Consider the following 574,019-nt stretch of genomic DNA (forward strand, 5'->3'; position numbering starts at 1 on the left):
AACCCCGAGACTCGTTCAATTTGCATTTGTCGACTGTTTAACAATTTGATCGCCAACGAAACGATCGAGGGAGGCAGCCGGAGATGGCAAATGAATAAGAGAAAGCGAGAGACGACGACGCTTTGGAGAGGGATTTAATTTGAGAATTATACATTTAATCGGCGCCCTCTATCGATACCTTTCTCCCGGCTCTTCTGCGAGTAAATATTCATTAACGGTTAACCCCTTCCCGCACCCCTTTTCTCACTCCGCCTATCTCTCTCTCTCTCTCTTCCTTTCACGCGTCCCTGCTTTCCTTCCTCTCTTCATCTTGAGTGTCCACATTTGCATATCACAATCAACTTCCTATCAATTGCGGAAGAAATCGTGTCTCCGAATCCCAAAATCTCGGAAATTCATCCCCCACTATGGAACACACTGTCATTTTCTAAATTATTAAAAGTACTATATTTTCATCATTTATTTATATCGTTCAATCTGTATGGATATGAGGATTCAATGAAATTTTGAAGGTATGGAATATTCCAAGATCAAACGTTTTCATTCTTCATTTCGATAAAAACAAATTGTTTTCAGATTCGATTATAATTTCACTTCGATCAGATTGCTACCATAATTTCCTTCCTCACTAGTTGGACTAGTCCCCCAGAAGTTGAAGTACTTTTGTTTTCTTGAAAGTCCTCAATGTGTTTAAAGGTTTCGAGTTTTTCTTATTTTTCTATTTTTTTACGATTAATTTCTTTTGTTCCGGGCACAGAAGTTAGAAAATATTTCGACACGTTTCCGTATTTGCAGTTCGAACAAAATCATGATTCAATGGGCTTGTTCAGTGACGATATTTCACGGACGTGTGAAACGTTTCGGCATGGAACAAAATGCTCAAGTTTTTGTTTAAGGAAATCTTTTTACCTCCTAAAAAAAATACTTTTTCACAATTATAGAGAGAGAAAGAGAGAGAGAAGCTCGGATCGATTAACCGATTAATCAAAGCGAAGGTCGTGCTCAATTAGTTGGTATCGAGCACTTTCGAGAGTAATGGAGAGGGAGAGGGTGGAAAAAGGGACAGAAAGAAGAGGGGATGAAAAACTAGTGGAACTAGTACATCGATGCTCATCGCCCCCTCCAATTAATTTATTGCACTCGTATACACATCGTGCTCATACTTTTTTATTTATTTTTCTTTCTTTTTTTTTATTTATTTTTGTCGTCTTTTTTCTCTGTGTAACTTCGATCAAGTCACCCTCCATCGTGGAGCCTCTGACCCCTGGAAATATGTGTTTAGATGCGAGAAATCTTTCTTCACAGATACGTTTGTTTTTTTTTTTTCATTATTATTATTTCTTTCGTAATTGATCTTCATTGGGCTGGAAATTATAGTAAGTTCAAATAATTAGCTGTCATCAATTAGGGAAATGAATAAATCCAATATCTCATTTCGTAATGAAATAAATCAAGCTGTGATTGTTGAATTAATTGAATCAATTTGTTTTTATGATATTATCATCGATTGATACGTATCAGCTCTCATTAGCAGTATAAACGTTCGTTTCGCAAAAGATAATAATCAAAATATTAGTTAACATTTTTTTTTATTTTATCGATCGTTTCGATTTCCATTAACAATTTCCATTTTTTTCGATGCTTTCTTTTTCTCATTTCTTTATCGAGTAATTGTTTTTATGGCAACGTGTTTGTTAATGAAAATCAATGTGAATGATAGAAGGTAAAATAAATTTGGAGGATATAACAATTAAAAAGTGAAATTGAGAGAATTCATTGAAAAAAAGCGTCAGTCCTTGCTAGGAGGATAAAAAAAGTTGAGCCATGTAATGCGCGTGTATTAAAGTCGGCTCAAGTGTCTCGTCACGCAGGGTTGTCCCCCCGTATAATCGCGAGTTTCTTTGCAATGAAGACCGTTTTCTCTCTCTCTCTCTCTCTGGTGAGGTGCCAAGAAGTCAAGCTTTCTTTATCTCTCTTTTCCAAAGGCGAGTGCGATTTCGTTCGCTGGCAAAGTCCCTCGATCTTACGGAGCTAATTAATCGAGGCAATTTATATCGGAGGTTCTTATCCTCCATTTTCGTTTTTTTCCCATCGCTTCACTCACGTTCCTCAGCATCTCGTTCTATTATTGTCCTGAGGGCGTTGAATTATCCCGACGAAAACAAAGTTCAGCTCCATCGAGACGTGCGCGTTGAAAAAATGCTTTCATGAAGGCAAAAAATGAAGAAAACGATTTCGACTGAAAAAAAAATGGGAGAGACAGAAAGAAAATGATGCAAAAGAGAGAGAGAGCGAGAGAGAGAGAGGGGGGGGGGGGGGTTTGTAACGAGACACGAAACGATTTCGAGTATAACTTGTGAGCTCGTTCGTCCGCGGAATTAAGTCATTTCTTATTCCCCAGCATCCTTCTTTGTTTTTCAACTTCTCTTCTCTCCTTCCTCTCCGCAAAGTTCCGATTGCGTCAAGAGAGAGAGAGAGAGAGAGAGAGAGAATTCGAGAGATAGCTACTTATACACACCCCACCAAACTCGAAGCTCTTAAAGTCGATTAACGATCCTCGATTAAGCTCTTCAGCCAACAGTCCATCCAGAGAATACAGTCACTCCATACGTCCATCTAATCTCATCTCACTAGTCACTTGCCGCACGAGAAAAAAATCTGCACACATATATAAAAATATGCAGATACTCGTAATTGTACAGATATATATTTGACAGTGATTCATAGACTTATGTAGAAAACTACGTATATACAGTTGCTTAAGTGTGAGAGTCGATTTTCACGCAGTTAAAGTCTAATCGTCCCGTCATCGGAGCTTGGCTCGTTCCACGTGTTTCTCCTTCTCCTTTCTCCCCTCTCATTCCCCCTTTTTCCTTTTGCATCAGTTGGTCTACGGGCTCAGGGATTAGAGTGAAGTGGACGAGAGATGTATTCCCAATCTCTTGGCGATACGCGCTCATATATTTCCTCGTTTCTTACCTTGGACTGTCTCACGCTTATATTTCCATCGTTTCTGTGTCTCATCTCTTTATCGCAGTTCCCATGAAGGACGAGTATGAAAGTTGATTCCGGAGAACCGATAAAGATGGGAAAAGAGGATTCGAAGGATCGCGATGATCGAAGTCCTCGTCGAATGGGAGCGGGATTATCGAGTAGATTATTGTAGAAAATATTTATTCTTTTATCTCACTTACTTGACATTTTAGTGTTTACGTGTTCAGTAGATTTAAAATTAATGGCCAAACGGAGTTATTACGACTGCAAACTTGCTAAAATTTAGCAGGAAAGCGCCGGGTACGAAGCTTTGAAAATCCACCGCTAGGTGGCCAGGCGTCGCGTCGTTCGCGTCAGCGAGGCGAGCGATCCAGATCTCTATATAGGACACGTAACTATACGCGACGCTTCATTCAAACAGTTTTTCCACGTGGATTCTAATTGAGGGAGAAATGTCGAGTGATTTTAACGAGGGGGAATCCTTCGTCATTGAAAATAATGATTTATTGGAGCTGCTTCGTGGGTGATTTAGCTAACTTTTTATGCCGTCCTAATCGGGCCAGCATGATCATATTGCGGCAATGTGTGCGGTGGTGTTTCACCAGACCCCTGCGAGAACCTCCCACGGATGTAAATGCTTTACCGGAGCCTGTGGAGAGGTGGACCCTCTTGGACTCGTATGCAATGGACCACAAACACTTGATACATATATATATCCACGTTAATGTATGTATGAAAGTGTATTCTTTGTATATGGAGGTACTGTGGAGGGTACAACGTGAAGGAAGGAGGCGATCTAAGATGAGAGATTAGCCGGTAAGGAGAGACTCTCTCCCCCTCATCCTATATCCATACATACACATTTTTTTAGTTCTTAAGGGCTCTCACGAGCCCCTGCTTCTATTCCAAGTATTCGCAAAATACATATACATACATAAGCATATATACATAGCATCTTTAGCATACATACTCCCAAGGAATAATATATTCGCGTATGCACGTGCATTATGCAGGCCAAACTGAGGGAGAGCACAGCCGGAGAGAATCTAATGCTCTTTACTCTCCATCCGAAGACTTTTTTCTCTCTTGCTTCGTCTAGGAGACAAAAAAGAGAGGACGAAAGTCGGTGAACAGAGAGAGAGTGGGGAAAGAGGAGGGAGGGGAGGGGGGCTTGTACAGCAACCCTCTCGTCTCTGTCGCTCTTCCTGCGTTCATCGGCACTACTGAGCAAGGGGACTCTCTAAAAGTCAACGAGTGAGTGCCGAGGGTGGTATAGCGTGTCTCTCTTGTTATCGTTGCTGCATCCAACTCATTTATGTATATCTATACAGCAGCTGAGTTGTCCGTAAAAACTATATACATGCGATATCCCTCTCGGATGCTGTCGCTGCTGGACCCAAGTTCACTCTCTCTCTCTCTCTCTCTCTCTCTCTCTCTCTCTCTCTTTCTCTTTCTTTCTCTGTTTCATTCTTTGCACACTCGTGATATCGGAATAGTATGAGAAATACATGGAAAGAGAGAAAGAGATAATGCGCGCGCGCGCGCACGCGCGGCTAAGAGCATACAAGAAGAAGAGTCTGGAAAGTGTGCGGGGGCCTTAATCCGCGCAAGGCCGACTTATGGCCGACTTATCGCACCGAGGATCGAGATCATTGTGCACTCGCCAGAGCTGTTACGGAGATCGGTACAGCGCCCGCACGTACTCTCAGTTTTAAGATATAGCACGATACACACACAGGGTCACACGGACCGACCGGTACACACGAGCCCATGTAAGTCTCTTCTCTAGTTTTGTACACAGCTTGCCTACCTCTATTTATTATGCAGAAACGTTTATACGTGGCGATAGTTTTAATTAGACGAGCGAGAGAAGGGGAGAAGAGGAGAGAGAGAGAGAGAGAAGCTAAATGAATCTATATCGACGCGCATTGCTCGATCCATGGGATACTATTAGCGAGGGTGTTCGCAAGATAACAGTCTCTCGTCCATTAGAATGCGCATTAATTATTGTTTATGTTTCTCCGCGGCGAGGATCTCTCTTGAGAGCTCACCTCATTGTTTGTCCTTGTTCACGCTCCTTTTCGTGGCTATTTTGAGGGCTGGAAAACGGTTGGAGATTGGACTAAAATGAAGTTTATTCGTGCTCGGTTTTTTCGTTTCAACTCTTTTTCCTCCAATTTTTAAACTCCTTTTTTGCAACATTTTTTCACCGAAATCTGAAGAGTCCCGAAATGACGGTACCGATACTTTCGCGTTCAACTTTCGGCTGTATATTCGTGTATAACGATCAGTTAAGATACTCGGGAAAACGGAGATTCCTTGGAAGAGAGAGAGAGAGAGAGAAAGAGAAAGAAAGATAAGCGAAGGAGAATAAGGAGCTTGCCAATCTTGAAATATCCTGTTAAGAGTCCGTGGGAAGTTGTGAGTGAAAGAAGAGAAGGGCGCAAGCGAGAGAGAGAAACGAGAGTTCAGCTCTCGAACCCCGCACGTTTTTCTGACCCCCTAATTATACGCTTCGTGAATATATGTCTATAGCGATCTGATGAGCTTATGTATACGCAAACACTCGTCCATTCGTGCTTATGGGTGAGAGTGCACAGTACATTTGCCCACTCCGGGCGAACAAGTTGGGTCGGAGGTCAGGGCTGCTCCAGCAGCCAGCATCTTAAGAGATCCTCTTCTCCGTACACAAGACATTCCAATCAAAGTGGAAAAAAGTAGAGCCGAAAATGTTTTTGCTAATTATTTGCGGTTGGATATTTCGTCGATTATATATTCAACGAAGGGATTGAGCCTCGATCGGATAATTCGAGTGTGCGAATCGTTCTCGAAAGCCCTTAAAATCGTGGTATTCATATTCTGACAAGCATTATTTGTTCTCCATTATGTAAATTCAATGATCAACATCGCACTTTCATCGTCGCAATTATCGTTACTTCGTTGTTATGATAATAAATTCAGTGATTTAACAAAAGTACATTTTAACTGCGTTTCAAATTGATGGGCTATTAGATAAAAAACCATTCGATCGCTAATTGCGAATAAAACCATGATGGGCACTTACTCTAATCATATTTTTTCGCTGTGATCGTTTACTCAATGGCCTTTACTGCACACGTCAATATACTGCATGAAAACAATTTTCGGAGCTTGTAATCGAGAGCGAGAGCAGAATAACCACAAAATCATTGAACAGGGCTGCATTAAGGGTCGGTGACTGTGCAGAATATCGAGGAAATTTCGACCAATAGCTGCTGCAACATTAGCTCAATTTTTTCAGAAACAACTCCCATGAACGTCGAGCACAAAAATACAAAATTTTGTTAATAAAAAAAAAACGTTATCAACTTTTCGTTTTGATAGTTTTCACATTTTTTTAGTACACTCGTCCATCGATATTATTGAAATGCCTATTCCAAGGTGAACGAAACTCCCTCCACTTCTTTCGACATCGTAATTACAATGAAGAATATGAAACTTTGAATACCCAACATAAATTCACCCCTTTCGGTCCCCTCAATAATTACCAATTTCACAAACAACAGCTCCGACGAAAATTGCTGCTTTTTGATTCCGACTATACGTCTTTGAGATTATTTTTCGTGCGATATCGAAACGAGTCTTCAAAGACTGCGAGAGAGAAACCGAAGGGGGTGGGGGGAGGTTTCACCCTTTCGCGATCTCTCTCTTTTTTTTTCTCCGTTCGTATCGAATATGCCCCAGAGGAAGTTTGCGAGCACCGACACACGGTCGAGATGCGACGAGAGAGAAAAAAAGAGGGAGAGAGAGAAATGTTGCGAAGAGGTGTATATGATGGACGATCCGATACGTTCCCACGTTCGCGTTCTCGTATATAAAGAGTACGTACGTACGTATATATAGTTCGAAAGAACTCGGTTTGAACATGATTCGAGAGCTGACAATGAAAAGGGCTCAAGTCCCATTTAGTTGTAGATAAATTTGTGGGAGTTGAGCCCTTAAAGCTGCGCCATCGTATCGATTGTTGAGACGAAAAAGGGCTCAAGTACGAGGTTTTAGTCCTTAATGGTACACCGCTCGAGCTCTTTTGTTACGTAGCAATCGACGTGTGTACCATTGTTAAGATATTACGAGGAGTTGGCTCTCCTTTTTCTCCCCCAGCTGCGTTTTCTCTTGCAAGAGCAAAGCTTGCCTCCTTTCGATGCTCACCCCCGTTCCGCGTGTCTTGTGGGCGGTTTTTAAAGAGCCTCGAGGCCCCCTCAACTTCTCCGAGACTCCCTAATCACAGAGGCTGCGAACCAATTCTCTCATATGTATATATCTCGCTATATGGGGTGTCTCAGAGTTTGCGTTGACCCTTAACGCTCATCTGGAGTCTCAATGCCCCCAGGAAAGCTTGCTCTCTGATCAAAACACCTCGCGTTATACGGAAATCCATCATTTTTAAATGAGCGTTCGATGCAATATTTTGTTGTAATTTTCGTGGCGCGGTAACAGTAGAAAGACCCTCAGGCAATTTCGCCCGGTAGCCATTTTGTTTTCGTGTGATTCGAGGCTTGAAACTCGCAGGTTAAATAGATCGTGGAATTCTGAATCGATAAGTTCTGGGGACTTTTCTTGTACGATGCAGCGTTCCCGAGATATCAACGATCGCAACAGTGGCCAATCCGGTGACCGTGACGCCCCGCCCACATGGGGACGTTCTCGCTGCGGATTAGCCGCGTCTTAATCCACCGATATCTCGGTAGGTTTTGATCCTAGAGAAAAGTTTCTAAGGAATGATCTCTTCAGAATTTCACGATCTTCCTCATCCTCAGAGTCGATTGTTATTTTCCGTCCACCTTGTATAGATACGCGCGTACAAATAGTCTACACTTTGTAGACTCGAGTCAAGAACCCAACAGGCCTAAGAGCTACTCATCTCAGGGCTTTTACCTCATTTCGGCCTCTCCCTTTTCTCACGCACGTGTACTACTATCTTCTCAAAAGTATTTTTTTAACAAAATAATCAGCCTACACAAAGCTACATCATTTTCCGATTGTTGGACGAGTGATTAAGAGGATTGCACCGAGAGGAATGCCCTTGCAATTCAATTCCTTTTTTCTTTATGGCGACATAAAATCGCGAGAGATTGACAGGCACGAGAGTCATGAATATAATATCGGAAGATCTCCAGGAGCAAGCGAGTCGTAACGAGATGATCTTCGTCTCGCTTCTTCTTTCTTATTCTCCGCGATAAAGTTACCGTTGTACGAGAGCACCTGCACATTATTACTTTATGGAAAAGGATCTTTCGGACTATAGGCATTAACGCGTTATCTTCGAGATAACAAGTATTTGAGAATAAAATCGAAGGGTTTGAGAAGAAAAGGTGAGAGAGAGGAAGCGCGCGGGAGGGGTCGTTGAGAACCGTTGCTCCCGATGGGAATCGACCCGTGCGCTTCATCCGTATCGGATATTCCAATTCGACTCGATTTAACTTTTAGCATCTCCCGGATTTCGTTCAGCTCAATCTTTTTTTCAATATTTACTCAACGGTAAAAGTACATTCATCTTTGAATTCTTTCGCTCGTAAATCTTCTTCGACAAATAAATTTAAGGCTCTGGTTCAGGCAACTCCTCAGTTTATAACGAATGCCAATATCGCTCAGATCTCTCAGTAAATTCAGGACTAAAAAAAGCAATGACAAATTCGCCTGTTTTCGAGAGTCGTAGCAATAAAAAACATATTATTAAACCCGCAATGTGATCCGGAATTTTAATTAAACATTTTTTTTCGACAAGTCGAATGCTGCCTCGAGGATCCAATCGACGACCTCATAAAATTAATAGAACTTCATAACTGTAACAAAATAATAATGAAAAAATTCATTGAATTTGGCACTGTTTTTATCTTGTGACAAAGCAAACATCGCTTTTCAACGGCAGCGTTTCGAGCACTTTGAAAAAGCCTTTAATGCCAGGGCAAATTGCTGCTTCGCTCGAGGAAAAAAGTATTTACGATTGTTCAAGTGAATATTGCTGTTTATGGTTGAATCCTGTCGAGCCAACGGTATCCGGCATCGGTAGTTGATCGAGCGTATCGGTTCGCCATCAGAGAATCTCCAATTCTGCTCTTTCCTTTTATATTTATATATAAGTATATAAATATATGAGCGTTCGAATCCTTGGGACTTCCACTTGTGATTCATCGTGGGTGGCTGGTCATTTCTCTTGGCTTCCAGATACAAATATATCTCTTTGTGTACTCCTATCGTATATAGCACATATTTGTATGTATTTATATTACAATATACATAAATATACTGGTTAAGGTTTATTAATTAATTAATTTATCCATAAAAATACTTATGTTAAGTATTAATTAGCGTTCGTAAATCACGAATGACGCAGAGATTCGAAGTTTACTGGCGATTAAGGTCGATTAATTAGCGACGTTTCTTCCGTGATCCTTGCCTGTTTTGGCTTTTAAGTATCGATATTTCTTGTTATTTTTTTCATCTCTTTTTCTCCTGGATTCCCCTCGGGATTTTTTATTTTTCGATTCCTTTATCTCTGGCTCTCTCTTTCATTCTCTGCGATATTGAATAAATCGCGTGCTCAATGATCGTCAACGATCGAACGCTACCGACATTATTTCTTGGCCGCATCTCTCTCCGTTCAACGCTCTCCTTCTCGTTCTCCTTCTTGAAGAGGCTTGTCGCGATTCTTTACCCATCCACGTGCTCCTCTTTTCTCGTTTTCTTTTCGTCTCGTTCGCGCTCTCGCTTTTACTCTCCCCGTCCGAACGAAATCGGCCACGGCGTGTTATTGTTAATTAATGCTCAAGAGTCTCGTCTTATATCATGCTATCGAGCGAGAGCGCCAATGCGCCAGGAAAACGAGAGAGAGAGAGGAAGCAACTGGCACACGAGTTAAGGTACGGGACCGCAAAGCGTATCAGCGATTAAACTAGCCGACAGAAGTGCTCGCCGATCGTCACGCACAGGCTAACGTTCTCCAATGTGTGCACGAGTAACACGTACGAAAATGTATTCTAGCGATCAACTACACAGAGAGAAATGAAGGGCGAATGAGAGGGGCTAAAAAAACGATCGCCTACTCGATCGTGTTCGTCTCTCGCTCGATCGATTATTTATCCGACAACCCGGACGACACGGACAACCTGTTGCCTGACGCTCTAGTCCCTTTTTTCTGCGTGTCTTCGGACTGTCCATTTGTAATGTTTAGATCTTTCGCAGAGTCTGCGAAGGCCTTTTTTCATTCCGGGATCACTCGTTTCAGTGATATTTTCCATTTTTTCGTGGTGGCTTCACAGGTTTCTCGATTTTTTATTTTTCTCGGATTATCGAGAGTTTTTTCATCGTCGCAGAGCTTCTCGTGCTTCTTACAGTTACATTTTCTTTAAGATTTTTATCATGATTCCCGATTTTTGTGCCTTGGGGTCGCTTTTTTTAAAGACATCTTTGCTTTCGAGCCCGAAATTACGATCGTTCGAGATCGAGACATTTTTTGATCATTTTCAATTGAAGAATTCACGATTTTACGGGCTTGCTGATCCACGATTGCAGAAAGTTGCCAAGGAAATCTGGAGGGTCGCCGAGTCTGCAGTAGCTTTGGTCCTTGCTAAACTAATACCGAGATGGAAATCGATCGCTCGGAAGAGTTACCGGTTTTCACGGTCGTGCCCTGTTTCTCCTGAAACGAGTAATCGATGTGACGATCCTCGGGGGGAGTGAGAAACGGGATGAAAATCAATCTGGTGAGCTTTGAGGTTCAGTGAGCTTGCGCTATTTTCCAAACGAAACAACTAAACTACGAAATAAGAAAAATCCTTTCGCAATAACTGTTTTTGACCTTCTGCTTTCTTTATTTTTTGTTTTCCAGCAACCCAATGATTCTAAAATCGAAAAATGAATTTCCGAGCTTATTAATCAGTTAAGGTAGTTCATGCACGAAACGATTTTCTTAAGAAAGCCTTGGAATTTACACAAAGTTCGAATAGCTAGTCGACTGACACGCACATTAAATTTTAAAGGGTTCGTCTTGTTGGTTATTGAGATAAACGTGCTTAAATATGAAGAAAAATACACAGGGTCATAGGAACTATGCTTAAAAAATCGTTTATCTTTCCATATGACGAATGAACGCTTCTTACGAAGTTTATGAAAAACGTACACAATAACAATGAAACTTATAATGAACGTCTGGAAAACAATTCTAGACGATTTTCGTTACTAGTAACGAAAATATATTACGTTAAAGATTGAACGATATTGGTAAAGAGCACTCGTGTAGCCTCAAATTTGCTTATTTCGGCATTTTGTTTCTTCTTGGCTCGGCCTATTCCTCTCTTTTTATTAATACTTTTTTCTTGATTCATTTCTCTTTGTGCTTTCCTTTTGTGCTCTCTAAGATGATTTTTAACATAAAAGACTATGGTATTTTCGCCAGGCCAGGGACGAATGAAATTTCGGGTTCAGTCAGTGATGGATCCTCAATTAATGAATGGCTTGTAATCTCATTTGCCGAAAGATAAATTGGAAAAAATTATTAACGATTTTGAATTAGTAACTCTGGCATTAACTTGAAATAATAATATCTTTAATTAGGAAGTAAAAATCGAACCAATTTAAACACCTACGAATCCTTCGGGCATGACCTACCTTAAATCTTACTTCGATTTTTCCATCCTTTTAATTGGTTTTCGTTGCACACCGATCCGTTACTCAATCCTGAGATGAAATTTCGTTCGTTTTCGTTCGAAATTTCGTTTGAGATTTTTCGGTTCTTAAATACACTGAAAGAAACCAAGGAACAAATTTTAATGATTTTATACTAAAATCATAGTAACTGTCGGAATTGTTTGCTCGTTTACGGAATTGTTTAGGGTTTACTGTCAATAGAATCCAAGTGTGGGTCTAACAGACCCAAAGTAAGACGCGAGTCGATAATAAACTTTCGTTTTTGCAGCAACGAAGATCGTAACGAATACGAAAAAAACGGGAACACGAATTCATCGAAATAAATTATCGAATGTCATAAAAAAATGCATAAATTAATATGTGCTACAAAAGTGTTTGTCCAACGATCGTCGTTCATCGCCAAAAAAAGTGTTGCCAACGGATTAAAAAGAAGAGTAAAAAAAGCTGATAAACAATGGTGACGTTACTACCGGACGAGACCTACGAGGAAAAATCATCGTCGACTTCCTCGAGACAATCGTGCACCCAGGAACTCAACGACGAGATCGACGAAATCGAGGCTGCCAAAGCTCTCGTCGCCTTCCGCAAATGCGACGATTTTCTCAAACGCTATGGCATCAGGCCCGAATTCTTCTGTCGACATCGCGAAACTCTTGCACTCCAGACGTGGCTGCTTCAAAAAACTTCCGCCAAATATTGCTCCGGTGAGTCGATAGAAAAAAAGTTGACGATTTTTTGTTAGCGTTTGATCCGAAATTCGATTCAAGGTATAACTTGGACGATTTTCTTCCTTTTTAATCAGTTTTTCGAAAAAAAAAAAATCGAAAACTTCCCTTTTCTTTTTTCTATAATCACTTTTTTTAATCCCCCTTACACTAATTCAACCCAAAACAGATCGAGATTTTCCATCAAAATTTATACATTCCATCAAAAGTAGTAAGAGTAATTGAAAAATTTCACAGAAATTAAGAGTCTTAAGGTTCTGGTAACTTGAAAAAATGATGATCACAATTTCTAACTGTATGAACGATTTCGGCTAATTTTCTGTCACTTTTGCGAGCCTCGTGATTCATGAAATTTTGAGTTTTTACAAAAAAATTATGATTGTACTTTGAACTGAAAAATTTCACTTAGATTTCAAGTAAAAAGATCTCGAATGAAGAGCACAAATTTCGAAATTTCAATTAAACGAAGTATTCAAAAATTTCAATTTACTTTCACGATAAAAAAGATAAAAAATTCTCATCAGATTAAAACTGAGATCGAACCAGCCACTTTGAATGTCCAAAACTTGGTGTCAAGTCTGCCAGCAACTCCGAAAACCGACCGACCAAAATATCAGTCTTACCAAAAAAGTCTTCAAAAAACAATATTTCTCACGAAAACGTTTTTTTCTCCGTCTCCCTTGGAGCTAATAGAAGAAGAAGAAGAAAAAAAAAGCAAAAAATAGCCACGAATGTTTAGATTGCACGCGATTTCACGATGAGAGATTCATGTACGTACGAAGCAACGCGAACAAATGCTCTATAAGTCACTGACACCGATATACACCGACAGTGTTTGGCCGATGGGCGAGAGATTATCCGAGAGCTTCTAGTACTTCGGCGTAGAGAAGAACTTCCCTCTCTCTCACTCTCTCGCTGTCAGGACTTTGCAACCATAGAGTTTAGATCGCACGCATATATACGTTGCTGGAGAAATAAATCAAGGGAGCAACCTAATTAACGTTCGGTAGACGCCATAATAGATGCTTCGTTACCACCCCGGTCATTACTAATTATACGCGCTCGATTCATTGCTCTCGTGGCTCGTCGTTCGTTGTGATTTGTGCACGTAATTTCGTGGGAAAGTCCAGAAATTCAAGCTTCTTTTTGTCTGGCCTGGCACAGTGTGACAAAGAATTTAATTATCGTAACGCGAAGATTATTGCGGAAGGAAACGGCGACTGCGTCATGCGGCAAGTTTTTCGAAATCGTTTCTAACTTCTGTTTTCGCTGATTTCGCAGTTTTTCAATAGCTTTTAAGGAGGATGCAAGGGCAGGGGGTCGAGTTTTATGGTACGGCGGGCTACCGAATGGGAATAAACGATCCTGGGGGTGGCCTGAAAGTGAGAGTGGCATTTTTGTAAAGTCACGAGCCATCAATTCGATCGAAGATAGTAATTATTTACTCATAAAAACTGATAAAACAATTCTCAACATCGTTCCACGCTCGAAGAATTTCCTGAAAATTAAAAACAAAAAAAAAACAAAAAACCAGCTACTCTCGTAAAACTTGGGTAAATCAATTGAAAAATAATGAATTTGTAGAAAATCAATGTTTCCAGGAGTTTTTCTCGACCCTCCAACCTCCACTTCCGGCCAGAGAGTCACGAGCAGCCGGAAGTATTGTGCCAATTCATGGCTCGACAGGGGGTAGAAAACTCGATGGAACAATGGTGCGTGAAAAATCACGCGAGAATTGATGATCCGTGGGAAATCACGATCTCGTTTCACGGCTCTTTAATGGCCATCAAGAGTTTCCGTAATGACCGGCTGATTTCTGATGAGGAGCCAACCACGTGTTGGTCATCGACAGAATTCCTGAGTTGAAAAACACGAGTATGTGAAAGCGTGTGTGCAGTGCTCTCATCGTCGGACAAAGCAACATGAAAAAAGTAAATAATATGAGAAAATGAGAACAAAGAAAATAAAATAAAACGAATATCAAATAAAAGTACACGAGGAAGGAAAAATAATAAAAACGAAGAAAAAACGAGGAGGGGAAAAAACGGAACGCAGCCTGCCGACTCTCCGAACTGCAAAACGAATGGAACGACCACGTCAGGTGTTGCATCCATAAATCACGATTTCTGTATAGCCGAGTGTGAGCATCCCAGCTCTTTTATGCCACCGTAGCCCCGTCCCTCTCTTCTCCTCATTCTTATACGTACAAAATTCTTCTTTCCTCGTCGCTTTCTCGCTAGCAGGCCAAAGAAACCGTACCGGTGCTCTCGCGAATCGTCCCTCGAACGACGCGTGCGCGACGCCTTGTTCGCCTCCCAGAGATTTATAAATAATACATGATAAAGCCTCCGACGCCAATGGCAACATTAAATTTACGGGTTCGAGTGTAAAATGGCCACACTTCCGGTTGTGGTTCCTCACTCTTTAGTCATTTGTGTTTCTTATTTCTGCGACTTTGGTTACTCTCGTATTGGGGTGGTTTTGGGGGTTGATTCGTCAGGGGTGGCGGTTGCAGTGACTCTCGAAGCTCGAGCTGCTTCCCCTAAACTCGGGGGAACATTGGGGGGCTCACGATGTGCGAACTCTGACCCTCGTTACCCCTCGGCCCACCCCTCAACGTTGGGGATGATTTTTCGGCGGAAATGCGAGGGTGGCCTGAGCGGGTTTCGATTTTTATTGAGTTTTGGAGGTCGAGGGAGCGTGTGGCTCGATGTCGATGTTTGTTGGAAGGCGGATAGACGATACGAAATATTTCAAAAATTAAAAAAAATTCCGATGATCCGAGTGTCAATCGTCCGAGTACGGGGAATGAGAATTCCACAAGATTCGCGGGGTCCCAGCTCCCAAAATATTGATGATAGAGGAAGATGTGTCTGTACAAAAGTTGTAGAAAATTTCCTCGTCTACAAGAAAGGTTCAATGCATTTTTCACGTGGAATCAAGCCCGTGCGAGATATTCGACAAAATTTGATTCCCACCCCTAAAAATGTTGGCCCACGATCCAGACGAACCAAAGAGACAATTATTTCGATTCGATTACCTTGACGAATTTTTACGAGCTCGTTTACGAGCACGTTCGAAAATGAGGTTCCTCAAAATTTCGCAACTTGGCCAACTAATCATTCGCAGCTTCGAGAAACCAATTACAAAGTTTTACTCACCCCCTGATTTCGTATCCACTTAAAATTAACCCTCCCCTGACGAGAACCGTTTCTGGGAGGCATCGAGCGTTTTTTAACCGCAAGAAATCGCGAATCGATCCAACGGCATCGCTGGTGTAGTGGTATCATGCAAGACTCCCATCCTTGCGACCCGGGTTCGATTCCCGGGCGGTGCACTCCCTATTTTTTTTTCAATAAACGAGGATACCGCCAAGCAAAGGAATGTCAACGTCCGGGGGGGTGTAAGCGGACCTAAAAGCGAGGCTGAGGGCTCGAGCGAAAGGGTGAAGGTCGATAAAACAAAATTCCGATTGGAAAAAACCACCCTCCGGGCTCAATTAAAAATTGGGGAGCCTGAAAAAAGATCGAAAATGTGGAAAGCATTGATAAAAATCCCATTCACGAGACATGAATGGCGAAAAAAATGAAGGACGCAGCAACAGTGGTGAAAAACCCCGATAAATAAAGAGCCCAATTGAGGGAAAAATAGGGGTTGAAATTTTGCCACCCCCCAAAAACCGTCATTATACCCCATCGAGAGGACTCGAAGCAACCGAATTCAATATTCCACCGTTGAAGTGCATTCTCCTTGTAACAATGTACAAATTGCACCGCTGGTGTAGTGGTATCATGCAAGACTCCCATCCTTGCGACCCGGGTTCGATTCCCGGGCGGTGCACTCTCCTATTTTTTTATTTTCCCTCCCAAAGCTGCGAGCGCGAACCAACAGTGATAATAAATAGTAGAAAATGCAGTATTGAGCAGACCAAGCGGTCCGAGTTTCATTAAAACTCAGAAAACCTAATTTCTCGCAATCCCCTTTTCCCGGAAATGCACATTCGAAGGTTTCCAATAGCAGGAAAAATCTCACCTCACCACCGAGTTTCTTCTCCTCCCCACCATCGATTCTGCCCCGTCTCCCATTGATTAATTAACCCATGCAGCTGCTAATTATCCGAAATTCTGTAATCAATCCTCGAAATCGCGTGAGACAAGAATATGATATACAAACCATTCGTAATGGGGGAGGAAGAGACCTCCTGCTGCAAAATTCTGTCGGCGATACTAACGCGTTAATTACTATTACGATGCCAACAATGGGGCAATAATTAACAATTATCTAGTTTGATAATTATAGCTCGTGCGGTTGAGTTACCACCCTAGCTACGATGTTATATGGACTTTACACTCAGAAGTCTGTTTACCTTTATGTACCTAAGTCTGTTCAGGTATTACTCGCTCAAGAACACTGGCCCGTTCACACACGGCTTTTTCTACTGTCACTGATAACGAAGTGTCGAACTGTTTGTGTATCATGAATTTTCAGACCTGCTATTATAATTTTTCATTTTTCGTTCGTGCTTCCCAGCCATCGAGGCTCACGTCAGACATTTCTTTCGAGTTTTTTTTACGATTCAACTGCTCGCCAACAACCACGAGAATTTTCGTTCCAAAGTCCTTCTTCGTCTTTTGATGACTGGGTGAAAGTGTCATTGAGCAGTCGAAGTGAAATTTTTCGTGAAAAAATGGTTTTCTATTTGGACAGTAGAATTTAAGCGATGGAAATGATTCCACGAGCTTCCAACATTATTTCGAGCACTTTCCAATTTGGAGTTTTCATTTGAAAGGAGAAACAATTGTTTCTGTGGATCTCAACTTTATTGTCAAATTTTGAGCTCTCGAGCAGTGGGCTCAGAACCTTTGGAGTTCAAAAATCCAATCACAAAATCGAAAAAGTTTCCAAGGCTAATGAAATATCTGTTGGATCGTAACAAGTTAAAATTTCCTATTAAAAAATCATTTTCCAAGCCTCAATATCGCGATAAATGTTCATCAAAATATTGAATAAACTGGAACATTTGTTTTTCATTTCCCATCCAGCTTCGCTGCTCTCCAGCCTTCCGATTTTAATGTGACTAGACGAGGTTCGCGTGTTAGAAAGAAAATATGATTTTTATCTCCGTCAGTGTGTTCAGGCTGGTTCAATGAAACGATAAAAGGTGTGAGGGCCTTGAAAACTCGAGCTGTTTATACGAATCCTCTGTACGTATGTTCGTGGTAATAAAAAGGTATGTATGACGAAACAAGGTAACTGGAGTTGTACGAGCGTTGTATACGAGAGTGTATATGACATAATGTATACAGAGATTGCTCACTTACGAGGCTCGTCTCTCGTGGAAACGTTAACAAAGTGCACGCATGTTTTCTCCCCTCTGTTTCTCCTTTCTTTTTATTTCCTCAACGCTCGTGTATGTCTATATAGCTATGAATTATTTGAATGTGTAGCGCAGATTCCAACGCTCATAAGATAGTCGCGAAAGGTATTTATGAACGCGGCCACACCCCCGCACTTTTTATTCGCCCCCCCCCCACTTTTTCTCGTTTTCTCTCAGTCTCTTTCTATCTCTGATATTTCCACTGGCATCTCCAGCTTCAGGTCCTCTTTCTTTGCCAGTAATACGTATATATATTCACGTATTTAAATGGAAAATATCCACGATGTTTACATAAATTTGCATTGTGTCGTTGTTCCCCCCCCCCCCCACCCACGCCCCCTTCCCCTCCACCCTCTGGTATGCTTTGCCCCTCACGGTACATCGCTGTTGCATTTTTTATGCAAACGTTCAGCAGCATTAAGAGGGGCGAAAAAATAAACAGCGCGTCAAACCAACCATAATGGGAGGGAAACATCACCCTGTGGAGATAAAACCGAGCCGTTTCTATTTTTATGTCTCCTTTTAACGGAATTTGAGGAACTGGGTCACGCTGGAAAACGCGATTTCCGCACCTGTTTTTTGGCTTGATCTTGTTTGTTTTTATGGATGATTCGAAGGTCGAGATAAATACGGAATTGATTCTTGAACCAGTGCGCACTAGGGGAATTGAAATTGAATAGAAATATTGAAAATCAGGTTTTTAGACGGGTTTCCCACGGTGGTTTATAGTTGAGTCGATTTAAACAACACCACGTGATTGGCCAGAAAATTCTACCATGAAATCATCTACTTTTGTCAAGATTTCGGATTTTATTTTCGACTTAAAAGCGCTCGAATTGTGAAACTCCCCGAGTGGAGACTCAACAAAGTTTGTCTAGTGTTTGAATATTTTTTGTGCCAAGATCCCTGGGCCTGTTGTGAAGTATTTTTTTTTTTTTTTTTAATTGTTTCCCAAGTTTTGAAAAAGATCCACGATTTTGAAGTCCAGCTTCATACGTTCGAGTAAAATGGAGCTGGAAAAAATGATTGCTTGTCAAGGTACAATTCTTATTGGGGTTTTCGCACATTTTCATTAACTATTTTTGATTTTCCGATTCAGTAGAGACCTGAAGTTCCGAAACAATGCATGAAACTATATCGAAAAGTTTCCTAAAAAGATTTTTTTAGGGAACAATCGATTTTTTTGACTCCCTAAAGCAGGACCCCCCTTAATTTGCAAGCTGTGAAATTTCAAAGCGAAGTTTCGCTCACACGCTGATTATTCGAAATATTATATTTGCAATGGTTAGCATAATTAGCAAGCATTCGTGTCCAGACAAATCGCGACGATTTGTCATCCCTTAAACCGTAGAACACGTGGTTATACAGCGTGAACGATTTACGAGTTGCCAAAAATTGTACAAACGAAACGAGTCACGAAGCTTGATGCCCGAGCACTTGAATATTTATCAGACTCTGCCATTTATCATTAGTCGTATCTTTCTTCCGAATCTTCATTTTAATTTTATTTACTTCATTTCCAATTAATTATACATCTTGACAGGGAGCGATGTACGTCGCAGGGATGGAGAAAGAATTAAATAGTTTTGCCTGCTCGTAAGGGTAGCTACATTCAAAATTAAATTGAGAAAACCCGAAATGCTATTCGAGCACCCTTGGACCGATTTTTTCTCTCATGTCTGCTGCACAGCAATTTTCCTCATAAAATAGTTTTTTTTTTACTCCGGTGCTGCAAAAGAAGCTGAGGAAATCTATATTAACAGCCAATTGTTCTCCACTCTGTCTGCTCGCTCATTTCTCTTCTCTTCCACATGCCGTGGAGTCTCGTAGCTAATCAATTAACGTGCGCAGATATACGCGAGCATAGGAAGAAGGGAGACGGAGAATGGGAGTGGGGCTGGAGGGGGGAGGGGGGGGGGGGAGAGGAATCAGAAATGTCGGAGCACGACATACGGAAAGCAAATGAGAATTTACTACGGTTTAGTGAGAGAGCGATGCTCATTATGCCACCGCCATGGCACCATCTCTCATTCCAAAACAGAATACGCGTGACTGTAGATTTCAAGAACGGAGGTAAATAATGGAGGGATTGGATCGAGAATGAAATTTGAGGTCGAAAAGTATTTTAGTGTTTTGCGATCCGATGAATGGCTGACAAATTATCGAAGTTTTTTTACTCGGACCAATGAGAGGGGTGGATGTCGAGCGGGCGCATGGTGGGGGACGGACGGCCACTCGCGTGCCGCGCTCAACCGCCACGCCCCCACACACCACGCGTCGGATTCGTCGATCTTGAAAGGCTGATAACTCGTTACGTGTTAGTCGGATCGAAAAACCTCTCAAGAGCTTTCGTTTTGGAATTTAACGGGGAATCGAATGACGTCGTGACCAAGTTCGTTTCTCGGACACCTTCTACCTTCTTGGGGTTAACTTTGTGAAAAGGCTCCGCGCAGTGAATTGTGCTGCGTTGAGTCTACCGAGGGTGCAACGTTCGCGCTTTCCGACTTCTCCCCAACGCTTTGATTTCCCGGTGAAAATCGTCATTGAATGAGTGCCTCGCGGGCAAGGCTCTCGCAGAAGAAGCGAGGGTGGAAAGGATATGAGGACGGGGAAGCAAACGCGCGTTGACTAAGCGCGTTTCAATTAACGCCACAGGCTGTGGCTTTCCTCGCTCGCTGCATCGTTCGGGAAACAGCTTCCTGATTTCTTCTGCCCTGTGAATACCGGAATGAGCATTCCGCCTTGGCCCCCCCCCCCCCCCCCCCCCGCCCTCTGGCGATTCCGCTGTCTCGTAGTCGAGATCCGTTTCCGGAAACGCGGCGCTCGATTCTTCTTTTTCTTTTATCCACCTGTCTCGATAGCTACTTGATAAAAGTGACGAGAAAAAAGGCATCAGAAGCCTATTCCCAGCAGCAGCGTGACAATGAACGAGATCTCGGCGTGCGCAGCACAAGTTTTTATCAATAAGGAGAGAGCCTGCAGGGAGGATAAGAAAAAAAAATTGGAAAAGGAATTGAGAGCGATTGGTGCGGGAACGAAGTTGAGTAGGAGTCCAAGTGGCCGCGCCCGATCGATCACATCCCCGCTAATTAATTCATCCGTCAATTAGCGATCGTTCGTGCGTGAGGATGGCGAGATAAAAAGAGAGAAAGAGCCACAGAGAGGGGGAGGAAGAAAACGTAATAAAAAGAGAAAGCAGGAGAGGGAGAATGCGATCTTGAACGAGAAGGGACGATGCGAGAGATCGGTTGAAGGGGAACGCGCGCGCCTAAGTATCGCAAAAAGTCGAGGGCTTCCCATCGCCATCGGCTTCTCTCTCTCTCTCTCTCATCTCTTCCTGTGGGAATTTAATTAAACGGGGAAAGGTGCCAGACGCTCCTGGTTCGTGTGGGTGTGCTCGTGTCTCCTTGTGCCTGCACACCTCATTTTCACGCGTGTGTGCGTGCTCCTGCACCTAGAAAAGGGCGTCGTCGAGGGGAGGGTGCTGGAGCTAAGATACACGACATCCTCGGGGCGGACGGTGCCGGCTGCAAGAAGCACCCTGACGCCATTCGACTCGGTTCTCTAATCATAATTTCACCCTTCTTCCGCCCTGCTTCCTTTTCTCTGTCCCACTTCATGCTTCTTATTCGCTCACTCTCTTCCCTCTTCGTCCTTCCATCTTACTTCGTCTTTTTCCTCTCTCTCAGAACAGAAGATAAATAGAGAGGAGGATAGAAACTGCGACGAGTAAACCGGAAAGACGTCACGCTGCGATATGAATTATATTTGCAATTACACTGTTACACCACTAGTGAAAGCTCCGGAGGACCGAGAGAACATGGGATGATATCACTCCGGGGTGAATGAGGGGTTGATTAAACCGAGAGCTCATAAAGTCAACCACAATTCGAAAGCGTCTGTGACGACAGTACTCATTGTAGCCTCGTTGTCACTTCTTGACCCATTTTTATTGCTGGGGGATACGGATGAATGAATTGAGATGTCGATCAGAAATTAACATAGGAAGTGGGACCGCTTTGGAAAGTGTAAACACGTTTTTGGTTGTGTATCAGCGAGTGAGGCCTCTTTGAGGTGAATTTGAAAAATTGATAAAGGAAAAATGTGTCGTTGTGTCGTAATTTTGGTTTGACATGAAAGAACTTTGGAGTAATGAAAAAGAGCGTTGTGGTTTCTCTGTAGTCGGAGATCCAAGTCCATTGAATTTACGACACAGATAAATGGACGTGGTTCATTGAGGGGAAAAAAATCAAAATAAATAGTGGAAAAGAATTCACGCTGAGAATGTAGGAAAAATACGTGCGACGGGAAATGAGAAGGAATAGGGTTCCAGTGTCTGCGAAAAAGAGAGGGAGAGAGAGAGGGGGGAAAACGCGAAAGACTTAGCGAGAACGCACGAAGTGGAAGAGCGAAACTTTTGCCGGTTTCTCGTCCGTCCGGTGACATCGGACCGCGGAAAGGAATAAGGAAGGGAAAGGAAAGGGTCAGTCCTGCAACTGATATAAATCACGGGATCCAGAAGCCTTTGGTAGAAAAGATACTGGAAAGAACTTTTCAGTGGAAGCAAAAGGGCGTAAGTCGACGTCGAAGAGCCTCTCGGTTACGCCATTTTGTTGTCCTGGTCACTCTCTCTCTCGTCCCAGTGAGCCACGAGCTTCGCATTGACCACTGAGATCCATGGTCTCGTCTGCTACGTCGTCACACACGTGGACACTGATCATCTTCTTTTCTCTCTCTTTCTCTCTCTTTCTCTCCCTCGCACTCTTTCTTAGCTTCCCTCTTTCTCGTCGTCAGTTCTTGCCCGCTGCCATCCTTACGGTACCCCTTATTTTTCATTTTTTTTATCTTCTTCTCAAGTTCTTTCATTTTTAAGACCTTTTTTCTTTGAAGCCCTGAGACTTGTCTCACCTACAACAGCACCCCCTTAACGTGGGACATTATCAGATCAACGCCACCTTGTTGCTCACACTTGCCTCGGCCCCCGCAATGCCAGCTACTTTTTTAATTGATTTCGAATCATTGCTACCCTTTCTATATACACATATATGCAAACATATTTATATACGGTTTCATGTGTGTATATAGATCCGTGCAAAGTCGTGCCTTAACAGGCAGTTAAAGACACGAGTAAGAGACACGCGAGCCCTTCTCATCGCGTTTCTCTTCTCACCTCGGCTCTCTTTCGATGTACGCTACCGAGCTTCCCGCTCACTCACAGATAAGCTCAGTTTCACACGTACTTCTGTACGTATCTGTACAGACTCTTCGAAAAGTGCGTTTATCCTCATGGAGACAGTCAGATTACGAAATATCGAAGAGAAAAGTCCTTTAGCGCTTATCTCTACGATGCGCCGTTAACGAGATAACGGCTCTGACAGGGGCAGCCAATGCGATGCGCCGATAAAGCGCTGGGGGCGTGACCAGCCTTATCACGTAGGCCCTCGGTTGGTTCATACTATTCAGTAATTATCTCATCAACCGTCAGTCCGAGAGAAAAATGCTCAAAGACTTTTTTGTTCAGGGCATCATGGTTTATGCGTTCCGCAGATTTTCGATCCTGAAAAATATTCTTTTTTTGTAAAAAAAATGTTTATGAGCAATAAAAAGCAAACAGGATATAATCGTGCAGTAGAGTTGAATTCTAGATTAAATACTCGACGAATACCGCAATTTTTGATTCATACAATGGCTAAGGTTTTATTCGAGAGCCCAAGAAGAATAAGTTGAGGATCTTGGAGTGTGCAGTGCTCAAAGAAAGAAAAAAACGGTAGGTAGGAAGAATGCCATGAAAATTCGATTCGTTGGATGGTCCAGCCCGAGAGAGATGAAGGAATTCATCATGTTCTTTCTTGAGAAGAGAAGTCTCGCAGTCGGTATGATTCTGGCCGGATAGTAAGTCAGAGCTCGGAGCATGAGAGGGTCCACAAAGTATCCCTTGGTAGTAGCTGTTCCTAAGGAGGATACGGGAGACAAAAACGCGAAAAGTTTGAGCAACTCTCGTGCGAGCAGACTCCGCGACGAATGTTCTGATCTCCCTCCTCTTGAGAAATCTTTTACTTTGTTTCTTGACGACTCTGGAAAATGGAGGAAATTGCAACCTCGAATAACTTTGTTCCCCAAAACTCTCTCATTTTAGGAAAGTTTTTTTTTTCGTCTCGAGACACCAACTAAACTTTGAAAGTGTTTAATTTGACCATGAAAATGACACTGTTGCAGCGAGGAAGAAAAACAATTTTATTTCGTTGCCCACTTAAGTACGAAATTCTTCAAGGTACTGATCGCAGATATTGTCATATTATGGGAAGACTGTAACAAATTCGATGCTATCGATAAAAAAAACAAACTTGGACTCCACGTCTCGGAAGTCCCTGAGGAGCCTGCTTAACTGCCAATCTATAAAATTAGAGCAGCAGCTGTGCGAATGCATAAATCGATTCCTCCGCGCTGTGTCTGATCTCGTTTTATTTTACCTCCCCCCCCCCCCCCTCCCCCCCTCATCGCCCTCCTCTCTTCTATTCTGGACAATATCAGTTGCACGCTTGAGAAAAAATGCAAAAAAAGAACCGAAAAAAGGTTGTGGAGAAGTCCTGGAAGGTAAGAGGCAGAAGGAATTTAGCCAGGACGTTCAACCCTCGAGACTATCCGTTCGTTTTTTATCACCATTTTCAATCGAGGGCTACCTTTTTGTGCTTCTTTCTTCACCGTCTGTTTCTGCTTGCTCTCAAATTTTGCCATTTCGCTTTCTGGCTGTTGGGTTCGTCCAGAAGGATCGGCGAAGGGACGAGATCACGATTGACCCCCTTTTGGTCATCGAGAATCTTCCTCTCCTCTCCCGTTGTCGTCCCCGTCTTTCGAGAGCGCGTTGTTGCGTTTCCTGGTTTAATGCGAGAGCGAGTCCCGCATCTCTGTGAGGTCTCGCCGCCACGGAGAGTTGCAATAAAGCTGAAAAGTCCAACGAAGGATGGAAAGGAAAGGAGAGAAGAGACCATAACCGCGATAGTTGATCCCGAAAACGTGGGGGCCCTAACGGCGAACCTTGGACGGCCTTACTGGCCCATCCGTCACCGGCTGACACTCGCCCGATGCGTTTTTCTTGTCCTTCCCTCCGTCTTCTTCTTCTTCCACCACCAACTTCTTACCATTCTCTCCATTTCAGCTTTCGTCGGCTTCTCCCCTTTCGACAGATCCTCTTAAGGGCCCTTAGAGAATTACGAAAATGGAGTTTCGTATTACAAGATCTAATCACCACCAAGCTCAAATAACCCTGGGAAACAAAAAATTCCTCATTCGATATAAAATCATTTGGATTCTGTGTGAAATTTCTCAGCATCGACGCAAGGCCCAAAAATAATCAGGGAAACCAACCGATTGTAGGAAAAAGTTTTTATCGACGCTCGGTAAAAGGTTTATTCAGTGAGCTTCAGTCCCACAAGGCCCAGATTCTTCATTACCAACATACGGTAATGAGTTTTGGGCCCGGTGTCTTCATTACCGACGGGGAATGGATTCGGCCTTCTTTGTCTGCGGTTCCGATCATTTTCTACATTTCCAGGGCCCTTAGGCCGATTATTTTTCTTACCATCGGTCGGTAACAGAGCGCGGGGTCTGATGTCGACGTTTCTAGTTGAACGGCCGATGTTCCTCGATTATTTCGTTATTTTCTCGGGGCCTCAGGCCCCCGGGCTCGAGTCCAGTTTACCACGTACCTGAATTTTCTCGGCTTCATCTCTCTCTCTCTCTCTCTCTCTCTCTCTCTCTCTCTCTCTCTCTCCCTTCCTCTTGGGGCCCCTCAGTAAAAACCGGTTTATCCCCTCGCCTCGGAGGCTCGAGCGTGAATCCCCTTTGAATTTGAATGCTGCCCCGTGCTGGTCTCGTGCTCAGCCAAATATCGTTGCCTCTTTCAGTTATATTTCCCTTACAGCCTTGTCGTTTCTCCCAAATACTCAGTGAGTATGTTGTCACGCAGCAGCCTCTTGTAGCGATGGAAAAACTGCAAGCACCCCGTGGGCCCGTTTCACTATTCCGGATCTATTCGTCTGTGGGTTCGCCTGTGTGCGTTTGTTTGTCAGGGCCTCCGGGCGTTAAACTGTTACGTAATAGCACGGGCGGTGCTGGGACGGTGAACGGGCCCCGGAACAGCTAGATCGAATAGACCAACCTCTCAGCAGCCGATTAGCCACGGAGGCTTAACCCGAAACGTTTCCTACGAGACTCGGCATGTCGCCTACTGCGACTTTTTTCTCTCCTCTTTCCCCGCTCGACCTTTCAACAACAACATCACAATGGTCGACCTTAAACACTCTACTGGCTGCTGTCGCTTTTGCGCAGGATTATTCAGGAAGAAAACACGAACTGCGCTGTAAATCCCGCTTGACCTCGTTCGTTTGCACTCATGCGGCTATCCGTGGGTGTTCGAACGTTGTATAAGGCCCAAAAGTAATCGCTGTTTGGAAACAGAATAACCACGTTGATCGTTCAACAGGTCGAGGGAAATTGCGATACTTGCAGCGGGATTCAAGACACTCGTCCTTGGGCCTTATTTTTTCGTGTAAAATGGGCCCGTTGTACCTCAACAATACGACAATAAGACGTAAGTGACTTAATCCCCATTGGAGGGGCCCCAGCAAGGATCGTGGCTCCCAGTCGTATTTTGGGTCTTATTTTTTCATGTGAAAATGAGGGGGAAATGAGTGTCGTACCTCAACAAGAAGTCAACGTCACAATAGAGGGAGCCAAAAGGACAAAATCCCTCTGAAAAAGGAGCTGCTCGCCCGGGCCTAATTCAGTTCCACTTTTGGGTCTCATCTTCCAAGGTGCTAATATTCATCATGCCCAATCTCACGATTTACAGGCCGAGTAAACTTAATCCTGGTGGGTGACTAAGAGTTGCATCTGTGGTACAATGCTGCTGCAACGTAGAGGAAGAATTTAGTCAGGAGTAGAAGACGAAAGAGGGGAGCGGGGGGTGGGGGGGGGAGGGGGGGGGGGAAAGAGGGTCGGGGTAATGGTCGGCGGCCTTAGCCAGAGTGTGGGCTTCGGACCCGAGTCCTACCTCGTCCCTCTTTCCTGTCCTGCCCGTTGGGCCAGGACCGCAGAGGTTCTCCGCGGGGCGAGGATGACGCGAGGCGATTCTCGACCTCGCTAGTACAAAATGGGGGAGAGAAGAGAGCGAGGAGCAAGACAGATTGCAGGAGTTCTCGATATAGTTGGCCGCCTGCGTCCGTGCATTGTTTACAGGAGGACGCCCGGGGCTCCGCCATCTTGGATTCATCCGAAGACATGGTAAATGAAAATTATAAGGTGAAACGAGTCGAGATCGACCGGATGGAAGTGCTTTAAGAGGATGCTGCATCGTCGGCGTCTCTGGCTGTCACCGTTCAAAAGTAACTCGATTTTCAGCGATTCGCCATTTTGTTTCTCTCATTTGGGCCTTCTCGATCACTTTGCACGCGCAAGAACGAGTTTTCACGATCTCCAATCCAAGAAGTCGCGCAAAACACATTTTCAGGCCCCCCCCGGCTTTTCGGTCACCCCGCGCTCTCTTTTTCGCCCCTGGGCCCTCGCGCATGCGTATCAGACTCGAGCGTCGCCATTAATTACACGCTGGGCCGCTGCGGCCCACCGGGACGCTTCTCGTAGCCGCAATTTTTAATCTCTCCCCCCTCCCTCTCTTCTCCCGCCGCTTTGGGCCCTTTTCGTGCCCTTCCCCAAAAATAATCGTTCCGACGATAATCCGAATTCTGATATAATTCCAACTTCATCCAATTCGCGCTATCATCGAACCGCCAATTTGTTTCTTAACACCTTTCACGGACGCGTAACTCTCCATACCGATCGCACGCCGGAACCTGCCGATTTTTTCCCTCCCTTCGGCGTCCTACTTCCATGTTTTAAGGAAGATCGTACGTTCTTCGTGATTTAAAAAAGCTTCTGAACTTTCTTGCTTCTTTCATGATCAAAGAAACGATTGAAACGTGTTCTCGCAATTATTAAAATTATGTGTAACTTAATTTTTAAGAACGATACATTTTTAATATAATGACAGCGGTCAAAATACTATCGTAATAAGATCTTTAAGGAAAATGTGACCATAGCCAATTTCTATTTATATGCGTATGCTTATCTATATTTTAAGCCAGCTGGCTCATGGTCTTGTCAAACCTTCCACCGTTTATATTTTTATTACTCGTTGACCTCAAATGAGTGTTTTCCTTTTCCATTTCCAAGTGATTTTCACCGATAACAAGCCTTTCTCGAGGCATCATTGATATCTAAAAACATAATATTTTCTTATTCTCGTTTTTGGCTCTTCAAAGCTGGCAGAATTTTATTTCATTAAATCCAAATGCTGGTCGGACAGGAAGTGTGCCTGCCACAAGAGCCTGTGTATAACCCTTAAAAAACGTGATTTTCGTTAATTCTTTTCTCGACAACTGGACTGTAGACCCTGTAATAATTCCGGGAATAGATGCACGCGGTATATTCCTAGAATATTTACAAATTTTAACTCCTAAAGTTGGAATATTCGATTTTCGTTAGATCCCCATGAACTTCCTTAACCGCTGGAGGGGGGGTAAGAAAACTTTGACTCATCCCGGCGTAAATATTATCCCTCGAGAATTCCCCGCAAACTGAAAACGGTGCAGGAAAAAGATAAAGATATAAAGATTGTTAGAGCGAGAGACGAGTCTTTGGGAAAAGTGCATCAGAGCCGAAGCAGGAGAACTCGAGATTAATCCGGATGTATACAGATCATCGGCACGAGCCTATTCGACTAGCAACGCCAGTCCAGCCCATTCTTCCGACTCCATCTCTCGAACAAACCAAAAGTTTAAGTGAGACAAACATTGCGAGGGGGGAGGGGGAGGGGGGGGGGGGAGAGAGGGAGGAGAAGAAAGAAGAAAAACGTGAGAGCACACGAGAGCTTCGGGATGCTGGGACGGGGCAGAGTGTAATATGGGGCCCAACATTTTTCCTGCAGCATCCGAACCCCCCCTTCGACCTCGGACCCCACTCTCTTTCGTCCATGGACCCCGTAACACTCCCGGAGAGACCAGGAGAGGAGGGGCAACTCTCCCCCCCCCCCCTCTCTGCCCCCCTTTCTCTCGCTATATCCGCTACGAACTAACTCGCGGCCTCCGAAGACTCGGGATCTTAAACCACGTGCTTAGTCAGGCTCCCTGGAAGACCCAAACGCCCCTCGGGCCTGAGTCACGACGAATCGTCCTTAGAAGAGACAGGACCCCGAGAGCTCCGCTCCGGGTACTGTCCAACAATGACGCCCAGTCCTACGCGGTCCCTCGTACCGTCCTCGCGTCACTTTTACGCTCAAACGAACGCCCCCCTCTCTCACTCACTGGGAAAACAACTTTTATTGAAGCATTCGAAATTCTGGATTTTTTACTATTCGAGTTGGAAGCGATTAAGGTCGCTGGGGGGAAATGGTAACTTTTTTGTTGGAGTTTTTATTTGAAAAGAGTTTTTGGAAGGCTTCTTTTCGGCTTTTGGGTCAGGTGCGCTGGGGCTTTCGCCCTTCTTGTGACTGGTGTGATATCCGAGAGGAGTGAAAACGTGCGGTGAAGTTACCGGCTGGCTTGACGAATTTGTTAAGGCGAAGAATTTTGTTTTTTTTTTTTTTTTTTTTTTCATGTTTCGTGGCCTGCACTCCCCCCGGTTGATTTTTTCGTCGGTATTTTTGGCTTTTTTGCTTGTACTATCAGTCGGGAGTGTGCGCGAACCCTGAAAATCCAGGATTAAAGTGAAGTTCGAGTGTCTTAGTGGAGCGAGAGGTTTTTCGCTCTCCTTAAAATCGGTTTTGGGCCAATTCAGTGGGGTAAATATTCGTGCAAGTTTGCCCAACCTAGTGGCCGGATGTTCGACTTGTCTACGAGTCACGATCGGCGAATTAGCTCGCTTATTTCTCTCCCGATGGATACGACGCCGCAAACGTCCTTCTCACGCTTGCCGAAACTCCAATGAACCCATTGTCGTCCGGCGGATTGTGAAAAATTTGTAAAAAATGAGTGAATCCGAGAGCGGCGAGTGCTCGGTGGACGAAATCGAGTGAACTTAATTGACCGTTTGATACGCTATCGAACGTCGCAACAAATCAATCATCCTCGATCGCCTGACATGGCAACTCTGGGCCTCTCCAAGGTCTTCATTTTGGACAAATACTTTACCGAACTTCAAAAATTCTGGGAGACCGAGAAGAAGCTACAAGGTGAAGAAATACACAAAATGAACACCCGCAATACACGTAAAAATATTTTCATCTCAATCACAGTATTAAGCGAAGAAATACAATCGCGCCACCGCTAATCACAAAACTTTAAAAATCCATTAAAAATATCACGAAAACTCCCAGCGAGTGGAAGCAACTCCAATAAAAACAGCAAAGCCCAGCACCCAAAAATGAATCCAACAGAATTCGTTTCCCCAACTTTTTCACCAAAGTTTCATCGAACTGTGAAGTCTTCTCTGACTCACCATATTTCGCCAGGCAAAAAAAATTGTTTATTTCGTTAAAACTTTATTCCTTCGAATCAACATTCGTCAGACGACGTTTTGTAAGCTTTTCGTACACGATGAAACATTTAATCGTTTGCTCGAGCATGCTAATAATAATTGGCCTGCCCAGCACGTACGGAATATGTTTCTCTTTATTGTTGTATAAAAATAAAGAATCGAGGAGCAGACCACGACAGAACACGAGATTCCCACAGTCTCGGAACTACAATTAAATCCACACACACACACACACACACACACACACACACACACACACACACACACACACACAAAGCACCGTTCCAGCAGTGTGTATATACATTTATACAACGTGTTCTCATTCCACAGAACTCTTGTGCGTATATCATTGACGCGCACTTTGCACGTTAATACTTCTCTTAGCTGAGCTCCCTCCAGCCCAGCTGGAACGAGCGAGTTGCACCGTTTCTCGCCACCACTTCTTCCCAAGTTCCTCTTCCTCATCAACGACTACAACTTCTCCAAATATATTTGCATCCTCATATATGTATATAGAGATTCGAACGAATAGATATACGAGTATAAATAATCGTATACGCATGTATATGAGCTCAGGAAGCAATATTATCTACTGTAAATCCGTGCTCTGCTCTCTATCTCGTGCTCAAACTCGTGAAGAAGCTCCGGCACTGCGAGAGCTCCGAACTACTTCTGAACGCGCCGCTCGAACCCCTTCGCGTATGAACTCCTTTACGTGAAATTACCCTCGCGGAGGGAGGCTACAAAATTCTCACAATTTCGAATGCATTTCCGGACGTTTCTCAAGAGGCTCGGATATGACACGAAATTGTATTTTGCTTATTCGAAAATTCGAATTTACTTACTTTCAGCGAACGTCCATTATTGTCCGGGAACTGGACGAGCTTTCGGAGCCTCGCACAGTTGCTATCGAGCGTCCCGTGGCAGGGGGGGGGGGGGGGGCACACTCGTTGCAGAATATCATAAATACAGTTATGGGGATTCGTGTCTGAGTGTGTACAGCTGAGGCCAAAAGTTGTTGGCGTTTACACATTTTTTGTTTTTTATTCTCCAATTGTTTTTTACGAATTTTACGAATTTTAGGAATCGCAGATTTTTTTTAGGGGTCTTTAGAAATCACAGATTTTGAGGATGAAGTCTGATTGCCTGTACTCGAGGAAAAAGGTGAACTGTTTGGTGAAATTGTCTCATTGAAATCTGGTTGCTCGAATCGTCTTATTATTTTCGTTATTTTACCAATTTTTTAAATCGAATTATTCGATATATTTGTTGGAGTATAAAATAGTGAAAAAGTCGAAGAAACTTGCTTGCTGAATACGTCGCATTTAAAAAAAATTTATTCCAGTTTTTGTTTATCCACACATTGGATTTGGTTATTTGAATATAAAATCTTGAAAAAACTGCACGAACCTGTGTGCCAAATTCGTCTAATTTCATTTTCGTTTGTTTCAATTCAAATGTTTCGTTAGAATATAAAATAACAAAAAAATGGTTTGTTGTATTTTTTTTTTCGTTTACTCTAGTCTTTTGGATCGAGATATTCGATTTTTCTTTGGCACGTAAAATCCTACTGGAGCCTGTTACTTTTGACAAAGACTGTAGTATTTGTACACGTATTTGGTGAAAATATACGTACATTGGAAGCTCTGCGTGTCGGCGAACTTATAAACTCGTGAATGGTAACTCCGGGAAATAAGTACAGCAAGCTCCTCTCGAAAGGGGTGTATACGAAATCATGCGAGGAGGCCAATTTCAGTTGATAGAGATAATTAGCTGAAAAAATGGAGACTGACAAGGGAATTTTTTATTTTTTATTAATTTCCTGAAAGAGATTGACTCGGAACTAGTAAAAAGCCAGCCCATTACGAGAAAAATCATTTCACTTCACAGTCTCTAAAAACTAGAAACTCCAATGAGTTACGTTGCAATAAAAAAAATATTGTAATTTCACATGATCGATGCTCGCCGAATCAGAAAAATTATCAAATATAGCCTGGAAACAGAAATCTTTACATTCTCACTGAATGCCCCTCGACATTATGAAATTCTGGACCATTTTTTATCACACTCCTCGAAAGGAAAATATAAAAGAGGATCATGAAAAGTTTGTGAAAAGTAAGTTGAAATAAAATTCAAATTCAATATGAGATAAAGAAAATGCAAAAATCAATATTCATTCCCAGAAAGTATCCCTTCGAAATTTTATCAAGCAAAAAAAATTGATCACATAATCGTAAAGATTGTCTCGCATACGTAGTTTGTCCTATAAATTCATGGTTATTCTCAAGACTGTATAATATGTATATGTAGATAGCGATATATCTGGCAAATATCAGAGTGCAAGGATGGCCGGGGGCGGGGGCGGCGGGGGGGGGGGGGGGGGGGGTGGAAGGAGAACTTCTCCGCAGGTAGAGCACGTAGACTCGTATAATATCCACCGATAGTGGTTTGAGAATAAGGGCCGAGGTTGGAGGGGTGAGTTAAGGTAGAGGTAGCGGACTAAGAGTTGAGCCTGTGCCCCGTTGAATTTCTTCGTCGTCGAGGATGTTCCTTGGGCCTGGATTGCGTTTAACCAGAAAACTCGGTGCGAGCACTCCAACACAAATATACGTGAGGTTACGAGAGCCTCGTTTCGCGATGGCACGTTTTCTTTTTAACTCGTGTCGTTTTCCATCCCCTCGCGTGGGAACACCTTGAATATTTTCTGTACTAAAACAGCGTCCCAAGGCTCAACGGCGCCCTGAAAGCACCCCGGTTGTTCGTCGTATTCACCGAGACACCGAGAAAAACGCGTACAAAATTTTTCCAGCGGAATGCGATTATTATTCGGAGCCTCGAGTCTATCGGGTGGATCACGATTCGCTGATAAAAGTACGCTGAATAGTTGACTCGTGAAATTCTGAAGAGAAAAGTCCTTTTCCATTTTCCTCTGCGACGCACCGTTCGCGAGTTATCATTGTCGTAAGCCGCTGGCCAATAGCCAGCGTCGGGGGGAGACGGCTGTTGCTATGCCGCGCTCCCGCCAATCCGCTGGGCTTCCCCCACTTGGCGTCTCTCCAACTCTGCCGCGGATTGGCTTTCACACGATTCTGTTGATATCTTTTGAACGGTTGGTCGGAGAGAAAAGTGCAAAATAACTTTTCTCCTTGAAATTACGTGACTCATTCGACCTGCTTGTTTCAAAGATGGTTATTTGGGTACCCTGTATACGTAACACGCTCCGTGCTGGTGCATGCGAGGAACAAGAGCAAAGGTGGTTTTTTCTCACATCCAGTTACCCCCCGGGCGACACCGTGGTTTACGGTTTCTACGTTGCTCGTTTTTTTCTTCCTTTTTTTTATTATCATTTGTTTTTTTGCTCTTCTTTCCTTTTTCCTTTACTTCTCACTCGCTTGGCAACATTTCGCTGGTTCTATGAAACGTTAAACGAGTTTTACTAATACTCGCTTTCGTATTTTCGACGTATACAGTTATAGAAGTATCTCCACGAACAAAAGACCCGACACGAGTACGAGTTTTGTAATGAAAATGATGTGAAACCTCGTTGGATATTAAGTGTTGACTTTTGACTCGATTTGTTCGCTGGTTAACCGAAAAGTATCGTTCAACCTCGTACCAAAGTTTCGTTATTTTAACAATCACATTGTTTATTCATTTATCCGGAAGTTAATAATTCTGTGCTACGATCCCGGGACGATAAATAATTTTTATCTATAGAGCTTTTTTTCGTGGCTTAATGTTGAATAAAAAATTTTTCATTGCTGCGTCTGCTGAATTTATGGGTCTAAACAACCAAGCATTTGTTTAAGGCTACAAACAATGAAAAAAATAAAATAAAAATGAAGAGTTGAAGGATTATTTTAATCGGTTTTTTCGTCGCGCACTCGTTGCTCACACGCTCGATTCCTGCGGTCCATTGCTACCGCAGGGCGATGGAAAGGGAAAGCAAAGGTGACTAATTTTGAGGCTCTTGAAGCGCGGGAAAGACACGTACATGGGAACCAATAAACGAATGAAACTGAATCGATAGATTTGGAAAATTGAATGTTACGAAAATATTGTCTAATTTGATAATTGGGTCAATTGCAAAACGTTGAATTTCTTATGAATTTTGTAATTGATTTCAAAAATTCATCGGTTTTAATGAATTATTGAAATTTTTTGAAAAATTTATGCAAAAATGATGGCTCGATAAGTTTTTTGGGTTTTCTACTTTTCAGTGAATAGTTTGACAGTTTTAATGTGGAGCTGTACGAAATTCACAGGCTTAGAAAAAAGTGATCGAATGAAGGAATGAAAATTGAAGAATACGAGGCATTTTTCAGGGGTCAAAAGTTCCCAGAGGCTCAATAGACCTTAAATATCTTGCTACGATCGTATCTCGAGAATTCTCCATCCTTTTCTCTTTCCAAGGATGCACGAAAAGTACATCCATAGCGTGTGCAACGCCATTGGGGAATAAAAAAAAAGAGCGAGAGAGTGAGAGGGGGGGAGGGAAGAAAAAAGAGGATAATAGCTGACGAAAATGTTTTTGGGTCGTGGGAGCCTGCAAGATTTGTTCTTCTCTCTGACGAGCAGCATCATTCCCTCGGAATCTTCAAGATCTCAATTACCTTGTAATTTCTCACGAAGAAAAATTTCGTGGACACAAAAAATTAATTCATTTTTCCGTAATAATTAAATATCTCATTGAAAATTGAATTCGACCTGAGAATAAATTGGATCCACAGTTTTGAGGGAATGATTTGTCACTTTAAAAAAAAATAAAATTAATTTTTCGATGAGAGTCATCAACTCAAAAATTGAAAACTTCTGATCGTGAGCCACAACGAAAAGTGTGAAAATTCCATAACTTTCGATTGTCCACGAAAAAAAAAAAAAAAACATTTCCACGCAATCGAGAAATTGAATTTGGCTCATTTGTTAATCATTCACATTCTTGCCTCATCCTCGAAGAGGCCTGTAATGCGAGCTAGTAAATTTGGAGGCACACACAGCGAAAAAAGAGACATGAGCCTCTTGGAGTCCACTTTTGTTCCTCGCCTCCTTTCCCCCACTCTATCCACTGACGATTCGATTCATAAGTCTCACACGAGTTTAGAGTGAGCCGAGCCGGAGTTACTTCGAAGAGGCTTTACACACGAGGCAACTCGTCAAATGAAAAACCTGTTCTCCCATATATATAGGGCGTTTAAGAAAACCATTTTTTTGTCATCTCGAAAAAAGTAAACATTACAATTCCCTACCAAAACCATCACAATTAAAAAAACTTTAAAAGAATAAAAATCCAAATGAAAAAAAAAAAAATATTCTAAAAACAAAACTCCACAATTAATTTCCAAAATACCATATTTTTCACAGAATCCTCCAATCTTTGTTTTTTTATCCCCAATCAATTATCATCGGAGATCAGTATCCGAGTCAAGAGTTGAATAAAACTGAAATAATTCAACAAATGGTCCTCATGAAAGAAACTTCTAAAAAATGAAAATCCAAATGAAAAAAAAAAAAAATCTAAAAAAAAAACTCCACAATTAATTTCCAAAATACCATATTTTTCACAGAATCCTTCAATCTTTGTTTTTTTATCCCCAATCAATTATCATCGGAGAACAGTATCCGAGTCAAGAGTTGAATAAAACTGAAATAATTCAACAAATGGTCCTCATGAAAGAAACTTCTAAAAAATAAAAATCCAAATGAAAAAAAAAAAAAAAATCTAAAAAAAAAAATCCACAATTAATTTCCAAAATACCACATTTTTTCACAGAATCCTCCCATCTTTGTTTTTTCCCCACGTGAGTCAATTTCCAGATATACGATAGTAAAGTTTCTTTAGAAAAAATCAACAATGAACGTTGAACACTAAAAATACAAATTAATCTCCAATCCAATGAATTATCACTGGACATCAATATCCGAGTGAAGAATTCAAATAAAAATGAAATAATCCAACAAATGGTCCTCGCGATTGGTGAGGCTCGAATATTCGGCTCGGAGGGTCCTGTACATTAGTGGCAGGCGTTCGAAATACCTGGATGGGGGAACTTCGAGAGCGGTACCTGCTTACTTTAATTTCTGGGTAGCAGGAGAGTAGGACCTGCTGTCCCGTGTGCTGCATACCTGTTCGCCACGTTTCTTTCTCTCATTTGCCTTCCTCTTCTTCTTCCCTCTTTCTTTTTCTTCTCCTTCCACCTCTGCGGCTTCTCCCTCTTTTCTATCGTTATGCTTCCATATTTTTCATCTCTGTCGTGTCGTTATTTTTTCCTTCTCTTTTTCGTGTGTACACACACCGAGAGAATAATTTCTCTGGCGTTTGCTAGAATATTATTCATCGAGTTTCTGCTGCTGACTCTCTGCAAGAAGTTCCTTTGTGTGTGCACACGTGTTTAAACGTGTGTTCCAACTGGATTGCTGCTCGGGAGCATATTCGAGAGTTCAAGGCTCTGAAGGGAGCAGAAAAGCTCTCGAATGCAGCTTCGACAGGTCCTTGCGAAGAAAAAGGTTCTTCGCTTTGCACTAAGACAAACTGTCACGTTGGTGCGTACGTTTCAGTGCGCACTTGCAGGCTGAAACTGTCCTGTGGCCTCATTCTCATTATCAGTAATTGCACGATCATTGATCCAGCAATTGAGTATCTTGATCGATGAAGAATCACGATGAAAATTCATCTGGGAAATCCTCTCACGTTAAGCAACTCTCTCGAGATTTCTTTTATCAAGAAAATACTGACGCAAATAACAAAATGAAAATAAAACATTTCCATTTTCATTGGACCGAAATCGAAGTGAATTGAAATTCGAGTTTTTTTGCTTCTCGTACGATTTAAGCAGTCCCTTGCGCTATGGAAGTTTGCCATCCTTTCGAGTCGCAAATGATCGCACAAGCGTGGGCTGGAACAATGATTTTGCAGTTGTCTGTTGAAGAAAATAAGCAAAATGCAAGATTTTTTGGTGGGCTGTTCAATGAAGGTTTTTGGAAAATGGCGATCTCACCGAGGGTCTCATGAATGAGGAAAGAAAAGATTCGCGCTTGCGGGGGTGGTTTTAGCAGTGAAATTGACATTGAGGAAGGGGTTTGAGTGGTCTCTGGGCGAGCGCGAGCTCCTATGGAGGGCGAAAAACGTGAGGCAGGCCAAGAAGAAGACGAAGAAGTTGCCGGTGTTGTGGGCTCCTGCCTCGTGATTTTCTCTCGGAAGATCGTAAATTCTGGCAACTGCAACTCTCTCAGCCTTTCTCTCACTTTTTTCTCAGCTCTTCTGAGCTTGCGCGCCGCTCTGTGCTCGTGTCCGCCGAGTATCTCGAGTCGCGCAGCACGGCTAGCGATTATTTTCCGAGACTTATACACGCGAGGATAGGCAAGAGAGAAAATCGAGGCTCCGAGAACGAGAGAGAAACGAACAGGAAGCAAAGCCTTGCAGCGTCCAACGCTGGGCTAGTCGGTCCTACGTCCTCCCTCTCGCTCCCTCCGCAAACCCATATCCATGCATCGCGGCTCTCAACCGGGTACCGTTAATCTAAGTTGCATTCGTACCGACTCAGAACCACGCTCCTTTGAGCTCGAGGAATAAATGAGTCAGGAAAAGAGAGAAAATGAGCGGCTCCCGTCCTGGTTTTTTTTCGGAGGGAGCAACCCTCGGATTTCGAAATAGTGAAAGAAGGAAAATTGGGGAAAGCTGCTGCACATTTTTTCACCAAAAATCGAGCATTTTTTGAACCTGGACTCAAAATCTTGGGATACTCGCCGAGGACACAGAAACCCTTGGCCCTGGAGCCAAAAGCATCGATGGGACTCGATCAGCTGTCCTCGGCCCAAACGTTTCCGAAGTGAGATGTCCCGGTAGTGCAAAAGTCGAAAGCAACTCGTAGGAGTGCAGATTCATTTTTTATTCTGCTCGAAATAATTTTCTTTCAATATTTTTATGGACTGTTGGTTGAAGAAAATTCGAGATTTTTCCAGTTTTATGAGTGAAATATTTCATGAAAATTGGACATTATGATTTTGGTTATTTTTGCTCAAAAACTTTCAAATTTTTCCTCGAAATTTATCGATTCTGAGACCAGATTCTCTTTTAAGGTAGATCATGTCCGAAGGATTGTTTTTTATCGGTGTCCAAAATTAGATCGATTTTTACTCCCTTATTAAAGATATAACCACTTTGAATTAATGTCAGATTTATTAATTAGAAATTGTAAATCAATTTTTTCGTAATTGTTAAAAAGAGTATTAATAAAAAAACAGAGATGGGCCGAACCAAGAAGAAATAAAATACCGAAATAAGCAAATCTGAGCAGGTTATACGAGTGCTCATTACCAATTTCGTTCAATCTTCAACGTAAATCTTTATTGTTATTGTTATTGTTTATTATACTTTTTTTGAGCGATTTTTTACCCACAGTCCCAAGTATTTTTCTTCATATTAAAGCACATTTATCTCGATAACCAATAAGACGAAGCCTTTAAAATTTGATATGCGTGTCGGTCGATTGCCCATTTAAACTTCATGTAAATTTCAAGATTTTCTTTGAAAAATCGTTTCGTGCATGAGCTACCTTAACCAACCTGAAAACACGAAGAATATTAATAACCGAATAACGAAAAAATTGAAATTGAAATTATTTCAAAATCAACAACCCTGGTCGTTGATGCATCGAGTAATTTTTCTTCAACGAACTTCGTTATTGACTCGTTTCGAAGGCGAACTACGCGCAGAAGCGATCATGAGGTTCTTTATTGCTGTGAAGTTTCCATAAATTACGTCAGAAAAACTTTCTGGTAAATCTAGAAATTCCAGAAACTGAATAATCTTTCGTTGGATCTTTTCCGAGTAGTTTGATGATTGATCGAAGAAAAATTTGAAAAAAAAAATAAAAAAAAATAAAAAACCACGCAAGCACAAAATAGCAGCGTAAGAAGCCATTTTTTTTTGGGGTTCTCATTGCAGATGCCTCGTCGTCGAACGAAGCGGTGCATCTTCAGCAGCGACTTAGGAGCCTGAGCACGGAGTTGGTGACCCTGAGAAACCGGTTGCACGTGAGTCAGCCCGGAGGGGCGACAAGCCCAGGGGCTGCTGCGGGCTCGCCAGGAATCGGTGAAAAAGGTAGTGCTCCAGGAAGCGGTGCACCGGCGGTGCCACCCCGAACGATATTGCCGAGCCATGCGAACTCGGTGAACTCATCGACGCTGAATAATCCGAGCAACGCCAACGGCTCCGGCATCGGCAATGCCATCTTGCATCAGCATCCACCGATCGGACATTCCTCCGGGCAGACCTTCACCGCTTCCGCCATCGTCCATCCTCATACCAATCATTCCAACGATCGTGGCCTCAATTCGTCAACGGGTAACCTCATTTCCGGTTAGTAAACAAAACCATTTTTTGTCCCTTTTCCTCTATCCCGTAACTTTTGGACCCTCGTCAGAGGAGATCGAGCTTTACTCAATCTCATCTCAAGGTCGTCCGGGGCAACCTCTTTTTGAGCACTCAAAACCCCCGTTCTAAGCTCACTTTTCTTCACTCCTTTATAAGATGTTACTATATAAATAAATAAACTTGTTGTTTGATCAACGGTTCATTATTTAAATTAAGGATCTTTCGTACAGACTTACAATGTTGCCATGCTAAACCATGCTAAAAACATAAAAAAATTCATAATGATCAGAATTTTATAAAATTTGGCGGACATCTTTAGTGCCGAATTTGACAATACGAATTTTTAAGATTTTTCTTCTGTACAGTTATCGAGTAATTGATCACTAAAGTTTACGTGTATAAGCATAGCGTTTCCATATATATAAGTATACATTCCGGGCACTTAAGAAATCTGCTTTAATGCGCAATTACTCGATAACTAAGTTGAAGAAAATTTTGGAAAAATTTGTGCTTTCGCACTTGATGTTGAAGAACATTATCACCAAATTTGATCAATTTCTTAATATTTAGACTTCTGTACCGAAACTCCTTAAACTGTTCGAAAGTAAAGCGATTTTCACACTACAGTTGGTTTGACTGTTTTTGTTTTATGATAAAACATGACATGCGATGTGCTCTGTGTTTTGTTTTGTTCTTGTCATAGTAACTATTTTATTTCTCATGTTTTTATTCTTTCCTGCTTGCTTAAATGGGTGTGCGTACTTTCTTTCTTTCAACAAAATCAAGTTCTTTGTAATCGTACGGTTTTTTCTTTTGAATAACAATTCAACAGAACAAAAGATACGAAATTTTTCCTTCACTTGAATTACAGTTGATCGAGATTTCGTCGAGTAATCTACTAAAACTTGAAGTTTATTTATAATTTAAACTTTTATTGGAATAATCATGTTGTATATTTGTGTGTGACAATCTCTGTGCTCTTCTATTAGATTCCTCACTCCTGTTTCTTCTCTAATTCAACGATGTTCATCCTCGAAAACTGTTATGTCGATAACCTTTAAATTCTATATAATTATGAAATTCTATAAAAATTCTATATAATTTGTTAAAATTCTCTTCTCGCCTGACTCGCTCCAAATTAACAAACATAATATTTTGGACTTTTTCCTGTCAACTCGGAGTCACGTTTTTACTGCAAATCCGAATGAATTCGCAGTCTTCCCGCAGCCAAACCCAGAAGCGAATCTGCGGGATCCTGTTTTCTTGCAGCATCCCGTCAGAATTTTTGGCAAAACCGATTTTTTCGTGCTGCGATTTGGAAGGGGTTAATGACGATTTTGAGGAGGTTACGAGGCTCCAAATTTACGAGATCCATAACCGGTGTCCGGGAACACGCGTAACAAGCCTATCACCGGCCAGAGGAACATCGTGCGTCCATTTGGTGCTTCGATGTCGTCCTCCTGCGCGCGGTCTCATTAATGCATCATTCAGTCCCGATTAATAGCAAGCGAGTTCGACAGCGCCCGACGAATATGTGTCGCTGCATTATGCTTTTTCACCCTCCGGGAGTTCGCATCGGTTTTGGCCCTCCCCCTGCGCTGGCCGCTCGCCCGATCACTCTTAAAGCCTGTTTCGGTCTCGGGGCTAAATTTTATCATCGATAATTAACAAGAGAGGATGCACCTGCGGACCGCATAAACGAGTGACTATGAAAGCGAGCCCCCGCCGATCCGAATGGCCCCGCAGTCTGCCATTTTGTTTATCGGACTTTCCTCCGAGTTTGCGCATTAGCCGGCTCAGATTATACGACGCTTTTGATGATCCTGGCTGCCGGAGCCTCGCGTGGCCACCGCGTCAAAACTACGACACATTCCCAAATGCGTTTGGCCCATTAAACTCGTACGTTCCAAATAAAATCTCAATTGAGACATTAAGCCACGAAAGTGTGCGTTTGTGCCCGGATTTTTTAGCCGGGCATAAATTAAAATGGACGCCGTACCAGGAAGGACCACTTCCATCGATATTTTCACCGGCGAATACTTTTCATCGTTCCCCCATTTGTTTCTCCATCAGATCACGAAACGGCGGAGCGCCCCATCGGCATCACCGACGACGTCTCTTGCGTCACCGCCCTCGGTGCCGTTCGCTCACCCCCCATATCCAGGATCATAGCGGACGTCAAAACCGGCCGAAATTCTCACGCGCAAAATCGCTCCATCGGCAAACCGACGACGAATCACTCGAGCAATGGCCACTCCTCGAGCCTCGACGACCTCATTCACCTGCCGGGACCCCTCACCGAGGACGCCGTCCTTAAGTGCCTGCAGGCTCGGTTCTGCGCGAAGCAATACCACGTGAGTACGACGACCGAGAGGCTCTCGCATACTCGATTTTTGTTTACCATCAAAATTTTTCCTCGATTTTATGCAAATTTCCAAGATTCTTTGACCTCGAATTTTTTTATGCTCGCAGGAACGTGAGAAAAATGTTCAAAAATCAAACTTGACAAAGGTAAAATGAAAGAAAGAAAAAAAAAATTGAAATTTTGAAAATGGAGGACTGAAATGGACGTTTTTTGCAAATTTTTTACAAATTACATTCGTGATAATTTCCACTGGGTTTGAGTGGCTGAAAAACGATATTCCGGAGCAGGGAGAGCCAACTGCATAATAAGGGTGGCACAGAATGTTGGGCAGCGAGGCTCACGGTCTTCTGCTTGCCGGCGCCCCGGGGCTCGGTCTTCTCGCACTGCTCCATTCCCCTCATTCGCTCCTCGTTGCGTTTCTTCATACTTTTTTCTTTCCGATCGTTCCAGGCATCCGCAAAGACGGAATGCAAACGTGAGCAGCGAGAGAGTTTCCCTTTCCTCGTCTCCGTTGCATGCATCGGTTGGACGATCGTTGGCGAATGGACCAGTTTCGGGATGCTCTAAAACGAGAGGCTGCAAGGATTTTTCCTTCGAAATTTTTTCACTTTTTTCCCCGTTCGATTGAAAATCCTGTCTCGTTTCCGATCGCGTGGAAAACTCTTGCAAGTTTCGCAGCATCCGACGCTCGGTTATTCGACTCTGCAAATATTTTATTTTCTTTCGATCCATTTTCGCCCCCTCGACATTCACTAATTTACGACGAACGAGCCTTGCACGGGACCACACGTGTAGGCGATCGCCGATGACGCAAACGCCCCACCGATGTCCACGCAATTCCCATTTTTTTCTTACCCCCTCACAATTTTTCTTCGCTTTTTTATCTCCCGACGATATCCAGCCGTACGAGGCAGCCTCCCGAAGAGGTGTAAGCACGAACAGGTGGCATGCTCGCATTCCGAACGCGATCGTGATCGAGAAATACATGCAGGCAGAAGTCGGAAAACGAGTTCTCTTTATATGAGGACAAACGGCCTTAAATGTGACGATTATTACTCCCAGGCACACGAGAGCCTGGGATTTCTCCAACGGGCTCAAAAACGACCCCGATTTTTCGGCCGGAATTCACTTTCTATCATTTATTCTTTTTCCAAAGTTTTGTTTTAGCACAGTTTTCGACCTTGAAACCTCGTCGAATGCAGCTTCAACACGGACCATTCTCTTCGTTATTGAAAAACGAAGAGATTGATGTACGATTGAACCCGGTTATCGAATACGAGAAGCCTTCCGTGCTGCCGAGAACATTCGGCTTGTTTTCGACTCCATCAAAAGCCTGAGTTTTTGCCAGTTTTTTCAGTTTTAGCAATTTTTTGTCATCAAATAAACACCGAATCAGGCTTTATCGCACACCGTTCTTTTCGTTATTGAAAAACGAAGAGAACGACGTGTATTTGAATGCCATTGGTGCACAGGACCAGTGTTTTATGCCCGAGACAAGATCGGGGTCGTTTTCGACCCCTCCGTAGTGTTTTTTTCCAGTTTTTTCTAACCAACAAATTTAAACGAGTAAAAACTTAAAAAAGCATGAGCCCTCATCAATATTTGCGGTAAAAAACTAAAAAATTTCTTTTTTTTGTACAAAATGGATTATTGTCGTTAGGGAAGGGCAAAAACTCAGTGCGCATGAGCTCGATGCAGTGATAACTTTAGCCTCGATAACGAAATGAATGAACTATCCATTCCCTTTTATCTATGGATCGACTGCTGGTATTTATGCTCAGAGTAATTAAGCCCAAGTTCGTGTCTAGTGTTTGTTTCATGTTCAAATGTGAGTGTGGATCGAATGCTGCTGGAGAAAAGTTTACAGGACACTCAAAGTTCGAGGCTGGAAAGTTCAATGAAGCACAAGAATCGAGTTTCATTTATTTTCTCTCGGTATTCAATACGAAGTACTTTACCCTCTGCTTAATTATACCCGAACTGGATTCATGAATTTTCTTTTTCTCATTATTTTCGCTCTAATTTTTCTGCCTCGATATCGCTCCTCCTTAAAGCAAAACGAATTTCCTGTTCGAACAATTTTTCAGCTGAAATCTCAGTCAACAAATGTGGGAGGCTTGATAAAAAAACAAAATTCGGGAGTCCTGATGTCGCGCAAAATTTCGGAAAGAAAAAATCTTCGATTTTCGATTTCAGTGATGAATTTGAAACAAAAAAACGAGAATTCATTTGGTGAAAAGTTGATCGATCGATCTTTCGGACTCTTGATTCTCGTTTATCCTGGAGTTCACCCCTACATGAATATTCGTGAGGCTTGATCCGTAGGAATTTCTAGTGTTAGCAAAAAAATTTTTTTTAAGTTGAATCAGCATGAAATCGCATCGATTTTACGTGTCTCTAATTGGGTGTTTTATTGAGCTGGACGAATGAGGAAAAAATGGATGAGCCAATACAAATTTGGGTGTTTTATCGAGTGGAATTTCTCCTTTTTTTTCCAGTGACACAAGCCGAAGAAATTATTTTTTATTATTCCTTTTGCTTTGGAAGATTTGAAAATTTTAGTGTGTTTATGACGAAGCAGTGCCGTACACGACTCGATTTCTGTTTGGAAATATCTTTCCTCATCGTTCTGTCTTTACGCTCCGATGTGCCTCCAGCCTCCGAGAGTGGCGAACTGATATTCCCTCCTTTTTTTTCTCCTCTCTTGCTCTCTTCGTTTCTTAACACGATGAAACGATCGAGACCGGTTTCCACCTTCTCATAAGGCCCCGACTCTCCTCTTTCTTCCCTGCTGGACCCCAAGCAACCATCGAGGAGGCTCCTCGTCTCAGAGCCCTCATCTCTTCCTTCCAATCTCTCTTTATTTCCTCGTCGTTCTTTTTGACGAATTTCTGTTCCTTCTCCTCGGCATTTCCTTCCAATTTTTTTTTCTTCTCCGGGTATTTATTCTGATCTTCGCCACCCGAGCTCTCTGCTGCATTGGCTTTTTTGTTTAGGCAACTTGTCGCATTTGCATCGCTGGAATGCTGCGGAATTGCCGTAATCATTTTTCGTGCAAATTGCTTATGATAATTTCTAATCAAACGCTTCAAAAATCGCTGGTTTTCGCAGCCTCTCCGCAGCTTGGGGCACGAATTCGAAAATTCTGAGCAACGATTATTTCGCTGCACTTTAACGATCAACAAACTCGATGAGCCAACATTTTAGTGGCTTTTTCAATCTAGTTTTTGAAAACCAACGAAGATTCGCGGTTTACAAAATGCCTGACATCGAAAACTGGTTGAAAAATGTTTTTTACTACTCGAAATAATTTTTTGGACCCCGATCCCATGGAGATTCCCAGATATCAATTACACAAATGAATTCCAGTTTTTCTATGACTCCAACCTGGCCAGCGGTCGTTGAATTTATCTTTACATTCCTCGCTTCCCCACGATACGAGTCCAAAGCCGTTTTTCTTCATCGTGTTCAGTTCCACTGAAAAACCTCATCGTCTTCGCTCCCCTTTTCCTTGTATTTAACTTCTTCTGCTTGAATTTCTATTCAAAAATCTTATTCTTCTAGCCCACTATTTTTTTCGACTTAACTACTTCTCCGAGTGATTTCTACATCAAAAGGAAAAGTCTGGGAACCGCTGAAGGCTCCAAAATCCTTCTCTCGAATGCGAAAGATCAGCACTATCAAGATTCACGAGCTCCTCCTATTTTCTCGTCTCCTCTTCACCTCGCCCTTCGTAGGATCGATGGATCGATTTTTTCTCTCTCAGGCTCATCTTTGGCACAAAGTCCTTTGGAGGAGCGTTTATACCTGCGGAGGGCCTCGATACGCGGCCATTACTCTCGATGTCCATTAATAAGGATTATCGTCCCATGTTACATTGGGACTTGTTCGCTTTAAGAGAAATGATGAACAAGAGAAAAGAGAGGATTTTCAAAGCAGGATCTTTCCAGACGAACGTGGGGCCCATTCTCGTCTGCATCAACCCTTACACCGACGTTGGTAATCCTTTGACCTTGACCAGTACCAGGGCCGTACCTTTGGCCCCGCAGCTCAACAAAGTCGTCCAGGAAGCGGTGAGACAGCAGTCCGAGACCGGTTACCCTCAAGCCATCATTTTATCTGGTGAGAATCGGCGAGACGATTATCAAGCTCGAATTTCTTTGAATTTTTATCAGATATTTGTTTCTCCACTCTTCGCAGATCGGTTGAGGTCGAAAATTTTGTGTTTCCATTGGTCGATGAGTTTGCAACGAAATAATTTTAATCGAACATCAATTTCGATGATTTTTAGATTTTTCAAAAACTAATTTTCGAAAAAAACAATTGTTTTTATAGTTTTTGATAAATATTTCAGGGACCAGTGGATCCGGGAAAACTTACGCCTCGATGTTGCTGCTGAGACAATTGTTCGACGTCGCTGGCGGTGGACCAGAAACCGACGCTTTCAAACACCTAGCAGCAGCGTTCACGGTCCTGCGATCTCTCGGCTCCGCCAAAACTGCCACGAACTCCGAGAGCTCGAGAATTGTGAGCATTCTTATGGACTGACAGATTCCTTCGATATTTTTTTCATAAAAACATCGACAAATCGGCTCCGACTTCAAATTCATTCTCGACTCTCTTGCCATTTTTTTTTTTCAGGGCCATTTCATCGAGGTGCAGGTAACTGACGGTGCACTGTACAGAACCAAGATCCACTGTTACTTCCTCGATCAAACGAGAGTCATCAGGCCACTTCCGGATGAAAAAAATTATCACATTTTTTACCAGATGCTCGCAGGCTTGTCTCATGACGAAAGAGGTAAAAATCGCTATTAATTTGTCTATTTCTTTAAATCATTTTTCATTCGATTACTTTTTATTTATCATTATTTATGAGAAATTTAATTTGCTGTCTTTGGGACTATTCGCAATCTAACTTCGAATATTGAAATTTTATTCAAAGTATTTTTTCAATTTATTTTTTTTTTCAAACTAAAGAAAAAAAAAATATTTTCGAAAATTGGGGATTTTCGATAAAAATGATAAAACTACGAATTAACGTTCCTTTTCAGTTAATTCTTTTTTTTTCCTTTTTTTTTTATTATAATACTTTGATTTTATTATTTTTCTAAATATTTTCATTAATTTTTATATAATTTTATTATTGATTTTTTAATATATTTTGATTGTGACAATACTTTATAAATAATTTCAAAAAATGTTACATTATTAGAAACAAACTTTATAAAAAAAAAGCTGTGAATAACCGTGACAAATATTCGAGCACCGTTTTTGTTTTTTACTATTTTCATTAAAAATAAACAATTATAATGATGCTCAGTGAAACTAAACCTGGAAGGCTACAATTTGAAGAATCTGAGGTACCTGCAATACGGCGATACGAGGCAGGACGAAGCCGAGGATGCTATTAGATTTCAGGCCTGGAAAGCCTGTCTAGGAGTTCTCGGGATTCCTTTCCTCGATGTTGTAAGAGTTCTTGCCGCTGTTCTGATCCTCGGTAATGTTGGATTTACCGATGGTTCAGGAGTCGAAGTCGGTGTAATCGGTGAAAATGAGCTGGGCTCGGTCGCTGCACTTTTGGGCGTACCGCCGCCAGCATTGCTGCGAGGACTCACTTCCAGGACTCACAATGCACGAGGCCAACTTGTCAAGTCAGTGTGCGACGCAAACATGGTGAGTTCACACTCAAATTTGTTTATTTTCCTCGAAATTTTTCTATTTTTTTTCAAAACTCTTTTGATTTATTGAACAGTTTATGAAATAATTCATTTTTACTTTATTATTAAAAACATTCGTTTGTTATTTGAGATTATTCGTTCAATTCAAATATTAAATCGTAATTTTTCGAAATTTATGACCGAACTTGAAGTTCCAAATTCGAATGAATATCCGAGACTGTCGCGGAAGCTCGAAAAACTTGGCAGAATTCGGCCTTAATTTATTCTACCCGCTGATGAATAATTCAAGTTAAAAAAAAAAACAAAAAAAATTGTACAAAAATTCCCACGAATAAAAATATTTTCGATGAATCGATATGCTAGTGTCGTCCTAATACGTGAATTTTGACAACGTTAATTTTGGAGTGTCAAAGAAAAAAGCCTTTGCATTCGTCACATTTTTCAAATTGATCAGAAGCCTTAACATTAATAATCCAAATAACAAAATAACCATAAAAATGAAAACTCTTGGAACTTGTTGTTGAATAGTCGAACATGACGAGAGATTCCCTGGCAAAGGCATTGTACTGTCGAACAGTGGCAACGATAGTTCGAAGGGCAAACAGCCTGAAGCGTCTTGGTTCGACGCTCGGGACGTTATCGTCAGATTCGAACGAATCGGTTCACAACCAGGCTGAAGTAACGAGCCAGCACGCCTCGACGATCGGTAGCTCAGCAGGTAAAAAAAGCATCAGTATTCGTTGGAATTGAGAAATGAAAAAAAAAGTCGTCTGTGACTATAAAGATCTGAAAAACTAATGGAAACTGTAAAAAAACGGGGGGACGTGAAGGTGGTACCGGGTCGAGAAGCATGACTGCACTGAACAACGCGGTTAGACACGCGACAGACGGTTTCATCGGGATCCTCGACATGTTCGGTTTCGAGGATCCAAAGCCAAGCCAACTGGAGCATCTCTGTATAAATCTTTGCGCGGAGACGATGCAGCACTTTTACAACACTCACATATTCAAGAGCTCGATCGAGAGCTGCCGAGACGAGGGAATACGTTGCGACGTCGAGGTCGACTACGTCGACAACGTGCCTTGCATAGACCTCGTATCATCACTGGTGAGAGACACATACACCATTCCCAATCTTCTTCTCCTTCTTTTTACGTGTCTTTTACATTTACGTGGAAAACATGCGCACAATGCGCAGGTTTTTGTTTCCCCATTCACAGGATGTCGCCAAAGTCGTTTTTGTAATTGCTCCTATCGATGGAACACGAAATTCCGAAGCGAAAAGCCCTTTGGCATTTTTCTCTACGACCCACCGTTCTCGAGATATGAGGGGATTCGTGAAGCACTGACTCGGGGCGCTAGTGTGGCGAAACTGGTGGGGAGAACTCCGCCCCCATCGGCTCCTCCGCCTGCCCCATTGGTCTTCAACGTTTCGATAGATATCTCGAGAACTAAAAGCCCCAGATAAAAATGGCAAAGGACTTTTCTCTCCGGAATTGAAGAACCTATCGATTCCTCCAAGCCGGAAACGTGAATTTCGCGACATCCGGTATATCGGGGAGTTACGAGCGGTTAGGGACGCATCTTGTCTCGCCGTACCATTTCCTTTACGATTCCATCTTGCCAATTCCCAGTGGATCAATAATCCATTTCGCAAATCGAATGCCCTGTTTTTTTCACCTCACTTCATCTTGTCTCCTTCGAATCTTTCCTCCTCGCTCTCTTTTCCTTTCGCTTCCTCTTCTTCCCTCTTTTTCCATGGGCTACGACGATACTTGGACAATCACGAAGAACCAGCTTTACGAATATTCTCGTTAACTCGTTGCCTCAACAGCGAACAGGGTTACTGAGCATGCTGGACGTTGAATGCTCGATACGGGGCACCGTCGAGAGCTACGTTGCCAAGGTCAAAGTGCAGCACAAGCAAAATCCCCGGCTATTCGAGCCACGAATCGTCGACTGCAGGTCCTTCGGGATACAACACTTTGCTGGACGAGTCACGTACGACGCTTCTGACTTTTTAGGTGAGTCCTTATCGTCCGACCTTTTTATTCCAACTCTCCTTGCAAAAATATGACCGTCGCCACTGACACCCCGTGGTAAAATACCTTAAAAACATCACCCTGCTTCTCTACCTCTTTTACTGTCAATCATTCCTTCCTTCCTTCTTTCCAGACACAAACAAAGACGTCGTTCCCGATGATCTTGTCGCTGTTTTTTACAAACACACGTGCAACTTTGGATTCGCTACCCATCTCTTTGGCAGCGAACTCAAGGCACTTTATGCCAGTAACACCGTCCCAAGAGGCGTCAGCTTCAGAATATCGCCAACCTCACATACTGATCTGTAAGCCCGAATATTCCTACCATATTTTCATCGTCTATTTTTATTTTATTTATCAACTTTACTCGTTCATTTTTATTCGTATTTTCAAAAGTCTTTATAATATTTATTTTAATAATAATTCCAGTTTTTTATTTCTATTTTCATACATTTAATGTAATATTTACTTGAATTTTAACAATAATATTAATATTAATCTTCATTTCAAACTCAATTTTAAATTCAATTTCAATGTTGAATTTAAAATCTTATCGTGGATTTTTTAATTTTATATCTTTGTATCTTCTTATTTTCACATTTTTAAATATGTTTTTATTTTCTTCTTTTTAACATCAATGCGACTATTTTCATTCTTATTTATATGTTTCTTAATCGCCCTTGAAAATCTACTCCAATGAAATTTTTTAATAACAAGGAATTTTGGTCACAATGCTTGTTAAATTTAATGAATTTTATTCGCTTTTCCAACGACTAATTACAGTCTGAACGGTGACGAGCCGATTTCGACTCTTACCCAAGATTTCCACACGCGACTGGACAATCTTCTGAGAACCCTCGTGCACGCGAGGCCCCATTTTGTACGGTGCATCAGGAGCAACGCGACCGAAACTCCGATGCATCTTGATCGTGGGGTCGCCATGCGACAAATACGATCGTTGCAAGTCCTTGAAACAGTGAATTTAATGGCCGGTGGTTATCCGCACAGAATGCGGTTCAAAGCGTTCAATTCGCGGTATCGGCTGATCGCACCCTTCAAACAATTAAGGAGGGCCGAAGAACAAGCCGTCGAAGATACTAAACTCATTCTACAAAATGCACAACAAACGAAGAGCAAATTCGGCGCGAGCACCAGCTGGGCACTCGGCAAAAGACACATTTTTCTCAGCGAAGGAATTCGACAACAACTCGAAAACCTTCGATCTGAAACGAGACGAAAAGCTGCCACCGCCATTCAGGTTACTTTTTTTATCTTTGAACGTTTTTGAACATTTTTTTTTTGCCACGAAATTCGTCGATTCATCGAAGACAGACAATATTTGTAATTTTTTTATTTTTTTATTTTCTTGTTCCCAATGTGGGGATTCGTTTAAAAAAAATTTTCCCTCCAAAAGCTTTTACTCAATTTTCCGTACATTGAGTTTTTTTCGTTTTTTTATTAAGTTTGATTCTTGAATTGAGCTTTTCGTTTCGTTATCGATCCTTTTGTTATTCAGTCAACTTGGCGAGGCTGGAGGGTCAGAAGAAGATGGCCGATACGTAAATCGACGATGAACGTCAGCGCCGGTCTCGGGCTGAAGCAAAATCAGCAAAACGTCAGCGCGACGAGCCACCAGAGAAATGGAACGAGCGGAACGGGCTCCGGAACCGGAACTCGTCCGAGGCCACAACCCATCGCCGGAACTCCGCCTCCCGATCCCTCGGAAAAATGTGCCGATCAAAAAATGATACAACAAACGTGCACGCTCTTCGGACTCGATCTCGTAAGTCGTTTGAACCTTTTTTCCACTTCCACTTACACGAATCGCCAAAATTCTGTCGAAATTTTTTCATTCGAAACTTTCGGTGGTTCTAATGATTTTTTTTTTTTTTTTTTTCTTTGCAATTTTGAGAATTCTTGAATGGTTTTTCTAAATTTGTTTTTTACGAACATGGAAAATTGATACGAATTGAATAATGACATTTGTAATTAGACTCGAATTTAGATTTGATGAGGTTTTTTTGGGAAATGATTTGTTTGAGCCAAACGAGGAAAAACTCAAACGAAAATGTGCTACTCCATTTTGATACTGTTGAACTTTCCGGAACAGGAACGTCCGCCTCCGGTACCACCCAGTCGATCGTACACAGTCACAGGAAACACGAAACTCGGTTATCCACAGACCAGAGTCATGAAAATGCCTTTTCCAGGTGAGAAAATTTGGGAGATTTTAGTCGTCGAGTCTTGAAATTCGAGAAACAGAATTTTCACAGTTTTTTTCGATATTTTTCTACTTTTTTTGGTTATTTTTGCTTTAAATTTCATTATTAGAAGAAGGCGAAGGCGAAGTGGTCCTGCTGAAGGGTGAAACGGTCCTGGTGATAGGTGCCTCGCCCCGGCGAGGGCACTTGCTCGTCGAGCACAACAACACGACCCTCCACGTGCCTTACCAATTTATGGAGCTCAAACCATGTAACATAAACGTATAAAATTAGTTATTTATTAAAAGGCGATGCAAGGAGCCGAGTTGCAGCCAAATGCCGATAATATTGCCATAAAGATTAACAATATTTGTTCCAGTGAATAAAAAAATATCGAATTTACTGAAACTTTGGAAAGGGGGACAAAAAACTGGGGTGAAAAAATCGAATGAAATATCAAAAGACTTTGAAAAAGAGTGAGAAACCTTAGAGGAAAAATTGTGAGAGCGAATAACGAGACGAGGAATAATTTTCAAAAAATTATCCAAAGTCACCGCTGAAGACGAATTTTTAATATAAAAATCAACGAAATCGAAAAATTGGGAAAAACGTGAACAAAACTTTCGGAGAAAAAAATTGACAAAAAAAGGTCGAAAAATTTTTTTGATAAGCGAGAAATGAAACATTTTTCCGAGTCCCTCTTTTCTATCTCGATGTAAAAGAGTTTTGAATACGCGATCGAATCGTCAAACGGTATTACCCAAAATCCATACGTAAAATAGTTATTAAGAAAAATACGAGAAAAAATGACAAATTTTCTCGTCACAGGAAGAGAGAAATAAGAGACCCAATTTATTTTATATTATTACGAGAAGGAAATGAAGCGAAGGGGAAACTGAAAAATGCATATTACCTACACATAAGACAATAATTAATATTTTTATTATTATTATGACTTAATAATAATCACTATTGTTTATTATTAGTATTATTATTATTATAACGGATCGTGTAATGTAAAATTTACGTACATAATGTACCAGAGTCTTACCTTAAAGGTATTCCAAATCGAACAGTATTTTCCCGTTCAATTAATTAAACAACCCCAAATTCTCATACTACGATCGTGAAAATAGTTTATGGCTAACAATTTTTTTTTCAAATGTCTTGGAATGGGCAGCACTCTCGTTCAATTTTTGTTTTTTTTCGTTCAAACAGATTTGTTTATTATTTTATAAATATATGAAGTAAAATTTGATTAACAGTTTTATATATTAAAGGATGAAATACTCTTAGAATTGACTTTCGAGTTTTAATTGCGATCTTTGATTGACATCCGCTGCAAAAAATTGACGCTCGTTATTTTTTGAGAAAAAAAAATTCGAAGACAAGTTTTTTAATTCAATGAGCGTAATCGTCGAGCAGGAGTTGTTTTGGTGCACCAACAAACAGAGTTGACTCCGGAAGAGAATTTGTTTCATGCAGCAGTGCAGGGGAGAGTGAAATGATGAGACGAATGCAAAAAAATGAATACTACTGAAGGACGTTTTTATTCAAACATGAAAATCTAGCACTGAGCACTGCATAATTAAATATTTTATTTTCAAAACTTCAAGAAACATACTGAGGTGAGAAATAAAATTTTTTTTTGTAATCACACGTGAGTATATTCTTTAATTCAACGTAACAATTAATTTCATTTCTTCTTAAGGGTAGCAAAATATTATAATTGCTCGTTCAAACACACATGAAAATTTGAGCACACCAAAAGATATTTCGGAGACGAAAAATATTGAAAATTTCTAAAATATTTCGTGATACAAATGGCAACAAATATTTCCTCAGCATTTCCTTCGCATGTTTATGTATTATTTCCTTCAACAAATCGTGTAAGAATTTTTGAGAAAAAATCATCACAATATTTTATCAAATGGTCCAGAACGACGAAGTAACACGTTACAATGAAAAAATTCTCATCCCAATTTCTACCAATAACTTGAACTCGATTCTCGTACCAATTGCTGAGAAACGATCTCCTGAAATTGCACGTCAAACTGCAGCAGTAAACATTAATGTTCCGAATTTTTTGTACCATTCCGATTTTCCGAAGTCAAAAAAATCGATTGTTTTCGGGAATGTTTTTAAGACGGACGGAAGTAACTCACCATTATGAACTTTTCGGTATAGTTTCAAGGATATTCAAAAATACAAAAACATTTTTTTAATATGAGAAATACTCATTTGTACATGGTTTATACGCCAAGCCTAATTGTCCAAGTTTCTCAGCTGCATACAATGTGGAGATCGTTATTATCGTCTGCAACAAAAATTCCGAATGTTTTTTTCCATTTTCATATATTTCCCTTTCATATGAACCTATGAAAACCCGAAAAAATTACGAAATTCTATATTTACAGCACCTTGAAGTGATATTCTTTTTCTTTAGAAGCGTTTTTTCAAACTCGCTAAAAATATAGAGTTTCGCAATTATTTCGGCTACCCTGTGGGAGAACTCACAATAATATTAATTGTGAAAAAATTGTACGGTGTTCGAGCTTCGAAAAAGTTTATATCGTGAAGAAAATTTATCACAGATTTCGTTCCTTTTTAAAAAAATATTACCTCACGGTGCTTTTAAGCAAAAAAACGTGAAAAAACCTTAGTCTTTGACGTTTCGAAAGCGGATGTCAGTCACTACGTCGGGCTGCTGGTAACAACTGATTGAACTCTGAAAAAATTCGGGAATCGCGGGAATTTCATAAAATTTATTTTTGAGACTGGCTCACGTGCTTCCATTCGGTAGCTTCGCTATTTTTAATGAATTGACCATTCCCCTTTTTCTCGGTGGCATTACACCGAGAACTTTCTTTCTTACAATAAAAATGTTGCCCATTTTATGATATTTTTCAAACACTTTATTACATTCTTATGATAAAAATATTCTCAATCTGAGTCTTTATCAATTTTATTAATAATTCAGACTTGAAATAAATCAACATAAAGTAGTTGCAAACTTGACTAGTCATAGAACGGCCGAACCACTTTAATTCGATTACGTCTGTCTGTGGTGGAGCACCACCTTGGTCATGAATGAATTTTTTCACGCGTGGTAAAAGTTCTCTCCCACCAGTAGACAAGCATTTTCGATCGAGCTACATATTTATATCAAAAGCACGCAAACTCCATTTTGAAATGGATTTAATAGTAGGGACACGTCCGGAAAATCGTAAATTGTAGCCCTCGACTTTCGAAACGCCTCGAATCATGATTTTTTCATAGAAACTCTGATTATTTGCCAACTGAAAGTTCCCACGAATATAATTCCGGAACGAATATAATCGAAAACGATTTCCAAAAGTTTACCAGAAATTCATTCCTCCGCCCTTTTTACTCAACACTCGCTAGATTCGTGGCTCACAAGCATGCTAGACTCCCGAGACTCTGCTCCGGCGTGGATGAAGCAAGTCTCAAGAACCAGCGAGGCGAAGGACGAGGGGGAAAGATTCGCGAGGGGTGCGGAGTCGTCGAGTGCGTATCCGAATGGCAATGGGTTGCAGCGATGTTGATTTTCAAAAGCAGCTTCTCTCTCTCTCTCCAGAGACTTAAACACACGCACATTTTGACTTTGAGAAAGGAAGAGAAGGACGCGTCGCTGTAAAGACAAGGAGCGAATAAGGGACGAGGCAGCTTCGCTTGGAGCACCGAAGGAAGGAAGTTCAGTTCAGTGGTCTCTTTTGACACCTTCGTGTCGTCAGCAATCCCACTGAATGTTTGCCCCCCATCACGTAGCTCTTTCTCTATTCCTTCCTTCATCCCTCAGCATTCCGACTTCGTATTATTTGCTTCTCGTGGAAAACATCCAAGGTTATAACGCATCAGGAAGCATCAGGACGCGTCAAAGAGGAAAGCGAAGTAGCTGCCTCCTCGTAATTGTGGTGACATGTGTCTCTTACCACTTTGAGAATATCCCACAACTCAAAATCTACACAATTACGAACGAGGGCATCCAGATTTCAACGTCAATCTCTTCGCACTCTTCTTCTTCGTCTCATTTCGATCAAATAGACCTTTGTACAGCCTTGCAAACTCTTTTTCACTTTAATGAACAAAAAGTTCATTAAAGCTTTCGTTATGTCTCGCAAAATTTTCGGACTCCCTACAGTCTTCTTCTGGGCTTGGCCATCGTTTTTTAAAGTAAATAATTGTGCAAGTTTTTCACAACAGGAGAGAAACAGTTTGTTAAAAAACTTTTTTCAGTTACAATTTTTATTTTTTAAAAATTTATGTCTCATTACTCATTTGTTTATATTTTCCTTCAGAAGCTTTTTCTTTGTTGTGGAGCATTTGAAAAAACCTTTTTTTTTGTCACGAATCATGAGAAATGAAATGAGAAAAAACGAAACGACAGAATTTGCCACTCGGAGGGAGGAGGCCAGCCTGCTCGTGGTTTCGATTAAAAAGTATTTTAATATTCGTCTCCCTCCCGAGTTGGAGTACTGAAAAAATGTTTGATTTTGTTATTATTTCTCATGATGATTTGACTACCTTTTGCTGCATTTTTTCTCACTTCCTTTTTTATTCCCTCAACTGAATCGCACGCTTTTCTGTGGAATTCTCCACTGGGAACAAATTCCCCGGACCGAACGACGAAAGAAAATGGGCAAAGCTTCGTGTGCGCCCGCCAGAGAGAAAATCTGTACCTCGCCGAGGAAATGGCTCTGGTTTTCTCTACTGATTCGCGAACTTCATTCTACGTATACAGAGATCTGAGAGCCTGGGGCAAAATGGTCTGCCGGGGGTGAATGTGACTGGGCTGTGGACGACCGATTTTTTTTCGATTCAACCAAAAATTGATTCAACACTAGTTTCAGCTTTCGAATATCGCACTCGATTTTGTTGAGCTTTTCCGCAATTGTTCCAATTGCGAAGTAAAGCGAATGAAAAAATGAAAATCTTTTCACTAATTATCTGCGGAAAATGTCCTGGCATCAAAATTCGTTTTGACTCTCACGAGGCAGACAATTTTTTTCAATTTTTTCAAAATCCACACTCTCGTTATCCACAAACGACCGATTGTTTTTTTTCATTTTTATTTGAATCAGTAAATTTTGAAAAATCGTGTTTTTTACGGATCTCGAAAATTCCCTTTCCCTTTTCCCCCACCCACTTCCCTTTGAGTTCCTTACTTGCTCTTTTTTCCAAACGTTCCATTTTGCCTTCCCCGGCCCCTCCCCTGTACGTGTGCGAGGAAAAGCTCACAGGAGCACGAGAAGTACTCGTTTTGCCTTCTCACGAGCTCACAAGGACGGAAGACGAGAATAATAGAGAGCGGGAGACGCGAGCTTTAATGCAATTGAAAACACAGCTTATCCCGGGAGAGGAAAACGCGCCGGATGTGAACCACGCACATGTACTTTGCATATTTATGTACGAACGTACTCGTTTCGTCGATTTTTTATTCCGCACATGAAGAAATATGCAATTACATGGAAACATGAGCCATCGAACGATTCAGTTTTCGATGAGAATGTCTCGAAACCCCGATTTCCTCATTTTCAGACATTTCTGTCTGAGGTAAAATAAAAAATTGTTATAAAACGCTTTGAATGAGGCTTAGTTAGTTGAGTTTTTCGAATTTTTTCGTCCCGAATTTCGAGTGTTTACTCCCCTTCCAGCCTCCCAAATCCGTAGTTTCTAGATTCGTTGAAAAAAGTCTCTCGTTGAATGAGCTTGCTAGAAACAAACATTGAAATTACTCCGAAAAACTGTTTTCAAAAGGTCTTGAAGTTGAAGTATTTGTGGAGCTTGAAAAATGATAAAATGCATGAATTTCTCAATGCTTTTTCACTCTCCCACTGAAAAGCTTTCGTACGAATTATTTTCTGACTCAATTTCAATCCTTTCCCAATGGCTCCATTCGATTTTAACCGATTTTACGTGTAATCACCTCTATCAATGTGCACGCAAGAAAACAGTGAAAAAGAGGGCCTGGAGGATTGTGGGAGTTGCGTCGAAGCGAGCTGGAGAAGGTTCGCTCCTTTTCTTGCTTGTCGCTGCGGCAACTGGGAAAGAGCTCAGTGTTTGCCCGCCTCAAGTTCCACCACCGGCGCGAATACGTACGCTCCTCGCTTCGTCCCACTCGCTCCTCACTTTCCATCTACCCATTTCTCGTTCCGTACAATACCGCGAGTGCGAGAAAATTCCCTCGAGAATTCGATCGAATCGAGAAAACCGAGGAGCCCCCTCGCCGGCCCTTTTTGGATTCGTGCTACTCGAATGAACGAGGGAATCTGGAGTACGAGATTAGAATACAGAAGATACGAAAATACGTTGGAAATATTTATTCGCCTGACATTATTCAATCATTTTTACACTTTTTACCTTCGCACTCCCTCTTAAATAATTCTTCGCAGCACACACTATTCGAAAATGCAAATCAACTTGTTCAAGGGGTTTGCTACCTTAATTATACCGGCAAAAAACAAAGACTATTTTCCCGAATTTTTTTCACTAGTATAAATTATAAATACGAATATAAAAAGTGTTGGGCCTTAAAAAATAGACTCTTGAATACACAAAAAAAAATTTTGTTTTTATTTTACTCAGTTTTCGTACAGAAAAATGGGGGAGGAGAGACGTCCAAAAAGAAGAAGGGTGTGCGCTGTTGATAAAATCTCTGGAATGGTTGATCGGAGAAAAATAACAAAAATGGTTTTCGGGATTCAATCGTACGATTTTTGATTTTTCCAAAAACTACGAAAAAGCACGTTTTTTGCAAAAAAAAAAAAAATAGTTCCACTAAAAATTTCAAAATTTGCAAAAGTCGTCCAAAAAACGTAATTTTGAGAAAAACGCGTTTAAGACGGTGCATATTAGCGCACTCGGACAGCCAAGTGAAAGTTGATCAAAGTACACTCGAACTGCTCAGATCTTTATAAAATTTTAGTATGATTAAATGTGTAAACTTTTGAAAAATGCAAAAAAAATCGATTTTTTGAAAATTTTTATTAGTCTAGACCCCTTAAGCAGCTTTATTCCATATTTTCCAAGTTTTTCCGTTATTCAAACAAAATTTCTTGAATTTCATGTCCATTTTGGAAGATTCATCACAATTTCTCGATCGAAAGAGAATTTTTTAATGAAAAATGAAAAAAAAATTTCTCGATTTTCTAAAGAAAATTATTTTTCAATTTTCTCAACTCTCGACATTTTTCAATTTTTTTTTCCACTTGTTTATCTCGTTGTTTCATCGCTTTTATTCTTTTTTGCTTTCGTCGAACAAAGCCCGATTAATTGGACAAAAATGTAGTTGAAAAAAAAAAAACACGTTGAAAACACAACATTTTTATCGAACTCGATGAGATTTTTTTGGATGAAAAATATTTCTTTCCTCTACTCCTTTATTTTTAAATAAATCTCAAGTTAATTCCGTACTCGTGAAAGCTCCACTTGCGGATGATTATTCTCAGAAATATTTCCACTTCGAAGGATACGCATTCTGGAATATTTCAACTCCAAAATATCCCGACTCGAAATGGTTTCTGTTTCAATCTATTTCTATCTTTAATAAAAACGTTCCTATCGATGAATTTCTTTTCTAATACGAATCTCTGTGGTTCATGCACTCAAAAAGCTTTATAATTTCGTTCACTGATTATTTCCTATTCTGGGAAATCTTGATTCCGAGACATCTCAGCTCCAGAATATATTTTTCAACCAAGGTACGAAGCCACAAAGGCTTTTGGGACGTTCATTTTGTAAAAGCAACTATTAAATGAAAATCTAATAAGAAAACTCTGTTCTTCAGGCAGCAAAACATTTTTTAGAATCCCTCCGAGAACCATCAGGAATCGGGTAGTTTTAAGCAAAATTATCGAAGTCATGAGTCACCTAATTTTAGATAAGATTTATTGGAATTCGTAGCTCGTTTGTGGATGAGGAAGAATATAAAAAATTCAAGATCGTTGGATGAACGAACGGCCAGGAAATCAGATTTTTCGCAGATTTTCTTCAAGAGCCCTTAACGGTGTGGATCGGTCGATATTTTGTGCGATGTTGTTCGAAGGGTGAAAAATTGAAGAGAAAAAAATGAGATAAAAAATGTAGAAAATTAAGTCTTTCGAAAGAGACTGAATCGATCGAAATTCTGTGATTTATAAAGAGCTTTTGAAAGGGCGTTGAATTCCCGTGGGTCTGATATCCGAAATGGGGTGTTTCTTTTCTTTTTTTTCATTTTCCATGAACGGAAGGAAGGATCAGAAAAGTTTTTTCGTTTCGAAACACGATTCCGTACAAACTTGTGCACAAAGAGATATAAAGAGAAAAAAAAATAAAAAAACAAAAACGTATGAATGCAGAAAAGCGTAGGCAAAGTGAGTTTTATCTCCGTACAAGGCTTCTTCGTTTTTTGGAAGTCGTAGAAAAGCTGCCGAAAAAAAGACGAAAGAGGAAAAGAGAAGAAAGAGGGCTGAGAAGGACTTTCGTATACGAACCAATCACGCCACGATATCGCGACATGCCGATAAAAATGACAAAGTTCCAAAGTTCCCGAGCCCTCGGGCTTCCCTCTCTCTCTCTCTCTCTCGCTCCCTCGTTCCATCCCCTTAAAAAGAAGGATAAAAACAGAAGAAAAAATCCATATCTTCACTTTTCCTGAATCGCCTTCCCAACAATTTTCCACCACGAAACTTTCTTCGCTGAAACTCGAATTGGCTTGTTTCTTCGTTTCTATTCATACGTGAATAAAGGCAGTTCGACTGCGGGGAATCGAGATTGGGTGCTTTTTCACATTCATAAATTATTCACGATTTATTAGGCCGAGAAAACGAGGCTTCTTCGATTATGATTTCCGAAAGTTCGTCGAATAAACTACTAAAAATTGACAAATAAAAGCTTTTGGGAAGAAATTTGCCAACGTGCACAAACCTCGTCTCGTGGCTTCGAGATTCAGCTGACAGTCAACGTCTTTGGAAGAAGCTCAAATTTTAACGAGCCAGAAGAAAGCTGAACATTTGTTTGAATTCCTTCTTCAAAATGAATTTATCGAGAAAAATCAACGTTTCTGAGCAACTTTTTATTTTCGCTGTCAATTTACCTTTATCAAGTTTCACGATCAATTCAATTTTCTTCTCTTTCCCATTTGCTGGCTTGACATCACAGAAATGAGAGTTTTAAGGGTTATTAAATGAAAGGAGACGAAGCGAATATGTTCAACCAGTCGATGCTCTAACCGTTCTGTTTATTTGGTAACGCATACATACATTAACCATCGTAGTTTCTTTTTCTTCGTCATTGACGTTTGACTCTTTTTTTCTAAATAAAAAAATCGATAGGACAATTCAAGGGACCGGGATTGGGGTCACACTTTTCGTTACGTTAATAATTATCTGTGTTTCTTTTTTTTTCTTCTTTTTTTTATATTCCTTTGCTGAATCATTCTTTGCCAGAGAGAAATAAAAATTTTCTTCACAGGCCTCTGGCTCGCTCCCCTCTTATTTTCTCTCCCGTTTATTATTCATTCTTTCTTATTTCTTTGCTTTCTCTCTCTCTCTCTCTCTCTCTCTCTCTCCCTTTTCTCTTTTGATACGAGGCTAAAATCATTAGAAAAATACATAATTTACGAGCTAATTAAACTCTTCGAAACAAATTTGAGTTACTTGAGATTTTATTCTCCAACGCATAAACGCTCTTTCAACACGTGTCATGAGTTTCAGTGTTTTTTGTGTTAGTTTTCTTTATATGTGTGTGAGTGTGTTCACGTGTTTGTGAATTCTCGTCATCAACGATCGATCAATTGGGCAAAAAAATGGGTAAACATTTTCATTTTTTTTCTTCTTCGTCAGCCTTTCACAGGTTTTTCAAATACTTTCACGAAGAAATTTTGGAAAGCGAACATTAGAGTCAAAAATTTCATGAATTACTGAATGAAAGTTTGAGGAAAACTCAAAAAAACAATCCAATATGCAAAGTGATTATTTAAATTTCGATCGTGACCGTGAAAAGAGGAAAAAAAACATTAGAATTGCTTCGCGAAGAAGTTACGGAAATTGACGTAACCGTTCGATCGAATCGTTGCTGACTTTGAAAACACGGTGGAAGATCATAAAACGAGAGACAAAAACAAGAAATAGATTATTGTTATAAGGTGACTTCGTTGATATGTCTACTTAACCGCAAAAAACGTCATTATTGTACGGCTCTGGGTCAGTGGACGACTTTCGAAACGATCGATATCGTAATCGTGTTCTACTATATCGGTGGAACGTTAGTATGGTTTCGTAAGTTTTAAAAGTTCAATCGAAATCATCTCGCCTGCCCTTCGCTTATTCGCTCATTACTTTGAATCGTCACACTCGAGTTTCACTCGGACTTTGTTTCGTTCACGATCATTCATGCATTCAAAGATTTTTACACACGCGCATACACACACACACGAAAAATTCACTCTTCGTTTTTACAGTATTTTTTCATTTTTTCAGAATTTCGTGGGGTGCGAGGTGAAAAAATTCGATGCAATGAGCTCAGATTAATGGCCATTGATGAAAAGCCCATTTCCGATCAATTCGTCGATAAAATCGACGGAGGATGCGGTGCGAATTTTCTTCTCGGTCAGAATAACTTTAGTCGTCATCGTCGTCGTCGTTTCGTTGTTGTCTTCCGAAAATCCTTATCGTTTATCGTTTCCTCAGTTTCTTCAACGTCGCTCCGAAAAGAGTCGCTCTTTGTTCGTAAATTATAATGATTCCTCACCGCACGATACACACTTTTATTTCGCTCTCGCTTTCTTATAGTTTTAATTGCACAAGGATACGAACCGTATAAAACAACTAGGGCGCTTTGAATCTCGCTGCACGTGACATTTTTCGTCTTACATTTTACGTTTTTGCTTGTTTTTTTCTTCTCTTTATTTTTATCGAAATATAAAAAAAGCTGGTTCATTGATAATAATCGATAGTTCAGAGTATTGTTGCTTCCATTATTCATGGACGCATTGAAAAATAAATCTTTAAATTGAGAAATAAAATATTTAAACATTCATTTTTCCATCGTAACGTTAATTGTACTAAAATTTCTTCAATATTAATCCTTAAAACGAACAATTTAGGTCGAAACAATTCTACGATAATAATAATTAACGATAATTAATAATTCATTCATAATAATATTACGACCAACACTTTTTTCATTCGTTTACCACTTTTTTCTTTAACATTAATTTCAATCATTGTTTTTTTCTTCAACAACGAAACAATAGTGTGTCAGAAGAATGAAAGAATGATAAAAATCAAGACAATACTGTGTTCATATTTCAACGAGAAGCGCACTTTAAACCTTAACAAATGAGCCATTTATTTATTCGGGTTTTTTGTATTCGTTTTTTGCTAGATCTTCATTTTTATTTAATATTTTCTCTGAAATGAACTAATTCTCGTTCACAATTCCGAATTTTCTTAGGTAGATTCGGAAAATGCGGATTTGCGAAATGTGTGTGTGTGTGTTTTTTTTTTTTCATTTTTTATTTACCTTAATAATTCGTTAATGACAATATTTATTGATATTTATGCGTATTTTTTCTCTTTCTCACTCTCTCTCTCTCTCTCGCTCTTTTTTCTCTTTCTTTTACTCTCTCGTTCAGTACGACGCTTAATTAATTCTTCTCTTTTCATCATTAATCACTATTCTATGTGTGTGTGTGTGTGTTTTTTTTATGTATAATTAATCACTCACTTACTTAGGCGCGTTGATTATTAGCGGTATCTTTTTTCCTAAAAATTTCTTTAACCACGATCTTCATCGACGATTCATAGTTTTTCGTTCGTTTTTCATATCTCATTTTATAATTCGTAATTCATACGTTTCGCATCGCGTTATTATTTTATTATATTTCATTTTTAAATTACGAAATATTATTCGTTATTCCGTTTTGTCACGCACTACCCTCGATCAATCTCGTAATCGTTAACAATTGTTCATTAAAAATTCGAATCTCTCAGTATCGGGGATGGGGGCGGGACAAAAGGAGGGAGGGAAAAGGTTTTTCTGTTTTTGTGATTTTTTCTTTCTTTCTGTTTTTTATTATTGGATGGCTCCGAGTCGATCAATCGTTTTTTCTATTTTTTTTTTGTTTAGCAGCTCTCCCCGATCGCTTATTTATTTATTTAATCATCTTTTCTTCCTTTTTTTTTATCCCTCTTCGTCTTCATTTACTTTCTTAAGTTAAGTCGTTGGCTCTCGGGTTTACGCAGGCCGGAAAAATCCACTTGTTCCGGCTCTTCGTCACGCGCACTCGTATATTTATTGTTAATATTTATTATTCATTATTCTTTATTATTATTATTCGTTTCGTCGCACGCTCTTTTCATTTATTTATAAATATTTTCATCATTTTTCCTCATCCTTCTTCGACTGTCGCGAGGTTTTTGGGGCTCTTCAGGGCAACGCAGCGTCCGTCCTCGCGACCCCCGTTTCCAACCCCCTCGTCCTCCTTCCTCATCTCATTTTTCCTTTTTCATTCACCAAGTTTCCGTTTTCACTTGATTTAAGGACTTTTTTGCTATTAGTGGAGAAACACACTGGTTACGGACCTCGTCGTGTGAGGCGGCAGATCGGGGACCTCGCACGAGGTCCCCTCGTACCCCTATGCTGTCAAACCGAGGCGATGGATCTTCGCTGAGAGAAAATTGTGGAGCACGAAGACTATCGGCTTCGGACAGCTCTCCAGGTCGAGCTCCTGCAATAAAATAATCAGAAAGTACGTTCAAAGTCAAATTTTGCGAATATTTACTGAAAAGTTTTGTTTTTTGAGGAAATTATTAATTTTACGAATTCGGCTCGAAAAAAAACTTGTGAAACGAGTGGAAGAAAAATGATTTGTTTTTTTTTTTTTTTAACATGCTCATTGCCGACATCCAGCAATGACTCACAATTTCTCCGTCTTCGCCACCGAAATCAAGCCACAGCAAACGAGCTCCGTCGTCCGCAGACATTTTCAATTTGTCGAAGGATCTTCTCCACAGTGGCGTCGGCGGCGATCCTGGACTCGTTCCATTGCCCGTTCCAACTCCCCGCGTTCCTGCCGCGTAGAGGACGAAACCTTCCTCGTGGTTCACGACCAACTGGCAAGGTCTTCCTTGCCATAGACACCCTGTGCGATTTGCATCGGAAAGAAAAAAAAAATTCGATTTTTTGATCTCCATTGTTCTTTTTTCATTTTCCCAATTTTTTCTCACGGCATTCATCGGCAATAAAATAAACGAATGAACATTTTTTATTTTTATGTAAAAAAAAAAAACACATTATTTCTTATGGAATGAGAATTTATTTTTATGAAACTTCGTCGGTTCATCGATCGATTGATTTTTCACTGAAATTTAATCTTTTTTCAACTCACTCAATGTGTACTCTCGCAAAGAATGCGCCGCCATGTGACAACCTTGAACGATGGCTCTCGCCCACGCAGCCAAATCTCTTCTCGTTTCCGCCCTTAAATGATGAGTAATTACGCCGTCCATCGTGCCTACCCTCACCGCGAAAGTGGCTCCGTGCTGGTTGACCGAACTGCTGCTGCTGCTGGAAGCCTGTTCGTTTTGTCTCGTTGGCGAGGAAACGAGTCTGTTGACAGAAATAATGGGATTTTATCAATTTTTTTCCTTTTTCTTTCTTCCCTTTTTTTTAAACTCCAATTTTTTTTATCGATTCGTAGAATCGGAGCTTGCGATTTTCCGGAATTTCTTCCACGTCCTCGTGTCTCGTTTAGATCGAAAAAAAAACCACAAAATGATGATGAAAATTTATTCAACGAGCAATCTCAGGCGACGAGGCGACGGCTCAATCGAAATTTTTCAGCTGATGATACGAGAAAAAAAAAGGATCGGAGCACCGCGAGAGGGAAAAGGGAGTCGAAAAAGTGGAGGAAAAGTCTTGGTCGGTAAATAAAGGCGTTAAACGAGAATGGATGTTCGTAGGCGTTGGTAATCCGGGTGAAGGAGAAGAGAACGAAAGTTTTCTCTTCTGCAGTCGAACCAGAAAAAAATAAAATGAGAAAGAGAGAGAGAAATAAGAAAAAGCGCGTTTCCTTGGAGCGCAGAACCGAATCACTTCCGGTTTGTCTCGCAGTAAAACTTCCTTAAGTCGGCCATTTCGTACTTTGGTGCCGTGTCGCTTCTTCGCTCAGTGCAAACCGATACAGGCTATTTCGACCGGAAATACCGTCTCGAAGCTGTTCCTTGGATTTTTCTTTTCTCTTTCTTTCTAGTTTTTTTCTTTTTTCTCTCGTCTTTTTATTGGATTTTCCGTACTCGTTCTTCAACGTTGCATTTTTTTTACACTTTATTTCCTTTTATGAAAAGTTGAAAGCCCTTTTAAGCTGGATCTCCAGGTTTCTCTTGCCAAGCCAATTATAAGTAAACTATATATCGTTCCATTCGGGTATCGAGAATTTTCTTTCGCGAATTAATGATTTACTTAATGACTCATTTTTTATTACTATATCGAATCGTAAATTTCCGCGCGAAAGACAACAAAATTTTTCATTGATTCAAGCACCCTCGAAAATTTCCTTTCAAGTCAATTTATTTCTTCATTTTTTCCCATCTTTATGATACTAACGATTTAACGAATGAAAAATTGCAGTTTTTCTGACGAATTTTATTTCCGAACTGTCAATTTTAACTCGAATATCCCAAGGAAGTTTAAAGACTTTTTCTTCAAACTGTTAAATCCGATTTTCTCATGCGTTTGTCTGAAACGATTTTAAGATCCTGCGAAGAAAATATTTGGCGACTTTATCAGTTGTTTTTCCACTCCTTTAAGGCACTGTAACCTGGCAGACAATTTAACTAATTTCGCGATCTCGTAAGTTTCATTTTTATTTTTTTCTATATTTGTCACGCACCTTCTGAAACTCAGACACAAGAGAAAAGTAAGCAAAGCCCGAAGTAACTGGTGATCACTTTTTCTTGGACTTTTCTTCGAGGATTTTCCGGACTGTCTCTGGTAGAGGGTAGAGTCGGACCTAAATTACTCTCATCGCCAGCGACTCGATAAATTACGATAGCCAAAAGGAGAGAATATTTATCCTCGGTTGGAGGAGGACCCTTGGTGGTGTTAGATAGTTGAGAGAATAAAGGGAAAGAGGGACGAGGGAGGGGGGAGGGGGGAGAGGAGAGTGCGAAAAAGAGCAGCCCAGTTTCACCGCAAGCCAATTCTTTCGCCTCCGGGCTCGGTGGTTTAAAAAGAAAGAACTTTTTTCTCTCGGTTCTCACCCAGCAACTCATCCCCGTCATCTCCGTCTGGTCGAGCCACGAGCGCGTATCTTTTTTATTTTGTTTTTTTTTCTTCTTCTCCCTCTCCCGAGCCTTGAAATGAGACACCTTTATCTTCGAGACTTCGCCGGGTGCTCTCACCTCGAGAAACGTTTATGTTAGCACCGGAAATCGAAATGTCGAGAAAAGGAGGGCAAAAAAAACGAGTCGCACGCCGCCTGGAGCAGAGTCCACGTTTGAGGTCGAACGAGAGCGTAGATCGATGAATTCTGAAGAGAAAAGTCCTGAGAAGATTTTCTCTCCGACCCACCGTTCGTGAGATATTTGAGGATTCGTTTAGAACCAATGAGCAGCGCGCGCGGAGTGGGGGAAGCGCTCCCCACGACACTCGCCGCGCAGGGCGCTCGCGGGATTGGCTCCACTCGATCAATTGATATCTCAGGAACGGTACATCGGAGAGAAAAATCGAAGAGAACTTTTTGTTTCGAAATTTCGTGATCCAACTACTGGTGAGGTTTTCAATAAGGATTTTCCACTAACCTCATTTTTTTTTGTAAATAATAAAGGCTGGGTCGTCATTGGTTCGATTTTTCGGCAAGAAAAACGAAAATAGAGATAACGAGGTTTTCCTGGCTGTTCTCTTCCCCCGAGAACAGCTCGCAGGTTATTTTTTTCATGAGGAAGTTCAGAGGTAACTGCGATTCGAAACGAACGGATGATTTTTCGGCTGACCCGACACAAGCGTACTTTTTTCAGTCGCGTTTTTTTCAGGCCGCTTCCGCCCGATTTCGTCCCCTTTTTTCGAGGCAAATTGACGTGGAAACGACATTAACTGGCTACCCAATTCATAACGTTTTCTCCCCCCACAGCCTAGCGAGCTTGTATCTGTTAAAAATATACGAGCATGCAAAATCATCCCTCGTCAGTGCTCGCCGGGTTCAAATACAGCCGCGCAGGGGCTTGCTCGACCAAAGTCACAGCAGTTGATTGGTCTACATGCGAGTCCGGCTCGGGACCGTCCATTAAACCGAGTCGCCCGCATCCACCGGTGTCAGGGACACTCGTCCCTACGAACTTGCAAGCCCCTTCAACCCCTACCCCGTCTGAGTCTAGCAAGCATAACGACAAATGAATTCAATGTTTTCTTAACTTCTTTATATTTATTTCCCTTTCCTAATTTGTGGTAAAAATAATGAAAAAAATTGAATTTCTTCGTTGTCTTCTCGTTCGGGGAGACGAGCTTTCGTTCCATTTTTTTCCTCATTCTCGACTCCGTTACCTTCGTCCATTTCTTCAAGATTTGTCAGAACAAAAAGAACTAAAAAAAAAACAGTGCCATTTATTTTTGATTCTTTCGTAGCGTTATTTGTTTACTTGCAAAAGTAAACAAAAGCCTTTCATGAGCTAATACATTTCGAGAGAATATCTCAGTGTTTCATTCTTCGTGACGGTAGAAAATACAAGGAAGATGGAAATGGGACGCGAGGCAATTGAAAATCTTTTATAAAGCATTTGTCGTTAATCTTTTTCCCCGGTGAAACTACTGAAAAAGAAGGAGAAGAAAGCAATGGAGATGTAGAAAAAAAATCCAATCCCGTTCCACGGAACAACGGCGACGAATAATTATGGAAAATGCTTTTCGCAGCGGGGATTTTTATCGGTCTAGTCTCGATGAATCTTTGCGACGTTTTTTCCTTCCACTTCCTTCGAAATTATTGCTTCTTATCGCTTCTACCTAATCAATTGAAGTTACGAATTTTTTGACACTAATGATGACTATAAAAAAGTCAAAAATCAAAATGGCAAATAAAAACAATTTTTTACGAAACTTTGAGCATCAAAATGATTCGAAAACTGACGAAATGTCTTGAAATTACGATCTTGTAGTTGCTTTTTAATTTTTTTTCTCATTTTTTAAATTAGCATAAATACAAAAGCGCACATAAAAAAATCATTCATACAAGATTAAATGGGTCTTATCCTCCGGTTGAAATTCAAGCCTGGCCTCATCGGATTCGTATCTGGACATACAATGAAGAGAAAATGAGAGAAAGCGAGAGATGAGAGGCTCGCCAGAGCGAGCCAAAGTTTATTAGGGCTTTCTCGGTACACGAGGGAAATCGAAGGAGAAATTCGCGAGAAACTCGTCATGGGAGTGAACGTGCTTTCATGTATATAAACTTTATATGCCATACACGAATATATACGTCGAAGATAATTCGTGCAGAGAATGATAGGATTCGTCGTGTGTGTCCTTGGGGGATGAAATTGAAAGTGCCAAAAGGAGGAGGTGGACGCGAAGAAGCTCGAAATGTTTGGAAGCAGGAAAAATGCTGCTGACGACTCCTCTTTTTATTTTTCGTATCGTTAAAATATTTTTTCCCCCGAAATCATTTGTTCTAGAAGAAAATTCGCAGATCAACCGATTAAATATCCAGCAATAATGATCGAGGGCTTAGATATGAAAATTCAGAAATTCTTCGAGACAAATTGCATTTAAAATATCCAATTTTTCACTCACCAATAACGACAAAATATTTGAAAGTTTTAGCGAACGCAGTGCTCAAATCGATCTTGAAAATGGCAAACTTGAAGCTGGAACAGTCAAATGAACAGGAAAATGGACAGAAAAAATGCACAACGCGGAGCTCCACTCGCGTACAAATGGATGTATAATCTTGTTCGTATTTGCAGATCACGTACAACCTCTCGGAGAGAGTTGCTCGGAGAGGTTCGTTTGACGAGGGTTGATAACCAACGTTCTCGGCCTCTCTTCGTCCCCCCACAACGCAGCAATTTCACAGCAGTTTCTCTCTCCTCGTCCCCCCTCCTCTCTTCGTTTCCCAGATGATTAATCACATGCTATTAATTAACCGAAAATCGCCGGGGAGCAAAGGCTGTTTCTCCGGTAACGTGGCAGTAGGAAAAGGGTCCTGAGACGCGACCTGAGTTCGAGTAGTACGAGCGCGATGCGGAAAATTCATTGGTTCCGTTATTATGTTAAATATTATGACTTCAGGTTTTTCAATTCCGCCTTCTGATTACTTTCGTCATTGTTGCACCGTTGCTACAATTTTATTTCATTTTTTTGACGATTATAGTGGCCCAGAAACGATCCGATGATTTTATGAATTTCCTAACGGACGATTTCCGTTATGAATATACTTGGAAGCCACAGGCGCGACTGTCACTTATCCAGAGTTTCAAAGTCCCTTATTTCAGCCCCCGTAACTCGTTGATCGACGATTAGAGAACCCCCAAATTCCGGCGAGGTTACGCTCGTTAACTTTAACGAGAATTCCGGCCCCTTCCCCATCGAAGGATCGTTAATTATCATGAGATTTGCTCGATTAATCATTGGGCGTATCGAGACAAGCAATCCTCATCCTTTGTAGGCTCTTTTTATTAATGGATTTTTTGCTTATTGCATTATTTTTTTTCATACACATTGTTACCGATGATAAAAAAAGGGGGGGGGGGGGAGGGGACGGTGAAGATTGCAAGTATCGAAAAAAGCGTGGAGACTCGAAATAAAGCGAAAAAATAATGAGTTCGCTAAAATTGGAGGGACGTTGCGAGGCTCGTGATTGAGAGGGACGTGGGGAGCAGGAGGCTGGCGCGGTAGAACGGGGGGATAGAAAAATTGGAAACGAGAGGAGAAAGGAATAACTGAAAAAAGTTATCAACGATCAAAGAAGATGAATGAAAATATGAAAGCGAAAAGGATCGAAATTGGGGACGAAAAAGCGGGCTAAAGACCCCTCGAATTAAAGAGAAATGGAATAAAGCCCAAAAAACATTGTGCCGAAGGAAGGAAAGTCGCTCGAGAAGTCAAACAACGATGATGAAACAAAAAACTGTGAGAGTTGACAAAACGAACAAGAGAATTGCACATTAAAAAATACTGCGAAAGGCGATGAAGAGGCCAACTAAAAAATCAGAGAGCCGAGAGGGGAGAAACAGAAAATTGGAGACCTCTTGAAAAAACGATCCGAGAGGCAAGAGAGGCCGAAATTAGTGAAAAAGAAAAAACCTCAATGAAGAACAGCAAGCGTGGTTAGACTCGAGGTTGAGCATACCCGGAGAGCGCGTACATGGGAAAGGCGAGTGAGACGCTGAGAGGAGAAGAAGGGGAAGAGGTGGGGGTAGGAGAAGCTTCCAACAATTTTCATAAGCTGTGCCAACGAGTAGGCGCTTTATCATTGCACACCGCCGGTAACGTACTACTAGTCGTTTTGACGTAACACGCTACAAGCGTTGCAGGGAGTAGAACGGAGCCCGATACACGTGTACGGAGAGAGTAAAACTGACGTGTACGCAGGCGGTGACAAAAAGGTGTACGTACAAGGGTTGGGGGGGTAGTTGGGGGGGGGGGGGGGGGGGGCGGGTAAATACTGGTACGACTGGGCTAGTTTCCCTTGGAGAGCTTTTGGTGCACGTATGGCACAGGTCCTTTTGGTGAACAGGATCGCGAGGGTTGGTGGAGCGAAGGGGTAGTTTGGCTGAACGAGACGAGAGAGCGAAGCAAGGGAAAGCTCGAGGAGGGAACATGCACGTTGTGGGATTAGAGGCTCGGTGGGGTGCACGTATAACTACCGAGGCCGAGACTTCATATAAACGTCTAGTAGTCGCGCGAATAGGGAGAAAAGAAAGGGGGGAGGGGGAAGATGTGGGAGTAAAAAAAGGGGTGGAAAGGCAGAAAGTTCGGGCGATAATGAAAGGCAGGGGAAAGAGGGAAGGGAAAAGAACGAGGAAGAGGTGAATGGGGTGAAAAATACGAGGGGCTGGTCGGTCGTGCGGAGGAGTCAAAAAGGGCTGGAATCCCGTGATGGCCAAGGGGGTGGAAAGGTGAAAAAAAAATGAGAGGGGGAAAAAAGCATTTTATAATGAAAATACAAGAGGGTTCCGACTCCAGGACGACCAAGGGGTGGTTAAGGGGATGAAATTCATCCCCTCCCCTCCCCTCCTGCCACCCTCTTTCTCGCGGTTCTCTGCAGTCCAATGCGACTGACGCCGGATATAATAGTCTTAATTAAAATGGTGGTCTAACGAACATTGCTAACTGCCTTAATCCGACGTAGCCGCGCACCCCGACGGGAATAAGGGGACCGGCAGCGAATCACATGGAAGTCCGTTCCTACATCAGAACAAATCTCCTCTCACGCGGGGGAAAATGAAAAAGACACGCGCAGCATCACGGACACCGGGGAGCGAAAGACGGAGACGAAAGTCCCCGCGCGGAGCTTGTTCTATCCCACGATCTGTGTGTGCCTCATTGGTAATCCGACGGCCATACCACCCGGACACGAATCTGTCGCGTGTGCGAAACACGTTTTACGTGTGTCGCGATAACGCTGAGACGAGGGTAATGCGGAAACGACATTGCACCTGTTCAACAGCTCTCGCTTCTCTCTTTATTTCTCCCCCAACCCCTCTCCTCCTCGCCCCTCCATCCTCATTCTCTTTCGCACTAATATGTGCCTGGGTATTAACGCAAATTAGCTAGCATTATAGACATTTATTCTGACTGAATTGCGAGAACGAATATGGTGAAAAGATTAAAAGAAAGAATTTTAAGTTTTTTTATAAAAATAACAATGAGTTACACCTTTTTCGGTGAAATCTTAAACGAAAGATGTTTTCGAAGAAATTAAGAAAGATCAAGTGATTTGATACTTGTGAGTCAAAAAAAAAAAAACAACGGAAATTTTGCACTCTTTTGATGATCGAAGAAACGAGTAAAATTTATTCTCGCAATTATTAATATTATGGGTCACTTATTTTTTGAGATTGATACATTTTTAATATAATGCGACACCAGTTAAAATACTTTCGTAGTAAAATCGTCAGCGGAATGGGACAACAACCATTTTCTATTTATATGTGTATGCATATCTGTACTTTAAGGTATTCCTTTCGCAAGGCCGTATTTTTTGGGCGCATAAGTATGGGGCACTCGAAATTTGGAGTGATTCCTAACCTCTGAGAAGTCGCTCTTGTATGGGAAAAGCTTCTGCTTCTGCCGTTTTTCCAACTTCTATCGTTAATATCTCTTTTAAACATTCGGTAACCCTTTATTTTTATCCTCGCTATGAATTCCTCACATTTATTTCTATCCGGGAGACAGTTTGTATCAGGAATTTAGAGATATTCGGTGTATAAATTTGGTGATGATGGAATCTCCGTAAGCTAAATTTTATGATTTTTGAAATTTTTATTCTTCATTAAATGTTCGATAGCCTGACCTGAAATTTTGCCAAACTATTCGCATGCACTTGTATTTTACTGTTAATTAAAATCAATTTTTTGCAGAGAGTTCGGGTTCGTGAAAGGAACGTACACCTTAAACCAGCTGGCTCATGGTGTTGTCAAACCTTCCACTGTTTATGTCGTTGTATCGCATCATTGATCTCTAAAAACATTCGAAGGTTGGGAGGATCCTATTCCATTAAATGCAAATGGTCGGACAGGAAGTATGTCTGCCATAAGAGCCTGTGTATAACCCTTAAAAAATGTGATTTTCGCCAATTGTTTTCTCGACAACTAGACCGTAGGTCTTATAATAATTCCGGGAATGGGCGCGGTGTATATTTTTAGGATGTTTCCAAAATTCAACTCTTAAAGTAGGAATTTTCGATTTCCATTAGATTCGCGTGATCTTCCTTGAAGCAAAAAATGATTTAGAGATTTGTATTTTTGAAAAAAGTATGAAAGATTTTCAATTTTTCTGCGAATTAGCCTGTCAGGCTGTTGGAAAATCTGAATGAATTGGAACAAAGATGACGAAAATAGTTCTACTAACCTCGTCGCGATTAGAGGACAAGTTATGCTGGGCGATGCCCACGCCTCTGGACTCCATGGTGCACATTCGTAGAGCCTTAATTCCCGTGCGGAAACCGCCCCGAAAACGCTGCGCCAACCACCGGCACAACCGATCGTGCCCCCAAGACCAAAACCGCTTCCGGCTCCCCTCGAGGTGCTTGCGCTGCTGCCAGCTCCGTCCTCGCTGCTTTCACTACTCGCCCGGCCATTCTGTAATCCCAAAGAGTTCAGAATTCGTTAACGTATTTTTGTCGTTTATCGATTGTTCATTGTTTAAATGGCTTCTTCGCCGAGGCCTCGAGACATTTGGGGGTCACGGGGACCCCTTAAAATCTCTCAGTTATATTCCGAACACAAGGAAAAAAACTCTGGGGAGAAATCCCACAACGAAAATAGAAAAGGAAAAAGCTTTTAGATTTTTCAGTGAATATAAAGGGAAAAAGAGAAACGACTTTGATCGAGAAATGAGTGATGAGCAGCTCGTTGAAAAAGGAGCCATGAATATTGATATCCGCGTGGGTCAAACCGAGCTGAAAAGAAGATTAATCTCGTGTTATCCATCGGTTCAAACAGATTCACAAAAGTATTGCTTCACGATTTTTATTGATATGTTTGTGGAAAGCTCTGCGGCACCTGGACGAGAGAAATATTGAAAAAAGGATGAAAGACGTGTACACCTCGCTTGGGGGGCGAGCAGTGACTAGAAGCGAGGGGTGAAAAGTGAAAAAGTGTTTGAAACCCTTGCCCGAGGGCAAAGAAATGCCCCCTCTGGGAACACGGGGTGGGCGAAACGAATTCGAAAATTAATAGGAATGTCAAATTTTTGACGTTTCGTTGAAACCAGAACTCGGTTGAGTTCTCTCGCGGGGTGTAGTTTCAGGGGGTCGATAGACTTTCCGGATTTTGTCGGTCGTGCTTTTCATCCCCGGAGCGGCCCGTTTCCCCCTTCCAGGTCTCCACCCCCGTGGATATTGAACGTTGAATTTTTTGCTCGAATCCATCGAGCCACGATTTGAAACAAGGCAGGAGACGCGCGAGGTAGGTTGGGACATATTGAATCAAGGATAGAGAATGAATTGGGGATGCCGGTGTGCAGGGGGGCTTCGAGGGGCTAAAATACAGGGCGGGTTACCATTTTTACGTTATTTATTGACGAGCTTGTGCGAACACACCTTTAGCCCATTTCCCCAAGCGTGTTTCACCGTTATCGTCACGTGTGTGAAAACCAGCTCCCTGTGAACCCATTTTCCGACGAGAAGAAACGGAAAAAGAGAGGAAGAGACGGGGCGGGGGGGAGAGTGACTGGTACGAGAGAGCAGCAGGGTGGAAATGTTCGATCGTTCGGCACCGCCCCCGCCCCCTCGTCGGCGTTACCTTCCGCCATTTTTTTCTCCGTTATTGCTGTTTTCATTTTTTTTGTTCGCAAGCTCTGTCTTTCTCGGAGTTAACGTGAATGTGGCATACGACTGGTCGTCACTGACATTTCTACCATTTCTGTTATTGTGTGCGTTCGTTTTTTTGTCATTTCGTTTCTCTGTTTTTCTTCATTCTCCGTTTCCATGGGCGAGAGAGATCCGAAACTTCTTTTATTGGTTCATGCGATATCGCGTCGACACTTGCTCCAAAACGAGCGCGAGGAAAACAGTTGATGGTCGAGTGAACAACTACGTCCAGATTACGATCAATTTTCGCGCTCTCGCTCGGCTGTGCCTCCCTCCCCCGCCCGTTCGCAGCCCCCAAACGAGTGAATTTCTCTCGCGATATTATACGCCCGTGTGATCGTTAAAAACCGGGTGAACGGGGAAACAGAAACAAGGTAAAAGCGAAAAAACGCGGGGGATACGAACAAACTGCCCCTAGAAAATTATCGCCCGCGTCGAGGGATGATACGATAAACACTCGTAAACACTCGCACGGTCCGTGTCTATCAACGCTCGCCGAGTCCCGATTATATCTCTGGACGTGTGTTTTTTACGCAAAGGAATACTAAAACGTGTTGAATTTCAACGGGGGTGAAATCGGGAGGGGCGAATACTTTCATCCGGGGAATATTCGTGGTTTAAATTGACCGGAACGCCGTGTCCATTTTCCTCGATTTGTCCGACTCTAACATCCGCGAATATTTATCAATCGATGGCCTTTACTTGCTACATAAAATTTAAGCGCGTCGTTCGGATCAATTTTTGTCTCATCCCCCTGCGATCGAGAAACGGGCAGATGGAATTTTCACGTGCCCGAGGAAAAACCCATTAAATACTGCGGTCAGATATTTTGGCTTGGGGAAAAAGTAAAAAAAAGGGCGAAATAGAGAGAGAGAGAGAGAGAGAGAGAGCGACTATTACTGACAGCTCAGTAAGGGTTGAAACACGATCTTAGAGGATGAAAAACGTCGCCGTTGGATGGCGTGACTATAAAAGTAGCAGGAAGGGTAAACGGCGAGTGCCTTCCCTCTTGCCTTGTCCCCGTTCTTTCAAGCCTCTTGAACACACGTTTTTTCATCCCTTGTCATTGCTCGATGTTGAAAAATCTATTAGCGACTGCGTCACCTCAGGGCCTGTCTCAATATGAATTTTCTTACACAAATATATGGCTGAATAGAAAACCGAGGAAGTTGGGAAAAGGAGCGTTGTTTAATTAGCACCCTCCCACCGCGAGGTGTGCCCTCAATTGCATTTTTTCCCCACCCCAGCGCCTCGTTACTCTTATACGGGGGAGGTTGTAAAAACTTGGAGCTCCCACGAACCTTCGCGGTGACGAAAGAGCCTTAACACGAAACAAAAAATATTCGGAAGTGGGAAAAATGTTTAATTATTTTTACTCCAGACATCCAGGAAGCTGTCGCTTCAACGGATGAAAAAAGTTTGCTAACATTTATTATCGATGATACATTTGGAGATGGATGAGGGTGAAAACGCTTTTTGCCATAAGAGAAAATTTTCACCCCACAGGAATATTTCATCTTGTCGGAAATGTAAGAAACGCGGAACTCTAGTACCTGGGAATATTCCACTGCGAGTATTTAATCCGTAAATCAACTAAAATTTATTGGTCACTCCTAAAAAGAAACTTTAGTTACTGCGTTATAAGCCACGTTGATGCAACTTGTAGCGTAGCGACCCTAAATGCCAGTGCAGCTTATTAGTACAGCCCTCGACTTCAGTCCAGCACAGTCACGGAAGGAAAATCTTTTTCGCACTGAATCCAACCCAACGATATGTGTGCAGAATGTTCACAGCCTTCGGTCATTATCAAGTGACATCGTGGCTTTTGTTATAAGAAATGAGTCCAACAATTCTTTATTTCTATGGAAAAAAAAACAACAACACAACTTGTAATTAAATAAAATTAAAATAATATAACCACCAACAAAAAAATTTATTTCGAGTTACGTTTGGACAAACATTCTGCGTGAAAAATTTGTAGAATTCAGTTGATCGTGATAAAACGGATAACTCCCGGATTTTGTCGGGAGTTGAAAATCGACGGTGATTTCCGGAATTAGTTGTGGCGATTTTCTACTTGATGTGGGATTACAAAAAAAGCGATGAAACATCCGCAGTTGAATGGGCGACGTTGTTGTGTATAAAGTAGAGTTAAGCAGGCTCAGTAGGTCTGGATGGTTGGTGAGAGTTCACGCCCCAGATTTGTTTGATCCCAAGAGGCACTTCATTTTGCGAAGGTTCTGTTGTGCCAGATGCACTCAAGACCCACCACCATGTAGATCTTTCGTGGATCCTTAACGCGTGCTTGATACGCAGACCCGGTTACCGGATGCGCTTTAGCGGTTACCTGCAAGAGGATCAGACACCTCTTCCTATCTGCAGCAAACTGGCAAAGCGACTACGAGAGTTCTCTTCAACTAGTCTGTCTCATCTGGTGGGTGGTATGGCTGAAGCTCTGACTCCTTTGAATGAGCTTCGAGTCTGGGTGACTCTTGTATACCTAAATGTTGCTCCTGTATGGCTAGGGAGAGTGGGAGGAGATGGGACTCACCACCATCCACAAATGCACATCGCCTTCCTGGTTGATAGGACGTATGGCACGTCAGCATTGGTTTCCAAGAGGCCTACGTGGAACGAGGCTTGCTGGCAGCTCGTTTCTGGCAGAGTTTACTTAGCATTGCTGATGCACCATCCACTTGAGCTGGCGTTAGAAGTTGGAAGGGAGGCAAAGCAGCGCTGGGTATCGGTGGATCAGGGATGCTGCGAAGGGGGCTGGCGTCGAAGGGTTGGGTGAGGGGAAGGGTTTCCGGTGGTGGATATCCGTATAACGAGTAACCAATATCGTTGCATCGAAGCCTGATGTTATCCATAGATGAGAGCGAGATCCACCAATGTTGTCTCTACAACCCGGACCGAAATCGGGCCCAAGTAAACTGCTAAGATCAGGATGAAGGCTCGACAATTGATCAGCAGAACGCAGAAGAGTAGCTGGATAGAATGAGGGTGGATGGGTGAAAGCATAGATGAAGAGCCGCCGATGGCTGTACCGAGTGCCGATCAAGCTTGGCAGTCTCTCGAGCCATCAGGACTGCATCAGCACGGATGCACCACGGGTGCTTCCAATGTTTGACAGTGGGTTATGGATAGTGAGGTTGAGGTGCCTGGAGCCCGAGCTCTAATTAATAGTGGGTTATTGATAGAGAGGCTTGGACCACCAGGATCGTAGTCATCGAACGTTCTCTGCAGCAACAGTAGCAGCAGCGCATCCCTCCCCGTTTCCTTCAACCGAATCCTGATTGCAGGTACACTTTGGTCTCGTTCTATATCAACCGATTGCTGATGGTAGGATTGCCTTTCACTTGCTCATTCCTCCATCAGTCGGCGCTTCGAAGGGAGGGATGGCGGAGAGAGGGGTGAACGGAAAAGAGCGAAATTCCCCGTGGGCTCGATCAGCACATGGCTTGATGAACTTACCGCTGGTCACACCAGCTCCGACCGTCTGTTTTCGTAGCTTCCATTAAATTATGGTATTCCTCGATAAAATTGTTAATCCGCTAAGCGATGATGATTCCCTAGGGGGTATGTTGAAAACGCTGAACCGCATTTGGTTATGTTCGCTGGTGATGTTACCGCGGTTTGACCTGATAAAACGAGCCATCCATTTACAACGGTTTACGTCACTCCCGGTCAGCGGTTGAAGTTGACGGTGATAAGTGAAAAGGTGCGCGCCTCGTACACTCGAGAGTGCATTAGTCCACGCAGTTACGAAAAGGCACACACTTGCTGGCAACTCAACGTGTAGGCAACAGATTGGAATTGAGGGCAAATAATAATGATGGAAAGCAAGTGATGATGGTGCAATGAGCTTCCGTAGGCTAATGAAATGAAAATTGTTTAGTGTACCTCCACTCATGGCTGCTCTCGCATCAGGGGGCGAGAGGAGTGGTCACAACCCGGTTGGATTTCTCGCTGACTATCGCATACACGTATTGCAGAATTGGAAGGGGAGGAAGGGAATGAGGAATACAGGAAGAGGGCTACGTGCGGAGAACACTTCTCTCCATTCAATTTCACACGCGACGGAACAGACCGTCCTGTTCCGATAGTGCGGCATGATTAATGGACACTCGGTATCTGCCCTCGTTGATTTCCACCTCTCTCACACTTAAAGTCTCTTTCATTGGATAACTCGCCCTCGCTCTCTCTCTCTCTCTCTCTTCCCTGTAAACTTGCGTATAACCACCTATTGCAGACCGCGTCTGATATTTGATCCCGGTGCATTCAATTACAATAATGCTTCGAGCAACTACCTTACACCTTCTTACGGGCGGCTGTATCTACAAGGGATAATGCGGACTGGTGGAAGGGTTACGACGAGAGGCTTCCTCGTCGCTGAGTCTCGAGAAACCGAGGAAGCGTGAATACCCGATCCAAACACGCGCTCAGACGGCGGAGATGGGTTGGCTCTGTTCTACTAAACCCGTCCGAGGGGCCGGCAAAAGCTTCCAGATAACCCTGAGCAGCGTTCTCAGCGTACGACCACACCCCGAGCATCTCTGTACCTAACTAACTTTCAGCTATCCATAGATACTTGAGAAATTCTCGAGAGGAAACTAGAGAGAACGAGAGAGAGAGCAGGGTTCAGGCATTCAGCATCGTCCTATTTCGGGATAAGCCACTGGAATCTTCTTCAAAAGTTGCTGGTTCGTTGTTATCCATAATATGTGACTCTTTTTCCACGTTCCTCTAGGGCGTCAATTAAAGCAACTCATTCCTGGCCCGAGCCATCCTGAGACCAATTCCGATATTGGAATGGCCAGCAGTTTGTATCGATCGACTTTCATGGATGTTGAGCATCGTCGCCCACATGACGCACAGAGGTCAAACCAGCCCCTGCTAGAGGGGTATTCCCTCGAAGCTGAAACATCCTGATGCTAAAATGGCATTTGAAATCGTCATCAACGTGTCTCTACGTGTAAATTCGAGTCGCATACTTCGCCGAGCCATTAGAGCCGGTGAACATACGAGGAAACACCTTTGCCAAGCCGTCACGTTTTCACGAGAGTGTCGAGACTACTTGGAAAGAGGGAAATGCGCGAGACCCGACGTATGTGTGCGCGTATGTGTGTGTTTTTTATTCCCAGACTCGTCTCCGTCGCTCCAGTGAGACTGGAAGCCATGCAGCCTGTTTGAAGCCACCGTCACACGAGCATCGCTCCAGACCTCTTCAACCGCATGGTGCAACGATACGTCCCTAATGTATGTTCCATTAGAAGACACACAGAGCACCAACACAGCAGCATACGTTCGAGGAGACTTCCACCATCTTGTGTCTTTGGGTATTTTGTGAGTATACCTAAGCTCTGTTGGCTCGTACGAAGGGAATAACAGCTCCTACCAATACCGTCTCGGTTAACAGTATCGATACCTGCACATAACGACGCTAAGGATCACGCCGGAATGGGAGCGCCATCTTGGGGACCGTTCCAGAAACAACTTCAATAACGGTACAGGGTTGGTGTCTTAGTTAGGAAGACCCTAGGAGTCGCCTGTAACACGAGAAGGCAATTCCAATACTCGCCTTAGTGACCTCTGGGGTCCAACACGTTACTAATGTTACCAACAAACATTCCAGGCTGCCATTTCTTCCAATTATTGCCCACCGAGGCCTACTTCGGCACTCTTAAGCCCAAACATTTTACGAGAGTCCATATCTCACCTACGCAATCGCACGAACTTCCATCACCCTGTGATAGGCTCGTCGAACACCCTCGCAGGAGGGTGCGAAGCAGGGGCAACGTCTCTCCATTGAAGAATCTGTTGGTCTGTTCCTAGATTAAATTCGGATTAAACGAGGCTGGTCTAGAGTTTGCCGGTGGCTTTTGAAGGGGTGTACCAGCAGAAGGGACTCTGGCTACTAACCAATGTTACATAACGAGTACAACCCCACTTCGGGAACATCCTCGAGCTCCTGGGGGTTTTATCGTGCTTCTTGTACACCTGTAAATCACCCAAAGCTAATTTCGTCTAATCTTTATGCTCCTATTAAAACAACAATTTCAGAATGAAATAAGAGCCTCGGCGCACCTCGTCGGTGGTCGAGCTTCGGTCTCTGTCTTTATTCGTACGATCCAATACGCCTTTCAACCCCCATAAAATCAAGCTCCTATCAATTGCCAAGGTGGACTATTCTTCAGGGCGATTCGAGCGAAAATCTTACAAAAATCAACCCTTCCCTGCAACAAAGCACGTCGCTAGGTCCTCGATCCTTTGCGACAGGGACACTTTTCTTTGTCAATGGAGAATCCATTCAAGAAGCTTCTACCGGAAATCAAGACTGCGAATAAGTCTCGTAATCCGTTTATTGCACTCCACCCTCCCCCTGGAAACGCAGCTATAAATGCTGTATGACACCGCTTTTCAGTGTTGTACATATCCGGACTGGGACGAGAACACGTCAAGGCTTGGATAGCCGGCCTGGGCTATCCAACTGTTCAGCTCGGGCGATAGGGTGAACGACAATTTATACAACACACTGTATTCCACCTAATCTTTACGAGGGTAGTAAACCGGTTGTGTCTTCTGCTCGTGTCGCGCAACCGTGGAAAAGGGAGAGCGAGAGAGAGTGAGGACCAGTGAGAGGGATCGTTGGCGAGCGAAGGCGGGGGGCTGAATATGATCATGCGCGAGAGGTGCGCCGAGGGAGCAACGTTACTGTGTATACCAAGCCTTAGATTTCGCGGGTATGCGTCAAGCGTAAGGGAGAAAAAGGGGAGGAGAGGAGGAGGCCGATTTCGCACCAACAGCCTCGAGTCGAATGAACCTGAATTCTCACGGTCCCTTGAATGCTTTCACCGATTCTATTTTTCATCTTCCTTTTTTTTTTTTTGCTTCGTATGCGTAGGGGAGAACGGAACGAAACGGGGTTCTTTCAAATCTACGGAAATGTTTTACTCTCCATTGTAACTTTTTCGTATTTTAATAATAACAAAAATGGAGATGTTCCAAAAAATGTTCACTTGTCTCTTTCATTGAGTTGATATTTAATTAACGATGATAATAATTTAATGTGAAAAAAAATTGCAGGAAAAAAAACTTTCGCAAATTTTTAAGGAGTACCCTACCCTGTGCCTTGGCTTGAGACCAATAATTGAACTAATAAGTAAAACTCGTTATTTGCGAAATAGCAAGAATTTTTTTGTAATTTTTTTTTTTCATTTGTGTTGTTCCTGCGTATACCTTTTTTCAGGTTTTCCCTCATTTCCCATATCCCAATTCTACAATCCCCTCCCCCGTTCCTTCGCCTCGATCTCCTCTCTATTAACGTGCTCACTTGCAAAAAAGATTCCCCTTCTCTACGCCCACGAGCCCTCTTCATTCTCCAACAGCGTTCAGAAAATTCTACAAGCCTGTCAAACAAAAATGCCTTAAGCGAGAAGGGTGTCTCCCTAAAATCACCGCGACGTCTCCATCAAAATTGATTTTATTTCTCACTCCTCCCCACAACGCTTGTTCCACTTTCAATGATATGGAAGAGCCTGGAATGCGAGGAGAGGTCGCTCCAAAGAAGATTTCTTGTCAGAACGTCAGTGAGGTCGGTTTTTTTCACAAAGAATCTCTGACATTATACGAAAATAATGCTCCAGTTGAGTAAACTTAAAGAAAACATCATAAACTCCGTGGAAAAAGGCTTCCTTCCCATAAATATTTTAATGTGTGGTAAAAAAAATGTCTCTTGCAGTAAAGCAAAATAATAACCGAGTCACTAAATCCCGGCATGGGATTCAGCTTGTGCGCCAGTGTATAAGAACATTGTACGCTAGCAAAGAGAGAGAGAGAGAGAGAGAGACAAAAAGAGGAACAACGAGATAGGAATAGAAGAAACTTTGCTATAGACACGGACCGCAGGAGCTTTCTCGCAAAGCACCAAAGTGGAAACGTTTAATTCCGTGTATTCCCAAACGTTGAAGTTTTGCTAAAACTATGGCGAGGCTGGGAGAGGCGGAGGGGGGAGTGTGGATGGTGGTAGCAAGGGGACGAGCTGCTTCGTACGTTCATGACTCGAGGCAGAATGTGAGATATAACAAAGCGAGAAAGAAGTATAGCAGTTCTCGCGCGCCTTCCTGAATTGTGAGGGAGGTCGAAAGTTATGATTCGCCAACCCCTTGAACCCTGCCACGGTCTACTGATACATAATGTAGTTTCTTTTCTGCCGAGTGGAAGTTTTCGTTGCTTGCTCTAGTGGAAGTCAACCCTCTCGCGCCCTCTCCATTCATTCTCTTTCTCCCGGTCATTCCTCTTCCTCCCTCATCATCTTTTCCACTCCCTCCCTCTCCCTCCTCACTCCTGTTTCTCTCACGTGGATAAAAAAGGTTAAAAATTCTGCTGGAGCTTCCGAGCCAGTGGAACGGTTATGTTTTATTCAAATCATAACCAAATCATCCCCCTTGCTTCGGACGATAGTGGAGATCGTTCAGTCCCCGTAGACGTGTGTCTGCTATCGCCGGAAAATTCTTTACCCTCCCCATTTTTCAGCGGAAAACGACCTCCACCATCCTGGCGAAGCGAGCGCATGAGAGATTCGCTCGAACTTTGCGGATACGTTACCGATTGATTGCACGACGTGGAATAACCGCTCTGCGTTTTATCTCGATAAACAAAAAAGCTCCTTCGAAAACTAAGCTCCCTAAACATTTCTGCAGAACGTTTATTTCGACGAAATTTATTATTACCTGGATTATTATTACGAGGCTTCGTAAAATACGTTGAAAAAAATATTTTGTTTCTTTAAAAAACTATTCAGTTATTTTTTTTTTCATTAATCAAAGCCATTCGTGTGATCGAACAAACGAAATTCGTTGTCTCGGATTTCGATGAGGCGAAACAAGTTCCCTTGCATTAAGGCGGTCTGTCAGTTGTTCAATCGATAAAAATCCTGCTGTACTACTTATTTCGGATAGCTTAATATTTTAAAGAAAATATGAGTAACACGCTATTTTTATTTCATCAAAGAACAAAGTGTAACTCGTATTTTTCTCGAAAAATCAAGCATTTCCGAGTAAACTGTGCAGCCGTTTGGAGTTCTTGCACTCACGCAACAGATAAATCACTTTGAGGAAACTAAATATTCAGCGTAACTACTAAACATATTCTAGTCGACGTGCTTTACGAGGCCGTTTGGCTGATTCAATTTATTCTATTTTCTACGTACATGTATCATTAAGGACGTTCGTGGAACTAGATCCCTCGAGGAAAATAAAAAATCACTAACACCGAATCATAGAAAAATTTTTCATTCGTTCACCATTTCTGTAGAAACCTTGAACACGTTAAAAAGTTGGGAGAGCCCAGAATATCTTTGGGCTTATAAAAAAAGGGGGGAAAACAGACAAGAGCGATGGAGCAAGTCGAGGAAAATTCGCATGCAACTCGAAGTGCGTTAATGTTAACAGGAACAAGATAATCGGGATGACGAGCATGCGGAACGAACAGGCACGTGTTACTATAACATGATGTGAAAAGCCATTAGTCAGAAGCCTACTTGGAAGAGGGCGAAGGAAACGATCTATAAAGCACAAGAGGTAATCTCGTATTTATACGGATTATCGTTGGGTCAGCTGGGAAAGAGGACGAAGCTTTTCAAAATATTCTCCGAAGCGTATGCGCGCTCCGGCGTATCCAGTTACAATCATCTCCGTTCCAAGCATACGAGTTTCACATCCAGGGCCAAATGCCTTTCTCTCTCTCTCTCTCTCTCTCTCTCTTTGTGAAAAGGAGAGAAAGGGGGAGAGAGCTTGGGGCAGGAGATGGAACATTTCTGGCTAGATTGCCTTCTCATAATTCTCTGATAATTCCCATCCTTCGAGCTGGCTCGCCAGGAGAGTTTTATTCATATCCATACGTATAACAAAGTAAAATCCTCCTGCCCTCTTGCTTCCTCAGTCGTGAAACTCTTCTCTCGCCAAAGAGGAAAAACTCATCGTTTGCTTTACCACGTTTCTAGACTCCGTACACACACGTCCGAAACTCTATTATCTCGTTATTCCGTGTGTTCTTTCCACAAATTCAATAAGTTCACTTTTTATACTGCTCGAGGTATAACGAGGGTGGTAATTAGCAATGATACGTCAATTAAAAGTCATAACGTAGCTGAATGACTCCGTATACCTGTCGTTAATTAACCAGCTTATTTTATAACACGGAATATATTCGTTGTATAAAAACTTTAAATGAAATGAATTTACGAGATGTGCCAGGAATAGAGCATTCGGTAATTAATGTATAATCCAATTAAGGCATCTTTGGATGCAGAAGAATGTTCATTTAATGAATATTATTGGCATTTATTAATCCCCGGAGTAGAGATTCGTTTTGATGTTAATAATTTTGGCAGAAAGAGGGCAACGAATGCTGGAAGTCTCTTCGCTCCTCGATTATCGTGGGTTCCTCTTAGTAGGGATTCGTGAAAGTAACAAATAATCGAGTTATAGTAACTGGTTAACTTTGATTGGAGGAAATAAACTTTCTTTATTTCAGTATGAAGCGATTCATGAATATTTCAAAGTACTTTATACGCGCTCGTCTCTTCAATACTCTGAAATTTAGAGCTCCCTTTCCAACTGCGTTCAGTTTTGCTTACGTACGATTTTTGTAGTTTTTGAGTATGAAATTCAACTGAGAAATCCTCGATCAGGCGAAAGGATTGGTTGCTTAATTTCTATGAAGATGAAATGAAAATTCATTTGAATGATTATTGGGGCTTGATGAGATTCGAATTTCGATTGGTTTATTCGTCGTTTTATGCAATGAGAAATCAAACACGCCAGAAGGGTACGCAGCGATGTGGGAGCTTCTGAAATTTCCAGTCGAATTCGTCTCTTGAATAATCATACGAGGAGACAGCAATAATGGAAAGTGGAAGGGAACATTGGGGAGAGAAGAGTAGAGTCGAAGCTCAATTCGAGAGATCTCGTGTCACGTGGTGCTTCGTGCGGGGGTTAGTAACATTGACTCTTGTGGTAATGGCGGCGGTGGTGGAGGGTATTTAAGCACCACACGAGATCCCTTGAGGAGCGGCGGAGGGTTCCGGTGATGTGTAACTACGACGATGATAGAGGTAAGGGGTGGCGGCTAGAATTTCCAAGGCTTGATACGAGGGGCTGGCAGAGGGTTAGCGTGCCAATCAGGTGCGCTAATGCCAATCAATTATGTGCCAACATCGAGGGGCACCGATGAGAGATCTGGCTGAGGTGTCTTCGTGGTATCTTCAAGCTGAATCCCCGTCGAGCTTGCTATACATGCATCTTTGCCCTTTATCAATAATGCAAACCGCACTCAGATATTATTCAATGAATCGGTAATTGAGCGTTTCTCAATATCGCCCGCCGCTAGCATTTTTATAAATCCATCTCGGCATCCTTCTCTTCATCTGCCATGAAATCCAATTTTTCACGGTTTTGTATAAATTTACTTTTATTAAACGTCATGCGGACACACGCCAGCAGGTGCCTCCGAGCAATCACAGACTACTTCCAAGATCCTGATTCTCGTTTCATGCTACCAACGAATCCAATCGTATCGACCAAGTTTTCGACAAATTTCGTGAGGTTTTTCTATTTTTTTTTTCTTTTTTTTTTAATGAACTTATCTTTTTCGAGCCCAAAATGGGGTGCCTTTCAAAAATTTGACAAATTTTTTCTTACTGCAATTTCAATCCGATTCACCTTGCCTGATATTTTAAGGGGTCTACTCCAATTAGACGGGCAAAAAAAGACTATTTTCACGAATTATTTTGACCGGTTAAATTATAAACATGGATATAAGAAGTGCAAGGTCTAGAAAATACACTCTTAAAATATACAAAAAGATTTTTTTACATTCATTTTACACAGCTTCCGTACAGAAAAATAGGGGAGAGGACACATCCAAAAAAAAGATGCGCGCTGTTGATAAAATCCCTGGAACGGATGATCGGAGAAAAGTAGCAAAAATGGTTTTAGATTCAATAATACGATTGTTTGTTTTTTCAAAAATCACAAAATGGCAGCCATTTTTCCAAAAACTACGAAAAAGCACGTTTTTTTCATTTTTTTCTCGCAAAAAGAAATAGTTCCACTGAAAATTTCAAAATTTGTATGATATGCGCTATAGCTATGGTCACAGAGAATACTTCAATAGAACACAAAGAATACGCTCAAAAGTACACTTGGACTGCTCAGATCCTCATAAAGTTTTAGTACGATACTTTTAAATATGTATACTTTTGAAAAATGCAAAAAACAGATCGATTTTTTGAAAATTCTAATTCGAGTAGACCCCCTGGAAAGGAGTCGAAGATAAAATGAGAATTCTTCAAAATTTTCTCCCGTTTTGCAATTTTTTTATTTTTTTTTTTAATTTCAATAGCATCTTTTTTTCTTACCCCGGTTTCTTCTAACTAAATTTGACTAGAACCAAATAAGATAAAATAATTTATAAAGGCGAAAAAAAGTCAGTACGAAAAAAAGACGGAGAGAGAGAGAGAGGATTTAAAATCTAATCAGGCCTTTGATCTGTGACAAAATGAAAGATAAGTTGAAAGCAGCGAAAGGGATGGAGAGAAGAAGAAGAAGATTGAAATGGTCAAGCCGTTTGGGTGGAAGCGAGATAAAAAGAAAAAAGAAAAGTAGGAGTGTCGAGAGCGTTTCTACTCCTGTTTTGAGTGCGGAGGTTCTCGCGTGTGCCTCGGAGGCCCTTAGGGAGAGTGCATAAATGATTCGTGACTTCTCGAGTCACGAGTTTCCCTTTGTTTCGTTGTTTAATTTATTGACGTTTTTTTTTTTCATATTTTATTGTTTTATTTTTTCTGGCTCTATCCATCTTGATTCACAAGCCGTTTTCACTCTGTTTTTGTTGTACGTCGTCGATAATCGAAGAATCGATGCCTCGATTTATTAGCTCGGGGAAGTTCCGAGCACGCGATGAACCTCATGCGACCGGCTCTCTTTTTCTCTTTTCTTTCCTCTCCCATTCCCCACTGTTTCTGTTTATCACTTTTGCCCTCCCTTGGCTACCTGGCTCTTCTTATATCCCCGTACACGATACTAAAAGACAATTAGATTCACTCGATACTTCAGAATCTTGTAAGATTAGTTTTTTCCTCCCTGTGATGGGAATACCTTGAATACAAATTTTATTACTCCACTCTCCTCCCTTCACTCAGACCATTCTTTCACTCACGAATCATCCCCCATTACTGGTAGAGAGTTATTACATCGGTGGATTGCGAGTTACGCAAATTAGTACGGGGAAAGCTTTATGTGAGCTTTAAAAAAGCGAGGATCGATTGGAAAGGAGGGAACTGAATGCTCGTGCAGTCGAGGAATCGAACTGCCAGCCAGAATCAATTTTTTCTCAACTCGCATTGTCAAAGACAGAATTATTTGTTTAGACTCTTGAAAACGTTTGGTTTAAATATTCAAGAAAAATGAGATTTTATTGAGGAAATTGAAATTTTTTGAAATTTAGCTAGACAAATGCTTTGTATCGATAAATCTTCAGTTATTTTTTCGTTCCAAGCGATCGAACACTATTTTTTGTGACTCAAAACTCTTCCAATGATGAGGCTTCTAAGAATTTGAGTGCACGGTTGAAATTTTTTCTAACAAACATCCGAATTTTCCCAAAAAAGGTTTCCCCAGTGACATACGTTGATAATGTCAAAAAAATCACCCTCAAACTCCAATGGACTCAAGCTTCTACATTCAACCATCTTATGTGAGATTACAAAAAACCTTCGGATATTAATAAAAGTTTGTTTGATTTTAAGGCCTTATGTACACTCGCAGCGGGCAAAAAACGTGATTTTCTTGATTTTTTTTCGACAAAAAAATAAATGTTTATGAAAAAACTATGTACGACATTCATCAGCACGTATGTTCATGTACTTGTACAATTTTTTTAATCAAAAAATTTCTCAAAATGGCGTAACTCCAGCTGTATTCCAGCAGCATCTTTTTTTGAGCATCAGTCGTGGTGGACACGACAACTAAAAAACTATTAATTCTATCCAAACCAAATTTGTAGCACTTATTTATTATAATAATAGCTTGGGATTGGACGAAGGATTTGTAAAAATTTTGATTCCAAAAGAATGGCGACGGTTTCAACCGAAAATTCATTTTTTGAGGTGCTAAATTTTCGGATTTTTCGTTACAACCTTTTTTCCAACAAAACGCACGAAATCCTTCGTCCAGGTCCTAGCTATTATTATAATAAATAAGTAGTGTAAATTTGGTATGGATCGGATTAATAGTTTTTTAGTAATCGTCTTCACTGCAAAGGTATTTTTCTAAAAAGCCGATTCTGAGACAACCGCGTTTAAAGATTCGAGTATTAGACGACCTCGTGCACCGGGCGAAATGAAATTTCGTGAGAATATTCCTTCGCAGCCACTGAGCTTGAATAATATCTAATAAAAAGATTTTCGATTTTTCCGCCCATCACAAATTAGACCTCCACTTCGAATAAGTATAAAAAGCAAATAGTTCACCTGTAAACAGTGTCTCCTCGCGAGCCAGCCAATGTGCTGCAACTGCGGTGGGTCTGGAAGCGCAGAAGCCAATCTGAGTGCTTTGAGGGTGAGGGCTGCGAGGGCTGAGTGAAGGGCGTTGAACCAGACGCTGGCTTCGGCGTTGTCCGAGGCACGGAGCCAGCACTCGTGGACTCCGTCTGGCGAATGAAGCTCTAAGATACGACCTTCTGTAACATTTCAAGGTCACAGCATACTTTGAAGTTGACGTCGCAAGAGTTTCAGTTTAAATGGCAGTAGGTCGGCTGGAAATCGTATTGAGGAAGGTTTAGCTCGAACGGAGGGTGGTCTTTAGTTGCGCATTCTTTTGAGATGAAACTCGAGAGTGCAAAGGATGGGAAGACTGGCAGTTGGACAAAAAAGGGACAAGAACCCTTCGCCGGAAACCTGCCAACATGAGCTCTTCGCCAAAGGGCTGCAAAGTTCGTAAGGAAAAGGTGAGTTTTGCTCAACACTGTTGAGATTTGCTTCTCTTAATCAAAAGCTGTAAAGTTGGTACTAATGCAGTTGGGCTTTTGGAGGCGATGCTCGTGGCTAGGCAGCGCAGGGCTCGTTTTAATGCGAAACTTTTGATGGCTCGTACGGAAATTGGATGGGATTAGTCACGAATGAGAAGAGGCGAGGTGAAGTCCGATGTCAGAAGAGCGAGTTCGTTCCCTTCATCGAGTTGTTACGAGTTGAAGAATCAGAAGGAACAACAAAAACAAAAAAACAGTTGAGCTCTGACGCGCGCTTAAATCTGCTGCTTCCCCTCGAGTCTGCGACGAGGACACTTGAGACAGTTTCTCGGTGCCTCCTCGCAAGCTGTCTCCCGGACAATTAACAGTTTCCCCAATGTTTGTCGCCTCAGATTTCCTTGGAAAACTTGCTCGATCGTCGTCAACCTCGCTCCCGATCAGCAGTTGACTCGAACTCCTCTCAAAGACAATCGCTGCTCTCCCTCCAAAGGCTAATTGGTCTGAGATCGCTCCCACGAACAATTGACAGTTATCCGGAGGGAGCCTCACATTTCTCATCCCTTTGGTTGCCAGTAGCAATCAGCAGTTCCTTAAGGGCTGAGGATTCGTCTGAAAAGTAGTTGACACTCGCTTGCTTCGTCCTTGAGACTTTTCCCAAGGACGTTTGACAACGCGCCACCGGATTGGGAGCTCCGCGGGGCCGTTTCCCTTTCCCCTCGTCTCCTCTCTCTCTCGAGGGACCAGACTGGCCGCAGCCTTTGCCGTCCGCAAGCGTCTCTCGACCCTAATAGTTTCCACATTAAATTCTCCGCGCGGCGCATTATAAAGTAACTACGACACGAGCTGCTGGGGGGAGGCGAGTGTATGACAACTCAATTTCAACTCGAGTCTGACGTGTTCGCGTGCACTTCAAACTTTGCGCTTGGGGGGAGCGGCGGAAAGGAGAGTGGAATGGAGCAAGAATGGGCCGGGGAGGTCGGGAAGAACCAGCGGAATCGAGGGGCCGCGGAGGGGCAAGAAGGAGCAGAATAATTGCTCATACCTGGCGAGGAATTTCGTCGGTCTCGAATGGCCTCGTTCGCGGCTTCGCAGAGAGGAAGAAGGAACCAGGGGGGTTCATCAGCGTGCGCGTGAACAAGTGTCCATCGCTGGTGCTGCAGCTGCTGGCGATGCTCGAGGTCGAGAGAACACGAGGATCGAGGGATAAACACACATTCGAAGTATGTGTGGCTCCGTGGAGCCACGATAATAAAGAGCGTACACAGGATGTATTTCCTTCGATGTATATAAGCAGATGCTCCTATCCATAGACGCACATATTGAGGAAATTTAAGGATCGAGGCTGCCGGGGCTCGGAGCCTCAAATGAGAGAGGCGACGCCGCACCGCCTGTAAACTCTCCGAACTGTAAACGAGGAGCTTTCTCGACGTAACAACAGAGGCCACAGTGATGGCGGTTTGCTCATATATCGGCTCGCTCCGAAGGGGCGCCCAGTCTCGAATAGTTCAGCAGTTGAGCGCTCCGCGGCACACTGCGGGGAAGAGTGAAAGAGAGAAACTCGCAGTGAGACAACAGCCTCGAAGCTGCTGCTTCCTCACTGTTTCAGTGCCTCCGGGCTTTTCAAGCTTCGTGTGTTGGCCAGTATACAACCACCGATGAACTTCACTACACCCGACTAGGCAAAACTGTACTCAATGAGATAGAAATGCCAAGAGCTGTGCATCTACATAAAACAGGATCCTGTGCGAGTCCTCTTACCCACAATTCCCTGCGCTTACAGCGTACGAGGAAGACGAGCAAGGCAGAGAGATCCGACAATGACATTCGGTCACTGTACACAACCGATACTGGGAGAAAAAAATTATTCGTTCTTTCGAAAACCTTTTATTCCATTGAATTCAATTAAATTTATGAAATAAAACGAAATTTAATGAATTTACTGTAATGAATTATAATAAATTTAATGTAATTCATTGAATTTTAGTGAAATTCCATTGTGTCGAGCTACCTTTGGAACCAACTAAAAAATGCATTTGATTGAACAAACACGAGATTCCTTGCACTTAATGATGTAAATATTTATCGTGACTGAGTCTTGCATTCGACGTATTCCACCAAGCCTTTTAGTTGATTCAATAATTCTCTTCTCTCAATTGGCTATAAGTTTTATAAAACAAGATCCAGAAATACGTGAACTCGTGACGCCATCGCTTTCGTCGTTTTATTATCATTCCATTAACGATCCTCGTTATACTTTTCTCGAGTTTCCAACGTTCAAGAGTGATTCGGGAAATTATTTTTCCGTCAAAGATACCCTGTAAGCGATTCATCTATTTTTATGAATTTCTTTCATTTTTTTTGTTTCATTTATAGTTCGATGGATGTTGAAACGTCACTTTATATTTACAAAACCCAAGAAATCGAACAGAAATTTATTTTTCTTACGAATCATTGCGATAGCAAAGAATTTTTTTTTTTCCCAATTTATTTATAAGAATTTTTTTCTATCGGCATAAAACGATGAATCAGCGTATGAACTAGCAGAAAAGTTATTGAATAAGTAAATTGAGTGACAAAGTCATTGAAAAATCTGCATAAAAGCAACTTCGTTAATTGAACGTCATTTTTGTTATTTTTTATTTTTTTTTTTTCATTCAATGATTTCGCACGAGATCATTAAAAGTTTCGAAAACAATTGAGCACAATATGATTTTTCGTTATCCGGGAAGTCAAGCTGACGGGAATAATCCAAATTCGCTTGGACCCCGGGGAAGGGAGGGAGGCGAGTGGAAAGTTGGCTGCTGCTAAACCATGCAAGATTGCACCCGGAAACTTTTGCATCCAAGCTGATAAAAAGAAATCTCTATTCGAAAGAAACGCAAAGGAAAATGGGCTTGGGGAAGACAGAGCGAGAGAGGGTCGCGGGGGGGAGAGCGACGAAGTTTTTCTTGTCATTAAAAATGGAGAAAGTTGGGCGCGGAGAGACAAGCGTTTTTTTTCTACTTTTAGTGTACGAGGATATTTTTTTTCCTGAATTTCATCACGGTAAACGTTTTCGTCATCGAGTCAAACGAGAGTTGGAAGCGAGCGCGGGAAGTATGCGTACGTGTGTGTGTCTTACGGGCCCCCTTGAGAACGAGCTACGAAGTGGCAGTCGTAAGGTATAAACGTGCCTGTGCACGAAGCTTGCGGCTCCTCACAGGAAATTCTCAACGACCTAGACTTGCAGTGCTACAGCCACGGAGAGAGAAAGAATGATGGAGAGAGAGAGAGAGAAGAGAGAGAAGCGTTAGAAGGAGAGCGCGAGAGAGGTACGTAGATTGAAAGTAAAGTTGTACGAGTATACGCCGAGGCTTTGGTAACGAGATACCTGGGTACTACTATTCCAGATTTAATTATTTCATTTGGTGTGTGGGCGAGAAACGAGAGGCCGCAAAGATGGGCGACAAAAACGGCGATGAGTTACATCACGTCCTGGGAGTAATGCTGAAGAGAAGACGAGGGAGAAAGAGAGAGGGGGAAGCGCGTGAATGAGAGAAATGGAGAAAAAGAGGGAGGAAGAAAAGACATGTGGCTGGGGATAATCTAAACTGGGAAAGAGAGAGAGAGAGAGAGAGAAGCGAAAGTACGACTGTGTCGTTAAAGTCAAGGTGCCGCGGTGTTGCGTCTCAAAGGGCTCGTTTAATTGCTCCCACGGTTCTAGCGCACCACCCCGAGATACCAAAGTTCGTTTAATTAACGAAATAATGACGCACCCGCTTGTCTCCCACTCGTGCCTCTTGCGGTACAAGCCTCGGTTACGTTTATATACACTTCGTCGTACAGAGTGGCTCAAATGACATTTTTTTTTCGACGAACTAACGGATCATTGGATTCTGAAGATAAAAGTTCTTACTCGATTTTTTCTAGGGTTAACCGTTCCTGAGATATTGAGGTTATAAAATGCGAGTGATTTTCGGCCGGGGAGTCGGGAGAGCGCCCCACCACTTGAAGCGCTCCGCGGACAGGCTTCGAGCGTCCCCGCGCCTCGCTCGCCACGCCCACTTCTTCACAACGAGCCACTCCATTGGCGGCTCACTCTCTCATCAATATTTCTTCAGTGACGCGTCCGAGAGGAAACTGACCGAGGAATTTTCTTCTCAGAATTCATCGATCTACTGACTCCGTCAATTTTGGAGATCCGAAATTTTGAAACGGTCTGCACATTCGCACGGCCTCGCCTGTCGGTATATACATTCGGTTTTGTGGCAACTCACGTGCGAAACGGAGAGTCAAACTAATGACGCACTTTACTCGTTCATTAGCCGGTGCGTAGAAAAGGCTTCGCTATTTCTCGCTACCTCCCGTATCGTCAAAAGGTGTAATGCTGGCATTTGAATACTCAAAATTGTACAAGCAATTGAAATAGTTGATTCCCCAGTGGAAATCAGGTTCGATGGCTCGAGAAAAAGACACGAGTGAATTGATACACTTTGAGCACGAAAATGTTTATTTGTCAAGAGGCTTCGAACCGAAATAGCGACTTCGGGTACATTTTTCATCGTTGAATCTCCCAGGGCGATATTTCGTCGATTGTTTTAGTCGTTAATTGGACTATTCAACTTTATGATGGCGTGGCGTTTCTATTTTTTTTGCTTCCCTGACGAGAGTCAACCGACAAACAAATTGGTAGGAAAATAAATAATCGCCGATAGCGAGGACGTTACATTTTTGTATTATAAAGGAATATTAATAGAGTACGATATTTCAAAATGATTAATAACACGCCCCTCAAACACACCTCAGAGGCTTCCAAAACAGAAGAAAGCGCACTGTTCTACCTCCTCGAATAACTCTGTTTCTCATTACATTGCCGGGGTATTTTTCAAGCTGAAAAAGGCCACGGAATGAAGTGCATATCACGTGAATTCTCTCTTTTTCTGACACACAGATCCCTCAACTTTGTTACATGTTGTTTTACGATAGGAGCATGGGTCGAGGGTTCAGAAAGAAAGGAAGAGCAGGAAAGGACAAGAGAGAGAGAGAGAGAGAGAAGAAAAAACTCGGCACTCGTTATTTCGTATTTGGAAAGAATGGCAAGCGGAAATCTGCCCTGAGGCTTTTTCGCAGTTACGAGAAGCGGATCTCACGAAATGGTATTATATACACAACTCTTTTTATCCCTCCTCATTTTCCCCATTACTCTTCTCGCTCTTCGACCTACCCTTGGGGTGATAATCTCATTTTTTCCTCCCCTTTCTCCCTCTCGCTCTCACTTTGGAGAGCGTTGCACCATTTTTTCTCCAACTGCTCTTTTGTTTCGTAAGTAGCGCGCGGTTCAACAATAATTCAACGGCAACAACAACCCTCTGTGAAGATAAATAATGATATTTTCCTTACTCGCAAAATAATTGAAGCGCCGTTCAAAAATAGTGTACATCAATCGGCTTTTTTCTCCAACTACATTAAAGATTATTCTCTGGCTTCATATCCGGAGATGAAATCATTTTTTAAAATAAAAACTCCAACAATGCGAACATCGCGAGGCTTTCCAATGCGCTCCTATCCAAAGTTCCTTTTATTCCGAACTCAACCGAGTTCAAGCAACACACTTCGTAAGGATTTACAAAAAGTGCTGAATCCTGGAAACAATGAGGTAATCGAGGGGTGCTAGGTCCAAACAATGCGACGTTAAGTTCACCTACGAAAAGGGGTGGGGGTTAGCCCCTTGTAAAAGGGGTTGAAGAGAAGGGTAGTTCGACAAGAAATTGAGGAAGCTCGAGATCTACAGGTTGTCGTCGTTCCACCCTTTCTTAAGCTCGAGCCCCCTGAAAGTTGGCGATTATAGTGCTGCTGGGGGATGCTCGTAAATTTCTCAACGAATCGTTGAATTGAATGGCAACTGCACAGGCAGCATTCGACGATCGGCTGGTTCCTGAAACGTTTAAGGCACGGGGATGTGGAGAGGGTTCGTAGTTCGAGGGAGAAAGTAGATTGAGATTGAAGAGAGTTCACTGTCTTTCTGTTGCTTTTGTTGTCGGTTGTTTCACACCGTTGCGACGATTCCGTCGGTGCGGCCCTTCGACACAAAGGCCTTGATCGGGGTGCTCCTTAGAGGCGATATTTCAAAATGGTTGCTGCTCTCGGCACAAGTAACAGTTTTACGAAATGCCAACAAATATACTCATTGTTCGCCGGCACAATGATACAATGGAGCTTCCTTATTCAGCATTCAGAGTTTCTTACGTTTTGTCCTCGGAGAATTCCACCCCTGTCAACTTCAACCCCTCCGTCGCCCGTCTCGCCAGTTTAGCCGACGAGCGACGAAAATTGAAACAATTTGGAAAGCACACTCAATACGCCGAGGAGCCAGACTCTACTCGCTTTGCAAAACAACGTCAAATTTCACTCGCGCACTGTTTGTGGAGAAATTTCTCCATTTACTTAAGGATATTGTTCCGAATGAGGGAGCCGTCGCCCACCTTCCTTTTAATTAGAAAGTTCAATGCTGCTTTTTTTCCTCGTCTCCGATTGTCCAATTTACTGTTTCTGCAATTCGGAGGTAGAATATATTCGACGAGAACATTGCAGCAGCTTAAAATCGCAACGAAGTACTGCTAGAGCAAGATTCAAGATCGTCGATTCAGAGAAGATTTTTTCACTGGGAATATATAAAAATGAAAGTATTTGGAAAAGCTTGAAAATACGATGCCTCGCGAAGACTCTCGAACTCTCGATTCACATGTTTATCGCAAAGTGACGAAAGTTTGAGGCCTCGCACCCGCTCGGAATCTTCGTAGAATTATTTCGACGAAAGCCTCTGACAGGCTTAACTCGAAAATGGCACTCGCCACGCGCGCACCGGAGCGCCGACAAACTAACTACGTTCTCCTCCATCGACAAACTAAAGCGTCAGCCTACCAACCGCGCGCCTCTCCATCTTTTCGCCCTCGCAATACCCCAACGCGAAACTTTGTATTAGGTTAACCTACGTGCCCCAACTTCGAGCTCTTACTTCGTTTGTTCTGAGTGACCGGCAATGGACCGTGTTCGTCAGCGTATGCTTCATTTGTTCTTCATCGTGTTCCACTCAACAAGCAAAGTCGAGAAGATAAATTTTCGTGTTTTATATTATGGTTACTGGAGGCTTGTTTGAGCTGAGTTTCAATTAGATTTCGAAAGCTTTTCAACAAAAATTCCCGACAATTAAGCCTTTTTACATCTTCACCATGGAATTTTGTTAAAATTTTCAAAAATCCCATTGGGCGATGCTTTCTGCGAAAATATCAATGAGAGTGTGAGATGAGAAAACATATTCGTCGTGTTTCCTCCGGGGGAATTGATGGCCCAGCAAAATTTCCGTCGATCGAAGCCAAAACTTAGTTCAATTTGTGATAATATGAAAAGTAATAAGGGGAGGAAAACAGGGGTGTGTGCCAGGCCGGTACCACGATGAGTGGCGTAGAATTCCAAGAGTGAGATTCGCGTGAGCCGAGCCTGTAAATCGAGTCCTCTGACGTTGTATTTTTTCTCATTCCCTTCGTCGTCTAATGCCGGAGTTGCATGAAAAATACGACTCGAGTGAGAATCGATATGGACACTAGTGAAAAAAGGGGCGAGAGGGAAAGGCTGGCGAGGAGGGGGGGGGGGGGGGGGGGGGGTCAAAAGCGTTGAATTCAAAGTGGAAGAGTCGCTGAAAGAGTTCTTTGTGGCTCGAGATATTCGGGGATGATTGAGTACCGTTCGAGATTTTATAGAATAAGGGATGATTCGTGCTAGCATCAATTTCCACCCCAAATACACGCTGCCGTTTTTTCCCTTTTTTTATTCGATTTAAAAGAATATTTTATTCGCGACAAGCCTCGGCCTTTGTGAGGACAGAAATATTTTTCAATCCCCCAGCTCCATATTCTCTCCCCTTTCAAGCTCCTCACCCCCGTTCTACACACTTTGAGGTTCGGAGCCAAACGTGGTATCCACGAGAGGGCTCGACCTCATCGACCTATCGACGTTAACGGATGATGTCCTCGTTACAGTCGACAGCCACGTTCACCTGACCCGACACTTGGGCACAATCCACCCTCTTGCCTTCGACCTCTTACTCCTTCCACTTCGCCCTTCAGCCCCGATGAGAAGCACCAGCCTCTCGTGTCACTGGGTTAATTGCTCCTGGGTCAAACGTTTAACGAGCTTTCGCACGTTTCCCAGCCACTGAACCTTCTATTCTGTGCCCTTCCGCTCCCCCCTCCTATCTCGATGTCCACAACAGCCTTGTTGATCATTTTTAAAAAGCTCCTGATACTCTCCCCCCCATTCTCACCTCGTGGCTTTCCTGACGCGCTGGCGTGAGAGCTTAAATATACGCAAAATCGATAATTTATCGTGTCTTCATCCTCGGGAAACCTCGAAATGATTTTTACACTTTCTCACCACCTGAGGGATCTTTCGACCCGTAGGAAATTCGTTTTTTTCACTTTACAAGCTTTGCGGATATTTAACTGTGCATTTTTTTTCATACTCGAAACTTTTGTCGAGTTTGGAGAGCCTCGGAACCATTAAAATATGCGCAATCGGATACAAAAATACTTTCGTACTTCTCCTTTGCCGATTAGGGAATTTTTTGTTTTTCGCATCGTCCGAGGGACTCTACACTCCACCGGATTTTTAAAATTTTCTTTGAAAATTCATGCTTTTATTATCACCTTCAATAATTTCATTATTTTAGAAATTTTTAGAATAAATTATACGAGCCCGATTCAATTTTGAGCTCTGGAACGTTGAGGAATTGAAACGAATCAACGATTTTTCAACTCCAACATGCTCTTAAGGGGGAATGTCAGTGAGAAAAAAAGAACTTGGGGGCAAATGAGCTTCTGCATGGTCCAGGGACAGCAAACTAATCGGTAAGAACTTGTTTTATATTAATATTTGAGTTACACCATTCAATATTATCCTCTCAAAACTTGAAACGCGTTTTTCACGAAAGCGTGTTTTTGTTGACAGCATAATTCTGTCAAATTTTGTCCAATCGATTTCATTCGAAAAGGATTTTCTTCAGAAAAATTATCGCTATCGTCGCATCGTAGAGTTTTTTAAAATTTTTCAATTTCTTTTTGTTAACAATTTACTGAAAAATGTTTGTGTGAAATTCGATTTTTTTTTATGGCCACCATTTCAAATTTTCAAATTTCCTACGATGCTGCGATAGCTGTACTATTATAATTTAATAATCTTTTTGAATTTTTCGGGAACTTTTTTTCGAAAACGCCATTTTGCGAGCGCTCCTCTGCTTAATAAAATATTTGCTTCAATAATTAGTACACAAAATTTCAAATAATTTGGTCGAGCCGTTTTTTCAAAAAAAAAAATTCCAAAAATACCTCATTTTTCAGCCTCCCAGCACACTGATATTGCCCTCAATAATCAGATTTCTCAGATTGAAAACCCATTTCAATTGAACATCCAATTTTCCATTGTGTTTTTAAATCGTACGAGAATCGTTCCAGCATTTTTCCTCCCGATGACTGTCATATTTACGAATTGTTTATCCTTATCTTAATATATGCGAAGCCCGTGAATTCGAAAATGGCTGCATATTCGAATGTGAAAGCATTGTTGTGAGATAAAATCGGGGGGGGGGGGGAGAAAATAGCTGGCTTTGCTTCATAATGTTGAAAAATATGGGGAAATATTTCAGGGCTCGAAAGCAAACGGAAGTTGGAGGGAGAAAGGGGGGAGCTTTTGCGTAACAGCTCTGTCCTCTGTGGGAGTTTCGTGCGTGTCTATGGGTCGAAATATTTCGGAAAATATGATACAGAGAGAGGGGAATCTCTCGTGTAAATTCCGGTAACAGTGGTTAGAAAAAAGAACCAGCGTTACGTCACGTGCTTGACCTACCGCAACGCGAAGCAGGCTGAATTGTGCAAGCCCAGCTTTTTTTGCACTACAACCCGAGAGTCATGGATGGAATTCGCGAGATTTTATTGATTTTGTTTGCAGTGAAACTCGAGATTTTATCACAGTTCTGTCCCAACATCGATACTTCCGGCTGTCGGAAAGCTTGAGCGAGCTTTGAGCTTTTGATAAACTGCTGCCACGAGCTTCTTCAATGAATACAAAAATGCTTTGAAAATATTATTTTTCTCAAAAAATTCAATAAATTAAAAAAACCTCCGTTCGTTTGCTGATGGTTTTTTATTTGAAAAATTCAATTTTAATAAATAAATGGAAAAAATCTGTATTTCAAGGGGTTGGAAATAATTTAAAAAATGGAAAATTCCGATGGGATAATGAGCTTGCGAGAGTTCTCTCTCCGTTTTTACGAAGAGGAATAGTGAGACTCGGTTAGAGAAGCTCGAACAACATTGAAAGAGGCAAACCGTAGAGAGAGGGTTGGCATAGCGACAAACTGAAGGTTCTTTGGAGAGTTTTTCGAGCGAATGGAGCGCGCAGTAGAGAGAGAGAGAGAGAGCGAGTAACTGAAACAGAGAATCAGAGGGAGCGGGTGAGCGGCGAGCGAATTGTGTGAGAAAGTGTGACGAATTCAGAGGCGCTGAAATCCACCATTTCTGAAGCTCTTCCTCGAAGGTTGGACATACAAACAGAGAAATACTCGCTTTATTCTCATTTTTGTCTCGCACCAGTGATCTTTGTCAGCCTTTTATTTCGGACGCTTCGTCACAGAGAGGTGAGCAAAGTTTTGTCGCGACGAAACAAAGTAAACTCTCCGGCTCGAGTATATATGACTGTGAAAAATAAGGAAGAAAGTCCAAGAGAGAGAATGTTGGACGGAGATGAAAGGAGATGATAGGACGATGGCGAAAATAGGGAAAATCAAGGGTACACAGGCCGCGAGCCAAAGTTTGGCGTTCGTCGAAGCGTTATTCCGGATAGCAAATGTTTTCTTGAAACATTTCAATCTTCCAACGAGCTCCGAACTGCTTTACTACTTTTGTTTGACATTTACGAGTCCATCTGGGCGACTTTGGGGGTGTCGCTTCAGAATTTCCTGGCGGAAATATGCCCGGCGATATTACGACGGGGTAGTTTTTATGAGATATTTTGTCGGGGATCCTTCAAGTCGTGAGGAACGAGTCAATAAGGATTGCAGGAATGTTAAATTCCTCGAGTTTTCACAAAGAAACTTTTCCTGCGTGAATAACATTTTTAACGCCCTTTTAGCCGCACGGGTCGTCCGAGATTAAAAGAGCTCCAAAGCCAAGCTGAGATCCCCAATTTTTGCGCACTTTAAAAGCCTCTAAAACCAGGCCCATGCAAGAAGAGCTAGTGTAAATTTATTTGAAAGCCACGCGATGCTCGTCGTGGAAACGCTGAGAAACCTCGCCCTCCAAAGTCCCCCCCCCCCCCGGATGAAGCTTCGGAGATCGAGAGAGTGCACTTGGCACGGCTTGCTTTCCGAAGCAATAATGTCGTTCAACGAACCTCCGGTGATTCCGCAGAGTTCTTTTCGGTAAACATGAGTGCGAGGCAAGGTTTACAATGTGAACGAGGCTAATGGTGTTTTTCGGAGTCTTCTTCCTCGTCGTTCGATTGCCGCAGTGTACAACAAGTATCGAGAAACGAATGCTCGAGGTAGAGCCGAGGGAAAAAAACGAGGAAAGAGAAAGAGCCAAAGATGTGCTCTGATGGAATGAAGAGCACGATGCAACAAAAGACTGAGTGTCCACCGTTAAATGTGCTCGTCTGGCAAGAACCTCAGGGAAAAGCAAAAGACGGAAGCAGGAGCCAAGGAAAAGAGTGCGGGAGGGAAGAGGGAGGATCGTCGACGAGAACGTTTCTGACAATTCGAAAACTCCTTCTTGCTTCTCCAGTCTCCGTTGGCTTAATGCTGTTTGTCGTGGGGTGCACCGGCTCCGGATATAAACAATCCTGAAAGGACCCTTTTCATTCTCGATTCTAGTAGTGAGAAGTACGGAAAGGATGAAGAAGCCTGCTCCGCGACGCCGTGGAAGCAATGGAACAAGGAGAGTGGAAAGGAACGAAGACTCAGACCACAATTCGTATGCAGGCTTTAAGTACGTTTTCGGAAAGTGGATTCCCAAAATAGTAACAGCAGATTGGCCTGTTGGGGGTTGCCTAAATCGGGCAAGGCGAGTAGTCACGCCGGAGTTTAGGGTCCGAGGATCTAATTCGAGAGCGAAGGAGGAAACGGAGAGGGAGGAAGGGGCTGGGAGAGGAGCATAAACACTAGGGAATTGAAGGGTGAGTCAGCGAACTTGAGTTACGAGAAATGGAGGGCCTGAGTGGAGCCCCGCACATGAGTAACTCAACATGCCGATAGTAGAGAGCAGATGGAAAGTCATGAAAAGTCGACCAATTTGAGAGCGTATATCCGAAGACGTTTCATCTCCTTTATTTTCTCTCCATCTTCTTCGGCGTCCTTCTCCTTGTTATTTCTTTTATGGTAACCGAAACTGGTGGGCTCCTCGCTCTACTTCTGACTTTATACTGTCGTTGGTATTCCGCGGCGTTCTTTCTCGATCATGGAAATTCTCCAAGCAGCAAAAGTTAAAGGAGCTCTCTCTTTCTCTCTCTCCCGTTAGAGGAGCAGCCTCAAGCACACGAGGGTCGAAGATCTACGAAGCAGGTAAACCTCGAGGAGCGCACTCTCTAATTTGTATTTGTTTTTTTTTCTTTCTCCCTTCCTCCGTCTTCATGTCCTACTTACTTCCCCCGCCTTCCCATTCTTTTTTACCCTCCTTTGGCCTCGTACACTGCACTTGTGGTAAGCGCCTTTTCTATAGCCGACTCGTGCTTTCGGGGCTTTTGACCCGCACGATCCTCTAATAAGCCTTCTCTCCTTTCCCTCCGGGCTCCTTCTTACATGCTTAAGCTCCAAATTTTTCTCCAACATTTCCACCAGCTCTGGAGAAAAACCACCAACAAATAAGACAACGGTCGCACTCGCGGACACAAAATAACCAACGACGAAACCAGGACTCGAAGATCACCGCGCACGTTGGCATCATTTTTTCGAAATTTATTCAAAAGCATCTCACTTAAGGGTGGGGGGACGAACATGGAGGAATGAAACTGACTTCGTTATTTTAGGATTTATACATTGGGGAGACCGGAACAAAAAGCCTGAGGTAATAATTTTCAAAAGTTCGTGCAACTTTTTATTTTTCTTATTCTCAAACAACAAGGAATGTCTTTCGCTTGGCTATTTTCGAGGAAAAAGAATGGTTTTTTCATGCGCGAAACTCCTTAAAATTTGTGAATGTTTTTGTTCTGCAATTGCAATCCGAAGCTTTTTTTAATTTTACTAAATTCATCAACTTATTATTATTAATATTATTATTATTGATGATTATGATTTTATTTAAACCGAATGACTGCTATTTTTCACGAAGCAGCATAGCGAGAAAGTTCATTGGGGAAAGGAGGGCAGCTCCGTCTTGTGGGAAGTCTCGGCAATTACCATTGATAGTAAACACAAAGCACAAGAATGAATTTTGGTAATGACCGAGGCTTCCCCCTTTCGCCTAGGATAAAACTACGAAAAAAAAAAATTTCGAAAACAATGAAAATTAGAATATATAAAAAATTTCAATTATTTTTCAAATAACTCGTCGAAAGCACTAAAAATATTCGTCCCCTCAAGTAATACTGAAATTACCGACGACAGCGATGAGCTAGTGACAGCAGCTTTGAGTGCGGCCAATGCCCGATTGGGTGAAAATTTAGCCGTGTGTCCGAACGGTAGGCAGTTTTCCAGAGTTTCCGATAGTGCCGAGCAGCCGGAAGGTTTTCCGCAGTTTCCTTTGGCTCTCGTGAAAACAGGGCGGAGAAGCGCACCAGAAAAAAGTTGGTGTGAGCACCCCTTTTGAAAGTCCCCTCAAGGATATGGAAATGAGGAAATTAATATAGAGGGAGTAAAATGTGATTGGCTTGTGCGGAAACTCGTGATGAGAAACTCTGAAGAACAATAAAATAAAGATGAATGGAAAAATGAAAATATTGACATTGGCAGAGTCGGATGAGCGTTTATTTATCATCGGAGAGAAGCGAGCTCGAGTCTGACGTGTGCGAGCGTTGGTGCTTCCTACACTATCGAGTAGCATTACCACGAGCGAAGTTTGCTCGCTTTTGACTTCGTTGAAGCTCGTTCACCATTTGAACTGGCGAGCACACATGTTTAACTAGAAATAGAACGTTGGTTTAAACGATTCACGAGAGCATTCCTTTGCGGATATAAATTCGCATAAGCATCGAGGATCCTCGAAAACATGGGGGTTGCTCGAAGCTCCGTAGCGTCATGAGAGCGAGCTCGGTTCGCAAAGTTAAGGGAGGCCGCGATCGATGCACCTATAAACTACGGGGACGCTTTGAGCAGGCTCGCTGCGGCGCTGAATCGACTGTCTGCTTTTCTGACTATTACAAATAATCTCTTGATCAAGTTCCTTGGCCCCTCCCCCTTGGGCGTACCCTTAACAGCGTAAATAAACTTACCCCCATGCCCACTCTGCCAGACCGTCCAGGAGAGCGCTCGTCTCAAAATTTTGGGATAAGTGGCCGCCACCCCGAGAGGGGACTGTTGGGCTATGCATAGATGAGTCCCTGCTGAGTTTGGGGGGTACGTTAATTGCGAGTAATTAGAGACGCTCCGATAATCGTCAAGGGTAGTTCTCTCCGCGTGTGCTCACTCAGCCCCTGTCCTCGGAAGCTGTCTGAGAGCACTGGCAAGGAGGGAGCCGTAAAGGCACACGTGAGCTTGCTCGATGGCTCTATCAATCGAACTCTCGTAGAGCCCCGGACAAAATCGAGGTTCATCTGAATTACGTAATTGCGGTATACTTTTAAATCGGTGATCGTACACTGCTCGATGAATAGGTCGAGCAATTCTCGGAGAAAAGTCCTCATTCAATTTTCCCTCGAATGCACCAGGCACGAGATACACGCGGAGTATGAGTCACCGCCAATCGGATGCTGCGGAAGAAGCGAAGGCAGAGTGGAGGGGGAAGCTTATCTACGAATCCGGAGGGCAGATGGAATGTGGTAAATTTGTCAATAACCGCGATGAACGGTAGATCCGAGAGGAAAACAGTTGAGGAATGTTCCCTTCGGAAATTCATAAGCTGGCGTCCGTCAGCGTCCCCGGCCTCGGAATCCTGGGATACGAGTATAGTGGGATTAAAGAGCTATTTTAAAAAAGCTGTCACAGGCCAAAATATTCGAATAGTTATCGTTGGAAATGAAGAGGTGCCGAGCCGGGATGAGTAAAGTTGAGGAATGAAAAGTTCCGAAGAGGGGGGGGAGGGGCCGAGAAAGAGAGTAGTTTGGGCCGGGTTGATTGGGATGGGCTCGCAAAACACCGAAAATTTGCATGACAATCGCCGATAGAAATAATTACGAGAGGAGCGTGGGAGCCGGGGAGATCGAAAGAGAAAGTGTAGGGAGCTGCAGAGATACGAGCGCAGATGCAAATGCAGGTGGGTAAAGGGAGCGGTGGAAAGGAAGGAGAGTATGAGGTTCGGTTGCACCGGAAGCGGATAGAAATGCAGATACGAATGGCGTTGGCTCTCGCACAGAATCAGAAACAGCACTGTATAGCATCGAAAGCAGTTGCCGACTCGCTGGCAAATGAGAAAGGGAGCCACCCGCGCGCTCGCGAGGGCCGCCTAAAAAGAGAGGAAAAAGGAAGGAGAGCAGAAGTAAAAAGGATTGCGGGTCGAGATACCTGTTTACACGAGAGGAATGTCCCGAGCTTTAGCTACCGCTATAAAAAGCCTTGAATCCTTGTCCAGCTTGGACAAAAAGTAGTTACCAGAGGGGAGAGTAAGAGAGAATGGAAAAGGAAGGGAAAGTGGCAGAGATAGAACGGTTCAAAGTGTAGAATGAATGAGCAGACACGTGCATTTGCGACCAACAAGTGCAACTCTTTTCGTAATTTCGCGGCGACCGAAACACTCAATTTGAAATCTCCATTTTCCAGTCCAGCTTGCTACTTTGTAGCCTCCAGCTCTGCTACAAGCCGATCGGATCGGTCGCCACAGAAAAATGTAGCATAAGACCAATACAATCTCCTTTGATGGAAAAACATCTGAACGAACGATCATACTGATGAAGAAAATTCCACCAACTGCTGCCTGACCACCAATGAGATGGCTTAGGGCGAATCTACGGATGAGAAACAAGAAGAGTGGAAATGAGGAATTATGGAGACCGAGGCGATGCTAATGGCGACACAGGTATCGATCATACCAGCCTCGTCAGTAGGGAAATCCAATGACAGTACCGAGAACTACATTACCCTCGCCCAGTGCTGTCTCCCCCTGGCTCTTACTCCCCTCGATCGCCGGCCTCTCGTCTCTGTCTCTGTTCGGTCTGTTCGCATACAGGAGGATATCAACTGTGGCGTTATCGCGAATGTACTGTAGTAGTGAGCGAGGGACCGTTTGAATTTTCGCATGAACGGTTATCGGGGTGAGCATGTTGCGTGCGTGATGTGGGATGGCCACATTGCCGCAGGAGCAGCGGCAGCTTCAGTCCCATCCTCCCTCAGGCTAGCCACGCCATTTCCCCTCGTCGAATCCTCGCACTCCCTATTCGTTTCTCTCTTTCTCCCTCTCACTCCGACCTTTCCATCTTTCTTTCCGCCTCTTCGTCGTTCGTACCGTGACATCGGTTTCTCTCTTGCTTTGCCAGCAGACTGCACAACAATTTTGCTGCCCATTCCTATTCGAGCATGGCCCAGTTAACTGGTTCGATGGTAGAACTCATTTTCGCCGACATCGAGGCATTCTATCATTATGTATATAGTGACAAAAGTCCGCCTCGAACTGCCGCCTGGTTAATATTCGGTCTGCGATTTTCTCATCCGTCATTTCATCCCTCGATTCTCTGCACCCGTGCCCACTCCCGCTGCTGCTCACCTTTGTCAAGATATTTTTTTTTCATGCGTTCAGCTTTGAACGACGAGACTGTGCATCATCATCCTCCAGCCTGAATGCGGATCGATGTCAGAGCTGCTCCGCTATTTCCAGACGCTCATGGAATATGACTGGATATACGCGCGCGTGCCACTTGCGAGGGATACCGAGCCTGCTGCCCAGGAATGGAGCTGAATGAGCAACTCGTCGCTTCATATCCTGTCGACGTCATCAACCGGTATTAACCCCTCCCGAGAATCTCATTAAAATGCCAGCTCATTCGTACTCTGCGGAGCGACTTCCCGATAAACAGTTGACTCCTCATATCAGATTTTCTGATAAACTAGTCAAGCGATTACAAAGTTTATTGGATGCTTCCGGTATAGCCGCCTCACTGTAAATCCAAGTGTGTTATTGCCAACACACGTTAAGTGTGTTCTGTACTTAATGCCGTAAGCAAATTGTAGATTTCTTGTAGTCACTTTTTACACGTTTTATGGTGTGTTAAAAATCTATAGTTTCCTTATGGCGCTAAGTACAGAACACACTTAATGTGCGTTAGCAATAACACACTTGGATTTAGAGTGCTGGACGTTGTCCTTGCTTCTTAAAAGATGATGGCCGTTCACTGGATTTTGCCATAAGCAGCCCCTCAAGAACTAGCGAAGCGCCAAACGAGTCTTCGTACATGCGGCAGCCGAGCGAACGCGCACGACGCGTTATCCACCCCGACACACATACACAGCCTAGGCACGTCGACCTAATGGAGATATCTGGGGGTCAGGAGCAAGCCCCGAGAGCGGCAGACCGGGGTTCCATGTACGTTGGGATATATTGAGCCCGGACGTGGTGAGAGTAGTGGGAATCATGCGAGAGCGGCGAGAGAGTATCTCGAATATGCATGGCATCGCTCGTTAGACCTCTGCAAACAATGGCCCCTTTCTATTCGCCGGGCTTATTGGGCCATAGTTTCGATCTATATTAGTAATCTTGCCGGCAATGAACTTCGGGACCGATCACAAAGAACGAATAAGATGGACCATCCCTGAGAGGAAGGTTTCGTGAGATCACTTTGCTGGAGGGAGAAGCGACAGGAGAGGAGGCCCGTAAAAAAAATCCGTTAAACAGTGCTGGATCCTCTGGAATTTCCAATCAGTCGGTCAACCTCACACGAAATGTGATATTTAGTTTCCGGATGAGTAATTCAATACGTAAGCGCGGGCTGGTTTACAGTCCCATATGCGTTGACGCTCAGAAATTACATTGGGAGGAATGATGATGTGTGGGGAATGGAGGAGGAGAGCTTTAATGACGCCTCGTGTCGACACGTACGTGCTGTTTACAGCGTAAACCCCACAAGCCCAATGTTCGGCCCCGTCGGTGTTCTCTCTTCTTCTTCTTCTACTCTATTTGCCAGGCCCTCGCTCACTGTCTCTTCCAGTCCCACTCGATGCAGCGTGTCGTCAACGATGAATACGACGACGGATAGTTACGCTCGAGAGGACGATACGGGGGAAAGCTCGTCGAGGAGGGAGCGAGAGGGGACGATGTTCCGGTCGAAGCTCCGACGTTCGGACAAGCGTCGTTGACGATTATTCCTAAGGCGAGGCAAGCGAAGCCACTGAGGGGGATATGAACTCTCGTAAGCTCACGATAGCGAAAGGGAGCCGGGGAACGGAGCACAGCGTCAAAGATAAATCGTTGAGTATTACAAGGAGTAGAGCACCCTGGGGTGCAAGTTAAGGAGGGTTGACGAAGGCGAGCTTGTACTACATTATACAGGTCAGACGTACACGTATATATGATTGTCAGATGTGTTAGACCTGCTACACTCTCAATGCCCGTATACACGAGGAAATGCAGCAGGTAGATAGTCGATCTACAGCGTGTGTAACACACCATTCTCCTCGTGCGCTTTATATACCGTTCAATGTGAAGACGCGAACTATACCAGGCTCGAATCCATGACGTCACGTCCGATTAGGCCGCCCTCGACACGTATTCTCTACCGTTGCACGTTAACAAAACCTCAGCCTGGTAGGGGTTAACGGTAAGCGGGTGTAGCCTGCGCTCTATGGAAATTAATTCGGGTCAATTTGGATCAGCATTTGCTTTTTCAGAATTTCCTATTCGCCCTCGGATATTGAAAGGACAAGCGAACTCAAGGATGTTAGGATTTCCATGGCACTGGGCAGGCGAGAAAACTCTGCGAGACCCACGCACTCGGTCTGGGTATTTTTCATCACTGTGCAGGCTGCAGGTCCAAAAATGCCATTCAACTTCCGTCTGGTTGACTGGGAAGTACTCGAAGAGATCTTCACTCGCGTTTGGCCGAGTCGATGGCGTTGCCTCATCGACCACCGTCTAATTTATTGACATCCGATCTTTCAGATCTCAGTTCCTCTGAAAGACGATGGCTGAGCAACAAAAGCTGAGTAACCGCATTGATATGACGCCTGCATGAGTCACAGTGCTCGATGAGGAAGCTTAACGCTCGGTTCAAATTGACACCAGGGTCCGATGCTGTATAATGATCCAATAGTATATATGGATACAGTAAGCGACGTATGAATGGCACATGTACTATCATGGCTCGAGTACGGGACCCGGCGTTGGACGGGTCGAGAGGGCAGGCGTTATTCCACTCGTGCGAAACTGTAATGCGATTTGCAAGCGTTATCTAGACCCTAACGGGTTGGCCTCGTGGAAGGAGGAGAGGTTGAGGGTGCGAGCAGGGCCTCGTTGCCGATGGTCTCTGCGGTGGGTACCACGGCAGTTTCTGCGCTTCAAGTGGACTCTCCATCCAGCTTCAGTAGCTAGGATCCTCTAACGTTCATCGCGCGACCATTCATCGAGTGTGGATTTCCATAAACACGAGGACGTACCCGGTGCTCCTCCATTGTTTTCCATTCGGCCCGGTGATCCGCATTCATGACCGATTTCCACCTAATTACCAGGTGTCCACGTGTCCATTACCCTCCCAAGGGACTTTATCCAGTTCTCGAAGCTGCAATCCTCTCATTGTATTCGTCCGCGCGTATTGCTCTCACGTTCTCTATGTCCAGGGGTAAACCACATCTGAAAGTGTCCCAGTGGACTCTTCGATAACCGGCTTTATGTTCAACCGACGTACAACCAGCACCTTCCTACATGCCGGGCACACATCTATTCCGGTTACTGTATCATCACCGGAACGTCTTTGTTGAACGTCCACAGATTCGTAGCCTGCTTGCCGATTTACGGAAATATCAACGGGGCCCCCCCCCCGTACCTCATGCTGGCTCCGATATCACCCCGCTAACCCGATGACACCGAACGATTGGAATAACCGATCAGTGGTTGTACCACGCAAAATTACGAGTCCACATGGTCGAGCTCCAGTGAGATTCGAAACTGGCGTTCCAACGCCTGTAAAATTCAGCCACATCGTTGAAGCCTGCACCGTTCGATCGACACCTAACCAAACCTGAATATCCGATTTCTCGTTCGACCCATATTTACCATACGCCATTTGTGTCTGTGCGTGAGCCCCGTTATATACGTGTCAGGAGCTCGTGACAAACCAGAAAATACTGAAAATTTATGCGACATATAAATAGTTTACGAACAACTGCGAGAGCGAATTTCACAGAACGTGGTGAACAGGAGGGAGAGAGAGAGAGAGGGAGAGTGAGAGAGATGCCACGGGACCAAGGTAAATTGGAGATCGATGCTGCTGGGAGCTCCAATCGTCGTCGGTTAATTGCTGATCCGTGTACCAATATGCTGCTTCAATATTCTCGTGGTTTTCGATAGTAAGGAACTTTTGTAAAATGCCTATATTCGTTCAATACCTTACTCAAATATTCTATCATCGTGGTCCATAAATAGTGCACTTAGCCACCGTTCAGCTGATTAATTTCAATGGTAATTGTAAACATGCTAAGCTTGCGAGAAAATCGATCGTTTCATGCCATCAATTTGACAGTTTTCTGCTAAAATTTCTATAATTAAATAAATTTATATATTTTCTCACATTTTCAACTCAAACGTTACGTTTTAACGCAGTTTCTACTTTAGAGTGACATTAACTATTTCGAATGGTAATTTTATAGGTAAGGTTCCGACTTTTTAATACTTGGCGTTATTTTTTCACTTTTAAAATTTCCTTGCTGAAATTGAAATAAAGATTTAAAAAATCTGTCAAGAGCGGTTACATTATTTCGCTGAGAATGTCCAATTTGCCAATCGCTAGGAATATTTAGTTAGCCCTCCAACTGGAAGGATGACTTGATAAAAACAATGAGAAAAAAATATCATACAAGTGGAATGACTTTGAAATTCCAAAAAGTCAACACGAAGACGGGGGGGAAGGTCAATAAATTCCAGAGAATCGACTCCTCGAAAATGCCACCCCCGTCCGGTTAGGGTGGTACTTTATTCCTTTTCCCCCAGGCGCATGGTAGTGCTAGTTTTGGAAGGGTGCAGAATGAGCTGTCTGTGAGTTCGTGACGCGTGTTCGAGATACGGAATCGTAGGAAGGAGTGAGAGAGGGGGCGGAGGCGAGGGTGAGTTGGGCACGACGATTGGGATAACGAGTGCAAGAGGTAAGAAAAAGTTTGATAACAAGGGTTGTCGGAAGGCCGTGTTCTTCGGAACGGTTGAAGATTCGAGCTGATCAAGCCCGCATCTGTTGGATCGAGGAGGTAGGAGAAGAAACAGAAGGTAGAAGAGGGAAGGAAGAAAAAGTGTGTGAGGATCGCGAAAAATGAAATAGGAGAGAAGGTGGAGGTGGAAAAAAGCGGGGGGAGAACTGGAAATTCATCGGTCGTCGTGCTCCCGCGATGATGGTCGACTCAGTTCGATCCTCGAAGGACTTGAATCGCGCGAGAGTACGGACAGGAACGCGGGTAGGTAACGAGGCACCTCCGCGATAAAAAAGAAGTGAAAACAGAAAGAATCGAGACCAGGAGAGGCAAGAGTGGGAAGCGTTGAAAGTTTCTGTAACGAGCTAACAGGGGGGTGAGTCTCTATCAAGGAAGGCGTGATCGAACTGACGGTTCTAAGGGAGCAAGAGTTCAACTCGTGTTCACTCGTGTATCTACTCTGCTGGAAGATTCTTGTCACTGGTCTTCATAGCAGAGATCGATCTGAGTGCCTCTGTGGTGATAAATCAAAATGACCGATACCTACGAAATCTATGAGCCATTAAGAGATTGTCAGGAGGAGAAGGAAGGTATAACGATAGCTAGAAATCCGAACACTGCCAAGTGGTCGAAAGCTTGCTCCCATTTCGAAGCAACATTGATCATGCAGCTGTTTTAATATCCCAATTCTTTTTCACTGTCGAATTAACTTGGTCGCAAATGAAGCGAGTGTAACGCGCGTGTCTCAAAGACCAACTGCGAAGCTTCGATCGATCATTCTCTCGGCTTCTCTTTTTTCTCTCCTTTTTCTACTGCCCTCTACGAGTGTTGCCGTCTCAACGCAACGGATTTATTCTCATCGATCAGAACTTGGAAGACTTCGCACGGGCGTTTATTCCATCCAGTCGATCGAAATGACAATTAGTCGCATAAAATTTCTAGCACGTTCCCAAGCTAACACGGATTTTCATTCCCGTCTTACCCCCACCCCTTCATCCTTCTACACTTTTTATCCTCCTTCCATTTCGTTCGACACAGAATTCAAGATAACGAGAGGCATGACACTAGCCTGGGGAAAAATGTCTACGTCCACACATCCGCGTACGCTTGAGATTTTCGAGCGATTTCAAGAGATGGAACTCCGAGCCTGGACGAAGAGCGCTAGTTCCCCTCCGAACCCTACCAGCCCCTCGCGATATTTCTCCTTCTCTTGCAACTTCGTTTCTCTCGCTCTAATCCTAGCCAAACGTTGCCCAGTAACGTCGACACACTACTGTGAAGCTCTCTTTCCTCCAAGCTTTTTTCTCACCCCCTTCTCCGTCTCTGTAACTGGTCCACGCACTCCGAATCCCATTCTCTTGTCTGCAAGCGCACACGTATGTGCCAGAAGAGCGAAATCACAGCTAACAAACCGGAGAGAAAGAGAGTAAAATTGTGTACTTCCATTCGCGAGTATACATGCTTCGGTGAGCTTAATATATTCGACGAAAAACGTTTGTGCAGACAGCGAACAGAATTTCGAAATAAAACTAAATCAACCTATCCCCAAGGTGATTATATTTTTATGCATGACGATAGGAGAAAAGGAAGGTTGGCAAAAAGAGCGGTATTAAGAATTGGAAGCTTTAATAATATTGATGTTTTCAGATATCATCAAATGGTATCTAGAAAGAAAGCCTTTGACATCCTCTTCGAGAAGCAGAAGGGATCGATGTTAAAGACCTCAAAGTGCAAGATTTTCACCATGGAAAGATCTGTCGACGTTGCGGTCTCCAGAGCTTCTTGAAAAATTACTGCGGCGGGACTTTTACAAGCCTCTCTCCCCTCCTCCTACTTTCGGTGGTAAAAATAGTACAGTAAAGAGAAAAAGAATTAAGATGAAGTAGAAGAAAAAATGGTAGCATCCTTTTCCCCATCTCCTTGTTTCCTTTTTTACCTTTTCACAGAGGAGCTTTTCATCCTGCTGAAAGCATCTTCCAACTCGAACAACTCAAGATTGATCATTTGCCATTTCTCACCTGGCTTATCTGCAGGCGAAAGCATCACCTTGATTTCCATCATTCTGATCTATATCCCAACTCGCCTCCCCACCGAGACGACGGACTGACAGTTGGATCTTTCGAAACTCGCGGTTCGCCTGACATATTAATCGCTGCGTTTAAACAACCATGATAAATGACCAGAGGAACCTTTATGACACTTTGATTAACTTGAATCCAGTTGCTTCATTGAAAATCGGATAAAACACTTTTCCACTAATTATCTGTACTTTGATAATCAATCAAATCACAAAACCGCGTATGAAAAAATTTCTAATAGAGCTTCAGATAAGAAAAACCTTTTTATCAAGTTTGATGACTGAGGACAATGGATCGCGAACTGATCCAACTGGATGGTTTCTTCCTACTAATCGAACAATGCTTAGCAAGTTGGTGCATCAACAACGACGAGCTGATATAGTTGAACAGATTTTTCTCACGAGGACAGGAATCGAATGAGGACATTTGATTTAAAGAAGCATCAACTATATCGAAAGGCTTGAAAAGGAGGCGTGCAATCAGAGGAACGATTTCTCCATTTGACATTTGTTGCTGGGCCAAATAACAAGAGGATCCGAATCACGAAGGTTTAATTTCGCAAACTCGAGAGGAAAACAGCGAGTTCTACATGATTATTTTCGAGGTAGTCGGCATCTGGGGCGCAAACAAATTGGAAATAGCTGGCTTCTCTTATTCAGAGAAGAAAGATAGAATTATGGGGGCAGGAGGGTGCGGAATGGAAGAGAAAGTGGAAGAGTGTGGATGGGTGGGGTGGAATGTGCAATGAATTCTGTATTATATGACCAACGGAGTACGATGGAAGTTGGTAGGAAGTTTCGGTAGTGCGAGAGAAGCTGCTTCCTCATAACCTCTCCCCAGAACGAAATGATGACTGTACCGGGTCGTTTCTATCTTTATCCACGGCGGAGGGGTGGCTGGTGTTTTTAATTAGCAATTAGCAGGCTAACACATTCATTTCCGGCTGGTCCGTTGCGGCGTTCTGTTCAGGCTGGTTGGGCACACGGACTGCCGTTGCCGCCGATATAGAATGAGAGCGATGGTGGAGGTCCAAGTAGTAAATGCAAATAGGTGCGCGGCATTGCGTCGGTGCAGGTACCAGTCAATTGATTGAATTGACTGCCACGTTGCTACGAGCCACCCAACGTCACTGTTGCCTCTCTCTTTTTCCTCCCTCTCTCGATACCGAATTTCTCCACATACGACCTCTTCACTCTCCGATGTATGTGGCAAGTGTTCTGCCTCGTATATTCCCTTGCGCAGAGTTAGCGATGCGTGCCTATCCACCAGGACGAAGTGAGTGAGAAAGCTTTCGACATCCAATTGTATATTTACGTTGGTATACAGAGAGGAGAGAGAGAGAGAGAGAGAGAGACCTCGCACATGCCACAGACGACAAACATACGCACGAATTCCCCGAGAGTGGGCTCTCGATCCTCTCCGCAATTACCCTGCGCTCTCCTCTCTTTCGCTCTTGCTCTCTGTCTCTGTCCCTCCGTGCCTCTCTTTCTCTCTGCCGAGCGACGTCGATACAGTGCGTGACATAATATGCTCGAGTTGATCGTTTATCAGGATTTTAGCGAGTCGAAATGTTTAGCCTGCGTTCTCTGTGGATCCGACACACATATGGCGTCAGCCCCGTACGGGCGTAGTGAATCGGCACGATGCAGAAGCGCGGAAGGGTCCGGAGTGCAAAGTCTCTTGGTGCGCTTCGCTGGCTCGATTTAATTTCGCGCTTTCAACGTTGCTACTCCTCTTCCTCGTTACAACATCGCCAGAGAGCAAAACCAATGAAATCTTGCTCGGTCTGCACCGTGCGATACTCGATTCTAAACAGTTTGAAAGCTGCGAGCGAGTACGTTGGTTAACGCGCTCGGGTGTAACTGGCAGTTTGCGCGTTTGTGGGTTACTTTGTGGCTAACGAAATTCAACGTCGTTCACCTTCGTTGCGAAAGAGCGTCGAGCTTGTCTTCGTAGTTCGAGCTCGCTTACAGCAACGCACCAAATGCAAAAGTGCGTTCTCTTTCCGGCAGGATTTCTCACCGAAGCCTCTTTACACGAATCGCATTTGAGAAACTTTCATCGAGCTCTGATCACGTAAGCCACCCTGCATCTTCCGGGCTCGCAAGAGTCGAAGTTATTCCTCGAAGGCTCGATACACCAGCGACCAATGGAAGCACGTCAAGGGTCATACAATCTCCACACATTCCTCAACGACTCCCGCATCCCCAGTTCGAACCCCGTATCGACAACGAGTCTGGAATTGAAGTTACAGCACCAAGGAAAGAAGTAACAGATGGAAGGAGACTGGCAAGAATAGAGCTGGGGCAGGAACTCGATCGATCGATACGTCGATAGCTTGAGGTCTCCTCACACTTGCCTCCTCGCGTATGAACGCGCGAGGCGGCCAATAACGCTCAACAATAACTCCCGATATCAAAGAAATCAACGAATACCTTTATCCCCGACCACGTCATCCTGGTGGCCCTCAACCTTCGTGGAATTGCCAATTGTGTACGTTTCAACGCCATCCCTCGACCCCCGTGGCCGTTCTGTCATTCTTCATTCTTCCATACCAATTTCTTTTTCGTTTCTGTCTACTTTTTTCCCCTTCGCTAGATCTCCGGCTGCGCCATCTTTCCGCAGTCAGATGTCTGGACAATGCTCTTTGTCTCGTCCCTCGCTTCCTCCTCCACCGTCAATGTTCCATTTTTGTTTTGAACCATCTCGCACGACCCCATCCCTATGAATATACTTCGCTATCACCCTGCTCTGTTCCTCCACGCCCTTTGACTTCACTTCCTTGACAATCGCCAGCAGACCGAGATGGAATGTGGCTAGTGCTTCCTCGGAGGTCAGGGCTTGGAGGTGGAACCCACGTCAATTCACCAGCTGGCTGCAGACCAAAAAACCAATCACCCGATCGAAAATTCTACGAAAATGTCATCGGACATGTGTCACTCGCTGATGCGAGTTTTTTTAGCAAGAAGTCAGCAATCCAGAGATCATGCAGGCGCGGCTGATGATGGAAAACTGGAACCTCAAGGAAATCTATCTCAAACCATCGCTGCCGGGTATTTTGCTAAAATCGTTATCACGAACGAGGTAAATGAGAACCGAAAAAACTGGATACTTTGAAACTTACCAAATTTTTGGGGAAAAAGTTTTTAAAAAATGTAATTATTTCAAAATCTCTTGGTTTGTTTTTTCATACTTTTTCGTAAATTTTCATGTTTTTTCAACTACTTTTATCGCTATTATACAATACTTTTTAAAAAGCAGTAACCGTATTGGATTGAAACTGTAATAATAAAGAAATATTTACAATTTTTTTAAGGACTCGTGACCCGAATTTTATTTTGTTTTGTTTTTTGCTTTTTTTTCCCAATTGCAAACATTTCTTGGTATTTTAAGAGTCAGAAATGGACAAAGTTTCTCCAACTTCTGAAAAGTACGAGATTTCCTTAGGTACCCCGATCTCTCCTAAATTGCCTCTAAACACTAACAGCACCTTTCGAGTGGAGGTTTCTCTGTCCTTCCTTCTTCCCTGTTTCTGTTGATTTCCCGGACGGCAGTTTCCTCCGACGATTGACAGTGAGTGAAGGAAACTTCTTGCCGTTGTTCGCCTCTTCTTTCACGAGAAAAGTTCGAATATTGCTAGAGTAGCTGACGGTTAATGGAGGGGAAAGGGGGGAAGCGGGGGAGAATTGTAGAGCGGTTTCTCCGACACGAAAACGGAATGACAGTAAAAAAAGTGTGAAGGAAAAATGAAAAAAAGAATGTCCTCGCCCGAATCGCTGTTGCGCTTGATGCTTCAGAGTTTCAGTGGAGAAAACACAATCACTGGATAACAGAGGGTCGGTTAAGAAAATAATGAATCGGATGCACCCCCAAGAGCTAATGGAGTTACAATTTAGTGGCAACGCAGCAGGGAGCTTATTATTGTGAGTGCGCTCATTAGCTTGCAGCTTTTATTATTGGCTGAACCTTTCTAGAGTGCGAAATCGAACAGGAGGCATTGAGGACCTTCGCCAGGAGACAACTTTTCAGGTTAGAATGAAATTTATTCATTTTCTGTTTTCGATACGTGAGTAATAAGAACGAAGCGACATTTTGGTTGACAGAAAAAAACGCATTTTTTTTCAAGCCAGCACGGGAGTGGCTATTGCGGAACGAAGGGAATTCGCGTGTTCTCGAATGCAAAAAACCTTGAAACGATTATTAATCGTCGCGAAAATCTTGATGAAAACAATGACTTTTGAGCATGAATAAAGCTCCCGACAGCGGTGCGAATAAATGCGAGTTTATAAGTTAAACGATCGACTTGTTTGTTGCAACAGATTCCAGTTTATCGACATATCGTTTTAATTCCTTCTTCCGTACGTTTCTGCCCCGAAACTTGGCACACGCGTGAAAAAAAAATGTTGCAGTCGAAGTGCATGGCTCCCCTGGCTTCTCACTCTTTCTGTACTTCGCACAGTACATCTCAGTACATGAAAGCTGGCAAAGTTGGTAGACAAGCACTCTCATCTCTCTTTCGTTGATTTTCTTTTTACACGTGGGCTCGCTCCCGTCGGTCGTCTGGGTGTTTTCCTCTCGCCTGGCCCTAGTTTTTTTCCGGTATTCTCCCCGCGTTCTCGCCCCCGCGCGTCATATACGAGGGTGGTAGCTAATGGAAGAAGCTTTGGCAAACAACAAGTGCCGAGAATATCGGCTAGACAGATAATAGGAAGGATGAAAGTGAGCGAGAAAAGGGGAAGGGAGGGGGAGGGGGGAAGAGGCCCACGGACAAAGAGTCAAAGGCGAGGGATGATGAAAAAGGGGGAGAAAAAAATGGAGCAGACAAAAGAAGGAATGCGGATACAGATGACTGGGAAATAAGTGTTGGCGCGCTCGAACAGTGAGGATTCTTTTTGTATCAGTGGATGAGCAAGAGGAAATGGTACGTCGAATGGGATGCTCAGAAGCGGATTGCGAGGGAAGTGTTATTCGTTTGGCTCGAGGAGGAAAATCGCACAACAAATGAAAAAAGTTGATTGGCCTCGTTGATGAATCGCTCGAACCAACGAATGATACAATGGAGTAAATCGATTGTCTTCCGTGTTACGCAGCGGAAGGAATATTTGTCTCGTTAAATGAGACGAAGAAAAAGTTGCTCGTGCAGCAGCAACAACAGCAGCCACGGGAATGTGGATTAACAAAAGGTTGATGGTGAAGGCGAATGGATGGAAGGAAAAAGGAATGACGTCAATGTGCGGCTCGAGTTTAAACGAACGGTAAACACTTGACGCGGAGAACAGGATCGAGAGGATAATGCAAGTCTGGACAATGGATGCTGCTGGAGGATGGTCTCTTATGAGGCTCCAGGATGCCCCTCCTCCCCCTCCCTCGCTTTTCATGACGGAAGGACACCGAGGATGGAACAACGACGTAACTTCCTTGTCCAAGTTTCCTCATTGCCTTCGTGTCTCTCTCCATTGAGCAGCAAGCAAGAGAGAGAGAGAGAGAGAGAGATGAAAAAAGTTGGGTGGCGAGGGGGGGAGGGAGAAAATGATGCTGAAACAGGCTGAGATGAAAAGAGAGATCGAGTAGACAGTAAGGGGGCAGAGAAAAGTAAGGAAAGTGAAGGTACATTGTGAGGAACGGGCCACCTCTCCTGCCCCCTGCAATCTGCGCTTTACAGATTCTTTTGAGGCTCCTGCTGCATCTCCTCCCAGAGATGCTCCCTTCCCAAACCACCCTCCTCCCCCTGCCCCTTAAACTCTCGGCTACTATGTGTGTTTCTATGTGTATCTCCCGTTTAATAACCGTTGAAGTTTCCGTTTTGTAGCGCACAGAGCGCGCTTCGACCACGAGGAAGGATGTTAAGGTTGGGAACAGCGCCGCACGGGAAAGGGGAAGCTTTTGTTGGCCATCAACGCTCCCTCTAAAGGGCTCTCTTCAAGTGCTCCGTGAAACGCGCCGTTGTACAGCCCCGGCACAGCAGAGCTTCTGCTGCTGCTGCTGTGAAGCATCGAGCAATCTCCATTGTGTGTTTCACGAGACCTACAACGGACGCTTTTCGTGTCTCGACACTTCGAATACCTGGACCTTTCACTACTCCCCCCGCTCCTCTTTCCTCCTTCGACCTCATTCTCTTTATCTTTATACACATAGATCAGTGAATAAAAGTATAAAGGGCTCGTGCTGCTTGCAGGTTAAACTATAAAGTACTAGAACGCGTTTCGTGCTCAAAGCGTGGGAACGAGACTAGTAATTTTTATATTCTCAATCTATTGGAAAAAAAAGGATACTCTTATCATTCGAGTTTAAAGTACATTCCAAAGCTCCTGCCAGTGGATTGGGCTTGGGAATTATTCACACGAATCAGGCAATTCGAAGACTGGTTGGTCCGATTATTGGCGAAGAATTTTTCAGGCGCTTCGATCGAGTTGTTGAAGACGGAAAACTTGAAGCGAAACGCTCGGTTAAAATTTCTGTGCTTTTTTCGCAGTTTCGATGAAACGAAACTCTTACGAAATTCAAATGATTTTCGTTGCGTACATTAAAGCTAGTAAACAAAAGGGTTCAGTGTTTAGGAATCTTTGTCGAAAGTCGAAGAAACGAAAAAATGTTTGAGCCTCAATCGAATAGTTGCCGTGGGGACCCAATCCTCGTTTCAATATAGTGAATGTAGAAAATTGTAAAATATTGGAAAAATAATCTTGTCGAAAATTTCCACCTCAACTCATTTTGGACTCACGTGGAGTGCGATAAGCAAACGAAAAAGTTTCGTAGTCCCTGAAAATATAAGATTTTTTTGCACCAGGTCGGCGCGATGGCAAAATTTCGAATGCAAAGAAAGTAAAATGGCTTTTTAAACTCGTTAGAAAAATAGTTCCCATTTATTTAGTCAATAATTTGTTGTCAACGTCTGATTTTAAGAGCACTCAATTATATTCGATCGTTGACAAAATTACCAAAGTAAAAGAATTTACTTCCAAGCACCGAACGTGGAGCTCAAAAAACATTGTTCAAGCTTCAAGGTCTTTTTCCATAAAGTAAGAAAATAGTTTCTCGATGTAGAGTCTCTCGTAACGAGTCGTGGAGCAATTGAAAGAAAAATACGATTCTTACGAACCTCCGGAGTTATCCTGAATGGATAGTGGGCTTGGGAGTGATGAAGCAGTCGAGTAAAAGTGGGTCGTCGTAGTATGAGCAAAGTCGTTTTGTCGCAGTACTACGACGACGGAACGAGTGTGTACGCGTATGAATGAAAGTCCGAGAGTAAGAAAAACGCTTGGCATTCTAGTAGTCGGTTCATCGATTGTTTTTGCGGTAGAAAGGGCTCGAGTTCGCAGTTTCTAAAGGGCTTCTGCCTGGAGGCAGAAGGGCCTTTTGTCAGGGAGAAGTTCGTATGTGTGCAGCGACCCACAAGAGTTGGCATCTCCATAAAAACCATCGGGTTGAAACGAGTATCGAAATGCTGGAGATTCTCGGAGCGCTCCGTAAACACTTTCGTCCTCGTTTCTCTATTTTTATTCGAAGCTCTCGGGGTGTCTCTCTCGACGTTTCATCTCGCCGTGGAGGCTCCCTCGTCGCAGAGATAGCGGTCCACTCCGGGTCGAATCTTTCGCTCCGAGAAGGGGGCGCGGCGGGGCGGCGTGAGGAAGAAAAACGAAAAAGGGTAAATAAATGTCTTTCCCCATTGCTCGCTCGTTCGAATAACGTCCGAGGCTCTCCTCGTGCTACCGGAACTGAGACAAGGCTTCGGCAATCTCTCTCCCAGCCCCTTCCCTTCTCCTCCCCTGACGCGCAACGAGACATCCTCGCATTGGGAACAAATGCATCCGGCCAAACTTTTCTCTACCTTTATCGTCAAGATAACGCTCTTCCCAACGATCCTCTACGTACCGACCGCTATACACGGAGATGGAAATGGTAATGCACGGGGGTCGGGTGCCCGAGGGTCGAAGCTGCAAAGGTTCGGGCGCGGGGGCGAAGGGGGACGGCGAAAAAGGTTGCACGGAGAAGCAGACGGGAGAGAGGACTCGGAGGAGAAGAAATTCGCGAACTTTGTTGCAGCGTGTGTCCACGACTGCTATTTTCTTTTGTCCTCTTCCCCTGCATAGAATTTCCTTGTCCGCGTCCCCTCGACGAGACGAGAAACGCATTCGAATAAAACACGATTGGACTTTTCCACGGTGGAAGGCAAAACGCGTGACAGTCAAATTTAGATGGGAGAGCGAGAGGCAGAAGGAGCGAGAGAAAGACGGAGGAGGAGATGGAATATGAGGCTGAGAGGGGAGCGACGTTAAGGAGGGGGCAGGCGGGAGGGAACGAAGCGAGTGAAATTTTCGAGAAGGCCGAGACTCCGCTCTCTCTTTCCTTCTCTCTCGAAGCCTCGCCTCATTCACACCTCTTCCATTCCATTCCCCCGGTCGCACCGCGCACCCTTCTCGGTCTCGCTTCCTCTCCGAGCGAGTTAGCGCGACAGGCCGGGTCGCTCACGTAATTTCAAATTGTCTGTCCAACTACTAACTAGTTGGCGGGTGTAAAAGGACGAGACGGCGAGGGGCTCTGGTACGGGGCAAGCAAAACGGACGACGAAGAGGCAGGGCGAGGGGGGTGTGAAAAATACGGAAAGATTGGTACTGCAGGTTGTTCCATAAAATGACGAAATGCAGTTTTCGTAATTGCCACGTCAAGCTTCGCGATAACTAAATAATTAAAAATTATTCCAAAGCCTCCCGGACTCGGGAACCACCCCGTGCAGAAAAAGCTCGGACTCTCCGACTCCCTCGGCGATCACAAAGCGCTCGGAGGAGAGAAAAAATATCTTGGGAGGTTGGACGGAGATTGAAAATTTGAAAGACGAGGGAACGACGCACCGCGAGGAGCGTGGTAACGCCTCGTTTATGTATAAACGCGACCCTCGACCTGTCGTTAAGCCACCCTTATGCGCACCTGTCGTCGTATATGGGTATTTAGGCCGTCGAGATGGCGCACGCAAGTAGATGACCGTACACGTACATAAATATGCGCATGTATACATGCATATTATACACGCCGAGGGAGCGAGAGGAGCGAGCAGGAGCGCGAGATTGCGCGCGACCCTTCCCAACGTTACGGATTTAACGATCGTTATCCCCCAGCCTCACTGCCACCTTCGCCCCACCTTCCTCCCTATTCCAACCTACGGATCCCTGCGAAGCTTCGGACTTTAAGTACCCACGAATATTTAACGAATTTTCCCGGTCCCCTTAAAGTGGAGTCGTGACTCGATCATTAAAACCTAAACTCACAACGACGAAAAATAGCTTGAAAAATTATATGAATTGATCCTGAAACGATTGCCAAGGACGTGGTGGGGCCTCATGCGTTCTCAGCAAAACGACACCGGTCGATGGAGATTTTCCCAAAGGCTTGGAAACTTGAAAAAAAAAACGTCAGAGTCCCTGGCCAGTTGCTCCGAGTCGCTCGATATTCGACAACTGAATGGCGATTTTCTCTGAGGCCAATCGACCGAGCACTGCACTAGACTTCTCTTCACTCCCCACATTACGTTCTGCTCCCATATGGACCTTCTCGAGTCGAATTGGTCATGAAGCTCCTGCCAAAATTTGTCCACATGAGAAAGTCTCCCGGCCAAAGTGACTTGAGATCGTAAATTTTTTCAGGAAAACACATGAAATCGGGTTGACAGCCGGAGAGTTTCGCAGCATTTAACGGGATGCCCAGACGCGTTATTAATTGCGTTCGACGAGAAGCAACAAGCCACGATCGCGAGAGGATTTGCGCCTACGAAGCCGATTCCCAAGGCTCCTCGGCACGAGATTTATCGGAGTACTGCTAATACTCGTTTGGACCACGGATTCGTGGACCTGAAGCATGAATAATGAACGAGCGAAGCGGATTAAAAACATTACGAGGCCTCCCCTCATTTGAAGAGGTCCAAAATCCTCGGCAGAAAAGCCCGTCGAAGCTGGAACAGTGAATTGTGCGTTCACCGCGCTTTCGTAGATACACGCAGCAGCCTGCATATGCGAGGATAGAATCCGGTGAGCGCGCGCAGGTTTCACATTCGTTCTGCATCCCGCCTATAACCGGGGGGGTCGCCTCACGCCCTGATTCCACTAGTTCACTTTCTCTCTCGTCCAACGAAGAGCAGTTCGTCTCTGTCGACTCCGTGCTCAGCCTGGTGCCGATACGATATAGCACGAAAATGTAAATTGGTCTCGATTCCTCTGTGCCACAGCAAACAAACTCGGACTGCCAGGATGAACACGAGAATGCCCAACGCACGGCGAGAGCGAGTTGCGACAACTGTGCGGATTTCAATTCTGGCCTCACTCGCTCCACTGTCCTAGTGTGGACGCTCTGCGCCCAGCGCCGAGACTATGCCAAACGGATGCCGAATCGCCTCGCGCCCATCCACCCATCGCACTTATTCTCCGTCCCACGTGTGCGCGCGGGATGCTGAGCATCAGTCAGACAACAAGACCAGAACCCGGTAGCGTGACGAATGCCTCCGATTCTGCGGTGATCGGACCACTGTATCCATGGGCGACTCTGATTCGACGACCGAAACAAAACGACGAGGTTTCCTTGCAACGAGCTACAGAAGGCGCCGATCTATTCCAACTTTCACGAAATTAAATTTTTTATTCACTTGCTCTGGATGTGCGATTCTGCCGGATCGGGTGACCAAACGATTCGAGCGGGAACCGCCTTAAGTTTTTGTATCGAGGACCTAAGAGGTTTGCTTTCAAGAGCGAGAATCTGTGGAAGCTTTTCCTCTGGTGGGAAGAGCCCTCCTCTTCGAGGCCCGGCAAATATGCATGATTTTTCATCGATCTTCGAAGCTTTTAAAATGATTTAATGATTTTTCAATCGCTACTCTGTTCCATAAAAACTTGTTAACGACTGTTGAAAATATTTTTGACAGCGTCCTCTAAGCGACAACAGAAAGTTCTGCATTCGTGGTATTTTCATATCAATGAAAAATAGAAAACGAAAAAAGAGCAGCTGCAGAGAGAGGTTTCGAAAATGCGGTTTTGAGATAACCGCCTTCGATGTTGAATATTTAATATTCCAACTTTTTTCCTTTCCCAGAATACTTTCAATATATCACACTTTTGTAAACTTCAAGAAAATGTGATTCCTTAACGAGACTGGCAGTTGCCTCCAAATGTCCGAAAATGTGAGAATTCGGTTCATCTATACGTGCAGGGTATCCCCGCAGCAGTATTTCTATGCTTGGTATTATTGGAGGATAAACCGAGCGAGTTCTCCATCCGCCGAGGGGAGTGTGACGCGTTTGTCCAAAGGTGAGTAGAACAGAGCTTAGTTAGACACTGAAACTATTGTTCCAAGTACAATCGATCGGTATCTCTGTCTATGACGAGGAACGCAGAAGCTCCGATAATTGAAGATTTCACGAAACGGCTGTTTCGATGTCGTTGAAGGTGGTTGAGAAGGAAGGAGTAGAATTGCCGAATAGAGTTGATCAGAGGCGATTGGAGCAGGTCTGGAATCGCTTGGAATTAGGTACGTGAGCGAGCCTATCGAATCGTAATGAGCCTCCCCGGATATTGGGATCGAAGGGTCAGACGTAGAAACGCGAAATCTCCTTAGTCTCGTTTGTTTTTGGATGACAGAAGCTCCAGCTCATACGGTCCGTGGGATCCTGAATGTCTGGCGATTGCTGGTGAGCGTAGATAGTGTGAATTGGGTGACGTTATACGTCGAGCAGTTTTGACTGAGCAGTAGCAGCAGCATCAGCACCGTCATGGGAGCTCCTCCCGGGCCATTAGAGTCTCCTCCGGGTTGGCAATAGGCTCTGAACGATGACCGTAGACCAGTGTGCGACACACGCACGAGAGAGGATTGGAATGGATCGAGGATCATGATTCCGGTGATGGAGAATGAGACGGGGGTGCATAGATATGGGAAGGGGGTTGGGGGGCTGCGGAGACGAGGTTGAATGTGGAAGCGAGTGAGGCGAGGTTCTATATTCTCTGTGGGATTTCGAGCGGTTGGCTGTGAGGGAGGATATAGAAACAGGTGCTGGCTCGATCGAACGTGCCGCTGTTAACAGTTTCCGGGGAGTTAACAAGGTTTCGGAGATCCGCGGTGTACGTACGTCCGTCTGTCCATACACGTCCAGTGGCCACTGTGGGAGCGCATTGCGGGACAATAGGGCGACATTAGGGCGCCCCTTCCCTCTCTCTTTTCCATGTGTGCTCCGCGTCCTGCTCCAGGCCACCTAAACTCACCACCAGAGCCACCAGCATTTCTCGCCTCCCCGGTTCTCTCCTCCCCGGCCCGCGGGCTTCGCAAACCCGATCGCCATTCCCTCTTCGGAGGGAATCCATGCTTGATGGATCTACCATGGCATCGAGACAGCGCTCCGGATTTCCTGGTATGGCAACTCGACCATCTTCGTCTCCAGGCAATCGTCCAGCTCCAGCTGAAACCAGCCAATGATCGGCTGGCCCGATGACCTTGGCTCAGTCCTCTTCGACCCTCATTTACGATCGAAATAACCGCGATGGTCCATTTTAATCTGGGACTTTGAAGAACTCTTTCATGAGAGCCCTTTCGAGGACTTTCGAACCGGTGCCTCGGAGCTTTTCAAGCCACTCGATCATCTCGCAACACCCTCTGACATGGCGCTGCCATCGAGAAAAGTTTCTTTCCATTTTCATATGTAAAGTAACAGATTACCGAGCTTTGATGGTTTAGCTGATTATTTGATATTTCGGAGTCCATTGTCCGGCAACGGTCGAACGGCTGCCACGTTGTGAGGCTTCCACGAGAGCATTTGTAACATCAAACATAGTATTTCAGTTTCCTATGGGAAAACATAGAGCGTTTCAACAGTTCGGTGAAACGTTTCGAAATCTCGAGCAAGCTATGAACAAGTTTACGTCAATAATGTCCTTTCACGTCGACGAATATCGTGCCGCACGTATATCCGCAAACCATGAGCACACACACCTGCAGAGGTTCTGCGGACCCGTACAGCTTACTGCGCCGGGATTTAGGCGGCGGGCAACAATCGTTGAAATTCTACGGACTCGTCGAGTCGCGGTAACACCAACATTCACGTATATACGGGCGTGATGAAAGCACCGAGTGCAATGCGCCAGCGACGTATCTATGGGAATCGCTGGCACAAATTAATTATTCCGGGAGGCAAACCGAAGGTGGATTCCTCAGGGCTCGCGGACGCCGAAGGGAAGATGAGAGCAGGATAAATCGAATGAAGCAGAGAGAGAAGAGAGAGGGAGAGAGCGAGTGGGCTTGAGACAGGACTCCTTCACGCGATCCGTACATTTCTCTCTTACTCTCTCCGCGTCCTACTGGTGCCATCAGCACTTGCGCGCCTCCCGAGTTTCAACTTGGTGTGCTTGTCACGTCCTCGACGAAACACGGCTTTCGACTCTCTCTCTCTCTCTCCCCACTTTTATTTCTCACTCCATCCTCATTCGTACTTTCTCTCTATCACGCGATGTTTCATCCTCTCAACCCTTGTGTACCAACCCCTTCCCATAATGGAGGCATCTTCCCGGAGGTTCGGCTTGACGCGCGAGAGTCCTCCCACGAGATATCGCGCGCGATGTTCGCGCGAATCGAAGACTATTCCCGTTCTCGGATTCGGGCTCGAACTCCCAAAAGACTCTTTTTCTTGTTCTCTGCTTTTCCATCCCTTAAACATTCTCTTCGATCGAGCTTTTCGATGTATCGATTCTCTGCGAAGAATTCCAATCTCCGAACCCTCCAACTGATACCGTTTCTGCTGAGCTTTATGCTTGTTACTGTGTAGACGAGACCGCGTATATGTACGCGAACAACAATAACCCACCCCTCCTGGGTATCGATCAAAGCGACGACAAAAGTTATCGCATAAACGAACCAGAGTCTCGGGAAAGCCGAATAATAGACGAGAAGCCACAAGAGTTCGTCCACTTTACTCTCGCTTCTCTATACAACTGTATATAAAGATGTCTCTCGCGTGCTCACAAGTTTCCCTACCTTCCGACAGAAACCCTAGAAATAATCTCCACTTTTCTCATACTCGTTGCATCTGTCAAGATCGACTAACAAATCACTAAAATAGTACAACTCTCGAAGCAGCTTTTGCACCAAAGTTCAGAAGTTATTTTTTATTTACATTAGATCGAGATCATCGCTGGAAAATTTCATTCACAAATATTTTTGTGCATTCGCTACACGCCACCGATTGAAAGATTAATTGGGATTGAGATTGAGTTGACGAATCGACCGATAGATTTGTTTAAAAGGAAGCTTTATTTCGATTCGGAGAAACGATTTTTTACTTTTCGACAGAACTTGAGGGACAAAGTGTCAAAAAGTCGTAAATCATTCCCTGGCTGGGTCGTTTCCTGACGAATGGGACTTCGACTACTACTCCGATCTTTTAGTCAACTTTTTCATAATATTTATCAACAAATTATTGACAAAGGTTAAGAAACTTGATCCGGCGTACGTGAAATGAAATGTCAGAAAGTGCGAGAGAGCAATAGAAAAGGAGGGGGGGGGGGGGGAGAGAGAGAGACAGATGGAGGCAAAGTTAACATGAAAAATCTTTTCGCCGCGCCGCGTCTACGAATGTATATTAAGCATGTTTCGTTAGTTTTTCGTAGCAAGTTTGAGTGACGAGGTAAAAGCTCGGTAAAAGCACGCGAACGGAAAGCATTACAAGAACCGAGCAAAGTTTCGAATCGACTTTTCCCAAAGGCCAGAAAGGGATGGAACGATCGAGAGGAATTTAGCCGGACAGCAGAGGAGCTAAAAGTGAAAATTGGATGATGATGAAGAGAGAAGAAAGTGAACGAGGCATTGCTACTTATACTCACAGTTTATAGCTATAAATAATGTTTTAAGGGGAGAGAACGAGAGAGAGAGAGAGAGAGAGGGGGGGGGGGAATAAAGAGAATGAAAGAACCCGAAGCTTTAAACCGGAAGTAACCGAAACGCATTTTCTATGCGAGTGTACCATCCCTCGTATCGCCGTAATCCCTCCTCCCAGCGACCAGCTTTCGCATGCCTCTGCGACGTTCCCTGTTCTCGTTTTTCTTTCCAGGCCCATGCACGAGAACAAACATTAATTAATAAACCATCGAAGTATTCATTCTTCCACTCCTTTTTTTCTTCTTATTCCTGCATGGAGTATCCGCTTGCATTTTTGTTAAACCAAAGCGTCAAGGGACGACCAACCCCTCGTTGTCGCGTCACACATTGTAAACGAGTTCTCTGCTCAGCCCACCATGAAAGAGTCTGAAAAATGCACTCCTGCATCCCAACAATAAAGTCTCCTGTAGTCGCATATATTTATAGGCCCGTTACGTGCCCCAAGCTCTTTATAAATATCGAATCACTCGAGTATCAGCACCAGGGAAAAAAGCACTCAAAGGATTTTTCTGATTCTCGAAGAGAAGACAGTTTTTATACTTCGTAGCACTCGAAACTTTTTATTTCACCTTATGGAGCGTTAAACAACATTTCAAATCGAGATGAGATAAAAAAACAAACAAAATTCAGTCGATAACGACGTTTTTTGGTGTAACACAAAAATCCCAAAACATTCGATTTTAATAATGGTCTAAATTTGTCATTTTTGAACATTTTTGTGACCAATTTTTTTAGCCCTTCAAATTTTCGCGTCCAGTTTTTCTCCTTTCGTCATTTTTTTGTTCGTAATCCTTCTGCATTTATTTGACATTTTATTGTTTCTTGAATTTTTATTTCCATGATTTTACTGCCCCAATGGCATAAATGTGATTGTCTCCAGTTTTTTACACCTCTCATGTTGTGTTTCAGGTTTGATCATATCTGGGGATCAAGTGCACGGATTTACTCGCAACGAAGACTAATCGAAAGAGAAAAATCGAAAAAAATTCGTCGCCCATTTTCAAATTTTTAACTCCAATACTTTATTCATGAGAGTGATTGAGAAAACGTTACAACGTCATAAATCGGCATATTCGCGTACATAAGAGTGCGGCAGGCCGCTGGCTTTTTTTAAACCCTGATTTTTTTTTAATACTTGATTCTTAGTCGTCACGAACCAGGGGAATTCAATATCGATATTCTAACGAATCGTTACATTTTTCTCGACCATTGACACTGCCCCATTCAGTTATTTCTTTTTTCAACTCTCTAACCATATTTTTTTTCATCCCTTGCTTTACCATTATTTCTCTCGACGTTTAAATTCCTATAATTTCCTTCTTCGTGTTCAGCATTCCATCGGTGGGGGGGGGGGGGGGGGGGGGGGGGGGCTTAACAACTGGTACAGGCAGGTACACGCGAGGTGTAGTTGTTTTAGTTGTTTGTTATTTTTCAATTCCGCTTTCACCGGCATTGGACACAAAAAGCTGTGCTCGAGGAGATTCGAGGCTCAACAGGCCTGCAGGCAGACCGAGTGACACGTCACAGTTTTCTCGTTCCACGAGCAGCAGGTTATGTGTGTACGAAAAATGAGTGACACGTTGTTCGACGACCACGAGAGTCGTAGCGTTCGTTGAAAACAATTTTGAAAGACTTTCAATCACGTTTTTTTCTTAATCGACGAATCCCCCGGACTACCAACATAAAATGATTTATACCTCACTTAATATTGGACCACGCGAAATAATGAGTTTCAAAGAATTTACGAAACGGAGACGAAAATAATTGACCACAGTAGGAACGGAATAGTTTCGAAAACTTGCAAATGAGATTGTAACTGAAACGAAAGAAAACCATAAAAACAAGTAACCATGAAAATAACCATTGGAATGAGAAACCATAAGAAAAAGAGGCAGAACGACGAGCAATAAAAACAAGAAAATCGTATAAATCCGAATGTATTTTGCTCTCGATGGCAGCATCGCGATTTCAAGCTTCTCAATGAAATTACGAGATCACGATTACAGTTTTGATAAAGAGGGTGAAAAAGGGGATGAAGCACTAACAGATTCCACTTTTCCACCTGGTACTTCGATTCGCCCCTCGGGTTAATCGCAACTACGAGCCACGTTTCGGTGTTCGGTATATTCCTGAGCTTCCCAAACGTGCTAAACTCACCAACACACATGCAAGCAGCGGCAGTAGCAACACCGAGTGGCAATAACTAGATCCACGCGTACGATGCCTCTCGTTTCATCCCCTCTGCAAAACCCCCTCGCGCTAACCAATTTTCACCACATTCATACGTGTGTTTGGAAATCCTGCAACCCCATACGCAAGCAACGTATAACGATCAGCCCCATTTTATTTCAACACTTTGCTCTCCTCGCCAGGGTGCACTTAAAAATTATAGGCTCCAACGAGAACCCTTCTTGATAATTAAGCTTTGTCGTTCCCCACTTTAACGTCACAAATTTAATACCATTTTTGATGCTACTGCCAATGCTCCAGGTACCAACGAAAAATAAACAACAACAATCCCCTTCGAATTCAGACTTGTTTACAGGTATGAAATATTAAACGTGAGCGAGCAGAGCATCTAAAACCTTCTCCTTGGAACTCATAAATTCGAGTTTCATCGATATTTTTCAAGTTTCTCCCAAATTCCAACAATTCTCAAACCCCTAAATTAAAATCTGCAAGAGAAAGCTTCGTCTGACCAACACTGACCTCGACTACTGCCCCGAATTCCAACCACTTTCTAGCGTTTAAACTCTCCGCCAATGTTTTTCCTCCAATCGATCCTTCTACCGATTTTTCCCCTACTTTCCTCCATCCCTTAACACGTTTTTTCGTCCCCCCGAAAGGAATCGACGAGACGAAGGTCGTCTGACCAACATCGACATTAGCTACTGCTCGAAATTTCGCGCCTTCTCAAGCCTCACAATTCGTCGTCACATTTTCCTGCATCTTTAAACGATTCTTCCCCGTTCTCGATACACATTAAAAGATGTGTCAAGAGATGGGAAAAATGTGAGATAAAGAGAAAAGAAGAGAGAGAGAGAGAGAGGGAGAGGCAGCATTGAGGAGAAAGAGCGAAGGTTGTAGCTCGAGAGTCCCAACTAGCGGTTCTCATTAATCAGACGGACGTGGCATAGGTGCAATTATCCGACAGTAATTAACTTCGCAAACTGCAACTCGCGGAGTTTGCGAACCAGAGCCGCCGAGTGGCGAGAGGTAGAACTCCAGAAAAGTGGAGGGGAGGATGCGAAGCACATAAACACAGACTGAAACATATGAATGTGTATTTACAGGGAGCGTGGAAGCAGAAGGACTTTTAGTTGAGGCAACAGAGTGCAGAAAAAGTTGGAGTTGAGGCCTTTCGTGGGGGAGAGCAATCGCGTTCGAGCAGCGCGAGTAAAACTGTGCTGTGAGAGTTTGGTGGCGAGAAGGTGATCGCGCGAAGGTTGTAGGTGCGTTCGGAGCGAAAGAGAAGGCGGTTGGACTTTGGGTGGATAACTGGAGAGCAAGCTGTACAACTCGTTTCGACCCCTTTCTGGCCTGGCCCTCTCTCTTTCTCTCTCTCGCCGAATCTCCCACGACAACAGGCTGATGGAGCCGTTCACGAATTATACGGGTTAGCCCTGAAAACAAGCGGCAGCTTTTGCTCCCGAGGAAACTAATTTAACTCTCTCTCGCATCCTCGACGAGCACATCCACGAGAAAAGGGAGAGCGAGTGTGCCCAACGGTGAGAGAGACGGATTTGTATATGAGCGTGAGTTCATAAACACACATTTTCGAAGAGCCATTCGCGAATGTTCGCCAGGGTGTGTGTCTGTGGGTAAATATAGTTAAGAGAATAGTAACGAACAATATTGCTCGATTCTGTACGTTCACTTATTCTCTCAGTGGGGTATCCGAGGCAGTAGCAAACTGCGATGTGGGAGGAATACCCATTTTGTAAGCCTGTAAAAACTCACGGTTGTGCGTCATTCGTATTCACCCGGAAACTTCGGATGGCCAATAACGATAACAATAATTATGAGAGTTTTCAAAGCATGAATATCGTGCACAAAAGTCACTTTTTAATCACGAATTTTCGAGTTCTCATTCATGTATTTCAACCTCGACAAGGATGCAGAGCCTTTGAGGATTACGAAAATTGTTACAGAATTCGTCACGTGGCTGAAATTTTTATTTCGGCCCACAAAAACCCAGTTCAACCGTCGAAGGTACGTGCGTAGCTTTCGGACCAAGTAGTAACAGCCAGCATGTGATCAGACTCGACGAACTATTTCAGTTACGAATGTTTTGTTTTCATCAAACGTTGAGCATCAACAAATTGATATTGGAATCGAGAACGATTCACAAAAAGTTGAAAAAAAATGGAAAATTTTGTATGGGAAAAGAAGATTTTATTCTGAAAGAAACTCATCAAAGATCTGCTATTTTCCCAAGGTTTTCATTCAACAATAAATATTCTAAAAACTGAATAAATCACTCGTACTCGACACGGGTCGTCAAGGAGGAAACTGTAACATCGTTTTGAAAGCAACTTTGAAGAATATTGTTCAAGATGATATTTCTCGATCAGATCCTCGTAATAACACGAGAATGCGGTTTTTCTATCGTCGTCGATATTGTTTTTCTGATATTTTTCATCGATTGCGTTGCTTCACTAATTCGACGTTGTATCATCGGCTCGTTCATTATTATCAAATGGATAATGTTTCCGATATTTCATACCAGCACGTAATCGATACCGTTGGTCGTTACAGCAGCCGGAAACCGAGTCTGTTTATAAACAGAATCTAATATCGTGGAATACGATATTGAATATTTTTCCAGGGACCTCCATCTGTTCCTACGTTCTCTGATACGACGGCATGTTGACTTAAATAATATGGCAAGCTTGGATAAACGCACATGAGGTATTTTGTGACGCAAGAAACGCCGGAAGAACGTCCTCGCATATCTCGGTGAATCGAGACAAACCGAGCGCTGCTGAGCACTTGGGAGTTGCCTTCCCTTTTTTATACCTTTTTTTTCTTCTCTCTTCATTCCAGTCGCCAAGCTAAAGATACGAGATAGATACAGCACGTCTCCGATTGCTTTTCTTAGCTCACACAAAACCTTCATGATTCCGCATCTAGCTCAACTCGATTTACAGTTACGAGAACATACGAAAATATTTATCCAATTTTCTCTTTCAGTTATTCAGCTACATCATTTTTCTATTTATTTGCTATAATAAGCTAAATAGACTGAAAAAGCGAAGAGATCGATGGAGCTCGAATGAAATTAAGAAAAAAAAAACAACAACAACAACAATAATAACGAAATGAATGAATAAAAACTGAAAAAAAAAAAATGAATTAGTATTTTTTTTGAAATTTCCACACTTTAATTCGATTTTTATCTCGGAATTGCGAGTTGTGTCACGCCCGGAGGGGCGTGAAGGAAAGCTTTGGGTGTTTGAGCGTCGAGCGGTAAATGCTATGTCCCATAGACTTTTCCATGCAGGTATTATACGCAGTGGGTTTGTACATGGATATACTCGTTAGAGAATCGTCGGCGCAGGCTGAGAGAAGTCTTGCTTTTGTCTAGTTGCAATTGAGGAAAGATATTAAGGTAAATCATGCTCGAAGGATCGTATTTTAAGGGTGTCTAAAATGGATCGATTTTTAATTCCTAATTGAAGATATACTGACTTTAAATTAATGTCAGTTGTTAATTCGAAATTGTAAATAAATTTTTTCAACTTATCTTTTGGCGAATGAAATTACAAGCCATTAATTAATCGGGGATCTATCATCCATTCGTCCCTGGCTGAAATACTACAGTTTTTTAATGTAAAAAATCGCATTAGAGAGCGCAAAGGGAAATGGATAAAGAAAAAAGTATTAATAAAAAGACAGAAAGCTGTGACAGGAGTGGCCCAAACCAAGAAGAAACACAATGCCGAAATAACCAAATGTCAGGTTATACGAGTGCTCGTTACCAATTTCGTTCAATCTTTAAGGTACGAATTTATTCCCAAACTTTCATTTCATACTTCATTGTTATTGTGTACTTTTTCATAAACTTCGTAAGAACCGTTCATTCGTTATATGAAAAGATGAACGATTTTTTGCTGCACAGTCCCTATAAACCTGTGTATTTTTCTTCATATTTAAACACGCTTATCTCAATAACCAATGAGACGAACCCTTTAAAATTTGATACGTGTGTCAGTCGACTATCCATTTAAACTCTGTGTAAATTTAAAGACTTTCTTAAGAAATTCGTTTCGTGCATGAACTACCTTAAAAGTCGTGGACGAAGAGATCTAGGAGTCTTTATACACTCTTTAATGAAAACAGATGGTTAGTAAATTACAACAGAAGAGTATGATAGAGCGATCTAGGATCTAACATAAGGTGTTAGTAAATTGCAATAAGTGATAAAACTTGGTATGATTCGTGGTATGTTACCGTAGATGCCTTGTCCAGAGTTTAAGTCTAAGACGACTAAACGAATGACAACCGAATATATAGGGCTAAATTTGGGTCAGATAAGCGGAGTTCGTTTTCGTTACCTTGAGCACAAGTTTTCTGAGTTCTATTTTTCAGGATTTATGAGGAGAAAAAAATTGGAAACGTGGAAACCAGAACACTTACGTACATAACGTACGTCAGGGCACGTGTGTTTAATGATGAGGTGAGGATGGGTTGTTTCCAGTGTTTTGATTAGGCGATGTGCGCACTTGGTTCGAGATTATATTAGTTGAGTCGTAATAGGAAAGTTAAAATAATATAAATTTAAGGTCGTTTGTGACAGTTGAAAATAGATTCGACTACAGACTGGAAGTAATAAATAATTTGAAAGACACCGCCACTTGGAGAAAATTTGTAATGAAATAACCGATAACGATGATCCAAGACTGTACCACAAATAACGTCAGTTCAAACAGAAATGAGAGGGGAATAAAGTGATTTCGAGACGAAAATTCCGAATTAAATAGCTCGACAACGAACGCCAGGTGTAAAGGAAATTTCAATCAAATCAGCAAATTAAGTTATTTGGGACAAAACGATGGATGAAATAAGTTGAAAATAAAATAAACGATCAAGTATATTTGGAATAAAAAAAAAAAATGGAAAATCAAACAACTGTTTTTCCTAATTTTTCAGAGCGTCTTTTTCCTCGTAGAGCATAAAAAAAATAGGGAACGAATCCAAAACATTGTTAAAAAAAAAAGAGTTGACGACAAAAGTAAATCTGCCAATTTATTGAGAAATATCGAGAGAGTTTTTGTTTTTCCATTGGGTGATCATGGCTGAGGGGTTTTTTCAATCGGGATCCGGAACGCGCTTTTTGTATCCTGTTTTATTTATTTTTTATTCTTTTTTTTTCGTAACAAAAGCGGAAAAATATTGAACGATATTTCGTAATTTTTGTTTTCTTTACTCACCGGGATCGGACGAGTGATGCGCCCTCGTGAGTCTGCATAGCTGCAAGGGCAGATAACGCGTGTCTGCCCGGGGTGGTGATTTTGGTGGTGGTGGTGTTGCGCTCAAAAATCCTCGTTGTAATTCCCACCCGACCTCCTGGATGATCGAGGCTTTCCTGAAGTACGGCGTTACTTCCCTCAGGTATTTAACTGTAACACGAGATGTTCGAGCATTATTCAGAGCTCTGGGAACCGCGAGGGGGATGAGGCAAAACAAAATAAATAAAATAAATATAAAAATAACAAATTTCGCTATTCTTTTGTTCAGAACCGCTTCGAATCGAGCAAACGGAAGTTCACGTCGATCGAAATCAGGAAACTAGAGTAACAATAGAGGAAATTCGTATCGAAATGAAGGTGAAAAACCTTCGATTCGAAGATTATTTGAAAGAATTCATGAATTTTGTGAAAAATGAATCAATGAAAAAAAAAGAATATTTTTCAAGTAAATAATTTTAATAAATTTTAGTAAATATTCATAAATTATAAAATGTCTTAATAAATAACTGATAAAATTTTGGTCTCAGGAGCCAAACGATTGTGAAAATTTTGTTTTCCTTCATACCATCGAATGGTCTTTTCGCCAGGAATGAAAAAAAACCAAAATATTTTAGCCCTCGAAATTAGTTTCTTTGATGATCGATTGAATTTGGCTCCAGTTTTAATATTCTTCGTAGTGCTTACCCCGAGAAGTGATCGACTTTCGAACGATTCGATCCTTGAAACATCTCCAATGGAAAATCTTCTGAGCCTTTCAGGAGGGTGGAGGGGGGGGGGGGGGGGGGGCGAAAAGTATGAGAAAATTAAAAAAAATGAAAATGCTGGATCTTGCTGTGACGAGGAAAAACAAACATTCGGTGCAATATTCTAGAAAAATTGATATTTTTATTCGGTTTTAACGGTTTCATGAACTCTCTCTCTCTCTCCCTCTCGATCGGGGAAGTGAACCGATGGAGCTATAACTTTGTGCGTTAAATCATGTGAATTATGTGGCTTTGTTGATAGTACGATAGAGTACAAATACAAAGGACGAAAACTGGGGCCCCCGAGAGTGGATGAGAAAAAATATCCTCGATAGCCAGCAGCAGCAGAACCTCCACCCCAAGCACTAAACCGCATGGCGAGAGTGTGTAGGATTTTGTTATGCTCACTCGTTCGAGAGCAAAATGCTTTTGTGCATCGAGCTCCAGCTCACACGAAGATGTGTCTGCAGAGAGGCCCGGCTCGGATGCACGCGTGTATGTTTTTCATTTATTTATTTGCCTCAATTTTTCTCTCCATGCCCCCCCCCCCCCCCCCCCACGCCACGGCCCCGCCTCATCGAACTCGCGCTCTCTTTTCCGGTGAACTTTATTTTTCGAAAGCCCGGCATCGATGTACACGGACACGTTTATTTATTCTTATCATCCTGATGGACTTTGATAGCATCGTGTTATTCGAGCGATATCGTCATTCGACATTCAAAAATGTTTGTTTATTTGTTTATTTATTTTTTCATTCTTTTTTTGTTTTTTTTTTTACTTTCAATTCTTTTTTTATTATAAGGAAATAAATCTCGCGGTGTGTAAACTCGACGGTTGTAGAAGCTCGTTAATTTGTGCTCCAAAAAACTCGCCGTGCGTCAAAATTCCTTCTTTTTCATGGATTTATATGATTTTTCAAATTCAATGATAGTCGCGGCAACCGTTTGTCAAATTCTGGGACGAGGTATTTGCAACGTCGAATTTGGGCTTTCGGGTTCGCTGCGCTTGGACTAACGCGTTCCGCGCGCATCCGCAGCGTTTCGTTTGAACGGACGCAACGGCTCGCTGGCAACTTCATTGTTTCGCGCTTCCCTCTCCTCATTTTTTTACTGGATTTTTCGAAATTTCATCCACCCCCGGTAACGGAAGTTTGTTTTTATAAAAAATCAGGATTTTCGGGGTTATAAAGAAAAGCGGAAAAAAGCGGGATCGAGGGGGGAACGATTTAGTGGAAATTAGGAGCTTTTTTGCTTTCTTGCCGCCATGAAATCCTTCTCATTCCCTTTTTTTATTTGTGCGGATCATATTTTCGCCACTTGGCTTGTACCAATCGATATTTTACGTTGTCAATTTGGTATCAACTTCGCACTTTTAGCGCGATCCCCCCCCGCCGCTACAGCGCTTCGGAGCATTTTTACGATCAGCTTTTACGACGTGGCCCTATTTCGCGCGTAAACTCCAATCCCCGGGTTTATATAGTCGCACTGAGTGCCGGAGCTTGCACAGAAAAACGAGAAGAATTTCGATCTTGAGCTTTGTCGAGCGAATCGCGACGTCTCGGGCTGGCAGAGTTCTCGGGAGGGGAATTGAGCGGAGGGTTGTTGAAACGTTTCAACCCCCTCGCAGTACGTACACGATTATCCATATAAATGTGGCGAGGAATAGAAAAATGAGGGATTCCTGGCCGCCTGGATTCCATTACGAGGAAGCTTTGAGTGTGCAACTCGAAAAATCGGTTCGACGATTCCAAAAGCTTGCGAATTATTGAAACTTTGATGGGTTGACCATCCGGAAGAGAATCGTCGTAAAAAACATTCGGCACAAATATCGAGGGGGGAATTTGGCTCGTAAAATTTGAAAATGGAATTGTTTTCGAGAGGAAATTAGAGGAAAATCAAATTTTTCCAACTCCCCGATGCATGCAAGCCCCCGAGTTTGGGGTGTAAAACCGTGGTAAATGTGGAATTTTGTGGAGGACGGAAAAATAAAAAGCGTCTCGATCCGACGGAGAATCGTCAAGATTTTCCGGACGATTCGCCGACCCGCAACGGCGGCGCGGGACCCAGTGCTTTTTGGTTATTCGACTGAGGGCGAGTGAAAGCCCCTCGTAAAGCTTTGCTCCGCAGGGCTCCGGTGGAGCGCCGACGAAATCGGACTCGAAACTCTCCAGGGAGAGTGCAGATGCGGAACTGCAGCGTGATCGGGTTGAATGACACCCCGGCCGGTCCGGGGGTGGAAGCGCCGGAAGATAGCGAATTCACCGGAAGTGTCTTGAGTCAGAGTATGCGCCAGTTACACGTAGAAAGCCACTTGCATATTTCATATTCATATAAGAGAAGAAAGATTCGCGGGGATGCGAGAGCGAGAATGAGACGAGTGCGCATCGCCCTCGAAACTCTCGAGCTACACTTCCGAAGGGAGTTGTAACGATTCAACGCGAGCGTGCGGTCGACGTGCTCTAGAGGCCGACGCGAATGCGGTACGAAAGAGAAAAGGAGAAAAACAGCTTCGCGTAGTGCGTCTAAGAGAGATATCCGAGGGAATGAATCAGCCTTGCAGATATAACAGCGATTCCAGGTGTACAGTTCCTCGCAAAATGCACCCTAAGAAAACTAAAATTTTACCGAATCGAGCTTTTTCGACGGAGCGAGCTTTTCGAGGCTTCCAGAAGTGAGGCACTTTTTATAACAAAATTCCATGCGCTTTTTGTAAATTCTATCAAAAAAGGCACGATCGACTTGTTTGTTTGTTTGTTTCCTTTTTTTTTTTTTTCGTTTTCGATCAAATTCGAGACTCGGAAGTTCGTGAGTTCTTCAATCGTTTTTTCTCTCGAACCCGACGACGAAGTTCGAACGTTCGAGAAATATTTTTTCACATACCTCTAAAGTCTTCACGGTTGCTTAAAAAAATGTTTGAATCTCAATTATCGAGTTCTAGCTTGCCTGAATTCGTTTCGCTGAAGCTTCGTTGCCTCGAGCAATAACTTCTAGCAGCATTCACAATTGAGTTTGTCCCAAGAGTACTTAAGCTGACTTAAAAAAAGCACAGTATTCGTTAAGATTAGAAAAACCATGTGGAATGGCGAGTTGTGAAATTCCCTCGGAGCTGGTTCAAGTGGATAAATTTGTATGCGAACAGCAAGAGCCATTCGAAGGGGATATTAGAATGCAAAGCAATAAACTGAAATTGCGTACGTTCCAAGTGTGGAATAAGCAAATTGATTTCAATTGTTGATTACCTCTCGTTTGGCATTATTGCTTGTCGGATTGTTTATTGTTTATGGATATAACAAGAGATCGCTGTAAATGATTGAAGCCTACATGAGAAGGGGAGAGCAAATCGGTTGTTAATTAATTTCATTTTGTTGTTTTTAAATTGGAAGAGATTATTTGTAAACAAGAAGAGATTTATATGAGGAATTTACGTCCATTTTGATAGGGCAGTTAACGTCGCTCCATTAAACGATCTCCGAACGATGCAAATTCGTGGCTCGAATAGCCCCAATAAAGCCATTTGACCCATTAAAATCGTAGCTCTCATCTCCAGCCCCCGATCCTCTCTCGTTCCATCTGTCATTCTTCCCTCTCTTTCTCTCTCTTTCTCTTTCCCTCCGTTCTACTCCTGTAACGTTCAATTGTCGTGTCAAATACCAACGACGAATTCGCGAGATATCCAAAGGGTCAATGGACCACCAACTCTATTAGAGAGAAAGAGGGAAAGAGGAAGCGAAAGATGAGAATGAAAGGGAGGTAAAAACGACGCTGGAGAAGAAAATCCGGTGCGACCAAAGCCCCCTGAGCTTTTCATCCCCTCCGCCTCACCCACAACGCAGCCAAATGGCCGATTGAAGTTCCCAGTTTCATCGATATATTTGCCTCTCAGCATGACACGCAATTGGCAGCCTGCACTTGTGTCATAAACCAACGAAATTAAAGGGTTTCCATATCCTTCGCGAATTACAACAAACACAATCCTGTGCTTTCGATTTCCCACCCCCTGCCCCCTCACGACGAAAATGACAAAAGGCTTCCAATCAATTTCCAATCGACATCTCTCAGCCAATGAAACTCTCAGGGGTTTACGAAAAATGTCAATCGTCAGGGAACTGACGGGATTGTACAATCTGAGAGGATCTCAATGAAACTCGTTTGTAATAACTGCCGTCAATGGACTCGGAGTTTTACTCCTCTCAAAAGTTATCGAGCCAATAATGCCAGGTTCTACGATGACGAACAATAAAGGGTGGGGATGAAATGTTAGAAGGAAGAAAATTTCGAACAGCTCTCGAGTTTATAAAGTGCGAATGATACTGTCGAGACAGATTAATTCGACTAGAGCGATCGGACATAAATAAAGTAGAGACTCATCGAGGCTCGAAGCGCGTTTACATCGAAAATAGAATTTAACAATCGCCCATAGAACGACGAGTAAAATATCGATTTTACGAAAATTCGACTATCAGGCTTCCGATTCATAAATTACTACAATCGGCGATACTGTGAATATATTCACAATTCCGAAAACGTAATAACGGAAGACTAAATTAGTACTGAGGTTGAAATACTGAAACACCAAAAAGTCGAAGGGTCAAAACAGCAAAACGTTGGACAGTGGATCGAAATAAAGCAACGCAGCGGAGCTCAAAATACACGCGTCTAAGTCACTCACTTACTCAGGCCGGCGATCTCCAATTTCAAACATCGCCATTTTCACTTTCGCCTTTTCGAGCCATTGCTATTTCACATGTTCAAGTTTTATAGGCTCGAAAATTTCACTTTCGATTTTCTGCTACTCTTAATTCTGGTCCGTCTATAAAACAACTTATCTCCATTTTGAATTCGAAAATATGAGCTTTTGACACACTCGTGGGGTCTATTAAAATAGCATTCGAAATGAAAACCATTGAAATAAATATTTTCGAGTAAATATGAATTCAAAGAAGGAGTATTCGATTAAACACATAATCTGCTAAATAGTCGACTGGAAATAAGGATTTCGAATTACTTATTTTTCTCCAAGCTGATATAAAAACTTTTAAAATTTCGAAATATCGACCGTTCTATAATTTGGTTATTTGACATATTGAACCCTACCCACGATAAATCGTAAATTTCGGATTTCCTCCGAATATTCGAATGATGTGGACTCGAAAAGAAGGAAAAATTCAGGTTCAGAGCTTTCTGTGGACTTCAGTTTTCTGTCGTTTACACAAAAAATTATGGAAAACATGGAGACGATATTGAGTCGGGCATCTCGACGAATCTTGAAGCCAACGGACTTCGAAAATTAAAATTTCCTAATTGCGGCCCCTTTTGGAACTCAAAAATGATTAAAAACCTGTAAAAAGCTCTACCGTGCAATACGATTTCGAATTGAAGAGCTGCCAGTAATTCTACCTTGAAAGCTAATCATGGACGAGTAAAAGTTTCCGCGAATTTATCTCCATTGTTCCAAAACAAAGCCTCGAATATACCAACAATTATGAATGACGATAGCTTTTCGAAACCAACGTTTCAACGGAGCACCGTAGTTTCCACATGATTATGATGAAAGCTTTTGAAAAGGCGTTGGACGAGCGGAGCTCGTTCGACGCAAATCTACGTAATTCGGAGTCGAGAATTAATCACGCCGAATCGGCTTTTCCTCCAGAGTCGATTGGAATCGCATCGTCGTAAAAAAAGCTTTTGCACCCCCATGCCGAGCTTTCCGCGCCACGCGATTATGATCATTAGGCCGCCGCAAGCTTCCCCCCTCCCCCCCCCCCCCCCGCTTACTATGATCCTCCCATGAAAAGCTCGAGCTTGTCCGTCCATTGAAAAAGGCCCGAAGGGGGCTCAGTTTGAATGTCGAAAAGACAGGGCAGCAGCTTATGTTTCTTGACCGAAAGCGGCGCCAAGGGATCGTCCCGTGTTCGGAGGGGTGAGAAAGCTCCAGCTTGGCATTAACCAGCCTCGTTATACCGCATCGGCCACGGCAGTTGCGGAGCTTCCTACCAAAACCGGAAGTTCGGACAAAGAAGCACCCTCCCTAACTCCAAGTGTCGGACCTCCCCCCCCCCCGCGCTTCCCTCTTTTTCTCCTCGACCCCCCACCCGCGCTAGTTCTCTCTCTTGTTCTCGTCGTTGCCGCAGGTACAGATAAGCCCGGTAAGCCCTTACGACCCGGATTATTTATCGCCTCGTGTGCCACGAACACGGACTCTTCCACCCCCCCTCGATCTTTTCATCATCCCCGGACCTTTCCTTTTCCCCTTCCGTGCATAGGCACCCCCCCGAGTTAGGTGCGCTCCGCTAGCAGCCGGAATAACCCTCCGGGAGAGCAATTCCTCGACTGATCCACCGACTATTAAATTTGCTACGATCGAGAGCCAGCGAATTAAGACGAATAATCCTCCCCCGGGATCAACGTAGCAACGCTCGGACCCGTAAAAGTTTTTATAATATGAAATAACGCCATGAAACTCCCATGCTGAGGCTACTGCTCTGCTCCAACACTTGCGTTTTCTAGCTTTTCCAATCCCCTTAAAGCACGCATTTGCGCGTCTTTTATTTTAATTAGGGATCTTAATTGCTTACATTTTAACGAATAACGATAGAGTTTGAAAATTTCACTGAATATCCGTGCAAATTATCTTTTCATTCAGCTGAAATGTCTTCGCGTCCGTATTTTTTTTTCATCGCTCGCTTTCCAGAATAAGGATACAACGTGGGGCTGACCGCTTCTGACATTTTTCACTGCGACGCCAGTTTTGAATTCAACATTCTCGCTCGTCCTGCAATTGGGAAACGTCATGGGGATGTGGTTTAGCAAATTGACTGGGGACGAGCGTCCATTTTTGATATATACGTAGTTGAAGAAAAGCCCAGACAGCGACTAATTTTGAACGGTTGAATATTTGGCCAGCAGAGGCCAGGGTGACACTTTTGAGTTCCCAAAAGCTAGTTGAGTGTCATTGTCCAATTTTTTCTACTCGCTCATCGTTCACGATTCGTTTTATCTCTCTTCTCTTGTTTTTTCGATCTTTGAAAAAAAATTCTTTTCAGGGTTGACGCTGAAATGTGGATTTTCTTCTCTTGGAGCCCTCGGCCGTTGAGCGTTGGCGAAACTCGCGTCGCTCTATTTTTGCTTGGAAACTTTTGTAGCAACAAATGATTCAAGTAATTACATATTGAGGAAAAATATTTTTCCTCCGAGTTTTTCCTTTGTTTCTCCATTGTATTAATATATCGAAAGTTCAGTAATCGCGACACAAAATTCACCACGAAACGATGAAACCGCGTACGGTTTCTCCTCGTTTCGATATATCATTCTTGCCTCGTTTACCAAAATTATGACGAGAATACCGAAACGATTAATTAAAAGTTAACGCTTGAGCGTCATCCTGCATTGCGAGAGCGACGCTTCAAAATTTAGCTCATTTTATCTCCCTGAAGGAGAAACCTTTTTGTGCCACGCGGTTGTCGACGAACTCGTTAGCGACCCACTTCACGTTTACCTTGGACACTGCTCCTCTATTTACGTTTGTTTAGTCGTAGCTTCAGGATAAATAATCCACCGCAGGAGCGTCTCGGTGGAGGGTAAGATTTTTCGAAAATGTGAATCTGCTTTCGATGCGCATGTCCCCAGGACATTGAGGGCTAAAACCGCTTAATATACTTCGAACCCTCTAGAATATGAGGCAAATAGGTTCTGACTTGAAAAAAAAGTTTCTTTTAAATTTTAAGCTCTCCCCCGAGCCCGTTGGTCTCCGTCGACTAGCTTTCAAAACTTGCAACGCGTTATTCTCAAAACATGGTTTTTCGAAACGGTACACTGTGAACTCCAACAATTCGGAGGTTGCGTGCGGACGCGATTTTTGATAAGTTCATTAAAACATTTTTTAATACCATATTTTTTTCGAAAATTGAATATTTTTACTTAAACACTCGCAAAAATGGCTCCGGTGCTGTCATTTTTAAATATTTTTCGATCATAATATTTGGTTGTACAGTTAAATAAATGCTTAGAAACTCGCCGGAATATCATTGTCCTACCAACTTTTGTTCCAATTGAAAAAAATGTCGGGAAAAGGAATTTTTTGGAGCCAGCAAAGTGTCATTCGCCCTTAACGATCGTTGCTGCTTTTAATGGATTTTCGAGCGATTCCAAGTTGAATAAATGTCGAAAAAGATCCAAATAACCTGACAATAAACAAACGTTGACAAAACGTTTATCCGATTGGGAGCCTTCGATAAAGTAATTAAAAGAATGAGCGTTCGAATCTGCAGCTTTTTCGAGTTTCCCCAGAGTCCGGTGCCACAGTTGTTTGGCATTCGATTGAAAAATAGCCTTGACCCGGTGATCCAGTGTTCGGGTCGCGAGAAAGGGGGTTCGTTGTAGAATCGAAAAAGCGAGTTTGCGGCAGTGCAAACGGTGATAATCGAGAGCAATTGTACGATGAATTATAGAGGGTTTGTTGGGAGCTCGGACTGAGAGTGGTAATGGGAGCCTGCAATTAGTCTGATTTGGTTGCGACGCGTAACAACGCATGCGCGCACGTTCGGTGTATCGTCGGGAAAAGAGAGCCCGAGGGTGATTCGTCACTTTGTGCGAGTATTAATATTCAGGGAATTAGCTTAAAATAATAGTTCGTGTCAGGCCGGCTCATTTGCAGTGCTGTGAAAATATGTTGCTCTACCGGGATGAGCGTGAGCGATGAAAACGTTCGTGATTCTCCAATAATTCAAGCATCATTTCCCATCCGAAATATTATCCGAACAGGATTCTCCCGGAAGTGATTAACGCCTCAAACTAATCCAACGAGGAGAAGAGCTCCCGGAAATTCCAGGAATTTGGAGTTGAAAAGTGAACTAGTGGAAAGAGTATTACGGAGTTTCCCAGAATCGCGCTAAACCTGAGAGCCCTGGGCCGGGAAGCTCGTTACATTTCGGGGAGCAACCCCCTCCGGAAAAGGAGCCCCCCCCACGGGGGTGGTTCCCTCAAAAAAAAAAAAAAAAAAAAAAAAAAAATTGGTGATCGTCCGATAAAGAATGGAGAAGAAGCGTCGACCGATTGAGAGGCTAGCAAGCCGAGAGGGGGTAGGTGTAAATAATGGGGATGCATCCTCGGAAAAAGGTGATTCGATGACACGCTACACGAATCCATACATTTATGGGTCTGATAGAGTTATATATAAATATGGGGAGAGATGCACGCGAGCAGCCCCCTCAGCGATGATCCACCGTGATCAGGGGGTTGTTACACACCCGCTGGGGGTAGTCGCAGCACGGGAAAGAGACGAGGAAGGTGGGGGATGATGGATAAAGGGATGAAGGTGGGGTCGTGGGTTCGGGGGGAGGCGGAGGCCTCTGCGGTAACGCAAATCGAATGGTATGGCGAAGCACGTAAAGTATACGGGCGGAGGGGGGTAAAACGCGAGAGCACTACGAAATTTCGATAATTTCGCGATCAAACTACCACCGCCGGGTAAGAGAATATACACGGACTCGTGGGGGGTTGCGTGGGGCAGAGAAAGAGAGGAAAATAGTATTGGCTCAATGTGTAACACCCTCGGGTTCCGCTGTAAGGGGCAAAGGGTTGAAAGGGGTTGTTCCCGCCAGTGGCAATTTGTCGATTCGATCGGCGCGAACGATAACGAAATTCCCGATGCCGGATAATCCTCGCGAGCACGCGAAATGAATTCGATCTCGTTCTGGTGAGCCGGGCTCAGGGAGGGGGCGGCGCGGCTCGAGAGGGGCGCGCGGGAGCGGGGAGCGGGGTGGTGGTGGTGAAAAATATTGAGAACTACAGATATACTACCTGGTGTATTTACGTGCACTCGAATGTATAAATATTTTTATTATTTATGCGGTTTTATAGAGATTCGGAGGAGAGAGAATCCGTGGGAATAGCTGCACCCCGAGAAATACGAAAACGTTAAATCCGGAAATGGCGGAGGGCGAGCGGGGGAGGAAGATGGAGAAAGAAACGAGAATATTCGGGCGGTGGAAAACTCGACGGGTAACTGGAAAGCTGTGCACTCGCCGAGAAGGAACTACTCCCCGGGCGAAAAGGGTCATCGACATCGAACGAGGAAGTGATATAGTCGCGCCGCCGAGGGATAATATGGTTTAACGTCATCGGTCGAGGGTCGTAATCGTAGTCGAGAATCCCACAGAAATCTATATATACGTGTATATAATGTCTCATATGTTCTTGTGCCGTGATATATATTACGACGTCTGTGTATACAGAGCTTCCTGGGGCTTGATAATTCCTCGATTTTCGCGGGTGCTCGTGCTCCCCTCGTGCGCTCGATCGCAGAGAGAAAGAGGCTGGAGGAAGGCTTGCACAGATGCAGGAAAATTGGACAGTGGCCAGTCAAGGGGAACTAAAATGCCGACGAGGTCATTCATTCTCATTACAAAAGTGAGAAAAATCCATTTTTTTTCTCCCATTAAATAATTAGCTCAATATAAATTCCATGTGAGGAAGCACATCGTGCCGGAAATTCACGATGAATTAGGGCGAGTACTTTGTCTTTAAAATCATTTCCTCGAATGAGCAATTCACTATGGAAAATAATGAGAAACCATTTTTAATGGAATTGATGAATTAAGTCGAGTCAGTTGAATCATGGAAATTAATGGAAGCAAGACTTTCGATTCGAAGATACCCGGGAAAACTGTCTCGTAGGGACGAGCCATCGTGAACTGGTAATTTAAGGGGTTATTGCCAAATGAGTTGAACTCCAACTCAGTACTTGAAACAAGTTAACGATAAGTTTAGTTAGAAAAGAGGTTACAAAGTCGTTGTTTATTGTCGACAGTTGCGGACTGGCGATTCGGGCTTTTTCTTCTCTTCATATACGTTCATTAAAATGCTCTGGATTTGCCTCTTATACGACTTATTCTAGATTACTTTCCGAGTGATGTTAGCAGTTCAACGATTCAACAGTTAACAATTAAGAAATTAGAGCAGTTAGTAATTTATCAAAATTAGATAGTGAGAAAAAAAAAATTATAAACTACAGAAATTAATAACAGAAAAAGCTAAGACCACAAAAAACATACAATTGCAAAAAAGAACAAAAATAGATTGAGAAGAAAAACTAGATTAATTCTCATTATACAACTAAGAAATCGAACAATTATCAGTCAATTGATTAATCGAAATGCGACTTTCGAGAGCTGTGAAAGCCTGGAGAAAAGCTCCAAAGTGAACATTGTAAGGTGAGCGATAAAAAAATTGATAAAAAAATCAAAAAAGAAATTGAAAAGTTTTAAAAAATGTAGAAAAAATAAAAATTGTTCGAACCTTTGGCATTTTTTTTTTTCGAATAAATGATTCGAAGAGTGCTCGAAGAATTTGAGGTCTTTTTTTGTGGCTCGCGGTTCGAGATATTTCAAATAAGAGTAATAGGTTATAGTGGCTTGAGAAAAAGGAATAAGGGCAGGGGGGCCGGTAATGCGAGACCATTTGGGGAAGAGTACTGGCCGCGAGAGAGCGAAGAGAGCTCGTAAAACTCGCTCTATATATCCGGGCGCGTTGCGGGGGTTGCACACGTACCTAAAACTACCCCTTGGATGGGTTGCACGCTGTGACAAGAGAATAATGGAATGGGGAAGAGAGAATGAAGACAAAAAAAGGAGGAAAACGCATCACGAGCAATGTCTACACTCGCCCCCACCCCTCGCTCCGTCCCCCTTCCGGCTTCTCTCTTTCTCTCAACGTATATTACGCAACACGCTGCTTTTCCAAATGGCGGCATTAAATATCAAATAAAAATGTCAGCATGGCGACGCGAACAGCCCAGAAGTCCTCGCGCAGATGCGCGCAGGACGCTTTACCTCGACCAAAATGGAGCAAGACGACGCGAAAGAAGAGTCGAGCCTCGGTAAAATACGCGACGAAATTTCCGGGTGAAGAGTGACGAATAGCGAAAGGGAGTTGCAACGCGGCGCCGGGATTAAAGAAAGAAGAAAATGCACTAAAACTGCTGCTGCTGCTGCTGCTGCTGCTGCGAGCACGAGCACTTTCTTATTTTTCTTGCCCCCCTCATTGCCAACCCTCAAGTCTCTTATTTAGGTCGAATTTCCTTACAGTCTTGACTCACTCTGCCACATGGATTTAATTAATTTCTCGGCGGCGACCGATCAACGTTTCGACTCGGGGCGCTCCTACCACATTTTTTTTCATTTCCACTGCGTTTCCTTTGAAACAACCTCTTTCGAGGAGAATCACACACATTTTTTCGAAGCCTGTGCAAGGCTAATTATCCCGAGAGTCACCGAGACCTTTTCACATTCAGAGATTCATTTGATGAATCCATGCATCCATGGACAAAGGGAGGTTGGAGAATGCAGCGCGAAACGAAATGATCTTTTTGCGAATTGCGACGCTCGAATGGCCTCTAAATTGCTCGAGACAAAATGAAAATGTTCAATTACGAAACTCGCCTCGAAACGATTCTTGGTCAAATATAAATTTTTTAAAATTTCTCAAATCTTTTTAAATATTCCTCAGTCGGGTTTTTCGATTCTGAGCAAAATGGCCATTGAACCAACAACAAATGGACGTGACGTGCTTAAGCAGACAATCGATCTCGCCTGTGTGAGACGCGAAACGAGGATTTTTCGTCAGCCTGTATTTTCACACGCGGAAATAACCTTCGTGACCTTTCCTTCGGTGGTTCAACCTCCCGTAATATTTTGTTTGTTTTTTCTTCCTAAGCAAAATGTAATAGCGCTTTGAATGAGAGGAGCGGGGTGGATGGGGGGGGGGGGGGGGGGTCAGGCAAAATCGTAATGGAATTCGACGCTGTCGCGAGGCTCGAAACACAAAATGTTCAACGGAGGAAGTCGATTCTTCCAAGGAGGGCGCAAGAGGGACGATCTTTCGAACCGGAAGGGAGGGAGATACTTTTTAATATCCGGCGGAAGGGCTGGTGCCCTTGTCGTTCCTGAAGACGAGGAAGGAAAGGGGAGTGAGAAGAGAGCGACGTGGATGGGGGACCGAAATCAAAAAGGGGAGATGAGAGCCGAAGAAAATGTGGGGAAGCAAGTTTCGTGAGAAGCCTCGATAAAGCCTGACTTATAACGACTTTCTAGTAGATGGAAATGGCCAGACGAGCCAATCACGAATTATCGGGGACTTTGAACGAGGTAATTGGTCATATTAAAAGTGGCTGATTGCGAGGAAATCAGTCGGTGGAATCTAGTCGATGGACCCTCTCGAGAGTTCCGGGCTTCATGAAGCTCCTCTGTTCCAACTGTCGGCCTCGCCAAAAAGTCCCGCTATTTGTTGGGCCCCAAGTCCTACGACGAGGCATAAAATCAAATTTGCTCGAATATGAGTTTGTCCGAGGGGCACAATACAGTCGAATGACCTGAGACGGATGCGATGTGAAAAAGAGCAGGAAAAGCTCCTTTTTCGTGTTGAACTAGACTCGCAGCCTGGCGCGAAGGTCAGGAAGATAGCCAAGAAGCTAAGTAACAAAAGTCCGGATGTCGCAGGATTTAGGAAATTGCGGAGGCCCTGTCCACGAGGGATTTATATAGCTTTCGAAAAAGCTCCGGCTGTCCGAGAGGCTTGAGAAAGGGGGAAAAAGGAAGAAAGTCCAGAGCGAGGAAAGCTTGGAAGAAGGTTGAGACGAATAGGGGCGAGGGTCGACAGGTGCTGGTGATCGGAAGCTCGCCGGTTTTTTCTTCGTCTATTCGGAAAGCTTCGATACACTGCCTTCTTCGGCCTCCCCCGACGTATTTCCTCATCCCAAGCTTTGCCTGCGCATCTTCACACGCGTTCGCTGCCGGAAGTGGCTCTTTGCCGGCCTCCGGTCATCCGGCCCCGGATCGCGGCAGCTTCGAAATTGTAGGATTAAGGGGAGAAAAGCCACGAGGGTGATGCTCGGGATGAAAGAAGACAAGATTCTCGGCGAGCGAACGCGAGTCCCGGTGAAAAAATAAACTTCTTAACCCCCGCCGGAGGCCCTGCCCTTATCCATTCCTCGAAGACCAGGGTGCCGGCTCTAAACGCCAGGGGGGAGTGCGCTCCGAGATATATGGAGGAGGAAAAAAGAATCCGGAAATGCCCGAGATCCGGGAGAAACTCGAGGATTCTTTCCTCTCAGGGAGAGTTGAAACGTTTAATCGGCTTGGGGGGATGAATTCCGCCAGGGTGACCACCCCTTATCTTTGACCGGGGAGAAGATCCGACTCATCTTCTCGTAAGCAAACAAAAGTCCAATATGCTCCGACTCTGGATGAAGAGACCAACGTTTGGGGGTGAAAACACCCCAGGAAAAAGTTGTCCGCGATTTGTAGGATTACTGCGGACTCCCTCATTCCTTTCTCGAGCCAAAAATCGTATGTTTTCACTTCTGAGGATCTTTCCCACCGAGTTGGACCCAATTCTTTAGAAAAAAATATTTCAACTTCTAGCGTGTGGGGATGCGAAGTGATTTAAATTTGGAATATCTCGAATTTATAAACTGCGAATGATACTATATGGAGACAGATTAAAATTCGACTAGAGCTTTGAATGTCCGAAATAAATAAAGTAGAAACTTCGAGGTTCGAAGCACGTTTACATCGAAAATATAATTTAACAATCGCCCCCGTAGAACGACGAGTAAAATATCGATTTTACGTAAATGCGACTTTCACTCTTTCGATTCATAAATTTCTACAATCAGCAATACTGTGAATATCCACAATTCCGAAAATATAATAACGAAAGGCTAAATAGTACTGAGGTTGAAATTCGTATTTTCGGGCCATCGCCATTTCGCATATCTGCAAGTTTCGTAGGCTCGAAAATTTCACTTTCTACTTTTTGCTACTCTACATTCTGGTCCGTCGTCTACAAAACAATCTTCATTTTGAATTGAAAAATATGAACTTCTTTTACATTCGTGGGGTCCATTAAAATAGCATATTCGAAATGAAAACTATCGAAATATATATATTTCCGAGAGTAAATACGGATTGACCGTTCTACAATATGGTTATTTGATATGTCGAACCGTACCCTCGAGGCCGTGGCTTCGAGGTCGCGATTCGAACTCCCTCAGGACTTCCCCTAAATTTCTCCAAGTAGAAACATCCCTCGGAGCTTCCCTTTTCGGTAAGACAAAATGAAAAATACCGATTGTGCCATGGTCAATGAATTAAATTGCTTGCAATAAGAATGCTCATTTGGTATGACGTAGAAGAATGTTTCAGATGGAGTGGAGGGAGGTAATCTCGAGCCAGTCGACCGGAAACAAAGGAGCAGGACTATTCTTATAATCCACAAATATATATCTTAGCCAAGGTAAGTCGATTGACTGATGTATACATAGATTACGATAAATTGAGCGTTATCAGCTCGATATTTCGATAACGACGAATAAGAGGGTTGCTTTTGCTCGAGCTACCCCCGTTTATTTCTTCCCGAAGAGAGCCTCGAACGTTCGCCTCGTTCCATCCTTCTTTCTTCGCTTTTGTTTTTCTCTCCCTTTTCCTCCTCGATTTTCCTCCCTCTTTCATCCCCCTCGGCCTCTCCCAAGTCGCCATTATTCTCTCTCACTTTATCTGTTCGGAGACTCCGAATAACCGTTGTCCGAGTGAACATCGTTTACTCCAGTGGACATTGCTGGCGCTGTTGTTGTGTTGTTGTTGTTGCTGCTGCTGCTGGTGGTGTTGCTGGTTGGGGAGGTTTCGGAAAATAAGGGTAGTTGTTGGAGACCGGCTGACAAACGGCCGTGGTCGCGCGCTTCCGCTCGCGTAACGCCGCACGATAAATCGAGTATCGACTGTTACCGTTGGGAGACGCAGCTCGACCTCGTTCGTTTCGGGAAAGAGCTCGAAACCGGGGAGGGTTGAAAAAGTTCGGGAGGAACGGGGAGGAACGGAGGAAGCGAAGGGGATAGAAAAGAAGAAGAAAAGAGGGGGAAACCGGGGGAGCCGCGATTCCTGCACCGTGGAAAAGTCACCCCAATGAGTTTTTCCCCGAAATTAACGATCTCCAGGAGCGGATCAACTTTTTTCATGGCTTCACATCTCCCTGCACTTGCCGCCATTTTCTTCCGACGGTAAGATAAATATTCGGAGTTTTGTGGAGAAAAAAGCAGAGACTGGGAATGACGGAATAGTGAGCGAATAAAAATGAGGTCTTGAAGCAAAAACCCACCCGTTCAGCCCCTCGCAGCTTGCCGGGGAGGCTGGTCCGAGCTCCGGGCAGATATCGCCGTGAGAAAAATACTCTTTTCACAACCCATTCCCATATTTATGTATATTTTTATGTATAAGAATGCTGAAAATGTGCCGGATTCGAAAACGCTTTGCTGACTGCGAATGTGCCTCACATGACGGCTGCTCCGGGGTGCTCGAGCGCTCCACTCTCCTTTCAAATGATATATCGGATAAATCGAATGTAGCGTCAGACTATATGTATCCGCTTCTCACGCGTCCATGCGTCTATGGCGTGGCCAGGAAAGGGGGATGAAGCGCCAGGGGGTGGATTTAAGGGCGCTACTTCCACTGACACACCCTTCCAACGGGTCTATGAATAAATTCAGTGATTCTTCGTGTCGAGTCGTATTCAGAATGTTTTTTAAATTAAGCCAAGCATTTTTCGACTCCTTTTCTCGATGTCACGATCCTTCAACGGACTCAAACCTTTTCTCGTTGGAGCATTCATCTATGACGTTAGGATGTTGGAAAAATGGTTTTTAAGGATCAAGGACTGCCGAATTGTCATAGATTTTTGGAATTCACCGATTCAATTATATTTACCGAAGGAATAAATGCCGAATAAAAGTGAAGAATGAGGACAGAGGGGAGTGAAATTTTAGAAACGCGAGTTTCGTCCTCCCTCCACTCAAATCTTTTGTTCGTTTTCTCGGTTTTTTGCCTCTTTTCTTTTCTCACTCTCTGCCAGGTCGACGAGCAGCGATTGCTTTCACCTTTTTCTTCCCCCCCCGCCGGTGCGCCTCTTCCATACACTTTATTTGTGCCATTTTTGGCTACAGATCTCGCTCTCTCTCTCGCCAACCCCAACGGATCTACCCTCTCGTCGTCCATGCTTCCTGCAGTTTCAACCCTTTGGGAAAAATCGCAGCTTCGCGGCGGGCGCATTGAGCATTTGGCTCGAAGAATTCCCGAGGGATTTCCGTACTCGTGTGGCTGCGCAAGATTTTATATTATTTTCCCACGACTTTGTTGCAGCATCCCCTTCCTGTGAGGGTGCCAAAACTCCCTCGATCATCCCTCATTTTAAATCGTCTCAAAAAGTAAAACGATATTTCCATGAAAAAAATCCACGTGGAGCTTCTCGGAAGCTGAGCTTCCCTTTAAGGGAATGTTCATGCAAAAGTTAATTAGCGGCAGACACTGCGCGAGGGAATCGGGCGAGCTTTTTTTTTCATGGTTCCGCTCAATCGCTCCAAGTCGCTATAAACTCAAGTTATTAGAAGGTTGCTCAGAAACCTCAGGAACGTTATCAGATTTTTTCGCCTCCGGATTGGTTTTGGGATTCAAAAGCGATTGTGGGTAGTCAGAGTCGTTAAATCGATTGGGAATCTTGGCCTGAAATCCCTTCGTTTTCTTCTGCAATTTCTCCCTTTCTGGGTTTCAACAAAGTTCATGCGGTTTTAAAACGCGACGAGGGTAGTTTAGATAAAAGCGAGGGAGGATACTTCGGAGCTCCCTCAGCGATGAATATTTCGAGGGGAAAAATCGATTTTCCCGAAGTTCGTGGGCCGATATCAGTTTCTCAAGTGTACGGTTGCACGTGGCTTAGGCCCTCGAAGTTTTTTCATCCCTTGCATTCGTGACGATTACCAGTCTTCATCGAGTCCGAGTTCCTTTGATCAGAGGCCTTAAAAAACGGTAAAATTTCATTCCGGAAGCGTCGATAATCTCGAGAAACTTCGAGTTCCATCATTTCGGAAAATTCGGATGGATTTTTTCCCAGAAACAAAGCAAAAAGGAGTTCCCAGGGCATCGGGGGTCGGGGGAGCGTTGATGGAAAGCCTTCAAGATCATGCACGTGACGTTTTCTGTCTTCATATCGGAACAAAGTAAACGATAGAGAAGCGGCAAAGAGGATGATGCCGGTGACAAAAAAAAGAGGGCGAGCATCTCGTAGAATGTAACGTAATTGGAGTGCAGAAACGAGACTCCCTCCGGGCGAGAGATGACGGGGGTGCGAGGATAGACAACGAGATAATATGCATACGTATATACGTGTATATGGGATGAGATGAAGGGAAGAAGCGAAGGATACACGCTCGGATGCTGGAGGCCACAGAGAAGAGAAAGAGATAAGTAAGAGCAAGAGAGGAGAAGAAAAGAGATGAGAAAAAGTCGTCAACGGATAAACGAAGTTAGGATGGCCAGTGAAACGGGAAACAGGTCGTGACAAACAGGCTCTCGAACGCAGAGGAAGCTCCGAGGGGGAAAAAAGAAAAAGAAAAAGAAGAAAAAAAAAAGAAACGACAACGTCAGCCTCTCCTCGTTGCTTTCCCAATCTTCTTCCCCCTCCCCCTGCTAGCCTCGTTCGGTTTCACCCTCTTTTCTCCTGCACACAAATACCCTGTCGGCTTGCCGCACACGAAAAGCCTCTCGATACTCCCTCAACCGTAGCCGCTCGTACGTGTTTAACCCACGGTCATATACTCTGCTAACCCACTTCTACGTAAATGCAAACCGCATTTAAACATGTGTAGCCCCCCCCCCACCGCCGATCTCTGGATACGTAACCGACGGTTAGAAGCGACTATCCTCCTTAACACGTTATCAAGCCACTTACATATGCACGCGAACGATACTCGCCCAAATGTAACCCCCACGCCTCTGTATACTTAACCCGCTTTCAAAGACTTCTAACCCCCCCCCCCCCCCCCCCCCCCCACGATACACCCGTTACTAATCGACTTTTCAGTGTGGATGGTGCGAACTGGGATCCTCGGTGGATACCTCGAGCGCTCTGAATATTATTGGATTTGAGCAAAATATTTGCTCGTCGCTCTGATATTCGAAAAGTGAAACTTGACAATGACCAACTTTCTTCGCGTAGGTTTTCCGATATTATTCATCGGAGTAAAAATCAATTTGATTTCATTACGAATGAAAATTTCGTATTGTTTTGATTTTAATAAGAAAATTTTTTTATTTGCATGAAACTAACATCTGCAAATGAAATATTGGAAAAAAAATTGGAGGGCATTTGAAAAAAAGTTGAAGTGGAAAGAAAAGTGGCTGGAAATTTGGCGGAAGAGCGATTGAAATGTGGCGAAAAACTTCATGGAGAGAAAGTTCGATGGATCAACAAGTTGTCGGGAGACAAAATGAAAGTCGTAAACTCGAAGGGAATCTCATTAATTCTGGCACTCGGCTACGCCGAATGTCTTTAGTCATCGATCACAATTATTACGAACGCTTAAGATGCACGAATTTCAAGACTTTCTTAAGAAACCCATTACACGAAGTTGAATGGGTAGTCGACTGACACGCATATCGAATTTTAAAGGGTTCCTCTTATTGGCTATTGAGATAAACGTGCTTAAATATGAAGGAAAATACACAGGTTTGTAGGCACTATGCAGCTAAAAATCGTTTATCTTTTCATGTAACGAAGTATGAAATGAAAGTTTGGAAAAAATTCGAGATACGATTGTTTTACTAGTAATAAAGATGTATTGCGTTAAAGATTGAACCTTTTGTTTCTTCTTGGTTCGAGTCGCATCCCAGTCACAGCCTTCTGTCTTTTTATTAACACTTTTTTCTTGATCCATTTCCCTTTCCGTTAAATGCGATTTTTTACATAAAAAACTGTAGTATTTTAGCCAGGGACGAATGAAATTTCGGGTTCGGTCAGTGATGGATCCCCGATTAATTAATGGCTTGTCGCACTTCATTCGCCAAAAGATAAGTTGAAAAAATGTATTTACAATTTCAAATTGATAACTCTCACATTAATTTAAAGTGATTATATCTTCAATTAGGAAGTGAAAATCGAGCCAATTTGGAAACCCATAAAATACGACCCTTCGAGCATGATCTACCTTTAAGAAGATCACGCGAATCTAATGGAAATCGGAAAATCCAACTTTAAGAGTCGGAATTACAGGCCATACCGTCCAGTTGTCGAGAAAACAATGAACGAAAATTACATTTTTTTTAAGGCTTATACACAGGCTCTTATGGCAGGCACACTCCCTGTGCGATTATTTGGATTTAATGAAATAGGATCCTCCCAAATTTGAAGAGTCAAAAACGAAAATAAGAAAATTGAATATTTTTAGAAATCAATGTCTTGCGAAACTCTTGTTACCCGTGTAAATGACTTGGGAAAGAAAAAAGAAAAACACTTATTTGAGGTTAACGAGTAATAACGACCCGGCTGGTTTAAAATCTAGATATACATAAGCATATAAATAGAAAATGGCTGTTGTCATATTTTGCTTGACGATTTTACTACGAAACTATTTTAACAGCTATCATTAATTAAAAAAATGTATCAATCCCAAAAAATAAGTTACACAAAGTTTGAATAATTGCTAGAATAAATTTCAACCATTTATTTGATCATGAAAAGAGGAAAAAAGTTGAGTTGCCTTTTTTAATGACAAAATAACTCATGATCTTTCTTACTCACTTCGACACGACAGTATCATAAAAATGCATGCTTTTAATCAATTTAATCCTTCATTCTCGTGATTTCAATCGAACCAGGAAAAAAAATGTGGAATTTTGGACATTCGTTCTCGATTTTGAGGTGGTCACGCGAGCTCGAGGGCTCTCAAAAGCACTTTGGCAGAATAATTTTAGAGTTGGTAGGGACTCTGACCCAGAGTATCTTCGTTCAGAGTACGTTTCGTATCAATCGAGCTCGAGTGTAGTTTGTCACTTTTTTTACGTCGCCGTACGAGGAAGTGAAACTTTTGCATCCCCGTGTGGAGATACGTTCCCTGAAGCTGCGGTGTCCGAACGAACTTATATGCAGGGGAAAGAGCCCGAGGAAGTTGGTTTGAGGTCGAAGGGAAGAGAAAAAGGTGGAACTGAATTTTACGATGACTCGGGGCCTGGTCGGGGCAGGTTTCAAGCGGCGAGCCACAGAATGTGTATTTTTAAAGCGAGCGGGAGTCCAGGCATGTGTCTCCTAAGCCAGGAACAAAGGACTCGGAGCACGTAGATTAAAACGCAAATTGATGTCGAGCAAACTCGATTTTTTTCGGAACACTCGATACTCGCCGAACGTGCCTTGAGGCACGGGCGGATAAAGCCTCCCTCGGAGAAGGGTCTATCGAAGGGGAGCGTGAAAAAACAGCGTGTGTAGATAACGTCGGGAAATAGGGTTAACTTTCGAAAATAAAATAGGCGCCGTATAAAAGTGGCAGAAACGACCTGCGACCCATTTGCAAGCTCCCTCTCTCTCGTAAAAAACACGCCCATCGACAGTATTTATGTGTTCGGAATTTCCGATGTATATTGCTGCCCGAAGACGAACGTGACGAGGAGAAGTATCGGTTTCGAAAACTGCACGTAAAGCGAGAGGATACATGATCCAGTCGAGGCCGTTGGAGAAAACATGAAAAACAAACGAAAAGCTCTCTTCGAATTGGTTAAACAAAAAAGTGGCAATTCATGCGTTCTCCGAATTATTTTCTCGACCGAATGACACTCGTTCGAACTTCACAAAGTGGAAAATTCCTGAAAAAAATTTACCAATTGTCGATTCGTAGTTAAATAAATTTTCAAAAAATCCACTATTGAGAATGAGCCAGAAAATATGCAAAATCAGTCAAAACTCACAATTCGTTCGATTAAGATGAAAAAAAAAAATCATTTTGAATATCTTTGAATCACAACAATAAAATTAAACAAAAAAAAATGAAAAATAGTAGTCGAGTAGTTTATTGAAAAAAAAAATCAAAGAAAATAAAAATGCTTTCAATTTTTTTTTTTTAAATAACAATAAAAAAAATGAAAACAAAAAGAAGAAAAAATTTGTCGAAAGAAAGGGAGAGAACAGATTTTGCACAATGCAGGACTCGATTTTTCGATGACGCTGAAGTTAGCAATGTTCCAGTCCAATGAAATGATCCAAAAAACCCTCCACTAATTCGAGTAATTCTCTAATTTCGTTCCCTGCCGAATTAACAATTCGTAGTTTTTCAACCTGCACCGATACTTCGTGAAATAAAAAATGGGTGATTAAAAATTTTTTATTTCGTCCATTTCGTTGGACTCCCCAGTATTACAAACTTCAGCGTCGTACCTTTCCAAAATCCTGAATATTTTCGAAAATTTTTAAATCTGTCACACGAAGGAGAGCATTATTTCTGTGCGTGGATCGCGGCGAAATTTCGAGATATTAATAGCGAGTTTATCGGTATGATTTCAAAATGTATTTTTTTCCAGTCTCGAATATGGGAATGGCCTGCATCTATTGCCTTTTAGGAAGCGATCATATGGACAGAGGTAATCCCTTTCGGGGAAGCGATACGGATAGATATCTATTGGCCGCAACGTGCAGCGGGTTTTAAAGGTCGAGTGGGCGCGCTCAAGTGAATACGATCAGAGAGGAAAAAGGGTTGAGAGCGTAAAGGGTCGTGCAGAAAGCGGGCGCGGGGGTGGGGCGGAGGGGGCGAGTTAGGGGTAGTTTTTGGTGTGTTGGCGCGTCGATGCGAGCGCGTTTATATTCGCAGGATGTTGCGTTTTGACGTTGCTCTTTTTTGCGATGATCCCCCTCCTATTGGTCGCTCTCCCAAGCCATATTGCATACATTATCTCTTCGCTTTCTCTCGCTCCGGCACTGATAAACCTATCACTCAGAAAGGGGCCCTTTCACGATACACGGTGGCTACTCGGAGTGGAATTAATTTATCGATTTTCCACTATTCGCGTTGAATCCAGTGGATTTAGCATGGGTATATGTACCGGGCCACGATTTGCACCCCTTTGTCCATCGTCCCGATGGCTATCCACCCCTTGGCAACGTCCCAACGTCTCGATCGTTGTTGAATTACGAATTTTTGTTTCTTCAGAAAATATAAATATTTTATCATAGTCGGATGGCTGGCGAAACTTTGATTTTTTACAGTTTTATTAAAACCATGAAATTGTCGAGGCTCAGGGGTTGAAAAATTTACCTGATTCTTCCTCGACTCGTATCTTCACGAGGGAGGTTCAAGGTTCATCGGCGAAGGATGAAATCATCGACGTTCAATGGATCCGATCGACAGGGAGCTCGAATATCGAGTCTGACTACGCGCTGGCTTGCTCTACTTGCACTTGATCATTCTCCATGCAATAGCAGGTAATTCGATACGTCGAGGATCCACCGGGGGGATCCACCTCGAGAGGCAAAGCTCAATGAATAGACACACGAATATGCTTTAAGACGTGATACCTGCTTCGACAAAATACCATCGGATTTTCAACCTGCTCTCTCTCTCTCGAGCCACCAGCAACCGACTATTGGCTTTGATTTTCACTGTATAAACTATACTGTTGCTCTCTCTCTCTCTCGGGCACGTATATACCTTCATGTTTCGCGTTACAGATGCAATTGCTGTAGATTCGTGTACACCAAGAACGAAGCATGGAGTTATGGACGGTATGAAACCCATAGCAAATGATGCAGGTGTACGTGACTCGAGAACCGAACGATTCACTGTCCTCTGCCCCCAACCACTCCTCCAGCCCTGCCCCTCCCTCCCTTCTCTTTCTCTCCCTCTCAAACAAAAACATTTATTTCTATATTGAGCACATGGCGAAAGGCCTCACTCACTCTCCCTTTCTTTCTCTCACTCTCTCCCTCTCTGCTTCCTAAGCTATGAAACCCTCTGGCGTTCCTGCAATCAGCAATCCTGTTCTCATGAATTCTGACACGTATAGATATAGATTTATGGGTAAATATATTTATAAATTTCTCTTCTCCCTCTGGCCCTCGCGCTGGCTTCCTTCGGGTAGTAAAATATAAATTCGATCCCACCCCACAAAGCGTACGCGTCGTGTGTACCTGAAATTTCTATTCACTTGCTGCTTGATCCACACTTTAAAATAACCTCTTTTCTGTCCTCGATCCACTGGATTCCATGGTGTATCTATTTTTCATTGGTTTATCGACTTTTTTTCACGTTCTCGTCATTTTTCGTAGTGAAATACATCGATGATGAAAACCCAAGTTTAGGGGTGGTTTTTCATCCCGTGGGGGTGAAAAGAGCTGACGAAATTCTACGCATTTCGATTCTTTGACTTTTCGCCACATTTTTTAACAGTGAAACGCCTCAAAATGGCTCTTGGGGGTGACTGTTTATATTTTTGATTAAAAAAAAAAAAAAAAAAAACATCTTTCAGTCGAAAATCGAAGGAGGGAAAATTAATTGTTTCAAAATACTCGATATACGTGTGGTTGGGTCTTCGAGAACTGTGAAAACTGATGAAACAGACTGAGAGTCAAAAAAAAGCTTTTTACAACAGGAGCAATGTAGAGCGAGCGTCAGAACTTTTGAAACGCGTTTATTGTTTCGTCTCGAGGGTGAAGGGGGACAGGAAAGAGAAGGAAAAGGGTTCGGAGATTCAATCAAGGGTGAACGAATGTGGTGAAAAACAATGAAAAAAAAAAAACTGAATCGACACCTCCGGGGCTGTCCGAAACTTTTTTCCTCTTCCGATCCCTCGGCCTGCTCGCTTTCGCTATTTTGCTTGTGACAATTGAAAACTACCCCTATACGAATACTGCCACCAGATCGAAGAAACTCTCGAAAACACACACACACACACACACACACACACACACACACACACACACACACACACACACACACACACACACACACACACACACACACACACACACGCGCGCGCGCGCGCGCGCGCGCACGCACGCACGCACGCACGCACGCACGCACGCACGCACACACACACACACACACACACACACACACACACACACACACACACACACACACACACACACACAAAACACTGCGAACTTTGCAACGGGCGAGTGCAGACGCTGTACTTGGTTTCGTCAATTTTTCTGCCCCCCCCCACTTTCATAATTAAAAAAAAATAATCAGGACGCACGAGAAAACCGATTATAAGGCGTTACGTCGACGACTCTGTGCACCAAAAATCTTATCAATTCATTTTGGCGACATTTCTGCTCGCTCTAAATCCCATCGATGCGAATTTGAACACAAAATATAGCGCGAATTGTTCGAAAATGAAAAAAAAAACTCAAAAATCAACTACCAGCCAATTTCTCAGCACCTTTAAGTAGTTCGACCCTTTTATGACTAATAAAGTTTGCAACGCTATCTTATGTTAATTAATTCTAAGTCTAAATTATTAATAAAATTAATAAACACTCAAATTGAGAATATTTTTATCATAATAATGTAATAAAATGCTTGAAAAATATGACAAAAGATGAAATTTATACTTCAACTTGACTAGTTAATGATTGAGTCGATACCGGTAACACTTTAAATACACATAATCTAGAGAAAATTTTTATTGTGCGAAAGAAAGCTTATATCGGTGTAATGCCACCGTGAATGAAATTCCGGGGATTCCCGAATTTTCCCGGAGTTCAATTTCATCACGAATTACAGTTGTTTTTTTTTTCATATTTTCTTGCTTTAAAAATCTCGTAAGGTAATACTTGTTTAAAAGAAACGGAATCCGTGATAAATTTTCTTCGCGATATAAACTTTTCCGAAGCTCGAACACCGTTGAATTTTTTCACAATTAATATTACTGTGAGTTCTCCCATAAGCCACCGTATTAAAAACTCAAAATGGCAAATGAAATAATGGAAAATTTTGCCCCGTAAGAGGTCCCAGAACTGTGTTTATCGTCATCAAGAGACCTTAAAGTATCATTATTAACCGCAAAAAAGTGGGCCCCCACCGTACTTTATCGAACGGCCCAATTGATTAAAAAAAAACCGTTAAAACTACAAATTCTGCAAAACCAATGAAAATGAAGATTGCAACAGGGGGTGAGGGGAGACCGATAAAAAACTTCTTCTTTTCCTGATTTCTCGAGCGAGAGAGAGAGAGAGAGAGAAAGGACGGATTGATCCTTGATCCTCATTTTGGAGCTTTCGGAACGCCAGTCCGATCGAAAGCTCACCCCCTAAAATAGAATTCATAGACGGGGGGGCGAGGGGGTGGTGGGGGTTGCGAGAGAATACGGTGTCGGGTTGGTCCTGATGAATGCTGATGTATTCAATCAAGAAGTCTGGCGTAATCTAGCGAAATGTCGAGCTCAGAGGAGCGGGGAAGGGGTTGGAAGAGGAGAGAGCAGAGTGTGAGGTTTCCCAAGGGCTTGGTAGGGGTTGCTGGATGAAAGAGGGGCGGATGGGGGAGACTAAGAGAGAGGAAAAGCTACAGCGGGGAATGTTGGAAGGTTGAGCGAGCACGTATTACCTTTACGTAGAACGTTATGGCCGACATATTGGATCATCATGGCTGGATACGATACAATCAGAATTCCAGCCCCGTTTCGCCAAACCCTTCTTCATCTTCGTACCTCCCTCTCTCTCGATCTCCTTCCTCTTCGTCACTTTCTCGCTTGCTCTCGGTCGGGCACCTCGACGGTGACGGGGGAGTCGTGTTCTCTATTAAATTTCTCGTAACACGAGCGAGTCTCGGGCTGCTTCGTTTAAGGGGTGTTTCTGGGAACGCGTCTTTATTTAGTATGAAAAAATTCACGGGATTCCCTTCCATATTCGTTTGCTTCCCGTTACTTTTCTTCGTTGGAGTTTATCTTTTAGATTTTTTTAAAAATACCGACAAAAGTTTCAACCCCGAGTCGTGGGGGTTCGGGGGGAGCTTGCGGTCCTCCGGGGGGGGGGGGGGGGGGGGGGTGAGAAAACGAAAAACCTTTTTTTCTTCAACGCGTTTCCGGGTCACCTGGCCACGGCGGATCAAACAACAAGGGGAATTAGTCACTGGCTATTTGGAGCATCGAAATAACGACGAGCTTTCAAGCCCTCGATAAGCTCGAGCTTTCAATCCCGTTTTTTAACCTCCCCCAAATGTTTCTACACACACCGCATTATCACTCATTTTTCCACGCTGACTCTCAGCTCCTTTGTACAATCGTTTTGACGCATATAACGTGACAGCCAGAAGAGCGAGAGGAAGATAAAGGCAGGGGAAAATGCCAGTAAAATACGGGCAAAACGAGGAACGAGAAATCACTCGTAAATTCACGTTTTAACACAAATCCCTCGGTTTTTTCCCCGTTCCCTCCCTCCCGCTCTCGCCCTTTTTCTCTTTATATTATTTTCATTTCCTTAATTGACTTCATATACCGTTTCATTCGGCTCCGTGTTTTTACAGCCTGTACTTATTCCTTTATAACTGTTTTAGTAAGCTTAAATATTAACAAACTTTTATTTGGAATAAAATGTTTTATTTTCATTTCACGGATAACAGCGAGAGCGAAAAAATGAAAGTTCGCCCATTTTGAAAGCGAGCTGCCTTTATTTTTCTACTCCCAGCAGTTTTGACAGTCAGAATTTTTAACTCCTCCGCATCCGATCCGTCAATCGTTAATTTCACGAAAACAGGCGCATACAGTTTTTCCGAATCCGTACTCGAGTTACCGATTTTTTCATTTTTTCAGTGCCCTCGAAATCTCTGCGCCCCACCAAGAAAATCCCCTCCAACTCTTGGCCTCGTATTTTCTCCCTGTCCGCGGATTCTATCCGAGCTTTTTGTCCTCTTTTTATTCGTCGTCGTGTCTCTCGACACGTACAGACGCACGCACAGGGCTCCTCGCTTTTTAATGGATGCTCTCCTCGGATGGGAAAGCCTATGGAGGAGAGTCTCCGGAAGAGGAAAAAAATGGAGGAATTAATTCCGTGTCAACCGTATTACGTCGAAAGCAGACTATTTCCAGCGCGATCCTCCGGGCTTGGAAAAAACGAACGCGTGGCGAAGCTCGTTGGAAAATAATTAAAAGCTACGAGCAGAAAAGAAGAGAGAAGGAGGCCCCCCCCGGGGGGGGGGGGGGGGGGGGGGGGCGAAAGAGATGCGTGCCACGTTGAAACCACAATGATGGAGCCTGCCAGCGTACAAAGTACTCAGCGAATGTGGGTTTCTCAACGTCCTCTCTGTTTTCCTTGAGCTCATTTTATTTTTCTATTCGTTTTTTAAATTCACTTTTTCTCTTGGCTCGCGTACCGTCCTACCGGAAAATTTGTTCCCCCACAGAACCACCACGCGCGAGACGTCTGAGAGGGTGAGCAAAACTGAGCTAAATAACTCGAGCCTGAGAGCCTGCTCCAAGACAATTTTCAATCGAATGCAGGATTATGTAATCGACAGCGAAAAAGTTCTCGTCTAGAGAATGAGAGAAAGAGTCTTTAGGTGATTCGCGGGACGTCGATCAGATTCGTGTTCGTGTTTTTTCGTCGACATTTTTCTCACGTCGTCGCAATTTCTCATTCAATTATTGCCCGTGCGTATACGACTGAGAAATGCGTGACACTCGACAACTGTGCAGCGTAAAGAGTCTCGGACTGTTACATCCGAAGCTGTTTTTCCAGTTGTCGGAACACTTTTTCGGTTCCGGATGGTGTGGACGCCTCGTAAAACTTGTTTTTATATGGAATAAAAGAGGGAAAAAAAAACGAAAAAAAAAGAAAATGGGCGAGCTGTTGGGCCGAATAGCTCAAGGGTGATTTTCTTTGAACGCTTAACTCCGTGGCGAAATCGTCCCTCCTAAATTCGACAGAAAGAACGTTTTTCGCACCATTTTCCGTGGGGAGGTAGCTTTTTTTTCAACCCCCGCCCTGTGCACCAACGAGGCGATATCTGGATCAGATATCTCGCCGAGGACTATGGAAAAAGAAAGAATTGGGGAGCTGGAGAGAGACGAAGGGAGAAAAGCTGTCGAACTTTCCCTTTCGTACCGTATTACAAAGTGTTTTCCTACTTTTGTGAAAGAGACCGAGAGAGAGAGAGTGATTGGGAGCGGGGAGGAGGAAAAAAGGAGAGAAAAAAACATTCGAAGGGAGAAAACGAGAAGGATTTAGACTCCATTCGGATTCCGAATCCGGAAAAGCTTCGAATCAGCAAGAAATTTATATCCTCTTTCCTGGACTGCACAGTTGATACAGACTTCATGCCCCCCCTCACAGCCCCTGCTCTTTCCATCCCACAAATAAGGGAAAATAGAGATGATACGATTGACGAGAAAAAATTCTTCTGCTTTTTTTCCCCTCGAAATATCCTTCTCACTCGCTCATTCGATTTGTTCAGTTTAAAAGCAGCTTGATATCGTGATGAGCCGAATCAAACGATGCTGCAGAAAAAATAAATCCAATTCTGTGTAAAACGATTCCCCAACCATTGGTTTATTAACTTGGATATTATTTACTGAACTGATATAACCGGAAAATTTCAAAAGCCAATAATACTGAGGAGGAAATCCCTTTATTCAAACACTCTTCATTGTTTCATAGGGAAAAAAAATATAGAAAAACATAACAAGAGGAAACAAAAATGCATCGATCTGGCAATAACTGATGCAAAACGTTTATTTCAATCCTCTACTTTGCGAAATCCGGTACTCACATTTATTCGAATCCTCATAAAATGTGTTTTATTTCAAACAAACTGTTTCTTTATACACACTATAAATGATAAAAATTTTATCGAACCCCAGTAAAATGAATATCGACATTTTTTCCTCTCCCGACATATTCGTCTGACGAGTTACGTCCGTTTCTACTTAAAGCCTCGTAACTCTTTTATTTTCTTTACATAGTCGTGGCATTGAAGAGGAATCGATCGAGGAAGGGAGATAAGCAAAGGGGGCAACAAAGAAATGGAAAACTGTAGATACCGAGACTCGCTTCGATTCGAAAAGAGCTAAAGCCCGAAGAGAGGGTGAGGCTGAAATGACCAGTGGAAACAGACGCTTCTGCAGCGCTCAAATCGTCAATCGGACACTTGCGTCATCACGGATATCGAATTGACAAATTTTTCTAGTTTGACACGTTCACACGTGCAAGAATCAAATAAAAATAAAACAACTAAAATTAAACAAAAGATAAAATGAAAACGAAAAATTCAAAGTGCTATGTTTTTTTGCTTGATTCGAGTCGTAAATTGTGCAAAATTTTCTTATTAAATTCATGCCTCCCAAATCCGGGGCTGAGAGGGCCAAAATAAGTGAATTTTTTCGAAAAAAATTCGTCACTCTGCATCCCCGTGAGTGAGAGTGAGAAGGAAGAATCGCGAAGAAAAGTTTCAAACTTATCGCGTCCAGTTTTCTCTTGGGCCCCTCAAGAAAACCCGTAAAACTGCACAATTTTTCATTTCAAATACCACAATTACGTAATGCCCTTTAAAACTTACAAATCCTCTGGAAATTTAGCGCTTTATCACAGAACAGTGGTTCGAATAAGTTTTCAAGCTTGGAAAAAAGACTGAAAAAAAGAATCTCGACAGTGACAAAAGAAAATGGAAAAAATTTGTTTTTCCAATGTTTCCTCGATAATTACGATTTTTAAATAAACTCCTGCCGTTTTTTCCCGTCATTCAAACATTCTCAAATAATGCGTGAACGCATAAACATATATAGAGGGATTCGTCTGCAGTAAAAAACGTCTGAGTACACGAGGGTAGTTTTGGTCTGTGAAAGAACTCGAAAGGCAGGAAAAGAGGGAGGGGGGGGGGCGGAGGGGGAAGCGAGAAGAATATGTGTTTGTGGTGTAGGTTGGTGTGTAACGAGACGAAACTCGACGAAGGGTTGTGGAGGAGGGTGGTGGTTGGTTGACGGGAATAAAGCCTGTGAGAGGGATGAAGTCTCTCGACGAGAACGTCGGGGGTTGACGTAGCGAAAAAGCTCTCTTGCTCGCTCTCTTTCTCTCGCGCTTTTCTTGCCTCCCTCGCTTTGGCCATCACCGGCAACGCTGCTAGACTCGGCTGACTGTTAATTGCCGTGAATTACGTCTTTTGCGCCGCAACGACACGAACCAGCCTGAGTTTTCCTCCTCCCTTATAACCGAATGCGAGGAGAAAAGGAGTTAAAGAACGAGACAGATCTCTCAGCCGAGCGTAGAGAAGCTGCTGGGGAATGCGAAGTTGCTTCTCTGACCGAAAGAAATGTCAAAAGAAAAATTCAACACAAACCCCTAAAATGTATTTTTCAAGCCTTAGCTTCTATGGTAACTTCCAGATTTATTTAAGGCAGTTCATGCGCGAAAGGACTGTTTTAAGAAAGTCTTCAATTTTACACAGAGTTTAAATGGGTCGACTGACACACATATCAAATTTTAAAGGGTTCGTCTTAAATATGAAGGAAAATACACAGGTTTATAGGCACTATGCAGCTAAAAATCGTTCATCTTTTCATGTAACGAAGTATGAAATGAAAGTTTGGAAAAAATTCGAGATACGATTGTTTTACTAGTAATAAAGATGTATTACGTTAAAGATTGAACCTCACATTGGTTTATTTCGTCATTTTGTTTCTTCTTGGTTAGAGTCGCATTCCAGTCACAGCCTTCTATCTTTTTATTAATACTTTTTTCTCGATCCATTTTCCTTTGCGTTCTCTAATGCGATTTTTTACATAAAAAACTGTAGTATTTTAGCCAGAGACGAATGAAATTTCGAGTTCGGTCAGTGATGGATCCCCGATCAATTAATGGCTTGTCATTTCATTCCCCAAAAGATAAGGTGAAAAAATTTATTTACAATTTCAATTTGATAACTCTGACATTAATTTAAATTGATTATATCTTCAATTAGGAAGTAAAAATCGAGCCAATTTGGAAACCCATAAAATCCGACCCTTCGGGCATGATCTACCTTAAAGAATAAATTATATTCAAATATTCAAATGATGTAACGTTTCTACTTTATTTAGAGAAAATGTAATAAAAGGACGTGAAAAGAATCTTCAGTGGAATTGGACTCGATGAATTCTCAGAACAAACATTACCTCGGAGGGTGAAACTCACCCTTGCGATTCTTTAGTATTACAAACCTGGCACACGCTCCTTTAACTTTTTTCCAGACACAAAAACCCTTCGGAATCGCTAACTTTGATCGATAAACAACGGTAAAATGGCAAAGATTTTATTCCTATTCCTGCAAAATATTTTACGAGCCTGTGACCTTAAAAAAATATTTACTCAGTAAAAACAGGAAGAAAGTTCGTTTTCTTTTTTTTCATAATTATTTTCCTTCCCTTCCCCTTCCTTAAACCCTCCGATCGCGTTTCACCAAAGTCTTTCCTCCACCCTCCTAACAAATATGAAACAATTTTAATTACTGCGAGTTTCGTCGAGTGAGGCAGGGCAAATTTTATTGGTAATTCGATACAAAACGATGCCGCTTGTTTAATTGAACGTCCAATTAAATGAGGCAAGAGCAGAGAAAAGAAAATATCGGAATAAAGAGAAGCGTGGAAAGCTGAGTGCCAACTGTATCAATGAACTTTTGTTCAGTCGAGCGAATAACACTGATAATAATTTGAAATTAGCGTCTATATATTGTGCGCGCAGTTGAATGGATGGCGCTTCGGGAATCAGCGTTTCACGAGCTTTTCAGGAGAGGGGGCCGAGAGCGGCGAATCGTCGGAGTGGATAATACAGTGCTGCAGTTCTGAAGGTTCAAGGGAATGTAATAATTCTTGTAACAGAGAGAACGCGCGTTTTAGCACGCGATTTGTAAAAAAGGGCCGAATCTGGAGGGAGCCTGGTCCCGAAGCCGGGCCCCGAGCGCCCTTTTTACCTCACGATGATCGTAACGCGCAGCAGAGCGTTCAGGAATTCAACCAAAAAGCAGGGTCATGAGTTCGAGGCTTGTGAAATCGTATTATGTGGCTACTGTTCGAATTAACGCTAAAAGGCCATGTTCGCGTTATTTCTCTCTCTCCGTCACTCTTTTAACCGCCCCCACCGCTCGTTTAACGGGAGGAGAGAAAAGCCCAGCGCGCGAAAGGCACACGAGCACTCCAAGTGTAAAGCGTTATCGGCTGTATTTTATACGAATTATCGAGAACGGCGAGACGAGCTCATGGAAAATCGTTCGGGTATGAGAAACCGTTGAAATTTTCACCGATAGAGAGAGAGAGAGAGAGAGGAAGCGAGACACGATCACCCCCGAATAGAGTCGAATAATTATCGAACAATTTATATCCTTTCCAGACACGTATATCCTCTTTGAATATAGACATAAATCCACCCCTTAATTTTAGCCTTTTGTGCCTCACATCGGACTGAAAGATCCATCTACCGGTCCACCGGACTTTTCGTCTCAATAAAACTACGAGAAACCTCCATTTCGAGCCTCTGGAATCCGAGGACTCTCGGTCCCTGAACAGTGGTCAGGGAAAAACAGAAAAAAGTATTTTTATCGACGAGTATTCTGCGAGAAATATTTACCAAAAATCGTGAGTACATTTTTTGTCATGTTGTTTATTTCTGGAGTGTATTTCGTTGGATTTTTTTTTTTGCAAGCCCCTTAAATTTTATTCGTTCTCACGATTGTTTGATTTTTACTGCTTTTCGACCCAATTTATCGTCCGCACTTTCAATGGGATCGACTCGTACATTTCGAGTCTACCTTTCTCTCTCTGATTTTCGCGCTCACCACTGAACACGAATATAATTTATAATTCACAATTAATCATCCCCCATAAAACGTTGGATATACGTTACCGTTTGGTCTCACCCCCCCCCCCCTCCCTCCCTCCCTCCCTCCCCCCCCCCCTCTTGTTCTCGCTAACATTAAAGTGGCTCCCTACACGAGTGAATTAACCCCCCACCACGCTCTCGCCCGAATCGCTTTTCCGGAAGAACGATCCTCGATTCACCATCGCTCGCGAAATTTCGACAAAAGAGATCTCGTAAAGCGCTGAGCACACTTGTGCCAACTTTCCTCGCCCGCGAGTTTTCACTAAATGCGATAATCGAATCCCTTGTTATCGCATTCCTGGATCGATAGACTGAACCAAAAATCACAACATCGCTTTCCTCATTTTGACACGATCATGGAATATCCGCGGGGCTTAACACTTGGAAGATAATTTCTGTGATAGTTTTTTTCTTCTTTTTTTTTTTATTTGGACTGAAATACCCAATTTGATTCAGCCAAACAATATTGTAACAAAAACAAATTTATTCGTCGATCAAGTTATAGGTTGGGCAAAAAATGTCAGGTTCAGTAGAAAAATTGATTAAAAAAATGTATCGAGCAGTTTTTTGAGTCGCAGACTCTGGAAAAATCATTTGAAGGAACTGTCTGAAATACGAAAAAAATGTGGATCATGAAATGTGTTCTGTGAATGTGAAAATTGATGGAATTTAATAAAATAAAAAATGCACGAATTTATCATGTAGAGCAAGCTTGAAATGTGACAAATAAAAATGTACGGAAAGGTAAAAGATGTTTAAAAGAGTCGAGGGTAGGGGAGAGAGACTCGTATGCACACGAGTGATTTCCTTTTATGTATGCTCGAAAAATGGCACCATTTTTCGCCCTTTGCTACTCCCTCCTCGTTTTTTATGATTATTCGAGTTGCTTTTTTTCGTTGGCGCATTTGGCATATTTTCATTTTAACTCCACCTCTCGTCTGGTGTGTGCACTCGGAGAAAATGTCATTCGTCGTATTTCTTCAATGCTTTCACATACGTATAGACAAATTTAAGCTCTTCTCTTTGAATCGAGTCGCATTCTTTTATGTATCACTCGAAGCTGCCTCTTTTCCGGGAATTCGAGGTGCTGTACGTACGAGAATTCTGAGCTTCCGTTTCTAAACGTTCCGTAGCCAACGAATATATTTATACTTGAGTGTGTATTTTCCCATGGGAATCTTTAAGCCTCCATTTTTCATAGTTTCCACTCGTTTAGCCAACACCTCCGTCTTCCATCATTGATAAATGTCTTTTGTATACGGGGGGTCTGAAAAGGTGGGTTTTAAGTGGATAGGTATTTGTAGAGCGTTAAATTCCAAAGGGAAAAGTCCCCGGGCATTTTTTTCTACGACGCTCCGTTATCGAGTTACGTCAATTCGAGTGCGACGGCCAATGAGGCGCGCGGAGGGCGGGCGCAGAGCGACCACGCCCAGCGGCCCGGCCAATGGGTCTCGCGGGGGCGGGGCGCTCCGGTCGGCGGTAGCGCGGCGCCAGTAATTATGAAATATTTCGGCAACGGAGCGCCCTAGAAGAAAACGGCCAAGGACTTTTCTCTTCGTAATCGAGCGATCTTCTCAACCGGTGGAAGTTTGCTTCGAATTTCGCGACACCGCGTAGACGCGTGTAAATTGAGATATATATTTATTCGTAGGAAGAGCTTGGGAGATGAATAACAAGTCTGGGGGGGGGGGGGAGAAGGGATTGTGGGATTTGACAAAAATGATCGTGTACCGTCGCAGTGTTTATTCATCCAACAAATCGCACTTTATTGTATCCTCCTGTTATTTATCATTTTTGTATCGTACGTTGGAGGACGAGAAAACGAAAAAAGTTATTTTTCTTTTCTCACCACCGGTCGTGAATTTATTCATACGCAAAGGCGAATATATTTCTTTCCACAAATATGTGCGATTCTTTGTCTTTATATCCATCGGATAAAAACGCACCCCTGAACTTTCGGTCCGAGGTCCTGGCCAATCTCTCTTCATGCCTCGCAGCACTTTTTCACAAGTCGCTTCGCGTCTCCTAAAGTTGGACGTGCAACAAAATACCATTCGGCGCCCCCAGAATCACTTCCCCCCTTGGGACGTGGCCAATCGTCGAGGTCGATTACGCTAATCCGGGGCTCATTTCACCCCCGGCTCCAGGCGGTTATTCCACGAATCTTAAACAACCGACATCACTTCTGGTTCAGAATATTTTTGGGATTGGATGCCTCAGATATTTGTGCTCGTTCCGTTAAGGAAGAAAATTAAGTCGACGAATGATCGAACTTCTTTTAAGAACGATCGAAAAACTACCCCCATTTGAATCTCCCAGTAATTTCCTCTCAACTTTTCAGTCGATGCTCTTCTTTCCATCTTCCTTTCAACCCCCCCCCCCCTCCCCCCCCACGGTCGCCCTCTTCATCCGAGCACTTTTTTTTTTACTTTTTCTCCACTTCCGCCGTGCTGAAGCTCGACTAGGACTTTTTGCACACTCTCTTTTGTCCTCCTTCTTTGTCTACCTCTCGGAAAACGCGTCGAGGTGCGAAAGTACGTCGCTCTAAAAGTTTCGAGCACAAGGATCGAAGTCACGTTAGTGCCTTCCTGCGTTGCCACCCGGTACAATGAAACTCTGTTTTAATGCGAAATTTCTAGTTGCATAACTGCCCCCCCCCCCCCCGCCCCCGCCCCCGGGCCTCCTCTTCTCGCTTTCTCCTGTCTTTTTCTGTTCTTCCACTTCCTTCTCTTTCTCTACGTACTGTTCCGGCTTTTTTGCTCCTTCCCCACTTCCAGGCTTAGCATTTCTTCGTTCCCCTGTCTTCCTCGACTTCTCGCAAGTTATTACGTATTTTTCCTCCTTAGCACGTATATGGGAAGTTCCGTGAAAAATAGACCTCGTTTTAACTGAGTTTCTGACTGCATAAAGTCCTTGCCCTTGAATTTCTCCATTTTCGAGGTTTTCTCGAAGCGTGTGATTTTCATAATTTTGAAAAATTCGTATTTTCCAGGAACAAATTAACGGTGCATTCGATGCTCGCTTATTCGATGGAGAATTTTAGTTCACTTTTATGTTCGTATCCACGGATGGATCTCTAAAAAAATACGTGGACGTACTAATGCATGCAGAAAGTTGTGCGCCTTTTGTTTGTTTGTACGTTTTTTGGAGCATTCATTCGCGGAAAAGCAAACGCCCCGACTCGACGCGTCTCTAGAAAACTCGCAGCGCTCCTGAAGCTCGAATAAAAAAGTACGCGCGAGACAGAGAGAAAGAGGGAGAAAGGGAGGGAAAATTCAACTCTGTACAAAGTCGTCCGACACTCATTTTTTCACTTCGCCTGTATTTCCATCTCTCATTTCTACTCTCCTTTCACACAGTTTCCTGCGCATAGCTCTCATAAAACTTTTGCTTCATATTTCTGCCGAGGTTTCTCTCTTTTTTCTCCTTTTCCTCTCTCTCTCTCTCTCTCTCTCTCTTGCTCTTTCTGTGCTTTTCGCTTTCTCTCACTGCATCGTCAACAACAACGAGCCAGTTTATTTTTAATAGGCTTACCGGCAGACAAAGAGATGACGAAATTCTTCCACAAAAGAGCGAAAAGAAGAGTGAGACCTGGAGGAAAAGAGAGAGGAAAAACTACGAGCGTACACTTGTCACACAGCAGACCCGAGCCTCTCGACCATTTAAACTCGTTGTACACGCGCTTCATGCATCCATCTCTCGTGTAATTGGCTTTCTTTTCCGGGCTTTTGCACTCTATTCGAATGTTTACAAGACCTTGTTACTGAAACAACATCAAAACAGTTGAAACTTCCTACCCAAGTGAAATTTAAACCTCGATTGCTCATTTTTCTCCTATTCTCCCTCGCAGCTCCTTAACTAACGAATTAAAACATCAAAAAATTCCCTCCCCCCTTCAAGCGTTCCGTGCAAGTGTCCTAGTTCCGAATTCTTTGGCTTGTTTCAAACTAGAACGCTTTGCCCTCTTCCGGTCGGGCTCGATCCTTCATCAACCTTTTCCACCCAATTAGCTCGTCGCAAAAATGTTTCTTAATTGACGCAGCGACTTTGATCCTCGTGCTCGGAGATTACGTCAACGACCCACCAAATTATTCTCCAAAATATATTCAATTTTAATTAATATTCGTGGATCTCACCAATTTCCAATTTCCAATAAACAATTTATCGAATTTTTATTTCATTTTCCGAAAAAAAAACCGCCTCAATTCGAACTCGAAATTGGATTGCATCATTTTAGAGAAGCCTTGAAAATAAAAGCTCCTCGAAGCTCGGCCAAGTTTCAGCTCCACAGTTCAATGACGATCGAAGTTATTGAAGTTTCAATTCGATGGATTAGCCCACGAATTCGTGGCTCACGAGCAGCTGATAAAATCGACGATTTTAATTTCCATTCCCTCAATTTTGGGTGCTCTTTGCCGGGAGCGGACGGTAAAAAATAGTGAGTGAAACCTTTTCGAGATTCTTTTCGTACGTTGAGGCGAAAGCTAGTGGGAGAGAGTTTGGGAACGGCGAAGAAGGAGCACTTTGAAAAATCACCGATGAAAGCAACAAAAAAGCGGGGCTGACGATGGGTCACGTTTTCCCTCGGGGACTCCGAGCAGACGTTTTCCCTGAATTTTGCCTCGTTCTTGCATCAGACCTTTTTCTCCTCTTTCTCACTCGCCCTTTCTGTCGTTTTTGTGAAGCTTTTTCCTCGTCACCGCGAATGGTGCGCGTGCGTTCACGTGTGTGTGTGTCTTCCTCGTGCGTTTTCTCTGCTCCACTATTTTCCTTCTTTCAAGCCAACGATCGGGTGCGTCGGGGGCCGCTTGCATCTCTCGTCACAACCGGATGGAAGCAACGGAAGCGTTAAGGTACACGATTCCTGAAGGCACACACACACACACACACACACACACACACACACACACACACACACACACACACACACACACACACACACACACACACACACACACACACACACACACAGACACACTTTCGGAGGATCCTCCGCTCTGGCGAGGCTGCAGACACTTGGAGCGAGCACGAAAGTACAAAATAGAGAAACAATATTTACTGCAAGGGAAACAAATCGAAAGGAAATGTTCAAAGGCTCGCGCTCAGCCTCGTCCCGGAAAAGTCAGCGACGAGCATCGCCGTTTTCAATGCGATCTTTTCCTCTAATGAAAATCCTTCACATTTTCATTCACCAGAAGAGTCCCAATAAAATATTATCAGAGTGCGCCGAATCATTCGAGTTTTGAATTCCACTCGCGAATTATACGCAAAGAAAATTCAAAAATTATTTTTCCCATTCAAACGCTCGTGAAAGAGCTTGCGAAGCAGTCGAATCCTCTGAAAAATGAGCTTCCACCAAACGTTTTCTCTCCCCCCTTTTTTGTTTTACCTCCAGCGATAAATCTCCCCGCGGGGCGACAAAGAAATTCAAGGAGACGAGAACGACGATAAAAATGCTTACGGTCCTCCGCTTCAAGAAGATTCGTCTTACCTGCAACAGAAAAGAAAAGCAATATGAGGAAAAATTGGACTTGGGAATGCGATAACTTTGATTAGTTTGGCTGAGAAATTCGTAGTTCAATATCGAGGGGGGTGCGAGTTTGGAATTATGATCGTTTGCGAAGAAATTTTCATTCATTCGTTAATGGCTCGATTTAAATTCCACTGAAATGAAATTTTAAGGGGTTGTTGAATCTCAAATGTCACTAAATATTAGAAAAAAAAAAAAAAATTAAAATAAATAAAAAAATGAAGGAATCAAATCCCCAGCAAAATTCAGTGACGAATTGATCGAAAAAACGAATAAATAAATAAATTTACAAAATTTTATGGAGATATCGAGTGCATTAAAGAACGTTGAGAGTGCGTTGGAAGCCTGAGGATGAAGAATGATCTCACGAGCCAGCCGAACAAGTCGGTCTACCATTAATTTCTTTCCATAAAGTGGTGGTGCAAGCCGAGAATAAAAGAAGCTAAAAAAATGTATAACAAATACATTGGAGGTTACCAGCTGCAACAATGATGAGAAAACCGGCTGGAGCTTTTCATTCCTCGTGTTGTTCGCTCCACCACAACCTCGGCAACACTATCAACTTCTTTTCTCCGATGCAACCGTGTTTTTTACTGTTTATATATGCATGGGCGAATCCGAGTGAATGAAAACTCGATCGAAGCCGGTTCGTGGTTTCAAACTTCATATTGTTTGCTCCAAGCTTTAAGGGCTTTTCAAATAACTTTTATTCGTTATTCCTGTCAATAATTGTGGCTGGGACTGCGACGGGGAGATTTTAGTTTTAAAAGAATCGACAAAAAATACGATTTTTAAGGGGTTGCTTGCAACGATGCTTCGTTCGTTGGCAGGCTTGAATTTTTATCAAGGATTTTTCCCATGCGAATAAAGACGTTAATAGATTCGTTGGAGAGCTGCTTAATTGAATATTTTTGAAGGTGTTGACACAATAATCGATCGAAGGAAGGGGTGATGAAACGAAAACTGAAAACTGAGAGAGTTCGGAGGACGATTCGGGGTGGAATTTCCTGTGTGTAAAATCCTTTCAGAAGCGCACTCCCGTTTTCTCTCTCGGTTCGTTGGTGGAAAGCGCGAGAAATATAGCGCGAGAGTCTGGCGAGGAATAACAAAAGCCTAAGGATTAACAATGGATGCAGTAGTAAAGGGCGGCGTGCGTCTTGGGACGGGGTTGAGTGTAAGAGACTTGTTCTTACACGGGAAGAGGAAGGAAAGGGGAGAAAGGAAGAGAGAGAGAGAGAGAGAGAAAGGAAGGGAAAAATGGTCTGGTTGTGCTGGAAGAGTTGCAAGTTTCGTTGTTGCATTGAAGAGCAACAAAGCCGTGGTGCTTTTCTCCATTCGGATTCGGCCTTAAAACTAAAATTTAATTAACGACCCTTCCACGAGAAGGGCTTGACGTTGATAACTTTATTAATTTGTCCGTTGGTCGCAAGGGGGAACGTGAGTTTTCCTGGAGGAACGAGGCTGGGGGGGTGCGACGCTAAGGGATGAAAAAAGGCTTCCAGGGCAGGAAACTGTGAGAGATGAAGACGTTTCTCCCAAGTTAAAAGGGAAGGATGCACGCGAAATTCCAACTTTCTCGGCCCCGCGACAAGAAAATATGTGAAAGGAAAATACAAAAACATCCCCTGATGGAGCGCGCCCGGGACGACGGGGCAGCCCTGACAAAGAAGAAAACGCGCGCTTCTGCCTTTGAAGGGGGTTGAATATGAATCCTTATATACATACAAAATGTCTCACTAAAATTGTCTGCCAGAAAACACGCTCCTCTTATCATCCCCTGCGTCGCGCTACAACCCCCAGCGAGTATTAGTCTCTCCTTCCCACCCTCCAGGCGCGCCTCTTCCATACACGAGCATAACTCTCTCTCTTAGCTCTTTCGCGCCTTTTTTTATTTCCTCACGCATCGTTTCGCACCCCCCTTGACGAGCAGACAGCTCCCCACACCCCTGCGCAGCATCGCGCCGTATTTTTTACGAAACATTGGTACGCGGGGGTGTCTTTCATATCTATTTTCATCGTCGTCGCCGACGATGAAATTTTCCATCGAGTATAAAATACGTTCGAGATACTCCAAAAAATGTAATACCCTGTTTTGGAGCCTCAACCCTTGGCAGAGCTGTCGCTCCTTTCGGTTGTGATTGAATTCGCGAAAGGGATGAACGTTTCATACGCTCTGTCTTGTATTGCCACTTTTTCTATATGCAGCGAGTGCAAATCCCATTGCATGTGGTTAAATCGTTCACGTTTCACCTCTCTCGTGATGCCGCTTGTAAATATAACGAAGTTCAATATAATAAAGAGTTGCGAAGAGCCAAGGGTTTGTTTGCATTTATGAATAAATATGATTTCACGCATTTTTCGTCGAGTGATCGTCGAGTATCGCACCATTGTTTTACGGAAAAGCGGTTTGTTCGGCTGCGTTGAGGATCGCGAAGCCATCCCAACATTAGTTTTTAAGCTCAACGAGCCGTGCTCATTTTCCTCAGTTTATAAAGCTTTCGGAATTTTCCACAGGAGAATGAAAAAGGCCGATCATCATTCCCGAGGAGTCCAACGAGTTCGTTATTTTCGAAAAAATTAATACGAGAGATGAAATCTGCGTATGGAAGGAGCTTGATTCCTGGCAAGTTGGGGCGACTGACCTCCTGCAAAGCACGAGGCTTTTCTCGCAGGCTGTTCTCCTCGCGGAGTTATGCAGATCCAAAGAGAAAGAGAAGGGAGGGAGGTTAACTGCTGTTTAACACGCGATATCATGCATTCGAATGCAGAGTTCAGCAACGGCAAGAGCAGCGTCGTTTTCGTCCAACTTTCTGCCTCCTCCTCCTCGTCCCCCCCCCCCCCTCTTGCCACTCCCTCGTGCTTTCCCTCCCCTCTCCGACTCTTACGAACTTGGAGAGTTTAATATTTAAGCTGAGCAACTACGCGAGTACAGAATTGTATTTGCAGCGAGAGAGCGAAAGAGAGGGAGAAAAAAGTGGAAGGGAGCCCAGTAGGGAGGGTCACGTGCTCGGATACAGGCCCCCCCCCCCCACTCCCCCCGGCCTTTTTAGTTTCGGCGAGAAAGAGCGTGGAATCGTTCGTATTACAAGCGCGTGAAGGGGCAGTCAGCTGATAATACTTTGCGGAAAGTTCAAACCGTAATGTCTAGCTGCGTGACGTGTACGATTGCACATTTAAAAAATAATGATAAACATTGAGGGGGAGGGAAAAGTTTTCGGGAAATTATTGCAAGCTGCACGTGCGCTCTGTGGAAGACGAAAAATGTGAGGGGCGAAGAGTTAACGCGAGTAAAGATCGACCGAACCGCAGGTACTTAGCCCGCCCACGGATCCGAGTTAGGCCCTTCTGACTCGAACAAATAACTGAACCGGCCCCTCCAGGTGTGTCCCAGCTGGGAATAAACGCTTCGTTCTCTTTTCCCCGAGCGGAGATTGACCCTTGATAAATCTGGGGAGACTCCACCGACTCTCTGTATATCGCATCAAACCCTTACCTACCTTTTTACCACCCTCCCTCAACCACGAACCGTGAGAGACCAGATTGCGGCGTGTTTGCATGGTATTTAGCAGATAAGAGCCTCGCGTAGGCTATCAGGCATACGCAAGGATTACACGCTTTTCTTCGTCCTTGCCCTCTCTTTGTTTTGCTTTCTCCCTCGCGTCCACTCACCCTCGCGCATTAAAAGCATCCCTTTAGCCAAAGTTCACTCTATACATGAAGGATATTCTACATAGGGCGTTTAGAACCATAAAGACGCTCTGGCATCCCGATGCTTTGGAATTTCCTCGGTTTTTTCGTCTTACAAACCTCGATAAATTCACCCCGCTCGTTTTTTTTTTTTTTTTTCAAATGACATTAAACTCAATTTTTTGCTTTCAAATTGCAAATAAAATATTCGAAAAGATCTGCACTATTTCTTTCGTTGGGTGGAGTCGAATTTAAACGAAAATCTCAGTCGAGGTAACAACCCTGGGGAAACCTTCGTCGTGTTGTTTCCCCCTTAAAAAGAGTCGAGACTTTCCACTGAAATGGCACTCATTACAAGCGACTAGAAAACGATTAACGTCAAGAGCATTTGAACAGTTGCCACGATTGAGGTGCAAGGTTAATGAGGCCTGAAATATGGCTTTAAGGGGTTAGCAACGGTATAGAAATTCGTTTGGCTAATCCGCAAATGACGACTTTGTTTAAACGACCCCATACGGGTTTCTATCCTCGGAATGATAAAGAGGCTGAGAGCAGCATTACTGTAACTACTTAAATATGCAAATTACGCCCTTTTGGATGTTCGCGCAACTGGTTTAAGGCTCAGTCGTACATAAATCGTATCTCGCTCGTACGTACAGGTACTTATATATGCTTGGGAGGTGGTTTTCTCGGTTTGAGCAATAGGCCGAATGCCTCTAAAAGCTCTTTCAACCCCTAACCCTTCCTCACTCCCCTCCACCGTCGCTCTTTCTCTTTCACTCTCACTCAACCTTTCTCTCACGTCTCTATTTCCTTGGTAATCTCACAATCGAGTTAAACGTACCGAACGTATCGTGTATAACGAGAAGTGTCCGGTCCTATCGTGCCCTTTAATTAATAATCACCACATCGAGGCAGAGTGGTCACTCCCCCGCGTATGAAAATCCGATTGTTCGATAACGTACTCGCCAACTCGTAATACTTTAATAACGTACGTGTCACGTATGATAAGCTATCGGCGTTGGCGAAAGGGTGAAAAATTAATAAACACACCGGAAATATCGTTAGGTGTACTTGAAACATTTTCTACGATGATGAATGAAAAAACAATGCGAGTAGAAATGAACATTTTTTCGATAAAGTCAATTTTTTTTTCAAGAACAGTTTTCGATCAAATAATAAATAACAATGTTCGTTTTTTACTTTATTAATAAACTTTATCAATTTGTTAAATCGAGTGAATTTACCCGTGTCGCAGTGATACTCGCGAGTCTCGCTTAGGAATATTTCATAATTCTAATTGCTTCCTTTACTAAAATCAATTTATCCACAGACTTGTATATTAAAATTCCTAGAAGTGTAGCTTCACAGTTGTTGCAAGAAATGCAATCGCTTCGAGTGCACTTTCGACATTTCTCTAGATATTTTCTACCCAGTTACTGATGTTCACTCTTCACTCAACTCCCCGCACAGTCGTATACTACTTGTTTACTTACCAACATTCGTTTAGATCTCTCGAGCTTCGCACGAGCTTTTGAATGTTTCGCTACGTGGAATGTGAGCATACATTTATCCGCCTTTTCTACATTCGAATAGATGTACGAGTCCTTTCGAGCAAAATCGAAATCGGGAGGAAGCTCGTTGCCTCGAAACCTGAACAAAATTCAAAGAGAACGATTGCCATTGGAGCTGGATCCCATATCGTATTTTCTCAATTTCTCACTCTTCCTGCAACTGGAAACTTGCAAAAATGTAGGAATTTTCAGTGAGCTGTTGATCCACGAGAAAACAGTGTTCCTCGTACCCACGAAATGGCCTGTGACCCAAAGAAAATGCGATCGAGAAACCAGGAAGCAAAAAATCGAAGAAAAAGTTGCCGAAGTAGAAAAATCCAGTGCTTGGTCAGACGAGGAAAAAGTCCAATAAAAAATCGTTCCCCGCGATCTTCGGACTCGGAAAATCACCCGAGCTATAAATAATTATGTGAATTTCCAATGACTAACGTAAGCAAGTTGATAAATATTGAGCAAAAAAATGCTAATGGAAATACAGAGATGAAGTCGTCGTCGAACGAGTGCGGAATGTCTGATGTACGAGTGAGCAAATAAACGTATACGTTATCTTTACATATACAGCTTTTACGGGGGAGGTGTTCCAACGAACGTAAATAACCTAGAGTGGAGTCGAAGTAGAAAAAAGGAAAAGAGGAAGATGGAAGGAGAGCTCGGAGGATCGGGAACTAGAGCTGATGGGAAAAGCAGGGGCGAAGAAAGTGGAGAGGAAAAGTGAGAGGGAAAACGAGTGTATGGGAATAAGAGAGGGGGGGGGGGGGAGGGAAGAGAGGAGAGCTCTCACCGAAGGAAAAGCAAGAGAACGAGTTAGAGGAGCAGGTAGCGAATAGTATAACTTTATACAGGACTTGTAACGCGCGTCTGTAAACGTCCCAAGTCAAATCGAATTGGCCTTTCTTGGCTGGCAAAGTTTCTTGCCCGAGACTCGTTTCACGGATCCTGGCAAATGCTAAGTTTTCCCTGAGTAAGCTTGCCAGAGGAGAGAAGAAACAACCCCCTGCTAGCCCATTCCCTCACACCCTCGAACATCAAGATCCAGCAAACATTGTCGAAACACCCCTTTGAACGAGCGCTCGCCGATCGAATGAAAAGCCATTTCAAAGACGTACTAACCTCAAACCCACTCGCCAAAATGTACTACATTTTTCGAAAATCCATTCTCTAAAAGTCCTCTCATTCAACAATATTTTCTCTCTATTTTCTACCGCAGATACACGAACACCAATATCATTAAGCTAGCTGATGTGCCATCATTACTTTTGAGCTTTTTCCCTCTCTCTCTCTCTCTCGTGGAATCCTTTTTCCTGGTAATATTCATGGAAAGCTTTAATCATAAATTTCACTTTTATCTGCTATTTTCTCAGTATAAAATACTGTTTTTTTCTCATAAATACGAACGAGCTGAATGGAAAATGGAGCGGAATGGGAACTCGATGACATCGGAAGACTTTAAATGGGGCTGCGATTGCAGCAGAAAATTAAGACAAATTTGAAATCGTCATTGAGACATCTTCGGGCTTGTTCAGCCCTGATTTTTTCCTGGATTTGTAGTGGATCATTCGAGCTGTACAATATGAATAAAAATGAATGAAAATGCGGCGTAATTCATTGGAATTTGGAGGCTCCGAGTTGCCGAGGAAATATGTCGAGGGGGTTGAAAAGAGAATGAAAAAGCTGGAGAGGAGGGCGACGAAAGGAGAGTAAGTGGCAGGGGAGGAAGGAAAGGGGGAGGGTTGTAAAGTCATTTTGGAGAAACGACGGAATTCACCACTTATCTTCTTACCGCCGATTCGTTTCCTGAATTCGTTTCGTTCAGCCCTTACCGCTTCATCCCCTTCTTGTCGTCTATGGTACGAGTAGTGGCATCGCGCGGATTTTCTCTCCTTCCTTTCCGTCCCTCTTGACAGGGTGTTGCAGGATTTCCGCGCGACGTTCACGGCCGGAAGAGACGAGGTTCGGGGAGGGCGAAAGCACCCCCGACCTCTCCCAAGCCTCCTCGACTTTACGAATGGCCTCAAAGGCCGAGCCTGGGGTTGAGAAAAGGGTGGGAAATTTCGGGGAGAATTGTGTGCAACTCGGGGGCGACTCGCCCGCGGCGACGTTGCGTCCCGTAAATGCGAATTTATCGTTTGAGTCCCGACAGTAATAATTTCTGTTCTGCAAGAGAGAAAGAGCGAGTGAAACGCCTCAAGCTCTCTCCACACTCTCCAGTCGCGATATAAACCTCGTGCCCTCGCGCCCATTCATTCCCTTCATTCCACAAATCCACGATAAAGAAAGCCCCGATTCACAAACCTCACACGTACCCAAATTTTCTCCCCTACGCCCTTTTCGATCCAAGCCTCTCAATTGAGGCGTCAGTCCACTTTTTTCACCCAAATATCGACGAGTTTCGTTACCGACTCTCTCCGAATAGCTCTCTTTCTCTCTCTCTCATAAATTATTGGAAATTCGCACGAAACCACTCTTGTGGAACTCACGATTCGAATTAGAAAACGTCTCGGCGAGCATGAATTTTCTTCGATCGAGCTTCTTCACGAATTACTTCAATCAAATTATTTTTCAACTTTCCATGGGGTGAAGATTACTATTTTTTGTTTCACGTTTCAGTTGCTGTTGCTCCTTCAAATTTTCGTGTTCACGAACTTGCTATTTAAAAAAAAAAAAAAAAAAAAAAAAAAAAAACAATATTTAGTGGAAATGATCTCCACGATTTTCAAGATTGAAATACGACGTGAATCCCTTGAACGATAAATCTTCCTACAAAAAAAAAATTTGTATTTCCAGTTCTGAATACCCATGCCGAGAAACTTCCCCCCTCCCCCCTCCCCCTCCCAAGCCCTTAATGCGCGTAATAAAATATCGTTAAGCATTTTTATATGAAGGATAAAAGGGGGCGGCGAAAAGGTCGAAGACTTGTTTTCCGATATCTCGACGCTGGGATGCCAATAAATCTGCATATTATTCAGAGGGTATAAGTAAAACGCACTCTCGTGATACACCCAGCGATATAAATATCGTATGTACGTGACTCCATAAAAAAAAGTAACTTGATGTGCGCGCACACGGGTGAAGGGAAGCTTCGTACGATATTGAACCAGCCTCGAAGGGCCTCGAGGACCAAATCAAACTTTCGTTTTCAGAGCCCCCAAACTCTGGGAAACAAAAAAATCAATTGTAAAAAAGCTTGTTAAAAAAAAATCAACGAATCACTGTGAATTCGTGAATTTTTAAAATTGTTGCCAAATCGTGTCTATGGACAAACGTAAAATTTTTTTACAACTTGAAATTTGATTTGAATAAAAAATTTTTCAACATCTTGGTATGAAAAAACGATTTTTTCTCATTTTTTCTTGCCCTTGAAAATTTCATAGTACTTTGTTCCTGCTTTCCGGAGATTGTATTAGACCAAAAGGACGGAAAAAATTTCAGTGAAAAAAGCATATCACGAAATTCATAGTCGACATATGAATTCTAAAAAGTGATATTCGTATACGTTTCTCAATGAATTTCAATGAAAAAGTAAGTGGTCCATTTTGGAACGATGTCTCGTGTTTATAAATATTGTAAAAGTGGTCCGAAGGCGTGTCGGCATGGTGTGTCGTGTCGCACAAGTCAGTCGAGGGTATAAAGGGCTAACGTGTATATACATCGAAGTATATACGAAGAAAAATATATACACAGAGTAAGGTGCATACGTAATATAAAGTCGCTCGATATTTTACTGGTTCGAAGGCATATTCCGGATGCATAAAATGGACGTTAGCTCTACCATACCGCGAGGGTGGAATGGGCTGAGGAGGAACGAGAGTGAGGGAAGGGAAATTTTGCATACGTCTATAATGCCTCATCCCCTTATTTTTCCTTCTCATCCAACAGGACGTGGACGAAGGGATGTTGAACGACGACCCTCCCCCTCGACCTCTTCCTCTTCCCCCCCGGCTTCCTCTTTCTCTCTTTACTCGTCCAGGGTCGAGCTTCCGTCATTTTATAACGCCAATCTTCCTGCCTTTGATCCTATCACGAACGAGATACAGAAAACTATGACTAATAAGACGGGGGATGATAATTTTATTCGAAATGAAATTCTTGATTGAGGAAGCTGAAATTCTGAAATTATTCACTCGCTCCGTTCTGCTCTCTCTTTTTTTCTCTCTCTCTCTCTTTCCTGCTTCATCGAGTTTCGTGATACGCTAATTATGAGCTGAAGCACCCTCGACAAAGCGTTTTTATTCAGGGGATTTTACTATTTTGATAACCTTGTTCACACAACAATTTTATGAAATAACGTATAATATTTAGAGAAGCATCGACTTTATTGTGTGAGAAGTATTTGCAACAAAAAAGTTTCGCTTTCACGTCCCCTTCGTACGAGCAACAATTCCACGTTTGACCAAACAATTTCAAAACTCTCCGACCAATTTTTCTACCTTGAACTTTGATTATTTCGGACACTGGATTTTGGATAAACAAATTTTTTGTCAGGCCAAGTTTTCAACTCAGTAGACGAATCGTAACAGTTTTCGTGCGACTAAAATCATTCGAATTAAGGTAGTTCGGCGGTTCGATAAAGTGCGACGAAGGTCCACTTTTTTTGCGGTAAATGATAGTTCAAGGTCCCCTGATAACGATAAGCACGATAATAAAATTAATTAATTAATTTTATTAATAATTTAGACTTAATATTAATCAACGTAAAGTAGTTGCAAGTAGAATGGCCGAACTACTTCAATAAATTCGAAATGAAGCTCTCGATGTGGAAAAAAACAGATCAAAGTTCCATTGGAGCTTCGCCTTAAGGTCAACGAGGCGGGACATGGAACCAACCGAGAGTGTTAGAAAGTAAAATAAATGAAGAAAATGAGGGATTCGATGAGAGTTTGCTCAGAAAGAAACGACAATAATAATGTAATGAAGCAACAGCAGGGGCTGGTTCTGACAATGTATCGATTGGACGAGCAGAGGGCACGACGAGGAGGCAGCAGAGCCGATTATTTCAAACATGAACGACGTCCGAGTGTTTGACGAGGTCGTTTGTCTGATTGTGCAATCGATACGTTTATTCGCTCACGTGTAACGTGCACGTATCATCAAAAGAGTATGAACAAACGTTTTTGTGTTTTTTGCTTGTTTTTCGCGTTCCTTGTGGTGCTCGTGATAGAAAAAGTTTGAAAACGTGAGGTAGAAAAGCACTAAAACGTCGAGGGAGCTTCGAGCTTGGACGACTAAAGCCCGGAGGATGCTTCGAGTCCATGATTTTTGGGGGTGTTTGAATTTGAAGTGTCTTTTTGAATTCGAGATTGCTTCGTGCCACGTGATCGAGTGAGTATTAATAAAATTTAAAAAAAATCTGTAACAATATCCTCCGAATTTTTGCCTCGCTCCAGCCACGTTGATGCGTCATACGCGGGAGCACATGCGGCATGGCGATTTTTAATTAAGGGAGTATCACGGGGCTGGCTCGAGCTTCAGGGATGAAAAGCTCAACATTTCGATTTTTTTCTCTCGGTATTTCTAACCGGAAATAGGCAAATTCGAATTAGAATTTCGGGGGGAGGCGAGAGAGGGGAAAAAGAGGGTTGAAGAGAAGAGAAAGGGGAGCTCGTGGCCCGAATATTTACGCGATTCAATCCCATTTCTCGTCCAATATATTTTCATTTACATCGAAATAGAACGAGATGGAAGAATCTGCGTGTAAATGTGTACAAACGGGGTTGAGTTTGCACAAGTAGAAAAGGACGACGAATAAATTTGAATTTCCGTTGAAATTTGTCTCTATCTCTCTCTCTCTCTCTTTCTCTCTGTATATTCGGAAATTCGGGCTGACCAGCATTGAAAGAATAATAGGAATGAGAACGTATTTGCCCATATTTTAAATGAACACGCATTCGAAAGGGCGGGGATCCTCCCTTCATTTCGCATGTTTCATTACCTGGGATAAAATCTTGTGACCTCGAAAGCGAGAGGGTGGCAAAGGGAGAGGCCAATTCAGCCTGTCCGGATCGAAATTACTGATATTTACAGTTGGATTTGCATTTTTTAGTCGTTCATGAGAAACTTTAATTGGCAATTTGACATTTTCGAATAACCATTCGTTTTTATTGAATTGATAGAATCAATTTATTGCTCAGACCCTTTTTTATTTTTATTTTTTTTAATCCACATATTATTAATTTATAATTGATTTGCAGTCGTTATTAATTCATCGATGTATTCATGAATATTTAATATTTTTGTTCATCTCATCTCGACAATAGAAGATCTGAAATTTTACTCTCATATATGAAATCGATTCCTCATCGAATTCTTATGCTCACTTAGTCCGTTCGAAATAATGGAATATTATTATTTAAAGCTATATTCCTAAGTACTCGATCGTCCTTTCACTGTTTAATGTGCTCGAAGATCAATCTTCTTTTATAAATAAATTTATAATTTATAAATTAAATAAATAAAAAAAACTTTTATAAATAATTAACCCCACGTGATCGCCAGGGGTAAAAACGACCCCAAACTTGAATCTACAATTTCGAAATTATTGGCGCCCCTCGGAAACTGGTTAAACCATTGCCAGAGTTGTGATTTATTTTAGCAAAAAATCGCTTTTTTTCTAAATCATGGCCTCGTAGATTTTTTTTCGCCATTTTGATAGTTGAATAAAAATGTTCTCCCATGATATTCTTATGCGGAAAGGTTCAAACTAATATCCTCAATTTTTGTGTGTCGTTCGGAACGATTCCCTGTGACCACGGAGCAGGGTCAAAATGATAAAAACTCATTTTTGTCAAAGGAAAAACAGATAATTATGTGCTTGGTAAGGATCGAATGTAATGAAAGTTTGCAAAATGTATGCGAGCACATTTTCAATAAGAAAGTTGGAAATTTCTCTGCAGGGCGTTAGTACTCGCGGCACCCTCTCGATTATAATTCAGGCTTCTCAAGGATTTACAGTCACCAGTATGCCGAAGGGATTCTGTACAGAATACTGCACTATAAGCGATTTATGAAAGTGTGGAAGGGGGCGGGTGGGTTAGCGAAGGGGTAGTTTCGGGGGTGGAAGAAAGGAGGGAGGGGCGAAAGTCAAGGCAGTGTTGGGTCAAAGTGTATTGCAAATTTTGTCGAAGTTGGTCGAGCTGGAGAATATTTTAGCAGGTTTCTGGTGATATTTCACGTTACATTATGTTAACGTTAAGGGCGCGGGAGGGACGGGGCTGCCAAAGCAGGAGAGAGTACGACGAGTGTGCACGAAAGGGCTCGGAAAATATACAAGAGTGTATGTCCCAAGGAAAAACGAGGTCGTAGGGTTTCCGCCAGACTCGAGGAGAGGAAAAGAAAGGGGATGAAATAAGGGGGATGAAAATGTAAAAAGACACAAAAATACTGGAGTGAGGCATCGATAAAATTCTTTTACATCACATTAAGCTCCGCTACGCTCCGGTCCCCTTTCTCCCTCTCACTCTTTTTGAATTATCGATTTGCCCGCGTATTACGTGACGAACAAAACAACCCCTTTATGGCGAGAGTTCCAATAATGTGAAAAAAGAAAAAAAACATGGGGGGAGACGAGAAATGAAAATCTGAAATATCGAACTTCCACCGCCCTTCAACGCTATCTCAGATTAATTTTTAATATTTTTTTCCGTCACTTATTTCTTGAATTTCGTCCATCTCAAAGGGTGGCAGGATGCCCAACCTTAAATTTCGAAAATCTTGAACAAATTTCCTCATCCTCTTAGCGGATGATTTTTCAGCTTTTGGAATGAAAGTTGCTTGGAAGTGTTTGAGTAGTTTGAAAATTGATGGGGTTGAAATACATAAATGCTGGAATTAAGGGTTGAAATTTTCGACACTTTATTCACGGTTGCTGAGAAGGATTTTTGACTCTTCTGAATCAAACTATTCGCTCGAAAAGCGTTTTTATAGAGGGAGTTTTATTTTTCACCCTTAAATTTGATGAATTTATTCATAACGATAAAACAACTTTGGCGATGCAAAAAACAATTTTTTCCATCAACTTTTTCACGACTCGAAGACGAGTCAGTTTTTGTAACCAGCGACGATAAAAATGTTGAAAAAAAGCACAAATTTTTAACGGAAATGCCAAGTGACGTTTCTGTCCCTTCCGGTCTCTCGCAGTAATGAAACGACGACGACGACCGTCGTCCTCGATTTGGCCAAGATCCAGCTAAATGAATCAGCAACGAGGGAGAGAATAATACACATAGAAATTGAAGTTTCAATATTTTTTCACCGTTACTTCCAGCCTCGACAAGACGAGAATGTTCGTGTAAGTAAAAAAAAAAAAAAACCCCCTCAGTTCACATTCTACTTTCCTCCAAAACCATAATTTTCCTGCAGTCATTTTCCAATTATTTTGACGAAATTGACAGAATTTTTTCCCTTCGTTGTTGCTAATTTTTTTTTTTTTTTTTTTTCAATTTCGCAAAATTATATGTCAAAATTTACGAGCTTTTTTACGTCACCTATTCGCGAACGTCCGCAAAAATTTCATTCGAACCCAATTGCTGGGTACGAAGAAAAAAAAACAAAAAATAAATAGTACGCTCGTAGAAGTTGAGAATCACGTGGGCGTAGAACGGGAGAATTGCATGCGATAAACGAATGAGGGAGATTGATTTATAGCGGTGACGGAGAGACACGAAGTGGGTAAAAGGGGTCTTTACATGTACGGGCTATTTCAGAGCGAGGAATAAATGACAAAACAATAATTAACAAGCTCCTAAAAAATATATTCAATACTGCAATGAATCAATGGAGTGCATGCCCTTCGTTGTCGATGTCGGAGAAAAAAAAACGCTTCTTCGGGATACTCGTTATTAAAATTCAGATTTAAATTTAAAAATCAAACTTGAAACCTTTTGATGCGGAGTGAAAGTTGAAATAAAAGATCCCGATCTAAAATCTAATTTAAAATGAAAATTAAAATTGATAATCAAAATGTAAAACTGAAAATGCAAGTTTTCAATTTTCAATTTAAAATGAAAAAATCCAACTCAATACTAGTGAATCGTCTTTAATTCTATATTGATGAAAATTAATTTTCAATTGAAATTAAAAAATAAAAATCTTTAGTCGAACTCCTGTGGAAATAATAATGAAAAATTCAAATGGACTAAAATCTAAGAATAAAAATGAAGTTTTTAATTAATAAAATTAGATAAAGTAAGGATTAAAAAGGAAATTTGAATGAAAAAATTGCAATTGAAAGAACTTGGACAAAATGAATATTCATTGAAACGCATGTTGTTCATTAAACAAAACGAATACTCGGAAAAAGCTTCGATGGGATAGTGTTTTCATTGGAAATGTCGATGTCGAAATGGGATTGAGTCTTTGGGGTGGCTAATTTTTCAAATTTATTTACAAAACCGATAATTAATGTTCTTCGGCATAAAACGCCCTGTGCGGTTTATTCTCAGTTATAGATTAACGTATATATGTGTCTGTGTAAATATATAATAGTGTGTGAAAACCGATCATTGAACGTCTGTTAGCGCTTCCTCGCTCGTTCTCGCTCGCGAACGGATAATATCCGATGTCGGGAGCGATCGTTCGTCAAACGTGTGTTCGTCGTCGGCGCGTTTTCAAATTGCTACCATAAATCTACTTGGCAGTGGAACAGACAGAAATTATTCAGCGGCATTGATGGGCGACAGCTCGCAAGGAAGAAGGAATGAAAGGACTTGAGTTTCGAGTGAATCAACGAAAATTTCATACGCGATTACAAATGAAATGAATTTTTGAAAGAGTGGAACGGAAGCCAAAGCCGCGATGGTGGCGGAAGCTGAATTTTGGCGAATATTTTTCGTCGGACTTTCCATACGAATGTTGAGTAAAAGCGCGTTTCATAGTTTATGAAAAAGCACAAAATGTTTGATAAATTTCATCATATTTCAACGCGATTAGTCGTTTGCAGTCGTGACAAAAAAGCGAATTTTGTTAGGGAGAAAAACCGGTTTTGTTGCTCGAAAGTTTTTCGGATTTCGGAGCTCATTATTTTGGCTTATGGATTAATTCAGGTCACGTGAATTTTCGGATAGTCTAAAGGGGTTGGGCGAGGCTACGCGGAAGCGTTAATTGTCGTAACGAGCACAAGACCTGCGGGATTTTATGAACGTAGGAACGGAGAAGCGAGAGAACAGGAAAAGAAGGATAAGGCGCCAAGTAGATAAAGACTGTGAGAGGTCAGACAAGAATTCGAGAAAGGAAAGAGAGGCTGAGACGTGAGATTGGGGCATGAAAACGGAGGAGAGAAAGTGTTGGAAGAGTGGAAGAGGGAGGAGAGGAAAGAAGAAGAAGAAGAAGAGACTCGGTGAGGAAATTGGATTGAGCCGGAAGTTGCAGGGGATCGTTAGTCTCGAGTTTTCTATTGTATGCCCTCGCCCACGTTGCTCTCAGCCTTTTGCAATCATCTCGAAAGTCTATGCAACGATAGTTTCGAAAATCCCAATAATTACGAACCTCCGCCACGTGGTTTCGTGAAAATACGTTTTATCGTAAGCCCATTACATAACGATTTGCATTGAATCTTCAAGAATTTAATAAACCAATTGACAGACGTCTGCCTTGTTAAAATCAACACGACTGAGAGGCTCGTTTGAAAACAATTACTTCGCTTTGATTTCCAGTCCAATCACTTATTTTTTATGTCAAATTTCACCGATGGGATCCCCAAGAGCGTGACATCATTTGGGCCTTACGAGAACGAGAAGAAGAAAAAAACAATTCCTCAATAATGTTCACTGACAAACGAATTACGTAAGTTGCTAATTGGAAGGTGTTCATTCGAGCGCTCAATTGGACACGAAGGATCTGAATATTCTTGTATCGATCCAGGGTACGAATTGAATTATTAATGAAATCATGGAGCATTCAAAAAAATTTTATTTATCATTGAAGCTCCCTAATTTTCGACCTCAATCTTTTTATCCCTCGCAATGATATGTCGGAGCTCTTTGTAAGCTGTAAATGGTCAATAATCATGGTCGATAATCAGATTTGAAAAATGTGAGAATCCACTCAAAAAATGGAAGCAATTTGTGAAAATTCGTGGCCATTTCTACTTCGAGTTTTTCCTATTTTTTTACATTTCTTTAATTCGTTTTTTTTTCGTATTTTTTCTCTACGGATGCCTCGATTCTGAATTTTATATCAATTTTCAATTTGGCATGCCGCGCCGTTCCAATAATTGAAACAAATAATAAAAATTAAAAAAATAATATAAGAAAGGGAGAAAAAAGGGAGCGCGTGAAATGAATTTCATTCCTCGTCTTCGACAGGCCGGAATAATTCTTTAGTGCGTTTCTATATCTGTGTGATAAAAAAATTGGTATCGAGACACCCTGGACGAGAGAGCAGCCGTCGCTTGCTCGATTTGCCAGCCGCGTACACACTCGGTGGAGCTTTGCGCCGTCCCACTTTGAGTTATTGCCTCTGCGTTCCCGATGCGTTTCGAATAAATTACCCCACCGTCGTCGTACGAATGTGTACGTAGCTGTATATGCTTCTAAATTTCTCTGTAGGCATATTCGTGTGTTTATTCGTATGTGAGAGTGAGAGAGAGTGACGAAGAAATCGACAGGAAGAGTATCACCGAAATGCTCTCTCTCTTTTCCTCTGTCAACATTTTTCTACAAACATGGGAATTTCCATGTGAAAGTGCTCGTTCCCCAGCTCGATAATTTCGAAAAAAACATTTTGAGATTTTCAGCACACATTTGTGGGGTCGAATTTTTTTTTTCCGTGGACAAGGGACTTTTCATGGGGGCTTTGATCGAGCGTTCCAAACGTTCCAAGCTTTTTTCATGGTCAGAAAAAAAATCGTTTAAAATGCGAAGCGGAGTCGCGAGAATTTCATTGCTTTTTCATTTTTTTTTCTTTTCATTTCATTTTCCAGGGTTTATGGGGATTTGAACGATTTTCAATTACAATTTGAAGCTACAGAAGTGGAATCCTACAGGGATGGAAAACTCTGTAAGGCGGATCCGACTAATTCTGAAATTATTCCCATTTTTAATCGTTTCTTCCTGTTCAAATGCACGATTTAAATCTTGGAACTCGTCGGCTGCAGTTATTTTTTGTTTCGCTGTTTATTCGACGAAGACTGGAATGTCGAAACAAATTGGCGAATCTCGGACAAGAATGAATTCAATGCGAAGTGAAATTTTTCCGGAACAAAACAAACGAAATTCCGAATAATCGAATCACGAAGTTCAATTTGACAGTAATTTGAAAACGAACTTTTTAGTCTCGTGAATGCAGCCGACTCCGGTCATAATAAAAAAAAAAAAAAAAGAAAAAAGAAAGAAAATCCTCGGGAAAAAGAAGAACGAGTGGATGGAGATGAATTTGAAAAATTGGTTTCCTCGATGTGGAAATTCCTGTGTGGGCTGTTTGTTGAATAGTTGTTTCTCGGAAAGAGCGTCGCGACGCTCAGAGTCATCGAACTCCTGGAGGGTTTTACGAGTTAAAAACTCTTCAGTGAAAACCAAATGATGTCTGTCGTAATATCCTGAGTGCTGTTTCTACTTTTTCTGTCTTTTTCTCTCCCCCCTCCATTTTCTCTTTTTTCTCCGTCTCTTGCCATGCGTCAGCTCTCTCTCTCTCCGTCCCCCTTTCCCTTCCCTATAAGTTTCTCTCCATCGTGCACACCCTTGTTCGACTGAGCCCTTCCCATAACAGGCCTGACACGATGTAAAGGGGTGTGTGCAAGCAGCGAACTCAAGAGAATAAAGTGGAGAGCACGTGACGGTTGGAAAGAGACGTGCGGAGAGATTTTTTCTTGCGTATTCTCCGTATTGCTGTTGTTGTTGTTGTTGTTGTTTTTTTTCCACTTTGTTTTTCGAATTCAATGATGGGGATAATAATTTGCGAAAGAGTCATTCACGCTGGGGCGATCGTGATCGATAATGACGTACGAAAACGTGCGAGAGTCACTTTTTGTCGTCACTACAACGCGATTCGCTGGCGCGCGTGTCTTCGCGGGAAATTTCATCAAAAAAATGTATCCCAAGCGTTTTGTTCCAGATTTTTTTGATCCGGGATTAATTAGCGAAAAAATCGAGTCGAGGATTCGCTACGGGCGCATTTCAAGCTTCCGAGTTATCCAATTTCGCTCGATTTTATCTCCCGATACTTGCGCTCTTGAATTTCAATCGCGATTGTTCTGATTTTTTAGAGCCACTCGCCTATTTGGGGATCAAAAACCTCGAAAGAAAGGAAATTTCATTGAAATGAAACGAAATCCTTTTTTTCATCAAGTTTTTCGATTCACTTCGTCGCTGCCTATTTACCTCGAGATTCGTCGTCGCGAATAAAAAGCAAAAATTGTGGAGAAAAAAGCAGTTTTCCGCTGGCGCAGATACGATTTTTATTTGCATCTTCAAATAATCGGGTTGAGAAAAGAGCGAAAGGAGACAGTGAAACTCCAAGTGCAATTAGCAATGGCAGGTTAATTCATTAAGTCACCGCGAGAGGTGCGGTCGTCCCGTCGAGTCTCGGACGCTTCTGTAACGAGTATAATAATACCCCAGAACTCTCACGTCAACAGTTCCTCGAGAGGAGAAAAGCTCACAAAGAAGCTTTGCCCCTCGCTTGTGGTAAACTTTCTTGTATCAACCACTACTTAACCTGGCTTTTCTAGAATTCGAGAGCACTTCGAGCGGTTCTATTACGTTAAAACACATCTCTGCGCGAATCTGCGCGCAGTTTTTTCAGTCCCTGAATCGCTAGTGGAGTCAAAAATATTATCAAAATTCTAAAAAAATATTTTTTATCGTGAATCTCAAGGAACAACGAGATTTTTCATTTCATTTTCGTTTATTCTGGTTCAACGCGAATATTTCATTGAATAATTCAAATCTTTTAGCAACTTTAATGTCATTTTCACTCATTAGAACCAAAAATTTATTTGTCAACTTGAAAATTATTTTTTCATCATTTGAACCAGGAAAACTTGCAACTTTTGTTTTTAAAAGTATTCTTTAATGGCTCGAATCGAAAAATTTTCCACAAAATACGTAAATTTTATACTCTGGTCTGAGGCATGAACGTTTTTTTTTTAACGATCTAAGTATCGTTGGTTCCTTTTTAATCCTCGTTTTTTTTTCTTATATTTCGAATATTTTAATGCAGACTAGTTTCGAGACGTTTATTTCTGGAAGAAAGAGCGAAAGAGGAGGAGAAGCATGAAAAGGAGGGAGCGAGCGAGGTGTAAAGAGAGAGAATTTGATAGTTGCACTGTCGTGCAAGTTATTCGCTTAGAAACATCGAAAGAACAGGACTTTTCCGGCGTATATATTTATACGTATAAGCACATAAATCTACAAGAGCACTAAAGGGGCACGACGAAAGGAGCAAGTGAAATAGGAATTTCTGTTGAGTCGGGAGAGCCGAAAGAGAAAAGAGTGATGTCGGTGATGCGAGAAAGTCATAGAGGATGGATCAGGGACAAAAGAGAGTACGAAGAGCGAGGAGAGAAGAAGCCCGTAAATATGGAGCGTTGCGTTTCGACTGCACCAGGTCAAATATTTTTCTCCAATCTTTCAACACTTTTTTTCTAGTCTAAATGAAAAATATTGTTGAACATCGAATTCGAAAGGGGGTTGAAATTCGATAAACAAGGAACAAGAAAATTGCGAATTTCCCTTAATCATAAAAATAGCAAAGATTTCGTGAATTTAGAAAAATCGTAGTTTACGAATTTCGGGACGTCTGGACTCAGAAAATGGTTGCCACGATAACTCGAAACCTTCAGGATCGACTTGCCTCCACTCTGGAAACTTCAAAGCACTTGGAGTTCTCAAAATAATGAAAAAACTCACAACTCAATACTAAATTCCATGCCAGAACAAATCATTACAATATTTTTCAAACTCCGGGACGACCGTTTCTACTGATTTTTCTTCCTCGTCTTTCGTAAGCTCTAAATGAATTTTCCTCAACTTGTAAATAACAAAAAAAGAACTAAAAAGCCAATAAATGCTGCTTCGAAAAATTCAATAAATTTTTTATTTCTTTTCTTATTTTTTAAGTTGGGTCGTACTGGGCCAGAAAAGCCTGTACGATTCAATGAAAAAGGACAACAATGCTCTATGCGGGGGGGGGGGGGGGGGGGTGGAATGGTGAATGGAAAAACACCGGAGAGGAGACTTTGAAGAGGCTGATACGAGAATGCTACGAAGTATTGAGCAACAGAAAAAGGTAGAAACACAGCAGAGAGAAAAAAAAAAGAAAGAGAAAGAAATATGAAAATAGCGAACGAAAGAAAAGGAGAAAAATTGAAAGAGAGGAAGAGCGTCCTCGGTGGGGGGTGGGGGGGTCGGTACACTATGGATAATCTAGGAAATATGAAATCGCTTCAAAAATCGTCAGATCGTATGCAATAACGCGGCATTAGCTTTCACAAGAGTGGCTTGCCAGTTTCCGTCCAGTCTTTTACTACTAACAAAAAATCTCGTTCAACGGTTTGGAGGGGTCGGGTTAAGCGGAGATATGTGCACACATATAAACGAAGTGTCAATTGTTTTGCGACTCCTTGAAGTGGGCAGAAGATAGAAACGAGGGCGGATGGCGAAGCTCGGAAAAGTTTTGTCTCTCGCATATCTGGCTTTGTGTGTGGTGCTTGAAAATCGTAAAAAATATATATGCGCGAGTATATTTTTGCCTAAACTTGACGTTCGCATAGAGAGTGCGAGATCCACAAAAGTACGATGGAGGAAGCTCTGGTCGTGCCACTTCTCTCATTGTGGAAAATACACGGACGAGAAAGAGAAAGAGAGAGAGAGCGGAAAGCAGGCCTCGCTGAAGGGATGGAAAAAACGCTCGAGTATAAGCGCCCTCTGGATCGTAAATACTGCGACAGCAAGAATCGGTAGTCTGCTCATTCCGGCTTGTTGCTCTTACTGGGCCAGATTTTTCCTACCCTTTTTGCTTCACTCGCTGAAATACATTTTTTTCAAAGTTCCTCTCTCTTTTCTTCTGGAAACCTGGCGGTTTCGCGTCAACCCTTTCGGCAGCGATGAGAACTCGGAAAAATCCCATTTATGCGAGCAAACACACACGCGCGGAGGAAAAACGAATCGGAGCTTCGTGCGAGCTTGCAAAAAAGCTGCAATTCCAAAAGCTGCTTCTTTTCACAGATTGTTTTTTTTCGTCGTGGGTGTCACGCTTTTGTCAGATTTGCGTACCCTTGCTTTAATGTTATTCATTTTTTTCCACTCGAAAACCCTCGATATTTCGTGCTCGAACGTAAAACTCCTCTTCCCCTTAAGTTTCGTGCTTTTTTTTCAACTTTATCCTACTGCTCAGCCATAATCGTGTTGCCATCGACTCCGAGCTTTGGGAGTTTAAAATACTGAAAAAATGGATAAAATTTTCTTTCGATTTCACTTTTCAGAGGCTTTGATCCTGAAGATTCGAAATGGCTGAGTCGAGTCACGTTGACTACATCAAAAATATCCACGTCGACAACACGAGAGTCAAGAGTGAATTTTTCGTGACAACGAAGCTTTGGGGAAAGGAGAGTTGACGATTGAACGGGAGGGAGTTTGTCATGGGACGTCGGGACTGTGATTTGCCTCAGCTTTTTTTCTATTTCAGCCTCTTTAGACGATTCTCTCGCTCGTTTCGTGGAAGCCACACGTCTGAATTTTTTTTCGTTCATTTTAATTTATTTATTTTTTTTTCAATTTTTATTTTTTTCACCTCCTTTCATCGCATGCATAGAAAAGTTAGTACGTGCGTGAGCCTCAATGTCGAGGAAAGCCGGAGGGATGATTCTCCAGCATCCCCTATTTACGTTTCTACGCCGATTCTGGGCAAAAAGTAAGGCCTTAATCCTCGAGATTCGACACGATTATTCGAGCCCTTTTCTCTCCAAGCTCAACTCCATATAAATATCGGTCTGGCCAGACTCTCCTGATGCACGCGCTTTGCACTAATGCACCCTTCGCTACTTCCGGTTGTAGACTCGTATTGCGAGCACCAAGGGAGAGAGAGAGAGAGAGAGTGTGCGACAGGGATGCTGAGCTTTTACAAAAAATCTCGCAGAGTTTCTATACGGCTATATGTGCACGTTTTAATGTGTGAGTTCCACCTTAACGGGATGCGTGGACATGTGTACGTGCTTTATGGATATACGGGGTGTCCCAGCATCCCTGGGGCCTCGAATTGAGATGACAAATCCTGTGTGGTAACACCACGTTGAGGTTTTTCGAACGATGTTCACGCAGCTCCGACTTTGGCAGCTTGTAGCGTCGAAACTGTGAGATATAGAGAAAATATGAATAGGACCAATGTTGTAGAGCGTTAAATTTCCTAAAAAAAAGTTCCCGGAGACGTTTTTCTGTATTCAGTATTCCAGGCGCAAGGATGGGTTCGGTGGAACAAGGACTTCTGGGACTCACGTACCCTTCAGTAGTTTTCGGAGAGCCTTTCAGGGCCGTTCTGCTCGAGTTGTAACATCGTATTCGTAGAGTTTTCCATCGGAAATTTTCCCCCCTACAATTTCAGTCATTAGCATCGAAGCTCTATCTGTGAGCGTTTAGGCAGTGGGCGCCCCAGAAGTGCGTATCTCCTTTAAAAACTCGCGAGAATCTAGAAGAGGGTCAAAGGTCATTGAACTTTCTCGCTAGATGGTTTTACCTGGTTTCAATTTGCAGGTATAAGCGCCTCGGTGTCGAGACACCCCGTATGCGTACATTCGTATTTATAATTGTCGAAGCCAGACAGCTGCAAAGGAGGCGTTGGAATGTGCGTCTACGTGTGGCAGCCCTTGACGCTGTTTGTTTTTTATTTCTCTCGCATTTTTATGAAGCCTCTGCTCTCTCTCTCCGGGAGCTTTGAGATGAGAGTTAAGGAATTCGAGTGTGAAGTTTGAATACCGCGGAGAGCCGGAATGATCGGACGCACAAAACGAGGGACAAGCTCCCTCGTACGTATACATAAATTCGTACTCGCTCGTGATTTTTAACGAGATTTGCACGCGATTTCTTTCTCTCGAGTCACTCGCACGCCTTGCAGCAGGAGCAGCAGCAGCAGCCTCGTTTCCTGTCCCCGCGTAGTGCGACGAGTCACCGTCGTCGGCGTCGACGCCGACTGAATTAAAGCTCCGTCGCGCTCAACGTCACTCGGTCGCGCAATTTCAACCCCTGAATGGCAGAGTCTCGACTCTCTCCTTCTTCGTCTTCGTGTCTCTCACGATTTTTTCTCCCCTTTTTACTTTTCCCCGGAAGAAACAGCGATGAAGAAAAAGACAGAAGGACTCGAAAGAGAAAAGCTTTTTGCAGGCCTCGCGGAACGTCTGACTCGACGAGATTGTCACATACGCTATTTTGCTTGTCACCCCTTTGTCAATTCAACACTCGTCGTCACCGCCGCCGCTCGTTCAACCAGTATTTTTCCTTTTTCCACACATCCTTTATCTCGAAGATGAAACTTTTTTCCCCCGACTCTCCTCTCGCGCGTTATTGTCCAACAGCTTTTTTCCTGTTTGCCAAGCAAATGTACGGCGAAAGCACGTAGAACGTCACGTGACATTCAACTCCTTTTACACCTTCATGCCTGATGGCCATTTCCGAGGCGTTAGGGCTGCGAATAAAAATAAAGGGTGGCAGGGTTAATTCCGCGTATTGCCGCCTTTCACGACAGACCCATCTCTACGCTAACCTCATAATCAGCTCTATTCTCGTCTGTTTTCTTCCTGCGACAATTTCCTACCCTCTACCCCCCCCTCCGTCCCCCTGTTTTTTCACCCCCTTTGTCCGTCCTTATCGCCTGACTCGTAAAAAGGATGTTGCCTGAGTGTCTCTAACTTGCGGTTAGTATAGAATTTAACGGCGTCAGATCGTAAAATTCAATGTATACGTATACAAACAACCCCGAATATATATATATTTGCAAGCCCTGTTCGTATGGACATATGGGCGAGTGTATCAGAGCTTGAATTTCACAGGAGTCTTCTCAGTCTAGCTTTGTGTGGACCTCCGATTCACATGGCTGAGCTTACACGACCCCAAATGTACGTCTTGCAGGGGTTGACGAATGTTCCTTACTGTTCGGGCTGACTGCTTCGATGTTCCGAGGAACTTTTAAAGTTCGGTGTCGAGGTTCCAAGCATTCGTTGAAACGTGTGGAACGATTTTTGAGATGATTTTTTTTTCGAGGATTCGTTGGAATGATTGACTCGAAGAGAAAGTTGCAGCTCCTTAAAGAAATTTGCTGCTCGAGGCAGGATCTATGAAATGATGATTTGGGGCTGAACGTGGCATAATGGGGGATTAAATCGACGGCAATTTGGGCGGTGAATAATAGATGCGATCTTATCACGATAAGAATTTTTGGACTCGAGTTAATATTCCAGCGTGATGATAACAATTGGCGGGGATGTTTCATTGAATATCACGAGAATTCTTTCCCGCTGAAAATGTAAATTCGAATAATTTATTTTCCGGGTGGAAAGAGTATGGGGGGTTGCAAATCTAATAAATTCTCATCGCCGGAGCAGACGTGACTCTCAAAATTTTGTAGTCTCATAATCTCGCAATATTTCACGTTGCAAATGTGAAATTAACGTGTATACGAGAGTAGTAGAAAGCAGCATAATATTTCACAGCAGCATTTCGTCCGGGGCTTTTTTGCTTCCTCGAAAACAAAAAAAAGACGAGGCAGAAAAGGAAATGTTGCTAGTGAAAAAGTGGGGGGACGTGATGAAAAGGAAAGAAAAAGAAAAAAAATTGGTCAAAGTTGGCGCGTTGGTAAATTCATTAAAGTTTAATCGGGTTATGAATGGAATTGAAGGGGTTGAATAGGTAGATGTGAGTGGGAGGGAGGGAGGGCCTCGAAAATTCAAAACTCCAGGTGGGTTCCTCGCTTTGTTGTGTATATAGGAAAACGTCGGGTATCGCGTTATAGTATACGAGACTACGAATTTGCCTCATCGAACTCTTCCTCTTTTTGCTGAAACGGTGGGAGAGAAAAAGCGAGCGAGCGAGAGAGAGAGAGAGAGAGAGAGAGAGAGAGAGAGAGAAAGAGAGTGAGCAATTTAGCAAGGCTGTGCTATGATGCTGAAATTAAATAAGTTCAGCGTTGAACCGAGCTGCTAGTTCACCCCTAGTATATACAGAAAATGTGTGCGAGGTAGAGAAAGAGGAAAAGAGAAAGAAAAAGGACGGCAGAAAAGGGAGGGGAGGAAGGGGGGGGGGGTAAAAGGAAGAGAGAGAAAGATACCAATCGATCGATACTCTTCAGCATTGGAAGCTCTCTATAGCCTCTCTCGCCCGATGGACTCTCGACCTACTTCATAATTACAAAGCCTCGTGAAATAATGGAGGAAAAAAGAAATTTCAGCCCCTTCGACCCCCACAGCCCCCTCTCTCTAATTTCTCTCTCGGTCTGAGCAATTTCGACTTTTTCTACTTACTACTGACGACGTAGAACTGGTACCAGCTGCACGAGATAATTTTGACGTCCCCTCCCCGCTTCTCGCCCAACGGAAATCAATGTAGAGGGGTAGTTAAGGGGTTAATTATTCACCAGGCTACCTAGGACAAATCTTCACGACGGGGAAGGAGAAAAAATGATTCAACACAAAAATGAAGAGAGAATTCGAACAGAAAAATATTAACGTTCCAGCAGAAAACTTGAGTGGAAGCCCGGGGAACTTTCGAGGGCTGTGGCTCCCGCATTTAATTCTACCGGAATTCACGTACCAGGCTAACCCAATTCTGCCGAAAATTAATACGGATTTTTAGAGAAAAAATTGAGTGGAATACCGCCAGAGGTAGAGAGGGGACGTAAGAATGAATAAAGCCGGTTAAAAATGGACGTTGTGATCTCGAAATTCCTGAAAATTCTCAGTCAATCTCGAGAAACAGTTCAGAAAAATTGTTCAGTAACGTTTCATTATTTTTTCATTTCTTCGAACTTCAAAGGCTTCTTGTACGAGAATATTAATGAAAATTCCACTCTCATCACTATTCATTGCTACCCTATTCGTCCCAACTCGTGTTTAATCAACCAATAAAGCCTTCCATGCTCTCATGGCATTGTAAATTAAAGAGAATATCGCGAATCCGTATGCCGAACGAAGGAAAATCAAACGAGTATTCGGAGTAATAACGGACGAAAAAAGTGTCACTAAAATCCTTGATATATATTCGTGGCTGCTGGACCAAAACATTCGAAGCCACCGAGACACTTTAATTCGCTCTCGAGTTATCAAATTTTTAATCTCTTTCTTTCACTCTCTCTCGACGATAAGAAAGCTTTTTTGGATGACGATGCAAAGAATGATAAAAGTGGGATGATAAAGATGAAATATACATGAGATGGGGAGGGAGAGAGAGGGGGCCACAAGTATGTCGTGAAGTAATACACTCGTTGAAGGAAGAGACAAAGATCTCGTGCTAAAAGGGGCTGTTTTTCCCTTCGCCTTTCTCCCCTTCCCCGCCCCGCTATCCCAAACACGGCTGTATATCAAAGAGCCACGACTCTGTTGGGGGATGCTGTGCCAGTTGGGGGTGGCATGCGAGACATCTCGTTGAATGAAGGCCCAGAGGGAACCATCCTCGAGGGGAAGCAACGAGAGAGACAAAGCGAGATTGAGGACAGAGAGAGAAAAGCTAAGCCAGTATATTGCCACCCGTGATGCGCGATATTAAAATGCTAAATATGTCCTATTCGTCCTCTCAGAGGAATATTCGTCGCCTCTGCTGGCCTAAGCAAGATCATCTTCCTTCTCCTTATTCGTCATTATTATTATTATTATTTAGCAAATGTTTTATAACTTGGCTACTGACAATTTTTCTGTATCCTTTTCCTGCACTTTTATCCCCTCGATTTAATGAATTCGAGCTTTCGGTACGTCATAACGGAATAATGGAGTGATAAGGGAATGAGCTTAACACTCGAAAGTGTGATGAATCAGATCAGTTCGAAATTTCATCCTGAATTTCGTGTTTATTTTAAGCTTGGATTATTCGTTATCTTACGAGTAGTTTGTTTATTTTTGGACGCGGCACATCGCTTAAATAGTATTATTACTTAATTACAGTGATAGTTTAATGTCTGGGTATTAAAATAACGATGGGGATGGAGGTATGAATATTTACGATGAGATAGTGCGATGAATCGTGAAAATTCGTTCGAAATAATCGTCGTTTCAAATATTTTGATGCTTTTGATCTGTCGCACTTTCAAAATTGTACGATCTTTTTGTAAATTTGTAATCAAAGTGATCGAGCCAATTTCATTACGATCGAAGCTGTGATTACATTCGAAGACAGAGAAAAAAAATTGTTGATTCAATAACAATGGTTGTTATTGGCAGAGTTTTCTTCGTTCAACTACAATGTTTTTAGAGAGAGAGAGAGAGAGTGAATCTGAAGTTTGATTTAAGGTAGATGCCATAATGCCATAACTTTTTTTTTTCTTATTGTTGAAAAACTACATGCGCAGAAACGAGTTTGAATGCAGCGAAATATCGTTAGCGAACTGGGCTTTTGAGGACTCGATTTTCGAGTTCGATTTTCGGGGCACGCTTGTCGATAATCGACGTTTCTCTGAATTTAATAACCAGTGGACAATAAATTTAATATCGTGTTAACACACCGGATGACACTCGTTCGAAACATCAACATATTAAACAAAGTCATCCGAGAATAACGGGAATGCGTAAATATAACGTTGGAATCGCACTCGACCATCCCCCATTCCTTTTCGCCGCCCAGCCCGCCTCGGGTTTCGAAACGCCAGAGCTTTGCCGCTTGTTACATTCCCCACAGAAGCCGCCATGTTGACAGAGTGCAAACACCTGGATATTCATAATTATTCATCGAAATTTTTTTTTAATGCAATTTACACACCCCCTTAATAGGAAAAATGAAGCATTTGAAAACAGTTAATCAAATCGTGACGAAATAAACTCGAAATAATTTGAGATCCAGTGATAATGAAGACTTGTCAAAGGGGGATGGATTCGGCGAATTTGAACTCTTCACAGTGCTATTTTGTCATCATTTGCTCGAAATTTCTTCGCAGTACTTGAAGTTTTACCACAGAATCGAAGTTTCAGATTTTTTGATCGACTTTCAACGAACATTTGAACATTTTTCAAAATGCTCATATTTATTATATGTGGCAAAATATTTTTGGGGGTGGTTTTGTGAACGAATATTGGTGCTTATCACTCGAAATCGTTCCCCACTTTATTATCGTGCAAACTTCATCGTGAATTCGAATTCGTGTTTAGCTGGTCCTTTTTTAAAAGTTTAGACTTTTCACCGTTGAGGGGAACTTTTTGGGGGTAGTTTTGCTCCTCGTCACTCGAGATTGCTCTCAAAATTCGAATTTCGTATTTGTTGGTCGATTGTACGAAAATGTAACGTACTTTTTTAGAATTTTGTGTCTCTGGGTATTGCAGGCGAGATTTTTGGGGGTAGTTTCGAGCACGAACGTCGATCCTCGTCACTCGAGATTGTTCTCTAATCTACCCTTGTCAAGCTCGGTCTAATGTACATGACTATGAAGCCCTCCAGGTCGATCGGAATGGTCTATGTACCGAGTAACTTACATTAGACGAGATAGTGTGCGTTCTATATCTGTGTGTTCAGAGGCACATATGGATAGTGGGGAGGGATGAGATGCAGCATCAGAGGAGAGATGGATCGTCGTAGCAAAGTGGTTGAGACGCTAGACCGAGCTAGAGAGCCTCGGTAGGGTCAACACATGGGCAATTCCGTTCGGAAGCCATTTGCTTCGACGTGTTAACCAACAAATTTCCCCTCATTTTCATCCCTTAAAGCTTTAAAGCTCTTGGAGTGCGAATACGAGTAGCTGGAAGCCCAGACACCAGATTTCGAGTGGGCGCACTGAGAGAAAATGTCTTGAGAAGTGCCCTTAATTCCAGCGAGAAAAGGGCTGCCTTCTCGGGGGATTTCCGTACTGTTGTGAAGTCTCAGCAGACTCGGTGCGTCATAGAAAATTGAAAAAAACAAATAATAACAACGAATTGCGATTGCATTTCGGCAAGTGGGAGGTTCAGATTCGATAAAAACACTTTGAAAGTGACCTTGAAACGTGCCGAGGGCAGGGCAGAGTTTGTTGGGATGCCTTGCACGAGTCAAGACTATGTTCATATTTTCCTTGGTCCGTTTCAATGTCATCCGAAGGTCAGCCCCTTTGACTGACAACCTGCAAAGTATTTATCCAGGATTGTATCATTATCTTGATCTCCAAACGGAGCCAATGACCTTGAAGAAAAAGACTCATGAAAAGGGGTCGGTCCCAGGTCAATTCTTCATGAATGACGTGCCACAATCGAGTCAACTCGAGCTAAGGGAATGTTGACGAGTTCCTAGACACGTCGATGATATCGAGGGTGGTTTGGGGTTGTGGACGAAGTGATAGGTCTCTTGAGAACACGTTAGCGTGTGTCGCAATATGTGTAGCTGCCACGCAATGCACGATGGGACTGCTCGAGTGCATCGACTATTATCAAGCAAAAGCGCTAAATCCAGGGAATTGGAGGGGAAGTTAAAGCAAAGTGCTGCTCGTCGCCCTGGAAACCTTTGAATCCCTCAATCCTCGGAGGGTTTCAAGTGATGACGTTACGGATTGAAAGTTATCAAGGAAAAAATCGAAAGGATTCCAGTACTGGCCAAGCAGGTTCCAATTCCAAAGGAAGCTTGCGACAGGGCTTTGTGCTGGAAGCTCTGAAAAAATCTGCATCCCTAGAAGCGTTGGAATGTCCAGCAGCGCCAATCAATCCAATCCACGGGCCCGAAGAGCAAAGCCCACCAGGCCGAATCCTTTCGTCGCCAAAGTCCTCGATCGATTTTCAGTCATCGAATGAGCCGGAGGAACGGATGAAGGCAACTGAAATTGCGGCTGGGCATCGACACAGCGAAAGGGCTTGACCTGCCAAATACGTCAAAAGCCAGGCTTTCCCTGTCTTGGAAGTCCATCGAAAGTTGTTGAGTCCTTGAAGGGTTACAGCCGGCCATGTTTCCTGAAGTTAAAGCTCGAGGCGGTCCGCCGGTTTGCTTTAAGGAGGTATCTGCGACAGTGACGAACATAACCTATCGCTTTGGAAGCACCAGCCGTTGGAGGAAGGGACCGCGCGGGGTAACGTAAGTTGTTCGGGACTGGCTGGTGCAGGGTGAATCCCCCGCTATCTGCAGCATGGCATCAGGATGGTAAGCTTCGAGTTTGTGCAAACAGAGGGCTCCGAGAGGCTTACACAAGGTCCCGTCTGCATTCATAATCGCCACTTGAGATCTGACGTTCTGTGTACCTTCGAGGAAAGGGCAAGGTTCACGGGGCCGGTGGAGGTGCGGGGGGGGGGGGGGGGGGGGATCGGGTGTGGAAGCTCGACAGTAGCTTTGCGGGCGAGTTTGGTGAACCTGCGCCAGAGAAAGCTCGAGCTGCTTCTCACGACGAGGGACAACACACGAGAACGTCGTGGAGGACTCGCGATGGCGGGTTTAAGTGCTCGACGATAAGATAACGCGAATTTCCGCGACCGCAAGCTCTCCTGAAAAACCTCAGGGGGCTGCAAGGAACGTGGTCTGCGGAGGGTGCGCTCTCGCTACGGAGGCCAATTAATTCGAGGAGGTTGCGACCGACTCGGTAAACAGCCCCGGAGAAATTAAAAGCTATTTGTCACGAGAGAGTCCCTCGGCCTCGACGGGTGCCCGAGACACGCCGCCCTCCCACAACCGACCCCCCCGACACCATCAAGATCATCGCACAACCCCCACTCTCTTGCCCATTATTTCTCAGCGTGCGGATTCCCGGATGAAAATCATACAAGCAGAGCCAACAGAGTACTGAATTAAGATTAGAAAATGATGTACACTCACCCCCTCCCTTAAACTCTCCTCAACCCTTTTCATCCCCTAAGCCATAAACTCCCCTCAACAGAGCTCAAATATTCCTCAAAGACTCGAACTAATTGTCCCTCATCGCTCCTCCGGATAGCTCCACTTAACCAGCGCCAACACACCCTACTCTAATCCCCTTCATTTTTCTTACCTCACTAGCCATTAATCCAAGCCCAGAAAGACTAAGAAATTCACAGGGCCACAGCCAGCCGACGATAATTATAACGCGATGACGAGATCCCCAACGAATATTTGTCTTACCTGCAACAGACAAGAGGACGAATACAAAATAACACGTGAACGAGATAAACTTAACGAGATTTCTCTGACTTTAGGAGCCGGCCTTTTACGAGCAGGCTTCGCTTGTTACAGGGCCATGAATATTTCGAATATTAATGAGCCTTTATCTCGGGGTGCTTTTGAAACACTTCAACTCCAGATCGCTGCAGATTACATTCAACGTTACAAGGCTCTGTTTTTAAGGGAATATTGTAACGAGACCCAGCACCGAAAATTTCAGAGGTCAGGATTTTCCTGTTCTTTTTTCCCCTCATCAGTTAAAAAGTTTCTGACCAAAACACCATTTTCGTACCTTAAAATCCCTAAAAATTTTGAGGGTTCCTTTTTTTTGGGCAAACACGCGTTCGAATGGCACATTTAACGTGTTATCGTCCAGCTCTGTTCATCACGGACGATTATTCCGAATAGAATGTGGTCTAATCGATTGGAGAACTCCCACAAAAGCGCCCTCTATTTCTACCCACACCACACAACCACCACTCGACATTCGTGTGTGACGGAACGAGGATAATCCAAACTCTCTCCTTCTCTCCATTCACTCGCACATGTTAAACGTACAGGGTTGATTTTTTTATACGACACACAACCCTGACACGTGAAGAATTCAATCGTTCCGTGCCACGGTGGACACGAGACTCATGAATAAATAAATGGTGGCGCTTGCAGCTCGATTCGCTCCGTGTAAGTGGGCACATGTTTCTTTATTCATTTTATGATATCATGAAACCTACTTTCCAGTTGTTTCATACTTGTTTCTTAGACGCCACAAGTTCTGTTACAAAATCGTTGGTTCGCTCGTTGGAACTTTGTCGATAATGTTCGTTAATAAGCTTGCTTTACGTTAGTGATTCGTTGAAAAGAAATTTGTGATTTCCATGAATGGACGACAGCGGATAACCGAGTGGTGAGAATATGAGGAATCGCGTTTTAAGGCTGTTCCGATGTTTTATCAAACTTTTCAAGCAAGAGCTTTTCCGCTATGAAATATTCACAAGTTCGTAGTTTCATGGGCGTTGGACGAATCACTATTTTTCGTTCGAAATTCATTGATCTTTCGAGCTCCTCGAATCTCGCATTCGCTCCAACTTCCGTCATCGAATGATACGTTTTGGGGCCGAGAAAAGAGAAAAAGAGGCTCGAGGAATCGGGATTTTTCTCACGGAGCTTTCGCCCTCTCACGATTCGCCGATCTCTCAGACTCGCGCTCAAGCTCACTGTCGACCATTTGTAATGCTTCCGGGCAAGGAACGCGCATGGCGAATGATCAGGACGAACGTTGTCGGAGGTGCTGCAAAGGCCAACACTCGAAACCCTCGGAAACAACAAATTCATTGGAAATTTTGACATTCGAAGATGCTTACGAGTACCTGCCGCGTTAAATTACCATCGAATCCGGATTTGATAAGTCTTTAGTATTTATTAGCGCCCAAATCGACAATGAAAACGCTTCGAGAACAAACGTCGAGAGTTTCGGGCTCAGAGTTGCTCCAGGGCACGTGTCACTGCACACGTCACTCTCCAACCTCGTTCACGTGACTGTGTCAACGTATTACGAGCAAATGATATAATTGCCTGAAGAAATTGATGAAATCTATTCTCTCTCTCTCTCTCTCTTTCTCTCTCGATACACAAGCGAGACGTTAATTAATAATTAATAATTAATAATTGTCGAGGGAGTGCAATTGAGAGAGTCACAAAGGTATGAAACGTGAAAACGTGTCGATTGCCAGCCCGTCATTCTACGTCGATCTTTCGAAACGTCCGAAAATAATGGAACTTCTCAACGCTGCTAATTGGTAGAAATAACATGGCATGCTCGGCGTGAGAGGATCGAAATGAGCGCATTTTCCTAGCAAATATTCTCTCTTCTTTCATTTTCTGCTTCTCCCCTCACCATCCGCAGCTCCCACTTTCTCTTTCGCTCGCCAAAATGGTAGAGATCCGAGAAATTTCGGTCTAATCCACATTTCGATAGATGCTGAACAAACAGCGTGTGGATAGAGCGCCTCGAAATGGGAAAGGGAGAGAATCCACATCGGAGAAAGAAGGATCAACAGGTTGACGAGTTCAATTCTGAGCGAGGTGAGAGCTTCCGTGCAAATATATGCAAAGACGTACGGATAATGATGGAAAATGGGGGAGAAAAAATAATTCGGTTTTTGAGACTATTTTTAAAGGTGAATTATCCCAAAATCCTTTTATAAACCGCGATTTTTTTCCTATCCCGGAAAGCATTGAGGAGCAAATTTTCTCAGACGAAGAAATTCACTGTCAAACGATTCTCCGAGCTTTTTTCATTGACAAAAGCTTCGTTCATTGATCCGGAGATTTTTTTAATCTTGTTGAAAATTTCGTGGAATTTTCATCCGGAAAACTCGCCAAATACGAATACATCGTGCTCGTTCCCTTCATTACGAGAAAATGAAGAGAATCATGCGCAATTGAACTCTATTACGGCATGCGAGGAGCGTTCTGCGCTGAACAACTGATTGGATTCGTTTCCAACCCCGTGGGTTGGGGAGTTAGCGTCCGGAAAATTAGGTTTATAGCAGTGACTAGTTAAAAAAAATCAATGGAAACAACCTAACGATCGATGAATAATATTTTGAGTGAAAAAAACGTTGAAACGAAATGAGTTTACAGAAAAAAGCTTTAAAAATCGAATTCCAATAAAATTTGCAAACGAATCCGAATCGAATGATGCTAAAAAAGTATTTTTCCATCAGGATCTTTTATAAAAAACAAATGAAAATCGTTCGATTAGCAACGAGTTACATTGTCAGTGCACCATCTGCACTGATTGACGAGCCAACGCGTTTCGTAGGATCACCAAATCCCGGAAATAAGTTAAATCCACTAAAACTTGATCGAACAAAGTTTTCGACAAACGTCGAATGTTTGTTCGAGTTTCAATAAAGCAAATTTTATTTTTCACCAATTTCGTAGTGTGTTTGTCCCCGTATTCGTTCGGGAGGAAAGAATTCGGTTGCAAAAAATGTCTCTTCTCAGTCACACTCCATTATTTTTTTATCCAATATTTTTCATCCCGTTCGTAGAACATGCGAGCACGAAGATGTTAATTTTGTATCGAAAGCTGTAACGACGTCGCCCTGGAGGCTGTGTGTACTGTGGGATAAAGCGATATAAATATACACAAGTGGAAGACACAGCTGGCGGTACACGAGCGTGGATCGACTCGCGACGAGGCGAATACAAAAATTTTATAATGTTTGTTACTATGCTCGGATACGTACACGGGTTTAAAATGCCTAGAGCGACGGAATCGATTTATCGAGCAATTAATTGTTAATCATGCCCCGAGTCTCCGTGTTTACGCGCCATAATTCGATGAGCAACAGCTACGGGGAGCGGGGGAGGGAAGGGGGCTGAGGGTTTCATCAATGTTTCGTGAAATAATCACAATCTCTGGTACACCGGGACATGGGACATTGGGGAGGACAATTTAAAACGGTACGAGACACGAATTTTGATGAAAAAATTGTCGGAGGATCGTTCGCAGGAGGAATTTTTCGTTCGATTGTTAAGCGTCTAAATTTGTTGGGTTCGATGCGTGCACGTTTCGAAAATATTCTTCGGAGGTTGAAACAGAGTCCGAAGGTGAAATCAGGAGGAGAAAAGGGGTGAAGGAATGTGAGAGGAAAGAAGAGGAGAACGGAAAACAAAGAGAGGAAAAGGAGGCGGGAACGTATGTGGGCCGACGGCCGGTGCTGAAACGGGGTTACGTGTGCTCGAGGGGGGTAAGCAAGGTACGTGTCACCAGAGGAAAGAGCTGGACGGAGAGGGATGCTGAAAGGCTTGAAACGCGAGGATGGAAAAGCCTCGAGAACAAAAAGATTATAACGAGAGCGTAAATAAAAATGAGTGAAAAATGAGAATAAAAGACGATAAACGAAAGAAAAGTTTGTTTAAATACAGAGAAGCATGTGAAAAAATGGAAGATAAAAAAGAGGCTCGCGCAGGTGGAGCGTCAGCAGGTGTAAAGGAGTATCAGATTGTGTAATTTGCCTTGGCACCTAGACCAGACTTCTCTCACCCACCAGAAAGAGGACACACACACGCGCGCGCGCGCACAGAGTACTCGAATAAGGGAAAAAGTAAGAAAAACAAAAATGATTAAAAAAGCACACGTAGCAGCGGGAGACTGAGAAAGGGAGGAGGGAGAAGTATTGAAGCACAAAGAGGCTAATAACGAATGGATTCGTTGTTCAAAGGCATAAGGTAACACGAAGAAAAGTGGCGAAGGTACGAGGGGGGTGGAAAGTTCCGAAGGGGAGTTGGAGGGCGGCAAAGCGAGCTGGTGGTCGGCCAACCTTTTATTTTTCACCAGTATTCCCTATACCTGTATCCAATTTAGTGGCCCCACATACACACCCACGTACGCGTACACTGCTCGGTGGTTTTGCGCGAGGGTGTGTTAAGCTGCTATACATATCGGGGGAAAGAAAGTAAAGGCAGTGAATGTGGGGTAGTAGAGTGCACGGACTGGAATAGCTCAGCACCGATAAAGGCACCTGGCGCTTATACGTTCCACTTACATACATTCATAGCATTGCTGCTGCTATTACCTCCATTACACAATATGTATGCCAACAGCTCGATGTGCTTTTTTTCTCTCTCTTTCTCTTTTTTCCTTTTTAGGGCGAGCAGAGCAGTGTGTACAGTGGTACTATTTTACGATCACTTTGTTCGCGGTAGAAGTTTGTGTTTCTCATAAAAATTCGCCTTTAAATAAGAGAGTACCGTGATGTATACTTGGCTCGAGTAATTGATTATTCGTTTTTATGGATCTTCTACCTTTAGCGTAATCAATTTCGGGCATGTAAATGTGAGGAGTGGGAAGAGCTTTGGTTCGGTCGTCATTTTTTTTTTTTTCTCTCCATTTTTGTTCGAGCCGTTGGAGTCGAGGGGGGATTTTGTTCGTGAGATAATTCGATCGGGTCTTTTTGTGCTCTGTTCCTTTTTATTGATCATTTGACTCATGAAAAACCGAATTGGAATCGTTAAAAAAGCAACATCGAGTCGTTACTCTGGCTTATGAATTCGAAATTACTCTGCTTCGGCAACGAAACTTCGGGGCTTTTTAATACGCGGATTTAAACGAACGAATACCCATATTTTTTACGATTCATCCCCCACCACCAGGCGCTGCTTACACGAGGGTAAATAGACGAAAATAAATATCCAATAAAATGATTCTTCTCACTTTCATTGACGATCGAATTTTCGGAGGGAATAATAAATGTAATCGCGCGCCCCGGGATACACCGGACTACGCGACATCCCGGATAAATCGTCTCGACTGCCCATTGCTAATTTCAAAGTTTTAATCGATCGAGATCCGTATCGCTTTGGAGGATAATGAAATTTGACGATACCGCACGCGCAGTTAATAATGTTAAATAATTACGAGGAGAGTACGTTTGCCAATGACTCAGGGGGATTGTGCCGAGTGGCAGGTGTGCTTCGGTACGATTATATGGCGATATTATTGAGGAAAAATAATGCAAATTGCCATCGTCATACAAATTCGACGCTCGAGCCAATTTCCCATCATTTTCAATAGATTTAACTTATTTTTTTTGTTTCAAGTGTAAAATCTCACCGAGTCGACGATGGGCGATCGCCAAAGTTCCATTTTGTCACTGCCCACCGAATGTTCGAAGCCTCGATCCGTCAAAATCGAAAAAAATTGAATTTCATTCCATTTTTCAAATGTCAAACAAAAAAGATTTCAAAAAATGGTGACTACTATAAATACCTGGAACATTTCATGTCGAAAAACTTTGTCAAGTTCGTTGTTCACCTGCCCAGAGAACGAGGAAGAGAGCGAATTCTCGGTCTGCTCATGCATGGCCATTTCTACTTGCCCCGCGTTCATGCCTCTCAAACAAACTGTCTCCAGCTCCACTGATGCTTTATCTCAGGGCACAGCGCAGGAGGTTTTTCACAGCGAATACTTTCCATCCGGACAGTCGGAAAATGGGCAAAGGATTCGGGCAAAATACATGAGTCAGTCGAGCCAAAAATGTTTGAGTACTTCTCACATCGAAAATGACAATTTTCACAACTTTTTCTACCTTCTAGTCGATCGTACTCGAATCAAATCGTTTCAAGATTTGTGTCTCCCCATCGCAATTAGATCGAAATCGACCAACAGAATATACCGAACCAAAGTCACTCATTTTAAGGTACAAACATCGAAGATTACAGTTGCAAAGGGAGTGCAACTGAGGAAATATCGAAGCAGGGAGAAGGGGACAGGACACTGATAATTAACCACGGTCTCGGTGCAACAGAGTTCCATCCAATCTTCGTGAAATTCAACGAGCGTGTATACTTACTGAGTTGGCTTACCGGCCCAAGTAATGCACAAAGTATGAGCTCTTCCTCCCTCGTCTCTCTCCCTCTCCCTCTCTCTTTCTTACGTATATTTGGGTATCCATGTACACGTGTGTGAACACACATACAATATGCATCTGGAGCTTCCACCAAGTTTCGTGAATATACGTACGGTGAAAGGTTTTCCGGATAAACGTGATTCCTGTACGTGAGCGTATAATAAATCCTGGCCATATACGGACGTGAATACACGAGCTGAATTTTCTTCTCTCCCGACGAAAATTACTATATTGGAGAAGTGACGTAATGCTTCAGGAATTTTATGAGTCGAATTTATGAGGAATAGTTCATACGTTAAGGGAATAAATGGGAGGAAAAGCGAGGGGGGGGGGGGGGGTGTGCACGTAAAAAGAGGAAGATTCCGAGGCACACAATCGTGGAGACAGATTTGGACGAGTGAGTGAAAATTCAATGAAAATGTTTGTCATTGAATGAGAGAGGCAACTTGGGGGGGGGGGGGGGGGGGGCGGTAGGAAAGCATTTTTTGTGCATTTCAACGGCAAAACTATTTTTATTGACTTTCGGAATAGTTTCCGACGTCTCGGGGTGGTTTTCACAGAGCAGCATATGGGGATGAATAAAGTAAGAAGGGAGACGGAGAGTCTCAAACAGGATAAAGTTTTAAGCTCGTAAGGAAAGTATGAGAAGTTGGGAGCAGGGTCGAAAGTACAATCTGTGTGTTGGCGGATGTACAGGGATGCAATGAGGGGGATGAAAGGGAGGGCGGTTCGTGGGAAAGAGAGAGGAAGGGTGCGAAGAGGATATTCGCAGTAACGACGTTGACGCAAGCTCCATCCTATTATATCCTGTGACCGGAATCTCGTTTCCTCCCCTCCTTTGCTCATCGTCTCACCCCTTTAAACTCCTCCCGACAAAATGTCAGTAAAACAAGATATCGTGCGTGTCTCACAGTCACGCGCCGAAGTAGCGAAGTTCGGGGGGAACATAAAAGTGGAAACAAAATATAAAAAGTATTTGAAAAAAGCATCATTCCGAGGGCTAACAAGCCCCGAAAACGTGACTGCAAAAAATTCGAGCTTTTACGAGCCCTTGGCATGAGGATGCAGCAGAACTCGCGTTCCCTTTTCTCTCTCCCTTCGTCCATTGTTCTCATCGCACCGTGGAAAATCGAATGTGAAATAAATTGAGGCAACGAAAATGTAAAGCTTCGCAAGTTTCCTAACTTACATTTTCTTTTTTCCAATTCGCCGTGGAATCGCGTGTTGAGCAGCACCGAAAACGTGATCAGGCGAAAAGAAGGGCTCGAAAACTGGCGGATCAACTCATCGACGACCTTCCCTTAAACACGTGTCGGCTCTTCCGTCCAAAATCATCCTGGCTACAGGTATCTTTTTTCTCACGATTTTTTACCAACTGATTTGACTACGAGCCTGAAGAAAAATATTTTACAAAATTTGTCACCCCTTCTCATGATCATCGCCCCAAAACAAAATCTGCACGGTCGAAAAGTCACTTTTGGATTCGACTCGGTTGAAAAATTATTTACGACAAATATGAAGATATCAAAGAATTCAAAATTTCTCTCGTTTTTCGACAAATCTTTTCATATACGTACGTATCCGGGGCCGAAAAAAATACAAATTTTCGTCGCTGCTATGGGAAGTGTAAAATTTTTTAGAGATTACTTTTCAAAAATTACACGATATTCTGTAACAGTTTTATAGGCGAGTTCGCAAAATTCGAAAAAAAAAAGCGAAAAACATTTTAGTGCCATTTCGATCGCAATGGAGTTAATTAATTTTATGACGAATAAATGATTTTATGATTGTTTGCAACGGTATTTTCGTGTTTTTTACCTGCCAATTCCATTTGTAAAGGAATGTCCCGTATAGGAAGCTTAAACGAAAATCACTTTGATGCGCGGGAGCTATAGATTTTGCGCGAGATATAGCTTTGGCGGGTCTTTTACGAGGGTTTCTCGCCCGTCCTCGTTTTATGTTTTACGTGGCTTTACCAACAACCGTGACGGCGAGCAAGTGAGGGGAGACTTGGATGAAAGCCATCACCGTCAATCTTCCAAGCACGGTGCAAAGGCTACGTTTAATGGTCATTAATTTTACTTGCGGTCTCGTAGCCAATGCGTAGAAGAATTCGCAGTAGTAACAGTCGAAGTGGGTCAGACGAGGACCCAAAATCCAGAAAATCCTATAAACACCAACTTTTCTCATTTTTCTTCGTGACGAAAGAGCATTTCCCGTGGATTGAGCTTGAGCTTTGTTCTTATTCATCCCCTAATTAAAATTTATTCCTTCTTCTTATCAAATCACAACCGGTAAACTTCGTTGATAAACGAGATAAAAATGATCATCAATTTTCTCGCTGGTTTCATAAGAATCGCGTGAAAAAATCGCAGTAGTAAGTCCCGATGGGTCAGCCAGCTTTATAAAATTCACGCGATCGCAATCTCTTTTTTCTTTCACTTTTCACTGTGTGAAAAAAAAATTCTCTCTCCTCCAGCTTCATACGTTTTGTTACTTTTTCATTTTTATTAACATCTTCGCACTTTTCGTGGAGTCGTGACCAATAAACACGGGACATAAACGAGGGGGGAAAGGTCATTACTTTGCCAGGTAGTTCGGGAAGGATTGTGGATAAAAAGTGACAGTAGAAACGTTCGAAATAGGTCAGACAGCGTAGCGGAATGTCGAAAAGCGTATTTCTTTCAAGTGGTTCTTTGTGGGGGGGGGGGTCTGAGTTGTTCTATTCTTTTGTATCTCTCTGTCTCTGCAAAGTTTTTCATGAGAGTTCATTTATCTTCTCGAGCTTCTGTGAAATCGTAACCGATAAACTCCATACATAAACGGGCGAAAAAGGGATGAGTTCCAATGAAAAGTGGGGGGTGAAAAGAGAAGAGAATTATATTCCGAAGTCGCGTTGTGGAATATTGCCCAACGAAAGATATTACCCACCGGGGAACATTTGAAAAGTTGGCGAAACTCGCTTCGGGCTCTTCCCAAGATCCCGAGCTCGTAATAAACAGTGCGGAAGGAGAAGAGCCAACGGGAAAGGACAAGGAAAGGGGGAGAGAGCAAGAAGAAAATGTGAGGGGCGGTTTGATCGAATGAAGTTCAGTATAATGAGATTTATACAGTCCAGAGACCGTTCATCACTGTTTATACACCGACATATGTATATCAACGAATAACTGTATTCATAATATATAAGGACACAGGCCACTGGGAAGCGCGCTCGGTAGATGAAGCCGAGGCTAACTTTTTTCAGTATCAACCACAAGATATTTCAACAGAAAGAGATTTCTCGTTCAAACCCACCATCCCTGCTAATTTATCCCTTTCGTATACCTCCCTGATTCCACACGCTCCTTCGCCGTTATTGAATTTTTATTAGAATTTCAATTTTTATTAACCTCACCAGGCCGCATAATAAAGCTACGTAAAATCCCGGAGAGAAAAACTGGTAAAGAGTATCTCAATATCGGTTTAACCATTCCACGGAATTTCTTGCAAATTTTTATTCCTTCCTTCAACGTCGTTTCGATCGAAAATCTTGTTGAGTTTCAATGGAGAATGGAAAACTCAGGGGAATTTCGAAATGAAAAGAAGGTGAAGAAGCGCGACATTAGGAGGGCGAAAAAGATGGAAAAATTGTTGACTTTTGACAAAAGTGTTTTTCTCACACCCAACGATAGAATCGTGAGCAACAATTTTTGTCAGGATTTTCCACCAATTCGATCGATTTTCAAGGCTCCCTCGAAGCGAAAGGAACGAGATTTCGTCCGAGCTTGCGTTAGTTATTGGTTAGTCTACAGAAAGGAAAGAAAAGCAACGGAGAGGAAAAATGCTCGGGAGCCTTGACGTGTCTCGCGAAAAGCCGCGGTAGAGAAATGTCGGAGAGGCCGCCGCGAACGGATAATGGAATTACGCGGTGACGTGACTGGCTTAACCCAATGGGGTTAACTGTGATTGACCGTTTAATCGACGCTTTAATTAAATCGGCCAACGAGCTCCAGCGCTTTTGTCTTGAGAGCCTGAGAGAGAAACTGCTTGTTTCGAAAGCTCCTACAGTAGCCAGATAAAAGCAAGCAAACAAACAGAGCGACGGAGAGCGAGATGAAGAAAAGGAGAGAGATAGAGAGGGAGAGTGACGTTGCATCCGGAACTGGAGGAGTAAGTTGAATGAAGACGCGACCGGAGCCTCGGAGAGCTTAATAGCTGTGCGTCTGACCAGTAACGGACTGTTACTACTGTCGAACCGAGGCGTCTCGATCAGCATTGACCGACATTACTCGTTCCTCACAATATCATTTCCCTCAATCTTTTCGAGTGCATGGAGTTGATAAATGAATTGGAGCAAATACGTGCGAATCGAAATTATATTTTGCCAAGCTTTTTTTCATCGAAATTTCTTTTCATTTTTTCGACACGTTTCCAAAAAACGATCACGAAATAACGTGCAATATTTTTAAAATAATTCTGTCAGAGCAGGAGATGAAAATTGCACAGTTTATTTAAAAAAAAAAACATTTCAACGGATTTCTTTCTCCCAACTGCCAGTCACAGTCTCAAAATTCTGAATTTTTTTTTCACCCACTAATCAAAAACTGAACGAGTCTCGTTGAATTTCGACGACAATAAATAATTCGTCTTTTCGAGTTGACCTGTCAGATTATTCTCAAGACGGAATTAAGGTTGTTGCTTAACCTTTTTGAGGTGAACAGATGTCCATAAAAATGTTTCTCTGTTGATGAACATGTCCTGTCAAAGTTGAGTAAAAACGTCATTTCATTGCATCGCTTGAATGAGACGTTACCTTCACACTTTTTTCCTTACGTCACTCTTATTAATGAAGAAATTCATTCGAAAAACTACAGTTCGGATCCGAACGATACGTAGAATGATTTTACTGAAAAAAAAAAAAAAAAAAAAACAACACATAGTTTACCGACTTAAATGCCAAGAAATCACCGAAAATATGTGACTGCATCGCGATCATATCGAGTTGACGGAGACTGCGGCGTAGAAATGCGGGAATGTTGCAACTACGACACCAACGGGAGCAATTGGCAGACGCGGTCGTTGGTATAATAACCTCCAAAAAGGTCGAACGAAACAAGTACACAGAGGCAAAGGGCCCACTGCATCCAACCCAACAGCGAAGTACGAAGAAATTACGCAACGTTGCCAAACTTTGTCTTTATTTCAACGCAATTTTCAAAGATCGAGAATAAATTTTCTATCGACCGTAAGTGATTAAAATAAAGATATTTCTGAATAAGAATTAATGTTGTCATTCGTACACTTCAAAATGTTCGCATTGTTCATTCGAACGAATAGTAATCATTCACGATCTATTAAGGTGGCATTGATGACGTTCTTAACAACCTTAATTTCGAATGGATAAAGTCGAAAAGAAAAAGAAAAGGGAGGAGGAGAAGAAGCGTGAATTAAGGTAAATTGCGTCGAGTATGAAGGTGGTGAGACGTTATTTCCAGTCAGATGATTTACAAGAAAATTGATTGAATGAAATCTGAAGGAGATTCGAAAACGTGATTAATGTGATTTGTCAATTACTGTCATCTTCTTCAAAGAGGAGAAAGTGGAACGTACCGATGGATCATCCCTCTTTTTTTTGCATGAATGCACGGATGAAGCCAATATTCGCGTCTGTATCTCTGTGCTCGATAGTGAAAATGATCGACGACTCCCCCCGCCCCCTCTCTTCGTCTCTGCCACGAGCCACTTTCCACGTTCCACTGAATACACAAAACAACAGATTATTAACCACGATTGATCGAGTCGGTGTCTTCCGATAACGTGCCTTCACGCACGCATGAGCGTAAAAACCGACAAAAAAAACAAACACACACATACACACACAAGCAATAAAAATAATAAAAAAAACTGATTTATTCGATCCCATATTTCACTTTTTTACCACCGTCAATGCGACACTCGAGGATTTTCTGTCATTTCTGCCTTCCGAAGTCACTACGAAGAAGAAATAGCCTTAACCAATTTCGGGTTTGATGGAAATATTTAAAGGAATAAACTCGAGGAACAAAAAAAATATTATTTCACCGACTCGCGGTCCCGAAAATGTGAAAGATTACGAAACCAGAAAGCTCGGTGTGAAAAAATATTTCGAGAAATCGGTGTCTAGTATATAAGTGAAAAGAAAAATCGGAGTCTGCGAGTAAGGAGAAGAAGCTCCCATGCGCTCTCTCTCTCTCTCTCTCTCTCTCTCTTTCTCTCTCTCTACGTCAGATTCTGTGTCTCAAGTTCACAAGCACTTAGTTAGCACGAAGGATATAAAACGTCATGAGGATTGAGCGTCGGCTAATTAAGCAGAAAATCGTTTGTTCTCGAGTTGGTCCGTGCGTTGAACATTCAGCCAACTTTTTCTCATCTGAAAGTAGGAGTGATCGAAAAGTAGGATGTGAGGGGGGTTGCAAGAGAAGAAGAAAGAGGGATGAAAAAGTGAGGCGAAAAAATAATATCCGTGTACATTGTCAAGTGGCGTTATATCGCGGGCGAAATGGGTAGGAAGTGAATTATTGTTGTACGCCGGGGACGAATCGAGTCTGAATGTGCCACCCTGTGTGGCATCGGTACATACAGGGGTTGAGGGGCGGGTTCGGAGGGTTAAAAAAGAAGGGGTTGAATGCACGGCATTTCCACCGGCGCACACTTTGGCAGCGAAGCATAGCTCGTGGGTGGTTGAGGCTTTTTCGGATGCTTCATCCCCCTCGGCAGCCCCTTCCTTCCTTCCACCCCCTGTAGTCTGGTGCCGGCCAGGTGTATATACATGTATTCTCCTACCCATGCAGTAACGGGCTTTATTTCGCGTCGTTTTATTTCATACAAAAGGCGAAGTCCGATAGACCGAACCACAGCCCTCAATGTTTTTTTGTTTTTTTTTTGTTTTTTGTTTCTTTTTTTCAATTTTTTTTTTTTTTATCTCTTTCTCTTTCTCTCTTTTCGCTGAAGGTTCGATGTGCTTGCGATTCCGCCACCCCCGTAATTCCTCTTTTCACACTTTCCACTTTTATACGAGTGCTCTCTCGGCATGATCGAGGGTGAAAGGGGGGAGGGGGCTTACAGTTGAATCTTTTGCAGTGAGAAAATGGAGGAGGCGAAAAAAACGAGCGAAGGAGCTTTATTGCTTGCCACCATTATATTATTAGTCGTGGAAGGGGATGGAAAAGAGAATTGAAGAGATTTTCGCCAACAAATTGTTCTCCGAGGGAAGTTGGGGGATGAAAAGTCAGGCTCGCTGTATCTGTAAACGAGGTAGGATTTGGAGAAGAGATAAAAAAAATAAAAAATAAAAAAAATAAAAAGTAAAAATATAAAACTACCCCTTTCCACGAGGAGAAAGAGGAGAAGAAATTGAAACGACCCGGACGAAGAGGGCCGATGGTTGGGGGATGAAAGCTGCGGACGAGTTTCCCATAACGGGACTGTAAAATAGTGATGAAACTGAGTACGATGAGGTAAGTAGGCTAAAATACTTTTCAGACCTCTAGGACGGTTATGTAAGCCGATTGAGGAGTCGCTTAATTGTTAAGGGAGAACAAAAAGGGAGGAGCTTTCAACAAGCTGGCTCGAAGAAATAGCCCCGTCGGCTTAGGAGACTGTACCCGGGTGCGCTCTAGAGGAAAACAAAACGATCAAAGTTACAAGGAAAAATATTATCCTCCTGGGGGAGAGACTCGTCGTCATCGCTTGTACACACTGTGAGCCACCCCCGTACCGGCTTCAAAGACTTCGAGAAATTGATCCTCTCCCGACAGGAACAGGTAAACGGAGAAAAACTATAATAATAATAATAGTCAAACAATCATTTTCTCGTTATCCTTTACTTGCGTTATTCCCGGTCAATCAACTTTACTTTAATATCCTCACTGAGGAAAAAATATCGTCTTGAGAATTGCTCTTCTCGTGCTTCTTCTTTTTTACGAGACAGTGTCGTTCGAGGGACGGGGCGAAAGAGAACAAAACACTTGAAGCATCACGATTTTCTCTTTCAGGCTTTAATCGTTTGTCATTATTTTTTATCAACCCCAGCCTCCTTCACCTTCTTCCTTTTCCATCCCCTTCCACTCCATTTCTGTCCCTAAATTTCCATCCCTCCCCATCCCCATTTCCCTGCCCTTTGCACTCTTTCCCTCCTATTTTATCCTTTTCTTCACGTTTCTAATCCGTCATTTGCCTTTTTCTCTTTCCTCTCCTTTTCAGTAATCTACTTTTTTCTTGCTTGTCCTCCGTGCTCCCTTAATTCTCATTCCTCTTCGTCACTGCTCGCTCCTTCCTCGGAGCTCTGGCCTCTGTAGTTATATTTCCTATCCCGCGTTTCATCCCCTCAGCATCGACTGCTGTCACCCTCTCATTGCTTTCCTCCCTTGTTCCCCCTTCGCTAGCTTTCTTTCATTTTCTCATTCTCATGCTTCTCTATACATCGTCAACTGTTCTGTAGCATTGTTACCTCGATTCCTGACGCAATGTAGAGAGCGCCGAATGTCCCCGAGGGCGAGCCAAGAAAGGGGTGGAATGAGGCAGGGGGGCTGCAAGCGAAATGGAAGAGGAGAAACGTTTCGAGAGCCCACACTACTTCCGGCTAAAATCTCGATGGTTCCGCTGCTGCTGGCGTTGCTGAATTTCTAATTAAAGGAAGTCGGCAGTCGGAACACGCCAACGGGTGAAAATTAGACGAAATTTGTCGCAGGAAAAGGGTAGGAGAAAGCAGAAAGATGAAGAAGAGAGCGAGAGGGTGAGAAAGAGAGAAAAGGCGAGCAGGATGGGGGAGGGCCGGGGGGGGGGGGGGGGTGGAGAGCTCGATGGCCCTTCGTACATAGAGGGCTTACGGATTTAGCTGGGACAATGGAAAGACAAAGGAGTCAAAGAGAATAGAGTTTTTCTTTTTTTTTTCATTCGTTTAATGAACGAGCGAAATCATACCATGCACATTTTCACACGAATTTCTAAGATTCCCTATTCAACTCCGATAAAGCCCTGTTAATTATAATTTTGTAGATCTTTTCATCATGGGCCATGGACAAAAGCAGACTGTTGCTTCTCGCCCCTCCAGCAGTAAAAAACAATTCGCAATTAGGTAAACGCTCTCGGGTAGAGGACGAAACGATTAAACCTGATCCTTGGGAAAACCAGTGTACAGAGCTTTACAATATTGGCACGAAAATCCATGAGCAAATGAAAAAGCTTCAGGTATCCAAGTGCCAATTATCAGTGTAATTAATCGTTATCTTTACACCTTAAATACGGTAGTAAAAACTTGAGTTTTCTTCTCTACTCGCTCTGACAGAATCCTTGGAAAATTGTGAGCAAATGATGGCTCTAGTTATTGGAAAGAGGCGGGTTCCTTGGAGGGGGGGGCAGGGGGGCGTCACGAAGGGAAACTTCATGAGCTCTCGCCGGCCTGACTCAAATTAACGTACCGTGTAAACAGAACAAGGCCAGTTTCGCTCGAAGTTGTTTCGTTTGTCTTTGACCAGGCCATTGAAACCTTTAGGGGATGTTTCAACCCCTGCGCCGCCGCCAGGCTCGTAGATGGATCGGAGTTCAGATAAACGGGCAGAGCGCGTTCTTCCATTCACTATTATCTCGTGGACATGGAGAGATGGATCGGTCTGGCAAGAGCGTTGGACAAGCTGGCCGCCGAATGTGGGCCATTTTAATCGTGAGAAAAGCACACGCGCAAGAGAAAAAATGAAAGGGGGAAGTCGAGCCGGGAAAGGTCGACAAGGAAAAGTGATGAAAGTTCGATAACTAAAGGTGAATAAGTAAAGAGAAACGAGTTGACCAAAAACAACACGGTAACTCGGCAGGTATTTTAGATCCGGAAAAACCTTGGAGAAAGAACGATCACCGGAAATGGATTCTGCAGAATATTTCATACGGCCATTTGTGTAGAGGGATATTCGAGCGGAAGTTCGGTAAGACGAGGAAACTGAGGGGTCTGCTCAAAGATAAATAACCACGCTCTTTCTCACTTTGACATTCGTCCTTTGGCTGCTCGACGGCTGGCAAGAGTTCGGCCCTTTGAGCGAAAGGGGCCGGTCGAATCGATGAGGAAACGAGAGGCTTGTTTTACCCGAGAGGTGGAATCCTTTATCAGGCTGCAATGCGCTGTGTTCCAGAACCAAAGCTAGCCACCACGGCCCTTTTCATCACAGATGAGTAAACCGTACACGCGAGAGCGGACAAGAGATGATCGCTGGTTGCAACAATCGACAAAGTAAATTGTTAACCCCCGTCGACTAAGCTTCCGTATGAAAAGGGCTGCACGAGACAACATCGATGGGAGTTTAGTGATCCTGAAAACGGATGATCCGTTGCGGGGCCTCCAATCAAGGACCGAAGCCTGTTGAATGTCCGAACACTTAATTTCGGCAAACCTGTCAGCGCCCCCCTTAAGGAGGGTGGATCAAGCATGCAAATACAATTTTTCTCAAATTTTTTGTACCACACGGTTATATCGAATAATTGAACGTTTAATCGAAGTTCTTATGCACGAGATGCATAACTGTATATGTGCGTAAACTCTGTGCTTATACACGTGAACTTTTTAGTGTTCAATTACTCGAGAGCTATGTGGTAAAAAAATCTAAAAAAGTTTATATTGTCTTGTATATTTTTAAAGAATGCATTTACCAAATTTTATTAAATTCTTATCATTTTGAATTTCTTCATATGTTTAATTCGATTTAACATGGCAGCATTGTATCGTCGCGATCCAGCCTCCTTAAAATTCCAGCAATAGATTGAGAAATAACATTTTCTGTTTGGTGAAACTTTCATTCGAAGACTCGAAGGAACGGCGAAGCAACTGCGGGGCGAGCTTTCGATGCTCCAGCATCATTAGTGGTGAAGCTTGACCAAATTCGACCAGATTCCTAACTCCTTAACATTAGGACATGGGTTATGCGTTTATTATACAGACTACAGAGTCTCTGGTCCATTTCTCTGTGGCAGATAAGCGGAGCTCGGCCAACCACAATTCCCCTAACTAACCCTAACTCCTGATAGCCAACTTCCGGAGTTATGTTGTTAAGGATGTTTTACGCGTATACGTTTTCATGGCGGAGCATTTCACTCGATTAGAATATTCGAGTTTGCGAGCAGTTGGAATAAGAAAATCTGAAGAGGTCGAGGCCTCTTGACGTGCTTGGGAGGTCGATGATCCGCAACAACAATCATGTGGGCTGGAGGCTGAAGGTTTGCCGAGAGTTCCAAGCCCCTTCGCGGACTCTCCATAATCAGAGTCTCGATAGCACAAAATCGTTAATTCCCTATTTCCTGGAGAGTTCACGTGTCCCGAACGATCAGCGTCACGCTCAACGACTCGACAGTAAAACAGGGATGAGGTTGAAAGGTTGAAAGGTTGAAAGGTCGAAAGGGTCTGAGGATCCGTCCGAGACAGTGTGGCGGCGAGGTTTCTCTTCCTTATCCATGCAGGCGAAACAAAGTTCGCACAATCCAACTGACCTCGCACGGACTATCCGGGCGAGCTTGAGATGCCAGAACCACGAGCAGCGGGGCCCCCCTTCCTGCCCTTTCCTATCTGCTTAACGTTTCGTCATTCAAGCTCAACTTTCGTCAGTGTTTCGCCGGTCCACAGCCAAAGTCTCATCAGCGGAGCTCGCTACGCTGGTAACTTTTCGAGACGTCAGGAAAAGAGGGGAGCTGGGAAGGGTGCTGAAACGAGGGTATCGTCCCTTAAGACTGTTCCGGAGACCCTCTTCGGGGGTAACTGCGTCTTGACCCAACGACGTGGCAACGACTCCATATTTTAAGGAGATTAAACACTTAGAATTTTCTTATTATTTCAACTGGATATTTGAGCTCGTTGAGTTTTTTGTTTTTTCGAGTGCTAGGAGCCTGACGAAGGTCGCAGAAACGGGGCTTTCGAAGCCGGAGAAGACGGGGACGACAATGGGTGTTGAGAACCTAGAGAAGAGCAGGTTCACCGGGGCTAACTTATTCCCTTTTACTATCCTGCGTCGCTCCTGGTAGGGATGATGGAAGAGGGGGAAATGAGAGTCAGGATGACGTTGAGACAAGCCGGAGGTCACGACTACCGAGCTTCCAGCCGGATAGAATTAGAGCGAAAGTGGATTAGCGGACCCAGAGACGATGAAGGAACGAGAAAGGTGCTCCCTGTGCTGCTGCTGCTGCTGCTGCTGCTGCTGCTGCGGAGGTAAGATCGAGAGGCTTATACAAACGTGTGTATATAAGTATACGCTTGTGCGAGTACACAGAGGGATGAGAAGGGGTTTCAGGTCGAGACGAGGGTGAGAGTGGATAATTCGATCGTTGATTAAAATAGCGTAACCTCTCTCAGCTTCGTTGGCATCTCCAGCAGCAAGGCCGCCTGCGCAGGAAGTTGAAACGAGGAAAAAAAGGTGAAGATAAAAAGAAGAGAAAAAAGGACGAGCTTAAAACGCTCGGGAAGCGAAAGCCTCGGCGAGGAAGGTTCCTCGGTCTCGGGGAGGCGAGGGGGTCGCGATTGGAAGTAGGAATTACCGAAAGACTGCCATTTTCATCGGTAGATTGAGCCTCCTACGTCTACGATGGCGCTTCCAGAGCTGTTTCAGGGCAATGAGGATCAGTTAAGAAACAATCAAGGGCTGCAAGCTCTCCGACGAGAGTTCAAGGTCAGTCATCCGCAGGAGATTTCAAAATGAAATGCTGATGGGAGACGAGTACGAAAATTGAAGCTACTCACCTTCCAAGCTTTTTTTCAACTCCCACCTCGATGGAATGCGAACGGAAAAAGGTTTCCAGTTGCCACGAAACTACTGATGGGTGTTAATCTTGGAAATAAGGTTTCAAGGGTTCACGGTCACTCACCCCAAAAGGATGATTGATAAAGGTTTTTAAAGCGGCTCTTTGGAAAGGCTCCTGAAAAATAAAGGGCTATCGGAAAAAGATTTCATTGCATGGAACCTTGCGCGGTTTATCCTTTTACCTCTTACTACAATTGGGCGAAGAGCAAGCGGAAAAGGGGCAAGTTGGTATTTGGCACGAAACTGGTGATTCTCATTTCTGCACTCTCTATTCACTCTCCTCGAGGGCTTAAGGGACGAGCTATGTGGGCCTCCGAGTGTACGTTATACGCGCGCGGTCTGTCATTGAAGGCAGTGTAATGGATAGGCTGAAGCTTTGGCGTTCTCCCTGGCCGCAGGATTCCGTTGCTGGTTCCATCAGCCGAGCGGCTGCTACGAAAGTGGGAAGAAGGGAGAGAAAACGGGATCAACGGCCTCTACATTTGGCGTACAGTCCGGGAGCGAAGTACGCCTACGTCGGTGGGTCTAAACGAGGCCATGCAAATTTTCTTTCAAGGACAGAGTTACTCGGCGTTGAATTTTTGAATTTGTAATTGACGGATTGACGGAAGTGCACGCTGGACCTCGTGCTTAAATAAAGCTCCGGTCGCACAAGCTAATTTTTCGTTGCTCCGGCTCTTCCCTCATGTTCTGATGAAACGCGATGGACAAAAGGATATCATTCATCATCTGGTCTCTCGTCTTTAAGGCTTTGCGTCGTAGAAATGGAAGCTCCGAAGCTTCCGACGGGGTTGAAAGTTTGAGGGGAAACCAGCCGCGTCTGCGGAACTATCGGCAAAGTTGGCCAGAGTTGGGCGAGCGACTCGAGCAGCGGGGACCACCACCCTTTCGACAATTAGCGCAATGAAGAAGGAAACGGAGAGCAGCCAGAGAAAAAGCGAGGAGTCTTCGTCGATTTGTTATTATGGGTAATCTAGCTTGGCTGATAAGGACGTGCTTTCCTTCGCAAAGAGATACTTTCAATGTCTCCTTTGTCGCATTACTTTCCTGCCCTTCTTCCTCCTTCAAGTCTCCTTCAATTGAGGAGAATTCTCCTCCCCCCACCTTTCCTTTCCTTCTCATTCTCCCTTTCCGCTTTTCCATTTTCCATCTCGTATTAACCAGCGAGATAATGGAAAATTGCGAAAACCATGTCCATACTATCGGAGCTACGCGGAAAGAGCTTTATTTCTACTTGCGATAGAGACGCAGCCTATTCGAAAATTGAGGCATCCCTGAATCATTCAACGACCAGCCCTTCAGCCTGAGAAATTATCACGTTTTCACACTCCACCCCTTTTTCCTCTCGTTCCCTTTCTACCTCATTTTTTACCTGACCGACTCCGAACTTTCATGGAATTACAACTTCTCGCGACACAAATTAATTAACATTACTACAAACGCTCCCAAACACGGCTCTAACTTTTTCTCCTGTTTACTCCTTTACTTTTAATTCCTTTGTATTTTTTATTTTGAATTCGTGTCGATAATTTAAATGCACGTTCTTGCTTTCCTTCGAACCAAAGTATTCGGAAAAAATATTTTTTTCCAACTTCCAATTCGGTCTGCAGACAAAAATGCACGAGCAATGCTTGTGTGTACTTCGATGGTGCGTTCGTCTAACACGAAACAACTGAAGGATGGTGAAAAATGTTGTAACAAAGGCTCGAAATACGTGGCAAGAATGAACTATGCAGAAAAATAGAATTAAATTGAGACTGCGCGAGAAATGGAAGAGTGCAAGAACGAAGTAACGAAAGTGTATGGAAAATGTGGAATAATAAAGGGATGCAGGATGATGCGAAAATCCGAGCAGCGCACAGGAAAAAAGCCAAGATAAATGCTGTATTAATAAAAGACAAATAAAATGAAAAGAGGGAGAGGGAGGAGGGGGAAATAGTGGTTTTCATCATGACACGAAGACGATAACGACGTAATAAATATGTAGAGGCAGAAGGGCAAAAAAGAGTGGCATGTGCAAGCCCAGAGGGGAAAAGGGAGCATTAATATGGCGAGGCTAACGATACGTTACGAGACAGGAATGGGAGGGAGGGAGAGGGAGAGAGGAAAAATTGAGAGAAAAGATTGTGTCACCCTGTCTGACTCATCGAGCGGGCTTGATGGAAAAAGAAGAGAAAAATCCACTTTTTTCAAGGGGATAACAAGGATGACTCGAAGGGTGATGTGTTTTTTTCCTTATCACGAATTAAGAGCTTCGTTTCTACCCTTCAAGACTCTTGGGTGACCCGTGAAAAAAACGAGCTTTCAGCCTAACGGGGTCGGGATTAAAGCTTTTTCTTGAGGCTTCCATTCGTGAAATTTATGACCTTTTTCCGGTCTCCAAAATCTCAAATGTCAGGACATTCGACAAATTTTGTCGATAAAAAATACGAAAAACTGCTTAACTTGTGCAGTTTTTATTTTAATCTTGTATAATATGCGGAACGTGAAATCCTCGAATGAAAAAGTTGAATAAATCGTAAGAGAGGTTGGTGAAAACTGGCAAATAAATAATACAAAATTTGATTTTTCTCTCGAGCAATGAAATCAACGAAATGAGTAGTCCCAGGCGGGTGTTCGTCGCTGAAATAACCGGAGCATGGGGGGGGGGGGGGCGGACACGATAATTATGATTCCATGATTAATTCGTTCGTGAACGCGGAGAATTTTTGTCCATGTTTTTTCAACAGCATATCAGTGCGAGAATGATGTCGATGTGTGTCGATGAGGCAGAGAGAAAGAGAGAGAGAGAGAGAGCGGACGTTGGATATTTCGAAATTCGGCTATAATTTTATTCATTTATTTATGCATTTATCAGCGAAGCGCGAAGCAGTTTCTCGTTCTCGAAAACGGTCGCCGCCCAATGAATTCACGACAAATGCACGCTTGCACCCTTCACCCGAGGCTGCAGGGGCCGCTTGACAGTTTTAATAAAGCTGAATCGCATACAACCCCTCGCGAGCCCTCCACCATTTCATTTTTTCTCTCTGCATTTCTCTTTTTCTCTTTTTTGCCTCATCCCCTTCTCCCCACCTCCGAAATCGCCTACCGCCCCTCCGAAATTCGACCACTGTCAACTCTGGGCGTTCGACCATTTTTTTCCCCTGTTATTTGTCCTTCAAATGTCCTCTGACGGTTTCACTCGTCGGAAGTAAGTCGAAAACATTTCCTCCCCTGCGCCAAACTGTCGCGTGGTTTTTGAGGCTCATCCTTCCGATCCGAAGACCGAAATGCACGGATTAAAACAAGGGATGTTAATGGGGGCTGCTATTTTGGAAAAGCTTCCAAAAATATTACACCAGAAAAGGAGGAAAAGTCGAATTTTCATGAGAAACAAAAAATGAGGGATGTCAAAAGCAATTTTGAAAATGCTTCCACAAATATTGCACCAGCAACATGCAAAACGTCGAATCGAAATGAGAAACGAACATTGAGGGATAATCTGGGGATGCCATTTCGAAAATGGTGGCAAAAATATTGAACAAAAAAAGTTGAAGAAGTCGAATTGGAGCAAAGGTTGAATGACGCTCCAGGACGTTTTTTAATCGCTCTTTTTCTGGCTGAATTATCGAGACACTTCGATCGCATGGCTCGTTATTTAATGAGCGAAATATCGTGCTCATGGAGACTGCAATTTTGCACATTGTCGAAACCTCGATTACATTCGCCATCGGTTGTTCCCTCTCTTCCATAAACCATTGATGAAGTTCGTGGGAATTGTCACGTGCTTTGTTTTGACATGAAAAATAACGAAAATTAGGGGATGAAAACCAACGAAGGAGGAGAGAGAGAGAGAAATAGAGAAGAGAGCGAACGTCGAACGTAAACCTGCTCGAATTTCAAAGGCCATCGGAAAGCGTTGGGCAGAGTATAAATCGTGTGCAAATTATAGAGAAAGATAAATTTAGATAAATTATGAGACAGAGGAGAAGAGGAACGAAAAAGACAGAGGGAGGGAGAGAAAGGATTCGTCCTGCGGTCCACAGCCCTCGCCGCTGAGCGAAGCTCAGAATCCGCACTGCAGTTGTACCACGAGTAACTAACGTTCCTGAAAGAGCAGGAGAGAGAGGAAGGGAGAGGGAGAGACAGAAAAAGAGAAAATGGCGACAAGCAAACGGTCCAAACACGCGAAACAATAAGACAACAGACAGAGCAAGTTTGTACAATAGTCAAAATAGGCAAAGAGAAAATTGGGATTGGGTGTTGTTGTTCTCTCGGACCGAAACCCGAAGCTGGTTTCTTTCTCTCTTGTATCCTGGTTGACGAATGAATTAAGCTCGAACCAGCAAAGGGACTCTTTCAACATTGTACATTTCATGTACCACGAATAAACGTATTTGTAGCTTGGAATAACACACGTTGAACAATCTGACTTTTAATCCGAATTATTGATCCGAAAAATTATTCACTGAAAGGTTTTATCCTCCGAATAACTTCAGAGCTGTTCAGCACTCTCGCACTAATCCCAATAAGTTTGTTAGAAGATTTGTATATCAAAAACAACATTGTTACAGTTTTTAATAATCTTTTTCCGGCTCTATTCAAGTGGAAATCAATTTTATTTGTTTCGAAGAATTTTTTTTAATCCCTGCACCGAGGAACCCTGATTTTTTTCCCTGCTTAATCCAAATCTCGATCAAACAAATTGCACAAACCATGAAAGTGCTAAACAATGAAATCCCATGAAACTGAATTCATAAACGACAGCAATGAATTCGCATCCCTTCCATACAACTTTCCACCCAATTCTCCGGCTTTGAAATCCCGAAAAATTCAATTGTGCGACTAACCGAAATTCGGTTAAAAAAAGTGTATCTGCGAGAGAAGTAAACGTCGGTGAGGCCCAAGCCGAAATTTCCGAGGGAGGTGAAAGCACGAAAAAAAATAAATTGATAACTTAGCATGAGAAAGATAAACGATAGGGGTTGATTTAATGGGGTGAAAACGGCGAATGGATTCATGAAAAAGATGTTGGTGGTCGAGGAGGTTCAAGATAATCCGGAAGTAACGTGCGTTACAATCTGCAATGCTCTCGAGTTTCGTAAGCTCGAGTACCACCAATCCTAAGTGGGGGGATGGTCGACGTCAATGGGGGGTGAAAGCTTAAAAAATGGAGAAGTGTTTGAGATTGCAAACCCAAATCGAAAGAATAAAAAAAAATGAGAAGAAAAAACAACGAGTTGGCAAAAAAAAACTGCGAGGAAACGGAGAGGGTGGAACGAAGGGTTGTGTATGAATGAGTGCATGGAAGAGGAGGGTGAAAAATTAGCGAACGAGCAACACCCTCGCGTAACGCACACCGAGACCAGACAGCTTTTGATCCCCGCACACGGAGCTTTTTCATCCCCCGCCCCCTCTAATTCGAACAACCCTTTTTTCACCCCCATTTACATGTCTATATCTGCAGATTTTTTCCTCCCTCTCAGTGCCTATATTTTTTGTAATGTGACTATAGATATACAGACTCGTATACAGACATGGAAGGAAAAAACAAATGTGTGGCTATATTCGAAGCAGAGACGGGACTCGGTCCGTGCGCCCGCCGCGGCAATAACTCAACCCCTTACTCGCCGTCGAGCGCACGACATAATTCATCCCCATTTATAATGCAGAGCTCCCCGGCTCTTCATTCACTTCGTACGAACGGGGCCCAGGCATTAGAAAAAAGTACAAGGCCCGTACAGACACACACACACACACATTCGAGGGGGGTTGACGATGAAGAGAGACGACGAACAGACGCCGAGGGAGGAAAAGAGAAGGATATTTAAAAATGGGGGATGAAAAAAAGAGAGGGGCAGGAATATCCCGACTCTCCGCATTGCTCTAGCAAGACAAACGCCACCCTCTCCAGTTATTTGACTCGCACGAGAATTAAATAACGGCCCCCCCCAAATCTGCTCGACGAACTCTGCTCCCACTTTTTTCCCTCCATTTTACTTTTATTTTCATATTTTTATTTCAATTCTTTTTTATCTATCAATCCTGTTACCTGTAATGCAATTAAAATACGAATGCCTTTCTTCTCGCTGAGTCAACCTCGTTTCGACGGCTACTGTGTGCTTGCTCTTTTGTACTACTCGCCTCTCGCATTTTTTTTTCATCGAAACGTTAACGATTCTCATAATTATATAATATGAATGAGCCTCGTTGTATTAATAAATCGTGATATCGGAACTGGAATTCACTTTGGAAGCGTCAATTTTATGGTTCGAATCAGGGTTTATTATGACTGCGAGAAAATCGATGAATCAACGAATTTCATTTTGCTCGCCGCCGTTTGTTTATCCAGGAATAAATGTTCGATTTATTTTCTCAGGGTCCGAGGAAAATATTTCTTTTCAATAACGCATTTTACAGTAAATAACTAACAAACATTTCTTGATGCAGATGAGAAAAGGAGAGCGAGGATACACTGAAGAGAAATCATCCCCCTGCTTTTTTCATTCCCCACACATTTTCCGTATATTTAAACTGATAATAAGAACGGTAAAATGATTGCTCAAAAAATAATGTTAGCTTCTCGCTCAGAATTACAAATCCGAGGTAATAATGTTCGGATGGAAGAAAAAAAATGTTTCTTGTTATAAGGCAAAGGCTCCGTTTCTCCCCTCTTTTTTCTTCTTCTTCTTCTTCTCACCCCTCCTTCTTTGAATTCAATTTTGGCGGACCGTGCGCGCCAACCCTCGAGGATCTCTCGGAACGGTGTTACCTTTTCTTTTTTCCCCCTCCTCTTATATTTTAACCAGAATAGGTATACACACGCTTCCTCTCATCGAGAACCCTCCAGGCGAACGCGTGTTCGAGGGGGTGAATTTTCAATTCCGACCGCAGCACCAGCCGCGGCTCCCGATTTTTCCTCCCTTTTTCTCACCCTCCCACTCTCCTTTCCATTCTTTCTTTCTTTATCTGTTCTACTTATATGCCCCGGAAAATGATATCAGCTGCCGCACAACCCTCATGGCAAGATGGAGAAATTGAGGGAAAGAAGAAGGTACGTGAAGGCGGAAATAAAATGTCCGTTATTTGGGTAATAGCATGAGTAAATAAGGGCTAAAATATTGGTCGGATTTTTCATCGGTTAAATCATCGAGATAAAGTACAAAACAATTGGAGCGACCCTTCGACAAACAAATAAACCTCGCGGTATCGGTCAATCGAAAAAGGAAAAGGTTATTAAGGACTTTTTTATCGTTTGAGCTCTAAATCGATCGATTAGCTGAGATGAATCTTGCATCCTCAGCACCGATACGTGTGATAGCGGAAAAGAATGAATGGAAGAACTAGAAAATATGATTTTCAATTGGAAGGTGGTATCAAAAGCGTTGAAAAATATTTTTTTCAATTGGAAAGAAGCTCGAAGTTGTTGAGCAATATCGTTGTAAATTTGACTTGAAACTCGTAATATTCGAAAAGCACATAAATAATGCGCCAATACAATTACGAATATCGCACCATGCTCTGCTAGCTTAATGATAAGCTAGACAATTTTCAATATTCCCAAAAAAATAATACCACAAAAATTTCAATTGTAGCACAATTAACACACAAAAAGCACTTTGTTTTGGAGTACAGTAAATTCATTTTTGGGACTGTGCTCTTACTAGTTTAACAAAGGTACAAAAATTTGTATTGTAGCACATAAAAGCACTCAATTTTGGTCTATCGTAAATTCATTTTTGGGAGTGTGCTCTGCTAATTTTGCAGAGTCGTAGATTTGAAATTAGGAGCAAAAGAGGATTCGGAGGGTGTCAATGCAAATACATGATGATCTTGGATTACAAGCAGAGTTATCCACAGTTTTAAGTAATTCGACGACTGCGTTAGATATCAAGTTTTTTTCATTCTGCGTATATGTGTGACGCTGGCGAACCGCGTGTTTTCGTGGAGAGAAAATGGAGAGGGGAGAGAGAGAAAGAGCGCACAATTATAAGGGTTGCAAAAGCCTCTTTTAGTCTCCCCCTCTTTCTTCCTCAGAGCTTTTGCACGCGCCCTTTAGTTAGTACGATCGCACCGCCAACAACCCTGTATTGCGGGGATAAACAATGCCCCCTTGCCTCCCTCGCCGGAGTGCTGTTTCCCGGAGTCTCCAAACGGAACTGTGACCTTGCAGACTCGAGTTAACCAATTAGAGAGGGTGGGCACGCGTTCGTGGTAAGCGGCGATGACGAGCTCGACCAGACGTGCGAGCTGGAGAAGCAGGGAGGGCGAGGACACGTCGAAAAAAAGTACAAAATAATGCAGATTTTCTAACAGATTTGTTTGGTCCAGTCGGGAAAGAATTGCTCATCGAACTAAGTGGTGGATTTTATATTTTTATTCGTCGAATGGCTAATGATTTAGTTTAACGAACATTTCTTGTTTTTCAATTATATTTTTCAATATATTCACAGCCTTTTTCTAACTCGAGAAAACAAACGTTTGAAGGAATTTTTTAACGACTAAATTGGGGGTGGAAAAAAAATTGGAAAAAATTTGTCACCTTTCCCAACAGCTTGGAGCAGCCTGTCAATATTTTTTTGCCACTTTTCCGGCTGTCCAATTCGTTTGAGGACCCGAGTGAGTGCGAGGGTGGAAGGGAGGGGGGGGGGGGGAGGGCTCGAACACGAGTACGTAAATGGACACAAGGTGTGGTTACGTAATCGCAACGACGTGACTTCATTAACAGCAAGTTCCAGCAGCTCAACAATGAGGAAAGAAAAAGCTCCCGCTGCGGGGCTGGGTATTGCCGCAACGCGCCAACTTCACGCTACATCAGCAGGTTACTTCGTTAAGTACGTTCGAAGTTAATTAACGGAATGAATCAAGGCTGTCTCTTGTTATACTTAGTCGCACACGAGAGCATGTATATTCAAATCTCCGGCCCATTTGGCTCGGGTCAGCGCCAGGGGGTTTGATGACCCCCTTTATTTCCGTTATGATTCATCATGGAAAAATCCATACAAAAGAACTCTCGTTTTCAACGATAAGTTAGAGCGAAGACATCGAAACGAAAGGCTGCAATTCCAACATATTTTCATGCCTAATTATCAATCATTTATTTACGAGTTAGAAAAAATGCTGGAAGGCACATTGTCGAAGAAACAACGAATTTCTGGTAGCCCTTAGCCCTTTTCTCTCTCGCTCTCGACTGCATTATTATCCTTGTGAGAGCCTTTCGACTCGATCCATCCTTGGTAGAATATTTTCTCGTTGCTCTTCGACTTTTTCCTTCGTGTCTCTCTCCTTTTCTTTCGTCACCGCAGGGCAAGAAGGCTTGGGGGAGGGGGTTACACGAGAGTCAGACAGGTACTTATTTCCTGGAACGCCCCGAGCAGAGGCGACTCTTTCCATCCCTTATTTCCGTGGTACACAGCCACCTCGAGTTCCTCCCCCATGCTTTTGTCTCTCCGCCGCTGCCGCGCCGCCGCCCCCCGTGGACCCCCGAGAATGCCGCCCCTTGGCACGGGGAGAAAAATCGTGCTGGAACGTTGGCCGGGTCGAGAGGCAATCAGTCAGAACAAATGACTGTGGCCACCAGGACTGAGAAGAGAAGGATGGCGCAGGGTGGAGGAAAAACACGAGGAGAAAAGGCGCCGACGAGGGAGAAACGAGCGAGAGTGGGCTAGGGCAGGAATCTCGTAAGACAAAGCGAAGGTTCACACTCGCAGTAATCGACATTCTGCTTGTCAAAATGGAAACAGAAATGAGTTAGGGAAAGAGAAAAACGAAGAGGAGACGAGAAGACCTTTTTCCCCGTTTCTTCTCACCCTTTTTTCGCCCTTTTGCAGTTCCGAGCTGACAATACGAACAGGTACTTAGCTACGCATGCTAAATACAGAAAAGACTCGGAACGAGAACAAGGGAGAGAGAGAGAGAGAGAGAGAGAGAGAGAGAGAGAGAGAGAGAGAGAGAGAGAGAGAGAGAGAGAGAGAGAGAGAGAGAAAGAATAAAGAAAAAGAAGGAAGTGAGAGAGTGACGTGAAACGAGGAAAAATGTGTTGCAATCTCGAAACACCGTACAACGGAGTTTCGTTCGCTCTCCGAACTTGGCAAAGGTCAGACAGGCAAAACTCAGAGGATGAAGGAGAGTAAGATAAGAGCCATAACTCACGATAAACAGCGATGGAGAGTGAGGAGGGGGGGGGGGGGGGGGGGAAGAGCAAAAGGGAAAGCAACTCGTTGTGAAACTCCCACAATCGAAACGGTCGAGAAGAGTAGTGTCTGACCAAACGAGAGGTGTACTACTTGCGGCGTGTAACTACTTCGTCTAACCTTGGAAAAGCGAAGCTCTCATTTACATCGTGCCTAGGCCACTTTTTCATCTTCGGTCTCATTCACTTGTCTACGAATTCTATAATACCGTAGAATGTAAAAAAAAATGGAAAAACGAGAAGAAAAAGCTCGTCGAAAGCTCGGAAGTATTTTCAACCCCAGTGATTAGGAGTCTTTCGTAATGGAACGTGCCATTTGAAGAAAAGAAAAGAAAAAAAAACCCCCCCGTCGATTCGACTTAATCATAGATCTCAATCATAAATAGAGAACGAATGGTAATATTGAAAATGAGGAGGGAGTAAATGGCAGAGATTTTTCTATCTCCTCTGTTATGGCCTAGTTCACATGGGCATCATCATGCTTTTGTTAAGATACCGATCGATAGTCGAGATATTGACAAACTACTACCCTCTCCACGATCCCGTTCCAACAAAGAGAGAAAAAAGGGCCTCGCGCGCAGCGAATGAAAATAAAAAATATGGAAAAGGGAAAAAGCCGGTGCAGTTACCGCGGCTTTCTGAAAGTCTCTTGAACGAGAAACCGCCACCGCTGCCACCCCCCACCCTCGGCCCTCTATAACGAGCCTCTGTGCTTTCATACAGACTTTTTTATCTACGTGCGTGTGCATTTGTATGCTCGAGATATCGATAAAACGTCTCGAGACGTTGCCGCTCGTGCAGATTTTCCATCCACAAAATTGTTAACGACGGAATATGCGCGGGCCACCCCTTTCCCATCGCGCGCCCCCCGCCACCACTCCTCCTCTTCTCATTCCTCCATTTTCCTTCTTTCTTTTTTATAACCATTCACCGAAGAGCCACTGTTGGCACTGCTTATCTCGGCTCACCTTTCATCCCTTCTGCTCCGCATTATACAGCGGCATATCTCTCTTACAGCCCCCCCCCCCCCCCCCCTCGGCACCGCCCCTTTACGTTTAATCGAAGCGAGAGAAAATTTTTCCTGTTGCTCGCTTTCATCCCCCATTAACCGGGGCCATAATATTACCAGCAGTTTATGTACACACATTACTCAAGGAAGCAGCTCAAACCTTATTTTTTATAGTCTGAAAAAGAAAATTACCCGCTCAAAATAAAGCGGAATATACGGAGAGAGCTGAGGGGAAAAAAGTTTGATCGAGCACTTAAAAAATTATTCGTTGAGAGTGAGAGGGGCGGAAGGATGCAATTTATGAGATATTCAAAACTGAGAAAACTCGTGCGAAGATTGAACGAAAATTTGCACGTTATAATAGAAAATGGGAAAAGGCTCGATATTCGAAGGGAGTTTTATTAGTTGAAAACCCGCTTGAATATGTCGGGGGCTTTCACGAGCATTCGGCAAGAGTTTTCCTCAAATCAGCAAAGTGCGGGGATAAAAATAAATTTGACAAAAAGAAACAGCCCATCGCGTCCCATTCTCCATGAAGACCTTCAGTTACGAATCTTCTTTTAACGAGAGAATAAAGAGGATAAAAAGCGAAGTAGAAAAAGGAGGAAAAGGAGTGCTGCTCATCCCTTTCGAGTTCCGTTCCGCGTTCACGCACTTTGGAAAAATTACTAGCCCGAAGGGAGGGTTGAGAAGGTTTGGGGTGTAGAATTAAAAAGCTTTTGAAGCTCCGGAAGCAACGAATTTACTCCCACCCCCGAGGAAACGTGTTTTTTTTTTCTTCTTTTTTCTTTTCGTTTTCTCCTCTCACCCCCGGTCGCTTTTTGTGCTCGACTGGCTTGAAAGTTTTGCGCGAAACTCTTCGCCACTTTCTGGGCCCGTATAATTCGAGCGGCGGGCAGCGGGGCGGGCACGAAGAAAAGGGGCGAAAACTTGCGGCGCGAGAAATGTGCAAAAAAGGGGCCAAGAGCGGGCGGGACGGACTGGGAGAGAATGGAGTACGAGGCCGAGTACAGTCAATCGAGGAAAGAGAAAGAGATAAAGAGCCAAAGAATTTTATTCTTGAAAGGGTGGAGGAAAAAGTGCTGCGTAGTGCCGGATCGAAATTAAATTTCCACCCCCGCGAATCTCCCCCCTTAACCACCCTCTTCCTCGATTCTCCGTACCACCTTAACATTTCCGACCTTCGTTCAGAGAAAACCTAACCTTTCCTATTTCTATTTATGAGCTTCGGGAAACAACCCTCCGAACCGACTCGCATTTATCGAGAAAATTTTTACGGTTCGACCCCCCTCTTTCTCCAGCTACGAACATCCATAAAACTCTCGTCCATTCCTTCTCCTTATCCCTCGTTTTTTTTTTTTTTTTTTTACTTTTTTTCCATTTAATTTTCTTCCTCGCGGCTTTTTCATTTCTCTCAAGTCCCCGGTTCCTGTACTTTCGACACGTCCTGCTGTTTCGTTAGCTCAGACTATTTTACACGCGGCCTGGAGGCGCCGGATGTACGGATCGTTCCGTACAGCCAACGCCAATTTCCGAACGCAGTAACAGAAAAAAGAGCCACCCCTTTCTGTGCCCAGGGAGGTTTCAAGGTGTCGTGGATGCTCCAGGGGGCTGCGGAGCTTTTTCCCAACTGTCAAAAGTTGACTTTTCAGCGTCAACTTGCCCTGCGACATTTTGAAGGTCGAGGGGTTGAAAGTAAGGGTGGGATTTACAGAATTACACGGATTTTGAGTCGACGAAACATTCGAAGCTATTTCGGGCTCGAAGAATCTGATGAAGTGCGATAAAAAAGACTCGAGAACAGCAATCGACGACGTGTAGGCAAAGTTTTACAATTTTCTACCCCCATAAATTGCTTCTCCTCTTTCACTTTTTCTTTTGACTCAACAAACCACTCTCTCGTATTCTCGTGTGCGCCTGTGTTTTGATAGAAAAATAAAATAATGTATGAAACACGATACCGCAGTGGAAATGAGAAGCAAGTAATTGGATAGTTGCTTCAGCGGGGTGGAAAGGGATGCGAAGGAGTGGCATGGGGTGAGAAGGGTATATTTCGAGAGTCACGCTCGTTATATCGTCCCGTTATACAAGGGAATGGACGTGGCGAACCGAGGATGCGCGAGAGGGTGAGCGTAAACCACTCCTTATCGTTAGAAGTGGGTCCTCGATTCTCGACGCGATTGTAAGCTCTGATAGAAAGCTCGCGAGAATAAATGGTCCATACGCCACAAAATCGAAACGTGCAAAACAGCGTTTTAGTGCAAAGGAAAGGGCAGCCTTCCACGAGTGCGAATGTCGCCCCTTAAATTCTATTTTTCTCTTACTTATTTTTATATCATATACAAAGATATTCATAAATACACACGTGACACATCGGTGTTCTAATACTACGAAATATACACGAGATATGCCAGTGACAAAAATATCAAAAAATAAGCATGAGAATAAACGAGAATAGAGTACGCGAACAATGCAGCTCGTACATTTTTCCAACCCCCTTACGAGAAGCCTCTGTATGCGCACCAAATTTTCTCTTTATCTCGTGAAATTGTAATAAGCTTGCCTTTCCCAACCGCGAGACCGACCCCCCCCCGCATAAATAGTCGTGCAGAAAAATATTACGAGCGGTTTGTGACGATAATCGTGAAAGATACGAACATGTGTTATTATCGTGTGGTAATGAGCTGTCGGGATCTGGCTTAATGAGGGGTGGATTAACCCCCAAAATTAACTTACGTAAATCGAGCAATCAACCAGGTAAACTCCATTACTTTGTTTGCCTGTTAACTTTTCATTGCATCTGAATTACTAGGGATTTCGATTATTTATTTATTCGATGGATAAACGATTGATGGGACATTAATAATGGAGTTGTTGGGTATAAACATTTTATTTCTGGTTCAGCAGCCGATTTAGAGAAAAAAATGTCTCTTGCTCGAATGCCCTACGACCATTATTTACGGAGATACGATTATTTGAATATTCGTGTATTTTCTTTGAATTCGTGTTACCCTGCTACACGTATAGAGCAATCGTACACGTTTCGTGTATCTCTCTTTCAATTTATATCTCGAAAAGTACTGCTGATAGAAGCTTGCAACAAGAGACCTTTTTCACGTAAATTTGGGTAAAGAAGCCAAAAAAAAATAATAAAACCTGAACAACCTGAAGTGAAATTTCACTCGAGGAATCTGCACCAATTTCTGCGGCTTTTCTCTCCCAAAACGATTAATGTTCACCAGACTTTTGCATCAGCTAAAAACCAACAGCCACTTTAGAACGGGCTCTAAAAAAATCAAAGTAATAGCACCAGTCCGTTCGAATTTTATCGCAATTTTTGCTCGGAAAGCCATTTCCTCGTGTCCGAAGTACTCCCCCGAAAAAAAAGCTTTCGCATTTCAGCATTTCCGGCCTTTAGCGCGCGAGGAGCAAATCAAGCCAGACTTTTTCAAGCGCCAGCCCGCATAAATTTCACTTTTTGCCATTAAAAAAAAGGCGGAGAAGAGTTCCCGAGTCCTAAATTACTGAATCCCCGTTGTATAGATATAGGCATCGTATTTTAATTCTGTAGATTGTGTAAAAGGTTTTTCCCTGGCTGGCGGGAGGCTAGCAGGGGAGGAGAAAGGGGGGGGGGTCAATGCGGAGGAGATGACGTAGGGTGTCACACGCAACCCTTTCAAGCTCGAGAGTTGAAAAAATAGGGGGAAAACTGGAAAAAAAAGGAAAATCCATCTTTTCGCGTGTAACATTGCGGACCCGTTTCATTAGATATCATTATAATTGCGTTGGGGAATAATTATTGTTGTCCAACGAGTTTCCAAGCGCGTCTCTTTGTCCCTGAGTGCATGGCCAGCGTTCCGCCATCCTTAATGAGAAAAAGGTCATAATAAAAATGAATGCCAGGGAAGTGTTACTGCTCTGGATAGCAAGGAGGGGGACGAAGAGCGGAAAACAGGGTCGAAGGAGGGTCGCGGGAGAGCGGGGGGAGGGGGAGGAGGAGAGAAGGGTTACGCGTAAAATTTTTGCTCTTCAGACCCTCGATCCGCTAGCCCTGATTATGGAAAGAAAAAAAAAAAGAAGCAGCGCGCGTCGAGAGGAAGAGAAAGAATCGAGAGGGTGGAAAAGTGTGGGGTGAATTTCCGGATGCTGCGAAAATTTCCAACTGCGGTCTCTCGCACTTCCATTTACCCTGCACTCAACGTTCGTAATACGAGAAAAGAGCGTGTGCGAGAGTTTGCTAACATAAGAACAAAAGAGGTTTTGGATAACGAATGAGGTAACTCGAAGACGAGAAGAGAGGGGTGGAAATAAATATGTGCACACGTATCCCAGGATCCAGTCGGGGGTGCACATAATCTTGCGTGTTTCTCGACCACGTTGGGAGAAAAAAAAATTCGCTTTTTCTTATCGTTTCTCCCGTGCAGGAGCTTCCTGACAAAACCTCGGAGGGTTCACGCTTCGCTGCATCATTTTTTCTCTCATCTCATTAAATTTCTTGTCTGTCGTACGAATAAATTTTAAAAATACTCGATTTATAATGGATTTTGTTGTTTCAGAATTTCACTCATACTTTCATCATTTATAAGCGAATTTTCGTATCCACAAGTCTTGTCACATTATTTTTAGGATAAAACCGAGTGGAAAATAAAATAGAGAAAAGAGAAGGGAAGGTTCTTAACGTCGTAATGGTCCGAATGACAAACGACGAGCGTGTTATTTCTCGTATGAGGTTTGCCTGTCCTGCTGCTGCTGCTGCTGCTTTTTTTTAATATTTATTTATTTTTCCAAGAGCTGTCGGGAGTAAGATCTTGACGCAAGACGACGAAAAAGATGAAAGAAGAAAGCAAAAAAAACGAGCGACGGAATAAGCCGGGATTCCATCTATCAAAATCATCCCTCCCAACCGAACCACCCTCACCGACCAAATACGCATTCAAATATATATATATTCACGTATTTATACTGAAATTTATGTGTGCGTGTGTACAAGTACATCAAAATATATGGGGACAAAGATAAACCATGAAACTTGAGCAGAACGATGGTGTTTGGGTCGCAGTTTCCACGGGGCGGCGAGAAAACGTCACAATCCTCGCTCCACCTAATGATAACTTATTTTAAAAAACGGCTTTTCTCCAAGAGTCAACTTTTATTCGCATTACGAATGCATATTTATATTGTGAAGAAAAAAGGGGCTACGAATTCTGTAACATTAATCTGAACAGAAGAATAATTTGGCTCCTTTTCCGTCTTCGTTCGCTTTTAAAAAGCTCTCCATCCAGAATGAAAGTTTCTTGTTCGTCACTCCATTATTTTCTGTACTATTTTTCTTGGAATAAAACCTCGAAACGAAGGAATGAATTGAGGGTGGGAAACGGACGAAGGTCCAATTCAACTGTCGAAAAGCTCAGGACCCATTGCTGTCTCACAATCAGTCATTCAGTAAATACGCCGGAAATCTCACTACTGCCTCCCGATGGTATGGAGACTTTTGCAGGAAGTGGGGAATTCTCGTTCTCGGTGAGGAAGCTCTGTGAAAATTTGTCACGACAAAAGGGGTCAAGAAGGGGGAGAGAAATTCAGCTCGTACGATATTCATGCTCGGGATGATGCACAAGCACACAAAGTAGCAGTAACAGCAGTTGCTGGTAATAAAATAACACAATTAATTAAAACTCGTTGTACAAGAACAAGTATAGAATGCAGTAAGCGCCGAGGGGGCTAAAGAGAGAGGGAGTTACGTAACAGGCGTCTTGGAAGCTCGGAGTATTTCAAATTTTCCTGCAATTGTCCCAGACGGTGAGGAAGAGAGAGAGAGAGAGAGAAAGAGAGAGAAAGAATATTCACATTGGAGGATGATGAAGGAATGAGAAGTGAAAACGAGAATCCACGATGAGAAACTAAGAAAGAGGAGCTGCGAGTGAGAAAGGAAGCGGAGGAAAGTATCTCGCTCTCGGTTTCTAGGAGCTTCACAGCATTGAGTATAAACCCAAGAGGAAGTAGAATGACTAGAACGACGACAACCCCTTGCAAGTAACAGCAAGTCAGAGCCGAGACAGTGAAACAACCGGAGAAAGCTCCACCAAAGCTTTGGATCGTCGTTCAAGTTATGGCCGAGTTTCTAAGACTCCCACAGAGAGCTGGATGATGTTTCTGAGATAAGAAGAAAATAGAGGAAAAAAATAAGAGAGAGAGAGAGAGAGAGCTAGAAAGAATGATAAGTAGTGACGAAAAATCCTTCTTCAATCTTACCACTCATTCATACAATCTCGAACTTTTTACTTGTTAAAATACATTAATCCTCAAGATAAAAAAAGCTCGATGAAAGCTCACGTCGAATTTGCCAAGTTATTTCAAAGTTTCCTGCAACCTTGATTCCACGTTAATTCTGTTGCTAATTCTGGCTTTTATTACATTTTTTTTTGTAAACATTGCCGATTTCCGAATTTCTCGGAATACGATGGAAACTTTCAATAAGTTTTTTTATAGGTTAGTTATAAATGTAGTTTTTTAAATTATTATTCAATAAATTAATTAAACAATTTTTTTTAATTAGTTATAAATGAGGTTAGAACACTAATCATGGAAGTGTAGCCAACGTTTTTACCGAAAAGCGTACACGAGTGAAAAATTATTCGAATTCGGAATACTGCTGTGATTTGAGAAAAGAATATTGGGGATAAAAAATGATGAGAAAACGATTCGCGATCCGGAATCTGCATCTTATTCCTACGTGCGTCCTCGGTCCTCGAGTGTTCAACGACGAATAAAAACGTACGAGGTTACATTTTATGGGCACGTTTACACCGGAAATTCAAGCCCTCGAGGGTAGGCACTAGGATTCCATAACGCCAAGTCGCGAAAAGCTTTAACATTAAAAACGCATCCAGGAGAGTCGGAGTGTTTCTCGAGGCTTTGCGCCCGAGAAATTTCACGATCATCGTCAATCCGGAGAGGTCGTACGATACGTTTCTTTTCCGTCAACCTTACGACCTCGTAAAATATCTTGTGAATGCTGCGCAAAATAATATATGTCGAGTGTACAGGGAAGGTCAAAAGTCACGTTGCTAGTTTGCCCGATCGATAGATCACGAGATTCCAGAGACAAAAGTCTTTTGGCGTTTCGCTCTGAGGTCAACGGTTGGCGAGATGTCGATGGAATTGTGGTGGCCAATCCGATGCGCTCTGGAAGGGAATCGAGTGGTGGGGGGGAGGAGAGTCTGATACGCCAGTTGGGTGAAGGGGGGCGCTGGCTCCGCCCTGCCAGCTGATCGGGAGCGTGCTTTCCCCCACCCGTCGTCCTTGGCCAATGTGCCGGATTGGCTGCTACTAAAATGCTGATATCTCATGACGAGGACATCGTAAAAGAAAATCTCAAAAAAACGTTTTTTTTTCACATTTTCTTGATCTATTGATTCGACGCAGTTCGAGCGCAACTACTCCGAAAGTTGGATGGATCCGGGCATCGATACGCTTTTTAGCGTGTCTCAAAGTCCGAGTTCCAGCGAACTTTGACTCCCCAACCCGGATATTCTTGGCCTCGCCTTATGGCGGCACGTTGCGGCGACTCTTCAATAGATTTCGGACGAGAGTTCGGAAAGGAAAATGGGGGCTAAATTTAAGCGGGTTAAGCGGGAAACTCGCCGATATTGGCAAACACCATTTCGGGACTGGTTTGGGGTCAGCATCTTGGGTAAATTGATCCTTCGGTTTCTGGAGAAAGCCGGAGGATCAGCTAAATTCTCCTGACAATGTCGTCTCCACGCGGTTTCGTCATATCGCGCTTAGTGAATTTACGTGCTTTGCTTTACGGAAAGAGAGAGAGAGCGAGAGAGAGAGAGAAAGAGCTTTAAGCTCTATTTCCTCAAACCCTGAGAATACGTCGAGGAAAGCAAAGAAAACGATCCTCCGGAAAAGGGGAAGGAGGTGAGAAGACGGAGAAGGGTGGCTGGCGAAGAGGGGGGAGTATGGGGTGGTTTGTGCAGGAGGGTTCTCGCTGACTTGACGCATTAGTTCATTCGAGTCGAAGAGAATTGATAGCCAGGGCTCTCTCTGTTCGCAGATCTGTTCAGGGCCGAGCCTCCTTCCGCGCCTGATCCGAAGACGAAAAGGTCTTCTCCTGGCCGTGGAGGAAAATCGTGGCGAAACCCATCGAAGGGGGTTTCGGTCAGAGTGGGAGGAGGCGGTCGGGAACGCCGGAGGGTTCGAAGATATACGGGAGTGGGATTCGAACGACTAAGCCTGCACATTGTTATCTGTTAACACTTGGTCAGACTGTGGCAAAGATTTTTCGACGCTGACCAGAATAAAAATGGTGGAAGTCGATTTTATTTAATGTATCGCCGAAATATAATGCTCTTCTGGGAACAAGTACGAATTCATTCATTTGATCAGAACTTTTGTCATCGTTGACGTAGAAAAAAAGCCTAGAAAAAATACACTCACGTCGGTCTCGGTTGACGCTTGAGCTTTCGGTAAAAATCTGATCAGAGCTTTACGAGGCTTCTGGAGATCTGTGCAGCAGCATCAGACCTTAAACGGATCGGAAGAAGTGGTTCTTCACCCAATCAGAGTGGAAAATGGGCGTAAGATGGTTAGCCGAACAACTGCAATTGGATAGCAAAGTAGAAAGATTTTATCTGCGTAAATAAGGAAGATTACGGAGTAGCGTTACAGTAAAATACTGGCTGAATTCGATTTCGGATGCTGTGCTATTGTCGAGGGGCGTTGGGATATTCACGTTTCCTGCGTTAAATCGATGGACTTTCGCCTCGTTTCGAAATAAACAAGCGACACCTGAGACACGATGAGAAACTGATCAGGCTGCAGAGCCAGTCAGGCAGACTTAGATAACCCAAGAAATGCAAGAGAAGCGAGACAGGGGAGAGAAGGAAACAAGAATAACAAGCCGATGAAATAGGAAAGTAGGAGGAAGTGCGAGGGAGAAAGGAGAGTGGAGATTTCTCTTGTCGCGTCTTTGTCCGACGTGTTGCGGGTGGCTTTTACCTATTCCCGAACACACGAGAAACTCCAAAGAATCCGTAATGGCCTTTTCTCGTTCTTTCTCTCTTTCGTCTTTTCATATATTTCTTTTTTCTCCTTTTCCTTTCATTTTTTCCCATTTTCTCTCTTCCTCTTTGCCCACAGTCCTCGCTCGTGAGGAACGAGAGAAAAAGCCATCGCCTCTCGCCCGAAGAATCGTGCTCGTTCCTTTCTTGGCTCTATCTTGGATAGATGCGAGAGAGCGACGAGACGATCACTCCGGTGTTGCACCGTGGGCAATCCAACCTTTCGGATTCTCCTTATCCCCCCTCGCTTATGTATCTATACGTGTATAGAACACGAAGGAGAGTAAGAAGGGCGCGATTCACGTAATTTGCTGGCCTCAAATCACTCCGGACTTGAGCCCTTCCGCTTCCAACATTCTCGTTCACATTTCTCTCGTTCTTTCCTCTCGCGCTCATTCTCCTCCCGATTCTATAGCCTCTCTTACACCTTTCGGTTCTCATCCCCGACGCGCTTTTTTCCCCCGAGATTCTCTCTCTCTCTCTCCTGCCTCCCGTCGCCGGTTTTTCCGTTCACGAATGTTGGGCCAGGGGAGGAGGGGGAGACTCGTTCGATTGACGACTCAACTCAGGCTCGCATTCCCGACTCCTCCCCTCCCTCCATTTTCCGCCATATCTTCAACTTTCTTTTGTCATTCCCTCTCGCAAATTGGTGCTACATTTCGTGATCGTTTTCCTCTTTTCTCTGCTCAATCTCGTATCGGATTTCGGGTCGATGATCAATAAGCACCGCAGGGATTATTTACGTTTGGAGCTAATACGATCGGCGGGCAAGTGGCGAATGGAAATGGGATCAATTGATGGAAATAATGCTTCGAGGACGAGTTATAGTCCTCGCTATTTCAACATCCACAAAATCAATGCCGATCTCAAGGAGATAGTTTTGCCTCGCCATCACGAACGAGCTCTCTCTCTCTCTCATTCGCACGCTCGCATTCTGACGTCAGCCTTCTGAAAGTCCGAACGAGTTCGAAACGAGACTTATTCACGAGACACTCTCATAGTTGGACGGACAACCGCGCATGTACACGAGACACTCGATTCCCTCTCTCTTTTTCCTGAGAAATAGTCGAGTACTGGCTTGTTCCACGGTTCGAAAGATCGACCCGAAGAACCAGAGCTCGACGGCTCTCCGCTCTCCTCGTTTCTCGTTTTCCGGACACGGAATTCGCCCCCTCCGCAATCGTCTGCAGCATCCTCGTGTGCTCATAAGGGGAGTACCTTTCGCGGTGAGCCAACACGAATTTCGTGATGTATCTCGAGCTCGAACGAACCGAAGAGAACGAGCGAGGGGGAGGACAGATCGAAAGAGGGTTTGCAGCTCTCTGAAACTATATGAAGGGGATGCTGGAAACCGCAGGGGTCTATCAAATGAGAGTTGTCTCGTTACAAAGTAGAAAACCAGGTGAACAATGGATGGGGGAGAGAAAGAAAGACGAACAATAATAATGAACTGTATATGACTTCGGTTCAAAGTTCAAACCTTCGAACGACAATGCTATATATACGAAAGAACGAAATAATGATAAAACTGTGGAGAGTTGGAGATCAAGAAATTATCATGGAAATGCAAAAAATTCCAGTTAATCGAACGAAGCAATCTTGGAACGAAAGTGTTTAACGGATAATACAAAAAGTGGAGTGAAAACAGCGGAGATCCAAGTTCCGAGACTTTTCATAAAAAAATTGAATTAACGACCCTTGAAAGCGAGCCAGGGAGGAACGGAATACAAAAGCTAAGAAGAAAAGCTGAAAAGGGGAGGGAAAAGGGAAAGCGAGGACAGACGAAGGCGAAGGGTAAGAGAAGGTGAAAAGGATAGTTGTTCGTTCGAGCAAAGCAGGGTCGAGAGAAGGGTGCCCAGAAAATCGACTATTACGAGGGAGTAGAGAGCGGGGCCAAATCGGAAGGTGGCCAAAGTGATGAGTTTCTTGGCTTATTCGAGACTGCCATGTGATTTTATTTGAGCGCACTAGTTTTCTCACACAGTGTTGGCTTGTCGGGTTCAACGAAAGGGGTTGGCTTACAAAATTATAGCTAGGGAGGGTCGAATCTCTTTGCCAGGAAGGTACAGAGATATATCCGTAGGAACGGGAGAGCTGAGGCTATTTGACTCGGGGCTTGTTCTTAGTAAAGCTGATATCGTTGTTACGACACGACGAGATAATGAGTTGGGAACGAAACTGTTGAGTATGTTCAAGTAAAAATCACTACTTTTGCTCAAAATTCAAAGAAAGTAAAAACTGAATAAAATTAAAAAATAGTGAAAGTAGAAAAAGTAATGAATCAAAAACGTCGCATTCGTAACCGAAACGGGAGAAAAGTAGCGTTGAAAAAAGAAAAACAAGCCTGTGGGAAGAAGATCGGAAAGTGTAGAAATTCCATTCCGGGGCAATCTGCTCAGTTTCTCGGGGTGTCTGGCTGGCTCGCGAGGGGGCTGTTCGAGGATCGTCCCCGGGACTTTTATACATAAATTCATCGAAATCCAGTCACGTCGAGCGAGATCGCTCGTTTTCCCTGCTTCTCTCTCGCTCCCTCACGATCACTTCGTCCCGAGTTCACGCCCACCCCTTGCCGAGGGTAAAAAAACTACCCCCATTGCAAAAAAAAAAAAAAAAAAACCGCTTCGCGAACGAAAACGTCGAAGCTTTTCTTCTCTCTATCTGGCGGTGTCGCGTTTTTTACCTTTTTTTATTTCTCTCATTCTCACCCCCGGCCCTCCCGCCCTGCTTGCCGAATCCCGCCCCTTCTCCTCTCCACCTCGGATACAGCACATCCCAGAGAACATTAGAATCTTCAATTCTCTTTTATGGCGTCGAAACGTTTAACTTCCCTATTAAAGCTACGTTGAATATGTGCGTGCGTATTGGTAATGGGAGAGCGAGAGGGGTGAAAAACGATTTTGTGGAGCTTGCGAAAAGCTCGGATCGAATTCCTCGCCTTTTCTCATCTACGTGTCAATGGAACGAGAGAAAAAAGGCACGTTGAATGGTGGATGGCACTCTCGGATGTTTGACGTTCTAGGAAAGCTCACCTCGTCCCTGAATATTGTCGCAATTCACTCCTCCTCCTCCTCCTCCTCCCCCCACTTCATTCCACATTTTTTAAGTAGTTGCTTCTTTTCTTACGAATTTTCTGGAGAAATGAGAAAAAGCAGGAGAGACAAACATGGCGCGAGGATCATCGGTCAAGGTGACGTGTGTCAAGAGCAAGAACAACTTCGGATGAGGACGTGGGAAAAGCACACATACTTCATCTTACTCGACTCCTTTTTCCACGATTTTCTCTTATCCCCCCCCCCCCCCCGCCTTCCTTCTTGAACTCGTTCGAGCTTATTGAACTTTCCACAGCCGCCCAATCTTCCGGCCAAGAAAATCGTTCATCATCATTCATAATGTCACCATTGTTGTCATATTTTTGTTTGTTTGTTTTTTTTTTTTAATGAAAAGAGTTGTAATCAGATTTTGCAAAAAGTTAACGCGTCAGCGGCATGGAAAGGCACGGGGTCAAGGCCGGAAATTCTGTGTCGCATCTTCATTCTTGTTTTCTTTGCGCAACACCATTTTTAATGTATCTTGTGAAAGTTTGTGGTCGAAAGACTCGAGCAAAAGTGCAGGGGGGATTTTAAGGTCTTATAGGAGCCTAAAGCGAGACGAAGGGAAACAGAGAAAAAGATGAAAATTGCACGAAGGGGATGGAAAAGAGCGAGGGCTAGGTGGAGTTGAATTTACGAATGTCAAAGCGAATAAGAGACTGTTCTACTAGCTCCCCCACCACCATCGTATTTTGTCTTTCTTTCTCCTCTTCATTCGAGGATGAAAAACGGTAAGAGCACGAAGAATTTTTAATTGGAGTCTCGAAGGGGTTGTTCGAAGGCTTTTTTGAGAAACGACGAGCGCCGGAGAAGCTGGTCCCTTCTATACGAAAATATACGTAGTAGGTTTGCCGCGGCACAGATATTAATCTGAAAAGAAAAAGAGAGATAAATGTGCACCTCTCGAATCGAATAATAATTGTTTAATCGGCCGTGTCGCCTTCGGAAACTTCGATAATAGCTTAAAGTAGGAAAATTCCCGAGAGAAAGAGCCCACCGAGCTCCAGACGCCCCGAGCAGGGTTCTCAAACCTTCGTGCAAAGAGCCAAAGGGCTGGAAAGCTTTCGTGGGGTATTCAACGTTTCCCAATAGCTTCTCCCTTGCCACAACGTTCTTACTCATTCACTTTTGACCACTATTTCATATTTCCTTCCTCTTGCTCTTTGCTCTAGCTTCGTTTGGTTCAATTTTCGTAGCAGCCTCATCGCTTTTTTTCGATAAATAAATCCTAAAAAATTATGTTTTATCGTTTGTTTTGGACAGCACAAGAAAAATAAGCGGCGCCGAGAATTATATCGAAAAAACTTTGAAAAGTGTACTTTTGCATTGGTCCAAAAATGGAAAAGAATTTGATAAATTTTCATTCAAATTTTGACATCATTTTTCTAGGAGCGCCACGAAAAATATCGCGTGAAAATTAATTTACCGACGCGGAGGTTCCTCCATGTTCGTTCCCCGTTCAAATACAATCGCTCACTGCGTAGGCCTACTCCTCGTGCGTAAAGTATCGCAGCTGGAGCAGCGGATTGCGGGAGGAATCGCGGAATCTCTGGGGGAAGCGGAATGTGAGCCTCGCTGAGAAATGGAAAAGAAACTTTGGATATTTTTTTCATCCATCCTGTTTTACGGGGCGAATGAAAATTGACAAATGACATCGAGATTGCCATTTGTCTACGGAGGGAAATACGAGGCGATAAAGAGGGCCGAAAAATAGTCGCATTTTGTCACTCTGATTTTTCGCTCTTCGACAATTTGTTTTTCTTCTCTATGAATAAAAAGATAAATGGAGCGTGAGCTGCTTTCGCCTCCGCGGGATATGCGGCAGCTTCCGTGAGTTTTATTCGCCTCCAAATGTTTTTACGAAAGAAAAAAAATCTTCAATATTCATCCGGCGCTGATACGTTGCGGTAGCTGGATGTGTTTCGCTCCGAATGAAAATTAGCTGTTTATTATCCACTTCAAAGGAGTTTTACAACCAGAGGATACATGAAAAACTTTTCAAAAATCGCGACCATTTTTTCAAGCTACCCGCCGAAAGCCTCCGGCGGAAGATCAAAGAAATTTACATCTCCAAAGTTTAATTCATATTTTTTTAAGTCGACAAAGAAAAAACAGCCCTCCATGGACGAGAGGGGTTGAAAGCGTCACTGCGATATATATTCCCAGCAAAAACACCGAACGAACACTTTTGTCTTCGTAATATTTATCCTGGAGGTTACGTTGCAACAGTCGACCAAAGAGCAAAAGGGAAAAATACTGAGAGAACTAGTATGATGATGCTGGGTTACAGTGCCAAGGGGATGCGAGTAATGGAGCGTAGGATCCCGCGAGACTCGCCGTACATACACCCATACAAAAAGTCTATATTACGTATAAATATAATATAATATACAACGACGAGAAGAAAGAGAGAGGGGGAAGGCATAAAAAGGGGGAAAACGGGAAGAGAGGAAGGAGGAGGGAGAAGAACGAAACGAGGGATGAAAAAGCTTAAAGCTCGTGGTAAGCCAAGGCCTACGGTCTACAGCGAGTTTCGGGGGGATGTGGCGGCGCGATAAATTCACCCCTCTCATTCCGGAAAGAAAGAGGAAAATAAAAAAGGAGGTCGAAAGGAAAAGATAAAAAAAGGAAGGAGTTTTCTGAGCTAGAAGAATTTCTCCGGCGGATGGAATTTTCGAGGTAAAGCCTGAGAAAGCGTGACAGAGAGAAATAATACGGACATTGGGAATTAAGGGTTGCTTGGGCGCAAAAGGGTGAATGGATGATGAAAAAAATTCACTCCTTGTAAAAAGAAAGGGAGGTGAGAAAAGGAGGGAGCGAGATGGAGTGCTCACCGGAGTCTCAAATCCGCCCTAGAATTTCTGAGGAAAGTGAAGTTCCATGTTGCTCCTGAGAGGACGACTTAGATTTATCGGAATAAAAAATGATTTCCTGAGCAATGGAAAACAGAAGGAAAATCCGTGAGGAAAAAGACTTTTTCGTAAATCAAAAGAAATTCGACGAAATAACCAGAAGCACCAGCCAAGAAGCGTAGAAAAAAAAATTGATGCCTATTCAAAACTGTTTTTCGATAAGAATGAAACGGTGAACGAAGTCGTCGTAGTAAGAAAATGGAGGTTTTTGAAAAACAAGCTCGATTCTCGATCGAGCACCAGTGCGAACAACACCGACTGTTTTCAACCTCCATTCGGCCTACTACCACTTCAATTTTCGTCTCGTGCAAACCATTGCGCCGTTCAGAAACTTCGAAGCCAAAAAATACAAGAATATTAACCGTCACGGAAGCATTCTTGACTTTTGAAAACAAATAGACGAAAACAAGCGAATATGAAAGGGAATTTCTCGGGACTAAAGTGATAGAGGAACGGGAAGCAGAAAGTTTGCCTTGTATTGAACTTTATTTGGCTGTTCTACCGAGTGACGTCTTTCTCCCATCGCATTTTCTCTTTCAACTGAAAATTCCAAGCGATGAAAATATTGCGAAGCAAATGTATGCAGCTGTTGCGAAACTCGAGTTTAACATCGTCATCTTGCATTTTCATTCATTTTTATAAACAAAAATATGAAGTTACGTTTGTACTGAATGTATTTGTGACCCGAAATAACAGATAGATTAAAATTTCAGACTCTCCAACAATCGGAGAAACAATATTTGAAACTTTAAAAACCTTGATTTCTAATAATAAAAACAATTCATTTATTTTTCATTCAAAAACCATCCATCAGCCATTGAACAATATTTCTATTCTTTATCCATGATTTGATGAGGCAAATTAAAAAATTTCTCCATCGTTGAAAAATAAAGTCGTTGGTGTTACCGAGCACGACTCTTTATATACTGCGGAGCCGGATAACCGTTTGCGAGAGACGACGGCGCTGTGCGCCACGTAGCGGCTGGAGGGCAAAGCTCGAGGACGTAAGACTTTTCGAGCATGAAAAAGGCACGAAATATTGATTTTTTTCACTGATGAACCAACCATAAGTAATAATATAAATTCAGTGCTCCCTGCTGAATAAAATTTGGACGAATCAAACTATTGACCTTCAGAGTTTTACAGCATCGTGTATGAAGCTGCGGACCCGGAGGAGGCTTGGGGTGAAGGGTTTGATATACTGCGAAGGAGATGGTTTCGATAAACGCTGAGGCAGAGTGGTTGAAGATGAAAGCCAAGAGATGTATACAGGATGCCTCATGAGCAGCTGTCCGAAATAGGAGCGGTTCAAAAAAACCTTCTTTTTCTACGATCGACACAATTTCAAGAATTTTTTTCTATCCGCTCTCAAGCCAAAACTACGGCAGATAGAAATTTACCGCCGGGAACTTTTTTGCGGAAAATTTGATGCACTAAAAAATTGGTGCTTCGGACTTTTGCTCTAACTCTCACCGTTTCGGTAGTACGGACGATAGTAGAGAGCTCGTTCATCAATTCGGCAGCCAATGACTCATAAAGTACAAAACTGATTAAAAAAACCTAACCGATTTTTTTTTTTGCTGGGATTCCGCCACTGGAACCGAATTATATTGCAAAAGATTACTCGTGCGACGACCTGTATAAAGGACTCGGAAGAAACGGAGGTGCCGTAGCCCACACTCGAGCCTATCCGTAGGGATGTAGGACGTTCGAGAAATATTGGGATTCTCCGGGGAATGTACACGAATCGGTGAAATATATGTCCTTTAGTATCCAGAAAGGAGGCCATTGCGAGAGTTGGAGAGTAGCAAGGCTCGAAAGACAGGGTTGCAGAATCTCCCGTAAGCGAAATCGATGGAGTGGGCTTTCGGGAGGTTGTACGGGGGGAAGGGGGAGCAGAAATGAGTTCACCGGATATCCTGTGCGCTGATCCTTCCACCCCCATCTACGTTCACCTTTTCGACTTTGTTTAGCCCCTCAGAGCTTCAACCCTCATTCATCCTAAAGCCAATGGTTAGAGGAGCCAGGGAAAAGAAAACAAAGCCACAGTGGCAATAAATCCATTGGCAAGATTGATTAATTCAGAGCTACAGCTATCAAAACTCGTATAGCGGATTATTTTTATCAAGCAAATGAATGTCCGAGACTTGGGAAGCGTCAGAGAAGACTTCCATGAGCACGGAGATGGATTTTATCTGGAGCTTTTCATTTCTACGTTTCTCAGTGAAAGAATTTTTAAAATGGAAGTCATGACAATAGGCATAGAAAGGAATTATGGAACTTTGCAAATTTGAATTTTTCGGACTTTTGGTACAAAGCGACATCAAGTAAATTGAAAGTCAGCCCGAAATGGAGTGATTGCAGAGGGTACTTGCATTTGCTCACATTCAGAAGGACCAATTCCAATTTTCGGATTTATAGACGCTTTCAAGTCGATCATTTGCCTGCCGGCAATGAGAGCGAATAATTCAGCACTCGGTTATTTCGATGAATGTTGATTTTGAAGCAAGTGACTTCCTGGTCGGAGGTCTGCGTGACTGTGGATGTCAAAGGGGCGCACGAAGGGCAGACCGATAAATCCATGTTTAATGAATCCTCGAAGAATGATCCCTGGGGTAACATTTGAAGAGTTGCGGTGCGAGTGGAAAGGGGAAGGAAAACGGCAATGAGGTTAAAGAAGGGGGCTGCTGGTGTACGAGGGTGCGAGAGCTTCTTCACCCCGGTGAAGAGACTCCCCGAAGGGTAGTGAAAGTTAAAGAAGAAAGATCGCTGGGCAGCCCATAATTTTGCGCACGCACGAATTTGCTAACTGGCACCAAGAGTCCGGAACATGAGCCTGGGCTGAAAACAACCATAAAAAAAAAACTCTGGGAAGATAAAACGAGCATGTGAAATTGCCACGAAGGATAAAACGAGGGATCATCAGGAGAAGATGCTCCGCAATGAGTGCTGCGTTGTTTCAAAACAGCCTCCCTGCATAGGAAACCAGGATGGAACGGTGTTGCGAGATTTTTGGCGCGAAACGACTGAATGAATTGACCTAGGTCGCCGGGTAAAACAGCAAGTGCTTCGTCGCGAAATACAGGGAATGCCGGCAAAGGGAAGGAGGGCAACCCATGGCGCAGTTTGGACAGCTGGGGTAGGATTGCGGACGTGCCCAAGGCATAAATCCCATCGGGGACGCCCCAAGGGTGGCCTCGGGGGTTTCGAACCAAACCCGGAAGTTATTGGTGGACGCGTGAACTTTCCCTTCTCTCTTTCTCTCTCTCTCTCTGCTGCTATTGCTGCTGTGACCGTAACGCCACGAGGCGAACAAATTCATGACCTAGCCTCACAAACACTGGGAAACACCATACAAGCAACCGAGCAACCATTTTTTAACGAATCTAGATGGGGCAGCTGGACAAATGTGTAAAAGCTCTTACGATTCATTGAGAAGGCTGCCAAATATAAAAGTAATTAAATATTCCCAACCGATAATATCCCCACGTCTTTAAAAATCTCTTTAAGGTCTGAAATTCTATTGCATTGATAGCCCGACCTAAAAGCAAAGACCTTGAAGAAATAAGATCATGACATTAACTTATTTAACCGTTGATTTTAAGATCAATTTGTTTATCATTGATTTGACTGTAAATGGATATTTCTCGATGAAATAATTTCACTTATTCAATTTGATCACGAGGTAATCGTGTCTGATTTAATAACTTAGTTATTAGTTAGCGATATACCCATGCAAAAAGATCAAACCACGATTATTACGTTTGCTCATGTCAATCGTCACACAAAATAGTTGGAGTTTATTTGTTGATTTTGTGAGTGCTTGTTGGATTTTATAATTCCAATGTACCCGTTGTCATGAATCTGATTTCTTCGAAATAAACAACTATTTATTTTACTCTTAATATACAAGTAACTCGAATTTAAATATTTTTAGATGAAAGAACCATAAATAGTCTTCATCGATCAAGATAAATGACCATTCAAATCTATCTTCATATTTAACAGAAACCGTTGATTACACGACAAAACGTTCTCACCTAGCACATTACGTTCAAAGTACAAATAACTCGTATGATCCGATGAGACGAAGTTTCTTATGGTTCACATTCAGTATTTGATTAAAAATAAATTCGAGTTCAGATGTCAAAAAATCCAGAGTTAATATAAATAATCGTATTCCCATGGATCACTCAAGTTTTCATTTCCCGTCAGGAATTACCAGTGGTGAGAAAGTTTGGCCAAAATAGATTTTCATCAGCTAACCTAACGTGAAATCCTTTCAAGAATAAGTGAGGTTGAGTCAATTTCTGGACGCCTTCGCGAGCAGTTCTATTTAAAAGCGTTTACGCTCGAGTCGTTCCACTGGATTACAATTTCGAAGGCATTCCGATGGGAGTGAGAAAAATCAGTTTTGTACGAAAGCTTAACAAAAGTATGCTGAAAGCTCAATTGATCAAAGTCCGTGGTGGAGACTAAGCTCCTAACAGTGGTAGTAATTCCCTGCAGCAGAACATTCCTCACAGTGTACAACTCTATTTGATCGGTCGAGCGATCCCGGGTCACCTAATTGCGCGGCATGTCACCGGGGCTGTAAAAAGGCGTCTCGAATCGATGTGGAAAAGGATCGAGTAATCTCATTCTCGTTTACGCTCGGCAGTTGTTCTTGCTGCCAGTTTTTCCTCCGTTCTCATCCTCGCCAAGTCCCACACAAACTCTCCTGTTCCCACTACCACTTAGGAAAACCGCTTATTCGTTGAGGGTTGCAACGAGGAAGCAAAGGATCCGTTTCCAGGATGTCGGAGGATAGACTTTGGATGGTATAGCACGAGTAAGTCGAGTACCTCTATTTCTAGATAGCTGCACACAGTCGCGAACGGATGTTACGAGTATGCAGTCAGAAGAAGAAGAAGAAGAAGAAGAAGAAGAAGAAGAAGAAGAAGAAGAAGAAGAAGAAGAAGAAGAAGAAGAAGAAGAAGAAAAAGAAGAAGAAGAAGAAGAACGAGGGAGAGAGAGAGAGAGAGAAAAGTATAGAAGAAGGTAGTTTTTCGCGCTATGTCACGTCCGGATGACAAATCCCACTCGCTCCCCGCCATCGTCAATCCGACGTCTGGCTCTCACCCTGCTCTCCCCCTCCTGCCCTGCGCCACATCTTCGGATCCCGCCCAGAACAGTGTATCTCTTTATGGCTTATTTGCCGACTTGGAGCTCTTGAAGAACGTAAAGTGACAGAAGAATCTTGCCATTGAAGCGAGCACACATATACACACCGAGCAGAGAAGGGGATGAGCGTCTTTATTTCGTGCTGCTGTCACAAGTCTGTCGCGCCCCCCTCCCCTAGGATGTAGTCTCATCGTTCGGACGTCTCGTATGTATTGTCAGTCTGCTTAGTGTTGTAAACTTGCTGGAGGATTTGACTGGTGACTGATCCGCTACCTTTCGTACCCAAAAGCTCCGGGGGTATACTCTCTCTCTCTCTCTCTCTCTCTTGCTGGAAAGTGGGAGTCGATTCTTTGGCAAGCTACAATCCTGCCTGATTCCAAGAAGAAGAGCATATTGACCTAAGGGGTAAACAAAGATAGTCCAGGTTGGATAATCCGAGGGCGAAAGATGGCTTGTTTCGAGCCAGCACTTCGCGGAGACAGACTTTGAAAAGCTTCCTTTTCGTTTTGTTCTTTCTTTATTTTTGGCCGGGAGAAAGGCAAGTTGGCCGGGTGAAGGGGCCCCCGGGTTTCTCCCAGTTTCACCATCACGTTGGTTCTGACGTGTTGACCAGCTACACGGGAAACTAAAGCCTGCCGGTAACACACCAAACAAACGATATAGCCCGGACCCTTCATTTTCCTTACCACTTGCCTACTTCACTACTATCCTATGCATAGACTTTGCTACGTGTTAAGGGAACAGTAACGGGGAGAAAGATGGAGTATGGTAGTTCAAGCATCCTGTCACATTGGCCACGGCGACGTCGACAGCAACGACGACGAAATACGAGGCCACAGGGCTGAACCACCACACGAGAGCAAGCGGAAGGGCGACTGACATGAGAAAATTATCTAGCGTCACCGGAGAGAGAAAGAGAGAGAGGGAGGAAGCAATGGCGAGACTTGGGTGCAAGATGTGAAGCGAAGAAGGGGTTGAGAAATGGCTTGTATAAGATGTTTCTCTCCAGGGAACAGACTGTGGACAAACCACCTGGTAGTTAACTCTTTACAAGGCAATTTTTCGCCTCAACCTCGGTGTAATTTTTGCCTTGCTAGTTACCTGCAGCCAAGGGGGGAGCACATAAAGAGAGGCAAGACCGAAAGAGCTCTTTTGCCTTCCACGTGATACTTCAACGCAAGAAGTTATCTCAGCTTCCCATCATCCAAACTACTCATCACGGGCCGGTTAGAAAAAAAAAAAGAAGATAAAAGTAAGGAGCTCTTAGGAGGGCCTATGAAAGAACGAAAAATCACTTAAGTCCATGACGGCTCAAGTAAAAGATGAGCGAGAGGAGGTCACGCTCAAAAAGAATCTCGAAATTTCGAGTCCCAAACTCCCTTTCCGGAGTCTCTCAACTACCCCCGGATCAAGCTTCCCAGAGTTAGGAACCGTCAGAGAAAAGCGTGCAACTCAACCAGCAGAATTACTTGACGAGTGGATCCTCAACTGGGCTTGGCCCTGCGAATGAAATCCTGAACCTCCCTAACCACAATTATAATTACAAAAATCCTTGAAAATGAATGACACTGCGCGTTCCATATTAATTTTAAATAAGGATCTTGACATCTGCCAAGGGGAGCTTGGTGCGGTCGAATTCCTTGATGAAAGAGGCGAGTTAATTAAACCATTGGAAAAACTGTGTCCACTATGATTCAGGAAGGTCCAACTGTTTTTTTTTTCTTCGCCAATCTTCCACCTGAATTAAGCTCCTCAACCGTCGACTCTTTATCAGACCTCTCCAACCGAGATATTCCAAGGGGGTTTTGTTCGTGGCTGCACTTTCCAGGACAGTTTGATCGACAATAATTACGAGGGTAAGAGAGATAAGTAAGCTTTTAAGCTTTTAGCCACCGTAACCAAACGCTTCAAGGGGATGATGATCCGAAAGTTACTTCTTCTTCATACCTATACCTCGGAGGCCATCGATTGTTCGATCCCATTCCCATTTCAGAGCGTTCGCCACTCGCCATTTACTGGCTTTCCCCTTAAACCGCCGTCCGCGTCGTCACCCTTTGCAGCGCGTCTACCTCGTTTGCCTACCCTCTTGACGCACCCTACCTAAATCTGAGGCCTGCTCTTTCCTCCACGTCTGGCTCCACTTGTCTCGCGCTCTCGGTCTTCCTCCCTTGCTTTTGGGTAAGCAGTTCATCCCGACGAGCGATTGCAGGCATAGCCTTGGGGCAAGGGGGCAACCTGCAGAGGACGTGGAGGAGCGAGGGTCGCGCTGACTCGGCACTCGGATTTCCGCGAGTTTCAATCCTCATCCCCGTCCCCTTTTTTCCTCCGCCCCCTCGCTCCTCGCCCTCTCTTGTTCTTCTTCATCATCCGACACTCCCCGACGATGCACTTATGTGTAGCTCCCCCGCCCCTTCCCAAGTATGGGTGCGCACACCCACAGCGCACTTGCACATAAAGGGGGTGAAAAGACGCGGAAGGGAAAAAGTGTTCATCCTTTCGAAAGCACATTCCAGACGTATATTTTGTCTGCTCTATCCACGACTCGGTACGCTTTTCCTTTACTTGATGAAAGTGACGAACGAGACTCTCAAAAGTCTTCCTACGTCTACCGCCCGGGGAAAAAGAGGGCGCCGCTAACGTTTGATCGCCCTCACAACCTTCCGAGCCACCCTCGTACAGCCAAATGTTGAATCAGACGTTTGCTGTCGATCCAACTCCCTCATCCAAGCCACATTTGTGGCCCTCAGGATCAATCTTTGCCTCATCACAAGTCTGTACAAATTGATGGATATTTCATGGCAATCCGTTTGAACTTTACTCGTATACATTGTCCCTGCTCGTCGTGTTTACGGGAGGTTTGAAGAAACTTTAAAGCTATACGAGGATCGTAAGCTCTCCGCATAAAATGTTGCTCGTTTCCGACAGTCGTCAAGGGCCGCGCAGCCATCTTTCATCTCGTCCCATCGAGTTATGGTCCGCACTATCAAACTATACGAGAGTACATTATGCTTGAGGATACCCTTCTCTCGTGCGCAAGCAAGTCAAGAGATGATATACGTAAACACAGAAGCGACGAAGGCAAGACGACGACGTGCCATCTCAAGGAGCTACCTTTGACTCGAACGATGAGGAGACAAGAGTCGATACACGACGTCACTCAGCCCCCCTTGTCGCAGTTTTCCTCTCACCCTTCATACCCAGCAGTATCAAATGTATATCGCGATCAATATTATCTCATCTCCATCTTGGAGCTCATTCGGATCGATGCGACGACACCTCTGACATTTTTATTTCACTTTTCTTCCAATGTTGCCTTAATAAAACGTTCTTCAAATCTTTCACGTCCCATAAATCAGCTCCCCGGACAATGAACATGCAAAATTAGTCGGTGGGTGAAGGAAAAAAATTACTTTCTGTCAAACATTCCCCTTATGAAATTCAGTCATATCTTTGTTTTCATCTCTTCGGGGATGAGTTATTTGAACGAGTAATAAAAACCACTGTACTCCTCGTTATTATTAACGACCGAACTTTCGAGTAGAGCACAGACGTAAAGCAAAGGGTTGAGGGGCGCGAGGGCGGGGGAGGGAAGGAGGGAGCCGGAGAGAGGAGGGGGGGGGGGGGGTGAGTTTGAGAGTTGAAGAGAATAGTTTACTCTCATTAGGACTATAATTATTTATAAGTTATGTATATCTGTATAGACGCATGGAACGAGATATTAGATTAAACAAGGGACGTTCATTTTCGTAAAATTTTATTACAATCACGAGTGTCATCCCCTGCATATTTCATACCTTGTTCCACGCTTCTCCTCTCATAATGCTCACGGAGCATCAAAATGACTAAATAAATATTTTAGAGCGACGCTACGCTGCAAAGTTTTCCGGGAGATACACAATTTGGTATTTGCCTTATGCCCAAAATATCATCCAAATATTTTTCTCCCTCGTAAATTGGCCACGGTGTGTTACGAAAAAAACATTATTCCATAATGCTGTCTCCAATTGTAGATCTCGCTGCTCGACTAACGAACGGCCTAGAATTCCTGTCGAAATATTCGGGAAACGAGAAAGCAGCGGAGGGACAAAACGAAATTCGATTAATTACCCTCCGAGGACATCCGAATTTTCATATTATTATGAAACTTTTTCTCCCCCGACCAAATAACCACTTTTGACGCCCGGACGCATCTTTATAACGGGAAATCAATCATTATCATATACAAGGAAAATGTGAGTTGAAAGAAAAGATTTTTCAAAGCAAAGATAACTTTTTTACGTATTTCCCCACGTTGCTGTGCATCGAAAAACCTTTTGACCGACCGCCGACTGTTCTTCATTAAAAGTTGCTTCAACAGTTTTGGTCCATCGTTTCGAAAAAAAAAAAAAAAAAAAAAAAAAAACCACGATTTAAGAGAGGAAACGAAAAAATGGATCGAGGATAACGAATGCGAGACGAGTATTGCATTCGTTTACTTTTTGTTGACGAAATTTCTAGAATAACATTTTTTAATGAAATCCCAGAATACAGAGAGAATGCAGAGCACATTTTCATCGAAAATTCGTCGTCCTTCTCCCCCCGCCTCCCGTCAAGGGTTCACGAGGAAGGGAGATGTGAATTTGAGCTTCGGCAATTATTCGTCTGTCCGAGAAAAACGTGAGTCTCGTTACGTGTTTCATTCTCGCGTATTTTTTATTCGTTCCCCTTCCGACCCTTTGGCCGGGGCTCTCGGTCGCCAGACCTTGACAATGGGAAAAAGCCATCCTCAACAAATAGGATATCCTGATGGTCGATTCCGGAGGATTGAGGAGAACGAGATAACTCGATCGGGACGAGGCTTTCACGGTGGGGGGAGGGAGTGGCAACAGCCAAAAGTTCCAGGGGTTTGGGAACCTCGTCGCGGCTCGTTGGAAATCAAAATTGGAGGCATCTACTTCCGCAGTTTCTCTACTCGGACACGTATATCTGTATCCTTAAGCCTATTATCCGAATATATATGTATCCTGGCCCCTTAACACGCACGTATATATTTATATACAAAGTTTAAGACGTCCGTTTCGCGGACGAGGTCTCACAGGGTGAGTTCCGGTGTCACGAGGTTCACGATCCTCGATAAACCCCATTTCCTCCAAGCGTTTTCTCCCCCCTGCTCACCCCCACCCTCTCGAGAACGAACGCGCCAAAATCTGTGTATCTATATCCATGCAATCGTATCTCAACATCATCTCTGGACGAGAGTGAAGCGTTTTATGTCAAATTTACGAATCCCTGAGCCTCGATCGTAACCGAATTATTGCAAAAAAATCTTTGCCTTATTCCTGGGATTTGAGTGAACCCTCGAGGGTGCTTTTTGGCTGAGTATTTTATTGAAATTCTCTTCTGGCTCGCTGTCAATGGTTGTTCTGCTTGTTACCGATCAAAAAACAGGATGAATGACGCTTCGACTGACGAGGAAGCGCCTTTAAGGAGTTTCTTACGTTTTTATAACTTTTCAAGTCTCAATAAAAGGCTCGCTCGATTTTGCATGGAGTTTCCTGTGGATCTGAGGATCTGTGTATCGCTTTCTTATTTCTATTCGTTGGTGGCTCGAGGGCAGCGAGGCACGGAGCAAGGAAGAGGTAAACGACTACTAATATGTAATCCGATTCCAATATCCTGAAAATTCATTCCCCTACGTGCCCACGAGACACGCGTCTTTACCTCCGAAAGTCCAGGGTCCATCCAATTGCACAAGCTTCAATCCCAAGCTGCAATATACATGTATCCGTTTCTCGAATCTCCGTATATGTATACAAATTTGTTCGATTCGATTTTAGGGGATGAACTGAGAGTTTAGGGGCCAACGAATCGAGAGAACGAGATAGAATGATAAGAAGGGACATCTCTGGACAAGACTTTCTTCCTTGAATTCCAAAATGAAAATCTCCCCAACTCCTCCCTACGTCACGTTTTTTTTTTTCAACTCTCCTTTTTAAGCTACTCACGTCGATCCGTGTCCAGGCTACGAGTACAAAATCGATGATTGCATCCCTTACCAAGAATCAGATTAAAAAAGCCGAACATCCCTCAAAAGTTGTCATGCAATCAGCTCCCTGACGAATCTTACGATGGGCCACTTCGGACATTCACGACACAGAATTCATTCAAATTAAACCTCTTTTTTCGATTACTACTGCTTATTCACAAACGAAAAACAAATTTGATCACTAATCCCGTGAATAAAAAAATGGCAATGTTGATCAGCAGAAACGAGAAAACGTCATCGAATCACGAAATTCTGAAGAGCAGAATCATCTCAAGAGACAAAATTTAATCAAATTTCATTCAAGAAAGTGAAGGTCCACATTCAACAAAAAATTATGATTGAAGAACGGATTTTGAAAATATTCATTTTGTGCAAGTGTTTGAACGGAGAATTTCAAATTGTCATTGTGAGCCAATAAAATAATCGATTTTTCGAAAATCCTACGATGCTCGTTGCCCTCAAATCGGCGTTGGCATTAAAAAAAAATCACTAAAATACAGTTCCACCAAAATATATTTTCCCATTAAGAGTGCAAGGAGGAAAGAAAGAAAAAAAAACGGTACGCTCGATTTCGCAGAGTCCGGTGTCTCCGCATTCACGGACGGGTGATTAGTTTTGAGAGTCTGTAAAACCATGGCGTAAATTCCAATTTATCGTTTCACAGAAAATCGACATTTTTTTTAGTGTCTATACACGCACAAATGTGCATGTACGAGGGAAGTTAAACGAGACCGATGGAGCGAGCGTTTTGTGCAATCCGAGGGTGAATTTTCCCTCGCACTTTCGGTGGCTCTCGCTCCATCGTGAATCTGTACATGCCAGCCGGATTATACCTCAACTGCGGACACCCAAAACGGCGTAAATCCGACGTTTGTCTACGGCACTGACCCCCGTTACGCTCTTTTGTTCTCCAACGGTATTCACATTTTTCTCATCGTGTCCAGACCAAAATATATTCATGGTTAAGTAATTTTTTTAAATCCTCAATGGCGACTACCCACTTTCATTGGTCCTTCGAAACTTTCGTCATTCCGACGTGATAAACCAACCCAAATTCACTCGACCAACAATATCGGACATTGTTGAGTGGTTTTTATTGTTTGATTAAAAAAAAAAAAGCATTATTTTCGTTCATGTTTCATCCTCCACTGTCAACTTTCATGGGAATGAAAAAAATTAATAAAATTCCTTTCTAAATGAAATTTTCAAGTAATTTGAAATTCTAGAAAAAATATATTTCCGTATTTTTTTAAATTGTGAGAATTCTACGAGTCCTCGAGACGTTCTCAAATTTTGTTTCTCCATTTGACTAGAATCTATGAAAAAGGAGAGTCAAAAAAATTTATCGAGTTCAAAAAATCCAATTCGACTCCGTGCAGAATGAATCTCTTGCCAGTTGGTGCACCGGAGGAAGGGGGGGGGGGGGGGGGAGAACAAAATGGAAAAATTGGTGGAAGATAGTGAATTTGGAACGGAAGGTTCGATGGGCCCTCGTCGCTTTTGTTCGGTTTGTCTGATTCCATCAGGGATTGGCGCAGTACGTAGAGTTCTTCTGGTGCGGGTGCGGGGGCTCGAATTCTCGCAAATCACGACAGTGCGTTGCAGTTTGGCGAGGGTTGCGAACCCCAGCCTTTTTCACCTCTGAACAGTGGCAGGATTGGCCGAAAATGCGCGACGCTCGCAGCCCTTTCTGGTCTGCGTGAATTTTCCCGTTTTTTTTTCTCTCCTTTTTTTCGTTGCTCGCGCGGCTTTTCGCGTATAGTATGGGGACTGCAACGAGCTTGAATTGGGATATAGAGCATGAAAATGCACGCGAGCGTACATATAAATACGACAGAGTAGCGAAAATTACGAATGCACCCTCCCCTGTGTCCCTCCCACTTCTTCCGAAAGACGAATAATGTTATTATTTCAATCGTCGATACACGCAGTGCACATTCGAGGGATGTCGGAAACGAGAGCAAAAAAGCCAACAACGACCAAGAGAGAGAGAGAGAGAGAGAGAGAAAAGGGATGAAAAAAATCGAACGACAATAATCACGGATAATCGTGTTAAAAAAAAGCATGAATATTCAGAACGAGAACGTTCACAATTCATATTTGGGCACAGAGCGAAAAAAAAGCTCGAATAATTCCATTAGCTGGACAAGAGCCATCGTCGATTTTTTCGTGCCCCCTGCTCTCTCGCCCTCTCCTCATAAATGCACTTTCATTTTAATTAACCAAAGAATCAATAAAAACGAAAAAATCTGCGATTTGACGAAGGCCCACTGTTAACGGCGACGTAGTAAACAAATTGTGAATGAAAAATTCCCAGCACGCCACTTGACTCGAAGCTAGTGATAGGCGATTTGAGCTTTCCCTTTTCTACCTCGATCGGCGTTATTTTCTGTCCGATTAAACGAGTCCGAAAATTCTCCCAGCCGATCACAGGCCCGATCTCGAATCGCGGAAGACACTATCGTTTTTTCGGAAGGGGCGGAGAGCGGAGCGAAAAGGTGGTCGACAAATATTTTTCGATAAATTTCACGCTCTTGAGAAGAAGAGCCCTCATTGAACTTTGGAGCGATAGGAGGGACTCGCTCTCGTAACGTGAAAGAAGGAGCAAGGCAGTAAGATTGGGAGGGGGGTGAGCGAGATAACGTGGCGCGGAGCCCCGAGAGTTTCAAAGATTCGCATCTTTCCTGACAAATTGCTAAGTACCCAGGAATATAAAGGCGAGACCGAGAGTAGAGAGACTCGGAGTTTGAGTTTCTTAAACGAGGCTGAATGTAGACCAGAAGCAGCAGGAGCGAGGAGGGGGGGGGGGGGAGCCGGTGGCTTAAAGCTGGTTTCACAGACTGTTGGAGAAGCTTCAGCCGCGGGAGGCCGGGCCGCCGGGGGTGGCTACTGGAAAAAGCACCAACCGACACAGGATTATAATGGTTAAGAAAAGTTTCAGTTCATAATTTAACCCATAGCTTGCTACTGCTGCTGGTACGCGCTTCCCCCTGCTCCCTCCCTCCCTCCCTCCCGACCACCAGTTTCACCCCTTTTTCTACTTCTTCCCGAGACCTGTCTAATTTTTACCCTTATTATAATCGAGAAAAGCATGAAACTCGGAAACGGAGAAGAATTAGAAAAGAAAAGCTCGTTAGCATTGGAGCTAACGCGCGTGGTATGAGAACAGTTTCAATGGCAGAATAAGAGCCGGACAATAAACAAGAAACACAGAGTTGCAAAAAACTTGACGAACGAAATTAAGGCAACGACCCGTACAGAAATCAAAATAAAAGTTCAGTCAGACACGGTCCGAGATTTAAAGTATCGCTCCAGGTTAGCCACACTGTAACAATTGTAACTATAAATTTAAATTATAAAATTATTATAAATTTGCATGGGATCACAAAACTAAAGGGACCTCGATACCGGAAGCCTTAATTAAACTGAATATTGCCAGAGAGTCGACCGTGTTTAGCGTATTTTTTCCGATACTAGTTACAAGATTGAATTAATTTTTTTTTTTCTAATTTAGTTCTTTTTTATCATAATCTTACAAGATTTTCTATATAACACGGTGGAATCACGATACAATTGATTTTTTTTTTTGAGAAAATCGACTGATGGCAGCGTTTCCGGAAAAGCGATCGAAACCCGTGGAGATGAGCTTAATAATCTCGCCCCCAGGCGAAGTATGTGTATCAGGACAATATCGAGTGAAAGCAGCACGTCTTAGGATTAGCATAGGCGCGAGTCTGAAAAGAGGAGGGAATTGAAAGGGAGACGCCGAGGAGTAAATTTTTGACAAACTCGAGGCTGAGGCTTTCAGGGCGGAGGGGGGAAGTAAGCAGCTGAGAGAACTCCACGCAGGATAAACCTCACATACAGCCCCCGTGAATTTTCTCAGCAGGGATGAAGGAAAACTGAGCAACGAGTACGAGGCTACTTACTCGTTTTTAATAATGCAATGTACGTAATTAAGAACGTACAGGTAAGTTGCTGTAACTAAAAACCGAAAGAGATGGAGAGAGAAAGAGAAGGGGAGGAAAGAAAATGAGAGAACAGTTCGGTGCACGCTATAGGTGAACATTTATCAAGGCTTCTGCTCTTTAATAATAGCAGCTACGTACGCGTACCTAATACTCCATCCTCAAGGTCCTTAATTACTTCTCTAGGGGACTGCTGGTGTGCACATACCACGACTATATAACTGTGCGTTTTCATCCCTTAAGCTCGCACTCCCTTCATTACTCGTTCCTCTTCACTTCGTTGACTTCCATATAATCTATATTAGACATTTGGTGCCTCTTTCCTTACAGTACCTTTGCCATTCGCCATTCAGCTGAAAAACCAGCCTTCCTGCGATCTTCATCGATGTTTTCCCAAAAATCTCAACGTTCTGTGCATCCGCCAACGTCCAAAAGCACGTCTTCGCTGAGAATATCAAACGTAAGCACTTGATAAAAGCCCTTGGAATTAAGGGGGCCAGGCCAACAACAGTGAAATGCCAAAATTTATAACGTCGACGCTTTTCATCCTTAACGAGTGATTTATAGACCGCTAACTTTTCACCCTCACCCCGCCGCTCCACTGCCCTCCGTACCTTCGCCGATGAATTAGCCACAGTCGAAATTAAGTTGCACTCGTGAGCAAAACCCAAGAAAATCCGATGGAGAGATGAAACGCGTTAACCGATGAGGCAAAGCTTACCGATGCTTTTCTTCCCTTTCCACCTTTTCCTTCATCTATAAGCTCTTTCTCAAGTATATATCGTCTCATAACCGCCTCGAGAACTTCTTAATCATCATCCTCAAGAACCTCACGATCGTTGCTAATTACGAGCTTTTACCACCGTCCCACTAAACCACAATGATACCGTAACGACCGAATCTCCTTCGGGGTTATTTTCCCATTAAATAACATTTAAAAAATCTTCAATTTTCAAACTCTCTGGTAAAAATTCTCAATAGCTTTTGTCTGTGATTGACCCTTTTTTCCTGCCAATTTCTCGATGTCAAAGTTCGATTACTCAATTCTAGAACACTCATAGGTTTATATGTAATTCTAATAGGACCGACTCTCTAAGAGTCCTCGACAAACGTGGGATTTCATGAAATTGTTATAAATAAGGTTTAGCCTAATTGTAACAGGACAGCCTTACCCCCTGGCACGATTTATAGTTTTCCAGAAGTCTGTCGGAAGGCTACGGATCGAGAATTCTCGCGTCAGCGGAGCACCGCCCGTACGCCAATAAGGCTCCCAACCTTTCCTTTCTCCGCCTCGCTTTATTCCTACCAAAATTGTACAAAAACAAAGAAATAATGGAGCCTATCGACCTCGATATATACGAGAAGATTGCTTATCGCAGTACGTTTTAGCGAGGCTATGTCCAATCGCGTCACAATAATCCAATAGTGAGCACTGCGGATGCTCCCATACCGCGGACGAAAGTATCCGTTCTTGAAGGTCGAGTTCGAGCAAAGCTCCTGGGATTGCAAGATGGGGAAATCGGAAGGCTTTACCCGCTCCTGGCAAAATCCGTCGGGCAGTATCCACGAACCTGCACACTGACACCTCTCCTACGTAAGAGAAGAGGATATAAAAATTTCCAAGTTCCGATATTTGGGAAATTGACCACCTCTCGAATATCGAAACGTTTCGTAACATTAGAGACAACAAAAATGTGACGACACAACTTTGGTACATCCGAGGAGTTTTAGTCGAGTGTTCGTGTCGAAAAAATTGTATTCTCCTGCCGTGACTACTCTAGAATGTAGCATAAACATTGAAATTAATTCTCAACTCGGATTGTTTATAAAATATGAACTGCCGAAGACAGTAACGAGAAGAAACATTTGTAAATTTTTTAGATACTTACGAGTGTATTGGAGGACGAAAAACATGGAGTAGAAAAATTGATCGAAATTTCGTCTTACCTGAAAGCAGAAAAGTTGAAAGAGCACGTTACATACTGGAGGGTGAAATTCAATGTTTGCTTGATTGATGGTAAATCAGTGTTTGCTACTCACACACAAATAGTGGCACGCACACGCACACACACACTCTAAAAGGAGCGTTTTATAAGAGAAATACTTTTTTCAAGCCCCTCGGGGCAAAATCGATAAAATCCACGTTACGGTCGGTAAGGAAAGTTGGCAAAGAAGGAGGAAGTGCTTCCTGTCGACTTCCCCCTCGCTTTCGGTGCGTTTTAAATATATATATACGTAGAATTTTCCTCCTGAGGAAAAGAGTCATGCGAAAGCGGGGAGGTAAGAAGAATGGAAAAAAACGAACGTCAAAAAAGCTCACAGTATGCGTTTAAATTGAAATTAGTTGGTGGAAAGTTTTTTAATTGCAGATTCGATAAAACGGTAACAAGAGGAGAGTGGTGAATCTCGATCGTGGCGAATGAAAGAGCAGCGAAGAAGGCCAGAAACTAATGTCTTTGGTAACAAAATGCTATAACGTGACGAATTTGAATTTGAATTTGGATTTGAATTTTGAATTTGAATTTTGAATTTGAATTTGAATTTGAATTTGAATTTGAATGTGAATTTTGAATTTGAATTTGAATTTTGAATTTGAATTTGAATTTGAATTTTTAATTCGAATTTGAATTTGCATTTGAATTTGAATTTGAATTTAAATTTTGAATTTGAATTTGAATTTTGAATTCGAATTTGAATTTGCATTTGAATTTAAATTTGAATTTGAATTTTGAATTTGAATTTGAATTTGAATATGAATTTGAATTTCGAATTTGAATTTTGAATTTGAATTTGAATTTGAATTTGAATTTTGAATTTCGAATTTGAATTTTGAATTTTGAATTTGAATTTGAATATGAATTTGAATTTGAATTTGAATTGGAATTTTAAATTTGAATTTGAATTTGAATTTGAATTTTAAATTTGAATTTGAATTTTGAATTTGAATTTGAATTTGAATTTGAATTTGAATTTTTAATTCGAATTTGAATTTGCATTTGAATTTGAATTTGAATTTAAATTTTGAATTTGAATTTGAATTTTGAATTCGAATTTGCATTTGAATTTAAATTTGAATTTGAATTTTGAATTTGAATTTGAATTTGAATATGAATTTGAATTTCGAATTTGAATTTTGAATTTGAATTTGAATTTGAATTTGAATTTGAATTTGAATTTGAATTTGAATTTTGAATTTCGAATTTGAATTTTGAATTTTGAATTTGAATTTGAATATGAATTTGAATTTGAATTTGAATTGGAATTTTAAATTTGAATTTGAATTTGAATTTTAAATTTGAATTTGAATTTTGAATTTGAATTTGAATTTGAATGTGAATTTTGAATTTGAATTTGAATTTGAATTTGAATGTGAATTTTGAATTTGAATTTAAATTTGAATTTGAATTTAAATTTGAATTTGAATTTGAATTTGAATTTTGAATTCGTCACGATCACGAGTATAATTATGGACGTGTAAAGAATCCCGAAGAACGCGAGGTCGTCCGAGAATCATGGGAAATCGATATTCGAATAACAAATCAACGAAGTTATCGATTTCGCCACTTTTGTTTTCTTCGAAAAAAGCCGAATCATAGTATTTGCCAGAATCTAACGAGCCAAAAACCATTCTCGATATGAAAACTTTGTAGAAAATTTTCTAACGCGCATATTTTGTCGAGTAAACCAAGAAGCTGCTGACGAAAAGTGAGATCAACGTGTTGTCATTGATGGTCCATTAGCGTAACCGGTGGGTGAGAGCTGAAGATCCGAATAAGGGTGTCGGACGAAGGGAGAAGGGTGAAGGGTGAAGGGGAGGCAAGTGGAAAAAGTTTGGAGCGTCTCGGAGAAGGTTACCGCGGCAACGGAGTTTTTCCCTTTCACTCGTGCTTTTTTTTCCTTTATCTCTCGTCTTCCTTATAGCAGTCGCTTTATCGTCGGATGAACTCGTCCAATTGCTTTTAAATTACCACGGCAGGCTTGACGTATCACAAAATTTATCGGGGTTGACTAATATACCAGGGGAATTCCGTGTCTTATTCCTCTCGTTTTCCGTTTCCTTTGGCTCGGTTGCTCGATGGGGCTCCGCCCGGAATGAAGGGAGGATTGTTGATCGAGTCGGTGCTCTCTAAATATTCGTTGATTTTTTTTCTTACCCCGTCAAAGCGTCTGGTAGAAAAAAAGTTGAAATTTTCCTTCATATGAAGCTGGGGGGATTCGCGAAGAGGAAAAACAGCGAGGTGCAGATAGAAAACGTGACCAATTATCGTTTGTCAATGGCCAGCGAGGTTGGCTCGTCGCAGAGGGAACGAGATTTATCAAAAGATATATGAGGAAAGATAATTTGCAGGGTTGAACGAGAGGAGCGTTGATCGTTCGGCGGCAGGTTTAGTGGACACAAGAAGAACGACCGGATATGGCCAGTTGCAGGCGAAAGAGAATGGAGAAATGAGGAGGAAAAGGCACAGCGAGACGAGGATGACTCTCTCTCTCTCTCTCTCACACTCTTTCCACCTGAAGAGACTAGCAGAGTGAGTCAATCTTGAAAAGAAAGGAGTGAAGAGGGAGTTGTCTTTTTCTGAGACGAGCGCGGGAGCAGACTGAAAAGGGCAAGGACGGTAATTGGCTAGAGATTCGGAGATAGAGAACTCTTTGAGGGAAGTTGGTTGGCTACGAGAGCATCTAGACGTCGTCTTCGTCATCATCGTCCGTCCTCTCTGGCATCAGATCTCCAGAAGATAGTATAAACAAGGAAGAGAGAGGAATTCTGGCGAGGGAGAAAATGCTCGAGCACACACCGAGCTCGACCGTTTCGCTGCTCCATGTATATACTCAGGGGCCCCCGCAAACGCGTACATATAAGTATGACGTGTGGTGGAGGAGGAGTGGAGATAAAATCGTGGTTTTTCGTAACGTTTTAGATCGAAGGATTTGCCCGGTAAGATGTCGAAGCTCCGGGGCTAGTTTCGTTCATCAGATCTGATAAAACAAGCGAATGGAGAATGGTATGAGGCGTGGAATGAGTTCCGATACACAGAGAGCGTATATCGAAAGGGCGCCGATTCCCGAAGCAGAGCAATTGGGCGATTGAGATTTCGGTCGTACGGGGACGATCGGGCGGGCTTGAAAAAGAAATCAGGAGGCATCGGCTGGGTCGAGCAATTGCACCAAGATGGACATCGAGGGCTCCCTTTATTTGGAGAAAGAGAAAGAGACTTCTATGTCCAAGATAAGCTTGACATTCCATGCCCATATTTTTTCCACCTACTTATGCCTCAACATTGTCCCATCAATCTACGAGGAAGCCACGATTTTGAGGGGGCAGATTTCCTTCAACTTCAATTCCGATCTATCGAATAGAAATTCTGTAAAAAGCTTCAGCGGGCACTCCAAGCGTACTCGTAGCAGGATAAGACCCCGGGTAGAGGGGAGCGGCGACGGAATACCTAGCTGACAAGTGTGTATTTGCCTAAGAAAACATCCGTCGAGTGTGTTTATCCTTCCAAGTTGTAGAGCCCAAGTGGGTTATATTCTGGAAAAGGGCGATCTCGAGAGGGTCTCTGGGAGTCTACCTCTGGCAGGAGCGACGTGGATTAAAGCTTGCAGCTGGGATGAAAACTCTTCTGAAAATATCCATCGAGCCAGAGGAGTGCGAAAGATCCAGCAGGCTCCGTATGGCCTTCTCCGCAACCGCCGATGGATCTATAAAAACGTATGTCTACGTGTATTGGCTGGCTAAAAGAAAGAGCTAGAGGAGGATGAGTGGAGAACCGGAAATGGTTAAGTGGATTGATTCCATAGTACGGGGGGGCCCGTGTTTTCTCTTCTTTTTCGGCCCCGAGTTCATGCTCCACGCCAGCCTGAGTTTTGGCACCCTCCGCAACCGCGTTTGTATCCCCTTCGTCCCACCATTTTCATATCCGATAGACTAACTCTCGATCTCTTGCCCTTTTTTTCTTTTTACATCACGAATAAAAAGAGGAAGAAGAGAAAAAAAAACGTGACTTTTGAAGGTATCAAAAGTCACTTTTCTTTCCCATTTACGTTTTTTCATCCATTCGATCAAACAGCAGCTCTCCATCTTCCTCACTCACATTGGACAGAGACGTAACAACACGTTTCCTTGGCTCCCAAGCGATACGGCGTTCAATTCATCCTGGCTCTCCTCCCTCTATTTTTCAGAATACTTAATGGATTTAAGAAAATTTTTATTATCCCAGTGCAACGGGAATTTTGGACCCGATGAATTTCCGTGTCTGCGCATACTATTCCAAATATATTCGGTTGAAACAGTAAAAAGCCTACAAAGTGGGCTGTTTTATTCGACATTTTCGACAGCGAATGAAGATGAACGTTTAACGTTTCCATATGCAATTATTGTTATTATTGAGTTCGCGAATCTTTGAAAAGATCGCGAGCTAAAATTAAGGTGTTTGGGACAGAAGAACCCATACACGGATAGGATGGTCGATAAACCTTGTGCACTGGGTTCGCACGCCCGACCACAATCTATTTGGCTCGGGAGGCTTCATCCACTCTGGTTCTCCCACGTTCTCATTCGATATCAAGACTATAGAGTTTGCGTCGAGGATTCTGGATGGGAGAGCAGCAGATTCGGAGTACCACGAAGGCTTCAGGGGTAGGGGGCTGAAAATAATTTTTCAGGAAAGTTGATTATCCGTGGTCGTGCGAGGTCCCGGTGAGGTAAACCGATGTGACTTTTGGTGAGGTGTGCGCGCGCGAAACCCCGGTCGCGTTCATCGTCCCGGGGTCAAGTGAAAATTGGTGGCCTCCCTATATGGTCGGAGCTGCAGCAGCAGCAGCAGCAGCAGCAGCAGGAACAGCAGTGCTTGATGTTCCGTAGCTCCCGCTTGAACCGGGGGAAGCCCTAACATTTTCCTCCCGAGAGTTCAAAACTAACCGAGCCAAATATATACCAGTAAACCGATGGTGAGAGAGAGAGAGAGAAAGAAAGCAGAGCAAGAGTGAGCTTTGCCGAGGAAAAGTGGCTAGAAAAGCCCCAAGTTTTCGGTCCCAACGGAAAGCTCCAGTGGCAAAGACCATCGGCGAATATCTAATCCTATTTCCAACGGTTCTACCAATGAAAGAGTTAGAAATGCTTGGGAAGAAAACTTCGGGATGAAGCAATATTTCGAACGGGCTTTCAGGAGGTCAACGCGGTTTATGTGGTCGATTTCGCAGTTAGACGAGTTGCAAACGGTTCGACGAGGTCTGACCAAATGGATTAGGATTTCCGCCCTGACCAGTCGATGGCTTGAGACATGGTTCAGACTGTGCGCTAGCTTCAGCTGACCGCGGAACATCAGTTTTCCCAAGATTAAGGCAACGTACGAACGTAAAGATAATGGAAAATGTTGTTTCGGATGGAAAACCGAGGGAAACATTGTCTGGTGCTAATATATAGAGCACGTGGCATTAATATCTTGGAAGCAAACGCGCCCACGGTAGCCTGCTGTGTACAAGCTAAGAGTGAAACTGGTGAATCGTTTTTTCCAACATCGGTGGTCGATGTATGCCACCCCAGGGAACCTTTTCGTTCATTAACCGCGTGGAGGCTAAAGCACGAGCGCAACGTACAGAGAGAAAGGTACACACGGGTACTAAGAAGCAGATGGACTCGGTTTGAAATTGGGAGCTGAGAGGCTTACGCCTCCGTTTGGGAGAGCCAGAATTTCGCTGCTCACGATGAGAGGGGGCGAAAGGGTTATAGTGGCAGAAGGTCGAGAAGTGGCTGGGGATACTCGAGAGCTCCTTCTGCGGTAAGAAACGAGAAGGCGAAGCCCTAGCTCTTCCACTTATTGCTCTCCAATGCCAAGCTTCCTCTCTCACTTTTTCACTATTTTTTTCTTCATCCTACCAACGCGACTTGGCTCCAATGCGTTTCGCTATTTACCTTTTCTTTCCTCCTCGTTGTTTTTCTTTTTTTGCGCCTCCTTCCACTTGGAACGTAACGAAGCCCTCTCGTCCATACAGCGAGAAATCGACTTTTAGGAATAGCGTATGTACCTTGGTAGGTAGCAAAAGGAACATGGCAAAGAAAAGTTGGGCTTGCTCTTATGTACCGAGCGAGCGAGAGAAAGAGAAAGAAAGGAAAGGGGAAAAAGGAGGGTCCATAAGTTGTGCGAGAGGAGGAGACTGTGTGACGCAAAATTGCGGTGAGCCCTGGGAAACCGTAAGTAGCCATAAATTCCAAACGGTTAATATACTGGTGCACCAGTGCCAGAGGAACCAGCTGCATCACAACGTGGTGGCAAAAGGGACGTCGTATGAGAACGAAGCGAAAGAATATCTATAGAAATAGGTATGCGAGGGACCGCCAACTCACGGGGCTTGCTCGAGGAAAGACTCGGGGGATGATTACTCGTGTGTGCTGAGAGAGGAAGACGGAAAATGGGGGAGAAGGAAAGAGACGAATGAGAGAAAGATAACGAAATGGTGAAGCCAACATTTTGGGAGAGTTGGAGAGGAAAGAAGAAGACAAAGAGTACACATAAAGGGGCTGAAAGCGGAGCTGCGGAAAACCAGAATTTCTATGATTTCCAAGAGTGAGAGAGAGTGAGAGAGAGAAAGTGCGTTGCTTCGAGAACGAATTTAATTTTCTATGTTGGGATCCCCCGCGCACAATGGATTGTCTTTCGGTCCCCTTTCAAAGCACACTATTTCGAATGAAATATTATCGTTATTGTTGCTACAAAATTTGCCAAGTTTTTCTTCACCCTGCGGCTAAATCCTAGAAACCTCCATATTTTATATTCCCCGAATAAGCGAAATACTTTGGAGTTTGAAACGAGAGCGAGAACGGCGAGAATAAATTTCCAGCGTGCTAAATTCCTGGTAGCGCGAAAAGACCCTCGGGCTTTTACATTCGTTTCGGCCACCGCGCTCTTTTTTTCCTGCACTCCTTTTTTCGGTGTAATAAACCGTTACGGATACAAGGGGTTGGGTGAAACTGGCCGTTAATGTTACGCAACAACGACACAGGAATTCGAAGCCGCTTGGGAATTTCGAGCCTTTTTTTATTACTCTACTTGCTTTTTCATTTATTTTCTGTTCTCGTCACTCGCGCGCACCAGTAAATAAGAGAATGGCGCACTCGCGTATTTCTTAGAGAAGTGAAACGATATGTTTAAAAAAATGTTGAATCCTCGTCTCTCGTTCAACGAACAAAAGTTTTGGAATAACGTAGGGACCCAAGAGGTCCGCGTTTCTGGACAAAGAAATCGCTCAGAGAAGGGGTGACGACCGTTGGTTCTTTTGTTTTTCACTCGTGTATATAATAGTACGCCTGTGTAAGCAGGTTGAAACTGTTGGACTAATAACGAAGTTTTCCCCCTGAGAGTAGTCGAGCAAGAAATATTCTCAGCGTCCACCACAAGCAGCTGTCTACGAAGCTTCATTAAGGGATGATGGAGAGAATATAGGCAGCTTTCTAGTTTCCATGAGCACGTCGCGCCGCACCAAGAATGCGGAATTAATTATATTTTTTTACGCCAACGACAGCACAGATACGAATTCTTCTTATTTTCATATATATTTTCTACCGTCTCGTCTCAAAGTTAAGTGAGCCGTTGAAAAAGGGGAAATAAACGTTGAAAAACCTCGCTTACGAAGCTCCAGAGTTGACTACTGCGGGAGAACGAAGGCCCAGTAACCGGGAGCACACAATTTAATGATTGTTGAAATTCTAAATGAACTTTAGCAGCAATAGAAGCGTAGGAAAATCGTGTCCGGAAAGGTTAGCCTTTGCTAAATGCTGATGGAAATATTCGTTTAAAAGGGTGGCTGCTGGTGGTTGGTGAGTTGGTGCGAGTGTGTGTCAAGGGATAGTCAAAGTCAAATTCCATCAAGGTTGGTCGACGTCGTTGGATGATAAACGAACCGTTGCCAAAATTGTGCTACCAAGTTGAGATGGGGATTTAAGCTTGGGTCGTCGTATATATCTAAGCAGAAAAGCAATCCCTTTGCGCGGTAGAAAGGGCCCTTTCAAAGTAACCTGAGGAGAGGTGCTTCAACCCATAGAGTTTTCCCTAGTTTCGATGAGACGCCGCCATCTTTGGAGGAAAGATCGTTCGGTGAACGTAGGAGGTGTGGATAAAGTTGGCTAGTGTGTGGAGGTGGTGCTTCGGTAGGGTTGAATTTCAATGTTTGATACATTCGCGATTTCCTGCTGGGGAATCTGTTATTACAAAGACAAAGGGATGGGGAGCAGAAAGCAGGTGAATGAGAGAGAGAGCGAGAGAGAGAGAGAGAAAGAGTGGCGAGGATGAGAATGCCAAGGGGGATAAAGTCTTCTGGTGCGAACATAGAGTCACCAAGAGCTCATTCGCCATGTACAGCGTAAGCGAGGCTCGCACAAGCCCGCAAGTTGCGGCAAGGAAAGAGAAACGAGGAGTTAAGAGACAGGCCGAGGGAGGGCGCTGGGAGGGTGGCCGGGGAGGAGAGAAACATCCCTTTCACCAAGTTCGCAATGACAAGACTCTGCAATTATGCTAGCAGTTTGCAGTACCACACGACTATCACTACCGCGCCACCAGCTGGTTCACTCTAAAGCTCCGCACGAGCTTCGCCAGCCCTGAGAAGAACTAGGCGGAGCGGTTAAGGGGTTGAATTCTAGTTGAAGACTCATCCCTCCCCCTCCACCTCGTCGGTGGTAGCAGCGCCATTGCTATTTCCGCAATACGTGTACACCAGAAGGTGGTAACGGCAAGATCCGTACTCTTGAGAGATAATTCCACCCTGGCTCGCTCAGGAGGACTTTCTCACGTACCCAAGACGTACCAGAGTCTTCGGTATGCACCAGCTATCCGACGACGATCGCTGCCCTCCTCCCGAGCTCATCCTCTGGCAGGCACCCTCCACTACTTTCCCGTCTAGGCCCGTATCTCCTGACAGAGCCAAGCCCGTGACCCTGGCGATGTTTTGGTCGAGACATCGCCCTCCCCCCGAGTGTGCAATTTCCTATTTCGAAGAGCCGGCTACGGGGAAAGGCTTAACGTGGTTCCCCTGCAGATAGGAAACATTCACCAGCGTTCCAACCAATTCGCGGTTACCAGGGAATCTCGCCCCGGAACCCGGATTCCACAACAAAACCACTTGCTAGACTCCAGATGCCATGGTAACCTTTCATGGGCTCCCAGATGGCAGATCTGGGGGATGCCGCTTTCCTCTTCGCGTGGAAAATGTGGTTTCACAGCCACCGATATATTTAGGGACTCCAGCAAACAGACAAAGTGGAAATGACCGACGATCTCCTGAGGGATACGATACGCAAGCATCGTGCCCAAAGTGAACTTGTAAGACCGGCATCTTTGAGAACCCAGCTACGTCGGCATGATGAAAACCCTCTCAGAACATATTGCGAATGCCTCAGACGTAACAAGGAAAAACGGTTACCGAACGAGCCCCCATATTCGAGGAGCCATCCCACGATTATTAGGAACCTTCTACGACAGTTGCGGGCTGGAATCCGAAGATAGAACGAAGACCAAGAAGCCTGGGCTTTCAAGGGCACGAACTTGCATGATTTTGTTAACCTTCGAAAGGCAGGCTCTCTAGAAAACGAATTGTTCGAAATATCCAAGTACTTTCCGCATGATGTTACAATCATGAGGACGACTTGGTCAAGCATCAGACTCAGTTGGAATTAAAAGCATACTTCCAACATGAAAATCCACATGGTTTGGGAAACTTTAGTCGTCGTCGTCGTCGTCGCCGCCGCCGTGCTAAAAACAGAAGGCTCATCGGCCAGTCGGCAGTCCCTGATGAAATTTCTTTGGAAACTTGCTAGCCTCGATAAGCTACAAAGGTGGGGAAGATGTTTGCAAGTGGCAGCAAAGAAAATGGACCAGCCGAAAAGTTTGGCAAAAAGCTCGAGCGCATAGGCAACCTTCTGCCATATTATCAATCAACTTTTGAAATCTCTGCAAAGTAATAAAGGTTCTTCATCTTAAGATACGCGTATCCACACACGTGCACGTTTTATACTTGTGGGAATATACGAGGCTCGAGGTTTCACTGTATTCAGAAGTTGATTCGAAGCTCGCAAAGAGATTGCACCTGTCCCTCAGCCAGATTCCGGAGTCGAGAGAAGTATGGTTTTGGAACTTGGAACGAATAGGCTGACATCACATATCCTACAAATCGCTGGAGCGAGAAAGAAAAAGGGATTGCGTGTGTCTTCGTCTTTTATTTTTCTTGCTCTTCTCTACATCCACCCGAAAAACTTGCAGTCTGCAATTTCCTAAAGTAACGTTTGAGGGTGACGGGAAAAGAAGTGAAGTGGGACCTGCTTCGATTAAGAGATAGAGAGAGAGAGAGAGAGAGAGAGAGAGAGAGAGAGAACTTTGCTTCTCCAGCGCTCTCCCACGTTCTCCGGAAATTATATTCTCCAGTGAAACTAAACGTATACATTTCTCCGGAGAAAAAGTAATCGCAGATATTTAGCTATCGGAAAAAGGCACATGCCTATATATTTCGAGAAGCAATCCCAAACGACTCGATTCCCTGTGAAATGTTCCAGTGCCAATAAAACTCGGACCGTAGATTGAAAAACTGATAAAATTTTTCAATTTTTTTTAATTAAAAAATAGAGAACAAATTTTATACATCGCCCTGATCGTAAGCACGAAAACGGTTTTTTGTCTGCTAATTATATAGAGTAACCGATAATGTTAAACATCGACTGTCACGTTGATTTACTGAAATGGAAAAACACGACGACTGTGTAAGAGATTCGAAATCTTTCGGTATGAATATATTAAAATGTAACTTTTGTTTTAACGTGTCATGAGAATAAAAATTCGATTCGAATATTTGAAAGTAGTCACGAATTTGTCGTGACAAGAAGAAAAATTAACTTCGACGAAATCTACGAAGTGCGTTACAAAATTAATTTCATTCAGAGCGAATCGATGATCTTACTCTTCCGATTTATTTCCCTTGGAGTCTCTCCACGCGCACTCGTTATAACTGGACGAGTAGATGAATATTAGACGTGACGGTGATTATTAAAATGGGGAGAGAGTCAACGAGAAAAGTTCGTCTTACATAAAAAGTTGATGATACTTCAAGAATTAATATCGCAAGATTTCCTCCAAAGCGAGGTTCGATAGGGCCCACGGAAATTTATATGGGCTTCATCGCTTGGGCCATTAAATGGGCGGCGGTTATCCCACGGCGAATCATCTGGAAGAACGTGATAGAAAAGCTTCGCGTGTGGTTTTCCTTTTAGCTACAGAACTCAACACGTACGATAACCCATCGAACAAACTATGACTTCTGTATCTCATGTCTATCTCCTTCTCTTTCTTTCTCTCTGTTTCCAGTATTGAAGCAAAAAAATAACGAAACGTGATAAAAGGAGACTGATAAGCCGAGAGCCGCAAAACGTACGTGAGAGCAAGAAAGAGAGAAGGAAACAGTTGGAAAAAGTAGAGTTTGAAGCATCTGGAAAAGATCGAGTAGAGAACGCTTCGTTACGTGATAAAGATCTTCAGAATGTACGTGACTCTTTTCCTCCTTATTTCTTACGGTCCATCTCTTTTAGCGCGCCCTTATTTTCATCTTGGTTCGCCCGACTCGAGCTTCAAACCATCGTGCTCAAACACTTTCTTCCTTGAAAAAAGGAGCGTAAAAAAGCAAACGATTGACGCGAAAATTGATTGAGCAAATTAATTGGTTAAGATAAAAGAAGCTCGGAGTTGTAGCGTGTTCTCTTATCGTTAGATTTTTCTCTGGACATGGCAACGTGCAACGAGGGGGTCCAAGTTGATTACGGTGTATTGGCGTTGGGGGAGGACGAGTGTACACGAAAAGTGGAGGATCGCAAATTTCGCCTTGTTCATCTTCGCCCTCTATCATTCCACGCTTCGATTATTTATAGGAGAGCAACGCCTTCTGCCAGGATTTCGCAAGATTTTCAGAGGGCTTCGAGGCTTCATATATTTCACGGAATAATTATCCCACGTGGTAAATCGCGTTGGCTGTCTCTTTGGAAGCCTAGCCCCAAGGTACACACATAGATTTCACTCTGCCAGACTGAGCTGTCCAGAAATACCAACGCCCACCTCGCCTTTCCACTAGAATATGCACCAGGAGAAAGATAAAGATAGAGAAATGCCGAGACGGAGGGTCTCATTGTGGTTTCTGACTTCAAGTTAGACCCAGGGGTAGGTTTAACTTGATCCTCCCTCACGTCTATCCCTTCCTCGCACTCACTCGGTGCGCGAGCTCGCCTCGAGAGCGTTAAGAAAAGATAGACTCGACGGTGCATTTCTCTACGGCGAACGTGTCTCGTTAACTTCGCACGTAAGCAGCACTGCTATGCGTTTCGTTGATTAATACATTTTCTGAATTATACGTAGAGACCAATGGGGGGCAAGCTTAATCTTCGTGGAATTACGGAAAATTATTATTTCCCGAGCCCCTGGGGAACCAATATCAATAAATTCCCCGCGGGGATGCACATCGTTCGCAAACTTCGAGACGTATATAATAAGCTAGAAAATCTTTTGAAAAATCTCTCAAAGTGCGCGATTGCCGGTTAAAACGATTTTTATATAAGCTTGAAACGATTTTAAATACTTTAAGTACTTCATGACGATTGTCAAGGGTTTCGAATATTCTATGTTCCTTTAGAGGTGCATGATCTTACGTCTTCGGAGCTGTAGATGAATTTGAAACTTTATCTAACTTTATCTAACTTAAAGAAAAGTGGAAAAAGCGAAAAATCAATTTTTCCGGGTTCCTAAGTCCTAAGTTAACATCTCAAGGAACAGGTTCGGTAAGAACAGAGTGCGAATCGAGAATCTAGAAATGCGACTGGAGGAGACTATTAGAAAGGTTGGATGAGATATGAGATATTTCGTCGGTGGTAGTCCATGCTCATGATTGCGGTAGGCCAACAGGCCAAGGACGGAAGGAGGAAGAAAGACAGAGAGGGCAGCACATAGGCAGACGCACGTATAGATAGAGCGGGGCTGAAGGCTTCCGGTTGCGGTTTCACGCGCGGTTGAATTTTAAGGACCTCAGCCGTCGTCTCGAGCTGGACTTGGCCGTGTGTTCCTGAGCTCTTGACGTCCGTAGTGTGTCCGCGGCGCGAGATGGCCGGAGCTTTTCCTCCCCCGAACACATAACTCGCACTCTCCAACGTTTTTCTCACGCTTTATTCCGTCCCTCGTGAAGTAAAGCTCCACCTTCGTTACCCACTTTCACCGTCTCGGATCGGATCATCCCCTTAATTTTCCAAGGTTTTTCCACCGTGAGCGTTGAGTGTGTATTGTCCTTAATATTTAGATTTTAATACAACGCGAATTTAATCCTATTTGCTGGCTGCTATGCGTGGACGCGAGGATTTCGAATCTCGCCAGTCTCCTTTCCGAGACTGAAAATCGTTTGATTACACGTACGACACGCCAAACCGTTCCAGAATTCAATACAGAAGTTAGAAATCCGAGAATATCTTTTTTTTTAACCTTTATTATACCCATAAGCGCTCGGGATCGGTCGAAAGTAACTGGAAATTAGCTTTCAGGTTTTACGCGGGTCTGCAAAAAAATATCTCTGCAATCTTAATCAAGCGTGACTCAATGAATCGAGCAGCAGATGAAATTTTTTTGTCATCCTTCAACCTTCAACAAAAATGTCCACTGCGAGTTTGTCCGTATTTCATTTGGGGTCGGAGAGTAAAAATTTGGAGTGAGAGAGGCTGCTTCTGTAAAATGTGAGCGACAGGACAAACCGAGAGTTGAAAAAATAGCTCGTCGAGCTTCGTTTGCCAAACGAAAGTAATAAGTACAACGTTGTACGAGGCTGAAAAGCCGATTTGCCTCGAATCGCTCGAAGTTGTCTTTCCCTGCGACTCTTTCGCTTATTCCATCCCTTCAAATATATTCATTAACACGAGGAAAAGCTTTTGAAAGCTTGAGTGCACGAGTACGTACGATCGCTAAACCGATTTCTGACCTAGAGCCATGACATATTAATTCCGGAAGATTATTATTGTGCTGCTGCATTCCGAAACAAAAAGTTAGCAGAGCTCAAAACCCGCTCGACAAGCTGCGGAAAGCACTGATGAAAATAGTTATTGCATCAATGCATGTTTCCGGGTATAAACGCAAAACATGCTCTTCAAACTCTGCGCGGGGAGTGGAAGAGTGCCTAAGCCCTTTTCCAACTGTACGTTTACCATTAAATATCGCAGGACCAGCCTTCGCTAAAGCCCTAAACTTTTCAACAATATTAAACCTGAAAATTTCAACATTCGTTACGCTCTCCCAGCCTAGTACGCAAGCTGAAGCTTTATTGTGGCGAAGACGGCGACGGGAAAGCATTTAAAGAGAGTGAATCACGAACGGAGTAGGAGGAAGGACGAAGTTATTACACCGAGACACTTGAGCCCAGCTATTCAAACGGTCGATTGGAATGTGGCCAAAAATTCTTCAACCCAACAGCTGAGCCGTAACTTTCGTTCCAGTATTCGGCCGGTGCTCGTGTCAGCTAACTTATCATCGAAAGCCCGCATCATCGTGAAAATTTGCAAACAAGTGCAGCAAGACACGAAAATCGAAAAAGGAAGAATTCAGTTGTGCGTCGGAAGGTCACATTCGGACGGCCCTTAATGAGTAGAATTAAGCTCAGCAAGAACTTTGGAATTGCTAGGGAGTATAGAAATAGAAAGATGTAACAGGAGGGCAACGAAGGGCGACGTTCCAATCCAATCCAATCTCGGTAAACAACACAACTTGGCTCGCACCATCGCTCGCCTACCTACTGCAACGCAATCCAGTCTAGGTTGCTCGACTAAACGCATTTATATATATATATATTTAAGCACAGTAACGTTCGTTTGACGTGAATGGATTTAAGTAGCGACTCCAGGAGAGAGAGAGAGAGAGAGCTCGGAGACGCAAAAGTTGGTCAACAGTTGGTGGTGGTTGGCTCATAAAAATTGTAGCGTAAGGAACTACGCGAAGCCGAAATACTGCGAGAGGTGAAAAAGCAGAGCGCGGGAGGGCGGCTCCATTTCGCTAACGAGCAAGTTCTCCTCGCCCATTGAATCCTAGCAGAAGCCAACGAGTTTGCCTCCGGGTTCGGGGACGCTGGGCCGAGGCTGGAAAATGGCGAGATAGCACAGAAGGAAGAAAGAGATAGAAGGAAAAACGAAGAGGGAGCCTGGTCTGGTTCCGCTTTGGCAATAATTGAATAGACGCACGAGTAAAACACCCCCGTGTGCCAGGGAACCTTTATTCATTCCCGTATCTTTTTCGCCAGTATTATTTCTCTGCTTTTGCTTTTTCGCTCAATTTCACATTGTCGGAAAGGGGGATCCCCCGTTATTGACAACTTTCAGACTTTCCATAACCGAGCACCTTTTTATTCAAATTTAGTCAGCTCCGGCCGACACAGGGATGCTTAAATCCCATCGAATACCCGAACATCAAGCAAGACATCTTCGAATGAAGATCTTCCCCAAACTCGAAGACCAGCACTTAGACTGCTTCCAGCATAAATAGAAAGCTATTGGATATCCTCGTTCTCATAGAGAACGAGGAACCTCAATCAAGCCTTTGAGTAGCCTAGTCAATGTCATCAATTTGTCCAATTATGACAATCTGGACATGTGAAGTAGGACTGCAATTTCTGAAGGTTTCCCTGAGCAACACTTTGCTCATCTCCAAGTACAATGCCCATTGAGGCTCATAAAGGTTACTCCATAAATGCATCCACGATGGATCTCGAGAATGGTATTGATGAGTCGCCAATGATGAGCTACGAAAGGGAAACTTGTCAAGATTATACTCGGAGCTGGTCATCTATCGAGCCGCATCTCAGTGTCGCAATCTCAAATCATCTCAACAATGAAAAAAGACGACAGACCTGTCAATGTGCATGTGCCAAAACTCTAACCAAGTCTCTTGACATTGAACATATCAGCCGAAATTCAGAACAGTCGAACATATGCGTCGTAACAAACTTCTTCCTAAACTTCGATTCCAAACATAGCGATAAAAAAAGCTGAAGCATCCATCACTCCAACTCCGTGACAACCACTCCGGTATCCAGGGTATAAATGATGCCGAAGCGTTGGCGTTACTAAACGCTGAGCATGCACATGTACGCATCTCTTCCGCATTCTGAAACACCTACGGCAATATCCGTCGGTCAGAGATGAGATACGTGCTACCATGGTGTCTAGGGTTGAACGACGTCAGGCTTGTTTCATGAACAACGTCGGAAGTCAAGTCGAGGGTATTAAGGGAAGGAGCGTGAGTGGTTTGATCTTCTCATCAACGTAGCCACTCAAGCTCAACGCGCGTATCCCTAAACCAAGAAGGCAAACCTTCCCCCCTCCACATCGATTCGATGTCCGTGTGTTGCTAGAAATTAATTAATCTCGAATTCCCGTGGGCATCGTTACAAAGCCCACAATTCGGCCGGGCGACCACTCTCCACAAAAGCCGGATCAACGAAATTAGCGGGGGGGGGGGAAGCAGTGCGTTAGATAAATGCGTGATTTCCAAGTTGAGTCACGGAAGAAAAATGATCATGGGATTTATCAAAGGGAAGAAAGAGCGAGGAAGAAAAAAATGGAGTTGGCCAATGGATCGAATGGATCATGACAACAGATCGCTGCAAAAGGAATAGCCCGTTTATTGAAAAAAAAAAAAAAAAATACTCTCGTGTTAATTTTGTCATTGAGAAGAAAAGAAAGAAAAAGCTTGACGAAGGAGCAGCAATGAATGACATAGAGAAAGATGGATGAATGACACGAATGGATAGATTGAACTTGGATCAAACATATAGCAGAAGTTCCACGGCTAATCAGAACTTTTGTCAAGTGTCGTTCATCATTGGAACGGGAGAATTGAAGAAAAAAAGCCACGTCGTAGGACAAATTTACCGGCTCTCGCATTATGTGAAGCAGGATCACGGGATGAAGAAGGCAACAATGACGCGTCAGAAGGAAGACCGATCGGCAGAGCACCGACGCAGAGGATGTATGGGATGGACGAAAGAGACACAGCGTTCGAGAATGAGGCAACGCATAAAGGTAGCAAAGGTGATACTGTTAGGGACAAGAAGTTGATGGAGTTTTGGACTGATGCTGAGGATCTGCCACTGCTTGACGACCCCTGTACTTGTTGGAGCAGATTTCTCGGTGCTCAGCCACCAAAGAATTGAGCTACCATCCAGCGGTTACGGAAGCTTGAATGAAGCAAGAATAAGGTAGAGCAGATAGAATGACCCCGGGTCCAAAGGACCGGAGGGCTATAGACATCATGGTCGAAAGTTAGCAAACCCAATCCATTCCACTACGGGGGAAAACTCCTGGTGAAGATTCAGCCGAACCTGGAGGCAACTCAGATATCCATGGAACCGACGGATTGACGTACCCGCCACGAGGTCGCAAGGAATGGACGAAGTGAAATAGATTTTCTCCAAGAGAGAGAGAGAGAGAGAGTTGATCGAGTGCAGATAGGAAGCTCAAGTTTCTAACGAGACGCGCTGTGCTCAGACATGAAACACTCAACCACCCACGAAGCGAAGCACCCCGTTGAGGAGTAGGACCTCCGAGTAAAGCCTCTTGAACACAGGATCGACGAGTGGTTGGATGAAAGAGGGTGAAGGAGAGCCGAGTGTCGAAGGAGTGTTGCAGAGAATCTATATAAAATATCAGGATAAATAACTTCCCAACGCCGGAGGGTAGTTTAAACAGGCACGTTCGCCAGGATGATAAATAATTAAAAAATAGGAAAAGCCGAGTCGCAGGAAGATAGGATATGCCATCACTGACTAATCGTGGGACAGGATCAACAGTTCTGCAAACGTCCCTCCTCCATTGTATCGAACTATCGAATGTTTTACTAAAACTTGTGAGCCAATCACGTGTCCGCATAACTACAAACGCCCGCGCAAACCGGTATAGCCAGACGGAATTTACGTGGATTGATGCAGGTAATTAAGATTTTCCTGATGTCGCCAAAAAAGCATCCCTCCGCCAGGCGCTCATGCTGCCATCTGTGCCCTCCTCCCCTCCCTCGCTGAAACGTTTAATCATTGTTTACGCTGTACAATGGCAGAGGAAAGTGAGTTTACTGATGGTACCAAAAGCCAGCGGGTTTAGGGAGACACGGTCGAGACTGAGGTCGAAAATTTTCTAAAGGTTAACTCACCGCCCGTAGAGCAGCCCGGTGGAGAGCTGGAAGATCTTCTCTCCAGTGTCCCATGAAGGTCTCACTGGCATAGCATAATAGGCCACGGTAGGAACGTTAACGACCGAGCTGGTGAGCGATTCAATCTTAATGCGAGCTCGTTACTTCAACGGCATCGCCATGCGAGAGACCGAAACGACGAGGAAGACGACAACGAGGAGAGACGGACACGCAGAGGGAGAACGGAAGGGTTTTGGCCTGCCCTTGCTTGGCAATGCTTGGCCAAAGTTCCATCATCATCATCATCACCATCAGCATCACCATCTATCCACACCCACTAATTCCTTCTCGCCAACGGATTCAGCAACTGACTACCTTTTCAACGAATATAAGCCATCTAATTATGTCCATAGACTGATCCTCTTTCAACCTCTACGGATGTCAGCCAGTCTTTTCAACTAAATACCATTCGAACCTTCTCTATCATCTCATTAAGACCATCCTCCGTTCCCATTTTAACGTCGACGTTGATTTGACGTACAATGAAATAGCGCTCACTCGAATTCCACTAATTGCCACGATAGTACCATTCCGAAGGCTCTATTATCGGAACGAAAAATCCGTGAAAGCCAGCTCAACCCTTCATGCACCAGCGAACAAAATCGCTCTACGTAATGTCATTCCTTTTCAATTTCCTCGATGGGAACAGAAAGAGAGACACCGAAGATATAAATGGATTAAATTCAATGAGAAAGAAAGCCGAGAAGGATAGTGTCCGAGTTTGCCCGTCTCCTAACCGTCGGCAGAGTGAATTCAAGCAAGGAATATCATTGTTTCTCTACAAACCTTTTTCCGCTCGAGGTTTACACAGTCTAGTGGTCGTAAGAGGCTGCACAACGAGGTGGCAAACTCTCGCATTATGACTAACTCTCCCGTGATACATACATTTTACCTTCCTCTATAGGTCGATTCAAAAAACGAATTCAGTGGTCAGGTATGTGACTCTTATAGGTAGAACCCAAAATAAAATTCTTCGTTCTTAATTTTTTCTAGGATTTTCCCATACTTGAATATTCATTTAGAGAATCTATCAACTATCAGTCTGACTGCGTGATCGTGCAGAAAAAATCCCATCCAACTGCACCGTTTATGCGAAATGTAAGGATAAGTGAGTAGTCAATTAGATGTACCCTTAAAATGCCGACGTCTGTGCTACCTGTCTCAAGTTGGCAATTATATATATACAACAATTTGTCTTCCTTAGTGCTATTCGGTTGTCCCAAGTTTGAACCAGGATCGTATCGCTTTTTTAATCCTTTTAACCTCAAGGGGATGAAAAATATAGAGACTTGAAGAAAAATAATGGGAGCCGAGCTAAAAATACAAAATTTTTCTTCGCCCTAACTCGACAATGATCTTTTAATGAGTGTTCACCGAATTGTCAACTTTGTATGGGTGCTGCCTGCGTTTCTTTAATCGACCGTACCTGATTAGCAAGTTATTCGATCCTCGATATTTCAGGAACAACCTGACGCGGAGAGAAGTGGAGAACTTTTTTTTCAGAGTTACATGTTAGATGCTGTGACGAATAGTTGCGACACCTCATGAGCTTTATTACCGTGATAATAATTTTTGCAACAGCCTGTACATTTATACATATCCGAACGTTATAGCTCAGTGAGCTATTCGTATGCAGGCTTGGAAAACGACTTCTTGCACCGTGGTAAAACGAAATGTACCAACCGCAGTGAACTTTGCCAGCCGGATATGTATGTAAAACTTACGGGGGCGGCGAGGGAGAAGAGGAGGAGGGGTATAAGATGTGCATGGAAAATCGTGTTTAGTGAGCGAGCAACGCGATTCCTGTGCTGAGAATCGGATTTGTAAGTCATACATGTAGTATACACAATTTATATGAAAAACGAGTGAAGAGAAAAATTTATTGTCAGGTAAGTGAATCATACATGATAAAAAAAATGAAATATCTTTGAGAAAAATGGAGGTTTGAAATATGCGGTTTCTCCGGAACACCCACTGTCGGCGAAGAATGGACCACAAACAATTTGTACGAGGCCGAAATAACTGAATTAGAGTCGGTGGGATAAAACAATACAGAAACGTCTCTCTCTCTCTCTCTTTTCGTAATCATCGCTGATCCCGTTGTTCAACAAATTCTACGATGAGCCATAGTTGGTGAACGGAACCAGAGAGCCCCAGAAATATACATACATTTATCTTCTCTGACATTATTCTCATTTCGGCATCTACATAACCGACACTTGTGTGGACAATTGGCAACAAACTCCAACTATGCGAATTCGAAATCAAGGATTCTCTCCACGGTGACTTCCGGTCCCCCATTGTTTCCACAGCCACGAACTTCACCTCTTTCTCTTTCTCTTCGTGCACCTCACTTCCTCATTCTCTCTCTCTCTCTCTCTCAGGCTTTTCCGCTCTCTCTATCTCTGTGCCACATCATTATGAAAGAGAGGGCTGGGATGCAAGGCACCTGGACCATGCAACGTTCAAGATTCCGTAACAAAGAGGTGAATTCTCACTCGTACAGAAAGGAAGAGCTTCTCCTTTCCGAACTCCTCGGGAGAAGTTTGTATTAATCGTCTATAAGTCGGCGCCGAGAGGAATCCACGGTTCGGCACGATTCCCCTTTCCCTCCCCCCCCCCCCCTCCCCCTCCCGGGCATCTTTGTTTGCGCGCGTGTGCATCATACAATGACGTTTCAAAAGTACGGGGGAGAACCGCAGAAGAGACGACGTTACTTTAGATGCATGGCGAGGCGCGGATGAGGTTACTTTAGAAGCGTTGAAACACGAGAGTGTTGCCACGTTTAGAAGTGAAATCAGAAGGAGAGAATCCCCCAGGAAATAGTTTGCTGGTTATGTAACTAGAGAATGGAAACCATTCGTCTTCGATCTCACAGAGAAGGATCTCAAGAACTCGTACATTCATACCTTTATATATGTATACATATAACACGTGTAATTTATGTTGAATAAACCGATAAGGCAGAGCTTGAATCTTGAAGCTTGTTAACTTCAAATTCCGCTCATAGATACATTGAACTAACAAACTTGGAATCTGAATGGCTTGGATGCTTCGTAAGTTCCTAACATTCGAGGGTACAAGGGCCGAGAATTCCAAGAACATTTTGGCCCATTTAAAATCGGCGAATTCTCGCACCGTACAAAGGACCAAAAAAAACCCTTTATCGATCCGCCCTGTTGTAATCTGCTAATTTACGAAGGGTACGCGAATCTTGTTGAGGGATCAGGGAGCCCTCTGAGTCAGGACAAGACAAGTGTACGGGAAGGAGCAGAAAAAGGAAGAGCAGAATGACAACGAGGATTAGATGAAAAAACGAAATGTGGAATGACGACGTCCAAGTGCACAACGTTGAAGTAAAACTGTAATAAAACTAAATAGGCAGCGAATAGTGATCTGCTTCGGTTATATAAGAAGAGGGACGGAGAAAAATGCGAAAAAGGATATGGGCTCGTTTGATTTTTTCTTTTCTCCAGATCTATCTCGACCAGCCCATCACGTAATGGTGTAACTTCTGCCACGATCCGGTCCAAGGAGCCGGAGAGGAGCAAGGGTTTGAGAAAACAGATCGAGAAGGAGTTAGAAGATGAGAAGGGAGAAAAGAGGCGGAGGATGGCGCAAGTTCAACTGTGGCGCGGTCACCCGGTGGACACATCAAGCTGGAAGGCGGAAGGGGGTGTTTTCACGGACGACCCGAGGGAGTTTTAACGTACGGTCAGCTCTCCTAGTGAACCATTAGGATGGAAGGAGGGTGAAACTACCCCGAACGAAAGAATCGGACTGTAACCCTCCTGCGAATTGAACCCCTCGTACACTCGCCACCATCTTTTCATCCCCTATCAATACTCAACTTTGCTCTTTGTTCTCTTTCGATCTCTTTCTTTTTCTCGCACTCGTATGCCCCTCTCTTTCGTACTCTTGTGCGCAATGTGGACTCTCGGAGTTGTGTCCGAGCCAAAGCCATCCTCGAAACTTTTATCTTCGACGTGGTTTCTCAAAGTCTCGGGCGCACAAGCCCTTCGCCCCAATCTTTATATATCGTCATTCAATATCCATCGACTTTTTTCACCCTTACGAGCAACCCTCTGTGTCTGTCCTTATCTCACATTTTATGGGCGATTGAGGCATGGATCTTTCCGGCAGATTTCTCACGCTCATTTTCGTAATCATGGACCATATTTACGGAGCGCACTATCAGGAACACCCTGGTGGACTTCATTGCCCAGGAGGTAGAAAACTCATTTGGCTTCCTGGTGGACTCGAGACACTGGATCCTGTGGCCAAGGTTCTCGTCATTTTTAACAGCTCGCCAACGAATGACACTTGCGGAACTATTTCTTACTATTTTCTGTTGAAAACTGCTGTAGTAGGCTAGACTTTGTTAAAAGATTCAATCGAGTTAGAACTTTTGAATTATACTTAAATAAAAGCCGAAGCAAGTCTATCGCATTAGTACAAAGAGAAGCCAAGCTCTGACAGCATCCGACTCAACATCATGAATGATCGACTGCTCAATATCGAGAGCGCGATGCCGATTGCGAGGAGCAGGCGAACCAAGACGAAGATTAACAAGCTTCCACAATAAAAGCAATAATCCCCGTTCATCGATTCATGCAGCTTTGAAAAAGCACCATTTCCAAAAGTCCCTTTGCCGGCTTGCTTTCCAAGCTGGCAAAGAGCGAACGTGGCAAATTAACATTTCGTCATTCGAGATTGCTGGACAATGGAGCAGAGCACCAGTACGAGGTTTGTCGCAAGTCCCGGAGGTTATGCGCCGCAGTAAATTTAGCCTCGCGCCGTGTTTTGGGATATTGGTCCAGCGAGCGAAGAGAGCTTTGCGAAGGAGGAGAAAACGATTCGAGGAGAAAAGGGAAAGCCGCACAGAGTGTCAAGGGGCGGCATGTGACGCGAGAGGAAAAAAGATGGAATAAACGAAAAAGATATAAAGTCACGAAATTCCGTATACGTGAGTGTGGAGAATGAGAGAGAAAAGATCGTTAAGATTAAATGGCGCGAGACCGTAAAGAGGACGATAAACGAATCGTAAAAGCGAGGTTTAAGAGCGCAGCCGTGCCGAGTAGAACTTCATATATACCACATACGTACGGAGGCGGCTATAGGCTCGTAAGAAATACGTACAAACTATATAGACTCATGTATGTACGTACGAGCACAAAACATTCGTGTGTACACATATGTATAGAAAGCAGCGGAGCGGAATGTGCTTTCTTTACTCCGCAAGGAACAATAACGGGGATAATATGAATTTAGATAACGCAATAACACACAATTCTGCTCTCCCCCCGCAAAATTTTTCCTACTCTCTTACGTTTGCCTCAGCATTACAAGGGGTTTTGCCAACCTTTCATCAAGCTCATTAGCCTCGAAGAGAGAGGTCATCAAGAAAGGTTTTCGATTATCAATTATTTAATTCAAGGGTTGACGATCACGCGATCGCGGAACCGAGAGCCTTCGATCTTTCTCTATAGCTTTCCTTGGCATCGAGATGGCGCGCTGGAGGCGGGTGGGGCCTGGTTTTAATCGTAAAACGCATATTAAAGAGGCACCTTAGGAGGATGAGGAGGAGGAGAGTTTGAAAATGTACGACGAGGGCTTAACATCCTCCTCCTACTGTTCCAACCCGAAGCTTAGCTTGTGTTATGCGCGCGGAGGGCTGAAAATAAGAGAGAAGAAAGAGAAAGGAGGAAAATGGAAAAGAGAGAGGAAGCAGCGGCGCGGTGAGAGAAAGGGAAAAGCCGGTATCATTAAGTATGCATGTAAACCGTGAAATTGCCTCGGTCGTGGTGTATAGCGGCCTGGTAATTACCGGCTCGCCGCCGCCGCCGCCGCCGCCTGTGGAAATTAAAACTCGCCACTTATCGTACACCACCAAAGCCTAATGCCACTACACTTTCTTTTTCATTCCTTTCGCCCAACACACTCGTTCATACCGTTTTTCGCTTTTCCACCTCAGCTTGCCCTCCTTCATGCGTAACTCGGCCTCCCCCCTCGCACATACATTTTTTATGTATTCTTCCCTTATGTACTTGGAGAAGGCGAATAAGCTCGGGGGAGGATCGCGCAAACATTCCATCGAGGGAGATCGCCCGATTAACAAAACACCGTATTTGCTCGATACTTGGTTCTTTTTTCATGCATCCCTGAGAAACTTGGAGCCTGTTACGCACGCACACGAATCATATGCGCAGCACAAGCTCAATGTCCTAAATCAAAGAAAAACGAGAAGAGCGAGAGCACACAAACACCGATCCCAAACGATCCCTAATTCGTAAGCTCCCAAAATAAAGCCGTCGCGTTGAAAAAAGCTTTAACGAAAGCCTCCTCAAAAGCTCGTACCAACATTCCAAATTTGTAAATTCAAGTTTGCCCTCCCCTAAGGAAAGGCTGCCAATTTTCCCGAGCTTTTTCTTCGCCCACCCCCCGCCTATTCGAACCTGCTGTGCCCATCGAGAGGTCGTTACCGAAAAAAATGAGGAAAGCTGCGATCTTGTATCGAGCCGATAAAAAGAAGCACAACTTGGCGAGGCGAAGAGGGGCTGAGAGACAGGCAGGGGGAGTTGTATGGAGTGTTGAATTATGTTCTCGCGTGGGTGTGAGCAAGTTGCAGGAGAGATGCCGCGCCGCTGGGGCTGGTGTATAAGCTCCAAGACTGAAGGGGCAATAACTCATAGGGTTCGGTGCACACAATACCGTTGTGTTCGTTGTACGGATTCTGCACCGAACAGGGCACTGCTCTATGTACTATTTTGTATTCACATATATAGATATATGCGCACAGATGTGTGCCCGAGTTCTAACGTGGATGCGGTGGAATATAACGTTAAAACAGGCGTAACTTTCGTCACACGAGACTCGGAGGGATCTCGAATTATGCCTTTTTGTTAATATACACGTTGTTAATACCCTAATACACGTTTTGCTAATGCACATAACAAAGTAGACTGTGTTCGAGATATCTTAGTGAGTAAATGGGCTTAAAATATCGTGCATCACCCTCACAATGTCTATGTCTCTTCATGTATCCATGCGTGCTTTTATATGTACAATCGTGGAAATGAGCTGAGCATCAGCGCCTCCTCTCACTCCCCCAATGAATATTTAAAATCGTATTAAATTTAACGATTTCTCATTCGATCGGGCGACCAGCTAGATTCTCTTTTAAAGAGGAATTACGACGAGGAAACTGGGAGATTGAGAGCAGAGGGACCGAACGAAGAACGGGAAGGAAGGTGAAGAAAAAAGAGGGAGAGAGAGAGAGGAGGGATGGGAAAGGGGGGGGGGGGAGAGAGAGGCAGCAAGAGAGTATCGGAGCAACGAAACGAGTTTCTACTTGCAAGTGAGCATATCGAACTGCTTGGAGCCGAGGTCTCGAAGCGAAAATTCATCGAGTCGCGATAGAAAGAGAGATAAGAAAGAAAAGCGAGCGAACGGCGCGGCGAGGTCTCTCGATTGGAGCTTCTTACAAAGCCGTCCGCAAACGTATAAGTATAGAAAGAGGTGGGGTGTATGTACAGGGGAAGACAGTCTTCTTCGTCGCTCGGTTCTCTCATTCATAAACATTTTCAGGGCTGGATGAGGGAGGGAGGGGGGGGGGGTGCGGAAAAGAAGGTGAAAATGTAGAGAACCGTTACGACTTAGTGTACGGAGAGGAAGAAATTTTCGTTTTTCCTCGAAGCCTGAGGGGGGCGAGAACTCGTTTCCTCGACGAATTCGGTTGTGAATGGATGGGAAAATGGGTATTCGGGGGTTTGTTTACGGGGATGGGGCTGCGGGTCAGAGAGGCCGTTTGGAACTCCGGGAAAAGAAAAGCCTCAGCTTGTTGATAGAAATGGAAAAGGAATTGAGAAGATATAAAGTTCGAGTCATCGGACGTGGGATTCGAGCGCGCCACGCCTGTGCGACCTCTCTCGTTTGTCAGCTTTTCATGATCGGGCAAATAGCCAATGTATATGTATCTTCGGGCAGAAGCTTCTTCGATGTTTGTATCGATAGGGCAGAAGAAGAAGAAGAAAACGCTCGACAGGATAGCATACTTCAAAGGTCCGAGACGAAAAAGCGAAGCTTCGAGAGTACGCCCCGCGCCAACTGCGGACGCAATTTGCACCGGTCCCTCAAGCTCTCGTCCCTGCTTTCATTCCTTTGGACCAAGTCGACCTGACCGCTCTTCTGGATGCGTTGATATTCGTGCCGTTTTCAAACCACCAGCCGTCTCTTCTCTCGGATCATCGACGAAAGGAGCCAGCATCGAAACGAATGCGGAAACGACGAAAAGTATCTCGAACCCTCTTTCTATGTCTCCTTCACTCTCCTACTAATTTCGGACGACAATGTTACGGGGAGCAACGAAAACAGTTATAAATTTATTGAAACAGGGACAGCCTTGCCCCCCCTGGCACAATTTCCGGTTTCACAGAAGTTTGTCAAAAGTCTCCTTATTCCTACCGAAATTGTACAAAAACAAAGCAATGACGGAGTGTCTATCGAGCTCGATAAACGGGAAAATTGCTTATCGCAATACGTTTTAGCGAGGCTATACCCGACCGCGTCACAATGATGCAATAGTGAGCACTGCGGATGCTCCCGTACCGGACGAAAGTATCGTTCTTGAAGGTCCAGTTCGAGCAAAGCTCCTGGGATTGCAAGATGGGGAAATCGGAAGGCTTTACCCGCTCCTGGCAAAATCCGCCGGCCAGTATCCACGAACCTGCACACACACTGACACCTCTCCTGCGTGAGAGAAGAAGATCTGAAAAATCCCAAGTTCCGATATGTGGGAAATGGACCACCTCTCCTCCAATATCGAAGCGTCTCAACTCAAATTATATAAAAACAGAAATAATTTGTTGAAAGCTTCGTTAACATAATTTCTCAAAATGCTGTCCAGCTCACTCATATTTTCTCCCACTCGTTCAATCTCTCATTTACACCCCTTTCCGTCGATACCCATTCACTTATCGGAGCATTCACTCGTTTATTCATTGATCGCCAAGCGCACGACTTATTTCGTACTTCACGAGTGTGCAGCAATTTACAAAGTGCCGTGAAATGCTAGAAAGGAAATAGAGAGAGCAAAGAAAAAAACGCACGAACAAAGTCGCCCCTGCCGTGACACGGTTGTGACTCGCTTCGTGTGACAACCCAAAGGTTCGAGGATGTTTGTGCATTTTTCAAATCTTCTCAACTCTGAAATACCTCAATCACTCAATTCAATGAAAAAACGTGCTGAAATTTTTTCCTTTTTACCCAATAAATCATGAATCTTTCCGCGGCATCTATTGAAGTATAATGAGAAAATACCAAACTTTATTTTCGCCCCGATTAATCGTCAATATTTGAGCAAAGTCTTATGGAAATGTTCGCATAAATACATGAAAGCCAACGATAAGGGCGGGGAGCGTGTGTAAAAAACACGTTTATGTTTCCATACATATTTCAAGGGCCCTTCCTCCCTAACTCACTTCCATCACGTCCAGCAATATACGCCCCCGTGCGCAGTACCAATCATACTTGGTAATTCATTCTCGCGATATGTTTCTTCGTGAAAAAAAGCGTGAGCAAAAAGGGCGAAAATAAAAGAAGAAAAAGCACCAACAAACGCGTATCGCGCCAACTTTCCAGCTGTCCTGCAGGATTATTCTCATGAATAGTGTGAGCGAGTCGATAGGAAAAGTCGAACACGGAGAGTAAAAAATCCTTCGTATACATTTTTCTTTGATGACGAGGGAAAAAAGGGGCGAGGAAAAAAGCAAACGAAAGATGATAAAGTACTGATTAGAATTCGTTAAACTCAAAGGACCAGAATTAAGGGACTGAAATACCTTCCCGGAGGTTTATATATTCATCAGTCATCAGGATTAAGACCGCGTGAGCGCGCGCGATCTCTTTCTTCGGAGTTGCTTAAATATTCAAGAGCTGAAAATCGAAGCCTCGACCTCTTGCCAACCCTTATTGAATATCAGGGACACGAAGGAGGGGGCGGGGGAGGGGGGGGGGGGAAGAAGTGGTTTCTCCAAGTGCTCTCGCACTTGGAGAAATCTGCACCTGCAAGTTGATCGTCGTCAGTATCATAGGATTAAATATGTGGTAATGGGTGGTTAAACCGTTAACCATTTTCGATCCCCTCGAACGTACTTATGATAGCAAACCCTTGTATAATTTTCATGTGAATATCATATTCCCTCCCGTACATGTTGAGGATTTTCGACCCTTCGAGTTCCTGACCGTGCCTATAGTTTCATGAACAATTGTTTGAGTCTTATCACAATGCTAAAGTCCTCATCAAATATATTCATGAAAACCGAAATAATCCAACGTGAAATCAAACAAGCTCACGAGGAATTACGAATTTCCTAGAAATCCGGATCCTTCTTTGAGGGGGGGGAGGACAGAAAAAAAATCTGCGAAAAAAGTTACATTTTTGAAGAATTTCCGGGATATTTTTAATACCTCGTAAGGTGATTAGCCTTCTCGTTGGATTATTTTCGTTCGGGAATTATGTGCGATAAGAGTTTTATCGTCGTACGGTTCTGGGGGTGGCATTACTGAGGGAGTACAAATTTTTTCTAGCACCTTTCCCGAGCAACGAATCCGGATTTTTCGTGAAATATTTAATACCTTCCGCGTTGCATTTATTATTGCATATTCAATACCTTCAAAATATTGTAGACTTTTGAACAAGGGTGCTTCATGTTCCGAGAGGTTTGGCGATAATGCAGATATTTTCCGGTCCTTTTGCGTTCTGGTACGCTGCGATTTCGTCAAGAAATTGAATTCACTATGGCTTTGTCTCTCCAGAGCTCGCTTTGCAAGGAAAAAATGTTTTTAAAATAAATAAATAAGTAAATAAAAACGATGAAGCTAATGAGGGAATTTCTCCTTCCGTTGAAGACCGATGAACGAGAAAGCTCATTTGAGACATGGCGTGTCTTCCGGCACGAGTGCGCGCGCCTTATCACGACGTTTGTACTATACGAATATACATGCAGGACACAATAGAATCCTTTTCTCTCTCTCCCTCTCTCTGCTGTATACCAAAATGCAACATAGTCTCGTGATTGGCCAGACAAGAGAGGAAACGCAATCCCTCTTTCTGCCCCCCCCCCCCTGCTCGCTCTCTCTCTCTCTCTCTCGCTCTTGATTCACCGGAAGTCATTCGCCTAGCGGAAACGGAAATTAGCAGAGTCCTTGCCATCCCTGTGGTCACTGCTTGCATCGTCGAGTAACTCTCCCCCTTCAGTCCCTCGACCACTGGCCAGCCCCTTAGCGAACAAAACAATACAACGGATGCAACACATGCAGGAGAAAAGAGCACGAAGGGGGGGGGGGGGGGATACGAAAGAGGGATGAGTTTGAGAAATTAAGAAATATTTCATGTGTCGCATAGTTAGAGCAGGTCAAAACGGTGTGTTGACACAAACCAATGCTCGACTCTTTTTCATTCTCCTTCATTTCCCACTTGCCTTTTTTCCTCTTGGAATGGGGAAAAAAAAAAAAAAAAAAAGAGAGAGGGAGAGGACGTGGAAGAGGAGTGCACGTGGGAAAAGCCAATGTTGGGTGGATTTTCTAGCACCTCTTCGCCAAACCCCAGCCCCGAGACACTCACACATCGTCTAATTGAAAATACGGAATCCTGATGAGGGTGATGAGGCTGACAAGGTCGTTTGTCGGATACGAAAAGAGAGAAAAGGAGAAAACGAGAGAGAAAAGAAAGGGTTGAACTCGACGTACTGCGACATCTCTTCGCACACAGAATTTACACGAGTTGAGGTTGGCAAGGGGGGGGGATGTATGGGTCGGAGGTCGTCAAGTCGTTACTGTCATTAGGATTTTCAGTTCGGTAAGCCCCCGTTCCTCTCGTGCTTTCCAACGTGTCCGACCAATTGTACATCCATCACAGAGGAGTTTGAGAATTGCGAAGGTTAAAGTGAACGAGAATTTTCCAAGTTTCATTATTATTATTTTTTTTTTTCCAAATTTTCTCTACTTTTTTCGGCTAATGTTGTTTTTTAGTTATTCACTTCAACCTATGATTTCGTGCACTTTCAAATTCGCCATAAAAATTCGATTCAAAGTCCTCATTATTTTTAATTATAAAAAAAATATCAATGGGATGCTGAATGAATTGTGAATTACTGACGTTGACAAGCACGGCTCTTTGATCGTGCAACGCCGAAAGGGTTGGAGATGGAAAAAAATGTAGTGCGGATAACTTTGTGGAATAGATTATTTAACGAAAAAGTTTCCCAGTGGAATTTACCCATATCGTTAATAATTGAGTAGGAAGGAGTGGATTGAAAATGAACTTGAGATGAACTCGTACACGAGCGAGCCTCGAAATTCGCGTTATTTTCGAAGCGCTCCCGGGTCTAAAATACTACCCAAGATGGAAAATTGTTGCGCAGGACTTTTTTTCTGGCAAATTTTATTCCCTACAAAATAGGTCCTATGCATTTTTCAGTTATCTCTGTCCCATCTCCGGGTGGAACTAAATGAGTCAAAAGAAACAGCTCCAGACTTTCCGACTCGAAATTTCGTTGGAAACTCAAGTTTATAAAATCGACCAGTCGCCACACTGATATCCTCAAACGCAGAAATATGCATGGGGAAAAAGTTCAAAAGGGTTTGGAAAAAGGTGGCGGACGGCAAAAAAACGAAAAAAACGAGAGAGAGAGAAAAAAAATGCCGCACGTCCATATGGATTTTTCCTGCTGTGTCTCTCACGGCAGGAACGCAGGAATCTGACGATTGGAAATTCGTCGCGAATCTCCGCGTATATATATATATATATAATACATGTACACGTTGCTATTCCCAACATTTAGATCTCGGCCGGCAGCTCTCTCGGCGAGAGCTCCGTGACTTTGGACGTGGGAACGTATAAGGCAGTCCGGGAATTTCTATAATACCGAGAAGATCTCTGCTCGACGTGAAGAAAGAACGTTTCGACTTCTGAATTCCCTCGCAATTCGCCTTCGGACCAAATCCTCTCGTAGATGCTCTTCCTCGACAATTTTATTTCGCTTTTATTTGTTCCCAGCATAAAATACTTTACGGTTAACACGAAGGAGATTCGAATGGCCAAAAAAGAAAGGAAAAAAGAATTTTAACCAATTGTGTTTCAAGAGAAAAAAACGTTCGAATTTTTCAACGAGAAAACTTGGAAAAAGGAAAATATAAAAATTTACGATTGCTCCAACTGCGGCGTCTCTTTTATTGCATTTATTTTTCGACTCGCTCCTCGAGGAAAAACACACACTGAGCACAAGAGACACGTTATTATGATTAATAACAACGAGATAAATAATAATAATCGTTTTTATTACGAACAATTTATCATCTTTTTTTATTAAAATTAATTCGATGTTTTCACACCGAATGTTGTTTTCATATTTGCGAATAAATTAAGGTATTTTGTATATGTTTGATTTGAGAAAAAGGAGAGAGAGCTTTCAAGCTCTGAAAATATATTCAGAGGTGATAATCGTGAAAGGGCGTTTGCGGGAGGTCGAAAGAGTACGAGCAGCGCGAGGGCAGCAAGAAAACAAAAGAGAGAAGGGATGAAGGATGATAGGGGGATGAAATTCTGGGTTAGAGGACACGGAATATTCATGAATCAAGGGAGGATCCAGCCTTCATAGATATATCGAAGCGATTGAGCTGGAGGTGGAAAAGAAACGAGTAGAAGAATAAAAAAGGAAGAAAGAAAGGGCGCAACGGCGTGGCATTGTACGTGTCAAATCGGTTGGAAAACGTCCCTCGGTATTTCAGCTGCTATTGGAGGCTCTTTGGTAGGATGTTCAATGTCGAAAGAGCAGATAAGACTCAAAGGGGATGAAAAGTGAACCGGACAAACGGAAAAATCGTCGGAGAAACGCGATACCGTCCCGACAAAACCGGCAAAACGTAAGAATGAAAGAAAAACGTATTCGAGAGCAAGAAGAGGGGGGAGGCTTGAAATAAAAAAAATAAAAAAAAAACCGAGGGGGAAAAAGAAATCAAAACGAATTTATGCAAAGTCTCTCTTCTCCCTGGTCTGCGGTCTCGGGATATCGATGTTATTCATTGTCATCAAAGACTCTCCTCTCTTTCATTTTTTATTCTCTTCTTCTCAAACACGCTTTTTCATCCCTTAAATATTCATGTGCGTTTGCGAGGCAGGTTTTTCGATGGGGGGGGGGGGGGGGGGGAACCAAAAAGATGAAGTGTTTCCCATTGAAACAAAGGACTGAGAGGACGCGCGCAACGGAGGAGCATTCGAGAGCGACGACGAAGAAAGCCGATTCCGGAACAAAAACCCATTTTTTTTTTTGTTATCCGATAAATTTTCACGCTCTCTGTGGGTCCTTTTTTCTAAATCTGCCCCCCCCCCGGCCTTGCCGATGGACCCGGCGTATTTCTTCCCTTCGTGTGTTCGGTCAACGTCCAAGCATATTATGAAAAGACAGTAAAAGTGTTTTCGAGACGATGCGATTGACTGGGGGAAAAAAAGCTCCGCCGGCCGCACTCTTGTATGCAGAAACAGCGGAAGCCAAAAGAGTGAAAATCTTCGAGCATTTTATACCGCATTCAAAACTAGGCCTGAAAATATTTTTTTCCGCCGTCCGGATAAAAGTTCGAGGGGGGCTTTTTATCTTTGGATTGTTCGTCTTCCGGGAAAACGTGCGGAGTCGCGGGTTAATATCCACTGGCAAAAAACATCCAGGCTATTTTCCCCTCGCCCCGGAGCGGAGCCCGCACCCTTCTTTTGTTTCTAGTGTGTCTCAATGCGATTGCGGCGACGAGATGGCTGATGAGAGGGTCGAGGCTTTGGTCAGCCGTCCGGCGCTTCACCCGCGAGAACCTCTCTCTCCTTTATCGCATAAAAATAAATATAAAAATAACCACCGGAAAAAAATGATAAAAAAATAACGATGAAAAAAAATAAAGTGAAGAGGAGCAGAGGGCAGATAATAAAAAAAAAAGTTGGCTCCATTCGAAGGGGATGAATGAGAGAAAAGAGGTGAGCGGGAGGGAGCGGGGGGAGAGCAGAGAGTCGTATGTCATAAAGCTCGAAAGAGAAAACCGCGAGGAAAGATACGACCAAGTTTTGTCGCGCATCGACGCACGCATTTCCAATTTATTTTAGTGCTTCGACCCTCGCACTTTCCCGGCCCCGCTCTCTTTTCTCTTTCTCTATTTTCGTTCTAATCAAAACTTTTAATATGAGGCGTATCCGGGACCTCATATACAATTTTTCATCATATTACTACTTTTACACAAACACATTCCTCCGTTCCTTTTGCCTCGAGGAGAGAGAAAAAAAAAGAAAAAAAAAAACAAAGCACCTCTCGAATTCAACGATATTGGAGTCACATTGAGAAGAATCATTACGAAAGCACAAGAAAAAACGACGACGAATACTGCGGTGATGTAGAAACAGATATTGAAATTTGAAAAAAAAAAAAAAAAAAAAAAAAACAGCCCTTGAGAAAAGATTTCCTGAATGATACGAGCAATTTTTTGAGACAGTTTGCTTGAATGAGAAGGCCAGGACATTTGTTTTTATATAAAAGTCAACGCGCGGCGGCGACTTGCCACGTTGCCTTTAACGAAGGGTCAAAACAGAGTCGATGCGAATATAAAAAGAAATAAATGAATAAATAAAAATAGAATAACCGCCCACGTACACAGAGACGCAGGGAGACTTTATGGCATCGTTATCCGACAGCAGAGTTGAGAAAGGAGATAAAAAACGTGAAGAGGGCCTGCGTGGGGGAGGAAAAGGAAGAAAAAAAGGAGAAAGAGGCGTACACGGGGTTGTATAACTACCCTGGCATTTCCAATTTATTTTCCTGACCAATCACAAGGCACACACAATGTCGATGCTACTCTGTACGACGTTGCTTTCACGTTCTAGTTGTATCGCCCTCACGCCAATATACGCTACTCAACCCCCCTCGCCCCTTTATTCTCAAATATATATATATACACAAAAAGAAATTTTTTTTCAATACATGGACAGGAGGCAGGGAGCAAGAGAGAGAGAGAGAGAGAGAGAGAGAGAGTGGAGGACGAGAAAGGAGAACAAAAAAGCATAAACGTATATAAAAAGTGTATTTGACGTGTGGGATGCTGGATGCAGGACGAACCCTCATCTCCGGCTTTCTCGCGCGCGCCGTCCTCGTCGTTGCACCTTTTTTCCTCTCTCTCACTCTTCCGGGTTGTTCCAGAGTGTCCCTATACGCGGAGTACGTTCGTGCGCACTATTTTTTTGTTCCTTCACCAGAATATTTTTTCCTCCCCCTCCCACAGAGTGGAATGCGCTTGCTTTTTTATTATCACAATACGAAAAAGGGGGAGGGGAGGGGGGGGGGAGGGAGGAGGGAAAAAAATGAATAAAAGTCAAAAGGGAGGGAAAACAAAAGGGAAAAAACCAATGAGCCAGTGGCAGGGGGGGAGCCCGATCAAAGTATTGGAACGAGGGGGGGAGGGGGTTCTTGTCGCTGCACTCGTAATAGAGAAGAGTCTCCTCACCCCGGTAGAGAAATTTCAGGGTGTCTGATGCGCTTGCAGCCTCCCCTCCCTCTGCGCCAACCCGCCATATTAATATGCGAAGAAAAAAACAAAGAATTTTGAGACAACCCCCCCCCTGGGAGAATAGGCAGGCATATATATATATATTGACGCGAATATATGAGACTCGCGCTCGTGAAGATTGTGTCGCAGTGATTCGCGAGCATCGAGCCTGGAATCCATCAATATCAAACTTTTCATTCCTCTGCAACGTGTGTGCGCGCGCGCACACACACACACACACCGATCATTTTTAATTACGTGTAAATGAGAAAAATCACAGCTTCCGAATCGCCTGTGCCAGGATCGCGTCCAACTTTTTTACACTCCAAACAAGACTGCGCAGTTAAAATTCACCTCGGAGCTGTTTTTTTCTCCTCTCTGCTCTCTTCGCCCCCTTTGCCCTCGCTCTTCATTCCCCTTGCTCTCGACTACTCTCTCTCTCTCTCTCATTTACTTTTTTATCTTCTCCATAGCTCCGTTACTTTTGTGTATATCGAACAAATGACAATAAATGGCGTAACACGTCGACGAAGACAGTTCCAATTTATTCCCTCGAGAGTGGAAACCACCCCCCGTCAGAGACGTACTATATTCTCCTTTTTTCGTCTTCAACCCCCTCCTACACCCTGTTACTACCAACGTCACTAGCTTTTTCCTTTTTCAACAACACACCATGAAATATCCATGCAAACGACCCGACCACCGACGACGCTAAGGAAATTTTTCATCCTCCCTCTCTCTCTCTCTACCTCTCCCCCTCCTTCGCACGTCTCCACATCGTTCAACTTCCCTATCGCCACGTTTCTTTATTTCTTTACACACGTTTACTCTTTTACATCCAATTTTCAACCCTCGAATAATAGAGAGAGTGAAATTGAGGTCTTGACGACGTAAAACAACGGTATCGAAGCCCAAAAAAGCTTTCCATAAAAAAAAAAAAAAAAGCAAGCTTTAAAATCCTCCGCAAGCTGAAACGCCACTTGAAAGTGGGCATTAAAAACTAGTCAATTTTGGGGCAATCTTGTGGAGTCCGGGACTCAATTTTTTTCCGATTTTTTTGTTCATTTTTTTTTTTATTCAAATCTGGATAAACGAATGCTCACACTCCAAAAAGCGTGCAGAAACCGTTGTTTCTTGCTGCTCTCGATAATTCTCAAACGTGCATCTTTCAGTTCCCTCACAACAGATTATTTATTACTGAATAATGTCAGGACAACTATAAAACATTGATAGAGAGGAATAGCAAACAAGTTGAAATAAAATTGATAATTTTATTAGCCAAAGTTTGGAATTACGTTGAAAAATGATACGAAAAATTTCGTGAAAGATGAGCATGGATTATGCATGAACAAATATATATGCACGCACGGAGAATATGGAGTTTCGTGTAGGTTATCGCTCAATCTTATGCAATTGCAGCGGCGAAAATGTAGAGCAAACGCAAAAGGAAGAGAGAAAAGTGGGAGGAGAGAGAGAGAGAGAGAGAAATTCGCCGTGGTGGTTGAGCCCCGAGGAAACCGATATTAACCATGTGATAAGGGTTATCTGAGCACGAAGCTAAAGATAGGCATATTTGCACGTAGCGGAGCCGCGGCTCCGCCGATGCGGTTGTGAATGCCGCAAAAGCCTTGGAGAATCGGCCTCAAGATCCAAACACACATTTCGGGGTGCGAAATCTTCAAATGTCGTTTTCCACCGGTGAGGCCCCAATACTTTTCAGCCGAAACGGAGAGCTTACAAAAAAGTTGGCTAATGTCAATCTCGATGTCGAACGGAGAGTCGAAGGTGCGATTTTTTCAGTAAAGTTCCAACGAGAATCGTCAGGCTCTGAAATGAAAATTAAAATGAAAAGAAGCCTCGAAAATATGCTGGCCTCGGCTAGTAGAGGCCCGAAAAAATCTCCGTTTCGGACGAGCCATTTTTTCTTAATGGGCAGCTAAAAAGAGCATTTTCCGCAATCGTCTAACGAGAGAGATTAACGCAAGCGCAGGGGACGTTCGATTCAACGCTTGTTCGACATTTAAAAGGAATCCTCGAAGGCTCCTATACACACGAGCAATATTCACGTGCGTTTGGTCGGTAAAGTAGTTGAACCCGAGCGGAGGGAAGATAGGGGGATAGAATCGGACGGAGCTTTTACGGCAGGGTTTCAGTTTCACTGATTGTCTACAATCACGAAACAACAAATGTGTGTGTACAGAGGAACGTATATGGAGCGTTAATACAGAACACTCTCGTGTATACCTGGGTTGGAGCATGAAGCCATAAAGGTGTGTATATAGCTTGAGAAGGCGAGGATGAGGGAGAGGTGGAGCTTCGAGTTTACGAATATACGTTAAGATTCGTTGGGAGGCTTGCAAATTGTTCGGTTGTATGATCGAGGGTTGTAAATCGTACACGGCAGGCTGCTACGGATATCGAGAGAGGGCGATGAGCTAATACCGCAATTTATAGTTGTATGTTAAACGACAAGTGTGTGTGTGTGTGTGGGTGTGTATTTGTCGGTATAGAGACGACATAAGCGTGCACAGAAGCGACACAAATTCATATAAAATTGTGTATTTGCAGTTGTGTGTGAAGATAGGCACGAGTGTACGAAGGTGTGGACGACGAGTGTAAACGCGCGTATATAAGGGATGATCCGGGATATCGAATCGGGCATGAAAATTCGAGTGGAAAAGTCGCCTAGAAGTTTTCCAACGAGGTATCACTCCCTGACGAGTGATTGATCATCGAGCTCGCCGGATGTCCCGTTTTCTACGGGCTGTAGGAGCCGAAGCGTTCGAGATGGAGCAAAAGTTCATAGGACCGTTATTGTAGAGTGAAAAATTTTCTACAAAAAAGTTCCCCGCGCCGATTGCGAGTCACTCAAAGTTTAGTCGTGAGAGGGCAGCTCCTTGCGAGTGTGCTCGAAATCCTGGGCTCGTTCCAAATCAATCGGACCTTCGATCCACCAGCATCGGGACCAAACTCACGGAGACACTCGAGTCTTTCCGAGCTCTTTTGGAGCATCGTCGAGGGACCCTGCATAAATTCGCGTCAAGCGACATGAGTGTAAATATGAGCGCACAGGCGAAACCACATAAATCAAACAAAGCGTTATTTCGTTCGACGACGTCACAAACAAATATAAATATTTGTGAGTACGTGTGTGTGCGTATATACGCGAATGTAAATACCTCCCCGTGTGGGGATACCGTTCGCTTGCATGTGCAAATACGCGGCGATAGATTGACCGGAAACGGTTACCGGAAGTCCGCACTCCGAGACTTCTTGGCCCGAGTCTTCCGAGTACAACGGGGCTAGTTCCGGGGTGCGAGGCGGCCCCTCGCCCCGCCAGAAAGAGAGACGAGTCGAGAAAGAAAGGGGTGCGCGGTTGCGAATATATCGCGTGCCGCAGCGCGGCCTCGAACTTGCAAAGTCCGCATGCCGACCCAAGTTTTCTTCTCGAATTTAAGCATCCCTCCATGCGCGCGAGTCTACAAAAAATCTGTTGGAGATATTTATTATCGAGAAAAATCAATTTCCTAATATAACGAGATTTTTCTTCGTCAGAAAATAATCATTCCTCGCGAGAGTCAAATATCGGAGGAAGATCCAAGAAATTTCCAATTCTTATATGCGCGCCATTATCGTGCATACGCAGAGAGGAACGAGCCTTTTTCCTCATCGCTGTGCTCTCCTTCGTGGGACATAAAAATCGAGATAATGAGCGAGTGGATCGAAAGTTTCGGAGCTGCGGCGCGAGTATAAAATATCGTGTGTGAAAAATATCCGGCTAATCTGAACATCGAAATGCGAGAAGCCGGGAAGCAAGTGAGCGAATGAGAGTGGGAGCAGAGAATAAAAAAAAGAGAGCACGGTCGCATGTAGAAAAGTGTAAATATGATATAAGCACGAGAGGCTCTCGAGTCGAAAAATGTTAGTGTGCGACAAGAGCGAAAGGAGATAACGAAGGTACGCGATTACACACGTTATCGAATGAATGACGCTGAAGTTTCCAACGTTGGAGTCCAACGAAATGATCGAAAAAAACTCTCCAATAATTCCAGTAATTCTCCTATTTTGTTCCCTGCCAAATTTGCGATTCGTAGTTTTTCAAGCTGCACCAGCGATTCGTCAAATGAAAAAATTGATGAATTATAAACGCTTTTTTATTCGTTCATTTCGTTGGACTCCAACGTTGGAAACTTCAGCGTCGTATATCGAATCAACATTTTTCTCGTTTCGTATTTCATGTTTCAATGCACCAATATTTTTTATCCTGCCCCCCCATTCTCAGTCGGCGGCCCCTCCTTGCAAGTGGTATTTGCTTGCAGGCTCGTTTTTTTGCTCTTCTTTCCGATTATTTTTCGCTGTACGAGACGCTGTTACGTCAGCGGAGGAAGGGAATGGAGTTATGCATCGAAATTTTTGTCGCTTCGTGCAACGGAATCGGCGTGTACATTTTCTAGTGTTTGCTTTCCCGTGTAGCAGTACCTGCAATTATAAAAACGCGACGAGTTTTCGTATGCGGAACGCGCGATCGACGCTGGGGATGAGCATGATAAGATGAAGCAGGGAGGAAATGAGTTAAAGGTGGGTCGAAAAGTGGCAACGATGCGGTATAAGGGGACTCCCGAAATCTCATCGATTACGAGAGAGAAGGAATTATGCGGGAATATATGAAAATATATGTGAATAAATAGATCAATAAATTGAGAGAAAAATGTAGCAGCTCAAGGCAAGTCAAGGATCGGGAAGAAAAGAGCGAATATAATGAGGGGTTAAAAACGAGGAAGTTAAGCAGAAGGACAGAAGCATGGCAATTACGTTCGTGTATACGTTTAATGGCATAGAAAACATTCGCTCGCGTACGAGTATACCGAGAGAAAGAAGAAAATAAGTGAAAGAGAGCGGAGCGGAGGGAGCGAGCAAATAAAAGCCAGTGCGGAGAGACACGCAGGCCACGCGGAAGGAACGACAAAAAGGAGAGGGAACAGTACAAAACAAATAAGCCAGAAAATGAGAAAGGTTAAATATCGAGGGAATTGAACATCGGTGGAAAGCTCGATCGGAAATACGAGAGCGAATTGCTCGTTCCGCATTATCACTGAATTTAACGGGAGTAAAAACCGGCTCAGAAAATATATGTGCACACACGCGAATAAACTTGTAATTTTCATCAGCAATTCATTAATAATGAATTCCATTTTGCGTTTAAAGCCAAAAACGATTGTATGTGTAAAACATTTCGGAACCACAGCCCCCGACTCGATGCATCGATTCAACGAAGTGAGTCCCTGCATTACCGAAACAGAGATCGCGCCGCGCCGCCATTCATCGAAATGCGATATTTTCAAAATCAAAAAATCGACTTCCCTCTACGAAACAAAATAATACAAAAAAGCCCGCCCCTCAGTTTCCCCGACTCCTGTACAGCTTCATTCCCATTTTCATCGGTTCTCCATTCCCGAAATGCCGATTTCCGAAACTCTCCGTGACGAGGTCACGTTTGGCAAGAATTAAAAAACAGCAAAAAAAAAAAAAAAGAAAAAAAAATTAAAAACTTTTGATTCCGATTCATCAAACGATTTCATAGAGCAAACTTAATCGAACAAATATGCCGTGGATGATGAAACCCGTCGCGCCCATCTCCAGCCGTTTGATGTCAGCGGCTAATCAAAACTCATTAAAATTTGCGTCAATCAGTTTGGGAGTGTGTATGCGCCCCGGTAGGACAAAATAACGCGCGTCAATGTATTCGAATGTACATTTCGCTGGTACACACAGAGTGTATCGACCGTTCACAAACATGACAGCGATATATGTAGATATATAATAATAAGGTTATGGCAAGATAATTGGAATATGAAAGGGGGCATAGAATGAACAATGGCGTTGCAGGGGCGGGGTGGGGTGGGGGGCGCCGCCCCCGTCATGCCCTGTGCGAGTTTCACCTCTCCATTATTGCCTTCCGCGTCCACCTGTAGCGCTGTATACATCGCTGTTAATATAATGGACGATCCAGAAGCCTCGGAGCTTTCCCCGCGCCGCCTGCTTCTTTACGCGGCAGGACAGTGCGTTAACGCGTTCCGCAGCTCCCTCGGGGGATCAAGTTGAAGCTGTCGGATGCGGGGAACGGGCGAGGATCGGAAGGGCGCGGGTGATGAGAGCGACCGAATAATCAGCTTGGGCAAATTATTAAAGTGTCCGGCGTTGATGGCCGCCGGCGAGAAAAGCGCCAACGATGCCGTGGGGGCGGCTTCCCCCCCTCGACCAACCCCCAGCCCCGTCGCGAGCTCAAACGGGTCGAGATCGGCGACGCGTAAACTACCAACACCAGCCCATCTTTCATCCCCTTTTAACTCAATCTTCCCCTTTCTCTTTCTCTTCGTCTCCTGCCCCCCGCTTGCTTTGCCTCTTGCTCTTCAATATTATCTACGCGTTTATTATGGGTAGCGCTTCATAATATAACGATTCGCTTTTGCTCGGCGCTTATGTTGACTCCGAGATATTATCGCCCCTCGTGCCCCTTCCTTCCCCACCGCGACGCCGGTTTAGCCTGCTCGTTTTGCATCAACGTCATTATAAAATATATATATCGCGGAGCGAAGGAAGAAATTAACGAGACAATAACTCCGGCGCGAGTTCCACCGGGTCAAATCTCTTGGGTTTTGTGCAATTACGAGGCAGCTGATATGAAAGATTGAGCATCGTGATGGGGGAGGAACAGAAAAGGCGTGGATCGAATGCCAATTAATGGGATAATTAGAACGAGCGGGGGAGGACGCGCGAATCGTCATCGCAAGCTTCGTCGTCGTTGACTCGATGTGTGCCCTCGTGTTTTTTAGGGCTCATTTATGTGAAGGAATGCTACTGCGGGACGTTCGACCAGAGCTCTTCGGCTCGCAATGGTATCATCGGGTCGACCTGAATTAGTATAAAATATTGAAAGGGAGCGGTCACGAATGGTGACCAACTTTTGTCCGTTGCCACGACACACGTCACTCGGCCAAGGGAACGCCATTTTTATATTTATTCTATATGTGTGAAGATATCGGAGACATCGAATTGGCCAGATTGCTCGGTCGATCGCTTGTATTGAGAGTTTCAGGATTAAATTTCATTGTTTGGGGAATGCGAAAGTTTTGAAGGAAGACACAGAGAGCGAGGAGCGAAGTACGCACGCGAATGGGGGGAAAAAGACGAAGTAGAGAAAGGCTAGAGAAGCAAATGGAAGGGACGGCCCAATAAGTGTCAAGAGGACGGACGGACGGCTCGGAATTTTAATATTTATACAGCATGCGCACTCGGCGAAGAAACGCGAATGGGCAGAGAATCGAAGGTATTTCGAACGGCTAAACCAGGACAAAATTCAATTTCATTCCTCGCGTGAAATTCGCCTTAATACAAATCGCTACATTTTACAACAGAGATTATATTGGATCCTGATTCCTCTTCTACGGATTCAATTGTCATCCGTTATTCCGACGCTTTTCCCCCCCCGATTCTAAAAACCCATCCGGAAACAAACAAGAATGAACTTTATCCTGTTGAAGCTTATTTTAAGGCTTTCGACCAGTTCGATTTCCGCTTCTCCGGTTAAACATATCGACAGGCGCGATCCGAAAGACGACTACGGTGCAAAATTTTATTGGAGGCGCACTCTCGCGCGTCCGGAATTGCGATCGTCGATATTTCCAGTTAAAAACAATATATTTCGCTTCGATTACTCGCATCTTTCGAGCTAATCTTAAAATCATCCTTTCCAATCCTTTTTTCAGTTGGTCGTTGACAATTTTTTCCAATTAGTTTGTAAATTCTGTCCGGAAAGAAAAAGATGACGTAACAAATACGAATATATATTCGTGTAGAATTTCGTTCTTCGCGCGCACCTTTTCAATCCCAGTTCGTTGAACATTTTTCGAGAATTTGCCGTCAGGCCGAAGCGATTGTGTCAAAATTGGGGAAACGTGTGTGAAAATGGAGACGACGCGCGGCTTGTTTAGTAGCTCTAACAAGCAGGAAGTGTTAGCAGGGGCTGATTTCCCATACAGAAAAACGTATGGGCACGCGGATCGTTAGAGACTTGTAGACGAGTCTTTCACAAATCGGAACTCCCGCTGAAGCGTGGGATAGGGCGGTCAAACCAAGCCTCAACTCGCCCTGCCTCTTCTTCTTCTTCTTCTTCTTCTTCTTCTTCTTCTTCTTCTTCTTTCGCTCTCTCGACCAAGAGACTCGAAGAGTTTGGCAAAACCTTTTTCTCCCGCTCTCACTCTTTCTCTCTCTCTCTCTCTCTCTCGGGCAAAGAGCAAAGTCACGCGGTCTCGTTAGCCCTCGGACACGATTCGCTCCACCAGCCATAATAGAAATGGAATGCCGCAAAACTTCATTAAATCAGAGGTATATATATAAGCCAATGAGGCTGACTATAGGAGAGGAAAGGAGGGAAAAAAGAAGGGAGAGAGGGGGAAAATGATGTCCGGTCTACCACGACTGGTTTCACCCTCGAGTTGTCCCAGACTCGATCGATTCTTCCTCTTTTATCTCTTTCTCTCTTATTATTACTTTCTCTCTTCAGCTCTTATTCCATCGTTTCGACGGCAAATGGTGCGGAAACTTTGGTTCGACCTTCGATTCCCTCGATACCACCCTTTGCCGAGCCCTTGCCCGGGCGCATCCTCATACCGACACCGCAGAGAATCTTGTATACGCAAAGTCACATTTCGTACTTTTATTTTCCTCCTATAATACGAGTATAATTTTGTTCCTCGGTCCTCTTTCCCCGTTGTTTATATTCCTCTGCGCGTCATCGATTTATCTCAAGGAGTTTCAACGTTATAATACGAAGAGCGAAAGAAAATGAAAGGCGGTTGGGCGTGTTGCACCCAAGTTTTTCACAATTAAAGATAAATTAATCGTGTCAACGGGATTCGGGAATACGGAGGAAATTATTTGAGCAAAAAGACCGAGAATTTTTCTCAAACACTGTGAAACGAGGGAGCACAGTAAAAGACGAGAAATATTGAGCTGGATAAACGTAACGATCACACGTAAAAAATTACTTTTCGTCCCAACGAGACGCGAGCTTCCGAACAGCAAATGTAGAATCAAGAAAAAAGCTCCGTTCGCAGGGACACGCATGAGACCTCGAAGAGGCGCAATTTCGCCGCATCATTTTGGCGCACGACAGAGTAAAGTTGAAAAAAGGAAAAGTAACGAAAAGAGAGAAAAACAAAGTTATTCGGATATAAGCATTGCGAGGGATAAAGCTCTCTCAACGACCTTTCGGCACTTGTTTTACCGTCAAAAGAACGCGAAAGAAGCGCGCGAAGCCGAAAGAGCAAGAAATCGTTGTTAAAGCCCCCAGCAGACATACGCAGCCCCTACAAACGCACACACGCCCACAGACACTCGTTTATGTATACGAATATGCATGCAACGAGTGTTAATAAAGAAAACGAGGCCTGCAACACAATGGAAGGTAAGGAGGGAAAAGGGTGGGAAAAGGAAAACGCCTCATTGACGTTGCTGCATAGGCCTCTAGTGTCCGTGTGTGTGCGCGCGCCAGCAGGTCAAAACAAAGGCACGTGAAAGGGAAAAAGATAGGGAAATGCAAACGAGAGTCTCGAAGCGTTCCCCCGGGGGTGAGAAAAGGCATGCACACACGAGAGAGCTTCGAATTCAAAGAAAGAGTTTGATAGAGGCCGGGGAGGCGGAGGCGGAGAGGCGGAGGAGAAAAGAGAAAGCGATAGGAAAAGGTTCGTCCATGTAAATTTACAAGTATCGCCGAAGGGGTGGAGCAAGGGAAAGAGCGAAGCGAAGACGGGGGGGAAGAGAGACGACGGAAGATAAAGAAAAAGCACGCGCACACAAATAAAGCCTGCACAAAGAATCCATCATGGCGCGGAGGAGGGTTATGGAGATTGAAAAATTAAAGGGTCCGTGTGCCGATCATTTGGTACCGGGAGAGACGCTCACACTTGCCTGCACTAAAGTTACACACCTGTTCGCCGGCCCCGAGGGGCGGGGGGGATTGTTTTCCCTCAAGTTTGGGGGATGAAATTTCCTTTGAAGAGATTGCGAGAGGGAGGAAGCGCGAGAGCGGGAGAGAAAACACTGGCTCCGGCACGGGACTCATCCCCTTCACTCTTTTTCCTCGTACAAACTTCTGCTGCCTCAGTTTCAACCCTTAGCCTCAAGGGGAAGACCTCGGGTGAACCCGAATAAAAACGGTTTTGTCGTAGCTCTCTCGTGTGACGATGAATACTAATAAAAACCTCGATCCTCCGGGCCGGTTACGCTCCGCTAATATACACAGACAAGCCTTGTTTTTTCAAAGCCGAATAACACGCGAACGGGGGGCTGCGAAAATTAGGTGGAGCCACAGACGGAATCAAACGGTCGAAAAAACGATCCATTTGTACACGAGATCGTCGATAATCGATTTTCAGCACTTTATTTTTATTTTTTACTCCCATGCGCCCTCGAATGAAGAACAATTCATTTCGCTCTCGCATTGCAAAGATTTCATTGTTGACGAGAAAAGTCGTCACGAATTCGTTAGAGAATAAACGTTTTTTTTTTCTTTCTTTCTTTCTTTCTTTTTCCTCAATCTCCTCTCATCAACAAACTATTCTCTTCTCAATCATATACAGACGACCGAAAGGTCTTCTTTTTTTCATCTTTTGTGAATGCTTTTTTTCGTCACTCACCGTCTTACAACAATATCATCATCACTTATTTCAAACCTCGCCGTACTTCTTTTATTCTCGTTATATTGATTACTAATTATATAAGTCTATACATATTTTTTACTCAATTGTAAGTTAGTTTAATTTTGCACATTGTATTACGCATTATCCATGCTCAGAATTTTTTGTAACTGGGCTGGATTATTATTTTCTGCTTAATTGCCTAACAGGTCCCTAAGGCAAATAAACTTAATCATCATCATCATCATCATCATCATTCAGCCAAGTCCAACAGTTTTTTTTAGCTGCTGAAAAACTTTTTGAAGAACGATTTGACGAAGAAGAATAAACGCCACTCTCCTCTCGAAATGTTAGGCAAAGATACATTTTTCCGGGGATAATGATGACGTGACGAGGAGGCATTCCAAAAAATATTATAACCGCAAGAAGATAACCGGGGGAGGCAAAAAAGGGCCAAAGTCAACGAGGAGAAATAAAGGGGAAACACGAGGCAAAGAAAATCCCTCTCAAGTAGAGAAAACGGAATGAACAAAAGGGTTAAAGGGAGCGAAGACGGGGGGTGGAGCAAGTTGAAAAAAAAAAAAGGTGAATGGCAAAGGAGGAAAAAGAGAGTAGCAGAGCAAGGAAATGAGAGGAAGAAATAAAGATGAAGCACACCCACTTGTGATCTTCTGACCTGGCGGGCTCGGAATAACAATTACCATACGTTCAACCGCACTCTCGTGGTTTATAATCCGCGAGTGCACTCGTCCGAATGAGATACGTTCTTCCTTCTCCACACTTTTTTTAATTATACCTTCCTCCCCCTCCCCCCCCCCCTCTTCTTTTCACCCGCAATCTCTTCGTGGAATATTTAACTCTCGTCGACACCGCTCTAATATATTAATGTTTCGCTCACTTTCCTCTCTCTCTCGCTCTCTCTCTCTTTCTGCTCCAACTCTGAGGATTAATAATTTTAATCCAGCAATTAAGCGTGACCGAGAGTCCGCTGATGGTGTCTCGTGGGGGTTAACCATGAAATTCAATCCCCCTCGCCACCGGCTCTCTTTCCTGAAGTCCGTGCGAAGTGTTCGTCACAGCAGAAGCCACATGGGAAATTCCTATTTTCTGTGAGTGATTTAACCGCTGAGGCACTTTCAAGGGACACCGAAATTGAAGGAGAAAAACGTACGAGGAATTAAGAAGCGATATCGGGCCCTTTGGTACTTGGGCAAAGGAAAATGAGGGTTGCCAATGAAGCATGTGTGCAAAATAATGTTTTTTTGCAAAGGCCCACTTGTTCATTGAGGAAAATATGGAGCGGGATGCAACCGGATTTGTAAAGTTTTCATCTCGTAACTCGACGAGTCGTTGGAAAATTTTCGAGAATCTCAATTAATCACGGAATCGGGTAGACCCCCCGAAGGAGAAATTAGTGAATCTCGAATCCGAAGAGGGAAAAGATTTCTTTTTAAATGAAAGATCATTTCAGTGGAAAACTTGGCGCGTCGCGGTTCCTCAGACTCACAACGACGACAGAAATCCACGAAAGTATAGGCTGCATCGATAAAGTTCACGAGAGCGAGCCCCCCCCCTGGACTCTCTATATTCCATAAATTTCTAGCAAGTCAAATAGATTTCGTGACTCCTCCCGGCGAGTTACGATTTCTAATTTGGATTGTTGGAAACATGAGGGAATTACAAGTGAACGGATGAAAGAGAAGAGGCGAGAGACATCGTCATCAATTATACGATCCTCGCTAATGAACGCCGACTTTAGTGAACCGGTTCCAAGCGATCTGGGCCATTAACCTCTGGGGCGAATGACGAATCTGCATACGTAAAGTTATGACGCATCGAAGAGAGCACCATCGTACGCGAATGAGAGGAAAGGAGAGAGCAAGAGAACGATATCGAAACGAGACTGGATAGGGACGATATTCGATCCAATTTAGGTTTAATGTGATTTAAAGTATGACACGAAAATTAACGAAACTATGGGAACCAGTAATTCGAATGTTATTCGCACGTATACGATGTTTCGTGCCCTGTTTTACTATGATTTTTGTCTCTTTTCTTTAATTTCTGTGAATTTAACTGAACATTTCGTTAGGCTGGAAAAACAAAATGACGAAGCAGAGTCCACACCCTGAAAGAGTCCCAAAAAAGGAGAAAAGTCGGATGTTAACTCCTAAATCGGACTTTTTCCTTCACTCCATTATAAATCTGGACGTGACAAGTCCCAAAAAGGGTTTTGGGGTCCTATTTAAACAGATTTTGACTGAATGTAGAGCCGAGTGAAGGAGAAAAGTTCCATTTGGAACGTAATTTGTGTCTGACTCGTCCACTCGAGCCCCAAATCCCGAGTTCGAATTAGGACTTTTTTAGGGATTCGCTGACGAGTAACCATAAGTGGGAAAAGGTCAGTGACTCCGTTATTTTCAGCTTCCCGTAAATTTATGAAAAGGATAGAAAATCAATGAGTCAATCAATTCGAAGGTTCAATTAACTGCTCGACGCCAGAAGTATCCCGAAATGGGAAATCCAGTCTTAGAGCATCGAGCCGATTGAATTACCGCCGAATCCCAGATATACGCGGCGATAGACAAAAAAAATGAAATTATATATAAATTTATAATCGGCCAAAGCGTTTGTGAAACTAGGTCCAAAATCGTCGGCTGAGTTGCTTTAAGGTAACTCCTGTACTGCATGTCAGTCAAATGAGTACTAAATATATTCAAAACGCTTTTAGACCAAGTTCAACGTACCGATTAAACTTATTGTTAGTAGATGTGTATTCAAAGCATATATCTTATTAACGTGAAAAAATATTAAAAACGATAGTTTTGTAAAACCATCAACTGATGGATGCAAATTTTCATGATGACACATTTTCACAGCTACTTTTCAAAGAATCATCTAGCTGTATTTTTTTTAACCAATTTTATTCCACCAAGTCTCATTTTGTTCCTCAACTGATCCTTTGAACTCATTCCTGAGAGAAATTATGAATGTAAAAGTTTTTTCACTTAACCCTCTCAGACCGAGACCTATTTCGCGTTGACGGAAAATTATTCCCTTTATAATTTTATCTCAAAATACTTTCTAGTTTCCGAATCCATTGTGACATTTCGGTTTTTTTGTTGGGAAATATGAATTTTGGAATGTTCGCTGCGCGCAGTACCAGGTTCTTGGGGAGCAAAATCAGGAAAATTTACGAATGAATCTAGCACCGAATACCTTAAATACATCATATTAGCTTCTCTTTGAAAGGAAATAACGTTTGGAGTACGAAAAAAAAATGTATACCCACTTTTCTTTTGCGATAACTAAAGCACCTTTTCACACAACGCCAGCTCAACATGAAACGCCGACTTCATATTGATATTTCGATGAGTTAAAGCAGTTTATCTCTTGGTTTAGAAGTATCTAAGGTGCAATCTAACCTTGCTTCATGGAAATAGGCAGTTAGAACCCCGACCTTACTGACCGATGCAGTTTTATTGGACCTGGAAGCGCGTGTTGCGTAGAAGCAACATACGCTCCGAGAGGGTTAATGAACAATTAGCTGCACAGAGGACCGGTTGACGAACAAAATGAGACTTGTTGCAATAAAATCGATGAAAAAAGGCAGATAACTCTTCGAAAAATATACCAGTGAAAATGTGTCAGCGTGGGAAATTTGTATTTATCAGTTGATGCTTTCGCAAAACTAGCGTTTTTAATATTTTCACACATCTTAATGAGATATGCTGTAATACAAATCCACGGTACGTTAAGCTTGGTCTAAAAGCGTTTTGAAAATTTAGCACTCATTTGACTGGCATGCAGTACAGGAGAGTTACCTTAAATCCAACAGTTGTGATCGACCTCGCGTAGAAGCGTGAAACAAATGTAATTATATAAAACAAGCTAAAAGCAACAAACAAATATTTCGAAAGGAAGGAAAAGCTCGAGGATTGCTAGAGCAGCATTGGTAACCAAGGATGACCCACTTCCGGTGTCTTGGGCCAAAGGGGATCGCCTTGAGGCGAGAAAAAAAAATTACAAAAGCTCGAGGCTTTTAAAGAAAGGTGACAAAAGCTCGGAGCACCAGAAGCGAGAAAAGAGAGGATAAGAAGTAAGAAAAAATGGAAACGAGTACAATGACAATCGCTATTATGCGCGCGAGGCGCTGAGAGAAAGACCGAGACATATTCGGCCCTTGTTTTCGTGGAATTTTCAACCTCTTACAATTTACTATTCATCGAGGAGAAAGCCTCCGAGATAAAGAGTGCCGTGTACCATGTGAAAAGGAGCGACGATAGAACAGTCGGAGGAGGAGGACACGAGATGGACGGACCAGCGCGGCACTTCCGGTTCGCGTATTCGGTAAGAAAAACGCTGCTGGGAGTCATCAGCCGGAAGTGGTGAGTGCTGAGAGAAAAAAAATAGAGGCGAAAAGACGCGAGGAAAAGGTGAAAGAATAACATTTTCATTCTACCGAAAAGCAAATAAAAAATAACCCTCGAATGAAAGCCTCAAGAAAGCCACTGAAAAACTAATCGATTCATTATTTATATTTGCCAAGGCATTACCGAAATAACATGAATAGTACAAAAATTAGGGAAAAAAAGTGTTCGCGCACTCGAGACCGATCGAGCCTCCCGGCCCATTAGCAGCGAGTGATTTTTGTCGCAGCAGTGTATTGCTGAAAATTCAGCACCGAAATTCGCCCGAATATACACGATTATTTGATAAGCGATGTGTAATAACTCCCGCATGAGAATTTGGCGAACGGAAGCATTTACGAGAGAGTAGTGAAAATTCGTCAACGAAAAGCGATAACTGCGCACCGAGGAAGAGGCAAAGGGAGACTGTATGAATAGCATAATTGAATCACATGACAAAATTGGCAAGAAATCTCTCTTGCATAATACAGAACGTGGATGAACGTAGGAGATATAATAATATGTAATGCATATGAGGGATGAATAGAAAGGAACGGAAATAAGGGATGGAAAATAGCGAGACTGAAGGAAATAGGCCACAAAGTTAAGAGCGTGCCACACCAGGCAGCAGCTCGAGGTAAAATCCGTCAGAAATCACGAAACAACGACGAAGCAAGACATCTAGAAAGAGAGAGAGAGAGAGAGAGAGAGACGAAGATTTTACAAGAGAAAAGCAACGAATAGGTGGTGAGGATTTCACAGAAGCTACGAGAGAAAGTTAAGGGGGGGGGGGGGGGAGCAGAAGAGAAGGGGAATTCGATATTAAAACGAGAGAAGCCAAAGCTTGCCGCCGTGCTCTCCATATACGTTGAATCCGTTACCGGTGCGCTTAATGCACCGTGTACTTAAGGCTAATTGGAGTAAGAGCCTCGTTAATGTCCCAAAGCCCCCTTTGGAATAGTCTTTACCGTTAGCTCCATGTCCGCGTTTCTAAAACGCCTCTACACGCTTTTCCATCTGTAAACCCTCCGTAAATGTGTGTATAGAGGACGTATCTCGAGTAATAGTGGAGAATGTGGGCGCATCGATGAAATACTTGCTTCCCAAGGCCCATGGAGGTCGAACGATTTCGAGATTTTTTTTCAATCGGCTACCGGGGCCGAAATAATGGAAATGGAAAAATCCGAGGGGGAAGCTTTTTGTAATAAATTTAACGGGCTACAAAATTGGTCCCACAGACTTTTGCTCTATCTGCAACGGCTTCGGTACTACGGACGATAGAAGGGAGCGCTACCTCCAAATCCGACGATTCGTGTCCCGCCCGGGGTCGGTAGTGCAAAGCTGGACTTGCCCGTTCGGACATTGGACCCGATTTATATGGAATTTATGCTCTAGAGCCTCGCTCGTGAGACATCCTGTGCATTTTTTATTCGCTTGTACACAAGGCAACGTTCCTCGCTGCGCCATAATGATAAAAATGGAGACCTCTCAGGTCCGAATATGCTCCGTTGTTTGCAGTTCCATGTTTTTTCAATCAATGTGGCCCCCAATGACAACGTTTCGTCAATTCGAATAACAGGAATAACGGGAAAGCGCTCGAAGCTTCTTTAAACAAGTTCCGAACTGATACGAACTAGCCACGAAAGCCAGAAAGCCCGAGAACACTATAATTCGAAGAGCCAGCGAAACCTTTCGGAATAAAAAAATAATGAAAAATAGCGTTCGAGCGGTCGATTAATTCTCACGAATTTTTCATGCAGATCGTTCAAGAGGGAATGGTCAAAGTAAATTGACCTATCGAAGTAATCGTCCCTCTAAGTGAGAATTGGCCAAGTACGTAAGATCTCAATTTCTCATTTTCTACTTATATTGGCGGGGTGGGGTTCAATATGTCGAATAACTGAATTGTAGAACGGTCGATATTTCAAAATTTTAAAAGTTGTGGTATCAGTTTGGAGAAAAATAAGTTATTCGAAATTCTTATTCCCGATCAACTATTCAGCAGATTGCGCGTTTAATCAAAAATTCCTTCTTTGAATTCATATTTACCCGAAAATATATATTTCGATAGTTTTCATTTCGAATGCAATTTTAACAGACCATCCGAATGTCAAAAGTTCATATTTTCGAATTCAAAATGGAGATAAGTTGTTTTATAGACGGACCAGAATTAAGAGTAGCAGAAAATCGAAAGTGAAATTTTCGAGCCTATAAAACTTGGATATGCAGAATAGCGATGGCTCGAAAAGGCGAAAGTCAAAATGGCGATGTTTAAAACGGGAGATCACCGGTCTGAGTAAGTGAGTGAGTGAGACGCGTGTATTTGGAGCTCTGCTGCATTTCTTTATTTTGATCGATCGACTTTCTAACGTTTCGCTATTTTGACTGTTCGACTTTTTGGTGTTTCAGTATTTCGACCTCAGTAATATTTCGTATTTCGTTATTATATTTTCAAAATTGTGAATTTTCACAGTATCGCTGACTGTAGTAATTTATGAATCGAAAGAGTGATAGTCGAATTTTCGAAAAATCGATATTTTAATCATCGTCCTATGGGCGATTGTTACATTCTATTTTCGATGTAAACGTTCTTCAAACCTTGCAGTTTCTGCTTTATTTATTTTCGGCATTCAAAGCTCTAGTCGAATCTATCCGTCTCCATATTATCATTCGAAGTTTATAAATTCGAGATTTTGGCTGTTCGAAATTTTAGTCATTCCAACATTTGATCCCCACCCTATTGGCGCCATTTTCGAAATATCGACCCTCTGAGAATGGGGCGTGTCCCTTTGGCCTTCTCATTATTCTCCAATTGTCGGGAGCTCGCGAACCTGCGAACCCTCGCGCTCTCTTGCTTCGGGACCGTCGAAGGCAAGTGATAGATCGACTCGTCGTCTCGCCGCAGCATCGAGCATCAAACTTTCGATCCTCGGTCCACGCAAATTGTCCTTGGCCGTCCGAATTTCATCTCGATTCGAAAATGAAAAAGAGGAGTACAACGCGATCACTTCTCCAAGGTTCCCAGAGGCAAAAAGATATTTTATTAAGATTTCTCCCCATTTCCATGCGTTGTCAACTATGGACTCTTTATAGTTACATAATTCGAGCCGATACAAATATATTATGTGTGTGCGTGTGCATTGAATGACGGATCGTCGCGAAGACAAATCTCCGCAATATTTTCAGTTTTTTTTCTTGTCTTTTTGTTCGGGTGTGTGCGATTATTATGTGAGCCATGAATTTCGAGTTTTATTTAATGAACATTGATTTTCTTGCGACCATTTTTCCAGAGTTTCACATGTTATAACATTTACAATTCTGATCGTCGAGGGACAGTTACAACTACGCAGGTGGACAATAAAAAATCGATTTTTGAAGCCCAGCCTCGCATCTTGCAGCACGAAAAGTATAAAAAACTGCCAATAACAAATTTTTTTGAATTTTGCAATTTTTCGTCCCTCGGATTCTCAGCAGCTTCGTGTGCGAATAGCAAAAGGTACTGTGATGCACGTGAAAAGTATATATCCTTGTTTTCGAGTGTCATTCGTCATGTCAGACTAGAACTTAGCGATGAGTGGAGATGCGTATCGTAAATCACAAATTTTCGCTGTCAGCATGGTAAAAATAATATGAACGACAGGGCTGTCAATGTACTTGTCCCGAGACTCTACCGCGCGAGTCCCTTGATACTCGAATCGTATATATACACCGAATACGTGTGACCATTTACCATGCGTATAGTTTTGTTTTTATCGTTGGCCCAGGATACTTGACAATATGAATATTTCAAGTGACTGAAAACGTTTTTCACTATGCTTATTAATAATAATAATATTTATTTGTTTAAGATCGTAGATCTATTACAAATTATCTGTTTTACAGGCTACGTTTTACAGATATAATTTTATGATTTATCTTACTGACTAAGTATAAAAGCTCGATTTTTGCAGCTTAAAGTTATGAAGGCGTATATATTTTTTATGAACTCTGTGGGAAGTATCTCTAAACCTGCAGGGTAATCGAAGTAAATATTGGTTAAATATTTATCCCGTTGTGGTTTATGTAATTTACATTCATTTAGAATATGTCTTACAGATTCATTAGCCTTTTCATCACAGAGTAAACAAATATCTTCTCCAGAAAAACTATATCTAAAATTTTTAAATTTGAACGAAAAGAAACGTTTGCCTGCTAGCCTGCATTGAGCCATACACTATGCTTATTATTATTTTGCAATTTCACAGTATATTTTACTCTAGTTGTAAAAGTAGCTATTTACTTGTTTGCAATAACGACCCAGTAAGGTCAAATATTGGATGCGATGAGAATGAGAAAAATCGAGAAAAATAGTCAACAAATGTCTATAAGGACGGAGGTACGAAAACGAAGTAAGAAAGATAGATGACGATAATGATGAAGCTATTTATTATGAACGATTGGTTAATAAGTATAAATTTGAAAGGCTGACCTTCAAGCTCGACGACCTTTCCGGCTCTCTTGAGTGCCTTGACCGCCTCGTCGTGAGTGGCTTCGCGGAGATCTTCCCCGTTGACGGCCAATATTGCATCACCGACGTACAGTTGTTCGGTCGAGTCAGCGGCCATGCCCTTGAAGATCTTGGATATGAGTATCGGCATTTTGTTTTCTTTGCCCCCCTTAATTGATATGCCGAGGCCATTGTTGTCACTTTTAACGACGCGAACGATTCTCTTTTGATTAGCAACGGAATCGGGTACATCCGGATCATTGAGGCTGTCGATATTGTTGTTGTTTATGTTGCCGTTTAAGGTGCCACTCATCGCGGTGCCGGACAATACATTTTCGCAGCTCTCGTCAAGCGATATGCTAAGATAATCGTCCTCGAGCGAAACGAAAACACGATACCACTGGCCGCGCACTTGCGTCTCGAGGACACCGGCGCGTCCGGATGTCGTTGACGAGGAAGCCCCGGTCGTCGTCGTCGTCGAGGACGACGAGGACGACGTCGGCGCCGACACGATCCCAACCGTCATCGGGCCCAGTTGTATTCCCCCACCTCCTCCCCCGACTCCCAAACCGATGCCCTGATGCATCGCATTTGGCTGACCGTTCCCACCGCTCAGCTCGACCATTTCGATTTCTTCGCAGGCTCCAAGCTGCAACATTCCACAATAAAAACCTTCATTTATTCACCAAACTCGTCTCGATTAAATCCAATTAACCGGTTGACTGCTGGTACTCGCGATCATATATGTAGAAAAAAAAGTCGGCCCCATTCTCGTTTTGTATCATTATTATGTGTACATATTGAAATAACTTTTTCAATTTTCAACCGATTTCGACAAAAATTGGTATACAATGGTTTATATAACCAGGGTGTCTAATTTTCACGAAGATTCGAATTTCATGACTTTTGAGGGTTTCTAAGGCAAGGAATATGGAATTTTTCATGACATTAGATAACTTGCTGGTAGAAAAATGTGCGTGTCAATTATTTAATGTGGCTAATTTTCAGAATTAAAAATATTTCTATTCAAAAAATAAACGAATATTATAAAATTTTTGCCTTCTTTTGCAGAGCCATTCACTTTGAAAAAAAAAAATACAATTTTGAGAAAATATAGCACAGTTCGAGAACGAAGAGATTTAAAATTAACTGTTAAACGAGTAAAATCTCGCTTAAGGAGAAAAAATAAATGGAAACACAAAAATGACAATGAAAACTGTAGAGACCTCGTAAAAATAAGGTTTCATGATCATTAGTCATGACTTTTCATGACTTTTTTAAGGTTGAGTGTAATTTCATGACATTTAAGGTTTTTCATGACTTTTCAGGTCGTTAGACACCTTGATAACGCAACACCACGTTTTCCTCGCTTTTCGAGCCTGCCGGCGGTACGGAAAGTAAGTGTTTTACCGACTGTTGAAGTAGATCAGTGGTGGGGAGTACGTAAAACACCACTTTTAACTCCAAGGAGTCATCGAAATCAAACGAAATTCGCTGCCGGCCCAAAGGTGTGAAAAATAAGGGCTCAGGGTGAGATTTGTTTATTTTCCACTGCGAAAATTTCATGCTTTATCACATAAAAATGGAATCAGCAAGCTCGAAAACCCTCAGAAATAAATTATCGTGATTTTCGATAACATATTGGCTCGTACCAGTTTTGGCGCAAATACTGGAAAAAAACTCACCAGTAAACCGGTTAAGGAGGGTCGCTACATTCGTCAAAATGATAAGAAATTTATCAAATTTGGTGCGATAATGTTTTTCAACGTCCAGTGCGAAGACACAATTTTTTTCAAAATTTTCTTCTGCTTAGTTATCGAGTGGTAATTACGCATTAAAGCAGATTTCTTATGCCCGGGAATAATGTATACCTGGAAACGCGCCATGCTTATATACACGTAAACTTTAGTGATCAATAATATCTCGATAACTGTACAGAAGAAAAATCTTAAAAAATTAGTATTGTCAAATTTGGCACTAAAGAATATGTTGACCAAATTTAATTAAATTATTATAATTTTGAAATTTTATATGTATTTAACATGGTTTAGCACGGCAACATTGTATCGTCGACTAGCCACCCTCCTTAAATGTGCCTCTTCTTTTGTAAATTACTTCAAAATTTGCACAATTACTTCACCCGCGTGTGAGGCAATATTGCGTCGATTGTTTTTTCGAGTCCCAAGCATGTAAAAATGTAAAGGCGACTTGCAAAATGTACAGCTTGACAGATTCGGATCAACTGATTGGACATGACAGTTCAATTAAACTCTAGACTGATCAACGATTCGGCTCTTTATTTCCTGATGCCTCAAAAACTAAAATTTCATTCCACGATCGTACAGGCGAAAAGGCCCACTTATCCTAAAGCATCGCCAAGTACAATTTTTCATTCACAAAAATGCTGATTGATCGCAACAAAAGCGACGAGCCTGGCCCGCAATCGATTGCCTGGCGAATGAAAAAGACTTAGTTCGCGTTGTCGGGGGGAGAAGTGCGACAGCGCGCGGGAGCGGCAGCGGGGGCTATGGGTAATGGAAAATTGCGGTGACGTTAACAACGAGCGGACAAAGCATCCAAATTCGCCACATTGCGGCTTGGAGAAAAGAGACCGAGTCCAAGGGACCGGAGGGGAGGAGGTTGGAGCGGAATGTGAAAAGAGCTGAAATCGTGAGGGACCGCGATTGAGGTGGGGGCGTTCGCGACAATTCCGACACAAAATTGATTTATACAAAGTGCATTAAAATTCGAAGAGAGAAAGAGAGAGGAGGGAGGAAAGGAAAGAGGAGCGATGTCGGGGAGGGGGGGGGGGGGGTCGTTCGTTAAACGGGGCACAAAGGAAGGCAAGGCACAGACGAGCGGAGCCGAATTTTCGCGCTCGGAAAATATGCGTTGGCACATACACACACACTGAGACTCTCAGCAGAATGATGCGAACTTGGGCGCACTCGTCGTAACTATAGCGTGAGCATTTTCCGTTGTCAATTATTTTCAACATTGGCATTTCGCGAGTTTTTCGCGGCCCAAGATTTGGAAGCTAATTCAGTTTCTTTCTTCTCTATTTTATCGTAAAAACGTTTTTATTTTATTTTCTTGATAAAACCTGACGGTCGATGGAGCAGGCTCCGGGTAAAGCGAGTGATCACAAAGCTGCCAAAATGGAATGTGCCGCCGATTAATTAATATATAATCGTTTCGAGTGAGCAAGTTTTTTTGGTAAATTCTTTCTTTACATGGTTAAATAACAGAAAAATCGAACAATTTCCGCGGAAATACTTTTCTATGATTTTATTCCCTTCGATTCGAGGCTTTTCCTGAAAAATTGAAAACTCGGGAATGCCAAGTTGGAAAGGGGAAAAAAAACCAAAAACCTTGCTTGATTTTTCGAGCATTTTTCTTCCACGCTTAATCATTCTTAAATTTGTCATTCTTTGATCCTGGAAACGTGTCGTTCGGTTCGACTTTGTTAGCCTCCATCATCTCAAGGAGACTCTAAATCCATTGGTTTTATCACGTCTTTTAACTCTCATGATTGTGTTTTTTATTGTTTTACGTACAGCGAGTGAACGCGTGCGCATGTTTCAATATTTGTATTTGAAACGACATTTATGTTTACTCCAGTCCCTGCTGGGACTCTTTGGTTAAAAGGGCGCAAAAGGGGCCAATTTGAGCCCTTATTAGATGCGGGTTACGCTTTTATTCCTCCGGAAGCTCGAGACGTACAAGAAATAACGATAAACGTGGGATAATGCAACTCTTTTCTTTGTTAAATGTATGCAAAAAAGGGTCATAAAGGGAGCATCGCTCCCGGTTCAAATTGCACGTCGCTATCTCCGGGCGCAATATTTTTCAAGCAATTATTTGTTTTTTAATTGCTTTTAGCGTTTTTTTTTTTTTTTTTGAATTTTGCCCACCGCTACCCGAGTGGAAAAAAAACGTGGGACACGATTTTCTCTGTGAAAAGTAAAGGCAAGGATGAAAAGTGATTTCATCTCTGCTTCGCGTTCTACCGTTATACTTTACTTTATACTTTTCCTCATACTCTTTCCTCCCCTCTTTTTCTCTCTTCATTTCCACGTTTCGTAAAAAATATTGTAGCAATAAATGTGTGTGTACGAAGCGGATGATAAAATTCTCGACCGAATTGATTTCCTTTTCCATCGTCGCGATCCCATATTTGCTGCATGCCAAAAGTGGCGGTCATCGGATAAAAAATGCCCTCGATTTAATAACGAATCGAACTTATGATGCTGAAGTTTCCAACGTTGGAGTCCAACGAAATGATCTAAAAAACTGTCCAATAATTCCAGTAATTCTCCAATTTATTTCCTGCCAAATTAGTACTTTGTAGTTTTTCAATTTACACAATTATGATTCGTGAAATAAAAAACTGATGGATAAATCATATTATTTTCATTCATTTTGTTGGACTCCAACGTTGGAAACTTCAGCGTCGTTCGAACTTTTTCATTGCTCCTAGGAACAACGACGATTCGTTAAGTTGAATAAAGCGAAAGAACCGTTTTTTTGGATTCTGCAGATTCACTACTGCAAACTTCGAGTAGTCGCAACTGCAGCTTGACAATAATCATAATAAATAACGTTAAATCGGAGCCAACTTTTCGTGGCTTTCCACACCAAACTTCGGCTTCGAATTGAAGCCTGGTAAAAGCTTCAATTTCAACGGTTAATCGAAAGCCTTTCGGACCTGCAGCTAACACAATTATCAAATTCAAACAGAGCCCTCGTTAAACCCAAAATTTGGAATCATTAACGAACCACGGGAAAAAATCGAATCCCAAAAAGATACTCATAAATACAAACACTGATATATTTATTCACACACGAATGAGAACGGAAAAGCGAACGAGAGGGAATGGAAGGGAGGGGCAATTGGGGCGAGGAATTGGAAGCTTTGTCGTACCGGATGAACGAGAAAATCGCAAAGAAAATATGTGCAGCGATTTAGTGGTGAACGAACAAAAAAAAAAAAAAAATCATGAACTGATACTTGTGTTCACGCTTCCATGCCCTTCCCCCTTTCGTTCATGAACAGATCGAGAATGTACATTAGTGCATCGAAAAAAATGCCGCCATTTGTTGCGATGCGCAATTTTCTCGTTTTCATATTTATTTTTTCGAGTTGTGCAAATTTGTTTTGTTTCGTACACGCGTGTGAAACAATGGGAGAGGCACAAAGTTGAGAAGTTCGGTGGATCGGTGGGCGAGCCATCGGTCCGTGAAATTGGGCAAAAATAGATGAAAAAGTGAGGAGCTCGCAAAGGGGGGGGGTTGGGTTATCGACTCGAAAAATTTCCTTCCCTTTCTCATTCCGGACGAAAAGTAAACTTGCGATTCTCCAATTCAACCCCGTCAATTGTCTCCCCCAATTTTTTTTTTTTTTTTTTTTTTCATTCAGTTTGCGACATTCTCTGCTCCCGAGCCCCCGAGGTCGTGCCTCTCTCGATTCTCTCGGTCAAGGAAATAATCGAGCGCAACGGTGAAACGGAGAGTTTTATATCCGGAAGCTGTTAAAAAAAGTTTTTTTTCACAGCTCCAAACGCGTGGAGGGATTGAGAAAATCCAGTCAGTAGAAAAACATGGAAGAGATGGGAAAAATATATTCACTAAGTAAGAATATTTCTGTGTAAAAATGGATAAAAAATATTGGAAGAGACGGTAAACCGTCGGGAAAAACGATTCGTGCTATTCCGGACGTTCCGAGAACTAACCTATGGGAGATAGCGAACTTTCGCAGGGGACTTTTTTCTAGGAAATTTCATCCCCTACAATATCAGTCCTATGCACTTTTGCCCTATTTCCAACAGTTTCGGCGCTACTCAAGCTCTAAAGAGGACGCGTTCCGTTTTCAGGTTTTTCTCCTCCCGAGCGCTCTCCAAAATTCCAATTTCCAGTGTTTATCACTCCACTCCCACGAGAGCGTGTGCAACAACAGTGATATCCTCGTGAATAAAGAGGGAAAAAATGTTACGAAAATCGGAGAGAAAAGGCCCAAGTTAGACGACGCTGAAGTTTCCAACGTTGGAGTCCAACGAAATGAATGAAAATAAAATGATTTATCCATCAGTTTTTTATTTCACGAATCACAATTGTGTAGATTGAAAAAATACAAAGTACAAATTCGACTGGAAATAAATTGGATAATTACTGAAATTATTGGACAGTTTTTTAGATCATTTCGTTGGACTCCAACGTTGGAAACTTCAGCATCGTCAAGTTAGATCGACTTCCCAGGCCCATTGGAAGGTCACCGAGCGCTCAAATGATTCGCGCAACCCAATCTTTGAGATAGTCAAAGTCCCCCTCCACGAAACACTTGATTTTCCCCTCAATATCGAGGATTTAAGCAGCAGCCATTGTCCCCTTTCGGCACCAGCGGCGCTCCCATCTCCTCCCGCCATAGCGCGCCCCCTTTTCGATGAAACTCTGTGGAAATCGCGCCATCGTCATCCCCAGGATTTGTGTGACGAGTTTCCCTACCGATATTTACCTCCCCGCCCCCTCGACGCTGCTCCACTCCCGCCTCCTCCCGCCCTCATCGTCATCTCTCGTTCCCTCTTCGCATATTAAACGGCGCTACGCGCGCGCTGGCATACGCGGTAATTAATACTCGGGGCTTAATGAATGCATCGATCTGGTCCGTCGTGTACACAATGCAAAGACACGAATGGGGGAGGGGGAACAGACAAGGGAGAAAAATTGGGGAGCGCAGCAACGAAAAAGGACAATTAACGGTTTGCTTTTCAGTGGAAAGAGGCGTAGCTATTTCCAACTTTTTTTCGCACGCTCTCGGATGCTGGGCGCGTTTTACGTTGAAAACGGCACCGGCCAAATGCGACGAATTTCAATATTTTTTCATCTCGCGCTTTTCGTAATTCGGTGGCTATATTTTTTGCCGAGTTTCTTCGTGGATTTTCACGAGATTCAGAACGCTTTTGAACGCTTTTAGTTTCATCTTCATTTCAGAAAACAATTCGTAACTGCCAGCCTCCACGTTTTTCAACTCATATTTTCCTCGCCCGCGCATTTACGGAGTTTCGGTACAAAAGTCTTAATATTAAGAAATTGATCAAACTTGGTGATAATGTTGTTCAACATCAAGTGCAAAAACACAATTTTTTTCAAAATTTTCTTCTACTTAGTTATCGAGTAATTACGCATTAAAGCAGATTTCTTATGCCCGGAATGTATACCTATATATATGAAAACGCTATGCTTATACACGTGAACTTTAGTGATCAATTACTCGATAGCTGTGTAGAAGAAAAATCTTAAAAAATTTGTATTGCCAAATTTGGCACTAAAGAATATGTTCACCAAATTTTATAAAATTCTAAACTTTTTGAATTTTTTTATGTGTTTTTAGCATGGTTTAGCATGGCAACATTGTATTGCCTGTACCGAAACTCCTTAAATATGACCAACGAAAACAAAGCAGAACAAACATTTTCCTGCGAATGCAACATTCACTGTGCATTCATGAAAAACTTGGTATCGAAAATGAGTTTTCTGTTTGTAAACGTTGACCATAAATCCTCACTCCCAATCAAACTGCTAATCACTCAAAGTGATGATTGATCTACTATTTTTTAATACCGAAATATTGAACAATTGAACGAGCCAAACCGACATTCGTTAACAGTCCAAATGAGAGGATCCAAATGAGATTCACTCGGATGTTCAAAAGTGAATAATTTCGAGCAAAAAAAAAAACATGAAATTAGATCTCGAAATGAAAAAAAAAATTGTAAAAAATCATCATCAAATTAACAAAGAATTTTGATAATTTGATTGACTGATTTTTAATTAGTGCCATAAAAAAAATATCGAGTGAAAATGTTTGAAAGGACGTCTGAATTTTATTGGAAGATAAAAAGCAAAAAAAGAGCTTTCGAATGAAATCGCAAAAAATTGTTACGAATTGTTTCCAGTAAAATTACAAAATTAAGGATCCACTCGAGGATTAAACGGAAAAAAAAGGACAAAACGATATCGAGCAGCGTAAAATAGTATTTTCAAGGGTGAAGAATAGCGTGACAAAATTGATGATCTACGATATTTACCGTTTTGCGAGCGCGTATGGGCATATGACTTCCGTTTTCACGTTCGAGGTTATGGTGGGGAGCGGACCGGCGAGAGTCCGATCGTCCCAACGTCGATTAACGAAGCAGTCCTTTCCTCGTACTTGGATTTTGCGAGATTTTTCGAAAAAAAAATGTGGGACCCCCCACCCCCGCTCGTCGCGGTAACCGGGAGAGAAGAAGAGTCAGTTGAGTTGAGCGGTGAAGAGCCACTGCCGAGTGGACGAGCGTGTTGAGAAGAGTCTCGTTTTGTTTACAATTTTTTGTTCCCGGGCATGAAGGAGCTGCCGAGTTCTTTGTATTCGTATCCTATTATTCTCCTTTCGCGATCTCCAGTTCGTTTGTTTACACGAACTAAGCGAGAGAGATGGGCGCGTTGGCCCAGTCGATTATCGAGGACGAGGAGGGGATTTGGTGATCGAGAACCAGCGCGTTCTTCGCAGTGCAGAACGCGAAGAACATTTTTAGTTCTTTGATTCTTTGTGTTTATTTATTTATTTATTTATTTATTTATTTCGCTTTTTTTGACCGCTTTTTTCATGAGCTTTTTCGGTAATTACTTTTTCTTCTTCAAACTCACAGTCACAGTCCGTAAATCCGACGCACGGAGAATTCCAGCCAACGTTAAATCGGGCACGCTCGTTTTTTAATCTCGCCAATTTAGCACGCGAGGCAGGACGCATCAATTTTTTCTCTGCTTCACTTTATTATTGTTGTTGTTGTTGTTCTTTCGTTGGATACGCGAATGATCGGCCTCTTCGAGTCACAATTCAACGACTTTTAATATTAAGAACGATTTCTCATTACGATTTTCTCTTTTTTCTCTCTTTTTTCTTCACGATCCTCCGCACATTATTCCCACTCGAAACTAACCGTTGAATTTCATTATTTTCATTCCATCTACTGTAAATTCAAAATGTTTGCATTGCCAACGTTCTCTCGTTACAATAAATCTTCGCCTGATTACTTTTTATCGCAAGGAAATGAGGAGGTGAAAATCTACAAAAAAATCGCACGATTGTAACAAGGCAAACGAAAGAATTTTCGTCCGAGACGACGAATCTGCTTGATTTTACCACGAATACAGAAATTTTCACCACGAATCTCAGAATTTTGGATCTGAAAGGTCACGATGATTTTTAAAAATCATGCATCAGGCAAGAAATCATTGAGTTAAAATTCCCTCACAAAACCGTGAAAAATTACCCAATTTTAGAAAAATTATCGATATTTTTTAACGTAACTAAAAACCCGGGGAATTTCACAAAGAAATCGAAAATTGAGGAAATTTCGCAGCACATTATTTCGCAGGACTTTTGATAAAAACACTAACCCCGACAAACGACGAATCTGCTGCGAAATGATGCGTCCGGTGAGTTTTTATCGAGGGATTATATGACTCCAGGGATTTCCTACCGAACCTTTTTATCCATCATCCGATAAAAAAGACGATTAAAAAAATATTCACCACGCAAATTCTATCCCGAGTGAAAACATGTAAATACTCGTCGTATAATTATATTTATATATGCGAGTTTGTATGTAATTAACGGGCAAACACTCGATCTACGTCGTCGCGACGTGAACCCTCAACGTTCGTCTCCCTCCCCCCGCCCGCCCGCCCTCCTCGCTCTTCCCACTCCTCGGCCCCGCGACCGCCCGCGCCGCGCCAATTGCTCGTTCACTCGAGAAACGTCACGGTCACCATCCAAGTACGCGTGCGAAGTCCGTACACACGTACATTCGCTGGTATACACGCCTTAAGGCGCTGACGCGGCGATTAGGGCCTAATTAGCAACGCACAATTAGCGCCCAACCACGGTAATTGGGTAGCCGAGTGGAAAAGAGACAAGACGCTCTCGCTGCTCGAACAAAATGCACGCGAGTGACAAAATGACCCATGCTGCTATATACGCGCTGATTTTTTATTCTTAATCGAAACGCTTCGCGGAAAAAAATGGAAGGGTTTTGAGAAGTAATGCCAAACAAGTTTATCACAATTCCGAGAAAAGTGAGCTCGCGAACGGTTCAGCTTCGCTTTTCCAGGAAATTCGAAGGTTTCGCTCGAAAAAGACGGAAATTCGGGGAATCGAAATGAAAAATGGCAGCTTTTCAGTCGACGGCAGATTTTTTTTAAATTAATCGTAATTCAACACTGTCCCGGTACAAAAGTTCAATTATTTTGTTATTCGATGAAAATTTCACAGACTGTAAACTCTGCGAAAGATTTCTCGCGTGTGAAATATTTGAAATAAATGATGAATTTGGAAATACTGATGAAATTGGAATGTTACGAATTAATTGAGAATATATTGGAAGGTTCGACACGAGTGACGTTTCCATTTGGATTCATTAAAGAGGTTGGAACGTTTGAAATTGAGGGTCGAAACACGACGAATAAATTACGGGAAAAAATACATCGGAATCGTGACAATCGTGTTTTCAAAAATTTCTCCATCGTTCCATATTGTTTTAATGAATTTCGAAATATCACATAATTTACAATAAAAATTTAGTCGTGAACGCGTATTTAAAAGTTCGATATATATCACGTTACCATCTGCATTTTCTACACGGTGTTGCGTCGGTCGAGGTTAGGCACCCGAGAGCCTGGGGCAAAAAACAATGGCACGATTTCTCTCATTCGATTTCACCGGAAGAGGAAATTTACCGAATAAAGTAATTTAGAAATTTATGCGCTGGAGGCCGAAGGTAAGAAAAAGGTTTTTGTCCTCGCGTGGTCACGTCATATGCTCCACACGATCACGTGACTTTTGGTTCCAGAAAAAATGTAATTTTCTGAAAAGCCAACGTTCACATTGTCATCCGAAAAACGACTAGGAACACGTCCGGAAATATGGGAAGGAAAATTTGGAGACTCCGGACGGAAACACTCGAAAGGAGCCAAAAGAATTTGTGGCGAAAGATGGAGAAGAAAAAGGAGAAGAAAAGAGAAAAATAACAAACACTCGCTATTCACTTGTCGTCGCGTCGTACAGGCGTGCGATGGCGTCGCCCGGCGCGAAGCGGTGAAAAAAAACGTAGGGAAGGTAAACCGGTCGAGCTCAAAGAAAACGACAGTTTTCTTTGATTACACGAAAGGACGAAAAATGAAAAGAAAACCAACGAAAAACTCACCGATGCTTTAGTTTCCAAAAAACTGACGTTTCGAGATAAGTGTTATTTCATGAATTACGATTATACTCTCAACGCTTTTTTTCCTTGCGACACAAAAACATGGCAAACGCCAAACTAAACGTACGATTCGTTAGATACCAATTTGAAGATTTATACACGGCGATTTTCCACTCTTTCGTAAATATAATGAGACACACGTTGATCGTCGCCAACGTGCATTCGGTGCGATGTCAAAATACGTATATTTAAAACTTTTTATACATTAATCACAACAGCTTAGTGACACAAAACACGTTTTAAACTAACGACCAACTGATTTTACGACGCGACTCTCCCCATCAATGACTTCCCTTTTTTCAACTCTTTATTTCCGCTTTTTAATACACTAATAAAATACAAGAGACAGGCGCCAACGAACAAGCAGAACAACGCACCGATACGCACCCGCGGACGCCACGAGTCGTACTAACGACAGCAGTCGTAGCCGTGCCGTAGCGTGCGCGAGAAAGCCGTTCCCTCTCTTCCCCCCCTCGCCGCCGCCCGCTGCCGCTCGCGCCCTCACATCGGCCCGCATACCGGCGATGCGCCGGCGGCACCCTGAAGTAGGGGCAAAAGTATTGGGTGGGGGGGACGAGCCTCTCACGCACGAGCGACGAGCCCGCAGGATGCATCAGTCGGCTGCCCCAACTCGGGGCTGTAGGAATGCCGAGTTCCGAGGCATTTTCTGTCAATTTTTTTTGTTTTTTTTTTCTTGTACGAAATACATACTCGATATGCAATTGAATTTACTTCATTTGCAAAATGTCAGTTTTTATGGCATCAAATTTTCGATGTTAAAAATGAAAAAATCGATGTTGAGACAAAAAAAAAATCGACAGAACGAATCTAAGGTCGGAAAAGATTTTCTGACGTTGTTTTAATGTTTCAATTTTACTGCATTCCTCCTTTCCTCGTTCGTTCTAGCCCGGTATCAACCACGTATTTCTTACCTCAGCCAACCAAAGAAATACTAACGTTACCGACCGAGTCTCGTATTTACCAGAGAGACGGAGATGAGCACGGTCATGTTTGATGACCACGTCCCCGGTGCTTCTCCCTCTGCGGCGCTTTTCACAAGTGAGGTTTGTATCGAAAGATGTTAAAACGCATATACAACGCCACTGGACCAAACGTTAAGATTCGTCACCGTCCCAACTCCATATTAAAATCCCAATATTCACAAAAACTTCGACTTATTGCTCCGGGATTAATTATTTCGTTGGTCAATCAGCACGAAAAGTCGAATCTCAATTATCGAATCCTTCGTGTGAAATTCAACGTACGTAAAAATACATTTTACGAATCCAGAGTTGGACGTGGCAGAAAAATGTTTAAAAAATCATTTTCACCTGACAGATTCTTTCCTTGATATATTCATTTGAGGTGGAATCAAAATTTCAATTGAAATCAAAACTCGCTTGAGATAAAATTTCCGTTAATTAAATATTTTATTGAGATTATATTCTTCCATTTACCAATTGAAATGAGATTTTGATTTTTTTCAATTCAATTTTCGTTCGTTTTTATTTTACTTTCAATGTTAATATTATAAACCGACCCGATTAAAATTTTAATTAAATCAATCAACTAATCGTGAAATTAATCGTAAAATTTGAAAATCTATTCGCCCTTCATTTTTTTGAGTAACGAACATAAAAATCCGAGTTCACCGATTTTGCTCATACTTTCGATTGGCTATGGCGAGAATCAGCCAATTGGAATTATTTCGAAAAGTATTTTTTCTGTTTTTAGTTTTCTTCCCATATGAGGTTCATTTTGTATTTTTTTTTTTTTTTTTGGACCCCACAAAACTCACCGCCGAACTTTTTAACGCACTTGACCAATTTTTTCGTTCTTTTCTCTCCTCGTTCTGCTCCTCATTTCCCTCGAGGACCCTCGCTAATCGTTTGATCAGCCACTTCGGCTCAATCTATCTCATCTTCAACAGGCGAAGAAGCCTTATCAATGATTCATGAAGTAGCAATGTTTTATCGCCCTTCTCCTCCTCCTCCTCCTCCTCCTCCTCCTCCCACGTTCCCTTCGCAGCTCAATGGGAAAAGAAATTAAGAAATACCCTCGATTGGATTCCTAACTCCACTTTTTTAGTGGTAAACTTTCGAGGACTCGCCGAGGCTAAATATTGCTCATCCCAAAAGTGTATATAAAAATACTTTTTTTCCAATCGTTTTACAAAATTTTTCATTCAATAAAAAAAAAAAAGGCAACGAAAGATGGCTTTAAAATTGTATTTCTTCGCGAGCCTTTTCCTTTTCGTTGTTGCTGAGCTTTCAGTGCAGCAAAAATTATTTTCAACAAAAGAAAAATAAGTAATAAAAAACGCGAGACAAATTTGTCGAAAGGAATAAAAATTATTGGGCAAATCGAAGAAGAAAAAATTATTTTCATCATTTTTTCCTTCTTCGTTATTGGACTGATGAATATTTCGAAAAAACAAAAAGGCATGAGAAATGGACGAGGATGTTAAAAAATAAGCGGAAATCGAAGAAAAAGGTGAAAACGGAAGCGAGAATAGGGAGCATAATAAGGGAAAGAGACGCAGACAGAATATCTCGCGGAGATGAAAACGAACGAGAAAAAATAAATGACGAGAGGCAGAGAGCGATTACTTAACAGTAAAAAATCGAGGCGATGCAGTCTGCTTTTCGGAAGGTTGAGAATTTATCGAAGGTGAACTGCGATGCATTAGCGCGTAGCAGCGGAAGCGCCGAGAGGGCCGCGACGACACGCCACGAGATGTCGGGAGACGTACAAGGTAACGAAGCGTGAGCAGAGCGAATCTTTTCATCGCTCCAGAAACGACATACCGGGTGTCCCAAAAGTCCAATTTTTTTTCAGCCCCCGTCGAAAGATCGTGCCTTTCAGAGACGATAAGTCCTCCGGGATTTTTCTCTCCGGCGCAGCGTTCTCGAGTTTTCAATCATTTTCGCGGGAAGCAACGCGCGCCCCGAACAAATGGGCGTGGATTCGGTGATCCGGGAAACCTTGCCCTGTGCAGCTGGCCGCGATCCTTCCCCGACGCTCCCCCGCGCGAGCTCGTTCTTCGGTTCCCCGCCAATTAAGGGCGTTCTCGCTAATTAAGGGGCTTCCCTCCTTTTCTCGGTTTCTCGGCGCGGTTTTCGCCCCATTTTCGTTGAAAATCGAGCTTCGGATGCTTCCGAAAAGTGCTCGTAGAATCGATTACGAAGCACGACCCGCACGAGTGTTGGACGGAGGAGCGACGCTGAGCCAAAATTCACGGGGCCGATATCTCGTCGAGGACTCGTCGAGGAAGAAAATCCCTGAGGACTTTTCCCTTTGGAATTTCATGGGGAATTTAATCTGAAAATTTGAAGCTTCACTTTTCGCGCACCCCGTATGTATAAATCGTCGTAAATTTCGTGTTTTCCTCTCCAGTCATTTACTCGATAAACATGAAACGAATCAATAGAAAAAGCGCGGAATCGTTTCTTTTCCGCTCGTTCGATTCCCTCGAAACATTTTTTTCCTCTTCTAATTACAATTCACGCTCTTCTATCCTTTCCATCTCAATTTGTACCGAGATTTCTGAACTGTAAAAGATCGAAGGATTCAGGACGGGTGTAGAAAAATCAAATAAAATGCGACGCGCCTCGAGCCCCGGCTGAAGAAACATCCTTGACAATAAAAGTTTATTGAAACACATTTTTTTCCTCGTTCATCGACGATTCTCGTTGCATTACGAATAGATTACTAGAAAATCCTGGCTGTAACGATTTGCCTCGACTCATTCCTGCTCACGCGTTTTCTTTAATCCTTCTAGTTTTTTTCGCCTTTCCCCTCTCCATCCCTGTTTCCTGGTGCCTCATTATGCGAACTTCTCTGACGACGATAATGCTTGTGACAATCATCGCCGCGTCGCTCTTTTCATGTTTTCTTCTCGTTTCCATTATTCCCTTTTTCTTATCCTCCTTCTACGAATCTCCAAGTTGAAGATTTCAAAAGTGGATCTTTCTAGGTGGAAAACGTGTTTTTTCGAAGAATTTCACGATCTCGAGGACTCTCTTGGCCTCGATAAAACTCTCGGGGAGCTCCGCCCCTCCGGCATCCTTCCCTCAAACTATTTCTCCACGATAAAAATATTCTCCATTTTTTTCTATGCGTAGACAATTTTTACAATTCTGGCTACTTTATTTATTCATTTTTTATAATTATTTATCTCCTCGTTGATTCGCAGTACCATGCGCGACACGAAATCCTGGATCAAGGGCTGCCTGCTCCTTCCCACGTCTATCACTTCCTCGTGATTCGCTGCATTGTCGTTCTCGTAATCGGTCGAACAGTGATTCGTTATTAAACTGAATGTGAACACCGTCATTTCGCAGTGTCGGGCCGTTATCACTTCGTGGACGGTTGACATTCCTGAAAGCAACAACGAAAAGTCCGAGAACTAATGAATTTGCAGGAAAGCAGAGTACGAAATTGGCAAAACGTTTTTTTTTAATTTAAAAAAATTTTTTTTTTGTAAAAAATTGGATTTTTCCACAGTTTTTTGAACGTTCGGTGACATTTTCATTTTTTAAATTCCTACTCAACATTTTGGCTCGTCGAAATTCAATTTTAGCATTTCCTTTGATCGTAAAATATTCGAGTTTGAAGTTAAGTAAAAAAATTTCACCAGTTTCGTTATTTTTTCGTATTGAAGCATCGCTATTGTATGGGGGATGAAATAATCATCGAGGATTCAAAAAAACATGCTTTTCCACTAATATTTTCGCAGAAAATATCACCAACCTACGGCATCGACTCCCACCATACTCAGCATCCGAAGCTCTGCCACAGTCTCGAAATTCGGGCCTCCGAGACAGGTGTAAACCCCTCGATGGATGATGTCATCGATACCCATTTCTTTGGCTATTTCCGTGCCAACGTCGAGAAGGTGAGCGTTGTAGGCGGCGTTCATAGGTGGGAATCTCGGTCCGAATCTGCAATGAGGAGAAAAAAAATCGTGAAATTCCAATAGAGAAAAAACTTTCTCGCAATGAAAAATCAGATTTTCGGAATTCGACATCGAGCCTCCGGAAGTTGGATCGACGCGAATAGTGTCGATGAACATGGGAAAATTCGATTGAAACTGGAATTGATGTGAATTTGAGGAATTTCGTGTTTTTTTTTTTTTTTTTTCTTTCTTTCTTTTTCAAATACGTTGAAATCGTTGCCGCGGCGACACCGGAAGTTTGCAAATGATTAACGCAAGAAATTTTGAATAAAATTCTATATAATTAAGAATGGAAAGAATTTAGGCGGAATTTTTCCAAACGAAAATTTGTTTCGGATGACAAAAATGATGGAAAAAAATTTTGAGTCCGTTCACCGGGGCTCGGAATCTGAAAGGGGAGAATCTCGGTGTCCCAGCAGTCACCATTAATTTTCCACTTTCACGAGCAGGACGATATTACGTATTTGGTGTGCGGATGGGGATGAAAGCGGAAAGAGGAATGAGATAAAAAGGGGGCGAAGGAGAGACGGGGGGGCTGGGAAGATTTGAGCTGGCAAAGAAAGCTGAAGGAGGGAGAAGGAGAAGAGAGAAAAAAGACAGTTTTCTCGGTCCATTAATATTGCTCAGAAAAAAAGATTAAAAAATTTTTAAAAAAACATGAAAAACAAGTCGCGAGCTCGGAGAGTGAAGAGAGGAGTAAGAAGAAGAAGAAGAAGCTTCGGTGCTGATGAGCTATGGAGAAGTGGGCAAAGACGTGCAAGTGAATAAAAAAATGGAAAAAAATAAAAAAAATTGATAAAAAGGAAAGAACGAAAGATTAGTTCTTGCCAATGTAAGGTAGAAAGACAAAAAGAGACAGAAAGAGAGAGAGAGAGAGAGAAAGATACAGAAAAAGTAAATTCACGACTGTTTGGTTATGGTGTGCACGAAGGAAAAGAGCGAGAAGTCGAAGCAGCGTAGTTTGGAGCTCTCATCGTGAGCAAACGCAGCGCCATGGGGATGGAAAGAGCCCCCACATTTCAGTTTCAGAGAGGTGAAGCTTCGTGGCGAATAGAGAAAGAGGAAAAGAGAAAGCTAAATGTGGGAAAATGAAAAAGTTGAGGAAACGAGACGAAATTATATACGTATATAGACACGATTTTGTCTCTCCTTCGGTCCCCGTGTATACATATATACGCAACGATAAATCTCTTCCGTGAGTTTTGCTGAGTAAATACGCCAATCAGCTTCTTTATATCTGCTTCGTGCAAATAGTTCATCAATCCGATTCAAGGGGTTATTTCAATGAAATAAATTAATTCTCGAGGCTCCTTTGCCCGGAGCTTCGCTCTTTTTACCTCGCTGGCCTCGAAGCCTACTTTGCATGATTTTCCCATCGAAATTTCAGGAATACAATATCTCATCGTGATTCGTAAACGAAAAACTAAATGTGCTTCGATTTTTCTACATGATTTTGAAAATGGAATTTCCTCGAAATTTTTTTTACATCTTCTCGAGAAATCGGCACACTTTCTCCTAGGATTTTATCGTCTCCAGATTATTATTTTTCTTCATTCATTTCTTCTAAGGTAGATCATGCCCGTAGGATCGTATTTTATGGGGGTCTAATGTGACTCGATTTTTACTCCTTAATTAAAGATATTATCACTCAATATTAATGTCAGAGTTATGAATTCAAAATTTTGAGCTAATTTTTCAAAACTTTTTTTGGCTAATGGAATTACGAGCGATCAATTAAATCATTGAGTGAATCCAAAATTTTATTTTTTATGTTGAAAATCGCATTAGAGAGCGCAAAGGGAAAACGCAACGGGAAACGAATGAAGAAAAAAGTATTAATATTAATAATAACTTGAGTTTAATTTTATTATTAATTACGTCGTTTTTGTATATGAAAATTTCGATTAACTTATTTTTATTTAACGAATTTTTCAATAAAACAATTTTTTTATATAAAATTATATTTATATAAATTATTTTATAATTATTTTTACTTTATCTTCTATTGATACTTGAATTTCAAGGTTTTTAAAAATATTAATTTTTTAAATAAATTTACAATTCATTACTTCAATCAAACACATAACTCTAAAAAAATTTTTTATAAATACTTTAAATTTGCAATTTGCAATTTAAAATTTTGTACGTAAAATGAAAATTCAAGAAAATGATTATATTCGATTAATCATAAAGATTTTTAAGAAAATCGGTTTTTTTTTTTTTTTTCATTGGCTCGCTGTATACCTGCAATGAGAGAACGATTGTCGCAATGATTTTATCTCACCTGTCATCGTTTGGTCCCTGAAGTGGATTGTTGCCAGCAAATCCCATCATGTTAAGGTGATCCTTCACCATCATGATGTCACCGACCTTGTATTTCGGATTCAAACCGCCTGCAGCGTTGGTAGCGATCAGATGACTTACACCGACGAGCTTCATCACCCTCACAGGCATCGCACACTGCGAACCGACACGAGATCAATAATTTTTTAAACTCAATTGACATTTTTTTTTTTTGCATTATTCTTCTGACTCCACTCGTTGGCTTCATTTGTTAGGGTTTTTATCTACCGAATCGTGGATCTCGAGTGAATCACTGAAATTTCATTATGTTGACAAACTGCTCGCAATTTTGGTCACCGAAAAATACGTTCTCGTCAAGAACCCTCGCGAAACACCATTTTTATCTAGTTTTTTTTTTGACTTTAAGCATTATTCTTTCAACGCACAAACGAGATTTGATTCATTCATCGCCTTGTTACTAATCCCACTCACGTTGGGGTGAAAAGAGATAAAAAAAATCCCTCGTGCCTCTCCCTGCAGGGCTCTGAGGTTTTGGGTTATTTGATTTTTATTCCCTTTTTCGTTATCATGCTTACTTTCCACAGTGGGTATCCCTCGTAATAGTGGAACCTGCCCTGCATACACATCACCGGGACGTCTTCTAGGAAACCAAAAACCAATTGTCCCACGTGCCCTTTGACCGTGGAGCTTGGAAAATGTGGTATCTCCTCGTATGGAAATACTATCGGATCCGTCAACGTGTCTGCCAGTGAACCTGGACACAACTCACTATGCTCAGATTGTCCTGCACAACAAAATTGAAAAAACCACGAAGGGTCCTCTCTCCGTACTGTTGCCAATATTTTTATCCACTTTTATTTGATTTTTCTCATCTTTTTATTCGAGGATTTTCAAAGCCTGGAACAAGTCCCTAGGAACGATGCTCGAGGCTTTTTCCCGGAGGGATTTACCACGTCGTGATTATAAACTACTCACCCATTCCAGAACCGCAAATAATACCGATCTTTGGCCTTATGGTGACACGATCGAGGAGATACTGCGCCGATTCCTGGAGCGCCTCGAACGTGTATCTACGTGACACAGAAAACAGTGCTTTATGTATTTCGACATGCGTCAACCCATGAATATGTTTAATACTAATAATAATAATGGTTTGTATGTGTAGAGGAGCTTCCAAGTTGAACGAATGGAGCGTTTGAATCGCCATTTCTGGCTTCTTCCTCACGGCGATCTGTGGATTTCACTGCCACAGCGTATACTGCGAAAACGGTTGGAAATAGAGGCAAAGTGCATAGGACTATTTTAATGGGGAATTCAATTTCCAAGAAAAAAGTATTTGAACAAATTTTTGTATCTTCGATACTTTAGGGCTGAGGGCGCCTCGAAGTGGAGCTTATGTCAACGACTTGTTTTCGAGTAGTACTCCACTTCTTCGGCCGGTGAAGGCCAAACCGTTGAACTTAGAGAAATACTTCCGAGGAGTTCTTTGTAGAAAATTTAATTCTCTACAACTTTAATCCCATGCACTTTTACTCTAACTCCACAAGTTTCGGAGCTATCCCCCATAAAGTGTGAAAGTCTACGTCGCTATTGAAGAATCCTTAATTCAGCGGCGAAGGACGCAAAATAAACAACATGATTTTGGGCTTCCGGGCTCGCTAAAATCCGCTTTACATTATTTAACATCTAAATTGTGATATCCCCCACACACATCGACATATTTAAGGCTGCGCTACGTAATAGATACACGATCGATCGAAGGGGTTGATTATCAGGATAATTAGTGGGGTTCATTCCCAAGGGAACATGCAGAGGACACAGCTAGGCACGGAGACTCCGGAAAGCGAAATGGGAAACTGGAGCCCGTCCGGCACGCGTGTCCCCGCCAATATCAATGAATAATTATGGGGATGCTGCATGAAATCTATTTCATCCCCCTCCGGCCCTTCAACCCCCTCCTCGATCCGCTCCTCGTCTCTCCCATCCCCCTCTAGCTCTCCTCCAGGCCTCGCGCTCTCACTAATCAGGACATATTATGTAGGAACTCCTATTCGAGACTATTAGTCTCATTCGTTGCCCGCATAGATGCGGGGATAAATCGAGCGAGAACACGTAAAGCAAGGAGCCCACCAGAATCTCGTCTAGACGAAAATATTCAAACGGAATCTCTGGAAAATTAGAGGCGCAATAGCAATGCTGAAATCGTTCTCACTGTGACGGCTCAAACAGCCCCCAAAATTATACACAATGTACATGAAATTTGCCTCCCCAAAAGCTACTCGCCCGAGGCGGATATCCCGATTTCGAGACCCGAAGATATACGAACTCTCGCCGAAATGTACCAGTGCAAACTCACGCTTTGAAAGCCATCATTGACAGAATTTGAACAGTTTGTTTGACGTAGACCAGGTGAAAATGTTTTTTGTTGACTTTATTCGTTTAATTAATTTATTCACTCTTTCATTGCTGCTTATTTATCTTACATTCGAGAATTTTTTATTAACGTCTTCGACAACATTTTGGTGCAACATTCGTTTGCTTGAATCGAAATAAAAAATAAATTGAAAATTTTTATTTTAATGAAAAGTAAAATAAAAAGTTTTCTCATTGGTTTAATTCGCTTTTCTTTAATTGAATTTTTTGAAATTATTCACTGATTTTTTTACTTCAATTTTGTTTCACTTTTAAAAATGTATATTATTCACAAACCTCTGATGCGGTTCTTTAAGGGGCTCGTACGAAAACGTTTAATTGGACACGTTGGAAACGTTTTTTTTTTTTTATCGTTTGGATTAATTTTTAATCGTTTACTTCGTGTTTCGCTTGATATTTCGAGTTCGTCTTTTTTTTCATTCAATTTATTTTGCTTCATGCGAATGAAATTTCCCTGAAAATACGTTAATCCAATTACAATGATTTGATCAATGTTTCGTTCCGGTGAAAATCGTTCAAAGCGGGCAAATAATTGAAAAAATAAGTTCTATATCGAAATACTCGTTTCATCATTTCGAACAAATGTTCGTTCGAAAATTGGAATTTTACTTTTTTTTTCAAAACTTTTATTATTTTCCTTGAAAATATCGCTTTTGTTATCGAACTTTCGAGTGTTTTCCAACGTCCATTCCGATTGGAACAACTCATACGCATTTTCGTATTGCGAAACAGTTTCGCTCTCACGTATTTCGTGGCGAGAAGCGAGAAATCTGCGAGGAACACACATTCTGAACATGCGGCTGGCAAAGCACAAGCAACTTTTCTCTCTCGCTCTCCGCATCTCTCCCTCTTTCTTTGCGCCCCACCTTTTCGTCTGCGAATCGAATTCGATATATGCAGCAGATTCGTACGTGTAGCAATCGTCTACAAACTCGACATCGATCGCACTGCATAAAATACTTCAAAATCCCGGTGCCAGCGCTCCTGATTCTCATGACCATCCCATTCGAGCTGAAACACTCCAATCGATGAACGAAATAAATAGAGAAAAAAAATAGTCGAGTCCAAAATGTTGGTTCTTTTTTTCCTAATCATCAACAATTTTTTTTACCTGTTTTTTTACATTCAAAAAAATGATTTTCTTTTTTTTTATTTTGATGTACCAAAATCAATTTTTATTGGATTAAATATAATTTTGACGAGAATTGAAATAATTTCATTTTCAAACGGATTAAGATTAATAAAAATTCAATAAAATTGCAACCGAAATAAGTTTCAAAATGAAATGTGCGAACAAAGTCAATATGTTGTTAATTTGAAAAAAACATAATTTTTTTTCAATACACTACTCGTATCGATTCCAATTTAATAAGAACTTGTATATGGATCAAATTACTTTGAATTCTATAATCAGATTGAAGTAAATGAAAATCAAGAGAAATTGAAATCAACGGGAATAAACTTAAAACCAAAATAAGTGATTAAAATGAATTTGAATTCTACTTAAATCGAAGGAAATTTGAAAAAATTGCTAACAAAAAAGTACCAAGTCACTAGAATTGTAGAACCATCAAATTTTCATAAGAAAATGATACTCAAAATAAATTTTGAAAAAACCCTCCTGTGGCTACAAAATAACGAGAAAATAATGGAGCACCGAATGTGTTGACTCCATCACAGTTTCCCATTAAATCAATCTCGAAGTCCCCGTGCATGTTTACATCGGAAAATACGGAGATCGCGTACGAGAACATCCATACATGAAAGAGGTGGAACGCGCGATATTCAACCGAGTGTAAGAACGTTTCTCAGTAGGAGAATACTGCGACCACATTGCTATGGTACACCTGCAATATATCTCCCATTTGCCAGGGCTTTTCCCATGCCCAAATACTGTACATACCATTTGTACAAACTTGTATGGGGCTCTCTGAGCTAAATCAACAGGTTTGTCGTCCTCGTATATTCTAATGAACCTTCGGACTCTTGGAAATGAGTCCGTGATTCGAACTCGGGAAAATGGTGCTTTTCGACAAATGAAGCGAAAATTTGGGTGGAAAACTTTTGAAGAATTTTTTCCTTGATTCGATGGCTGATAAAATTTCGATACTTTTGTCTCGAGTTCAAGAAACGATTTTCAACGAATCTTTTCAATTTGACGAATAATAAAATGAACAAATTTGCTTTATCATGAAATTTAATAAAATGAGGCTTCCGAGTTATTTTTCATTCGGTATTAAATTTTGATAGAAAATATTCAACAGAAAATCAGCGAAGGAACTTCGATTCGGAGTTTATCCAAAATTGCTCTGAACCCATTTTGGTCCCATTCGATCGTTTAGGGGTCGTCAAAAAATTTCGAAATTTCGTCTCAAGTCCCAAAATCTGGTTCGTACAACGAAGGCAGGAAAATTCGAGTACTTCGAAGCTTTTTCTTGAAACTTCGTCGTCCTGCTCGGCGGTCCAGTCTGCCTCCGATTTGGCAAGATGTTTTAGTGTTTTCGTCATCGATCAAAATGATTGTAAACAATCAACAGAAAATTAGGGATTTTTCCATTTTTATTTTGATGCGAATAAATTTGATGGGATTCGTCGATTCGCCATGAAAATCCTCGTGCTCTCAGACGTATCTCAGCTCCGTTGGCGGCGGCGTGCTACCGACAGAATCGCGAAATTCTGTTCGAGGCATATTTGCTCCAAGAACTCCGCAGCTCCTTAGTTACGAATATTGCAAATCTTCTTGTACGTCCTCGCTCTCGGTACCCAACAATAAAAGGTACCAATACAGGAGGCTTCGGTGGCGATGTTACGGGATTAACATTCTCGTACCTCGATCCTACACGCTCCAGAATTAATAACAACATCCTCAAACTACAATGTTACACGAGCTCAAGTAGAACAAACCACATTTAATCAGACACCCAATTCTCCATCATTTTGGCCCCCTTTTATTTCTCGTTCCTTCGGAAATTCGGGTCACGAAATTGAAGGATCACCAGAAGCGAGAGTTGGACGAAAAATTGCTGAAAATATTGACGATTAAATTATCGAAATTTATCAAAAAATACTGGATCGAATGGATTTTTAACTTCACACACTTTTTCGTACTTTCTGCGGGACTAAAGTTTGCCTGAACTCATGCCCTGATTGGGTGTGCCAGGAAAAGTGGATAGCAACGATAAAAATAACCATTTTGTAGCAAATTGAACAACAAAAAATCTCTTTTTTAATTAATCCATAAAATGTGTTTTTTGGTTGTTAGCGTGAACGAAAAAATGCAATTAAACAAAAAACCTGTTTCGTTTGTCAATTGAATTGGAAAATGTGTCTTTTCGTTTATTAAATTAAGGGAAAAAATTTCGTTTCTTTATTAAGAATTCAACAATAAATAAATTTTTGGTTTAAAAGAAAAAAGTTTCATCGCTTCACAATCACGTTTCAATGAATTTCAATAATTCGAAATAATCGTTTCGCAAAATTGTTCAAAATCTGATAAACTACGATTTATCGTATTTTTTAAAAAATACAAAAACAATGAATAATGGTGTACACAAAAAAAGAGAGGAAGGAGAAAAAATCGAGTTGGTTTTGAAGCACGCCAAGCGAGTGGCACAGAAATCATCGAATTTCCAGTAGGCTGAATAGAATTGGAGAATTCAAGGAGTAAGTCAATCGTGTTTGGCTCAAAGTGCAGGTTCGATCTTCGCCCAAATAAGGAGTAACCAAGAACAGAGCCTAGAATACGAGGCTTCTCGGTTCGTAGTTGGCTTTCCAAGGGTCTCTGCCTACCGATACTCAGAAACGACGTTCGCGTAATTGTAACGCAATATTCATGGGCAAAGTGCACTTGTGCAGCTTCTGCATATGGGAAAATTCGTCTCCGGAAAGCTCTCCTTCGATACCGAGGATGCTGCGTCAGAATGGACCAGATTGTTCTCATTTTTCAGCCTTTTTACCATTCAAATGTCGCGAAGAGTATAAAGAAACTATTCAAATAAAAATTTGTTTTTATTCGTATGAAAAACTCCAAATTGAGGGAGCGATAAAATTATTCGAATGTTTGACAAAGTCATCGTCAGATTTTTCGAGACGAATGACAGTTGAGCAATGTCGAATTGTGGGACAAGATAACGAGGTTGATTGAAAAACAAATGTCTTTTTTTCTTGTTAAAAATCGCGGCTAGTAATGGAATAATTGAAAAAAGAGCTTGAAAAATTAATCTTTTTTTTTTAATTATTTTAAAAAATACCATTTTTTGAAATAAACAAGAATTTTTTTACGTTTTGCGGATGTATGAACATTTCAATAAGAAATTAATGATGCAGACCGTGGAGCAACTTTTTTTCACGGTGCTTCGGGAAAAGTGATTTTTCATGTCGTATGTAATTTAAGAAAAACAAAAATAAAATAATTTTTTTTACAAAGCTTAAATTCTAATGAGCAACGTGTAAAAACTATTTTTATTAATTTCTATCGCTATCTCTTCTAAAAAGAGTTTTTCTTTTACCGCGTTTTTGGCACTGCTGGACGTACGTGAGGCGTTGAAAAGTGAAGAAAGTTGGAAAGAAAATTTTTTTATTTACTAAAAATCGAGAAAAGTGGAAGAGCACTCTGAAGATAAGGGTTGAAACCCTGGCAAATGAGGAAACGAATAATATTTTTGGCTTCAAAATCAAGAAGAATAACGAAACGATTGAAAATTCATCAAAAACTTGTTCCATCGTTTTCTGCTCCACTGCCAAAGGACTTGGTGCTCGAAATCGTGAACTTTCACCCTGGCTTTTCCTCTATGATCTCCCAGGTGAAATGCTCTCGAATTTAGCGAATCCGACAATGCTGTAATTAGTGATAATCGCTTCTGAATGCATTTTCGACGTGTGTGACGCAAACGTATGGTTTCTCCGAGCCCCATACAATTTCCGGGTTCGCAAACATTAATAATCTCTCCCTCCTTCCTTTTCTCAGCCCTCCTCATTCCCCTTCAAATCTAAGGTTACATAATCAAAGCTCCCTGCTTTGTAGGTACCATGCAGGAACAATTGCTGAGGAAGGCTTTCCTGGACCGGCTGATTCGCAATCCGAATATATCCGATAACAGAATCGCGAATGTGCACAAGACTCTTCAAAACAAAAATTCATTCTCCATCTTTTCGCCGATTCATTAAAAATTTACTAAAATCAAGTAAAATCGAAAAAAAAAACAACGATTCAGCAAGTTTTGAAATCTTTTCGTCAATCAAAATTTCAAAGGGATTTCGCACATTTTTTATTTTCGATATTTCATGCAAAAATAAGAAAAATTTTAGTTGGATTTTTTCAAAAACTACCGATTTCCCAAGAAAATTTGTTTTTTCTCAGACTGCTGATATTTTGTAGTAATTTTTGTACCCTCTTCGAAATTTCAGTCTCTCAAATGCGCATGAAAAAAAATGAAATTTTTTGTGGCAACGAGGGCCCCAGGAAACTGCGGAAAACCCCTCCCGATAAAGGCGGCAATATTTTGGATTAGCGAGCCAATCCAGGGCCGAGCGGTCACCCATCCGAGTATTGGCCTCGCCCGCGAGTCCCCTTAAAATTTTTGTCGACTCTTCCAAGTGAATTATTCCCTTTTCAGACGAAAATAATCACATTTTCGAGCTTTTTTCATCGAATCGTGATTCAATTAACGCGGATAAACGATTGTTATGATGATCTTCGAAAAAGCCGAGGATCGCTATTTCGTGAGAAGAAGCGGGAGCTTAAATCCCCCGAGCGAATATCAATATTGACTCGATACGAGTCTCGCGTATCATCGCTCAAACATAATATCGTAATGAGATCATTTTCGCGCAGTGGTCTGATCGAGTGGCTTTATTTACTCTCGTGATACAATTATTTCGAGGAAATACGTATTGACGCTTTTTCTTCTATGAAAATAAAAAAAAAGCACGAGCTCGTTGGGGAAAAATTTGTTCTGACGACTCAGCGAACGTTTTTTCCTCATATTTTTATAAACAATTTTTTTTTTTTTTTTTACTTTTTTCCAGCTCTTAAAAAAATTCTCAACGACCTTCAGCCCTTCGCCTCTTGCTTATTTATCGTTATTATCATTATTTATTTCTCATTTTTTTTGTTTTTTTTTTTTTTTATTTCACTACACAAAAGCTATTGAAGCTCCAAAAGAAGGCAAACTTCGTTCTCCCGGACACGCTCGCTACCATAAAAAAGTCTCGTATTATATTTCCTCGGCTTGAAATACCATACGCGGGCCATTTTACATGGGACTTTCCGAAACGATTGTGCTCGGCGAGCTTCGAGCAAGAAACTATCGAAATTTTAATCAAAATTTTTTCTAACCAATTTTCGAAATCGCTGCTCCGTGATTTTTTGGGCATATTTTAAAAAATATTGATTAAATCAAATTTACGAAAAAAAACGACGAGGATGGAGAATTTTCAAAAGCGTTTTCGATTTTTCTCAGCAAACGCGAGGATGATGCGAAAGAAATAGAAATACCGTATATTTATAAATTCACGGAGTATACGAACAATGAAAAATTCGAGGCTAAATGCGGCACATTGGGGCAAAAAGAAGCGGAATTACTCGTCACCTCATTTCATACCTTAACAAAATCTCACAAACTTTTCAAAATCCACGAAATAATTTGTGAAAAATAATTTTGTGCAAATGACCCTTGGGTTGCTTCAGCCTCGAAGCCACTCAAATTTTCATAATTTCAAAAAAAAAAAAACCATCAAAACACCTCTGAGTTTGTCTCATTTTGATTTTTAATAACAGAAAAATTACATTTTCCAACTTTTTTCAAAACTCATGAACCACTTGGAGCCTCCAAATTTTATTTTCTTTTTTCCGAAAAAAAAATTCTCCCAATCTGCGTGACCCAATTTGTCATCGCAGCTATTAATAAATTTCCAAAAATTCGAATTCACCATCGATTTTGTCAAAAAACAGGAAAATCATTTGAATTTTTTTTTCCAAAATTCAGGGTCCATTTTGCCCCAATCTCAGATCTATCCTCGTATCAGATATGAGTGTCCGTATATATATATTTATAAATATAAATATATTTATCGTATGTACGAGAGAAGATGTGAGTATATACGAGCTCGCCGAGCTAGTTTACTGTCCCGAGATACAAGTTTTATGCTACCAGCCCTCGTGCCCTGTCATACGATTATTATATGTACGAAGGAAAACGTCGTCGTCGTCGTCGACGACAACGTCGACGTCGTTGTTCGTTGATGCACGTCCAGGAGGAAGGCAGAGGAAAGAGGGCGAGGAGGAGAGGGCTGAAAAGAACTTTTTATAACTGCATTATGCAGGGGGTGAGAGAGTATAATAGAATGCACTGAAGGGAGTAAAACAGGCAACGAATTTGTCGTGAAATATCCGTGAAGCACTGGCAATTTTTACTTCTTTTTACTTTTCATGCAAATATATTTTTCTTTATTTTTCATTTTTCTTTTTATTAATTTCTTTTTAGCTTCCTACAAGTCACGAGAGTTCTTGTTTTATAAATTTTCCTCATTACAAGTGCGTATCATCGCGTGGATCGAGTCGACGAGCTCCAACGTTTTTATTTCTTCTCTCAGTCGCCTTGAGAAATTTTTTTACTCTACCAACAAATTGTGGTTTTATTGGGCTTCTCGATTATTCTGAATTTTTGTTGGACGCTTCTTACTGAATTGATTATTTCGAGGTTTCGTGAAGTTTTGAAGGAAAAATTGTTTTTATTAATTTTTTGTAGTTTTGGGGAAAATTTTTGGGGGCTCGAAATCGATTACGAAATCTCGCTGACTTTTACAACGACGAGAAACCACCGAAATTACACGAATTTAAAAAAAATTCACCGTCAAAAATTCACAGTCAAAAAAATGGACCCTCGGACAGGAACAGCGATCCGAACACTTTCGAACCGTGCGCAAGTCCGAATTCGGAATTCCTGATTTCAAGTGACGCTTTCGAAAGGAAAATGGAGTCAAAAATACAAACATAAGCAGATGATTTCGGGGTAAAATTTTCCGCCCGATCACATGGCGTTGGTTAAATTAACCTACGATGATAAACTCCCGAGATAAATGAATAAAAAAAAAAGCTACATTTTTCCGCAACTTTTTTGTAATTGAAAGCTTCGTAAAGTCTTCGGTCCGCATATGTTTTCTGACGAAACGGTGGGGCGATGTTGGTCGTAACTGAATTGACGCGGGGCGGCAAGTGGTCCAATTCCGATCACTTGTCACGGTCATATAAAATGAAGAAAACGTGGGCGTTGATGAGACTTACGTTGAGGTGCTCGTGTGTTTGACCGCGGTGTGAAGAAACTCATTTTCGTTGGGCCGTTTGAGGGATCCATGGCCGTTGACAAGTGATTTGTTTTCAAAAGGCATTTTCCGGATCTTTAAGGCTGTTCGAGCCCGACTTTTTATTCCTTCCCAAACACCGAAATTTCTCGGGGATTTTATCGACGAACTCGGACCAAGGAAAACTCGATATCCAGCGACTGAAAGCGGCTTCGTCGGGAACAAACTTGGGGAAAAAAACGTTCGCTCGCGTGCCAGTTCTCGGCGCCGCGCACTTTCAAATGCCTGGGACTTGTTCGACGAGGCCCCGTTTTATATCCTCGTCGAGACTTCGCACCGAGACCCAATGGAAGGAGATTTACGACGGTGAACGGGCGAAAAATGAGCTGGAAAAAACGACAACACCGAGGACCAATCGACGCTCAGGGACTCGGGAATGCTGCTGGTCCAATCCTCACCGAGTCTCAGCGCTCCGGAACCCCGTACACGACGAATCACCGTCGCTGCTGTCACTTTTGCTTATCGAATCTCTCGCTCGCTCTTCTCCTTCTTACGAAAGAGAAAATGAGAGGGAAGCAGAGGCCACTGATAATGATAACCCTCGGAGCGTGTAAATCGAAGCTCCGCAATTGAATGCTCCTCGCCTCACTCGCCTCTCGCACATATTCGTAGTTTCTGCAGAAAACCCTCGTATTTGGGCCACCGAATTACGCCAACGATCTTCCGGCTTATCAAAATATTGCGGAATACACCGCTGGACGCGTTTCCGGCCGGTTGGAGGAGGCTGCACTCGGCCAAAAAAGTTGCTTTGTGGAACGAAGCATTTTATTTAACGATTCGCCATAAAATTATCCAAAAATTCATTATTCCAAATGTCAAATCATTTATTTAAATTAATAAATTTATTTATTAAAAAACTAGATACATTGGTAGACGAATAAATTTTAATTTGTAATTCAATATTTTTAATAATTATTCAACAATAATTTATTTATTTAATTAAATTTAATCAAGATTAATTTTATTTAAATTAATTTTAGATAAATTCTGATACAAAAGGCAAATAAAATTAATAATTATTTATAATTATAGTCTATTTTTTATTTCATTTATTATACTTGACTTATAAATTTTCTTATTTTTATATTTAAAAAAAAATATATTAAATTTAAATATAAATTTTACAAGTAAATCTTATTGTAAATAATACATTCTTTATTAAACTAAATTTTCAAATTCTAAATTTACTTTGCAGTAAAATATACTTGGTAGAAAATCGAAGTTTTTTCAAAATTTCAATCAAACCAACGGGACTTTTGGTCGAAGAACAACTTTTTTAACGGCGAGATTGAGAATTACTTGAAAAAAAGAAATTACGACGAAAGTGCGAATTTTTAAAAATTTTCCTTTCAATTTGATACTTCAATATCAACGTTTCCTTCTGTGAATACGAGAGCAATTGAATCATTTGATCCCGTAAATTCGTGAGTAATTAATTGCACACTTCGCTCATTAAAATTTCCGTTTAACAAGCAGCAGCAGCAGCAGCAGCAGTGCGATTATTCGTTACATTCGTTTCTTTGCTTATCGCAATTAATGAATTTAATCAAAATTCATCAATATTTTTTCCTATTCATTATTTCATCAATTAGTGAATATTAAAAAATAATAATTCAAACGAAATTAAATAAAATATCAAAGATTCGATAAAATTTTTAGGAAAATTTTCATATAAAAAATACGAAAATACATTTTATCATTTCAATATGAAATAATAGAAATGAAGAAAATTCATTGACTAAAAGAATTAAATTAAAAGCAAAATACGAAGAATTTTATTTTATATTATTTTATGAATTTTATTTTCGTCAATTCTGCAACTGAATATTTTTTTCATTCCAAATACGTATTTGTCGAATGATGAAAATCTCGATTGATTGAATTTGTCGAAGAACGTTGATTTTTCAGTGGATTTATCGCTGCCCTCAGGAATACGAAGAAAGTATTTTTTTTTTTTTTTTTTTTCATGAAAAATTCGTTCGAGATTGTATAGATTAAGTGGTTGAATTGCTGAGATCTTGGTATTCCAGAGTTGACTCTATCGTAATGCTTACACGATTTTGACCCCCCCCCCCCTCCCTTCTCCCTCCCACTTTTTACCTTTCAATCTCGTTCTTCGTATTTTTTTTGTTTTTTCAAATTTTTTCATCGAGCTCCATTAAAGGGCATGGCTGGCCATATTCTCAATCGATTTCATCCCCCCTGAACTGAACTTCGGTTGGAAATATATTTATAGATATAGTTTGGGGAGTTTCATTGAACGACGGGGAGCATTGCGGTGATTCTCGTGCACAATTTTCTACGTGCTCAAAATGACAAAATCGTAACAATACCCGAGCAGCATTCTGCCCGGGAGACTAAGCAATAATTGCTTTTATTTTTTTCATTCAATTTTCTAGCCCCAAAATTTAAGTTTTCGGAGCTTCGAACCCTCCCGGAAATTAGGCTCAAATTTCCTTACGATTCTTTCCCAAAAATTCAAAATTTTAGTTCGTTTTATCGCTGCAGAAATTTCGTTCAAACTTTTCCAAAATTCGTTCCAGTTTCATCAAATATTTTGTAATTTTAGTATTTTTGACAACATTTCAATATTTTGGAGGCTCTTCCAGTCTTGGGATTAGAAAAAATGGGGAGAAAAATCCAACTGAAAAAAAGATGAAAAATCAAAACTCCTTGCTCGTTCAACAATCGAAACTTTTGGACTCAACGAAGCTTTCTTTGGATCAACGATACTTCGGAGCGGAAATATTCGTTGGAACCCAAAAAATGGATTAATCGAATCCACCAAATTTTCTGCGCTTGCCACATTTCGTCGATACAACAAAAAATGTTGCTTCAGAAAATTCGTCCCGTTTTTGATGCTTTTCAAAATTTGTGACTCCGCATCGTTTTTATTGAAATTTCGAAAAGACCAAAAATGTTCGTAGATTTTTGAATCGATAAAAAAACCGATTTTGCAAAATATGATTTTTCGATAGAATATTCGTTTTTGAAGGTTCGTCAAAAAGCCTCCTAAAAGCCGAAGAAAAACGAGTTTATATCCGTTTTCACGGCCCCCGAATTTTCCAACAAAAACGCATATCTGCGAGCTAAAATATTTTCGATTTCAATAGTTCAAGATTATTTAAACAGTTTCTCTTTACGAAAAGACGAGTAAACCGAGCTGTACGATAGCGAAACTTCGCGAGTCTGCAGGCTGGATTTTCGTCCTGGAAAATAATTCTCTGCCCGGGTGATCGAGAGAGCAAGAAAAGGACGAATGCGGCGGATAATTGCGGCGGATTTTCTTGCTCCCTTCGATTATCTCGAAGGCAAATTGACTGAAAAGTACTTGGACAGGTTTACGAAGTACGAGGCTGCTGTCGCTCGTACTCGGGCTGCTTATAAAGGAAAACACACGCGTGACTAACTCGCACCGTGTTCTGAACAACATTCCAAAGGAGCTCGATACAAACTGCCTCATTGGAATGTGAGCTCGGTGTGCACAGCTAAGTTTTGACAGATGAATATCATTGATCGAACCGATCAATCATTTTGCACAAGCTTCGAGACTTCCCTCTCCGTTATTCAACTAATCAAAATCCCGTTTCATCGCTCCATCGATTTTCTGTTCGAATAGGAAACTCAATCACGAAAACGGAACGGAGAAAATTCGCGTTCTCGTTTCCAATCTACACTTTCAAATTTCATCTCGCACTTTCTCCTCTTTCGAACAATTTTTGGGCTTCCCCAAACACTTTGAGGGGGGTCCTGCTTTAGAAAGTCAAAAAATCTATTGCTTCCGGGAACGTTTTTATAAAACAGAGGGAGCTCAGCATAGCGAACTTTTCGCTATAGCTTCAAGGATATTTCGAGAGCACAAAAACATTTTTTTAACGTGAGAAAGAGACCCGTTAAAAATATAGAATTTCGCAATTTTGTGCGATTTAAAAAAATGGTTTTTTTCACTTTCTAAAGCAGGATCCCCCTTGAATGGATAAAAATTGTTTCGCTCGCGATTTTTGAATTCGTTGCTAAAGCCGTGAAATTCACTGGCAAGTCTTCATCCAGTTTTTGGCCGTCGAGAATTCCGGGCTTGAAATTCTCACGAATACTTGTGGGTAGAAAATTAAAATCGTTATCGATGAAAACTTTATTGTTTCTCAGAAAATCGGAATTGGAGCGAACGAATTCAGCTTTTTCCAAACTGTTTTTATTTTTTGCTTTCAGATAGTTATTTCAAAAAAATTTTTCAAATAAATCATTCTCTCTTCCTCACGAATATTCCAAATCATTTTTGAAAAATTATTTTCTTCATACCTTTTTTGACAACGAGACAACCGAAGAAATGTTGTCGTTGTTTATAGCCGGGTGTTTGACGAGTGTCACTTATAAAGCGAGGGAAAAAGTAATTTGGAGCTTTATTGATAAAATGATTAATGTGATTCCGGTGCCACGAGCGAAATATTCGGTGGTTCCTGTCTCTTGATTTATTCGTTTTTTCTTTCTTTCTTTCTTTTTTTTTTTTTTTCATTTCCCGACGAGCTTCATTCGTTTTGTATTGTTAATGTAATATATCGAGCTTTATGCTTGCTCGTTCACCAAACCTGATGAAATTTCAATCAATCATTTAATTCACGAGTTTCGCTTCTCATCAACCGCATACTGCAGCTTTATTCTCATTGGGGGCTGCCGCCGCCGCACGTGTTATCTCCAAAATTCTGCACCGTTGAACAGAACGTATGAGTGTGCGAAAAAAATGGATGCAATTCATTTCTCAATAATAAATGAAAAAGGCTCGTTTCAATTAATCTTCGGATAGGAAAAATCGAAATAATTCGACTCGCCGGTTTGATGAAACGGCGTCTCTTGCACGCAGGCCCAAAAGTGCTTGATTTTTTCCCAAATTTTATATTGAATCGATAAAATTTAAAAAAATAAAATAAAATAAAACAGAACAAAAGCGGAAAAATGGCGTCGAAAACGTCGAATTTTCAATTTTCCGCAAATTCGACGTTTTTTTAATGAAAATTTACTGTTAAAAAAATATTTTTCGGCAATTTTCCAGAATAAATTTCATCTCAAGCATTCTAGAGATATTCGAGAACGAACATTGGCGAGTTATTTTTTCTTCGTGTCCGAGCGGTCTTAACGTCGGAATAAATGATTTGATCGAATTATGCACTCTCGGAGACACTCTCGCGACGATGCAATAAAGCGATAATCGCCCCGAACGATCAACCGGAGTCGTATAAATCCGAGGAATGATTGTCGTTACGTGATTCACGTGGCCTCTGTGTTTGCACACAGACACAGACACACACACACACACACACAAACGCCTTCCAGTCATTCATTATTTCGTCGGTCCGAATGTGTGTGTTCGAAAAGTGACGCTGAATGCACTCGTTCGCTGACATCGACCTTGTGAAGCGTTTACAAACCTCTGAGAACTTCACTACTACAAAAAGTTGTCAAAGAACCTCGCAAATCACGGAAAACAACATTTTTTTCGACTTTTTTATTTTCATTTTTTAATAACAATTTTTGTTTACTATTTCGCCATTTTTTCATCCTTTTTTCACATTTTCTACGTACAATTTTCGACATTTTACCATCCTTCGATCAAACGTTTTACATCGTTTGTTCGATTCGTTGATATTCAATTGTTTATCGCATTGTTGCAGCATTCATTCTAATTTGACATAATTTCGTTATTCCATTTTACATTATTTCATTGATTAATTAATTTTTTTACATAATTGTGACGACGGCGACGAACGAATATTCGGAAAACACCAAAGTTCGTCTATTCGTTAATTTATACGCGATAAAAAAAGAACTTTTTGCATCTTCGTGTAAAGACGACGAGCATAATTCGAAAGGATGATAAAAATAAAAACTCGAGTGTAAAATAACTAAAAAAAATGTAATAAATCATGAAAATAAAGAAACCAAACGAATAAATAAATCAAATTAAATATTTTTCAACTGAATAAATAGAATTTAGAAAAAAATGGAATAAAAATTCGAATGAAAAGCAAAATACTCTGAACGTAAAAACGAAAGGGGAAGCAATTTCTTCTCACTTTTGTTTCCATCAGCCGTTACGAAACGTCGATAAAACCGATAGAATGTATGACAAAGAGATTAAGGTAACTCCTGTACTGCATCCTAGTCAAATGAGCGCTAAATTTTCAAAACGCTTTTAGACCAAGTTTAACGTACCGATTAAAAAATATATTGTTAGTGGATTTGTATTACAGCATATCTTATTAAAATGTAAAAATATTAAAAAGGCTAGTTTTGCAAAAGCATCAACTGATAAATGCAAATCTCCACGCTGACACATTTTCACTGGTATTCTTCAAAGCCTTTTCATCTGCCTTTTTTCATCGATTTTATTGCAACAAGTCTCATTTTGTTCGTCAAGCGGTCCTCTATGAATCCACCATGTAGTTGTTTTTTTAACTTGATCGTTTCACTGTTGCAGCCAATTGTTCGTTAAGTGAAAAAACTTTTTCATTCATAATTTTTCTCAGGAATGAGTTTAAAGGAAAATCTGGTGAATTCGCAGAGGATCGGTTGAGGAACAAAATGAGACTTGGTGGAATAATATCGGTTAAAAAATGCAGATGAATCTTTGAAAAATAGCTGTGAAAATGTATCAGCGTGGAAATTTGCATTTATCAGTTGATGCTTTTGCAAAACTAGCCTTTTTAATATTTTTACATTTTAATAAGATATGCTGTAATACAAATCCACTAACAATAAATTTAATCGGTACGTTGAACTTGGTGTAAAAGCGTTTTGCAAATTATTCAGCACTCATTTGACTAGCATGCAGTACAGGAGTTACCTTAAAAGAGAAAGGAAATTATTTGACCTTGCGACTCCCTCCGAGCCCCAAAGCCCCCAATACGTTTTTCCAAAGCCCCATAAAACGAGACAACAAAATCATCGGCAAAATAAGCCAGAAACGAGAGAGAGAGAGAGAGAGAAAAGTTCGTTTTGAATCTCACTTGAAAAAGGTCAGTCGAAAAGGCACTTTTCATTATTTCTCCGAGGAAAATTCGATCGAGTGCCTTCGAAAACGTCGATAAACTCGATCAGACTGAAAATTATGAAAAATCGATTTATCCCTGGCACTCGTTCACGCACCCTGCATATGATAAATAAATAAATTTGTGTCCCTCTACACACGTGTATATATTTGTGTGTATAAATTTCCATTTGCACTCGGTGTCTTTCAAGCTGCACGTATACATTATCATAAAACGATGATGCATCGGGAAAGGTTTTTCTCAAACTTTGAGGCGTTCTGGGCCAACGAGAAGGAGGAGGAGGAAGCGCGCGGTAGCAGCGACGTAGTACGAAGAAAATGAAAAACTAAGTCAAACGAGAACGAACGATGAGAAGAAGAGAAAGGAAAAGCTTATCTTGGCCCCGATGCGGAAACAGCCAAGCCTCTTATTTCTTCACATACAAATATGCGAGCTTATGGCATCGCCTGAACAAACATACTTGAGGATGAGCTAGCCTCGAGTTTCTCCACACCGACGACGTGTGTGCACCCCATCATCGTTTCGTCATCGTTTCCAAAAGTTTTTTCCTTTCGTCCATCAAGCAATTGTATTTTTCTAATTTTTCGAGTTTCATCATATTTTTTTTAGTCCTCTCGGAAGTTATCTGCGACTCGATTATTCACTGTTTTACAGCTTTTATCTTATGTTTATTGACTCAATGTATTTCCCCTTAATCTCAGTGAGGCCTGCTCGTGTTTTCTTCATTATCGTAATGACCGATACTCCGCTTGTTTACAAACCCTTCAACGAATCATTTTTACACTTTATTTTCAATTTTTTTATTTTTCATTATTTTTTATTTCACCTCTGAATTATTTTACTATATAACTTTACATTTACAGAAGCAAACTTTTCTCTTTTTAATATCGCTCTCGTTATTACTTATAACGTTAACGATGACCGTCACTGAAAATCGTTTTTTATAACTTTTGAATTAAAACGTTTTTAAACGTATTTATTTTATATTATTTTTTTCAATTTAATTTAATTTATTTAATAAAGTACAATTTTAAATAAACAGTCAATCATTGTTCGTACTAATAATACAAATGGTAAAAAATAATGATTAGCCCCGAAGCGCAGCAATTAATCTAGAATTTGTAAGTTACCGCTGGCGCCCGAGCAGGAGGCTGGTGAAAAATGGTTTTTTTTTAACCGCGGCCTCGTTGCTGATTTTTTTTTGCCATTTTGAAAAATGAATAAAAATTTTTTCCCATTATACTCTCATCCGAAACTTTAATTAAAAATCTAGAAAATTGAAGGAATTAAAAATTCAGGATATTCATTAAATGTTTAAACATCGCTGGGGTCATTCCGACCCCGTGTGACCAGCGCATTTTTCCTAGAATGTTAATAACAACGACAATTTTAAATTTTATTTCCACTACTTTTATTCATTGTTATTATTACTACCGCCATTTTTTTTCCTCTTCAACGCGATCAATTGATGAAACAAAAATTTTTAATAAAAATGCCTCATGCACCCCGAGCAAATATTGTTTCAGAATGACTGACGAATTTCCGTTTATCGCGCTGTTGGAAAATGCTATTGGCAAGGATGTTCAGAAAAAAGCCAAATCATGAATTAGTCGGAGGGTGCTTTTCCAAAGGCGGTGCACGGCTCGGGGGAGGGGAGAGAAAAGATGAAAAAATGAATAAGCAAAGAAAATTAGCTTCGGGCACTTTGTCTACGTATGTTTTTCGAGTCTGTTGACGCAGAGATAAAGGCTTACTGGGGGCGAGAGATAGGGACAAAGTTATGGCATGAAAATCGACGAAAATTTACTGCTCGAGATAAGACGACACTCGACTTACGCCCTTATGACGAGCGATGAAATTTTCACCCTCTTACCGTCACACGATTTTTACGAATGCGACGTAAATTCTACTTTTCTTTATCTTTCGTATTTACAATTGTTTTCAAAAGTGTTTTTTTTTTAGATTTTTTTTTTTTTTTAAATCGATGAATCGGGATTCAATTTTCAAGCGGGAGGGTGCAGTTGTTTTAGGTTTTTCGTGATGATTAAAATTTTTTGTTTTTCTTTGTTTTTAATAGAAAAAAATTCGAAGGGTTTTCAACTGGCAAGTGCTGATCTGGAATTTTATCTTATACTTGACGATTTATTCCCTTTTTTTTTTATAAAACGATTGATTTCTTTTTTTCGCTTTGCTGAGCCTCAAGATGAAAAAGTTTGTCGGTGTAACAGGCGAGAGAAAAAGAAAAATATCTTCAGTCATGAAAGTTTCGTGTTGACGTGGATCTTCGGACAATGAAATAAATTCTGGACACACGAGGCTTTCCAGGAGGATGTTCGAAGCCAGAGAGAGACAGAGAGACAACGGAATATCAAACTTTTTCCATGTTCCCCAAGCGATGAGGAATCTCGCGGGCAGGCGAATCGAAAAAAATCGAAATTTTGATGAAAAAAATTGAAACGAAATAACAAATTTACCATTACATTTATTCACAAGATTTTATTCTCGTTGGAAATGGAATTTGCAATGAAAAGTGAGAGAAAATCAGCCGAAAAATTCGTCAGAAAATGAAGGCCATTGAAAATAATAGAAAATGAAAATCGAACAGAAAAATATTTTTTTAAGCCTTGGAAAATTGTTCGAACCAATGAACTCGAACGTTATTCAATCAAGTCGAGTTTCGGGATGAAAAAAAAATTGATTGACCGATTCAAGTAAAAAGCCTCGTGCATGAAAATATATTTTTTGATAATGCTCAAGCTGTTTGGAAGGCATCAGAGAGCTGTCATAAAAATTGCAAGACAGCCAGACAATCGTGCAGCTTTTTCCTCACTCATTTACGATTTATCACGTTTCACGAGAAAACACGTAGCTGAGCTGACTCAGTTTTTTTTCTGGGCCATATTGCCATAGAGGGAAACAATTTCATTTTACTCCTGCAGCTTTTTTCCCTGGTTACTATCAACTTTGTTCTCTTTCTTTTTTTTTTTTTTTATTGGTCTCGTGAGATGAAGTCTGCCTCATTATTTGTCACAAATGAAATTCTCCCCGATAGGCACAAAACGTTTGTCGTTACCTTCGAATCTCGAATCTGTTCCGATGCCGCGTTCAATTATCTTCGGCCTCGAATGAAATTTAAGAGCGTGCTCATTTTTTTTTTCATTCTTTTTCTTCATCCCGATTCGTCCGTCGAACTTTGAATGATCAGACACATCGATTTTCTTGTCGTTTTTTCAATTCAAACTTCGAATTGAAATTTGGGAGAAAAGTGAAAATTTTCCCGTCCCTGACCTCAATTAGGAAAGAATTGTTGAAATTTGACGAGTCTAATATTTGTCGAAAGAAAGGGTCGAAAATTTTGAAAAATTGAGGGCGGTTCAAGCAACGAACGATTATTTTCTTGAAGCTTTTTTCCTCGTCAATTAAATCACAATAAATTTTTTAAAAATCATTAAAATTCGAATAAAACGAATGAATTAAACCGTCGAATTGATTAATTGAAAATTCGTATGTTAAATTCGTAAATATTTTCAAGTTTAAAGTTTAAAGTTCACAGTCTCCACATCGTCGATTCACAACGTCGACGTAGTCTGTTGGTAAGAAAAAATTATGAAAAAGTATCAACGATAGAATGGAATTGAAAAGTTCTGAATTCAACTCGACAACGGACTGTCAAATTTGAATTTCTTGATGAATCGTGCGTCAGGAGGAAATATATTACACAACAAGTTTCTTGAGATGAAGAAATGTGCAAACGTCAGTCTCGACCTCTCACCAGCAAAGCGGTGTTTATGCTCGAGCTCGGCGATCTGCAGGGGTTCCACGTTATCAATGACCCCGCGTTTCCCCTGCCTTCGGCCCTCCCCGCATCATTTCTTATCGTTCGAACGCTCGGAGAATTATCGAATCATCGTTTCGCACGTCGTTATAGGAGGCTTTAAATTCCTGCGATTTTCCAAAGCAGTGAAAAATCTGGTGGAGCTTCGTCTCCGGGACTTTCGATCAGCGATCAAAGATTCGCTGACAACGATTTTTCTCGTATTCAATATGTCAAAAAGTTTTTAAAAATTCCCAAAACTTTTGTCCCATCTTTTCGACGCTTTTTTCGGAGATCCGAGTCTCTGGGCTTTCAACGAACTCCGAAAGAATTTAGAACTTGGTGAAGAATTTTGTCTCATTTCGAACTCAAAAATTCATCGAAATCCCTTGCTAAATCTTGAGAATCGAGTCATTTCAAAATTCCCTCATTCTTTCACTCGATCCATCCAATTTCGTAATTTTATTTACGTCCGTCAATCGCAACATGTGCTGCGAAAGAGAAAAATCATTAACGATATTACTTTCGACTTGCATCATCCAGATTTCAGCTACTTTTTGAGTCTCAAGGCTCGTTTTACAGTCTCATTTGCATGGAGATAATCAGAGTAATTGAAACGACTAAATTGATCAGGGAAACGAGTACAAAGAGCTTTCGTGCCTTCTGTCAAGTTCGATGTCCCAAAATTACGTATTTCGAATGTGTTCGCCCTCAACAAATCAAACAATAAACTTTGATCGGTGACGATTAATTTTCTGCGACCTTCAGTAAAATCGTTGATCAACAAAATTGACGCGAAGCGAAAATAGATTCGTTCGCTGCTCGCGATAGAACGTAACTCACGAGATATTGCAACAGCCACATCGAAAATTATCCGCTGCGAAGAAAAGTGTCGCAATGTCTTTTGACAGGCGAGATGATAATAATAATAAATGCAGAATATTCAACATCAACAATGAGGAAGATAAACAGCTGGCGTAACCCGCTCGAAAACAATTATTCGCTGTTTATCGCTGCTCCCATTTACGCGAATTTATCGCCAAATTATTTAGCCATTTATGGAGTGGAATCTTTGGAATGATCTGCACGCTATGACCGATGAAAAATCGTCGATTCGGCTGTGAAATTTAGTGAGAAAAAGCAAGAAAAAATAATTTTTTTCTCAATTATGCAAAATCAACGATGCTTCTTTTCCATTTTTATCCAAACTTCCTAGCGACGATTTTAATTAAACAATCTTCGATAAGTCCAATTTTGATGCGAGCTTTAAGCAACTTTCGCACTTTCGAGTTAGAGTTGTAAATATTTTTTAGTTTTCACAAGGTCGACGGACTCTTTTGTCGGAGGACAAAAAAGTATAAAATGTAACTCACGAACAGGGCGACAAGTAGCAGCTACGCGAGCACCTGAAACCATTCGAGTCACCTCCAAATCATACAAGAATTGTCTTTGCTCGCGGTGACGACGGTGTCACCGGCGTACGAAAAAGCACAAGCGAAAACGTCGTCCCCGTGACCGCTCAGAGTCTGGGCACAACATCCGGTCTCACTGGACCAAAGTCTCGCGGTCCTGTCCAGCGAGGATGTCAACAATTGGTGACCATTTGGGCTGAAGCAAACTGAAAATACAGGGAAATGGGAATTAGAAAAAAAATGAAACGAGCGCAGCCCAGAAACGCTTTTTGACATTATTCGAGCAGAAAAATGCAAAATACGGAGTTACTTCCGGTTTGACGGAGTCAAATGAGAATAGCCTGAATTTTGATTACTCTTGTGAGCCCATTTGAAAAATTCTCTTCGACTTTCAATGGATTTTGCAGAGTCGACCTGAGCTTGAATTTTCGGAGGCCGTTATTGGGAGAAAGGAAACGAAATATCGGAATGATTTTCCATGCAGTTTCTAAATCTACTCAAATCCTTTCCGAAGCCCCCCCTATCGATCTCTGTCCCTTGATTTTTTCTCGAGTTATAGCCATTCAAAGTTTTCAGATTATTTGAGACGAGTTTTGTCTTTTTCATCGAAAACGGTCTCAATTTTTGACCACCCGGAGCGCACATTTTCCGTTGTTTATGGCGAGCTGCCGTTGGATTTGAAAAAAAGTCCAAAATATCGAACAAAGTTGAAAAATTATCGTACTAAAATAGTTGAAAAGATATTTGAGGAAAAAAGAAAATTCAAATGATAAAATTTGTGCTCGTGGCTCGGTTTTTCGAGCAGTACTCAAAATCGATGTAAACCAACTCGAGAGCTCCAGGAACTTGGCCTCCTCGTATGTAAAACACCAACGTTGCCATTTCGTGCGCGCAGCCGCGCCATTTCGTGCATCATCGATGAACTTTACCTTTGGAAACTTCTTCCCGATGACCTTCCATGAGAGCAGTTTCACGAAAGTCCCCGGTAATATCCCAGACTCGTGCAGTCGTATCGCTGCTGGCAGTTGCCAATCGTTTGCCCTTGTTATCGAAGGTTAGATCAAGGACTTCGTCCTCGTGGCCGAGGAGGGTCGCGATGCAGGAATTCATTCTGGCGTCCCAGAGTTTGGAGGTTTTGTCGAGCGAGGAGGAGGCGATGAGGGAACAATCGAAACTGTACAAACAGTTGGATACTTCTGCTCGGTGGCCAATGAGAACGCTGCTCCTTCTGCAACGTCAAATAAATTCGTAAGCAAATAAAAACCGAAGAATAAATAAAATTTTCGTTTTACTCGCGAAGAAGGGAATAATTGAATTTTGAGCTGAGATAATCGACTCATCAGAATCAGCTGATTCATTGAATGGCATTGATTTATTCAAAACTGACACGACTGAACGATTTGAGATTGTTGGAATCATTTCGATTCGTGGATAAAATGAAAATAAATATTTTCTGGCTTTTCTCCTTTTCTCCTTTTTTCAATTAATCAATTAAATTCGAAGAATTGACTTTCTATTTGATCAAATTAATTGAAAAAATCGACGTGAATAAATTGAGTTAGCGTTGCTCGAGTTAATGGCTGACAGGAAATATTTGAATAATATCAAATGATTCGAATCTCTTCGAAAAAAACATTTTCTTACGAAATCAAGTGTAAAAAAAAATGGAATGGGAATAGAGCGAGCAACTGGGATTTTACTTGAAAGTTCTTGTGTCCCATATGCTGATGGTGCTGTCAAAAGATCCAGTAATAAGCTCATTTCCATTGTCATTGTAATGCATCGCTACGATTTCGCCAGTGTGTCCTCTCAACGTAGCCAGCTCTTGGCCGCCGGAAATGCCAAATATTTTGGCAGTCGTGTCCAACGAGCCAGTAGCGATTCTTGCCTGAGTGGGCGAAAAGCGTGCAACTACGACCTCTGCCTTGTGACCCCACATTTGAACGAGACAGTGGCCGGTTCGCGAGCACCATACACTCGCCGTTTTGTCAAACGAGCCCGTCACGATTTTGTCACTGTCAACCACGCCGCATTACGTCAATCAAGACTATTCCTTTAGGCAAATTTCATGGAAGAAAATAATGAGACCGAATCAAAGTTCGAAATGAAATATTCGTTGCTGAATTTCTATTTCAAGTAAATGACATGCAGCGTGTCAAGAAAACAACTTCGTCACTGACACTGTCATCGAACAACTCATCCCTATTATTGGATCGAGCCAAGTTCACTGAGGAGTTGAGTGCTCTGTTCGAATGTCAAGACTCATGTTTAAAGCCAGGATCATGATTACGTTGTCATTAAGCTGTCATTAAGCTCGCCGTCGTGTTTCCTGTCAAGTTCATTGCTGTGTCAACTGTCAAGTACATTGCCGTGCCCATTACTGCGCTGTCAAGTTCATTCAGTTGTCCAGTGTCAATTAAGCCGCTGTCATGATCTCTGTCAAGTTTGTCACAGTCTACACTAGGATATCCCTTGTCACGTGCATGTCCTGTGCTCATTGGCATGTACGCTGTCTTAGCTACTCATTAGCTCACCGTCGTGTCCGCTGTCAAGTTCGTTACTGCGTCCCCTGCCGTGTTCCATGTCAAGTGCATTGTTGGCTTTACCGCTGTTTGCGCTGTCGAGTTAACCACTTTCTTCATTTTCATGTTTGCTGTCAGTCAGAGTGTCAATTAATCTCATGTCAATTTCGACTTTGGTCGTTGTCACCCATTGTTTTGAATTACTCGTTCATGTGAATCTCGTTTTCAAAGTCACCGTCGCGCTTACTCCCAAGTTAATTCCTTCATTTTGTGCTTTATTGCCCGTCAGGTTCCCCGCTCTCTTGACTGTCGTGTCAACTGTCAAGTGCGTCGATGTGTTCGGTGCTACGTTGCCTGTCAACTCTATTATTGCCAAGTTTCATTATCACATTCGGTGTCAGTTATCGTTTGAGGTTTGTGTGACGTTCATTATTATCGGCATTGCCGCTGTCATCACTGTCAAGGCTCATGTAAACCCAAAAAATCATGGACCTTTTGTTCGAATGACTGAAATTATTTAAAATGCCGTTCTCAGGTCAACATTTATTTGCTCTTACGAGGCTGGATTGTTGAAGGACACTGCATAAACTACGTTTTTGTGGCCTTGGAGAGTAAGAAGCTCCGTTCCACTGTCAATGTCCCAAACTTTACAAGTTCGGTCATAGCTGCCCGTCAGGCATCTGTCGAGAGACGATTAAAAACAAGATAATACTTAACAAAAGCCTGCCAAAGGAACAACCGTTCCAGCAAAACATTATGCTCCCGAAATTTATACCTTTTACCTAATTTATCAAACGCGATGTTCGTCAGGGGCAACAAATGCGTTTGCAATGTTTTATATTTGTAGTAACGCTTGACACTGTTGTCACAGACCTTCGACTGCAATTTCTCCAGAGTCTCGATCAATTGATCCATCACGCTGTCAGTTATCACCGGCTCCGATGCTTTGATACTCTGAGCAAGCTCTTTTATGTCGGTTCTAAAAAAAAAAAAAAACGTCTGAATAAATCAAATATTCCGACGACCTTCGACTCTTCGCTCTTCCTCAATGTCACTTGCCCCGAAAACATTTATTGAATGCTTCCTTTCACAACTTTTTTGTTCCTCAACGCGTTGATACAAAGACAAATTTGTGGCTTATTTTTGAAATTTTGTCGATACCCTATTTCGTAGAATTTTTGTTTTCAATCCCGTTTTATTATTTGTTCTCAATTTAAGGAGGGTGGCTACCGACGATACAATGTTGCCATGCTAAACCATGTTAAATATATTAAAAATTTCAAAATGATAAGAATTTAATAAAATTTGGTGAACATATTCTTCAGGGCCAAATTTGACAGTACAAATTTTTTAAGATTTTTCTTCTGTACAGTTATCGAGTAATTGATCACTAAAGTTCAAGTGTATAAGCATAGCGTTTCCATATATATAGGTATACATTCCGGGCATAAGAAATCTGCTTTAATCCGTAATTACTCGATAACTAAGCAGAAGAAAATTTTGAAAAAAATTGTGTCTTCGCACTTGATGTTGAAGAACATTATCACCAAATTTGATGAATTTCTTATCAATTTGACGAACGTAGCCACCCTCCTTAACTGAGTTTTTCAAGTTTTTTAAAAAATCTGATTATTTTCGATAATATTTTCTCGGTTGTCGAGATTTTTTCCAATATATGCTTGAAATTCTGCTGATAAATCACTTTTTTTATACAATCAAAAGAATTTACTTGGCTGAGAGATCGAGGAGGTCTATCATTTTGGTTTTGACGTCTCCTCCCTGGGTGTACTCCAAGGCGATCCCTGAAAACGAGGATTAGAAAAACCCGCTCAATTTTATTGACACCTCGAAAAGGTCGTTTTCTTTTTTTCAATGACGGTTGGGCTTACCTGGCGGAAAATAACGTAGTAAAAACTTGAGAAGTCTCATCGAAAAATCTTCTGCTAGATCCTTCAAATACGAAGAAGCAAGAAGAAAAGCTGTATTTTGACAGCAAAAAACAAATTTCTGCCAAATGTTTGCTGGCGGGGATCGAGCACCCCAGAGGGCAGCTTCCGCCTCAAAATCTCCGATTCTCGGTCACAATCCTTCGCCCTTTATTCCGATAAAATCGCGTTTGAAATCTCGACTGAACTTCTCTGTCATTTTCACTGTGAAATAACTCGACTTAAGGGACGGTTTCCAAGGGACGTTTGATCGATGAACCAGCCAACCAACAACCTACATTCCTCAAGTCCATTGTTTATTTTTGACAAACGATTTAAAAAAATTTGTTACAACAGACAGCAGGACTCGCGTGATCCAGACCAATTCAAACCATAAGAACCATGGATCAAGAAAATGTCAGTTATTTTCGAATAATCGTTCTCATTTCTCAAGGAAATCATTTGTTCAAAGTCAAATTATTCGAAAATGTAAGGTTCGATCAAGCAAAGGATTTTATTCATGGATTGGAATGCAAGATCGTTGCAATCGAGAATTGAAATTATTTGAAAAATTCAAGCATTCGTATCTCGAGAAAGAATTATTAAATAGTTGAATATTAAGGCGAAGATTATTCGATGATTCATCAAAAATTCATTTCCGGATAATGATTTTCAAAGGAGCTTCTAAATTGGTCGTCAGTGACTTATCGACAGTCGGTAACAAACCGTTCTCTATATCGACAAAACCAACACAAAGATTTTCATTTCAAAATTAAAATGTCAAAATAAAAACTCGAATGTACAGATTCAACAATTTTTATTAGTTTTAAAAACAGTATGTACATCAAAAATTTAATTGAAAAAAAACTCCCTCAAAAGTGAATCGTTCGGAGCAAAAGATTCATAAGGAAAAACCGTTAGAAACATTAAAAATATTAATTATTATTATTATTATTATATTAAAATTAATAGTAATTATATCAAAAAATTCACCCAACAAACTCTCGAGTGTTCACAAATTACTCAACTTTGTTGTGAACGCATTTTAAAAGTAAAAACAAATGAAAATCCCTTCACTCTTCTTTCATTCTTCGTGATGCTTCGAAACGTGCAATTAATATATTAATTTATCAAAATTGTATATCTATTTCTTTATGATTGTATCGATTCAACGGCTAGAGACACGTCTCGTCGTTCATTATACCGTACATCATCTGTTTGTCTTGCAATGCTGCTGCCAATTCTTCCTGGTCCCATTGTAAATTAACTTTTGATAATCTCGGCTCCTTCTTCGTCGTGAGTCGCACAACTCCTCGAGTCTCAATTAGCGAGCAAAGACTCACAAATTCGGACATGTCAACTGCGTAAATGTTGCGCTTGCGACAAACTTTTGTGTAGACTTCGTGCAACTGCAATAAATCACGTTTTTTCAGCGCTTCCGACATCTCAGTTCTTAGAAAAATTAAAGCTTTTTGATTTTGAGATTTTTTTTCACTTTCCTTTGATTCTGATTCTTCATTCGAAAATCGTGACAAAAGTTGAAACGTTTTTAGTTGGGTTTTCCAACGACGATCGTTTATAAAAATCTCGAATGTTCGTGCCAACCGACTATTTTACTTACTTTGGAAATAGTTACGTCCTTGTTTCTGCCCTTGTTGAGGATTAGCATTAACGAGCATAATAAAACTTTTTGCTGAAGTGGAAACGTGCTTTCGTCCTCATCAATATTCTGCGAACCGCCATAAACGCCGTTCAATACTTTAACAACTTCTTTGAGATCGACAGGTCGATCCACCGCTGGTTGTTGTTTTTTTGGACTTCCACTGTTCATTTCTGAAATTAATTAAAAAAATGAAAACTCAAAATATCTCAATTGTGGACTAATCTGGGAAAAATGAAATCAGACATTGATAGTTCGTCACAAAATGCCCTACGAAAAATTTACTGTACAGAATCTACTACTTTTCAGAAAGCTCCGAAATTCTTTAAAAACTGACGATTAAACATAAGAAAAATAAAGTTTCTCACCATTGTCAACGTTTGGTTTCAAAACCTGTGTCATTTTTTCAGTCTCTGAGAGTTCAATGACTCGTCTGCTGATGTCAAGAGCACGTCTGACATCACCTGATATGGCCGCAACTTTACCAGCGAGTAATTGCACAGCAGTGTTTGTGAAAACATCGCTAACATTGGCTTCGCTCAAACGTTGAGTGATGATATCAGCGATTTGTCGTTTGTTGTAAGGCGCAAAGTGCATTAATTTTGGTTTGAGTTCGCACCTTGCTTGGAGTCTTGGTAAAATTCGATCGGTGAGATCAAGCGCATTGGCAATACCGACGAGAATTAATTTGGAATTTGCAAGAGAAGGCCACTCGAAAATGGAGTAAAGAACAGACTGTCTTGAGCTCTCCAGTTGATCAATTTCATCCAATATCAACAAAATCATTTTGTGCGATTTGACAAGATACTTTTCGATAGTTGATTTACTGTTTCTTCCAGATTTCGTGCAGGGCAGTCCAAGCTCTTGTATTATTTTCGAATAAATTGTACTTGCGGACTTCATTGATGTGCAATTTACATAAATCGTCTGAAAATGCTTGCTGAACTCTTTTTCTCTCATGATACATGATAAGCATGCAGTTTTTCCTGTTCCTGGTGGACCTGAGACGTACAGTGAACCTGAACTTTCACTGGCCAAGTGTTCTGAGAGAAAAGTACGCAATTGTGAAAGCTCTGACTCTCTGCCTGGCAGATTCTCTGGCGCCGAACTGTGCAGCGCTCGCCTTGCGTTCTGATACTTTGCCGAAGGAAATAACCTTTTAGGTGTCAATTTTTCTGCTGTTCCTGACAAATCTTCCAGATTCAAACGGTCCAAGAGTCCTGATGGAGTCATAGGCTGCTTGCCACCTTTCTTCTGTTTCGGCGGAGTCGATCCATGCTCATCTGGAATAAAAACATTTTTCACTCAATTTTTTTTTGGTTGTATTTGTAAACTAATTTTGTTTTCGATATTTTTTTAAAATAATGCCAAATTTAATTTCTGTTATTTCTGGTTTAGTGATCATCCGCAAAAGCAAAAAATAGATTTTTCATTTCCAAGATCAATGTATGCAAATTATTCTTGTATTGAGTTTGATAAAATAAAAACATTCAACAATTATTTCACGTTCGCTACAAAATATGGACTCTCTGAGAATAGGGATTGATAAATATATTAAAAAATTTGTGAACAAGAACATCGGAAAAAAATAATAAATAAGGCTAGAACGGTTAATTATTTTTTTGTTGAAACAAATTTTTGAACGTTTTTTTTCTCGAAATAACCTACCTTCGCTACTGTCCGAGATTTTCCTCGTTCTTCTTGGGGTTCTTGTAGCATTGACACGCTTGCGTGGCGTATTTTTAATGTTTTTCGAATCGGTATTTTCGACATCGAAATCAGAGTCAGACTCACTACTGCTGCTGATTGCAACAATTTTTTTTACTTTCGGGGTGTATCTTGTACTTGGAGTTAATCTCAAAGTAGCATTAGTAAAATCTTGTGTCGGAGAATTTTCTTTGGCTCCATAAAACGTCGATTTTTTGCGAATTGGAAAATCCAGCTTGGGCTGAACGTGCATCATTTTGAAGGTTATCGAAAAAATTAATTTATTCCCTTTTTTGATTATTTTCAATTTTAAAAAGCACTTATTTGCAATTCATGTATAAAAAAAGATTGTTAAAATACAGTGTTTTTTCAACGATGCAGCTGCGACGCGACGCAACTTTTTCACACGCGAAGAGCTCGATTATTCCACAAGTCACAAATTTCACTTTGTCCGAGTCCGCGGTTTTAGTACCATCAGTTTTAATTTCTTTTACTTCACAATCAAAAATCTCGCTGACGTGGTAAATCGATATTTACACAACCGTCCCGAGCATGAGTCCGAATAATTCACTCCTCAAACTATAAGGCTTTTGTCAAGCAACAAGTGCAGTCAGTGCAAACCGCTGTGAACTGTGAAATTCGCGGGAATCAGTGTTGCCAACTCCTACGGACCGTCCCCCCCCAAAATCCATCTGAAATCCCCCTAAAAACCCCTATTTTTGAAGAAGCGCTATATTCCTTCGTAACATTGAATATTGCTTAAAATTATACTTTTAAATAAAAATAAACATTTTTATAATGAATTTTATTATAATAATCTAAAAAATATTCCTGTAATGAAAATTTAATGAAAATATCGGAAAATAAAAACATTGAACAAAAAACATTTAGTGAGAATTAAATTATCATTTAATTTACACCATGTAATTTTTACAATGGAATAAATACAAATAGTGAAAAATGTTATTTATAATAACAAATTAATAAGAGAACAATTGACATTTTATTGTAAGAATTTTTTTCCCGCGTCTTCATATTTCGCCAATGTAGTTATCGAATATTTCGTCGACAACATCGACTGAATCACATTGTTTCTGAGTATTGTTTGCATTTTTGAAATCGTACATACTAACGTTGAACATTTCGAGCATACGGGCAGAAGGAACAAATTTGACGCAAGATCCGGATTGTCTTTGTAAAGTGAACCGTACCATCATAATACTTTGCAGTACTTCAAGAGACAGCTTATTTCGTAATTTATTTTTAATTACGTTGTATGTCGAAAAAGCGCGTTCGACACTTGCATTTGAAATCGGAAGTGTAAGTAGAGCCATTGAAAATTTGGCAATGTTTTCAAATCGCTTTTGACCAGCAGAATCATAATCTACAAAAACGGCTGAATAAAATTCAACGGAATTGACTGTATTTGGCCACGATTTATTTTGCAATTGATTCCATTCTGACTCTGTCTCATTCTTATTGCCGTATAAGTGAGTGCGTTGGAATTTTGCAATAATACCTGTTAAACTGGGTTTCATTCGCGATAATGCGATTTTAGGATGAAGATCGGCCATCGTCTTTAGGATAGATAAGTTGTCCGGCAATCTTTTTTGAACCTCTTGAGCCAAAGTACAGAGAAATTTTTTGCACCTTTCTTTAACATCCAATAATTCTGTTGGTTCAATATCTTGAGCAATGACGTGAAACTCGTAGCCAAAATACATTGCTGAAGTATGCATTAAACAAGATTGAAAATCGAAATTGATCAATTCACTGTCAGTTAATTTCTGCAAGCTCGATGGTACAACGAGCTTTTGCAGTAAGTTTTTGAACATCAAAAAAAGATCCTCAAGTAATTTCGTAGGTTCTACGTAATCACTTTGAAAAAGCAAATTTAATTGCGTTACACTTTTCAGTTCGTATTTTAAAAAAATAAGAAAAGCTTTGTAGGGTAACCTTATCATGATGTTGTATAACTGAGCAGCCATGTGACAATTGTCTTCTGATTTTGCAATTGAAAATAAGAATTGCAATTCTTCCCACTGATTTAAGATGGTATCGATAGCCTCGGATCGAGCAAGCCAACGAGTTCCGCTAAGACCCTGAATTTTATTCGGTTTTCCACTACCATTAATTGTTTCGTACAAAAGCTTATATTTTTCTAACCGTTTGGGGCTGTAAGAAAACCAATTATGCGTTTCTCGAACCAAAAATTCTAATGGACGAGGCAACATTTCCGATGCTTTTTCAGCGCATAAATGAAGTGAGTGACAAACACATGGCATAACGATTAGGTCATCTATTTCACGCTTAAACAAAGCTGTAACTGAGTTGTGTTTTCCAACCATCACACTCGCTCCATCAACGCCAATGCCGACCATATTTTCAACTTTTAAACCATCTTGTTCTAATTGAAGTTTAATGGCACTATGCACACTTTTTGCATCGGCATCGATTAATTTGATTAACCGATAAAACGTTGTAACCACTTCTCGTTTCTCGAAAGAGAAAAATCGCAACATGATACACAACACCTTCTGCGTTGAAAGATCAGTACTCTCGTCGATTATGAGTGAGTATGGACCGTCGCCAATTTCTTGGATAAGTTCTTGGAGCATACAAGGCCCGAGGACGTTCTTGATCAACATCGAACATTTAGTGCGATGGAGTTTCAAATTCGAAATTATATGTGACGAAGGGTCCAGCTGCGGCAGAATGTCGATCATGTGATTCACAGTCTGCAGTGAACTATGTTCTGCAATAAATGCAGCAATTTTCAATTCGGCGATCTTCGTTGCTTCTGTCAGAACTGGCTCAAATGTTGAAGTCAACGGTTCGAATGTCTTTGCTGATTTGTCCAAGGATACAGCTTTTTTATGTTTTTCTGTCTTTGCGTGGTTCATCAAATCCTTTTTGTGAGCTTTCAACGATATTCGACAATATTTGCAGACCGCAGAACATGTATCAGTTGGATCAGGCCCTAGCCAACCTATAATGTAAACCACAAGACATTTAATAATAATAATAAATTATGATATTTATCAATATCAATTGCGAAAGTCCATATAAACATTAACAAATGTTTAAAATAGTTAGTCGGACCATCACAAATAAAGAAGAATTAAAACAGTGCATACTTGAAGAAATATTAAAACATTAGGTGAAAACACATTGGAGGAAACATTAAAAGTATTAGAGGAATCGAAGGAGTACGAGTGTCTATATACTGATGAAAAATTGTAGGAAACTAAGCAAGACGAGGAGGTGAAAATGGAATCAAATTGAGGTTAACTACCTGGAATGAAAAGGAAAAAAGAAACCAGTGAAACTACCACCAAATGAAGCTCTTAATCAAACACATTCTACGAACCGAACCAGAACACACTGGTTCACATAACTTAAATTACCTTTTTCAGGAAAAAACTTTGAAAACCTCGGTTGATCTGCAAGCTTTGAAGAAATCCCTGTGTAGTAAACATTCATCTCATAGATTAAACTAACCGAATTGGAACAATCATTATTTTGAGTTGATTATGTTTAATAATCTTGTAAACGTAAAAACTGAATCTATTTTCATTCGATCCTCGTTTTTCACTTTCAACTTCCACGTATCTTTATATGTATCTTTACATACAACCGTTTTGTCGTTCGGACAGAGCGTAATAATTAAACATAATATTTAATAGAAAAAATTGAGAATGAATATATATTTTATTCGAATTTAGAAAATGCATGTTAACTAACCTTGAAGCGCTGAATCGGTCTCCCAACACTTTACATATTTTTGCAGATATTTTTTGTTTTTTTCTTTTGGCATGCTGTAATGAATTTGAATATAAGTTTGAATTATTAATACCTTTTTTATTTTTTCGCTGATACTTCAAAAAACGAAAATGACTTACTTTGCAATCCGAGAAGGTACGCGAGCGAGCAGAATCAAGAGACTCGGGCCGTGTTCCGATATTGACTGTGACTGTGAGTACTGCGAGTATTTGCTTTGGTATTCGCTCCGTGCGCGTAAACATACTACTTTGAAAGTGAGCGTGTGTCGTGTATACGTATTCCTCCAAAAACGCCGGAGTCCCCTTTATGGTGGCGCTGGCAGTATGCATGAACACACTAATACTATTAGTGTAGTAGTATTAGATTTTTGGCTCCGCCCACGCGCACAGAGCGAATAGAGATGGTGCAGATTCGATAGAGGGCAGGTCGAAAGTACTCGTGGCGCCTCTAATGTCATAATTTATAAGTTTTTGGGGTAGCACTTTCAATACTTTGATTGAAATATAATCATAATAATTGAATATATATATATATAATAATAATACAATAATGATAAAAGATCCCCAAAAATTTTCACTTTTCACCACTAGTGGCGCGGTAGTCTACTTGTACCATCCCTATAGGGCTTACAGTACTCACAGTATCGGAACACGGTCTCGGTCTCGGTAGAATATTTCGTCTTTAACACGCACCGAACACTTGAAAACTCGAAATGAGAGTAGCCCTTAAAAAATTCCCTAGAAAAAAGTTGCCCCTAAAAAAACCCCCAAAAAAAAATTGCCCCTAAAAAAACCCCTAGGCATCTGCGTTGCCCCTAAATTTAGGGGGAAAACCCCTAAGTTGGCAACACTGGCGGGAATTCTCTTTAAACGCGGGAAAAACATTGAGGAGTGGGGGAATAGATGAAGTATAGCGCTCCAGTTGCGCGACAGCACCACTAGCGGCAAATTCAAAGGTAGATCTCGCGCGATTTATTCCGAACAATTCATTATTTTCCATTTACTGAAATCATTGTCATTTCAATCATAAAGCTAGTAAAAGGAAAGTGAAATTTTTTTAATCACAATAAAACCTATGATTTCTATCAATTTCTTTTTTTTTCCAGACAACCAATCAAAAGTGAAAACCAAGCATTCAAAAAAAAAAATCCGTAATTAGTTAATCAAAATTTGCCCAGGTGACGATTCCTATTTACATCCCAACGTATTTGTTTAAACTTTAAACTTTGGATGGATTATTTGATAAACTCTCTCGAAAATGTGATTCAGTCGTTCAAATGCAAGTTTCGATGAATTCCGATGTTGTAAACGGCGCTGCAATCGTATTCTCACCTAGCGTGAGAGCAAAGAAGTCAGATTTATATAGAAGCCCAGTTCTTATGGGCGGCTTGAAGACAAACTTTCTGCGACCCAAACTGCCGCTCTGCGGCGCGGCGTTCGCTTGTGACGTCACTAGCGAACAGCTGTCACGGAGGTGGGGAAGTTAGAATGTTGTTTCTCTCTCACACATTAAATGGCCAAAAGATGCTTGGCCTAAGCGCGTGGGGTCGAGGGATCGAATCCTACATTTCGATATTTTTTTTTTGTGTATACTTATATAAATATCAGCGAGCACTTCTCTTTATAATATAATTTTTGGAAACTATAAATATCGTTAAAACAATAAATAAATCACGGGTAATTTGGACAAGCAGTATGAGCTCGATCTGGGATCGAGTGTTCAAGTCCTGTTTATTTTTTTTTTTTTTTCGAGTCCACAACAGACTATACCCGTGAAGCAGCTGAAAAATCATAGAAATATTTGAGTAGAAATTTAAAGGATGAGAAAACTCTTTGACTGGAAATAAAAGAATATTAGATAGCGATCTAGATTTTTTTTAATGCACTTACTCGTATGCATATGTGATTCGAATGTGCAGTTTTCTCATGTAATTCGATCAGTTATTTATTCACGTAGTCAGGATTATTGATGCTTGAGTTTGAAATGTTTCCGTATTAGAGAATTTCGTGAATTTAAAATGGAAAAAAATTCGATCATAGCTAGAATTTGGTAAACACCGATTTGACAAGAACAAATCTTGAGTTAACAGCCCAATAATATTCATGACATGAGATTTTTTTTTCCAGAATCAACTATATATCTTTTTAAAAATTTCTGAAAAAATTCCTGTAAATTTTTGTGAATATTGATGTTATTTCTGAGACGTTGAATGAACGATTCCTGGAATACCGTCATATGAAAAAATTGAAGAAGATCGATAGTAACAAGAATAGAAAAAAATTCAGCATAGGTCAGAAGAACTACATTTATTTATGCAACGAAAGGGATATTTTTGTATAAAAAGGGTCTGTCCCTGTGTGTGAATGTGATTGTTTTCGAAACTTGGTATAAAGCAAGCATATAGTTGTTTCGTGTACCCACTCTCAGTTAATTTGAGTTCACGTATAGCAGTGTTATTGAAAAATAGACAGTGCATTTTAGAGTTTTTTTTTAAAGAAAAAAAACATGCGTGAGCTAAAATTATTCAATGGAAACCACGGGAAGGTGGTGGGTGTCTTCCATCAGGACAGGGAGGATGTACTGGAGAGGGAGGGTGGGAATGAGAATTCAATGAAAGTGTTAAAGAGTTTTCCCAGAAAAAAAGAAAAAATTGTAGAAAAAAAACGGTCAACTTTTTTTTAAAAGGATTTTGAAGAAATAATGCTCTTACATGCTGGGAACAGTAGGATCACTCTTTAACACAGGAAGTTTTTGAGAACCTTTACCAGGTTACAAAACAAACCTTAACGATAAAAAAGTAAACGATATTAAAAGTTTTCAGTTAGGTTACAACAAGAACAGCTTTTCTGACTAGAAATCGTTAACGTAAATCAAGTTTAAATAAAGAACCCATGCAAAACTTCAATCAGATCTTATATCTTATATAAAAATTTTTCTCAAAAAATGAAAATGTGGACTAGTTTTGAAAATCACTTCAAAAGTACCATTAAAAAAAAATATTTGACTAGAATTGTAAATAAAACGTATCCCTGAAAAAAAATATCGCTTTAAGCTTTGAATAAATCATAAATCTGAAAGAAAATCTTTGTTAGGGATGTGAAAAAGCATACTATGGCTTTGAATAAGTAAAAAAATATATTTAGCCTAAAAAAGTTGGGACATTGAAGCTTACATCTTTGAAATGCTACGTTTCAAAAAAGTTTAAACCATTTTGGATACTTCTAAAATGAAAAGTTTATAAATTGCAAATCATTCAATATTGAATCTTATATATTCACTGAGCAAATCCCATAGAGAAAAAAAAATTTGTAATAAAAATGGAAGGAAAAAAATTTAATCTATCATTGTAATTTACTTTATTACGCGTTTTATTATCCGTAATTTACTTTATTACAATAAATGGAAACAATTTAGTTGGAAATAAAGTGAAAAAAATGATTTTTCTTTCATGGCAAATTTATCAAATCGACAAAATTGGGCTCGATCATTTTTTTGAAATCCCAATGCCAAAAAAATTAGAAATTAAAATGAATTCTGCTAGATATATACTACCTGAAAAAAAAAAACTGCAATAGCGAAACTAAATCTAATTTTCGTATAAATCACTGAAAAATGATGCTGAAGTTTCCAATGTTGGAGTCCAACGAAATGAATGAAAAAAACGTTTTTAATTCACCAATTTTTTATTTCACGAATTGTTGGTACAGCTTGAAAAACTACGAATCGCAAATTTGGCAGGGAACAAAATAGGAGAATTACTGGAATTATTGGAGTTTTTTTCGATCATTTCGTTGGACTCCAACGTTGGAAACTTCAGCGTCATACCGAAAATACATTTTTCTGTTTGAAAACAATTTTGAGGAAAATAATATAATTCAAATTAATTGAATTTATATCTAAAAAGTTATAATTTTATTGAAAAAATGTTCATTTAAAAAAGATGTTTATTTAGAAAGAAAAAAAAATGCATCATCATACGAGATTCGAACCCTAGACCTTCTAGACGGTAAACGTGGATGGTAACCACCTGACCACGCTAGTACTTATACAGAGTAAGAATTGTTACTTCGTCATAAGTCGTGAGAAGGCTTGAGGTTTAAGGGTTATGATTTGTTTAAAATTTGAGTCACACCGTCACTAATTTTTGTTTTCATACATTTGTGAAATCGAATGTATCGACGTTCAGTTAAATCGAACTGAACAAAAAAACTGTTCTCCGCGGTTTCTCACCACACACGTACACGTATAACAACATTCGCGATATTCAATATTCGTTGAATTTACGGTTAATTTGGTCGCATTTCAAAGAATATACTAATTGGAGACAATAATAACTATGAAATACTTTATTTTTTGATATCTCCTCCTTTCTCGAAGATATAATCACAAAATGTCATCCAATAGCTTACATTGTTTCATTATTTTTCCTTTATCAAAACAAACTCACGCTTCTCTCTCCTTCGGAAAACGATGAAACGTCAATTCCGGATTTTTCCTCTTGGAGTTTCTACATCCTTGATATAAACACAAGGCGTTAGACGGCATTTTCACTACATATAATTAAAGATCCGAAAATTTAAAGGGACCGGCACGACAAAGCGCTGACTCAAAACACACAATGGCGGTTAGAAAGTGAGGGGTGAGCGCAAGCCTGACGTCACAGCCTGACGTCACGTGTCCCCAGCGTATAAGCCCATGAGAGAGAGTGAGAGCGAGAACGGTATGCCGACGGCAGCGCCGCTGGATACGAACTAACGCTGGGGACATGTCCCCACTAAAATCGGCACAAAATTTCCTGAAGGACTGGACTTCTATCTAAACATCTGACTTCTTTGGTGAGAGGCTCGAACTAGGGCAGCGTAGCGAAGCGCGGCTGTCGAACATTTTCGGAAAGCCTCTTCCATATTGGTCTCAGAAGCGGACGGAGCAACTGGATTTTCAATCCATCGCAATCGAGGTTTTCTAGAGTAATCTAGACTCCTCTCCACCGCAAATATGAGAGCGAAGGTAACGTGAATAATAATTAATAGCTTATTTTTTTCGTGCGTTTCGATCGTACTGCCGATTAATATAAACAAATGTGAATTTAAAAACTTCGCCGCCATTCGATGGCGTGGCGGTGAGGTTTGTCACGCCGCGTGTTGAAAAATTTTCCGAAACGAAATAATACCTTTGCGGCCCGCGTGAAATTATTTTATCTAGTATTATTATCAATTAATGTGTTTGTTCTTTATTTAACTCATCACTGATTTCATCCTTCTAAAAAAAATGTCAATTGTCGAAGTTGGCAATCCGCCATTATTTCAACGTTTCTAGACTTTTTCATCTTTTTCTCGTGCCTCGTGTTGTTTGGATCTTTGAAATCATGAAATCACTATTTCCAAGTAGTTTTTCTTATTAAAATACCGCAGTTTCGAGTTTATTGTTTGTCGATCATTGAAGCCAAACTTTTTTTTGATAATTCTTTTGTTTCGTTACTATAGAGTTCCAGAATATTTTTCACTTGTAGATTATAAAGTTTCACTTTCCTCGTCAATTTCATTTATCAGCCAATTTTTCATTCAAATTTTCAATTTATTTTTCCAGTGGCGTAAGAAGCGAATGCGCAGGCTAAAGCGTAAGAGGAGGAAGATGCGTGCGAGGTCCAAGTAGACTGACCATCTTCAATTCTGTAAGTCGAGTTTCGTTGAAGAACTCCTTCAAAAAAATCCATCTACAATCAAGTTTTGATCCCAAGACCTCAAAAATTGTTCATCTCCAAGTTTTCAATCAATGATTACAAAAATAATTCATTTCCCATCACATTCTGAACAAAAAATATTAAAATCCCTCTACAAACATTGTGATAAACATTAAAGCTCAATTAAAAAAACTGGGTTGAACTGCACTTAGCGATGAGTTTCCAGAATGAATGAAGCAATGCTTCTTAATTGACAACTATGAAGATTCAAATCTATAGAATTTGCTCCAATATTCATTCCAAAAATCTTAATGAACATAAAAAGATGGAAAATTTAATAAACATCAGACTGAAAAACGTTTCAAATTATGATTTATCACAATTTTCTAATCGAGCCGCAACTCAACTAGCCTGTGAAACTGTTTTTGTCTGATCGAAACTTATATCTCTTGCAGCTGCGGGAATAACTCGTTCCAGTGTCTGATCGACCTCCGGCGAGTCAACGACCATCCTGAAGAATATTTCCATTTTTTGTACATCGAGGATTGAAAAAAGTCGTTTATTACATCCAGCGCGACGCAGTTATTCCTGCAGAGAACGTTTTCAAAAGAACTATCTTGATTTGTTTTAATAAATGACTCTTCATGATAGGAATACACAGTTGTTAATTTTTTATACCCGACTCACCAAATTTTGCTTTATATTCTTCCAAAAAAAAGTTAAAATCCAATAATGATAAATTTTTTTGGATAAATCGAAATAAAAATGATCAACAAGGAAATTATTGAATTCTTGTTTTCCTTCTCAATCTGCCTTTCTTGAAAAGTAAGCTCGGCATATAGTTTCAAGCAATCCGAATAAGTTAGTATCTTTTTTCTTCACCGATGCGGGGACGATCGAAAAAAAAATCAGAGTACACCGAACTTGAGGGCGAGAATAAGGAGCTCTGCCATTTTTTTGATTATTCATCGAATTCGAAATTGTTCTTTTCTGAGCTATGAACTTACCACTTGAAAAAAAAACGTTACCAAGGTCCTTATTGAAAAGAAATTTGTATGTTAGACACGGACGAAAAATGGATCCCTCCGCTAAAAATTTCTCTCATTTAATTTAAAGAATATTCTGAGGTTATTAAAATTTTTTATAGATATCTGATTTTTAAAAAGGGAATCATTTTTACTAACGATTCAATTTTTCATTGGCCATTACATGTAAGTGGTTAATGAAAATGCAATCTTTCTGAAAACATAATAATTCAAAATTTAAAAAAAATCGAATTCCAAAATCAGCCATCCGATTCACAACGAAACCAACAAATGTATTCGAGAAAACTTGTGATAATTTTCTTAAAAAACCCTGGACCAGTCGACGACAGGACGAGAGTGAAATTTTCCAAGTCCCAAAATATTTTTTTGCAAATTCAAACAAAGGCTCGATGATCCTAGAAAAATCTCGAAGGCAGAATTGTTTCGACTTGAAAATATGGTTTTTACGAAGTTCTTTTTTATCACGTAAATTTCGATAAAAATTTACGATTGTTTCAACGTTTCTGAAAAATTTCATTTATCCAAATTCTCGAAAATAAAAATTCTCGAAATTTCGAGAAAACTAAGTCGCATTTAAATTCTCGAAATTCGAGAAAACTGAGTCGCATTTAAATTCTCGAAATTCGAGAAAACTGAGTCGCATTTAAATTCTCGAAATTCGAGAAAACTGAGTCGCATTTAAATTCTCGAAATTCGAGAAAACTGAGTCGCATTTAAATTCTCGAAATTCAAGAAAACTGAGTCGCATTTAAATTCTCGAAATTTGAGAAAACTGAGTCGCATTTAAATTCTCGAAATTCGAGAAAACTGAGTCGCATTTAAATTCTCGAAATTCGAGAAAACTGAGTCGCATTTAAATTCTCGAAATTCGAGAAAACTGAGTCGCATTTAAATTCTCGAAATTCGACAAAACTGAGTCGCATTTAAATTCTCGAAATTCAACAAAACTGAGTCGCATTTAAATTCTCGAAATTGGAAATAATAGATGAGTCATCGTCAAGGAAAACAATTGCCGAAGGAACGTGACACAAGAGCATTCGCAAGTACGAGAACCATGATTTGTAAAAAATATTTTAATATTCATAAAACACTTACAAAAGTCGTTATCAAAAGTTGGAAACGCTATTCGAAAAACTTGCAAATTTCCATATTCTTTGTTTCCAATACCAAAAAAAAAATTGCTCCTATTTACGAAAGTCACGATCTCACTGTCCCCTTTTTCTGTTAATTTTCCTTTATTTGTCACTGCAACGATCCTAATATGTCAAGTGATTTTTTTGCTAGTGTTACATCGTCGTCGTTACGCTTCGTCACAGTTTCAACTGAACCTCCAAAAGTCCATCAGCAGGTCAGTAAGAATTTCCATTTCTCCATTTTTTCCTCATTCAGAGTCCTGAATATAAATTGACCCATAAATAAAGTGCTGAAAATATTTTTTTCTGTTGAAACCTTTCGCGAAGAACCCGAAAAAAAATCTCGAGTCTCGTCGCGAATCAAAAAGATTTGAGAGTCCCACAAAATTATAAACGCTGAAATTCAATTTTACATAAAATTATTAAATAATTTATGAATCTTAAGAAAATTCAGGTTTGTGCAAAATTTGAGTATCCCAACAATAAAAATTCGCAACTTAATTTAATAAAGTCTATTTTGAAGGAGACGATTCCAGAGCTTTACTTTGCATGACTGAATATTTTCGATTTTTCTCACACACTGGACGTATCATTGAACTTAATTCAATTTTTGGATAAATTAATTGCAATATATTTATATTTTTCTCGAATTTTTTATTTTGTGTGGGAAGTAAAAAGTTGCATTTTGTTACAATCGATTGACCAAAATTTGTTAACATTTTTGTTCTTAATTTCGATTGTGTTCTCGTCACGTTTGTATATTTTTTGTTTATTTGAGTTATTCGTTTTATTTTATTTATTCAAAAATGTATTCTACTAAATTTATCAATTCAATTATTTTATTTGTTACTGGAACGTTTTTTGTTGAAACTCGTTTCCTTGCAAGTTTTTTTTCACATTTATTAATTTACGGGAAATATTTATGATGTGGTTCCATAAACTGAATCAGTAGCCAATGAATAAAAAAAAGGTGGGTCGAGCAATATTTCGTCCAAATGAATTCGGTCCATCCAAATTAGTAAATTTCCCTGCTTTCTCAATGCGTTTAATTCTTCAGTTTTCGTCTTTTTTCTCTGACAATAACGTTAACGAGTAAATTTTATTGGGTAATTTGAACGACATTTGACATTTGGAATGATGAAGGGCGACAACTGAACACAGTGACGATAAAGGTAGAACGTGTCCTATGGGATACGAACGAATGATGCGGAATGAGATCCGCCGAATGGTCCATTGGCGAACGAATCTTTTTTAATTCGTTCTCAGTCAGGTTTTTTTTTCTTGCAGAGTAGAATTCGGAAATCCGCCGGTAGTTGCCCCAAAGGAGCCCAGGAAGGAAAGACATTCAAGGATGGCAGCAGCAAATCGAGCCACCGTAAGTGGTGAAATTGATTCGATCTGGATCGAAGCTCGCGATGCCCCAAATATACTTGTCTATTTCACAAAAATAAAAATGAAAAATTTTGTTGCAGAGACCTCTTGGTTATTATGCGCCGATGATCCCACCGTTGGTGCCATCTCTCGTCGTCGCATGCATCAAGGAAATAGAGAAGCGTGGTATGACGGAGGATGATTTGTACCAGGAGGACGGCGACCCTCGCCTAGCTCAATTATTCGTCAAACGATACCTGCAGACTAAAAAATTGAACGACTTGAGTGAAATCGACGTTCCCACGGTAACGCTGGTGCTGAGAATATTTTTGAGATCGTTGGCCGAGCCTCTCGTTACTAATGAACTTCGAGAAGAATTTATCCATGCGTCTGTGGAACGAGACAGCGAAGAAAGGAATAAACTACTGCTTCGAGTGATACAGAAACTCCCACGAGCGAATCGCGACACTCTTGCTTATCTTATGCGTCACTTACAACGAGTCGCCATCTATCTTGATTCGCGAGTACTCATCAAAGATCTGGCCATCATTTTTGCACTCGCAGTGGTCGGTGGCAACGCCCAAGTTGGACGTCGCCTGCGAGAAACGGTTAATTTCTCATCGATTTTTTTCTCTTCGATTCTTTCCTGTAAAACGTTTTCAAAGATTATTTTTCATTCCCAGGTTGTCGAGAGCTTGTTGCTACTCCATCCGGAACATTGGAAGCGCTTCCTCAGTCCCTACCAACCTCGGGTAATTTTATACATGCAGCCTGCAATGATTTTCCTTTCTCTCGTAATAATGTCGAAATGCCATGCACACTGTTTCTTCGACTCCCAACGAACTTGTCAAGGGCTTCGACTAATTGGTTTACGGTAATCCTGTCTAATGCAGATCGTCATTTTAGTTTGTTAGGAATATCAAAAAGGGAATTCGGAACTACATCGACGACAGGAAAAGTCAGGGGAACGGGGAACTCACCGCATCGCCATGGGTCCAGAATCTTCCTGAGCGTCCGGCCTCTCGCTTCAGCAGGGTCCCCAAAATGGTGCACCACTCTCTGTACGTTCTACCGAGAAGTCTTCGCACCTTTGAATTTTCAATGTCTCAAGTTTCAATTCCACTCTGAAATCTCGACAAGTGACAAGCGAAAATTCAGGAGCTTTACGAATCATTTATTTTTTCTCACAGAAAGCGTCTCTTGCCGAAAAGACGGGGCACGAACGCGAGTAGCAGAATCTACTGGGATCCTCAGAGTGGTGTCGGACAGTGGATTTAATTTCGATGCAAATGTTCCACAGCGTCGCCTCGAGATGCGACGTGAGAATTCTTCGGACAGGAACTCGGTAAATGATAAAATATAAATGAAAAATATGCCCGACTGTACGAGAATGTTTTGATTTTTTCTCTGTAATATCTCATGTACTTGAGCAGGCACGAGAGAATAAAATAAAAATGGACGTTGCCATTAATCCTTGGCTGTGAATCATTTTCTGGGTTTGCACGAAGAAAATATAATTTAGTTATTAATAAACTTAGTTTGCTATTTATTCGGAAGATTGAAAATAATAATTGTAACGAAACTAAAACGATTTGGAGCTTTCGAAATCGATGAAAGAATCGAAAAGAAAATATTCCAAGCAAACGAAGCGGCTAGACGCGACGCAGCGAATGGAGGAAGTTTTCTTGGAAAAAAGGCTCGAAAATAATCCTGATAAAAACGAGGCACGAAACAGCTTCTAATTTGTTCTCAACAAAACTCGAACGAGGGCGACCGAAATGTTTATTAACAAACTTTCGACTTTGCTCAATCGCGATTTCGATCGACCCTGGAATTTTGACGGAGCTTTGCATCTTCGAGAAGTTTCATTCTCGTGGAAAACTGTAAATGAATCATTTCCTCGATAACATTCAAAACCATCTGGAACAATGATCGATTCGTAGTTACCAAGAAATCACGAGTTGTGCAGGTGATTTCAAGGACGAATTATAAGGATTCGGGGAAACGCGGAAGAACGAGGAAACTGCAGAACAGAAAATACGATCACGATCTCGTTCGATGTGGAAACGGGGGGGGGGGAGGACGAACAAACGTTTAAGAAAAGACTGCTGCGGGTGGTGAAATTCAAAAATCGGCACGTACGAATTCGCTTCTCGGAGCTTTATCGACAATTATTGAATTTTACTTTCTGGTAGCAACAACGTTGAAAATGTTCATACGAATTTTCCGAGTGGACGAGAGCACACCATTCGCGTTGGGGAAAGAATCGCATTTTCGTCATCGCGATTCAACGGGTTTCAAGAAAACGCGGGTAAGAAAGTCAGATTATATTTAAGTCAATAAAATATGGAAATGATCGAGAACACGACTTCGCTGGATCGGCCAATTTTTTATTTCGTCCTCAACAATTTTTTCATCCACCAATAAATTTAACTGACAAGGAAAGGTACTTTAGTGTCCGCCTCCGATTTTGATAATTTTTTTCTATGTTATAGTCCAGCCAAAAATAAGAGACACGTATTTTTTTTTATCGGCCGAAAGTTATTTTTAAGGTGTGAAATCAACCCTCAAAGTTCGGCATGTTTTGCGTCTGGTAGAGTGTTTCATATAGAAGCAATCAACCGATCGAAACGAAACCAATTGCAAAATGTTCGGCTTGTCAAATAACCCATATGACATGTCCAACTTCTTATGCACCCTTACGGCAAAGGGGTGAACCACCCCCGAATATTCAGAATTTTTTCGTTTAGCCAAAATTTACTATCCGATTTTAATAAAACAAACGCCATTTTGCAGAGCAAAAAAAAATAAAATCGACGTGTTTTCGGGTTTTCCTCAGATCAAAAAAATTAAGGGGGTAAAACACCCTTAAAATGTCAAATTTTGTTTTGAGCACTAGCCCCTTCCAATTTTAGTATTCTTTTCATAGAATGTAGCTTATCAAAAAATAAGAGACACGTATTTTTTTTTATCGGCCGAAAGTTATTTTTAAGGGGTGAAATCAACCCCCAAAGTTCGGCATGTTTTGCATCTGGTAGAGTGTTTCATATGGAAGCACTCAACCGATCGAAACAAAACCCATTGCAAAATGTTCTGATTGTCAAATAACCTATATGACATGTCCAACTTCTTATGCACCCTTACTGCAAAGGGGTGAACCACCCCCGAATATTCAGAATTTTTTCGTATAATAAAAACTTACAATCCGATTTTAATAAAAGAAATGTCATTTTGCAGAGTAAAAAAAAATAAAATGGACGTGTTTTTTGATTTTCCGCGGATCAAAAAACTTAAGGGGGTAAACCAGTCCTAAAATCTTGAATTTCACTTTGCGCATCGAAATGTTTACATTCAATTCATATGGTTCCTTTATCATTGCGTATCGACTTATATGTTGAATAATATTTGTTTCACATATTTATTGGCTGACATCATAATCGTATAGAGAATTGAATACTTTGACATGCTTTACGTGAGAAGTGTTAGCTTTCGTTCTATTTATATAAGTTTCTATTTTGTATGATTTACGAAAACAAAATAAAACTCAAATATCGAGAGTCGCATCGACAATTCCCCGCCCAGAAGGCAAACAAAGCTGACTCAAGCCTTGCCATATTCTTATTCATATCAAGAATCGCTATAGCGGCTGGTAGCCATGTATTCCTAAAAAAGCCAGCTCGCTCAGCCCAATGCTTGAGAGATATCCGAAAAAATAAAAAAATCTGTTTTTGTGATGATGTCAGATTAAGCCACCCACTCAAGATGAAGAAGCTAAGATTGACTTTATATTACTCCAGAAGTTTAGTTGCTGTTTGATTGTTTATCTGTCACTATCGTGTCCGTTATTGTGAATAACGTATTGTTATGAACATGTCTATCAACCCAATGAACGTAATAAGACTGTTGCTTCTTACATTTGAAGTAATAAACATTCCTGACAGTCCTGTTAACAATAATGAAGTGGAATTGAAAGAAAGTTTCGAGAGAATTCTGAAGGCTTCTATGGCAGAGTTCAATCGGTTAGAAATCGTGGAAGATACGACATTAGATTTTCAAGAACCGTTTAAAGATGTCATAGTAGAACCTGTAGAACGAAAACTAACACTTCTCACGTAAAGCATGTCAAAGTATTCGATTCTCTATACGATTATGATGTCAGCCAATGAATATGTGAAATAAATATTATTCAACATATAAGTCGATACGCAATGATAAAGGAACCATATGAATTGAATGTCAACATTTCGATGCGCAAAGTGAAATTCAAGATTTTAGGACTGGTTTACCCCCTTAATCTTTTTGATCCGAGGACAACCAAAAAACACGTCCATTTTATTTTTTTTGCTCTGCAAAATGGCATTTCTTTTATTAAAATCGGATTGTAAGTTTTTATTATACGAAAAAATTCTGAATATTCGGGGGTGGTTCACCCCTTTGCAGTAAGGGTGCATAAGAAGTTGGACATGTCATATAGGTTATTTGACATGTAGAACATTTTGCAATGGGTTTTGTTTTGATCGGTTGAGTGCTTCCATATGAAACACTCTACCAGATGCAAAACATGCCCAACTTTGGGGATTGATTTCACCCCTTAAAAATAACTTTCGGCCGATAAAAAAAAAACGTATTTCTTATTTTTTGATAAGCTACATTCTATGAAAAGAATACTCAAATTGGAAGGGGCCAGTGCTCAAAACAAAATTTGACATTTTAAGGGTGTTTTACCCCCTTAATTTTTTTAATCTGAGGAAAACCCGAAAACACGTCGATTTTATTTTTTTTTGCTCTGCAAAATGGCGTTTGTTTTATTAAAATCGGATAGTAAATTTTTGTTAAACGAAAAAATTCTAAATATTCAGGGGTGGTTCACCCCTTTGCCGTAAGGGTGCATAAGAAGTTGGACATGTCATATGGGTTATTTGACAAGCCGAACATTTTGCAATTGGTTTCGTTTCAATCGGTTGAGTGCTTCTATTTGAAACACTCTACCAGACGCAAAACATGCCGAACTTTGAGGGTTGATTTCACCCCTTAAAAATAACTTTCGGCCGATAAAAAAAAATACGTGTCTCTTATTTTTGGATGGACTATAACATAGAAAAAAATTATCAAAATCAGAGGCGGACACTAAAGTACCTTTCCTTGTGAGTCAACAAATTATTTGTTTCCTCCTCCACGATTTTTTTATCGAGCAATAAATTTTATTGGATCAACAAATTTATCGTTTTGTTCACGATTTTTTGACTCAACGTTGAATTTTACTGAATCAACCAATATTTTAAATTCTCCCCTACAATTTTTCGATCCGAAAATTTAGGCTCACGAGTCAACGATTTATTTATTTTCTCCTCCCCGATATTTTGATCCTGCCTCATTCATTTCGATGCATAAAGACTACTTTTTTCAGCAGCCTGCTTCAGTGACGCAATGGCGTTAGGATCGCATTCGAAATTACAAGAACTCTCCAAATTCCTGAAACACAGTTTTGACATCGAAACTACCCTGTCTCGGGATGCGTGCTTCTCGTGTGGAATGAGGTATGCATTTCTCAGCTTTTCCTTCCTCGATTTATTGCCTAGCACGTCATTTATCAGATTCGTATTTTCTGGCAGGCAACAGCTCGATAATAAAGTGATGAAAAGATGCCGCACCTGTAATTCAACGATTCACGAAGGGTGCAAAGATTTCGTTGAATTTCCATGCGACCCAGACCTTCCGAAGGTATTTTATTTTGTCAACTTCAACAAACCCACTTTTCCCCCAATTTCGGAACGCTTTGACCCCGCTCGAGTATCGGGCAAAAAGCTTTGTACTGGAAAACAAAAGAATTCGTCGAAATTTTCGATAACTTTATTTAAACACATTTTATATCGCCAATGGTACAAAAATAAATTTTCAAAGTCCCGTGCTTCGCTAGCTTTTCATTTAAAATTGAAATTAAAAAAAAATTTCAAATAGAAATTGTTATTTTAATTTAAAATGAAATTTTTTTTTACGAATTTGTCCTTTTTTTTTTTTTTTTATTCAAATGGAAATTTTTTCTTAAATTCCGAACATTTTATTTTAAAATTTTTTCCCTCGTAAAATAGGTTTGGTGTCGCGATTTTTGAATATTTCTCAACCATTAATTTTGATTGCAACAATTAAATATTCCCGAGCCCAAAAAAAGCCCTTTAATGGCCTCTTTTGATGTTGCGCTCGTTGATAAATTTTTTGGCTAAATTGAGTTGAGCAAGCTCAAAAGGAATGATGATTATGGTCGCAGGGTCCCATCGACTACTATGCGCCGGAACAAGCTCCGAGGATACCGATCCTGGTGATCGCCTGTGTCAAAGCGATTGTGTCGCGTGGTATGAAGACGGAAAAATTGTATTTGACGGACGGACACCCTCACGTAGCGAGGGTGTTGACGGAGGATTTCTTCAACAACGGAAGAGTTCGAAATCTCAATGGACTCGACGTGCACTCGATAACGATGGCTTTGAAAAAATGTCTGTCCTCGTTCAGCGGGCGGCTGATCGATGGTCAGCTTCGGGCCGAGTTTGTGAGCGCGAGTTTTATAAACGAAAAACTCGAACAAGACGAAGCGCTTTACCAAGCGCTTCTCAAGCTCCCGCAACCGAATCGCGAGACTCTCGCTCTCGTTATTAAGCATTTGCAAAGAGTCGCGGCTACTCCGGAATGCAAAGTAGATCTGCTCGAGCTTTCCCAAGAATTCGCACAGATTCTCGTTGGCAGGGGAAAACGAGAAACACCCGAAACTGTGAAGGACGCTGAGTGGGTTTACCAGTTCACGGTCAGTTTTTTCTCACCCTTAAGGGGCCGGGGGCTGCTTTGGGAGGTCAAAAGAATCGATTGGATTTTTGAATCGAACATTTTGAATTATTTTTAATGCTCGACTTTAAGAGAATTTTATTCTGAGCAGAAGAAAACTTTATCACGTTCCAATCGATCGTACCACTTTTTTGCAATCTTTCCCGCAGCTGAGAAACTCCGATAATTAAACGTTTCGCATAAAATATGTGCATTTCAATATTTTTAACATACGTTCACTGTGGTGAGTCGTTTCTTTCTATTCGGAAACAATCAACTTTTTCGACCAAAGCAGGACCCCCCTTAAATTTTTCAGTTTCTATTATATTTTTCTCTCTATCGTCGCTTTCTTCTGCGATTCCAGATCGTCGATAATTTGCTGAAACTTTCCTCGGAACATTGGAATAAACTCACTAGCTTTTCGGTTGTTCCAACGCCAGCCGCCAAGCGTCGTAGCCGTTTCTTCTAAAGTGGCTCCGAATCTCGGTACGTTACATTCTCGTTTTCATTCGTTTTTCGCACACTTTCTCAGGCGTCGGACCAGCAAGGCCGTTGAAGCGAAAACGGTAGAATTTTTTGTACTTCCCCCCCTGAAAATCCTCGTCAAACGGAATAGCGTGAACGGCCCTCGGAAGGGAAAGAATATTTGAAGGAAACTTTCTCATTTGTTACGATAAATGTAAAATTTCGAAGCTTCCTTGGCCTAAGGAAATTCGTGAAGATCTGCAATCTTCGATTCTCGACTTTTCGCGTGTGAAACGATCGATTTTTGAATTTTTTTCCTCGTTACGTCACAAGGTTGCGAATTAGTAGTCAAAATTGAAAAAACATGGGGAGCAAATCCGATCACGCAGTCCGCAAGGACGAACAGGCTGTTCCGGGACTTGGAAAATTTTTGTAAAAAAAATCCACGATCCGGGCCCAGATCGAGCGAAACTTATTTTGGGCTGATTTTTTTTGGCAAAAGATTTTTCGAAAATTTATTTTCTCTCCAGGAGGCCAAGTCATCCAATTTTCCAGGAACCCGAATATGGATCGTCTGGCTTTTTTCCAACTTCCTCTTCGCCCTCGTTCGAACGCTTGTAACGAATAACGCAGTGTGAGGAGAAAAGTAAGCAGCGAGAAATATAGTCTCCTCGGTACCTGTGACGTTGTGATGATTTTTTAATTCTCGTTGGGAGTACAATGATTAATTGTAAAGATTAAAGCTCATCGATGGAAACGAAATGGTCAAGCTTCCTTTTCATTAATTTCAAATGTATTAAAAGCAGAAAATACAGAAATAAAGAAAAACTTTGACGAAAAATTGAAAGTAATTTTTTCGGTTTATTTGGAGTCTTCTCTTCGCATTTTTATTATTCTTCACATTTCGCCGTTTTACTGCATTTTGCTTCCTCATCGAGGAAGCTTTGAGACGATGAAACATTTTTTTTCCCAGTTTTCAATGTCGATGTGCTCAAAATATTCCAAAACATCGAAAAATCGTATCTAGAAAAAATTTCCGGATGCGCGCGCGCGTGTGTGTGTGTTATGGCACTGCAAAATTCAAACGCTTATAACTCGGAAACGGTTTGAGATACAGGGCTACCGTTTTGCACAGATGTTAATCTATACAAGCTCTTGACTCTCTAATAATTTTGTGAGAATTTGTAAAAAATTACGAATCTGACGACGTTTTGAAATTTTCATAAGAAGGTTGTTGACGCTCTAACTTTCGAAAATTTAGAGATTTATTAATAATGTTTTTTTTTATAAATAGACTATCATAATGGGAAGGTTGGCATTGAATTTGGGGAATATCGGTTGAGCGGTTCGAATTTTATGACATTTTGAATTTTACGAAAATATGAGTTTTTAAAAAAATCGTCCAACCGCTTCAATTTTTGGAAATTTTATAAGATATTTCCAGCAAAGTTTTCGGAATTATTTAATTTCAATGTAAATAGAAAAACGATGAAAATTGAAAGTTGCCAACTGTTTTTTCTGATGGCTCGTCATTTAGTTTTTTTTTTAAGAATTTAAACAAAGAGATAAATTAAAGTTCGTAAAAGAAGGTAGAGAAAATACATCAATTCCTTGTATACAAAAGAATGCTGCAAATTAAAATTTGGAGGAAGCCAAAATGAAAAATGTAGCACCTCATAGAGTAAAAGCTTTGAGCATCGTGCATCTTGACCATCTTGAGGAAGCAATTTGCAAATTTTTATTTGCAGCATTTTTTCTAGCTCCATTAGTTTTCGTTTCTCAAGCAAAAAATCGTTAAAAAAATGCTTTATCGCTAATTTGTGAATAAAAAAAAAAAAAAAAAAAAAAACTTTAAAGCCTTGGCACGTGCCAGGACTCGCGACTATCGGCTAGTATTGTTGTCAATATCAAATCCTTTGTTTTCTGGCCTCGCTCAGTTTGTGGTCACAGCGCAGAGTTTCGGGAAATAATAATCATCCGTTTTTTCAAGATTTCTCGAGAAAAAAATCGCCCTGAAAAATATTGCTAGAAAATAATTTAGATCTAAAAATAATTCTGACTCACGTACGTGTTCGATAAGCGAGAAAATTAATTTTTCATCTCATTGGCAGCGAGAGTCACGTTCATTTTTATTATTCATTTTTTATCGTTCAGCTTTTATTTAGTTTTCCACTACCGCGTGCAAGTGCAAAAAAGTTGAAAAACATTTTTTTCAACAATTTGCATTTGGTAAAGGGCCGTTGAGACGCACCACCGAAAAAAAATGATCACCGCAGATTCTTTTCCTTAAGGTAATTCGATAGCTGAGTGACATTTAAAAAATAAGGTCCAGCGCTGTGTGAACATTGTTCGTTGCGAAATATCTTCCAAAAGTCATGAAGTTTTTCGCGTTTCCTCGCGTCCACAAACAAAAATTGCGATAATTTTTAAATACCGAAAATTTAGCACCTCAAAAAACGAATTTTAAACTCTCTCCATTCTTTTGAAATCAAAATTTTTACGAATCCAGGCCCAAGCTATTATTATAATAAATAAATTATAATAAATAAAAATAAAAAAATAAATAAATAAAAAGTGGTATAAATTTATTATGGATCAGATTAATAGTTTTTTAGTTATCAATATCATCATGACTGATGCTCAAAAAAAGGTGCTACTGGAATACAGCTGGAGTTGCGCCATTTTGAGAATTTTTTTCATGAAAAAAATTGTACAAGTACACGAGCATATGTACTGACGAATGTCGTTCACAGTTTTTCAATAAACATTTATTTTCTTGTCGACAAAAAAATCAAGAAATTCACGTTTTTTCGCCCGCTGCAAGTGCGTTTAAGGGCTTAAAGTACTGCTCGAGGAACTTGAAGTCTCGATAGAAAAATTAACGAATAAATTCACGAAAAAAAATAAATAAAAATAAATAAATTAAAATAAATAAGAAACCCGCCAGTAAATAATTGTTTCCTTCGAAGAATTCTGACTCGTGCTAATTCCAAAAAATTGTTTTCTTCCTTGGCCAAATGTCACACGTTAATTTTCCTTTTGTCCTCCGTTATCGCCTCCTTTTTGTTTCCCTCCGCTCCAGCAAAATTTAACAAAACAAAAATCCTCCGTGCAGTGGCACAATTTAACGAAAATTATTTCAGCACAAAGACAATGAATTTCGGTGTTAAAATGACTCGCGCGATCGGTACAAAAACTCACGAAATCGTAATAACGTTATGGATAATGCACTAATTAATTATCGAGAAAAAATATTGTTTTACGAACTTTGCATAATTCGTTATCGCGAGCACAATTGAAAAACACTATTCAAGGAACTTGAGCGTGTCGATTGTAAACAACGGAGACAAAGCTCACATTTGTCACAAAATCTATATCGATTTTTAAAAATCCTTAGATTTTCCCTTCTCCTTTGTCAATTACCAAGAATTTTCTTTCCCCGTCTCCAAATGTCACGTTTTTTTCTCTCGCTTAATCAGCGCCTGATTCTCATTGTTTTTCGTCACGATTAGCTGGATGTACATAACGTAATTTTGATGTAATTTTCAACGTAATTTTCAGATGATAGTGTTTTGGATTTTAATCCAGTGTTTATCCGAAACACTATCATCTGATGGGGTGCTCGTTCGAGCTGGGCTTGACCAAACACTACGATTTCACTTAGTTAAAAAACTACGATTTCCTTTGGAAAACAATTTTCCCTCAGAAAAGGGAAATTTTTTCTTTTTTTCTCGAAAAAAGAAAAAAAGAAAAATATTCCTTTTCCCCTGCAAGAGTAAATGGCCTCAAACGTGGTTTTTCGGTCTTCTAAAATAACTTTGGTAATCCTGTGACCCAAATATAATTGGAACCACAGTAAAAATGTCCAATTTCCTTGAGAAGCCTACAAAATTTCCCTTTCTTTCCCCTGCAAGAGTGAACGTCCTCAAACGTGGTTTTCCGTAATCTAAAAAAACTAAAATTACACCAAGCGCCGAAATGTCAAATTTTTTTCGCAAGAACCCCATAAAAAGGTTGAACGAATTTGGTCGCAGGGAACGATTGGCGATTTTGTGCCACCGTATCCACCACTGATACCATCACTGGTAGTCGCATGCATTCAATTGATCGAGTCACGCGGCATGGACGACCCAACTTTGTACATAAGACAAAGTAATACGAGGCTGGTCGAGATCGTGGTGAATGGGTACCTCAAAACCAAAAAAGTGCCCTCGAACATGCACAAGCTCAACGACAACACGATTGCCTCGATTCTCATGAAATTTTTCTCATCCCTGAGCGAGCCACTCATCAATGGCACGTACATGAATAATTTCGTCGCTGCACTTGAGATTCGTGAGAGAACAGGTAGAGACACAGCACTTCACAAAGCGCTGTCGAGTCTGCCGCAGCCCAATGCTGAGACTCTCGTTTATCTTCTTAGGCATTTGAAAAAAATCGTTAAAAATTCGGAGAACAGAGCTAAAGATTTGGCCAATGCGTTTGGACCTGTGTTGGTCGGTTGGGTGCACACTACGGAAGAATTTACTCCGCAAGCGATGTCCAGGCAGGCAAGCTATAAGTCCTTGGTAAGTTTTTCATCATTTTTATCTTGGATTGTAAATTTTTCATGAGGCGACGTTGATCGATTTTTATTTTTATTTCGCAGATTATCGAAAGCCTGTTGCAAATTAACTTGAAACCGTGGCTGCGTTTCGTAGATGTCGAGCAGCGTGCTTCGAGTTCGATGCGCCGATCCAAGCCATTTTTGCGTACCTTGGCCGATTTATTGAAATCTCGGTATGTTTCTCGGTTATTTTTCTGAGCACCGTAAAACTCGAGGACTCGGTTCAGCATCAACCGTGAAAGCGTTTTTGTGATTTTTCGCGAAAAACGCAAATGCTTTTGCCGGGTCCAATGGGACTCGCTAAAAATATTGTCCTCTTGCGATTTATATTGTTTCTTCTTCCACAGTCGGTCAAAAACCCCATCACCCCGGAACCAAGCCACCTTCATGCAGTCGCTGTGAAAGTCCAATTTGGAGAAATTAAACTCGGCTAATATCGAATTTTTTATGAAATTCCGATTATAATACAATTTTATGGCGAATTTATGGGAAATAAGGGAAATAAGGGTTCGATCAATCATTTTTTCATGGCGCCAGAGGAAGCTGGCTCGTCAGTCTGTAGTTTCAATTTACTTTTTTGGGGATCAAAATAATATTACAATGAGTTTGGGACGTGTTTATCGTATAAGAATTTAAATGTTGGTAAGGAAACTCCTTCGACGTGCAGTAAAATGGTGGAGGATTTGAAAAAAAAAAAAAAAAAAAAAAAAAAATAGTTTTTTTAAGAATTGAATCCTCGGCAAAAAACTTTTTGGCTCACTTTTAGAGCTGTTTTTTTTTTTTTTTTTTTGGTATTTGGGTAAAAATAGGTGCACCAGCAAATTTGGAGCCACAGAATCACGACATTATCGGCAATAAGAATTTTGTTGTGTATTTTGTTCTGAAAAGTCCTTGAATAAACTTTAACTTACTGTTTATACTGCTAGTACTTAATCATTTATTTAATTACTCTGAGATGACAGTAGAAATTGTAAAGATATTTGAAGTGTTAATAAAAAAGGCTTTCAGCGAAAAAAAAGGTGCTGAATGTGATATTTAAAAAATCGAATAGGAGAGCGAATAATCGTATGAGAAATCGAGGACGTTGCTGGATCGACATTTTCGACTATTTTCGACATTTTTATCAATTTCACGACGTTGTATGTTGATTCAAGTGGAACCTCAGCAGGAACAAATGCGAGTTTTTAAAATATGTGAAGCGCTAATAAAAAAAGACCTGACGCAAAAAAAATGTGCCGGATTATCTCAAGTATAAAAAATCGAATAGAGGCAATATTCGTTTATGGTGACGAGAAATTGAGAGGAAAAATTCCTTCAAAAAATCCGTCGTCATAAGAGCAGCTCTTGTACTGTTTTCGACATTTTTACCTGTTTCGTGATGTAGTGAGTTTCTGAAAAAGTGCAGTTTCATTCTGACATATTTGTCAGGTAAGAATTGAGCAAAAGTGGAGTGAAAATTTTGGAGATTTCATTTCTTGCGACTGCCTTCGAAAAAATGCAATCAAGGCACACATTGGATTGGTGGAATTGCGGTGAAAATGAAATTTCACACATTTCGAAGAGCCCGTTCTGCCTCAAGAATAAAAAAAAAATTCTTTTTTTTCGAAAATTGTAAAAATTTTGCTACCTTTCGTAGAGTTTGAGGGTGAAAAAAAGATGAAGCTTTCCCAACTTCTGAAAATGACGATAATTTCCTCAAGTACCACAAGTAGGCAGAACGAATATGCTTATTTCACAAGCGATAGGTAACGTGGTGCAAAATATATCTTTTATATATAAGAGCATGAAAAATGTCTTCACAGCAAAATAAACTCATTCGTTCACAATATTATTGTTAAGGGTTTCGTATAATTGGTTGTGGCGTCATATTTTGTAAATTGAAATAAATATTTATTTACTACATCAACAAATTTTTTGCATTCATCCAAAATATCGTGTCCGACGTATTCGACTATTTTATTTGATTCGGTTAACAAAATTTAAAGGGGTTTCGACAAAATTTCCTTTTCAGTCCCGTAAATAAGTGGAGCGATCTCGTGTACAGATGAGCCGTTTGCTTTGCGAACATTTTCTTTTTAATGCTTGATATTAAACTTGACATTAAAGCGCCGTCGTCGGGTCCCTAAACAATTTTGACCTATTTTTGTGACGATCAGAGAACGTCAAGTTGCCAGCTCAATATTTTTTTTTGCACTTCTGAAGCTGAATCCCAATTGGGATTTTTCCCTTCGTTTTTTAAGCCTCGCTGATCCATGAGAGCAGTGCGACAGTCTCAGGCTCGAATAGCAACGAGCATTTGTGCAGGATATTGAGTTCCTTCGATTCGAACATTTTTTTTACTTTTGAGAAGCGGTGGGTGAAGATGATTTTTAGGTAACACAGTGGTACCAAAAATTTTTCACTGACTTTAACGCTCTACAAGATTTATTAAGCGGATGGAAGATGTCAATGCATCAAGTACATTTAGCCAATTGACTTCACTGATTGGACTTTACATGTTCAACAACGTTGGCAACTAGATCAGAGTACTTTTCTATAGTGGATTTCAACGCTTCTATCTTGGAGGCACCAGCGAAGATTTTGTTGTTGAAATATTGTTGGAGTTGTAAGAGACTTTTATGCTGAAATTCTTCTTCTGGAGTCAGATACGACTGCGGCTCGGATGTTGGAAATTGGTCGTTGAGGTAGTCCAATTCCTTTTCTATAATCGACATCGCGTAGTCTCTATTGTGGTTAACAAGCTGAAAAAGTGAATTTTGAAAAAATTACATTTTCATTGTATTATCGAAGTATGGAATATTGCAGTAATTGGAACATGAAAAATTCTCTTTTCATTTTTGGTTGCTGTTAGTGTGAAAACTGTCAGGAGCGGATGCTGGACTTTCAAATTCAATGAAAAATTCCATGATTTAATGATAAACATTAAAATTTCTATGCGAATATCGTGAATGAAAAATCTCCAGGGAGGAAAAAACAAAAGTGGAGGAAAGCAATAATTGAGCTTGACACCAGTTTCGACTTACATTGTCACTTTGAAGTTGAGAATAGACCTGGATGATCCCAAAAACGAGAATCAAGATCGCAGCGCAGCAACGTTTCTCCATGATGATACGTGAATCAGGATTCAAACGATGTCGTGACAAATGTGTGGATCGGCTATGAAACTTCGGCTTTTATACGTTATTCCAAGAGCCTTAATTAGGCAAAGCTTACAGCTTTTTCTGCTAAGGTTCCACTTGAATCAACATACAATGTCATGAAATTGATAAAAACCTCGATAATAGTCGAAAATATTCATCCAGTAACGTCCTCAATTTTATTATAAGATTATTCGTTCTCCTATTCATTTTTTTTCATCACTCAGCACGTTTTTTTCGCTGAAAGTCTTTTTTATTCACACTTCAAATATCTTGAGAATTTCTCCTGTGATCTTAAAATAATTCAATAAATGATTAAGTACTAACAGTATAAACAGTAAGTTAAAGTTTATTTGAAGACTTTTCAGAACAAAATACACAAAAGAGCTCTTATTACCGATACTGTCGCGATTTTTTAACTCCAAATTCGGTTGTGCATCTGTTTTTAGTCAAAAACAAGCAAAAAAAACTGTTGAAGTGAGCCTAAAACTTTTTGTCGAGGATTCAATTCCCGAAAAACTCACTTTTTTTTATCAAACTCTTCACCATTTCACCCCACGTCGAAGGAACTTTGAATTTCCTTTCTAACATTTAAGTACTGATACGATAAACACGTCCCAAGCTCATTATAATATTATTCTAATCCCCAAAAAAGTAAATTGAACAACAGACTGACGAACCAGCTTCCTGGTACCACGAATAAAAAATTGTTGAATAAACTCAACACCTCATTTCCCATAAATTTCCCATAAAATTGTATTATCATCGCAGTCTCATATGAAAATAGACACAAATTAGTCATTTTTAATGCATTAAGAAGCCCTTTGGAAAGCGAGCATATTCAACAATTTTTCCACAAGCTTTTACCAAGATTCTTTAGGAATAATAAATTAGTAAGTTTCCATGAATCGAAACGCTTATACTTTTATTCGTACCATTGAGATGACATTGAATCAAATAAAAACGTAAAATAATAATTAAAAAAATCAAATTTCACATTCATTGTACTCGAGAATAGTGTGATTTGACTAATTTTTTCGTATTGATTTTTTTTCGCAACTCGTAACGAATCCATTCTTTCCGGGAGTGGGTTTTAAGGGTTCAGTACCGGGTTCCTGTTCGGGCATGTTCTCACACTACGGAAGACTTAACTCCGCAAGCGATGGCCAGTCAGAGACGGGTCAAGTCCTTGATTAGTCTTTCATCATTTCCCATCTTCGTTAAAGCATTTCTTATTTTTCTTACGCAGATTATCAAATGTCTAGTGCAACTTGACTTAAAACGTTGAATCGAGTACGTTGATTTTGAGTCGAGTGCTTATATAGATCCGATCCAAGTCACTGCCGAGTCCCTCGCTGGAATGTTCAGATCTCGGTATGTTCAGTTTTATCATTTATTCCACTGAATTTGGAGCCACCGAATTGATCGTTGTACTTCGAGTACTCGATCATTTATTGAATTACTTTAAGATTACAGTGAAAATTCTGAAAATATTTGAAGCGTAAATAATTTTAAAAAAAATACGCAAAAATAACATGCCGGATGATCTCAAATATAAGAAATCGAATCGAGGGTATTTTTAGAACAACGAGAAATTAAGGGGGAGTGAATAATTGCTTGAGAAAATGAGGACATGATTGAAGCAATTTTTCGATTAATTTCAGCATTTTTATCAATTTCATAACTATGGTGATTTTCTGAAAAAGTATTTTTCAAGGTTTAACATCAGCGCGAGTTATTTTCACGATTCCAGCGAACTTGAGTCATCGACGAAATGAACAAAAGTGAAAAAAAAACGATCGCCGATAGCGACAGAAATTCATAGTTCGATTCATTCCACGAGTCACAACTGAATAAATAATCGAAAAAAAAAAACAAAGGTGCAACTTGAGATATGAATTTTCTAAACATTTTTATTGTTTACATAAGCGAAAATTGCTACCCCGAAGTTTCTTATCGATATGAGTTTCACGCGATTTCTCATCATGTTTCTTTGTACTCCGCGACTTTGACGATAAGACAATATTCTTTTGTGTTGATGTCAGACGAGTTTGAATTTTTAGTACCGAAACGTCTGTGGACTGTTAAAGTTTTTGTCGAAAATAAAGTAAATTTTTCGACTAATCGAGAAGAGGTACAAGCGTATCGGAATCGACTCACGATTTGACCATTTTATTTCGATTTATTCGATTGAAGCTCAAAGTCGAAAGAATTTTGTTTTTGTAAGTAATGAACAAGTTCGTTAAAAAATTCACGTCACTTTGGTTCATTGACGTAACTATTAAATCATTCAATAAATTAACAAGCCTTCTTTATTTCATTGTTTATCTAGTAAAGTTTGCATTAAGTTGATTAATTAAGTCACTAATTAGTTGATTAATGAATTCGTCGAATTTATAGACGAAGAATTTGAGGCTCTACAGACATTTTTATATCCAAAAGTGACGACCTGGACGATCCAAAAGTAAGTTTTGATCAAATTATTTACTTGATAAAGTTAGACATTCGAAAAAGGAATAACATTGCTGGAACAATGATCATTAAAAATTGTCGATACTTCATCGTTTACTGGCAGCGTTTGTGTTTATCCATTTCAGACATTGAAAAATTCAAGTTCTGTTACTCCCTTAATACCAAATCCTCGATTGAGTCGAAAAATTTGGTGCAGTCCACAGGATAATACTAGCACCTTGCAAAGGTTTGTGTCATATGAGTTAGCTATTTTAAATGAATTCGGTATGAAGAAACCTGCCAATAAGTTACGGAAGAAACATGGCTCGAGCGAACATGATACCTGGGCCATGACTGCTTATTTATAATAAATTTCGCATAAAATATTTCGACAAACACAATGAAAATTCATAACTGTAATTTAGATGCAATATTTGATGAAAATTGTAATAAGTTTAACGAATTTTTCTCTAGTCGCAATATCGACTAGATCCGTCACTGGAGAGCTACCTTAAGCGTCTTCGTAGCTCGAAATTTGTCGTCTTCTTACAGGTGGTTACTCCGAAGAGGGAAGCCACTGGCGTGATGGAAATCAGCCTACAAAACGACGTCGAGGTTCCGGACGACCTGGAATCTTGGACAAGTTCCCCTTATAGGAGGAGACTTCCAAGGAGAAACTCCACGAGAACGAGCCTCCTGGACGATGTTCCGAGAGGAGCGGATACTCTGGAAAATTCCTTCTGGAGGGGGTCACGCCCCCGGAGGAACCTGATGAGAAAAAGCCTCGACGAAGATCCGGAAGAAGCGTATGCGTCGAGGAGTTTCGGTTGCAGGGAGTCATGCTCGAGCAGGAAAAATGCCGTGGGAGCGAACCTTCGAGACGGAGTTCCGGAAAAACAAAATCCTTCGGGAAGCTCCTCTTACTTGGGATCAAACTCGATAAAAAACGCAGTACGACTATTTCATCCGGACGAATTTCCAGAAGAAATGGACCCCTCGAAAAGCTTCTGTTACAGGGGAACTTGCTCGAAGAGGAACCTGGCACTAATGAGCTCTCAAAACCCACTTGCAGAAGAAATGGATTCGTGCCTAAATGGGTGACGAGCTGCGAAAAAAAAAAACAATATTAATAAATTAGTCAAAACACACTATTCTCGAGCACAAAATGAATGTGAAATTTGATTTTTTCAATTATTCTTTTATCTTTGTATTTGATTCAATGTCATCGTAATGGTACGATCGTTTTATGGCGAACTTGCGAAGAATAAAAGTAGAAGCGTTTCGATTCATGGAAACTTACTAATTTATTATTCCTAAAGAATCTTGGTAAAAGCTTGTGGAAAAATTGTTGAATATGCTCGCACTCGAAAGGGCTTCCATAGTGCATTAAAAATGACTGATTTGTGTCTATTTTCATATGAGACTGCGATGATAATACAATTTTATGGGAAATTTATGGGAAATAAGGTGTTGAGTTTATTCAACAATTTTTTCGTGGTACCAGGAAGCTGGTTCGTCAGTCTGTTTTTCAATTTACTTTTTTGGGGATTAGAATAATATTATAATGAGCTTGGGACGTGTTTATCGTATCAGTACTTAAATGTTAGGAAGGAAATTCAAAGTTCCTTCGACGTGGGGTGAAATGGTGAAGAGTTTGATAAAAAAAAGTGAGTTTTTCGGGAATTGGATCCTCGACAAAAAGTTTTAGGCACACTGCAACAGTTTTTTTACTTGTTTTTGACTAAAAACAGATGCACAACCGAATTTGGAGTTAAAAAATCGCGACAGTATCGGCAATAAGAATTTTGTTGTGTATTTTGTTCTGAAAAATCTTTAAATAAACTTCAACTAACTGTTGGACTTTGAATACTTCATGAACGACTTTAACCTTTTAAGGACGGGGATTTTTACGTTAAAATCGAATTTTTTTTTTACACTAAATTTGTGCATAGTACTGATGAATTTTCCAAGTGGAGTACCCGACCGAACTAGTGGTCGTTATTTCGACCAGATTCGTCCTGCAAAGGTTAAGATCACAGTAGAAATTCTGGAGATATTTGAAGTGTGAATAAAAAAGACTTTTAGCGAAAAAAACGTGCTGAATGATATTTAAAAAATCGAATAGGAGAGCGAATAATTGTATAAGAAATTGTGGACGTCATTGGAGCAATTTTTAGACTATTTCCGAATTTTTTACTAATTTCATGACATTGTATGTTGATTCAAGTGGAACCTTAGCAAAAGAAAAGCTGTAAGTCATTGGAGCAATTTTCAGACTATTTTCGAAATTTTCACTAATTTCATAACGTTGTATGTTGATTCAAGTGAAACCTTAGCAGAAAAAGCTGTAAGTTTTGCCTAATTGTGGCTCTTGAAATAACGTATAAAAGCCGCAATTTCATAGCCGATCCACACATTTGTCGCGACATCGTTCGAATCCTGATTCACGTATCATCATGGAGAAACGTTGCTGCGCTGCGATCTTGATTCTCGTTTTTGGGATCATCCAGGTCCATTCTCAACTTCAAAGTGACAATGTAAGTCGAAACTGGTGTCAAGCTCAATTATTGCTTTCCTCCACTTTTGTTTTTTCCTTCCTGGAGATTTTTCATTCCCAATATTCGGATAAAATTTCAATTTTTTTTCATTCAATCATGGAATTCCTCATTTTGACCATCACGAAATACTTTCGTACCGGTGGATTCGGTTATAAATTTGAAAAATGAGAAGCTGAGTTCTGCTGAGATCATGGGACCATGGAAACATCTTTAGAAAAATCGCTTTCCGAATAGCAATTGAAAAATAATGTGGCAAACCGAAGCAACTCAGTTCCGAGTGGAGCTAGCAAAATTTCATTGAACTCCAACGAGTTCAACTTGGAACTCCATACATTCGCTTCTGACAATTGTCACAATGACAATGACGAAAACTGAAAAAAGAATTTTTAATGTTCCAAGGACTGCCATTTTCCGATTCTCGATACTCTGTGACCTAAAATTGATATAAAAAAAGTAATTTTTAAAAAATGCCATTTTTCAGCCCCTTTTTTAAAAACCCTCGTTTTTTGGCAGCTCATATATTCCTTATTTTCGTTTCAACCAATAGGATTCTTCGTACTTAGAAGCGATTCCTGTTCACCGAGAGAATGGAAGAACAAAGAGAGTTCCTGGGTCCTCGAATAATACCGACCGCTTGATATCGACGCTGGAAAGAGAATTGTCCCGCCTCGATGCCCAACCTCAGATATTGGCGTCACCTCCGATTCCTCTGACCACGGCGCAGGCAGCCCAGCGTCAACGCCTGTTGGAATACCAAAGACTTGTAAATATCAATATCTTGAATGGTATGTCCAGGAGAAGAGCGATAGCTCTCACATTGAGGGAGAACCGTCAACTAGTTGACACCATTGCTGCACATCAGGGAGAGTTGAATCTCTATATGTGAACGTACTTGATGCGCTGTCATCTTCCATCCGCTTAATAAATCTTGTAAAACGTCAAAGTCATTGAAAAATTTTTGGTACCACTGTGCTATCTAAAAATCTTTCTCACCCACCACTTCTCCTTGAATCCTGCAGATGAAAGCAAAAAGAATGGTTGAATCGAAGGAACTCAATATCCTGCGATTCGGTTCTCCTCATTCGCCTTGATGAAACGCATGTTTCAAAATGCTATTCTATTCCACGCGCCTCGATTCGACCGTTTCGCCAGTTTCAGCTGTAAGGACGGGTTGCTCCAACTTCTATAGGTAAACCTATCTGACAGCTAAAGGCTAAAGGTCTACAAGTCAATGCTTTTACCCGCCAGATAAGCTAGAAGTTGGAACAACCCGCCCTGTTTAGCTTAAATTTGAATTCTTCTTCTTCATCCAATTTGGCTAGAGTCACGTACATATAATCCGTGAAACTAACCTGGCCAGCGTCGAGCGTTTTCAAGTTTTCAATCTCTCTTTGTTTTGATGTTTTTTTTTATCGGACCAAGCAAAAATATTTATACACGTTAATTAAGCACGTATGAGTTCGTTGACTGAGATCATGGAACCTTAGAGTCTCTTTAGAAAAATTACTTTCCAAATAGCACGTGAAAAATGATGAGGCCAGTCGAAGCAACTCAGCCCTGCAGTCGAGCTGACAAAATTTTTTTCATTAAGTTTCAATGAGTTCAACTTCAAGACCTCATTTCCGCTTCTGCGACAATTTTCGCAGTAACAGCAACTAAAAATGAAAAGAAAATTTTTCATGTGCCAAGTTACTGCAGTTTTCTTTTTCTCGATACATGACGCTGAAGTTTGCAACGCTGGAGTCCAACAAAATGATGTAAAAAAGCCCCTAATGATTCCAGTAATTCTCCAATTTTGTTACCTACCGAATTTGAAATTCATAGTTTTTCAAACTGCACCGATATTTCGTGAAATAAAAAATAATTGATGAATTACAAATGTTTTTTCCTTCATTTCCTTGGACTCCAACGTTGCAAACTTCAGCGTCGTCTCGATACTCTGTGACCAAAAAGCAAATTTTCGAAACACCCTTTTTTGCAGCCTCTTCTCCAAAAATTTCTGGCTTGTTATTCCAGCGAATATCCTCGTTGCACAGCTTCTCCGAACTTTACAATGCTCAATTCAAGCTATAATGATTTCCCCATAGAAATATATTTTGCAAACCATCATTTTTGCCACAATTTCTGACACCTCCGCTCATTAATCCGTCGTTTTCGTTCGACTCAACAGAATTCTTCATACTAAAAAGTGATTCCTGCCCATCGAGAGAATGGAAGAACAAAAAGTATTGCTGCGTCCCCGAATAACGACTGCAAGATAAACTAATAGAATTGATCTGCCTTGACGCCAAACCTAAATCATCAAAGCCGCAGGCAGCCCATTTGACTGCAGAGGAAGCAGCTCATCTGGAACACCTGTTACCATTTCGAAGATATATCTGTGATTATGTGAGAAACGGTTTCAACGCAAAAAATGCCCTCCAACAAGCTATGAAGAACCATCGACAATTAGCCGACCAGATACGTGGATATAATTCCGACTAATGAATTCCTGAAAACTGCCATCTAATACATCTCATCCATTAGTAATCATTAGAATATCAAATCCTGCTAGAAAAATATTCGTAGGATTGTCCTTGTAAAATGTTTTCTTATCAACTGAATACCTCCATTCCTGCAAAAAAAAACCCAATCAAATATCTTAGCTGTCATTATTCAATATCTCGCAGGAATGATCATCGATCGTCGAGACTGAAATCGAGCTCAGAAGTGTGAAAAAAGTCTGAATCAATTTAAGGCATTTTCTTACACGTGCCAACCGTTTTTTCAAGTGACCTCGCCTATGCATTTGTTTTTGCAAAGGAATTTATCGTTTATATATAATCTCACGAAGATTTTGCAAAATTTTTATTAAGGTTGGAAGCTTTAGATTATGAAAAATCTTTGGCTAGATACGCCATTTCGATTTTTTTGAATTTTCGATACTTTCGAGAAATTGAAATTCAATTTATTTCCGACGTTTCTTATTTTGGCAAGAAACCAAAAAAAGTAATCAAATTCCAATTCGAACGACTTCAGTTCAAAATTTACATCAAAAGAGGCTATTTCGATTTTTTTGAATTCTCGATAGTTTTTTCGTGAAACTATAAGATTCAATTGATTTCCAATGACATTTCTTATGATGGAAAGAAATAAAAAAAAAGCAATTAAATTTCAGTTCGAACGACTTTTGTTCAAAATTAACATCGAAAATTAAATCCACCATTGGAAAGAATTTTCTACTTGCCGCAGTAATATCTGATAATTTGATTCTTGGAAATCGTTTGGAGCTGAGATGAGACAGTAATCGAGTCACAAAGTCATGAAAAAATGATGAATTATATTTGTATATTTACAGTTCTGTGAAGTTGATCGATACATGATTTGAATGTGAATAACGTATAAATATAGTATAAAGATGATGGTCGTAGAAGCACGAGAAGTCATTTCGATCGAAGAAACAACGAACAAAAACCAGGCTGGCTGTCTTTTGGTTAGAAATGATCGAAAAATCCGTCACTCCATGTGGTGCCTCTGTTTGAAGCCTTTGATCCAGCTATCAGAAGCTTTGAAATCAATATTTGGAAATTGTGCTGCCACAGCGAGAGCCCATCGACGCAAATGTTTCGTTTCAACTTCGACGTTATGTCGGCGAGCTTCAACGACGTTGTCGTAGGTCCACGAATTAATTATCTGGTATTCCTCCAAGGTAGTTGTTTCTCTGTTTTCCAATGACTCCTCCCACCGCTTCAAATATTCCCACCTTTTCAAATATTTACACCCGTTTGCTTGTAAAGTGTGCAGATCCCATTCAGGATGTGCTTTGGCCATATTGATGCATTTTATTTTGTACTCCGAAGGAATGCGTATTCGCCCTTTCATTTGCTTGATTCGACAATGCTCGTCTGCGATGTTTTTGGAGGCAGCGCATTCTGCTTCTTCATTCGAGCGAAGCCATTTATCGTCGGAATTGAGCCTCTTTCTGCCTGGCATTTCAGCAGTTTGTTTCTAAAAAGTGCGTTTTCTTCGAGTTCTTGCTTCGACTCTCGAAGAACGACGAACTTCTTCGGTTCCAGAGACACAACACCACACGCTTTGATCAGCTGTTTCCACGCTGCCGGCTCGCAGTTTACTGTGCTAGTCCACGAGAGTAACTGGACGCGAATGTTGTTTTTCATCCCTCTGTCCAAAATAGATTCGATTGACTTGAATTCTCACGAATCGTTTGGTGATCGTTTGCTAGTGAATGGTATGACTTAAAAGTTGTTTACTACTCCATCCTTTTCCTCTAAGCGTCGTTTCGAAACCGAAATCGCAAGACCCACGTCCTGCTCGCATTGTTTCGGAGTTTTTTTTTGAGGAAGGGACGATTCGAGGGACTTTGAAAAGGGACGAATACCGATAAGAAACGCTTTTCGAATTTTCTCCACTGCTGCATTTATTACGAGATCGTACATGCGATTCAAACGACAACTATCAGCGTTGATTTTCATTCGAAAAAAACTTCCCTCCAGAGGCAAACTCTCGTTGAGAAATTCGCACGTCTCACTCGATTTTACAGTACTCGTAACCTGGAGAAAATCGATCACATGTTTACTACACGTAGAAAGCTTTTTGGAGCATCGACGAAAATGCGGAAAAAAAACTTGCCTGGAGGAACGAGTGCCTCGATCCAATCAAGTACCCGACCCGCACGAACGTTGATACTGGGTGAACCAGTTCCGCAGTCCGGACCCCTTGATATAACGCCAATTTCTATGGCTTTTTCCGTAGCAGGAGGTTGGTATATCAGTGGACCGCCGCTGTCAAACTATAACAGATAATCGGCATTTTATATCAAGCTCCAATGCACTTTATACTGCAGAAAAAAACAGTTGAGGGTTCAACAAAATATTCAATTGGATCAAAGAGTTGTGGTGAACAATATTCTCAGTGATATTCTAATTCATATATGAAGAAAAAAAGGACGAACCCCTCAACAACGTCAATTTTATCGACGATTCAACCTGCTGTGACATTTGGTGAAAAATTGTTTGTGCTAATAATTACCGGGCAAGAATCGTTGTGGTAACGAGTATCTTGTGTGCAAATGAGATTTTCATCGCATTCCGTCTGCATTAAGGTATTGACAGTGGTCCGCATCAGAACATTGACCGGCCCATTAGAAAAGTTGGTGGCCCCCCATCCTTGATGAATCAAATATAAAAATGGTTATTCGTCACGTCGATCCGAGTGCGTACAAAGTTAAATTCAACATTTTTGTTTCTCAGGACCATTGGACAGCCACGAGCTCGAAGTGTTTTGATCCGGAGAATTTTTTTCATCAAAATAACGAAGTGCTGACGTTCATTCCACTCACCCACATAGGTCGAGCTCACGTGTCCGAACGAATCATCCGGACGTTGAAACGGAAGGCAAACGGGGCTGGCGGCATCGTTGAAATTAATTCGATGTGTGAGCGTAAGAACTGCCACGTCAGCAGTGGCGTGATTGTTTATTTGATCAATCGTCATGTATCGAGTGCTCGGTGCTAATTTTCCTGAACAGAACAAAATTTACAGTGAATCAATACGGCCAAAATTCATGAATTTTATAATCAAATGGTAGGCTTTTACCCCGAATCAAGGAATGAGCTCCGATTACGACCCTCCAGTTCCTGTTGTACGATTTGCCAATGCAGTGCTTTGCAGTTAATATTTGCTTTCCATTGATGATCGTTCCACCGCAGATTGTACTGTTGAAATCGTTGACTATGGCAGCCATGAATGGAAATTCGTTGACCCCGGTTTCCACACCGTTGTATATTTTCGGCTAATTTGATGCAAAAATTTCATGTCAACAGCGTTAAGAGTTTGAACATTAAGATTTTCACTATCTCGAGATTCATTGGAGCGAATTAATTGAAAAAATCATTTAAACAGCATCATTTGGCTGGTGTCGTTCGATCGATTTATCGATAATAAATACAAATTCGATCGAGTCGACTCAATCATTTGTTATCGAGCAAAACAAAAATTGTTAGATTCACCGAATTTTGGTCAAAATTAAAAATGGATTTGAATGAATCATTTTTCCCATGGCAAGGTGCGGCTGTGACTGGTGCCGCCAAGTCCGCTTGGAATTGAGCAGAAGGAAAAACTTTTTTCGACTCTTATTTTGAGTTCTTTGGTCCACCGAAGTCGAGCTTCCATTTGGGACTTTTCGAGTGCGCTGATCCGTCAGCTTTCTTCGCATCCAATTTTCAATCGACGTCACAGTGAAGCTTTCCTCTTCGTTTTAACTTACGCTATTTCTCACTCCACAATCACAAGGTTCCGCTGAAATGGTACACCTGAATCGTCCATTCGGCCCACGCTTCGTCATACGAAGTTCCAAACTCAAGTGAGTGCTGTGACTCAGGTAAACATAATTATTGGCGTCACAAAACAGCTCGGCTTCACTCGCAAATTCTCCAATAACCAGTCGGTTCCATCCGCAACGTTCGTTCTGCAATAAATTATTTCATTTCCCGTTATCCTTCGCTGGTAAACAACTTTTTAAAATTAAAATTAAAAAAATTTTTTTTTCAATTTAAGGTATTGCTGGATGGATAGCCCAGCCGATAAATTGTACCTGATCGGAATTTCCGTAATTCGTGATGCAATAAAAATCTGAAAAAATTCAGCAACATTTGGAAAGTTACGAACTACAATTATCAATAATAATATTGCCCAAAAGTTAATAACAAATTGTTTAAACAATTAATTATTCAATAATTTTGCGGTGACCTATTGTTCTTTTTTTACGAATCAAATGTGCCTATCTTTCCGTATGATCATGAATTTTTTCAGAATTTTACAGTAAACCCTTGTTTTTTTTTTTTTTTTTTTTTTACGAATCGAATGTACGCATTTTTCTGAATGCTCATGATTTTTTCGGCGAATTTTCGTGGATTTTTGAAATTCCCTTTTTTAAATTTTTTAAGTGGCTCTATTTGTACATTTTTGATCCAGTAACGTTGTGAATTTTCAAAACTGATGGTAAATATGTCTTCTAGAACATATCCAAAATTCAAATTTTTTAAAAATTTTTTTCAAAATTTTTTCAAGAAATTTGAAAAATTCACGAAAATTCTGAAAAAATTCATGATCATACGGAAAGATAGGCACATTTGATTCGTAAAAAAAGAACAATAGGTCACCGCAAAATTATTGAATAATTAATTGTTTAAACAATTTGTTATTAACTTTTGGGCAATATTATTATTGATAATTGTGGTTCATAGCTTTCCAAATGTTGTTGTATTTTTTCAGATTTTTATTGCATCACGAAGTACGGAAATTCCAATCAGATATAACTTTTGGTCGAGCTATCAAAAAAAAAACCTGAATGACGAGCCATCAGAAAAAACAGTTGGCAACATTCAATTTTCACACACGATATCTTACACAATTTCAAAAAATTAAAGGGGTTAGACGATTTTTTGAAAAACTCATATTTTCGTAAAATTCAAAAAATCATAAAATTTAAACCGCTCGACCGATATTCCCCAAATTCAATACCAACCTTCCTATTATGATAATCTATTTATAAACAAAAAATTGGTAATAAATCTTAAAATTTTCGGAAGTTAGAGCGTCGACAGCCTTTTTATGAAAATTTCAAAACGTCGTAGAATTCGTATTTTTTTACAAATTCTGACAAAATTATCGGAGAATGAAGAGCTTGTATAGATTAACATCTGTGCAAAAAGCACAGCAGAGGAAGCGCACTGGGAGCAAAAATGATGTAAAAAAATTAGAAAAAATAATTGTACTCATTTTAATTTGATTAATCAATTAAAAAATTAGCAATAAAAATTAAATTGATTAATTATATTTAATAAATAAAAAAATGGAAATAGAAGAAAAAATTTTTATAATTTTTTTGAAAAGAGAAAAAAATTCGACAATTTTTTTTTTTTTCTTACTCTTTTGTGGCAGAATTTTATTCAGGGATGTTGGAAACCCAGGAATGTCATTGTGGTTATTTATTTTGTAATAATAAATCACGATATTCAAAGCATGAAAAATATTAGCTAATGGCAATTTAATAATATCGAAATTTTATGGAAAAAGATGTATAATTTTAATCTCGAGCCGGTTTTCAATCAAACTCACCGATGGCATGGTCATGTCATCGCAGTCGACTCTCAACCGATGAGCTTTCTCAGTTGACACCATCCATTTCGTAATCGGTGGTTGACCACTTGTAAAATTTTTTGGATATTCTTGGTTTTGGATCGTGCAATTCTCGCCCGCTTTTAACTCCGTGTTATAAGTGCACTGCTTCTTGGCGTCATTGGTACCGAATAACGCCAAGACTATCGTCAACGATGCCAAGATATCTGGAATTAAAAAAAAAAAAAAAAATACATCGTTGATGAAAAATATTTGTTTCACGTGGTCAGCTCATTTTGGCGAAAAAATTGTCGAGGTTTTCAGGGACTGTCGATTTTTTAATTCAAAAGTTTTGGTTTTTATTTTATTTGATTTTTTTCTATGAATTTTTACTGGTAATTTGAGTTTTTGAAAATTTTTTGGACTTTGTCATGTAAAAATACTAACTGTGCATCGCAACGATAAATTTAATTCGATATTTCGCAAACTCGCTTCACTCACCGACTCATTTTTTCAATTCACTCGTACAGCTTATATATGCGAATGATGTGTATCCTTAAATCAACAGAACCAAAATATTTTTTGTACCGCTTTCCTCCCACAGTCGTATTTCTCTCCGAATAATCTCGTAAGTCGTTATTTATCGGGAGAAAAAAAGCAGAAGGTGGCGCTGGCTCAACAAAAGATTTGGCTGTCAATTCGTTTATTTTTTTCGAAAACTCGTTCGGAACAGCTTCAAGGCGAAAAGCCTGAGAAATTTCAATGGAATTGACCATTCCGATGCTCGGGATATTCGAGAAACAAAAATTTTTATGTTTGAAACATTTTCTTACGAGAAATCTCACTTTTTGTGCAATAGCAGCAAAAATTTTCGAAGGATTTTTCTCCCCGAACGTCGTTCATAGAAATCTATATGACGAAGCTTTTCTAAAAATTGAAAAAATTTTCACCGCCCATAGTATCGGATTCATGGCGATTTGAAGCGATTGGTATTTTTAGGTTATTCCGAAATTCATATCCAAGTTTTGTATCCTGAACGAGGAGTTAATCGTTGAAGGTGACTATGTGGCGAGACAGCAGCGTGCCGTATACGTAACATGTTACGTTTCATTTTGTGTTTACGGTAGAACGAAATCTTCGTAACGCCATATTTCATGCGCCCTTTGACAGGTACGAATTAAATCCGTAAGCGAAAAAAAACGAGCAATGTCGCAGGATTTCGGTATTATCGAGATAACTGCGCGAGGACGCGTGGGATTATGGGTACGAATGAGATAAAAACAATGGAATCAAGAAACGCGCTAGAGTCGCGCGACGCCAATAATGAACAAAATGTTCCAGCGCGGCCGAGCAAAAGACGTGATGCAGCGATCTTAAAATCGATTTCAAAAATTTCCGAACATCCTCTATCATGGTACTTTATTATTAGATGGGAGTGAGCTTATAATTTGGCGAAATCTCGTAACGCGTATGGTCTCGCTTGATAAAGCGATGAAAATCAGAGTTAAACAGTGTCATTGCGTGTGCTGATAGGAAGCTGTAAATTTCTCTGAATATTTATGGCGGGCGACGATGAATTTCTAGTGAAGTATATTTGCTCAAAAATTTCCAGTCATCGTTAATTTCGAAGTAAATTTTTGAGCTCAGATACTGACGTTATTTGTTGATGAATATTTCGAATTTTTGTCACACGTCAATCTTTTCGTAAACTATACTCACGAAATGCTCAAGGCGCACAGAAGGTTTTTCATGGTTCGAATTTTCGAACACAACAGTTATCCCTCCACACCCGCACAGCAGAAGGCGCAGAAGAATGTAAACATAACCTGAAAATAAGGTGCAAAATGTACAGCCGGGCGTTTCGATTTTTTTCCTCAGTTTCTAAAATTTACTATAAATCGTCTAATTCATACACGTGTCGAATACTCGAGCCAGTGACGTTAACGCAAAAGAAAACTTTTTCTACGGACAATTATCCACGAGCGAGTAATAATAATGAGGAAATCGAGAACGACGAACATAACCTAGCTCCTACTTTAAATCAACAGTTTCAACCTTTCCGGGATCAGGATGCATCTATTATCTTCGACGTAGACGAAGAAAGGAAAAAAGTTATTGACCTCGAAGCTATCAACGCCCTTCAGCAGGATCACGACCCCTATGAGGGCTTGAACATGCAACGTGAGTGCAAAATACATTTTTTTCGTTCAGTCTCAAAATGCAACTTTTTTCTTTGTATGATTTTAAAAATCTTATTTTCAACTCAAAGTGTCATAAAAGGATTTAAAAAATTGTATTCGTTTGACAAGAAACAAATACATATTGACAAAAAGATTGATTATTTCCAGTTACTTTTGAAGCTCTGTAAAAAATCAAATGTTTTGACCATTAAAAAATATCAAAAGAAATCAATGACCATAATTAAAACTGACAAACCATTAATTAATTTATTAAAATTTCAATCTAGAAGTCACTTCTCATTATTCTCATCTTAAGCTCACTTGGAATTATGCATGACATGAAAAGAAAATTTTGAGAAAGCAAACATATTATCAGGAAAACTAGTAAAATGAATGAAAAATATTGAACAGGACGACTAGCTACCATTGAAATTGATCCTTTGGCATAATAAAATCAGTGAGTGATTTTTTTGGCAGGCGGTGTGAAAGGTGTCTACGACATTGAAGATTTAATACATTTGTTGCGAAGGGACAAAGCAAAAGAAATATTCGTTGTTTCTGTTCCACCAGAACTTTCGTACGTCGATTACTTAGTGGTTGTAACGGCAAAGTCTGCTCGACACATGAGTGCGCTAGCAACATTTGTTCGTAAAGTATACAAAATAAAACGCAATCCCGGAGACAGTTTGCCAAAAATCGAAGGACCCGAATCCAAAGATTGGATGGCTTTAGATCTAGGTAATTGATAAGTGATTATTTTGGTAATGGGTTCAATGAATTTCAAGCGAAGCTTGAAAGTTTTTTTTTATTTGGCTTGTTTTTGTCTCATTTGGGAGTCGATCAAAATGTGAAGTGTCTTTACAAGGAACAACTGAACATGAACTTCATTCAATGCTATTTCCATTCTTACAGGAAACATAGCGCTTCACATTTTGACGAGAGAAGCCAGAGATTTGTACGACCTCGAAACACTATGGACAGTTGGTGGAAAATACGATGACAAATCGAATCAACTAGATGTGGAAAAGGAATTCGAGAAAAAGTACAACAAATTTTTAGAGGGATTTCAACCTGCCGATACTTGAAGCTTTTCGATAACAAATTGGGACCCGAAGAAAACCAAGGTTTCGATAAATTGAAAAAACGCATGACTCCCGTCTTTTAGCCTTGCGGGCAGTTAGGAGTTAAAAATTCAGAATTAAAATGCTAACAAAATTTAATTACCCAGTTTTTTTATTTCTAACCTCGAGCTGCTCGAAAAAAAAACCGAAAATTCAATTCTTTCCCCACATCAAATTCCAAATTTGATCGACCAATAAGAAAGTTTCAAAAATTTCGAACCCGAACAAAGTTTCGTCGAGAAAAGCTGTTTAAACGCCCAAAAGTTCGTAAGTCACGATTCAATGTAAATTTACTTTCGAAGAAATTGAAAGCTATTTTCTCCAAGAGTTTCAACCCCGACGGTTTGAAAAACGTCACGAAAGGAAATTCCTATTCGAACGCAGTTGTAAACGTTTCCCCGTCAATTCTTTTTTTCTTATCCGAGGAGTGCGAGGAGTGAATTTAGTTCCTTTTTTCGTCGCTGTAGAAGCGCTGTCGCGTCCGCAGTCGATTTTCGCCCCCCCCCCCCTCCCCCTCCCCCCCTCCCAATTTCAATAGCAAACGATAATTTTCCAGAATTTCAAGTCCCGATTAGATCCAATAGCTAAGTGAATTTTATTCGTCCATCCATTCGATTCTTTATCTCATCGAGATTGTACATTGTACCACCAACTGCTACGATTTCGTCATCCATGTATTTTTAGTATATTTTCATGCGCGCGCATACGCACACGCGCTCAACGTAATTGAATGTTGATTGTGTGTCTCAAGTGCTCATCGCGCGTAGAGGCGCGAACACACTAAAACTTTTTACGACATTCTGCCGTTGGCCTTATCAAGTTATCTCTCGAGTAGCAAGCGATATAAGTAACTAAAAGTATGTAAAAAAACGGTATATAAGGCAGGAGGAGGATCTTTGTATCTTCCAATTTTGCCGCCAGGTGCAAGCAAAACACGCCCAAAAAAAGAGTATCGACCAGCATTTTTGGGTGTTTTTTTTTCGTCCCACTATCCATGCGAAAAATGAGAGAAGTTTTGTTTTCATTAAAGATTTTATAAAAGTTTGCCGTGTACCCGAAAAAATAAAGCGTAAATCGAATTTTCTATGTTTATTCGTGCAGAGCTATTCTCGAACAATTAGAACCTTAAATATACAATAATCTCGAGGATGTTTCTCGTTCTGGGAATGAGAGACAAAAGAGCGTGGGATATCGAATAATAAATTACGAATATAGGTTATCCACGGGTTTTTCATTATCGAGAAACAAAAGGGCGTAATTAGAGCTGTTCGACGGACGAATTCGAGTGGGAGACGCTCTTTTGTCCGGGCGACATCAATTTATCAGACGACGTTTTTGGTTATATATATAATGGTGTTTACTTACAGGGTGTCCCAAGAATGATGATCGTTGACGTAAACGCGAGTTTCGAGGATTACAGAATGATTTTTTAATCGAGTTATCGCGATGAATATAACGCTTTCGAAGACGTTCCATCTTTCATCGCAGTTATTGACGAAGCTATTGGAAATTGAAGACAAATCCAAAGGATCGATAATGTAGCGTATTAAATTTCCTACGAATCTTCAACTGTCTTTTTCTCCAGCAGCTTTTGGGCCATAGCTTTTGGACTAAACTGATGAAGATAAAGAAATGTTGCGGGGAGTTTATTTTACGAGAAATTCAATGCTTACAAAATTGATCCTCTGAAATTTTTCTCTATTTACATTCGTTCAGGCTTTTTACTAACGAGAAATAACGCGCACTCTCAACTTTACGAATTAATCACTCATCGCGAGTGAGTCTAATGGGAAAATATAACAAAACTTTTCGACAAGCCGTTACTCGTCGGACACCCCGAATGTGGGTTCAGTGTACAGATGCACAGTTGGTACGACTCATCGCCACCAGAGCACGTACGCTTTTTACACACTCGCGAAGCGTCGCTCGACGACGCGAGAACGTCTTGCTTTAACCAATAGTTTTTGTCTACATGTTTATTTTTTTCCCCCTTATTGTTTATCGACGTTCCCGAAGTTTACTGCTCTATTTATCATTTTCGTGCGTGTAAAATTTGTTTTTTCGTTCAAACTAATTGGCATTCAGTGAATTATGTTTGTGCCTTATTTCGTAATCAAGGACATCAGTGATGTGTGCTCCGAAACGATAAGTGAAGTATTTGGTATCGAAACCTTGTCGAGGCGTGTGTACCTTGCAGGTGAGTCACTGGAAATCGCAAGATTTCTGATTAAAAATCTCCTAATCTTTACAAAGCTTACACACAAGATACGAGGAAATTTTTTTTCCCCCGCCATTTTCATCGAACGTTTATACATTCGGATTCCTGCAGTTTATTGACAGTTTCCCAATTTGACAATGTTCTCTCTCGTGATCTGATTCAATTTCCGCTTTTTTATTGACTCATTAATTTTTTAATCGTTATTATTTTCACAAATTTTTACACGTCAGGAGCCAAGTAGACTCCAATAGAACAATTTGAATTTGAATTCTATTTTTCGGTATCTCAGCCGCCATTTTCATTTGAAGGTCAAATAAATTTGACGTCTAAGACCTCTGTGCGCGATTTCGGTATCAATTTATATTCAAATGCCAAATATTATTGTTATTCAGCCAATCTTTTTCGAATTTGAAACAAAAATCACAATAATTTTACCCAAATACATGAAAATAAGTTTTTTATTTGAATTTATATGATTTTTAAAATGTTTCCACAAAACTTTGTTGACCATGCCAAGGCATGGGGATGCTTCTATTTTCTTTCAATCTAAATAAAGCTTAGATTTCCTGATCAGAGTGAATAGTGAATTCAACGAGAATTTCGAGCTCAGTATTTCATTATTTTGTTCTTCTTTCACTTATCGAAAAACCGGGTCAAGCGTGATAAAACCAACGAAAAATGTCGCCAGGTAATGCAGTGGCACTCGTCAGTGGGAAATCACCATTTGGATAGAATGACGCCCCGAAAAAATGAGTCTTTCGATTCCGTTTGAAAAGCCATTAAAAATTGATCGTAAGCAGCGCTCCTAGCGTTCCTAACCTCAAAAGTCGGATCGTTAAAATCGGTGAGAAAAAAAGTGAAAGAATAAAAGTTTCGTGATAAGAAACTCAGAATGGCAACGGGTCCGATTTGTCAGCGGAAGCCAGCGCGCTGTTTGAAAGTCCCGCTCAAATCGACCGAGCAAATTTATTTAGTATTTCTAATGCCAATCCTGTTCGGTTGTGCCGTGTACGTAATAAATTTCGCGGCAGATTTCGTCGTCGCGATACAACACTATCGCGAGGGTCATCCATTTTGGGCTATTGCCACAATCGCTTTGATGTACGCACCGGCTTTTGTTTATTTCGCGCTTACCGTATCGCGTCCCGACTGGTGGATGACCGAGGACGAGTCGATCAAAGACGGCGTGCTCGCATGGTTCGCCATGCAAATATTGCAGCTTCTAGCCTTTCCTTTGTTCGCGCTGTACCGATACGCGAGTCTAATTGTTCTCGCGATCGACGCTACGATGCTCAACGGTGAGGAAAGAACGAGAACCCTCAACATGGCGGCAGCACCAGCGGCCATCGAATTGTACTTTTTTCTCCAGGCCTGGTTTCAAGCAGCCCCACAAGCTGTTTTTCAAACTCATCTATTGTTTCGTGAATACACTAATGAACGTACACATCAGACAGGTAAATATAACAACAAAATTCAAACATAACCTCACTTTTATGTCCAAATATCTTTACGAAAACATTCTCTAATCGTGGAATACAAAGATAAAACGACTTGAGCGCCTCTTGGCGAGACTCGCTTCAAAGCAAAATTTGCCATAAAATCCCATTCTTTTAAGACGGAGAGGTATCTTTTTATATTTTTACAATTTTGACGACGCAGAATAACGTTAGGGGCGATTCGCACAACCCCAGTGTCGACCGTTTGTACCAAACGATATGGCCACCCAACAACCGAATTACGCGGCAAATTTGAATAAAGAAATGAAATATGCAGCAAAATGCAAAAAAAAAACTCAAATAATTTTGTAAAATATCAAAAAAGAGGTTAACAAAAGCCTCTAATATTCCGTTAAAATTAATTGGACAATTTGACGTTATGGAACTCGAGTAATGGCCTGGCAGGGTTCGAGGTGTTTTTTTTTCTTTTTTTTTTTTATGGAGGAACATCAGCTTGAGAAAAGTGGTGATAGCTTAATAAAACTTTTAGAATACATTTTTGGATATATTTTCTATAGCCTCTTCAATTTTTAATCCATTTCATTCAGTCATTTTTTAGTAAATCATTTGCAAACTTGGAATATTTAACACCTAATAATTGTTTGATATATATCACATAAATTCCACCCAAAAATGACGCGTTTTTGGGGGTTAATCCCGTATAAATAAAGCAAACAGGGTTTACATTTAATTTAGATAAAAACAATGAAATTCGTATTTACATAAGCTCACTTTACGCGAAGCTGATGTTCCTCCTTACACGAAGCGTCCAGCTGCTGCTGCGTGACTCTCGGTTGCTCTCGGTTCGGCTCCTGCCACTTCCGATTGCTTTCGATAGCTCATTCTATCCAGTTCTCTGTATTAGAAAAAAAAGGGAATTTGATTTGAATTTTTTTGCGAATCGGGTCCACAGAGCTTGTTGGGAGCCTCAGAATAAAAATGGACTGATTAAAAAGTTGAAACTTTTTGGTGAATTTCGCAGTTGTCGTCCACATGCTGTGCATCCTCATGTCGATCGTAGTAATGTCAATGGAGACAGCGTCGTTTCAGCGGTTCGAGAGCCAGCGCATAAACGGTAGGAGATTGCCCTGGGCGACGTGGTTGAAAAAGTACCGTGAGCAGGAGAGCGGTAATCAGGACGAGAAAAAACCGCTGCAGGTGGAAATGACATCGTCGACGGTGCGTAGTTCCGTGGCCCCGTTGATCGAGGCGGAAGAGACGTCGCCGGAGGGGGAAATCGGAGGAGAGAGGGAGGCAGCGGTGTCGAGGCAGAATTTGGAGCGTCAGGTATCGATGACGCCGCCGTTGCCGCCGAAGAATCTTCAAGTGAAACCACCCCCGGCGCCGATAAGGGGCTTGACGAGCGTGGCGTCTTTACCGGTGCCGGAAATGCCCGCTCCCCCAAGGCCGGACTCCATAGTCCGGGAACCGGAGGCTCCGGCTTCCGATAGGCGCGTTAACATCGCCGAGGCTCCCAGCGACGATGAGACTGCCAGGAAAATTCGTAATTTGCGAATACCCCAAAGAAAGTACTCCGTTAAGGGCCTCGACGAGGACGATCCGGCCGGGAAATTCGTCGCTTTCGTGTGGTGGTTCTTCTTCATCGTTGCACGAGTTTTCTCCGTCGCTATTTTCTACGAATTTTATCCAATGTGGCTCCTCGGTCTTCTCGCCACTCATTATCTCCTCATGGTCGCTTACATTCTCTACAACGCCAAGTATTACGACGTCACCAACTTTTTTCTCACCCTCTGGCTCGGCTTCGTTTATCTCTTCTGCGTCATCGAGTACAGAGTCAAATTCAAATACGCAGATATCTCACTCCTCGTTTATTACACCTTCGTCATCCTCCAAAACGCCGTTATCACCGTCACCTGGTTCGTCCTCGCCGAGTGGAACGGATTCTGGTACACTTACATGTTCTTCTCGATCATCGTCAGCATGGCTTTGTGCTTCATGTCCGCTGGTGTCTACGCACTTTTACTGAAACCAAAGAAACGACGAGTTTACGCCAGTTGACAATTTCCACAATAATTCGTCGCACTATTCCTTACTCACAGTCTCCGATCGTTCGATCTTAGCGCTTTCATTTAAGGCTGTTCCGTGCAAACATCTCGATCGATCATCCCACTTTGCCCGGGCTCCTGTGCCATTTAGAAAATAATTTCGAAAGCACCGCCACCCAGTTTTCTCGCAACTTTCATTGAAGAGATTTTTGTGAACAAACATTTCAAACAAAACTCGATTTTCGATCGAGCACGACGAGTGCAACGTTCTTAATTATTTTTTATTTTTATAACACGGAACATCGTTTTTCGGTGAATCCACGACTGAATAATTTTTTATATTATTTTTCATTGAGTTTTTTTTTTGTTCAATTGTATAGTTTTTTCAATCAAATCGTTCTCTTCGAACTTCAATTGTAAATTGAGTACTACGAGAGAATTTTTAAATGTGGAAGAATACATTTGTTTGACAATTGTTTTTTTCGTTATACCGTTGTACGTATAAAAGCAATTTATATTTAAATTTAAACTAGAACGTAAGATTCGATATCGCTAATTAGTTTTTTTACTTCAAACATATTTATTTATTGATAAGCTAATTATAGTACAATACGAATGTAAAATTAGAGGATAAAAAACAAAAACATTTATTTCCCACCCAAACGAAATTTTAAGCTATTTATGTATAAATATTTATATATTTGCACACGAGATATCGTGGGTCAAAGGTCATCATGTAAATTCAGAACGAAATTCCCCCACCAGATGAGCTGTTCATCCCTGGGAATCGATAATTGACGTTTGAGACGTAAGATAATTTTGAACAGCATTGCCCATCGAAACGATTGAAGATAGAGCAAAAATACAAGAGACCAATTTTGTTGAGAATAAAATATTCTAAAAAAAAAGTCCTCAGATGCTTTCGCGTATCATTAATATTTCAGCCCCGGGAGCAGCTCAAAGTGGAACGTGTCAAACTGACATTTGTAAAAGCTGATTGGTTTTCAAAGTGCTATCTCACATAAAAAATACCGAAGCTTCAGGGATGTCGCTGGGGACTTTTTCGAAGGAAATTTCCTGCTCCACCACTTTTGCTCTATCTCTCAACGTTTGAGCAATATCTAGCCCAGAAGCTATCGGTTCTGTCAATTTTTCACTCGTAATTCAGTTGAAGAAAAATTTCCATTGATGACTCTTTAACCTTCGATATCCCGTAAAAAATGTATGTATAATTCAATTAAATAATTGCCTGGCAGCAAATATTCGTTGTACTGTATTATCATCTACTCGACACATTCCTTTTTTGTTGTATTATAAAATTCTCTTATTTACACTAATCGCGATATTTTGTACACTTTATATTTTCTCCTTACTCTGACGTTGGAAAAAAAATAATGAGCATGATCGCAGACAGAATTTTGCTGCCGATCTGATTTTCGATTCTGCCGAAAAATCTGATTTTTCAGGGATTTCAACCCGACATTTTTTTTGCAAACTTTTTCCCTGTACACTTCGGTTGACAATATTCAAATGCGTTAACTCCTCTTTGAGCTTGAAAAAACTACATTTTTTAGAACAATCGAAAATATTGAATTTTTCTCAAGGATTCCTAATTGAATAATTGAATACTGAGATTTGAATTGGATGAGATTTGGGTGAACATGTAAAAAATTTGATTTTATGCTCATCGCAATTGCAATTTTATCGCGAGAGTTATTCATTTTTAAGACCTTAAGAGTTTCTTTGGTTCAAACGTGAAGACTCGAATCTCTGTGAAGCGTTCCAAGCTGGGCTTCGAAAAGAACATCGTTTAAAAGTTTTTCCGCTATTATCCGCTGGTCTAATCGCATATTTCGTAGTTTGGCAGCAACGTTTCTACCAATGGCGTCGAATTCGTCTTGAATGACGAACGAATTGCTTTGTGGAGTTGTTTGTTGTTCTGTCGATTCCGGAAACGACGTCACTTCGTCGTACTTGCGTCGTTTTATTATCGTCGACGGTTCTGCCCAATTTTGTGTCTGTTCCGTCGTTTCCTCGGTGTTTTGATTTTGATTTTCATCCTAAAAAGTGATAGAAATTAAATAAATTTCGTTCGCATACGAGAAATGATAAATTTTCCTCTTTGTCTTGAATTTTCATCTGTTCATCATAATTTCATTTCCAACCAATCAATTTATCATATGATCTCAATCGAATAAAATATTTTTGGCTGATTTACCGCTTTGTAACATTTTCTGTACACTCGTTTTGTTTTTACAATGTCTGTTGATTTTTCTCCCGTCGTCATATCGACATAAGCTATCGCCGGCTTTCGCTGATGAGTTTTGCATTTTATCCTTTCGATCATGAAAGGATGAACCCTCTGAAAAAAATCAGTAATTTTGTAAACTTCATTGAATCGATGAACGGTTTAAAAAGTTTAAAAAGATAAACGATACCAATAACACATTAATGGAGCAGTCGAAGATGGTGAAAAATATCATTTTGTTCCAAATATTTTTAGTAAAATTCATTTCAAATACTCAAATTCAAGTGTCAAATCTTTTGGATGCGATTTTCAAAACATTTTGTTACTTTTTTGTTCTTATCGATGAAAAATGTTTAAATTATAACTTTCCAAAGAGCTTTTTAAACTATTTGTAAAAATTCTGTTTTTGGTTCTTCAAATAAAGGGAGCGAAGAGCTGCCGATTTGAGTTCGTACCTTGATGTGACTGAGAAAATTGCCGGTCGACTTGAGATTTCCGTTGAGAAGTTTTTTGCACTGTAAACATTGAACAGTGACATTGGTATCTTCGACTCTGACCACACTGAAGAATTCACCGTCGAGGAGAGCCGGCAGTCTGACAGGAGTAAGCGTCATGTTTGTCATGGCGTTTGATTGAATTGTGGCAATTTGTCCAGTCGGTTGGTGTTGCATTTCTTCCTGGAAAGAATCATCTTCCGTGTTTTCTTCCATCTCTGCAGCGTCTGCAGCTGCCTCAGTGACTCTGGCTTGATCCGATGACTGAATAACTTCTTGACTCGTAGAGACGTTGATCATGCAAGGATCAAAGGTTTCAATTTTCGTCTCAAATTGTGTTTCCCCGTAATTTTCCATGATACGAAAGAACGAAAAATTGTTAAAAACATAAAAATAAAAAGAAAAACATCACTACATTGACTGGAATTTTCAATATTCATATTCAATACGAAAAGCCCATTCTCAGGTCCCTGTTTTTTATCATTTTCCACATTTTGAGATAACGAGATAACGGACGCGCGAGTGTAGATAAGGAATTTGAGATTCGAGATAAAAGTTAAGAAACAACGAGGGTAATTACGCGACTCCCGCGTTTTTCGTGAATTCAGAATCTCGAAAAAAATAACGCAAGATCGCGTCAAATAACTTTATGGTATATGTTAAGAAAACTCAAATTCTCGCTTGCCGACAGTTTGACAAAAGCACGAAAATCACTTGCACCATTGTTGATGTTTCTTTTACAGATTGTCAAGTCCTTAAATTATTTCAAAAAGCGCGGGGGAATCCCCGGAAACACTACAAAGTTGCAAACTATCTGATCGCCAATTGTTGTGCTTTTTTTTTTGCCAACACTCGTAGGCCTTAGGACGTACGATCCTGTGCGTTGAAATTTCGTAGCACAGACTGTACGCCGTGTTTTTGTCACAGTCACAGTCGCGCCGCGCGTGTGTGTACAAAACCGAACCGCACATTCAGGTGAGCAGCGGCGAGCCGCACGACAAATTGGCGCAAAATAACGTTGATTTATTTACAAAAACAAGTGAAAAACTTCAAAAACAATGAATTCTTTGCTCAGAAGAGCCGTAATAACAGAAGACCCTTGAGGCCGGCCGATATTAACGGTGGAAAATCGTGAGTATTTCGATGCATATTGTTCAGTAATCAAAAACAAAGGGTATGAATTTTGTTGTGTACTTCGGGACGGCACAAACTAGCGAAAAGCTGATGAGAGAAAAATGAGCCGTAGTTGCGGTTCAGATGAGCGGATCATACGAAGCGCCAGCTACAGTAATTTTTTACAAGCCGATCCGTATTTAGAGCTGTTTTTCTTACAACCGATATAAACACCATCACGCCAAAAAAAGTAGACCCGCGGTTAACTAAAGCGCGATTCACCCACCATTTTGACGATTTGAATTATATCTAGAATTGCGGCAGCGACTTTGAGACGAGTACATTGATATGTTATGACGAGTTGCTGCCAGAGTCTTTACCGTACTTTCATTTCTATTTCAACAAACTGCGTCCAATATGACAGTTTCCCATTGACATTTTTTACATTATTAATGCTGCCGGATCTCGAATTCCCGTTTATTTTCCGCAAACAATTTAGCAATTATTTGCTGTGTTTTTAGCGTTATATTCCTGAAAAATTAAAAACTGAAATCCATCTCACTGTGGCGTTTATCGATAGTGGATCATTCAGTGCGATATATTTTGGAATTTACCAATCAATATTAAAAATTTGAAGAAAATTCGCACAATTGAATTCAAAAAATTGCATCAATTGTCAATGGAAAATAACATAACTAAAATAAATATAACATCGATTAAAATAACCCGTAAATTGATTTACCGACCGAAGGTAACTTCATCACCGACCGTCGGTAAAAAAAACTAGTTACCAATCGTATTTATTTAATCGAATGAGCTAGAAAAGCCAGTTTTACCGCTTGAGTTGTTCGATTTGAGAAGATCCGAAAAAAAAACAAAAACATTCTGCGCTCCCACTAAAGTTGTATCTGCACACTCGTCCGGGTTTTCTGGAATCTCGTTGCATCGCCATAAATAATGAACCATAAATAATAAATATTAAAAAAACAATGATAAATAATCAATCCAACGCATGTATCTACAAATCCGCTATTCCTAAAAAAAAAAACTGTTTTCGTTTTCGTTTTGGCATCCTCCAAAAATTCGTTCACATTTTGCAATCAAAGACGAATTTCATAAAAAATAAGAAATTACGAATCAACTATGGTTCGTATTTTTTATTCACATATCAATCACAATATAAAAAATCCGACTCGACGCACTGCAGCGAAAACAATCTCGAATATTAAAAAAAAAAAAAGGCATAAAAAAATGTTAAAAACTGTACGATAGAAAAAAAATAGTTTTGAGAAAAACGCATTTAAGGTTTCAAGTGCGCAGCAGGCCCTCTCATTGGGCAGTCACGTTTTCTATAATAACTTTCGATCCATGGGGAATTTTTACAATCGACTTTCACAGAAATACGCCTAAAATTATAGAGAATAATGATCTGCAAAAAAAATGGATTTTTCGACAGTTCTGGACGTCTGTGAGGCCTTGAACACTTTTATCTCAATAACCGATAAGACGAAGCCTTAAAAATTTGTAATGCGGGAAATGCGACTGCAAAAGTCGACCACCCATTCAAACTTGGTGCAAATTTCAAGAGTTTCTCAATAAAATTTGAATTTTGAATAAATTTTGATAAAAATAATGTTTTTTCGAACTTGGAAGAGTTAAATGAAGGCTAATTAATAATTTGTAGCGTTACTGCGCGGCGCTGAAAACTCGGCTATCAGGAAGCGATGCGATCGGGAATATTTATCCCGAGTAAACGGTAAGAGACGTGTACACACATTTAAACGCCGGGAGTAAAGATTTTAATGACGGTTCATCGTTTTTGCATGCGGGAAATGTTCTAGCAAAACTTTCTCTTTCTCCTCGACAAGTTTATCGCGCGAGGATCTTCCGTGTGCTCTCGCGTCACAATAATTATTTCTTCCTCCCCTCTCCCTTAGCCGGTTAACCCGAAAAAGTGTGGAGCATCCCAGAAGCCGTTCCGCTCGGGAATCCCCGCGCGGGGTTCGTCGAGCCCTCGATTTTCGCGGGAAGTTCAAATTTCATTTATTCCCTTTTCTCCATTATCTTCGGGTTTTACGAGCCGAACTTGCTCCATTGGCAATTCCGGGCGGCGCCACCTCATTGTTTTTCGTCGGGAATTAAGGGGGCCCTCCACATCTTTCGAACGTCACAATTCGATGGGAAAAACATTTCAAAATTCCCTCCAACGAAACTAAAAATTGGTCAAATTTAAAAGAAATATCTGTTTGATCGACGATGAGCGAGAGCTCGGTCGATCAAACTTTAATTAAATCCGTTGTAAAAACTCGCGATCCCACGAACAAAAGTAAGTCTTCACTTTTTCAGCGTCTTTGTACCTTTTTTCCGTTTCTTTTGACTCGTCGTTGAAGTGCGAGCTCGTGCGTCCGGAGCTTCCCGTTAATGGACGCCACTAGACACGACACTCGTGCACATCCACCCGGAGAGCACAAGCCCTGGAGGGATAGTAACGTTATCCTCGAGATACCTCGCTGGTTTTATCGTCGCGATGCGTGACGCTTAGTTACGTGTACGTAACGTACGTTACCCCCGTTCCTGGTACGTACATGTATACAGCCGTGAGTGCGTTATTACGCTCGAGCGATCATCCTCGAGGAGCAGGACGGCAAAGTACTCCCGAGTCACTCGGCCTGGGCTGCTGGACTCTCGAGACTCAAACCACCTTAATTTCAGTCCAAGATCCCCATTTTTGTTCGAGCTTCGGTCCAAGCTTTTCGAACTCTTGTGAAACTTAATTCTCAGCGGTCCTGCAACGTTTTTACTCTCAACTGCGTGAGAGGGAACTTTAGTCGAGAAAGTCTTTGGTCGAGATGCCTGCGTCAGGCTTACACTTTGACGAATTTTTGTTCAAACTTTTGCGACTTTTGTCATTTTATTTATCTCCGTAATCGCGTACGATTCGTTGGTTCAAATAAGGTGAAAATTGCGATTTAAAAATGGCGAGTCTTTGATTTCATTTTGAAATAAAAATTGTCTTTTTCTACAACCCCTTTTTTTTTTTTCCTCATTTCGATTACGATTTTTCATTTTATTTCGATTTTTTTCGCTCCATCATTTTTTCATTTTATATTTGTTTACAAATTTATTTACAATTTTCTTTCTTCTCGATTTTCCCTTTGGAAAATTCTCCACGAATTTTTTTTTTCTTTTTTGTGGAAAAGTCGTTGGAATTCAGCGTTTTGTGAAATTTACGAAAACGATGATGAAATAAATACGTTTGTTGTAGGAAACTTGTTCGATAATTTATCGAAGCAAGTTCGGTGTATTTTCACTCTTATATACATGCACGAGGTCAGTTCTGACTCTCTTCAGTACTAAAAATAATCCGTGGGAGGCTATAAAAAGGAATTAATCATTCCTAATGAATTCACGTCGATTATTTAGCCACATGGGCCTCGTCCGTTGAGAGTGGGTTCAACAACTCGATGCATTATTCATAAAAGAATTTTTATCGAATTATTAAACTCGCATGGAAAATCGTCTGCGTGAATAGGATGATGAAAAAAAAAAAAAAAAAAAAAAAAAATGAAAAGCCATCGAAGCAAAGACAAAACGAAACGAAGAAATTTGAAAGATTTTTAAAAACAAGCCAACTGACCAATTTCGTGTCAAGCTATACCGCGGCGAAAAAGCGAATTTAAACTCCAATCAACGAAATTCGACTCCGGGCTCCTTAACTGACCCGCATTACCCCCAAACCCGTCATTTTTCTATTCTCAAACATTAAACAAGTAATTTGAAAGATTCCGTAACTGGATTTGGCGGCCTCGAGGCAGCGTCGTGGACTATTTTTTTTTATTTTTTAAATTTTTTTTACAAATACTAATGACTCGACCGAATTTGAATATTTAAAAATAAAAAGGAGTCTCTCGTAAAGTACCGAGTTATATAAAGACATGTGCATGCATGGTACACGGGCTCGCCTACACTCCGGTGACTCGTCGTATGGAGCGGTGGTGTACACCCGCGCGTCATTACACGATGGCACATCAATTAACCGGTGTGGTACTAGAGACACAGACGCGCGCGCGAGCGCGCGCGCAGACACACGGACTCTCGACGGTTAATGCAGGCTCGTGCTTGGATTAGAATACACGTTGAGAGCATCGACGACTACGTACTCCAATACGAAGATACCAGGGAGAAAGGTTTTCGTGTCGGGGCAATCGAGTGTGTGCCCTCGCGAGCCGCTTCTCCCTGGATGTCTATATACATTGGTAGGTAGAGGAGATTCCACGTTGAAAGTCTCTCACGAGCCCTGGGACTTGAGATTTTGGGGGGGAGAAAGAGCTTCCACCTTAAAGGTGGATAAAATTCTTTCCGAACTTTTTTGTCTTCGGTTCTTCGGTGCCCGACAATTTATTTGTTCATCCGGAGGTAATTAATCTGGGCTTTCACTGCGGCGAGGATTCATTCGTTTCCTTTTAGGCAGCGAATCTGATGAGCGGGAGCTGATTTGGGCTATTCCGAAACGTGTTTTCGTCGTATCAGTCGCAAGGAATTTTTCAGGGCCCGTTGAACCAGCGGACTCGGGTCTTGGAGACAAAATTAGTCGGAAGGGCTTAGCATCGAGAAAAATCGATCTGGAACGTCCCGTGCATCGATTTGTGTGCTTAAGCTCTCTTTCCAGCTTCGCTGGCACACAAGCGCGCGGGGTACGCCGCACTTTGGTAACGGCTCTCCTCGTGGTACAACGCAAAATGGATAGCCAATATCCCTGCGCTGCCTCGTACTGTGTCGTTGAATTATCGGCCGCTGGGGTAACGCGGGTCAGACGATTGAAAAAATGCTTTTTTCTGGATTCTTCATTCCCCGGGCTCCCGGACTCGCATTCTCGCCTTTTACTCGCTCCATTTTCTTCTACGTTCTTCATAAATTATCCTCCCAATGAGAAGAGCCACTTATCTCGCGTCTCTCCAAGTGAGATTTTGAAGCTCTGTCAACGATCCTTCGAAACGAACCTCAAGCCACGAACTTATTTATTCTCCTTCCATGACTTCCCCCTTCTTCCTCAGAGGGTCAAGGGATTTTTCTCCCATTTCCTCGACTCGTTTGCCGTGTGTACATAATCACAGTTCGTATATACAATATTATTACCTACTTTCATTCTATCGTCGGGGTTCAAAGGATACTTACGAGGAGGATACTCACGTGGTGCTAAGAAACGGTACTGGCCGCACCGTTCTCTTCGTTACACCGTGCAGTACCTTCCTGCATATACAAATGTGAACGATCCAAGCTCTGGCAAATAGTACAAAGATCGATCTTTGCTCGGTTGGATTAAATGGAACAATATTCAAATTCCGTAATGCGTGAACTTGATTCTTATATTTGAAAAATTAAATAATCTTTGATAATAAATTTCATAGTAAATTGAATAATCTTTACTGTTGAAATTGCGTCCACCCATGCGCGGAGGAAACAGATTCGTTTTGTATATAGCGAGGGATATATTTTTCAAGAATTTTCAAAGTATTTGGGCACCGATTACAAGCAGCATAGTATTTTTTGAGTTTTAGTAGTTTTCGTCGTCTCTTCGATTCTAAGCAGCTTTGCGTGGATAGCAAAAAGTTATGCATCTGAGAACTATTTTTATGATAAATATACGAATAAATATTCTAATTAAAAATCATATGCTTTTTGAAACAACTGAATATTTTATTAAGGAAGTTGAGGCATTGGAACGAAAATGATGTCATCGCTTTTAAACCGATTGCATATTGTAAAGTGAAGTGTTAAAAAAATCAGTTAAATTTTCAAACAGTTTAGGAGCTGAGAAAAATCAATAAGTGATGTCTCTGGCAAAAACGATGCTAAAAATATGAAACTTTTTGGGCAACGTGAACGAGGCTTGCTGCGAACAATGTCAATTTTTTTCAGACTTAGGAGATTTGCTGAGATTGTATTAATAATAATCTGCTTCCCGTGCAGTTTTTTCTTTTCCAGCTTTCGCCAGTTTTTCGTCTTTTTTTCCCAACTCTTCTTCAAAGTGTATGCAACATTGCCAAACTGTAAACTGGCCTAACTTTTGAAAGGTCACAACTCTTGGCTCAAAAAAATGACTGTACGGTCTCGACTTCCTTTAATTCATTTACGCATGTTATTCAATAGCCAAAGTTTCTGGTCGAATCAATGAAAAATTTCAATATCATCGTGCTATTGACAACAATCACATTTGCTTTGAAGCAATATATTTCATTAATATCGATCAAAAACATTGGACTTTAATGAATCATTTTTTTTTTTTCAACAACATCGATGTTATTGAATCAACATTATTTTTTTCTCAGCATACTCTTTAAGGATATATTGCACAGGCGATACAATGTTGCCATGCTAAACCATGCTAAAAACATAAAAAAATTCAAAATGATCAGAATTTTATAAAATTTGGTGAACATATTCTTTAGTGCCAAATTTGACAATACAAATTTTTTAAGATTTTTCTTCTGTACAGTTATCGGGTAATTGATCACTAAAGTTCACGTGTATAAGCATAGCGTTTCCATATATATAGGTATACATTCCGGGCATAAGAAATCTGCTTTAATGCGTAATTACTTGATAACAGAAGAAAATTTTGAAAAAAATTGTGTTTTCGCACTTGATGTTGAAGAACATTATCACCAAATTTGATCAATTTCTAATTATTTCGACTTTTGTATCATTCACCCTTAACGTGTTTAAGCGGATAACACACAGATTATTAATGACAAAAGTGAAGACATGTTGTATCGTATTGATTTTGCAAATTTGAGAGTAGGCCTGTTTGGAGCAGCGTTGTTTTTGAGTAAAGTTGTATAAAAAGGATGGTTGTTATTCTGCCTTTACCGAAGCATTTGGTAAGCTTTGTCGTCCTATGTGCGACATTTACTATCATAAAACTAAAAATTTAAGTGCCTTACAGGAATAAATACTTTTCGTTAACTTATTCCCGCAGTCAAATGTATTGCGCGACAAATTTCACAGTGAATTTCGCGCTAAATATATTACCGTTTACCCCACTCACTTTGGGGGACGATAAATAATTGGAAAACTGTAAAAAAAAAATAAAATAAAATAAAATAAAATAAAATAAAAATACTGCAATGTATTTTGAACCTTTGAGAAATGACCATAACGATTTTATTCTATTCGTGTTATTTTTAATATTAAGGAGGCTCGGTCGCGAATGCCTGCGCAACAGAAAAAAATAATTTTTTAATATCTCATAGTTAGATTATCAATAATGACATGTGCAAAATTTCAGATGGGGTCATCGACCATTTAAGAACGAAAAAAATAGTGAAAGTTAGGATTTTTAACACGGGTCTTATGGAAGAGTCACTCTCAAAACGCGTGTCCTAAGGAATATATATGCACTTACGCAACAGAAATAAACAAAAAAATAGAGTATTGTTCTCCAAATCGTAAGGATTCAGAATATATCAAAAAAGTTTGGAGTTATCGACCTATCTAAAAAGATATTGACTGTTAAAATGTCTACAAACTCGATGTTCTGGGACGTTTCGTGACGGTGAGACGATTCCGCAACGTCGCAGAAATCAGATGTTCAGCACAGCGCTGAAGCGCATGCGCGATATTTGAAGCATCGACTGTCTAACCTGGAATTTGTGAAAAACACACGCACGTCCGGGCGTGTGTATACGCGTACATAGAGGTTAAAAAACGAATTAATTGTATAAAAACGTCAAGTTTTAACGATTAACACACAATTTATATACTTATTTTTCAACAATAATAAATAATGTTATATATCACAGGTAATGAGACCGAAAAAAAACGTAATAGATCGTTGAGTATTTCTGTATGAAATCAAGTCATTTTCAGCTGTTGAATTATTTTCTCTATATTTCGACGTTGCCACTTTTTTGTGAGCAGGATCGTAACGTCAAACTGTGCCTTTTTTCTATTCTTTTTTGATTGATGTGTGACTGATTATTTCTGTTTTAAATGATTAATAATCGTTTTATAATGCATTGTGGTAATGCAAATATGCGCATTTAAAAAAAAAAACGGGGTGCCCCGTTCATGCACCCACAGAACCCGGCCCTACGCGACCGAGCCTCCTTAAAAAATGCAGGAAAAATGACTTTTTTTACAAAAATTTATGTAGAAATCGTAATTTTCAATGAAAATAAAAAAATCAACTCGTTCTGTGGAGCTGAGAAATCACGCTTTCGGGTAGTACATTAGTTAAATTTGTCACGCTGGGCTGGATCGGACCCCAGATCTTCGCACGGTCTGACTCGCAATCGACTAGCAAAACTAAACTAACGGGCCCTTTCAAATAATAACGACGAGGCTCTCTTCGTCTACCCCGTGTGACTATTAAGGGATAAAGGAGAAAATGTTGTTTCTGAAATGGAGGCGATATCGGGGACGGAAAATAGTGAGGAAAAGTGTAAAAGTGCACTGCGAAAAACGGTTTTCCCATCGTAAAGAGCAGGCGTCGAGGTAAAAATTGGCTCGGATCCAATCCCGAGGGAAGTTATTCCGGAGCCGTATGGGGATTGGTTTTATTCATTTGTTTCGTTGGCTGGCCGTGCGGGCTCATTTTTATCCTCATTCTCGCGCGCGCGCGCGCGCGCGCGGTATCGGGGCTCGATCGGGCGCCGATTGCGCGAGGATTTAAACTCGTTTTTGTGCAACTCCGGCGAGTCGGCAGCTCGGGAAGCTCGATCGGGAATTTAAACGACCTCGCATATGTGCGACGAGCGGCTCTGCCGCGGTCCATAGCTCTCGTGCGCGCTCGTCATTAAAGTTGGAAAGGCTAGGAGAGAGATTCTCGTGATTTCCGCGCACGGATCGAAGAGCTCGAGCGTCTCCGGGGCTCGCTGGGAATCGGTCCCGGTCGAACGGCCTTTATTGAGAGTCCGAGGGGGATCCTGGGCTTTGACACAATGGCAAAGCGCCCGTCGGAGGACTCAAGTGCAAGCGCGCATCTTGCAGCATGTTAATTCCTGGTTAGCCTGGACGGCGTGCTCCCCGTCGAACCGCGCGGTATAGGAAGAGCCAAGGATCGTCGAAGCATTCGGAGCGTCGCGTAGATCACGAGATCCACCTGACTCCGTGACCCGGAGGACCTAGAAAGCGAGCGGCAGCCTCGACGCGGAGCCTCGCGCGGCAGGAGGAAGATCGGAGTTTGAAGAAAGCGAGTAGCGAAACCGAAGCGCTTTCGAGCATTTCCCCATCAACGTGCAACGCTCGGTCGCTCCTTAAATCGTAGCAATTGCTCTTAAACCGTCGTTGACGACGCGAAGCTTTGTAAAGGAAAGATTCTTCAGGGAAGAAGATTGAGAGGGCTTCGAGAGCCCCAGGAGTTGGCGTGCCGAAGAAAAAAAGTGAGCCCAATTACCCCGGTGTATCCTCGGAACTGGCGAAAGTAGTGCACCTGAAAAAAGCCACTTCCAAAGCTGTGTTCCAAGTAAAAGTGCAGATCGCGGGCATGTATGTGCCAATTGATACGGCGGCAAAGAACAGACGCCGCTGGGGGAAGGGGGACGCAGGCTTCGAGCGAAGCAACGACCCTAGACAACAGAGTCTAGGATTTCTGGCTCGATACCAATAATTATCAGCGTCCGGCTGGCCCGGGGCGGTTCTTCCAGTACGATCTCGAGTGCGCGGTGTGCCGTGCGTGTGCATCTCGGTTAGCTCAGGCCGGAGGAACCGCGGAGCAGGGAAGATGGTAGCCGATTGGTGCGAGGGCCCTTTTTCCGTGCCTTCGATTCGGAGGCCGATAGACAAGATTCTAGGTGAGGAAGAGCAATCTGTCTAATAACATAGTTCTGGAGGCTGCTGGTAAAGCAGCTGGTCCAGAGCGAGAGAGAGAGAGAGAGTGCGTCGGGCATCGAACAGTCCGATTCCCCGGAACGTCTTTTGGTGACTGCGTGTCTGGGTCTTTGTTCCCCGGAGGTTCGCAAGTGCGAACCTATGAATAGGCGAGTGCTGCCTCGCGTTGCCTCTACTTTTGGCTTGCGGTGAGCACGCGTGCTTCCTCTCTTCCCTGGTCCAGGGTACATCGCCAGGGAAAATAGCGGTAAGCCGGGTTAATGCTGCCCCGAGGTGCGGAGTACAGCGGGCCGAGATTCGGGAGCCACATGTGGACCTACCTGGGATAATCTAAAGCGGGAGTACCCGCAGGCTCGCCTCGGCCGAGGGGCATCCTAATGTGGTAATTGAGGCTGCGTGCCCCGTGGAAGCAGCGCCGGTCGGGTCCATGGCATCGCGTAAACGGTCCTGGAGCTTCGAGACTCCGGCCGGACTACGGCCGAGTCCAACCAGTTGGAGGAAAACATACCTGGACTCTGTACAAGCCTGCTCCGAGGGCTCAGCCGGTGATGATGATGGACCTGGCCTACCCACGAGCCGCTATGTGTGCTCGTGAAAGCGGACGATTGCCCTTCGGGCCAGCAAGACCGCGCGGCCCTTGCCCTGCTCTCTTAAGGAGGGTGGCTACGTTCGTCAAATTGATAAGAAATTGATCAAATTTGGTGATAATGTTCTTCAACATCAAGTGCGAAGACACAATTTTTTTCAAAATTTTCTTCTGCTTAGTTATCGAGTAATTACGGATTAAAGCAGATTTCTTATGCCCGGAATGTATACCTATATATATGGAAATGCTATGCTTATACACTTGAACTTTACTGATCAATTACTCGATAACTGTACAGAAGAAAAATCTTGAAAAATTTGTACTGTCAAATTTGGCCCTAAAGAATATGTTCACCAAATTTTATTAAATTCTTATCATTTTGAAATTTTTAATGTATTTAACATGGTTTAGCATGGCAACATTGTATCGTCGGTAGCCACCCTCCTTAACCGGCGCAACAATTTCGCCTCCGCGCCTATGGATGACTCCTGCAGCCTCTTCGACGACGCCCCTGCGGACTGGACCCCCGCCCGGTAGGCCCTTGGCTAGGTTATCGGGAGTACGAACTCTCCGGGTCCCGGGTCAGTGGCTGGAGCGCTTTTCCTGCCTCCAGCGGGACCCTCCGGGGGGCAGAGTCTCCTCTGCAGCTCTCCAGCCACCGCTCCAGGCTCCAGGACGAGTGTGGGGCTCGCTGGATAAAGCGACGATGACGCTCGGCTGCCCCCCCGAAGGCTCCTCCCGGAAGCTTTGATCTTGAACCCGCCGCTCGCTCCCGAACTCAAAGCCGGTTTACTAATTCCTTGTGATGGAATCTTGACTGGTCCCCGCGCAGAGGTCAAGCTCCACTTTGCTGGCTACGCGAACCCTCCGCCGAGGATCGCTGCGCAGCAGCACGATGACCGTGCAAATATACTCGGGTACGTGCTGGACGAGGCCGCACGGAAGAATGAACCGCCTCGAGAAGAAGCTCGGATCGTCAGAGGCCGCTTCCCAGTGGCAGATGCCCGGCGGCCGTCCCGACGAGGGGCTACCGGGCTCCTCGATCTTCCCGTTTTCTTTAAGGGGCCAACGCACCACTCTTTCTACTTGTTCTCTCATCAACCTGGAATGGAGGACGGTCGGAACGGCTGCGCAGGGGATCTGCACTCGTCCGAATCTCTAATTTAGCCGGTTCGCGGAGCTCGCATGACGACGATCCAGGGGCCCGAGGCTGAGCGACGAATTCGGCACCACCTCGTCGACAACGCACGGGAGTCCCTCGACTTCTCCGACACTGCTCAGTTCCTCTCGCTCTCTCGTCCTCTTCGGCCCACTCCTGCCTGCGAAACCCATGCACTGGTCCTGCGTACCTCGCTCCTTTCTCTCCGGGCAAGCAGGCATTCCGAACCCAAAAAGCAGCCTCTTGTCTTCGCCTCCTTATCCGCGGGGTGGAAAACGACGTTGGGAGAGTCCCCTGGAGGTGGGACGGCTCCTCGGGGAAATCCTGACGACCGATGACGGGGGGGCCTGCGAGCTGGGATGTTGCGAGCCTCCGTTAAGGCCCCTCAGAGGCCGGATGACGCCGTCGTCGACTCTTTTCCCGTCCTAATTTTCAACGATTCGTCGTCAAATCAAATGATGGAGCGTTGGAAATATTTTAAGGGGCGTCCTTTGCCGCTGGATCGACGACGATGATTCCTGGGCCAGGCTGGCTCCGCGTTCCATATTATTTTCCCAGGAATCACCCGCGACGGATTCTTCCCGGTTCTCCTAATTCTCCTGCGAAGACTTAAGGGGGAGTCCGGAGAGCCCGCGACGATTAATTCTCGTTCGAAGAAAAAGCCAAGCGGACATTCGTTCTCTAATGTCAAACCCGTGACGCAATGAAGTTGCGGGGAATGAAAAAAAAATGAAAACGCGCTCAAACCACGAGACCGCGGAGCGACAGGCGCGCGCGGATTCCTCGAAACCTCTTGGAACGCGCTCGTTCCTGTTTCAATGCTCTCGCACCAGCATCCCTCCTTAATGACTCATTCTCCGTTGCCGCGTGCGAGGCTCCGATCGCTGGGGACAACTGCGTGAGAAATCGTATATCGTGCGAATGAAAATAAGAGAAAGAGCGAGAACGCCGATGGAACAAGGACTCCGAGGCTTCCTTTTTTCTTCCTCGCTCTCTCGCCATCTTTACATCCATCCACCAAACCGGACGATACTCGGACGCTTCCCATGACCCTCGCGATCTTATTTCATCCTCTTTCTCATTTCTTATTCAATTATTATGATGATTTTGAGATTTCTTTCTTTTTCTTTTTTTTTTTCTTTTCTTTTCCACTGTCGCATTATTCATCGGCCTTTGTGTGAATAACTTTGCCCAGATTTCGTAATTAACATCCGTCGAAACTAGCACAATTCTTCTTCTCCGAAATGGAGCGAATTTTTAAGGTCGTCCGACCGTCTGCGGATGCCGCACTCGAGCCGCACGCTCGATATCCAAAACCTCTTTTCGATTTCCAGCCACTTTGCGATTGAAAATTCATTCTCAGGCAGCCTTCTGGACCGAAAATCTCCAGACTCTTTTCTTTTGCTGCGTATATTTTTTCTTCTCTCGCAGTTTAAACCTTTTCTGCTCCTCGCGTGAGTCATTGAGAGTGGCGGGCACGAGCTTTCCGCGTTCGAAACCGTTCTCTCGTTGCCCTCCCCCATTTTTCGTCTCTTTCCCCTTCCAGCTGTCTCTCTCTCGCTTCAGCGATAGAGCACGCTGAAGCGCCAATGAGAATTCTCACTAAAACTATGTGTGTGCAAACTTCGCATGTGCATGGGACCGCTCACGCTAAATGACTTTGCGCCAGTCATGCTTCCGGCTACAAATATCACGAGAGATCTTCGCGTCGCTCTTTCATCCCGTGGACCAACGTCCAAAAACTTTCGACTTTCCACTTTTTCACCGGATTTCCTCACTCTGTCTTGAAAAACACGAGAAATTTTCATTTTTCTCTGACTCTGCGATTCGGATTTTGCGAAAATTTTGGCTCGAAAATTCCTCAAAAATTGTGGACTTGGTTACTTTATTTGAAAATATTATATTCGATAAAATCAAACGCCGTTCCAGCTTCGAACGACGACTTGACCCCAAATTCTTGCCTCGTACCAAAAAAAAAAAAAAAAATGAAAAAAATGCTGAAATTAAGGTGGAAAACCATTAGCAAACATTCGAAATTCAGCATTTTCGTTCAACCGCATTTTTGTCGGGAACTTTTCATCTGCGATCATTCATAAAAGCTTCATGGCCGTCGTTCGTGGATAAATAAATGAATTCGAAAGAAATTCGACTGGCAAATTCGTTGTTATTGTTTAATAAAAGCAAAATTTCGAGAAGAAAACTTTTCCAGTTCCAAACGACGCTCCACCTCGAAAATTTGGTCTCCCCCAAAAAATTTTGATAAAGTTATCGAAAGAATGATAAACCCACATAATTATCGGTCCCCCAACACCCCGAAAAACGTCTTTTGGGACGTTCGTCATAAAAAATGTGCTGAAATAGCCTGAAAACGGGTCGTACGAGCCACGAGGCGGTTCGTTTTGCATGGATAGACGTATAAATGGTACAGCACTGCCTCAGAATATTATATCTGTAGGTACGAAAGTACATGAAAGCCTGTTAGTTCTTGCTGGAGAGCTCACATGTTGGAGCTCGAGGATATGAGGGGGACAAAGCGGTTGCTAGGAACGAAAAAAAATGTTAAAAAGAGGGAGAAAGATGGCGAGAGTCTGCACATAAGACGAAGAATTCGTATGTGTATAGAAATACCTCGGGCTGGCTCCTCGCGCACTTCTTGTTATATAAAATGAAAGAGGACAAAGAGTTTGGCTTTGCGTCGAGGAAGGAAGGAGAGCCTGATAAACTCTCTGCGGAGATGACTCTCACGTGCACTTGCAAACCCATTTACGTCCATTCGTATTCCCCCCCCCACGTCCAGAGCGTTAGTTTAATTTTGAAAAAATTATGAAAATTGCTGAATTATGGGCCCCCGAAATACTCACGCTCATTCTTCTTTTCTCAGCATCTAAAGGTTTTCTTTCAACTTTAAAAATTCACTTTTACTTTGATTTTCACAAAAGCTCACTTTTTCCTCGCAGGGGAATCGAAATTTTATGATTTTGGGGCAAATTAATCTTTGGGAACGGATAGAAACACTTGAAGAAGAAACATCGGCGGATGACTCGGATCGAGAAATTGTAAAAAAAGAAAAAATTCATTGCGAGGTAGGAATTCCTTTACAAATTAGCTCAACCAAGTGCGCACAAACGAGAGAACTTCATTCGCAATTTGAGAGTATAATGAAAAAAAAAGTCATACCCGGTGAATTTATAAAACTAAAATTGGAAAAAAAAAGAAAAAAAAAACAATTGTGGTTTAACGAATTTTTTGAAAATATTTATTTGCGAATTTTAAACTTGAAATTTTGTCAGAAAATGTGAGTTAAAATTAAAATGGAAAAAAAATTTGACGATTTTTTGTCTATTTTAACAGAATGCAGGCTGCAAACCATTTTTAAAGATGCAAAATCGAGTGTTTGTTCGAGTTTCATCGAATTGCATTTTGTATTTTGTATTTTGTTTTTCTGTATTTTGTATTTTGTATTTTGTATTTTGTATTTTGAGTAAATGACAAAACAGCGAACGTGTGTAGCACGTGAAAAAAGGCAATAAATGACTTTCGTAAAGAGAGTCGAATTCGTATTTTCGTTGAATGATATTTCAGTACGCGTTTTTGGTAATGTACCTTCCGGAATGGAGGTTCACGCAGGGAATGTACAGGTGGCGATAAACTTTTCACCGGCACCCAGTACTTGAGCGAGTACGATCCACCAAGTTGGTTTGCTCGATCTGCGGTCTCGGTGGAATGACTTAACGCGACGAACACACGGTAATGTAGTCGAATGCCACACGAGCATCTCGTGTTCTCCAAGAGACAGTCTCGAGGAGCGTGAGTTTCATACGAACTCATTTTCTTTCTCTCTCTTTCTCTAACTCTCTTTTTTGTAATAGAACGAGCACCCTTACGTGAATACATGTGGTAAAATTACGCGGAACAGAATCGTATTTGAAGAATCGGTGAGAATACGGACCCCCAATTTGTTTTTCGTTCTGTCCCACAACTGTTTTTTTTTTTTTTTCTTTTTTTTTTCATTCATTTTATCATTACGTCGAGACGTTTTTTTTCCTTGTAACAAAAGTGCCAATTCCACATTGCATTTTATTTCGAATGATTATTTCGAATCCACTAATTTTATAAAATTCGATTTAAACCAATAATCTCATAAATTATTACGACAAATTTTAAAAAAAAATGTATTTTCTATTTTTTTTTTTCTTTGCCCTTTTAGTCGAGTGCAATTTCATTTTGTATCGAGACAGCAGACCCTGCAACGTCATGAATTTGAATTCGAATTCGAAAAGCGAGGCTCTCGAATCGTTTTGATTCATCCACTAAATGGTATCGAATCTCGTGGTTTTTTCCACTATCAAAAAATCTGCCAATTCGAGTCGTTTACCTCGATTGTTCGAACGAATTTGAGGCTTTTTGTATGGCAAACTTTAAATCGGCTGAGCAAGCACATTTTCCCCGAGTCACCGACTTTCCCTTTGTCGTCATTAGAAGCTCAAATAAAAAAAATAATGTCAATAGAAACATTTTTTCCTACTCCCTACTCCCTGCTGTAAAGCCCATCGAAATTGGTTTTTTGAGTTAACTTACCCATATATTATTATGTATAAAGCCACCAGGACCAGCAGGTGGATGACGCAAGAGAGACAGAGATGGACGATGCCTATCCGGAGCTCTGCCACTGTCCCTTTCATTTTCGAACAGAGAGATGCTCTTCGAAGGCCTCGACAAAGTACCAATCTCCTCTGCTCCATCCACACACTATTACTCGCCCCCCCTCGCCCCTCCTCGTCTCTCTCGGATTTGCTTCCATCCTTATTCATCTTTGCTCTCGCGCACGTCCACGGCTTATTACATTATGTTGTTTTATAATGCACAGCTCGCGAGACTTCCCCATTTTATTTAATGATTCGATCGTAAACAAGAAGCCACGAGACGCGAGCCTGTCATTGACTTTTTCTACCCAACGAGATCCGTTCGTTTCGTGTTTTTTTTTGTTTTTTTGTTTTTTTTTTTTTTTCATTTTCTTCTTTTTCTGTTCTGATTCATGAAAATGAGCCAAAACTTTTGAATAATTTTTCATTCAGCGAGGCTCGTCCGCGAGGTCGTTTTGACAGAAAATTGGTGAGAATTTTTTTGGTGAATTTTTGAAAAAATTGACGAGTCGGTTGAATTTTTTTTCCCCATTTTTTTTTTTTTTTTTTTTTTCGAGTGAGTTGGATTTTTTGTCGGTTGATGCGGATCGTGAAAATTTATAATTTAAACACTTCTGATCGACGGTCGATGAATTACTTTGTTGTTTGGGACTTTTCACATTATTTTCTAACCCCCCATCGCCGCCAATAATGAGAACGAGATAATCGCTAACAGCGCGCTTGCCGCACACTTTACTTTCGGTTGAGCTCTTCCAACGCTAACGACCCTACACGCATCGCAGTATAATTATGCAAAAAGATTAACTTTTCTTTCTCAACTCCGACGAGCCCTGGTTTTCCCAAACAATTTTCAATCACAAAATATCAAATTTTTCATTTCAAATTCGCTGAATCTTAATCTACGACAAAGTTTTTTTTTTCAATTGAAAATGAAAAATGAACGAAATAAAAGTGACAATAACATTTTGAATTAAATTGTTCATTGCAATTAAAAAAAAAAAAAAATCTTTCAGTTATGAAAATAAATATAAACTTGAGAGAATTTAAAAAAACGATGCACCAAAGAGAAAACTTCGAGAGAAAAAACTTGAAATTACTAAAAATCGAAACAACATTTTTTCCATAAATTTCGAAAGAACTGTTCGAACTTGAAACTTATCGTTTCCACTTTTGAGGAATTTCGTATGAAAATCGACGGGAAAGTATGAAAAAATCCGAATTGGGACTTTTCACGTATTTTTTCCTGATAATCGAGTGAATTGGTTCGACAGTTTTCCCATGGATCGCTGAATCACGAGTGGATTAATCGATCGAACGCGATCCCGGATGTGCGTGATGAATTCCGCATCTGTGTATGCGCCTCCTCTCGTCCAATCGGTGCTGCGATAGTCCAAAGCAGCGAGTACTCCTCGAAGGTCGAGACTCGCGCCGTAAGTAGCATCGTCTCGCACAGTGGCAATAAGTTTTCCGAGTGGAAAAAAGAAGGAACGAAATGGAGAAAAAGATGGAAAATAAAATCGAGAAGAATCGTGAGAAAACGATGCGGGATGAGTGAAAAATTATTTGCCCGACGAATGAACGCTCCTCGCGTTAATTAATCAACCAACAACGAGTCAGCGCTACGAACGTAACTTCGGATCGACCCTGAACGCCAGGAAACTTGGCGGGGGAGCCGCCTTCGCCACGACGACAATCGCGACCAACCTTAATCACGTTAAATCATCGAATTTACATGAAAAAACACTCTCAACCTCGTAGCAAACCCTCCGATGATCTTATCGATGAGACAATCGATCGCGAGCAACGCAGGCAGCGCAGAACTTTGCTCGGCGAACCAAATCTCAGGGAAGGAGGAGACGAAAGTTTGTTGGTATTCTAAAAAAAAAATGAAATCTTCAGCCGAAAAATTTCAGGGGAATTTATATCTTGAAAAGTTCACTTGGAATTTCTTTGGAATGAAAATTAAATATTCATTTTGGGCGAGAATTATTTTTAAGAATTTCTGACAAGATTTCGTCGAAATAAACATAAAGTTGAAATCAATTCAACTAACGTCCAGTTTAACAAATGTATTTTGGTTCGACAAACTTTGTCGATTAACCGAAGTTCGATAGGAATCGATTTATTTCGATTGTGAATTCTCAAACGCTTCGGTAGAATTGATAATGTACGAATCTCGACACGATCATCTCGACATTTTGATAAAAATCGAAGATTTTCGATATAAAATTATGAGTTTGAAAAAAAATTGAACAGATTTCAATAAGAATGAAAATAATTTTGATATACAAAGTGGCAAATTTCTATAAAAATTCGATTTTATATACATGAAATGATAAATTTTCATAATAATTCGAGAAATTATGACTCGAAGTGATGAATTGTCACAATTGAAATTAACAAATTTCAATAAATTCTAATAAATATTCGACAAATCACAGATATTTCAAGTAATTTTCTTTCGAGTAGTTATATTTGAAAAAAAAATGCGAGTATTTGATATTGAGAAATTGATGAAACTTGGCACGAATCAACGGATCGAGATTCGCGATCGTATATTTGGATAGGAATGACTCCAGGGGGTGATAAATCGAAGTGGAGCGTCAGCTGAATCGAGGGGAATCCGGTCTTCGTACACAGCGAGGAAGGTGAGCAGGGAAAAAGCTTAAAAATCGTGGCCCCTCGAAGAGTTGCGCCCTTCTGACTGGGATCCATTAATCTACAAACGTATGCGATAAAATAGTGGAGAGCGTAGCTGAGATTTCTTTGGTTACTTCGTGTGAGGGCAACGAGGTAAAACGTCGAGCTGTGTGCTACGCCGCGATATGGCGCCACGAGTGAGCGAGAGAGGGACAGATTAGCGGGGGAGACGAACCGACCGGAGGATATAACTTCACTTTGCTATGTATATTACGATAGTCCCGGGCATAGAACGCGAACGAGAGGAGAGGAGATCCGTGCCACTCGGTCATTGGTGAATGTACCGTATAATCCTGCCAATATATATATATATATATACGTATATATGTTTATTAACGGGTATGAGACCTTCCAGTCCGAATATCTGAAACCTCGGATTTCCTTCCCTTTCTTCAAGTCTCTCCCTCTTACTTCTTCTTTCTTCGTCTTCTTTTTTTTTCATTCTTCTTTCTTCTTTTTCGGATTTCTTTAGATCGGCAGCAGTCTGTTGATTTTCTTCTCGATTCTTGCTCACTGTTTCCGAGGATCGACCAGGAACATTTTTTCTGGTTACTTCATTTCTGCACTTTTTGTCCACCATCATTTTCTTCTCCCTCTTTCTTTCTTTTTTGTTCTTCTTTCTTCTTTCTCTTTTCTTCTTCTTTCTTCATGCTTATTTCTTCTTCATATTTTTCTTACTTCTTCTTCTTCTTCTTTCTTCTTTTTCTTTTTGTTCTTTCGTCTTCTTTCTTCTCTTTCGGATTTCTTTGGATCGGCAGCAGTCTGTTGATTTTCTTCTCGATTCTTGCTTGCTGTCTTCGAGGATCGACGAGGCAAATTTTTCTGGTCGCTCCGTTTCTACGCTTTTTTCTTCAGCACTTTTTCGGGCCTCACTTTAGCTACGTTTTTTACAAAGCAACAACTTTTTAAAAAAGCAAATTGAAATTTTCTTGAATCGATTTTCGATCCTCAAATGCTCGGGGCGCAGCAAAGATAATTCGAAACGTTTTTTTATCTCGAAATTCACATTTTTTCCCAACTTTTGTTGGACTTTGTGAAATCTCAAGTTTCACATAAAACAGCCCGTGCGCTCTGTACGAAAAAGGACTCGCGATGCATGCACGTGGGCCCATCGTATCGAGAGAACAGAAACTGACGTTTTTGTATACAGCTCCGAGATTGGTCGCGTCCTTTTCAACGGCAAGCGAATTTCATCCTATTCCCGTCTTTCTCACGGATAATGCATCGCACATTTGACGTCGAATCGCCGTTGCATTGTACGCGGAACTTTCTATCGTGAATCTTGACTCTTTGCTTCTCTCTCGTTCTCTCACGTTCGCGATGTCACTTTTTTCGGTCGTCGAGACACATTATTAGCCTCACGTGCGGAGCCATTTAACCTCGATGAAAAAATCCTCGGAATGAGATCCTCGCGTGAACTTTGGGATCGCGTGCGAGATTTTCCGGTGACAAAAGACTCGAGAACCGATGAAAAATCCCGGCAATTCGGCAAAAAGCCATCGAACGACCAACTCGAATTTTCTCACTTTTCTTCCCACCGCTCTCGGTTTTTTCTCTTTTTTTGGAAGAGCCGCAGCTATCGCGGAGGCCTCCACTCTCGAGAGAGCCTCGCGGCCGAAGAGAACAAAAGAGGCGAATCTGCGGGGGCACGAGACTCATAAATGCCAAGTGAATATCGTAGCATATTCTGCAACAATGCTTGCTATTATGTCTTCCACGTAATAATACGTGACTTTTAAACATTTCGGGGAATGCCTGAGAGCCTGCGATATTCACGAAAAAACAATTATTCAATTTTTATTCCGATAAAATGGAGATTTCAGGAGGAATCGATCGATCCTCGAGCCTCGGGTCGTTGGGACCCGGCTCGGAATCAACTGTTCAAAAGTCGTCAGAAAAACGACGAAAATACAGGAGGAAACTTGGATATTAAAGCTTTTTCAAAATTAGTCATTTCTTCATCATTTTTTTCGACGCGTTCTTCGTGAGAAACTCTCGATGCGTGCTCGTGAATTTTTTTCGACGGAACCGTCGGAATAGCGCGCGCTGAGCTCCTTCTGGGTCGAACCGACCCGGTGCGAAAAAGTGGTCAAAAATTCACGATTTTTTCGCGAATTCAGTTCAGAAAGAATCTTTGGAGACGAGGATTAGTAATCGACATAAAAATCGATGAAATTTTGATGAAAATTTTCCTCGATCGCGAAATCGGGACGAAAAAATCGTGGAAAAATCGGTTTCTTTTTAAAATCGAAGGGCAAAAGCTTAGTTAATTATCCGGCGGTCTCCAATTCCGGAGCTTTCCAGTAGCGAATCGAGGACGTTGGAGGCCAAAGGCCAACGAAGATCGATCGTCGTTTACCGATTTTTCACGACGTCCACAGCGAGCTTCGGTATCCTCGTCGTCGTCGTCGTCGTCGTCGAAAAATAAGAGCGTCGATAATCGATTTGAGACGAGGGCGAGGGTGGCGATGGGCGGCGCAAGGGCGAATCCGAGCACAGAAAAATTCGCCTCTCGCGCCTACCTCCGTGGGAAACGATCCGATTGCATCCGGCAATTATGTTTATTTTTATACTTTTCTCTTTAGCCGCATCTTCGCGACGTTGGTGCGCGCCCTTTTCATCGATTATTAACGATCCCGAGCCCTTTTATTCCCCATGCAAAAACGTACTCGATTCACGTCGTAATTTCGTCCCATTTTCGATTCGTCATTTTCCGAATATTCAGATCAATTAACCACGAAAAACAGTTCACTTAGGAGAAAGAAAAATCGAAAAAATTTTGCCCGATTTTCCGTCAAAAAACTCCACACGAAAAAAATCTGGGGGAAAAAATTAAAAATTAAAATAAAAAAAACGTAATTCAAGAAAACAAAGAAAATGTCAAACTAATCCCCGACGAAATCATTCCCCCGGATTACGACCTCGAGCACAACTTGATGCAAGATTTGCTCGAAACTCAAAACTTCGCGTGAACGGAAAATTTCGATACATTATTGCAAAAAGCATCGAGATCGAACTTGGCAAAACCGACAACAGTGGAGGGACCATCGACTTCCACAGAAAAGGCGACCCCGGAATCCTCGTCTCGATCGACCCCGCTTCCCATCGGGTCCTGCGACTCGACGATGACAACCGGATCTTCGAGGGCGTTCTGGTCGCCGGAGTGGCTCGATCAACGCTCCTGGTTCTTCGGGACCGTCAGCCTCGTTGGCGAAACTTTTGAGTCGTCGATCTTGGGTCACCGGTCGAGAGACTTTGCTGCTGAGCACCGGGACAACTGGACTGGGAACTGCTTTTCGATTGGCTGTTTGTATTAGATGCTCTTCCATTCGTATTTTTTTCGTTTCATTGGGAAACGTCGATGCCAAGCTTCAACGTTTTTTTACGTTCGTCGATTGTCACGGTTTTTTATTATTTGTCCTGAAAAATCGAAGATTTTCATACTTTTTTTGTAATTTCACTTTCAATTTATGAATAAAATTCAACATTTTTTTCCCTGACGACGATTTTTTTTATTTTCCTTGTTTTTGCTGCTTTGGTTAATTTTTTTTTCGGGGTTCCTGGAGCGCTTGGGAAAGCGCGACTTTGCAAGGCTTGAAAACGCCGAAGTGGATTAGAACTCCAGAATTTCGGAACTGATAAATCGAATAAACTTTTGCAGCATTTTCTCTGAAAGCTCGATTTTTTTTTTATTTTTTTCTTATTTAGAATGATTACAACAAATTTATTCGCGTAAAAAGTATTTTAATTTTGGAGCCTAACGATTTATTCCTTCGTTTTAAAATTTTGCTTTATTTTTTTTTTATGATTTAAGATTCCTGGAGTTGTGACTGAAATTTTGGTGTTGAAAACATGAGTATTTTCAGATTTTTTTCAAACCTATAAAAAAAAACAGATTTTCGCAGTTTTGTAGCAATAAAAATCGATAAAACTGAAAAGCAGAAATTAAAAAATAAACTCTCCAATCATGGGATCATCCATGCCCAAGGATTTGGTCCAAAATTCATAAAAAATTTGATTAAATTGCATAAGAAAACGTATGAATTATCGTAATAAATAAACACGAGTAAATATTCGTGAAAATTCGGACTTCCGATCTTATATAAAAATCAATAAAAATTAAGAGCAGAAATTAAAAAATAAATCCTCCGATCATGGGATCATCGATGCGTCCAAAATTGATAAAAAAAATTGATTAAATTGCATAAGAAAACGTACGAATTATCGTAATAGATCAGCACGAGTAAATATTCGTAAAAATTTGAATTTCCGATCTTCAAATACATAGTTCAAAGTCTTAATATTTATTTTTTGTAGTCAAAATGATAAAAACACTTTTGGAATTGTTGGATATTTCAGAAAAATTATTTCAAATTGAGAAAAATTTTTAAAAAAGTCACAAAATTATAAGAAATTATGAAAATCTTTGATCATTCATTGCAGGGGTTTTAATTCTCGCAATCCTTAACTGACTATTGGCATAAATATTCGAAAATTTTTATTTCATCGTCAAAAAGCATGTGAAAAAGTTTCCACGACGTTTTCTGAACATCCGAGAAGATTCTCGACTTCGCAAAATCGATTGGTCATTCCTCGTGAAGGGAGATTAGATTTTTAGGAAAACAGCATCGAATTGAAATTTTCAACGCGAAGAATCTTCGTCAAAACTCTTCATTTTTCAGTGCTACAGTGCTACTGCTATTCCTCTGTTTCGATATCAATAAAATTAAAAAAAAAAAAAAAAAAAAATGTCAAAATTTTCGTATTTTGCCTACTAAAAAAATTGTCGTTGTTTCGTCCCATGATTAATAGTTCGGTTTGCTGTCAATATTTTTTTTTTTTGGATTCAGAGTTCCTGCAGGCTCGATTTAAGAAAATCTGAAGATTGGCAGCGTAAGTATACTCGTAACTGGACAGTCGTACTTTCATCTGCGCTCCAGTACTAATGTCTTCTTCAATAGTTTGTAACACCTGAAAATAACGGATTTTACTGAAGAAATATTCTGTTAAAAAATCGTTTTCCACATATTTGCATGGGATAAAAAAACTGAAATCGTTGTTTCGATGACTCGCGTTGACTGGTGAGCTCAAAATTTTCGTTTTAAGCACCAAAACAATGTTCGTGTAAAGTCAGACACCGCGGAAGCTCCATTTCCACAATGAAAACAGAGAAATCGGAGAAAAATGCAAGGAGAACGGCGGCGTAGACGTGGACGCGGTAGGGAGAAGGAAAATTCCCGCGGGAAGGAAATTCTGGGTCAGCTCTATAGTCCCAAACGCGAAAAGGGAATTCTCAACATCGTCGGTCAGGGATTCCGCGTCGTGTGTCAATTACCGATATCGACGCCCGGCACAGGGCTCATGATAATTCGCATGTTGGAAGACTTGAAGCTGCCTCAGCCAGTCCCAAAATGGCTGGAAAGAATGCCAGAACTGCCGACGATTTACCGTGCCAGTCTGGCCCAACTGGACGCAAAAATGTGTCATCCGTTTATTCCGAATTTACGATATGGCATTTTTTATATGTTGGACTGTAACCATGGATTCGTATCTTCGAAGGAATGGGAGAAAATGAACAAGCTTCATTACTGGAACTTGGGTGGAGTTGCTCACATAATAAACAGCATAGGAAAATTCGAATATGGAAGAAACAAGTTCTTGCCGGTTTTCGAAAAGGAACTTTCACCGCTGAACGTCCGGATCAACAGCTTGAGGGAATATTGTGTAAAAATGGCGGACCTTAACACCGAAGCCTCAACCCGGATGAGCGGATATCAATTGAACTCGATTCCTGGCGCCATTTGGAAGAGAACGAATGAAAATGACCCGAGCTGCCGTTCGTCTCTTCAATCCTGATGAGATTGTTCCTGAGAATTACGATAAATTTTATATTCAAGAGGATCTTCATGAATTTAGTGCATGGATGAGCTCGGTCCCTGGCTTATTTCGTTCCAAGGTCAATTTTAAAGGCGGCGGCAACCCGAGTCTTCTCGCCGATCCTGGCAAAAGTCGAAGGATCGAGAACGATCTCATCATAGGTGAATTTGAGGAAATATTGTGAAGAAATGGCGGATCCGGAAACGGAGCCAGCGAAACGCGTCGCTGGATTCGATTCCCAAGGCAAAATGGAAATGCCAAAACGCCGACGATCCCGATTCCGTCATTCTCACCAATCCCGTCGAAATTATTCCCCCTGATTGGACCATCGAGCAAATTATCGCAGATATATCCGACACCGAATGGTTTTTGACGTTTTATAAGAATGTGGGAAACGAGAAGAAAAGTTGCGGTTCATCGGTTCTATTGATTTAAAAAAAAAACGGCGATCCCGGAATCCTCCTTTCGACCGATGTCATTCTCTTTAATTTATCTTGCCACTTCAGTGATCCACAGAAGTTTTGGTCCAACCATCATCTCGATCATTACTCCTGGTTTATTGGGGCGACCCCAGCCTCTTCGGCGAAATTTCTGACCCGAAAATGGCCGCACATCGTTCGGAAAATGTCGCGATTGAGAGCCGTGAACTTCACTGGCGCACACTCTTTCCAATTTGTTGTATTAGCGATGCTTCTAAAACCCCGTGGAAATGCACGTTTTTTCGGTTCCGAGATGCTCAGAAAATTTTCAAATTTTTACAAATACTTCAAAATTCTTTCATTTTTTATTACAAGTTCGAGCTGAACTTTGCGTTACTTTGAGAATCCTTTCACAATTTTTCTCTTTTTTTGGACAATTCAACACCAAATAATAACAACGCTTTCATACTTTTTATTGTATTTCTCATTTTTAATTGTCTTATTCAATAAAAAAAATCTCATTTTTTTCTAGACTCACTGAGGATTCTTGCGGTTTCGAGACGAGTGGTATTGGCACCTGGAACTCATAAATTTACTCAAATTTTTTTCAAAATATGTACAAACTGTCAAAAAGTCAAAATCTTCGATTGCTGAACTTCCATCGGCGTTTGTTTTGTCACGTTTTCATCTAAAATCATCAAAAATCAGGATGCTGGGTGTCGAGATAAATAAACTTCAATCATCGATTCACATAAAAAAACAAAAATAACTAGTCGAGTGTACGATTTTTTGTTTCTGCTCGAAAAAGTGAGTAAAAATAATGAAAAATATTGGGAAAAACAATGAAAATGGATGAAATAAATCACTGGAAAATTTGATCATCGAAAAATTCCATTCTTCCCATCATTTTTCTGCCTCCCACTCTCCCTCAAACTCCTCGACGCTCGAGTCTCGATTTTTTTCAGTTAGTTCGATGAAATCCCAGGCACTGGAAGAGCAGATGATCCGACGTTTGCTTTGAGAATATTATTCCTGCCACGGAGATGAGAGAATTGCTTGAGGCACGATCCCCCCTCGTCTCTTTTATCTGGAAGGTGCGTGCACAGCTTGAAATTCGCGAGGCATACCGTTATCGTATTAAGCGACCGTTCGGAAGTGCATTAATCTGCAGATATTTCCCACATCTGCAGAGCTTTCGCTTCGCGAAGCCTCTGATCCGGCATTTTTAATATCGATATTTATCGAGTTGAATCACGTCGGAAGATTCTTCTCGCGAGTGAAAATCTTCTATAGAAAATGAGCAATTTTTATTTAGCACGCACATTTTACGACGCTGCATTTTTTTTACTCAAAATTTCCAGCCAAAAGGAACCGAAAAACAGAATTGAAAAATAATCATCGAGTTGCTCGTTCCAGCAAGGGGCTCAGCTTTTCATTTTTTTTTGTTAAAAAAAAAAAATTGAAAAATTTATAAATTTTTAAGCTAGATTTGGCAAATTTCTCGATATTTTCGACTCCAATATGAAAAGCTTCGTGAAAATGTTGGATAAAATTTGAAAAAAATTTGAACGAATTCGTTCCTGAAACGTTACGAAATGTTGTGAAAATTTTTCAATTTCGAATGAAAAATACCGAAAATTTGAATTCGTTAATCAAAGAATATTCCACCATAAAATTACAATCGTAAATATTACTGTGATTTTCGAAACGACTTGGAAGGATCGATGAGGTGTCGGAACGAACATTATATCACCGGGAACTTCTCACGATGTATATAATAAATGAATTTTAATTGAAAGCTCAGCGAACAGCAGCACCGACTCCCGATCACCTTGAAATTCATCTGCATTTTTTCTCCTCGAATAAAACGGTAAGAAAAAGGGAGTCGAGATTGCCGGAAAATTTGAGCTCCGTCTCTCGGACGTTCGAAAGGATTCCATCAGCCAAGTATTTACGTACTGCATCTTTATACACACACACACACACATACACAAGCACATTTATTTTCATAAAAATTTGTATTCAGACAATAAAGTCTCAACGTTGCTCGATGCAATGGCACGCCGTTCGTAATGGCTTTTCTGGAGATGTAATAAGCGAGTAACGCGTTTGTAGTTGCACCAACCTTTCGTGCATCTACGTACGATCGTTTCCGATTCTACGGGGTGTCCGAAAAGTCGATTTTTTTTATTCTTCCAATCGATTCGAAGCCCTCCAACGAGAAGAAAAGTCCTTTGGAAACTCTCTCGATTTTTATTCGTTTTCGAGGCAGCTGCTATTTTCGTTATTTCTTTGAGAGGCCGTTCGATTTTTTGGTTTTTTTTCTTAAACGAGAATTTTTTCAGTTTATTCGACAGTTTTTTTTTAATTTTTGGAGTTAATTTTGTGGAAACTTTTGCAAGAAATGTTGTAATTTAAAAATTTTCAATGATCGATATTTCTTTGGTTTTTTGTGTTTTGACTCTTCGTTTTAAGGTTTTTTTTTGGAGAATTTCAGCTTGATTTTCAGTCGGCGTTGAAAAAAAATGTCGCTGAACCAATAAAGTGGTTAAAAAACGATTGCGACGAATTTCTGGCGGAAATGAGGCTCACCCCGTTCGGGGTGCGTTTACAATTTTCCAAAACTTCGATAAAGCAATATTACAACATCCCTCACAATTTTAAAACTCGATTATTTTGCCATATCCGAAAAATATCACGATAAAAATGAAAAACCAACATTACCAATTCGATTTAATTCGAGAAATGGAAAAATGTGCGGTGCCTGATCGCCTAGTTCAAAGCAGCAATAAAAGTACACGAAAAAAAGTGTACTTTTTCGAGTACCCGCGAGTCGATATAAAAGTGATGAAAATCATTTCAGGTCTTTCGTCACTGTCGTCATAAAAAATGATTTTCAAAAGTATTTTTCTTCACGAAAGTAAACACGTGAAGAAAAAAAAATTAACTTTATGTTTTTGGCTCTACTTTAATCCGATTTTTCGTAATCCACTTTCGTGACACCCTGCAAACAAATGAACACACGTATTTATATATTTATCGCTATACATGCGCGTGTATATATTGAAGCTTAACTATGTTAAGATGAGGTAGAGACTCGATGAGTAGTAGAATCGGTATAAATGCATATATGCCATGTGCACGAACAAGCAGGAGAGGATTTAACGAACAGTTATGGACGCGATCCGTATTATGTTGGTGTATATACATTTGCGAAGACTTTCACGCGGAGATTCGAGCCGGCGGAGGAGCAGCAGCAGCAGCAGCAGCAGCAGGACGCCGTTAAGGAAGTTGAGGCTGTACAGTCATTTTTTTTACCCAAAAGTGATGACCTGTACCTTTCAAAAGTTAGGCCAGTTTACAGTTTGGCAATGTTGCGTACACTTTAAAGAAAAGTTGGGGAAAAAAAGAGGAAAAACTGGTGAAAGCTCAGTCGAAAACACGAACAGTGACGATCCTAGCCTCAAAAAACTGCAGGGAAAACAGATTATTATTAATATAATCTCAGCAAATCTCCTAATAAATCTGAAAAAAATTGACATTATTCGGCAAGCCTTGCTCATGTTGCCCAAAAAATTTCATATTTTTAGCATCATTTTTAACGGAGATATCACCGAATGTGTCTTGACTTCCATAAGATTACATGTTATTTGGCCCAAATTGTTATTGATTTTTCTCAGCAACGACGCTCCTAAACTGTCTGAAAATTTAACTGATTTTTTTTTACACTTTATAAGATGCAATCGGTTTAAGGAGTTTCGGTACAGGCAATACAATGTTGCCATGCTAATCCATGCTAAAAAAATTCAAAAATTCAAAAAGTTCAGAATTTTATAAAATTTGGTGAACATATTCTTTAGTGCCAAATTAGACGACACAAATTTTTTAAGATTTTTCTTCTACACAGTTATCGAGTAATTGATCACTAAAGTTTACGTGTATAAGCATAGCGTTTCCATATATATAGGTATACATTCCGGGCATGAGAAATCTGCTTTAATGCGTAATTACTGGATAACTAAGTAGAAGAAAATTTTGAAAAAATTTGAGTTTTCGCACTTGATGTTGAAGAACATTATCACCAAATTTGATCAATTTCTTAATATTTTGACTTCTGTACCGAAACTCCTTAAAAGCGGTGACATCATTTTCATTCTAATGCCTCAACTTCCTTAATTTGTTTTACCCTCGGTAGTGTGTATTATGGAAGTTTTAAGCAGCTTTGTAGTTGGAATAGTTAGTTTTCAATATATGCCGAAAATTAATATTTCTCGATTTCCGTCAATCAGTTGTGCGAGATGGAGAGCAGTAATTTTGGATTTCGGGCTTTTTTTGTGTATTGAGAATTGCTTGGGGATGAGCTGGGATGATGTTTTTGAAAGGGTCGATTGGTTTTTCGAGCGACTATATTCATTGGAGCATTTCAAATTTGATGAGCGCCATATATTGAATTTTTTGTTCGTTTCGAAGCTTTCGAAATATCTGGAAAATCATATTCGAAGTTTGATTATTCTTCGCTGTCGTGATTCTCGTTGTAACGATGAATGATGGATGAATTAATTAATGATGGTTGGAACTTATGAACTGATGGATGAGTCAATTAATGATGGATGAATACATGAATTGAAGGATGAACAAAGGATTAATGAACAGTGAAATGAAATATTAAATGAAGAATGAATAAACAGGATGAATAGTGACGAATAGATTAACCGATGAATGCGAAAAATGAAAGAACAATACAGGGATAAATCAATAAATAAATGACGCTGAAGTTTGCAACGTTGGAGTCCAACGAAATGATGTAAAAAAAAAACAAAAAACCCCTTAATGATTCCAACAATTCGACAATTTTGTTACATACCGAATTTGAAATTGGTAGTTCTTCAAGCTGCACCGATATTTCGTGAAAAATAAAAAACAATTGGTCAATTAAAAATGTTTTTTCCTTCATTTCGTTGGACTCGAAAGTTGCAAACTTCAGCGTCGTATAAATAAACAAATGATCAACGAAATATCTACCTCCTGAAGTAATCATCATTCCAAATTCGCGTGTCCGTTGAAATTCGAATTCGTTGAAATAAATAAATAATAAATGCCAAGATATTGATTTCAGTTATATCATTATTAATCGTTCACTGTCTCCTCTCCTTCGACATCTCGTTTATATTGACAATTCATCTATTTACACGATACAATAATAATATTAATATAATATTGAATAATAATAATATTATTAATAATAATGATAATAATATTAATAATAATCTTAATAGTTAGAGCGATAATAATAATAATATGATCATCGATATTATTATTAAATTGTACACTTCTACTACAAATATACAGATCTGCGTGATATTTTCATCGTCTCTACATAAATCGTAATCGCATTTTAAATATTCTTCATCCCCTATTAATTATTTATTCATTTTCAAATTTATTTAGTTTATACAAAAAGAGAGAAAGGAGAAAAAGTAACGGACGTGTAAATCGAAAAGTCTTTACAAACATAATATTATTCTTGTTTCCACAATGTACCGTCCCTTCAAATTCTATCACGAAAAATGTGTGTTGAAGAATAATTTTTTTGAATATTTAACAATTATTATAATCGTTGTTCCAGCAGTGTCTGTGGATCGCGATGTTTGAGTGAGAAAATACGGGGGCGAATGTTGAGCACTCAGTCAAAGAATGGAGTTTCAGGATCGAAGGCGATAAATAATTGTAACTCATTCGTGAAAGCGAGCGTGTTGAAAAAAAAAAAAAAAAAAAAAAAAAAAATGTCCATGCGATGCAGCCGGGGGAGTCTCGTCTCGACGCAACGACGAGGATCGTAAACTTAGCGAAATATTGCGGTTGGAATAGGAAGTTGAAATTTAATAAGATAAATAAGTACAAAATAAACATTTATTCTCCACTTTAATATTATTTTCGTTTACAATTAAATAATATTTCGTTAAATAATTGTCGTGTGTGTGTGTGTGTGTGTGTGTATGTGTCGTGCACAGGCAGTAAAAAAAAAGAACTCAATAGATCGAGCAATGATTTCGCTACGAAACGAAAAATCTGGAATTTTGAGATCAAAATGTAAACATAGCGGGGAGAAAAAAGCGAGTTTTGATTATCGCTCTTTTCACACCGCCCGCGCCTCCTCCACGGGCCGAACGTTTTCTTTGCTTCTTCCTCTCCTTATTCTACGTCATTTTTTGTTTCAACGCGCACAGCAAAATTCACCCGAAGCCTGACTCAGTTGGTAGTGTAATCGTGTCTTAATATGTGTTTTGTTTTCTGTTTTTATTCATCATCATCATCTTCATCATCATCATCGCTTTATTAATATTATTAATTAACAGGAACATCATCGAATCTTTGTTCATCATTTATCATTATCGTCGTCATAATCCGTCGTACACACACACATTTATATATTCACATATATATTTATATACACAAATATGCAAGTATATAAATATACATACAGAGATATACGTATATATACATATATTCATATATATATATTTATTATACCGTCATGATTATTATTTAAATAATAATAATCGCAATGTTAATCAACATTATCACGAGACCAGCAATCACACACTTATTTTCGCCTCGGCGGCAGCTCGGGGCGCAAGTATTTCTCATAATCACAAATAAATAATTAAAAATCATATAAATCGTAAATCGCGCTCTGTATAACAACACATAATTGTCATTTCTTTTTTCTCAATTTATCTCATTTCGTGCTCGGAATTCACTTCATTTGTTTACGTTTCGAGACGGTCCGAAAATTCTTGACGAGGTTAGCGAAGGCAAAAGAAAATGAATAAATGAACGGTGCTGATGGCTGTTTGTTTCGCTAAAATCTTTCCCAACCAACCAAACGGCTGTCCGCCGTGAGACACGAACGTAAACGCTGCGTGATCGTGAGACGACGCCGAGTTCACGCTCGGACAACGTCGGCTCGGTTCGCAACTGCTCGGGACGAGACGCACCACATAGCATCGAAAGTATTCCGCCGTGTGGCATCGCGCGTCGTGATTTTGAGGTTAGAATGAAAAAAATTGACGTCGCCAAACGAATCGAGACTCTCGAACCTCGCCGAGGCATTTTTCCTTTCGAAACGCGAACAAACGGTAGAAATAATATCGAGACGAAATTGAAGTTTTGTGGAATCGGGGGTCAGCGAGACACGGGCGCAACGACTCTGGTCAAACCAGAACACTCTTGTTACGAAGAGACCAAGAGCCAGAGAGCGAGAGAGAGAGAGAGAGAGAGAGAGAGAATGAGAGTGAAAAAAATATAATATAGACGAAAATGACACGTATAACATAACAATTTATCTCATCGGTAATGGCCATCGGTCGATCGATTTATCCCGCTTCCCCGTATTTATACTGGCAAAAAAAAGAAACTTCTATTTCTCCTCGCGCACAGGCATTCATGCACACTTATACAAAACAAACGGTACACGGACACACGCAGCAATCTCGTCACCCTACACATTGGCCCTCGAGAGAGGGAGTCAGTCGTGCGTACAATTTGTATATTACTGGAACAATGATAATGCGATATAATATCATTAATAATAATAATAGCAATCTTAATAATAGTAAATAACAATAATAATAAATTAGTTCTGTACAAGGTTTGCTTCGAGCATGATAATATTAAATACCTAAACGTCTCTTTACTTTTTTCTTCATATCGGGGGAACCGAGTTTTTATTTTTTTTATAAGATGAGGAAATCGTGGGAAAGGGCAGGGGGGGGGGGGGATGGGTGGGGGTGGCGTGAAATCGCCGACACAGCATCTCTCACTTATTTTCACCGGTGCACGGCTCGCCGAATTTCGTTGCAGTTTGAGTCTTCGTAACCGCGTGTTTCTCGTAAATTTGATAATTCCCAGCTCTGCCAAGATATCCGATTCCGGCAGGAGTGAAATTCTGGGGCTCCTCGAGCTTGGGTTATTCTGACAAGGCATAGTGCAACGGACACTCGAGCTTGAAAGTGGTCACGTAGTAGCCGTGAAGTTGTCACTTGGGTAAAAAAAAGCCTCGCAGCGGCAACTTCACGTCGATGAAAAAAACGTTGACAGCGGTGGTGGGGGGGAGTGGCGGTTCGACAGAGTGAAACTGCAAGTGAAAATGGCGGCCATGAGCCGTCTACGCGTTTCAGCGACGATTCGCGTTTCTTATTAGTTTATTAATTTTTTTGTCCGCGCGCCCGGAGTACGCGATTCTAGTTTTCTCGTTTTCTCTCAATGTTTCTCGCAGCTCTCAACATATACAAGATATACATATGTATAAAGTTTTGTTTTCCACGTAAGATTGTAAGTGCGCGCGCGCGCGCGCGCGCGCGTGTGTGTGTGTGCGTAAGTAGGAAGATGAAAGGAGGAGCGGCGGCGGGCTCGCAAGTCTGTAAGCTTAAATAAACGCTCTCGGGGCGTGTGTCGTGTAAGTGTCCGTGTTTCCATGCTTTCGAATAAAGTTCGGGTTAAACAAAACGTGACTTAATTATAATAACGAGAGAAGAAAAAGCTCGACTAAACTTCGGTGGCTAGCGTTGCGGCGAGCGCGGCGTCGTGTCTGTAATGATCGTCTATGACGTAAACACCGCAGCCCGTGTCCGGGCCACCCCCGCCCCCCCCGCCTTCGCTCAAAGTCGTTGGCCTTTTCATGAGTGCGGCCTCGTTGCAACACGATTCCGGTGCGTTGCTACTGACGTACACCGAAGTCCTTTTGACCTCTAGGCCACTCACACCCAGCATGTCTTTGTCCTTGTGGAAGTGATGGGAGGCCCGGTGGGCGGCGGCCTCGGTGTTCAATTGTTTGGCGGTTCGCCCTTGTCGGCAGTCCTGGATAACCGGTTCGGGTTTGTAGCCGTTGCAGGAGATGTCGAGGCCGCTGTCGTTCGCGAACGAGGAGTCGAGCTCGTCCCGGGCGTTGTTCCCGCTGTTGTTGACGTTCTTGTTCGCGGTCCAGGTGTTTTTAATCATGTGGGAGTCGCCGGTGCCGAGGGAACAGCCGCCGCCGCCGCCGCCGCCGGCGCCGGCGCCGGCGTTGATGCCGACGGTGCTGCCGACGAGGCTGGAGCCGCCGTTCCCGAGGGCGCCGCCGTTGAGGCCGGTAACGCCCAGGAGTCCGTTGGGCATGCCGCCGGCGTTGGGGCCGTGGATGCCGTTGCCGTTGGAGGAGCCGTTGCACCCGGCGCCGTTGGTCCCGGCGCGCTTGTTCATGCTGCTGTGGACGGCGTTCCGCTCGTTCTGGAGCCTCGCTTCCTCGTCGGCGCGGGCCTGCTCGCGCTTCTGTCGCCTCTTCATGCACATTACAGCGACTGCGGCTACGAGGACGAAGGCCGGAACGGCCGTCGAGAGGGTCGCGATTACGACGACGTGCTCGGTCGTCAGGCCGGCGTCGCGAGCTTCCGCGGAGGGACTGGCGAGGTTGCCGGACCAGGAGCTCGCCCCGGAGGGCGCCGAGGCCCCGCTCGTGCTCTGCGTCCTCACCGCGACTCCGGCCGAGCCCTCCTCCTGGCAGGTTTCACCCCGCCAGCCCTCGGGACACTCGCACTGGAAGCCGTTCACCCGGTTTCTGCAAGTACCGCCGTTCCGGCACGGGGAGCTTCGGCATTCGTCGATGTCGATGCTGCAATCCTTGCCCGTGAAGCCCGGCTGGCAGGAGCACCGATAGTCGTTGGTACCGGAGATGCACTGGCCGCCGTTGGCGCACGGCTTGGCCAAACAGTAATCCACTTTGTCCTGGCACAAGCGACCCACGTAGCCGGGCACGCACTGGCAACGAAACCGATTCACGTGGTCGACGCACGTCCCACCGTTCAGGCAAGGGTCGCCCTGGCAGTCGTCGACGTTTATCTCGCAATGCTGACCGGTGAAGCCGACCGGGCACGCGCACCGGTACTCGTTTATCAGGTCCGTGCACGTAGCCCCGTTTCTGCACGGATTCGGGCTGCACTCGTCGACCTGGGTCTCGCAGTCGGTTCCCGAGTACCCCGGTCGACACTCGCACGCGTAGCCCTTGAGGGAGTCGTCGCTGCAGGTCGCCCCGTGGAGACACGGCGAGTCCCGACACGAGCGCGAGCTGATCTCGCAATGCCGACCCCGCCAGCCTGGCGCGCACGCGCACTGGTAAACGCGCTTCGCCAATTCCGTGCCCGAGGAGGAGTTCCGGCCGTTGTGCTCGTTCCCGCTGGCCGCGTGGCTCGAGGACGACGCACCCAGGCCCGTCGGGGAACTGCTGTTCTTGCTCTCCATGCTGCAGGAACCGCCGTTCATGCAAGGCCTCGAGCGACAGTCGAGCAGTACCGTCTGGCATTTGTCACCGGTGAAACCGGGAGCGCACGAGCAGGTGTAAGACCCGTGCCCGGTGTTGAAGCAGGTGCCGCCGTTCATGCACGGCTTGTGAGTCGTGCAGTAGTTGAGATCCTGGTTGCACAACAGACCACCCCAGCCCACGTTGCAGTGACACTCCCAGGGCTTCTCGCAGCTACCGTGCCGACAGAGAGGATACTTTTGACACTGATTGCAGAACGCACCTTCCCAGCCGCTGTGACAACTGTAAGCAAGCAGAAAAGAGCCGATGGATTTAGTACCGTTGCTTCCTCGATTCGATCGCTGAGGGGCGCTACCCTACCGGGATCCAATTGCTGGAGGAACCTCCGTCAGAGGACTCTGCCAGGACGAGCCCCCCCCCGAGCGGAAGAGCTAATTGTGGGCGCGACCAGTGCCCGCGAGTCGAAGAAGCTTGGGGGGGGAATTGGAATAGTGCGCGGACGAGGAATGAGGAAAGTCGATGGACTTGGCCGAGACGCCGGAGGCACAAGATCCTCTCGGATTTAAAACGCGATCGTCGGGCAACGCTCGCTTCTTCTTCGCCACCAGGGGGATCTGCACGGGTGACCGGGCCCCCCGTGTCTCCGGGGGGAGGAAAGGAGACGAAAGGCCGAGGGTATAGTAAAGAGCGCGCGAGGCCCGGAGACCGATGGAGGCAGCCGAGGAGCCAAGAGCACCGTGAATTAAGGAGGCTCCTCACCGGTACGGAGACTCCGCGTTCGAACCTCGAAAGCATCCTCTCGAGAATCGTGTTGGTGCGAGTCTCCGTGCGCGCACATTTATCGCTGGCTGGAGTTTGACGAAGGTGGCGGCGGCGGCGGCGGCAAGCGGCCGGGAGAGGTGAGCGTGCGCGAGCGAGCTCGAGGTATAGTTAGCAAAACGGCCGAGAGGACCAACACTCGCGCGGTGAAGTAGCGAAGATGAAGCCAGAGAGAGAGAGAAACGAAGAAGGACGATGAAAAGGAGAATCGAGAGAGGCGGACGCTCGTACACACACAGCCTGGCTAGCGTGAAAGTGAGACGAGAGGTTAGGCGAGCCGGCGGAGGGGCCGAGGGCAGGCCGGCGTTCGCAGTCGGTGCGCCCCAGCAGCAGCGCGGAGGCTCGAGAGCAAGAGAGAAGGAGAGCAGGAGCAAAAGCAGCAGCAGCAGCAGCAGCAGCGAACGAGAGAAGGTGGGGGATGAGTCGTCGAGGCAGTGTTCCCACGGTTCGAGCCACACGGCACAGCCGTTCAGTATGCGGGTCAAGGAAAGGTTACGCCAACTATGTGTGCTCGTACGTGTGTATTCTCTCTTCACCGAGTACGTTTCGACGTACGTGTCCGTGTGTATTGGCACGAGGCTCTCGCGCGCGAGAGAGCAGGGCCCTGTGCGCGCTGGCCACTAATACCGAGGAGCGAGGCTGCGGCGGCGCTGCGGGACAGCGCGAGCCCGACGACGCGCCGGAGGAACAAAGACGAAGGGGAGGGAAGAACGCTCGAGCGGGACAAAAGCCGGTGTGCGAGCGTGCACGAGGCTCTTTGGGAGGAGGGAGCGAGGGAGACGCCAACAGGCAGCGCCGTTCTCTCGCCCTGTGGTGCCTCTCCGCGTCTTTCGGCCTCTCGCTCCTGCGGTCCCTCTTTTTTCGACCACTCTCGCTGACGTTTCCCGAGGAGTTTGAGGATACTGCGACGTCTGCGCACATCTCCGGATCCTTGCGCTTTTCCCTGTGCTGCATCCCGGTCGAGAGCGGCCCCGGGGAGAGCTTTCGAGAGCGCAGGCACAGAGCAACGGGACTCTCTCGGAGCGCTAACGAGGAGCTCTCCTCGAGCTCGTTCACCTCCGAGATAAGAGCTCCGGCAGCTCCCTAATAAATGCCGGGGTCGCTTCCATCCTGACGAAATTCGCCGAGGGGCCTACGCCACTGGCGAGTCCCAAGCACACGGTGCATCGGCTCGTTCATCGGTATTCGGCTCTCCCACGTGTGCACGGAGGAACGGCCGGCTCGCGAGACCGACTCGAAAGTGTGCGCGCGCGCGCGCGTATCCACCTCCCGGTGGCACTCGCACACGCACACGAGAGAAGCCACGGATAAAGATGGAGAACCGGCGAGAGGGAGCGCGCTATAGACTCCGAAATTTCAATCGGACGCGCGCTTTCGTCCGCGATTCTTTCACGTAATTCGAATGGGGGCCGATCCCACGGCTGCTCCCACGGCATTCGCTTCCTCCCTTCTCACTCCGCAACCTCGCCGCATCCTCGTATCCCGGGGGCCACCGCCTTTTCCCTACCATTCTTTATTCCCTCTCTTTCATTGCTCGTCCTCGTCGTTGACAACGCGTCGAACAACACGGGGGCCCGAGGCTCTCGTCACCCTCGGCCCTCCCCGCGCCGACCCCTTCCCCGATCCACGAGCCGAGACAACGAGACAAATTTACGACACGTATTATTATTAAACGTTCCTCCATCGGCGCTCCGTGATCGACGAGCTTTTTTATCGCGTTGCCACTGCTCTCCTCCTCGCCTCTGGCTTCCGTTTACTACCTGCGAATCGGAGGAGGAAAATTCGTTTTTCGGCCCTCCGCGATCCTCCCTTCTACTTCCTTCCTTCGGATTTTCCTAAGCCGGCCAGAACTTTTGAATCGTCTTGAATTCGAAGCTGCCAACTCAGGCACCCCGGGCGAACTCTCGCCGAGGGAGGAAGCTCCGAGTGCAACGGGAAAATTGGAAGCTTCGAAGACACCCCGGAGGAAGGATATTCCCAGGGAGTTTCGAAACGCCGCGAAACCTTGACAGAGGGAAAAACCTCCCCGGTTAATATTCGATCGAATTCGAGTCCGCCGTTTTCGGAATAATTGCTAATAAAATCGCGGACAAAGGGCCTCGAAAGTGAGTTAACCTCGGAGACTCCGCCGCGCGCGTTGAGACTTCCTCCCTCGGCCAATGAGCTCCTTTCGTTGCCGCGTATCGCACCGACCATGCCCCCTTTCCCCGCCGGACAGCCATGAAGAAGAAACGCTTGCACGAAGCAAATATGAATGTGTGAGGAACAAGTGCGCGAGGGAGAATGCCGGGGGAGTTCGGTAGGGCAAGGTGGTTCTCGCTCGCTTCTATAGCTGTAGATTAAGGCACTAAGGTGTATATGGAGGCTCTCGAGATGAGCGTGTACAAGCGAGAAAATATATACTTACAGGCACTCGTTGGGCTGTGTGCAGTGTCCGTGTTGCTCGTCGCATCCGGGCAAGCAGCGAGCTGAAACGAGAAAGAAAAAAGGCAAAGGTTAAGGCAACTCTCCATGAGAGGTCGATCGCGTACCTCACGAGGCAGCATCATCGCCGAGCACACACAGAGACGAACGTACGAGGAAGAGACCTCGGCATATTTCGCAGGAGCTGGCGCAGGAATTTTCATTCTTTTCGAGACCACCATTTTCATTAAACCTTGCCACATTATCCACGAGGAATTCCGTGTCCAAAGTCCCCGGGGAACGATAAATGTGACGGGAGACAGAGCCAGCCTCAGGGGGGAAACCGAGGACTCGCGCTGAGAACCCCAAACTTTTCTTCCCCCTCTCCCGCGCGCCCTTAAAGTCTCGGATTCTTACGCCTTCGTAAGTGCGTTTGGGATCAATGCGGAGCGCGCGCGCGCGCGAGCCGCGGAGAGAACGTCGCTATCGAGACGAGAGAAAATTGCACGGGCGAGGGAATGGCGGCGCTGGAACTTGCAAAGATATGCGAGGAGAGCCGAAGAATTCCAAAGTCTCCCTCGAGCCGTTTGCGCTCTCATACTTGTTTACGCATTTTTCGATCCACGCTCTTCTCTCATTCCTTTTTCCAAATCGAGGATTTTCGGAAACTTTTGCCATCGCGTCATAATCAATCGAGCCGTGGGCATTTTTTTCTTAATTTTTCGCAGCATCCGAGATACGAATCCCCCCCCCCCCCCCCCCCCCCCGGTCTCAGCACCCTCGAGCCAGTCTTCGCCAACGGGTATTGATAGCTATCGCGCACCGACGTCGCCACAGGCTCGCTCTCTCCACGATTTTTTCATTTTTTTTTATTTCACCGTTTCTCTCTCTCCCTCCTCGGACTCTCTGCGGCGTTTCTTCGCTCTCGCTGGCCGCTGCGAGGCTTCGAACTCGGGGGTTGAAGGTGGTTTACCCACTCGGCGTAAGAACGACGAAGAAGATCGGACGGGGGAAAAAGAGAAAAAGGTGCGACCGGGAGTGACCTTGGCATCGCTCCGGCCACACATGCGGGTGCATCCACGACTTTGGAATCTCCGTGGTCCTCCGTCCCGCTCCCCTCGGGCTGCTCATTCAACTAATTTCTCAGGCTCCGATCTCTCGCGCCTCGTCCCAGCTTCCCGCAAGGCTCCTTCTCGATTTTTCTTCCCGATAATTTGTCCTCGGAAATTCGGAATTTCCTGGCTTTTTTCGGGTCCTCGGAGTCTCGGAGAGCGGTTTCTCGCGGAGTTCCGGAAAACTTGGTCGGGGCTTTTGCTGCCGCGGGCTCCGGGCGAGAGCCCCGAAATCTCGGTGGCCAGCAGTGACACCCGCGATAATCGCCGCGTCCGTCTCGGGCTTTTGAACGAGCCGCGCGAGTACGCAGCGCCTCGGTACAACACTCAAAGCTATTTTTAGTCCGCCGAGAAGAAAGCGAGGGCGCGGGAGGCGAGCGCAGAGTTAAGTGTATTTGAATAAACGCGTGCGTATATATTTGTCTCGGAGGTTGCTCGCGCGAGGAGTCCCCGCCGAGATCGGGAGCCCCGGAATCCTCGGGATTCCACTCGATCGCTGCTCGCCGTTTTTCCTCCTCGCTCGGCCTCCCTTACAGTCGAGGCGTTAAATATAAAGACGGCGCCGCGGAGATCGGTGATCCAGGCGAGGGATGCGAAGAAAAAAAGGAGGAGCTCCGAAATCGGCGGAGCGGAGTGGGAAGTGAAACAATGCGATTTCGGAACGATCTTTTCGGAATTTCACCATTTTTTTTTTAAATAAGAGCGAGAAAAATGAGAATTTTTTTTTTCAACTCGAGGGGCTCGTTTCAGCGAGTTTCGAGGAATTTTTTCGAACCGTTTTCCGATCGATTTTTCCAAAATTTCATCCTACTCGATTGCAATGTAAATTTTTTTTTTCCTTTATGTTTCAAATGAATCAAATTTTTAAAGAAATTTATTAATTTTTTCAGACTCGTTTGAGATTTCACCAAATTCGTCGGTGTTTTTGTTCGAGAAAATGTTTCACCTTATTTTTTCTCTCCTCGACTCGGATTTTTCACGATTCAACAGAATAGCGAGGAGAATTTATGGCGAGGATTCAGCGGGGTGCAAGGAATCGTGATCTCATTGTCGCTTCTCCAAAGGATTTTCTTGAAAGAGAAAACTTCTGGGAAAAACGTTGGTAAAATGTGACTCGGAGCCCTTTCACGAGACTTTATATTCCCGGGAATGGTTGCGTTGCGTGGCGCATTCTTCGTTTTGTGTTTTCCTTTAACGGGAGTATGCTCCGCGCCTCGGATTGTGCCGCGTTTCGGGTTAGTTGAGAAGTTTTGCACCGGCGGGCGGAGAGCGGTCGTCCCCAAGTTTGCGAGTTTACGAGGCGCAATTTTCTCCGTTTAAATACACCTCGCCTCATCGGGGGGAGCCCTTTAAACGAGTCGCTCGCTTTTCCCCCCTTTGTTTTCGCTCCGTCTCGCTCCCGAGGATTTTCCTCCTTTTTTAAGCTCCTTTCCCCGTCGCTGCCAGGCCAGGGCTCGTTCCCAACGAAAAGCTTATCGATTTTTATGGTCCTCGTTGGCTCGAAGATGACGAAAAAACGAAAAATCTCGATTTCTTTTCCACTACCCCACCCCGACGATCGTTGGGGCTTCGGGAACCCAGAAAATCGGAATTTCGGAATTTTTCGGGTACCTGTCGCTCGCTCAATCTTCCACGGCGAGGATAAATGCTCCGAAGAATAAAGACGAAGATCGCCCCTCCGGGGGGAGCAGCTCCGGCGTCCTCGAGACGCAGGTACACGTCTCGAGTCATCGGGGACGGTGAAAAATTCGTGCGAGAAAAAAGCGAGTGGAACACTGCTCGCGAGAGAGAGAGAGAGGTCGCAGAAAAAGGGGGGGAAGTGCGACAACGAGGAAAAGAGAGGCGCGCGGGGCGCCGAGCTCTCTCGGGCCTCCGTGAGCAGCTGTTGGTTAAAGCACTCTACGGACGACGGCAGCTGTTCCTGGGGGCCCAGGGCGCGCGAGACCGCGTTGCAGCTGCCTCGTACCCGAAACTACCTCGATCCCCCTTTCCGCCTCTTCTTTTCCGAATACTTTTTTTTTTCTGCGATTGCTCAACCCTTGGAATGGGGGGGAAGGGGCGAATCTCCGGAAATCGGCGATTCCGGAAGGCTTGAGTGAGCGAAAATTCCATTTTTTTCTTCTCAATTTTGGTTAAATTTCATCTTTTTCGTAGCTTATTATTTCCGCCGTTTTTGCCTCCTTCTCGCGGGGAGAATATTCTTGGCATCTCGATGTTTCGTCACACTCTGAAGAAATTTTGCGAAATCACATTGGTAAATGCAAATTAAGAGAGAGAGAGAAATGAAGAGATGGCTTCAAAAGAAACGTGAGTTTTGTGAGGCTCTCTCGCGATCCCCGGCGATCCGAGGCTGATACGCGTCTCGCATAATGCTCCTCGCGCACCGTGGACTGTGCTCGCGCGCCCTGCGAACCGCCGGTGTCTATATCTATAGGCGATATTTCGCGAGATATAACGTGAGAGAGCTTTTCGATGTGCGGTCAGCCGCACAGTTCTTCTTCCTTGATTATTATCCCTGATTCGATGCTTCCAGGAAGAATCGTCGTGAGCCTCGAAGCTACGCTGGAACGACGACAACGGCCACCACTCTCCGCTTGTCAAATTCCCCAGACGTGGCTCGTTTACACAAATTTTTAGACGCGACTTATTTATTTCTTCTCGATTCCCCGACATTTCTTTCTTCCCCCTTAATCTTGAATCCATTTTTTCCCAACCAATTTCTTTTCTATCTTTTTTCAACCAGTTTTTTTTTTTAAATTATTTTTTATTCTCCGTTAATTCTTCCATTTTTTCTTTACCGTTTCCGAACATTTTTTTTTCTTTCCTCTCATCAAATCTTTCATGAGTTTTTTTTCCAACGAATTCGTTTTCATTTTTATCTATTTTTTCTTCAATTCTTTCTTTATTCTCCGTTATTCAATCGATTTTTCCAAATCTTGCCATTTTCAATGTGAATTTTTAAAATAAATTTCCTTTAAATGAAATATTTTTCGTTTGTTTTTATTAAAAATGAGGAAAACCAGGACTTTTCGAAGCGGAGGCTCGTTCGAGTGAATTTCGAGTAATTTATTCTCTCGATTCGGTTTTGAAAGAAAAGTTTCGGAAATAGTAGCGGAATTGGTGTGCAAGTGCAACGACCGATTATGTCGGAGAGGAAAAAAGGGTCTGCGCGATAGGGAAAGAGCGAGATGTTCGGTCCGGTTTGGAGAGTTCGTTGTTGGAGCAGGCTCGGCTCTTCTCTTCCCGGCGCGGCGTCTCTCCTCCTCGCGGAGAGGCGCGAGAAAAAAATGGAGGAGTAGAAAAAGAGATAAAGGAGGAAGCGAGTGGTACACGCTTACTCGCGATTTCCCAGGCTCCGCGCGGCCGGTACTCGTTCTCCTATGGCCGGTTCTCTCCTTCAACTGTGCGTATACGCGACTCGGAATAATAATAAGGAGCCGCGAGGAGGAGCGGAAACTCGTCTGGGCCCACGGAGATTATTCACTCTCAATTTATTCCCCGTTATCAATATCGCCCCCTTAATCGGCAACCGTTAACTCGCTAAACAATCGGCGTAACCCCGAGGAAGCGTCGCATCGAAGGCGGCACGAACGAGAAGCCAGAAAAAAGCGATCTCGATATTGAAAAAAAAAACTCGATTTTTTCGGTGGGGTTCAATATGTCGAATAACTGAATTGTAGAACTGTCGATATTTCGAAATTTTTCAAGTCGTTATATCAGTTTGGAGAAAAATACACAATTCGAAATTCTTATTCCCGATTTACTATTCGGCAGATTGCGTGTTTGATAAAAAAAATTCCTTCTTTGAATTCGTATTTACCCGAAAATATATATTTCAATAGTTTTCATTTCGAATGCAATTTTAACAGACCATCCGAACGTCAAAAGTTCATATTTTCGAATTCAAAATATGGAGAGTAATTGTTTAAGGAGTTTCGGTACAGGCGATACAATGTTGCCATGCTAAACCATGCTAAAAACATAAAAAATTTCAAAAAGTTGAGAATTTTATAAAATTTGGTAAACATATTCTTTAGTGCCAAATTTGACAATACAAATTTTTTAAGATTTTTCTTCTACACAGTTATCGAGTAATTGATTACTAAAGTTTACGTGTCTAAGCATAGCGTTTCCATATATATAGGTATACATTCCGGACATAAGAAATCTGCTTTAATGCGTAATTACTCGATAACTAAGTAGAAGAAAATTTTGAAAAAATTTGTGTTTTCGGACTTGATGTTGAAGAACATTATCACCAAATTTGATCAATTTCTTAATATTTTGACTTCTGTACCGAAACTCCTTAACAGACAGCAGACCAGAATATAGAGTAGGAAAAAATCGAAAGTGGATTTTTCGAGCCTATAAAACTTGGATATGCCGAATAGCGATAGCTCGAAAAGGCGAAAGTCAAAATGGCCATGTTTCAAATTGGAGATCACCGGTCTGAGTGAGTGAGTGAGTGAGACGCGTGTATTTCGAGCTCCGCTGCATTTCTTTATTTTCATGATGCTGAAGTTTCCAACGTTCGAGTTCAACGAAATGATGGAAAAAAACTCTCCAATAATTCCAGTAATTCTCCTATTTTGTTCCCTGCCAAATTTGCGATTCGTAGTTTTTCAAGCTGCACCAACGATTCGTAAAATAAAAAATTGGTGAATTACAAACGTTTTTTTCGTTCATTTCGTTGCAAACTTCAGTGGCGTTTATTTTCATCGATCGACTTTCTAACGTTTCGCTATTTTGACTGTTCGACTTTTTGGTCTTTCGTTATTACATTTTCAAAATTGTGAATTTTCACAGTAGCTCGCTGACCGTAGTAATTTATTAATCGAAAGAGTGATAGTCGAATTTTCGAAAAATCGATATTCCAGTCATCGTCCTATGGGCGATTATTTATTTTCGGCATTGAAAGCTCTAGTCGAATCTATCCGTCTCCATATTATCATTCCAAGTTTATAAACTCGAGATATTTTAGCTGTTCGAAATTTTACTCATTCCAACATTTCATCCCCGAAAAATTGAACAAAAAAAATTGAAAAGAAATGGCAATTGCGAAAAAATGGTTCGAGGAGCACGAAATACCATCGGCGAGCGTCTCGCAGACGACGCTCCGCGTCGGAACGGCCTCTGGATACGTGATATGAGCAATACCGTTGGAGAGACGGCGTCCGGGCCCAGGGAAGGGGATAAATACGTATATTGAGTTGCGCGCGGTGCACCAGAGTCGCGTCCTCGTCCTCGTCGTCTCCGGGAAAAGAGAGCGGGAGAAAACCTCGCGCGGCGGCGGGGGGGGGGGGGGGGGGGGGGGGGGCCCGAGGAGAGGGCAAAGGACGGCGCGCTCGGGCGAGGGGTGCGTCCGCGAAACGCGCAAGGTATACGAGACAAGTAAGAAGATCCACATGCATACGTGTTTATAGAGACGACGACGACGGTGGATATCGCGAAGCGTGGGAAGCCCCGGACGAGCGAGCGGAGCGACGATATGACGTCGTGCCGAGAGAGAGAAACGTGCCTCCCCCGGCGGCCAAAAGGGAGCCGGCAAACTCGCTCGCGATATGTCGAGAATTAAAAGACTCGGCAAGGATTTTTCGCTCGGAGGCGAGCCCGATTCTTTACGACTTTTTCCTACTTTTTCGTTCTGGAAACTTGCTTTTTTGCTCGGAATGAAAATGACTCTTTTTGGGCTCTTCCTTTCGTTCTCGTACTCGGTTTACGAAAGAATTATTGTCTCGTTGATGAAGCGATGGGTTGGGACTTCGGACGCGGAGGAAACTCGGTTTTTTTTTCATTTTTTTTAGTGCCACTCCCGCTTTGAGGAATTTTCGATAAAATTTTCTCCAGTTTTGATAAAACGAGGAAATTCGCGGGAAATCGATGAAAATACTCACGAGTCGTGCAGTATTCGCCTTTCCAGCCGGAAAGACACACTTTTTCGCCGGTCGGACTGCAGCTGTAGTGGCCAAAGCTGTCGTCCCTCTGTCGGCAGAGATTTTCACAGCCTTTGCCGTAGTAATGGGCGCTACAGGTTGCTCTGTACTCGTAGATCATCTTCGAGTTGGCGCTCCGGTGCTCGTCCTCGGTCCACTCGGGTCCGACGTCCAGCCAGCGCTGGGTCGCCAGTCTGGTGATGAGCACTTTTTCTGTAAGGAAACAAAAAGTCTCATTGATGGACGGAAGCTCAGAGTTTCGTTGGAAAAAATCAGAGATGGCTTTTTTTCGTCAAATTTTACTCAACGTTCGAGGGATTTATTATTTTTATTCGAAATTTCGAGCCAAGTTCGGGCTGGAGGCACAAAATTTGTTGAAAAGCTTGAAAAATTATTTGATTAAAATGAAAAATTATTTGACGAAAGATTATTTGATGTTGAAAAACTTTGAAAATTATTGACTTTCTCTCAAAATCCTTCGCGATTCTTCGTCCCCGTTCGGGGGACGACTCGAGGCAAGTATAGGCGGGAAAACGAGAGTGTTTGAGAATATTGCGTTTCACGCTCGACTCAATAACGATCGAAGTGCATCGTCCCCGCGGGGCACAGACCGGACGTTCGTCCGCTATTGCTGCCCCCCTCCCGCTTCGACGTACAGGAGCGAAACGCATCCGGCAGAAAAAAGAGCGAGCCCGTGCTCCGGCTTTGCCTCGGAGCTTCTCGGAGCTCGGGATGCTCCGAAGTAGCGAATCGCCGAGACGAGGAGGAGCCGCCGGGCATTTTCCGGTTGAGAGTTAAAAAAATTGAGACTTTTTTTTAAATCGAACGGAAAAAAAAAATCAATTAAAAAAATTGAGATTTTTTTGTTTTCTAAATCTCAGCGAAAAATTCGTCCCCGTCGTCGTCGATGATCCGGTGCGTCGCACAGCCGCCGGTTCTTCCGGTGCAGTCTCCACAGAGCCGCTTGGGCAGGGTCGAGGCAGCGCAGCCTCCGGGACCGTTATATCCCCGGATCTTTAGCGCAAGGAAAGTAAAAGCCATTGAGAGGCTTCGGTGGAGCCGGAGGCGAATCGGGCGAAATTAAGGTGGAGGGAGCGGGAGCCAGGAGCCAGAAGAAAACACAAAGGACGGTGCCGTGCTTTCGGATAGTTATTTGCTTAAAAAACGACGAAATTAAGGGCTGGGGGGGGGGGGGAGGAGAGGAAAAAATGAAATAACAGGACAGAGGCCTCGGGAACGAAATCAAGAGACGCGGGCAACAGGAAAGAGGAGGATTAACTCGTTCCCAGAAGAAAAGTAAAGCACGCGAAGAGCGGAGCACTTCAGTGGCAGAGCTGCTTCTGGTCGATGCTGCTTCTGCTACTCTTTCGGCTCCGAAACATCGTGTGCTTCGCGAGCCTCGCGATCACGATGATGATGATGATGATTGGAGCGAGGGACGAACGAAACTTCCAGCAGAACGAAACGTAAGAGGAAGAAAAAAGAGAGAGAGAGAAAAAAAAAAAAAGGAAAAATGGAGAGCCAAGAAGCGCTGCTCGGCCAAAATTGTCTTTCGCCTTCGATTTTTATACTCTCCGTTCCTCATCGGGAGCCTCCGAGCGAGTGAGCTCCTCGGTATCACGAAAAGATGCTGAAGAGCCAGGCCCTAGCCCTTGAGAAGTGCTCGACTCTCGTGGAGCGGGGACGATACGTGTGTGCAGCAGACTCGGGCTTCTCTCGCGGAACCTGCTCTCGTTAAGGCCCTCGAGGCGGCTTCGAGAACATCCGAGAATAACATTTGAAAGGGAGGCTCTTAAGGAGCCGCAGTGGTTTATTGGCTCGAGAGTCTCGAACCGGGAGAACGAGGTGAGCCTCGGAGTGCTCGAGTCGTCGATCTCGCTTTTCCCTCTAGTTATGCTCGTTCCCTTCGCGTTGCAACTCCGGCAAGTGCTCGAGGAGCCGGCAAGAGGCTAAAATGTTGCAGGGGACGTCGCGACCTTGAATTTGACGGGTCGCAGCTCCCGGTGGGACCGCCCGCTCGGGAGCTACGCCGAAAAGAGTCCGAGTGCACGGGGCGGGAACGCTTCTCGTTGGCCGAACTCTCGGGACTCGGTTCCCGGGCCCGAGGGCTTCGGGATTCTCAGAGCTTTTGCGGACGAAAATTTTGGGGAATCATCGAGTCGCCGGAACAACGAAGCGCTAGTCCGCACCGTAACGACAACTTAAAGGCCCTTTTCTCACTCGGCAGTAAAAATGCGTTCCGGTGCTCCCGAGCCAGCGCCCTTTTTTCCACTTTATCAGTCCCAGCAGCCAATAAAAAGTGGCGGCGTCGAGTTTCCGGATATTAGCGAACCTCCAAATTTCCCACAGTCTCGGCGAAATGAAAGTTCGAAAAATATCGGAGGGGAGGAACAGGGACGATCGCGGAAGACGCGAGAGGTCAGCACATCAGCTGCCCAATTATTCTCTGCTCTTGCCCAACAACTTTTGCAGTCGTCTCGAGCCCGGGCAGGTGCGTTCCTCTCCCGCGTGAACTGTCCTTCCACGGAAGCTACAACGCTTTTTTTCATTCTTCTATCGAAATTCGAAATTTTCAAAATTTTCCTATCAGACCGGAGAGAAATAAGTTGTGCGGAATTTTTATTTCCTATCGACTATTCACAGTTTCATTTCGAATGCTATTTTAACGGTACGTACGACGAATGTCAAAAGTTCATATTTTCGATTCAAAATTGAAAGTAGTCGTTTTATAGACAGATCAAAAATTCCTTTATTGATCGTTCGACTTTTTGGTGGTCTTTGAGGATTTCGAGCTCCGTACTATTCCGTCTTTCGTTATTGTATTATTGAAATTGCGATTATTCACAGTATTGCTGGTTGCAGAAATTGTTTACCAATCGAACAAGTCATGGTCGAATGAATTTTCTTTCGAACTTTGAAATTTCTACTTTCTTTATTCTCTATACATTATTAAAAGTCCGAAATTTTAGTAATTCAAGAATTTTATTCCCACCCCCCCGAATCGGAGAGATTTCCGACGGCCAATCGCTCGCAAATATTTCCATATAAATTTTGTTTTACACCTGTGGGCCAACCTGTGTGTGAAACTTGGGCTATTCCGATCCTCCGGACTCCTCATCTCGCAGCTCTCTTCTTCGGCTGGCCAACTCGAAAAAGGAACGACGCAAAAGGGGGGGGGGGGGGGGAGAGGAGGAAAGGAGATCGGGAACGCCAGCAGCAGCTTACCGACACAATAAGAGCAATGGGAGCCGAACACATCGCGCGCAGGTGTAACATCCAAAAAGTCTCGTGCGCCAAACAGGTATACGAAATAAGTCCTGAATCGTGCTCGGGCTCTGTGCGCGGGAGAGCAAAACGCCGGGAAACATTCGTCTCGAGTTGGACCACGGAATATTTTTATTTCGGTCTTTCCAGGACTTTATATCTCCGAAGATTCCGAGAAATTCTATTCGAGATGGGGGCGGCGACGTTTTCGAAATTAAAATTTCACTCCATTTTATTCAAATTCGATGAAATTTTTTGTTATTTTTTAATAGACGCGGAGGCAGCACTTTTGGATCAATTTTGGATGGGAAGAAATTCAGGAGCGGTGTGGATCTCGATGGACGAATCGTCGAAGAATCGAAAAGAATGGAAAAAAAAAAAAAAAAAAAAAAAAAATCATCAGGGAAAAACTCACTTTGGGCTGAATTTTAATAGCAAGAGACGAAATTGCGATGGATTTTGTTCGCTAATTTCGGCTCGATTACGTTGAACGATCGAAAAGAAAAATCGAAGAAAAAAAAACGCACACACACACACGCGCGCGCGCGCGCGTCTTTTTCATCGAAATTTGAGTGGATCGAGAAAAGACGATGAAAAGCGTCGCGAGCGTTGAGTTTTTCGGTTGAATTGAGCGAGTAATAAATTAAACGTCCAGACGGCGTTGCAGCAGCGGTACCGGAAGCGTGTTCGCGTAAATAGAGAACGACGAACGGTGTTTTCGCGTATATATAGCGAAGGGAAAACACGAGGCTTTTCCCGGACGCGGAAGCGAAGCGCGATGCGGACAGGCAAAAGAGCGAGAATAAAAGCTGCTGCGGGTGTGTGCTCGAATTGCAGCGGCGGAAGGAGAAAAAAATATTCGAGTTAAAAAAATGAAAAGAAAGGAAGAAGGAAGAAGGAAGGCGAAGGCGGCGGAGAGAAAGAGTGAAAGACATAAAAGGGAGTAGCGAGAAGGAAGATGAAGAAAAGAAAGAAAGAAAGAAAAAAACAAAAAAAAGAAAAAAAAGGCCAACGGAAGGAAAGAAAAACGTCGGGAGATGGGAAGAATGAGAGTTGGCACGAAGCCTCGGAAAGGAGGAGTTTGCTCCCGTATCTTTTATACCGACGTGGGAAGCGAAATAAAACCATTCTTCGCAGTCCAGATAGATCGACGTAGACAAATGTTTTCGTATATACGACTATGGCTGTGGACATACAATGTACGAGTGTCTGCGCGAGTGTGTGTGTGGCCGGCGAAGAAAAAAACATACACACACACAAAAGGAACGAAAGCGAAATTGCTTGAGCGGATTGGAATCGTTGAAATTTCCCAGGCAATGCAAAAATCCGATGCCGAAATGAGGCCGAAATACACTCGAAGGAATGACGCCTTATTTATGGGGTTTTAGTGAATTTGTTAAAGAGTGGCGGAAGGAATGCGAAATTTAGTGGAAGCATTGCTGCTCGGAGTGAAGAAATTCGTTAAGAAATACTAACGTAATTTTTGATATTCTAGGGGAAAAGACTAGAATCCGTAGTGAGTTTTTAGGGATTTTTGTAAACTTGGATTCGTTCGAAATGTTTTTTGCTGGGAATTGGGAAGAAAGTTGGTCCATTTGCTGGCCAGAGAATTCGATAAAAATGCGATTTCGTTGGTTCTAGAGGGAAAGGACGAAAAAAGTTACTAGCATAACCGCAGCTTCGCGTCGGTGGATCAGTGAAAAAGCAAGGCAAACGTTGCTCGCGTTTATTTGTTCTCTTTTCTCGGGGGCTTTATCGTTTTGAGAAATATCGTAATCTGTGATATTCCGGGGGAAAGGACTAGAAATCTAGTGAGCTTTTAGTGATATTTGTAAACTCGGATTCGTTTGAAATGCCTCCGCTGCGAATTGGGAAAGAAAGTTGCTCCCCGTTTGGCCGGAAAATTCGAAAATGTGATTTCTCAGGTTCTAGTGGAAAAAGGACGAAAAAAGTAACTAGCATAACCAGCGTCGGTGAAGCAGTGGAAAAGCAAGGCAAACATTGTTCGCGTTTCTTTGTTCTCTTTTCTCGGAGGCTTTCTTCTCGCGGCTCGCAAAGCACCAAACCGCTCGAAACTCCGCTACTATCTGAAGTTTGGTGTGGTCCGATGTTTCTGGTATGGCCGAGCGGGAGCGAGAGAGACGCGCGCAAGGATAAGAAGACCGGGAACTTGAAGGAGGAGTTAATGGCTCGGCAAACTCGTGGAAGTTGTGCATCGTTGCCTCGCGGCTACTTCCGATCCTGGGAGAGAGACACGCGGCGAAACTACAAGGCGAGGCGCGCCCGCAAACAACCCTCTTCTCTCGACACAAAAACCAACACAGTCGCCGCAGCGGACGACAAATTGTCCGTTTAAATTTGAGCCATTTCGCTCTCCGCGGGACCGCGTAAATACGAGATGCGCGTCGATCAACTTTTTTTCATCGGAATCCTCGAGAAAAAAAAAAAAAGAAAAAAGAAAAAACAAAAAGCCTCGGCGACGAACAAAAAGCGCGGGAAAAATGAATTTTGGGAATGTCACTAGATGGGGATTTTTTCCATCTAGGGATTTTTTTGTACATCTAGGAATCTTGTGAAAAGTTCGGAGATTTTTCAAGCGGTCTGCCAAATCTCGGCCGAGAAATCTGTTGAAAAAAATCACTAGATGGGGAATTTTTCGTTTCTGGAATCCCCTGGAGGCTCTGTATAGGGAATTCGCGAGACGGAAAAGGAGCGGGTGAGATCCGGGCTCGAAAATAATACCCGCAACACCGTTCGTCAAAATCCACGAAATATAGGGAGAATTTAAAAAAGTCCCTAGGCAGTGATATTCCCCATGGAGCGAGTTTCTAGTGAGAAAAACCGTGCAAAAATCAGCAAAACTCATCTCCGAATGGGAGAATCGAACCGTCCGACATAAAACTCGAAGAGAAAGCTTCCCAAAGCCCCCAGATTTCAGATTTCAGATCCCAAGGTCCCGAGTGAAAGAAATCACCAACAATAAAAGTAAAGAACCGAGCTATTGAGAGAAAGACTCGGAAAACATGAGGTTAAACGCAAAAACATCGGTCGCACCAGGCAAGTTGCGTAAGATCGTCAGTTTTTGTATTCGATCAGCAGTCCTAAGGTTGTCCCCCACAAAAAACAATCCATTCCGCATCTTCTCTTGGCGTACAAAAACGAGGAGGAGGAGGAGGAGGAAAAAAAGGGAATGAGAGGAGGGAGAAGAGGGCGAAATAGGGGTGTCGTGTTACCCCGGTGTGGAAGGTTGGATGTGGACTATACGGTTACACAGGAAGGAAACACTAGTGGCCACCGCAAAACTCCTCGAGCTCGTCCCGTTTCGCCGCTTCCTCTTTCTTGCGCTTCCCTTTTCATCGTCGGAGAAGTCCTTCGGCCATTTTTTCAACCACTCGAGCCTCGAATTATTATCAAAAATCAAAGAAACATATAAACAGCAATTCCCACGCCCAAGTTACATTCGAAAATTCATTAAAAATAATCATTTCATCGTCAATTTTATTGACAAACGATCATCATTTTTATTCGTCATTCAATTCACTGCACTAACCGAATTTCGAAAGTTGCTCAAATCCCCTAGTTACTTTTATCCCGAGACGCTTCATTGTCCCCTCGGAGTGAAGAAACCCAAAAAATTGTGTCTCGTCGGAGAGTTGAAAAAAAAAAAATAAAAAAATTCATAAAAACAAAAATCTTCCTCGTCCGGCCTTGAAATAATTCTGGGAGGATCGAAATAAAGGCGAGGCCGATATTTAGTCTGCATAAGATTGCGTCGAGTGAAAAAAAATAATTATAAAATATTATCATTGATGAATGAAGCGAGAAAAAAAAAGGTTCGAGGGACGAAGCGTTACGAGGTTGAAAAATAGAGGATGGGAGGGAGCATCGTATCTGGTGAATGTCGCGGGCGGTTCGGTTGATGAGAGTGAGATGAGAAGATGGAAGCGAGACACGATCCAGACCGGAAGTGACTTCTTGGCTGTCTATATCCTGAGGTGTTTTCTCTCTCCGAGTCTTTTGCTCTCACGTCGAGCAGCCCCCGAGGGCATCGGCGTGCGTATACCTCAAAAAATATCCAGCTGGCTGGCACATGCCTCCGTCCGTACATCCCGCAAAGGAGAATTAACCTCAAGTTCAAAACTTTCAGAAGCAAATAACGGAGAAAAACATTTTTTAGAATATCCCGTGGTAAAAATGTTTTTTCCAAGTTTCGAGGCTCTTTGAAATCGACTGAAATAATGCTTCTGCACTTTATGAACTTTGTCAGATTGAAAAAATAAATAAATAAATCTTTTACTCACCGGCAGATTGGCAGGTGCTGTTGCCCGAGTCGTGATATGCCTCGACGATGAGTGAAAACGTGCCCTGGAATGTGGAAAAAAAATAAATCGCACACCGATTAGTGGGGAACGTATGAAAGATTGAGATTAGAAATTATTTTTTAACGAGAGTCGTCGGGACGTGAGAAAAAAAAATATTTAAAAAATTTATCGAGTTTCGTTGAATTAGGAATAAAAACGTTGGGTATTAAGGAGATAAGTGATCGCTCGTAAGGTGCAACGAGTCGCACGTGCGGAATAAACTTTTTAATACGAGATTGAGATTATTAAGGGGGGGGGGGGGGGGGGGGGTCGCGAGGGAAGAAAAATAAGAGCAGCAAACAGGGGGCTGGAAAGAGATTGAGAAGCGGAGGGTGAGCGATCAGATACGAGGGACTCTTAAGTCGTATTTCGAGGGTTTTACGTCACGAAGGAACTCGAACCTGCTTCTCGAGCGATTAAAAAACGATTTCTTTAAAAGTTGTTTTTTTATTTGAAAGAAATTGTTTTTTTTTTTAATAGTTAATTTTTTTTCGTTCTTCATGCTCCCATTCAAGGGCTGCGCGTCCAATTATTTTTCTCTTTGGTTGGCTGCTCTTCGGCGACGATTTCGAATATGCAAAAGGCGCGAGGACACTCGGGGGGACATCTGTCGCGGGTCATCGGCTCTTGTGGCATCGTTAGCGCAAACGCTGTGCAATTAATTATGAATTTGTACGTGCCTCCGGCACGAGCAATGAAATATTCAAAAAATACGCGCGCACGTTTCGTTTCTCAATCTTTCGTAAAACATTTTATTTTTGTCCCGAATATTTTTATATTTTTATTTTTTTAATACACAAATATTAATTCCATTTGTTTATTTTTAATAATAAATCAAATAACAATAATAAATTTATTTTTCTGCAAGATAAAAATAAATTGGAAAAGAAACTTTTTCAATATTAAAACAAACAAAACGAATTTTCGTAACTGGGAAGACATCTTTTATCATCTCGAATCTCAAAAGTAAATTAAAAGAAATCAAGATTCCACCGTAAAATCAGTTTTTCCAGTAAAATTCACACATTTGAAATAATTTTTTTTCCTCTCTTATATTGAAAAACCATAGTAAAAATATAAAAGCACGAAATTGCGTTTGCACAGTGTGCGAGGTGAAGGGAGGAGAAACAAGGGGGTTGGTGGTTAACAGGATGGAAAATACGCGAGAGGATTATGGTGAGGGGTGTAATCGAGGTTGTCAGACCTGACAAGAGGGGCGGCGTCAAGTGAGGCATAAAAAAGAGGGAGGAACAGGGGGATGAAAAGAAAGAAAAAAAAAAAAAGAAAATAAAAAATCACGTAACAGCGATCGCAAGGTTAAAATGCGAATAAAACGAATCGTATATAACAGGAAAATGCGTGCGTGCATGCACGTGTGTACGTGTGTAACGAGCACGTGTGCACGATTCGTCACGTGTTTTCATGCTGCTCCAATTTCCTGTCACAATAAATAAATAAGCACCAACAAATCTTCCCATCTTTTTTTTTCTTCTCTCTCCCCGTTTTTTTTTTTTTTTTTTTTAATTGTTCGCATACAAACCGGCGTCAAGTCGCGCGTGCGTGCATCTCCTCGAAGCGCATGTATCATTTCGTATGCATCAAGGTAATGGAACGTCGCATTACGATGAAAGATAAAAAAAAAATACCGGAAAAAAATGATCAATTAGCCTCACCGTTCTCTTTCGTACACTCTCATTCGTTACGTCAATTATTATCGCGAATATTAACGAGAACGACGGTAGAATTTATTCGCAATGCTAATATTTCGTCGGTTTTTATTTTAATTTTAATTTCAAAGCGAATAAAAAGTAACGCTTTTCAAGGGGCGCCGCCAGCGGTGCGAAAATTCATGAAAAGAGCAACGTTGCTCGTCGCTCTCATATATCTGTGAATTTTCTTTCAAACCCTGAATTTTTTTATTCTTGTTTTTACTTGTTATCTGTAATATTAATTTTTTAGAAAAGAATTGTGGAGATTCTTTGCTTCAACGGGGAATATTGAGGACAGAAAAAGTGCAGTTTTTTCGTGCTCCTAGTTTTGGCTGGTTTTTCATACAATTAATTGGGGAAGGCGGGGCACGAGTGTGCTGCTCATTTTGAATTGATATAACGCCGGCAGCAGCAGCAGCAGCAGCAGCACTGGGAGGAAGTTCGTGTACAAACGACACCGTTACAACGAACGCTGAATAATAAATGTTCATGTCCACGCTCCCTCGTCGCCTCTCGGGCCCCGCACATACATAAATTTGTATTTTAATAATAATAACGGAAAGAAAGAACGAAATAATAATAACGACGAGAGGTACGAGGAGGTATTAAAACGCGAGCTCGTGCACACTTTTGCTGTGCGCGCCGCGCGTAAATAAACGTCCGGTCGCTTCCACCCGGATGCATTTTTATACTCCGCGTTATATTATTCGGTGGGTTTTAACGTTTCGTAAACGTTCCAACGAACGTTTACGAATAAATTTCACTGTGAAGGCAAAATTTATTGTTTTCGGAATCGTGAAAAAAGTAGCAAGTTGGAAAAAATGCTGGGAAAATCTCGACGATATTTGTCGAAAAAATTGCGCTCCCCCGGTCGGGGAAAACGCCGGTTTTTGGAGCTCCGAGATCGAAATTAATTGTCGATGGTTTCTCGCGTGCGAACGCGGCGCTCAAGCCATAAGAAAAATAGACGGAGAGGAACGGCTCGGAAGTAGAAGGAGGAGAGAAGAAAAAGGGCTTGAGAATAAATAAAAAATGGGCGCGGGGGGGGGGGGGCAAAGGAGGAGAAAAATGCTTTGGCCTCGAGGCACGAGATTCGCAGCAATTCGCTGCGCGTCGCGAAAGAGAAGCGATCTCTTGCGGATTCCACGCTCCGAGCTAAAATCTTTTCTCCCTCCGGAGGCTGAGAAAAATCCCCGCGGACAAAGACGCGACGTGCGGAGGAATAAAGAAAGAGAGGCGACGAGGTGTAGATTGAACGGGCCGAGGTGAGACCGATAGAGCGCGCCCTCTCGATCGAGATTAAAACAAAATGAAAACATTCCCGCGCCCATCGAGAACGCACGCAAAAAACGTAATAAGAGAGAGAGAGAGAGAGAGAGAGAAAAAACAAAGCGAATCCGGAGACGACAGAGACTCGAGGCCAGAAGCGGCCAACTTCTCGCCAGTCGCTAAATTTTTCGTTTCTCCTTTACCCAAAACTTTCGCAAATCGAAATCAGTCCGACGGAAAGAGCTTCTGAGCCTTTCCCAAATTCGCGGAAACTTCGCTCCGGGAAAAGTCGTTGAGGGGTGTTTTTTTTGAGGGGAAAAAAAAACAAAAACATTAAAAAATAGTTGAAAATGGAAAAATTCCGGAAACGTTTGGGAAAGAGGTGAAAAGATTTGGGAAAGTTTGGGAAGCCAACATTTCGAGGGATTGGCGAAAACGATCGTTTCAATTCTCAGGCCGATTGCGCGCCCTCCACAGCCTGAGCGTTTCTCGCGCAGCCGCGAAGAGAGGCCTTAAATTTCGTGAGCAAGCACCCGAAGATGGGGAATGAAAAAAAACAAAAAAAAGGGAATAAATCGTCCACAAGACAAATGCCACCGTGATCGTCGGCTAATTTATTACGGTGGATCGGAATTGAGCTCTACGATCTTTATCTCTCTAACGTACAAAAACAGAGGGGGGGAAAAAAACGTCGAAAAACTTTGGGTATTTTTCCCTCCGAGAACAATGCTGCGCGGCCCTTTCGTTTTATATCGACCGATAGTGCACCCGAGCCTCAGGATTTTTGCTCCCGACTGCCGAGCGACCGGAAATTTTATGCTCTTTAGCCTGCACCTCAGGCTCGGATGAAAAAACTTTTTTTTTTTTCCATTTCAGCTCGTTATTGCAATTCCCCCATTCGTTGGGGGGGGGGGGGGGGGGCAAAACAAATGAAATAAATTGGAATAATTCACTGAAAGAGTCGAGGAATGACGTAAAAAAAGTGACGAAATTGAGGAAAGTATGGAGTCGCAGGGGATTTTTAATCTAATGAATATTATTTCGAAACGATCCGAAATCGATTTAGTTTTGTTTTGGTGTCGGTCCACGAATGGTTAAAAATGAAAAATTCGATGATTTTTAATTTATAGAGCGAAATAAAAAAGGCGATTATTAAATGGTTCGTAATTTTGGTATTCCGGTGATGAAAACGTGGACGTGGACGGGCCGGGGGGCTCCGCGTGTGTGTTAGTAAACGTGAGACGAGTCGAGAGAGTCCGACGCAAAGAGAGGCGCGCGGGGTCTGGTGTATATCTGTACGGAGAAGGGCAGAGATTGGTCGGGAGTCGATTCCCACGGCTGCGAGAAAGGCTGCCCCTTCTTTTGCGTCGTTTTTCCTCCCGCTCGGTCGCCCCGCGCGCCCCTTCGCCGAGCCGCGTTTGGCGGAGGCTCCGCTACCTTTTCTCCTCTTTCTCGCGAGCGAGCCACGTGTGGCTGGTGTTCTCTGTGCGAGCGTTGATTCTTCTTTTTTATTATCTTCGTTTTTTCTTGGAGCGGAGCGTTCATTCAAACTCGGAATCGGCGGGACTGAAATCGAGGCTCTTTCGCCTCGATTTTTAGTCGAAAATCATTTTTTATCGAGGCCTGACGAAACGATCGTGACGTTTGAAGAAGCGCTCCGCACACGCGGGCCCGCCGCCGGCGCTCCGACGGGCGTCTTCCATTCGCGGTGTTTCCCCTACTATACGAGGGCGAGCATCGGCGTGACATCATCTTCACCAATTTTCCCCTTTTTTTATTTCTCTTCGTCTTCTCTTTTCGGGATGGAACCACCGAGGAGGAAAATCCGAGGCTTTCGAGCTCCGTTGGCTCCGGCTTTGTGAGGCCATTCGCGCCGTCGAACCGGCGGACCTCAGCCCCTCATTTTCCCAGTGTCATTACAAATTTCCTTAACTTTTCGTTCGATCGAAAAATTCCAATGAAAATCGTAACTGATAACAGACGATGACGACAAAATCCCAAAAAAGAAAAAAAAAAGAAAAAAAAACGGACGGAAAACCTCGAAAAATGAATTTGTAAAAAAGAGCTAAAGAATACTCGGAAATAAAACTAACCAAATGTCGGAAAACACTGAAACACAAAATGTTTCAAAACTCGGAACAAATTCGCAAATATTTCCATCACCGAAAAGTTCGAGCATCGAAACATTGGAAAGAAGAAAACAAGAAAACACTCTCTCACGATAACGAAGAAAAGTTGTCAATGAATTCGTCGCCAGGGGGGGGGGGGGGGGGGATTGAGAAAAGTCAGTGAATCTGATCGCGCGTAGTGGTCGCTCGAGTAAATCGCGTTACTATTTTTAGGTTCCCTTTTACGATTCGGCCGGGAGGCAAGAGCAGGAGCTGGTCTCGAATTTTCGGGTGGTTTATTCGGTAGTCGTCACGAACACGAGAGCGATCGGGGGGAAGCGCACGGGATGGTGGTTCGAGGGAGTCTGATAATAATTGCTCGGCTCTCGCTTCTTCCTCGTTTCCTGGTCATCTTTAAGGAGGGGGGAGGGGGGGGGGGGGGAGGTAGGCGAAGGAGAGAGCGCGCGAGCGTAAACACTCCCGGGTGGTAAACAAGCGCTTTGTCTCTTTGCCTCCGGCACACTCGCCAATGTCGAGACGTGGTCGAGACAAAGCTGCGCTTGGCGGAATAAATTCGAGTGGGAAAAATGCTCGCTGGAGAAAAGCAAGTATTTTCAAGCTCGGAAAATACGATCGGAAGCATTTCCACGTGCGGGCCAAAGCTCGGGAGAAAAAAGGAGGGAAACGGCGAGAAACGCGCCGCTACTCTCTGTGCACGTCGCTCGCTCGCCCGTCCCTCCCCCCCTCCGCGCTCCACTCAAGCGCCCTCGAATCTCCTCGAGCTGTAATTTATGCTAAACGCCTCGCGCTGCCGAGTCGCCCATCGCTCGGCAGCCATTCATCCGCTCTCTCTCTCTCTCTCTCTCTCTCTCCAAATCATTTTTTATTCTTTTTTTTTTCACTCTTTTTTCGATTCGCGCAGATACACAAAGCGCCAAACTCGGCTTTCCGCACCTCCGCGTGCCCCTTCTTCGTATTTGTATACGTGTGCGGATCCTCCGCCTCGTCTGGAGGCGAATCACGCAGGCTTTTCGGCCGTGGGACCCGTGAGACCCCGCGAGAAAGAGCTTCGCGCTCCCCGGCTACTCCTCGCACACCCGCCGCCGCTCACCTGCTGCCACTCTCGCGCTCAACGCTTTCTTTGCGCTTTCTTTCAAAGCAACCCTGAGATCGTCGTTGTAAACAGGCAGAATTTTTCTTTCAATTTTACAAGACCGATAACCGTCTTGAAAACTATTTTTTATTTATGATTTTTCATTTTCGAGTAACAAGATTATTCGTGAAAATAATTTTTTATAACGGTACCGTCATCGGTGTCTCGTGCCTGAATGCAATAATACAAGTGTAAAAATGCTAGAAAAATTGTGGATTCGTCGCCACCGAAAGTCCACAAACGTACATAATAACTTGTAAAATTTCAAAATAACAACACAGAGCGCACGATAAAAATCTAGGTCGTTTACTGTCGGAGTGACGTCACTTTGGAATCCAAAATGACGGATGGCGTTTCAGAGATTTTAAAGACCGATGAAAAAAGAAGACGATTTTTAAAATCTAATTGTAAAATTTATATTGCACTTTTGTGAATAAACATTGACGTTTCTCGTTTACTTTTTACGAAATCTATCGTGATCGCGCATTTTTATACATTTTTCGACATCGTGTTGAATATACCCTGCGACGAGGAAATTATTGGAGGGGACAAAGGGTTGAGAAACGAAAGGACAAAAAATGTCGGTTCTCACTTAAGCACCCCTGGAATAATAAAAATGATTTTGGCCAAAGGCATGAAAACGCGAATAAAAGGGGGAAAGTGAGATGGCAAGAAAAATAAATGAGAATACGAGCGAAAGAGCGAGAGGCGAGAGGTCAGAGATTACTAAAGTGAAGTTATATACAAACGCGTACGTATAAACCAATTAGAGTGAGAATCGTGGCTCAGATTTGCCGCTAAGGTTACACACTGCCACACAAAACTCCATGCAACTCGTGCGTTACATATACACGAACACACGCGTTACGTACTCTCGATGTGAAGTGACTCTTTTCGCTTTCTTAATTAACGACAGACCCGATGGAGGCTCCTCGAGTCCCCATTCCTCAAATTCGCAGTAATTTACTCGGCTCGTTGCTGTTTTTTTCGTTACGTCAAAACAAAAGTGACAGTTACGAAGAAAAATGAGTTGCCACGTTTTGTTGTGTTTTCGTCAATCGATTTGCCGAACGTCTTCATTTTTATTTATTTCTTTCGTTCCTCGAGGGTTGTACGCAATTTTTTTTGTTCGATTATTTACTCGCGGTTCCTCGGCGAGGGTTTTTTTTTTAATTTTTTTTTATTTTTTTTATTTTGGCCTCACTTTTAGTTGCTGCTCATCACAAAGCACATCGGGATGTATAAATTCATTGGATTCGATGGGAGAATAATGGAGGATATGAAAAAAAAAACGTGCTCGCGAGAATCTGCGCATCGATTTTTTCGCATTTTCTATTCGAATAATCAACGTTGCTTCAGATTAGTTCTCGGAATAAGAGTGCTCACGAGTGTTTTTATTGGTTTTGCTGTTCGTTGATGCATACGGACGGGGAGACTTGCGTTCTCTTGACCTTGTGCGCGCGCGCGCCTCGGCTGCGAAACTTCCTTAGCGGTGTTTCCGATTAGCTCACAATCCGCAATTAGATTATGCGGCATTAGAAGCGAGCGCGCGCTTTACCGAGATATGGGAGGAGATTAGAGAAGGATTTTCCCGCGCGAGCGAACCCGAGCTCGGATTTTTCATAACGCCAAAGCCGCGTGAAAACTTGGCGTTTTCGTTTCTTATATTTTTTTGAGCTTTGCCAGATTTTTCGAATCCGCCTCCTCTCCCGAGAAATTTTTTAGGTTCGAGAGCTCCCCGTGTGCGGGGGGGGGCTCCAGCGACGAGCCCCCGAACTCTCGCGATTGAGACCCGCCCGACGCGCCGAGCCTCCGACTTCCGAGAACCCGAGCAACGTGTGTCGAGTAGTTTTTCTCTCTTTTCTGCGACTCAAACGTCTTCGGAGGTGCATGCTTTTCGTGGTAGAGCATCTTTCAAACTTCTTTTTCAAAGGCAAACAACCGCGTTCGAAAACAATCAAAATCAAATAAAAAAAAAAACATTCGTTTTCGTTTAAAGGGACCAAAAAATTGGGGAAAATTGGCAAAAAATGGTCGGCAGGCCGACGACGGATTTCGTTCAAGCTTTAAATCGGGAAAAAATCATTTTTTACGCGCTTGCGATTTCAAGAAACACTCGAATTCGACGAAAAGTTTAATTTTTTCGTTCATTTTCTGTAAACTTTGTACGAAAACTCGACAAAAAAATCGTGCAAAATCCTCGTTATTTTGCATCGAATTTTTTTTCGAATCTCGACAAAAGTTGAGAAAAAACGATCGTAAAAAAAGTCTCGTTGATTCGTATCGAATGAAATTTTAATGCAATTTGGCCAAAAATAATGAAAAAAAAAAAAAAAAAAAATGGTTAAAAATTCGTATCGAATGAAATTTATTTCGAATGTAGAGATAAGTGATGGAAAAAAACTGGTAAAAAAGTGGATCGAAAGCCAGCAAGGAAAAGGAATTTCGTTCGGTTTCCTCGTATTTCTCATGGAAGCGAATTTCGATATGTTTGACTGAACGAATACCCGAGGAGAAAGAGAGTAGAAATGCGAGATGACTGACGCCAGAGATCTGGTGCGGGAGAGCTCGACGCCGAGGGGCCGAGGGGGGGGGCGGACAAGTGCTTCGTCGAGTCAGTTTTTTCTCTTTCTCGCTCGTCGCACTCGCTGCACTCGTCGCCCATGCGTGCGATCTCGTTTCGAGCCCTCCTCCTCGTCGCTTCTCTTTGTCTTACCAGAGTTAAGTCACGTGACGAATTATCGAGCACGTTTTTATTCGCGTGTTGATTGCTCGACTCAATAGGCCCCGATTTAATTAGCCCTCGCGATGAATTAATTACGAGTCGTCTCGTTATAACACTATCGCGTGGGTTTTCGCGTCCCGTCATCGTCGAGCCCCGCCCCCGTCAGCGGGGCGACGAAAAATCGGCGGACTCTAAAAATCAATGGAATTATAATGCAAACGTTTATTTCGATAAATCTTTATCAAATTTCTTTCGATAATTTTGGTCGGACGAATAATTTATGGAAAATATTATTTTCGCTTTTGGCAAAATGCGAAAAAACTTGAATGTTTTTCCAATTGCTCGCGCTTGCTTCGGAAAATATCTCGAGGACCGTGAAACCGATGAAAAAATGATGAGAAAATGAGGAGAAAATTGGAAAAGAAAGAGATTGAAAGATGGAGCGGAGAAGAAAAAAAAATGTTGTGTGTACTCACCGGCCACGTAAAGTCGAAGGGAAATCTTATGGGGTTGCTGAAACTCGGCATCGCCGCCTTCGCACTCAGATTGACGACGTTGTCACCGAGAACCGGTGTCACGACGTCGCCGTACGTGCACGGGGTCGTCGGGTCGATCTTCACCTGATATTCCTTCAGGCAAACCCTGAATCTCGTTTTACACACCCCCGAACATTCCCCCGCGGGGGAATTACTGCCCGAGCAACAATTGCCCAGGCTGTCCTTTCCGTATTCGTTGACGAACGACTTTAGCCTAAACTCGAACACCCCCGATCCGCTCACCTGTCATCAGAACAAATAAACATTTTTTAAACGACAGACAAAACTCGAGCCGTCCTCCTCGAACGTGCATTTGTATAAAAATTCTTCTTGCAATTTTCAACATATTTACGAAACATTTTTCCTTTTTGCAACAAATCAATGGAAAAATTCATTGAAACGAAGATAAAAAACGATGAAGATCCGTTCGCAACTTTGACTGGGAGTGAAGATTAAATTAAATTTTAATTACACCAATTTTACGATTTAATCGACAATTTAGATCGATCGATCGTGAATAAAATGAATTTAGAATGATTAATTTGCCCAAATTGGGAGATGTTTCGTAAAATTATTTGAAAAATCGTCCCGACATTTGGCAATTTTTCCTGAAAAGGTTGATCGTCTCGCGGGAACCGTCTTCGAGACAGTTCCGTTGAGCGGAGAAGCGAAAAAACGTTTTTGGGCCGCTGCCGAAGATCCGTCGTGCGGGGGGAGTGAAAAAGAGCCGGGGAGGAATTTCGTCATCGCATAATCCTCGGAGCCCTTTCACTCGAGGCCGTGGTAATGAAATGGTAAAAAAAACACGGGGGCACACGTTTCGGGCAGTCCTCGCGTGTCCCTGCCGATGAAAAAAAATACGTGGACTCGCACAGGCAGGTTCGTTCGGGCGAACAGTTGGGAAGAAGAGAGTCGACAGATGTGCGAATTTTGGCGAGAGAAAACACGCTCGTGTTTTGCACTCGTGTCCCTCCTTAAATTTCATCAGTACGAGGGGCAAAACGAGAAATAGAAGGAGAAAGAGAAACGTGAAAAAAGGAGCATTGGAAGAAGCGGCAGACGCGCCAGATTGGTGCACCCCCTGTCTCGTTGTCGCGAGCCTGGAGCTGCGAGGAGAGCAGCAGCACGTGTTATTAAACATCGAGGGACTGCGCGTCGAATCGAAGGAGCCTCAGCGCCGAGCGTTTTTTGCGCGCGTGCGTCATCTCGGATCTCTGCGGGGGGGGGGGTGCAGAATCTTCGAGTCGTGAAAAAAAAAAAAACAAAAAAAAAATAAATAAAAGCGTTCGAAAAGCGAGAAACTTCGGGGACGCTCGCGAGCCGGACAGAGGAAAAATTTGTCTCGGCGATATTCCGGCCGAAAAAACTCGCCGAAAAGCGCGCTCTCGGGAGGGGGGGGGGGGAAAAAGACACGGCGAAAGACGGAGCTCTTCGAATCGCTATGAAACAAAAGAATTTGATGGAGAATTCACGGTTTTTGGCGCAGCCCCGGCTATTCCTGGACACCCAATGGCCTCCCGCTTATTTATGGACACTCCGCGTCTATTTCGTCATAAGCGATTTTCGGAGACGCGCCGCTCGGTTCTGCCAGCTTTCCAACGCCGACCCTCGCGGCCCGCAGCCGCAAAACCGCTCGCGCTTCCAAAACATAACCTCGAACTTGCGCCCGAATTTCCCCCCTCTTCGATCAAACGTGAAAAACGCTTTCGACGCGTTCCCAGCATGGAGGCCTCTCGACGACGCGACGAGCCTGCACCGAGAGAAACGGCCGCTCGAAAACAACGGCAATTGCGGATTGCGAGAGCGGCCGCGCAGAGGGCGCGACGAGACACGAAGCGAAAACCGTGAGCGCGAGGAAGCTCTAAGGACGAGTCAAGAGAAACGAGAGAGGCGAGGGCGCGAGCTAGACGTTTCTAAATGAGTTACCACTCCGGATTTAGAGTTCTCACTTTCGTGGATCTCTCGTTCCTCCTCCTCGGCAATAAGAGCCACGCGCTTATTCGTCGTGGCTCGAGGAAAAAGGGCCTCGGAACGAGCGCGACCGCGTTTTCGTCAACGAGAATAAACGAGAGTCGCGAAATATCTGGAAACCTCTTCCCAAACTTTCTCAAACGATTCCCAAACTCGAGGGATCGACCGAATTTCACAAACTTGCCCGATCGCGTTTGTACGAGGGAATAATAAAATTAAAAATCGCCACGCTCCGAGGCACTGTGGCTAATTTATACACCCATTGACATGGCACAACGTAGTAAAAGAAAGAATGAATTGACTCGCTAATTTATGTGTATATAAATATACATGGAAACGTATAAATTTATGGCTGTGTATTATATATACGAAGACAGAAACGCGAGTGTTGTCACGAGACATTGTCAAGTGTGTTGAATCCGTCTCTCTCTCTCTCTCTTCGCCTTCTCAAAACAAGACGAAAACACGCGCTCGCTCCCCACGGGAATTATAGACCGCGATTTTTCTCTCCTGCTCGAATTCAAATCTCGCACGACTTTGTTGCTTCCCCGTCCAAGCCTTTCCCGAGGCTTCCAAATCCCTGAGGATTTTCGAACGACGCTGAAGTTTCCAACGTTGGAGTCCAACGAAATGAATGAAAATAAAATGATTTATCCATCAGTTTTTTATTTCACGAATCACAATTGTGTAGATTGAAAAAATACAAAGTACAAATTCGACTGGAAATAAATTGGATAATTACTGAAATTATTGGACAGTTTTTTAGATCATTTCGTTGGACTCCAACGTTGGAAACTTCAGCATCGTGATTTTCGACAGTTTTTTTAATCATTTCGCGATCTTGTCACTCGGCTTCGTGCGTGTACTAAAAAAGTGTCGAATTCGAATTTGTAAATTCGTCGCCGTTAAATTTGACTGGTTCCGGATTCGCTGAATGCTTGTTGTTTGAAAGAAGACGAAAAAGTGGCGTCGAAGCCTCTGAAAATGAGCTGGAGATCAGGAGACGTCAAAATTCGATCGAAAGCTCGAAAATCGCTGCTGAAAATATTCGACGGCGAGTGGGGTGAAAAGTGAAATATTTTCGTGTCTGTACAACTCGATGGTGGAAGCAGCCGGGGGGACACGATTTAGCTGCGGGCAGCAAAAGTTCGACGGGGGAGAAGAGGGAGAGAACGTGTAACGAGCCTTACGCCTGACTGTGAACGACTTCGATTCCGGACGTAACGCGCGCTCTCGGGCACTGGCGTATTACATTTTTCATCGGAAGCGCCGAGCCGAAGGTCGGCAATAATGCGAACGTCAAACAGAGAGAAAAAGCGAGAGCGATTTTCCCGGAAACGATGAACGGATTTTTTCGAAATGTTTTTATTGGTCGTTGGTACGTTTTTTGATTTTTTCTTCACTTGTCAAACGGTTTTTTCCCACCGAGAAACGTAACGTCGATTATTCGTTCTATATTCCGTTCGTATTCGTTTGTCGTTGTAATTCGAGTTCACCTACGCGCTCGGGCTTCGTGATATTGTCGGATTTCGCTCGCGCCGAAGGCTCGGTATCGTAACTGCTTCGATGATCGATCGAAATCTTTGACATCGAGGGCCTCGATTAACGAGGAATATTTGCCGTGCGTGTACGCGGATGGCGTCGAAAATAAACATCACTCGCCTCGAGTTGACGAGTTCGGTGCGCTTTTTCGAGAATCGATAATATTCGCGATCGCCTTCGGCAAGTTCTTCAAGCTTTTATTGAGACTTTTGTAAGTTTGGGTTTTGGAATAAAAAAACTTGGGAAATGCACGACGCGGACGAAGAATTTCGACTGCGACGCGGTTCGCGTTGTGACTCGTTGAAAAAAGTAGTGAAAAAGGTGGAAAACTTGACGGCGACGATAATGGCGCGGGCGGACATAAAAAAAAGGGTAAACTTACCGGTCGTGGCGACGGAAGTAGCACGACGGCGGCCGTCCACATAAGCATAGCGGTCCACATGTTGTTTAGCACTTTGGTAAAGAGGGAGAAAGGGGAAGAAAAGGATTGAGAATCACTCGCGCGTAGGCCAAAAGCCCAAAAGATCGTTTTTGCGGCGTGCTTTCAAAGATTTCCGTGTTTTTGTAGGAAAAATTGAGATTTTTATGCAATATTCGGGGGTAAACCGCGAGGGGGTTGCGCGGCGTTACCTCCTCGTAGTGAAAAAGCGTCGTTGCATAGCCACAGATCGAGTGGCCAGAGGCTGAGGTTTTATCGGAAAAAAAAAACAAACAAAAAGCAGGCCCTTTGCCGCCTTTTTCAATTTTTTCTTATCTCCGGATAGAAAAAAAGCTTCGTTAATCAAGCAAAAACGAGAAAAAAAAAATGGGTTTTGGGGAAACTGGGCAAAGGCAGGGAGGGAAAACAGAAAAAAAACGAACTTTCACGTAAATCCACACTCGTGCACTTCAGCAACACGCAGAAGACGTAAACACTTTGTATTCCATTGAATCCGGCGTGGAGAAAATCGCCAAAATATCCGTAAAGGTTGATCGAAGAAACCGAGCGAACGTAATATTCGAAAAAAATCGCCAACGCGAGATCCTTCGAAGATACTTGGATAGATAAATTGCTTCTTTTAATTTGAAATTCGTTTTATGTCTCGTGTGCACAACACGAAAATTCACGACTCGTAAGTGTCACTGTGATCGGCATTTTTTCATTCTCATATTCGCTGCAATTTGATTGATCGATGAATATATTTGTTGATTATTTGTTCGAATATTTCGGATGAATTTGAATATTCACATTGAATCCGGAGCACCGATGTATTTCGTTTGTAAACCGATTTTCTGTGAGATGGCACCTCTCTTTCACGAGCCGTCGTCACAACGACGGAGTCGCGCGCGCACTGATCGAGAACACTGAAATTCTCCTGGCGGCCAACACTCGAGTTTTCTTTCTCTCTCTCTCCCGCTGCTCTTCTTCCCCAGACTCTTTGAACCCCCACTCAAGAAGATCGCAGCGCTCTTTCTGCCCCCGTGTGGCGACGCACTGAATGAACTTTTTTGTGGAGGGGGGCGAGCGCCAAGGAGGGGGGAAAAAAAAAGCGAACACGCACGAGAAGAGTCCGAAAGTTGATTCTCTCGCTGTTATGTTTCGTTGGAAAATGTTGAGTAAAAACTTGAGAGTCCGATGGGTCCGAGGAGTCGTGATTTCGAGTGGTAACCTTCTTTTTCAGTGAAAAAATAATCTCCTCGATCCTTGAGAATAGATCGATAAAAACGAAGCTCGCACGATTTCTCGTTTCCTCGTTCGCAGCACAGCAGTGATTTCGAGTTGAGGCTCGGGGTAGCTAGCGCCACCAGTCGTCGGGAGTCCGAAGCCGTTTGACCACTGACCGGTAGAGAGCCGGCGTTCCGGTAAGGCGAGTAATCCAAAAGCAGGGACGAGCTTGGTTAATCCAAGTCCGTCGATGAGCCCGGGAAGAGGCGTGAAGTTTGAAAAGCAGTTTAATCCTTTTGACACTCCGAGCACTCGGACACAAGCCGCGTGAAAATTTCGCGCGCTTTTCCCCCCACCGAGTCTCCCGCGGAGGGCTGTGAGCACGAAGAAAATAGCGCAAGTCGCGCCTGCGCACGAAAAATCCCGCGAAACGTTCCCGATTCTCCACTCGCGTTTGGTGCTTCACCGGCGAGAAAAAACCGAGTTAAAATCCTCGATCGGCCACACGAGAGCACTGTAAAACACACGCCCCTACGGACATCACAGTCCGAAAATCACTGATCTCTCATGAGCACACAAATCCACGTGGGTCCTGCCGCTTTTTCCCGTCCCGTCACTCCAACCGCTCGGGCAGGCGACACTGGACGACAGAAAAACACCGAAGAAGTATCTGCTGTCACAGGTCAGTCCTTTCGCACCGTTCTCTCAGTCGAGGTATCCACCGCTTCGTTATCTTTCCAATTTATTTTTTTAACTCTCGTTTTATCACGCGCGTACCTCTCCGAGTACAACCCTCGACTGTAACTCGGCCGTGTGCTCTACCCCTACTTATAATCGCGGTCGAGAAACTCCGAGGGGCACGGGACTCGAGCGGCAAGGGGCGGGGGGAACATTTTTGTAGTAAACTATAACGTACGACGTTGTATATATATACTCGCCGGCTTTTCTGCTGGGCTGTCGTGGCTCGAGGAAGAAGAAGGGTGGTGGTGGTGGTGGCGGCACGCCGGGACGATGCTTTCGTGTATAAAATTTTATACACGAGGGGCACGGAGCGCTCGCTCGTGTATTGGGCAACGGATGGCGCGTGAGTCGAGGAGGAGCGGGGGGCCGGGGCGGAGGGCACCGGGAAAGCAGCTGCAGGCCGGCTGCACGCGTCCAACACCCCCACCATTTTGCCACTGAGCGACACTGTTGCGTGCGCCTTCGTTATACAAATTTATATCTATGGATATATGGATTCGTACGAGTTTTTGGCTCCTCTGCCGTTTGGCCATTACAGCTCGGTACTTCAGCCTCGTGGTACGCGACAAACACCAGCCAACTTGACGTTTTTTTCTCTTTTACCTTTGCTTCTTTTTTTATCGTACATTCCGAGCCCGATGTCGCACGCTCGACGGAGTTTTATTCGACGCGCGGGGGTTATTGGGACTGTCGCCATCTTCAGTCCAGAGCCGCGCGGCCACCCTTTTTTTACGTCTCACTTTTTTCCCGGTCAAGCGGATTTTTGGGGTCTAAATATAGACGTTTTTCGTTTTCATGCTTCCATGCGAACTATCAGCAATTTATTTCAGGCGGATTTTCCATTTTTTCATCGAAATAAATAAATTATAATTGGCACGTAAGATTTTTGAACGCTTTACGATTTCGGCTGAGAAAAACGATTCTCACTGACGCGACTTTTTTTTCGACCTTTCGCGCGGTGATTGAGAGATCGTATAAAATGGCGGAAACTCCTCGCGTCGCGAATAAAGAGCGCGGAGGCCGTGGATCGTCACCGGAGCGGGATCCGACGAAAAAGGACGTTGGTCCCGAATCGCGATGTATCGCGCCGGCGTTCGCAGGTGTTTCACAATGGAATAAACCCGAGCGGGGAGTATCGGTCAAGCAAATAAATGGCCGATGCGGAAAACTGTTCTCCCTCACGAGATAAGGGAGGAAAAAATTTCTGGCGTCTTTCCAGCCGCGTGGAAACGGGGCAAGTGAAACAAATTTTTTGTACTCGCATTTACGGCGAGCGTCACAACCGTCCAAGTCGGTGTGGCGTTTCCTGACTTTCGTCGTCCTCGCAGTCGCTCTCGTCGTCTCACCATTATTCGACCTCCATCCGAAACGATTCCTTTCCGTGGCACGCGTCACGTGTCCCACCTTCCCTGTGACGTCACACTCGCTCTGGAACGAGTGCAAGTTTCGCCCTCTTTTCCTCCTCTCTCGCCGCACACTTTTACTCCGCATTAAGATCCGTTTCGGTACGGGGGAGACGACGCCAGAGCGGGCTGCCTGACGAACTGTACTTCGTAACATTTTTTTCCCATTTTTCCTCTCGAGCACCAACGAATTCTTCATTTTTCTAATTTACATTTTTTTTTTGTCTAATTAATGAAAAATTTATATGCGAAAATTCAAAATAAAATGGGGAGATTACAAAATTTTTAATAAATTCGACTTTTTTTCTTCTTTCTGTGAACAGTATCAAAATTCGAGAAATAATAAACGAATAAATTGCACAATTTTTTAATCAATTTTCTTTTTACTTTCATTTCAATCCGAAGCACCTCGAATGCTCCTTCGGAGAAGCAATCAGCGTGCGAAATGAAATTTCAAAAAAAAAAAAAGGAAAAAAAAGAAAAACACGGAAGTACGAACAAAATATTGAAAAAATTCAATTTTTTTTATTTCTGTGAAGGAACAAAAAATGAAAAAAATTGCATAATTTTTTACTCAATTTTTTTTTCCATTCGATTTCAATCCGAAGCAGTATAAAAGTAGAAAAAAAAAAATTTTTTTAATGCTCGAAATAGAAATTTGCAAATTGTTTCCTCAAACATGGTCAAGATGCACGATGCTCAAATTAATTTCCAAAAATTAAAGGGGATTTTTCGGAGAACTCGTATTTTCGTAAAATTGAAAAAATCGTAAAATTTAAACCGCTCAACCGACATTTCCCAAATTCAATACCAACCTTCCTATATTATGACAGTCTATTCGTAAACAAAAAAATGAGTAATAAATGTTAAAATTTCCGGAAGTTGGAGCGTCGACAGGCTTTTTTTGAAAATTTCAAAACGTCCCATGATTCGTATTTTTTAAAAAATTCTGACAAAATTATTTTCGAGTTTTCGAGTTATAAGCCTTTGAATTTTGCATTGCCATAACATATTTTTTCTAGATATGATTTTTCGATGTTTTTAGACACTTCGAGCACATCGAGATTGAAAATTGGAGGAAAAGAATTTCATCGTCGGCTCTCCTCTATGAGGCGGCAAAAATACGAAAATTGTAAATAAAATGAAAATATAAAGAAATTTTTTTAAAAATTGAATTTTTTTCTTACTTCTCGGAAAAAAAGTGAAAACTAAAGGAACGAATGAGAAAGGATTTTTCATAATTTTCAAAGTATCTCGTCTTGGCCCGTTCTCCCCCGTATCGTGTGCGCGAGAGGCCGACCACGTGCATGCATAATCGGGAGCAGAATAAACGAATAAACGATAATAATAATGGTGAAGGAATAAATTATGGTATAGCGGAGGAGCATTAAGGTGGTTCCTCCACGAGACAGTTAAATTAGGAAATTATTTAAATTTGGCATACGTATTGTTTAACATATGAACATCACCTCTATAAAATTTTAACAAGTTTCACCATCCCGAACCCGAGATATATGTAATTGAAGTTGACTCAATTAACACGTAACATATGGACCATGCATAGGCAAACAGCACATTATTAATTCTACCGCTAGTACTAAAATTAGGAAGTTTATAAAAAACGAGGAGGAGCTAGAGCAGGATATCACAGATATTGTGAAAAAAAAATCAAGGTGATTGACCATCTAGTTTGACAGATCTAGTCTCGAGAAGTACGAAGGTTTAGGCTGCGTACGATATATTTTGCAAGCGAACAAGCGAATGTCGTCTGTATAAGCAATCTTTTCTGTGTGTTGAAGCGCAACCCGGATAGTTCCGTCAAAAAATTTACTCACGATCTCAGATCAAAAATACTTTTAGAATAAATTTTACGAAAGCAAATGATATTTGTACTATATCTATTGGCACCGAGTACATTTATAGGGTCTTTACAAAGTTATTGATTACGATCCGAACGAATTATCAACCCTTTTAATATGCAGACGGTACATAACTTTTGGTTGGGGCTGTCGCAGAGGATCAACCTTAAAATCGACTCGTTTATTCGCCATTCGGTTATTTCTTCATTCGTTTCCGAAGGTGCGGCTCATTTGTTCTCATTAAGTCCTATATTTTCGGGGAAAATTCATTTTTTTTCGATATTTTCCTCCATTTTTCGATAAAGTTTCACCGGCGATGACCATTTACCACGTTTTCAGTCAAAAATACTTTGGTTTCTGGAGTCAAAAATAACAGTGAGAGCACCGACTTCCCGCTTAAGAAATCCGTCAATCTTCATTGTTAAATTGTGAATAAAAAAAAATTTGAAAAAAATCCGTCGTAGGTGGCAAATTAAAAAAGAATGAGCGTCCAAAAAAGCCTCAAAATCGAGCCTTTCTTTCCCCACCGAATTGACGCTACCCCCTTAATTAATTGTTTTCCCCACGCATCATCGTGGTTTTTCTGCCTATGTCTCGTCCCAGGCCGTCAATCCTTCGATAAAAATAAGTATGAAAACTAGTGGACGAGTCCCTGAAGGAATTTGTAAGCGTTTTGTCACTCGTTCGCACAAACGTGGCCCCCCCGCTGGACAAAAGGGTCAACCGCGTGCTCGGCCCTCGGAATCCTTTTTTTGACCCTTCGACGTACCTTGTCCAACAAATGATTATTTTGTTGCGTCGAACGGACGCGACGAAACGCGCAATAAACCGAATTGCGGCTCGATTTAATGTCCGGCGAAAGGGAGTGGCCAAGAGTGCACAGGAGCTCGTGCAATACGAGGTTTTAACTGGACGACAGACGCTGCTTAATAAAATCCTTATGGCCCCGCTGGCAAGCCTAATTTCTCTAGAGCGACTCAACCCTTACGAAATATCGTTAGGGTCGATAGCAATCCGCGCGTATACACGCCCGAGCACACCCCCTTAAACGCTCGGCGTAGCATCGATGGCCGCTTTTAATGGAGAGTCCATTTGGAGGGAATTTACGAGGGCGTCTCGAGGATGATCGAGAGGCTCGAGCATTCTGTTTCGTATTTAATCTCCCTCGGGGGCAATTCGGTCTCTTATTTTAAGGATTTACTGCGAGGGAGTCACTGCAAACTCTCTAAAGGACAAATCCATTATTTATTGCTTGCAAAAAGAGCGGGAAGCTCGTCAATTTTCATTGTTGCCTTTGGATACGTTAATGGGTTATGATTCATCGGGCACGCGGCGAAACGCTGTTTCCCATTATCGAGTTATGGAGTAACGGAGCGCGCGGTCGGTTGCAGGGGAAAATAGTAAATATATTGACGAAATACTGGAAATTGCAGGAATACTGAAAAATTTCAGTTTTTTTGCAAATTTTTTCTATTTACGATAAAAAAATGGTCGAGTAATAGACCGGGTTAATGGAAAGTAAACTTTTAGCCTGTGGAACATTCGACATTATTTTAGGTACCGAAAGTACGGAATCGTCCGACCCTCGTTTCGCGAAGGTGGAGTCCAGTTTTTTTATGTCCAATTTTGGCCCATTGCTGTGAAAATGATGAAAAATTTACCGAAATATTCGTCGGTGATGGAGCCGATGCCGGGGGGTTGAATTTTTTTGAAAAACTTTCAAAATCTTTTAAAATATATTACTGAAAGAAAGAAAAAAAAATAGAAAATGGATCAAAATAGTCGTCATTACCGAATCCAGTACTACGCGAAGGGATAATGGAATTGCTCTAAAAAATTTTTCAAATTTTATTAAACCATAAGAAAAATGAGCCTGGTTCTATTGCTGTTCGATCAAAAAATCGACCAAAAAATGGTAAATTAATATTCGTCATTACCGAACGCAACGCGAGGGGATGAAATTTTTTGAAAAACTTTTCAAAAGCTAATAAATATGAGTTAACGGAACCCGGCCTATTACGATTAAAATAGAAAAAGTTGTGAAAATATTCTCCATCAAAAATCCCAGCCCAAATGGACCATCGAATTTGTCTGATGAACAACGTTCCACTGCTGTCAAATAAAATCGATAAAAAAATAAAAAATAAACGAAAATATTCGTCATTGCTGCGCCCAATACGAGGAGATAATGGAATTTTTCTAGAAACCTTTCAACACTTTTCAAAACGAAATGATAAACGATTAAGATATTTAAAAATGTTGGAAATTGAAATTTCCAAGTCGCTGTATTTATCATTTTGGCTTCCTCATAGAGGAAACTTTGAGCATTGTTCTAAAAGCTTGAGAAAGCAATTTGTTACTTTTCATTTTTTTTTTTTTTAATAAAATTTTAACTTGTTCATCGACTTTTAACTTTTCCAAATTAATTTCCAAAAATTAAAGCGGATTTTTCGAAAAATTCATATTTTCGTAAAATTCGAAAAATCAAAGAAACTTAAACCGCTCAACCGACATTTCCCAAGTTCAGTACCAACCTTCCTATTACGATAATCTATTTAAAAGCAAAAACAAAAAAGTAATAAGTCTTGAAATTTCCGGAAGTTGGAGGGTCGACAGCCTTTTTTTAAAAATTTCAAAACCTCGTAGATTCGTATTTTTTTTTCGAATTCTGACAAAATTATCAGAGAATGTAGAGCTTGTTCGGATCAACATCCTCTGTATCTCTCAAATCCATAACATATTTTTTCTAGATATGATCTCTTCATGTTTTTAGACATTTTGAGCACATTGACATTGAAAACTGGAGAAAAAAATTTCATCGTCGCGTAGCCTTGCGTCCATGAGGAAGCAAAAATACGAAAATTGTAAATAAAATCAAAATGTAAAGAAATTTTGTAAAAAAATTCGAATTTTTTTTCTTTTTTTTTTTTCTCTATTTCTCGAAAAAAGGTCAAAACTAACGGAACGAAAGAGAAAGTTTTTTTCATAATTTTCAAAGTATCTCGTCTTGGCCCGTTCTCCCCCGTATTGTGTGCACGCGTATATAATCGGGAGCAGAATAAATGAATAAACGATAATAATGGAGAAGGAATAAATATAATGGTAACGGAGGAGCATTAAAATCGACTCGTTTTGGGACATTTTCAGCGCATTGACATTGAAAACTGGATAAACAAAAATTTTCATCGTCACACGTAGCTTGCCCTATGAGCAAGCAAAATCCATCAAAATATTCGACCATGAAAAATCCCAGCACAAACGCACACTCGATTTGTCTAACGAGTCACGTTCCATTACGACGAATCAGTGTCTAATGGACCGAAATATTTTTCGCCAATGCGGGCCCAATACCAATGGATACCCAATTTATTATTTTTCATTCCGAGCAATATTTTATCAACCGATAACACGAATGAGTTTCATTCTACGAGTGAGTGAGTCACGAGAGTGTAGTGAGGCGTCGTAACGGCTATTGCAATAGCACATCGAACAGGCGGCGACAGATTATTACGGTCGCGCATTGTCCTGCGTTCTCGTGTGTGTGAGCTTCGACATATTATTGGACCTGTCTCTCGCACGCATCGACCTCCCATTGTTCCCCAGCGCAAACAGCATTTTTCCCTCTCTCCATTCTTTCCCTCTCCCTTCCGCCCTTTCGAGCCTCCCCCTTCCCTCTGCTCATCGATTTTTTATTTCTTCAGCACCAGCCCCCCTTACATGCACTATTTTCATTGAAATTCCAATTAATTTCGTTGCTTCGACGTCAACGTTTTTCCAAACGTGCGCAAAAAAAAAAGAAAGAAAAAAAAAAGAAAACAGCACAAAACCGTATTTTTAGGTCAAATTTATTTATTTAGAAATTTTTCGTTCTAACTATTTGAATTTTCAATGTAATTTTGTGTCGAGTTGAATTCCCTATGAAATTACATCGAACAAAAATAAATTGAGATTTTTTTTCTTTTATTTTCGATTTTTAATGGAAATTAAAAAAAAAACGTATTTTTCATACGAATCGGATAATCCTGTGGCCGCATTATCTCCAATCAATTGTTGAATTTAACGAAAACGAGCATTTTATTGTTCGTTAGTGGAATCCGAGCTTTTTCCATTAAAAAAAAAAAAAAAAAAGGCAAAATGAAGAAAATTCGACACGCAGTTCAGAGCAGCACGTGCCGAGCACTGAACTCGATACTTCGTATCGATTATACTCGATTCGACGGAATCAATCGTATCCAAGGAAAGTTGATATTCATCAACCCCCCCAGGCCTCGCTTGTTTTCTCTTTTTGTGCTCGCTTCACAATGATAAAATTACGAAAAAAAAAAAAAAAATACGAGTTCTTCAATTGTGTTATTCGATTTCACGCGTGATTCCAAAGAGCCCTCGGACAATCCATTGGTGAAAATAAATTACGACGAACGACGTGAAAACGATACCAGCCCCGAGGAAATCGAGACTCTTTTTACTCTGTTTTCGATCCACGATTTTCAACGATCACACTGGAAACGTGATGAAATTAAAAAATGCAAACTCAATTTCTTCGTTTGTGAGTTAAGATTTTGGAGGGTTTCCTCTGAACGCGACGATCCGAGTTGAAAAATTTTTTGTTCATTTAAATATTATTTTGTCGAATGTTGAATTAAATTTTTTCAGACATTTGAAGTTGATTTTCAAAAGTTTAAAATATTAATTACCAATTATTTTGAAGTTTCAAATTTTCAATTTGAATTTTCAATTTTTTTCAACGTCTGAAGTTTATTTTCAAATTTTAAAAGCTTTAATTTTCAATTATTCCGAAATCAACATTTTTTCACTCCTCATTCAAATCCGATTTGGGCTTTCCTCCAATTTCAATTTAAATAAATCTTTTTTTTCAACTCTAGATTTTCTTTTATTGCATAAATTTTGATCCACCTTAATAGCAATGAGTGAGATTAAAAAAACGAATAATTTTCATTATTATTTGCAATCGATTATGAGAGTCGTGTAAATAAGGAATAAGGACACTTGTCGTTGCAAGTGATGGTTTGACTCCATCTATATTTTTACTATTGACACGTAACCGTATACTCGTAAACACGCCTATCCATAGAGTACGAGTATATGAAAGAAGCTTCCGGTCACGAGGTGGTTCAACAGGTCAGACCGTCCGGGGGAGCCAGATGGAACCACTTCCGGTGGGAGTATTGCCTCCGCCACTGCCACGAGTTTATATTTTGCACTTTCTTTTTTCGTTTTTGCGTGTTCTGGGTTCCCTTTTTTTTTTTTTTTCGTTTTGTTCCAATTTTGTATTTTTGTTTACTAATACTCTCGGAATCGAGGTCATCCGGGGAGGGGGTTAGGATTTTTTTGAGGCCTTTTTTTTATTGGGTCGATTTGATGCTTTTCACTATTTTTGTTTTTTTTTTTTTTTTTTTTGGTTTGACACAACTTTGGTAGGAGCGTGTGTCTTGATACTCGATGGGCGTAAGCTTGAAACTTCACTTTTGACCGAGGTCGAACGACACGTGAATTCGTCACGCGACTTCACACCTTTTTATTCTCGTCCCTCTTTCCTCTTCCCATTTACGTTTTTCATTCATACTTTTCTCCCCCAAGCCCTATTACCCCCCCCCCCCCCCCCCCCCCCAACCCCGCCCGTTCACGTCACTGCGTACTTGGGGCTGCTTTGCACTTTCTCTTTCTTGCATTAATCGCAAGCAGCCTCGCGCCTGCCTCGGAATAGTTGCAAAAACACTTTCTTCTTCGGCTTTTTATTCATTTTTTTCCCACTCGTCCTTTTTCACGCATTTTTTTATTCGTTTTTTCCAGTTGACGTTAAATTTTTTTTTTGTTTTTTTTTTGATCATTTTTTATTTTAAATACTTTCGTTACTTTTTTCACTCCTTTTTTTCACTTAATTTTGTTTATTCGTTCTTTTTCAGTGATTTTCTTAAAATCCAATTGTCGCTGTCGATGTCTTTTTTTGTTTATTTTTAGCTTTGTTTTGTTGCCTCTTTCGTTAAATTTCTCGATGAATTTAAAAAAATATATTTTTCTCACTAGATTTAAAGATTGTTTTTTTAATTTTTAAAAAACGTTCACAAATTGCGCTTTTTTTGTGATCGAAATTTTAGAATTTTTCGTTCGTCGAGTGAACTCGTTGGTCGCGATATTATTTAACGAAATGATGCTTCGGATTTGAGACGGATTTTTGGAATTCAATGGAGTTTGAACGTCCTTTGGGGACGACGAAGTTTCGGTTTTTTATTTTGTACGGTACGAGGATGATTTTGAGAATTTTTTCGACAATTTTACGGCCGACGGCCTCGTAAATTGAATTTCTCATTTCGACGGACCCGGAGAGAACTTTTAATGACAATTTCTTGAAAACTGAAAGGTTTCTCGTGAACTTTGGACCATCGAGCATTGGGACGAAAAATATTCGATGATGAGTCACCAGGCCAGTCTCCAGACGGATAAAAAAGTGACAAAAAGTCGCGATTCAATGAGGCTTCCAATTGAAAAGAAATCTGATGGGGAATTATTGGGGAAAATGAAAGGGAAAAAATCGTGGCACGCTTCCGTGACTCAGTCGCTTGTCAATCGGAGAAAAAGATTCTCCTTTTCACTCGATTCTCCCCCCGGCCCTCCTGCCATTGAGCTTACGAATGAATCACCAGCCAAGACACTTGGTTGAATAATTAATTGCAATTAAGATCCTCACAATGGATCCGAAATGTGTTTACAAAAATTCGAAGGTCCATGTAAAAAAAGCCGAGCCTCCTCGTGAATTTTGATTCTTTGGCTCTTCGTCGATTCTTTACCTCAATGTCGTGATTTTCAAAGAGTTTCGAAACCGCGGACAAGGCGCAGGCTCGCCATCGACAAACGATTATTATACGAACTTCACAGACTAAAAATTCGGTGGATTTTCATTGATTTTTCAAAGAAAATTTCATTTTCAATTTACATTAGAAAGATTGGCTTATTTTGTTTATCCAAGAATAATCAAAAATTGAATCTAATTGAAAATAAACAAAATTCGATTAGTTCAATTTTTATTTTATTTATTTTGATTTTCTTTATTTTTAATTTTGTTAATTTTATTTATTTCTTGGTTGTATTTTTCACAGTTGAAAGTTGAAAAAACAAATTTTCTACTCACATTTGAGTTTTACATAGCAAATTGAATACAAATATAATTTTTATTGCAACAAAGAATTAAATTTTTTCATTCATCAAGAGCCTTTGGAAAATTAATTTAAAAAAAAAAAAAAGAACAAAAAAAAGAAAAATTGTAAAATTTGACTTTTTCTTTTGCGATTTCTCAGTTTTTTTTCATCTTTTTTCACATTTTTTTCAAATATGAGTCTCACTTTTGTCAGCCAAATGTTATTGATTGGGATTTAAAAAAAAGTGATCGGCGTCGAGGCTGCGAATTTGGAAAAATGTGCGACAACGGCGACGAGGACGAACGAACATTCGTTTCTTTTATTCGACGAAGGCTTTCGTCGAATTGAAATTGGAGGGGGGCTCGGTATCGCGTACACGTTTTTCGTGATCGTCAATGCGTTCGTTGACTTAAGGATTTGGGTCTATTGTGTAAGTTCGAGCACGTAGAAAATGTATTCTTTTTGTTGATTTGGCAATCGAGAAGAAACTACGATAAATAAGCTTTTTTGTTCGTTCTCGTGTGCTGGCTGACGTGATTCGGAATACGAAAGTGAGTTTAAGGGGGAAGAAAAATGGCCGAGAGGCCTCGGCTGCGAGCGGCTAATGAAGCGCCAGCTTTTTCTCAATTCTTTATTTTCACTCGAATTTTTATTGTCCTCGAACATTCGAACGAATTTATTCGTGTAATCGCGAGAGCTTCGACATCATTTTCGGATCGTAATCCCCCCCCGATTATTCGAAGGATTGCACTGGCTGCACATTGGATCGATAGTCGATTTCCAATTTTTGAGATTTTTTTAAATTAAAAAATTTACAGTCGATTAAAAAATTGTTCGATTAAGCACTTGGAATTGTTCTCCAACCAAGTTTTACAGACATTGAAAAACAAAAAAAACTTTTTTTGGTAGAATCGTCGAAAAGTGACTTCGAGCCCGATTTGACCTGCGGTGGTACCGGAGGTCAAGGTCCTGAAGGTCGTTTTTCAAAAATGGGAGGGCAAAAGGATCGAAAGTGAACAAATAATCGCTAGAAAATTTGTCAGAAAAGACTGTAATTCGTTTTTGTTGTAATCTTTGACTTTGACCCCGATTTTGACCTCCAGTGGTACCGGAAGTCAAGGTCAGGGAGTCATCGTTTGAATGGGAGGGCAAAGAATCGAAAGTGATGAAAAAATCACTAAAAAATTTCACAATAAATCAAATGAAAAATTCGTTTTTGCTGCAATCATCGAAAAAGTGGATTCGACCTCGATTTTGTCTTCCCCCGGTACCAGAGGTCAAGGTCGAGACACCATATTTTCTGTATCGAATAAAAAAAAAATGAAAATTGACTTAAAAATGACTAGAATTAGCCCCAAAAAGCGAGCAAACGATTTCATCATCTTCGTTTCGGTCACTGGAAAATTATATTTTGAGTTTCCCCAGTACCGGGGGTCAAGGTCGCGTGCTCATTTCGAAATCGAAGTCCAGAGACTAAAAATCCAACAAAAAATAACTCGAATTTCGCACTAGAAACAAATAAGCAAAATAATTTTACCGCAAGCATAAAAAAATCGTTTTCGACCCCGCTTTTCGGGGCCCTCGGCTCAAGCTCGTCCCGTCGTTCTCCAAAAAAACCGAAAGTATTGAAGTTTAATTAAAAAAAAGTCACTAGAAATCGGCACGAATCCAAAAACTTATCAAGTTGACTCCAGTCAAAAATAAAGTTCCAAGTGCGACGCGACGACGCGGCGCGGTGTCAGGCCCATCAGTTGCAAAAAAGTGACGCGCACCAACCGCAGGCCCGGGGAGTGGGAGTAAAAGGACGACGCACGAACGCCACGCGCCCGAAAGCAGCCGGAAACATCCGAAACCAGCCGATTTTTCGTCTCTCCACACACACACACGCACACACAAAAGTCCCTTTTTCACTGATACACAACGACTACGACGATAATAATCTTTTTTTCGTGACCCGGGCACGGCGCACCAGCACTCCCGATGGACAACAACCACCGACTCGAATATCTCTGTGTGTATTTTTATCGGGCACTGCAGCTGCTGTTTTTCAACCGGAGTACAAACTAATTCTCTATTCCTTGCTTTTTCGATTTTTTTTTTTGCTCCTCTCTCAATCTTATTCTCGCTCGTTTGGGAACATTTTTTTACGAAAAACTTACTTGGAAGAATTTGTGGGTGTTTTTTTTTTTTTTTTGAAAAATTAATCGTTTCTTTGTTTTTTGATCGTAAAATTCTTTGAACTTCATCAAAATCGAGTACTTTTTTTGTTTGTTTTTAAATTCACTGATTTTGGAGAAAATTTGGAGGTTTCTTATTTCTCGAGTGTAAAAATCGATTTGCGGTGAAGACTCTGATAAATTTACCAAAATTCGTATTTTTCGTATTTTCAAGTTGCCAAAAATATAATTTGACGAAAATCTTAAAATATTAAAATTTTTCGTACCCAAATTTCGTTGATTTCATAAAAAATCGATTTTGTTTTGCAATCTCCAAAAAAATCTCCAAACAAACTCGTGCTTTTTTTACTTCCCAAAAATAAAATTCGAAAAAAATTAAATTTTTCGATGACTCTCGTGCTTTCAAATTTAATCCAAATCGTATGAAATTGAAAATTTTTCAAAACCAAACGATCCCCCGATTCTTTATTAACTCCCTTTGCCCCAATGGGCTCATAAAAACTGAATTCTATACAAGAAAAACGCGAACGAATCGTCGAAAAGAAATTCTCCATTTTCAAAACTACTCACTTTCCCAATATTTCTCAAAAAAAAAACAAAAAAACAAAAAAAAATTGTTTTCAATCCCTTTGAAATCAGGGCATCGCCGCTTCCCCCTCCCTTTAGAACGGTTTTAACTACTATCTTCATGACTTTTGTATCACATCGTACGCGAGCATTATAAATCAGCATCTTCGATTTGCATCTGGACGTAAAAAAGGAAAAAAAGCGAGAGAGAGAACGAGAAATAGAAAAAAAGGGACTGGCAAGGCGAGGAGGTCCGGATTACCTGCTGCAGATTGTCCGAAAGAGGCAGCATCTGTTCTCCGGGTTTTCTTCCTCAGGCACCGAAAGCTAAAGAGAGACAGAGCGAGCGAGCGAGCGATATTTTATGGAGTTTTCTGTATCTACAGTTATATACAAAAACCTCGAAGATCTTGAGAGCGAGGCCCGGAGCCTGCTGCTTGTGTTTCCGAGCGCATGCAGCAGCAGCAGCAGCAGCAGCGATGAAGAAGACGCTCCAAAAGTTTTGCAGACGAGCGTCAAAAGTGATGGGGAGCGAGGGAGAAAGAAAGTGAGCGCGCGAGGCAAAGAATCGTCGAATAAAGAACTAAGGAGGCCAAGCGAGGAGCAACAGCAGCAGCAGCAGCAGCAGCAGCAGCCTGACTTTTTGAGGATTTTCTTCGTTCGGAGAGACCAACAGCCGGCCTTCTGCTGTTACTTCTCTCCTTCGATCATTGAAAATTAATAGCCTCCTTGGCCGCCCCCCCCCCCCCCCCCCCCCCGCCCTCTTTCGTTCTGGACCCTTTTTCTTCGAGGGTCTTTCAAACGAGGGAGATTGGGTGAAGGGTTAAGAAGGATCAAGGTTCGATCCTTGCTGGTTAATTCGCTCGACAAATTTTTGTTTTTATTGCTCTTCCCGTATGCCGAGTTTCTCCGGCAACAATAATTTTTATTCATTTTTTTGCGGTTTGGAACTTGGGATTTTTTCAGGTTCTTTTGAGGAAGAAGAAGTTTTCTACGGGGATTGAAAATTGTCGGGGCTCGATCAATCCTTTGTCGATTTATTGTAAAAATTTTTTTTTTTCAGGTTTTTTTTTCTACCGTCTTTGGTGATTTCGCTTCGGAGATTTACTCTCGTGATGGGTCATCGACGAATTCGCTCCTCATTTGGTTACGCTTTTTATCGAATTTTCCTTCGTGTTTTGCTGAAATGGATTCTTTTTTTTTTTTTTTTTTTGAATTTTGAATGAAATTTGGTAGATTTTTGAAATTTTCGCAATTATTTTATCAATTTTTGATGAAATTCGTTAAATTTTATTGACATTTCGATTCCGTGCCAATCGATCCCTTTGCGCAAGTTTTGGTCCGTAGAAATTTCATTTTTTTTCACAATTTTTCAATTATTTTTATCATTTCAATAAAGTTCCATTGATTTTGAAGAATTCACCAGCCCCCTGATTTCGATTCGTCGAGTTTGGATTCTTCCACGTTTACATAGAGGTCGAAAGAGCACAATTTTGCACTCTCGAGGTCTTTGCTCGACGAGGAATTCCTCGAAATTGGTAACTTGCAACGAACCCTCAATATACCCGCTCGACGAATCCGATATTAAAACATTTTATAAATTGCCTGACTGGACGAAATCGGGAATGGGAAGACCAGAAGCAGAGAGCAATTCGTCAGGTGTTTTCACGTCCTCTCGAGGCTCCGGGGACAGGTCCTCGATGACCACCTTGCCTTTCATACTCTCTTCTCGCCTTTACCCAAAAATATACTCTTCGCCACGTGTATCTCGAACCTTCGAAGACGGGAGGTGCTGCGAGGAGGGGAGGCTCATTTCATTTCTCCAACTTTTAGCCACTTTTTTAATCCCTCTTTCGATTATACTTTATTCATTTACACCATTTTCGATGATTTCTTGCCCAAAGAAGTCATTCCGCCAAGAAGCACTGAGGACTCTACAAAAATTTGTGCAAATATTTTTAAAGAAATAAAAAAATTGAATGAAAAAATGAAATAAAATCAATGAATTGACATTCAAATTGGATTCAAGTTCTTTAAAATTGTTTGAAATTTGATTTTTCGTATTGCGTTTAAATTTTTTCAATCATAAATTAATTTTCAATGAATTTTATACTAAATTTGACGAACATACGGAACTGTGAATTTTCCAAAAAGCGATCACAACGCTTTCAATCAATTTGCAGCTGTCCGGGTAAAGATTTTCTACCAAAAATCGTGAAATTCGGTTCTATGCTTTTCTCGTTTTGGTTGGCACGAAAAATGAGAATTTTTGAAAAAACGGCCCTAGGCCCAAGAACAGCGAAAAAGCTCCGGTAAAAATTGGGCCTGACTGGAGAACGGAATCGTGCGAACGAAAAATCCAGAATTTTCTGGGCCTGAAGCGATCGAATGATGCAAAAAGGCCAAAAGACAGATTCGAGAAAAAAAAGTTTTTCCAGATCGTGTCTCTTCGGGCCCAAAAAATCGGGGAAGCCCCAGAGAAAATGGTGGCCAAAGAGCAAGGGATTCTCGTCACGTACGAGACGTGGCGTCGCTTCTTTTTTTAACAACATTGCGCGATCTTCTTCAAGTCCGAAATTATAATTTCGAGTATCTTATTGTCATGTTAAAACGTCGAAAAGGGGGGGTCTCCGGAGAGGACGAGCTTGGAAGATCGTTGGGTGGCTTTTGTGGGAGCGAAAAGGCACTAAAATATTCTCCAAAGTCTTTACGCGATCGGAGGCCTTTTCGGGGCCTTTTTCCCCGATTTTATGTCGTTTTTGAAAATGCCGAGCGGCGCTCGTGCCACGCGACCGGAAATCCTCCCCTTTGGCGGCCATTTTCGTCTCTCCGCCGACGCTGGAGGCACGGAAAACGGAAAAGGAAAAACGACGACCACACAGAAATCGGATTGAAAAGGTGTCACGTTCGCCGAATCAGAGGGCCTTAATGGCCCTGGAATTATCGTCGAATCGACGCGCAGCGGACGCTCAACTATGCACGAAACTTATTCCCGCCGACCGCAACGGAAGACACTCACAAGTCGTTAAAAACTGTACTTCGGACTCCCGAATTTCGACAACGGGTTCTACGAATTTTCTCACTTCCGTTTACCACTCGAGACTTTGTTTGGGAATGTTGGATTCGTTAAAAATGGGACCTTTGAATCCTGGATGGAAAAAATCCCGAAATTCGGAGCCCAAATTCCAAAAAGTTGTAACATCAAGCTACAAAATTATTGTGGAGATTTGAATTCTAACTCAAAAGACTTTCGAAATTCCAGTCCCAAATTAAAAAACTTGAAAAATTTCGGTCCCAGATTCAAAAAGTCGAGATATTTGGGTCGCAACTTATAAAAAAATTGAAATTTCAGTCTCAGACTGCAAAAGTTACAGACTACAAAGATTTGATAGCTAACTCAAAAGAATTTCGGAATTTCAGTCCCAAATTCGAAAAGATCAAAAATTTGGGTCCCAAATTCAAAAATATGAAAACTTATAAAATTATAAAAAATTTGGAATTTCACTCTCAAACGACACGAGAGGTCAGAGCTTTGATTGCCAGCTCGAAAAAATTTCGGAATTTCACTCCCAAATTCCGAAACTCCAGAAATTCCCTTCCCAAATTCAAAAAGTTGAGATATTTGTTTCCCAAGTAGCAATTTTTTAAATATTTTTGGAGAGTGCTGCAGGCTTTGAGGGCGCAAATTTAATTAGCTTCGTAATTCTCATTCGGCGGTTCGTATAGCCACCGATAAATCGGAGCCGCGGAGGAGCAGGTGTCGCCGGGTATCGTTGGACGGGGTGAAATTAATAATGGAAAAGAATATCCGCGTCGTGTGGCGTGCCTCGATGGCTACAAAAAAAATCGAGTCAAAAAAAGATGGCAGTCATTTCCGGTAGCAGAATTCATCTCTGTGATTCGTAATACTTTGTATGACAAGAAAGAAGTCGATCGAATTTGTATCAAAAGAGATCGTTCCGCCTCGGAGTCCGAGGAGCAATTGCGGTTTTGTGTGATTTTTTTTTTTTTTTTTCATTTTTCTTTAACTCTGCCCGGAGCCTGTTTTCGCAAACTTTTTATTTTTTTAGTATCCCACGACCACGAAAACTCGTCGTCAAAACGATTCGCTCGCGCAGAAGGTGAACGAGACACAAATATATACTCGAGAAATAATAAAAATAGTCGAGAGCGGCGCGAGACACCGAACGAGGAGGAAAAACGAAAGGTGAAAAAAAAAAACCACCCAAGAATGAATCAAATAAAACTAAAATTTCATAAAGCCAGCAGAGAATGTGGGCCGGGGGGAAAAAAATCAACGTGCACATTTTTTTTTTTATTTTTTAATTTCAATTTCTCGCTTCATTTTCATATTTATTTATATAATTTTTTTCCATGTTTTGCTCTATTTTTATTTTTTATTTGGTTTCATTATTTTGATTCTTTGAATGTTTCATTTTATAATTTTATTTTGTTCGACGTTTAGCTTCATCTTTATTTTTTATTGAATTATTATTGTTTGGATTATTTGAATGTTTTTATTTTAAGATTTTTTTTACTTCCAAAATGGAAACAATTATTTATCCATTTTTTAAATGAGATTTTTCAATTTCATTGAAAATTTTGTCCAAAAGTGGGCGAATTTTTGTGTACTTTTGTCAGCAAGAGCCGAGAGGCTGAGAAAGAATTTGTAAAAAAAAGTTGCTCAAGAGGAGCAGGGCTTGAGAGAAGAGAGAAGGTGGTCGTGTTTCGGTCTCAATATAGCGGAAGCGAAGGTGGTCGAAACGTCCTGCTGTACGGGCCACTTCCGCCTCGCTTATGAACCGCACTCCCCCGCTACATTGTTCTCTCTCTCTCTCTCTCTCTTTTCACTCACAGCTTCGCTCTGGTCCAGTGGCTTTTTTTCATTCTCGAATCCTCTTCAGATCGTTTTTTTCCTTTCATTCGACACGAGAGTGGCGCCGGTGTACGTGTTACAAGGAAACGAGCAACGGAAACACGATCCCAAACAAGATCGATTATTGAGATCTTACGCTCCTTTTTCTCAACATCTTCGACACCGATTTTTTTCCACTTTATTTATTATACTTGGTACGAATTTTTTCATCGTTTTAATCACGATTTTCTTTATTGCTACGAACAAGAATTTGATGAAATTTTTAAGTTGAAGCTCAACATTGAAAATTCAACTGAAAAATTTCAAAATGAATCGAGGACGATTTGGACTTTGTATTGGAATTTAATTCGATTAAAATTTCGATCGAAATCCAATGACGTTTTTTCAGTGCCTTGGAATTGAAGGCAAAATTCGACTTTTTTTTTCATTTTAATTTAATGAAATAAATTGATTATTTAAAAAAAAAATGATGAATTAATAATTTAAATTTTCATGTGGAATAAAAAAAATAATATTTTCCTAAATGATATTCGAAATAATAATTTTTTTTCCATAAATTAATTATTTCCGTTGGCATTTAACGGTTTTTATTTGTGAACGAATAATTGAAAAAATTTAACATTAAATTGACATTTGAAGTGTGATTTTCATTTGAATCGATAATCGAAAATGATTTTCCATCATTTTTGGTAATCTTCGCTCAAACTCTCGAAATTATGATTAAGGCAGTTTTCACGGTTTATTAAAACCGCTCGTGTCTCTGCCCCGCTCGTAGATTCCCATACGCCCAGCATTAGCCGAATGAATAAATCTACGAGGGCTGGCCTTTTGCTGGTAGATGAAAAAGAACGAGGAGGACGAAATGAAAAAAATAAAAAAAAGCACAATATCGAGCCTCCCGAATTGATCCACGCCTCTCTCGTACCTGCTACCCCTCCCGGTCTATTAAAAATTACAAAAAGCCTGCTGCTGCCGCGGATTTCTCACATCTTCGCAGCCCGCATACAGGGTGGCAAATCTGAATTCGAAAATTTTCAAAAATCAAATTCGAAATATTCGAAAAAATTATTTTATTCGATGAGTTTCGAAATTTTTTCGTCGTTTCATTCTCATGTACTTTCAACAACAAAAAATCAACTCGAATCACAAGTTTTATTATTTTTCCACCGATTTCAACATTTTTTACAATCATTTTTAAAAACCAATTCACCGATTTTTAACTGATTTCTCATCTGATTATTTCTCAAACATTTATTTTCTCTCATTCTCATCTCTTTCATCCGGTTTTTCAAAAATAAACAAACCAAAATTTCTTCGTTTTTTCAATTTCCATTGCCACCATTTTCTCTTTCACCGATTTCAATGATCACGAAAAAAAAGGTTTTTCAAAATTTTTTATTCCCCTTTATTCACTCGTTTCCCACCATTTTATCGACTTTTTTTAAATTCAATCTCGTTATTCCGCAGCTTATTTTTCTTTATAGAATGAATAAAATTCGACGAAATGAATGAAAATACAGGAAAATTGAAATACACAAATTTTTAATCCAAAAAAAAACAAATTCAAATATAAAGTTCAATGAAAATCAACGATTAAGTTCCTCCGATCGAGTAATATTTTTCGAAATAATGAAAAACTCGGCGTCTCAGAGCTGCAAATAAAACCACTTTTATTTGCATTTCAAGTAACTTTGACACTTGCCACTTGGTTTAAGGGGCCAAGACCACCCAAGAAAATCAAGCGAGCGAATCCCCAAGATTTTGACGCGCCAAAAAAATGGGCCCACCCGTTACATGCTTGGATATTCATAAACGGAAAGGTGGACCGGATATTTCCGGTTTCGTATGCGCAGCGCGACGAAAAGATGAGACGAGAAAACGTGGTGGTGGTGGGAGTAGAGGAAAGAGCGCCAGGTCGATTTCCGCGAAGGGGGCCTTGCTCAGGCCGAAAAACGGCAGCGATTGCGGACCCCGACCAGATGCAGGACCACGCGCTCGTATTCTCTGACGAGATGAGCGGAAGGAAGCACTTTTTATTATGATTATTCGCTTTTTAGGCGCCTTTCCGTAGGGCCCTCGATTCCCTCCTCCCTTAAACAGGCCCCTTTTCTTCTTTTTGAAAAAAACGAGGCTCTTCCTCCCAATCCAAAAGACCCGAAAGCGTGTGTACCGATAGAGGCGAGGAAGAGCGAAGAATCAGCCAACTTCCGGTCCCCACTTTTTAACTCTCGTCGCAATCGCTATCAAAACAACCCTCATTCGAGGCATTTCCGTAGACTTTTATTTCGGTTTCGATTCATCGATTTAGTCACTCGCATTTTGCCGCTGCTGAATTCTTTTTGGGCAACTTTTCAAACTTTTTCCCCCTTTTTTCTCCGACTTTCATGATTTTTTTAGCTTCACTTTGTGCCATTTTTGGTTTTGACGATGAAAGATTTTTTGAGAAATTCTATCTCACTTTTTTGATTAAAAAAACTTTCAATTTTCCTTCGCTTTTCATTGGTTTTTTTAGCTCGATCAAAGTCGATTGTTGAATTTATATACGTGTAATTTCGTAACGTTAAAAATAAACATTTTTTCCTCATAATTTTTACCATTTTGACAATTTTATTTTTCACATCCTCTTTGCCAATTTTTCAATATTTCGCTCTTTTAAAAACGAGGAAATTGCGGGTGTCCGAAAATATCTCGATTCGGAGCTTCTTCACCGCGTGACGACCGAAGGAATTTTCTTCTTCCCTCAATCCCCTCGCGTCTCGTCATTCGCAGATCGTCCCTCCGCACCAATTCTTCTCGACCTTCCCAATCTTATAATCCCACCGTTGGAACAGGAACTCGCGAACAATTAAATGCCCCTGCATCCCTCCCTTCGACTCTCCACGGGCATTGAATTTTTCGGAGGATAATGAAGGGGATCGAGGAGCAGGATGTCGCCGCCGTAGCGTCCTGAATCCGAGGCTCGCACACTCGTCAATATTTCTTAATATGCAAACGAAAAATGCGCGGCCTCGTTCGTTCGAATTTTCAAGGCGAAGAAAAAGGGACTAAAAATTCTCATGTTTCAACAACGATTCCGGCATCGAATTCTTTCGATTCCATTCCTTCGATTTTCTTCATATTTTCCGATTATAATCGACGTCGAGAAAAAAAAGCTCGAAAATTGCATTTTTCCGAAATTCTTTTTCATCATTGTTTTCATGAATTACATCAATGAAAATGGGAATTTTATAAAACGAACGAGAAAAACGCGAAACTTTTTTTTACGAAACTCGAAGTCGTAGTAGAAAAAACGAAAAATTTGGAGTTTCCATCGCCGAGGAATTGGACGATCCCCGAGGCGACAGCGATTCGGATAGTTTCGTGACGAATTAATCGTCTCGAGGCCCCGTCCGCCGATTTTGAAGTGCCCGGAGAGAGGATCCGGGGCCAGTAAATAAATATCAATAGGACGAGGCTGTTGCCGGATCCGGAGGCTTCTCAATTCGGAGTTGGGAGCTGCTCCGAGATGCCTCGAGCTGCGCAGGGTGCTGGATCTTTCCACAGCTTGCTCTCCAAGTCCCGTGACGAATTCATTGAATCTCATTGTGACTCTTTTCACCGGTGAGAATACAAAAATTCGTCTCCGTGTCCGTGTCTCGATGACGTAAAAGGAAAACAAACATTCGAGCTCCGAGTCAATATTTGGGTGGATAAACGTACAAGCCATTTCTCCGTCACGTTTCCCTCTCGAGGCCCCTCGTTTTCTCGATCTAAAGATCGGCGAGGCCGCAACGGACGAATGAGACACACTGACCGTTTTCCTCGCTGACGCGATCCATCATTCCGCCTCGATCGATAAATCAATCCGGAGGGAAAACGATCCGAGCGAGCCAACGGTTTTTCTCTGGCTCTTCGGCTCCAAATTCGAGGCTTTTTATATCGGATCATCGAGAATCTTGGAGGCTTTGGGGCGACGAGGATTTTCCATCGATAAATTTGAAAAAAAAAATTCTCTCGCGTTCAGTGTCGGAGGAGAAAGTGAAAATTCGATGTAAACAATTTTGCAATTTTTCGCTAATAAAATCGTCAATTTTGAAAATTCATTGCGAATAATCGTTGTCAGTGAAATTTCGAAAAAAAATAACAAACCGAATCCCACAATTTTGTGTCATTATTCGAAATGTGGGGGAAAAAAAAAAACTAGAAAATCGTGATAATGAAATGGAAAATTCGATAAAAATAACTTTTCGATTCGTCACTAAAAAAAAAAAATGTTTAAATTCCAAAATTCAATGTAGGTAAATATAATCGTCATCAGTGAAATATGTCGTATAAGTATTAGGGTGCTTCAAAAAAAATCGATATTTTTTTTTTTTCGTGGGCCGAAGAGGGGTGTTAGTATATGTAAAAAAAATGACTTACTCAAATTTTCAGATCTTTTGAAAAATATATAACGGTCCCTCAAACGACTTTTGTATTTTTTTTCCTGTTTTGGGGACAAACGTCATGAAAAAAATCATAAATCGTTATGCAAACATAAAATGCACTTCTCCCTTGAATACATGAAACTTTACCTTTGTGTTGAAAAAAAAAATCATTAATTAAACGGTCCCTCAAATGACTTTTCTGTTCGTATGACATTTTTGTTCGTACTAGTGCACTTGTACTTGTTACATTGTAGACCGTGAAGCAATATAAACAGAGCTACTGTGACCACGACAAGGACGAAGCTCAACAGCTACATGAGCTAGGGGCTTCGCGAAAAACATGGGAAAAATATGCTTCATATTCAGCGCAGAGAAAAATTATTTCCGAGCTAAATATTCAAAAAACATATAACATAATTTTGCAATGAATTTGCGTAGTATACTGGAATACACATGTTCAGCGCATTATTCCAATGTATTTTATGCTCACAATATTTCACTTATTCAACAAAGAAAGTGCATTTTATGTTTACATAACGTTTCATGACTTTTTAAGACTTTTTCCATGATGATTTTCCTCAAAATAGGAAAAAACATAGAAAAGTCGTTTGAGGGACCGCTAAATATTTTTTTTTTTAATCTCAAATTTTGGGAAAGTCACTTTTTTTACATGTACTAGCATCCCTCTTCGGCCCACGAAAAAAAAAAAAAAAAATCGATTTTTTTTGAAGCACCCTAATAAGTATAAATTATTTAGTATAAGAAAAATGAAAAATTTCGAGTTTTCGTGCCAAGTTTAACGAAATATTCGATAACTCCGCAGCAGTTTTGGATCCACGGGGTGGTTAAATCGCGAGAATAAATCCCACGGATGAAGAGGAAGTAGCATGGAAATACGTCGGTGCGATATATTTCCATGGTAAAAAATATAGACATAGGCGCACGCGTGAAAGGAAGGAGCAGCAGCCGCCCGATGCTTTTTCGGGTATTCCTCGAACGTTTTATGTTATGTGTAGGCATCAGGAGCAGCCAACAGGCCCTGAAGCTCTCAGCTGCCGGACCTTCCCACGCTGTTGTACAGACGAACGAGGAAGAAAGAGGAGGAGAGAAAGAGAGCCGGGAATCACGTGTATTTCCACGTTGTGTGCACTTAACCCAAACCCAAAAATATACGAGGCCCACCTTACTACCTGACTCGACGTCCTTCTCGTGCGCGTACTACGCTCTTCGTCCCGTTTCCTCCTCGCATCCTGGCCCAGCCGAGGCTCCTCGTGCGTGAGCCTGGATGCAAAAAATGAGGTTTTTTTTCGTCGCAATAGCTCTGGCAATTTTTCATCGGGGGATATGAGGAAAAATGTTGAAAAATTTTGTTTTTTTTCGAAGGGCTCGGGATTTTGGGATCTTTTCTTTTTTTCCTGTTGAAATTGCGGGAGCGAAATTTGTTGTGTGAAAATATTCGAAATTTTGATCGAGTCACGAAGAAAAACGGATTAAAATTATTATTCCATCTTTCGTGCTCGCGGAAGCTTCTCGATTCGGACTTTTATCCGCAAAAAGCGACGAACCACTGGACGTGAGAATCCACTTTCCCGGCGTATTTTCCTATATATTTACGTCCTTAACGCACCGCTGGCACATATTTAAAGAGTCTCGAGAGAGAGAGAGAGAGGCGCAGAGGCCAGCGGGCCAAAAAAGGGAAGTTCGCCCACGTTGGTCCTGCCGGTGTTTTGGGACTTGCTACTTCCGTCGCTCCTCGCATTGTTTCTTCACTTTTATTTTTACTCCTGAAACAAGGTAGCTGCGGCCGAAGCGAGAGCAAGTGAACCGACATATCGGGGCTCGGTGCGCGTTACGCTCGAGAGGGGAATCACCGGAAGTTCGAAATTTCCTGGTCCATCGGTTTCGCCCCCGGGGATCTTGGCACCTGCCTGCAGCGTGGAAGGAAAGCCTCCGAATTTCGAGGGCCCGTCTCTATAAATGCGTCGGAAGTGACTTTTTTGGATGAAAATTTTCCGGAAACGAGGAAGAAAAGAGAGCGAAAAATATTGTTCATTTTTTCAATAAATCTGGCGAGTCAAAATTTAAAAAAAAATAAAATAAAAAAAGTAATAAAAAGAGATAAAAGGAGAGGCGAATAGTTGAGAGAAAAAGTTTGCCAAAATGGATAAAGAAACGACAAAATATCGAAGTGGGAAAGAAAATTAAGGCGGGAGAAAAAGCCTGGGGAATCGAGAAGGAAAAAGCTGGGACGAAAGAAAATGAACGCGCAGGCGAACTCACCGCCTTCCTTAAATAATGGCTGAAGGGGTTGAGAGCCAGCGAGGGTTGTTCGCAGGCTCACATCTGCTGTTGGGATATTAGCCAGGTTGATCCTCAGCGAGAGCGATCTTCGTCCATCTCCCTTCTCTCTCTCTTTCTGCTGCTCTTTCCCTTGGACGATTCTTCCGCGCAGCTTTCTCTCTTCCGTTCTATCTCCGCACTTCCGTGGACGCATATTCGTTTTGGCTTCTTAACTCTCCCAAAATGTGCTCTCGCGCTGTATGTTTGCCTTCTTTTTAAATCCATACGAAGAGATCTCCGTTCTCCCACGCCTCCGGAGATTCTGCCTTAACTTACATCGATGAGCTGATGCTACTCCTCTTGACCTTCCGCGCCGGCAAACTTCGACCTCCGAATTGAGAGCGTGGGATCTTGGCGTAACCCGTGGATGCGTCGAAAATCGAGATTAAAAATTTCATTCCAATTAAAATGATTGCGTTGGAGTGTATTTTTTGAACGACTTTTAAGTCGAACGTGGGAAAGCTTCGATCGCCCAATGCTTAGATTCGGTGAAAAATTTTGATTATTTTATTGCGTCATTCTTTGCTCAATTGCAAATGAGTTTGGAGGAGACTCATTTTTTTTCGTCGCGTTCAATTCGAACGGGAATCTCGCAACGCTCTCATTGCATAATCGTATATTTCGTCGTTGTTGAAATAAACAAAAATCAAATAAAAAATATCAAATGAAATGAAAATTACAAAATATGATGAAAATTAGAAAAAAAAAAAAAAAAAATGTGAATTAACGCTTGGAAATGAAATTTCCAAGCGTCTCATTAATTAAAACACGATCCAATATCGAGACGCTTTCATCGAATCCCCATTTTTTAATATTCGAAATAGAATAATCAAATGTTTCGTTCAATGATAAGAATGAAATAAAATAAAAATTAAGATTAGAGAAAAAGGTGAATGAAGATTTGGAAAAAAAAGAAATTTAACCGTCAATCGAACGTCAAGTTTTGTGGCGAACGTCTAATTGACAATTTTAAATGAACGATTTTGGAAAAAAAAATTTTGCTTTTTTTCATAAAAAATTGATCGTTTCTCTTCGTTTTTTAATGAAATTTTGTATTCAAATTTTTTTTTTTCCACTCATGTTTCAAATATTTGCCAATAACAATTTGGGAAATTTTTTTGGAATAATTTTCATGTTAACAGATATAAGGACGATTCGAACGGTACTTTTGTTCGCCGGGGACTACTCATACGAGAATATTTAATTAAAAGCGTTCCGCACTCGCTGTTTTCCAGTACTGCCCACCATCGCATAAATCCTCCGATAAATATGTGTACAGAAAAAAAATGTGTACGAATACGCGGGGCTCTTTCTGTATCGTTGTTTCACGTTAGAGTGTGCCTCGAGCGTTATAAATAGCGAAAAATCGATTTCTTTCGGTAAACAAGAGCTATGCCGGGAAAATTAAGTTGAGAAAGAATATTTTATAATCAGTGGAGCGAACTATCGAGAGCGGATGTGCTAACGTATGATCGCTACTTTTTATTTTTTCACTCCGAATATTTGTGGATACTCGGGCGAATGTTTTTCATTAGTTTTTCTCATAATTTTTCTTGTGATGGCTTTTCAAATTAAGTTTTTAAAATATTTTCTATGGATATTTTTTTTATTAAATTTTTATTTTTCATTGTAAATTGAAAATTCAAATAATTGGGAATGCTTTTAAAATCAATTTTTTTTTTTTTTTTTCAATTTGCTCGAGAATCATGTTTTTGATAAATTTCTTGAATTTTTTTTTTTAAACAAAATGCTTTTTAGATACGAATTTTTATGAATTAAAGTGCACTGAAAATGACTTTTGCTTCATCGAGGACGATATTTTTGGATGAAATCATTGTTTTTTCGTAATTTATTCGATTGGAAACTGAATTTTCCAGGGAACTGGGACCGGGCCAATTTGACGTTGATTTTTCAGTCGTTTGTTATAGTCGAGGAGAGTTTCGGTGTCGATTGCAAAAGAACAAGAAGCAGCGGAAGGCATCCGAAAAGAGTTTTAACGAGGCGAAATCGGGAACGATCACTGGCTCGTCCCGTTCCGCCAACTTCGAAGTTCTCGCTTTATGATCCTACGAAACACGGTCGTAACGTTTTTTCCACTTCATACTTATTTCAGTTTTCTCTCTCTCTCTCTCTTCACACGCCGAACCAATGAAATTTCTGGGTTACTATTTAATCATGAAAGTTTGCTAATATTTATGAGCAAAAGTCCGTGAACGATTGGAAGGAAACGAAATTTGAAGCGACCGAATATCAAATGGTTGCGTTTCCCTTCGTCTAAAACTATTCAAATTCGTTTATTCGAAAAAATACGTGAAAATTCGTTTTTATTATTGATTTGAGGAAAAGAAAAGAAATAAAAAAAAAAACACTGGCAAAATTTTTTCGAAATTAGACACTTTTTCAAAATTCTTTAACGACTTTAACTTTTTTTCCTTTTCTTACCAAATGTCTAATGGAAATTAATGATTTTTTGAATTTCAACGTTACGATCAATAATTATTTAAAATTATTTGATTATAAAAAATCAATAAAAAATTTATTTGAGCTAAAAAATTGGGAGGAAGCGACAAAATTTACTCGCGATCAATAAATTATTGAAATAATCCAAATCTAAATAAATCAAATTCACAAAATCATAACGATCAAAGTATGACGAATCGATTATGAAAATTGGATTAAAATTCATCGAAATCGATTGGAACGAGAGAGGATCGAAAAAGACTGATGAAATCGAAGAAAAAGGACGGAAAAAATGATTCGAACGAAGAAACAAAAAAGCCAAAAGAAAATAAAATCGCAGACGCTGAGGGACAAAAAAATCGATTAAATCGCCTCAATTAAGCAAGTTACTTGTGATTCGAAAAGGCAACTCAACTTTTTTGCTCCTCTCACGATCAAAGAAACGATTGAAATTTATTTTTTCATATTGATACATTTTTAATATCATGACAGCAGTTTAAATACTTTCGTAGTAAAATCGTCAAGAAAAATTTGACAACAGCCATTTTTTATTTATATGCATGCTTATGCAAATCCATATTTTAAACCAGCTGGCTGCTGCTCATGGTGCTGTCAAACCTTCCAACGTTTGTGTCGTTCTTACTCGTTAACCTCAAATGAGTATTTTTATTTTCTTCAAAGTTGGGAGGATCCTACGTTTCATTGAATGCAAATGGTCGCACAGGGCCCTTAAAAAGTGTGACTTTCGTCAATTGTTTTCTCGACAACTGGACGTTAGATATATTTTTCGGATGTTCGCAAATGTCAATGCTCTTAAAGTTGGAATTTTCGATTTCCATTAGAATCGGTCGAAGGAAAGGAGCCGAAAAGATTTTCCGAATAGTTGGTATAAACGCTGAAGGTTTTTTCAGTCCGGGAAACGCAATTAGGTTGTCTCGAGTTCAAAAGCCGAGATAATTATATGGCCGAGGAGGTGGACAAATAAGACTGTGACGAGAGAATCGAAGAAGGACGCGCGGGCAGAAAGGTAAAAAGTGGAGGACGCTAATAATTGGTATTAGAAGAAAAATTCTTGGCGCTAATAACGACGAGGACGGAAAATAACAATAATTATAACGGAAGGAGGAAAAAAAGGCCGAGCGAGGAGTGAGCGAGAGCGAGCACGCTCCAAAAGTAAATGAAACTCCTCTCGATAAACGCTATAATTTCTCAATTGTCTTCGCGGTCGAGTCAACCCGAGCAGCACTCGTGAAAAAAGCGAGGTGCAATTTGCTCGAGGAATTTCTCGGGTAGGCCAGTTTGCATTCCCGAAAGAGCCCAGACGGTGCAAGCGGGGGCTCGTTTTTTTCCAATTTTTTGTGTCTTCCTTGCCGAAGCATTTTCCCCTCGTTGCATTGGTCTACGATTTTTTATACGCGCGGTTACAAGTAGAGAAATTTTGAAAAAAGCGTGCTTCGAAAATTTTCAAAATATTTTTATTTCTTGTTCGCATTTATTTTCGATTTTTCGTCGCCAAAGATATCGAATTTTCGAATTTCTCAACCACCGGAACCAGCAACGTTCCCGTATCCGATTAACTGCGCAAAAACAATTGGACGAGAAGATCCCAAAAGCTTCGCCGAGTCTCCAAAAAAAAATGGCCAAAATGTGTGTGTTTTTTTTCTCGGCAGAGAAAGTGGAAAAACGAATTTCGAGACTTGGTTTAACCGAGAGGCTCGAGAGTGCAATTTTTTCATTGAAAATTCGAAAACGCCTGTCAAATGTTTTGCATTTTATCCGGATGACGAAGCCTCAGGAAAAAGTCCCTCAGGTGGCGACCATCTGACCACATAAATTATATCTCCAGCTCACTTTATTTTATTTCATTTATTTGTATATCTTTGGACGCGTTATGGTGCCCCATTCAGTACGAGAGGGTACAATCTGCATATTTCATTCGGAAATCACAATGGCTGCCGAATACCTGTACAACACCACGAGGTAAGGCCCAGGTAAACTTTTATACGCACCATTCGAAAGACATTGAATTCTGGCACGTAAAATCCCATAGAAATTCGCCACGTGCTCTCTCGTATTCTTTCTCACTACGAACAACTTTTCGTACCTCCCAAAAATCCGGCCAGTATAATGGAGCGTCAATGAAAATAACAAAAAAAAAAGCAAGCCATTGAAATTTCTCGAATTTCGACTCGGTTTCGATGCTTAATGTTATTCTTTTTCCTGGTTCCACAGATTTACAGTCAAATCTTACGAATTTTTATTTAAAAAACTCACCGAGATAGTTTGTGAAAAGAATTTGGCAAAATTGAGAGCAGAAGAACAATCAATTTTACGAATTTTTTTCTCAATTTTTTGTTTATTCTCATCGCGTTACCAATTTTTGTCTCGGGCTTTTGAAATTCTATAGTCAAGCTCCGCGAAGCTCCGATGAAAAAACTCGTCGACCACGCTAGTGTAAAAATGAACCAAAAATTCACAATTTTTCCCTATTTTTGTTATATTTACCACCAAAATTACTGAATTTGCAATATTTTTATCAGTAAAGCATCAGAGTTATAAAAACATAATAAAAAGTGTCGGTGACCAATGATTCGTTGATAATTTAACGTTAAAAATAAAAAAAAGTCAACGAAACAACGATTTACCAATGCAAAAAGCATCGTCACGCAATCGATTAGAGAGGGTTGATTTCGGGCTCAATTTCGTCGTCGAGAACTGGATAAAATCTTGCAATAAAAAAAGTATCGAAACTCCCCTCCGAGAAGAAATAGCGCACCTTCCCCGATTGATCGTTTTATCGGATGAAGTTTAGGGGTCCGAGGAGAGCGGTGGTTCGAAAAATCCGTGATATCCGCACCTGCTATCTTGTTCTGGAAGGGGGAGGAGGTGGGGAGGGGGGTTCGCTCCCTCGAAAACTCTCGACTTCCGACACTCTCGGCCGATCAGGTTTGTCTGGGAGAGCGAAAAAGTGTTTTCAAAAGTAGTTGGGAGGAGGCGATAAAGGGGGAGAGAAAAGGAGGTGGGAGGAGAAAAATTGGCTACGAGTGAGAGGAAGCAATAATAAGTAAGGTTGGGAGAATAACAAAGCGACGAAAAAGGAGCAAGCAAAAGAGCAACAACAATGATCAAAAGTGGGAGGAGGAGTGGGAGGAGAAGGCTTTTGTTTAGTTTTTTAGCTTTTTTCTCTTCCGTAGCATAAGGTAGTCGAGAAAGAGTAAAAGAAAAAGTGTTGAACGCCGAGGCTCGGCCCGAGAGGGATGAAAACACGTGGGAGGAGAGGAGGGAGGAGAGGGGAGCGAAATGTTCGGGCCAAGTGGTTGTTGTGGAGTGCAGATGGTGGAAATCTCGGGAATAAAGCAAGTATGTTACAGTAAGAAGTTTAAGGAGCGGCACAGGGAGGGGGATGAAGAAAGGTCTCCTTTTTTTCACCTCCATCTCACTCCCTCCTGTTCTCCCTCGAATTTCTCAATCTCCCGGAGGTTTCTTGCTTCTCAAAGTTACTGCAACCCTCCTCGACGCTCCTTCACGTTTTAAGGGCGTAACTTTCGGGACCTCTCCTCCCAAATGAACTCTTGCGATCCTCAGCTCCCTCGCACACGCTCCCCCAACAGTCCGGCTAGAAATCTTCGGTGTAGCAACCTTTTCAAGACCGTTTATATGACTATATAGAGGAAATATGGCCAAGACTAAAGCCGAGGAAGGTGGCTAGCACCTGGTCGTATTGGAGGTGGCGCGATGCAACAGATGCCCCGAACTCCGCAGACTCCTCTCCCCTCCCTTCCTCCTCCAACACATGTGCTGTTTTGAGAGAGACGGACGACAAGGACGCAGAGTCTCGATCACAGAAATCATACTTTTATAGCTTGTGTACGCCTGTACGGAAAACCTGAGGGAGTGGGAGTGGGGAGAAAGGGGGGGGGAGGAGGAGGAAGGAAGCAACCGGAACGAAACGTTTTTCAAGAAAATTCAGCATTTTTTTCAAGTTTAAGGCGTTACACACGTCCAGAGTTTTCATAATAATTTCATTGTAAAAATTCCTTACAGATCGAAAGTTATAGAAAACGCGACTGCCCAGCAATGAGAGGGCCTGACGCGCACTTTAAACTTTAAATGCGTTTTTATCAAAACTACTTCTTCTGGCACGGTCTGCGTGATGACTCACACAATTTTTAATATTTTTTCATGCTTTTTTTTAAATATTCGAAATTATTTTCTCTACAGTCTGTGTCGAGTAGGATTTTTAATATTGTGATTAAAAGATTTTATAAATATCATTAAAGTGTGAAATTCGTGACACAAAATGCACACTTTTTTAAAAACTGTCGCAAATTGATAAATTTTTCAAATTCTAAAAATCCGACCCAACGGTCTATGACTACAATTTTATTTTACTAAAATTTCTTTACGTTTCGCAGATCTGTCAACGTTTCGAGAAGAAGTCATGCAGACCGTGGAGCACCTTTTTTTTCCAATTTTTGAAAAACAAAAATGAAATAATTTTTTTTACAAAGCTTAAATACTAATAAACAATGTGTAAACATTATTTTTATTCATTTCTATTGCTACCTCTTCTAAAAACAGTGTTTCTTTTAGCGCGTTTTGGGCACTGCTGGACGTACGCAAGGCGTTAAACATTTTGAATAAAATATTGTTGTCGACCGAGTGAAATAAATATAATCAAGCGAATTTAAGGCGATTTATTACAAAAGATAAAATCGTTGTCGAGGAACATAAGATCTTTATTTTAGTAATAACATATGCGAATCTTATTTTATTTATTTAAAAATTTTTTTTAAATTTATTTTAAAAGTATTTATTTTTTTATTTATTGTTTATTTAGTATTTTTTTTATTTTTTCATTTGAGTAGTAAGACATAGACATGCGAGAGGGGGAAAACGGTAACAATATTACAGTGGGGATGAAACCCAAATGAAAAGGAAGGAACGACCTCCTCCCAATCATCGACCATCATCGGGAGTGAAAAAGTTTCTTTTTTTTTTTTTTTATTATAATTCGAGGATTTGTTAATTAATTTGGAAACTTTTCCGAAATTTTAATACACAGAGACTGAGAATAAACATTTTTTTCTTAACGAGTTGTGCCTCGACGAAAATTCGTTAGAATATAAAAAATTGAGCTGACTGAACGGAAATCATTAGTGGAAAAAACAAATTCAGGAACGAGTTAATTTCGACGTAATTTAAAAAAATTTAAGAAAATTATGAAAAAACAGAGTCTCGGTACGAGAATTGTTAAATTTGTGATATCGAGCAGCGACTAGTTTTAAGATTCTGAGTTTGGTTTCAGCAATATTTTGCTGTAAAAAACGTAATTTGATTCCGGCAAAGAATTTTTTTTGGGGTCAGTGTGAAAAGTAGGAATTGCAGGCTCGTGGCAAGGATGAGACAGAGGAAAAATTGAGGGCTCGGAGAACATGGGAATTACGAAAGTGTACAGATGACAGTGGCCCAAGCGCCCACGAATAGAGAACGGAAAGAGCGAAGAGATATAAGTTTTTAGTTATACTTACGTCAAAGCAAAAAAAACAGAATTGATGTACTTCCTCGATTCTTACTTCCTCCGCCGTAAAAAGTCTCCCGATTCCCCGATGAGGTTCAACCCCTTTATTGGCTCTCCATATCACCCTCCAATATTTATCATCCTTTTCCTATTCACATTCCTCGTCTATTTAAAGATCATGGCACTCGGGAGGCACACGCACACTTGGGAAATGAAAGTGAAGCAGCGAGAGCATCGACACGGTCCCCTCCCCTCGTCGCTTTAATACCAACAACCAGTCTTATTATTGTTTTAAAATAGAAAGTGCGTAAGACACTTCAGGGATCGAGAAAACACGAGAGCACGTGAAGTTCCATCCTTCCGGGTTGCCTCACACCCTTTTTTTATACAAAGCAAAGAAAAACTAACGGGTGTCCCCAAAGTAGAGAGTATCTTGGGTTTCCTCCCCGAGCAGCGGGGGGGGGGGGGGGGACCAGTGGGAGCGCGTCGATAACGGGAGGCGTGGCCGCGCTCCGGCCAATCCGGGGAGTTTGCTCGACCCTCCTCATTGGAGGGACGCGAATTGTTCGCATTTTTTTCAAGCTCATTTTCAGGAGTGATTCTCGACCCCGATTCTGGGACAGCCGGTATATAATTACGTGTATTTATACTCCCGTACACGTGTATCGAAACCAAAGGGTTTTGGAGGGCCCTCGACGCCCGGTTTTACTTCCGGGACACACGCCGTCTCGTACTTTGTAGCATAATTTGACAGAAATAAGAGCCCTCGGGGTGTGCACGTCACTAATAAATAACTCGAGAGCAAGCAGAACACGTTGATGCGTATTGAGGGGCTCGGAAGATCAATCAACTCGATTTTTTTACTCTTCGTAACCCACTTTTCCCTACTTTTTGTCTCTCTGGGTAGTTTAAGGTTGTCACGAGTCGAGGGAAATCTCATTTCGTTCGAAGCCTCAACTCGCAGTTAAGGCGGTTATGGACAAATCAGTAGTCGGATCGAGCCGAGCTCCGATCCCAAAACCAATGTTCACTGTTTAACAATATCATTTTTCAATAATATTTGATAACAATATTGCAAATTATTGTAATTGATAAATAAAAAGGTCATTTATAATTTTTTTAGCAATTACAAGATTATAAATTACTCATTATTGTGAATTATTATTGTTACGATGTGGGGAAAATAAATGGTCAAACGGATTTTTAAGGAGGAACATCAGCTCGAGAAAAATGGTGATGGCTTGATGAAACTTTTGGATATATTTTCTGTGGCCTCTCCTCCCATTTTCAATCGCATAGGAAAAACTCCACAGGCCCGATCTTTCCATACTAAAAAACAAAAATTGGTAATATCTTAGAAAAAAAAAATAAGATACCACAGTTTGAGTTGCAAAGAGCGTGTGTGCAAAATCGAAGGTCGTTTAATTCTGCAATTTTTTTATATTTCACATAAATTCCACCCAAAAATTACGTATTTTCGAAGCATTGGATTTTCATTTTGAATAATTAACCAATGCATGCACATGCGAGAGGGGGAAACGTTAACATTATTTATAATTGTTTGCCAATTATTCATATTCACAGAGTCAATTTATTAAAAAATTATTTTATTGTTAATTATCGAGGACTGGATTGAGAAATTTGTTATTTTTCAGTTACTATCATTAATAAGCTATAAACAATTGAACGAAAAAATTTAATAAACTATAAAACTACTCATTATTAGCAAGACCATTAATTATCAATGACTTTATTAATAAATTTCTCACTATAAATTCCAATCTTTAGTTATTCTATAGAATTAAATTAGTTTGCGAGATTCCTCGTCGATATTAGGCATGATTAAGAATCACTGGTGGCTCCAACAACGAATAACGTTTTTGTTTATTACTCTAAAAATTAGTATCTCTAATTAAATATGACCGAGTAATTGATCAAATTTAAGGATGAATGATACAAAAGTCGAAATAATTAGAAATTGATCAAATTTGGTGATAATGTTCTTCAACGTCAAGTGCGAAAACACAATTTTTTTCAAAATTTTCTTCTGTTTAGTTATCGAGTAATTACGCATTAAGGAGTTTCGGTACAGGCGATACAATGTTGCCATGCTAACCCATGCTAAAAAAATTAAAAAATTCAAAAAGTTCAGAATTTTATAAAATTTGGTGAACATATTCTTTAGTGCCAAATTTGACAATACAAATTTTTTAAGATTTTTCTTCTACACAGTTATCGAGCAATTGATCACTAAAGTTCACGTGTATAAGCATAGCGTTTCCATAAATATAGGTATACATTCCGGGCATAAGGAATCTGCTTTAATGCGTAATTACTCGATAACTAAGTAGAAAAAAATTTTGAAAAAATTTGTGTTTTCGCACTTGATGTTGAAGAACATTATCACCAAATTTCATCAATTTCTTAACATTTAGACTTTTGTACCGAAACTCCTTAAAGCAGATTTCTTATGCCTGGAATGTATACCTATATATATGGAAACGCTATGCTTATACACGTGAACTTTAGTGATCAATTACTCGATAACTGTACAGAAGAAAAATCTTAAAAAATTTGTGTCGTCTAATTTGACACTAAAGAATATGTTCACCAAATTTTATAAAATTCTGAACTTTTTGAATATTTTTATGTTTTTAGCATGGTTTAGCATGGCAACATTGTATCGCCTGTGCAATATATCCTTAATGAAACTTGGATAAAAATGATTTTAAAATGTGAAAAATCAATAACTTATTGATTAAGTTTATTGCTCTAAAAATTAGTATTTTTAATTAAATGACCGGGTAATTGATAAAATTGAATGAAATTTCTATAACAATGATAAAAATGAATAAAAAAATCTGAAAAATGAATAATTTCAAACAAGAGTGATGCTCCGACAAGATTTGAACACATAAGAGTCTTAAATTGGAAAAATGGTTGTGGAGAGTCAGTCGAGAAGCGGGGAGGAACGGCTCGAGGCAATCTGTCGTTATCCCAGGAGTTCGGTGCGGCGTTGGTTCGTGCCTGTTTAAGGCTGCGGAAAGACGGCGTTTGCCGGGATAGTGAAAAAGATTGAAGCGACTTAAAGTAAAAGGGAAACCGAGTGTATGCTCTATCATCGCGACCCTCGTAGAATCTCGGTGCTCCGGGCAAATCTTACATTTTATTTCCTCCCCCCTGCATGTCCGCCGTGATCGCGAGCCCTCAGCGAGCCCTCGGGCGGCTCTTGGAAGGTCCTCCGGACCTTATGGCACTCGTAAAAGCGTCTGGCAAGCGTTCACGGAATCTCGAGAACGCTTTCGGAATCAAGATTTACGAACGAAATAATAATTTTCGAAAAATCGTAAAAAATGCGAATACGAAAAGAAAGAAAAAAAAAAAAAAAAAAAGGAGGGAAAGAATCGAGAGAGAAAAAGAGAGAAAAAGGAATTGCTCGGATCGTAAAATTATTCTAACGGGTGAATAAAAATGATTATTTTCCCGTCGATCGTTGACACTTATTGACGCGCGTTTTGCACCGCGTGCCCGATTTATTTCCCGATAGCGAGACATCCCGAGAAACTTTTATCGCGTCTTCAGAAGCTCCGATCCGAAAGTTCCAGCCCGATCGAAATGCATCTGCGCTTGTAGTTCCCTTCGAAGCAATTCAAATAATGAAAATCAGGTTTTTCCCCATCCCGAGTTCCCCCCCTGCTCGACCGCTCGCCCATTCAAATCTCATTCTTGTTCTCATTCGCTCTCGACCCACATTAATAACAAAAATCCGCATGAATTTCATCGTCGATTCAACACGTGCTTCCCCACGACCGAAGAAAAACTTGGGCAAAGCGACGGAATTACGAGAAGCCTCTTCCCGAGGGAGACGAGCTCTGTCTTACCCTCGATCTTCACAAGTACCTCTCATAAAAATCCTCTATACGCGCGTAAATTATGAATACGGCGATGACTTTTTTTCGTCAACCCTCCGACATATGACAGGGTCCCATCTGCTCTCGATAGAGCGAGATCGAGCAACTTTTTTCCTCCAACCAAAAGAAAACTGTAAAAACGACGCTGAAATTATAATTTCAATTCATTACCAAAGAATTATAAAAAAACAGCAGGATAAAAGAATTGAAATAAAAAAAGGATTAAACATTGTTTTAAATGAAATAAAATGAAAATAAAAAAAATTTCGTCTAATTTGAAAGAAAAGAAAAGAATCGAGATTTGTTTCAATTCGTCACCAAAGAGTTATCGAAAACCGCAGAAAATTGAAGAAAAAGGAGAATTGAAATTTAAGAAATGAAAGAAAAAAAAAAAATTTTTTTTAAATTAAATCTACTTTGAAAGAAAAGAATCGAAAAAATGATAAAAAGGACTGAAAAGTTTTTTCAGATGTTGAAAAAGTGAAGGAATAAGATCGAAGAAGAAAGAAATTGTTGAAAGTTTCGTAGGAAAAATAAAGTGCGATCGCGAATGCAGGAAAAATCTGTTCGAAATCCCTGAGGGAAATCTTGGCTTCCTCCCTCCTTCGGGTACCTTCCGGTTCCTTCTTCCCTCCTACTCGCGAAGCTTCGTAAAAGCCATTCCACCTCTGGTGGATGCACATGCATATGTGAGCGCTGATGGCTTCCGCTGGTGGCCAGTGAACGTGCAACATGTGTCCGGGCAGCCGATTCCTTCCCCCACTCACTTCCTCTGCGGAGGATCCGGTGTGTTTTTAATTATTAAAAAATAAAAAAAAAGAATTGAGAAAGCAACTGAAAAAGGGCACATGCTCGGGCTAATAGATTTTAACGAGCCTCAAGCCCAAAACTCGGATTCAATCTCAACGTTTTTTCACCAAAAGCTACCACCCCCCGTTGCCACTGGTTTTTTTTCCCCCCCCAAAATTATCATTTCTGACCACAATTTTGAAGAATCTGAAAAAATCGGAATGATTTTTATTCCAGGGAACAATTTCCCTTTAATTTTTTTCCCAATTTATCTATTCGATTTTTTGTTATAAAAAATCTTTTTAACCCCGGCTCTTCTTTTGGTTTGCTTGGACTCTTTCAAGAGCCTTGTTTTTCAAGTATCGAAACAGCATTGGCTATTGCTTACTCATAAAAACAACAACAAATACAAAAAAAAAAAAACGTTGAATAACAAAGAGACAAGGAAATAATCTGCACTGGGCAGAAAGAAGAAAAAGAATGAGAAGAAGAGTCTGGTTAAGTACGAGGAAGAGACGCTCCCTAAGATAGAACAGCTGCAAGACACCCCAAAAAAGCCTGTGGAAAGAATCTTTTGAATCATGGCCAGGTTTGTCTATCTCGGTCTCGCGTTTTCCTCAGGCCCTTGCCACAGTGCTCTTTCTTTTTTTCTTCGTGCTCTCTCAACCCCCCCGCCCCCCCTGATGGCACGTTCCCCAGGGCACTTTCCCTTGGCTTCTGTCGTAACCAAAAGTTTACAGGCTGATTCATAAGCTTGACGATTCGTTTCGCACAATTCTTATTCCGAGTGCCAGCAGCCAAGGAAATAAAAACAGTTGACAAAACCGTTCGAAAAACGAATTACTCCAAATTTTCGTGTTTACATTTCGTCATGGAAAATCGACACTAATTTTTGCAACTTCCAATAAATGTTTATTGTTGATATTACAATTGAAGTTTTTAGTTTTGAAACAACAAAAATTTGATGAATTGGAATTCGAAATTCAGAAAAAAGCTGCTCTCGCAAATTCCTCCTAATTTATCCCCACCAAATATCCATTTTTCATCACCGATCGTCTGTCATTTTGAGAAAAACCCAAAATTTTCTATTCATCGCGATGAGAGTAAGAAAAAGATTGGCAAATCGCGGTGAAAATATTATTGATAAAATCAGAAAAATTAGTTCCCACAATGTTCCAAATTCAAAAAAATTTTTCTTCGTTATTTCGAGCAAAAAAATTCCTCCATTTTTGCTTCGGCTTTGGAGAGAAGCCTATACAAGAAAAAAATTTTTTTGACGTACGACGACGACGCAACTGACGTTGACGTTACGCGAGGCCGAGACGATCAGAATTTTTATAATGGAATAGGTCATGCCGCGGATCGGTTAGAAGGTACGAAGACGAGGATCGTAAGGTCGAAGGGACGGCGAGGACCCTTGAAAATCTCCGGGTCCCTCGATTATTACAATTATTATTGTTATTATTGTGTGTCATAGAATGATTCTTTGGATTTGGCACCCCCGATGCTTGCGCAATTTCGTATCCAACGTCCATGAGGGATTTCTTCTCGCTACACGTGTCCGTTGAGAATTAAAAGGAGGAAAAAAAACAAGCCCGAGGTACAAGGGCTGCGACGGGGGAAGAGAAACGAGTGGAATCCACCCCCTTAATTTTCAGTGTTGCTCCGCGTTCTGAGACGCCATTGTCTCCGGTTTTCATACTCCCTTCTCGGGTGCCCTTCGCCACAATCCTTCCAGCTCGTCTGATCGAAATCCCAAGAGTTATTTTTAAGGGGGGACATTCTTGGAGGGTTCTTCTTGCGGGGGGATGATCCGTGGGGGGGGGGGGGGGGCGAGGGAAATGGAACTTTTGATCCGATTCTGTTGCTAAGCGCCGAACGTTGATCTTTCAATTATTAGCTGATTCTTTGAAAATTTGTCTTTTTTTTCTTTTCGATGTTTTTCCAAATGTCTTTTTCGTGTTTTTCTTGATTTTTTGCTTTCCTCGATTCTTTTTTTTCGATCGTTCTTTTTTCGCTTTTCCATTTTCATCCTTTTTTTTTTTTTATTTCTTTTATTGCGATCGCTTTCTCCTACACTTTTTATTTACGATCGACTTGCCGATCGATCGAGCCTCCCGATCGGAGGGAAAACAACGCTCTTTGACTGCGCAGGTAAAGGGGAAAAGGGGGGAAAAAATAGAAGAGAGGCAGAGCTCGCGAGGACCTCGAAGGGAGAACCTTTTTCACAACCCCTTTTCCCTGCAAGTCTGCTTTTTCTTCGGGATGAAGGAACAAACACGTTTTTTTTTGGTGCTCCCAGCACGAGAGGATTTCCTCGTGCGTCCTCTTATTCTCCCGCCTCACTTGCTCTCGGTGTCGTAAAAACGCAAGGGCGAGCAGATGCAACGAAAATTTCATGCCAAGCCCTTTTTATTTCTCTTTCCGGACGCGATCGCGACCGAACGAATTTTCATTCCGCCAACAAAAAATAATTTTTTTTATGACCTCTCGCACTTTTGCTTCAAAAATCGATCTTCTGCCCATGAAATCTTTAATTTTCGACTCCGAAATACTTTTCGAAAATTATTACTTCTATAGGAAACCAGTGAAATCAACCATTTTGCAGCCCACCATAATAACAAAATTCGGAAAAACAAAACGTAGAAAAAACGCGTTTTTTCAATAATTGCTATATCATTTACGTTTTCCAGTGCAACAGAAAATGAGAAAATCTTATCAATTTGAGAAAATAAACGGATAAATCTGACGAAAAACTGGAAAAAGAGAAGCAAAAACGAAGGCAATTTTCCAGTTTTCCTTTTTTATTATATATATTTTCATCGATATAAATTAATATACTTGGAAAAAAATGTATTTTTTCATTTTGAATTAAATAAATAAACGAATAACAAATAAATACGAAAAAATTCACAATTATTGAACATTCAATTATTTATTGATGACAAAATGAATATATTTTTCGAGAATGAATGAAAAGATTGTAATAATTTCAATGAAAATTGTAAAAAATCATAAAATATAATAAATTTTGAAAAAAAATAGTAAAAATTTTTCGAAAATCGTCTACTAGTAAAAGAAAAAAAATTTTGTTTTTTTTCATTTCGAATTAAATAAATAGATGAATAACACATAAATACAGAGAACTCATAAAAGGAAATAAATAAAAGGATCGAAATAACTTTGATGAGAATTGTAAAGAATCGTAAAATATGATAAATTTTGAAAAAAATGGTAAAATTTTTGTCGAACATCGTCTCCGTTAGTCCCCGTATTTTTTTCGACTCTTTTTGATTAAGTTTATTTGATTAATTCATATTTTTCGTTTATCATCACCGTGAAAAAGTTGGGGCAAATAAAGATTTTTTTGAAAAATGAAGGCACTCGAAGGGGACGAGAAACGGGAAAAAAGCGTGAGAAAAGCGGAAAAGATAGTGGAGGAAAAAGATAAGATTAAAGTTTAGTCCATGCAAGAACGATCGCGAGGGACGAAGCTCGATATTAAGGGGGTTCATACAAATCGGGTTATAAATTGGCTATAGCGAGGCCTTCGATACCTTTTTTCATGATTTATCCTAGCTTCGTACCTCCATGTATATACGTCGATGGTTTAATGTTTGGCTAAAACCCCGCTAAAGGGGGTTGTCGAGGCCCTAAGCTGGCGAATCGAAATTGTTCGTCGGGGAGAGCCAGCGAAACGGTAAATGATCCGGAATTTGTGACACGAGGAGGAAAAGCAGGGAAGAAAAAACAGTTTGATCTCGAGGCCGAGGGAGCCGCAGGAGGGTGATTTTAAGGTCGACAAATGGCGGAGAATTAACCGGACTTTTTGATCGGGAGATAAAAAAGTGGGAAAACAAAGCGCAGGAGAATCGAGGCAGTTTCATAGACGAAATGAAAAATATTTTTTTTTCATTTTAAAATTCTTCCTTCGATTTAACTCGCACGAACTTTGTTTGCGTTTCATTGTCGAAAAAGGAAATTTTGGAGTGTTTTTGGTGGCAGGACTCCTGGGAAATTTGGCCTCCAATTTCACGAGACCGAGGGCTCTTCGGAAGTTAACGAACCACCAGAAATGTCAGATCTTTGAATCCCTCGTAAAAATAACTTGCAAAAAAGAAACTGGAACCTCGATTTTTTCAAGATTTGTAGAATAATTCAAATCCTCGAATGTCCTGAAAAATTTCGAACGAAATGTTCCATACAAATTCGCACGAAGATGCCCAGAATGGAACTGCTCACGATAACCCAATACGAGAATAACGACGAGAGACGCGATCTGCTCTCGAAAGATCCACCTGCCGAGCCCCCGTTATCGTCCTCGTTAATGCGAGACCATTCTAACGAATCGTGTCGATATATATATTTATCTACACGTGTATGAAGATTCGTGCTGGGAATACGAAATCACCTTTTCCCCTCGACGAGCAATGGACGCACGTGAAAAAATGCTCCCAATCGATTTTCGATCCAATTTTCGATCCGCGTTGCTTTATCGATGTTTTGCTTTTTTTTTCAGAATTGAATTTCAAATGACTCTTCGATCGTCTGTAGAAGAAAAAAACATTTTCTCATAATTTCGCTTCCAAAACCATTTTCATCATTCGTTTTTCAATAATTTTTGAGAAAAGCACTAATTTTGAGAGTTTTGTTAAAAAATTTCGCATATTCTTTACAAATCATTTTCAACGAAAAGTTTTTTTAGTCGCATCATTTGGCGAATTAATTTGAATAGGATTTGTTGGTTGGTGGAAACCTCGTTTGGAAAATGAAAGTTCAATTTTGTCATTATTCTGCATTTAAATTAACAATGAAAATGGACATTTTTCGAAGATTTTTCAACGAAAACATTTTCGAGGCAAATTTTTTGGATAAAACGAATCGAAAATTATTTGATAAATTCATTTTTTTAAGGTTTCAACTCTGTTTTGATAAATAAATTTTCTCGTTACAATTCTCCCCCTCGAATTGCTCGAATGCAATAAATCTTTGCCAATAAAATTTTAATTTCTGGGGTAATAATATATCTCCGTCATCCCTTCGGTGAGCATTCCTGTTTGTTTGTCAGCAATTATCTCCGGCGATGACCTTCCAAATCATATACATCGACGTTTACGAGCCCACAGATGGGTAAAATAAAATCGTCTATGGACGAGGATATTTGCACCGAGGCCAGATGTGTTTACGAGGAGATTAAAGCACGAATTTATTGGCAGAGCAAAATAATTTCCTTTATTTTTATTCATTTTCCTTTGAAAGAATTCACATTTTTCCGAGTATGAGTAAATGAGTAAATACGCAACCGAAATCTCAAAAGGATCAAATTCGAAGGTGTTTTTTCAACCGTGTTTGTATCGCGGAAATTTATTAATCCTCGAAGTTTTTATCCACCAAAATATCATTTTATTGAAAAAATATTAATTTTGGTCGATGAAATTTCAATTTTTCTCAATCAACATTTTCTGGATCGATCGTCCTCGCATTGTTTCTCCTTTCATCGACGTTTTGATCCTCTTGAGCATTGAGAATAAATTTTTGTTCAATTTAACATTTCAATATCTGCCGCAATTCGTGGCTCGACGTTCAACTTTTGTCCATTTTTTCTCGAGTTAACAAAAATGAACGAAATTTTCATTAAAAAACTTATTTTCCCCAAATCGTTTTTAATTTAGCCAATAAAGTTAATTTCCAATGAGAACGATTTTCGAAAACTCATTAAATTTCATTTAAAAAGTCGAATTTTTATAAAAATACAAAAATTTTCGATATTTCGTAAGATTTCCCAAACAAAAGTTCAATTTCTATGAGAAAAAAAAAAAAAAAAAATCTCGAGTATTTTTTCAAGTAACACGAAAAAATGGTTATCCATTGAAAATGGTTTTCTGCTTTTCCGGTGCAGTGAGATGAGAGCGACTCGACGAGCTCGAGGGCACTGTCCTAAGTACAAAGAGAGAGAGAAAGAAAGCCAAAAAAAGAAAAAAAAATGAAGGAAGAGAGATGAAAAAAACAGAAAAAGTATGAATGAGGGACAAAAGTGTGTTTGGACTGTCGGTGGTTGCCAGATGCCCCTGACACGGAGAAAGAGAGCGAGAGACTCTCGGGGTTCGTCCCTTTTGTCATACCGATTGCCATTATGTCCCGAGGTTTTTCCACCAACCCTGCTGCACTTTCACCCAGTCTCGAAGGTGCACATGTACAGTTAGATAAAGAGAAAAAACGAGAATAAGAAAAGGATTTCCAACGCTGGATTATTCTCAGCGTCAGTGTGTGCACCGAGAGTGATATTAACCTGACAAACCCTTTCCCAATAACCCTTTTCAAACTCAACGCACACAAACATCTCGTCGCGTCACTTTTGGACACGCAGTTTCGACGCTCGAGCAATAAAACGATGAAAAATTCAACTTTGTTTGGAATTTCTCACTGCTTTCTTGAAATTTTGGGCGAAAAATTCGCTTGGAAGAATCCAAAATTCATCGGTTTTTTTGATCGTTCAGGAAACAGTGGAAAAATGATTGAAAAACGAAAATTCAGAGCTTCGATATACGACTGTTTGGGGCCGTTTTATTTAGTTTTTGGATTTTTGAATTTTTTTAGTTTCCAGGCTCTTCGGATCGCGGTTTTTTGAAAATATTCGAGCTTCGTAACGGCTTGTTTGATTCTTGAATTCATTCGTGCGGAAATTTGGATAAAATTTGAAGGCCTATTCGTCCTCACCGACTGATGAAAATCCTTTGATTTGGTTTTCGATTGTTTATAAAATGAGAAAAATTTTTAGGCATCGAGAAATCATTGGTTGGCCGGTGAAGAAAAATCTGATATTTTCGTCCTTCCGTCAACTCCGCGATCCTTCGAGAGGGTTGTAATTGTCACGTATAACAGGCCTCGGCGAGGTCTTCTTCCCTGGAAATAACTTCCATACATGAAACACGATTCCTCGAGGCTGGAGGGAGAGAGAAAGCTGCGGAGGGGGAGAGTTAATGCTCGTACGAGGTTTTTTACTCCGCGGCTCCTAAATGCATCTGCCACTTGCAACGAAGGCACAAAGTGTCGTATGCGCCTGTAGACATATAAAGGTGCGTATTTTTATGTGCTGGGACAAGGGGAAGACCTTCGAAGTTATCCTCGTACGGATTCGCCCCCTTGCGCTCCGTGATTCGCGAGATTCTTATTCCTCCCCCGGCCGAAATCAATTTTTGACAATTGAAATTTTGATTTTTGAATACTCGAAGAAAAACCTTCTTCTTCTTCTTGGTCTCGTCTTCAGAGAGGTATTTTCGGTTTGACATTCCCTGAGAATATTGAAAATCTTTTGCATTTCGTCAAAAATTTGGTTGCTTTGGATTTTTGGGAATTTTCATTTTTTTAATAGAGGAAAAAAGCGTCTTCCTTGATCCCGTCTGAACGGCTCATTTACAGGAAAGTATTTGAATTTTCCCGTCTTCAGAATCGTTGGAATGTTTTCTTGCGCGCAGCGTTTATCAAGAATTCAAGTTTCTCGTAGTTTCTTCGAATTCCGAGTTTTCATGCGGAATCATCGATCCGGATTCTGGATTCTTTTGGCCCGTCGTTGTCGAACGGTCGAGAATGAGGAGGGGAAAGGAAAAGTGACGACGAAAGAACATGTGGACGGAGCTAACATCTGGGAAAAGCCACTCGCGAAGGATTTATGGTAAAACGGGGGTGGTTTTTTTCAACCACCGTGCGCGCAACGGCTCGAGGGAATACGGATCCTCGTTTGACCGGTAGATGGCAGTTTCGAGTGTAGGAATGACGGCTCGTGGTTTTTTCCTCCTTTTTTTCCGCGACGATTGAGACGCGAACGCCCAATTTCCGGGACGGAAAATCATCGTTTCCTCTCGAGGCATAAAAACGACAGGGGCGTTTTCATTGGACCGCTCGGATCACTGAACGTCGTTATGGGGTCGGGAGTAATCGAGTTTTGAGGAGATCAAGACGATGGAAAGGGAGGCGAGGCCGAAATAAGAAGAAATCGATGGAGGAGGGATCGACGCGTGCGGCTTGGAATGGGGCGCGCGTGGCCACCCGACATCTGGAAATTTTCGAGCCGCTGAGCTTCCTCGTCGTGTCATGACATTCGAAAATTTGCCCTCCTCCCAAAATTGCACGATTATTCGTTACAAATTGGAGGGAAGGAGTTATCGGAATGTCGATTGACTGACACCAAAATAACTGGCCGAACGACGAGTGGAAGGGGTTTCGTAAACAAAAAAGGCGTTGGCAGAATAAAAGTTGTCAAGTTGTGTCGTTGACGGCGATAGAATTTTCGAAACGAGCCGATCGCCGCGGTTGACAGCAAGGGACATCGAACGTGGACGAATGAACAAAGTAACATGAGCAAAAAGCAGATGGGAGATTGAAAGTTGTAGAATTGGCAGCGATAGAATTTTCGAAGCAAGTCGATTCGCAAATACAATTGGCAGAACTGAAACCAGCAACGTGTTATATCGTTTCTAATGAGATTCGTTGACGAAATGGAAGTTCGTGTACAGTCAAAATGACGAGGGAATGAGAAGCGTTGAATTGGCAGTTTAAGATTTGACAGTTCAATGACTAAACGAATGAAGATTGACAGATTGATGACTAACAACACAACAATTGCCATCAGTTAAGGAAGTTGAGGCATTAGAATGAAAATGATGTCACCGCTTTTAAACCGATATTGCATCTTATAAAGTGAAGTGTAAAAAAAAATCGGTTAAATTTTCAGACAGTTTAGGAGCGTCGTTGCTGAGAAAAATCAATAACAATTTGGCCCAAATAACATGTAATCTTATGGAAGTCAAGACACATTCGGTGATATCTCCGTTAAAAATGATGCTAAAAATATGAAGCTTTTTTGGGCAACATGAGCAAGGCTTGCCGAATAATGTCAATTTTTTCAGATTTATTAGGAGATTTGCTGAGATTATATTAATAATAATCTGTTTTCCGTGCAGTTTTTTGAGGCTAGGATCGTCACTGTTCGTGTTTCCGACTGAGCTTTCACCAGTTTTTCCTCTTTTTTCCCCCAACTTTTCTTCAAAGTGTATGCAACATTGCCAAACTGTAAACTGGCCTAACTTTTGAAAGGTACAGGTCATCACTTTTGGGTAAAAAAAATGACTGTACAGCCTCAACTTCCTTAAAGTTGTGAGCGTGACAACTGAGAGTATGTCAATAAGTGACAGGATGCCAATTCGCAGTATGTCAGACAACAGAGTCGACGAAGCAATAACTTATACATGAACTGCGGCGGTCGGTAGATCGATAACTCGCAGATTGACAGTTGACAGTTGACAGGGAACGTCGTCACCGTAAAAATCATCCACCAAGCTACCAACGACCAGAACGACATTCGACCAAACTGCACCCTCCGGTACTGCCAACCGACGATCACGATTGACAACGTACGCTGTCACTAAAATTGCTGACCACAAAAATTCAAACTAAAAACATTCGTCGCCGTCTCACCCATTTTCTCGCATCCCTGACTGCTTTTACGTAACGTTCGTTAATTAAGAAAGCCTTCTCAGCCCGCATTTTGACAGAAAGAAATATATTTCCCTTGACAATCGTTTCGTAAGATCACGATCTATAAAAATCTCTCGCAAGAGTTTATATTCCTCCAAACGCGTACGCTCACACACGTTAAAAATTATTCTCACAAAGTGTAGCGACTCGTCAACTCGGGATATGACCTGTACCACGTGTTGAGGTGAGCTCCAGGAAAAAAAAGGATGAAGAGACTGAGAAACCGATAGCGCAACCGGTACGTGCCCCCATTTGTCTGTGTGTGTGTGCGCGTGTGTGCGCGCGTGTGTGTGTGTGTGTGTGCGTGGATAAGAGCTAACCCCATCGTGCAAGAAATAAAATTTATAATTAGCGCGTCCGCTGTGCACGCGCACGTGCCTAATGAATAAATAAATGAGAGCGCGGTCATTCAGGGGTCGGTAAACTCCTCGCTCTCGTCATACACACATTCAAGTCCAAAGGTATATTCGTCACGATTTACTGACACAGCGCCGTTGGCAAGTTCTGCACATTTTTGGCCACTTACTTTCCGAACGACCGAGTCGAGATCGGCATAAAATTCAAAATGGCCGCGGTCCTGGGACCGTGACGCCTCGAACGAGGCTTCCGCGCGAGGGAGCCAATTTTTTCAAAATTCGACTCCGAAAACTGAAATTCGGGAGTCGGGCCGTTTGGAAAGTGAGCTGCAGACGTTTCTTTCGTAAACAATGGGCAAGTGTCAAGATTGCGAAACGGCTGCGAGGGACGAACCCTCGGAGAAGAGGAAAATGGTTTTTTCGAATCTGACGAAGGTCATTTAACTCGAAATTTGGAGTTTTTGGTACAGCGTGTACTCGGTACGGCCTAGGGGATCGGGGACCAAGCTCTTTGTCCACGATAAATTGACCATTTTTCAAAATGGAGGCTGCAAAACGTCGAAGAACTTGAGAAACGGTATTTTTTTCAACAAACTCGATACGGGGACGGTTTTATTCAGGAATTTTGATGTCGATGAGGGAAAATCGATCCAAAAATCGTCGAAACATTCATGTTTTACGAGTAAACAAAAAGTCAGAAAAAATCCTGAGAAAACGAGTCGTCGAAAGAGCAGGTAAAACTCGTTCGAAGGGTTTGTCTTTTACGACATAAATTTAAAAACGCGTATAAACATAAGGAAAGTGGTCGCGTCTTGGCTTGGTCGTCTGGAGAAGCGGCAGCGGTGGCGGCGGGGCACCGAGCGTGCTTCCTGCATTGACCGGAAGTCGCGAGTCAGAGGCTCGGCTCTACGAGGGCAGCTCGCGCTCTACGACGCTCTTGGCGTTACGCTTCCTTACGCGTATCTACCGTCTCGGTGGCAGTTTGCCTCTAGCTCTATTTTACGTGTATGTCTTCGAATCTACAGCCGGTTACAAGAAAAATCGACCGCCGACGCCGACGGAGGGAGATCGGCTTTTTAAATGCGTTTTTTTTCAATGGGGAACTTTTTTTTCTCGTGGGAATTTAAACAAAAAGAGGATTTTTCATGAAACTGTTGAGAGAGGAATGAGATCGATGGGATGCTGCAATTTTTTTTTTTTTTTTTTTTTTTTTCATTCTACTGCGTCGACGAGAATTCGAAAAACTCGAAATAGTTTTATTAGGCAAATCTAGTAGAAACCGAGAGCTCCTAAATTCTTTGAAAATGTGTGAAAACAGTTCATCGAGGAAACGCCACATCTCGATGGGCGGTCCAATAAATTTTGGAGCAAATTCTTTGTAAAAAAGTATGAAACAAGTGAAAATGTGAAAAATTTTAGTGAAAAGAGTGAAAAAAAAATGGAAATTTTCGATTTTGCTCAAAATTTTTTAAATTCGAGTGAAAAATCGGCACTCAAACATTCTAGAAGAGCATCTTCGACTTGCACAGCCCCAGAATCTTTCGAGTGTGTAACGAAAATCAGTGGATTCGTTGTTTCAAAAGAGAAAATGAGTTTGGACTGAGCGAGGAGCTAGATTTGAGGTCGAATCGACACGGAATCGCCCATGTGTGTAGCTACATTAGTGAGTATTTGTGTTATGGCTACTGACTTACTGTGGAAGAACGCACTTGAAAGATCGCCCCACCAGCAGGTAACCTCCCCATGGAAGAGGAGTTTGGAGGCCTGCGAAGCGCAACCGCCTGCTCAAGGACAGCGATTCGGCGTCGTCTTCATTATTCTGTAGTCATTTTCCATGTCGCTCTCTTCCATTCATGAAGAATTTTCTCCGGAATAACTCAATTGCACGTTCGCGAATGTCGAAAATTACGAAAATTTCATCCGTTTTATTACCTCCTTAAGTCCCCCCGAATGTCCTCCGAAATTGCTCAATTTCACGTTCGAACTGCTTAAATTACTGACATTCCCGTCTATTTTTCCTTCCTCCTTCATTCGTCTGAAATTTTCTCAAAATTACTCAATTTTCCTTTCGATAATCGACGCTCCACTTTGTGGAAAATTTTATTCGACAATTTTACCAAATGAACCGAGCCGAAAGCCCAAAATAATAAAATAAATCGAATTTAGAAATTTTCTCACGAAAATCTATACGTGAATCTAATTTCCTTTAATGGAAATTCGATTGGACAATTTTTTCCAGCGAAATAAGAGACTCGAATGAGCTTTTGGACTGGGCATTAAAATTTTAAATCAATCACAAACCAATGGAATCAATATTTAAATTTAACAATATTTTTTTTATTTTCCATTCAACTTAATCAAATCCACAATCGAGTCATTAAAAAATTAATAAACAGAAAAAATTCAATTGAAAAGAATAAGTTGAATACCAAAATTAATTAAATTTAAAAAGGCTGAATCAAAAAAGATCGAACACCAAAGAAGCGGAGTAAGAAAAGTTAAAATTAAATTCAATTGAAAACACATTAAATTCAATTAAATCGAAGTTAAAATTGGATTAAAAAAAAAAAAAAAAAATATTTTTTAAAAACAATGAAAATCAAATAAATTAAGAAGAATAAAAATTTAAAAAATAATATAAAATAAAAATAAGCTTAGAAGGAAATGGGAGAAGGAAATTTCGATAAGAATGAAAACGTGTAATAAAATTAGAAGTAAAGTTAAAGTTGTCTTCTAAAACGTAAATTCGACGTAAAAACGTAAATAAAAATGGGAAAGGGCTCGTGCGAGTCAAGTACAGAAATGCGGAGGAGCGGAAGGGATAATAAGAGGGAAGCATAAAATGGACAAAGAGAGGGAAGGAGGGAAAAGTTGGAGCATTTCCGATGCTGTTGGCATGAATAGAGAACGGGCGTGTTTTTAGCAACATCATTGTCATCGCGCGGATCAAAGTTTTCGCTGCAAAAGTCCGTTGGAGGAAGAATCGTGAGTGAGGGCAAGTCGGAGTGGGAATTGAGAGAAAAAGCGAAAACATTTGCTCGTAAGTGGATCTCGTTACGTGCGCTCGTCGCGGTGCGTTTATGGTTTCCGTTTGGCAAAAAAGGGTACGCGAAACCGCGATTCTTTTATACTTCGGAGGATCGCATAATTTCGTCAACCCACTCGGATCCTCGAGCCCCGAAAAATTGTCCCAAAATCGAGTCTTTTTCGGAGATAGAAAGTTTCGAACCGTTAAATTTTTTTTCTACGTTTTTTTTCGTTATTTTTTTTTTGTGTCAAGAAAAGACCGGAGACAGCCGCGTTTCTAACGTCTGTCGAAAGCAGGGCGCGGCTCGGACGGAAAATTCGTCCGCGCGCGTCTGGCGGGCAAGGGTTGTTGGGAAAAAAATCCCTCAGGATCGAACGGCATATGCTCGATTTCATCGCCGTCTCTTTTCTCCCTTCTCGGTTCCATCTAAAGTTATTTCATCTTTATTACTCTTAAGGATCGCTTCGTGTGCAGTTTTATTCTCGATTTAACCGTCCAAGTTTTTACGATCGAATCGCAGGTCTTTCGGGCCTCGATTCTTCGCTTTGGCGGTGATTATTATTCAAGGCGAAAATTTCATTTTGCTTTGCACTTTTCGTTGCTCAAATTCGAAGGGATTTTTTTGCTTTTGCACTAATGCTTTTTCCTCGGACCCTCGAAATTGGCGGTTTGGGGACCCACCAGAAGTTGACAAAAGGGAACGGATTTTTCTTCCTCGTTATTCGAAATTCGACATTTTTTCACCGCGCTTTTCGAAGGCTTCCCTCGATCCGGAAGTCGAAATTCTTATTCGGTAACGCTCCTCCGACGTACGGTTCTTTCCTCCACCTTTGCTTACGTATATTTATTCGTATTTTTTTCTCCTTTTTATGTCTTGCTGACTCTTTTCCCCTCTTATTAACTCTCGGATCGTTGCTCCGGACGTTATGGTCTTCTGAGTTTCGGGCCTCACTAGTTATGCTCTACCGAATATTGCAGCGCAATCCCAAACCCGAATTCCCCAATTTATATCCTCCATTTATTACGTGCGCGCTTTCTGAGACACATTTTTCACGCTTTCCTTATTCCTTTTCCTGTGAAATTCTCATGAAAAACTCAAAACTCCACGGACGAAATATCTCAAAAATTTATCTTCGACGCTCCAAATATTTTGTTCCCTCATTGTTCGAATTTCAACTCGAAATTTTTGAGAAAAATAATTATTTCAATTTGGAGCCACAATTTTTTTGAATTTCAACTGAAAATTATTATTTTTGGACCTTTTCTGCTGGTTTGTTCCAAATTATTCGAATTCCCACTCAAAAATTGTTCAAAAAATGTTTACTTCGGCTCTGAACATTACTTTTCGGCCTTTTTTTCTGACTTTCCAAAATTTCTCGAATTTCAAATAAACATTTCTGAAAAAATTATTATTTTTACTCGGAACATTATTTTTGGACTTTTTTAGCCGATTCGTTCCTCAATTTATCGAATTTAAACTGAAAATTTCACAAAAAACAGTGCGCTCTCGGCTCTGAAAGTTCTCCCTTTTTCGTCGTTTCCCAAGATACTTGTTTGGATTTGAGAATCCCCGCCTCGCTTAATCGCGCGCTCCATCTCGACGGTCAGCTATATTTCCGCACTCGCTCTTCCCAGCCACACGGTTTTAACGTCAATTTTTCAACTCCATTTCAAAAAATGATTTTGCGAACATTCCCCGATCGAGTACCGCCGAGTCCCAAGAGCCCATAGCTCGACGAGCTTTTCGAAAATGGTCGAAAACGAAAACGAAGAGGTCGAAAAAAAATTGGGCCCGCACCAGGTTTCTGCCTTCGAAGCGGGGCTCTCACAGCTCCAGAGGAGCTTCGGTACGAGCGTTAATTAGCACGAACACTGAGAAACATTTTTGGTTCGTAGTACCATATTTGCATGTTTCCCTGATGTGATAAAAATATTTTTATGGTAACGCTCATTCAAAAAAATATGATTGTATTTACTATATTTTATATGTCGTTTACATCAAGCGCACATATTAACAGCAACAATGGCCTTGCCAAAAATATATTGTGTACATGTCACCAAATAATAGTAATACTTTTGACGATCAGGTATTGTACTCTCGACTAAATGCTCATGGTACACTTGGCAAAGATTTAAGGTAGACCACGGAGAGGAAGGATTTTAACAAAAAGAAAGAATTTCAAAAAACCGAAGAACATTGATTGACCTAAGTGAGACTCGATCCCGGGACTCTTGGAGTTTGAGCCTGGAGCTTTTTTTTTTTTTTTTTTTTTTTTAACTCTTTATTATAAATTTTATAAAAAACATTTATACAACAGATGATACATCATATGTTATAAAAACTATACTAACATTTTCCTTAATTGTACGTAGTCCCTTGCTTTTCAGCTTAACCTACTATTTTCTCTTATTGTTCTACTTTGTATCGAGATCTTAGAAATTAGGTGTATTTGATGTTTTATTGGAAATTGTTACGTTAATGTGGGTCGTGGTACTGGATTTTGTGTAGGAAAAATTTGAGTCATATTGATAAAAAACCTACTGTTGGAAATTGTCAGCTTGGGGATGCGGAAATAATTCCCAAGTGTATTTTGTATTTTTAGTTGTAAAATATATTTAGAACATCTTGAGGTAGTTTGTGTTTGTATTGAAAAGGTAGGTTGTGTATTTTTAAGTTTTTTATGTAGCGTGTTAGTGGGTTGACTTCTAGTGCCGTTGCGTAGAATTTTTCGGCTAGTTCTTTGGTGTAGTCTTTAATCATCGGGATATTTGTTCTATTATGTAAGTCCGTTATTCTTGCGTATATATTCTCTTCGAGTATGAGTCGGAGGCATTTGTTTTGGAATCTCTGTAATAGTTGCATATTTGTAGGCGCGATACTACACCATGCTGGTGATGCATACAGTACTATGGGTCTAAGAATCATTTTATAAATTAATAATTTTTCGTTGAATGCTAGTTTCGAGTTTTTTGCCATCAGGGGGTAGAGTTTTCTGAAAGTAGCTATTGCTTTCTGTATGGTTTTATTGATGTGGTTTTTGAATGTTAACTTGGAGTCTAGGTGTACTCCAAGATATTTTACTGTTGTTATAGGTGTGGTTTTATGTCCATTGACTTTGATGGGTTCGAATATTGTACTTTTTCTGTTAAATTTTTTGGAGAACACAATTACTTCTGTTTTTGTTTCGTTTAGGGCAATTTTCCATTTTTTGTAGAACTGTTGTAGTATGTTGACGTGGATTTGTACTTGTTTAGCGGCGATATTAGCACTGTGTGCATGAGCATATATTGCCGTATCGTCTGCAAACAGGGCTAATGCTGTTTTTTGGAAGGTTGGTATATTATTGAGATAAATGTTGAATAATTTTGGACCTAATACTGAGCCTTGAGGTACTCCTGCTCTTATTTTTCTCTTTGTAGAGTGTACGATATTATTGACTGTTACCTGTAAGTGTCTATTTTTGAGATATGAGTTTATATATTTTATGAGCGATATGGGATATTTGAATTCTATCATTTTGTATATTAGCCCATCAATCCAGACTCTGTCGAAGGCTTTTTCAATGTCTAAGAGAAGCATGACTGTTACTTTGTTCCAGTTGTAGTTCATTGTAACATCGGTTACGATTCGTGTTAGTTGTTGTACTGTATTGTGTTTTTCGCGAAATCCGAATTGTTGGTCAATTAATATATTATTGGCATTTTCGAATTTGTTCATTCGACGGCAGATTACTTTTTCTGTGAGTTTTCCTATGGTTGGTAGTAAGCTTATGGGTCTGTAGCTGCTTGGGTGACTTTTTTCTTTATTAGGCTTGTGGATGGGTATTATGTTACCTGTTTTCCATTGGCTTGGATAGTGTGAGAGTTTGATCGATGCGTTTATTATGTAGGTTATTTGTACTATTGTTTTTCTTGTAAGATTTTTTAATACAATATTTTGAATTCTATCCATACCGGGGGCTTTTTTAGCAGGGAGTGTTTTTATTATTTCTATGATTTCTTTGGGAGAAGTCAGGTTTTTGTACCAATCCTCTTCATTTTGTTTGCCAATTTCATTTCGGACTTTTTCTATTATTTTCAATTGCTCTTCAGTGTTATTATCGAGATCTATGTTATGTACGCTTTCGAATTGATCTGCTAGCATATTAGCTTTATCTATGTCGCTCATTGCTTCTACATTGTTTTTTTCTAGTGTAGGGATGGAATTGTATTCTCTTTTGAAGATTTTAGTCATTTTCCATAGTGAGTTGTCGTGTATATTTATTTTTTGCAGTTTTTTCTGGAATTTTTCATTTCGGTATGTGCTTATGTCTAATTTTATAATGCTATTTAGTCTCGTAATTTCTTCTTTGTATCTTAAGTTTCTAGTTCTTTGCCATTTTCTTCTTATTTTATTTCTTTCCTTAATCATATTTAATATACTAGTTGGTATTTGATCGTCAATTTCCTTTAGTGTCTGCAGAGGTATTGTCTTCTCTATGCTATATTGTATGATATTAGTTAAACTTTGCACTGCTTTTTCGAGATCTTCGACTGTTCTAATTCTTGAGTTAATTTTCACTCTGTTATTTATTATATCTCTAAATTTATTCCAGTCTGCTTTTTCGTAGTTAAAACCTTGTATTTGGCTTGATTCACTCAGTCGCTGAGATTTTATTCTCAGCATTATTGGGTTGTGATCTGATGATAGTTCACATATTGTTTCCAGATTTGAGATATTGGTTATGTTTTTATTTATTGCTATGTCTATTGTGCTTGGGTTTGATCCATTTTCAGGGAAATGAGTCGGTTCATCTGTGTACATTATACTACAATTATTATTCATAAGATAATTAAATAGTGCTCTGCCTCTTTGGTTATTGGGGGGGTCGGTCCAGGTTTGATGGCGAGTGTTGAAATCTCCTACTATCAAGATGTTGTCACCGAGATTAAAGAGCGAATCTAAGTCTTGCGTTCTTAGATTCTTATTTGGGCTACAATAAGCACCGATAATAACGATATTAGAATATAACTTAATTCCAACGCACTCTATTTCTACATTGTTTAATTTAATTTCTTTATGTATTACTTTTTCATGTACTAACATTGCAATACCTCCAGCAGTACTACTTTGGTCTTTTCTTAGGCATTTGTAATTTTTTATCTTCAGTCTGAGCTTATCATCATATCTGGTCTCATTTATTATCATGATATCTATTTTGTATTTTCTAATAAAATTTATCATTTCGCCTATTCGTCCTCTCAGTCCATTTGCATTCCAGCAACAAATACTAATATCAGTCATTATTTAATCTTTCGCAGAAATCAAGAAAAACTTGGAATTTTTCTGCAGGTGATTTGCAATTTTGAATTTCTTGTTTGAATGATCTTACGATGGTAATCATTTTTTTAATATTGAATATTTTATTTAGGTCTTTAATTTCGTTCGTTAGAGTTAGAAAGTCATTGATTTCATGATTATGGTGCTTATTTTCATAGCTTATCTGAGAGATATTATTATTGTTATGGGACCTGGTCAGAGGTGGTTGTTTCTGAGGTTCGGAGAACTCATTTTCACTTACGGATGTCTCAGTATCGGTATAATCTTTGGTATGTTCTCGGAGCCTTGGCTGTACTTCAGTCTGGCTTCGTAGTGGAGTTTTCTCGTATCTCTTTGGTGGTAATTCGAGCTCTTCGTCGCGCCTTCGCTGTTTACGTTCTGTGCTAGCCCTTCGTAGTCCGCACTTGAGAATCGAACTATACGGATTTTCCTTGTCCTTTGTCCGTTTGCTGTCTCGGTGTGTATTGGGTTGCCTCGTTGGGGGTTCTGGACGACTTTGAAATTTTAGCCTGGGAAAGATTTTTTCATCTGATGTGTTTGGACTGTTGGTATGTTGATGTGGTCTCGATTGAATGTTATTGGTTCTATTGCGTGTTGCAATTAAACTCAATCTTTTTTGGTACTCCGGGCATATTGTTGCATTCGCTGGGTGATCCGAGTTGCAATTAGCACATTTAGCTGGTTCGTCTTTTGATTTAGTGCACTCCCGCGTGAAATGTTTATCTGCACATTTAAGGCATACTGGCTTGGCAAAGCAGTTCGATGTAGCATGACCCCAGGAGCCTGGAGCGCTATCCACTGCGCTACCACACGTTCTATAACTAGGATACAAGCAAACGCATATATAAGTCGTCATCACGGTTTATATACAAGTTTTCTTTTTTTTCAGCTATAAAGTGTGTGGTAGCGTAATGGATTGCGTTCCAAACTCAAACTCCGAAAGTCTCGGGATCGAGCCTTCCTCTGATCGACTTTTTTTTTTGTCGCGTCATACTTTTACTCAGGAGAAAGGTATAAATATCCCTTGCGGTATGGTTGACTTAACGATAACAAATAATCATCAATACCTGGAAGCACGAGTCTCCGCAAAATTACAAAAATTGTTCCTATCATGAAATACTATGATAATGCCTATTCAATCATAGATATTAATTGCAATATGGATGGTAAAATTCAGTAAGGTTTATCCAAACATGAATATGATACAGTATACCATATTTTTCATATCCAAAAAGACTTACTTATAAAGTTACTTGCATTATCTGATCATTGTAAAGATTTTTACCATTATTGTTAGTTACTTTTAAATAACACATGGTCATCCACAGCATGGAGATCATAATTTTTGATGATCGTGACAGATATAGTTCACTTAACTATGGAAAAATTGTCCTAACAATATTTTTTGGTACATTTTAGCATAGAGGTGATAACCATACGTGTATAGTAGCAGTAACCACTGCTTTTTTTCTCAGTGCACCAAAATGGTCTTATTACGAAGCAATTATGATAATTATCCCCGAATTCGTAGCCTCAATATTTCCGTGTATGTGCGGGCTCGATTTCGCCGTTTTTTTCGTCGTCCTCGCTTCGCGATATTAATCGCGCCGCCGTGCCTTCGACGCGCGCTCTCATCCGAGACAATAATCGTGGAAGGTGCACCGCCCCGAACAACGTTTTCGTGCGAGGAGTTGAACCGCGTGCGGGCCCTCGGCGGGTGTTTTACCGGACGACCTCATCAGCACCGAATCGGCATATTAAGGTCCGCACTTCGCTACCGAAATATGCATCATTTTTTTCGTTTCATTATCTTCCGCGTGCTCCTCGCCGCCTCGGTGTCGTTGCCCGGGTTATTTCGACGGCGACGTAACCGGTGCGCGCCTCGGATCCCGGAGCCGACGTCCGCGCGCCGCTTCCTCCGCGCGCCCTGATCGGCCCTTCCGAATATTCTCACACTACTATCTCGGGAGTCGATCGCGCGGGAACGAAGCCTCCGGACACCGCCAACTTCTACGGCGGGAAACGTTGGACCAAGTTTCATTATTTTCCATCTTTTTATCATTTTCGAAGGAATCGATGGATTTTCGGAGTTTTACAGGCTTTTTACAAACCGCTCGATCGTTTTTCAACACTTTGCCGAATACGGAGAAACTTTTTCGACGACTCTGTCGGTATTTAAGGGGGGACACCACTTCAGGAGGCTCCTCGACACTCGTTTTTTGAGATTTTTTTTAAGGGACAGAAAATTCATTAGAATTTAATGAAATTTTGACGTTATTTTCTTCATATTCATATTTACTACGAATATGAACCTCGAAGCAGGGGAGAATAACGAAAATTACGAATTTTGCACGCTGCGGAACAATTCACTTCGATTTTCACGATTTTTTCTCTAATCATGCAATAAATGGCCTCAAAATCACGACAATCATCTCACAAGTTGGTTCATATATTCGTAATTTTATGAAGAATCGTACTATCAATTTTCATAATGATTGGTTCCATATACTTGTTGAGTAATACCGCCCGAAAATGTGAGAAAAATCATTTCGAGATGAACGTATTTGAGAAATAAATTCTCGGAACCTATAAATTCGAGTAAACGAACAATAACGTAAAATGCTTTAAAAAATGCAATAAAAAAAAACGGTTTTCCCCTTGAATAATTTTTTTCAAACTTTTTCACCATTTTCGACGAATTTTTCATATTTTTCCCAAAATTTCGTCCAAAATTTGTGATGGATTTTTCAACTTTTGTCTTCGACTCTGCCGTTTTGGTGATGAATTTTCAGCAGTTTCGACATTTTATTCTTAAATTATCAGATCAGAATTCGAGATCAGGTGGAATCGATTTATCGGGCAGAAAATCGCCCGATTTTTTCGAGACTGCTCCAAACGAATTGCGGCTTCGCTCTTCGAGATTGAAAAGTCGTCGATTTCTGTCGATCTCGGGTGTCAAAAGAAATTTCCGTATCCGTTGAAATTCGGAGCGAAAAAAATGAAAAAATATTTAAAAATGAGAGAAAAAAAAAAGATAAAGACGAAGAAAAATAATGGCAAAGTGAGAAAAAATGGATCTTCGAGGGTGGGGGGAACGGCGCGTGGCAATAAGTATCGGAATACCGCCAGATGTTAGAGAGAGCTGTTCGGTGGTCGGGCGTCGCCTCGAACCGAGTGGCAGCTGTCTCTCCTCTTGGGTCTTCTTTGCTTTTCCTCCTTTTCTCTCATCCCGTTTCATCTCACAAAAGTTCTCGTTGCGCTCTCCCTCGGAGATTCCATCTTTCTTTATATTTTTTTTTCTCTCCAACACAGGTTTTTACATATTTTGGGGAAAATTTTCGCAGCTACCTGCCTTTCGAATGAGAATGCACGACGACAGCAGCAGCAGCAGCAGCAGCAGCAATCGAGCGTACGAAACGTGAAAGTTGCTGGATTCGGTGTGCCAACGTTTTTTTATTTGGATTTGAACGATTTTTTGGAGATTCGACTTTGGATGAGAGTAGTAGAAAAAAGTATTCGAATTTGTCGAAAGATAATTGAACACTTTTTGGCATCCTTTTTTCCTTTTTATCGATCAATTTTTCAATACTTTGATCTCGAATTTCATTGAATTTCGAATTTTTCAGTGAATTTCGTTGGCTACTATTTTGAGGCAGGATTTAATCGTCTCTGGCCCTTTTTCTCACTATTTTTGACGTCTTTTTCGACTACTTTGGCCGCCACTTTGACGCGAGGGCGAAACTCCCCACGGCGGCCATTCTCGCTGTGATTTTTCCATGATTTTTTCGTAATTTTGCAACTCTTACGATCGCTGCTTCGTCCCGCAGTTCGTCTGCGATTTTCACCTCGATTTTCGAGGACTTTGGCCCCCGTTTTGTCTTCCCTGGCCCGCCTCATCTCATTATCACCTAAATTTTGAACCGCTCCGTCGGAATCGTCGGATCTCTGCCCCCGCCACCTTAAATCCTCGAGTGGTCGCGACGACCTTCGCGTCGAGGTAAAACCACCGTCTCCGGGAGGCGCACGGAGCCCAGGCGCGTCTTCTTCTTGCACGTTTCGCCGCGGTGAAAATAAACGAGGAAGTGGTCGAAGCAACCAGAGCAAACGCACAGTGGCAGCACGTGCTCTCGAAAAATCTCCGAGCAGCTGCCTGTTTGTCCTGGCGCGAGGCAAACCAACCAAGATTGCGGCGAGAGAGAACAAGGCGAGGCTGTGAGCGGTACGCGCGAAGGGAGGAAAAGGCGGGAATTAAGCGCCGCCAAAATCCGGCGACCGAAGCTGCAAGAATCTTCTCAGATTCGCGCCAAAGAAAACCAGCTCCCACGTCCCTTTCAAAATGTCAAATGAAACCGAATTTCCTGCAGTTTATCAAAACTTCGTCAAATTTATGAAAAAATCATTTTTTTTTTTTTTTTTTCATTTTTTTTACCAAATTTCTTCGTTCAGGGATTTTCCTATTCGTTACAATTTTTTTACTTTTTTTTTTATTGAATTTTCATGTTTTTCTTCAACTTGATGAAATTTTTAAAAATTTTGTTATTTTATTTATTTATTTTTATTTATTTGATTACTTTAATTATTTATATGTATTATTTGTTTTCTTTAATTCTCAATTAAAGTTAAATAATAATTGATACATTAATAAATTGAATTGTTCAATTTAATCAACATTTTTCGAGAGCGTTGAATTTTTATTTTGAGTCTATTTTGCGATGAAAAATGATTTTTATCATCTTCAATTTAGAATTGACAACTCTGTAAATGAATTACAAAACAAAAATGCCCTCAAGTAAACAGAAAGTGACAGAAAAGTTGTAAATATTTGCCCTTCGAAATTTGAAGAAAAATTTGTAAAATCGTAAAAAAAATGGACCTTCGCGAGGTAATTTTGCTGAAAAACGAAGGTATAAAAATTTTTCGACGATCGCCAAGTGCCAGTCGGGAAAGGAATCTTTCAAAACGTTTTCACGAACCGCCGCGCCGAGCCCCTGAGGCCGGTCTACAAAGTCTGTGAAAAATCTTTGCAGGCCAGCACGAAGCGGGCAGGGCGAGGAGGGAAGTCGATAGACGGAGCAAATAATTCGTGAGTGGGACATTGTTGGGAGGTGGTTCCAGCTCGGGACTCGCTTCTTGAAATAATTATGATTTTAAACATTTTTTTATCGCCGCTATTACTGCCAGGGAAACTGCGTGTTTGCGAAGGTGGTTTAGCTCGCGATAGCCCGGGACCGGAGTGCACCCAAGCTCCGAGGCCTGCTGGGCCTGTGCGTTTGCCTGCTCTCGTGAAGCGCCAGGTGCGGCCAGACAGATCCAAAGACACTTCTGTGCTGTCTTCTTATCCTCGGTGTTTCCTCGACTCTCTGTTTGTCCTCGTACATTTTTCTTCACTCCTCCCTCCCTCTATCCAAATTCGCGAGATTATCTCCCGCAGGATTCCGACAGCTGCGCTGAGCAAAACTCCTTTGCGGGCCTCAACGCACGCGGGGGAAAAAATCAGTGCTGCTGGCCACGAGAACTCGCGGCGACGTCGCTATTATTCGACCGAAAACTACGGAAAAGTTGACGAAATATCGTCATTTTTATGCACACTCTTTTGGGGGGGGGAGGGGGGGGGGGAACTTTTTCGTACTGATTTTCAAAATGTTTCTCCATTTTATTTCATTTTGATTGAGTCATTTGAATTTTTTTTTTTTTTTGTCATTTGAAATTTTAAGATTTATTACTAATTTTTTTGTTTGTAAATAAATTATCATAATAGAAAGGTTCGTATTGAATTTGGGAAATATCGGTTGAGCGGTTTAAATTTTATGATTTTTGGAATATTACGAAAATAGTTGAGTTTTTCGAAAGATCCGCTTTAATTTTTGGAAATTAATTTGGAAAAGTCAAAAGTCGACGAATAAGTTGAAATTTTATTTAAAAGAGAATTAAAAGTAACAAATTGCTTTCTCAAGCTTTTAGAACAATGCTTAAAGCTTGCTCCGTGAGGAAGCCAAAATGAAAAATGTAGCACCTCATAGAGTAAGTTTTGAGCATCGCGTTTTCATGTATTTTTGACAACACTTTTTTTCATTTTGGCCAATGAAAATTGAATTTTTTTTATTCCGCGGTCATTTATTAAACAAATCCAGTTTTTGGTACATTTTGTTTTGTGCTCCTCTCTCCATTGAGTTGATTTCCCGATGAATAATATTTCCTTCGGTTTTCTTCGCTTTCGAGGCAGTTCGAGGATGAAATTTATTTCTCAGTCACTAAATATTGGCTTCGTATGAATAATTGGGGAGTTTTTCATTCGCTAACACGATTAAAACGGGATCGTTGCTTCAGTTTTGATATTGTTTTCGATTATCGACGAGGAGTCGGAATTGCTGGTGAATTTGACTTTTCGTCGGGTTCGAGAGAGCTTCTACCTTTTTTTTCGTCAGTTCTTCGCCGAGCGTGGCGACGATTTTGTAAAATAGAATTGCCAAGTTTTTCGACGAGCCGAGCCTTATTCCGGTCGATCGGGTTCGTCCGAGGGATCGCTGGCAAATGATTTCCGATCCGGGTCGCATCGGTGGAAAAAAATACTGCCGACCTTCGTCGGAGCTGTGGTGCGTGATTTAATCGCTTTTTGCCTGCTTCTCGAGTCCACGTCCAGCAAGCGGCGCGCACGTCGAGAGTGCTGACGATCCGCCGGTGGCAGCGCGCCGCAGCTGTCGATGAGCGTCGTGATTTTCCCCTCTCGCTCGGCCTCTCCTCTGCGCACGAATTTGTCAGAGTAAAAATACACGGACTCGAAAAGCCTCGAAAAAATTGGCGGCGCGCGAACCCTCCTCAGAGGAGAGGCGGAAAAACTCGCTTGCGCCGGAGACCCGAAATCATTCGAATTCGAAGGTAATTTTCTCGACCTTTTCGCCACCTTACAAACACCTTCTGAACGCACTCGCAGTGCTGCTCCCCCATCCAAAAACCATTCATCTCGCTGCTCCCCCTGCAATATGTGAACTTCCGTCCACCCCACCCCGCCGCGCCTGCCCCCGCTGATCGAACTCCCGTCATCGTGCACCCTCGCTTCGACGAGCACACTGACCTGCCCCATTGGCCTATTTGCCATGTGATATGGAGACTCGCGCACTCCCGCATGGGCCCGAAATCGAGATTCGTCAAAATGATGAGAAATTTATGAAATTTCGTGATAAAATTTTTTTCAAAATTTTCTTCTGATTAATTTTGTCGAGTTATTTTCAGGCATCAATACTCTCGGAGCGAATGTTGCTTCTATACACTGTTAAAAAAAAATTCTTTTTCCAAGTAATTCAAATTATTTGAGGGAAATTCATTGGCTACTAAAATATTTTCATTTGGGTTGGATAAAAAAATATTTTACGTCCAATAAATCATTTTTTTGGCAGTTATTGATTAGTCGTTATAATAAAGGTTCTTGAAACTAAATACCGTTATTTAAATTAAATACAGAATTGCTGCCAATAGCAAATAATATATTTTCGTGGTAAATAAATAATATTTTTGGTGACAATATTTTATTTTGATGACATACATGGAAATTACTCATGAAAAATATGCAATATTTTTCATTGGAAACACGCAACGTACTTGAAACAAGTAATTGACTTTTATTCCAGCAATCGCATTACTCTTCGGTATAAAAATAAAAAACTTTAATCGAAAAAATTTGTATTCCAGGAAGAAGAAAGAAATTACTTTCTAAATTAAGATTGTACATTTTTTTCATTTCGAACAAAACATACTTTGGCTGCAAAAATTCGAAAGCTCTGTCGAAATTTTTATTTAGTCAGCCGAATTAAATTGACGCATTGTTTGTAGTGAACGTGCAATCTCGTCTATTAACGGTCCATTATTTTTAAGAAATTTATATTTGTTTTCATAAAAATATTAAATTTATGTCAAAAACATATTTACATGGAAACAATAATGAATTACTAGATAATATACAAGTAATTCATTTATTTGCATTAAAAAAAAGTTACTTGTTTGAAAAAAATTTTTTTAACAGTGTACGCAACACGCGCTTCGAGGCCCAATAAAACTGCATCGGTCAGTGTAAGGTCGGGGTTCCAACCGCCTATTTTCATCAAGCAAGGTTAGATTGCACCATAGATGCTCCTAAACCAAGAGATAAACTGCCTTAACCCATCGAAATATCAATACGAAGTCGGCGTTTCGTGTTGACTTGGGGTTGTGTGAAAAGGTGCTTTAGTCATCGCAAAAGAAAAGTGAGTACACGTTTTTATTCGTACTCCAAACGTTGTTTCCTTTCAAAGGGAAGCTAATACGATGTGTTTAAGGCATTTGGTGCTAGATTCATTGGCAAATTTTCCTCATTTTGTTCCCCAAGGACCTGGTGCCTGCGCGCAGCGAACATTAAAAAATTCGTATTTCCCAACGAAAAAACTGAATCAGTCACACAATGCATTCGGAAAGTAGAAAGTATTTTGAGATAAAATTATGAAGGGAATCATTTTCCGTCAACGCGAAATAGGTCTCGGTCTGAGAGAGTTAAAGCAGATATTATGGAAACGCTATGCTTGTACACGCGAACTTTAGTGAAACACGTGAACTCGATAACTGTACAGAAGAAAAATCTTTAAAAATGTGTATTGTCAAATTTGGCGCTAAAGAATATGTTGACCAAATTTTATAAAATTCTTATAATTTTGAAATTTCTTATGTATTTAACATCGCTAGCCACCCTCCTTAAATTATCGCGGCGCTGGCCCCTTTCGGAGCCCACTTTCGAACCATTTTTTTTGACGAAACTTTGGAGTTTTCCAAAATTGGAAGTCTCGTTGAAATACGAGGAAAATTCGACTGGCTGTTTCTTTGGAGAGTGAGGAAATTTGGTGAATTTCGATATTAATTTGGTTAGAAAATCGATTGGCTTGAAATTTGGCTTTGTTTTTGACCTGACAAGAAACCACTCTGTTAAAGGATTTTTGGCGCGTCGCAATATTTAGCGAAATATTTTTATTGGAATTGACATTTTTTTTCAGTTCAAAGTGAATTGAATTTTTAGTGAAGAAATGAATTTTTATTTTTGTTTTTATTTCAGTTAACGTTGATTCAGTTCGATTGGAAGCTTAATGGGAAAATCATTCGATTGATTTACAATGAAAAATTCATTCAATTTCGGCCTTTGATAAAACAAAATTAATTCAATTTTTTCAACATAGAAACTCATCCAATTTCCTTGTATAAGAAAATCAATTGTATTCTTTACTATATGAAGAAATGAATAGAAGGTTTGATAAAATTGATAATTAATAAAAAAATAATTCAATTGATCATTGAATGGAAATATCAATAAAACTTATTTCCAAAAGAAAAAATTCATTCGACAATTGTGTTTCAATTATTTGAAATTTCAATTGATAATTATTAAAAGGTTGATGGGTGACGGCTACGTGATTTTTGCAGCAACTATATTTTTCGAAAATTTCAAAAGACGAAACTTGCTTGGAAACCATAATTTTATTATTTTAGAAATATAATTGGTAAAGAGTCAACATTTTTATACAATTTTATTATTAAAAAAACGTTTGAAGAGTTCATTTTGACTAGCGTGGTGCAGCAGCTGCCGCTGCTGTTGATGTCACGCTGTCACTTTTGTTTACAAATTTTATAGGTTGTGAAGTGAGTTTACTGTCCAAAGTAGTATTGCAGTGGAGGAAAATGAAAAAATGAACGATCAAAAAGTTTACCGGGATAAAAATCGTCGTTTTGTAAAAATTTACGAAAAAACGTGGCGAAGCTAACGAACGATAAAATATGACCAAAAGGTCGAACTGACGTCACATGCGAACATATATTGAATGCAGCCATGTCAAACGTTACTGATCCATTTGTCGTGTAATCCGAATGGTTTCTTATGAGATATTTTTTCATATTTCAGCCGATTTTCAATGGTAAAGTTTAAAAACTAAAATACTCATGTATTCTTGAATATCCACGAAATACAACGATCGATTTTTTTTTGCGAAATCTTGGATATAACTAACGAAAAAATTCAACAACTTTTGATGTGTGTACGGCTTTCATATGCCGGAGTGATAAGTGTCAGAGAAAAGTCGATATTCAATAATTAATTTGCTGCTAAACTGCACGGTAACTAGTGTCGAAATTTTGTAAATCTATCCAGTGCGTATTCATTTTTGCCTACCAAAAATATCACCGCGTAATCTTGGATAGCGAATATTCACCCATCTACCTTAATTAATACAAAACTGCAAGCCTACACGGAAAAAAAAAAAAACAGTTGAAATCGTCGATTTTTTTGTTCGAACCACCCTCTTGTTCATTAGTAGAAAACTGGCTAAAATATTAATAAAATGTTGAATTCCTTTCAAGAAAATTTAGGGAGCCCAACACAGATTGAGGGAAAAAAATGTGGAGGAAAAAATTGTTAAAAAAATGAGTATTTCAAGGCTGCTTTTCAATTCGTAAGAAACATCGGGAGCGTGTGTTCGCAATGTTGTGGTTTGGTAGATCACATTTCTCGACATGTGGGCGTAGGGGGATTGGGGTTTCCTCGAGTGGTAAGAAATCCGAGGGGGAAAGAATCGGGACTCGTCGTGCTTGGATTCTCCTCTTACAGGAAGCAGCTAATGCTCTCTCGTGCTCCGCTTCTCTATTACTCATCGATAAACTTTTGTATATACATCTATACAGAGCCTGCTCGTGCCGCGCTATTACTTCCGATAACTCTCGGTCGCTCGTCCAGTCCCCGCGCAGCTGTTCTGCTGCTTCTTCGACGTCATCGCGAGCGAGAAGGTCAGTGCGTGGAAGGTCAAACGCTCAACTGAAATCCTTCATCCTCCGGCCCCAGGAAAGGGTCCGCGTGAGATCGATTTTTTCTCGTGATTCGAGTCCCCTTCGTCGGGAACCTGTTCGATTGCTCCAAACGATTCGTCGCTCGAGCAGCAGCGTCGATTTTCGTTTTTTTTTTCAATTCCATTGTATTTCGAATTTTCTTCGTTTTTTTGCCGCTGAACAAAATTTAGTCTTCTGCTCGGTTTCCTGTCCCCAATTATTTTGCTCGATTTCTTCACTTCCAGTTCGGCATTCTGAAAACAAATTTTCTTGTTAATTGTTTTTCGTTGTTTTTTTTTTGTCTCGAATATAGAAAGTGTTTTAGTAATTTCGAAAATTTTGAATAAAAATAGTTTTCTTTATTTCGTTCGTAACTTTCCTGTTGATCGGGTTTTTGATAATTAGTTTGGTAACTTTGATGACGTCCCTCGAAGTGATTTTTCCCAGTTTTTTCATCTTCTTGCGCTTTTTGGCAGTTTTTTGCTTCGCTGCTTCTTTTTTTTTTTTAAATCTTTTTCAATTTCCTTGCTCCCGCGAAGATAACGGGCCTTTGGGACAATATTTTGCGAAATGTTCTCTCACTTTTGGAAGTCTTTTTTCTCTACTTTTTTCAACCGAAATGTTTTGCTTGCTGTGAAAAGTGGAAATTTTTGAAAGATCCAGTTGATCCCGAAAAATGAGAGCGTATTTTCGCAAATACGTTTTGTTTCACAATTTTCGAAGGAAAAGTGAAATTTTTAGTGGATTTCGAGCCAAAGGAAAAACGAAGGAAGGACAAAATCGTGGAATGAAGCTTCCGAAATACTCAAATACCATTTGTATTTTCGAGAGTCGTGAAATCCCCGGTTTTTCCAAGCGAAACACATCGCGCCTGTCTCCGCGTATTCGACGGCGTTCTATTTTGCATGATTTGCAAGTGTTAATGCGTTTTAAGAATAACTTCTCACGAAGTTATGTCTGTCGAGCGAAATCTTCGGAGACGTTGCAGCCTCCCGGCTTCAAACTTTATTTTCAAACAAATACGAACGCGAGCGCGAACTTCACATTCCAACTTTGAAAATTATTGAGCCCCCCTCCACGCGACCTTCCGTGCCAAATGAGCTTTTTCGAAAATTGAGGAAAATTTTTGTTCTTCCGTTTTGGCAGGCAAATTCGTTGAAATGAAATGTGAAAGGAAACGTTTGATCGATTTTTTCGAAAATTTGAATAAATTGAAAAAAAAAAATCATTTTTCTCGTCATTTTTCAACCTCAGAATACCAAAACTTTTTCAATCGGAACAAAACATTTTCGAGGAAAACTCTCGCGGTTTTTCGTACCGAAAAACTTGCATCTGCATTTACAGCATTTTCACAAATAATTATGAGAGCGTCAAAGCTTTGAGATTTTCGACCACGGATTTGGCGCGGTGCCCGCCGAGCCTGCCCGCGAAAACCGGACTCAAGAAACCCTCGCACTCTCGTCTTCCTTTCAATCAATCTTCTTCGTAACGTTGAGTGACAGTTTCACGTCGAATCCGAATGAATTAAATTTTCACTTCACTGCGCAAATTTTCGTCGTTCCTTTTTCTTTTCCTGAATTATATAAAAAAAAAAAAAAACGGCAGTTGTCCAGGAAGATTGGTCCCCAGGAGCGAAAAGTGGGAAAAAAAAAAAAAAAAAAAAACAAATCGTATTGAAAAACAGGAATTTCGAGTTCGTTCAAAACGACTTTACGAACGAGGCGAAAACCCCTGGAATACTCAACCCGCGCAAAAGTGGGTCAAAAGTCTAAAAAAAACGTTTGTTTCAAGCCCGTGACGAATATTTTTAAAAGGTAGAGAAAAAAAAGTGTCGCGCAGCCCCTGAAAAAACCTAAAGAAAAATGTAAAAACGTAAATGACTGGAAATCGTTTGAAATTGTCGATGCAAAACGTGCAGAAATTTCGTGAGCAGTGGGAACACCGAAATTCTCATTTTCATTTGAAAAAACAAATAAAAAAACATCCCTCGCTCCTTGAAAAAATATCGAAAAGCAAAAAGAATAACGCGAAAAAAATGGGAAACCAGAGATTTTCGGTTGGTCGTAATACTTCATTGAATCGTCGGAGCAAATAAATTGGAAAGCTCGATATTCAAGAGTGAAAAGTCGATTAAGGAGGGTGAGGTACAAAGGAACGTGAAAATTACCCAAAATAAAGTAGCTGCGAGTTCGTAGCGACGATGGGAGCCCGATTTATGGATTGGCCGTGCATCGGGGCGAGAGGAAAAGCCACTTTTCGAGTCACTTATCGCCTCACTTTATCGAGAGCGCCTTAACAAATGTCCGTCCATAGTTCTCGATCGAGTTTATTGAGCGTGAATCGTCGTCGAGTAAGTCGCAGCGCAAAGCGTCCACCTGCTTGACCTCCAAATGCGCGTACACGCGCTTTCGGTCCTTTGACTTTTTTCAATGCCTTTTCCGACGCCCCGCGATACCTTTTAAATGAGAAATAAATCGTGCCGCAACGAGAAACGAGTGGGCCCCGAGTCCTCCGGTTCTTACAATGAAAAATGACCTTGGAACGACCCCTCGGAGGACACTGGCCGCATGGGGGGGGGGGGGGGGGTCGGAGAGTCTTTGTCACCGGAAGACACGATTGTCCCCCATGAAAACCGTAACGACAGCACCAAACACTCCAAAGATCACACAAAATACGTTTCAATTCGAAACGCTCGATTTTTTCCTGACCCCCCCCCTTAACTATGTTCCTGCGACTCATTCTCCGATTAACAGAATGCCACGGAGAAATGTATTGTGTGGTTGAAGAATCATGAGTTTCACCGAGTTCCTCAACTTTACACTCAACTTTTCACTGGAATTTCAAAAGGACCGAAAGTCGAAGGAAAATTTCAAGTTTTGGCTCTCTTATCGTTTGGAATCTCATCGTTTTTCGAGGAACTTTTAAGCAAACGAAGAAAACGTTGAAACTTTTGGCTGAAATCGATATAAACAAAGGGGATTGAGGAAATTCCAGTTTGGGACGAATTTTCGGTAAAAGTAAAAGAGAAACTGTTGGAAATGGAATTTTGGTGTTTTTAGTAAAGAAATAAAGAATGAAAAATTTGAGATTGATGCTTCCTTGCAAGGATTTCTGGAAATTAGTGCGCGTTTTCGAGAAATCGTTGAAACTCCCATTTCAATTGGACGAGACTCTGCGGGACTGAGTAGATTTTTCGATTCTCTGAGAAATCGACGGTGGTGGCGTCAATGTAAATGGAAACGGCGGCGTCCGGTGTGTCGCGAATAAAATGTAAACGCATTCAAAGTCGCGAGGCTAAACTTACCGGTTGGCAGAATCGATTTTTCAGCAAAAGGTAAACGGAGGAGTCGACTGTGGAAACGACAAACATCCTTCGGTGGTGTCTGGACGAGCTCGATATCAAACGAACTTTTATATTAGCCTGGAAATGAAAATAAAAAAATTACCATTTTTACAAACATTTTTTGTCTTTGATAAAGAGAATTTTTTACTAATAAAAAAAAAATCACGAAAATCGACTCGCCTTGACTGCTGTCGCGAACAAAAATCCTTAAGCATTCATTCCCGATTGTGAGGGGAGCCTTCCCCACCAAGAAAACAAAGAGAGGCGAATAAAAAAATGTCCTTTGATCGAGGATATCTGGACCCAGAAGTGTCCCAACTTTGACGAAGGAAACTTTGGATCTCGGTTTTTTGCCTGATCCTCTCTCGTGCACGATCTCAAGGGAGGAAAAGATCGGAAGGAAGCCCCTTCAAATAACGAATAAGGAAGAAGCACATGCACGAAGAAATAAAGGAAAAGCGATATCCACCAGGGCTGAATAAATCGAGGGAGATTTCGGTCCAATATGGAACAGCGATTTTGAAAAATCACTTTTTACTCGGCACTCCTTACGAAAGATCGAAAAACTTTGGCTCTCCCTCTCTCTTTATCGAATAACGAAACGATATTTTGTTTTTTTCCCTGTACCCGAAGTGAAATCATTTTCTAAAAATAAAATCTTCGTTAAACGCGAAATGAAATATTAATAATAGAAAATCGATCGATGAAGCAGTATAATGAAAATTAGTATTAATAAAAATATTTTTATTTCATTATTATTATTCATTTTCACTGACGTTATTTTCAATTTTAACCGTGATTGGCACATTTTATGCGTAATGGAAACTAGTTCGTTGAAACTGAGACCGTTGATCTGATTAATTTGAATAATTGAATGAAATTTTACAACCGAAAATAATGAAAATGAATAATGAAACTCGGAAAAGAGTTGGCTGCAGGAATAGTCAATTTTTAAGGGGGAAATAATTGAAAATAGTTTTTTCCAATTATTTTTCTGCTTTTCTGAGAGTCCCATTTTGCCCTGGTCTCTCCTACCGCGATGGAAGGGACGACGGGAAGTTTCTCCGAGTGAAAAAAGATCGAAGATTTCGGGAGTGAGAGTTCCTTTGGAAAATACTCGCGTCTCTCGGTAGTTTTTTGAGAGAGAAAATATCTGGACCATGTCTGGGCATAATGTGGCATCGCGGATCCTGTTTTTATTTTTTCTCTCTCGATCTCGCAGGAGAGAAAAATAGTGAGAGACCATTGGCTCGGAGCACGTGCCGAGAAATACAACACAAAGGACACGAAATGCGAGGGTGAAAAGGCCGAGAAAAGAGATGAAAAATACGCGCGGATGCTGCGGAGCACGAAACTCTCTTCTGGCTGACACGACCATCTGTTGCTTCCTGACATTTTCATTTTGGGACTGGAGCCTCCTTCTCATCCTCCACACCCGCTCCGTGTACCGCATTATTTCAAACGTGCGTATTATTACTCCGCACCGGAAACTTGCGACACTGGAGAAGGAAACGTCGCTTCTCTGGCCCTCGCTTTGCCAACGATCTTACCATTTTTATCCACCATTCTCAATATTCTTTCGATTGATCGATCCCTCGCGCACGCTCCTTCCCTAGAAGCAGAAAACGAAATCGATTTTTTATTTGTCAAAACTTTACTTTTACAAAGCTGAACTGAACATTTTTTCATTTCGCAAAACTTACCATCAATTTTCCAGCATCCAATCAGCAGTCGGTCCGAGAGTACGGGAAACGCATCCTCGTCGTGAAAATTGTTCGAGAAGCATTCGCAAGATTCTTAATCGTCGAGGAAGTTTGAAAAATTTCAGCGAAATAAATTTCCAGTGTACGTCCGCGTCGATTCTCGGTGTGCTTTCGGGGCTTTTCTCCCTTCAAGAGAGCCAGTGACGTCCTCCGGCACGCGACAGTTCTTCTTCAAGGACCGCTCTCGAGATCTTTCATCCCCTAAAAGAAGACTCACGCTGTGAGAAAAAGAGCGAGACAGCGCGGGGGGGGGGGGGGAGGGGGCACGCGCGGTCTCGACACTTCAAAAAGAAATGGCAGGTGGCCGTTTGTTCTTCTCACGTGGTGTTTTTTCCTCTCTCTTTTCTTGCGTTTCCTTAACTTTTTGTGTGTTTACCATACGCCCAGCGCAATCTGCCACTTCCGGGCATTCCCGCGATCATTTTGAGACTCTCGACAAGAGAATTTGTTTTTTGGCTTTTTTCTTTTGTCGCCTCTTCACTTTGCAGCGCTCGCTCCTTTTTTTTCCATCCTGGATTTATTTGCCAGAAATCTTGTGGCTTTTTTTTGCACAACGAGCGTTTATGCAGGTTGCAAAGTCGAGGCATGTGGCCCGGGGGTGGACTTTGTTCTCTCATTCTCGTCTCTCTTTTCTTCGTCGTGATTCTTTTTCCTCGAAATTTCTAGTGCCTGCAAAAGAAACAATGAATTTTTGAAAAATTGACGTTTCGATGAATTTTCATTCTCCTTGAACCTTCTGTTACTCGCGTTGAACGAATTCCAACGAAAATACAAATTTACAATTGAAATTTATTGGAAAAAACGGTTTTTCACATATTCGAAAATTTCGAAAAAAAGTATTTTTCATACTGAAAAATACCGAAAAGAATTTTAAATAAATGAAATTCGAACAAAAACTTGGTAAAGGTATCATTTGATTTAAAAAATATTTTTTCATCGTTCCTCCGAGCTTATTTACTTTTTCTATTCGCCTGTTGAATTTTTCTCACTTCTTTGAAATGTATTTTTTTCCCCATTGACAGACGAAAAAATAAGAATCGAATTTTGGTAAATTTTGAAGCAACCCTTCGTTGATTGGAAAGAAAAATCGAGTGTAAAAAATCTGCTTGCAAGGAATTTAGTGCGAGTTGTACCGGGGACTGAAAGATTTGATGAGGGACGAAGCAGCGAGTTTGAAAAATATTCAGTCGGCGAGAGGGGCTGGGCAGAGAATTTTGATGGAATGTGACACGAGGCGCGTATAAAAAAAATCAAGGAAAGGTGCAGTCCGCGTGCAGGAGTGGAGCAGGTGATGCTGGAGCTGTCGTTCGACGCGGTGTTCGCGTCTCGAGAGTGGCTAAACTCTTTGTCGATCGATCGATCGATCGATCCGAGGAGTTTTTGTCACCGGTGTAAAAAAATTTGATCTCTTAGAAAAATTGCCGAACGGCCGGGGGAACTCGATCGAGACGTTTTTTCGCCGATTAACTCCACCGAGAAAAAATCGTCTCGAGTAGCACGTGGGCTCGGTGACGAGGCGAACTGGCGAACTATTCGTCTCAGCGGAGATCGGGCACGCAGGTCAAACGTATGTCGCCCTCGGATAACGAGACTCCTCCGAACCCAGATATACTCTCGCGACGTCGGGATGTGACGAATTTTCAGTTTTTTTCTCCTCCCGAGTGTCCGCCGATGCTCGAAGGGCACGCGACGACACTGCCGGCCTCGTTTCTTCGGTCTCCAATTTCTCATGTCAGCCTCCAACGAAATCGTCCGATTGCTGGTCGACGCCTAAATAAGTCGATAGCCGCATCGACCTCGGCGTCAAAATTCCATGGAAATTTTGAAAAAATCGCTTATTCCAATCCCCCGAACACCGACCTTCGAAACACCTTTTTCCTGTATTTTCACCTGGAACAAAAACCCTCGAAATATAGGGAAACACAATTTTTTCGAAAATCCGACGAAAATGTTTAAGTTTTTAGGGAATCCGATCTAATTTTTTTTACAACCTTCGATTTTTATTGACGCGGGAGAGAAAAATAATTCAGAAAGTGAAAAAAAAAATGAGTTTTTACCCAATTTTCAATAATTTTGCTTTGCGAAGAGATTTTTGAAATGTGAAAACTCTGCTTCAGCTTGAGAAGGCTGCAAGGACATCGAAAAAAGTGAAAAAATGGAGGGGGGAGCCTGAAATTTCCATACGAATTGGATTCTTGGAGGAAAATAGTGACGATTAAGAATAAGAAGAAGAACAACAACGAGGAGAAGAAAAGAGAATAAAAGGAGAGGAAGGAAGGTCGAGAAGGGGCAGATGGTCGGACGTTTCATGAAACGACGCCATGGGCGCTCTCTCTTTATCTTTCTCCTTCTCTCTTCTCGCAGCCAAGTGGCAGCGGGCACGCGCCAGGCCAACTTGTAAGAAACATCTGCCACGGTGTGCGAGGCAGCGTTGGAGTCGAAAAGGCGGATCCGTGGATCGCAGAAGCTTTGGAAAAGCGTGGGATCGGCCATTCCAACTTTAGTCTCTGAAAATGTGGGTTTATGTAGGAAATTGTGAAAAGGAACCACCGACTCTTCGCCCAGTTTCTTATTTCCTATCTTTTTCATCCCTCGCCACCCTCGAGTGCACCCCGCGTCTCGAGCACCCTCTTCTTTCAGGATTTTCCTTCTTCTTTTCGACCCCTCGCTCTCGCTCTCCCTTCAAATGTTTCTTGCACCCAATTTTCGAATGGCGATTCTTATTCTTTTATTTCCAGTGGGGAATACGAAACACTTCGTCAACTTCATACGCGCTCGTATGGAGCCGCCTTTTCGTACGACGAAAGGCGGCTCTACAGGGTGTCCCAAAAGTGAGCTCTGATATTCGCGGAGTCGTTAGGGCTCGCCATTGTGAGGAGAAAAGTCCTCTGGCATTTTTCGATTCGAAGCCCCGTTGTCGAGATATCGATCAAAAACTCGTTTTCATAGATAACAACTTTCACTTTGTCGTAGCCCGTTTTTCGGGCATTTAGTTCTGTAAAAGATGATTTTTGTAGCTTCTTTTTCACTGGGGAATGAAAAAAAAAATCATGAATTCGATACACGCTCATGTTCGAGTGAATTTTCGAATGACGATCTACAGGGTGTCCAAGAAGTGAGTCGCGATATTCACGGAATCGTTAGGTCTCGACATTGTGAGGAGAAAAGTCCTCTGGCATTTTTCGATTCGAAGCTTCCTTGTCGAGAAATCAATCAAAATCAAAAACCTGTTTTTTCATTAATAACTTTTCCTTTGTTTCCCCCACTTTTCGAGCATCCACTTTTCTTAGAGACGACTTTTGGACCTTCATTTTCACTGAGGAATGCAAAAAAATTCGTCAACTCGATACACGCCGTATTTTCGCATGACGATCTACAGGGTGTCCCGAAAGTGAGTCGTGATCTTCACGGAGTCGTTAGATCTCGAAATTTCGGTGAGAAAAGTCCTCAAGCATTTTTCAATTCGAAGCTCCGTTGTCGAGATATCGATCGAAAACTGGCTCTGATTAATAACAACTTTTCCTCCGTTTCCCTCCCTTATTTGGGCATTTAGTTTTCTAAAAGACGGATTTTGTACCCTCTCTTTCACCGGGGAATGCAAAAAAATTCCTAAACTCGTTACACCCTCATATTCGAGCGTATTTTCCAATTACGATCTACAGGGTGTCCCAAAAGTGAGTCTTCGTATTAACGGAGTCGCTAGATATCGCCATTGCGAGAAGAAAAGTCCTGAGCCATTTTTCGATCCGACCATTATTTATCGAGATATCAATGAATTCATTGGTCTGAGCTAACGAGAGAGCATCCGATGACGATCTCTCTTCCCATCTGCTTTCATTTAAAAAATGGTTTTCCTTTTTACCAATCGAGGTGAGTTCGTAGAAATCTAAGGAAAAACGAGTGAAAAATTGTAAGATGGGGGACTGCAAAGACTGTTTAACGACAGAAAAAATGAGGCCGAATTCGGCAATCGAAAGCGTTGCCTTAGTATTTACGAGCATTGTCACTCCATCGTCGAAGTGGCCGTGACAGGTGCGTCCGAAGAGTAATTCTGAAATTTCCAGGCGTCTGCGTTCGACAATGACCTTTTTTTTCAATTCAAATGTTTTAAATGAAATTTGGCATGGCCCGTGGGACAAAAAAAAATGAAAATTCAATGGATTCGTCGGGGGAAATCGACTCCGAGAAATCATCTGCTAATTGACACTAACGAGCCGTTCGTTTATTTTACACTCGAAAAGCCCAAATTTACGCTTTCCAATATTCCGCAACGCTACGCACGCATTTATACTCATTGAAAACGTACTTCGATTATTATCTTCACAAAACGAAGTCTCCAACGAGCTCCGAATTATTCGTAATCCATGGGTACACGCCTCGGTACATGCGCAACGGAACCGGTTCAAACTTCCTTTCGAAGTACGTCGGTTCGTCTCACTTTAAAAAACCAATCAACTCGCGCAATTCAAATTGAATATTTCATATTTCAATATTTGATTTGCCAACATTCATCAACGCCGGAGATTCTCGCGATTATTTGTGCCACGCAAATCATGAAAATCCAGATTTTTTTATAAGTTATGGAAAAAAAAAACAATATTTGCTAAAAATAAAAAAAAAAAGTTTAAATTTATGCGAAAATTAAGTGAAAAAAAAATTTTTTAATGTCCGAAAAATCGAATGGAAATAATGAAAAATAAAAATGATTTGAAAACGAAAATTCATTTAGAAAAATTTCAAGCTTGAAATAAAAAAATAACAAAAAATTGTTTGCCGACGAATTTCTTTGATTTTAGTTTTCTGATTTTTTATAAAGTCTTTTCGACGGATTATTTGAAAAATACGAAAATCGAATGAGAACCTCTGCGCCCTGACGAAAACAGATGAAATAATTTGGTCGAACAGCATTTGAAGTTTCGTTAGAAGGAAGTAATTGCAATTTTTGTTCCGGCTCCCTCGCCACCACAATTTTCTCTCCCTCGCCTCCGTTTCCTCGTGCTCGGCTTTCTCGCACAATTTCACCACCATTTCCAATATTGTACCACCCGAGGACCAAGATTCCAATAATTGCCTCCGCATACTGCGCCAACATTGAGCTAAATATATTTATGTATATGAGCGAATTAAATTTTTATTTATCGTTCGCGAACGATCGCGGAGAGGCCGCCGGCAGCTGCCATCGAACTTTCCAACAGAACGAGAAACTTTGCTGACTAGCACGCGCCTCTAAAATTCGATCTGCCATTTCTCCGTCGCTCT

General features: G+C 41.8%; 15 protein-coding genes, 4 long non-coding RNA genes and 2 other non-coding genes across 39 annotated transcripts; 10 read left to right on the forward strand and 11 right to left on the reverse strand.

Moving 5' to 3' along the window:
* The first annotated feature begins 15,670 nt into the window (after window positions 1–15,670).
* TRNAG-CCC (transfer RNA glycine (anticodon CCC)) lies at window positions 15,671–15,741 on the forward strand. Its single transcript has one exon. It is a non-coding gene; the product is annotated as a tRNA-Gly (tRNA).
* A 432-nt stretch (window positions 15,742–16,173) lies between these two features.
* On the forward strand, window positions 16,174–16,244 carry TRNAG-CCC (transfer RNA glycine (anticodon CCC)). The gene has a single exon. It is a non-coding gene; the product is annotated as a tRNA-Gly (tRNA).
* A 12,842-nt stretch (window positions 16,245–29,086) lies between these two features.
* Window positions 29,087–53,049, forward strand: dachs (unconventional myosin-IXb-like dachs). 2 transcript variants are annotated; one of them, XM_043432367.1, is made up of 15 exons: window positions 29,087–30,004; window positions 39,254–39,667; window positions 41,756–42,036; window positions 45,998–46,169; window positions 46,402–46,574; window positions 46,689–46,848; window positions 47,371–47,723; window positions 48,257–48,446; window positions 48,559–48,836; window positions 49,563–49,752; window positions 49,904–50,075; window positions 50,554–51,028; window positions 51,287–51,553; window positions 51,881–51,980; window positions 52,102–53,049. In XM_043432367.1, exons 1-15 carry the CDS (start codon window positions 29,914–29,916, stop codon window positions 52,257–52,259), a joined length of 3,474 nt encoding a protein of 1,157 aa, XP_043288302.1. In that variant the 5' UTR covers window positions 29,087–29,913; the 3' UTR covers window positions 52,260–53,049. The 2 variants fall into 2 exon arrangements, with proteins under 2 accessions (XP_043288302.1, XP_043288303.1); XM_043432368.1 differs by having other exon boundaries at window positions 52,105–53,049.
* An 8,126-nt stretch (window positions 53,050–61,175) lies between these two features.
* Syn1 (Syntrophin-like 1) lies at window positions 61,176–336,538 on the reverse strand. 8 transcript variants are annotated; one of them, XM_043432138.1, is made up of 9 exons: window positions 336,231–336,538; window positions 332,937–333,857; window positions 324,835–325,501; window positions 136,431–136,619; window positions 90,029–90,237; window positions 74,037–74,266; window positions 65,362–65,582; window positions 64,895–65,115; window positions 61,176–64,701 (listed from the first exon to the last, which is right to left on the reverse strand). In XM_043432138.1, exons 2-9 carry the CDS (start codon window positions 332,958–332,960, stop codon window positions 64,609–64,611), a joined length of 1,854 nt encoding a protein of 617 aa, XP_043288073.1. In that variant the 5' UTR covers window positions 332,961–333,857; window positions 336,231–336,538; the 3' UTR covers window positions 61,176–64,608. The 8 variants fall into 8 exon arrangements, with proteins under 8 accessions (XP_043288073.1, XP_043288072.1, XP_043288071.1 ...); XM_043432137.1 differs by having other exon boundaries at window positions 336,217–336,538; XM_043432136.1 differs by having other exon boundaries at window positions 332,937–333,822; window positions 336,093–336,538.
* Window positions 336,539–339,782: 3,244 nt separating this feature from the next.
* Window positions 339,783–354,440, reverse strand: LOC122418015 (purine nucleoside phosphorylase-like). Of its 2 annotated transcripts, none has more exons than XM_043431996.1 (6): window positions 354,128–354,440; window positions 344,386–344,480; window positions 343,986–344,164; window positions 343,391–343,566; window positions 340,902–341,092; window positions 339,783–340,529 (listed from the first exon to the last, which is right to left on the reverse strand). In XM_043431996.1, the coding sequence occupies exons 1-6, from the start codon at window positions 354,229–354,231 to the stop codon at window positions 340,306–340,308; spliced, it is 969 nt and encodes a 322-aa protein (XP_043287931.1). In that variant the 5' UTR covers window positions 354,232–354,440; the 3' UTR covers window positions 339,783–340,305. The 2 variants fall into 2 exon arrangements, with proteins under 2 accessions (XP_043287931.1, XP_043287930.1); XM_043431995.1 differs by having other exon boundaries at window positions 343,986–344,194.
* On the reverse strand, window positions 348,385–349,283 carry LOC122418017 (uncharacterized). The gene is made up of 2 exons (XR_006262418.1): window positions 348,748–349,283; window positions 348,385–348,679 (listed from the first exon to the last, which is right to left on the reverse strand). It is a non-coding gene; the product is annotated as an uncharacterized lncRNA (long non-coding RNA).
* Window positions 354,441–366,260: 11,820 nt separating the features above from the next.
* LOC122418012 (dynein assembly factor with WDR repeat domains 1) lies at window positions 366,261–370,948 on the reverse strand. The gene is made up of 7 exons (XM_043431984.1): window positions 370,885–370,948; window positions 370,725–370,797; window positions 369,771–369,974; window positions 369,553–369,675; window positions 368,174–368,488; window positions 367,403–367,701; window positions 366,261–366,679 (listed from the first exon to the last, which is right to left on the reverse strand). The coding sequence occupies exons 1-7, from the start codon at window positions 370,922–370,924 to the stop codon at window positions 366,483–366,485; spliced, it is 1,251 nt and encodes a 416-aa protein (XP_043287919.1). The 5' UTR covers window positions 370,925–370,948; the 3' UTR covers window positions 366,261–366,482.
* Window positions 370,949–371,720: 772 nt separating this feature from the next.
* Cdc6 (Cell division cycle 6) lies at window positions 371,721–374,905 on the reverse strand. Its single transcript, XM_043432334.1, has 4 exons — window positions 374,249–374,905; window positions 372,949–373,863; window positions 372,542–372,753; window positions 371,721–372,329 (listed from the first exon to the last, which is right to left on the reverse strand). Exons 1-4 carry the CDS (start codon window positions 374,541–374,543, stop codon window positions 372,096–372,098), a joined length of 1,656 nt encoding a protein of 551 aa, XP_043288269.1. The 5' UTR covers window positions 374,544–374,905; the 3' UTR covers window positions 371,721–372,095.
* A 366-nt stretch (window positions 374,906–375,271) lies between these two features.
* Window positions 375,272–378,868, reverse strand: LOC122418173 (uncharacterized). 3 transcript variants are annotated; one of them, XM_043432237.1, is made up of 4 exons: window positions 378,190–378,402; window positions 378,032–378,105; window positions 377,695–377,751; window positions 375,272–377,276 (listed from the first exon to the last, which is right to left on the reverse strand). In XM_043432237.1, the coding sequence occupies exons 2-4, from the start codon at window positions 378,102–378,104 to the stop codon at window positions 375,319–375,321; spliced, it is 2,088 nt and encodes a 695-aa protein (XP_043288172.1). In that variant the 5' UTR covers window position 378,105; window positions 378,190–378,402; the 3' UTR covers window positions 375,272–375,318. The 3 variants fall into 3 exon arrangements, with proteins under 3 accessions (XP_043288172.1, XP_043288173.1, XP_043288174.1); XM_043432238.1 differs by having other exon boundaries at window positions 377,695–377,737; window positions 378,190–378,401; XM_043432239.1 differs by having other exon boundaries at window positions 377,179–377,276; window positions 377,695–377,737; window positions 378,190–378,868.
* Window positions 378,869–382,919: 4,051 nt separating this feature from the next.
* LOC122418231 (uncharacterized) lies at window positions 382,920–384,404 on the forward strand. The gene is made up of 3 exons (XR_006262469.1): window positions 382,920–383,077; window positions 383,657–383,741; window positions 384,206–384,404. It is a non-coding gene; the product is annotated as an uncharacterized lncRNA (long non-coding RNA).
* Window positions 384,405–386,053: 1,649 nt separating this feature from the next.
* On the forward strand, window positions 386,054–388,771 carry LOC122418107 (rac GTPase-activating protein 1-like). Its single transcript, XM_043432150.1, has 6 exons — window positions 386,054–386,144; window positions 387,217–387,304; window positions 387,402–387,908; window positions 387,984–388,052; window positions 388,207–388,361; window positions 388,491–388,771. Exons 2-6 carry the CDS (start codon window positions 387,281–387,283, stop codon window positions 388,576–388,578), a joined length of 843 nt encoding a protein of 280 aa, XP_043288085.1. The 5' UTR covers window positions 386,054–386,144; window positions 387,217–387,280; the 3' UTR covers window positions 388,579–388,771.
* Window positions 388,772–389,479: 708 nt separating this feature from the next.
* On the forward strand, window positions 389,480–395,419 carry LOC122418106 (rac GTPase-activating protein 1-like). The gene is made up of 6 exons (XM_043432149.1): window positions 389,480–389,611; window positions 392,711–392,837; window positions 392,913–393,021; window positions 393,566–394,096; window positions 394,478–394,599; window positions 395,109–395,419. The coding sequence occupies exons 2-5, from the start codon at window positions 392,728–392,730 to the stop codon at window positions 394,580–394,582; spliced, it is 855 nt and encodes a 284-aa protein (XP_043288084.1). The 5' UTR covers window positions 389,480–389,611; window positions 392,711–392,727; the 3' UTR covers window positions 394,583–394,599; window positions 395,109–395,419.
* A 1,436-nt stretch (window positions 395,420–396,855) lies between these two features.
* LOC122418129 (rac GTPase-activating protein 1-like) lies at window positions 396,856–400,101 on the forward strand. Its single transcript, XM_043432182.1, has 4 exons — window positions 396,856–396,869; window positions 398,613–399,146; window positions 399,227–399,357; window positions 399,532–400,101. The coding sequence occupies exons 2-4, from the start codon at window positions 398,700–398,702 to the stop codon at window positions 399,584–399,586; spliced, it is 633 nt and encodes a 210-aa protein (XP_043288117.1). The 5' UTR covers window positions 396,856–396,869; window positions 398,613–398,699; the 3' UTR covers window positions 399,587–400,101.
* A 1,485-nt stretch (window positions 400,102–401,586) lies between these two features.
* On the reverse strand, window positions 401,587–402,480 carry LOC122418130 (uncharacterized). Of its 2 annotated transcripts, XR_006262437.1 has the most exons (3): window positions 402,458–402,480; window positions 402,208–402,340; window positions 401,587–401,925 (listed from the first exon to the last, which is right to left on the reverse strand). XR_006262437.1 is itself a non-coding variant. In XM_043432183.1 (2 exons), exons 1-2 carry the CDS (start codon window positions 402,286–402,288, stop codon window positions 401,662–401,664), a joined length of 345 nt encoding a protein of 114 aa, XP_043288118.1. In that variant the 5' UTR covers window positions 402,289–402,404; the 3' UTR covers window positions 401,587–401,661. The 2 variants fall into 2 exon arrangements, 1 of the variants encoding a protein (XP_043288118.1); XM_043432183.1 differs by lacking the exon at window positions 402,458–402,480 and having other exon boundaries at window positions 402,208–402,404.
* A 1,200-nt stretch (window positions 402,481–403,680) lies between these two features.
* On the forward strand, window positions 403,681–406,067 carry LOC122418131 (uncharacterized). Of its 4 annotated transcripts, none has more exons than XR_006262439.1 (6): window positions 403,681–403,695; window positions 404,039–404,201; window positions 404,385–404,543; window positions 404,722–404,785; window positions 404,919–405,019; window positions 405,325–406,067. It is a non-coding gene; the product is annotated as an uncharacterized lncRNA (long non-coding RNA). The 4 variants fall into 4 exon arrangements; XR_006262441.1 differs by having other exon boundaries at window positions 404,075–404,201; XR_006262440.1 differs by lacking the exon at window positions 404,039–404,201.
* On the reverse strand, window positions 405,970–408,922 carry LOC122418133 (uncharacterized). Its single transcript, XR_006262442.1, has 3 exons — window positions 408,328–408,922; window positions 407,890–408,257; window positions 405,970–407,763 (listed from the first exon to the last, which is right to left on the reverse strand). It is a non-coding gene; the product is annotated as an uncharacterized lncRNA (long non-coding RNA).
* Window positions 408,923–410,629: 1,707 nt separating this feature from the next.
* LOC122418418 (venom serine protease 34-like) lies at window positions 410,630–420,606 on the reverse strand. Of its 4 annotated transcripts, none has more exons than XM_043432598.1 (10): window positions 420,422–420,606; window positions 420,114–420,248; window positions 417,167–417,273; window positions 415,448–415,674; window positions 413,595–413,795; window positions 412,925–413,120; window positions 412,669–412,848; window positions 412,359–412,495; window positions 411,960–412,119; window positions 410,630–411,880 (listed from the first exon to the last, which is right to left on the reverse strand). In XM_043432598.1, exons 4-10 carry the CDS (start codon window positions 415,508–415,510, stop codon window positions 411,855–411,857), a joined length of 963 nt encoding a protein of 320 aa, XP_043288533.1. In that variant the 5' UTR covers window positions 415,511–415,674; window positions 417,167–417,273; window positions 420,114–420,248; window positions 420,422–420,606; the 3' UTR covers window positions 410,630–411,854. The 4 variants fall into 4 exon arrangements, with proteins under 4 accessions (XP_043288533.1, XP_043288531.1, XP_043288532.1 ...); XM_043432596.1 differs by lacking the exon at window positions 420,422–420,606 and adding an exon at window positions 415,949–416,117 and having other exon boundaries at window positions 420,114–420,239; XM_043432597.1 differs by lacking the exons at window positions 417,167–417,273; window positions 420,422–420,606 and having other exon boundaries at window positions 420,114–420,237.
* Window positions 417,217–418,847, forward strand: 312 (ribosomal silencing factor RsfS-like protein, 312). Its single transcript, XM_043432601.1, has 3 exons — window positions 417,217–417,628; window positions 418,105–418,365; window positions 418,540–418,847. Exons 1-3 carry the CDS (start codon window positions 417,292–417,294, stop codon window positions 418,710–418,712), a joined length of 771 nt encoding a protein of 256 aa, XP_043288536.1. The 5' UTR covers window positions 417,217–417,291; the 3' UTR covers window positions 418,713–418,847.
* A 50-nt stretch (window positions 420,607–420,656) lies between the features above and the next one.
* On the forward strand, window positions 420,657–425,728 carry LOC122418417 (uncharacterized). The gene is made up of 3 exons (XM_043432593.1): window positions 420,657–420,945; window positions 421,655–422,420; window positions 423,445–425,728. The coding sequence occupies exons 2-3, from the start codon at window positions 421,859–421,861 to the stop codon at window positions 424,479–424,481; spliced, it is 1,599 nt and encodes a 532-aa protein (XP_043288528.1). The 5' UTR covers window positions 420,657–420,945; window positions 421,655–421,858; the 3' UTR covers window positions 424,482–425,728.
* Window positions 425,025–428,073, reverse strand: LOC122418419 (uncharacterized). Its single transcript, XM_043432599.1, has 3 exons — window positions 427,172–428,073; window positions 426,687–426,830; window positions 425,025–426,528 (listed from the first exon to the last, which is right to left on the reverse strand). Exons 1-3 carry the CDS (start codon window positions 427,565–427,567, stop codon window positions 426,217–426,219), a joined length of 852 nt encoding a protein of 283 aa, XP_043288534.1. The 5' UTR covers window positions 427,568–428,073; the 3' UTR covers window positions 425,025–426,216.
* A 30,571-nt stretch (window positions 428,074–458,644) lies between these two features.
* Window positions 458,645–496,544, reverse strand: LOC122418416 (neurogenic locus protein delta-like). The gene is made up of 6 exons (XM_043432592.1): window positions 495,120–496,544; window positions 491,165–491,467; window positions 481,665–481,728; window positions 474,061–474,312; window positions 467,059–467,119; window positions 458,645–464,114 (listed from the first exon to the last, which is right to left on the reverse strand). Exons 1-6 carry the CDS (start codon window positions 495,177–495,179, stop codon window positions 462,086–462,088), a joined length of 2,769 nt encoding a protein of 922 aa, XP_043288527.1. The 5' UTR covers window positions 495,180–496,544; the 3' UTR covers window positions 458,645–462,085.
* Window positions 496,545–574,019: the final 77,475 nt, after the last annotated feature.

The sequence above is a fragment of the Venturia canescens genome, chromosome 11, assembly GCF_019457755.1.
Source record: "Venturia canescens isolate UGA chromosome 11, ASM1945775v1, whole genome shotgun sequence".
In the NCBI taxonomy this organism is placed as follows: Eukaryota; Metazoa; Arthropoda; class Insecta; order Hymenoptera; family Ichneumonidae; genus Venturia; species Venturia canescens.

Coding starts and splice junctions, on each gene's coding strand:
- LOC122418418 (XM_043432595.1), bottom strand. Junction 413,121..413,594: donor ATTGTGGAGTGAGAAATAGC/GTAAGTTAAAAC, acceptor GCATCAAATTAG/CCGAAAATATACAACGGTGT. Junction 412,496..412,668: donor CGTGAGCTCGACCTATGTGG/GTGAGTGGAATG, acceptor TGATTCATCAAG/GATGGGGGGCCACCAACTTT.
- LOC122418107 (XM_043432150.1), top strand. CDS start 387,281: ATGGCAGCAGCAAATCGAGCCACC. Junction 387,909..387,983: donor GACGTCGCCTGCGAGAAACG/GTTAATTTCTCA, acceptor TTTCATTCCCAG/GTTGTCGAGAGCTTGTTGCT. Junction 388,362..388,490: donor AAAATGGTGCACCACTCTCT/GTACGTTCTACC, acceptor TTTTTCTCACAG/AAAGCGTCTCTTGCCGAAAA.
- LOC122418130 (XM_043432183.1), bottom strand. CDS start 402,288: ATGGAGAAACGTTGCTGCGCTGCGATCTTGATTCTCGTTTTTGGGATC. Junction 401,926..402,207: donor CTCAACTTCAAAGTGACAAT/GTAAGTCGAAAC, acceptor TCACTTTTTCAG/CTTGTTAACCACAATAGAGA.
- dachs (XM_043432367.1), top strand. CDS start 29,914: ATGGCAACTCTGGGCCTCTCCAAGGTCTTCATTTTGGACAAATACTTT. Junction 51,029..51,286: donor AAGCTGCCACCGCCATTCAG/GTTACTTTTTTT, acceptor TTTGTTATTCAG/TCAACTTGGCGAGGCTGGAG. Junction 51,554..51,880: donor CGCTCTTCGGACTCGATCTC/GTAAGTCGTTTG, acceptor TTTCCGGAACAG/GAACGTCCGCCTCCGGTACC.
- 312 (XM_043432601.1), top strand. CDS start 417,292: ATGTACAGCCGGGCGTTTCGATTTTTTTCCTCAGTTTCTAAAATTTAC. Junction 417,629..418,104: donor TGAGGGCTTGAACATGCAAC/GTGAGTGCAAAA, acceptor TTTTTTTGGCAG/GCGGTGTGAAAGGTGTCTAC. Junction 418,366..418,539: donor TTGGATGGCTTTAGATCTAG/GTAATTGATAAG, acceptor CCATTCTTACAG/GAAACATAGCGCTTCACATT.
- LOC122418416 (XM_043432592.1), bottom strand. CDS start 495,179: ATGTGGACCGCTATGCTTATGTGGACGGCCGCCGTCGTGCTACTTCCG. Junction 481,729..491,164: donor CCTTCGACTTTACGTGGCCG/GTGAGTACACAC, acceptor TCCACATTCCAG/GGCACGTTTTCACTCATCGT. Junction 474,313..481,664: donor CAGCACCTGCCAATCTGCCG/GTGAGTAAAAGA, acceptor GTTTCCTTACAG/AAAAAGTGCTCATCACCAGA.
- LOC122418015 (XM_043431995.1), bottom strand. CDS start 354,231: ATGCCTTTTGAAAACAAATCACTTGTCAACGGCCATGGATCCCTCAAA. Junction 341,093..343,390: donor CAGGGACCAAACGATGACAG/GTGAGATAAAAT, acceptor TCCTCATTGCAG/ATTCGGACCGAGATTCCCAC. Junction 340,530..340,901: donor GGTGGGAGTCGATGCCGTAG/GTTGGTGATATT, acceptor TGTTGCTTTCAG/GAATGTCAACCGTCCACGAA.
- LOC122418106 (XM_043432149.1), top strand. CDS start 392,728: ATGGCGTTAGGATCGCATTCGAAATTACAAGAACTCTCCAAATTCCTG. Junction 393,022..393,565: donor GCGACCCAGACCTTCCGAAG/GTATTTTATTTT, acceptor TTATGGTCGCAG/GGTCCCATCGACTACTATGC. Junction 394,097..394,477: donor AGTGGGTTTACCAGTTCACG/GTCAGTTTTTTC, acceptor CTGCGATTCCAG/ATCGTCGATAATTTGCTGAA.
- LOC122418173 (XM_043432237.1), bottom strand. CDS start 378,104: ATGCCAAAAGAAAAAAACAAAAAATATCTGCAAAAATATGTAAAGTGT. Junction 377,752..378,031: donor GACCGATTCAGCGCTTCAAG/GTTAGTTAACAT, acceptor TTTACTACACAG/GGATTTCTTCAAAGCTTGCA. Junction 377,277..377,694: donor AAAGTTTTTTCCTGAAAAAG/GTAATTTAAGTT, acceptor TTTACATTATAG/GTTGGCTAGGGCCTGATCCA.
- LOC122418419 (XM_043432599.1), bottom strand. CDS start 427,567: ATGGAAAATTACGGGGAAACACAATTTGAGACGAAAATTGAAACCTTT. Junction 426,831..427,171: donor ATTTTCTCAGTCACATCAAG/GTACGAACTCAA, acceptor GATTTTTTTCAG/AGGGTTCATCCTTTCATGAT. Junction 426,529..426,686: donor ACAGAAAATGTTACAAAGCG/GTAAATCAGCCA, acceptor ATCACTTTTTAG/GATGAAAATCAAAATCAAAA.
- LOC122418012 (XM_043431984.1), bottom strand. CDS start 370,924: ATGAGACTTCTCAAGTTTTTACTACGTTATTTTCCGCCAG. Junction 368,489..369,552: donor TCCTTCAACAATCCAGCCTC/GTAAGAGCAAAT, acceptor CGTGGTTGACAG/TGACAAAATCGTGACGGGCT. Junction 366,680..367,402: donor TCGGGAAGAAGTTTCCAAAG/GTAAAGTTCATC, acceptor CTGTATTTTCAG/TTTGCTTCAGCCCAAATGGT.
- LOC122418417 (XM_043432593.1), top strand. CDS start 421,859: ATGGCAACGGGTCCGATTTGTCAGCGGAAGCCAGCGCGCTGTTTGAAA. Junction 422,421..423,444: donor TGAACGTACACATCAGACAG/GTAAATATAACA, acceptor TGAATTTCGCAG/TTGTCGTCCACATGCTGTGC.
- Syn1 (XM_043432138.1), bottom strand. CDS start 332,960: ATGCCCATACGCGCTCGCAAAACG. Junction 136,620..324,834: donor AAAGGTCGTCGAGCTTGAAG/GTCAGCCTTTCA, acceptor CTCGTGTTACAG/TTAAATACCTGAGGGAAGTA. Junction 74,267..90,028: donor CGAGGAGACACTGTTTACAG/GTGAACTATTTG, acceptor TTGGGATTACAG/AATGGCCGGGCGAGTAGTGA.
- LOC122418129 (XM_043432182.1), top strand. CDS start 398,700: ATGGACGACCCAACTTTGTACATAAGACAAAGTAATACGAGGCTGGTC. Junction 399,147..399,226: donor AGGCAAGCTATAAGTCCTTG/GTAAGTTTTTCA, acceptor TTTATTTCGCAG/ATTATCGAAAGCCTGTTGCA. Junction 399,358..399,531: donor GCCGATTTATTGAAATCTCG/GTATGTTTCTCG, acceptor CTTCTTCCACAG/TCGGTCAAAAACCCCATCAC.
- Cdc6 (XM_043432334.1), bottom strand. CDS start 374,543: ATGATGCACGTTCAGCCCAAGCTGGATTTTCCAATTCGCAAAAAATCG. Junction 373,864..374,248: donor AATCTCGGACAGTAGCGAAG/GTAGGTTATTTC, acceptor TTTTTATTCCAG/ATGAGCATGGATCGACTCCG. Junction 372,754..372,948: donor GAAACCAAACGTTGACAATG/GTGAGAAACTTT, acceptor AATTAATTTCAG/AAATGAACAGTGGAAGTCCA.